General features: G+C 49.1%; 182 protein-coding genes and 3 non-coding genes across 185 annotated transcripts in view; 91 read left to right on the top strand and 94 right to left on the bottom strand.

Annotated features, from left to right (window-relative positions):
* ASPSYDRAFT_62346 (ubiquitin-ubiquitin ligase UFD2) overlaps positions 1-5,065 on the bottom strand; it is a gene marked incomplete at both ends in the record, with an annotated part of 5,371 nt that extends 306 nt beyond the window's left edge. The window contains 8 exons of the mRNA XM_040850111.1: positions 25-992; positions 1,046-1,198; positions 1,609-1,682; positions 1,737-3,474; positions 3,532-3,987; positions 4,046-4,256; positions 4,322-4,965; positions 5,036-5,065. Coding sequence (XP_040696991.1) covers positions 25-992; positions 1,046-1,198; positions 1,609-1,682; positions 1,737-3,474; positions 3,532-3,987; positions 4,046-4,256; positions 4,322-4,965; positions 5,036-5,065 — 4,274 coding nt within the window. The remainder of the gene's footprint in view (positions 1-24; positions 993-1,045; positions 1,199-1,608; positions 1,683-1,736; positions 3,475-3,531; positions 3,988-4,045; positions 4,257-4,321; positions 4,966-5,035) is intronic.
* A 331-nt stretch (positions 5,066-5,396) lies between these two features.
* On the bottom strand, positions 5,397-7,071 carry ASPSYDRAFT_51313 (J domain-containing protein). Its single transcript, XM_040848268.1, has 3 exons — positions 6,533-7,071; positions 6,220-6,465; positions 5,397-6,160 (listed from the first exon to the last, which is right to left on the bottom strand). The coding sequence occupies exons 1-3, from the start codon at positions 6,798-6,800 to the stop codon at positions 5,619-5,621; spliced, it is 1,056 nt and encodes a 351-aa protein (XP_040696990.1). The 5' UTR covers positions 6,801-7,071; the 3' UTR covers positions 5,397-5,618.
* A 190-nt stretch (positions 7,072-7,261) lies between these two features.
* ASPSYDRAFT_95006 (uncharacterized protein) lies at positions 7,262-7,772 on the top strand (the record flags this gene model as incomplete). Its single annotated transcript, XM_040853059.1, has 2 exons — positions 7,262-7,331; positions 7,441-7,772. The coding sequence occupies 2 exons, from the start codon at positions 7,262-7,264 to the stop codon at positions 7,770-7,772; spliced, it is 402 nt and encodes a 133-aa protein (XP_040696989.1).
* Positions 7,773-7,941: 169 nt separating this feature from the next.
* ASPSYDRAFT_95005 (nicotinate-nicotinamide nucleotide adenylyltransferase) lies at positions 7,942-8,814 on the bottom strand (the record flags this gene model as incomplete). The annotated part of the gene is made up of 1 exon (XM_040853058.1): positions 7,942-8,814. The coding sequence occupies one exon, from the start codon at positions 8,812-8,814 to the stop codon at positions 7,942-7,944; it is 873 nt and encodes a 290-aa protein (XP_040696988.1).
* A 1,542-nt stretch (positions 8,815-10,356) lies between these two features.
* Positions 10,357-12,109, top strand: ASPSYDRAFT_95004 (uncharacterized protein; the record flags this gene model as incomplete). Its single annotated transcript, XM_040853057.1, has 3 exons — positions 10,357-11,475; positions 11,529-11,804; positions 11,861-12,109. 3 exons carry the CDS (start codon positions 10,357-10,359, stop codon positions 12,107-12,109), a joined length of 1,644 nt encoding a protein of 547 aa, XP_040696987.1.
* A 602-nt stretch (positions 12,110-12,711) lies between these two features.
* ASPSYDRAFT_62342 (uncharacterized protein) lies at positions 12,712-16,424 on the bottom strand (the record flags this gene model as incomplete). Its single annotated transcript, XM_040850110.1, has 2 exons — positions 12,712-13,950; positions 14,610-16,424. 2 exons carry the CDS (start codon positions 16,422-16,424, stop codon positions 12,712-12,714), a joined length of 3,054 nt encoding a protein of 1,017 aa, XP_040696986.1.
* A 3,225-nt stretch (positions 16,425-19,649) lies between these two features.
* Positions 19,650-20,516, top strand: ASPSYDRAFT_51307 (uncharacterized protein). Its single transcript, XM_040848267.1, has one exon. It carries the CDS (start codon positions 20,071-20,073, stop codon positions 20,329-20,331), a length of 261 nt encoding a protein of 86 aa, XP_040696985.1. The 5' UTR covers positions 19,650-20,070; the 3' UTR covers positions 20,332-20,516.
* A 140-nt stretch (positions 20,517-20,656) lies between these two features.
* Positions 20,657-22,256, top strand: cp9 (putative serine carboxypeptidase). The gene has a single exon (XM_040848266.1). The coding sequence runs from the start codon at positions 20,731-20,733 to the stop codon at positions 21,790-21,792; it is 1,062 nt and encodes a 353-aa protein (XP_040696984.1). The 5' UTR covers positions 20,657-20,730; the 3' UTR covers positions 21,793-22,256.
* Positions 22,257-22,889: 633 nt separating this feature from the next.
* On the bottom strand, positions 22,890-26,017 carry ASPSYDRAFT_62340 (putative cell morphogenesis protein Sog2; the record flags this gene model as incomplete). The annotated part of the gene is made up of 4 exons (XM_040850109.1): positions 22,890-24,939; positions 25,000-25,349; positions 25,407-25,518; positions 25,587-26,017. 4 exons carry the CDS (start codon positions 26,015-26,017, stop codon positions 22,890-22,892), a joined length of 2,943 nt encoding a protein of 980 aa, XP_040696983.1.
* A 765-nt stretch (positions 26,018-26,782) lies between these two features.
* On the bottom strand, positions 26,783-28,021 carry rsm25 (mitochondrial 37S ribosomal protein mS23). Its single transcript, XM_040848265.1, has 2 exons — positions 27,397-28,021; positions 26,783-27,322 (listed from the first exon to the last, which is right to left on the bottom strand). Exons 1-2 carry the CDS (start codon positions 27,825-27,827, stop codon positions 27,010-27,012), a joined length of 744 nt encoding a protein of 247 aa, XP_040696982.1. The 5' UTR covers positions 27,828-28,021; the 3' UTR covers positions 26,783-27,009.
* Positions 28,022-28,114: 93 nt separating this feature from the next.
* On the top strand, positions 28,115-30,883 carry ASPSYDRAFT_51300 (pentatricopeptide repeat protein). The gene has a single exon (XM_040848264.1). The coding sequence runs from the start codon at positions 28,292-28,294 to the stop codon at positions 30,737-30,739; it is 2,448 nt and encodes an 815-aa protein (XP_040696981.1). The 5' UTR covers positions 28,115-28,291; the 3' UTR covers positions 30,740-30,883.
* Positions 30,884-31,038: 155 nt separating this feature from the next.
* ASPSYDRAFT_213015 (putative RecQ family helicase RecQ) lies at positions 31,039-32,993 on the top strand (the record flags this gene model as incomplete). The annotated part of the gene is made up of 4 exons (XM_040844057.1): positions 31,039-31,162; positions 31,223-31,341; positions 31,398-31,432; positions 31,518-32,993. The coding sequence occupies exons 1-4, from the start codon at positions 31,083-31,085 to the stop codon at positions 32,991-32,993; spliced, it is 1,710 nt and encodes a 569-aa protein (XP_040696980.1). The 5' UTR covers positions 31,039-31,082.
* A 459-nt stretch (positions 32,994-33,452) lies between these two features.
* Positions 33,453-35,362, bottom strand: ASPSYDRAFT_162939 (KH domain-containing protein; the record flags this gene model as incomplete). Its single annotated transcript, XM_040843119.1, has 8 exons — positions 33,453-33,975; positions 34,027-34,235; positions 34,284-34,448; positions 34,510-34,562; positions 34,637-34,658; positions 34,805-34,957; positions 35,021-35,100; positions 35,164-35,362. 8 exons carry the CDS (start codon positions 35,360-35,362, stop codon positions 33,453-33,455), a joined length of 1,404 nt encoding a protein of 467 aa, XP_040696979.1.
* A 553-nt stretch (positions 35,363-35,915) lies between these two features.
* ASPSYDRAFT_162989 (acetolactate synthase regulatory subunit) lies at positions 35,916-36,969 on the top strand (the record flags this gene model as incomplete). The annotated part of the gene is made up of 2 exons (XM_040843127.1): positions 35,916-36,724; positions 36,792-36,969. 2 exons carry the CDS (start codon positions 35,916-35,918, stop codon positions 36,967-36,969), a joined length of 987 nt encoding a protein of 328 aa, XP_040696978.1.
* A 380-nt stretch (positions 36,970-37,349) lies between these two features.
* Positions 37,350-40,343, bottom strand: ASPSYDRAFT_163014 (uncharacterized protein; the record flags this gene model as incomplete). Its single annotated transcript, XM_040843128.1, has 6 exons — positions 37,350-37,691; positions 37,870-38,027; positions 38,085-38,405; positions 38,453-39,409; positions 39,461-40,217; positions 40,308-40,343. The coding sequence occupies 6 exons, from the start codon at positions 40,341-40,343 to the stop codon at positions 37,350-37,352; spliced, it is 2,571 nt and encodes an 856-aa protein (XP_040696977.1).
* Positions 40,344-40,787: 444 nt separating this feature from the next.
* argB (ornithine carbamoyltransferase) lies at positions 40,788-41,867 on the top strand (the record flags this gene model as incomplete). Its single annotated transcript, XM_040843166.1, has 1 exon — positions 40,788-41,867. One exon carries the CDS (start codon positions 40,788-40,790, stop codon positions 41,865-41,867), a length of 1,080 nt encoding a protein of 359 aa, XP_040696976.1.
* Positions 41,868-42,095: 228 nt separating this feature from the next.
* Positions 42,096-44,124, top strand: ASPSYDRAFT_548380 (DUF3984 domain-containing protein). Its single transcript, XM_040848924.1, has 2 exons — positions 42,096-42,329; positions 42,382-44,124. The coding sequence occupies exons 1-2, from the start codon at positions 42,324-42,326 to the stop codon at positions 43,669-43,671; spliced, it is 1,296 nt and encodes a 431-aa protein (XP_040696975.1). The 5' UTR covers positions 42,096-42,323; the 3' UTR covers positions 43,672-44,124.
* A 452-nt stretch (positions 44,125-44,576) lies between these two features.
* ASPSYDRAFT_163287 (cut8/STS1 family protein) lies at positions 44,577-45,592 on the bottom strand (the record flags this gene model as incomplete). The annotated part of the gene is made up of 2 exons (XM_040843151.1): positions 44,577-45,442; positions 45,517-45,592. 2 exons carry the CDS (start codon positions 45,590-45,592, stop codon positions 44,577-44,579), a joined length of 942 nt encoding a protein of 313 aa, XP_040696974.1.
* A 412-nt stretch (positions 45,593-46,004) lies between these two features.
* On the bottom strand, positions 46,005-49,803 carry ASPSYDRAFT_51293 (ATP-dependent RNA helicase MTR4). Its single transcript, XM_040848263.1, has 5 exons — positions 48,877-49,803; positions 47,764-48,825; positions 47,115-47,710; positions 46,493-47,058; positions 46,005-46,428 (listed from the first exon to the last, which is right to left on the bottom strand). The coding sequence occupies exons 1-5, from the start codon at positions 49,700-49,702 to the stop codon at positions 46,248-46,250; spliced, it is 3,231 nt and encodes a 1,076-aa protein (XP_040696973.1). The 5' UTR covers positions 49,703-49,803; the 3' UTR covers positions 46,005-46,247.
* A 297-nt stretch (positions 49,804-50,100) lies between these two features.
* Positions 50,101-50,441, top strand: ASPSYDRAFT_163099 (cytochrome c oxidase VIIc family protein; the record flags this gene model as incomplete). Its single annotated transcript, XM_040843133.1, has 3 exons — positions 50,101-50,248; positions 50,320-50,352; positions 50,416-50,441. The coding sequence occupies 3 exons, from the start codon at positions 50,101-50,103 to the stop codon at positions 50,439-50,441; spliced, it is 207 nt and encodes a 68-aa protein (XP_040696972.1).
* Positions 50,442-50,890: 449 nt separating this feature from the next.
* Positions 50,891-55,331, top strand: ASPSYDRAFT_94987 (Elongator subunit IKI3; the record flags this gene model as incomplete). The annotated part of the gene is made up of 9 exons (XM_040853056.1): positions 50,891-52,022; positions 52,076-52,168; positions 52,233-52,792; positions 52,841-52,994; positions 53,049-53,391; positions 53,446-53,690; positions 53,747-53,880; positions 53,935-54,214; positions 54,283-55,331. The coding sequence occupies 9 exons, from the start codon at positions 50,891-50,893 to the stop codon at positions 55,329-55,331; spliced, it is 3,990 nt and encodes a 1,329-aa protein (XP_040696971.1).
* A 266-nt stretch (positions 55,332-55,597) lies between these two features.
* On the bottom strand, positions 55,598-57,042 carry mvd1 (diphosphomevalonate decarboxylase MVD1; the record flags this gene model as incomplete). Its single annotated transcript, XM_040851159.1, has 2 exons — positions 56,820-57,042; positions 55,598-56,741 (listed from the first exon to the last, which is right to left on the bottom strand). The coding sequence occupies exons 1-2, from the start codon at positions 56,888-56,890 to the stop codon at positions 55,598-55,600; spliced, it is 1,215 nt and encodes a 404-aa protein (XP_040696970.1). The 5' UTR covers positions 56,891-57,042.
* On the top strand, positions 56,767-58,272 carry ASPSYDRAFT_548245 (cytochrome c1 heme lyase CYT2). The gene has a single exon (XM_040848919.1). The coding sequence runs from the start codon at positions 57,224-57,226 to the stop codon at positions 58,085-58,087; it is 864 nt and encodes a 287-aa protein (XP_040696969.1). The 5' UTR covers positions 56,767-57,223; the 3' UTR covers positions 58,088-58,272.
* A 152-nt stretch (positions 58,273-58,424) lies between these two features.
* Positions 58,425-59,308, bottom strand: ASPSYDRAFT_62328 (SNAP receptor PEP12; the record flags this gene model as incomplete). Its single annotated transcript, XM_040850108.1, has 2 exons — positions 58,425-58,943; positions 59,012-59,308. The coding sequence occupies 2 exons, from the start codon at positions 59,306-59,308 to the stop codon at positions 58,425-58,427; spliced, it is 816 nt and encodes a 271-aa protein (XP_040696968.1).
* A 428-nt stretch (positions 59,309-59,736) lies between these two features.
* On the top strand, positions 59,737-61,830 carry ASPSYDRAFT_94983 (nucleoporin NDC1; the record flags this gene model as incomplete). The annotated part of the gene is made up of 3 exons (XM_040853055.1): positions 59,737-59,869; positions 59,946-60,213; positions 60,270-61,830. The coding sequence occupies 3 exons, from the start codon at positions 59,737-59,739 to the stop codon at positions 61,828-61,830; spliced, it is 1,962 nt and encodes a 653-aa protein (XP_040696967.1).
* A 946-nt stretch (positions 61,831-62,776) lies between these two features.
* znfA (putative C2H2 finger domain protein) lies at positions 62,777-64,983 on the bottom strand (the record flags this gene model as incomplete). The annotated part of the gene is made up of 3 exons (XM_040843158.1): positions 62,777-63,251; positions 63,299-64,405; positions 64,514-64,983. The coding sequence occupies 3 exons, from the start codon at positions 64,981-64,983 to the stop codon at positions 62,777-62,779; spliced, it is 2,052 nt and encodes a 683-aa protein (XP_040696966.1).
* Positions 64,984-65,756: 773 nt separating this feature from the next.
* ASPSYDRAFT_36713 (uncharacterized protein) lies at positions 65,757-66,239 on the top strand (the record flags this gene model as incomplete). Its single annotated transcript, XM_040845462.1, has 1 exon — positions 65,757-66,239. One exon carries the CDS (start codon positions 65,757-65,759, stop codon positions 66,237-66,239), a length of 483 nt encoding a protein of 160 aa, XP_040696965.1.
* A 3,922-nt stretch (positions 66,240-70,161) lies between these two features.
* On the top strand, positions 70,162-71,548 carry dspC (dual specificity phosphatase YVH1; the record flags this gene model as incomplete). The annotated part of the gene is made up of 5 exons (XM_040850107.1): positions 70,162-70,205; positions 70,295-70,516; positions 70,611-70,991; positions 71,045-71,446; positions 71,524-71,548. 5 exons carry the CDS (start codon positions 70,162-70,164, stop codon positions 71,546-71,548), a joined length of 1,074 nt encoding a protein of 357 aa, XP_040696964.1.
* A 3,766-nt stretch (positions 71,549-75,314) lies between these two features.
* On the bottom strand, positions 75,315-76,630 carry ASPSYDRAFT_547613 (AAA-ATPase Vps4-associated 1 family protein). Its single transcript, XM_040848905.1, has 4 exons — positions 76,404-76,630; positions 76,051-76,317; positions 75,902-75,987; positions 75,315-75,811 (listed from the first exon to the last, which is right to left on the bottom strand). Exons 1-4 carry the CDS (start codon positions 76,518-76,520, stop codon positions 75,697-75,699), a joined length of 585 nt encoding a protein of 194 aa, XP_040696963.1. The 5' UTR covers positions 76,521-76,630; the 3' UTR covers positions 75,315-75,696.
* A 111-nt stretch (positions 76,631-76,741) lies between these two features.
* ASPSYDRAFT_94979 (putative acyl-CoA thioester hydrolase) lies at positions 76,742-78,411 on the bottom strand (the record flags this gene model as incomplete). The annotated part of the gene is made up of 4 exons (XM_040853054.1): positions 76,742-77,525; positions 77,580-77,876; positions 77,939-78,003; positions 78,100-78,411. 4 exons carry the CDS (start codon positions 78,409-78,411, stop codon positions 76,742-76,744), a joined length of 1,458 nt encoding a protein of 485 aa, XP_040696962.1.
* Positions 78,412-79,092: 681 nt separating this feature from the next.
* On the top strand, positions 79,093-80,624 carry ASPSYDRAFT_188232 (L-lactate dehydrogenase; the record flags this gene model as incomplete). The annotated part of the gene is made up of 3 exons (XM_040843601.1): positions 79,093-79,207; positions 79,280-80,383; positions 80,437-80,624. 3 exons carry the CDS (start codon positions 79,093-79,095, stop codon positions 80,481-80,483), a joined length of 1,266 nt encoding a protein of 421 aa, XP_040696961.1. The 3' UTR covers positions 80,484-80,624.
* A 65-nt stretch (positions 80,625-80,689) lies between these two features.
* On the bottom strand, positions 80,690-82,156 carry ASPSYDRAFT_163218 (pepsin-like aspartic protease; the record flags this gene model as incomplete). Its single annotated transcript, XM_040843143.1, has 1 exon — positions 80,690-82,156. The coding sequence occupies one exon, from the start codon at positions 82,154-82,156 to the stop codon at positions 80,690-80,692; it is 1,467 nt and encodes a 488-aa protein (XP_040696960.1).
* A 1,972-nt stretch (positions 82,157-84,128) lies between these two features.
* Positions 84,129-85,025, bottom strand: ASPSYDRAFT_94976 (uncharacterized protein; the record flags this gene model as incomplete). Its single annotated transcript, XM_040853053.1, has 3 exons — positions 84,129-84,561; positions 84,650-84,738; positions 84,804-85,025. The coding sequence occupies 3 exons, from the start codon at positions 85,023-85,025 to the stop codon at positions 84,129-84,131; spliced, it is 744 nt and encodes a 247-aa protein (XP_040696959.1).
* Positions 85,026-86,990: 1,965 nt separating this feature from the next.
* On the bottom strand, positions 86,991-88,646 carry ASPSYDRAFT_94975 (FMN-dependent alpha-hydroxy acid dehydrogenase; the record flags this gene model as incomplete). The annotated part of the gene is made up of 4 exons (XM_040853052.1): positions 86,991-87,166; positions 87,233-87,902; positions 87,956-88,461; positions 88,514-88,646. 4 exons carry the CDS (start codon positions 88,644-88,646, stop codon positions 86,991-86,993), a joined length of 1,485 nt encoding a protein of 494 aa, XP_040696958.1.
* A 677-nt stretch (positions 88,647-89,323) lies between these two features.
* ASPSYDRAFT_51267 (3'-5'-exodeoxyribonuclease) lies at positions 89,324-91,167 on the top strand. The gene is made up of 6 exons (XM_040848261.1): positions 89,324-89,471; positions 89,557-89,684; positions 89,756-89,933; positions 89,990-90,480; positions 90,542-90,732; positions 90,787-91,167. Exons 2-6 carry the CDS (start codon positions 89,649-89,651, stop codon positions 90,836-90,838), a joined length of 948 nt encoding a protein of 315 aa, XP_040696957.1. The 5' UTR covers positions 89,324-89,471; positions 89,557-89,648; the 3' UTR covers positions 90,839-91,167.
* Positions 91,168-91,751: 584 nt separating this feature from the next.
* Positions 91,752-92,631, top strand: yphA (tyrosine phosphatase family protein; the record flags this gene model as incomplete). Its single annotated transcript, XM_040850106.1, has 4 exons — positions 91,752-91,806; positions 91,870-92,038; positions 92,095-92,290; positions 92,347-92,631. 4 exons carry the CDS (start codon positions 91,752-91,754, stop codon positions 92,629-92,631), a joined length of 705 nt encoding a protein of 234 aa, XP_040696956.1.
* A 545-nt stretch (positions 92,632-93,176) lies between these two features.
* On the bottom strand, positions 93,177-95,398 carry ASPSYDRAFT_51265 (uncharacterized protein). The gene is made up of 3 exons (XM_040848260.1): positions 94,790-95,398; positions 94,113-94,727; positions 93,177-94,036 (listed from the first exon to the last, which is right to left on the bottom strand). The coding sequence occupies exons 1-3, from the start codon at positions 95,063-95,065 to the stop codon at positions 93,260-93,262; spliced, it is 1,668 nt and encodes a 555-aa protein (XP_040696955.1). The 5' UTR covers positions 95,066-95,398; the 3' UTR covers positions 93,177-93,259.
* Positions 95,399-95,657: 259 nt separating this feature from the next.
* ASPSYDRAFT_162917 (putative amino acid transporter) lies at positions 95,658-97,589 on the top strand (the record flags this gene model as incomplete). The annotated part of the gene is made up of 6 exons (XM_040843116.1): positions 95,658-96,560; positions 96,608-96,767; positions 96,819-96,830; positions 96,877-97,081; positions 97,141-97,499; positions 97,561-97,589. 6 exons carry the CDS (start codon positions 95,658-95,660, stop codon positions 97,587-97,589), a joined length of 1,668 nt encoding a protein of 555 aa, XP_040696954.1.
* A 768-nt stretch (positions 97,590-98,357) lies between these two features.
* On the top strand, positions 98,358-101,142 carry ASPSYDRAFT_137224 (uncharacterized protein; the record flags this gene model as incomplete). Its single annotated transcript, XM_040840785.1, has 8 exons — positions 98,358-98,399; positions 98,477-98,639; positions 98,696-98,906; positions 98,960-99,093; positions 99,152-99,191; positions 99,248-99,316; positions 99,371-100,704; positions 100,778-101,142. The coding sequence occupies 8 exons, from the start codon at positions 98,358-98,360 to the stop codon at positions 101,140-101,142; spliced, it is 2,358 nt and encodes a 785-aa protein (XP_040696953.1).
* Positions 101,143-102,093: 951 nt separating this feature from the next.
* Positions 102,094-104,124, bottom strand: ASPSYDRAFT_36699 (RAD52 DNA repair protein RADC; the record flags this gene model as incomplete). Its single annotated transcript, XM_040845461.1, has 5 exons — positions 102,094-103,175; positions 103,201-103,378; positions 103,435-103,614; positions 103,684-103,770; positions 103,864-104,124. The coding sequence occupies 5 exons, from the start codon at positions 104,122-104,124 to the stop codon at positions 102,094-102,096; spliced, it is 1,788 nt and encodes a 595-aa protein (XP_040696952.1).
* A 487-nt stretch (positions 104,125-104,611) lies between these two features.
* On the bottom strand, positions 104,612-105,675 carry ASPSYDRAFT_36698 (uncharacterized protein; the record flags this gene model as incomplete). The annotated part of the gene is made up of 3 exons (XM_040845460.1): positions 104,612-105,118; positions 105,174-105,520; positions 105,591-105,675. 3 exons carry the CDS (start codon positions 105,673-105,675, stop codon positions 104,612-104,614), a joined length of 939 nt encoding a protein of 312 aa, XP_040696951.1.
* A 1,369-nt stretch (positions 105,676-107,044) lies between these two features.
* On the top strand, positions 107,045-108,515 carry ASPSYDRAFT_51261 (putative integral ER membrane protein Scs2). Its single transcript, XM_040848259.1, has 7 exons — positions 107,045-107,141; positions 107,199-107,269; positions 107,335-107,357; positions 107,413-107,471; positions 107,530-107,645; positions 107,697-107,801; positions 107,862-108,515. The coding sequence occupies exons 1-7, from the start codon at positions 107,102-107,104 to the stop codon at positions 108,294-108,296; spliced, it is 849 nt and encodes a 282-aa protein (XP_040696950.1). The 5' UTR covers positions 107,045-107,101; the 3' UTR covers positions 108,297-108,515.
* Positions 108,516-109,060: 545 nt separating this feature from the next.
* Positions 109,061-110,466, bottom strand: ASPSYDRAFT_36696 (sphingolipid delta(4)-desaturase family protein; the record flags this gene model as incomplete). Its single annotated transcript, XM_040845459.1, has 3 exons — positions 109,061-109,849; positions 109,914-110,192; positions 110,257-110,466. The coding sequence occupies 3 exons, from the start codon at positions 110,464-110,466 to the stop codon at positions 109,061-109,063; spliced, it is 1,278 nt and encodes a 425-aa protein (XP_040696949.1).
* Positions 110,467-110,859: 393 nt separating this feature from the next.
* Positions 110,860-113,204, bottom strand: ASPSYDRAFT_51257 (methionine aminopeptidase 2). Its single transcript, XM_040848258.1, has 7 exons — positions 112,917-113,204; positions 112,717-112,848; positions 112,045-112,640; positions 111,720-111,983; positions 111,503-111,664; positions 111,357-111,443; positions 110,860-111,298 (listed from the first exon to the last, which is right to left on the bottom strand). The coding sequence occupies exons 1-7, from the start codon at positions 112,954-112,956 to the stop codon at positions 111,242-111,244; spliced, it is 1,338 nt and encodes a 445-aa protein (XP_040696948.1). The 5' UTR covers positions 112,957-113,204; the 3' UTR covers positions 110,860-111,241.
* Positions 113,205-113,736: 532 nt separating this feature from the next.
* Positions 113,737-114,831, top strand: ASPSYDRAFT_162965 (DnaJ domain protein; the record flags this gene model as incomplete). The annotated part of the gene is made up of 2 exons (XM_040843120.1): positions 113,737-113,984; positions 114,126-114,831. The coding sequence occupies 2 exons, from the start codon at positions 113,737-113,739 to the stop codon at positions 114,829-114,831; spliced, it is 954 nt and encodes a 317-aa protein (XP_040696947.1).
* A 498-nt stretch (positions 114,832-115,329) lies between these two features.
* On the bottom strand, positions 115,330-116,665 carry ASPSYDRAFT_163089 (porin; the record flags this gene model as incomplete). Its single annotated transcript, XM_040843132.1, has 6 exons — positions 115,330-115,479; positions 115,549-116,051; positions 116,229-116,259; positions 116,331-116,419; positions 116,482-116,515; positions 116,618-116,665. The coding sequence occupies 6 exons, from the start codon at positions 116,663-116,665 to the stop codon at positions 115,330-115,332; spliced, it is 855 nt and encodes a 284-aa protein (XP_040696946.1).
* Positions 116,666-117,454: 789 nt separating this feature from the next.
* Positions 117,455-119,751, bottom strand: ASPSYDRAFT_163203 (asparagine synthetase B; the record flags this gene model as incomplete). The annotated part of the gene is made up of 9 exons (XM_040843142.1): positions 117,455-117,497; positions 117,552-117,656; positions 117,711-118,963; positions 119,044-119,192; positions 119,318-119,353; positions 119,420-119,446; positions 119,507-119,532; positions 119,599-119,649; positions 119,726-119,751. The coding sequence occupies 9 exons, from the start codon at positions 119,749-119,751 to the stop codon at positions 117,455-117,457; spliced, it is 1,716 nt and encodes a 571-aa protein (XP_040696945.1).
* A 1,187-nt stretch (positions 119,752-120,938) lies between these two features.
* Positions 120,939-121,748, bottom strand: ASPSYDRAFT_163258 (E2 SUMO-conjugating protein UBC9; the record flags this gene model as incomplete). The annotated part of the gene is made up of 4 exons (XM_040843147.1): positions 120,939-121,192; positions 121,352-121,375; positions 121,455-121,615; positions 121,714-121,748. 4 exons carry the CDS (start codon positions 121,746-121,748, stop codon positions 120,939-120,941), a joined length of 474 nt encoding a protein of 157 aa, XP_040696944.1.
* A 668-nt stretch (positions 121,749-122,416) lies between these two features.
* ASPSYDRAFT_546026 (uncharacterized protein) lies at positions 122,417-123,392 on the top strand. Its single transcript, XM_040848876.1, has one exon. The coding sequence runs from the start codon at positions 122,584-122,586 to the stop codon at positions 122,917-122,919; it is 336 nt and encodes a 111-aa protein (XP_040696943.1). The 5' UTR covers positions 122,417-122,583; the 3' UTR covers positions 122,920-123,392.
* On the bottom strand, positions 123,092-124,905 carry ASPSYDRAFT_62308 (putative G-patch DNA repair protein (Drt111); the record flags this gene model as incomplete). Its single annotated transcript, XM_040850105.1, has 5 exons — positions 123,092-123,190; positions 123,253-123,345; positions 123,398-124,200; positions 124,257-124,667; positions 124,731-124,905. 5 exons carry the CDS (start codon positions 124,903-124,905, stop codon positions 123,092-123,094), a joined length of 1,581 nt encoding a protein of 526 aa, XP_040696942.1.
* Positions 124,906-125,277: 372 nt separating this feature from the next.
* ASPSYDRAFT_94959 (acyl--CoA ligase) lies at positions 125,278-126,983 on the top strand (the record flags this gene model as incomplete). The annotated part of the gene is made up of 4 exons (XM_040853051.1): positions 125,278-125,808; positions 125,863-125,899; positions 125,951-126,822; positions 126,888-126,983. The coding sequence occupies 4 exons, from the start codon at positions 125,278-125,280 to the stop codon at positions 126,981-126,983; spliced, it is 1,536 nt and encodes a 511-aa protein (XP_040696941.1).
* Positions 126,984-127,172: 189 nt separating this feature from the next.
* Positions 127,173-127,830, bottom strand: ASPSYDRAFT_163428 (uncharacterized protein; the record flags this gene model as incomplete). The annotated part of the gene is made up of 4 exons (XM_040843165.1): positions 127,173-127,202; positions 127,274-127,437; positions 127,583-127,638; positions 127,760-127,830. The coding sequence occupies 4 exons, from the start codon at positions 127,828-127,830 to the stop codon at positions 127,173-127,175; spliced, it is 321 nt and encodes a 106-aa protein (XP_040696940.1).
* A 553-nt stretch (positions 127,831-128,383) lies between these two features.
* Positions 128,384-130,489, bottom strand: ASPSYDRAFT_545881 (ANP1/MMN9/VAN1 family protein). Its single transcript, XM_040848874.1, has 5 exons — positions 130,110-130,489; positions 129,403-130,028; positions 129,300-129,347; positions 129,032-129,247; positions 128,384-128,969 (listed from the first exon to the last, which is right to left on the bottom strand). Exons 1-5 carry the CDS (start codon positions 130,280-130,282, stop codon positions 128,803-128,805), a joined length of 1,230 nt encoding a protein of 409 aa, XP_040696939.1. The 5' UTR covers positions 130,283-130,489; the 3' UTR covers positions 128,384-128,802.
* Positions 130,490-131,751: 1,262 nt separating this feature from the next.
* On the bottom strand, positions 131,752-132,982 carry ASPSYDRAFT_163194 (putative HLH DNA binding domain protein; the record flags this gene model as incomplete). Its single annotated transcript, XM_040843141.1, has 2 exons — positions 131,752-132,886; positions 132,939-132,982. The coding sequence occupies 2 exons, from the start codon at positions 132,980-132,982 to the stop codon at positions 131,752-131,754; spliced, it is 1,179 nt and encodes a 392-aa protein (XP_040696938.1).
* A 7,529-nt stretch (positions 132,983-140,511) lies between these two features.
* On the bottom strand, positions 140,512-141,826 carry ecm33 (GPI-anchored protein Ecm33; the record flags this gene model as incomplete). Its single annotated transcript, XM_040845456.1, has 3 exons — positions 140,512-140,806; positions 140,865-141,702; positions 141,763-141,826. 3 exons carry the CDS (start codon positions 141,824-141,826, stop codon positions 140,512-140,514), a joined length of 1,197 nt encoding a protein of 398 aa, XP_040696937.1.
* A 4,323-nt stretch (positions 141,827-146,149) lies between these two features.
* alkA (DNA-3-methyladenine glycosylase II) lies at positions 146,150-147,182 on the top strand (the record flags this gene model as incomplete). Its single annotated transcript, XM_040840434.1, has 3 exons — positions 146,150-146,877; positions 146,944-147,063; positions 147,128-147,182. Coding segments are annotated over 3 exons (903 nt in total), but the record flags the coding sequence as incomplete, so codon positions are not given.
* Positions 147,183-147,566: 384 nt separating this feature from the next.
* Positions 147,567-148,558, bottom strand: ASPSYDRAFT_212922 (ubiquinol--cytochrome-c reductase subunit 7; the record flags this gene model as incomplete). The annotated part of the gene is made up of 4 exons (XM_040844056.1): positions 148,243-148,558; positions 147,959-148,067; positions 147,843-147,896; positions 147,567-147,656 (listed from the first exon to the last, which is right to left on the bottom strand). The coding sequence occupies exons 1-4, from the start codon at positions 148,356-148,358 to the stop codon at positions 147,567-147,569; spliced, it is 369 nt and encodes a 122-aa protein (XP_040696935.1). The 5' UTR covers positions 148,359-148,558.
* A 708-nt stretch (positions 148,559-149,266) lies between these two features.
* ASPSYDRAFT_163398 (putative mitochondrial carrier protein) lies at positions 149,267-150,568 on the top strand (the record flags this gene model as incomplete). Its single annotated transcript, XM_040843161.1, has 2 exons — positions 149,267-149,741; positions 149,799-150,568. The coding sequence occupies 2 exons, from the start codon at positions 149,267-149,269 to the stop codon at positions 150,566-150,568; spliced, it is 1,245 nt and encodes a 414-aa protein (XP_040696934.1).
* A 2,045-nt stretch (positions 150,569-152,613) lies between these two features.
* Positions 152,614-153,320, bottom strand: ASPSYDRAFT_51233 (uncharacterized protein). Its single transcript, XM_040848255.1, has 2 exons — positions 153,197-153,320; positions 152,614-153,076 (listed from the first exon to the last, which is right to left on the bottom strand). Exons 1-2 carry the CDS (start codon positions 153,227-153,229, stop codon positions 152,873-152,875), a joined length of 237 nt encoding a protein of 78 aa, XP_040696933.1. The 5' UTR covers positions 153,230-153,320; the 3' UTR covers positions 152,614-152,872.
* Positions 153,321-153,448: 128 nt separating this feature from the next.
* On the bottom strand, positions 153,449-155,869 carry ASPSYDRAFT_51232 (ABC1 kinase family protein). The gene is made up of 4 exons (XM_040848254.1): positions 155,306-155,869; positions 154,636-155,240; positions 154,011-154,583; positions 153,449-153,946 (listed from the first exon to the last, which is right to left on the bottom strand). Exons 1-4 carry the CDS (start codon positions 155,722-155,724, stop codon positions 153,699-153,701), a joined length of 1,845 nt encoding a protein of 614 aa, XP_040696932.1. The 5' UTR covers positions 155,725-155,869; the 3' UTR covers positions 153,449-153,698.
* Positions 155,870-156,374: 505 nt separating this feature from the next.
* On the bottom strand, positions 156,375-160,906 carry ASPSYDRAFT_163267 (serine/threonine-protein kinase; the record flags this gene model as incomplete). The annotated part of the gene is made up of 10 exons (XM_040843148.1): positions 156,375-157,203; positions 157,259-157,709; positions 157,763-157,970; positions 158,023-158,910; positions 158,967-159,776; positions 159,829-160,261; positions 160,314-160,378; positions 160,448-160,477; positions 160,531-160,665; positions 160,727-160,906. The coding sequence occupies 10 exons, from the start codon at positions 160,904-160,906 to the stop codon at positions 156,375-156,377; spliced, it is 4,029 nt and encodes a 1,342-aa protein (XP_040696931.1).
* A 643-nt stretch (positions 160,907-161,549) lies between these two features.
* Positions 161,550-163,354, bottom strand: ASPSYDRAFT_51228 (dihydrofolate synthase). Its single transcript, XM_040848253.1, has one exon. The coding sequence runs from the start codon at positions 162,997-162,999 to the stop codon at positions 161,752-161,754; it is 1,248 nt and encodes a 415-aa protein (XP_040696930.1). The 5' UTR covers positions 163,000-163,354; the 3' UTR covers positions 161,550-161,751.
* Positions 163,355-163,494: 140 nt separating this feature from the next.
* On the top strand, positions 163,495-165,432 carry ASPSYDRAFT_51227 (uncharacterized protein). The gene is made up of 2 exons (XM_040848252.1): positions 163,495-163,659; positions 163,765-165,432. Exons 1-2 carry the CDS (start codon positions 163,649-163,651, stop codon positions 165,074-165,076), a joined length of 1,323 nt encoding a protein of 440 aa, XP_040696929.1. The 5' UTR covers positions 163,495-163,648; the 3' UTR covers positions 165,077-165,432.
* A 281-nt stretch (positions 165,433-165,713) lies between these two features.
* ASPSYDRAFT_51225 (kinase-related protein) lies at positions 165,714-167,134 on the top strand. Its single transcript, XM_040848251.1, has 2 exons — positions 165,714-166,176; positions 166,251-167,134. Exons 1-2 carry the CDS (start codon positions 166,137-166,139, stop codon positions 166,913-166,915), a joined length of 705 nt encoding a protein of 234 aa, XP_040696928.1. The 5' UTR covers positions 165,714-166,136; the 3' UTR covers positions 166,916-167,134.
* A 531-nt stretch (positions 167,135-167,665) lies between these two features.
* ASPSYDRAFT_51224 (putative GPI anchored cell wall protein) lies at positions 167,666-168,751 on the top strand. Its single transcript, XM_040848250.1, has 3 exons — positions 167,666-167,932; positions 168,006-168,151; positions 168,207-168,751. Exons 1-3 carry the CDS (start codon positions 167,829-167,831, stop codon positions 168,482-168,484), a joined length of 528 nt encoding a protein of 175 aa, XP_040696927.1. The 5' UTR covers positions 167,666-167,828; the 3' UTR covers positions 168,485-168,751.
* Positions 168,752-168,871: 120 nt separating this feature from the next.
* Positions 168,872-172,300, top strand: ASPSYDRAFT_51223 (ribonucleotide-diphosphate reductase subunit RNR1). Its single transcript, XM_040848249.1, has 3 exons — positions 168,872-169,115; positions 169,256-169,413; positions 169,473-172,300. Exons 1-3 carry the CDS (start codon positions 169,097-169,099, stop codon positions 171,855-171,857), a joined length of 2,562 nt encoding a protein of 853 aa, XP_040696926.1. The 5' UTR covers positions 168,872-169,096; the 3' UTR covers positions 171,858-172,300.
* A 1,270-nt stretch (positions 172,301-173,570) lies between these two features.
* On the top strand, positions 173,571-174,413 carry ASPSYDRAFT_36673 (RlpA-like double-psi beta-barrel domain-containing protein; the record flags this gene model as incomplete). The annotated part of the gene is made up of 1 exon (XM_040845455.1): positions 173,571-174,413. The coding sequence occupies one exon, from the start codon at positions 173,571-173,573 to the stop codon at positions 174,411-174,413; it is 843 nt and encodes a 280-aa protein (XP_040696925.1).
* Positions 174,414-175,468: 1,055 nt separating this feature from the next.
* On the top strand, positions 175,469-178,308 carry ASPSYDRAFT_94943 (putative MFS monosaccharide transporter; the record flags this gene model as incomplete). Its single annotated transcript, XM_040853050.1, has 4 exons — positions 175,469-175,612; positions 175,671-175,802; positions 175,856-176,324; positions 176,375-178,308. 4 exons carry the CDS (start codon positions 175,469-175,471, stop codon positions 178,306-178,308), a joined length of 2,679 nt encoding a protein of 892 aa, XP_040696924.1.
* Positions 178,309-178,752: 444 nt separating this feature from the next.
* On the bottom strand, positions 178,753-182,797 carry nut1 (putative RNA polymerase II mediator complex subunit Nut1). Its single transcript, XM_040848248.1, has 6 exons — positions 181,943-182,797; positions 181,627-181,874; positions 181,500-181,562; positions 180,947-181,453; positions 180,364-180,895; positions 178,753-180,314 (listed from the first exon to the last, which is right to left on the bottom strand). The coding sequence occupies exons 1-6, from the start codon at positions 182,649-182,651 to the stop codon at positions 179,062-179,064; spliced, it is 3,312 nt and encodes a 1,103-aa protein (XP_040696923.1). The 5' UTR covers positions 182,652-182,797; the 3' UTR covers positions 178,753-179,061.
* Positions 182,798-182,992: 195 nt separating this feature from the next.
* On the bottom strand, positions 182,993-184,720 carry ASPSYDRAFT_62289 (uncharacterized protein; the record flags this gene model as incomplete). The annotated part of the gene is made up of 4 exons (XM_040850104.1): positions 182,993-183,515; positions 183,709-184,153; positions 184,252-184,572; positions 184,657-184,720. The coding sequence occupies 4 exons, from the start codon at positions 184,718-184,720 to the stop codon at positions 182,993-182,995; spliced, it is 1,353 nt and encodes a 450-aa protein (XP_040696922.1).
* A 3,199-nt stretch (positions 184,721-187,919) lies between these two features.
* Positions 187,920-189,050, bottom strand: ASPSYDRAFT_163412 (uncharacterized protein; the record flags this gene model as incomplete). Its single annotated transcript, XM_040843163.1, has 2 exons — positions 187,920-188,640; positions 188,908-189,050. The coding sequence occupies 2 exons, from the start codon at positions 189,048-189,050 to the stop codon at positions 187,920-187,922; spliced, it is 864 nt and encodes a 287-aa protein (XP_040696921.1).
* A 5,689-nt stretch (positions 189,051-194,739) lies between these two features.
* ASPSYDRAFT_162976 (glutamate dehydrogenase) lies at positions 194,740-196,172 on the top strand (the record flags this gene model as incomplete). Its single annotated transcript, XM_040843123.1, has 2 exons — positions 194,740-194,785; positions 194,839-196,172. The coding sequence occupies 2 exons, from the start codon at positions 194,740-194,742 to the stop codon at positions 196,170-196,172; spliced, it is 1,380 nt and encodes a 459-aa protein (XP_040696920.1).
* Positions 196,173-197,754: 1,582 nt separating this feature from the next.
* ASPSYDRAFT_51211 (uncharacterized protein) lies at positions 197,755-198,964 on the bottom strand. Its single transcript, XM_040848247.1, has one exon. It carries the CDS (start codon positions 198,795-198,797, stop codon positions 197,883-197,885), a length of 915 nt encoding a protein of 304 aa, XP_040696919.1. The 5' UTR covers positions 198,798-198,964; the 3' UTR covers positions 197,755-197,882.
* Positions 198,965-201,098: 2,134 nt separating this feature from the next.
* ASPSYDRAFT_36666 (uncharacterized protein) lies at positions 201,099-203,864 on the bottom strand (the record flags this gene model as incomplete). The annotated part of the gene is made up of 1 exon (XM_040845454.1): positions 201,099-203,864. One exon carries the CDS (start codon positions 203,862-203,864, stop codon positions 201,099-201,101), a length of 2,766 nt encoding a protein of 921 aa, XP_040696918.1.
* Positions 203,865-204,530: 666 nt separating this feature from the next.
* ASPSYDRAFT_51209 (uncharacterized protein) lies at positions 204,531-205,880 on the top strand. Its single transcript, XM_040848246.1, has one exon. It carries the CDS (start codon positions 204,679-204,681, stop codon positions 205,480-205,482), a length of 804 nt encoding a protein of 267 aa, XP_040696917.1. The 5' UTR covers positions 204,531-204,678; the 3' UTR covers positions 205,483-205,880.
* Positions 205,603-207,063, bottom strand: ASPSYDRAFT_36664 (F-box protein; the record flags this gene model as incomplete). The annotated part of the gene is made up of 1 exon (XM_040845453.1): positions 205,603-207,063. One exon carries the CDS (start codon positions 207,061-207,063, stop codon positions 205,603-205,605), a length of 1,461 nt encoding a protein of 486 aa, XP_040696916.1.
* Positions 207,064-207,249: 186 nt separating this feature from the next.
* ASPSYDRAFT_t131 lies at positions 207,250-207,342 on the bottom strand. The gene has a single exon. It is a non-coding gene; the product is annotated as a tRNA-Phe (tRNA).
* Positions 207,343-208,788: 1,446 nt separating this feature from the next.
* ASPSYDRAFT_t132 lies at positions 208,789-208,891 on the top strand. The gene has a single exon. It is a non-coding gene; the product is annotated as a tRNA-Ser (tRNA).
* Positions 208,892-209,687: 796 nt separating this feature from the next.
* Positions 209,688-209,786, top strand: ASPSYDRAFT_t133. The gene has a single exon. It is a non-coding gene; the product is annotated as a tRNA-Ser (tRNA).
* Positions 209,787-211,678: 1,892 nt separating this feature from the next.
* ASPSYDRAFT_543003 (uncharacterized protein) lies at positions 211,679-212,189 on the top strand. The gene has a single exon (XM_040848831.1). The coding sequence runs from the start codon at positions 211,873-211,875 to the stop codon at positions 212,149-212,151; it is 279 nt and encodes a 92-aa protein (XP_040696915.1). The 5' UTR covers positions 211,679-211,872; the 3' UTR covers positions 212,152-212,189.
* Positions 212,190-212,645: 456 nt separating this feature from the next.
* On the top strand, positions 212,646-213,214 carry ASPSYDRAFT_137190 (uncharacterized protein; the record flags this gene model as incomplete). The annotated part of the gene is made up of 2 exons (XM_040840784.1): positions 212,646-212,727; positions 212,777-213,214. 2 exons carry the CDS (start codon positions 212,646-212,648, stop codon positions 213,025-213,027), a joined length of 333 nt encoding a protein of 110 aa, XP_040696914.1. The 3' UTR covers positions 213,028-213,214.
* Positions 213,215-214,037: 823 nt separating this feature from the next.
* On the bottom strand, positions 214,038-215,775 carry ASPSYDRAFT_51206 (uncharacterized protein). The gene is made up of 5 exons (XM_040848245.1): positions 215,345-215,775; positions 215,177-215,287; positions 214,941-215,093; positions 214,364-214,885; positions 214,038-214,310 (listed from the first exon to the last, which is right to left on the bottom strand). The coding sequence occupies exons 1-5, from the start codon at positions 215,657-215,659 to the stop codon at positions 214,182-214,184; spliced, it is 1,230 nt and encodes a 409-aa protein (XP_040696913.1). The 5' UTR covers positions 215,660-215,775; the 3' UTR covers positions 214,038-214,181.
* Positions 215,776-216,115: 340 nt separating this feature from the next.
* On the top strand, positions 216,116-219,143 carry ASPSYDRAFT_94933 (uncharacterized protein; the record flags this gene model as incomplete). Its single annotated transcript, XM_040853049.1, has 8 exons — positions 216,116-216,235; positions 216,287-216,653; positions 216,705-217,066; positions 217,122-217,785; positions 217,833-218,015; positions 218,062-218,245; positions 218,298-218,946; positions 219,006-219,143. The coding sequence occupies 8 exons, from the start codon at positions 216,116-216,118 to the stop codon at positions 219,141-219,143; spliced, it is 2,667 nt and encodes an 888-aa protein (XP_040696912.1).
* Positions 219,144-220,032: 889 nt separating this feature from the next.
* Positions 220,033-222,576, top strand: ASPSYDRAFT_51201 (fungal specific transcription factor domain-containing protein). The gene is made up of 5 exons (XM_040848244.1): positions 220,033-220,174; positions 220,233-220,893; positions 220,953-221,707; positions 221,770-222,038; positions 222,132-222,576. Exons 2-5 carry the CDS (start codon positions 220,305-220,307, stop codon positions 222,433-222,435), a joined length of 1,917 nt encoding a protein of 638 aa, XP_040696911.1. The 5' UTR covers positions 220,033-220,174; positions 220,233-220,304; the 3' UTR covers positions 222,436-222,576.
* A 259-nt stretch (positions 222,577-222,835) lies between these two features.
* On the top strand, positions 222,836-227,358 carry ASPSYDRAFT_137186 (uncharacterized protein). The gene is made up of 9 exons (XM_040840783.1): positions 222,836-223,264; positions 223,347-223,496; positions 223,573-223,686; positions 223,738-224,225; positions 224,289-224,421; positions 224,470-224,952; positions 225,008-225,181; positions 225,239-225,556; positions 225,607-227,358. Exons 1-9 carry the CDS (start codon positions 223,090-223,092, stop codon positions 227,220-227,222), a joined length of 3,651 nt encoding a protein of 1,216 aa, XP_040696910.1. The 5' UTR covers positions 222,836-223,089; the 3' UTR covers positions 227,223-227,358.
* Positions 227,359-227,450: 92 nt separating this feature from the next.
* On the bottom strand, positions 227,451-228,587 carry ASPSYDRAFT_542582 (uncharacterized protein). Its single transcript, XM_040848824.1, has one exon. It carries the CDS (start codon positions 228,445-228,447, stop codon positions 227,605-227,607), a length of 843 nt encoding a protein of 280 aa, XP_040696909.1. The 5' UTR covers positions 228,448-228,587; the 3' UTR covers positions 227,451-227,604.
* Positions 228,588-235,682: 7,095 nt separating this feature from the next.
* Positions 235,683-239,222, top strand: ASPSYDRAFT_62284 (guanine nucleotide exchange factor; the record flags this gene model as incomplete). The annotated part of the gene is made up of 1 exon (XM_040850103.1): positions 235,683-239,222. The coding sequence occupies one exon, from the start codon at positions 235,683-235,685 to the stop codon at positions 239,220-239,222; it is 3,540 nt and encodes a 1,179-aa protein (XP_040696908.1).
* A 799-nt stretch (positions 239,223-240,021) lies between these two features.
* Positions 240,022-242,440, top strand: ASPSYDRAFT_51198 (uncharacterized protein). Its single transcript, XM_040848243.1, has 2 exons — positions 240,022-240,706; positions 240,820-242,440. Exons 1-2 carry the CDS (start codon positions 240,461-240,463, stop codon positions 242,284-242,286), a joined length of 1,713 nt encoding a protein of 570 aa, XP_040696907.1. The 5' UTR covers positions 240,022-240,460; the 3' UTR covers positions 242,287-242,440.
* A 7,223-nt stretch (positions 242,441-249,663) lies between these two features.
* Positions 249,664-250,774, bottom strand: ASPSYDRAFT_542207 (uncharacterized protein). The gene is made up of 2 exons (XM_040848817.1): positions 250,770-250,774; positions 249,664-250,588 (listed from the first exon to the last, which is right to left on the bottom strand). Exon 2 carries the CDS (start codon positions 250,473-250,475, stop codon positions 249,894-249,896), a length of 582 nt encoding a protein of 193 aa, XP_040696906.1. The 5' UTR covers positions 250,476-250,588; positions 250,770-250,774; the 3' UTR covers positions 249,664-249,893.
* A 7,863-nt stretch (positions 250,775-258,637) lies between these two features.
* ASPSYDRAFT_542002 (uncharacterized protein) lies at positions 258,638-259,961 on the bottom strand. The gene has a single exon (XM_040848815.1). The coding sequence runs from the start codon at positions 259,506-259,508 to the stop codon at positions 258,801-258,803; it is 708 nt and encodes a 235-aa protein (XP_040696905.1). The 5' UTR covers positions 259,509-259,961; the 3' UTR covers positions 258,638-258,800.
* Positions 259,962-265,404: 5,443 nt separating this feature from the next.
* Positions 265,405-265,944, bottom strand: ASPSYDRAFT_36654 (uncharacterized protein; the record flags this gene model as incomplete). The annotated part of the gene is made up of 1 exon (XM_040845452.1): positions 265,405-265,944. One exon carries the CDS (start codon positions 265,942-265,944, stop codon positions 265,405-265,407), a length of 540 nt encoding a protein of 179 aa, XP_040696904.1.
* A 1,953-nt stretch (positions 265,945-267,897) lies between these two features.
* On the top strand, positions 267,898-268,502 carry ASPSYDRAFT_94926 (uncharacterized protein; the record flags this gene model as incomplete). Its single annotated transcript, XM_040853048.1, has 3 exons — positions 267,898-267,979; positions 268,026-268,104; positions 268,160-268,502. The coding sequence occupies 3 exons, from the start codon at positions 267,898-267,900 to the stop codon at positions 268,500-268,502; spliced, it is 504 nt and encodes a 167-aa protein (XP_040696903.1).
* Positions 268,503-269,326: 824 nt separating this feature from the next.
* ASPSYDRAFT_541993 (uncharacterized protein) lies at positions 269,327-270,496 on the bottom strand. Its single transcript, XM_040848814.1, has 3 exons — positions 270,387-270,496; positions 269,901-270,318; positions 269,327-269,832 (listed from the first exon to the last, which is right to left on the bottom strand). Exons 2-3 carry the CDS (start codon positions 270,041-270,043, stop codon positions 269,454-269,456), a joined length of 522 nt encoding a protein of 173 aa, XP_040696902.1. The 5' UTR covers positions 270,044-270,318; positions 270,387-270,496; the 3' UTR covers positions 269,327-269,453.
* A 440-nt stretch (positions 270,497-270,936) lies between these two features.
* ASPSYDRAFT_36653 (uncharacterized protein) lies at positions 270,937-271,542 on the bottom strand (the record flags this gene model as incomplete). The annotated part of the gene is made up of 1 exon (XM_040845451.1): positions 270,937-271,542. The coding sequence occupies one exon, from the start codon at positions 271,540-271,542 to the stop codon at positions 270,937-270,939; it is 606 nt and encodes a 201-aa protein (XP_040696901.1).
* Positions 271,543-273,642: 2,100 nt separating this feature from the next.
* ASPSYDRAFT_541799 (uncharacterized protein) lies at positions 273,643-274,195 on the bottom strand. Its single transcript, XM_040848806.1, has one exon. It carries the CDS (start codon positions 274,019-274,021, stop codon positions 273,677-273,679), a length of 345 nt encoding a protein of 114 aa, XP_040696900.1. The 5' UTR covers positions 274,022-274,195; the 3' UTR covers positions 273,643-273,676.
* A 2,229-nt stretch (positions 274,196-276,424) lies between these two features.
* On the bottom strand, positions 276,425-277,250 carry ASPSYDRAFT_541816 (uncharacterized protein). Its single transcript, XM_040848809.1, has one exon. It carries the CDS (start codon positions 276,979-276,981, stop codon positions 276,514-276,516), a length of 468 nt encoding a protein of 155 aa, XP_040696899.1. The 5' UTR covers positions 276,982-277,250; the 3' UTR covers positions 276,425-276,513.
* A 1,012-nt stretch (positions 277,251-278,262) lies between these two features.
* ASPSYDRAFT_541814 (uncharacterized protein) lies at positions 278,263-279,593 on the bottom strand. The gene is made up of 2 exons (XM_040848808.1): positions 279,465-279,593; positions 278,263-279,391 (listed from the first exon to the last, which is right to left on the bottom strand). The coding sequence occupies exon 2, from the start codon at positions 279,331-279,333 to the stop codon at positions 278,755-278,757; it is 579 nt and encodes a 192-aa protein (XP_040696898.1). The 5' UTR covers positions 279,334-279,391; positions 279,465-279,593; the 3' UTR covers positions 278,263-278,754.
* Positions 279,594-281,679: 2,086 nt separating this feature from the next.
* On the bottom strand, positions 281,680-285,041 carry ASPSYDRAFT_51193 (putative DNA mismatch repair protein (Mlh3)). The gene is made up of 2 exons (XM_040848242.1): positions 284,634-285,041; positions 281,680-284,586 (listed from the first exon to the last, which is right to left on the bottom strand). Exons 1-2 carry the CDS (start codon positions 284,872-284,874, stop codon positions 282,140-282,142), a joined length of 2,688 nt encoding a protein of 895 aa, XP_040696897.1. The 5' UTR covers positions 284,875-285,041; the 3' UTR covers positions 281,680-282,139.
* A 750-nt stretch (positions 285,042-285,791) lies between these two features.
* Positions 285,792-287,152, top strand: ASPSYDRAFT_62282 (uncharacterized protein; the record flags this gene model as incomplete). Its single annotated transcript, XM_040850102.1, has 2 exons — positions 285,792-285,825; positions 285,906-287,152. 2 exons carry the CDS (start codon positions 285,792-285,794, stop codon positions 287,150-287,152), a joined length of 1,281 nt encoding a protein of 426 aa, XP_040696896.1.
* A 482-nt stretch (positions 287,153-287,634) lies between these two features.
* Positions 287,635-288,944, top strand: ASPSYDRAFT_62281 (uncharacterized protein; the record flags this gene model as incomplete). The annotated part of the gene is made up of 4 exons (XM_040850101.1): positions 287,635-287,760; positions 287,863-288,301; positions 288,356-288,724; positions 288,880-288,944. 4 exons carry the CDS (start codon positions 287,635-287,637, stop codon positions 288,942-288,944), a joined length of 999 nt encoding a protein of 332 aa, XP_040696895.1.
* A 232-nt stretch (positions 288,945-289,176) lies between these two features.
* ASPSYDRAFT_62280 (putative bZIP transcription factor (MetR)) lies at positions 289,177-290,593 on the bottom strand (the record flags this gene model as incomplete). Its single annotated transcript, XM_040850100.1, has 2 exons — positions 289,177-289,814; positions 290,341-290,593. 2 exons carry the CDS (start codon positions 290,591-290,593, stop codon positions 289,177-289,179), a joined length of 891 nt encoding a protein of 296 aa, XP_040696894.1.
* Positions 290,594-291,893: 1,300 nt separating this feature from the next.
* On the top strand, positions 291,894-294,216 carry ASPSYDRAFT_541519 (CENP-N/CHL4 family protein). Its single transcript, XM_040848800.1, has 3 exons — positions 291,894-291,990; positions 292,049-294,072; positions 294,133-294,216. The coding sequence occupies exon 2, from the start codon at positions 292,250-292,252 to the stop codon at positions 293,726-293,728; it is 1,479 nt and encodes a 492-aa protein (XP_040696893.1). The 5' UTR covers positions 291,894-291,990; positions 292,049-292,249; the 3' UTR covers positions 293,729-294,072; positions 294,133-294,216.
* Positions 294,070-295,895, bottom strand: ASPSYDRAFT_212873 (RING finger protein). Its single transcript, XM_040844055.1, has 6 exons — positions 295,268-295,895; positions 295,047-295,213; positions 294,873-294,934; positions 294,579-294,820; positions 294,393-294,526; positions 294,070-294,323 (listed from the first exon to the last, which is right to left on the bottom strand). Exons 1-6 carry the CDS (start codon positions 295,579-295,581, stop codon positions 294,232-294,234), a joined length of 1,011 nt encoding a protein of 336 aa, XP_040696892.1. The 5' UTR covers positions 295,582-295,895; the 3' UTR covers positions 294,070-294,231.
* Positions 295,896-295,937: 42 nt separating this feature from the next.
* Positions 295,938-297,124, top strand: ASPSYDRAFT_94916 (trafficking protein particle complex subunit 13; the record flags this gene model as incomplete). The annotated part of the gene is made up of 5 exons (XM_040853047.1): positions 295,938-296,004; positions 296,049-296,055; positions 296,102-296,225; positions 296,270-296,782; positions 296,831-297,124. The coding sequence occupies 5 exons, from the start codon at positions 295,938-295,940 to the stop codon at positions 297,122-297,124; spliced, it is 1,005 nt and encodes a 334-aa protein (XP_040696891.1).
* Positions 297,125-298,051: 927 nt separating this feature from the next.
* On the bottom strand, positions 298,052-298,753 carry ASPSYDRAFT_51187 (uncharacterized protein). Its single transcript, XM_040848241.1, has 3 exons — positions 298,538-298,753; positions 298,374-298,482; positions 298,052-298,312 (listed from the first exon to the last, which is right to left on the bottom strand). Exons 1-3 carry the CDS (start codon positions 298,605-298,607, stop codon positions 298,177-298,179), a joined length of 315 nt encoding a protein of 104 aa, XP_040696890.1. The 5' UTR covers positions 298,608-298,753; the 3' UTR covers positions 298,052-298,176.
* A 1,308-nt stretch (positions 298,754-300,061) lies between these two features.
* Positions 300,062-301,178, top strand: ASPSYDRAFT_137171 (flavin reductase family protein; the record flags this gene model as incomplete). Its single annotated transcript, XM_040840782.1, has 2 exons — positions 300,062-300,144; positions 300,191-301,178. The coding sequence occupies 2 exons, from the start codon at positions 300,062-300,064 to the stop codon at positions 301,176-301,178; spliced, it is 1,071 nt and encodes a 356-aa protein (XP_040696889.1).
* Positions 301,179-302,533: 1,355 nt separating this feature from the next.
* Positions 302,534-304,107, top strand: ASPSYDRAFT_82563 (proline dehydrogenase family protein; the record flags this gene model as incomplete). Its single annotated transcript, XM_040851158.1, has 3 exons — positions 302,534-302,567; positions 302,718-303,180; positions 303,252-304,107. 3 exons carry the CDS (start codon positions 302,534-302,536, stop codon positions 304,105-304,107), a joined length of 1,353 nt encoding a protein of 450 aa, XP_040696888.1.
* Positions 304,108-304,156: 49 nt separating this feature from the next.
* On the bottom strand, positions 304,157-305,115 carry ASPSYDRAFT_163131 (pyrroline-5-carboxylate reductase; the record flags this gene model as incomplete). Its single annotated transcript, XM_040843137.1, has 2 exons — positions 304,157-305,025; positions 305,079-305,115. The coding sequence occupies 2 exons, from the start codon at positions 305,113-305,115 to the stop codon at positions 304,157-304,159; spliced, it is 906 nt and encodes a 301-aa protein (XP_040696887.1).
* A 215-nt stretch (positions 305,116-305,330) lies between these two features.
* Positions 305,331-307,646, top strand: ASPSYDRAFT_541022 (uncharacterized protein). The gene is made up of 6 exons (XM_040848793.1): positions 305,331-305,967; positions 306,016-306,119; positions 306,168-306,366; positions 306,419-307,159; positions 307,219-307,328; positions 307,383-307,646. The coding sequence occupies exons 1-6, from the start codon at positions 305,466-305,468 to the stop codon at positions 307,545-307,547; spliced, it is 1,821 nt and encodes a 606-aa protein (XP_040696886.1). The 5' UTR covers positions 305,331-305,465; the 3' UTR covers positions 307,548-307,646.
* Positions 307,647-307,744: 98 nt separating this feature from the next.
* ASPSYDRAFT_94911 (uncharacterized protein) lies at positions 307,745-310,144 on the top strand (the record flags this gene model as incomplete). The annotated part of the gene is made up of 6 exons (XM_040853045.1): positions 307,745-307,866; positions 307,911-308,033; positions 308,082-308,820; positions 308,866-309,130; positions 309,178-309,353; positions 309,419-310,144. 6 exons carry the CDS (start codon positions 307,745-307,747, stop codon positions 310,142-310,144), a joined length of 2,151 nt encoding a protein of 716 aa, XP_040696885.1.
* ASPSYDRAFT_51183 (HAD family hydrolase) lies at positions 309,765-311,066 on the bottom strand. The gene has a single exon (XM_040848240.1). The coding sequence runs from the start codon at positions 310,963-310,965 to the stop codon at positions 310,246-310,248; it is 720 nt and encodes a 239-aa protein (XP_040696884.1). The 5' UTR covers positions 310,966-311,066; the 3' UTR covers positions 309,765-310,245.
* A 2,387-nt stretch (positions 311,067-313,453) lies between these two features.
* On the top strand, positions 313,454-317,003 carry ASPSYDRAFT_163308 (dDENN domain protein; the record flags this gene model as incomplete). The annotated part of the gene is made up of 4 exons (XM_040843152.1): positions 313,454-314,123; positions 314,186-316,507; positions 316,556-316,807; positions 316,864-317,003. 4 exons carry the CDS (start codon positions 313,454-313,456, stop codon positions 317,001-317,003), a joined length of 3,384 nt encoding a protein of 1,127 aa, XP_040696883.1.
* Positions 317,004-317,701: 698 nt separating this feature from the next.
* Positions 317,702-318,786, top strand: ASPSYDRAFT_541191 (uncharacterized protein). Its single transcript, XM_040848795.1, has 3 exons — positions 317,702-318,312; positions 318,413-318,462; positions 318,669-318,786. The coding sequence occupies exons 1-3, from the start codon at positions 317,940-317,942 to the stop codon at positions 318,693-318,695; spliced, it is 450 nt and encodes a 149-aa protein (XP_040696882.1). The 5' UTR covers positions 317,702-317,939; the 3' UTR covers positions 318,696-318,786.
* ASPSYDRAFT_541344 (uncharacterized protein) lies at positions 318,588-321,142 on the top strand. The gene is made up of 2 exons (XM_040848797.1): positions 318,588-318,590; positions 318,709-321,142. Exon 2 carries the CDS (start codon positions 318,877-318,879, stop codon positions 320,953-320,955), a length of 2,079 nt encoding a protein of 692 aa, XP_040696881.1. The 5' UTR covers positions 318,588-318,590; positions 318,709-318,876; the 3' UTR covers positions 320,956-321,142.
* Positions 321,143-321,171: 29 nt separating this feature from the next.
* ASPSYDRAFT_51176 (transcription factor domain-containing protein) lies at positions 321,172-324,439 on the top strand. Its single transcript, XM_040848239.1, has 6 exons — positions 321,172-321,428; positions 321,474-321,540; positions 321,612-322,023; positions 322,079-322,242; positions 322,291-323,320; positions 323,387-324,439. Exons 1-6 carry the CDS (start codon positions 321,330-321,332, stop codon positions 323,961-323,963), a joined length of 2,349 nt encoding a protein of 782 aa, XP_040696880.1. The 5' UTR covers positions 321,172-321,329; the 3' UTR covers positions 323,964-324,439.
* On the top strand, positions 324,161-326,246 carry ASPSYDRAFT_541348 (uncharacterized protein). The gene is made up of 2 exons (XM_040848798.1): positions 324,161-324,470; positions 324,565-326,246. The coding sequence occupies exons 1-2, from the start codon at positions 324,398-324,400 to the stop codon at positions 325,839-325,841; spliced, it is 1,350 nt and encodes a 449-aa protein (XP_040696879.1). The 5' UTR covers positions 324,161-324,397; the 3' UTR covers positions 325,842-326,246.
* ASPSYDRAFT_62270 (putative pH signal transduction protein PalA) lies at positions 325,953-328,706 on the bottom strand (the record flags this gene model as incomplete). Its single annotated transcript, XM_040850099.1, has 6 exons — positions 325,953-326,256; positions 326,306-327,283; positions 327,332-328,226; positions 328,290-328,344; positions 328,409-328,646; positions 328,699-328,706. 6 exons carry the CDS (start codon positions 328,704-328,706, stop codon positions 325,953-325,955), a joined length of 2,478 nt encoding a protein of 825 aa, XP_040696878.1.
* A 248-nt stretch (positions 328,707-328,954) lies between these two features.
* On the bottom strand, positions 328,955-330,203 carry ASPSYDRAFT_163330 (putative mitochondrial carrier protein; the record flags this gene model as incomplete). Its single annotated transcript, XM_040843155.1, has 6 exons — positions 328,955-329,161; positions 329,217-329,554; positions 329,609-329,827; positions 329,877-329,950; positions 330,004-330,038; positions 330,090-330,203. The coding sequence occupies 6 exons, from the start codon at positions 330,201-330,203 to the stop codon at positions 328,955-328,957; spliced, it is 987 nt and encodes a 328-aa protein (XP_040696877.1).
* A 1,952-nt stretch (positions 330,204-332,155) lies between these two features.
* ASPSYDRAFT_36631 (putative sterol carrier protein) lies at positions 332,156-333,577 on the top strand (the record flags this gene model as incomplete). Its single annotated transcript, XM_040845450.1, has 2 exons — positions 332,156-332,649; positions 332,695-333,577. The coding sequence occupies 2 exons, from the start codon at positions 332,156-332,158 to the stop codon at positions 333,575-333,577; spliced, it is 1,377 nt and encodes a 458-aa protein (XP_040696876.1).
* A 1,274-nt stretch (positions 333,578-334,851) lies between these two features.
* On the top strand, positions 334,852-335,366 carry ASPSYDRAFT_94903 (uncharacterized protein; the record flags this gene model as incomplete). The annotated part of the gene is made up of 2 exons (XM_040853044.1): positions 334,852-334,950; positions 335,013-335,366. 2 exons carry the CDS (start codon positions 334,852-334,854, stop codon positions 335,364-335,366), a joined length of 453 nt encoding a protein of 150 aa, XP_040696875.1.
* A 750-nt stretch (positions 335,367-336,116) lies between these two features.
* On the bottom strand, positions 336,117-336,550 carry ASPSYDRAFT_51170 (uncharacterized protein). The gene has a single exon (XM_040848238.1). It carries the CDS (start codon positions 336,332-336,334, stop codon positions 336,149-336,151), a length of 186 nt encoding a protein of 61 aa, XP_040696874.1. The 5' UTR covers positions 336,335-336,550; the 3' UTR covers positions 336,117-336,148.
* A 4,743-nt stretch (positions 336,551-341,293) lies between these two features.
* On the bottom strand, positions 341,294-342,378 carry ASPSYDRAFT_51169 (uncharacterized protein). Its single transcript, XM_040848237.1, has 4 exons — positions 342,238-342,378; positions 342,005-342,181; positions 341,849-341,936; positions 341,294-341,786 (listed from the first exon to the last, which is right to left on the bottom strand). The coding sequence occupies exons 1-4, from the start codon at positions 342,337-342,339 to the stop codon at positions 341,677-341,679; spliced, it is 477 nt and encodes a 158-aa protein (XP_040696873.1). The 5' UTR covers positions 342,340-342,378; the 3' UTR covers positions 341,294-341,676.
* A 158-nt stretch (positions 342,379-342,536) lies between these two features.
* Positions 342,537-344,030, top strand: ASPSYDRAFT_163166 (uncharacterized protein; the record flags this gene model as incomplete). Its single annotated transcript, XM_040843139.1, has 3 exons — positions 342,537-342,570; positions 342,627-343,278; positions 343,334-344,030. 3 exons carry the CDS (start codon positions 342,537-342,539, stop codon positions 344,028-344,030), a joined length of 1,383 nt encoding a protein of 460 aa, XP_040696872.1.
* Positions 344,031-344,360: 330 nt separating this feature from the next.
* ASPSYDRAFT_212835 (thiamine pyrophosphate-binding protein) lies at positions 344,361-346,388 on the top strand (the record flags this gene model as incomplete). The annotated part of the gene is made up of 4 exons (XM_040844054.1): positions 344,361-344,617; positions 344,689-344,921; positions 345,008-345,204; positions 345,258-346,388. 4 exons carry the CDS (start codon positions 344,361-344,363, stop codon positions 346,386-346,388), a joined length of 1,818 nt encoding a protein of 605 aa, XP_040696871.1.
* An 18-nt stretch (positions 346,389-346,406) lies between these two features.
* Positions 346,407-348,008, bottom strand: ASPSYDRAFT_540549 (uncharacterized protein). The gene is made up of 4 exons (XM_040848788.1): positions 347,713-348,008; positions 346,793-347,628; positions 346,610-346,715; positions 346,407-346,564 (listed from the first exon to the last, which is right to left on the bottom strand). Exons 1-4 carry the CDS (start codon positions 347,849-347,851, stop codon positions 346,425-346,427), a joined length of 1,221 nt encoding a protein of 406 aa, XP_040696870.1. The 5' UTR covers positions 347,852-348,008; the 3' UTR covers positions 346,407-346,424.
* A 158-nt stretch (positions 348,009-348,166) lies between these two features.
* On the bottom strand, positions 348,167-349,315 carry ASPSYDRAFT_62264 (cation diffusion facilitator family transporter; the record flags this gene model as incomplete). Its single annotated transcript, XM_040850098.1, has 1 exon — positions 348,167-349,315. The coding sequence occupies one exon, from the start codon at positions 349,313-349,315 to the stop codon at positions 348,167-348,169; it is 1,149 nt and encodes a 382-aa protein (XP_040696869.1).
* Positions 349,316-350,617: 1,302 nt separating this feature from the next.
* On the bottom strand, positions 350,618-351,350 carry ASPSYDRAFT_36624 (guided entry of tail-anchored proteins factor 1; the record flags this gene model as incomplete). The annotated part of the gene is made up of 3 exons (XM_040845449.1): positions 350,618-350,940; positions 351,017-351,203; positions 351,264-351,350. 3 exons carry the CDS (start codon positions 351,348-351,350, stop codon positions 350,618-350,620), a joined length of 597 nt encoding a protein of 198 aa, XP_040696868.1.
* Positions 351,351-351,682: 332 nt separating this feature from the next.
* Positions 351,683-352,774, top strand: ASPSYDRAFT_36623 (uncharacterized protein; the record flags this gene model as incomplete). The annotated part of the gene is made up of 1 exon (XM_040845448.1): positions 351,683-352,774. The coding sequence occupies one exon, from the start codon at positions 351,683-351,685 to the stop codon at positions 352,772-352,774; it is 1,092 nt and encodes a 363-aa protein (XP_040696867.1).
* A 461-nt stretch (positions 352,775-353,235) lies between these two features.
* On the bottom strand, positions 353,236-353,705 carry ASPSYDRAFT_94895 (4F5 domain protein; the record flags this gene model as incomplete). Its single annotated transcript, XM_040853043.1, has 3 exons — positions 353,236-353,282; positions 353,477-353,561; positions 353,643-353,705. 3 exons carry the CDS (start codon positions 353,703-353,705, stop codon positions 353,236-353,238), a joined length of 195 nt encoding a protein of 64 aa, XP_040696866.1.
* A 273-nt stretch (positions 353,706-353,978) lies between these two features.
* On the bottom strand, positions 353,979-358,181 carry ASPSYDRAFT_51164 (uncharacterized protein). Its single transcript, XM_040848236.1, has 8 exons — positions 357,790-358,181; positions 357,672-357,736; positions 357,391-357,616; positions 357,276-357,338; positions 356,939-357,226; positions 356,618-356,876; positions 356,441-356,567; positions 353,979-356,391 (listed from the first exon to the last, which is right to left on the bottom strand). The coding sequence occupies exons 1-8, from the start codon at positions 357,790-357,792 to the stop codon at positions 354,144-354,146; spliced, it is 3,279 nt and encodes a 1,092-aa protein (XP_040696865.1). The 5' UTR covers positions 357,793-358,181; the 3' UTR covers positions 353,979-354,143.
* Positions 358,182-358,765: 584 nt separating this feature from the next.
* On the top strand, positions 358,766-360,107 carry ASPSYDRAFT_540484 (uncharacterized protein). The gene is made up of 2 exons (XM_040848786.1): positions 358,766-359,214; positions 359,273-360,107. Exons 1-2 carry the CDS (start codon positions 359,025-359,027, stop codon positions 359,917-359,919), a joined length of 837 nt encoding a protein of 278 aa, XP_040696864.1. The 5' UTR covers positions 358,766-359,024; the 3' UTR covers positions 359,920-360,107.
* Positions 360,108-360,303: 196 nt separating this feature from the next.
* ASPSYDRAFT_62259 (sugar porter family MFS transporter) lies at positions 360,304-362,399 on the bottom strand (the record flags this gene model as incomplete). The annotated part of the gene is made up of 8 exons (XM_040850097.1): positions 360,304-360,503; positions 360,623-360,753; positions 360,841-361,228; positions 361,310-361,551; positions 361,610-361,858; positions 361,914-362,169; positions 362,226-362,277; positions 362,337-362,399. The coding sequence occupies 8 exons, from the start codon at positions 362,397-362,399 to the stop codon at positions 360,304-360,306; spliced, it is 1,581 nt and encodes a 526-aa protein (XP_040696863.1).
* A 750-nt stretch (positions 362,400-363,149) lies between these two features.
* ASPSYDRAFT_51162 (NAD(P)-dependent alcohol dehydrogenase) lies at positions 363,150-364,735 on the bottom strand. Its single transcript, XM_040848235.1, has 3 exons — positions 364,125-364,735; positions 363,539-364,071; positions 363,150-363,475 (listed from the first exon to the last, which is right to left on the bottom strand). Exons 1-3 carry the CDS (start codon positions 364,390-364,392, stop codon positions 363,200-363,202), a joined length of 1,077 nt encoding a protein of 358 aa, XP_040696862.1. The 5' UTR covers positions 364,393-364,735; the 3' UTR covers positions 363,150-363,199.
* A 294-nt stretch (positions 364,736-365,029) lies between these two features.
* Positions 365,030-365,855, top strand: ASPSYDRAFT_36618 (SDR family NAD(P)-dependent oxidoreductase; the record flags this gene model as incomplete). Its single annotated transcript, XM_040845447.1, has 2 exons — positions 365,030-365,122; positions 365,181-365,855. The coding sequence occupies 2 exons, from the start codon at positions 365,030-365,032 to the stop codon at positions 365,853-365,855; spliced, it is 768 nt and encodes a 255-aa protein (XP_040696861.1).
* A 572-nt stretch (positions 365,856-366,427) lies between these two features.
* ASPSYDRAFT_212810 (Zn(II)2Cys6 transcription factor) lies at positions 366,428-369,153 on the top strand (the record flags this gene model as incomplete). Its single annotated transcript, XM_040844053.1, has 2 exons — positions 366,428-367,599; positions 367,653-369,153. The coding sequence occupies 2 exons, from the start codon at positions 366,428-366,430 to the stop codon at positions 368,836-368,838; spliced, it is 2,358 nt and encodes a 785-aa protein (XP_040696860.1). The 3' UTR covers positions 368,839-369,153.
* On the top strand, positions 369,149-371,756 carry ASPSYDRAFT_212802 (putative C6 transcription factor). Its single transcript, XM_040844052.1, has 4 exons — positions 369,149-369,571; positions 369,638-370,164; positions 370,216-371,289; positions 371,355-371,756. Exons 1-4 carry the CDS (start codon positions 369,402-369,404, stop codon positions 371,621-371,623), a joined length of 2,040 nt encoding a protein of 679 aa, XP_040696859.1. The 5' UTR covers positions 369,149-369,401; the 3' UTR covers positions 371,624-371,756.
* Positions 371,757-371,998: 242 nt separating this feature from the next.
* Positions 371,999-373,284, top strand: ASPSYDRAFT_1164607 (uncharacterized protein; the record flags this gene model as incomplete). Its single annotated transcript, XM_040840153.1, has 2 exons — positions 371,999-372,027; positions 372,099-373,284. 2 exons carry the CDS (start codon positions 371,999-372,001, stop codon positions 373,192-373,194), a joined length of 1,125 nt encoding a protein of 374 aa, XP_040696858.1. The 3' UTR covers positions 373,195-373,284.
* Positions 373,285-373,959: 675 nt separating this feature from the next.
* Positions 373,960-375,483, top strand: ASPSYDRAFT_163087 (putative longevity-assurance protein (LAC1); the record flags this gene model as incomplete). Its single annotated transcript, XM_040843131.1, has 4 exons — positions 373,960-374,118; positions 374,189-374,521; positions 374,572-374,859; positions 374,917-375,483. The coding sequence occupies 4 exons, from the start codon at positions 373,960-373,962 to the stop codon at positions 375,481-375,483; spliced, it is 1,347 nt and encodes a 448-aa protein (XP_040696857.1).
* Positions 375,484-376,313: 830 nt separating this feature from the next.
* ASPSYDRAFT_94885 (uncharacterized protein) lies at positions 376,314-378,399 on the bottom strand (the record flags this gene model as incomplete). Its single annotated transcript, XM_040853042.1, has 5 exons — positions 376,314-377,214; positions 377,265-377,389; positions 377,434-377,726; positions 377,778-377,969; positions 378,024-378,399. The coding sequence occupies 5 exons, from the start codon at positions 378,397-378,399 to the stop codon at positions 376,314-376,316; spliced, it is 1,887 nt and encodes a 628-aa protein (XP_040696856.1).
* Positions 378,400-379,359: 960 nt separating this feature from the next.
* On the bottom strand, positions 379,360-380,364 carry ASPSYDRAFT_94884 (DNA repair protein RAD10; the record flags this gene model as incomplete). The annotated part of the gene is made up of 1 exon (XM_040853041.1): positions 379,360-380,364. The coding sequence occupies one exon, from the start codon at positions 380,362-380,364 to the stop codon at positions 379,360-379,362; it is 1,005 nt and encodes a 334-aa protein (XP_040696855.1).
* A 181-nt stretch (positions 380,365-380,545) lies between these two features.
* On the top strand, positions 380,546-382,702 carry ASPSYDRAFT_94883 (mRNA-binding ribosome biosynthesis protein NOP4; the record flags this gene model as incomplete). The annotated part of the gene is made up of 1 exon (XM_040853039.1): positions 380,546-382,702. One exon carries the CDS (start codon positions 380,546-380,548, stop codon positions 382,700-382,702), a length of 2,157 nt encoding a protein of 718 aa, XP_040696854.1.
* Positions 382,703-382,990: 288 nt separating this feature from the next.
* On the bottom strand, positions 382,991-383,567 carry ASPSYDRAFT_94882 (putative progesterone binding protein; the record flags this gene model as incomplete). The annotated part of the gene is made up of 3 exons (XM_040853038.1): positions 382,991-383,169; positions 383,259-383,354; positions 383,465-383,567. 3 exons carry the CDS (start codon positions 383,565-383,567, stop codon positions 382,991-382,993), a joined length of 378 nt encoding a protein of 125 aa, XP_040696853.1.
* Positions 383,568-386,291: 2,724 nt separating this feature from the next.
* Positions 386,292-387,859, top strand: ASPSYDRAFT_94881 (putative general amino acid permease (Agp2); the record flags this gene model as incomplete). Its single annotated transcript, XM_040853037.1, has 5 exons — positions 386,292-386,424; positions 386,472-386,550; positions 386,601-387,336; positions 387,389-387,765; positions 387,820-387,859. The coding sequence occupies 5 exons, from the start codon at positions 386,292-386,294 to the stop codon at positions 387,857-387,859; spliced, it is 1,365 nt and encodes a 454-aa protein (XP_040696852.1).
* Positions 387,839-389,078, bottom strand: ASPSYDRAFT_51149 (uncharacterized protein). The gene has a single exon (XM_040848233.1). The coding sequence runs from the start codon at positions 388,746-388,748 to the stop codon at positions 388,185-388,187; it is 564 nt and encodes a 187-aa protein (XP_040696851.1). The 5' UTR covers positions 388,749-389,078; the 3' UTR covers positions 387,839-388,184.
* ASPSYDRAFT_94879 (putative JmjC domain protein) lies at positions 389,062-390,092 on the bottom strand (the record flags this gene model as incomplete). The annotated part of the gene is made up of 2 exons (XM_040853036.1): positions 389,062-389,082; positions 389,133-390,092. 2 exons carry the CDS (start codon positions 390,090-390,092, stop codon positions 389,062-389,064), a joined length of 981 nt encoding a protein of 326 aa, XP_040696850.1.
* A 190-nt stretch (positions 390,093-390,282) lies between these two features.
* Positions 390,283-393,330, top strand: ASPSYDRAFT_537446 (transcription factor domain-containing protein). Its single transcript, XM_040848737.1, has 6 exons — positions 390,283-390,780; positions 390,843-390,919; positions 390,967-391,012; positions 391,075-391,804; positions 391,851-392,102; positions 392,160-393,330. The coding sequence occupies exons 1-6, from the start codon at positions 390,473-390,475 to the stop codon at positions 393,123-393,125; spliced, it is 2,379 nt and encodes a 792-aa protein (XP_040696849.1). The 5' UTR covers positions 390,283-390,472; the 3' UTR covers positions 393,126-393,330.
* Positions 393,331-394,082: 752 nt separating this feature from the next.
* On the top strand, positions 394,083-395,177 carry ASPSYDRAFT_163124 (casein kinase II subunit beta; the record flags this gene model as incomplete). The annotated part of the gene is made up of 1 exon (XM_040843136.1): positions 394,083-395,177. One exon carries the CDS (start codon positions 394,083-394,085, stop codon positions 395,175-395,177), a length of 1,095 nt encoding a protein of 364 aa, XP_040696848.1.
* A 4,448-nt stretch (positions 395,178-399,625) lies between these two features.
* Positions 399,626-400,603, bottom strand: ASPSYDRAFT_94877 (bZIP transcription factor; the record flags this gene model as incomplete). Its single annotated transcript, XM_040853035.1, has 3 exons — positions 399,626-399,760; positions 399,834-400,390; positions 400,444-400,603. 3 exons carry the CDS (start codon positions 400,601-400,603, stop codon positions 399,626-399,628), a joined length of 852 nt encoding a protein of 283 aa, XP_040696847.1.
* A 4,834-nt stretch (positions 400,604-405,437) lies between these two features.
* ASPSYDRAFT_51142 (uncharacterized protein) lies at positions 405,438-406,937 on the top strand (the record flags this gene model as incomplete). The annotated part of the gene is made up of 1 exon (XM_040848232.1): positions 405,438-406,937. A coding segment is annotated over exon 1 (1,004 nt), but the record flags the coding sequence as incomplete, so codon positions are not given.
* A 2,320-nt stretch (positions 406,938-409,257) lies between these two features.
* Positions 409,258-411,278, bottom strand: ASPSYDRAFT_51140 (branched-chain amino acid aminotransferase, cytosolic). Its single transcript, XM_040848231.1, has 5 exons — positions 411,135-411,278; positions 410,691-410,921; positions 410,329-410,626; positions 409,580-410,278; positions 409,258-409,530 (listed from the first exon to the last, which is right to left on the bottom strand). Exons 2-5 carry the CDS (start codon positions 410,914-410,916, stop codon positions 409,518-409,520), a joined length of 1,236 nt encoding a protein of 411 aa, XP_040696845.1. The 5' UTR covers positions 410,917-410,921; positions 411,135-411,278; the 3' UTR covers positions 409,258-409,517.
* Positions 411,279-411,374: 96 nt separating this feature from the next.
* ASPSYDRAFT_188028 (putative protein kinase Scy1) lies at positions 411,375-414,722 on the top strand. The gene is made up of 2 exons (XM_040843600.1): positions 411,375-413,130; positions 413,181-414,722. The coding sequence occupies exons 1-2, from the start codon at positions 411,690-411,692 to the stop codon at positions 414,464-414,466; spliced, it is 2,727 nt and encodes a 908-aa protein (XP_040696844.1). The 5' UTR covers positions 411,375-411,689; the 3' UTR covers positions 414,467-414,722.
* A 307-nt stretch (positions 414,723-415,029) lies between these two features.
* Positions 415,030-419,616, top strand: ASPSYDRAFT_62241 (dipeptidyl peptidase 3; the record flags this gene model as incomplete). Its single annotated transcript, XM_040850096.1, has 9 exons — positions 415,030-415,157; positions 415,221-416,100; positions 416,189-417,253; positions 417,947-418,532; positions 418,603-418,639; positions 418,694-418,829; positions 418,886-419,229; positions 419,284-419,545; positions 419,596-419,616. 9 exons carry the CDS (start codon positions 415,030-415,032, stop codon positions 419,614-419,616), a joined length of 3,459 nt encoding a protein of 1,152 aa, XP_040696843.1.
* An 882-nt stretch (positions 419,617-420,498) lies between these two features.
* On the top strand, positions 420,499-422,368 carry ASPSYDRAFT_162920 (putative RSC complex subunit Sfh1; the record flags this gene model as incomplete). The annotated part of the gene is made up of 4 exons (XM_040843117.1): positions 420,499-420,851; positions 420,915-422,081; positions 422,129-422,213; positions 422,264-422,368. The coding sequence occupies 4 exons, from the start codon at positions 420,499-420,501 to the stop codon at positions 422,366-422,368; spliced, it is 1,710 nt and encodes a 569-aa protein (XP_040696842.1).
* A 554-nt stretch (positions 422,369-422,922) lies between these two features.
* ASPSYDRAFT_73113 (uncharacterized protein) lies at positions 422,923-423,906 on the bottom strand. Its single transcript, XM_040850693.1, has 2 exons — positions 423,125-423,906; positions 422,923-423,060 (listed from the first exon to the last, which is right to left on the bottom strand). Exons 1-2 carry the CDS (start codon positions 423,824-423,826, stop codon positions 423,019-423,021), a joined length of 744 nt encoding a protein of 247 aa, XP_040696841.1. The 5' UTR covers positions 423,827-423,906; the 3' UTR covers positions 422,923-423,018.
* A 569-nt stretch (positions 423,907-424,475) lies between these two features.
* Positions 424,476-425,932, bottom strand: pex20 (the record flags this gene model as incomplete). The annotated part of the gene is made up of 4 exons (XM_040845446.1): positions 424,476-424,624; positions 424,705-424,834; positions 424,940-425,761; positions 425,819-425,932. The coding sequence occupies 4 exons, from the start codon at positions 425,930-425,932 to the stop codon at positions 424,476-424,478; spliced, it is 1,215 nt and encodes a 404-aa protein (XP_040696840.1).
* Positions 425,933-426,270: 338 nt separating this feature from the next.
* On the top strand, positions 426,271-428,032 carry sec13 (GTPase-activating protein SEC13). The gene is made up of 6 exons (XM_040848230.1): positions 426,271-426,399; positions 426,487-426,531; positions 426,598-426,713; positions 426,778-426,808; positions 426,899-427,308; positions 427,383-428,032. Exons 1-6 carry the CDS (start codon positions 426,397-426,399, stop codon positions 427,705-427,707), a joined length of 930 nt encoding a protein of 309 aa, XP_040696839.1. The 5' UTR covers positions 426,271-426,396; the 3' UTR covers positions 427,708-428,032.
* A 321-nt stretch (positions 428,033-428,353) lies between these two features.
* Positions 428,354-429,948, top strand: ASPSYDRAFT_36597 (uncharacterized protein; the record flags this gene model as incomplete). Its single annotated transcript, XM_040845445.1, has 5 exons — positions 428,354-428,377; positions 428,431-428,897; positions 428,981-429,171; positions 429,366-429,460; positions 429,508-429,948. The coding sequence occupies 5 exons, from the start codon at positions 428,354-428,356 to the stop codon at positions 429,946-429,948; spliced, it is 1,218 nt and encodes a 405-aa protein (XP_040696838.1).
* Positions 429,949-430,265: 317 nt separating this feature from the next.
* Positions 430,266-432,015, bottom strand: ASPSYDRAFT_163383 (putative MFS myo-inositol transporter; the record flags this gene model as incomplete). Its single annotated transcript, XM_040843160.1, has 3 exons — positions 430,266-431,397; positions 431,448-431,744; positions 431,831-432,015. The coding sequence occupies 3 exons, from the start codon at positions 432,013-432,015 to the stop codon at positions 430,266-430,268; spliced, it is 1,614 nt and encodes a 537-aa protein (XP_040696837.1).
* Positions 432,016-432,351: 336 nt separating this feature from the next.
* ASPSYDRAFT_62235 (putative AAA family ATPase GCN20) lies at positions 432,352-435,006 on the bottom strand (the record flags this gene model as incomplete). The annotated part of the gene is made up of 8 exons (XM_040850095.1): positions 432,352-432,703; positions 432,772-433,240; positions 433,292-433,378; positions 433,430-433,603; positions 433,655-433,958; positions 434,016-434,096; positions 434,156-434,881; positions 434,944-435,006. 8 exons carry the CDS (start codon positions 435,004-435,006, stop codon positions 432,352-432,354), a joined length of 2,256 nt encoding a protein of 751 aa, XP_040696836.1.
* A 3,694-nt stretch (positions 435,007-438,700) lies between these two features.
* On the top strand, positions 438,701-442,492 carry ASPSYDRAFT_73108 (uncharacterized protein; the record flags this gene model as incomplete). Its single annotated transcript, XM_040850692.1, has 3 exons — positions 438,701-438,766; positions 438,787-438,816; positions 438,978-442,492. 3 exons carry the CDS (start codon positions 438,701-438,703, stop codon positions 442,107-442,109), a joined length of 3,228 nt encoding a protein of 1,075 aa, XP_040696835.1. The 3' UTR covers positions 442,110-442,492.
* Positions 442,493-445,201: 2,709 nt separating this feature from the next.
* ASPSYDRAFT_36593 (uncharacterized protein) lies at positions 445,202-447,393 on the top strand (the record flags this gene model as incomplete). Its single annotated transcript, XM_040845444.1, has 3 exons — positions 445,202-445,434; positions 445,505-447,091; positions 447,150-447,393. The coding sequence occupies 3 exons, from the start codon at positions 445,202-445,204 to the stop codon at positions 447,391-447,393; spliced, it is 2,064 nt and encodes a 687-aa protein (XP_040696834.1).
* A 1,617-nt stretch (positions 447,394-449,010) lies between these two features.
* ASPSYDRAFT_51121 (uncharacterized protein) lies at positions 449,011-451,059 on the top strand. Its single transcript, XM_040848227.1, has one exon. The coding sequence runs from the start codon at positions 449,481-449,483 to the stop codon at positions 450,669-450,671; it is 1,191 nt and encodes a 396-aa protein (XP_040696833.1). The 5' UTR covers positions 449,011-449,480; the 3' UTR covers positions 450,672-451,059.
* A 2,709-nt stretch (positions 451,060-453,768) lies between these two features.
* phoC (putative cyclin dependent kinase inhibitor Pho81) lies at positions 453,769-456,995 on the top strand. The gene is made up of 2 exons (XM_040848702.1): positions 453,769-454,437; positions 456,623-456,995. The coding sequence occupies exons 1-2, from the start codon at positions 453,846-453,848 to the stop codon at positions 456,691-456,693; spliced, it is 663 nt and encodes a 220-aa protein (XP_040696832.1). The 5' UTR covers positions 453,769-453,845; the 3' UTR covers positions 456,694-456,995.
* Positions 456,996-457,145: 150 nt separating this feature from the next.
* On the bottom strand, positions 457,146-457,945 carry ASPSYDRAFT_62231 (uncharacterized protein; the record flags this gene model as incomplete). The annotated part of the gene is made up of 2 exons (XM_040850094.1): positions 457,146-457,297; positions 457,378-457,945. 2 exons carry the CDS (start codon positions 457,943-457,945, stop codon positions 457,146-457,148), a joined length of 720 nt encoding a protein of 239 aa, XP_040696831.1.
* Positions 457,946-458,249: 304 nt separating this feature from the next.
* ASPSYDRAFT_51119 (mitochondrial 54S ribosomal protein uL3m) lies at positions 458,250-459,775 on the top strand. Its single transcript, XM_040848226.1, has 2 exons — positions 458,250-459,292; positions 459,349-459,775. The coding sequence occupies exons 1-2, from the start codon at positions 458,494-458,496 to the stop codon at positions 459,444-459,446; spliced, it is 897 nt and encodes a 298-aa protein (XP_040696830.1). The 5' UTR covers positions 458,250-458,493; the 3' UTR covers positions 459,447-459,775.
* ASPSYDRAFT_51118 (cytochrome c oxidase assembly factor 1 family protein) lies at positions 459,535-460,460 on the bottom strand. The gene is made up of 2 exons (XM_040848225.1): positions 459,870-460,460; positions 459,535-459,809 (listed from the first exon to the last, which is right to left on the bottom strand). The coding sequence occupies exons 1-2, from the start codon at positions 460,332-460,334 to the stop codon at positions 459,720-459,722; spliced, it is 555 nt and encodes a 184-aa protein (XP_040696829.1). The 5' UTR covers positions 460,335-460,460; the 3' UTR covers positions 459,535-459,719.
* A 157-nt stretch (positions 460,461-460,617) lies between these two features.
* On the top strand, positions 460,618-461,404 carry ASPSYDRAFT_163119 (uncharacterized protein; the record flags this gene model as incomplete). Its single annotated transcript, XM_040843135.1, has 4 exons — positions 460,618-460,702; positions 460,758-460,819; positions 460,887-461,214; positions 461,310-461,404. 4 exons carry the CDS (start codon positions 460,618-460,620, stop codon positions 461,402-461,404), a joined length of 570 nt encoding a protein of 189 aa, XP_040696828.1.
* Positions 461,405-461,619: 215 nt separating this feature from the next.
* Positions 461,620-463,987, bottom strand: ASPSYDRAFT_94858 (putative JmjC domain protein; the record flags this gene model as incomplete). Its single annotated transcript, XM_040853034.1, has 2 exons — positions 461,620-463,646; positions 463,720-463,987. The coding sequence occupies 2 exons, from the start codon at positions 463,985-463,987 to the stop codon at positions 461,620-461,622; spliced, it is 2,295 nt and encodes a 764-aa protein (XP_040696827.1).
* A 1,072-nt stretch (positions 463,988-465,059) lies between these two features.
* ASPSYDRAFT_162971 (putative para-hydroxybenzoate-polyprenyltransferase Coq2) lies at positions 465,060-466,082 on the top strand (the record flags this gene model as incomplete). The annotated part of the gene is made up of 1 exon (XM_040843121.1): positions 465,060-466,082. The coding sequence occupies one exon, from the start codon at positions 465,060-465,062 to the stop codon at positions 466,080-466,082; it is 1,023 nt and encodes a 340-aa protein (XP_040696826.1).
* A 1-nt stretch (position 466,083) lies between these two features.
* ASPSYDRAFT_36585 (putative flavoprotein) lies at positions 466,084-466,812 on the bottom strand (the record flags this gene model as incomplete). The annotated part of the gene is made up of 1 exon (XM_040845443.1): positions 466,084-466,812. One exon carries the CDS (start codon positions 466,810-466,812, stop codon positions 466,084-466,086), a length of 729 nt encoding a protein of 242 aa, XP_040696825.1.
* Positions 466,813-467,158: 346 nt separating this feature from the next.
* On the top strand, positions 467,159-467,763 carry ASPSYDRAFT_137114 (monothiol glutaredoxin GRX5; the record flags this gene model as incomplete). Its single annotated transcript, XM_040840781.1, has 3 exons — positions 467,159-467,185; positions 467,280-467,553; positions 467,615-467,763. The coding sequence occupies 3 exons, from the start codon at positions 467,159-467,161 to the stop codon at positions 467,761-467,763; spliced, it is 450 nt and encodes a 149-aa protein (XP_040696824.1).
* A 257-nt stretch (positions 467,764-468,020) lies between these two features.
* Positions 468,021-469,523, bottom strand: ASPSYDRAFT_62225 (ethanolamine-phosphate cytidylyltransferase; the record flags this gene model as incomplete). Its single annotated transcript, XM_040850093.1, has 4 exons — positions 468,021-468,329; positions 468,388-469,162; positions 469,226-469,343; positions 469,400-469,523. 4 exons carry the CDS (start codon positions 469,521-469,523, stop codon positions 468,021-468,023), a joined length of 1,326 nt encoding a protein of 441 aa, XP_040696823.1.
* Positions 469,524-470,317: 794 nt separating this feature from the next.
* Positions 470,318-471,396, top strand: ASPSYDRAFT_36582 (uncharacterized protein; the record flags this gene model as incomplete). The annotated part of the gene is made up of 2 exons (XM_040845442.1): positions 470,318-470,565; positions 470,637-471,396. The coding sequence occupies 2 exons, from the start codon at positions 470,318-470,320 to the stop codon at positions 471,394-471,396; spliced, it is 1,008 nt and encodes a 335-aa protein (XP_040696822.1).
* Positions 471,397-471,811: 415 nt separating this feature from the next.
* Positions 471,812-472,445, bottom strand: ASPSYDRAFT_162977 (putative mitochondrial protein sorting (Msf1); the record flags this gene model as incomplete). Its single annotated transcript, XM_040843124.1, has 2 exons — positions 471,812-472,228; positions 472,293-472,445. 2 exons carry the CDS (start codon positions 472,443-472,445, stop codon positions 471,812-471,814), a joined length of 570 nt encoding a protein of 189 aa, XP_040696821.1.
* Positions 472,446-473,415: 970 nt separating this feature from the next.
* ASPSYDRAFT_163418 (thioredoxin peroxidase DOT5) lies at positions 473,416-474,152 on the top strand (the record flags this gene model as incomplete). Its single annotated transcript, XM_040843164.1, has 2 exons — positions 473,416-473,692; positions 473,821-474,152. The coding sequence occupies 2 exons, from the start codon at positions 473,416-473,418 to the stop codon at positions 474,150-474,152; spliced, it is 609 nt and encodes a 202-aa protein (XP_040696820.1).
* Positions 474,153-474,501: 349 nt separating this feature from the next.
* Positions 474,502-475,198, bottom strand: ASPSYDRAFT_162927 (putative NADH-ubiquinone oxidoreductase 21 kDa subunit; the record flags this gene model as incomplete). Its single annotated transcript, XM_040843118.1, has 3 exons — positions 474,502-474,526; positions 474,593-475,086; positions 475,139-475,198. 3 exons carry the CDS (start codon positions 475,196-475,198, stop codon positions 474,502-474,504), a joined length of 579 nt encoding a protein of 192 aa, XP_040696819.1.
* Positions 475,199-476,151: 953 nt separating this feature from the next.
* Positions 476,152-477,061, bottom strand: ASPSYDRAFT_534583 (DUF1761 domain-containing protein). Its single transcript, XM_040848688.1, has 3 exons — positions 476,753-477,061; positions 476,398-476,702; positions 476,152-476,323 (listed from the first exon to the last, which is right to left on the bottom strand). The coding sequence occupies exons 1-3, from the start codon at positions 476,766-476,768 to the stop codon at positions 476,189-476,191; spliced, it is 456 nt and encodes a 151-aa protein (XP_040696818.1). The 5' UTR covers positions 476,769-477,061; the 3' UTR covers positions 476,152-476,188.
* A 585-nt stretch (positions 477,062-477,646) lies between these two features.
* Positions 477,647-478,505, top strand: ASPSYDRAFT_62219 (uncharacterized protein; the record flags this gene model as incomplete). Its single annotated transcript, XM_040850092.1, has 2 exons — positions 477,647-477,897; positions 478,025-478,505. 2 exons carry the CDS (start codon positions 477,647-477,649, stop codon positions 478,503-478,505), a joined length of 732 nt encoding a protein of 243 aa, XP_040696817.1.
* Positions 478,506-478,629: 124 nt separating this feature from the next.
* Positions 478,630-480,738, bottom strand: ASPSYDRAFT_62218 (rRNA-processing protein MPP10; the record flags this gene model as incomplete). The annotated part of the gene is made up of 2 exons (XM_040850091.1): positions 478,630-480,212; positions 480,342-480,738. 2 exons carry the CDS (start codon positions 480,736-480,738, stop codon positions 478,630-478,632), a joined length of 1,980 nt encoding a protein of 659 aa, XP_040696816.1.
* Positions 480,739-481,589: 851 nt separating this feature from the next.
* ASPSYDRAFT_62217 (NuoB/complex I 20 kDa subunit family protein) lies at positions 481,590-482,437 on the bottom strand (the record flags this gene model as incomplete). The annotated part of the gene is made up of 4 exons (XM_040850090.1): positions 481,590-481,684; positions 481,742-482,097; positions 482,158-482,347; positions 482,395-482,437. The coding sequence occupies 4 exons, from the start codon at positions 482,435-482,437 to the stop codon at positions 481,590-481,592; spliced, it is 684 nt and encodes a 227-aa protein (XP_040696815.1).
* Positions 482,438-483,118: 681 nt separating this feature from the next.
* ASPSYDRAFT_51105 (uncharacterized protein) lies at positions 483,119-484,313 on the top strand. Its single transcript, XM_040848224.1, has 3 exons — positions 483,119-483,457; positions 483,512-483,808; positions 483,908-484,313. The coding sequence occupies exons 1-3, from the start codon at positions 483,413-483,415 to the stop codon at positions 484,094-484,096; spliced, it is 531 nt and encodes a 176-aa protein (XP_040696814.1). The 5' UTR covers positions 483,119-483,412; the 3' UTR covers positions 484,097-484,313.
* Positions 484,314-484,560: 247 nt separating this feature from the next.
* Positions 484,561-485,733, bottom strand: ASPSYDRAFT_163404 (ACP S-malonyltransferase; the record flags this gene model as incomplete). The annotated part of the gene is made up of 2 exons (XM_040843162.1): positions 484,561-485,612; positions 485,673-485,733. Coding segments are annotated over 2 exons (1,113 nt in total), but the record flags the coding sequence as incomplete, so codon positions are not given.
* An 833-nt stretch (positions 485,734-486,566) lies between these two features.
* On the top strand, positions 486,567-490,947 carry ASPSYDRAFT_534130 (putative nuclear pore complex subunit Nup133). Its single transcript, XM_040848683.1, has 3 exons — positions 486,567-487,056; positions 487,132-487,195; positions 487,245-490,947. The coding sequence occupies exons 1-3, from the start codon at positions 486,739-486,741 to the stop codon at positions 490,661-490,663; spliced, it is 3,801 nt and encodes a 1,266-aa protein (XP_040696812.1). The 5' UTR covers positions 486,567-486,738; the 3' UTR covers positions 490,664-490,947.
* On the bottom strand, positions 490,948-492,295 carry ASPSYDRAFT_534473 (uncharacterized protein). The gene is made up of 4 exons (XM_040848687.1): positions 492,252-492,295; positions 491,880-491,947; positions 491,609-491,765; positions 490,948-491,505 (listed from the first exon to the last, which is right to left on the bottom strand). Coding segments are annotated over exons 2-4 (432 nt in total). The 5' UTR covers positions 491,881-491,947; positions 492,252-492,295; the 3' UTR covers positions 490,948-491,231.
* A 558-nt stretch (positions 492,296-492,853) lies between these two features.
* ASPSYDRAFT_51096 (S-methyl-5-thioribose-1-phosphate isomerase) lies at positions 492,854-494,618 on the bottom strand. Its single transcript, XM_040848223.1, has 5 exons — positions 494,500-494,618; positions 493,913-494,451; positions 493,081-493,852; positions 493,007-493,026; positions 492,854-492,903 (listed from the first exon to the last, which is right to left on the bottom strand). Exons 2-3 carry the CDS (start codon positions 494,437-494,439, stop codon positions 493,240-493,242), a joined length of 1,140 nt encoding a protein of 379 aa, XP_040696810.1. The 5' UTR covers positions 494,440-494,451; positions 494,500-494,618; the 3' UTR covers positions 492,854-492,903; positions 493,007-493,026; positions 493,081-493,239.
* Between the last annotated feature and the right edge of the window lie 18,265 nt (positions 494,619-512,883).

Raw genomic sequence — 512,883 nt, 5'->3', positions numbered from 1 at the left:
TTCTCCCCAAACCTCTCAACATACCACTTCCTCCCCCACCGCGCATGCGGCAACAGATTCGTAATCGCATTCACAACAAACACTATCGCCGGCAACGGCAACACGGGAACCCTCAATTTGCCCGCAAGCCACACAGAAGGAACCAGCCAGGGCGCGAGATGGAGCGCCGGCCCAGCTGTTATGGCACCAGCTGTGCTCGTGCTCAGTACGTCGGGGATTATGGATGGCGGGGTGAGCGCTGGGAAGACGGCTGTGCCTACGAGCGCAAATCCGGTCCATTCGATCCATTCGCAGACGTAGTGAGGGTACAGGATTGAGCTGAAAAGGCCGGTAGGGGGTGGGATGACGTAGACTTTGTGGTATTTGTTCTTTTTCTTTGCGGCAGAGTCGGAGTCTGCTAGGTCTAACGTCTCGTTGCCTTTAATGGATTTTTCGGTGTCTGCTTGCTCGCGGCGGAGGCGGAAAAGGGTTCGTTCTGCGTGAATGTTTCCTGCCATGCCGCCGAGGAAGAGGACTAGGCCGGTGACTGGGAGGAGGAGTGAAGTGCCTGCTGTGCTGGCGAGGCTTTCTTCGAGGGCTTTCTCTGGCGTTGTGATTGAGGCCTGTGAGAGCGGATAGTATCCCGGGATCGTGGTAACGTTATATCCTACCAGCCAGCAAGCCAAACACGAGGAGTTGAACCAGTTGAAGAATATGGCTGCGATAGCAACCAAGGCATGAATAGGCGACATGCTTGGTGCTGAGACGAGTGGCGAAATGATTGCCCTGTTAGCGTAGTGAAGGAGGTATAGAAAGGCCACTAGCTTGTTTGGAAGGGGAAGGGTTCGAATGCTCAGTTTGGCTGGGAGGTGGTAGAGGATGTAGAGCAGGTTGATAGGCCCTACTATCTCCATGGCGAACCAGGCAAATCGGCCTGGGATATTAAAGTATGAGTTCTTGGAGGAGGTTTTCCCCGCGCCATGCCAGGATGTGAGCCATTGAATAACAGTGATCTTGGGCTTTATTAGTTGATATTACTTCAGGTTTAAGGTGCTAGAGGTCTTACAAGAGGGAAGAACTGGAAGATGTTGAGCAGAGTTACATAGGCCTCGGGCGTGGGAGGAAAAAAGTCTTGTAGAGGAGGAAGGGTATTGAGGTTGGATGAGAGTGTTGTCCCCATTGTCGTGTGTAAAAATTCGGTAGTTGTATATAGCACAAACTAAATTTAAGAGGGATGCCCCCTCGAATGAAGCTCCTAGGGACCGTCCGGGAAAATGGTTCCAGTTTAGGCTTGTGAGACGCAATGGAACGAATAATCAGGTAAAATGTTGAGTGTGACAGTGTTAAAAGATTCCACGAGGAGATAAAGAAACATAAAAAAAAAAAAAAGGATCCAGGGACCAAGTCACTACGTACAAAATTGATGCACTGAACAAGTGAAGATCGATCTGAACGACGATCAGTGATGTCAGTGGTACACGTGACATGGTCTAAAAAGAACAAAAAGGCAAGAGACATGGATCGTAATGCATAAGTATGGTATTGTATCATGTTAAACCTCCAGTAAGCTGCTACTTATTACTTGATAACCTATCAGTCAGTGGATGTGTCCATCGCCTCGGCTGCCACCTGGCCCTGTCCTCCTCGCCGCTCTGCAATCTTTTGCCGCTTGAAGTCCGCGATTTTCGTCTTGAGCTCGGTATCTAGTAGTCAGGTTAGCCTTATGTGTTTGAGAATTGGACAGGGAAATTTCATACCAGGTAAAACGTCCTCCATCTTCAATGGTACTCGGTTGAAGGGGTCGTGCGGATCGCTCAGTAGATGAGAACGGATGGTAGAACGGTCAATGGACATCCTTGACGCAGGGAGAATCACGGGATCCTCCATCAATGTGTACATTAGAGGATCAAGGAATTCGTCTGGAATCTCTCCAAGATCCTCTTCTGCCTGTTCATCTTCCTCCTTGGCTGCCTTGGCTTTTGATAGGAGTTGGTCCCAACGCTTGAGCTCCTCGGGAGATTTGAGAGACCACTTGCGCAGGATCTCTGCAGCCTTTTCGAAGTTGGCAGGCTTGTAAGAGCGCCCATCTCGAGCCACAGCAACGATAAAATTCCGCTTGCCCATCAAGTTTAGGTACACATCCACTATCTCACTCAACAGGGCTCGTGGTCGGAACCCGTATTCGTGCAAATTTTCGACTCGCAGGTTGGAACTCTTGGGTCCAACCATGGCATCCAGGTTATAGTCAAGCATGTCGGCCAGTCTTTGGACAATTTCTGGCATGGTGAAGGCATCTGCTAGGGCTTCAGTAAACAATTTAAGCATGGCCATGGTCTCGTTGGTCAACTGCATATACGACTTGGCACTGCGTTGCGCCTGTGATACAAGCTCTTCCTTTTCCTGACGCACCGTGGGGTCCATGTTAGCCCCTTGGGTGCGCAGCTCCAGCTGAGTGTTGTAGATTGTCTTGAAACTACCAAAAGATTCGTCGAGCACATAGGTGACATCGTTGAGGAGTAGGTTGACAAACTGAACGAAGAAGTCCAGGTGGTGGTTGGCTTGGTTGAGAAGCTTTGCTCTGTAGAGCGTATTTGGCCAAACGCACTTGATAATCTGGAAGATCTCGTACCGAATGTTGAATTTGTCATAGAATTGGGTGTGGGCACCCGTATGTTCGGCCTCAATGTAAAACTTCATGCAGGCGTGTAGCAAGTATTCATTAGCGAAAGGCATGGAGTTCAACAGGTCAACCAGGACGCCCGTGGCACCACCAGGGCGAGGCCATGTCCCACGGTATAGGATCGAAACGAGCCCAGCCTTCAAGTAAGGGTTTTTGATGTAATCAGAACTTTCCAAAAAGGCAATGCAAAGCATTACCAGTTCATCGCCTTGGGTGGCCGTAATGATCTGCGGCATACACCACATAATGAATTTGAAGTTGCTGACAATGTCATCCAGAAAGTACTCAGGGAGACATTTGAAAATTTCAGGAGGGTTTTGGGGAAGAGGCAGGGTTAATTGTTCCTTAGGGAAGTTCTTGCCAGAAACCACCCTCAGCAGCCAAACAACAACATAACGCATGAACGTCATAGACCGGAACTGCCATTGATCGTCAAACAGCACACCTTGAAGACTGTACTTCAAAGCTAGGCCCATGTCCACTTTGTCCTTAAATCTCTTCAAGTGTGTTTCAAAAAGCCTAAGTTGGACCGGGTTACTCGACCACTTATGTCGCTCTGCCTCGAGTTTAGCAAGAGTAGTTTCCATGTGCCTCAGGTCTTTCTCAAGCGTTTCTAGTTTAGAAGTCAGGGATTCGCTACCATAATGATGGGCAGCAACCGTCAGAAAGAAAATTTCAGTAATGAAATTCGATGTGCCTTCGGACTTCTTTGCATAGAATGCATCGGAGGCGTGTTGATCGGCATTTATTTTAGTCTCATCCCTCATATCAACCCGAGGGTTTCGATGTAGATACTCAATATCGATTCTGTCGATCTAGAAAGGCCGTTATTTTTTTTGGAGCCTCGCCCATCAGTATAGGAACAAACTTACCTTGGTGAAATTCGCGTCCATAAATGGTTGGCAGAGGTGGTCCATACATGTGGTAAGGTTGAACATGAACCCATCAGAGGATACGGTACTTGGGTCAACCTGCATTGCCCGCCGTTTGTGGTTAATATTCAAGGCAGTTCCAAACCAGTCTAGAACCCTGTTTCTTGCATCTGTCGAAGCTCGAATCATATGGTTGATTATATCGAGATGATCAGAGCTAAGTAACTCCTGTACCATGCGGATTGATCGCTGTGCATTCAAGATGTAACCCTGGTCCCTTGTCTTGGGACTCGAGAAAAATGACATCGTAGCGCTACCTTGAAGTGGAGATAAGCGAAACCATGGTCCAAGAAGAGTCTCCTTCTCAAACGAGGCGGGGTCTCGTGACTCGTTGAAGATAGATGACTCGGTAATAGCTGAAGCAATGGCAGAGTGCCTAACAAGGTTTCGTAAGGCCTTTTGAGTTGTCAGTGAATGTCCTCGGTTAGAAAATAGGAGCCTGATGCGAACATACTGTTACATATGGCTTGTAATCATCGCCAATCCCCAACGAGGAAAGCTCCCTACTCAATTCCTCAACAGCTGCAATAAAAGCAGGCTTGATAGAATCATCCTCTTCAAACCGCTTGACAGCTTCGCTCAAGAAATCAAGATCAACGCCCTTGTCGTCTTCAGGGTCTAGAAGGAGATAGGGTTTGAGAGGCGACCGTTCCGATGGATCAACACTATGGCCGCATAATCAGTAACCATATCCTCACTTCTATGATTTGGGCCAGAGGATATAACCCACCCGAACATCTCCGGCATAGTAAGAGCAAACACAGAGTAGCTCATACACAAGCGCCGAGCCTCACATATCACCTCGAACTTAGGGTCATCAGCGCGGGCTTTCCGAAACCCCTTGTGCAGTCTCGATACTCGTTTCCAGCATGGTAACAGATAATCCAATGGCTTCCCATTTGGCTGACTAGATGCCGCTTCTAAAAGAGCCTGGTCTAGGACAGAGGTATCAATTCGCAAACCCCGGTTCTGGTCCTGTAGTTCACTCCGCACACCGGGAATAAACGTCAATCTTTGCCCGTGGATATCCTTCTGTCGATTCTCGTCCAATGTGAGCTTAAACACAGCGCTTAATGTTCGGTCCTCAAAAGCTTCTAGAGTATCTTCAGCTTTTGCGGGAGGCGGGGTGTTTGAGACGGGGGTTATGGATTGCGGTTGCGGGGCGGGCGATGAGGCTGCGGGTGTTATCTTGATTCGTTTCCCTTCTGATTCTTCTTGTTCTGTTCTCGATATGGATGGAGTTGTGCTTTTGCTGGGCCGTGGTTGTGATGATGCCTCTTGGGCTTGAGGGGTAGAGGGTGCGGGTAACTGTTCAGTGCTCGGTTCCGCCGATGGCGATGAGTTCGCAAGCTTAGCTAGACGCTTGTTGCGGATCTATAGGTGTTATATTTGCATTAACATGGCCCAACAACATATACCAGGGCATATACAGGGCGAAACTAACCTTATCCGCCTCTGAAACGTTATCGCCCATAATTGATGATCGGGAAGCGATATGGGCGCCGCACCGAGTTAAGAGCTTCCGATTTCGCGTTAAACGGATTGAAAGGAAGCAACGGGGCTCCTGGAGATACAGATAGGGCAAGCCAAAAGAAATGAGGTCCCAAAAATCAAGAAAGCGAAACGCCTGCCGGGGAATAGACGAGGAGGTGCAAGTCGTCAGGCTGAGATTCTGCCATGATCGCTGAGGTTCGCCGCAGTGAAGGACTATTACTAAGTCAGCGAGAACTGAGGAGTGAATGGCCGCAACAACCTCCGCGATAAGTACCTATCTTGATCTCTACATTTTACACACTGGAAGTAGATAAAGTCCACAATCATGAAATTTATTCAGGTAGTAGTATAGGAGGGTCTCGCTTTCAATATCTAGACACATTCATCCATGCAACGCCAATATCTGCACTCACTGATAGCTTAACAAAGCGCAAGGCGCATAGTAATGATCCAGCTTGGGAACCAGAGAAAAAAAAAAAAATTACATCTAGGGGTAGGATAAAACCAGTGTAGGAGAGCAGATCGTCTCACATTTAGTACCTTCTCCTCAGTTTCGTAAGTTTCTCGAATTGCTGACATCTCTTCATCTCCATCGCTCTGGCCGCTTTCATCTTCTCTACGTCTGGGAAGAACCAGCCCTGGGCGTCCTGGATCATCCGATCGCGGGCGTGAATTTCACTGTCGCACTCAAATCTGAGCTTGTTAACATGGTCTACCTCCACCTTCTTGTCCAGGTTACGGAACTCTCGAGAGCTGAAATCGGAGACGTCTTTCGGGTTGAGGAAGTAATCTATTTGGATGTCTGGCGTTGTTCGTTTCATAGTATGAGGAGGTACGGGGTCGAATCGATATTGCGGCGTGGAGGAAGTAGCACCACCAGAGAAGAGGGAAGAGAGTAACGGGAGGACGAAGAGGAGGATAAGAGGCAAGAGCTGTCGGAATGTAGCACTTAAAGAGGGTGTGGGCTCAGATTGTGCATCTGTATCGCGAGGCCGTCTTCGCGGCCGAGCACCCCCAAATTGATGAACTCTAAATCCGGGGCCGCCTCCCATGTTGAAAACGAATTGCGGACCACCTAAAAACCACAGTTAGCAAACCGTCCTTTAGATACCACATGCAGCAAGGCAACCATACCAAATGGACCAAACCCACCACCGAGACCACCGTTAAAGAACCTATTGAACAGCTCTTCGGGAGATATCTCATCGTCGAACGCCGCACCTCCTCGGGGGAAACCACCACCACCAAATCCGCCGCCGAAAGGCGACGCACCGGCAGGGCCAGCACTCGGCTGGAACCTGCTATCTGGATCGCCACCAAACTTATCATACTTGGACCTTTTGTCGGAATCCGACAGCACCTGAAAAGCGCGAGAGACCACTAATCACCACAGCATTGTCAGACAACAAATTCCACAAGTCTACCATAATCCATCATATTGACTCACTTTTGAAAGCCTCGTCCGCCCCCTCATACCCGTTCTTATCGGGATGCGTCACCAAACTCAATTTCCGGTATGCCTTCTTGATTTCGCCGTCCGTCGCTGTCTTCTCCACGGATAAGATCTCGTAGAACGCCGTCGCACTGCATTTTCGTATCCGGAGCACGGCCGCCTTCTGCTCTGGTGTATATTTGCGGTCCTGATTGCCTTGGTTGTGGTCACGAGATTTCGCAGAGCCACCAGTGTCAGCGCCAGATGCCGTGGCCGACGGCATGGTTATCGAGCACCCGTGGAAGGTGTGAAAAGATCAAAGGTTGTTTTTGTATTTTTCCTCCGGCGGTTGGCCTATCTGGTGGCGTGTTGCCCGTAAGAGGGGTGGCTGTTGAGGAAATCAGAAAAAGGAAAACCCCGGTGCTTTCTATTTCATGAAATTTTCGGTCAATATTCGAGCGATGGTAAGTCGAGCGACCAGCCGTAGGGACGACAGGTTATGAGGGCTGGGGTTGGCGGAGATCTGGCGATTATTGATAAACGTGGTGAGACTGGGGCGACGTTTGGTTCTGCGCTAAGACCCGCGCCCCGACGCCGATGTTCTCTGGGCGGTGAATCCATAGCAAAGCTCCCCGACTCTATAGTAATTCTATTTCACATACGTCAGTATACGAAAAGATCGCGAAAATCGACTACCCGGTGCATAAAACATTCCTATCGGAGCAAAGAAAAAACAACGACATTATGACCGGCACAGACTCAACGGTGGAAGCAACCAAACAGACCTTCGTGCAGAAGTTCCGAGCATGGGGAGGTGAGCAACATCCCATTGACTTCAATATACAACCTAATTCTTGCGAATTGAACCCAATTCCTGCATTATCTTCCTCGAAGTATCAAACTGACGCTCAGTTATAAACCAGAAAACCCATTCCCGCCCACGCTCCTTGCGACCCTTATCACAGCCCAATATATGCGCCCGTTCCAGGCCGTGCCGATGTTCTTTCCGCCGGTCCTTCTCTTCACCAGTTACGCAAATCTGCAAGGCTTCAAAACTGACGGGGCGGGTATCAGCGCGGCTTGGTCGGGTCTCTACCTTTTGCTCGCCGGACGGCGGAAGCAACCATTCATGAAGAAATGGGGTGCCCGCGGCATCACCCGAGGCGCAACGATGGGACTCTGCTTAGTTAACATGGTCGGTGGTGGGCTGGCTTATACGATGGGCAAGAGGGAAGATGAGGAAGATGACGAGTAAGCATTGCCGGTGCAGAGCGGGCTTGCTCGCCTGCCGGGCTGTATTATCTACGGACAAATGTATACTAGACGTGGGCTGGTTGTTGGAGCATGGGTATGGTGTTGCGCTGGGTATTTATTGACATCTATTACTATGGTTGGATCTGCTCCCATGTCTAATAGAGCGAATTTTACTCCGAGTACGGCTTTTCCGAGAGAACAAAATATCGAACCTTTTCCGGTACCAACCAGTCAAGATCACTTGGGTTCGACGGGTTCGACTGGATAGCTTCTCGCGCCTTTGTCGAACTCACGGATTGCTTTTCATCCTTGTCCCCCTCAACAAGACGGATTTGTTTTGCCCATTCCCGCTTACCTCCCTCGCTTTCCCGGCCTCCTTGGGCTAGGTTGATAAGATAGGCTTCCTGTTCAGCTTTGCTACCCCATTCACTGTCCGGGCGTACGGTGACCCTGAGCCGATGCTTGGAAAGAAAAGGCTCCAGTGGAGCAAGAGTGTGGTTCGGTGGGTAGTACTTAGTATTAAAGATCCGGATCAAGGTATCGTAGCCGGTGAGATGGACTTGTTCCAGAGATCGGGGATATACTCCGGCAGTTTCAATCTCGACGGCTTTATCCACGAAGTATGGCTTCTTGGTTACTCCGATATCGACCACGGGAAGCTTCCCGGCGTCCACAGAGGGTATCCTGGATTCAAGGAAGGCCAGGAGGTCCTGAGCACAAAGTTGCATCATAATCAGCCGGTCTTCAAACGAGGCCGGTTTGGAGGGTTTATCCGCATTCTGGGTTGCGAGTAGTAGGAGAAGGCGGGAAGGCGTTCCCCAGTTCTCTAAAACAGCAGAACACGCAATATGACGATGTGCAAGAGTTGGGGGGTTGAACGACGAATCTAGAACATAGAGGACGCCGTCGGCCGCGGAGGACGGACGGGGTTCTTCAGTGCGGGCAACGGTCGTAATGACCTCGAAATTCTTTGTTGACTCGAGAAAACGTTTCAGGGCTAAATTATAGTGTTGCCTTATCGTCTGGAGCTTCGAGGGGTCCATTGTCGCCCAAGTTGCAGTGATTCGTCGCGGGTCGCAAGGTGAGTCTTTGTTTCAGCCTTTTTGGTGCAGGCCTCCTCCCGAGAAGCGCTGCCGTGCGGGGCATTCAACCACTGTGGCGGACGGCGGACGGCGGCCGCGATGATGAAATCCAGGCACAGAACCCTTGGGGATGGGCGACTGTCTCATAGAGGTTTCACGATGTGAACCCCGCGACAAGGTTTCCATCTGCATGTGCGGCGCCTGCACTGCCTGGGAATATGAAACGGACCCTCAAGTTGGACTGAGGCCTGGACATGCCGGATGATTAGACTCTACACATCCAGATCGATGGTACGATGAGCCCGGGCTTCCCGGCACGGATTCACCAATCACCGCCCAAGGATCTTTTCTTCTTCCTTGTAATTTCTGATAGACGGAGATGTTGGAATTAAATGGGGGTGATTCCATACTTCAATTGGCCCCTCTGCGAAATGAAGTGGCTGATATCATCGCATGGGTGAGAGAGAAGATGAAACACTGGCGCGATGGCCTCCGGCAGCACGGCCACAGTGCCCAGATACATCCCATCTATGTCATACCTTGCGAGCAACTATATGCAAGGCCAGGAGTCTCCAGGGTGTCTGATGTCGAGTGCTGGACAAGCCTTGGTCAAATCAGGAACACCGCGATGTTTTTGCACACTCGTGCCTGGTCGAGGTCTCGACTCTCGACTGCAAGCGATGTGCTGGCTCCACCCAGCCCACTCCGATAATATACGACGGTTGATGGTCGGTCTCGGGTTGTCATGATGATCGGCACTATGGGAATAATAACCTGGGACGTGCAGCCGATCCTTGGCTGGCGATGTAGGTATCATGTCGAGACTCGGACAATTCAGAGACCTGCGCTGAGCCTCTGGGAACCGGCTCGCTTGACAAGCGTCCGAGGAGACGAGATGAAGCCCGAGTGGAGCAGCGAGGAGATGAAACGACCTCATCCACCTTGCTGTCGGCTCAGGAGATTAGCAGCAGGATTCCTCAACGCTCTGTTCACTTCCACGTCCGCTACGTATCAGGATCCGAGAGTGATCAAGCCGGTGCCAGAACACACCATGCATCATCTCGCACCGAGCAATAAGTGATCGAATCAAATCTCGTCTCGTTCCGTCCATCACGTCCGCACATTGGGATGACCGTATTACCCGATTGTTATAGAGTACGACATTAATAGAAACAAATAAGAGGAGATGTAAGAAGGTGGCCTGGGTGAGACCAGGGCCTGGCCACAGGTTGGGGCCGTCTCAGATCAGTTCGTCTCCAGATTTAATCAAACGCCATTCTTCTTCTCTCTCGCCTCTTCTTCTTTTCTTCTCCCTCCTCCCCATCCTCATCGCTTCTCTCTGGTAGAGTCCATTCTTTTGCTTTCTGCCTCTTCAGTGTCAGAGACACACGTTCATTCCTTCCAGTCATTCTTTCAGCCTGCTTACTTTTGGCGAATTGATTTCGCTTTCACTCTCTATACACCACACTCACTACAACACGACATCGACTGTCAACACTCGCAATGCGCTTTACGCCCCAACTCTCTCTTGCCCTTCTGGGTGCCTTGGCTGCCACTGGAGAGGCTGCCCACGGCCGTTATGCTCGTCACGACAACCACCTGCACCGCAGAGCCCTCACTGCCGGTGGCGGTGATGGTGGTGAAGAGTCTACCGCCAGCACTGTGACTGTCTTCCCGACCGCAGCAACATCTGGAACCGAGTCTTCGTCGGTGGTAGCATCATCCTCGGCGCCTCCCACGCCTGGTGACGAGGAGGACGAGGAGGACTGTGATGAATCCCAGACCCCATCGGTGTCGGTGCCTGTCTCCTCTGCGGCACCCGAGTCATCGGAGGTGCCCGCATCATCGTCATCTGTCCCTACTTCCTCTGCTACTCCCGTTGGATCTGAGCAGCCATCTGGACCCGAATCGTCGGAGGTAACCGCGTCATCGTCATCTGTCCCTACTTCCCCTGCTCCTGTTGTATCTGAGCAGCCATCTGGACCTGGATCTTCATCGGTGCCTGCGCCATCGTCCTCTGTCCCTGCCACTCCTGGCCACCCTGGATCTGAGCAGCCATCTGGTCCCGGATCATCGTCGATGCCTGTGATACCATCCGTATCTACGCCTGTGGTTCCATCTACCCCCGTGATTTCTTCGTCTGCAGCTGCCACACCTGCGTCCAGCAGCTCTGTTATTCCCAAGCCTAGCAGCACCCCTCTCATTACACCGGGCTCCAGTAGCATCCCTGTCATCCCCAGCAGCACTAGCTGGGTTACTGGATCTCCTAGCACTGATGTTGTGACCGTCGTCTACCCCGTCGGAACGGGCAGCTCATCCACTCTCGTCACGACCACCCTCCAGGGCCCAGCGGCTACTAGCACTGCATATGTGACAGGTGCTCCTAACACGGAGGTTATAACTGTCACCGAAACCGTAGGCTCGGGATCCTCAGCGAGTCTTTCGACACATGTCGTCACCGCAACCATCCAGCCCCCAGATGTTACTAGCACCCTCTTTGTGCCCGGCGCTCCTAACTCGGAAGTCAACACTGTTATCTACACCGAGACCCAGGGTACTAAAACAAGCGTTATTACTACCACCATCCACAAGACAACTACTAGCACCCAAACCGTCTACGAAGTAAGTAATCACCCTTCATAGTCCTTGAAGCAATCGCTAATAGTCATTTGTAGACTGAAGGTGCCAACGCTGATGCCACTGCTGGTGCAAATGGTGGCTCTGGTGCTGGCTCCGGTGCTGACGAAACTCTGACTTCCACCACCACTACTACTTATTCTCTTCACCCCACTGAGTCTGGGAGCGCTGGAGATGGCTCTGGCTCTGACTCTCACTTTGGCTCCGGAGGCTCTGGCTCTGGCTCTGGCTCCGGCTCCGGCTCCGGCTCCGGTTCTGGAGACTGCGCTCCCCAGGAAACTGTCACTGTAACTGAGTCCTTCACCGTCACCGTGGTATGTTGACCTTTATGACCCTTACTCTCTATCAACCGCCTATTAACAACGCGTAGACTGGTGGATCATCTCCCACTGATTCCTTCGCTTCTCCCGACACCGAGCAGCACGTCTCTTCAGGTCCTGAGCAGACGACTCAGTCAATCCCCATCATTGCCGGGCCTTCGTCCACGCCTTCTGCTACTCCCTCCCCTACTCCTTCCCCTACTCCTTCCCCATCCTGGACACCCATCCCCAGCTCGAGCGGCTTTGTGACCAGTAGCCGTCACCCGTCCCCTTTTAATTGGCGCCGCCGCAACCTCTAAGCAAGTCGGAAGGTCCAGGATGTAGGGATGGTCGTTCTGAACTAAACATTCAGCGAATGCACGGAACCAGGTGTATCACATCCTGATGAAACCAAATCATACACAAACATTATCTAGAGTTCTTGCCCTTTATGGCCTTCGTTTCTTCTACTGTGACGCAAGTTATCGTTTTCCGCGATTATCTTCTTCTCAGTTATAGGATCTAACGGATTCTACACTTTTGTCCCTTTCTTTTTTTTTGTGTCTTCTTTGTTTTGTATGTATGTTAAAAGCCATCAATCATGCTTGACGACCGTCAAATTGTCTCTTAACAACATACACCCTAGTTTATTATATGTAAATTCTAAGTCTACTTAAAATCCAACTACAGAATTGCGTCTGCCCTGGTTAGACGGGCTTCGTTATTTGTATATTATATGTACAATAGAGCAGCTATGTATACGCCCAGCCAAATCCACAACTATGATCAACGCAAAATTTAGAGGTATCACAATAATGCAACTCGAGACAAATAATAAATAATAAATAAGGATAAGAATAAAAAAGTACAGGCCCGCCGCAATATTTAAACAGGTACAGCAAGGCTTAGCACCTAGCTACCTTCATGGAGGAACGTCAACGCCCGTTAGCCCATTTTCAACAACCCTACTCTTCATCCTCTCCCACTCTAACCAAGTCACCCCCTGCACAAGACAATCAGCCAGATCATCCAATTTGCCAATCTCCAATGCATCTGGACCCGATGCGGTTGATTTTGATTTTGATTTCGACCCAGTACTTCTTTTCCACCTTGCCATATACCCGTCCGCCCACCCTTGAACTCCGCTACCGTCATGGATTGAGAAAACACTATTCTCAAGCCAGGAGCCAACGAGGTCGACCTTGACTTTTTTGCCTTCCCGGCTGGTGCTTTTCTTGCCATTCATTTTCTTCCCATCGGAGCCAGATGATGATGATGATGATGATGATGAAGATGAAGATGATGTTAATGATGAAGGAGGCATCCAAAACCTTCCAACCCTGCTCGGCTCAATCGCAATAACCTTCGGACTCAACCCCACTGCACCATGGCCACCACATGCTGCAGCTTTTTGCTGCTGCAAAGAATGCAACACAGCCCAGAGCATCCCCTCGAAAACCCCGACTCGCAGACTCCACTCCTGCACCGCTGCACCACCCCCAGACCGGAACCGCTGGCGCTCGATCAGGATGTGTGTTGGGTTGTACCGGTCTAGGAGGGTGGTGACGATGCTGTGTGCGTGCGTAGCGTAGACTGGGAGGGAGAAAGATTCCTTTACTTTTTCCTTTGCCTTTTCTTGTGTTTGTGCCTGTGCTTTATCTTCCGATTGGGGTTGAGGTTTCTCCTCCTGGCTCTTGCCAATTGGCCTGGGAGTGTCAAGGTTCAGGTTGTCGCTAGAAGAATCTGATCCAGACACAGAAGCGGAGGCGGACGCAGCGCTGTCAAGATACCTTCCAAACTCTTCGACAGAGAATCCGCGGTCTAGAGGAAGTGATACCCGCCGCCACGTATCTAAGCTGAGTTCCAACCTTCCATCGGTGTTCGCCTCCTTTTCCTTTCCTTTATCAAGAAAAGATTGGGCCATCCCATCCCCAGATCCAGGCCCAGGTCCATGCCCAATCCCTCCACTCACCCCCAAGACTGCAAATGCCAGGTTCCGGATCCCCATATCAATGCTTAAAATCCTCAGTCCATTACCCAGCCCACCCCTCTTCTCATTGGGGATTTGAACGAATCCATGATCCCGCTGGTGCCGCGCCAAGCCATTTTGCAATGCACCCAGGAGAACATGCTTAGTCCCAGACGAAGGCAAACCCGTTTTCTGGGCTATGTGTTGCAATTCTTTCGTTTTGAGGGCTTGGAGCCATGAGAATGATGACGATGGGGGTGGTGGAGAAGACCGGGTGGCTGTGGTGGTGGGTAACCTGGATTTGGGGTTGAGGAGGCAGGGGTTTAGACGCATTTGCTTCTCCTCGGCAGTTTAATTTAATTTAATTTTTCTCTTTTTTTTTATTGTAATCCAGGCGGATATAAGGGGGCGAAGTTTTATGTTCGTTATCAGCTTCAAATGGCGCTGGGGTGTTGTTGATGTCCCAGGGTTTGTTTCATTGGTCACTCGTTAGTTACAAAGGGCTTGGGGTGATTACGTAAATTAGATGTATGGAAGCAATTGAAAAGCTCCAAGAATTTTCGCTGGAGAAGGACAATTTCAAACTTAAAAGATAAAAATTATTATTATCGTAAATGTATATTATGACTCGAAGAATGATTCTATTCCAACATAACAAGGTGCCGGAAAAAACCCCACCAACTTAGAAATATGTCCAGACGCCAGACCTGGGAATTGTCATGCAAAACGCTAAACTGCAACAATAAGGCGGAATTTTTTTTTAATAAAAAGGGGGTTGTAGAAATGCTTATGCCCTCTAACGGTCATGGTGGCAGCTTGATAAGTTAAAATGGGAGCCGGTCATAAGTCACTTCACTTTCGGACGGAAAGATGGACTCATCGGTTGGTGAAACGCTTTCACGAACGTAGAGTAAAGGCGCCCAGACTCTCCAGTGGAGTACGCCAATATGTGCTAGTCGCGTCGAGATTCGCTCCACATTATACTGATCAGAGGGGATATAAGAAGGGTTCCGCTGCGCCTCACATATGGCAAGTGGTGACATGTTGAGGTATCGCTTGGCCGTCGCGAGAGTTGTTTCCAATAGTTTTGCCCGGAGAGAGTCCTGAAGCTTTTGGAAAAGACCCTGTTCATTGGACAAATGCCATTCCACTGAAGCCTCGATCGGACGGATGACATCGTCCGGTACTGTAGCATCGCCACAGCAGGCAAAACGCGCGATTTCCAAGGCGATACACCGCACATTTTTCAACCACCGGGAAGAACCGCGGATGCAGTCTTCATTTTCTTCCATCAAAGTCCCGATGCGAGACCGGAAGGTGGCGCAGGTCTGTGTGGGAGCGGAAAGGTATCGTCTCTGAGAATGGATATAGGACTTGAAGATATCCCAGCAGATTTCGAGGTTGATGGCGTTCTGTAGTCTAATTCGCAGGTGCCATAGCCGTTCCTCGTCGAAAGTGAAGGTTTCTGGGAATGCGACGGGGTTGTGGAAATCTAGCAGAAATTCGCTGAGTCCTTGAAAGAGAAGCGAGAGCGGCCAAAAACCGTCGGTTTGCGTCGGGCCCTCCATTGTGCGCAGCTCGCGTTCCCGGATACCCTGGTACCATAATCGGGAGGATGCTACCTGGAACTCTTCCCTTTCAATTTTGCCTTTGAAATATTCCTGGAGGAAAGGTATAGTATCTTCGACCAAAAGAACACGGAATGCGCGGATTTGATGGTTGGCGACGTCCAACTTCATCGCCTCCAAAATGGCAAACAAAGTCTGAAGACCAAGGGCAATTTCTCTCGCATTTTGCGTCTGCGAGCCGGAGGAGATGTGCCTCACCATTCTATCTGCCCATTCATCGCGCATGGGGGCACAGTGAGTCTTGAGCAACGCTGCAAGCCATTTCGCTATTCCTACCATATCCAGGACCCCTTTTTGAATCTGCTGCATTAGGAGAGTCACTTCTAGATTCTGCATGATATTCGGATGGTCGCGTTCTGGAACCAGGGTTTTGAGGACGTCCTGCAGGGTTTCGAACATGGCCGGGAGTCGGGGTTCGAATCTCGATCCCTCACCATCAAAACACCGTTCAAAATTATTTTCGATCCCGCATGGTGCATAGTATGCGTAGACACTGATTTCAGCTGCCATTGCATCCCAATAGTCGGCAGCATCCCTCCGTTTCCTCCTGCCCTTCTCGCCATCGAGATCAGGTTTGAAATGAAGATCGCGTTCGAAGTTCGCATCCATGCGGAGGTTGATATTGGCCATGATGCACGGTAGGTCGAGCTCGCTCAACGTGCCCTTGGTGACCGGAGGGTGTTTGTTTGTTGTTATCAATAGCTTCGTCTCTCTAAGACCAAGGCCCAAGGCTGACGGAATACTAATTGTCTTCGATGAGGGTGAGAGTCCGCTCTGCGCAGCTTTGGGCGGGTTTGGCGGCAGCGCCGGTGACGGTTGGTGAGCATTCTGTGTATAAAATTCACTCTTCTGTGGTCGACGGGCTCCATTTGTGGAATCTTTCGCTTTCCTTGTGTCCCGGTTGCGGCCTAGAGAATCGTTCTTGGGCGAAACTTGGGAGTGGCCGTTTCCATTGTATGTGCTCAAGGGCAACTCTGTGCCTTCCTCTTGTGTGGCCGGTGCATCCCGGCGGGCTTCCTTTGTCCTTTGAAGGTCCATCTTCCATTCGCACCTGACTCACGAAGACCGAGAATGGCGGTGGAGGATAGGTCTGCGGAGGATTGCCGGAGAGACTAAAAAGAAAGGAGAATTAATACCGGGAATGGTTGTAGTACGCTCAGGTTGTCAGGGTCACGAGCAAGTCGTCACGCAAGGCGCTGTTAGCGATACCCAGCCCGTTGTCGGGTCGATCAACCGAAGAGGATGATGAGATGCCTTTGCAGAAGCCCTTTGTCAGTCCGACCTCCTTGCCAGGGATCGAGGGGTAGAAACAAGCGCAGTTAGGGAGAAAATAGTGAACTTTACCTGCAGATAGGAATGGTCGATCGCCAATCACGGGTCCCAGAAGGGGCAACTAGAATGATTATGTGCCGGAATAATAGATCAATAGTGGGAAATATTCCTGCCGTATGTAGACTGCCTCTTGATCTGTTGCTCAGTTGCTGGTCTCTGCACAATTGTTGGCCGGTCTTCTTTCGCAGAAAGAGAGTCACCCAGATGCAGAAAGCGAGAAGGAAAAAAAAGTAATCGCGCGGGAAGCCCAGGCCAGCTGCTCAAAAAAGGTCTTGGGAGGGCAGAAGCTAGCTGGCAGGGAGGACGGACTGAGAAATAAAAGAAAATGGGAAGATGCAGCTAACGCCCGTGCAATGCAAAGAGCCTTTGTTTGCTCTTTGCAGAAGTATACTCGGACTTAGTGGCGAGTGGCACTGGCAGCTTAACCCTTTGACGCAGCAGGAGATCAGTCAGAGGACAGGGAAGCAACCGGGATGGAGGCGAACTGATATAGCCAATAAAGAGGCAAAGAAAGGCATACTACTCTGGCCTCGACATGAAACCGGAGAAACCAACAATATTAGGCAGGCCTGGTAACAGTGGGTGAGGTATAGAGACAAAGAAGGGGCTGGTTACTATTATTACTGGGATCAGACAAGGAGCGATTATGATTAGGAAGATGAGAACAGCAATTGGAATGCGGAAAGGCTAAAAAGAATACGGACAAAGCGAACGGCAGGCTGGGGAGGGAAAGTTGCTAAAAAAAATCTTAAAGGAGATGGAGGTGGTCGAGCTCCAGCTGCGAGCCCAGGGGAGGTGAGGCTTGATTGCATGCAGAGATGGAGCTTCTTGAGAGAAACAGGAAACAGGAAACAGGAAACAAAGAGTGTGTGGCCGCCTTGAGTTAAAGTGGAGAGGGCATCCAAAGCCAAATCAACCATGGCCATCCCTGGAGAGCATTGAGCATTGACAACCTTCTTCCGGGGCGATGGCAGCAAAGGGAGGCCAAGGCGTGTGCTGGACACAAACTCATGCTAGTATCCGAAAACGGCACAGGAGGTGTGATGGGCGATGGAGATTTGAATGGAGACGAACTGGGCGGATTCTTGAAACAGCTCGACGAGTCGACGAGCCTACTACTAACACGTCCTGGAGTATGCGACAGTCGACTCCATCAGAAGAGAGGCTGTCCATCCATCACGGGGCGATTGCCCATAGCAGCAAGATGGCGAGATGCAGTTTACCGCGCCGGTGCAGGCCAATTGGAGAAAATGCATCCCTAGGGATCCAAGGGATCCGCGCTTGTTGCTTTTTCCCTGGAAGGACAACTCAAAAGCAAGCAATTGCAGTTGCAGTTGCAGTTGCAGTCACAGCATTCCTGGCGGATTGGCCTCATTCCCAACGCTCCGGTGTACTTTGTCGCCCTACCAATTACCAGGTTACCACTTACCACCAGCAGAGGCTCGATCTCGACGCATTCATCTGTTGCCTGAGGGTCTCGGCTTCTCCAATTCCACTCGGAAGATGCCGACCGGCTTCCTGCCTTCTGGCCGTTTCAAAATCGACTACAATTCGACGCATTACAAGCATTCCGTTTCTGCCCTCAATTTGCTGCCTTCCTTACTGTTCCCGTCTGCCTACTGTGCCCCAGTTCCGTCCCAGGTCGTGGTTTTTTTGGGTTATCGCGGATCCCCGAGCAATTGAGTTGTTAATCTATAGTTTTAGCTCCAGCGGAGTCCCAGTTCCTGTCACCGACATTTCGGTCCAACAATCGATGATCGCGGGCGACTGCGGGTTCCTTCACCTTGGTGTGATGTATCGTTACACGCCGTTTCTGAACAGATTTACCGGTTCCTGAGAGCTAAATTGTGGCTCAATAATGTTGCGTGGCGATGGAAGCACCCAATAATTGCAAATTGCAATCCTGCTATCAGCTCGAAAGTCACCGTTTCGTGGCGATTCGGTAGCATAGCCATGGAGACTGTCAGTGTCGGCAGAGGCAACGCCCGGAGGTGGCCACAGGCCGCGCAGCCAAGTACAACTTGACCAACGAGATCGAACAATTATTCCTTCAAGCCTCTCAGCCGCTGTCAACGGGTCGATGGCGACTCGCGAGGTCATTCGGGGACTGTGTAAAAGTCTTGAGAATCATGTGGTTGGGTCCTCCAAGACCATACGCGAATAAGGAGTGGCAAACGATGGCCGTCTAACGCCTCACTTTATTTCCAGCTCGACTAAAAATCTTCACAGGCCGCATGGTAGGCCGCCTCATTCTCATACCGAGTCGAGACGAATGGTGATTCAATTGGAAACCATGTTGTTTACGTCTGGGACTGCCCGCGAAACAGCGGTGTCATTTGTTTCAAATCCTTTTTATTTTTGGTCTCCCGCCCCTTTTGTCAAAAACCGGCAAAGCATCGGTGATGCGAATGCTGTTCCTCGTCCCCGGGATTGAATTATTGGTGCCCTCGTTAGGGCTTGGAGAAACGTGAATAAGGAGTATAGGCAAGAACCTATCTCGATAGACAAAACTTGAGGCGCACTTGGGCCATCAACTGCTTCATCGCCGCATGGTTTTATCAACGTGTGACAAGGCGCTGATGATAGTTGGCTATTGTTCACCAGACTGGAGCTTGCAGTGACTGTTTGAAGCAGAATGCGAAGGAGGGTGAAGCGAAGAAACGAGAGACCCGAGAGACCAACAAAACGATACGAAGCGTCACGGGACTGTAAGCAGTAAGCCCCATAGTCATGTGACACCAAGAGAATAAGCCCATGTATCTCTTCGTGTGTTCGTTCTTAACTCTCCGAAGTTCTTTTAAATTCATCCAGGATGTATGACGCTTGGCGCCTTGAGACATTCCCTCTCTTCTCTGTGTTCCGTAGGACAGCGCTCTGGGCTACCGCTAAAAGAGTCCAGCCATCAATGTACTGACAGCCCAAAGACACCGGGACAGACTGAACGACGCCTATCGTCAACAACTGACCAGCAGGTTTCAACTGGGAAGGCAGAATAGTTATTTGTCCCAATTAGAAACTCTACTACTGGCACCAAAACCGCGCCTCCGTTTATCTAGACCCCTTGTGAATGGCCTGAGGAGAAGCCCTTTGTCCACAATGGAGCGGCTCCATTCTACCCTCTTCCGGCCTCAATAGAGTCTATAGCTTATTGAGGCCTGGAAATGGAACAATCTCATTTTAACAGGCTTCTGGATCACTTCCACCGCACATGGCAAATCATACGCACTAGCCTTCTTTTACCTTTCTCCGAATATCATGCATCTGACAACTTCATATAAAATGGCCCGGGACGCTGTGCTTTTGCCTTTGTATTTCATTGACCTACTTTAGTCCGTATTTTCACATCGACTCTATGTTTTCCTTTCTGTATATTGCTTTGACTGCAGTGTCGCTTTTACTTGCCAGCCCAACATTTGCAGGCCCAGATGTCTCTCAATTCAAAGTCGGCTCGCTACCAGGAGGACCTCCTTTGCCTCCCAGCTGGGCCGGACGACTGCCTGTTCCTGGTGCTAAACCAGGCAACGCCCTGTTCTTCTGGCTCTTCGAAGCGGAAGATGCTATAAATGATGACAATCTAATTAGTCGGTTTTGTATTCGTCGTACAGGTCCCTGATATGTGCTAATAGAAATTTGGACAGTTTGGCTCAACGGCGGCCCTGGCTGCTCGTCTTTAATCGGACTGACCACTGGAAACGGTCCAATTTCTTTTGATGGTAACTCAACTCGCGTTGTCGCGAATCCATATTCCTGGACTAAATTCGGCCATGTCCTTTATGTTGACCAACCCGTTGGAACCGGCTATTCAACTGCAAGTCAGCCTTACCCGGCTGTCAACGATGATGTTGTGACCGCGCACTTCTATAGCTGGCTACAGTCGTTCTTTGCCCACTTTCCTCATCTCCTGCCAAAGCAGGTGCATTTGATGGGCGAGTCATGGGCCGGCATATACATTCCGCACTTTGCAACTGCCATTGTCAACAATAAGGACTCGTTCCCAATCAGACTCCGTTCAATGACCATAGGCGATGGTTCCATTGGTAATGGGGCTGCTATGGCCACTGCTACAATAGGGACATATTTGGAATCGCAACAGTCACTTCTCCAGATTCCGGATGATGCCCTGGCTGTTTTCAAAGAAGCAGATGCAACCTGCGGCTTTGATGATCTCTTGGAACAAGCAGCCCAATACCCCCCGGAAAGTAAGATATACATACCTGGAAATCCAGAAGGTCTGAACACCAAGCGAAGACGCCAGCAACGCATGGGTCGGGACTTGGGAGACATATACGCCGGAAGCTGCGCCACCAACCCAACAACAGCGGAAGAAGTTCGGTCGTCAATTTATTCCTCCTGCTACGGGCCGTGTGCTACTTCCACTGCTGCAACGGACTACCTGTCTACAATCTTCTCACCATGCTTCGACCGGTATGACATAAGTCACGATTGTAGCACAGTCAACTCGTTTAACTTAGTTGCCTCATACTTCAGTCGTCCTGACGTTCAGATCGCACTGAATGTGCTTCCGTCAGCCTCAACTTCACCATCAGTAACCGAAGACAGTCCCGATGACACCCAGCGCCAAACACCTTCTCCATTTCTATCCTGCAATCCCGACGTCCTCTCTACTTTCTTACTCAACGGCCAAACTCCACAAGCCCCCGTGTACTCCGTCCTCCCAACTCTCATCACATCACACAACATCTCCCTGCACCTTTACTGGGGTGAGTACGACATATTACTCAACCACTTCGGCGCGGAGCTTGTCCTGCAAAACATGACCTGGCACGGAGCCCAGGGCTTCTCGTCGCCGATTACCCGCCCGTTCTACCAAGATAATGCGGCTCCTCATGACTCCGATTCCCGCAGTAGTGGGAGCAGCAGCGACAACAGCAACAACAACAACAACAACAACAACAATCCGGGGATATGTGCTATCCACGAAGCCGGAAAATGGATTTCAGAGCGCGGTGTAACGTACCACAGGTTTAGGGGCGCGGGACACAGTGTTTTCCTCAGTAAGCCACGTGAGATGTTTGCTTATGTGCGAGATGTGGTCGTTGCAAGTGAGAATTGAGAAGCGGAGCACAGGTTGGACTTTTCTTTTTTCTGGGGGGGAGTGCGGGTGGGGAAGGGTTGCTTTATTGATGTACTTTTGTACACTCCCATCACTCTTCTTTCTTTTCCCTTCTAGGCGCTGCAGCCTGCAGCCTGCAGCTTACAGCTCACGTCCACGGATAGTTCTGTCTTTGAAACCCAATTGAGTACTTAGCCTCATTGGAGGGATTTCAGACACGGCCGGGGAGAGATGATCCAAGAACACCTATTAGGTTGGACTTCCTTGTCGCAGGCCACATTACACAGGAACTACTCGAGAAATCACATAGACGTATCTGTTTGTTTTGGTTTTTTGATCTCATAAATCATCATATCAGAGTACATAGGAGTAGTAATAGGAGTAGTCGTAAACACGAACACGCTATGCCAAAAGAAACTAATTGGGTAGTTTCGCGAAAATAACAAAAAATAAAAAAAATAAAAAAAAAAATAAAAAAATAAAAAAAAAAAACCTCGAAGACACCAATAGATATCTAAATACTTAAATCAACACCTTTTACGCCGACCTCGACATTTCTTTTGCATTCCATCCTTGACCGTGTCAAACAACGAGAAGGTAGAAAGCGATTAATGGATTGGAGAACGGAGGGGAAGAGTCACGCAACTAGTAGTTGGTTAGGTGTACATACATCTTTGCACAAACTCGTGAAAAGGGAAAAAGAAGTGGGATGAAATCACAATCTAGCCAGGCTCAAGACAAATCACTTTCACAGGGAAGGAACGAGGGATTCCTCTTCCTGCGGATTTGGCCGGAAATCAAAAGGACCGTGCGTCTGCACAAAATCTGTTCAGGAAGGATGCAAATGCAGGTTTCCGAGTCCGGTGGCTCGATAGATGGAATTCTGAAAGAGGGTCCGGTCTTCGGTCCCGCCGAAGGTCCAGTGGTAACCCTATTTCCGATGGGTATATCGGCGGGCCAGAGTACGGGGAATTTTTGGTGGTGACGCCAATTTTTGCGACTAGGAGGAACCATGATTAGTGGAAGCCATGCGAGGAGGATCACATCGGGAGTCTGTGTAACGGTTAAGAGCGTGGGGTTGCCGTTGCCGTTACACGTTATCTTCGAGTGAAAAATGGAGCCTGGTTTGGCATTGAAAGCAAGGAGTCGGCCCGTTGGAACACGTCTCCTTCGAAAAATTTGTCGCTGTACGCACTTGCTGGGGTCGAAGGTACGGTTGCCTGCGCGGCTGGCCCAAGAGCAGCGCTCAGGGGTGTTGCGGGGAGGGCAATGGAAGGTGATAAGCTTGTGTTGAGCTGAGGATGATGCGGGTTTTGATGGTGCGGGTTTTGGGAGGGCAGTGGTGGCCCATATATGGCCGGCGGACCATTCCCAGGAGCCATGTCTGCAAGATATGACCATGGCGAAGCCTCGATCAGCCGTCCCGCTTCTCTGCTTGCCTTTTGAACTGGTCGAAGGATGACGATCACCTCGGGTGGGAGTAGGTGCATGCTGCGCACTTCGCGCATGTCGGTCACTAATTCAACAAAAGAGTGCATGAAGGTTTTGCACAGCTGCCAAAATTCTCGTTGGTTGCGAATCCCACCGCCTGGCTCCTTTATTTTCATATTGGAAAGGCGAAGCCCGAGGGCTTCAGATACCTCCAGACACACACGGCAGCGACGAATGAGATTGTTCCACAGCATCCGGATATCTTCGTACTCTTGGCTTTGTTCTGCAACCTCGAGATTTCGCGTAAAGTGGCGGCGGGCATGAGGTAGTGCTTGAAGGGCAGCGGTGTAGGCAGCTGTAAGCTGGTAGAAGATCTTTTCAAATATCCGTTCCTCCTCTATCTCATCTAGTCCGGTCAAAGGGTTTATTCTAGGAACCACTGAGGTGGGCATTGGAGGAAACGATTCGCCTGACCGAGGTGTGGCAAGAGACGAGGGAACAGAGGTGTTGATATGATTCGACCTACTGCTTGAGCGGCTCCTCGCGCCGTAGCTGAACGGGGTCGAGGCGAACCCTGGAGAGCTAACGGCGGATTGATAAGTGGCCGATGAGGGGAGGGGGCCATTCGTGTTGATCTGAGGATGAAGAATTGTCGTATCACTTCGGAGCCGACGACTGGAGAATGACGGCTCCCTTCCTCGGGTTGGAGTGACAGTTGGACCAGGGAACCTGTCAGACTCCGCAAACTCTTTGTTAATTTCAGGCACTGCAGGTTTCCCTGTAGATTGCGTATGCGTTCCAACAGGAACGTCTAGACCCGCGCAAGCGTTGCGGAGCTCCACGACGCTACCAAATATCATAAGCATCAGGGAGCGAATGTAGCGAGAGTCACCGTGGGCAACAATCCTGTCTAGGCTGTTGCGCAGTTGTGTCCCTACGTGAGAGTATGCCATGATGCATGTCTCACATTCCCTCTTCACGGCCTCATAGGTCAGCCGTACTGGCTCCGCATCGTGGGATTGTGAACCTTCTGCGTTTTCAAGCGCTTCGTTGAGCCTGTCCACATGCGTAGAGGCATTGTAGAAAACAATTTCAAGGCTGTTCCGTCGGTCATCGTCTCGCTTGATGACATTAATCAGAGCGTACACATGTGACTGGACTTGGAAGAGGGCGAAGAGTATCCCCTTGGCACATTTGATAATAGGGTCTCCTGTTTCCCATTCGCCCTTATGCTCCGGTAAACTCGACATCCGATTCACGAATCCGTCTCTAGGCCGTCTGCGCTCCCTAGGGCTACTAGGACTGGAGGAGTTGCTGATAGATGGCCTTGTCCGGAGAGTAGACCCATAGCTGAGGCCACGGAGATGGCTGTTGCGGTATGGTCGCATTTCATTTAACGTACCCAGGTCGGTATTTTTCCGGCTAATGACCCCCATACGCTTAGACCGTGTTGCAAAGGAGGCTTGTATAATGCCCTCGCTGTTGCTTCGATTGCGCTCGTTGGCTCCAGGGATGGGGCCTGGTCTCTGGAGGCCACTATGCAGGGCACCAGAATGTCCGGATGCAATGCGATAATGGGACCTGAGTGGAATAGGAGGTGGTCGAGATAATGAAGGCGATTTGGGATCAGACGCACTATCGCCTGTGCTGGGGATGACTGGGAAGCGACTACTCACTCCCCGTTTGACGGGCTTCGGTGTATCCAATATTCCATCACTGGACAGATAAGAATCAGTGTTAAATCGGCTCTACGAGTGTTGTATTGAACAGACATACCTTTCATTATTCCTTTCAAAGTCTTGGGGGGTAGCAGGTTGCCGTGTCTTAAGGAATCTTTTCAGTTCAGCTGTCAAGGCAACCTCCTTCTCATTATCGGACACCGCCGACGATGTAATTTCGCTCTCAGAAGTTTCCAACACCTTCCGGAGCGGGTAGCGCAGTGGATTCCCTGCCACTTTCAGAATCTGAAGTTTGCTCATATCGGATACACCAAGTGGTAGATCTTTAAGACTGTTCTGCATCACTGACAGAACCCGCAGGGACGTCAGTTTCTTGACTTCTTCCGGTAGCTGGCTGATTTTGTTGCGACTTAAATCCAATATCTCAAGGAGCGGCAATTTGATCACCTAAAATAAAAGTCAGAAACATAAAGAGACCAAACAGAAAGGGCAATCTAAACATACTCCTTTGGGGAATTCACGGAAGTTATTGGCTCTGATGTTAAGATACCGAAGATGGGAGCACTCCGCAAAACGATATGGTATGTGAACCAGTTGGTTATTCCACAACGAGAGCCTTGAAACAATGTCAGTTTTGTGTTCCATGTAACTGAGGGTCTCACGGGGATATTTATTGCTACACACCGTTCGACTTCATCCTTGATGACATCCACAACCGGTTCCGGAATGCGATCGATATTCGAGTGACCCAAATCGATAGTCAACTTGGGCTTCACGACATCACCCACTGCCTCACTTCCTGCCAAAGAGCGTTTCGTCTCCTGGATCCCATTGTCTACCGCCCGACGTGCAAGTTGAATCGTCTCCTCCGCAGTAAGGGCTCGTGGACCACCAGCCGATTTTGCCGGTTTGCTGCCTGTATCACCAACGGATGCGTTCACCAGTGCAGCTTCATCCTCGCTTTTAATAGACCCTTCGGTATTCGATGTCGATGACGATGACGATGAAGGTGCTGTTGGTTCCGGTACATGTCGGCTTGTGTCTTCCTCTTCCAGGTCGCGATATGAACGAGGCATCCTCAGAGTATCCTCTGGGCGAACCATTGTAGAAATCATGACTGATGGGAGGTGGAACCAGTGTGATTCATCCACTTCGAATCATGTATTTAATCTTGGACCTCTCGTGCAATCAATCAAACAACGTGAGATTCTCCGCAGCGTGCATGAGGGTCGAAACCAAGCATGATCGAGGGACAAGGCAAATGGCTGCTATCAATGACTTTGGGGAAGCAAATATGATTATTCAGGTTCTTAAGCAGCGTCGGTTGGTGAAGGATCACGTTTGGTCGCAGCGCGAAACAAAGGCCAAGGCGGAGGCGTTTCGTTGGGTTGAAAAAGACCGGAGCTCGTCTGAGTTTGAGTCGGCGTCGGAGTCAGATAAGGGAGGAAGAAGGGAGAATAAATTATAGTAATCGAACTATTGGAAATTGAGATGTCAAACTGCCAGGTTGTGTGGATAGACTACCAGGAGCTTGAAGCTCGGCCCTGGGGTTCTCAAGGTCTGTCTTCTAAGGAACGGCGGGCTAGGCGGTTAGCGAAACAGCGATTAGGACTGCAGCTTCATGAAGACGGGGCAAGAGAACACAAATAACACTTGGTATCTCAAGTAATGCCACCGTAGATATTAACAGGCCCCGTTCTCCGCAGGGGTTTGAGCGAAACGGTGCAGAGTCGACGTTGGAGTGAGGTGACGGACGGAGAACTCCCAGGATCGGGTCTCCGTGGACGACAGCGCATTGGCCGGGTGGACGCATCCCCAGACGAATTCACCACTCGCCCAATCACTAAGGAGTGCATCCTTTTCATTATAATTACACGCTTTTGTATTATGCCCGTGTATATGATTTATTCAATTTTTTCTGATTTCTTTTTTAAATATTCTTTGCGAATTCTAATTGTAGGAGCGGCAACTATTGAGTCCCATCACATAACCCGACCTCACGCGGAGGATTTGTACAGGAGTTGATTCAAATCAAGCAGAATACAATAATATACATAAGCCTTTAAGATTGACTACCTTTCCACAAGCCCAAAACTGGCTGGTGAAATCAAGCCGCTAGAGGGGCGGTCTCGCTCGCGGTTTCTTCTTCCGCTGATGCTGACGTTTGGTCGACAACCTGTGCTTCTGTCTTCGCCCATTGCTTCCAGATTTCATGTTGTTGGTTCTCAAGTTGCATACCGATCTCAAGGCGGGTAGGTCCGAAAGTCGCGCCTGTAGCTTGCGCTTCTTCAGCAGCTACTCGACGCTCGATGTCCTCCTGTAGACGGAGTCGGTAGAATTCGCGGCGCGCAATGTCGTAAGCACGGCTCTTGGTCATGTTGGGGACGTTGTTCAGGAGCCACAGCTGTCGTTGCACGACACTTTGAGGGAAGGGATGTCAGTTATGGACACCGTAACGTAGTTGATAGGTTATCTTGAGGCCACCAATACATACCTCTCACCATCTAGTCTCTTGCCCGGCTGCTGCATCATCTTCCAGTCATAGTGTTCAAAATCTTTGCCTGAAGTCTCAAGAAGGATTCTAGGTCTTGCCAGCTCCCAAGGATGGTCCTTGAAGAACTCTTTCCGCAGCTGGTCCTCCTCATACTTGATCTCCACGGGAAGAAACATGCGGCTAGCTTTCTTCGGCTTTATACGCTTTTCTTGTACCTCAAAGACGGCCTGCGGCGTTGATTTTCCCGGAAAGGTTTTCATGCGCTGCCGTACAAGTTGATGCTGTGGGGGTCGATCGCGCACGAGGATTTGAGCGGGAGGAATATCGCGAACAACGTTAACCCACGGAGGAAGGTTACCATGAGACCCAGCAGCTTTGGATTGGATCGCACTCTGGCGCACTCGGAGTGCTGTGAGATTGTACTTCCCCATCGTGGACGGAGGGGAGTGGTGCTCCGACGCGATGTTTTGAAGAGGGTTTTTAGCGGTATTCGTGGGGCGATTGGGATGTTAAAGAGCAATACTTCGGCAGTTTAACAGGTATACAACCCAGACCATAAACAAAGTTGGAGGATCCGTTCTTGCAGTGTGTTCCGTTCGATGGGGAGCTGAGGTTGTTGAGGGAGAAAAGATGGATTGGCAATGAGCGCCTCCGATTGGCCCCAGCGCAGACTCCGCTCCGTTCAGAAAAGCGCATCCTCTCAAATATTGAATCTTGACAGCGACAGAGACAGGGCAACTTCAATTACACACGCGGAAACCCGCATTCTACTCTGTTCTCTCGCGTCAGAACTCGCCGTTCCGTTCTTTCTCTTCTCTCCATTCAATTTTGGAAGTCTCTTTAGGCTTATCCTGGTTATGCATGGCTGAATCGATACCACAATGTCTGCCATCTCATGCCTCAGTTCAATAAGTCCCAGAGCCCTCCACACCTGCGATATCTCTCGCAAGGATCAATCACAGGCCCATCCTTCGATACTAGACATATGCGTACTCCGACATTTTCCTTCGTCCCCAATGCTCCTGTCCGACGAATCGGTTCCGTACGACGTGCTCGCCCAGCCGCGACGTCAATAGCAGACATCTTTGTCCGCTCTCTGGTGATGGCTGGCTACTGCCACGAGCACTCCCCTCGAAGCAGGCGTCTAAGCACAGTGTCATCGAAAGCTTCAAAAGGCATCACAAGAGACTGGGGGGAGGGGGGCGTGTGGAGAAGCTCGAGGCGGCTTCCAGCCGCAAGTCCGCCGGGCTCCTTAGGTCGAATTGAGAATTTAGGAGTGTATCGGCCAAGGACTCAACGAATGTTTAACTCAAGTGTCGCACAACCACAGGTGTTCTACGATCCTGATGACCATCGGATAAGTCAGACATCAGCACACCGACCTTCACACAGGAGGCATGTTGATTATATGAGATTAGATTATGCGGATTGCCTTAAAAGAGATCGACGGTCACTGCAGCGCAAAGACGCACATCTAGATAGATCCTTTCGCGACGCTATCACCCACGACGATCGAAAATGCGTTCCGATTTGCGACATAAAACATGAGGCGGAGTACAAGCAAGGTTCCCGTTCCATATTGGACAACGGGAGCGACCACAAGAGCTCCGCGAAACAATTATACCAGCATACATCGGAGATATATCGAGAATTATTGGGAGGGTCCTGGAAAGAAGCAGCTGATGCTGTTGCCGCTTTCGAAACCTTTTCACCACAGTTCGATAAAACAAAAAGCTCTGTTGAACTCAGTTCAGTCCGAAAACTGGAAGAAAATATTATGGATAAGAGCAAGGCCAATCACTATATTTTCACCCTTTATAGGGAACTTCCATCCCCGGGTGTGAAGCATCTTTCAAAACGCTCCCGCGGTGCTCTTTTGCGCAGGTTCGCTAAACCCCGAGACCACCGTTGGGTTGATGCTCGACGTTATTTGGCCCTGGTGGAAGATATGTTGGCTTCAGGTCTTCCGATATCCCGGTCCCTTTGGACCTCTGCTATTTACCTAGCAGGTCGATCTTCGGCAAAGGTAACTAAAGACGACCTGGTCCGGGCAATCGGTATCTGGAACCAAATGGAACATATAGCGAAAATCTCATCAGACGAAGTGGTTTTTACGATCTTATTTGACATAGCTATTAAAGCGGGCCAATACACTATCGCCGATCGCTTGATAGCGGAAATGGATAGACGAAACATCCAATTCGGCCGTGCGGGAAAAGTCGCCAAGATATTTTATTACGGCTTAGTGGGGGACGTTGATGGCATTTGGCAGGCTTTTGATGAGTTTGTGGGAAGTGGGGAAATTGTTGATACTGCGGTGATGAACTGTGTTATGGCCTCTTTTCTCAGAGCTGGTGAAGAGGAGTCTGCAGAGCATGTCTATCAAAAAATGTTACAGACTCGGCCGAACACGCTTCTCGCAAGCCAGCATCTCACGTCAGAACTCATTTCCTACCGCAAATCAGCCAAGAAGCTAGGCCGTGTTCTACAATTGTCATCGTCCTTGAAGGCCAGGTTTCCAAACCACCATCGTGCTCTTCAAGAAGCCCTTCTAGCAGCGCCTGATACAAGAACGTTTCATATCCTTCTAACGCACCACGCGCACAAATCGGGGAGTTTGGATGCATTCAATTCCGTTCTCAGCGATATGGAAGATATTTATCCTGTACCTCCACGTGGAATGATCTATTTGCTGCTTTTTGATGGGTTTGCTCGTCATGGTCGACACAAGAAGGGGTGGACAGCGGAAAAGCTGCGAAAGGTGTGGAAAGCCTATCTGCGGGCGCTTTATGAGTCCAAGACTAGAGTCCACGATCGATCGTTTGCGCTGCCCTCGTCCTTTGTTTGGGAGAACCCACTCGGGGGTGGCCCAACGGTACCATTGGTCTCGACAAATAGATCAAACCCGCTATACACGCCATTACCTTCTGCCTCCATTAACTTGCAAGACGATTTGCATGAATTCGAAGAACACACCGAACATCCGCGGGGTGTAGACGAGGACGTCATAGATATTAGTTACAGGGATACACCAGATCTCTATACCGACGTCGACATCCCCGAAAGCCACCCGACGCAACCACTCCCAGTCGAAGGAGACAGCCTAGAGCCGCTGGAGCATCGGCTCGAGAATGGCGTATTCTTAGGCCGCCGAATGATCAAGATCATTCTACGCGCNTTTGGCTCCTGTTGTGGACCTGACGATGTTATGGAAGTTTGGCTTCGCATGGAGAGCATCTGGCAACCCGACAAACGCAAAGGCCTGGATGTTTTAGCTGTCAAGGAAGAGCTGGAAAGACAATTGAACAGGACCAATCGTCGCATTGAATTTGGAACGAAATAGCGTTCTTGTGTATATTATAGACTCATACCTAGTATATCCTCGAGTGACTTCTTACCGTGGGAGTAACTCCTCGTGCGTACAGGCTTTTCTCTTCTGTATGGTCTTGTATTTTAGCGATAATAATATTGAGCATTAAGCATGAAGAACATCCATCACCGTAGTCATCTACTCCATGCCCAATAATCACTATAACTTTCGAGTTTACTTCCAAGAACAGCACTCAATCAGGCTCACGTGATATCGTGCATTTTGCCTTCCGCGACGCGTTCTCCGCTAATATATCCAGCAACTCTCGCCAGGAACCTGGGGATTCCTCTCTTATGGCATTTAAAATGCTGCAGTGATGTTAAACAACGGTTTATGCCGTCGAAAGGTGGACTTGGACTTCTACCTACACCGGGTATTCCGGAAGAAGTCATTCCGGTAAGCTACATAGATTCCGCATGGATTGATTGACTGCGGCGAAACCTAACTAAGTAATAGCCCTCTTCAACGAGAGGTGGTCACGGCTGCCGTCGAAGGCTATGATGTCTTTCTTCAAGCATCTACTTCATTTGGGAAGAGTCTATGCTTTCAATTGCCTGCCATGACCACCCACGGAGGTTGGTCTCCCCTGCCAGAACGGCCGTTATAATCCTCGGCTAAATCCGCTTCATAGTGACTGTCGTTGTATCTCCTCTTCTATCATTGATGGTGAGTTCAGATCAGGGCAGCCTCGCTTATATTTGGTTCTTTTTCGTATGGTTTTATTGTTGGAACGAGCCTGACACGCTTCCAGACCGATCAAGTAAACGCACTCCAGGCGTTAGGTGTTCCGGTGGCTACTATCAACTCGACAATCTCACAAGTAGAAAGACGAGTAATCTTGGATGACATGCTCTCTGGACACCCAAGGATTCGGCTTCTCTATGTAACACCGGAACTTTGCCAGACAGACACGTTCCGACGAACCCTTCGAACTGTTCACAGACAGCGGGAGTTGGTCCGCATCGCCATCGATGAAGCCCACTGCATAAGCGAATGGGGCCATGACTTCCGTCCCGCTTATAAGGACCTTGCTTGGTTCAGGAGTTCTCTAACGGACCCGTCAGTGCCTATCAGCGCTTTAACAGCAACTGCCACCCCACAGGTCCGGACCGACATCATCAACATACTGGGGCTGGATCCGACTCGAATGAAAATCTTCAGTACATCTTCGGCGCGACCCAATATCCATTACGAAATTCGGTTCATGGAAGATTTCGCACCGGATCCCACAGAGCCCGAGGTTTTCCAAGTCTACGATCTTGTCACATGGCTTCGTTCCATTCAAGGCCGACGTGAAGCCCGATTGGGCGCTGATGCAGCGTCTAAACTACCCCCGATATCTGGTATAGTCTACGTTTCTACCCGAGTGGTCGCTGCAAAGCTGGCAGAGGTGCTAGGCGAATCCGATCACCGTATCCGTGCAGTTGCATACCATGCTGGACTCGCCGCAGCCGAGAGAACCAAAGTTCAAAACGAATGGATAGCGCCTCAAAATCAGCAGCCGCAACAGCATGCAAACGGTGACTCCAATGAGCCTAACCCAAGGCCCCTAGCCTTTTACATCATCGTCGCAACCACCGCCTTCGGAATGGGTATCGACCACCCGGAGGTCCGCTTCGTCGTCCACTGGAGTCCCCCACGAACATTTGAGAGTTTCGTTCAAGAATCCGGCCGTGCCGGACGCGATGGCCGCGCGGCAGCATCAGTGGTTTACTATAACCCCCAAGAGCGAGAACGAATTCTCGAGCGTCTGCGTCGGGACATCCAGAATGTAAACAATCGCGCAGGCGGCCGGAACGCAGGCCTGAACCAGGGGAACAAACTCTCCCTTCTACGAAACTTATATGCCCGCAAACAAAGCTTCGAGAAAGTAGTTGATTATTGCGAGACCACGACCCGGTGTAGGCATGAGTTGATTAGGGAATTCTTTGGGGATTCAGAATTAGAGAAGATGGCTTCCCAAGTTCCACGCAACTCTGATGATATTGCCTCTGGGGACGATGGCAATCACGCCGCCAGTGAAGTTGGTCCCACACAAAGGCCGTTTTCAACTTGTGATTATGCTTGTGACTTCTGCAAGGAAGGCCCAGAGGCACTAGCAGAGCGCAAGGCAAAAATGGCGCCGGAGGAGGGCCTTGTTGATTACATTAACCTTCATCAGGGGACATTTCCGCTGGACCGGATGTTTCCCGAACTCATACGCAACGCTCATTGTTATTGTGAGTAGATGGTGGTCACTACAACGTTCGCATCATTTTGTTTATTAGTTGCATTGTATTTGACTTCAATCATGAAAGCCCTAGCGGGCCATCGACTTTAACTGTATGGGATAATATACCCTATGACAGTATTTGGACGAGAGATGATTCTCGCCAAAAGGGATATGAGATCCGGATGTATTGATGTGAGGACAAAGACATTTTTCAAGACTAATTATCGCCCGATATAAATCCCTGTTTCTTCCTTTTTTTTTACCCCAGGTCACAGACCAGGTAGGATATATCCGGTGGGCTCGTTAGCATTATAGATACAGACTAGCAAGGTAAGACTAAGCGATACAAAGCCCATCAAGGTGTTCAACTACGTGTAGAATCTTGCATATCCAAGTGAGATTCGTGGGGTAATCATAATTAGAGCCCTGGTGGCGGTGGAACCTATACAGGGGTTTGTTAGCAAGTAGTGTATACTACATCAAGGGGAAAAAAGTACGTACCGCGCTGTAGCTGCCACCGGGAGGGGGCGGTGGGGGAGATCCTGATCCCGGTGGCGGGGGCGGAGGGGCCTCAGATGCTGGGGGAGCTGGAGGAGCAGGGCTCTGAGACTGTTGCTGCTGCTGCTGCTGCTGTTGTTGTGCAGCTTGCTGGTAATACTGGTAGTAGGCGACGTAGTTCTGGTAACCACCATATGCTGCGTATGGATCAGCTCCATAGTACTGAGCATATTGCGCACTATAGTCGGCGGCATTTGTCGCTCCTGGAGTTCCTTGCGCCGATGGGCTAGCCGATGCAGCAGGCGATTGCTGGCTCTGAGCCCCGTAACCACCGCTGTAGCCACCACCGTAATTGTTGTGACGCTCCCCGCGCTGTCCATAGCCGCCGTAGCTATGCTGGGGTGGGTTCTCCTTGAACCTCTGGTACTGTTCCCGAACATTGGCCAGCAAATCCTCGCATAGCTCCTTTGCGTTTTGGACTTCGTTCGGGTCGGGGCCCCTATAACATGATCAGTGTCTTGTTTCGTCTGACAGGAGAGGGTACACATACGCCACATGCAAGTACATCGGGTCGTCACTTTCCCGGCCAGTGCTAGGCTCCATGAAGCCGGAGCCGCGGCCTTTGATTTGAACCTTGCACCGTGTTTTCTGCTGAATATGCTTCACATAGGCACCACCCTGTCCAACTACTTGCGCGCGAAGGTTGAACCCGGGAATCGGTTCCAGAGCAACGGGGATCTTCTCTTCCGGCCATTTACGCTATAGATCGTCAGTAACCATGATAGTCCCTTGTGATGGTAAACGTACGCGACCAAATTCATCTCGCTCAACCTGTTCAGGTTCCCGGCGGCGAAACCGTCGTTCATCCACTAAGTTAGGCAGCTCCTTCTTCATAAGATCATTAATAAGTTCAACAGCCTTTTCAAGGCCATCTTTGGAGGTGCTCGTAATGTGAAGGAACAACGGAGGATTCTATAGACAGGAAGTTGTTAGCCTGCATAGCACTATATATAGATAACAATAAATCTCATACCGCTGCAGTGGCCATGCTTTTGTCGGGATAATAGTTTCCTCGGGTGGTGACATCTTGAAAATTAATTGATAAGCTTCCTTCTTGAGTAAAAGAGTTGATAAGCATTTAACATGGGATGAACGCGTACCGGCGCCAGTTTCATCTTTAATCTAGATATCACACAATTGAGGTCAGCAGATGCAAACGAGGGGATAAATGCTATGCATGGACTGGGTAAGCTTCTTCACAATCACAGCAGGTAGGAGGAGGGGGAGAAGACGCCTGGAAGATCAGTGAATGCAACAGGAGTAATTACCATCTTTTGTGTTGATCCTTTTGTCAGTGTATATCGATTGCGCAAATCATTGATCTCTATATCCCTGATATAATCACCGTCCGCAACGTAGATCTCGGCATTCAACTTTGCATCACCGCCGGATGGGGTAGCTGGTTGGGATGGGCTGGATGTCTATAACCAAACGGGGTAAGTATGTGCGCAAATATAAGATGGCTCCCAGCGGGGTTAACTAACGGCGCGAATCGGAGGAACATCGACATGTTGGATTCCTTTCTTAGCTTGCAACTGGGCGTTGATTTTGGCGGCGGCGGCAGCTATTCCTCGAGTCAGTTGCGCCCTAGGATACATTTTCCAGACAAAGCAAACCCAAAACATACCAGCTGCGGCGACAGGGTCCGCTTTATTGTTTGCACCGGGGCTCCGGGGTTCGCGACTGAGTGGGCTTCGGGTTCGAGTGGCTTCCGACTGTCGCGAAGAAGGGGACCGAGAACGACGGTCAAACCGCGACTGGCGCCGCGGCTCCGGAGTGGTTTGGTCGAAACGAGAACGTTTCGGACGGTGCTCTTCGTCAGCCATGGCTGCTATCTTATATTCGAGTTTCGGGGTTGAATTGAGTCGAAGTTGAGCGGGATGCCCAGACAGGTTGGAGACCAGTATTTTGCAAAGAAGTTTAGTTTGGCGGTGGAGTCGAAGGCGATCCTAGTAGGCTAGTGTAAGAGAGGGCTGGAACCGGGGTTCTTTGGGACAATGGGAGCCAAATGAACTTCTTAAGACAGGGCGAACCATACCCCGACTCGCGTCAAGATCAGGTATCCCTGACTGGAGCAGACACGGACGATACAGCAAATTCAAAAGAAATATGGATGCTCAGAGAGAGCTCCTGATGGCCTGGTCACATGTCTATAAAATATACACTAGTCCTAGATAGGCTAGCGGAAGAGGCTTCCCTTTCGGCAGTCGCAGTCGGAGAGCCAGTCGCACTCCGGAGAATGAGTCAGCTCCCCGAGGTCGGACCCGTGACTGGACCCAAGATAAAATGAAATGCGAAAGCCGTCAATGACTGCAAACCCTCGCTCCAAACAGACTGCCCTGTGATTCACTTGCCAGTCTCTTCCAATTCGGGGAGATCATGGCTTTTCGGCACCCTCAGATGCTGTCAAAGACGGCATCAATGCCTTTCCTTTCCGTGGCTAGCCGCACTTCTCGACTGGCGACCTCTCTTCCCCGATCAACCTTCAGCACTTCCAGGGCTTCGTCCAGCTCAACGTCCGCATTGGCCTACAAGGCTCTGCACCGCCGTTCCCCTCTCACGCTCCCTGTAGCGGATATCTCTCCACAATGGGACGCACCTACGGCTGTCTCGTCAATCCTCTATGAGACTCCCTCGCGTCCGACGAACCCGCCCAAGTGTCATATTCTGAACTGTCTGGTACAGAACGAGCCCGGTGTGCTCTCTCGTGTCTCTGGAATTCTGGCTGCTCGGGGCTTCAACATTGACAGTCTTGTTGTCTGTAACACCGAGGTGGAGGACCTGTCTCGCATGACTATCGTGCTGCAGGGTCAGGATGGTGTTGTCGAACAGGCTCGTCGCCAGCTAGATGACCTCGTCCCCGTCTGGGCTGTCCTTGATTACACGGATTCGGCGCTCGTGCAGCGTGAGCTACTCCTGGCCAAGGTCAGCATCTTGGGTCCCGAGTTCTTCGAGGAGTTGCTTCAGCATCACCGCGAAATTACCACCCCCGTCGACTCCATGGAAGGACACAAGGACAAGAGCAACGAGAGCAAGACGTCCCAGGCCGAGGAATACCACCCTCGCAACCTCCCTAGCAGTCAGGCCCTCCGACACAAGCATGAGCACCTGGATGCGATTACACGATTGACCCACCAATTTGGCGGCAAGGTGTTGGACATCAGTACTAACAACTGCATTGTTGAACTGTTGGTTTTCCCGCCTCCTCCTCTTGACATGGAAATAACCGATTTTGTACTAACCGGTCTTCGATAGCTCCGCTAAGCCCAATCGTATTGACTCCTTCATGAAGCTCATTTCGCCCTTCGGTATCCTTGAATCCACTCGTACCGGTCTCATGGCTCTGCCCAGGTCTCCTCTTTTCGAGGCCAACGACGACATTGAGAAGGATGCCGCCGACGTTGTCGACGCCAGCACTCTCCCTCCTGGTTAAGTTAATTCGCATCATTGCAATTTAAAAGCGAGGCTTGTCTCTTGATGAAATCGATTCCTGTATTATCGTGCGCTTTTTACCTTGGCCCAATTTTGGATCTGTCTCACGATTGTATATCTCCATCTGCGTTGAGATGCCAGTAATCACTGGGTTGCGAGTAATTACAATACATCACTAAGCCATTGACTGTGTGAGCATAGAAGAGTAGATTTTATCTTAAGCGATCTTCTTTGTGTGCAATAGGTACGGATACATACTACAGTATCCACTTCTACAGGGAAACGTTCCAAGGAAGTTTTAGACCCTATGTATTGGCAGTTGCTACCAAATCAACACCTTCAATTGAACGTTCTCTGACGCCCTTCTTCGATGTTATTAACTCACAGTGTAACTTTCGCCTTAATCCCCTTGCCACGGTAATGTATAGTCTCCCTATAATTCCCAATCCGAACGCCAACCTTTGCTATAGTATCTAGGTCAAGTGAACCACCAACAGCTCTCTTGACAGCATCGTAGCCAATACCTTCCATATCCAATTCAACCGGTAATCGCGGTGAATGAGACAGGCCGGGCGGTATTGGAAAGGGTTGGTTGTAGTTAATTTTGCCGACCTCCTTGTCGTGCTCATAGAATGCTTGTGCTTCTATCGATGTGACTTCCAGTGCTGTATGGTTTAAAGGAGAGTATAAGGCGAACTCGGCAGTTGAAGACAAGAGATGCAGCTAAGAGCACTCGGAAGTTAGTTTTTCTTTTTTCTTTTCCAAGAGAATGAGTCTCGAACGGAAAGCTGAGATATATACTGCAGGCACACGACGACGCTCAATATATGTATATGTATATGTGATATATCAAATGATAGGCTCAGGCCTGAGAGACAGTATCCAAAAAGGTAGATAATACCGTAGCATCTTGTATAAAGCCCTGGGGGTCATCATTGTGACCGGGTGCCAATTTAGGAATCTGCACTTCAAACCCTAGCTTAGATAGGGCTTGTCCAAGTTTCGGTAATGCTGGAATAGTTCCTTCGTGCGTTGTCATCATCACCGAGGTGTTGAAGCCTAGAGCAACTCAATTAAACGGTTTTTAAAATTTATTCCCAAGACAATGTGACTTACCTGAGACAAATTGTGAAAGTAAATCTTGGCCAGCAAGTACAGCTGAAGGTCCGCCCAGATCAAGCGGACTCCATTGAAGATCCACATCCACGCCGGTATTCGTGCCCGGTACAATTGAGACGTCTCTCGCCGTTAGATGAGCAACTTCGGTGGAGTTATATACGAGGAGTAAGTCGACGAAAGGCACCGATGCTGAGTACTGAGTAGGATTCGTAAAGTTGACCATTGTGTTGACAAGTAGCGATGACTCAGTCGTAGTCCCCAGCTCGATGTTTTCTACCTGTGGTCTCCAATCGCCCGGCAACAACCCTCCATATAGTGCTAAACAAGAATAAGCAAAATGCTGTGTAAGATATGATGGGACTTACGCTTAACAGCGAATTTTCCGTCTGCCGGTATTCCACGAACGGCAACCTGGCCAAGAACTGTCGCCAACTCCGCATCGACACTTGCAGAAACCGAAAGTTCAACTGGCCTTCCTTCAAATATCAGGCTCGAGAGGACGTCGGCCAATACATCATCGTCGGTCACCTCGAGAGGAGCGTTATCCATGGCAAATTTCACTTGTAAAACGGTGGAATTATCGACATCGGAAATTAGAGTCGAATTGGCGGGCTGCCACTCTTTCAGGTCGAGAACACCTAGTTTATTTTTGTGATAGTAGACGTCGGCTTTTGCTCGTACTCGAGGAACATCTAATTCAAAGTCCAGTCCCTTTGGTATCGCAATCAATACCTTTACCAAAGCAGATACTGTAGGGAGAGACTCGGGAGTATCCGGTTCTGCCATGGGGTTCGGCAGCGAGAAGTGAACATTAGACATGGAAAAGTTCTGCACAAGGTTATCCAAATTGTGTCCCGTAAAGGGCAACGGCACGGTCACCGTCTGGAGGATTTCGGTCATCCATTTGGGGGTGCCCAAGGACGGCACATCCGCGCCGCGGACATAAATTATGGTTTGAGAGCCATGTATGTAACTTGTGAGAAGGGAATCGAGAGGTGACCTCTTTTCGCCGGGACAGTTCGTCGTTAGTTCATCGGGGAGACCTCTAATGATGCCAGAAACATCAATCACAGCACTGTGGCCCGTAGTAACTGCAATCTCCTTAGTCACAACATCCGCGGTCGGAATATAAGCATCGCGGGGCGAGCAGTTGGCAATGAGGACTTTAAAACCAAGAGGCGGAATGCGCAGAGAAAACGGAGAATCAATCAGAGCTAAAACAGACGCATTGACTGCCATTGCTCCTTCGTCGTCAGGTGAATCTACGTCGTGTACGTTGAACTCAGTGATGTTAACTTCCCGTACGGACGGAAAATCATCTCCTAGATATGGGGTTAAATGCGAGAGAAGTCTAAACCAGGTAAGAAACATACCCTCAAATATGATAGAGTCAGTCAAGGTCTGCTCTCCCAGGCTCAGCAAACCTGACTTGAGGTGTAGGCTTGCACTTCCCTGTAATAATAGGCGTTCTAGCTTTCCGTCTAGCCAGTCAACAGCGATGGAGCGTAAGCCCTCGACGTTGCCAGCAACGAGGTCGGCTTCAAAATCGAGGTGGTTCACATGGCCATTCCGGATATTAAGTTTTATGGCGGGCAAAGATGCAGTCCCAACCAGAGTATTTTCGTATTCCGGCAGGTAGACATCGACCTTGGACCGACTGGTTTCGACCTCTCTCCCAATCCAGGTGACAAATCGCCCAAAATTTCTTACCGATCCGCTTTCTACACGTTTGGCGTCAAGAAAGACATCCCCTTGTAATCTGGCTCTCACTCCATCATTCGTGGCGGACTCGACCGATAGATTTGTCGGATTAAATACGACGGCTCTCTTCGTGTACTGCTTAACCACTTCTGGGGCAATGAAAGCCAGCACAAGGATGACGACAATAGCACCGATAGCTAGTAGGCCGCAAACGACTGTCCATCCAAATTTCCGCCGTAACTTCTTCGGATTGTCATCTGGGGAGAGAGTTTCGGAGGCTGGAGATAAAGCTCGCGGTGGCTCTGTACCACCGTATGTAGATACGTTGGTTTCATCGCGACGGTGAAGTAGCGGTGTTGATTCAGAGGACAGCTCAAATGACTGACGTCGTTGCCCTATTGATGATGTCTGACTCTGATGGTGAGATCCCTCGTGGAGCGGCGTTGACTCAGAGGATATTTCAAATGAATGATGATGCTGTATTATTGATGCCGTCTGATAGTGAGATTCTTGATGGACCTCGCCCAGCAGAGGCCTACTTGCCTCGTCCGCCATGGTGAAAGCTATCTAGGGAGTGGAGTGGGGGATAGTGTGGAGAGAGAACGCGAAGGCTGATCAGATGGCGAGCAGGGCCAAAAACGATCAAGCTGGAAGCCTCATTTAAAGGAAAGATACTTGAAGCATTTTAAAACGATATCATACGAAATCAAAGATGATGGAAGATAGATGTTAAGACGATGGCGACGAGCGTAAGAAGCTCAATCATGCGAGGTATCAATGATACCTACCTCAGCTCAGCCCGACTGACCGACCCAGCTGCGGTGATCGGCGGGCGGAACTGAGGTCACGCTAACCTTGTTCAATCTCACCAATAATAGGGCGGAATTTGAGTCATTCGCCCATCATTGGCATCGTTTTATTTTCTCCAGGCCCTGCGAAGCTGCTTCTTCCTCTTCTCTTCCTACTTCGTACGCTTTCACCATGCCTCACGCCTTACCAATGGCCTCGCTCCGGTCCACATTGAAGAATCCGAGCTTGCGACAGGCCGTACGACAATACTCATCGCAAACAACTCCTCCGACTTCCCCGTTCGCTCCCCGCCATTTCCTCTCCATTGCCGACCTCACTCCCACTGAGTTCACAGCTCTCGTTCGCAATGCCTCTTCACACAAACGTTCCATCAAATCTGGGTCAATCCCCCAGAATTTGCTCGGCTCCTTGACAGGAAAGACGGTGGCTATGATCTTCAGCAAACGAAGCACCCGGACTAGGGTATCAACAGAAGGCGCGGTTGTGCAGATGGGAGGCCATCCGATGTTTTTGGGCAAGGATGATATCCAATTGGGAGTCAACGAGTCTCTGTACGATACTTCCGTCGTTATCTCGTCCATGGTGTCTGGCATTGTCGCCCGTGTTGGTCAGCATGCAGAGGTTGCGGATCTAGCAAAGCATTCATCGGTGCCAATCATTAATGCTCTGTGTGACTCTTTCCACCCTCTCCAGGCCGTTGCCGACTTTCAAACCATCTACGAAACCTTCACTCCTAAAGCACATCACCTTTCAAGCCTGGGACTAGAAGGTCTGAAAATCGCCTGGGTGGGCGATGCCAACAACGTCCTGTTCGATATGGCCATTGCCGCTACGAAGATGGGAGTTGACATTGCCGTTGCGACCCCCAAGGGTTACGAAATTCCTTCGGATATGCTGAAACTCATCACGGAGGCTGGGAAAGGCGTCTCAAACCCAGGCAAGCTTCTGCAAACTAATGTTCCCGAGGAGGCGGTCAAGGATGCGAATATTCTCGTAACAGACACCTGGGTTTCGATGGGTCAAGAAGAGGAGAAGGTCAAGCGTTTGAGAGAATTTGCCGGCTTCCAGATCACGGCTGACCTTGCCAAGCGAGGAGGTGCAAAGGAGGGCTGGAAGTTTATGCACTGTCTTCCACGCCACCCAGAAGAGGTTAGTGACGAAGTCTTCTATAGCCACCGATCGCTCGTCTTCCCGGAAGCTGAGAACCGGCTGTGGGCTGCGATTTCTGCGTTGGAGGGGTTTATTGTCAATAAGGGAAAGATTGCGTGAGTGAGTCGGATAGTTTCCAAGGCGTTTGCTTAGCACAAAATATTATAAAGTCTAGCGTTATCAGTCAATGAGTCTAAACGATGAGATCATACCACTTTGAAGCTATATTATATACACCTACATCCAGTAATCCCCAGTTATGGTGGATACAGTCCCACAACCATCTCTGTCAATAATTGTCTTTCCTTGTTAAATTAGATATTTCGCTGAGGTATTTCATTGAGCTTCGCCTAGCAACACGAACTGGATATTGGGGGAGATTTTGGAGAAAGCTGGCTTTCACATGTCAGCTGCAAATGCGGAGTCGACATTCGTCCGATGATCCAGACCCTGGCCTTGCTTAACCTTAACATTTAACAACCCTCAACTGCATCATCCCATCCTCTTTCTCCCCCTCCACAAACTACAACTTTTGCAAATCATTCTCAATTGTCGTCTTTTTCTCACCAGTTCGAAATGGATGTACGTGGCTCCCCGCCTGCGACCAACCCAATCACTGACTAACAACGGACAGTCCTCAACATCTCCAACTCAACCAGGTTCCCGGTCACGCCGCTCTTATCCATCTCTAAATCAAGTTTCCCTCGCTCCTTTAACCCCGCACTACCCTATAGACGGCGACAATGATACGGATCGACATTCACAGGACTACTTCTCCCCGCGAAACGAGGCTGTCGACACCCCAACCAGGACCTCCTATCTAGCTAGCTTCTCCGTCCCGGGTACACCTGGTGTTCTCTCTCATGCTCCCTCACGAAGTGTTTCACGCGTGCGCCACCATACCCGAAGCAAGAGTTCAACGCCTATCCATCTAAGCGACACCAACATCCAGAAGCAGGATGCAAACCAACCACTTCACCACCACTCCAGAAGCAGCGGAAGCGGAACCGCCAGTGTTACCAGCAGAGCCAAGCGCCCGGCAGCCCACCGGCACCAGTCCTCCGACATGAGAGACCCCGAATGGATGCTCCGCGCAGGAGTCGCACTGGCGTCCTCAGCCCGCGAGGAAAAGGGCCAGAGTTGGCTAGTGAAACGCGAGAGTTCGACCAGTTTAGTTTCGGAGGGCGGAAAGTACGAGGTCGATGCTATTTCTCAGGCGTTGCGCACGGGTATGTCTCGCCGATCGAAATCCGGCCGGTCTACGCCCGCAGCTGCCTCTTCGCGGTCCCGTGCTGTCAGTCGACGGAACAGCAGGCCTGACCTCGCTATGACGGGGTTTGAAATGACGATGCCCTCGCCCTCGTCGAAACGTAGTAGCAGACAGACATTCTCAGCGCCGCGTACACCCTCACATACCACCAATGATGAGGGGCGATCCTCCATATCTCTCCTCCCAGATTTCATAGACGAGCAAGTCCGGGCGGAAATGCGAGATACCATCCGACAGCAGGTCGCGCAAGACTACGGTTCTGCACTATCAGATGACTCATGGGACTCCGAAAACGACGAGGAGGAAGAAGAGGAAATTGACGAACGCGAGCTCCAACGCTTAACTCGCGAACGCGGCTTTGGTCTAGGAAGTTGGGTAGACCGGATGGTAGAATGGACGCTATTCGGTGTTGATGACTGGCCGCTCTCGTCCACTACAGACCCGATCACAGACCCACCACCAGCGACAGAAGCAGAACTCGATGAAAATGATCACCCAGCGGCAGAGGTGTCCGATAACGACGAGGAGGTCAAGAGCCTAGCATCAGATAACGTCTCCGAAATAACTCCGGTGGAAAGAGCTGGGAACCGTGGCGGCTGGGAAGATGCAGGATGGCTATTCCGTGCCATTAAGCAAGCATTGGTATCTGCATAAGCATTCTGGGTTTACACAGGGGCTCTCAATCATAATCCATATTCTTTCCCCTTTTCCTGCAGGCGTAATATCGGGTAGGAACGTACTAGCATATTCTAGAGCCTGATGAGCTTTTGTTGCTATAAAGAACCGTTGAACTGGCGTTTTATGATCACGGTGAAGGTCAGTGGTGACCATAATAATAAACATCCATTAAAGGCACAGAATTATTTGATTTTATTAACGTCGAAGATCTTGTTTTGACTAATATTTGTTATCAAGAATTCTACCATCATCAGCAGTTTGGCTTATGATGGAGAGAGCGTCGTCTTCTGTATTCGACTGACACTGGATGTATTCTGACCCAGGGTTGCATTTGAAGATTTGCCTGCTATGTGGGTCCCCTGGGCCCAACTGATGGAATTCGCATAGGGCAGCAAACAGCAATAACTTAGGCATGAATCGCTGGGACTGGAGAATAATTTGGGGTATACAAGAAGGGGCATTCACATCAGAAACGAAGGTGAAAACAAAAAAAGGCAAAAAACCAAAGAAAATGAAAGAGTGAATATGCACAAATTTGCCGATGGTACCGACCCATATAATATGCGTAGTTCAAGTAGGCCCATGATAAATGACTCCGCCATCTAAATAACAGTAAGAAAAAGGATGTGGTCCGGAATAATAACACAATAATAACCAGGAAAAAAGATGAAATGAGGGAAAAAAAAATGATGGTAACAAGAACTCTGGTTGCACAGTGAACGCCAAGATGAACCTTAACTCTCTAGCTCATGCAGTTTGTATCGTGATCGTATCGTAGGTGGACATGCACGGTCGAGTATGTGAGTTGGGACTCGGTGGGCTAAAATAGCCGTTGGTATTGTTGCGGAAGTTGAACGTTAATTCGGTCCCGTAATGGAGGTTTACCATGGCCCAACTTTGACTGGAGTTCCGAGCCCATATGTGCCGGACAGAAGCTGTTCTCGAATGGAACCAAACTCGTTGCCCCCTTGACTACCAAAGCCTTGTGATTCCGGTCCGTGCATCCACCCTAGGCTGGATGCGAGGTCGTTGACGGCTGCCTGCAGTCTGCCGCCGGAATTCTGGTTATGCTTCGCTAGCTTCTGATCCCAACCTCCGTACTGCAATTGGATCCCACCCCCACGTTTGGCGGCCTCTCGGATCACTAGGATCCATGCCTTGCAAATTTCATCATAAGCAGAGTCCCGCTCTACGTTGTTTTGAGGTGAGCTCCACCGCGGCAAAGAATGTATAATTGCTGTCGCATCATCCAAATAGCTCAAAGATATCGATGGTTGTGTTTCGTTAGGTGGTAGAAAGTGTGGAGTAAAGTCGCCTAAAGCTTCGAGGAGCTGTCCTAGAGGTTGACGAACTCGATTATAGGCATAATCGGATTCGGGGCTGCCACCCAGAGGGAATGATGATTGTAGAGCAGATTGATAATTTCGAAGAACGTGAAGAGCGGATGCAACGTTTGGACGAGGAGCAGTTTGGACCACTTCATCGGCTAGATTGGGATGACGATTACACATGGTCCGAAGGACACCACGGAGGGCATCGGCGTCTAGGGTCTCAAGCAAACGGGGAAGCGAGAGCGGCCTTCCACCAATATTCGGTCGAGCACGTTTCAGTTGTCGAGACGAGGGCAAGGACCTTGGAGTGAAGGCTGGGGAGTTCGTCGGCGAAGCTGACATCCGGCTATCATAATCATTGTTGTCATCATCTGCTTTCCGCTTGCGGTTGGTGGGAGTGTGACTCGGTGTAGACACTGGAGTGCTTGGTTAGACACGAAAGCTCACAATAAAGGGGGAAAAAGCCCCAGGGATGGCGTGGTGAGCATACTTGGTCGAGAGGGAGAAAGGCGAGAATGTTCATAAAAGTGACGCGGCACAGGTGGTGTAGCCACCAAGCTATTCATGATGGCCGCAAACAGTTGGGCGGCCAAGGAAGGGTAGAGAAGTCGGTCCTTGGTGCCCGGGTGATAGGAGAGCAGGCGGAGAAAGTAGGCAGAGGGGGAAAAGCTATGGATGTGCACGAGGAGGGCGGAAGAAAGGGGGATAGCGAGGAGGCAAGCTGCAAGGAAGGGAAAGACAGGAAAAGAGATGCAGCCGAAAGGCAGAAAAGAGATGAGGATGGAAGAGAGAATGAATTGGTGGGGAAAGAAGACTGAAGAAAGAGAAGCGGTGGGCGCTGGGCAGAGGGAGAGCAGCCGTGCGGGTTGCAGGAGGCAACACGGACCCAGAATGCAGCTTTCACTACGTCGTCACTCTTTGTCCATCACCGGACTCGGAGCTATGAGTTTTACTCGAAATTATTAACTATATTATTCAACGATATTTTCAAATTTATTAATACGGTTTTTCCTTTCCAACCGATCCCAGCATTTGTACATAATTTGCCACATTCACTATGTGGTCAGATACTTGGGATCATATCGCGATGATACATACAATAATGAATGGCTGAAACTTATTTAGCCTGACGCCAGGGAAATGCGACTACCAAGACACCTAAGATTGCAACTCGCAGGTTACCCATGACATACGTGGATTTCAGAGTCTCACGCTATTTCTCTACAGATACAGGGACTGAGCGGCGACAATGTCCCTGCGAACCTTAGTCAACGCCGTCTCAAATTTACTTTCAAGCTCCTCGCTGCCCATGACCTTGGCTGCCTGAGCCATTTGTCGCAGGCACTCTTCTAACCGGCGGAAGACACGGATTAAACTGCCTTCGTAAACATCGGTCATGCCGCTAAAAAAAAAAAAAGAGAGAGAGTCAGTTGTTTGCCATTTCAATACTGAAAATGGTGACTTACCAGATATCGGCAAATGATTTCCCATTAACCCATTCGTAAATAACTTCCATGAGTTCCCAGTGGAAGCTCTGGACGTAATCTTCTTCGCTAACTGCTAGTTTGGACTCCTGTGCGACTTTGGCGACGATCCGTGCTTGCGCTTGGATCTCCTTGAGGGGTTTCGAAAGCTCATCCTTTGACAGCGCCGGCGTCTCCTTCGTTTTTTCTTCGAATACGAACACACTCAATACGGCCGCTGCCTGCTCCGGGGTGAGCTTATTGAAGAAGCCGTTGAAAAGAAGCTCGCTGAGCATCAACTCGTCGCCGGTGCTGATTTCACATGCCACACGTGCTTTCAGCTGCACGACTTCGGCCTCGTTGATGAACCCGAAGCGGCGAAGAACTCGTTTTCGGCATTTCAGTTCATCTAGTTGCTGTATCGCCATGCCTTCGGATATCTTCTTCTTGGTCGCTTTGATCTTGTCTCCCAAATTTACCTTCTCTGAATATTGATTATACAACTCCTCCAATCGCGGAGAGTTGTGCAATGGATTCGAGACCAGACGAGACTCGAGGACCTCAATTTTCTAGGGCTGGGTTAGCTTTTTTCCCCCCTTCGATTTTTGTGGCAAGATTACCGTACCCTTAACGTTTTCTTAAATTCGTCATCCTTGATCCCCATATCTTCAATCGGGTCGAGAACAGCAATACCATCAGGGAACCGCCGCTTAATTTCATCCACTTTCTTCCCCATAGAGTCCCGTGCGCTCGCAGTCTGTAGGTCTTTTGGTGGGAATATCCGCACATGTGAGATGGCTTGAATGCAGTTGAGAAGGAGCGGAACAACCGCGGTGTGGTGTTTCTCGCCTTCCTTTGGAGGGCGCACACCTTGCGGCAGATCTTCGAAAGTCTGGGTGCCAACAGATGATCCGTCGGCAACTTTCAAAAGAACATCAACAACCCAGGCCTCATGATCGCTAAATTCCTGCGTGGAGTTCTTCGGGGGTTTGCGTTTCTTGTTGTTTACAACGATACCCCAGCCGAAATCGAACTCTTTGTACTTGATGTGAACCAACCGCCCAGGCTGGAGATAGGCTATGGAATACGTAGGATGACTGATAACCGCCCGTACGTCGTCATTGAACTGGTCAACCTGAGTTCGAATATCGTAATATTCACGAATCGTCCCTTCGTCTGGAATGGTCATATTTGCCCTCTTTTCCTCTAACTCAGAAAGTTCTGTCTTCATGTCAGTACGGTTCTTGTAGATTACAGGCCACGGAAACGCTTACCTTTTTCAAATCCTGCTAGACCAGCAGTGTTCTGGAACTGATAGAAACACCTTTCCAGCATGAACTCTGGTGAGATACCCTCAACGCGCATTAGATTGAGGATCATATTGTATCCTAAATGGAACGCAGAATTCAAACGGTCCTGCTCTCCACGAACAATTTCCTTGGCCACGGCAGGGTCCATCTCCTCGCCTATCATCATGATTACAATACCACGGTCGTCAAGTCCTCTTCGACCAGCACGGCCTGACATTTGCACAAATTCAGATGGAGTGACCCACCGTTGGCTGAAACCGTCAAACTTTCGGACGCTTGTGAAGACGACAGTTTTAGCGGGCATGTTGAGACCGATAGAGAATGTTTCGGTGGCGAAAAGGACCTTAATAAGTCCCTCTTGGAACAGGATTTCGATGGTTTCCTTGAGGATGGGAAGAAGTCCAGAATGATGGACGCCGATACCTCTGCGAAGAAGGGGCAAGATGTTTTGAATTTGAGGCAAGTTTCTGTCATCCTCTGACAGCATTTCAATCGCGCTGTTGAAAACCTTAGAGACCATCTCCTTCTCAGAGTCGTCGTTGAATGACAAGTTCTTCATTTTCAGAGCATAGAACTCGCATTCACGTTTGCTGAAACTAAAGACGATCACAGGGTTCAGGCTCTTGAGCATGATCATCTTGACGATTTTGTAGATGTCATCTTTATCCTGATTTCCGCCTTTGTTTAACTTCTTATCTTTGCCCTTTCCTTTCCGTTTGGCGAGCGCGTCCGACGGATCGTCTCCCTTCTTGTCTGCGATTGAGCTCATGGCCTTTTGAAAGTTCTCCTCCCGAAAAACTCCCTTTTCGTCTACAATCAGATGCATTCCTTCAGAACCAGCGGGGAAGAAATAGTGTTGTAGTGGTGTAGGTCTAAAGTCGGTGTATACAACGTGACAGGGCTGGTTGTGCATTTTGACAATCCACTCCGCAAACTGCATAGCGTTGGGTATCGTCGCAGACAAAAACACGTATCGGACCTTATCGGGGAGTAGAATGATCGTTTCTTCCCAAACAACACCTCGCGCTGTACCAGCAGTTAGTGATAGCTGAAAATATATTGGTCCAATTCACTTACTGGCGTCTCGCATGTAATGAATTTCGTCAAAGACCACCCAGGCGACTTCGCGCATGATCTCAGAGCCACGGTACAACATGGATCGCAGAATTTCCGTCGTCATGACCAAGCAAGTAGCGGTAGGGTTGATAGTCACATCTCCGGTCATTAGACCAACGTCGCCAAAGTCTGCGGCAAACTCTCGATACTTTTGGTTACTCAGAGCTTTGATCGGACTTGTGTAGATGACCCTTTGATTGTTCTTCAAACTTTGCGCAATAGCATATTCCGCAACCACTGTTTTACCCGCACTGGTATGGGCAGAAACTAGCACACTTTCCCCTCTTTCGATTGACGAGACAGCGACCTGCTGGAATGGATCGAGAGTGAATGGCCACACTCTCGCGGGGTTTTCGGGGGCTTTGTGTTGAGAAATAGGCACGTATGGGTATTTTGGAGGGATGGCGACTTGATGCCGGACCTGATGAGACAATACCACAGAACCGGCTTCTTTTTCAGCTTGAAGTCCCGCGGAACCTGCGATCTCTCGTTCTTGCGCCGTTTCAAACAAATCCGCAACTACAGGTGCGGGCTCCTCTTCTAGTCGCAATCGTTTCGCATCGGGTTGATTGTTGTCCGAGCCTGAAGTTTTTTCTGCCTCGACACTCTGGTCGGCGACATCGGCAGTGGTTGTGCTCTCCTTCGGTTCCGGCTTGTCACCATTTTCCTTCACATCACCGTTTACCTGGCGCTTCTTGCTCTTTTCTTTCTTCGGTCGTCGGGGTACAGATTCGGAGGGCTTGGCCGCCTGAGGCTGGTCCTCGAAGACATCGAAAAGCTCATCCATTATCGAGCAGATGATGAGGTTCGAGTCACAGAGCGGAGAAAAGCTCGAGCGGCCTCGATGATGGAATTGTTGTTCTTTGTTACCCACCGATTTGACTGACCAAGAAATTTCATTGTCCCGTTTGGGGAAGGCGCCGCAACTGAGATCAAATGGGCTGACCGCCGGAGAAACCGTCGGAGAAACCTTCCATTGTTGAAAGCTAACATTCACGTGACTCTTTCGCGGCCGGCTGGTTCCATCTCGTCCTACTCTTTCCGTATGGCACGATCAGTACCTCTGCCTCCATCATCCCATCGCGCCCTTGCTTCATTCAAGGTGAACTTGCTCTGTGGACACTTTTGAGATCAATTGCACTGACACCACTGAAGATGAACGCTGCTACCGCTCTCCGGGCCAGAATGGCCACTTCCTCCGTCGCTCGCCGTGGCTTTTCCACCACCCGCGCCCAGCTCGGCAGCCCTTACCACTACGCTGAGGGTCCTCGTTCCAACATTCCCTTTAACCCTCTTACGAAGCACTTCTTCTTCAGATACTGGGCTTTCATGAGTTAGTGACACCCAATTGGTGGTGATCATTGGCTTGGTTGTTGATATCGCTGACTCCTTATCTACCTACAGTCACTGGCTTCGGTACCCCCTTCGCCATTGCCGGTATGTCCCCGTTTATCCTCAGAACTTTCTTGATTCATTACCTGACATTATCTCTCTTTGTAGTCTGGCAAACCTACAAGGCCCGTTAAATCCGCTCCCGCGCATTCCTGGGTATCTGGCAATGGTGGAAAAGTATTGAGTTGGGGAACCCGTATATCCTGTATAAATCTAGAGAATTCATTCAGCTTTGACCAGAAACTTTTCTGTGCTGTTTCTATATTGGCAGCGGATGTAGTTGTGCCTGGGAGTTCCTCAGGGTCGTAGTGCACAGAAGCATTAGTATATGGATGAAGTCATTGGCTGATTTTTTGTCTGCGAAAATCAAAATCTTTGGGCCGACTGTTATTTGATATTCGATACATCTGCAATTCCGCCCGAACACAAGTCGAGCAAAAGCGATGAAATGAGGGAAACCTTCTCGTATATTTAATTCTTAATTATTTTCTTTTACCTTCCCTCCCCGCTCTGGCCGATTTCCACCTTCCTAGGCAGAACTCCATTGTTCATGGCAGTGGGGTAAACCACTGAATCCTAAAAGATGCGCAACTTGAAAATCGTGCGCCTCGCGGAGGTGCAACTTCAGGATGGGCTCCCCTTAACAGCAACAGCTTGGGATACCACTTCTGATGCCGTTATTTGCACCTTTGGACCAACACCCACAAGTGCAGTGATCGAGGTTCGGAGAAAGCGCCATGATGCTCAATTTTCGGATCCCGTGAGCCCCAATGTCTTCGAGACTATCGCATCTTGGGATGCACCATGTCCGCTGCCACATCTTGATTGTGATCGCGTGCTCTCTTTGCATTACTTCGCGGACACGCTTACCGCCTGTCTTGTTCTGGAAGGTGGTGATATCGTCATCGTCCGTGAAGAACCCCTCCCCGGTGAGGACAAGATCGAGATTGTAGGCTCGGTCGATGTTGGCATCACAGCTGCTGCCTGGTCGCCAGATGAGGAACTTTTGGCCCTTACCACTGCGGCCAATACATTCCTGTATATGACCAGAGAGTTTGAAAATGTTGCCGAGATTACTTTTACTCCCGAGGACCTAAAGGCCTCGCAACATGTTTCCGTGGGCTGGGGAAAGCGTGAGACGCAATTCCAGGGAAAGAGAGCCAGAGCTCTACGAGATCCTACAGTTCCAGAGAAAGTTGATGAGGGAAAACTCAGTGGTAACGACGACAGCAGAACCACGATCAGCTGGCGAGGGGACGGCGCCTACGTCGCCGTGAACAGCGTCGTTGAAGGCATTCGCCGTGCTATTAGGGTCTATTCTCGCGAGGGGGCGTTGGATAGTGTGAGTGAGCCTGTTGATGGTCTAGAGGGGGCTCTCAGCTGGAGACCCTATGGCAATCTCATTGCTGGCATTCAAAGGCTCGATGACCGGATTGACGTCGTCTTCTTTGAACGGAACGGCTTGCGACATGGCCAATTTACTCTTCGTTTGACTGAGGACGAACGATCTACATGGGCATCCGATATTCATCTAAACTGGAATATCGATTCGACAGTACTTGCGGTGCAGTTCAAGGACAGAGTCCAATTCTGGACCTCGGGAAACTATTATTACTACCTAAAGCAAGAAATCCCCATTATTGGAAACTTTGGGAACCAGCTTTCCTACAAATGGCACCACGAAAAAGCCCTGCGCTTCGCTGTAGGAGCCTCTGGTATGTGCAATTTTTTGCAGAGATGTCAAAGCCCCAAACTAATGGCCTTGAAGGGTCGATATTAGATACAGAGTTTGTCTTTGAAGTGTTTCACGGCTCAACCACCTCGCCTAATGATGTCGGGGCTGTTGCTGTTCTTGATGGGCGTAAGTATTAACCACACTATGATTTCTACGTCTTTTCGAATCTACATATTCTAAACCTACATAGGCACCTTGAAGTTGACGCCGTTGAGACTATCTGGTGTCCCACCACCTATGGCTCACAATGAGCTGACCCTCGATTCAAATGCTGTTGATGTGGCATTTAGCAAATCAGGGACAAGAATTGCGGTTCTCATGAACGACCACTTCTCAGTCTTTCTGTGGTCCCTTAAATCACGGCCAGTGCCAGTTCCAATTCTTGAGTCAAGCTATCCGTTGTCGTATGAAAAGGATAGCCGGCCTCGTCAAATAGCATTCATCAACGACAACGAAGTGTATATTCTGCGGAGCCGAGGCCCGAACAACACCTGCATCGAGCGGACTGCACTAGAGACCCGCGGGACAAAGGTTGCTTATGAGACAGCCGATTCTGAGCAGGTATTTTCGATATTCGCGAATCTAGGCCAAGAGACTCTATGGTTTTCCCATTCCCGTCAACCTGGTCAGCCAATTGCTTACTCTCACATCACAATTCCTTCGTCCGATGGATTCCAAATTACTCCTTGGACTGAAAGCCCTCCCGTGGACACCTATTGGGCCAAAACAGTACAAGTATCTGATGATGAGGTAAAGCACCATAATGATGCCTTTATGTGCATTGCTAATAATCCCAAGGCTATTTTGATTTCTCTGTCTAGGACGGGAGGTCTCTATGCGAATAAAACGCTGCTTGCGAAAAATTGCACATCTTTCCTGGTCACCTCATCTCACGTTATATTTACCACTTCTCTACATCTTCTCAAATTCGTTCACCTCGACAAGGCTGAAGGTTAGTTAAGGTCATCAACCTACTGCTTCCAAGCTAACACGGGTTGTATTCCAGACATGGAAGTTCCTCCTGATACCCCGGAGACCGACGAACGTTGCAGAAGTATCGAACGTGGATCTCGTTTAGTCACCGTGATGCCTTCCATGTTTTCGGTGGTTTTGCAAGCTCCTCGGGGTAATATTGAGACCATCTATCCAAGAGCTCTTGTGCTTGCAGGTATCCGGTCTTTTATTGACAGGAAGGACTACCGCTCTGCATTTCTCACATGCCGCAGCCAAATGGTTGACATGAATATCATTCATGATTACGCCCCTGACCAGTTCATGGAAAATATCGTATTGTTCGTGGAGCAAGTCAAGAGGGTTGACTTCGTCGATGAGTTCCTTTCTCGCTTGAAGTACGTTTTAGTTAAATAAACATCATATGAAGTCTCGTGCTAACCCCTACTCAGCGAGGAAGATGTGTCCCAAACGCTTTACAAGGACACCTTGAAAGCGCTGAAGGTGGAAGTTTCCCGCGAAAACGGTCTTACCACTTCAGCAAAGAAGGGAAACAAGGTTAACCGGATTTGTGATGGCTTCCTGGCCGCTTTGGAGAAGCGTTCAGATACTAATCTGCATAACCTCATCACTGCGCACGTGTGCAAATTGCCCCCCGACCTCGAGTCCGGTCTTCGACTGGTAGCGCGCTTGAGAGGTTTGTCTTGTTATGTCTCTTTCTTTTTCCCTATTGCCTTACTAACAAGATAGTAGAGGAGAGCCTCGAGCAAGCAGAGGATGCGGTTGAGCACATGTGTTTCTTGACAGATGCTAATCGACTTTATGATAACGCGCTGGGTCTCTACGATCTTGAGCTCACTTTGCTAGTAGCCCAACAAGCTCAGAGGGTAAGAGTTCCAGCCCGGGATATGTACTTAATAAAATATTCTAACGAAGTGCAGGACCCCCGTGAGTACCTCCCGTTCTTGCGGAAGCTTCAACAACTCCCCGAACTTCGACGGTACTTTGAGATCGACAACTACCTGGGAAGATGGACGAAAGCACTTGGCCATCTACATGGACTGGGTGTCCACGATGAACTCCGCGAATACGTGGCCAAGCACGCACTATACAAGGACGCCATCGACATCTACAAGTACGAGCCAGAGAATCTTCGCGACATTACCCACCTTTATGCAAACCACCTACAAGAGGAATCGAAATATAAGGATGCAGGCATCGGTATGCCCTCACCAACACCACCCCGTCTATACCCAAGCACCAAAAAAACTAACAAAATAAAATCACAGCCTACGAATCCCTCTCACTCTACACAGACGCCTATAAGTGCTACCAACTTGCCCACCTCTGGCGCGAATCTCTTTACACCGCAATGCTCGTCCCGCTCCCACCATCTGATCTAATGATCCATGCCACAAACCTCGCCACAACCCTAGTAGAAGAGAGCAAAGACTACATCTCCGCATCTCAAATCTACTCCGAACACCTCCGCGACATCCCCACGGCTGCGCGCCTCCTTTGCCGCGGCTCCCGCTTCTCCGATGCATCCCGCCTCCTCGCCCTCAACGGCGTGCAGTCCGTTATCCCCGAGATCGTCGACTCTGCCCTCGCAGATGCAATGGGCACAATGACCGATCTCCTCGCCGATTTCCGGTCCCAGCTCCAAGCCCAAGTTCCCCGGATCGGCGAATTGCGCGTTCGTCGCATCCAGGATCCCCTGGCTTATTTTGGCGGCGACCCAACTATGGCTGACAGCGCCGCCGGAGTCGATATCCCTGATAACGTCTCGCTAGCGGCAACTGATGCCTCCACCCTGGCAGGCAAGAGTATGTTCACGCGGTACACGGGTCAAACTTCCTCCGGGAAGACGGCGACGTCTCGACAGAGCTCTCGCAACCGCCGCAAGGAAGAGCGGAAGCGAGCGCGTGGAAAGAAGGGAACCGTTTACGAGGAGGAGTATCTGGTTAACAGTGTGCGGCGGTTGATTGAGCGGGTGAGCTCGACTGTGCCCGAGGTGGAGAATTTGGTCGATTCGTTGCTTCGTCGTGGAATGAGAGAACGCGCGGCGGCGATTGAGAGGGCTATGAGTGATGTGTTGAAGCTGTGTGGTGAGGCTCAGGATGAGGTTTTTGCTACGCCCCCTCCTGCTGCGGCTGTGCAGGATGAAGATGGTGAGCATGACGGTGGTCAGGCTCCGGTCAATATGCCTATTGAGGCACCTACGCCGTTGGGAGGTGAGAGGGTTTTCTGGGAGAGTATTGCGTCGACCATGGGAGTTGGAAAGGGGCAGGAGGCGCCAAAGATTAAGGAGATGAAAAGGTCGGCGTTGTTGAACTAGAATTCCTTTGTTTATGAAAAGTTTATGAAAAGTTTGTCCATGTATGGTGGAATGAAAATAGAGTAGGTATTATGTGTGCCTGATATCTGCATGTTGAATCAAAATTTAAACTGAACCATGTAGATAACCGAAACGTTCAGTAACATGCCGTGTATCGTGTCAAACGATGCATAACTCGTAATTAAATATCGGTATCCTCGAAATATTCCTGATGCAACCTGACGGAATCATAAATCATTTCAAGCCTCTGCCATACTTTCCTCCCTCTATAGGGTAGAGAGAATTTCGCCCTTTTCACCGATGAGGTGATCCTCTACACTGATGGGCCCCTCACCGACACCAGTCAAGATCACACGACTCAATCCAGTCTTGAGCACATCCACGGCCCGAGAGTCCACCTGGTCAAGGGGCACACCCGAGGTGACGTCCTTCACAGCGTCGTAGAAAGGACCAGACCAGCCCTCAAGGGATGTACCCAGAATAGACTTGAAGGTTCCCGCAACAATATCAGAGTCCTTCTCAAGGTAGTAGATGACAGCGTTGGGGCCAGCATCGAAAGTGTACGCGCACACAGTGCGGCCAACGATGTTGTTGATGTCGTGAACAAGTCTAACAGCAGCCCTAGAGACATCGTTCATGTAGAAGATAGGTGGCCAGGAATCGAGGCAGGTCGCATGGAAACCATTCGAGTCGCGCATGGTGATCTCAGCAAATGCAGGGAAATCACGGTTTTGAATAGCAGTCTCGATAGCAGTCATCCGAGCGGGGACAACGGCATTTGCTCGGGTTGCGAAAAGCTCGGATGTTGCGACGGTCGTCTGCATACCCGTTGTGCTAGGGATGTCCTTCTTCTCTGCGCTCACAACCAGGATAAGTGCTCGCATCTCAGGCCAATGGGCCTGGGGAGCGACCTCCTCGGCGAGACTGTCGCTTCCGTCCTCGAGCTCGCCGGCGCGCCAGGCGACGTAACCTCCCATTAAAGAGCGGCAAGCCGAACCAGAACCCTGGCGGGCAATGCGACTGAGTTCCTTTGGAGAATGTGGTAGCTTGTACAGATCGGCCACGGCCCGAACCAAGGCTGCGAAACCAGCAGCCGAGCTGGCTAGACCAGCGGCCGTAGGGAAGTTGTTCTCCGAAACGATCCTTAGCGGGAAGGAAGAGAGTCTTGGTAGAGACGAGTCGGCATCCTCAAGGTCTTTTCGGTGAGCCCGTAGGCTAGCAATACAAGCTAGTGTACGTTTGGACGACTGGATCTCCTGGGGTTTGCCATTGAGCGTGAGTTCGTCGGCGGCGGGGTAGGTGGCCGAACAGGACGCAGTGGTGAGCGTGCGGAGAGAGCGCTGAGACAGGGTGACAGAAAGCGAAGAGTTCGTCGGTAGGTTCAGAGTAGCGTCACGCTTTCCCCAGTACCTGAATGGTGATTATAAGCCAATGCGTGGCGGAACAATGGTATTATAGCCTCTCGCAATGGCGGGGTGTGGGACTTACTTGATAACAGCGATATTAACAGGGGCAGTAGTGGTGGCCCGGAAAACGGGGCTTTCAGAGACGGCAGCCATTGTTATAAAATAGAGACAAGAATGCCCAAGAAATTCCGGATAATTGACGAAAGCCGGGAGAATTCAACAACAGACGATCCCAGGAAAGGCGACGAGGGGGACGGGGCACAAAAGTAAATATAGGCGCATCGCTAGTCGGAGTAAATATCGGGCTTCCAAAGGCGGTCGGGCCCCGGCAGCCAAACGACTCGGGCTCCGTTGCTTTGCTTCGATTTTGCATTACCAAGCACCACGGCTTTCTTTTACTGCCCCGAAACAACGAATTGCCGATCGACTTCTCCCGTTCTCACCTCTTCTCTATTTTCGCATATATCACAGTCTGCCAACCTCCCAATGGGTGCCGCCGCCAGCACCCCTGCACCGCCGTCGCCTTCCACCCCAGCTGCGACATGCCCTGTTGATCACAAAACCCGCGAGGCATGGCTGCAACAACATAAGCCCGGAGATGCACCCCATCCGCAACCTTCAGATGATGGGAAGCCAGCCTCAAGATTGCAACGGCCTCTATCCACAGACCGTGAAGTAAGCAGTATACCACGGGCTGCCATCTCTGACTCAAACGAACCGCCATCCGAGTGTCCCGTGGCACCCTCCTCACCATACGCTTCACCAGCCGCATCGCACGGCACTCCTTCAAATGCAGAAGCCGAAACCGGGCATGACAAGTCGACCGGGAACTGGGTCTATCCTTCGGAGCGTCAGTTCTTCGAAGCGCTAATGCGCAAGGGCAATACACCCAACTCAGTCGGCTCACCAGCGGAGCTCGCTACATCAGTAGCATCGATTATTCCGATTCACAACGCCGTGAATGAGCGCGCATGGCATCAGATTCTTGAGTGGGAGAAGAATGCGCCTAGTTCAGACCCTGGGAGCAAGAAATGCGGTGGGCCGAAGCTGTACTCGTTTCGTGGCCTGGGTGCCGAGTCTCAGTTTCTAAGCCCGAGGGCGCGCATGAATAATCTGATGGGGTACCAGCTCCCCTTTGATCGGCATGACTGGGTTGTTGAACGATGCGGCGGGGAGCGAATCGAGTATGTGATCGATTTTTATCAGGGAAAGTCTACGGGAGGGAGCAGTGGAGGCGGATTAGCCGGCAATGCTGGGCCAGGCAAACTAAGCTTCTACCTTGATGTGCGGCCGAAACTGAATTCATGGGAAGGCTGCATGATGAGGTTCAGGAGACTCTCGGGTCTATGAGGGATTGCCGTCTATTGGCACCCTCGACGATATTCTTTTGTCGCGGTACGAATATAGAAGCAGGAGTTTGGGAACTGACAGGGTCATTGAATTGTATCATATGTATAACACTGAAATCATGTATAATACCACGACGCCAAATGGCGACATGACAAATGCAAATAGAAAATCCACTCTAAACGCCGAATCCCGTATAAGAATCATCAGTAGGGCCATAATCCTAGTCGCAGAAGCGTAAAACAAAACTATACATAAAACAGTACAGGAGAGGATATCATATGGAGGGGAATCATTACATCGAGTGCCACAAAATGTAGTATAAAAAAGCGCGAGGCGCTTATCCAAGAACAGCCGCAAGGATGATGATCGTCAAAATAACAGCAAGGATGATGAGCAAACAACAAGCCTTGGTTCGGGCGTTCTTTTGATACCGACTAGCACTACGAAGCTCAACGTTTGCACCACGAGTATCGGTATGGACTCTCTCGACGTTTCCACTGATAGTGTCCAGTTGTTCACCCTGCTCATTAACAATATGGGCAACGTCGCGGAATAGCTCGTTTAATTCACCGACGCTCTGTTCAATGTTGCGAATCTCGGTCTCACGCTCGATGATCAAAGCTTCTTGGAAATCGACTTCATTTTGATTCGCCAGACGCGGTTGCTCTTCAAGCAGCTGTTGCTGATCCTGCTGGGTGCCACCCTCGTGGGGATGTTCAGCTTCGTCCACAGCGGTACGCGCAGCTACTGCGGATGCACGTTGTTTCTCCAAAGCTCGCCGTTGAACAGTTTGGAATTCCTCTAGGGTGGTTTTGAACTCTGTTGACAACTTCTGCTGCGTCCATTTTTGCGAAGGCTATAAATTAGACATTAGAAAGAGATATCAACACAAGATAATAATAGCAGTTGTTGGACGTGACATACGTTGACGTCTTCCCAAGTTTGAACCTTCTTGATCCCGTCTCCAACATCCCTAAAGCCCGTACGGGTTTGCTCAAGGAGGCTGTGGACTCGCTCTCGCACCCGTTCAGTGTCGCGCTTTGTTCCGAGAAGGGCTATTTGGTCCGACAAACGAGTGATGTTCGAGGTCAGCGTGAATAACTGGTTCGAGAGGGACTCCGTGAGCCGCTGGAACTCGGGATCATCATGGTACTGCGGGTCGTCGGAACGGCGCATGGTGGTAGGCTGAGCCTCGAGGGAGTTTAAGCGATCGAATGACATGCTGTACTGGCAAAATGTGACAAATAGACGAGCAAGGGGATTGATGCGGGTAAATCGGGAGGAGGGATGAGGAGAGATAACAAGCAGCTGCCTGCAGGTTGCGTTGAGGCTGGTGTCGGTGCCCTGATTTGCAGGCAGCACTCACATGATGGCATGACGTGACAGGAAGCCAATGTGGCTAGTGCAAAATCACCTGACCAACAGCTGTGGCTTGTGTGTTTTGATGCCTCTCGCCCAGAAAAAGCTTCAAAGCTTCATTGTCGCTCAACCCGCCGCACTCGCCGTCGCCGGTTTTTGAGGAAGCGCCAAATTCGTTCTTACAAACCCGCCCGGCGCGGCAATTAATGATATATGACCGCAATTTACCTGACGATGCTCTGTATTTTTTCCTCGCTATCTTGATCTCGCAATTACCCTAGCTTACTACGATGGCCGCCGCAAAACCTCGCCCATACCGGCGCATTCTCACCTCTGCGCTACACCGGAGATTTGTACATGCATCAGCACTCTCAGTGCTGGTATGCTACGTAATCTCCGTTGTCATTTGTGATAAGTCTTCATGTGAGTATCCCCATGGAGTCAAAAATGTCGTCAACATCGCGCGCACATGATAGCTAATGAGCGCCCAACTCTTCAGTATTCTGGGCTTTATTCCCAATCGGATCATGCGGTATTCGCACCGTACTTCTCTTTATATCTCCCCTTTCCGTATTCGTCCTACGGGTTGGTCAGATGCACATTGGCTCGAGAACGACCGCTTCCCCGCTCCAGACTTTCAAGTACCTCTTCCCGCTTCAAGTGATTCAAACCTTTGCGTGGTATACTTTCTCGGCGTGGTGGTTCAGTGAAGTATACAAGTGGTCCTCGCCCGTTAGTGCGCACCTAGAATGGGTGAAGCGAGGCAGGTATGCTGCAAAACCTTGGAACGACCTGGTTTGAGGCCAAGTTAACGAGAAAATAGTCCTCATGAGCGAGCAACCTTGAACGAACGGCCCATATATATCCACACGTATCATCTGCTCTTAGCGGTAGCACAGTCTCTGTTCCATCTATACAATGACTACGACCGCATTCCCATTCCGGTTGCAAAACGATCCACCACCGATGGCACGAAAGAGAACACGCATTCGACGCAAGCGATTTCAAAGCGCCTCCAGGCTGGTCTACCGCAGGTCGTAAGAGACGGTGTTTTAAGGAGCACAATTGTAGCGTGCATATGCCCTGTGGCATATAGTCTCTTTTTGAGACGACGGGCTTGGAGCTACACCATGTCGTTTGCTAAGCTATTCTGGGATTTCCCCAGGTCTGCAGCTGACCCCCCGAGCCTCATTCTTCCGGTTAAACCGCCTCTCATTGCACGGACTATGCTTTCGGGTGCTCTCTTGGTTCTATGCTGGCAAACCACCAACTTGTTCTTCTCGATTTTCCTCAGCCAGGAACCTTTGAAGAGAGGCCAGCCGTTGACAACAGAAGCTAAAGACCCCAATGGAAGCTTATTGAACGGTTTGAAGGCAAAGAAGGAAACGGTTCGCGCATTTGCATTCCGGGAATTGTCCTTCATCAGCCAACAGTTCCCCGACCGACGAAAGGCGATCTTCAACGACATCGATCGTGAGGGTGGTTCAGCATGGACACAAATCCTGCAGTCTGCCACAGAGATTGTTCAAGGCATCCCGACTCGCATTAACGAGAAGCAGTCTCAAGCTGGAGGTGCTAAACCATCAGTGACAGAGACGAAATCCGAGAAGCCTGTCCTTCACACTCTGCCCCGCCTGACCGACCCGGTACAAGAAGGCAATATTTTCGCTGCTTCCCCCAAGCCCAGCTCAACGCAAGGAAGAATTGAGGGAGGCTTTAGCAGCACCCTCAGATCATTAGGCGAATCGCCAGATTGGACACCAACGGCACGAGCGCGAGCCCGCGATGTCTTCGACCGCGCCTCTTCTGCGATGCTTAGTCCTGAACGGAAACAGAAACTCCTTGCCTCATCCCAGGACCTGAAGATGCTCACCGGCGCCTCACCCAACAGGCCCGAAAACATCAATCCATTCATCGCAAAACTCCTTCGCTCCCCAATAGGCCTCTTCATCCGACAGAGCTACGCTCGCCGCCTGTCCGGCATTATCCTAGACACCCCCACCGCAACCCTCTCGTCCATAATCGACGCCATCGATTCCCTTACCCGCCTTCTCGTCGCTAGTCTCCAAGATGACCCCTACGGCAAAGTCCAGGCCGACGTTCCCGGCGTAGTGCGCCTTTTCACAGAAACATCCGTCGCCCTTGATCAGTACGCTCACGCCGGGTTAGACATCCATTGGACAGACGCTTCATTCCCACCATCTAGCGATCCTGCCGCTCAAGCCGTGGCCCGTCGGGTACCAGATGTAGAGCTCGTCATTGACTCGCTCAAGGGCTCTCTTGCAACCCTTTTGTCTGCTTTTGACCCCTATCTCAGGGATATTGGTCTCGTAGGGAAGGATCTACGGTTAGCGAAGGAAGCTGCGGGACTCGTTGAGGAGTGAAATTAGTATCAACTCAAAGAACCAAGGGACTAGATTCTATTCTCAACATTTTTTCCCCTTTTTTCACATGTATTTGGGCCATCTCCGGGTAGACCTTGGCTTATTGAAAGTGAGGACTTAGGGAAGCTCTATCTATTACTGTGCACTCGCAATGCATTGTCTGGCGTTCTTATTTTATATCTTTTTGTTCAAGGTGTTGGTAATATGGATGGTTAGTGCAATGAAAATACACGGAGAAAAAAGAGTACAGTCTTGTTTAAGCATTTTATACTTATTCTGTAAACTGCTCATAATGAGTTGAGCCGGTAAGTACCCGTACGTACGTAGTACGTCGAAAATTCATCCGTCTTTCTATATACAAATCCAAAAGTCCACTCGTGGGGTGCAGATAAGATATCCATCTAGGTGTTAGCTCGAGCTTCGACACAATAAAACAAATTGCCCGTGATATCTACCCTCCATGGAGAGTTCGGAACCGATCACGAACCCAGACAAGTAAAGAAATAAAAGAACAGAACCCATGCAAAACAGCAGAGTGCCAACTGAACCCAGCAATGTACCCAAGAAACTTCATTTTCCCCACGACCCTTGCCAAAAGAAAGAAAAATAAAAAAACAAACCTCAAGCTTCCAGACTCCTGTTTGCCCGCCACCAAAGCGCTTCAGAAACATAGATAAAAAAAAATAGGTCATGTCACGTAACTATCAGGGTTTATTTTGTTTTTGTTTTTTGTTTCGTGTAGTCGCGCTTTCAGGGGAGATGTCGTTCTTTTTACCGACTGGTGTTCTGTTTTCACATTACCAGATCGGGCAGTTTATATAACTGATAATGCCATTTGGTTACTGAGTAGAGGGGAGCGCGAAAGTATGTTTCAGGTTGATAAGATGGGTGGGTTATAGAACGTGCTCCAATGTGCCCCTCTATACCCCGAGGAGCACACTGACTGTCAGCAGTCCCGGAGAGCATCATTGGGTTTCTTGTTTGGTGGATTTATAGGCTCGGGCGGAGCTTCTTCTTTCATGCAGGCATTCTCCAATATGTTGGTCCATTTCCCACTAGTTCCGGCATGGCTGTGTTTGAGATGTTGCCGGAAGTGGTCTGCACGGAAGAACTTTTTTGAGTTGTTGCATTCCCCGAACTTGTGTACCGCGGTGAGATGCTCGAATCGCTGATCCCAATCCGGTTGAGGGAAATTCGGAAATTCTTCACCACAGTACCCACAGCTGTCGTGGGATGCCCCCGAGCCCGACTGGGTTGAGGATGGAGATGGATGGAACGCTGCTTGATAACCTGGAAGCGCAGCACATGACCAAGAGTGACGCCGAAGGTGCAGCGAGTTCTGATGGCGTTCGGCTTCGTTCTTATTTTTAAATCTGTTGTTGCAGTACAGACAAGAGTATTGTTTCTCCATTGCATGTGCACTGATAAAATTAGACATTAATATCCGCATTGGGACAAAAGTACTTACCGAAGGTCCTCAGGGCTATCAAACTTCTTAGGCTTCTTGGGGCAACAGTCACAGATGTACAACCCGCCAATCTTGGCTGCCGTTGGCTTGGGCACATTCAGGTTCCTGTTGAACGACAGCTTTCTTGGAGCGTTTCCATTAGAAGGCTCAAGAGAAGCAGGATCCTGCATGGTTTGCGCAACCAGTTGGGTGGATAATCCTGCGGTTGAGCCGGGGTTAACCGGCGACTTCTCGTGAAAAGCATCAAGATCAGACTTCGGCGACAGGCCTGTAGGCGAACGGTCATACGTCGATGCTGTAGTAATACTGCTGCCTATTGAAGGAGCGGCCGACGAATATGATGCTGTAGTTCGGTGGCTTACTGATGAAGCAGCTGAGAGACTTCCATAGCTGTGAGTATAGCTATTGACTGTCAAGTTATTGGTGAATGGATGTCCTGTTGTTCTCCGTTGCGAAAGATCCCCATTGCTGGTTGTCGTGTGAAGCTGATGTTTGTCGTTGCCTACAGGCTCGCGAGGGGGTGACGATGCTCTTCGTTTCATACCAGACCTGGAAGGCTCTAAGTAAGGCGGGGTCGCTTCTCGGACACTGAACAACCGGGGCGGCAGCGTTTCATCTGTAGCGAATTCGCCTTCCATATCCGAAACAACGCTCTGGTCGTAGCTTCCTCGATTCGATCGGCTGGGAAGGCTGGAGAAATCGTCATACTGGGGTGTAGTTCCGCCCCCACGGCGGCTACCGCGGGAGAAAGGTGAATGATGCTCATAGTCTAAGGTAGATGAAGGCGCGTTGCTTTCGACACTCGGGCTTCGACGGCTAATGTAGTCCCTCCATGCTACCTTGGTGCTCGGAGATATACCGCCAGATTGGGAACTGCCAGACCACCGTACATCGAGAGACTGGACTTCGGAACCAGCCGGAGATGGAAAGCTCGAGAATCCCCTTGGGGGAACTGGTAGAGTCGATAAAGAACCCTTGTTTTCTGTCCCCATACTCAAGGATTGGCGCGGTGAAACTGGTTTTCCAATTTTGGACAAGAGATGTTGGTCGTAGGCGTGAGATGAGTCCTTGACACTTCTGCGGGAGAAGTCTTGTTCACCTTTGAGACTGTCATAGATACAACGTTAGTTCCCGATCTTTCATTTGGACGCAAACACAACAACGGATCATAGTTGTCGGCTTTGATAAACGACCACGGGTGTCGGCGAAACTTACAACGGCGCAGGGTTACCGATTGAATTCCGGAAACCTTCATCGGCTGGGGGAGGTGGCTCAATCTTAATATGCGCTTCAGGACTCCTTGCAGCGGGTAAACTACCTTGTCTGCCATCAAATTCATCCAGCGCCATCGGATCACTCCGAGATACACCGTACTCTGGACGACGGTGGTCGCCAAAAAGACTCGAGTTAGGGTTGATGGGCGCAAGTTTTATGGACCCAGGCGGTAATCTGGAATTGGCATGTATCCAACCCGCGTCGTACCCGTTTTCTAGGTCAGTGATATGTGAGGGAGGTGGTAATGGTGGCGGGGCGAAATTTGTCATTGTGTTTGTTCGGATCGGTAGAGGGCCTTGTGAAGGAAATGACTGCCCGGGCATAGTATGTTGAGGTCTCCCGGTAGATGTATGGCCGCTGTTGAAATCGTGTATGCTAATTGAAGGTGGCGAAAGCCGAGGAAAGTCCATCGTACAAGAATAAAGGCGACCTAGGGTTACTCATCGATACCGGAACCAGAAATACCGAGATGAAAAGAAAAGCACGAATCGAGTTAATCGAAAGGCAAGCTGAAAAGGAGCGACTTCAGAGTCCGCGTGGTCCGATGCTCTATATAGATGAGATAGAGAAACAGAAAAAGAATAGAGCCAGGCTTTCAAAGGAGTGATAGAAGATCCTGCTTCTAAAATTCCGGTCTATCCACAGTAGTAGGCCCAACTGGAATTAGAGCTCCAGCGGCAATAATATGTCAAAGATGGTGAATGAACTGCGCGATAGGATCTCGGGTGGATAAATAAACGAGCCAAAAAAAGATGATCGCGGTGGCAAGCACAGAGGCAAACCTACTGCAGGCGAAATAATGTCTCAACTTTAGCCTTCCTTCAGCTTGCTCGGTTTGGTTGGGAGTTAGCGGGGATGTGCAACAATCGAGAGAGAGCTCAGCAATGGGTTCGGTGCCATCCAACTGCCAAGCGGCGGCAACTTATTGACGACAGAGACCAGAGAGAATGCAAGATCCACCGGACATGCTGGAGAATTGGTTGGCAGACAGTTGTTCTCGGTAGACACAGGAATAGCGTAAGGTGCAATCAACAAGTGCAACAGGAGACAGGGCTGTGTCTGCACAGTCGCTGTGGAAAGAGATATTATTGGCACGAACGGGGGAGTTGAGACGAAGCAAATATGCCAGTCCGATCGGTAGAGTTAAAATAAAAACAAGCTGGGCTGCAGGAGCACGTGTCAAATGCACCAAGTTGCAAAGACCGAAGGAGAAAAGAAGGGAGAGACCATGGGTGAACCTGGAGAGACGCAGGAGAGCGGACGGAGAAGACCGACTGGGGAAGAAGAGAGGACGAAAGTTGAAGCAAGTAGCGTTGAGATGACGAGTGACGAGGTCGTTTCAGTACTGTACGGGAAACAACACCACAGCGGCCACCGCAGGCTCAGCCTTCAGCTCGGGGTCGCTGAATCGGATCGTTGTATGGAGTTCGAGAGAGAAAAGAGGCGGGAAGATGGTGGTGCAACCCACGGCCTTATTGGTCCCTACAAGGCTGGTGGAATGGGATGGATTATTTTCAGGGTCTGGAGGAAGTTCCAAGTTGCGCCCTCGCTGGAAAGGCGTTTCTTTTGTTTCTCGGACGGGGCAAGGATGATCGAGCAGATCAGCAGCGACTGGAGCGCAGGATTAGGTTGCGGGAGGGAAGAGAGCCAGAGACTTGCAGGTTGAGACTTGGGATTGAGGGAAAGAATAACTTAAGAAGCCCGCACTGATACAAGACAAGAGCATTCGTATTTGAAGATCTGGAGTTGGCGGACCAACGAGAGCAGCGTGCCTTGTCCTGGTACTGCGTACGAATTGAAAATTCCCATCTGGGAATTACGTGCTTTGCAAAAATTACGCTCCGGATGGCACAGTTTATTACTAGTGCATCCATATACTAGACATACACAAGGCGACAGCCTTTGGTTTGCTATTATCTTTAGGTATCAACCAAAGCAGCAAGACTTCCAGTACGGATACAGGACGGCATTCTTTCAACTACGGTGACTCTGGAATTGGCAGGTTATCGTCCTGCCGCACATGTCTCGAGACTACTTGCAGAACGATGCAGGTTCAATCAGCGCCGATGAAGACAGTCCGCTCAAGCTCGACTCCTTGGCCATGAGTCAAGCCGAAAGAACCACTTTTGTCTTTGATAAAAAGGGGTTATCTGGAGTACGTACTACTCGGGATATCAATGGAAAGAGTCGGTTGAAACAGGGTTATTCTAGCCCACCGCAATGTTACAGTAATACCTATTCTGTGCGGTCTCCGAGGGACAGTCGAGACTCGAGCGTGGTACTCTGGAGTATGATCCATAATCGACGTAATAATCTCCAGGTGGACTGTTCACTGCATGGTTGTACAGTTAACTCTGCTCAAAGTTCAAACCATATGGTGCGCGAGGCAGAAACAAGGCAACGTGGAACTTGGGGAAACACTGCTCAGCGCTCAGCCTCCCGAAACTGAGGCTGCAGCCTTCTCAGGCTCAGAACAGAGGCAGACTGTTCCCTCAGCCTTATAAAGGCTCGCCCGTGGGACGCCACTGCAATTTGTGCCATTCGAGCCCGCTGGACGTCGGATATCCAGATCCAGAGCGGTGAGGTGCACCGAACGGGTTAGCTCCTTCAACGAGGCAGTGCAAGCAGAAGCGGCCACTCTGATTGGACCGTTATTCGAACTCCATCTTACCCTTGCTCCAGACTGAGGTTTTTTCATACTCTGGAGGCGTTCATCTCTTGAGATGAATGCTCACAGGCTGGCCAGTAGCCACCCCCAATTTTAATCAGTCTCAAAGTCTATTGAATTTTAGACGATGGAGAAGTGCACCTTATTATCAAAAAGAGCCTGTAATCATAAATCAACTCTTGGTATTTGTAGTGATAGTCCAGCCTTCCTTGGCTTCCCCGGGTCCATTATTACATCCCTGCTCATTTCGACCACAATATCACCGACTTCATTTTGATTACGGGTGTCCGGGGTGAGTGCGAAGGACCCATTGGAGACCTGAACTGGCCTTTCGCTCCATCGCTCGATCCGCAAAGAGCCGGCCAGTTCGATTATGAAGTACGGACATCAGCCCCAGCCTCCCAAGAACCAGACATTTGTGGTCCTGCGACACCATACCAGAGATGGAAGCAGCTCAGGGGATGGATCATGGGTTTAATGGGCTACGAGAAAATCTGGGAGCTGCGAGAGATAAAGATCCACCAGCGATTGAAGTGGGTGAAGCCAAAATCACTGCAAATGTACGGAGGAGTCAGTTCAAAAAGGTCGTGGTACCGCCCCGCTTCGTTTTGGAGATGACGACAACACGGCGTCTTGCTCGGAGGTCAAAATCATCTTATGATCAATAAGAGAATTTATCGTTGTTGTATTTGTCAAAAACGAGGGGGAAAAAGCACTTTTCCAGCCAGAAAGAGCGTGGATGGGGATGAGATGCCAAATGACAGCAATGTGGCAGTGCATGTATCTGGAGGGCCTGGTGGAACCGCTAGTTCGCAAAAAGGCCACTCATGGAACTGTTTCTGGCACCCTGCTTTTCTGCACTCTTTGGATGGTGGGGCAGAGACATTTCGATCCAGGAGGAAAAGTACACAGGACACGCCTCTTCTCCCGAGGCCTTGGGAAATTTCTTGGATACGCAGTCCACGTTGGATGTCTATCCATTGAAGAGGGGGTTATTTCCAGAACCCTGGATTGAGGGACGCCCGGTAATTTTCGTATACCAGGCACTTATCGCCCGTATTTTTGACGAAGCTGCGCGTATCCACTGTTCACAGCCGTATACTTTACTCCTGAAGTAAAGAGAAGTTGGAGAGTTTATTCCGGATTTACCTTCAGCTTCAAGTCTTGTTATAATTCAGATTACACTATGCCAAGGCGAGGCTTGCGTCTCCGGCCTGGTCATTTCGGTCTCGGGCTTTCGAAGCTGACATTCTTTCCACCCGACGTCCAAAGGACATCCACAGGGGAGCAGGAGGCAATCCAGTCACTCTCAGAGCTCGGCAACCTCCTCTTCGCGAGGTAAACAGGTGGTACCAGAACCAGTTCCAGGTCAACTATTGGTTCTTGCGCAGGAGACAGTGATTTCGCACTGCTCGCTCGCCCCTGGAACGGGCTGCCGGACGCTGCGGTCGATTCCAGCCGACGTTTACTGGAGATGGTTTGATGTAGATTAGTCACTGACCAGCCTTTCAGGACTCATTGCCGAATGTGAGTATATCTGCGCTGGTAAGACTGAGCGGGTGCCACCAGCAAGGCAGATTGAGGAAGCGGAGAAAAAAGCAACGTCAACACCTTTGGTACTATTGGTACTCTACCCGAGGCAAGGTTTGCCGCCACTTTGCTGTCCAAAACGCCGTCAGCCTTAACAGGCTGCAGAAAGTTCCGTGCTCCTCACGGATTGGTTGCCGTCAAATCGCACACTGTTCTCGAATTTTGAAGTATTGAGAGGCCCCTCTCTGAACCAGGGCTCATTTGCCACGCTGGATTGCCAGCCAACTGATCGCAATTCTGTCCAACTTGGAAAATTCCCAATGCGACAAACATACACCGTGCAGTATGGGATGGGAGGTAACTAAGCATTATATACCTCGTATACTGAACTATGCGGTTTGATTGGGACCAAGGGTCCCGGAGCTTTCTTGGCCACAAACTACATGGTCTTAGCGTCCAGAACCTCGCTGAATTGTGCCCCATCTGGCGTGGACTAATTGTCCTCCTACTGGTACAGTCGCTTCTTGATGGACAATTCCGACATACGTATGAGGTGACGACAGCGATGAGAAGGCGACGCTGATCAAGCACCATCTAACCCTTCAAGGTCCAACCGGAGAGGTTGGAGTAGCAGAGACACATTCCCTTTCGCATGAGGTCCGACTCTGAAACCAGCTTCTAAAGCCTTGGCGGCAAAGTAAAACCAATCATGGACTGAGGCGACGGAAACTCTTTTCATGGATTTCCTTCCTGCAGGGCATCATGCAGCTGCTTTGACTTGATACGAAAAATCGATGACGGGTGCGCCTTGTTTTCGCTTTTGAGATGCCCGAAGATTCTCCAACTTGACGGTGTAACTTGCGAGCCTTTGCGCTGCGGTCCCCTCAATCGTTGGTGGAATACGAGATCCGCCTCGGTCCTTGGGTGATCCGTGGATACTGGCCAAAAAAAATAAGACATAGTACTATGTCAGCAACTTATCTTGCAAAAGTATGAGAATTGAGCCCGAAGATTGGAGAGATGAACTCATAGGAAGCAAGTTTCTCTCATGGATCCATGGATCAAGTTCCCACTTTCCGTATACGGCGTCTGGATATAGTGCGGGGTATAAACCACGTGATCCTGCCCTTGCCCATACCCTGAGCCCTAACTTCCTAATTTATCACATTTTTCTGAACGCCAATCATCCTTCCCGATCTTCTTGGCGGCGGCGCCTGAATATCAACGTCTCAATCTCGTAAGTTGAGGATCGTGGGCAAAAAAAAGGTGCCCTTGTTTCCATCAGACCTTCTTCTGACCATCATTCAGCCATTTATCCACTGGTCATCTATCTGCTGGTACCTCTACAAACTTTCAAGCTAGCCTTTGCCGGATTTAGTAGCTTTTCGCAATGGCTATGAACAAGGTACCCGGCCATAACATCTATATTGGAGGGTGGGTACTTCTACTAAAGTTCCTTCATTGCATCATAACTGTATACGGTACAGTGTTTGGTAGCCGCCTGACTAACGAAACGTCTATAGCATATTTTCACTGAAGAACAAGGCTGCTTTGAGCAGCGCAAATATCACGCACGTCCTTTCAGTGATACGGTTACAACCAACAGATGACACGTTTTTGGCCTATCAACATCACCATATTGAGGTTGATGACATTGACGATGAAAATCTACTAGAACACTTCCCGTCTGCCATCAACTTCATCCAATCTGGCTTGGACGCAGGTGGCAGTGTACTCGTTCATTGGTGAGTACTTTCCTGTGTTGTGATCCTAGAGTGGCTTCAGCCGATTCATACACCACATACCTCCCTATATATTATATGTCCACATTCGTATTAGCTTTATTTTCTGGTTGCTCATATTTCGCAGCGCGATGGGAAAGTCTCGGTCTGCGACTGTCTGCATTGCATATCTCCTGCATCGGCAGCGAAGTGCGCTTACACCGCAGTCCGCGCTTGCTCTCATCAGAGAGTCTCGACCGCTATGTGAACCTAACCCGGGATTCATGGAGCAGCTCAATGTTTACTACCAAATGGGGTGTCCCGAAGATGTTACATCACACACCCTCTACAGCCGCTGGCTTTATCACCGAGAAGTTGAAGAGAGTGTAGCCTGTGGGCGTGCTCCTGAGATGCAGTCCGTTTTATTCGAAGATGAACAACCGCAGCAACGTATAGACTCTGATGGTCAAAACACCGAGATCAAATGCCGCAGATGCAGGTCGGTCGCCTATTCTAATCCCCAAACGGAATCACTGTGCTCACCATAAATAGGCGTAAGCTGGCGATTGCACCCTTCGTTGTCCCGCATGGGTCTCATAGAGATCCTAAAGGGGCAATAAATTCTCAATGCGCTCATATATTCACGAGTCCATTAACATGGATGCGGCCGAGTCTTTTCCCAAATACTCCTGAGGGTGCGCCTTTGTCGGGCCGCCTGACATGTCCCAACAGCTCATGCAGCTCCAACATTGGAAAGTTTGCGTGGCAGGGAATGAAGTGTAGCTGCGGCGACTGGGTTGTTCCTGCGATTGGCTTGGCGAGGGCGAGGGTAGACATCTCCGAACCGGTCGCCATCCGACGGGGCCCAGGAAGCTTACCTTCCGGTATCCGCTTACCACCAAATATGAGGCCCAGGGTTATGGACGCTTCTAGTACCAGGTCTGAAAGTGAAAGGTATCGTATACCTCTTGACGCTCAGTTGCCACTCCAATATCAAATAAGAGGGAGAGTAACACCTGTCACGTGATTAGGGATCCCACGAAAGGCAGCCTTTAGCCTGCACGACCCACGTCCAACAACATTACGTCATGACTCGATGACTATTATTGTTAAGAGGCGGTGCATTTTTCGCACGGGCAAGCGGAGCCTGCGTAACACGCTGCTGTTCATGGAAGATGGAAGCTTTTAGTTGTCGCGTATCGGGAACGATCAGCCATGTGCCAAAATCCCGCAGACGGTTGCAACCACATACGTCACGTGGCTTTAAGATCGTCGATAATCATTTCATGAAATGAGAATAAACGCCACCCAATCTCTCAACCCGAAAACCAAGAGGTGGCAGATCACTGGGATGGGGTATGGACTATGGAGTCATGGACCCTTGCGTTGGGCAAAAACAATGCACCCAGGACAAGAGCCTGAACGTTAAACTCTATTGGAGAGCTGAGACGCGTTAATTCGCTGGCGTCTCGGATGGCGCAGATCCAATCAGCAGATCGGCAAGGACTTCCTTCTTATCACAAGCTTTGAAGAATCGAATACGAGACGAGACCCTACAGTTTAGCATAGTAAAGCAAGAGCAGTAGAGAGCCATGGACAAATTACATCTCAAACGGACTTGAGAAATCCGGTAACCGACAATGAACCACAGGCCAAGGCATCCAACCGCGAAGCATCAAGGGTTGTCGAAACTTGAAACCAGGGCATAACCCCACAGCCGTCCCACGAGGCTGTCGCCCCACATTATTAGGCCGGGCTAGCCAATCCTTTGACTGTCGTCGTCAGGAACCCGACAGAGTCAGCGAGCCATTTCGGGGATCTGCAGCATGGGCGGTTCGGGGACGGGAAAACAATTCTCAGCGGGCACAGAGTCCGTGGCGCCGGTCGTAAACTTCATGGAAGCTCCCCACTCGCAGGGGCCTGGCTAGCCTGGATCACTAGCGCCGGGAAGGGGGCTGTGCAAACAGCTCTTACGCAATGCCGTTTAGCGGCAGCCACTCAAGGCCCAGGGCTGACATTCCCTCTGTTCTTGTATTTTCGGTCACTCGGTATTTTTCAATTTCGCATACCGTCCAGAACAGACCTTGTCACTTGTCAGCTATCAATGGTCACTCATGGCAATCTGGGCTGCAGCTGAGAACTAATCCATACTATTATAGACAGCGGATCTCAAGCGGTGGACGACTATTGCAGCCGCCACTCTAATAATATCGATGTGCATTGAGCCATGAAGGAAACCATCTACCCCGACTTCCGTTCTCAAGTGCAGGGACTGGATGCAAGCAACGCAGCCATGATTAGGTGGGTGCTTGGCGGGTCTTGTGCTCATAACTTCCAGGTTTGGATATCTCCACAGCTCATTTAGAAGTAGTTGTATACGTCTGAAGACCCAGTATCTCCTCAGAACACTATGGCCAAGGTTATACGGAGTAGTTCTGACCTCAAAAGACAGCAACGCGGTTTGGGACAAAGCTACCAGCCTAGTCGATGGGTCCCTCTGGGTCAGGTCGTCAAGTTATCCCGTTATTGCGCGCTTCTTGGCTCTCTTCCACGTTCATAAACTATCAAATATGTTTGAGCCACACTTCGCAGCTACCTAATCTTAATATGGTTTCCATCCAACCCAAACTCCACATCACCTCTCAGGTCCTCGGAGGCTGAGAGCACAGCCGCTTCTCTTTGGCTGTGGCCTCCCTTGTCACACCTGATTGACGACTGGATGAATACGCGGATGCCTAGAGGGTACGTTGTCATCGTCGTCACTTGTCTCATCCAGATATTCTCGACAACGAGGAAAGCAAATCTAGAGTTAAAGTTCGAGGGAGCCTAGCACTGCCTCAATTTTAGTTATACACCAAGGCTAAGCTTCCAGAGCTCGGCACGGACGCTCGGCTCTTGTTCCTGCAGGGGTATTAGATTGAGAAAGCTGTTGCCTTGGATGGGGTCAATATGGAATTATGGATACCTTTCAGAGTTACTCCGTACTACCGACTGGGGTACCTTAGCTTAACTCTGCAGCATGATAGGAAGATAGGATCTTCATAGTCAATGTTGTCTGTGTCCAACCCCACCTGCATAAATATCTACTTTCCCGCCTATACTACTCAGCTACGAAGGTCGACATGTATACATGCAATGCTCATATGTGTACGGTCTATGTCCAAGCGGGACGACATTACTAGGTAGGACATTAACAACCTCTTTACCAGGCAACAAGTGCAAGTGGTACCGTAGTCCATAGTACTGTAGGACAGGACCACGGCTCAAGTAGTGAAGAGGTTTTGTAGGGTCGGGTCGGGTTGTACACAGCACAACTAGTACAAACCGATCCCCATCGACATGACCATTTCCTACGTATTATTACTGACTGACTGAATCATGCCTGACCTCATGCGTAAATAGCCCTAGACGACGACCTACTAAATACTGAAAATGATGCATACTTGTTAACTGTTAGTTGCAAAATCCGGATATGGCCAGGTACCACTGTAGATGCAATAGCGACTCCCGACAACTTGAAAATTTTCTCGCGTCGGTTGGTTTCTTGAAATATCTCAATATTCTTCTTGTTCTTTTTCTTCGAACATTCTTGTTTAGTCTATACTACATAGTAAATCTATCTATGCGGTATTGGGGGTGGATAGAAAGAGTGACGTACACTAATAACCGCTAAGGACAAAAGACAGAGCACAGGGTCAAATTAGACCAGTCCTAGTCAAATCAGGTCCTTCCTGGCAGAGTCCTTACAACCGAGACTAAAGGTGATTACTATAGTAATAGGTACTTTAGGACCTACAGAAGTTATCCTGTGGCTGTAGCCGGGTATCGTAGTACCTACCGAAGTACGCTGGGCAACGCAGTAAGGCGCCTAATACAGGACAGAGCTTCTTGACGAGTCTACTGCGTACGTATCCTACCTAGTATGACATGCTAATTACTGGATGTGGCCAGAATACTGCGAAACTTGCGGGATATACCTACCGTCTCGAGAGGGCGAAGGTAATGGGAATTGCGGTGTGCAATACCCTTTGAAAGCTCAGGTACAAGTAGAAGGCTTTACAAGCTGAGTACTAGGTACTACGGGGTATACGAATACTACATGCTATACGAAGTAGGTATAGTTAAGGCAAGCCGCCAAGCAAGCAACAAGAACAAGACGAGGCCCGTTTCCGTGAATAAAAATAAATGCCCGACATGAAAAAGCTAGATAGCTCAAGTAGCAAGCTAACTTTGCCCCGTTGCCCCATAATACGACTTACGTATGTTTGCAGTTAGTAGTTGGCCCCCATTCAGCCTTAGAAAACCGCCTAGGGATTCTGGAAAAAGCCTACTAGGGCTGAGTAGCAACGAGGGAACCGTTCGTAAGAATAATCCAGGACCCAGATTCGTATCAGAAAGTGCAACACAAAGATAATGGAGTGCTGGAAATAAAAATAACATGCCATGCTCCCGCGTTCCGCCCGCCTGAGACTAGCGCTTACTTGCTGGTGAAACCCGTTTCGGGGGTACATTGAGCGAACGCGTTGCAAGCTGCCTCAGACTGCACGAGACGTGTATGACGTGGGGAGGGGGTCCAGGTCTTTCGGTTCCGGAAGCGAATCAGTTTAGTGCTGACATCTTCATCGCCGGCTAGTTATTCGAGGTGCTGTTCAGAACTCCAGGCTCTTTGCAAGACGACCAAAGCTCTAACTCCGATGGCGGTCATTCTTTCTTCCTTGGCCTCCAACTAGCTTCCGAGCTGGGCTGGGGGCCTTGAAATGGTCAGAGTCACACACAATCAGCTCAATCCACTAATTGCAGGCTGACGGAAGTGAGCCTGAGCCTAGGCTGTTTTTCGAGGCGAAGCTTGCTTGCGAGCAAACGCTGAAGATTCTCCATACGCCTATCATACCATATGGTATCCATGCTAAATGTCGGAAAGCAGCATGTAACACAGACATATTCCTGTTTTTCCTGCGCAGATCTTAAAGCCAGCCCTCGTGAGGGATAAAACTGGTGGGCGCGGTAATTCCGTGTCTGCCGGTGCGTCCAGGTCCAGGCGCGCAAAGACATCCATCACATCCTCAAGCGTCAGCCCGACCATACTACTTAATACTCGTTGGTATATGCAAATATGCAAGCCGGGTCGCGCGCAAAACTGCCTGATTTGACACCTGTCACGGCCCTCCTGCTTTGGGCATAGTTAGGATGCATTAACGTCAGTCTCACAGATCCCCAGAAGGAGCAGACGGAAAGAACGAGGGGTCTTGAAGCCGTTGGCGGTTCCGCTTGGCGGCTTCCATGTTACGCATTCTGTCGATGCGCATTTGGTAAAAGTTTCTAAGCGACGCATGTCAGTAAGGCAACCCGTTCCCCTCTTCCTTCTAGTATCATTCATACTGGAGTCAACGGTGTAGATGGGGTTCATACTTATGCAGCTCAAAAATACGTGGCGAGTCGTCCGACGCGGATGTGCTTGTGCTTGTGCTTGTGCTTTGTTTCTTGATAGCGTCAATCTGTAACTAACTGTTAGCATGGAGGGGGAAACGGAAAGAGGGGAACGGGTAATAAATACGAACCTTATCATCTCGTTCCTTCTCTTCCTTATTGGAATCTGCCTTCTTGTTTGAGTCATTCTCGGATGCATCTTTGGAGTCGTCCTTGTTCTTGTCTTTCTTGTCCTTCTCCTTCTTCTTCTTCTGTTTCTCCTCATACTCCTTCTTCACCTTCTCTATCTCTCGCTCAATTGCCTGCGCTTTCTTTCTCGCCTCCTCTTCCTCCGCATTGATTTTTGGCGAGCAGAAGTGGCGGTCTTTAAGATGAACTGGGCAGACATAGAAGTAGTCCTGTAGTCCGTTAGACGATAAGTCGTACCTCGATAAATTTCTAATTTTCATATTAAATAGAAGAAAGCGGATCCCCGTTTAATTACCTTGCTGTTTGGTGTGATCAACACACTACTCGATGGCTTGTGGCAGATCAAACAGGCACGCGCGGCTGTATCTGCCACTCGGCGAAGATGCCAAATATTGGGGAGTTGGGTTGCCATTATACAAACGAATAAAGGAGGTAAATCTCGCAAATTCTAGAATATTGTCTATATGCAAGGGCTGCAGAACTGAAATCACGATGAAAGCTAAAGAGAGAAAGATGGATCATGGAGTTGTTGTGCGGAGAAACACAAGTCATGTGACTAAATATAAAGAACAACAGTCCAAACTGACATAATATATTGAATATTTAGGGTATTATACAGAAAATGAATTTTATCTACTCGGTCACACTGTCAATACTACGGAGAGCACTCCATTCCCTCACTGGCGTCAAGGAATCCGTGTTCCTTGCGCGCCTCCGAGCATCCGTCCAGAGCATGTACTCGCCGTAACTCTTGGGCATAACGTGGACATCGCCCTCAACCAAGAAGGTGTAATTGAACATTCCTGTTGATTTCTTCGTGCCGTGCTCTACGTCCCGGACTTTAGTGTCCACGCGGACCTGGATCTTGGTGTACTTGCTTTCGGCGCCCTCACGCTCCAGAGGTTCGGTATAGGCGACGGTAGCGCGCAGGTAGAGAACGCTTCCCACCGGTACTGGGTTCTCAAATGTGCTAGGATCAAGGGAGATGAAGTTGGGTCGGGCGTGAGAAAAGGATGCTGCGCAACAGAAAGCTAACTCAAAGGTCTGCTTGAGGAGGAAGCCACCAAAAATCATAAAGTTATGACGGTTTCGGTCTTGGGGCTGCATGATCATAGCGGATTTGAGGACAGCATCACTCATAGCGTGAGTGTTGCGGGGTCTCTGGACCGGTGATTCTGGGTCTATACTGGGTTGGTTGTTGATCTCAGGCAGATACTTAATCAGGTTGGACTCACTAAGGTACGACATTTCTTTCTTCCATAGATCGTGGATGAGATTACTCTCCTCATCATCCGGAGCCTTCTCTAGAAGACTCCTCGTTCTCAGCGCTTTTTTAGCCTGATAGTTCTTCTCCCCCTTTTTAAACAGTTCACGCTCTTCCTCAGTTTCTATCAAAAGAGGTGCAACAGCGGCCGGCCTAGAGAGTCACGAGTTAATGCAAATCAACTAGTACAAATACTTGGTAGCTCACGTCTTTGTCTTAGGATCAAGAGAAACCATAGTAAACGCGCAAGTAATCAAGACGTCCTCAGGCTTGGCCTTCTCCCCTGCGACTGGGACCTTCGCGACCTGGAGCGAAACCTCCATACTCGACCTCCCAGTGGCGTACGTAACCTGGCCGCTCAGCTCGAGATCACAAATCTCCATCAATGGGTGCTCAATTGTGATCCGATCCACAGCCGCAGTGACAGTCGCGACAGAGTCGCCTGCGTGTCTGTAGGCAATAACACCGGCAAGGGCATCAAGGTCCATGAGCAACGAACCAAGTCTATATTCATTAGTCTCAACACCCAAAACTCTGCCACGAGGAAGGCAGTGAAATTAAAATACCTAATATGCCCAGAAGCGTTCAAATAGGTATCCAGGAGCCATTTATCCTGGGCTAGCGGTAGAATCTATCCATTCAGCCATGGTTAGTCACGCAATGCTCGGAACTCAAACAAACAACCGCGCAATCAAACGGCCGAGCGACCACGGAGTTAGTTACTAACAGCACTATAATAGCTATCCGACATCTTTTTCGGTGTCAGATCCGGCTTCGCGCGAGGCGCCTCCGTCTGGCCCTGCTGCACGGTCTCCCGACTCTTATCCAGAGCCTCGACCCACGGCGTCTTGACGCGCATAGGCATCCATGTCGGACGAAACGCAGCCGTTGACGGGGTCGATTGGAATCCCCGACATGAAATTAGCGACTGTGACGGGGTTTGGGCTCGAAATCGCAAAATTGCGCTGGTGCCGGGGCTGGCCGTCGCGAGACGGCTGGACTGCCGTGCGACGGACCGTCTTGTGCTTAGGCTGAGCATGGTGGCGCTCATCAATTGTATCTCAATTCGTGGGTCTTGTACTGTAATTTAGTTGAGTTGAATATAGAGCAGCCCGGGCCCGTTAGTAATAATGATCGGTGTGGTTGTTATTGGAGAGAGCTGCAGGGACGGAGATGAGATTCTTGTTCGGCTTCAGTGCTTCGCTTCCGCCCCAGATACCCGACTCGGCTGCTTTCCCGGAACATGTCGGGGGGCCGACTAAGAACTAACCCGTTGGTTTGAGCTTAATATACTCTATCTCACAGCTGCAGATATCAACTGGATTGTCTTTGTCTATAACGGCGTTCTCTATCTGTAGAATGGCCAGTAATTGAAGCAATTCTCCACGTTCGTGCTGCAAGGAGTGACGTCATTCTTTGTGCATACTCGGACGATATAGAGCTGGCTGTCTAAGTCTCTAACTCTGTCCTATTGTCGATCGAGTGTCTTCAAATAATAATTCACACACAGCTAGTAAAAGCTTAATACAGCCCCTCCTCATTTGCCGGATCAGGGACAGTTTCATCATTGTGAAGAGTGTGCGTCAAAGTGAAGTCATCCAGTGTCCGGCATCCCGTGGAATATATATGGGACCAAAGAAAGAGCCATTAACCTTGTAAATATTCCCGATTGATCAATAGAGTTCTATTAGGATAATTCATTGCATTTCTATAACCCACCATGAGCGATCCGAAAAATCCCAACATCCAAGACCGAACAACTCCCCAATGGGGTCTCTACCAACGTGAGAACTTCCTTAAGCTAAACGAAGGCATTACAGCCCCATTCAACACCGGTAAGTCTTTCGTTTTAGCCCAATTCTAGACAAAATAGGGAAAGACCCTGATGCATCTCTGTCTGCCGTTAGATCCAATAAAACTCGAACAAAAAGCGCGCGAAACCCTCAGCATAGGAGGCTGGTACTATGCCTCCTCCAACGCTGGTCTCTCAACAACACACCTCGCAAACCGACAAGCCTTCTACCGGCACCGCATAGTCCCCAACCAGCTCGTGGACACGAACCACCGCGACACAACAACTGAGATCTTCGGCCACCGCGTGTCCGCACCTATCGGCTTCGCGCCTATCGGGATAAACAAGATCTACCACCCATCCGCCGAACTCGCTGTCGCGAAAGTCGCCGGCGAGCTGAACCTGCCCTATTGCCTCTCGACGGCGGGGAGCTCACCGATCGAGAAAGTAGGCGAAGCGAATGGGGAAGGAAACCCGCGGTTTTACCAGCTTTACATGCCGCATGATGACGAGCTGACGGTGTCGCTGCTGACGAGGGCATGGAAGTCCGGGTTCGACGCGTGCATGTTGACGACGGATACATGGCAGCTGGGCTGGCGGCACGATGATGTCGCGAACTCGAACTATGCGTTTTATCGGGGTATGGGTGCGGATTTGGGGCTGAGTGACCCTGTCTTCCAGAAGCGGTGTCGCGAGGAGGGGATTGATGTGGAGAAGGATGCTGTAGCGGCGTCGGTCAAGTGGATTGATTCTGTGTGGCATGGGCGGGCGTGGTCATGGGAGAAGATCCCGTGGTTGATTAAGACGTGGAAGGAGATCTCGGGGGGCAGGCCGTTTGTGATTAAGGGGATTCAGTCGGTGGCGGATGCGAAGAAGTGTGTTGAGTATGGGGTTGATGGGATTGTGGTGAGTAACCATGCTGGGAGACAGGTGGATGGGGCGATTGCGAGCTTGGATGCGCTGGAGAATATTGTTGGCGCTGTGGGAAAGCAGTTGTATATCATGTACGATTCGGGTGTGAGGGGGGCGAGCGATGTTGCAAAGGCTCTGGCTTTAGGAGCGCGGTTTGTGTTTGTTGGGCGGCTTTGGATCTGGGGACTTAGTATTATGGGTGAGGAGGGTGTGCGCCATGTCATGAAGTCGCTTTTGGCGGACTTTGATATTCTCATGGCAGTCGGTGGGTTCAACAGTGTGAAGGACTTTGATAAGTCCATCTTAGGTATGTGCATCACCAGGCAGGAGTTGTTTGACCCGAAGCTGACATCATTGCAGAGTCCTATCCGAAGTCGTATACGTTGATTCCAGACAGAGTGCTATGATCATTGGAGCCATACTATGAAGAACATCAGAAATCGTTGTATCCAAGAGGTAGTATATTTCTAGTACCGCTGTGTATTGAAACAATGCCATGAATCAACATGTTGTATCTGATTATAATGATATATGGAATGAAATCGGCGCGTAGTGACAGGCGGATATATAAAAGAGGACAGGATATATGTATCATCCCAGGTTGGGAAAGCCGCTAAATATAAGACAAGAATAGAAAAGTGGCCAAAACAGGCCAGCCGTAGCTGGGAATCCTAAAAGCAGGTGTCCCGGCGCCAGTGAACTCTGAGGTGCTGGTAGGACTGGATGAATCGGTTGAAGTGGAAGAGAATGTGTCTGTGGGCGTGGCAGCTGACGCCGTAGAGGTGTTTGTTCCAGGTGTAGAAGAGTCGGGGAGTTGGGCAAAGCCAATGCGGTCATTGTCATAATCAAAGACCGAGTAGACATTTTTAAGGAATGTGTCGCCTAGGATCATGATATCGTCTCCAAACATGGCTTCAGCGATGAGGGTCGAGACGCAGCCATCGCCGGACTCTAGTTCAGAGCCAACATAATCCTTGGGAGACATGCTGTAGCCCACTCCCGAGAAATGAAATTGTATGTCCACTGTCGAGTCGCACGGGACAAGATAATTCTCATCTGACAGCTTCTTGGAACCGGGAATGAGTTTATGCAATGCCTCTGCGTCTTTCGGAGGAATCAACGAGTATGATGTCCCCGTGTCAATGATGGCAGTTTTGTTACTGAGGCCCCAGGATTTGCCGTCGATGCTCACATCTTCCAAAGGAATGTTCCAATGGATGCTTGATTCTGCAACATCGGTAAACACGATGTCGCCCTTGAACTTGCTCTTATCCACCCCGCCAAATGTAACGGATCCGTCTTTTTCTCCGTCCGAGTTGCGCGACATGTGGAAACTAACAATATTCGATTCGAGGTTCTCCTGCTTTGTGACAAGGTCCATAAATGCCGGCCTGTCTCCCATTGAGGTCTCATCGGAGCGACCAAGTCCAAGGATACCGTCTATAGGATAATCCCGGAAGTCATCGGTAGCATTGTTGGCCAGTCCAAAAGTCATCTCGACATTGATGTCGGCGATGCTTAGGTGGTCCTTGACGAGATCTCCGCTAACTTTGCCCGCCCCATATCCCACTTCGAATGTTTCATTTGTCGGCTCAACGGTCGAGGAGCTTTCCTCGCCAAACGTATTGTGCATTTTACAAGGCTGGGCCGTGCAATCCGAACCGAACAGCCAAGTATTGGCACCCCCAGTATCCAACATCATCCAAACTGGTTGCCCGGGTGTGCCCACGTTCACGGTTGAGAAATATGAGTAGTCCATGCCATCTTGGTTGAGAGCGACTGTGTTTGGTGACGAGGGTTTATCGGCTAAAACAACCTTGTAGATGTTGTCACGGCGAACGTTGGAGTTTTGAATATCCAACGTCAAAGGGCTGTCGTCCGAGGAACTCGAGTCTTCCACCTCATCATGGCCAATGTCGCCTGACAACAACTTCACCGGCACAAACCGACGTTCCGGGGCGTCACCGAAGGAAATGGAGGAACGGCGGGGAATTGTCTTGACCTTAAAGCTGTACGGAATGAAGGCATTGACGCCTGTGGAAAGATAGGCTGCAGAGAGAAGGCATAGTGAGAGACGCATGATCCGGCCGCGGATCTAATTAAGAAACCAGTGGACAGGCGAAATCATTGAGAGAATATTAAAACTGGACTGGGTTCTGGGTTCGTTCGTACAAGGATAAATGCCACAGAATTGAGGGGGTATGAGACAAGAGACGACAGATTAAGATTAAGACGATTCAAATCTGAAAGAAGGAGCGATAATTACTGAACTATGCAGCAGTTCGATAAAAATAGGACACAGAGTATGCAGAGGAGCGAGGGCGAGTGGCCAGAATGTGGTGATAATCGACGATATGGAGACAAACTGATGTTGTACAGAGAAATAGGCACAAACGCAGGGCGTCTAGACCAAGCCACAAGAAAAAGCAAACGCAAATGGGATATCAACAACGAGAGCCGAACAGTGACAAGGGGAAAGAGCGAGGTCGAGGAGGTTGAAGATGCCCAACTCCATGTCCGGGGGAGTTCCAAGATTGGGAAGAGTTGCACGAAGCCAGCAGTCTTCCAAGTTGCAACCTTCTGACATCGTTCAGTGCAAAGATCCAGCCTTCTTCCAAGGTCATGTTCTGCAAGAAAGGGAAAGGCGCATGCTAAGAACCATTCTGACTGGCTGCTCACAGGCTAGCTCACGAACGGTCTCGGATCTTCGGTACATCGGCCTCTTTTGAGCATTCTGGGTGGGGATTGAGGGGTGCCCCTGAATGTGCTCTCGCAAGCAATTTGGAAGGAGGCAGATTATGGCTGGATTATCTTATCTTTAACGGCCCTGATATTAACGGCCGGGACTTTGTCGGGAAGAGAGGGATAGTGCGAGAAGGGAGAGTAAAATAAGACATGCAATGGCCACCAGTTTGTGTACTATTTGGAGAGTTGTTTCAGTTATGGACTTGAAGTTCTTAAGATTGCTTGCCCCACAACTTTGCCACTCTTAAACTCTTTGGCCCAGTGCGCATTATTGGTCATTAAAAACTGAGGACTGGAGTGCACGGTCCCGACTCTGGCATGTATGCCAAATTTTATGCTTACATTGCTGACTGGGAAATTTATTATTCAATACATAACTATGACAGCGGGACCAGCGCAGGGCAGCACATAAACTTCGACACATTTAAACTCTCCCAGGGCCGCTCAAGGCACGCGGAGCTATGATATTCCCGCAATGTGAATCCTCTACCAAATTATAATCCCAGCAATTAGTTTTCCAGACTCGAAGTATAATCAAATGGCCGAAGAGAAGCCATTGATGGCTGTATCCTAAGGCTGAAAACATTAGTACTAATGGTAGGCCAGCAACCACACCCCATCAGTACTCACGCATAAGCTAGTAAACAGTAGGTACGAAGGTAAAATCCGCGGTTACCACCAAGTCAATTACCACCCGCCTTGTCCACTTTCTCTACCTCCCAACTACTCTGTACACCAACGGATATTCACATGCATTGAAGCGGTACCTGACATGTCGGAAGATACCGGAAGCTTCGCTTAAAACAACATCATCTTCCAAGTCACTTGATGGGTCAAGCTGTCAACCCGGATATTATATTTATCGACGATGCCGAAATATTTCGATCGGACGGAGACTACGGGACTGCGGAGTTTATTGGAAGTCTTGGTGCAGAAGCCAATGCGGCCACCGGGAATATGATTCCATACGAATTGCGAAACCTACACAGGAATTAAAGACGGGTTAGTGCGCGGAAGTTGATCTACAGCGGACGGCATCGTCCCGGGTATATACGTCACGAGCACGAGCCCGGGGAATCGGGATTCGGGATGGGCTGCATTTTCGTTCTTCGCATTCTCAGATTGATGATGATCGATAATGAACAACCAAGGTACACCTGAACAATGTGAAACAACCGAGGCAAACAGATGTTGCAAGGAGAAGCTGAACACTCAAACGAGATAGTTCCAAAAACTTCAATATTAACCACTTTCAAAGCAGTTTTCGTATAGCGCTAAATAAGACATATGATAACGTGGGAAAAAAATCACTTCCTGGGAGAATTTTGCTGCTGCTTAGGACCTAAAAGATCATCTAAGAATCCGTTCCAGAGTTCAGAGACGACACCGGTGTTGTCTCCGTTCTGTTGCCTCTTGACTTCTGCGGCGTATCTGGATTTCCCCACCGCTTCGGTAAGAGAGAACGGGTCGATATCCACGGAGTCATTGTCGACAACCTCGGACATAGGGCTTGCGGAGATCTCTGCTCCGTCACCGGAGACGGTGTAGACCTGGGGCTTCATGGGAGCCTCCGAAGGTCGGGTTGGGTCATAGTTGCTGTACATATCGGGAAGGATCGGAACCGGTACATCACCGGAGCCATGGCTCTCCGCAATTGAGGGCATGTAGGCAAAGTCAACGGTAGATGTGTCGTTGACGGACTTGAGAGAGCGGGAAGTGTTGAATTCGCGGCTGGGTACACTACATGAGCCGAGGTATGTTAGCTTGGTTTTCGATCTTCATGAGTTGCGCGATGCGACACTGGGTGCAAAGGGGGGTTGTTACGTACTCTGAAGGAGAACTGCTGTTGATTCGCCTCATGGCAATGCTGAATGCACGAGACTGAAGGAAATCATGGTTGGAAAGGCGTTCGACGAGCTATACAAGAGGAATGTTAGTTCTATTGTACCGAGTAGTGATGGCGAATCCAGATGGGCACATACCTCTGCATGAGTACCAGTGGCTCCAAGGGAGCGCTTTTGGCACTCGATCTTCAGATCCGCGAGATTGCGAGTAGAGTACAGGGTCGCCTTATCTGAGACATTGGCAGGCTGTGCAGACTGGGCACCAGTGATGTGTAGACCCCGGCGGTAGGAAGGAGAGAAAGTGTGCTGCTGGGAAAGCAGGCGGAGGGCGCGGAGCGACGTTGAACGGGGGGCAGCCATTGGGATTTGAGACTGTATTGAAATGGGAAGAAGTGCGAGTGGCGTGAGACGAGATTTATATCTGCGAGCAATCGAAGTTGGGATGAGGAATGTAGGTATGTGTATGTGGTGCAACGCCAAGAGTAGATAGTACGTATGCAACCAAGCTGCAGAAGTAGGTACAGGGGGGTGAGGGTGGCTCTGAGGATGCGAGAAGCTGAAGGAGTCAACCAGGAGGATGAAAGGAGAGAGAAGAAAGTCAGACTTCAGCCGGGGATCACGTCGTACTTGAAGGTGCAGAGGAGCTCTGGGACTGTAGGACTGGAACCGTTGGGGGGATGTTGAGCTCTCCACTCTGCAGCGGTGGACACCGGGGCTGGCGGTCTGGCCAAGTCGGCCGGGTGTTTAATAGTAGCGCCCCCTTAGGAGATCGATCGCTGCGTCTATCAGTTGCTTTGGGTCAGGCGGAACAACGTCGACCACCTCAAGTACAGACATGTCCACTTCGTCATCCCCTCTGGGATTGTCCCCTCGCTAAATTGAGGATTGGCGGATTTGGTTTAGGATTATTGGCCAACACATGTATCGGAGACGGGATTTCATGGATGAGAGAGGGGTAAACTGGACATCCCCGACCCATGATCAGCAGTAATTCTGGCAGACCACTCTTCTGCTATTTCCATCCTCCTTCGGAGATACAAGGATGCCCTCTCCCGGTGTACACCGGCGTATATCGTGCGTGGGCCAATAGCGATAAAACGTCAGGCAACATGAACACGCCATCTCCATGCTCGTCATGGTGTCAAGACACGCTTACGGTGAGTTTCAGCCATCGCGTCTTGCATCTCGTTGTCAGACTACGAGTATCCTTCTCAGCTGCGCTTGGTGTTCTGCGAATGAATCATGCCCGGAGTAATCATGATACTGGATATGGAGAACTGTTAGCGTGTTCCGCAGATCACTTCGAGAAGCAAGACGACTGACGAACAAGCTTCTTGATGAGAGGAACCGTTGACACGGTCGTTGCCATCATCATTCATCCATCATTTCATCAAGTAGCATCATACTTCTAATCTTCATTGTATTGTTACATGTTGCTTGTTGAGTCCGTCTCGGCCACAGTTAGTTACTCAGGTCTAATCCTAGTCATGACGTGGGAGATCAGACCCATCATTCCCACGAAACAGCCCTCAAAGTTGATCAAACAAGCCCGGTAGCTTTGACGGTCCGCCCAAGATATTCCTCCGCATGCAAGAGTCGGTTCTACCACGAATCATTTGCATTCCTTTACGTACACTTCTGCCCACTACTCACTCACTCAACTCCCACCATGCTCAAGGATACAATTAATAATGCAGAAGCTTCGAAATGCGTAAGAACGACCCGCATGTCGCATTGCAGTCTTTCGGTGAAACTACGCCAACGATTTTTCGCATGACGAGAATGTGGATAGGCAAATGGGCTGATCCTTGTCTTTCGTTGGCGGGGGATTACATCTACTGTGTAGATTGAAGAATAGGGCGGATTGTTGGTGTTATTTCCGGGAGCTGCGGCTGGCCAGTCATCTCCAATGGCGGAAAGCCTCGTTTTGGCATTTGTTGAGGGGCGGTGAAATGGGGCCACGTGAGCACTGTTTTGTCTGCGGGACGGCGATCGGAGTTTCCCTGGCATTCCGCGGTGCTTTTCCCGTCATCTCATGGTTTTGGCAGTCGTGGCTCGTGACTTGTCGTGCTGGTGTTTACGCCGCATTTTGAGATATAAATTGTGGCTAGGAGATCTGAAAATTGCCGGGCTCCACCACTTCCCTTGGCTATGGAGTAGATGGTCATTGACTCATTATTCAGGCAACATAATAATAACAGGGATGAGGCAAAGCGGGGTCCATTTGTATCACTATCTTCTATTGGGTAGATTTCCCAACTCGAGACCTGAGACGCTGCTTTAGGTATGCGACCACACAACTCTTATCGAACTGGCCCAAGCACTTTAGAGCTTTAATGCTCTGGAGTTCCGGCCCCTGGCGATCTTCCGAGCATATGGGTGTAAACGACTGTCGGGCACGAGGTGGTCCACATCTCCCGTGTTGACAAGGTGAGGGCCGGCTTCGTCGAGCGAGATGATTCCATTGTTGCGCATAGAGGTTTCCAGTTCATCTCGCATAACTAGCATCGTCAGCATGTTCCTTCAAAGCTTGGAATCTGTAAGAAAGAAGGGGAAGACAGGCTTACTATCGATCAGATGCTCAACTCCGTCCTGACCATAGTTGGTTGCGAAGAGCATACTGCGTCCCATCCCCACTGCGGTTGCGCCTAAACATATGGCTTTCAGGATGTCTGATCCCCGTCGGATGCCGCTGTCCACGTAGATTTCCATCCTATCAAAGATCTCTGGGCAGCGCTTGTGAAGTTCCAAGAGGGTGATAATGGATGGTGGACTTGTGTCGAGATTACGCCCTCCGTGGTTGCTCAGCAGGATACCATCAAGTCCTGCCTCCATTGCCAGAATGGCGTCATCTGCAGACATGACCCCCTTCAGGCATACAGGAAGGTGGGTGTGCTTCCGAACCCACACAAGATCATCCCATGTCAACCCAGGGTCAATGAACCCGGCCATTACTCTACCTAATCCACCTCCCTTTTTGTCATTCTTTGCCTGCGATGGCGACATTGGGACCGACAAGTTCTCATCAGCCTTGACTCGTTCATCTGCTTCCCGTTTTCCTGGCCATGCTGCATCTACAGTCACAAAAATAGCCTTGATATTAGGGTTTGCTGAGCATTGACGTAGTAGTGCTGCTGACTTTTCGCGTTCTCGGTTAACATATAACTGGAAGAAGAAGCTTGCGCCAGGAGCGGCGTTCTTGAGCTCTTCCATTGTGTAAGAAGAATTATTCGATATCTGCCGACACTGGTTAGCTAGAAATCTCCTTCCACATACTCTCCATTACGTACTCCCTGCATGATGCCTCTGCTCTCACACGCTCGTGCGATCGCGCATTCACCATCCTGGTGGATGAGTTTGGCCATGGCCGCAGGGCTAACGAACAATGGCATAGAGAGGTCGACCCCAAGAACCTTGGATTTTGTATCCACGGACCGCACATTTCTCAGAACCCGAGGTCGAAACCAGATACGGTCAAAGCACGATTTGTTTGCATCGCGCGTGATAAGATCCGTCGCAGCACTTGAGTAAAAGGCCCATGTCTTTTTACTAGCAGTTCTAGAAGCCACATGCTCAAAGTCGTGTGAATTAATCAGCGTTTCGAGTGGCGGCTTGTCATTCTCCCATACCGCCTCGGGGTTTTCACTCGCCGGCTGTTTGTTCCAGTCTTCGTGTATTGTTGACTCGTCAAGCTTGCCCTTGTACTGCTCTGGCGCCAACTCTGCCTTTAAAAGCCCAGGATTGTGGACTTCGGAGTACGCCTTGGTGGCATCTCGACCGGCGTATTTTAAAATAACTGAAGCTTCAATTAGCAACGATGCGCTGCAGGTTTGATACGCGAAACTCACTCGTGGGTCCTCCAGGGTGTTTATCCAAAAAGTCCGTTACATCCCACACCTGATTATCGACCACTATCCAGCAATCATCTGGCGTTTTATGACTCGAGATCTCATGGGTAGATAGAAGGTTTTCTTGCGCCATCCTTGCATTTGCTGATGTCGCGATCTACGGATGGTGAACAATGCCGGTCGGTTCAAAGGAAGTGAAATCTTGATTGACACCTCAGAGAAATCAAGCAGGAACACGTGGAGGGACGGGGCAGCGATGCGAAGATATACGAGTTGCCCTTCGGGCCAAGTGCGTCCGAGGCCGCATTTTTACCTCCGCACTTCTCTGCGAAAATGCGGAGAGTAGCACCAGCAGGTCCACAGCGGGACTTCCTCCGCAGGCCCCAATTATTTGCAGCTTACTGGGCCCTCCATACAAGGATAATTCAAAGATTTGAGATCTGCGGAAAGTTCTCGGTCTGAGGCTATTTGCTTGTGTTTGACACCGCAGTTCTTCTCTGGCGCCTGATGTCTTTGAATACTCCATTGGTATGTCGTATTCAAGGGTCCTGTGGAGGAGGAATATCGAGAAAGCGTAATGTCCAATCACAAAGAACGAATTAAGTAGCACGTCAAGCACTTGGACCCAATCTGGTGGAGAGATCACCCAGGTCTCGGTCAAGTTTCGAGCAAAGAATCGGATCATTGCCGAGATGCTCAGAGGGTGCCAGCCACAGTGGCTTGTGCGCCAAGACTCAGGCACAAATGGCAACGTTCAGCCTCTGAATATGCTTGTTCCTCTTCATCCCCAGTAGAACACCGCATAGCGGCTCGGTCTCTAAACTACCAATGAAAGGGGCCTTCATATTAGACAGCACTTCCAGAAATTTAGGCAATATTAGTAAAGCTTCGTCTCCTTTCCGCGCTATCAAAAGAAACACGGTGCGCCCACCTGTCACTGTTTGGCGACATAGTCAAGGTATGTCCTCATTGCGGCTGTACTGATGGGCCATCTATCATACATTTTATTTCTTGTGTTTGGATCGCAGCTCACGATTCAACAGCGTTTTATACGATTCGGCCTTCTCTATTTTATCCCACATTTTGCGGGCGGGAAAGCTCTACTTATTCTTCGGCTTCTGCATTGTTGTCCAAAATGGGCGACACAAGTACAACCATCAGATATGTGGATGTACGTCTTCTCTGTGTCCAGTTATTTCTTCGTCGGAAAGCTGATCAGAACGCAACGCTCTGAAATTTTAGATCGGAATCAACCTGAGTGACCCAGTATTCAAAGGCAAGTACCACGGGAAACAGGTCCACGACGATGATTTAGACGACATTATTCAGCGCGCGCGAGATGTGGGTTGTCAGAAGTTCATGGTAACTGGCTCTGATTTAGAGGAGTCGAAGCATGCTATCGAGATCGCTCAGAAATACCGTATGTTGTGAACATCTGTCACTACTTCACAGACCACGAAGACTAACTCTCCCTAGCTGGATTTTGCTATGCAACTGTTGGGGTTCATCCTTGTCAAGCCAAGCACTTTGATGAATTTCCTGGTGGTTCAGAAAAATTGTTGGATGAAATGAGGTCACTAGCTTTGGAGTCAAAGAAGGCAGGCCATGCTGTTGCCTTCGGAGAGATTGGGTTAGATTACGACAGACTATTCTTAAGTGCCAAGGAGCCGCAGCTTAAGTATTTCGAGGCTCAGCTTGAAATCGCGGTCGAAATTCAGCTGCCTCTTTTCTTGCATTCGCGCGCAGCCAGCGAAGACTTTGAGAGGCTACTGGCACCAAGGCTGGAAAAACTTCCAAAGCGAGGGCTCGTCCATAGTTTTACAGGGACTCTGGAAGAGATGAACAGAATGGTGGCGCTCGGCCTAGATATTGGAGTCAACGGGTGCAGTTTGAAAACAGAAGAGAATCTGGAGGTCGTAAAGGCCATCCCCTTGGACAGACTCCAAATTGAAACTGATGGTCCATGGGTAAGAGTCACTATACTACTCATTCAGAATCCTATGATTGGTTGCTAACTTTAATTTATAGTGCGAGATCCGCCCGTCGCACGCCTCGTCCAAATTTTTGACCGGCGCGCCCCCTTTACCAAAGGCAGTCAAAAAAGAAAGATGGCAGAAGGGGCTCATGGTCAAAGGCCGAAATGAGCCCGTTGCAATTGCACAGGTTGCGCATGTTATTGCCGGGGTCAAGGGGATAACAGTGGAGGAGGTTTGTGAAGCGTGAGTATTCCACTCCCTTGAGAGCTACGTCGGCTGCTAAGATTCTATCATCAGTGCGTGGACCAATTCGATAAAGATGTTCGGGCTCGGCGAGGAAGCTTCTTAGCTCTTCATGGCCGGCTTATTGCTTTCTCACATAAGCATAGAGGGTCCTTCGGGCCGAATGTGGATAGGGATAAAAACCGTCGTCCGCTTTTTCATTTCACTGTATAGAGCTAGATTAAGCGCAACTGGTCACTATCAGGCCAGGACCGTTACAAAAGCCAAAGCCCATATGTATTGATTCCGGTGTTATTAGATAAAGACAGCTTTCTTTTTGCAAAACAGCCTTTGTACTGCGATCCTTCTTTCCTCTTTCGCCTCCTTCCAAAACTTATTCACTAGTTCCACCTCTGCACTTCACTACTCAGCCTATCGGACACGGCTAATTATGTGAATACTGCTTCCCTAACATTATCCTTTCTCTGGTTGCCCGCTGTACTTCGGCCGGCTTGGCTGCTATTCATTCTCCTGCTCTCACAAATCTCGACATCTTTGGTTTTGACTCTTTGGTTTGCATTCTTGATGTTCTACTTAAATTGCTCCTGTTTCCAGGCACAGCATATGCGGAGGTTTTTTTTTTCTGCAAGTGCTTGCGCTTGTTTACTTCGCTTCACACCTCACCGCCCCGATACCTCCTAGTATAACACCGCATCTTTGGCTTCACATCATGGTCTCTACATTTTAAGCTCCTGACCGTGAACAAGAGAATAACCCTTTTGTCGTCTGTTTTATCCAGTTCGGCTGATTCACGTTATTTCCCATCATGACTGCCCTCCAACTCGACAGTTAGACTTTCCAGTCTATCTCGAGATCATCAATTTTTTGCCCTTGTTGTTTCAACTTTATAGTGAGACGTGATTTCCTGGAGCCGGCCTTCTTCCTCGTCTTTTGAAATATCTCAGCAGAATTGTTGTTTGCTGAACCTGGGCAGTATGCCTATTCGCCTCTCTCTTGATAACTCCAGAAGGACCACCATAATGGCCCATCCTTTGACAAATAAGACCACCAATAGCACAGACGAAACTAAGCAAGGTTGGTCTTCCCTGGTCGATGTCCTGTATCAGTCTCTGCATCTAACAGTTGCGTTGGGCATAGCCGAAAAGCCAGTCATCAGGGTTTCTCCGCTGGAGTCGGAGGAGCCTGATGTTGGACAATCAGAATTGCCCGCGAACTTTGGGGAGGTTGCAAAAGGAATATATCGCAGCGCGTTTCCTCAGTCTTGGAATCTCCCAGCACTCAAAGTCCTTAAGTTACGAACCATAATGTAAGTCGATTTTGACTGCTCTTGTGGTCCACAAGCTTATGCATGACTTATAAAAGTACACTGGTCGAAGAACCATTTCCGCAAAACCACTTGGATTTCCTGAAGGAGAACGACATCAACCATCACTGCATTCCCTTCATTGCAAATAAGGACGTTTCTGTCAAAACACCAGACGGTGTCGTGAATACCATTCTCAGGATAATGCTGGACAAGGCCAATCACCCTATGCTTATACACTGCAATAAAGGAAAAGTAAGTCCAAAAGCTACTATAAGTGATACCTCAATGGCTAACTTAATTGCCATTAGCATCGTACTGGGTGTGTGACTGGCTGCTTTCGCAAGCTCCAGGGGTGGGAAAAGCAAGATATAGTTGATGAGTACATCCGTTTCTCCCGCCCAAAACAACGTCCGCTGGACGAGGCGTTTATTGAGGCATTTGACCCCTCGAACCTCTCCCACTTGGCTCAAACTTGCGGTGCAAAATCGTGGGATCCATCTGGAACCTACGGCAATATTAGGGCTGAGAGGGATCGAGGCCCACCGGAAAATCTGTTTCAACTTCCTCGTAACGATGTCCGCGTGGCTTCTTGACTCCCAATTTAGAGTCCGGTCTATATTGTCAAACTGCCGGGACAGGTAGCCCCTTCTTCTTCTTCTTCTTCTTCTTCTTTTTCTTTTTTTTTTTTTTTTTGTTAATGTTTAATCGACATCAGTACATATTGCGTGGCGTCAGTGGAGTTCATGGGTTATCTGGACACGGGAAGCGGCCTTTGTGGCATAAAATTAGCCTTTGTGATCGCTATTTACTGTATGGAGTTTAAGGCATTCAAGCGATAATATTTCAGTCATAGAGGATTGAGGTTGTGGGGTTTGCCGCGTTTGCTATCATGATTTGTGTCTGAAATCGCGCTTAGGTCTTCGGAAACCAAAGAAGTCCCCTACACCGCAAACTGTGGTGTCCTAAGCATTTAGGTATTACTTTCCATTTAGATATATACTATTTTCTAGGCATATCGCTAGTTCTACCGAGGTCATACTCGAAGAAAATCGCCAGCCACTATGTTATGTTTTTACATCCCACCGTCTCTTTATCCTAACTTTCTCTACAAACTGGTTTATCAGTCAAAGAGTCCCATGAGCACATCAATTCACGTAGATTATTCTACAATCTAAATGAAATATATAACCCAGCCGATACTGCAGCTCCGTGGTGATGAGCTTAGGCTGATAAATCATCACAGAGCATCTCGTCATCATAGTCGTCACATAGATCCACTAGAGGCCTTGCATACGAATGCGGACTGTACGAAAAAGAAGTTTGGCTCGAAAGTGCTGGAATGACTTCGACGAGATTAGTATCAAAATCAAGCATTCCCTCATGATCTGTCTGGGTGTCTTCGGAGTTTGGCAATGATAATGTGCGTATATAGGGCAAGGTTGCTTGACAGTCTGCTTCCATGCGCGCAATATGAGGAGAGTGGGTAAAACGATGCTCTTCCAGGGTCTTCGTCGGGTGTCCGGTTTCGTTGTCATTGAATATTATCATGCTCGAACTGTGTTCTGACTCGTCGAAGTTGAACCCAAGGTCAAGTTCAGGCTCAGATTGGTTGCTTTCTGGATAAAATTCGAGCTCAGGTTCAGTGGTATTGCAGTTATCATTAAAATACTCTGTTTCTCCTAATATTGCTTCCGAGAGAAGCGTTTCATCTTGAGTTTGCTCGTCTTGACTCGCCATGGGTAATGAGCTTGAAGCTCTCAAACCCTTGGGCGTAGGTGCGTGATAAAGTCCTTTCTGAGCAATAGACCATAGTCGCATTTTCAGTATGGCCTTTGTGTCATTGCCTCCTTTGATGGGGCTCGAGAGCCGCAAATCTGGTTGACGTACTGCTGTGACGGAGGCCAACTTCTCCTTTAAAGCTTGGTTGTCGCTGAGATTCAACATCGAGGTTAAGGATTTCGCGATTGAGGGCAGCAAGCGAGAACGTTGGCTCATAGCCTGGTTCCAAGACAGATGGTATTAATTCATGTCTGATACGCCCACCTCTCCATGTAACAATGGGTCGAAAGCTCACCTCACTATAGCCGGGTTTAAAAACACCTGGGGCTACCTTGGATAGGCTCTGGAAGCCATCCAACTTTGTTTCGGAGTTATTGCGTCTCCGCACCACACTTCCAAGCACTAGCACCATAAGTGCTTCTTGAAACAATGCGCTGAACTCTAAAGAGTTAGAAGATACGGATGTTGAATGGTTGAATTGCTCGGATCCTGCATTACTCCTTCCGAAATCGTGTTCAAGTATTGGGCCATGGGTATCTGTAAATATTAAGATGTTTTCTTGTGCGTATTGTGCTCCATCCCAATCCCAATCGCCAAATTCAGCCGACTGTATTATATCGTCGCTTTTGCCGTGTGGTTTAAACTGCTGAAACCCTTTCAAACATTGTTTGTAAATGTGGGTATATTCCAGGAGGACGTCAATGGAGGTCAATCGCACAGTGGGTATATTGGTCGGAGGTATTGCATCAGAGTGGTCCCTCAAGATCTTGGGCAGTTTCAGCGCCTTCGTCGTTTCTGCAGGTCCAAGTCGCTTTTGTATGCCGAAAGAAAGAACATAGGTGGAGCGACCCTGGCCGGGTTCGAAGATGCAACTTTTGTAGAGAACAACGAGCTCTAGATCTGTCCAAATCTGATTTTGGCGAGCTTTATTAATGAAGGGCCGGTGTGAGGATGGTTCTCATCTAGACATACCTTCGCTCTGCAGGTGGAGTCGCCGAGCTGAGATACGAAATGGCTGAACGATGGATGCAAATCGGCCAAGAAAGCAATACGTATATTGAATTTGAGCTCAGGTGCTTGAGACACCCAGATTTCGCCGCAACACAGAAGTTGTTTGAGGTGCTCTGAATCACGTAGAACTGGACTTCCCGGTGGTAGCAGTACCGACGCAGAGGCTTGTAAAGACAATGTCAAGTCTGAGACTGGAGTAGAAAAGACTTCTTGTCCAAGACTAATAGGATAGTCCATGATATACACTCTTTCTAGACGATAAGAAAGCGCGTGTATGGATGGCCATTTTTCACCAGGAAGATGGGGAGGCGGAAGGCGAAAAGTAGCACGAAGACCTGGAGTCACGAAATATAATTTGATTTCCACTCCACGGGTATCTAGCCCCCATGACACCCCCAACGCAACAGGCAAAATAACTGGGAGTACCGAGTGAAAACATAGATATATATATATACAGGGTCGAAAAGCCTGATTCGCGGTACTTCCTACTCCCATACCTTCTGGATCATTTAGCACCGTTAGGATCTTACGTCGAAAGGACGGGTCTAGGTGCTAAAACATCCAAAAAAAAAAAAAAAAGCATAGATATGTGATAATTGAGGCACGAAGAATATAAACACATTGAATCGGTTTAATTTCGCTAACATAGCACTGTCTCGAATTCTCATGCACATTGTATTTGTAGTCGGAGTAAACACTGGGATGTACTCCGCACTATACTTGAAGGAGGCTTATCGATAAGCGTCATCACGTGCAACATATGTAGGTTGACGTCTTTCAGCCAGCTCAATCAGTTTCATGATCGCCGTCAAGACTCTCAAAATCAGCAATGCCTGGTGATGAGAGACAACAATCTTCCTCGGCCGAAGCTCATGGTCCTGCCGATCTGGAATCGCAGCGACTCCTCCCGGATTTGTCAAGTGAGGAACAAAACAATGCCAGTCAGTCTGACATAGGCGCTTCAACCCCCGATGAACCGCCGTCTCGGTCCACCGCATCGCCGCATCAAGACGGCCAGCGTCGCACTCCCCGTACTCAGAATCGCGTGAGATTCGATATCGAGGATGATACTGAGGATGAGAGCCATACGAATGGAGTCAATCGTGACTCCGAAGAACTTTGGCTCGACGAGGAGGACTATGCTGGGGCTGACAGGGGCCGTTCGGGGCGACGTCATTCTGGACAAAGAATCCCCCTCCTAACGAACATTGAGGCCCCCAGCGTAACGCTTGCTACGTCTGAAGAATTCTTTCCCGAAGAGCATTTGGAGAGCGCGAGGCCTCGAAGCGGAATGAAGATGGCGTTCATGAACATGGCAAACAGCATTATCGGGGCGGGTATTATAGGCCAGCCTTATGCCCTGAAACAATCAGGGATGGTGATGGGCATACTCCTTTTGGTCGGCCTTACGGTCACGGTGGACTGGACTATCCACTTGATAGTAGTCAACTCGAAACTGAGCGGCGCAGATTCCTTCCAAGCAACGATGCAGCATTGTTTCGGAAAGTCTGGTCTAATCGCCATTTCTGTCGCCCAGTGGGCGTTTGCGTTTGGTGGTATGGTTGCATTTTGTATTATTGTCGGGGACACTATACCGCATGTCTTAAGTTCTCTATTTCCCTCTCTTCGGGACATGTCATTTCTTTGGCTTCTCACCGATAGACGAGCTATCATTGTACTTCTAGTCCTGGGGATCTCGTATCCACTATCACTATATCGGGATATTGCCAAGGTTTGACCCCACTCTTGGTTATGTTTCTATTACTGACCCTTGAACAGTTGGCGAAAGCATCGACTCTGGCCCTATTAAGTATGGCAGTCATTGTTGTTGCTGTGTTTACCCAGGGCTTTCGCGTATCACCCGAGTCGCGCGGTGATGTGAAGAGCCTACTTTTTCTGAACTCTGGGTTCTTCCAGGCTGTTGGAGTAATCTCTTTTGGTATGACTCGGCTGTTATTGGGCTTAGCTATTAAATACTAACTATGTATAGCGTTTGTTTGCCGTATGTAGCACACTCTGATAAGTCGTCCAAAACTGACAGTATCAAGACCACAACAGCCTTTTGATCTATGGCTCACTGAAAAAACCAACCTTGGATCGATTTGCGACGGTTACCCATTACTCGACCGGCGTGTCCCTTTTAATGTGCCTCCTCATGGGTGTGTCCGGCTTCCTCTTCTTTGGTTCAGAGACCCAAGGGAATGTACTCAATAATTTTCCGTCTGATAATATCCTGATTAACATAGCGCGGCTGTGAGAAACCTGACCTACCTGAGAAGCACTGGCTAGTTTTGGCTAACGCTCCTATCTAGTTGCTTTGGACTGAACATGCTTACTACGTTACCGTTAGAAGCATTCGTATGCAGGGAAGTCATGACAACCTACTACTTTCCTGAAGAGCCTTTCAACATGAATCGGCACTTGATATTCACATCTGCCTTGGTGGTAACATCTGTAGCTATGGCACTGCTAACCTGCGACCTGGGAGCCGTTTTTGAATTGATCGGTGCGACAAGTGCAGCCACACTGGCGTACATTTTCCCTCCACTATGCTATATTAAGTTAAGCAATGCGTCCCGAAAGGAGAAGATTCCGGCGTATGTATGCATTGCCTTCGGATTTACGGTCATGGGCGTTAGTCTCATACAAGCAGTTGGGAAGATGATCAAGAGTAAGTTTATTTCACCCTTGTATACCACGGCAGGCAGCAGCTAATGCATAAGCTCCTATAGATGAAGGCGGCGCAGCAACCTGCAGCTAAACGTTGGAGATTTTACTCCAATCTACATTGAACGGCGATTTCCCTGTAATCGTACCTGCAATAGACTATGACTAAATGTACATATAGACATTGACAAGTTTGAGCTAATGTGCAAGCCCAATTACAATTTCATTCGAGCATCCAGTGCGCCGACTACTTATGACCAAAACAAATTGGACAGTTTTGGATGTGGGAGGAAATCGACTCTCAAAAATGAAATATGATGTCTGCCTTCATGGATCAGGCAAACAGAAAACCCCGTCGGAGGATTGTGCTCTTCTGCAGCGCCCGTTTGCACCTCAATCAACAACGCCCCAATGGAATCCTTCTTCCCTCCAGCTCTCACTGCTTTTCACACCCCACCACTGAACCCAATTCCTACATTTGTTTTCTTTAATTTGCTACACCCCAGGACTATTCTGCTTGGTTCTAATTTCAAACCCTCTTTTATGGAAACTTTGACGTATTGCCTGCATTCACTACAGTGTGAGGTATAGCCTAACACATCCTATGAGAGAGGGGCGAGCCCCAACTGACATCGTTTTTGACTTGCAAACCCTGTTCTAAGTAGCTTTCCATTTTGCTTCTTCCACTTGCTTGGGCGGAGACTGAGGCCTGGAGAACAAGTTCCCTTTTCCCAGATCATCTCGAGTCTTACTTGACCAACCTGCCCACCCTATCACGCTCTGAAGGCGTCATTAACCATATCGTACTAATTATCTACCCCATTCTCTTATTCTTCATTTTCGGGTTGTTTTGACGTACGATATGGCCGAAACATCAAATGAACGTCTCAACAGGCTGCAAGAGGTATGTCAGATCTTTCCCTTCTGTGCTAAATAAGACGGCGGGGATTCCTGGACTAACGATATTTCTAAACATAATAGGCAGACCTAGGGACGGCTCGCAGAGAATACATTTCCACAGTCGATCGTGGGTTCAATAACATGCGAGTGCAAGCGATTGAGGCCTCGCGGAGGTCCAACGTACAGGGATCAAAAGAGCAACGAGTTGCTGAAGCCAACAAATCTCGACTAGAGGGTTGGGCCAGTAAGATGACAATCAATTTTATTTGGGCCGATCGACAATACTGATGATTGTTTAAGATGTGCACAAGAAAATCGGCGACACGGCGGATCTAGAGGACCTTGATCACCTTTTGAATGGCCAAAGCCACCGTTTACGGCTCGACAGCATGATGCGTGGGGGCAGTGTACAGCAAATCGGACATGCATCTCGGATCAGTTCGTCTAGGTCGGTATCAGCAGCAGCAGGAGCAGGGCTGCGTACTCCTACGTTGAACAAACGCCCTATACGGTCTGTGTTCTAACTAGACAACAATATAATGGATTCTCTGACCATAATAATAGGGCCTCTTCAATGACTATGAAATCCATGCCTAATCCCCCTGGAAACCGCAGTGGGCTAGATCCGGCACTTAATAGAAATAACCCTTCGGATAACACCAGCGTATGGAAGAAACCAGCAGGCAGATCCGCGAGCAGTAAGGGATTGACACCTGAGACTCTTACTGTGAGGAAACTAACAGCAACATTGATAAGGTGCGCAAAATGCTCCACTCATTAGAACTAGACGGCCTCTGTAAGTTGAATTTTTTTTTCGTTCAGGCTCAACCATTTTGACGCGTTAAACACCAGTAGCAACTTCCCCCCACGAGCTATTTCCAGCCCTGAAAATTTCCTCGCCGCCGCTCGCATGGTCACTGCGTGGGTCTATACCATCACTGTGCCTTTCTACCGATTTTGCTAATTAATCACAAGAAACCAAAGAGCAGGTAAACCACCGACTGAAGAACTGAAAGCTCAGGGTCCCGCAGATGCGGAAGTTCGTCATAAAGGCGATTTGTCTCTCAACCCAGAAACGCCGTCTAAACCAAACCGTCAAAAGTCGCCAACCGGTGGAGTACCGTTAAGCCAAAAAGTCACAACTCAGCGTGCAGTTTTTCCTATGCGAGTGAATGAGGCCGAATCGTCTGATAATAGCTTGAGTTCGGATTCGACAGACCTAGATTCTCCTGAAGAAACGTCTCAGGTGCCATCAGTTGGAACAACTAACCAAGCCAAAGAAGAAGGAAGACAGGATGCAAAACCACAAGACCCAAGCACAAACCAGACCCCCATCCCAATACAACGGTCTCAGAAGGCTGTCGGGATGCTCCTGGATTTGAGCTTTGCAACATCAATAGAATCTGGACCGGAGCCTGGAATGAGCCCAGCTTTGGAAGAATTGAAAGGGCTGGACTTCACGAAATTTCTCGAGCCAAAGGACCCCCCTTCTACTCTTGCAGGCGTTAACAGGAAGCTCGACTTTGGCGGGGCTGTACCCAGAGAGCAGAAGTCAAATGAGTTGAGTGATATAGAAGCTACCACTGATCTCGAAGATGACGAGGAAACCGCTGCAGAGTACCAACGCGAGATCGATATAATTTGCGAGCTCTTAGAACGCACCTCTTTGTCCGATACATTTTTGTCTAAACTGACTGAATGTAAAAAGGAATTGGAGTCCAGGCTCCAGCTACGTCGAACACCGAAGTTAAGGACGACAACCCGAAGCGAGAAGTTTTACACTCCCCCAACTGTTCCTGAATCTAAGGAACTCGGAGCCGCTGTTTCTGTGGCTATTGAAGTTACACCGACGCATAGTCGCAACACATCAGAGGCTCGGATCTCAACTCCTACCTCGCAATCTCGTTTGAACGCGGCAGCACCACGATTCATGCCGAAGGCATTCACGCAGTACCGGTCATCGTCTGACGCTACCACCGATTCATCTACGAGTTTCCAGCCCACGCCGCCGAAGGTTATCACCGAGCCCCAATCAGAATGTGCGTCGAGCGAATTAACAATTGTTCCAGCGAATGCAGACAAACCACCAGTAGGGAATCGTGCTGAGTCCATCTCGCCTGAATTCCGAGAAACCGTTCAGCGAGTTTCCAGTGGTACCATACTTGGGGACCATCTACTGCCTGGGGCCATTACTAGGAAGGCTGAGCAATCTCACCTTTTCGGTGACCACCTGCTTCCTGGACGTCGTGTATTTCCCTCTGTATTTGTGCCATCGTCTACCATTCCAGTATCTGGATCCGTCCTGGCTCGTAAGTGACCATAATCCGTGCTGTTCAGTCCAAGTGATACTGACCCATTTCCTTTCTTTCTTTTTTTTTTAAGAAGCGGCTGCCCCTGATTTCGGTCCAATTACATTCCCCACTACCTCCGCTCCGCGGCCACTGAAGATTGTTGATCCAAACGCCCAGGTGGCTAGTAAGCCAGCGCCTGCAAAAGGCTCTTCACTCACACCGGACGCACCACACTTTGAGCCGGCGAAAAAGGCCGCCAGCATTACAACCTCGAATGCGCCGACTCCTAGTACTACAGCCAATGCCACAGTTAATACTGCTAAAAAAACAACCTCAATGATGGAGTCCATCTATGCACCGAAGCCGAAAGTAGACTCAAGCTCCACGGTTCCAAAGAAACCTCCAGTTGGCCGTGGGCTTTCAGCCTCACGGTATTCTGATCCCAAGTGGATTTAGATAATAGGCTCAGTTCGATGAGTCTCCATTTCCAGCCTCATTAGTGAACGAGAGACTGGAGACAGATGTGGTATGCATCAACCTGACGGATGCTTCTCTGATTCTATAGCCGTCCCCACTACATCTTGTCAATATCCTTTCTTTCATCTCTTTTTTCCTATTGTGTTATTTTTTTTTGTTGTTTCTAGTAAGTGTAATACCCTCGCCTGCTCTTAACACTTTCTTTTTGTCATAATCGTACGATAACCCTTTATCTCAAAAGACACTGCGCCCCCACACTCTGTAACTGATGGTATCTTCTCCACAAAACTTTGCTCGTATTTGATTTCAGGATTTTGTTCAGTGGCATTTGGAAATCTCACTTTCACTGCCACTCTGATGTAAACAATCCAAACATATCCGTCCAGAGACAGCATCTTGTGCCTAGTTGGGATGTCAGGTACCTTATGTAGCACGCCCTAAGAGTAGTTACAAATGGCAGTTGTGTTCAAGCGGGCATTTTCCCCTTTTCACCCTTAATTCAACCCTTAGATATTCAAGTACCACAGGTTATGAGTTCCAATATATGTCTAATTCTCTATCCCGAGCTAAACCATAACAACCAGCAAGAATAATCAGAGCGCTGACAGGCTGGATATAGACGGCAAGAACAAAAGCAAATTAAACGACAGCGGGCGTGAAACAGCAAAAGAGGGAATCAAAGTAGATCCAGTCCGATGTCTTGGATATCAGTTAACACAACAGAAACATGCGAATGAATTGAGTCCAGCTGATCCATTCCATGTATTTTCCCAGTTCTCCTTGACGCCGGTTCCGGTCCGTACTCCCCAATACTCCTAAACGTGAAATGCATAGGTATTCTTTGCAGACAGAGTGCTAATGATAATGCAGGATAGGTATAAGCTTGTCTAGCGTTTCCATGCGCGAAAGGGGTATAAGCGTTGATCGAAGTTATGAATGTTGTTGTTGATTGCGTGGTTGCTGTTGCGGAGGCAGCGACCCGTCGAATTTCACTTTCTTCGGATCATTTGGATTAGGTATAGGAGTGGACCCGTTACCGCTAGGCATGGACGCATTGGTCACATCATTTAAAGGTGGCCGCTTTCCGTTCATGTTCGGCGGTCCAAATCCACCACGGTTGGCCGCTGGGCTGTTCGCCGTCGCCTTCGAATCGACATTTGGTCGTGTTAAAGGTCTATAAGAGGACGTTGATGGTCCCCTATTCATGGGGCTACCCGCTCCGCCGGGAACACCGATTTTCCTATGCATGTCTGCGGAGGGATTAATGAAGTCTCGGCTTTGGTTTGGGGCTGGTGATGCGCCGCTCGATAGCATTGGCCTTGATACCGGCAAAGACTTGGTATGGTCCACGCCTGCGGTTTTGCGAATTGAGGGGCTTTCGGCGTGAGGGTCAAAGACTGGAGCGTTGGCCGCTGCATTCCGAGGGTTTTCCCGCATCATGTCAACTCCGCGAGCAGAGAAAAACCCCACAACAGGGGGCGCTTGACCGTCTATTCCAGGTGTACCTGGAGGAGCCATGTTTTGCGCCTGGGGATTTTGGGCACCCGAGCCATATTCCTGTTTAATAGGAACTTGCGCGCTGACGGTTGATGCGGTAATGCCATGGCTAGCCCGTTGTTGCCCCGGTGGTATTGCCCTTCCGTTTTGGTATGCTGTTCTTTGCGTTTCTGGAGGCGGTACGGACCGTCTTTGGTTTGCGTACTGGTCTTGAGCTGCCATAGGGTACGGTCGGTTGTTGGGGCCCTGATTAGGAATTTGCTTACCAGGCGGAGGATGGCTCATCGGTCGTTCCGGTTTCGACGGTGTTACGTTACTAGGATTAGCGTTCGTTGGTGCACCGGATGCATAGCTTGGGGGCTTTGGCGCCATGTTTGGCCTCCCAATTGGGGTTGGGGGTTGGTGCATCTTTTGGGTCTCTGCATCTAGTGCTATTTCATCTGGATTGTCGCCTTCGCCAACATTGAAGTCGGCCTCATCGAACACATCACCTGGCGTAGTCAGCGAGATGAGAACTAGTTACGCATCAAGTTAACATACTTCCAAATTCCGCATCGTAGTCAGAAACGTTGTTGGTTGGAGCTGTCGTGTTCCTGGCTGCTATCGACGGGCGAGGCGGCAGATCATCATCCTCTGGGAGTGGTTTTGACTGCACTGGCTCCTTCTTTATAGGAGCAAAGTCGGGGTGGCGGTGCAGATCATTGACGTCTAACTTCGACTACAGAGTATGTTAATATCATGAAGAACATCAAGCAGAAGATGGAAAGCCAATACCGGTGCTGTTTTCACTTTCGTGACCTTGGAAATGTAATCCTTGTCGTAGATACAGTTGCCCAGGACATTGCCGAAATTTCGCAGAGCCCGCTTCAGGGCATCAGTAGTTGCTTCTTTTTTCGCCTTTTCAAAAGCGGCAGCCTTCCCCTTGCAGTTTTCAATGTGACCGTATCCGACATCCTGGAATTGGGTTGATCATCAACCCTGTGACCGCAAAGAGGTGGCCTGGGTGGGGTTACTTGTACATACCTCGTGGTAGGCTCCGTCCTTCAGAGTAACCCTCACTATCACGGATAATCCCAAACTGACTTTTCCAGTATTTGGTGACTCGTCAACCTGCAAAACCACGGATCTCATCAGCAACGCGTTCCCAATAACGGGGGAGTATTATAACATGAGGGAGATCGTATCATCACGGGGCACTCGTACAAAATCAATTTGAATATTCTGGATCGAGCTCGACCACCCATTGAACCCAAATACTTCATTGGCGAGGTTGATGCACTTATCCGCTGAGAGGTAGTGTACTTTCTGGCCCGCCGCGCCAGGCCGAGCGGATATGTACTCGGGTCCTAGTTTCTTATCTAGACGTGCTTGCAGTGCCGCGATTTCATCGGGTGTATATTGGTTCAGGCGTGATGGACCCTCTTCGAATGGGTTTTTGGCGATAACTCCTGTTGCGTCTGGCATTGTGATGCTCGCCGGGCCACCTCGATGCTGGTCGCCGACGCTGAGCACGCGATACGCGTTAGCTTACTCAAAGCTCATCGAGTGTGTTGGCTGGGAAAATTTGGTAAAACTCACGCTGGCATGGTTATTATATGAATAGGTTACTATAATAGAGTATCATGAGCTCCTGGGGCGCTGGGCTGCATTAGTTGGAAGGTATCCCAGACACAGGTGGGAGCTGCTCTGGGGTGGAGACGCGTCGAGATACGCAGCGATGTCACGAGATCACGTGATATGCATCATGTATGGACGAACGATACTGAAGTTACTTTCAAGCATAAATTGATCAGATTCCATGGTTTTTACATTATTATGAAACTTACACAACGTTACCAATTGCCTGTTCTTTATAGATCATATCTGGACGTGCATTCTTCGTAACATTGTTCTAGCCTCTCATAATAGGTTTTAATAGCGACCGGGGGTCTTGTCTAGGGTAAACCTAGAATCACTCGACGACCAGACTAGCACTAGGTACAAGTCCAAGGTCCTTGAGAGATTCGCCGAAGAACTCGGAATCAAACACCTTTCTAGGAAAGTTCTGTCGGAAACTGGTCACATCAATCCCGTCCTCTGACTTCAAAGCCGCGGCCACTTCGAATAGTGTGGTTTCGACCGGCATTGTCTTCATGACATTTCCCTTCGGCGTCTGGAAACGGAGACGAGCTTCTGTGTAAGCAGAGGCTGGTTTAGACGCGATTGGACCTGAGGTTGTTGGTGCTGGTGCAGCGGCTGGTTGACTAGGAGGCGCAACTCCAGCACGCTCAGCCTTTTCACGCTCGGCTCTTAGTCGGCGCTCCTCCTTATCTGCCTCAATCTTGGCCTTGACACGACGCTTAGCTTCGATGTCATCCTGTTTCTCCTGCTTCTTTTTGGCGGCTTCTTTCATTCTCTGTTTCTTCTCGAGCTCCTCCTTGGCGTCCTGGGATTCCTTGGTGGCCTTTCTTCGAATTTCCTAAGCAAAGGCCCTATTAGCAAGCTTCAACGACACGGCTTTCAGTCCTACATACCTCATTCCGCTTTTTTTCAATCTTGTCCTGCTCTGACTGGCCCGCGCGTTTGACTGCCAGCTTCTCCCGGAGCTCCTGGAGTCTGGCCTTCTTTTGCTCCTCGGTCAGTGGCGCAATCTCTTCCGTTGACTCGGCAAAATCAACATGTTCGGTTTTTGAAGCGTGAAATTCCGCTTGTGCCTGGCTCCGGAATTTCTTCCCGCATTCATTGCAGACCAAACTGCGGGCCTCCTCACCAGGTTGGAGTGCGGGCCCCTCTCCGTCATCGCCGGCTCCTGCACTTTCCGCCTTTATCTCTTCGAGCGATTTGTCTTGAGTTTGTTCCAGCCATTCGAGTGCTCCTTGGACTGTGAGTTGATAGCGATTAGTGTTAGCATGATTTGTCGGAATGGAAAGGCAAGGGAAGAGAACACTTACGCCCGCCATTCTTTTTCACGGCCAACTCGGCGCGGTCTTTATCGAAGCCCATCTCAATGAGCTGATCTAAATCTGAGGTAGCCATTTTGGACCGATCGATGGGTTGATGAGGTCAGAACGGGTGTGCAGCCGCGGAGAGTGGGGTGGTTCGAGGTTGAAGCCTTTAAAGGCAAGTAGGCTGGCCGGGAAGTGGCCTAAGGAATGTGAGAAGCGGTTAAATAGTACTTGATGAGCTTAAATGATTGGGCGCTGAGAATGGGGTCTTAGTGAACGGAGCAGCGGTAGGTGTGAGGTGTGAAAGTTGTTGGGTGACGTACCGGGCGAAGCTATCGGCGGAGGACCGAATGCGGGATGACCCGCTCGATCTGTGCCTCGCCCTCGTCAAGTGTCAACAGGCGTCGCACATCAATCCGGCAACATTCTGGAAGCTTCTTTCAGAAATGAGGCTGCTTAAATTAAGACGTCGATGCGAGTATGATTTGTCGGTCTAGACTACGCCCCCGCAAGAGAAAATGTCATGTGTCTACGAGTGTGGTGCCATATGAGCCCACAAACAAGGGCCGGTGTATACAACGGCCCTAGGCTAGCATCTGGACCACATCTGGATAATTTATGGGATAGTGGAGGGTTTGAAACGCAAACTAGGCCTGGATCCAACACAAGCCCGCAATCCATCCATGCTTCCGTAGCTGGAGGACAGGACGCTTGCTGTAACATGTTCACTAACCATCAACCGTGTTCGAATCTTAGGGTCTGCCAACTGACATTGCCGACAATAAATGTGCACAGTTTGGGAGTTGATAAGGCGGTTTAGAGTGTGATTATTGAATGGCGCCGATTAGAATAACAATCAATAAGCAGATCAAGGCAGCCACAGCAAACTGTTCAGGAACTTGAAGCCACCGAATTCCTTATCACATGTTCAGGGACCAGAGAACGGTTGACGATGAACCGATTGTGCTCAAGTAGTCCCGAGGATGTCGACAGGTGGCTCCGAGAACACGGTAGACTGGCATAATTATGCAGCCATAACAATGAAAGATAGGAGTATCATAGTCAATGAAGAGACAGATATTAAGGGTTGCAAGGAATACAAAGTATATACTCCTTAGAAATCAGCCTGTTGATTGTTAAACAACAAATCACGAGCGTGTTGGCACTGATGATGACTTCACCCGACAGAATTGGCTGAGTCAGCGCCCCGGCCCAACCAGCGGCCGCGACGCTCTTCCCTCAGCAATTAATTTGGTTGCGCCTGATCTCTGGCGTTTGGCTTCAAACAATAACTGCCAACGCTGCTGGTCTCCAACTCCCTGTACCCGTTGTCGCTGTCTCCGCTACCTCAACCCCGTCGTCTCGTCGTCAGATATCAGCGTCGCCCTCAGGTCTTGCTGCTGGGTTCCCCTTGCTCTAAACAATCCGTTACTTTTGGGCTGATTTGGCCTGTGAAACGACCCAAGCCTCTGTGCCCTCTTCCCACTTAGCGAATACGTCCATACCCTATACTCACGATGTCTATCCTTCTCGACCCCCCGGAGCTTGGGTTCAAACGTACGTCTAATATATCAACATTTGTGTGGATTTCCGCGAACTAATCCCCCGGCCCAGGCCCCTTCAACCGTGAAATATGCCAGGTTTTACACCTCACCAACAACAACCCCGATGCTGTTGTCTTTAAGGTATGGTACCTTGTTGTACCCCTGAAGTCATCAGTTACGCTCTAACACTTCATCGCATATAACAGGTCAAAACCACCGCCCCCAAACAGTACGTGACCGTTCCCACCTGCCGCACAATTGAATCCATACTAAACTGCGCTTAGCTACTGCGTTCGACCAAACTCGGGGCGGATAGAGCCGGGAAAACATGTGGAAGTCCAGGGTAGGACAACGTAAATCGAACGTTGTTATTGGACATATTGGCTGATAATGTGGGATAGTGCTACTACAGGCCATGAAGGACGAACCGGCCCCTGATGCCAAGTGCAAGGACAAGTTCCTTGTCCAAACTGTCGCAGTCACAAAAGATATGGAATTCGCCAATGTCAGCTCCATTGTACGTTCGTTTGACATCCGTTTCCCGGGATCTTGTCTAACCAACATGTAGTTCGAGAAAGCCACCAAATCAGCTGTACAGGAGCGCAAGATACGAGTAACTTGGCTCGCTCCAGAAGAACTATCAGTTGATGATCAAGCGGATACCAATGGCACGGTAAGTACCCCGTCACAGGAATTCTTGAATTTACCTCATACTTATGCCCGTCGCACGTAGAACGCCCAAGACGATGAGCTCCCCGCCTACTCTTCCCCGAAAGGAGATTTTGAGACACCCGCCGCTGGACTTGCAAAAAGCCCCAACGCCTCGTCCCCCATTCCCGCTCCGGATTTCAACGAGAGTGCCAAACGTGAATATCCAACTCCACAAGTTAACGACAACAAAGCGGCGTTCGCAACATCCCCCACGGCGAGCGGGGGAAAATCGAATTCCGAGTATGAGGCTCGACTATCGGATGCCAACGCTCAGATTCAACGCTTGAAAGATAAACTCGCAGACCAAGGCCTGAGGCAACGGAAGATTGGCGGCGAGAGCGAGAAGTCGCCGGCCGCCCTTGCGCAGCAGACCCAGTCTGTTGAGGCAGGCGTGCCGGTAAAGATGGTGGCAGGTCTATGCTTGCTAAGCTTCTTGATCGCCTATTTCTTCTTCTAGCCCTGTGTTGTCTTTTCATCGTTGCCCAATACCTATTTCCTACGTCTACAAACTACTTGTGTTCATTCTGAGCTGCCTGTCTTTCAATCTCCTTGTTTGTCACCAACTTACGTCCAAGCTTCTTTCCCTTCTGTTATGCTGCGCAGCTGTTTGTTTCGAACACCGTCGCCTCGCGTCGTTATTATGATGACCCCCGACCTCATGACACCATAAAAAAAACAACAAAGGTAGGGGTATGAGACGGAAAATAAGCTCAACACGCTCAGCGAAGGCGCGGGGTTATGCGGTGGAATCCCCAAGGAACCCTCCGTCTTTAGTACCTCACACGTCAATATTGATGGCGTATATGGCTAATCTGTCGCCTCTTACGCTTTCTTCTCTGTCTGATTGTTGAAACCTAATGTGAATATCATTTTACAAGCGAGTATCAGTTTTAAGACGAAACTTACGCATTGATAGCCAGGCAGTTTCCTAAGTAATAACGATAATGTTACTGATAGTTTATACCTCTTGAAACATGCTTCTTTTGGAACAAGTAGGTTGCAGATCAAACATTATCTCATTTTGTATTTGTATATACACCTGAAAAGATCACACCTAGACAAGGACACCATCTCGTCTATAATTATGAAGACATTCATCAGATAGCGTACATAGCAGAGAGCGCGCAAAGTACCCCAGTTAACCCCAAATTAGCTCAGCGCGGAGAGAGGAATCGAAACAGTAGATAAACCAGAGAACGAGAAAAGATGAGAATGTAAACTTCAGTTCTGAATCTCGCTTTCCTTCCAACCATCACCGGCCTCGTCGGGTCCAGCGTAGGCACTCTCGCCCGCTCGGCCGTTAGATCCGCCGCCGCCGCCACCTACGATACGGCCGCCTTGTTCTCGCTTAACACGGCACCAGGGACCGACGTTCTTGTCTAGGATGAAGGTCCAGATGACCCAGACCCAGCTTCGGTGGCAGGGTAAAGGTTCGTAGAACTCGCTGGCAATACGGTGGAGAGTGTGGAGTTTCGTCCAGGGGATGGCGGGGAAGTCGTGGTGTTCGTTGTGAAGGCCGACATTGTAGGTGAGAATGTTGAGGGGTCCGTAGTAGGAGTATGTCTCGGGTGGAGGAAGGGAGGCTAGCGGGTGTTCCTTTTGCTGTCCTTCGCCTGTTGTGGCTTGTTTGTTTAGTTCCTGAAGCGACTCGGTGCCGTGGTCGAGCTTTGAGAAGAAGTAGTGTTCTGCGATGAAGTGGCCGGCGCAGGGGTGGAGAGATCCGGCAAGGAAGGAGCTGAGAAGGAGGTAGAGGACAGGTAGAAGGGAACCGTTACAGAACTTCGTTAGGGCGTAGTCGAAGGAGAGTTGGATGACTAGGTTTATGCTGTGGATCATGGTGAAGGGCGGGCTGTAGATGAACATGGGACGGACGGCGTAGAAGAATATCTGGAAGGTGCAAAAGAAGGCCTTCCCGAGGAGAGAGTCGAGAACAAATGCTTCGAAAGCCGTTGGGAGATCAGTGTCGAGGCCAGCAACGCCGAGCGATTTGTGGTGGGTGAGATGGTAGGGCTATGGCAATTTAATCAGCTTTTTTCCTTTTTGCCTTGAGACAAACTGGTGTATGGACACATACCCTGAAGGCGGCGCTATAGGGCACTCCGATTGGGAGATTGGCAAGTATAGCCAGGAATCGGTTGGCCATGGGTGACCGGAACGCTAGATTATGGGATATTTCATGGATGGCGAGGAAGAGGTTCTGGTTCGAGGTCGCACCGATCACATACGCCGTCAACCAGAACCGCCAGGAGAAGAAAGAAGTTTCGCGCAGAAGATATGCGCAGCAGATTTGGAGGGAGACAACTCCGAGTACCACATACTTGGTCAATGGCTCTGGTCCGCAGAGCTTGGTCACCTAGACGAAGGCAAAAAGGTAAGTCTTATGAAGTGGTGGCCACTCGGGGATAAGGCGGAGGTACCTCTGGATGTGCTCTGATGATTGCTTGCCGTCTTGAGCGGTGCGGCTCCTCTGTGTAGGTCCAGAAGAAGTGGTCCTCGACTGAGGACGTCTCCGGGGACGGGGCTTGCATCGAAGGCTCCTCGTCATCTGGTTTTGACGCTTTGCGGAGGTTCTTGGAGGCCGACACGCGGAGCTGCGGTGTAGCGGAGGTTGCGACTGTCGAGGTCATGGTGGGAGGAGGTGGGGGGGGGTTTGCGGAAAGGAGAAGTTGAGGGCGAAATTTAGGCCATGGAACGAGCTCAGGAACGGTAGGATGGTCTATGGTTATAAAACAGCGAAGGGGTGGTGGTTCGATTGAAACATGGGAGTCGCTCAGTCGAGTCTCGGAACGTTCGTCTTCCACGTGGGGCGCTCATCCACTGCCACTAAACGGCCACTCTTCGACTCTTGAGTAGTCCACCGTATTTGCACCTCGTGATTGTCCCCTCATTACAAATCCTGGCTCTGAGAGCTTGCAAGGGATCTGGAACAGTGCGATTGGGCTTTATACAAAGCTACTATACACTTCGAATCCCAAAGAATAATACTTGTATCGTTACAATAACGATATACAAGGGAAAGTGTCAGAAACGTGTTATACATGGATGCTTATACAAAATCAATACTCCGAGCCCTGAAATGCCAATGCCCTTAGAGTCTTTACATTGTTTGCTCTGTCTTTGTTACAGATTCTTCGACGCCTGCGAGTGTCTCCAGGTGAACCATCCTTCTCCAAGGGAAAAGACCACATAAAAACTACAGCTTGGAAGCTTAGCACATTACCCGAGTATTGAGGATCGGATACACCAAACGATATACACATTAAACCCCACATTCCATCGACGGGAGTGCGATTACAAGAGCAATATGCAGTTCTAGTGTGTAAGGATTCGTTTATTTTGTTTGTCTTTACTTCGTATTTGGCTAGAAAAAGCCGTGTATCGCTCGATGCATCCAATTTGTTTTTAGTAGTCCTCTCCACGGCTGATGACCTCCTTTACTGTAGGCCGGAGCACGATGGTCTGCAGCTATAGTTAGCTTGAACCCTCAACTTACGGTTGAACTGAATATAGGACTTACATGTTCATACTGGGCCGTGTACGAGCCCTTGACATCACAAAGAGGGGGGTAATCTTGGACAATTCCAGACGAAACCAGGTTGTTCAGCTATAAAAGGCGACACTATTAGCAGAGAACTCGAACACAGGATATGACGAAATACTTACTCCAAGAAGATACTTCTCCTGGCCCAGTCTATCGAGATAACGACGGCACCAGGGCAAAGTGCCGAAGTTCTTGTTGATGACGTTCAGCAAGTTCTTAGCAGACGACAACCGTAGAGGAACCTGAGGCGCATTCGGGACCAGCGCATAGTGAGAGGTTTCCATCTAAGTCATTGTAAGCCCCTGAGTATGCGGCTGCGTTACAGCAAATCCCACTTACGTCTTCTCTCACATAGCCCTTTCCGGTACTACCGAAGGTTTCAATAGCGAAAACTTCACCTTCTTCCATCTTGGTTTGGTCTCCACCTTTCACAATGGGGACGCTCTTGCCGCCGTGGATGACGTGCTGGTCGATGTTATGACCGTTAAGGTTACGGATAGGTTTTATAGGATACGTAGTCCCGTTTAGTTCGATTTCGTAACTCTCCATAGTCTCCTGGATAGCGGCACCGATGTCACTCATGCGGACATCAATTCCAGCCTCCTGTAATTGGCCGTCAGTAAATCGTTCCGTTCCTAAAGATTTGGGGATGAAAACCACATACGCGAATACCGGTGTTGGTAGCATCCTTGACTGCCTCAAGCAGAGGATCATACACAGGGTCAAACGACATGGTAAACGCACTGTCGACAATACGTCCGTTGAGTTGCGCTCCGAAATCGATTTTCATCACATCGCCCTGCTGCAAGATCATCTTATTTCCCGCATTCGGCGTGTAGTGAGCCGCGCAGTCGTTGATGCTTAAACCACAGGGGAAACCCATGCCACCTTTGAGGTTGTCGCCCTCCTCGAGACCCTGGTGACCGGTCAAAGCGCGGACGGAGTCCTCAATACCCTCCGCGATCTCTGTCAGGGTCTGGCCGGGCTTGATGTTCTTCTGCGCATACTGGCGGACCTGACGGTGGACCTCAGCACCCTGACGATACTCTTGCAGGAAGTCATTGTTCATGCGGTCGAGATAGCGCTTTTCCTCGTTGGTTGTGCGATACGAGTTCTCATTCTTGTATTCGACGATCTCGCCTTCGGGGTACTGGCCGTTCGGGAATAGGTTCGATACCGGGACCCGGGGCGGAGAGCTCTGCACCTTGGCGCCGCCCTTCTTCTTCTTCTTTGGCTTGCGCTTCTTCTTCTTTTTGGCTGCTACAATCCGTTGTCTCCGGTCAGCGGGGTTGCGCCGAGGCAGACTAGGAAATGCGGGAACAGGGTTAATGCATACCTCCGTCGGTCGCACCAGTAGCAGCAGCATTGGCATCATCTGCATCATCATCCGAATCGTCCTCCGCCTCGCCGGCCTCTGTTTGGCCCGCTTTCGCTGGGGCCGCGGCGGAGTCGCCGCTCTGACCGTTCACTGCGGAAGAGGGTATATTTTAGCCTGATGCAGATCGATAAGAAAAGGTGGGACAGGATGAGACTTACGGTCAAGCTTCTCCAGCTTCTCACTTGTCTGTGCAGCCATGGTGAGAAGATAAAGCTCGTGGCTGAAAAGGCAAAATCTAGACGGATAGCGGTCTGAACAAGAGAAAAAACAGAGCGGGGAATTTCAAAACGGATGAGATAATGAAGCGCCAAGCCTGATGCCCCGAAGTCACCGAGGGTAGTTTTGTAGGATGAAGGAATGGCTTCTGAGAAATAAGAAGTGATAACTAAACACTTACAGTAGTATATACAGGCCATTAACCGATGGCTGTTGCTTTTATGGTGTTCTAGCGAAACGGACGGAATTGTAACAGGTCATCTCGGGCTCTTCCTACCACGGGAATCAATACATTAGAAAGCGAAGAGTATCAGCATTTGAAAATATCATCAACTATCTGAAAGCTATAATCAGTTATTTATTGGCATAATCATAGGTAGACTGAGCATCAACCGCGCATTGCATGGCCAAACCCACGTGAACTCCAGTCTCGTGTACTACAACAACCCTGTATAAGCTATCGAGTCGATGTACGGATATGGTGACCAACATTAACAGGATGATACTTGAATCATAGTCAGAGATATTGGTGGACTCTTTCTTTGGGCATCCCCATTAGGGACGATTAGGGAGAATGCCAATTTAGGGCAGAGCTAACACGGTCCATATTCCACCATGAAACTCCAGCTCGCGCAGCGATGACGCACTGCGCCTCCGATAAGCGGCCGACGCCATCGCTCAGGAAATGTACTTCCATTTCATCTTCACACTAGCTACCTCTCACCACTGAATAGGCCGTTTCCAACCGACACAAATGAAGGCATGCCTTTTCCCCGCCATTTGAGGACGGCAATCTCTCAATTTCTCCTCGACAATTCTCACTGTCCGCAAGGCTTCGTGCAGCACGACCACATCTCTCCTACTTCCAACGCCCGCAGCCATGGACACGGACACACACGCAAAGCTCGCTTCTCAACAACGAGCTCCCAGTCTCTCGCCTCATCGCGAGAACCAACTCACTACGAAGTTCTCGACGTTCCGGTAACAGCCACGCCCGCCGAAATCAAGAAGTGCGTCTTCAACCCATCGCATGCAACTTCCCTACCTCCCATCCCAGCTACAGCTGCAGCTACGCAGCTCCCCCATATCCGTCTATCTCTACCCAGTAACCATAAACAAGGTCCAGCTAACCCGCAAACCCTCCCCAACAGGAAATTCTACTCTCTCTCCCTCCGCCACCACCCAGACCGCAACCCCGATGACCCCACAGCCTCCTCCCGCTTCGCCAAAATCAATTCCGCCTACCAAGTCCTCAGCAACAACACAAAGCGCTCAACCTACGACCGCGACCATGGCATCCACGCCCACGCCTCCCAATCCACCCACTCCACCGCAACGCCCGGCCAACACCCCATGGGCAGCCACAGCAGCCACGCATCGTACTTCGGCTCGCGACCTGCAAGTGGCCTAAGTAAACGGCGGGGTGTATTCCGGGGACCACCCCCGAGTTTCTACGCACACGGCGGATACGGAAATAGAAGGGCACCTCCGGGGGGCGCGGGCGCTGCGGGCGGGGGTTCATATTCAGGTTCTGCGGCCGGTGCTGCGGGCGGCGCCGGGAAAGAAGACGATCCGACGTCGTTTATAGATCGGAATCGGGTTTCGCATTTCAATGCGCGGAGCCACTATCGGACGCAGACGGCGGAGGATGCGCGCCGGCAGCAGCGGCGGTCCAGGACGGACGCCGATATTAATGAGCAGTATATAGGCAGCCGCGGGGATTTCGCAGTGCGGTTCATTGCGGTCTCGAGCATTCTGGTGGGTGCGGGTGCGTTATCGGGGTTCATCCGATGGCCGAGTAATACTGGGGTAGAGAAGTCGGCAAAGACGAAATCTGCAAAAGTGAAGAGTGGCTGAGGCGTGCTTCCGTGTTTTTGGAATGTCCTGGTTTCGTACTGCATTTGCTGGGGTTTGATTGTACATATTTACGCTATTCCATAGGGATGGGCGCTGGTTGGATACATTGTATTAGATGAATGGCTTAGCAAGGCGATATAGAATTTTGTTTTAGAAGCAGCTTCCCCAAATACACTGCGTATGCGCTGCAATACCGTCTCAGAACAAAAGAAAATTTAAATCTTATTGATATACAGTTGTCGCTAATAATGGCTACGGTACATGATTATTACCCTGATATCTAGATATCAAAGTCCACCTAATCCTATCTTCCTGCTCCCTATATACAAAATCTCGCCCTATCTATGCGCCACTAAAAGGATGGAACAGACAGTTGACCAATCAGAAAGTAACTGAAGGAGACCCGGATTACTTTCAATTCGCCGGGCTTACGCATATTGGAACAAGGTAAACAGGCTTAGGCGAGCCCCAATAGCGTTAATATGGGAATTAAGTCGCTTAAGCCTCGAAGGTGAAGCTGGCGCCGACCTTGTGAGCAGCCTGGTTAAGGTTCTGGGTATCGAAGGAAGCACCAAGGCCGAGGGTGACACCAGGGCGGAGGAGAACGTTGTAGGCCAGAGCGGCAATACCACGGTCGTTGATCTTGACCTAAATTGAGAGAAACCGCATATTAGTTTCTTGAATCAAGCTCGAGCTTTTTTTTTTCTGAATACTCACCTTGGCGAAGGAAGAGGGATCAAGGCGGTACTTGCTGGCAACCTCGAGGCCGACGGAGTTGCCGGTCTTGGAGTCCCAGGTGGCCTTAGCACCAGCCTCAACCTGAGCGTTGACGCGGTGGTAGTAGCTGGCGGAGAAGACGGTCAGGTTGTTGGCAGCGGTGATGGCAGCAGAGTACTGGGAAACGCTGTAACCGACGGCAGCGGAGTACTTGGTGATGGCGGCCTTCTGGACGTCGTAGCCACCCTCAGCACCGACAAGGAAGCCCTCGTGGCCGAGAACAGCGTCGAAGTTGGCGGAGGGGCCGTTGAGAAGATCGAAGAAAGCACGGGTGTGCACGTTGGGCTGCTTGAAGTGGAGGTTGAGCTTAGCACCCTTGGACTGCTTAGCAGGGAGGTACTGGGTGATGATCTCAGCCTTGAGACCCTTGGCAATGTTGTTGTCGAGCTCGAGCTTGGTGTCAAGGGCGTTGGCCGTAGTCCAGGCCTGAGTGAGGGTGAGGCCTGAGCAAGGAGAGACAATTAGCATCAATCTATGTTCGGCAACCCTTGACGACAGGATGATCCTGGTGGATGGTGACAAGCGATGAGAGCGTGCGATATTAATCACGAACGCTTTGTCAGGCTTTCTAGGAGATTTGGGGTCGGGTGGTTTTTGTTTGCGATTATTGGGGCCTTTACCAGTGGGAGCATCGACATATTTGGCCTCGAGCTATCTCAGCAAGAACTGTTAGCATTGGTTCTGGCCAAAGACTCTTATTAAAGACACTAATTGGAACTTACGTTACCAGCGATGGGACCCTCGTGGGCGGACTTGCCCTTCACGTTGAAGGTGACGCCATTGGGAGCCTTGGACTTGACCTCAAGGCTGGCTAAAAGTCGGGAGTCAGTTAAATACCGAGTGATGGCATGCGACAGCGTTGAAATTACATACCAGCAGAGCCGTGGTAGAAATCCTTGTTGAGGAGCTATCGGACATTGAGTTAGCATAGTAAATGCGCAAGTCTCTTGTCCATCCTCCCGGCTCCCCTTGCGAAAAGAGGTGAGAGAATGAACAACACGACACGTACATCGTTGGCCGCCTTGGCGATATCGGAGAAAGCAGCAGGAGCAGCCATTGTGTAGAGTGTTATATTTGATTAGACGTTAACGTCAAGTGTATTGGAGTAGAGGTGGTGGGAAGGTGCGATGGAATGACGACGAGGGGAGGAAGAGAAGATTCGGATGGGGAGGTTGAGTTCCCAGTTACCAACAACCCAAACAAATGATGGGGGAGCCACGGGAAAAGTCCGCCATTGTGATTGGCTGTCATTCGGTTCCCGGTAAAAGCCGCTACCAAGTCCCGTGACGATGCCGATCGGTGCCTGAATCACCTGAATCGCCTGGGGCATCCGCTTTCCCTGTCCGAGAACTACTCCCGGCCTCTACGGCTGTCGGTAAACTGCTACTTAAGGTTTGTCGATGACACTCCTTATTCCTTGACGTTCACCGCTCCTGGAGTTTGTATACATTACGAGGGGGTTTGGGACGAATGCCCCAGTTCGTTACTCGTCATCAGATGGACCCATGGGCTCAAATTGGAAGACAATGAAACAAGTTCAAACACATGATTCCGAACTAACCTGAAACCCTAACAGCAGTTCACGGGCCAAGAATAGAGACCGGTGGACTTTGGAGAAGACGCAACACCAATTTTACCCTGTCTTCTTGTCTTGAAGTGGACGCAGTGATCGAACAAAACGCAAACCAGACGCTGGCGACGCCGATGGAACCCGCTCGCATGAGTCGGACGAAAACTCGCTTTGCGCCCAAAAACAAACATCTCGGGGATAAGTCATCTATGCATGCTTCTATATCTCAAAAAACAATACCAACACGAGCTTTTGGAAAACCTTGCTATAAATCATCTATTCGGTGCTGTCGTATTTGGCGTTGTGGGTGGAAATGGCTCTGGTGAGACAGTCAGCAACTAAACGATTGATTATCGCTTTTACATCAACATACCTTCCGCTAGGATCAGTCTGTTTTGACCAAGTAGGGACCCAACGCTCGACTGTGCCTGCGCAGGACGGTGGGAAGTGCTCGTCAAACATCATACGGTACCAGTAACTGTTTCGCTGTTAGCTTTCCCTTTTGAAGATTGCGTGGGGACAAAACACATACGCTTCCTTGGTATCTGGGATATCGTTACCCCATTCGGGCTTGGGGTTCTTCATCATCTCATCAGTGACGTGAAGTTCAGCGTTGTCTTTAAGACCATCGATCCAGCTGTAGCCGACACCATCACTGAACTGTTCCTTCTGGCGCCAGAGGATCTTGTCGGGGAGGTAGGGCTCGACATCTGGCTCATCGGAGGTGTCAAAAGCCTTGCGCAGGATGTATTTCTCGATACGGTCCTTTGTGATCATCTTCTCCTTCGGGTCAACCGACATCGATGTCTCGACGAAACCCTTGTCGAGGAAAGGAACACGTGCTTCCAAGCCCCAAGCGGATGTTGACTTGTTGGCTCTGAGGCAGTCTGCAAGATGCAAGTTCTTCACACGTCGGACGGTCTCCTTGTGGAATTCCTCCCTGTTGGGGGCGGCATGGAAGTAAAGATATCCACCGAAAATCTCGTCACTTCCCTCACCACTCAAAACCATCTTGACTCCGAGACCCTTGATCTTGCGGCTGAGCAGGTACATAGGGGTAGAAGCTCGGATAGTGGTCACATCATACGTCTCCAGGTGGTAAATAACGTCGGAAAGAGCGTTAAGACCGTCTTCGATGGTGAAAGTAAGGGCGTGGTGCTTGGTTCCCAGGAACTTAGCCACCTCCATAGCAGCCTCGGTGTCGGGAGCACCAGGAAGACCAATGGAGAAGGATTGCAGCTGCTGAAAAGAGTTGACTGTTGAGAGCTCGTTCTCGTCATCGATGCCGACCAGCTGACCGTTGGCCTCGCTCTTGACGCCGTTGCTAGCGGACTGGGAGCGCTTGGTCTCGCGCTGGGCGATTGAGGCAACCAAACTTGAGTCAAGACCACCAGACAGCAGAACACCGTACGGAACCTCCGCCATCAGACGCTTGCGGACGGACTTTGTCAGAGACTCGCGAATAGCCAAGTAGTCGATTGGGGTGTTAGGGACGTTGGTAGGATCCCACCATGAAGGCTGGAAATACCGGGAGAATTCACCGGTCTTGGAGTCAAAGACATGGCCAGGGGGGAAAGTTTCGACCTTGTCGCAAACTGGGTGCAAACTCTTCAACTCGGAGGCGAAGTAAACGGCTCCAGGAGTCTGAGACGACCAACCGATATAGAAACTGCAGATACCAATGGGATCACGTGCTGCAATAACCCTATCCTGCTCCTTGTCGAACAAAACCCACGCGAACATACCATCAAGGTGCTTGGGAGCATCGAGACCATATTTCATATACTAATTCCCGTCAGTATTCCTATACCATAAACTTTCCCGGATGCCGCAGCGCAACTGATTCCTTCACAGTCCACACATACCAGAGGGATGATGACTTCGCAGTCCGAGTGTGTCTTGTAGTTGTAGTCCACGTCCAGAGTCTTTCTCAGGATGCGGTGGTTGTAGATCTCGCCGTTGACGGCCAGGGCGAGGGATCCATTTTCGTTGACGAGAGGTTGCGCACCGGAATCTTGAAGCAGAGGCAGTCTTAGCGAAGAACCGATAGGCACGGCGCAGATATCGAGGGGCTGGAACAGCAAAAGCAGGAGGAGGAAGAGGAGAGAGGGCTTGTCTTGACCGGACTTGGGTACATACCGACACCGACAATGCAGAGACGCTCGTGGCAAAGAACTAAAAGTCTGGTCAGCTTCTCAAAACTCGACAATCTTCCGTTGTTGACAGCGTTGGGTTACTAACCAGTCTTTTCGGCAATGAAGTTTCCACCTGTTGGTATATGTTAGGGGTTTGCTTCATTCGAAGGGGGTCAATGATCGCATGACTCACTCCAATCCGGTCCGCGATGGCGCACACTGCGTACGGTCAGCCGCGATTCCACTGGGTATACTGGATATGATGATATAGGACGGGAAACTTACGCCTTTGACATGCGCAAAGCTGTAGGCTTAAAGCCCTGGACATCAGGGTGACTGTCGCGATATTGTTAGCACTGACAAGCGCGGGGAAGTGTGTGCCGGGTAAAAAAAAAATCATCAAGTCACATACTGATGACACGCGAAGATACCACACATGCTGGCGGGGAGCAATTGAACAGCAGTTTCAAAGAAATGAACAGTCCCGATGGGAGGTATTCCACGGGAGAAAAAGGTGAGCGTGAATTGACCAGGTTGTAGAGAGTTCAAACGGAGGGGAGCCAGGGAATTTTTCAATGTCAAGGGAATACCTCAGCAGCCCCGGTCCCGTCGGCGGGGCGGGAATCGAGGGGCGATTTCGGCCTCCAAAAATTCTGGGAGGGCGCACCCAGACTGTGACGGGCCTGACTCATCCCGATAAGATAAGTTAGCCAATGGTCGCATCCATTGTCTGTGCCGCCATTGGCTGGCTAATGGCCGGACGAAGGACTTCCGCTAAGGAAACTCAATCAGGTCCAACTTATCGTCAGGAACACTTACAATCTAGTTTTACGATGTCAATTCACTACAGAGCTGAAGTCCAGAGCTGACAAGCTGAGGCGCATGTTTTCTCTATTTGTCCTGTCGCAGATCGATCCGGATCCACGAGGGTCGGCGACCGCCTTGCACAGGTTCTTGACATTGGTCAATGCGACACCGGTAACGAACCTCGGTAGCCGCCGAAGAATCCACCAGACAATTGCTTCGTAGTCAAGGGTCACTCCGTACTTACTACTTAGTACTCCGTAGTATAGGTAGAGAAACATGATAATAGGCATGCTCATGGCCAGAACATAGCATTTCTTCTGCCTGTATTTCCCCTCACCGTATCCGTACGAGGAGAGGATCTTCCATGCATCGCAACAAGAATAGAAAGTACGCGGTATATGCGGAAGTCTCGATGAGCGCGGAAACAGAAACCCCTCGTATATGAGTAGGAAAAGGCAAAAACGCCATCCATAACCTCATTGCTTCGTCGGTTCTAGACGCAATGCTCGCTAAGAAAGTAAAGTATGAGAAAAACAAATTGAAGACTGAGGAACACCATGCCTGTGCGAAATAGCCAATCATCGTAGAATACGGAGTCAAGTTGCTCGTGACCAACCCGCCAATCTCATCTTGCATTGGTAGGTAGAGATTGGCGCAGAGTTAGAGATCGGTGACCCTATTCATTCTCCAAGCTGCGGCCACCCCACGTAGAATATGTCTCCAATCCCGCTATATCCGCCAGCACTCCGGTGAAGTGAAACTGGAAACGAAAGTCGCGGAACATCCAGAAGACGGTTATTAAACATTTTTCCGAGGCCTCATAAAGATGGGTTCTCCCGCACAACCTGTTTAACACGCCTTTCGTAGGCTGGCTTATCCTTCTTAAACAGATTGTATGCTTCCGCCTGAGCAGGCGACTCGGGGTTCGGGTCATTCAGTAAATCCTGAATACCCAGTAGTATCTGTTTGATCGTAATGGCGGGTTTCCATGCTTCATCCTCGTTCAAAATGGAAAGACAAACAGTTCCAGACGGATAAACGTTCGGGTGGAAGAGCGGCGGAACGAACTTGCCTATAGCACCGCACTACATCAGCTCTTACCATCATCATATACCGTGAAAATGGGCAGGGAGTATAGGTTCTGCAATGTAACACAGGTGGAATTGCGCGCAATTCCAGCTAGAATGAAATGCCGACAAGCAATGACACGGCGCAGAGGGAAGTCACATACACTTTGGCGGTTTGGTCGGATATTCTAAGCAGGAAGGAATACCGGTCAGTATATTTGCGCTGGATCATGGGGTAAAAAAGGGTCGGCAAACGTTGCCACTCACCATCGGGGAATATGACATCGAGTTTGAATAGACCACCCTCCCAGAGCGTCTGCGACTTGCCAGGAACACCGCACTCCCAGCGCTTCAAATCAAGCACACCTTGCGCGGTTCGATGAGGTTTTGCGTAAAAACCAAAGGGGTGGTCCTTGCGCCATTGCTTCCTGCGCGCAAAGGGCTCTAGTTAACTCGGTGCGGGGCAAAAGCTAGGTAAAGGTGAAGAAGAGGGGTGTCCTGGCGACGTAAGAACTTCGAAGCATACCTTTCTTCTGTCAACCGGTTCAGGCACAGCGACATAACTGCAATCCGGTAGGCGTTGCGAAAAAGCTCGTGAGTGTATCGTTGTAAGTAGGCGCAAAGGGTACAGAAGTCTTGCGATTGCGGAGTTAGAGTGGGGAACAACGCCAGCCAGGGGAGTGTGATAGGAAGAGAAAGCGTAGAAGGTCGAGGAAGGCGTTAAATTAAACAAAAGGTGGGCGAAGGGAAGAAGAGGTGGTTAGATAGTCGCTGTGTTATCGGACGTCGGACAAAGCTTGGGTAAAGGTGAAGGCTGAAGTGAATTGCCTGAGGCGAAAATCTGCAGGATCTGGAACCATCAATTCCATGATCTTCCCAGCCAATCAATCTCCCTCCCCTCTGCCTGGTCACGTGAGGTTATATACATCGCTCATCTATGATGTTTAGGTTGCTGTTTCTTTCAGATATTTATCCAAGTGAATATAATTACTCGTAAAACATGCTCAGTGGTTCTCAGTTTATTAATTGGTGTGAATAGGATCTTCCCTGCACACTGCTAAAGCTGGTAACAAAGAACCACACGGTCACACCAGTGGTTTCCATAGTAGATTTTCACATTCCAGTGCCACTCCCGGTAGGAATCCTTTCAGCGTGGACGGCAACCACACATTTCTGTCGGCTCTCTCCACAATTATTTATTGTTTACCTTATATAAAGTCTCCTTAGCTACCCAGTAGAAAGCGGAGACATCGAACTTTGTGTCCACCTCTCACCTTCGCAACTTCTGTCTATCCATCTCCATCCACTGTTAATTATTCCTTCTAGAATTATAAATACTGGGCTTCCCCGAAGCAGCTGAGATACTCTCATCCCGGCAGGCATACAATTGACCAATATGTGCCACTGCATCATCTGGTACCACGCCCTATGCTTCCATGAAGACCCTGCCTCCACAATCAACATCTACTGCAAAGACGCTCTCCAATGCAACTACGATTGCAGCGCTCAAGAAACAATGTCGCTTCCCTTATTCGGTGCCTGTCCTTCCTGCAGGATAAAGGCAACGTTCGCAAAAAACGTGCCGCGAAATACGCAATCATTTGGCTTTTCCCCAATCACGGAATCGTTTGAAGACGAGATCTTGGTGGAGAATGATGAGTGCTGCCTCTCCGGCACACATAGCGAGAGCTCGGTCAATGAAATAGAATTGTTCGATAGGGTCACCTTTTGATGGACCGGATTATTGATAGGTTGCTGCATCCCTATCAGGACAATAACCCCAGGATCTTCTTTGATCGTCGTGGGTGGTAACCTGCTGTATTATATCGAAAACCACAGGCATACAACGTCACGATAGCATCGCCATTGGGTAATAACCGACGGTCACGCCACATTTTGAGAAATCAGTCCTCATAGATGCCCTGTTCGAAGTTCTGAGCGTCGAAAAAACGCGCGGTTATTGGGTTGCCGTTGAATATCCGACCTTCAAGGGCGTTCACGGCCTATAGAATCGGCGTCGTCAATATACGTTTGCAGCATACGTGCAGCTCGCAAAGGCACTTACCCGAAGAGCAGACAATTGGTTGGTGAACTTGACGAAGACAGGAACCGGTGGACCGGAATTTCGAGCAACATAGACACGCTCCACGCGCCCATACTGTTTAAAAGTTAGATATCAGAGACATACGTGTAAAAATAGAACCAATTACCTTTTCAGAGCACTCTTCCCCTATTTCCTGCATCAGGCCACCTCCTTCGGCACCTGCCAGTTCTGCATCCACATCCATACCATCCAGCATCCCTTTCAGGATGATAACTTCACTCATTGCGCCAAATTTGCCCACGTCCTCTTGCTTTCTTTGGCCACCAATAATCTTGCCTCGACCAGCTGGTGTGATAAAACCGCCACCCTCCGAATCTGGCCGTTTCTTCCGCTTTTCAACTTGAACTTGTAGAGGTTTTGCAATGCCGGATCCAGTGGCACCCAATCCAGATCCCTTAGTCCATCCATACTTGGCCAACATCCGCTCAGCAAACCCTTTCTGGCCAGGCCGGAGTGAACGTTGCCCGCTCTCTCCAGTCTCATCTTCTGCTGGTTGCTCTTTGGCAAGGGCTTCTTCAAGCTCCGCTTCCGAAGCCGGGATATCATCAGGCGCTGGGGGGAGCGTATATCGAACTGGTGCACGTGATATTGTTGCGGAAGGTGCTTGGATGTTTTGTAATGGCTTTGTTGGAGCTTGTGGAGGTTGAGTCTGTCCTGACATTTGAAGGCGCCGTAAATAAGCGTCATCTCCAGTAGGCGCCTCCTGAACTTGGGCAGCTGGTTCATCTGGTGGAGGTGGAGGCGGCGAATAGTACGCCGGTGGTGCATGAGCTGTACTTGCGGCCATCTGAGCCCGTCGTGCAAATGCATCCTCTCCAGAAGCAACGCCCTCACGGCTACCAGAGGGCTCTGGAGGGATATCATTGAGGTTGGGGGGTGGTGCAAAACTACTTGGTGGCGCAAATTGCCCTGGTGAAAACTTAGTATTTTACCCATTGTAGATCCAAGATAATGCCCCAACTCACGGTTCACTGGACGCCCATAATCTTCGTCACTATACGAATCTCGACTCGGTGACCTTGCCATACGGTGTGCATATAAACGGTCCTTCCATTCTCGAACTTCCGAAATTTGCTCATCGCTGTGTTTATATTCTTCGTATATATTCGGTCTCGATGGGTCGTAGATATCATCCCAGTTCTGCACAAATTCTTGCGCTTCTCGATTCTTCTTGCGCTTCTTGCGACCCCCGCGCTGCCTCTTGGGTCCGGCGTAGAACCCGTTGACGTCGTCTTCCTCCGTGCCCGCCCAATCGGCAAGTGTGGATTTAACAGGGGCGGCTGCCGGGGCTACAGGAGCCGCTTTGGGTAGGGCTGGTTTCGGTTTGGGTTTTTGAGTCGCTAGTTGGGGGCGTTTCGTCGGTTGAAATCGAAGAGCTGCCATAAATGAGCATTCATAATCCAATGAGCATGAATCATAGCCAAAAAAGAATAGCATACCGTTATTGACCTGCTTTTTTGCCGATTCTTCCGATTGACCTTCTCCTTCCGCTTGCTTAAACACGACCGGCGCACGAGAAATTGTCCCAGGCGAGTTGTCAGCGGATGGATCGAGCAGGTTGGCGTATAGGGACAGCATGCCGCCCGGTTTAGGGGGTGAGGATCCTGAAGCCATGCTGCAATAATTTATGTGCAGGGCGCTTTAGGGGATTAATGAAAGTAAGAAGATGTCCATAAGCTCCTCATAAAAGAGGAGAGCTCTTGATGCAGGAGAGTCGGAATATGTTTGCTCTGTTTGTTGAAATTGCATCTTTCGCACCTTTATGTAATTACTGTATCGGAGAAGGCACCGGGGTAGTCGGGGAACTTCGGCAATTTGGCCGCTCACGATGACATAGCCGTCATGAATAGAGGAGCATTGACCCTTTGAAGCATGGATGTTGCCTTGGGCTGGGTCCAGGGATTCCGGCCCTGGTCGAATTCAATCTTCTTCAATCTGTCCTCCATCAATCAGCTGTGACCACAACCCATCTCTGCTCCGTACAAAATGACTACATTGGCTCGATCCTTCTCTTCTGACAGCGCGAGCGTTGCTGTCATTGTTCCCCAGAATCCACCTTTATCGATAACTTACCAACAACTGCATTCGCACATTTCCGATTTCCAGGCTAAGCTGGCTAAGCTAGGGGTTGGACATGGCGCAGCAGTTAACCTAGCTCTTGTGAATTCATATGAATTCATAGTTGGATTTCTGGCAGCATCCTGGCAACGAGCAATCGCTGCCCCCCTAAACCCTGCTTACAAGCAGGAGGAGTTTGAGTTCTATATAGATGATCTCAGCTCAACCTTGGTTCTCATTCCCAGGGGAGCATATGCCCAAGACGGCCCTGCAGTTCGAGCGGGCAGAAAGTACCAAGCCGCTATTGCTGAGTGTTACTGGAACGGAACTGAGGTTGTCCTTGACGTGAAGGAGGAGGGCAAACTGGCAGGTAAAGGGAACGCTGGGGTTCAGAACGCCCAGCCCGACGATGTCGCACTTGTTTTGCATACGAGCGGAACTACTGGCAGGCCCAAGGCTGTATGAAAGATTCTCCGCCTGTCTATCCTAAGCAGGAAACTAACAATCAAGCAGGTTCCGCTCAGTCACCAGAATCTAACAACAACCATGAGTAAATCGCCTTAACCAGTATCTGCCTAAGACCAAACTAACCAGGCTCTAGGGAACATTCAGGAAACGTACAAGCTCACTCCGGAAGATCGAACATATCTAGTCATGCCCCTATTTCATGTCCACGGCCTCTTAGCAGCCTTCTTGGCCCCTCTTGCCTCTGGAGGCTCAGTGATTGTACCGCCCAAATTCTCTGCCCATGAATTCTGGTCCGACTTCACCAAACACAAGGCGAATTGGTATTCTGCTGTGCCCACTATTCACCAAATCCTGCTCAAATCGCCGCTGCCAACCCCTATTCCTCACATTCGCTTCATCCGCTCATGCTCTTCTCCTCTCTCGCCGAAAACGTTCCAAGATCTCGAGAACACCTTCAACGCTCCGGTGCTTGAGGCATACGCCATGACGGAGGCAGCCCACCAGATGACAAGCAATCCTCTACCCCCGGCAAAGCGGCAGCCCGGTAGCGTTGGAATCGGCCAGGGCGTCGAAGTCAGGATTCTCGATCAGGCCGGAAAAGAAGTCCCCCAGGGTTCTGAGGCGGAAATCTGCGTTCGAGGAGAGAATGTCACGAAGGGATACCTCAATAACCCAGCCGCCAACGAATCCTCGTTCACCAAGGACGGGTTTTTCCGCACAGGTGACCAGGGAAAGAAAGACTCCGATGGCTATGTAATCATCACCGGCCGTATCAAGGAACTCATCAACAAGGGCGGAGAAAAAATCAGCCCAATCGAACTAGACAACACTCTCCTCAGTAACCCTAAAGTTGGCGAAGCGGTCTGCTTTGCCATCCCCGACGAGGGACACTACGGCGAAGACATCGGAGCATCGGTGGTCCTGAAGAGTGGCCAGAGTGCCACGGAGGACGAATTGAAGTCATGGGTCCAGTCGAAACTGGCGAAATTTAAGACCCCGAAACAGGTAAGCATCCCCACATTTTCCGCCATACTGTTGCACTCCGTACTAAATCTCGCCCGCTTAAACAGATTTGGATTGTACCTCATATTCCCAAGACGGCAACGGGCAAGATCCAGAGACGCAAAGTAGCGGAGGCGATGCTCACACCTAAGGCTAAGTTGTAAAAGCCTAGGCCCAGGTAGTGTACTGTTATTACGTTACCATGTACATATGTATACTACTCATGATGCATATGCATATATAGTCATCTCGTATATAATGAGGTGTAACTAGATATACTTATAGCACAAAATCCATGCAACATCCGTTGCTCATAGTCACCAACCCAATGATAATCCAACCCACTTACTTAGCTAGGCAGCAACCCTAACCGCAGACTTGAACTACACGCAACCAACCCCGTCAGCAACCAAATAAACAGTTTAACAGAATACGGGGCGTAAAAAAAACATACCGGGATAACCTGCGCAGCATCTACATCCCAAACGCCGGACTTCACATAGATATCATTCCGGATGAGCTCCCATGCTTCTTCTTCCTCCTCAACGGTGCAGATGAGCATGCTTCCCTTGAACGAGGGCGTCTCGCCCTCCGATGGGTGGGAATTCAACATTGCGCCTGCAAAGACAAACGACGCACCGCATTAGCAAATAGAAGGTCGATTTCATGTTTGCACGTATGCAAATTACTGTGATTAGGCAGATATATCTGGAATCGGTAGGAACCAGGAACAGAAATAAATGGATAGGTTGTATAGACGTACCACCGACAGCGACCTTCCCCGCGTCAACGAGGGGTTTAATGTTCTCTAGGTGTTGACTGCATTCATAACGGGTCAGCACTTATGTTTCGGTAATAACCACGTACCAATTTCTCTTCAGCATCAATGAATATTAAATAAAAAGACAGAAAAAGGGAGTGAAGACAGAGTGTCACATACGATCTGACCTCCATCCTCTTCGCGTGCACGCCAGGCTTATCGGGGAGGATGCAGAGGAACTCCTTGGCCATTGTCGCGGTCTTGTTAAAGCAATAATTGCGGGAAGAATAAAACGAGGCTCTTGGCTGTATTTGAGATTGGACAAGAGAAAATCCTAGTCTCCGTATTGTTGTTGATTTATTAAGGCCGGATGATTGAGTGAGCATGGTGGGGAAGACGCAGTGAGATTGGATGGCGGGAAGTTTTCGGAGAGGAACTTATGATAGGATGAGGAACGGAATTCTGTCCGAAATGCGAGAAGCTCCAGTAACTAGTAACCAAGGTATGGACAACCTGGTTGCGAACAAAACAGCAAATAATATGTTCGTTTAGTCCGCACAAACTAGATGCTTTTGAGAAAGTTTGTAAATGTAGACTCGTGCTTTCAAATCTGCAGCTTTTGTTCACAAATCCCACTTGATCGTCAATTTGACTGACACATAGCCTATATATGTATGTACAGGAAGAAAAACACCATATTCATTTTCGCTCATCACTCTCTGCTTCGGACTCACCTGATCAATGCTTCTTTTGTATGCTGACTAACGCCGAGTTGTGTATAACTACCCTGCAATAGATCCAGAATCAATGCGAGTGAAACATCGGAGGGCCGCAAAGCAGAAAAGCGTTCAGAGCCGCTATCCCAGGCAGCTGGGCTCGGCCATTAAAATGGTTCCCTTCATTGGTGAGCAAGTAAAGCTCAGACTGAGTTCAATCATGTTCCACTCTATGAGCCTCTAAGCCCGCTGAACACATTCCCCCTGCGCCAACAGAAAAAAGCAGACGTATCCCTAGAACACAACGTAAAGGAAGGCTAATTATCGGAACCGAACTAGCTGTACGCGACATCCAAGAAAATGATTAATAAAAACTGCGTGAGGGCGGCTGACCCTTGTGCGATGAAACAAGCCGCAATGCGTTGGATATACATTGGACAGACCAGAGGTAATCCAGGTCAAAAATCGTAGAGCCTTGTCCACTATAAATTAATTCAAACGTGCGAACTAGTATGCCTTGCGATCTCCGAGGTTGCCCGGCTTCTCATCAGTATCAATGTGCCAAACAACGTAATTTGGCAGACCGAAGACCTGGTATCCAGCACGCTTGGCCATCTTCGCAAATCCTTCAGTTTCGGCCTGATTCTCGAAAGCGTATGCGGGGAAATTGATCCCTAGGAGTAATGTTAGAGCGCTAATGCAAAATTAGTGTTTAGAGAAGGGTCCAAATTCATACCTGAGCGATGAACATCGGCCTTGACGACAATATTAACACCACCAATACCGTCGAGCTCAACTTCTACATCCTTGTCGTTCCTCCAGTCACCCATTCCAACGAGATATTGACGACCGGTGTCGTATTCCTTGTAACCTTCCGCCAAAACTGTGTCAGGGTCCAACGTCGCGCGAAGTCTACGTGCCTTGTCGGATTCAATCCAAGAATTGTAGTCAACTAGAAGAAAGTCAGCAAAGGTTATATAACTTTAAAAACCGTGGACACATACAGCGACCCTCGATATCAACGCCATCTCTGTAGCGATGGAACCAGATGTCTGAAACACAGTTAGCAAATTACCGCTGAGGAAAAAATAAATCAAGATAGCATACTAGGAACGAGAATATCCTTGTCGTGGGCAATGAAGTCCTCCAGAATGCTCTCCGGGCTGTCCACAATATCAACGTCCCGCCAGTAGACCCAAGAGTGGTCTGGTTTTAGGGCGGAGTAAAGCAGGTAGTTGCGAGCTCGACCAATAGCCTTCCGTCGAGGCCCCTGTGCGGCGAACGAGTGTCGATCCTCAACGGTCATTTCAAACTCGGTACCGAAGTCCTTCTGGTAGATTGTGGCGCTGCGGAAAGCGACCTTCTCCTGGGACTGAATGCGCTGCAGTTCGGAGGTGAGCACTGCCAGCGTCTCGTCCTTGGAATCGCCAACAAGGAAGGCCAGGTCAATCAGCTCGTGTGGGTACGTCAATTTATAGATGAGATCAAAATATCTGTTGAGATGAAACGAGGCATCTCTCAGCGGTGTGAGGATCAGGATACGCTCGGAGTTTTGAACTGCATGCGTCGTGGACTTGATTGGGTTGAGGTCAACAGTGTTGATCGAGCTGGAGTTCACTTCATAAGGTTCATGGTAGTTAAAGAGGACGGGAGTCTGGGCGTGGGAGGTCCATTCGGTAATCTCATTAAGACTCATATCCATTGGCGATTTTGGAGGTCCGTAACAATAGAAACTGGCAGTCGCGCGCGGTCAGTATGATTGCGAGGTCGCTAACGGTTTTGACGCTATCAAGACAGATCGCGTTTCAACTTACTTTTGCATTTCAGAGGCGGAACTGCTGATTCCGCGCCATAGTAAAACAATCAAGCCAGTGATGGCCAGGGATATTAAAAATCGCGTCCTCGTCACCAGAACTAGGATAGCCCGCCATGGAGGCAGCCTAGCTCTGGCCGATTTCCACGTTACACCACCCTTCGGAAGTAGCATCCTTGCGGGTGGGATATTATGAAGTCCCGGACTCCAAACAAATAGAGGGGAAAATATCAATTCCACGGATGAGGTGTTATATGCCCGCGGTACGCGACAATTCGCAGCACAATAATGTCACGACCGTCGGGGGGACGCGGCAGGAGATAGGGGTTGCGGCGGGGGCTGGTTTGACGATAGGAACTTCTGAATAAGGCGGATACTCGGCGTCGACGTTTCTGGACTGCCGAGATTGGCGGAACTGAGGATTAAGATAGCCAACGTATTGACACAATAATGCGATCGACGGGAGACGGTTGACGGTTGAAGAAGGGGCTAAAAAAGATTCGACACAGTAGCACCGACCGAGAGAAAGCAACGAACCAAACGAGTGAAAGGAACCGGGTTGGGAGGCTCAATAGGATACCGGACGGCCAGACAAGGATGCTCAGTTCGTGAGGACAGGCGTGGTCGCGAAGAGTTGATGAAGGCGATAGGAGAGAAGGGGTCGAGAGTTGAACGTTTGACACCTGGAGAGAGAGATAAAATCCACCAGCCGCAGTCCGGCCAATCTAGCCTCTGGTCGGAGACTCGGGAACGGTCCATCGTTGCTTTTTATAGCCTCCTGAAGAATGAATAATAAACGACGAGACTGCTGTATGTAAGGAAGCTCAAATGTTCACATAATTCCTACATATCGATAGGGGAATAATAATTTTCTTCGTATGCCGTCTTCAAGCAAAAGTCTTGACTCGAGGGTACTATCTCGATTGAAACTGTGAAATTTCGATGTAAATTACACACTTCTTGCCGAAATCTCACCGATGATCATGTATTATTTAATAACCCCCTAGCTCCAGATTCAGGGTCTTTCACAAGATCGGCCCTGAATCTGCAAGCCGCCAAAGGGGAAAACAACAAAGTTGACTTCTTACGTATCTCATTGTTCAGTGTCTGGTCTCTATCTTGGTGTATCTTAATTTTCAGAGTACGAAAACACGGTCTTAGCGACATTCCCAATACGAAGGCAATTAGCAGTTCAAAGTTTGCATCATCACGTTCATCAATTCTATCTCTATGGTGCCCTGATACGTGTATAATCAGCATAGCATCTTTATATAAAATAAATACATGGTTCCAGAGACCCAAAATTCACAAAGGAAAGTACAAAGGAAACCAAAGCTGTAACACCGAAATGTGCCCTAGTATGTATATTGTGGACATTAAGGAAGCTCCCGAGCTTCAAACACCGGTCCAATACGCCGTATTGAATAACCGAATATATTATACAGAATGAAGGGAAAAGAAGAAGCTCAAAAGATTGGTCCTTCCAGGTGATTTTTTTTTTTTTTTGGCGTGCGTTCCGGAGATTTGAAACCGAAACACCGTAGAATAAACACGCCGAGCCCCGAAATTCAAGGCCTTCACAAATAGCCGCCCACCCGCTATAAAATTAACCCCCCAAAAAAAGTGATCAGAGTTTTCTCAGGTTATGGTGATTGTATGAGAGATGGAGGTCGTGAATTGGCCACTGAGTAGGTGGCGTGATGGAAGACGGGAGTAGACGGGCCTGTTGTTGGCGGTGTCTGGCTAAGGTATGTGTGACCAAAAGACTGAGATGTTCCAGTGGACATGGCATCAAACCGAGAAGATTCTGGGCTATTCGTGGCAATCTCATCACAGAACACGCGCAGGCCTGGGAGCATGGTTTTCGGCTTGCTGTCCGGCAGCAAAGCAACTTGCTGAGGGCTCGGCTGCTCGATCTTTGGAGAGCGGTACATGTGCTCACGGGCCCTGAGCTGGTACTCAAGGGCTCGGCTGCGCTCCTCCAGGGTCCTGTTCCGCTCTTCTAGAGCCTGGTTTTCCTGCTTCAATGCATCGGCTTGCTGTTGTACCGCGTGATTCTGCTGCTGAAGGCCAGAGACCAAGCGCTGGAGTTGCATGCACCGAAGTTGTGGTTGAATCTTTTCTTGTAGATGTTCGGGCACTTTTTTCTCCTGGCAGATTAACTGAACGATGACGATCTGCATGAAATCGATGAGGTCGATCGCGCCAGACACAATGTGCTCCTTGGACTCAGCCGTGCCCTTTGATGGGTTCCACCCAGCCCTTTGGAGAAAGAAGTCGTGGAGCCTGTTGTCTAGCCGCTTGTGTAGGTTGCTTAGATTCTTTCGTCGGTTTCCTTCAGCGACACGATGCTTTTCCCTCTGGTCATCCAAGTCCGCGGACATCGCACTTGCCTTACGCTTTCTGCCGCAGGGCTGCTGCAGTGGCCGCTTGCGAGTGATGTGTTCTGGGTCCGGAGCTATTAGTTTGATGAGGTCGGCCGCAGAAAGATGCGAAATATCTTGGGCTGATCTGAACGAATTCTGTGGCGGTACCATTTCCGCCCAAGAGTCAGCAGTGCTCGCTGGAGACGGAGGTGCCACGATATGCTCTGTCGGTGCCCATTGCGACTTAACAGGGAAGGTATCATGCGTCCCCGGTGGGCTGGGCATGAGGTTCCTTTGAGTGAATGGATTGAATAGGTCTCGCTGTAAAGGCTCAATACGGGGTAGTGGAGGGAGACGCCGGTCTTCGGTCATATCTGACGGGCTTGATGTAGAGGAAATCGTCCGCACGCCACTATATTTCAGGTCAGCCGTTTCGGAGGACAGGAAGGTGTCGAAATACTTACGGGAGATGGCAGCGTTGAGAAACTTCATCTGTCATAGAAGCCATTCCTTCAATTGGCGAGCAGTTTGCAGTATGCGTTTGTCGGTAGTGGACGTGAAATGCGGGTGAATATGCAGTGTCGTCGAGGCTGTTGCAAGTATGTGTATGCGGCACCGATGTAGACAATAGGTAGGTATTTGTAGACCTTGATATGAGGTATAGTGGCAACAATAAAGTACAATGCTTATAGAATAGACCAATTAGATGTAGATCAAGGGGTAGTTGTTGCGAGGGACAGTGACTGAGATAGAAGAAACGATGGCGTTCGAGAAATTCCACGAGGCCTGGGATGCTCGAAGAAACTCGATGCTAAAGCCGGATGCCGCAGCATGTTTTATATGTGAGATGCACACGGCGAACGAGGCGAGGGAGAAGAGGGGATAGGCGAAAATAGCAGAATGGGGAGGGGTGGGAACCGCAGACGACGCCATCCGTGAGGATCTGGATGTATCACCAGCAGCAAATGTACTGAACTCTCAACTCGGCAACTCCAACTCCAGTTCTCCCTCCAGACAGTGACTTACAGATCGATCGTTATTCTCTTTTCTTTTTCCCACAGCTTATTTACCTTTTTGCGTTTATTTATTTTATTTTATTTTATTTTTCTTTCCCCCCTAATATCATAGACTGCAAGTTCATCGACTCTCGTCGCGGAGTCTGATGCTCCCTCCAGATCCCCCGGTCAGTAACACTCGCACGCTACTGCTTCGGCCAACGCCATATTCGCTTTCGATTTGCCGCAATCGATCGCCCCTTCATCACCTTCCTCCTTCCATTTTTGTTCAATAATGAGGCAGAGGCCTCTTTTCTCCCATGAGGCGATCCACGCGGAAACGCCACAAAGATTACGGCAGAGTTCGACTCTCAAAGTTAATTATTTCGGCGGACGTCTGGGGCTCAAGTCTCTATCATAAAGTGCACAGACGCAAAACAGAATGCGACTCACCAATCAGCGGGTTTAACCCCAGCGGATGGAGACTGAAATGGGCACCGTAGACCCTTGATTTGTCACCGGCACAGCAGCCTCTTGATCTTCACGGGGCAAAAGATATCGATCCTCCTTGCATCGAAGCCCTCAATAGAATGTCGAACCAATCGATGCAATCCATCGAAATTGTGTCCATCGTTTCAAGGTCTCGGGCCCGAAACAATGCCACCCACAATACTAGATTGACGAGCGTTCTGATCGCGAGGCTAAGCGCCACCTGGTGGACGCTGCGGAACTTGAGATCATGAGTCCGGTGCCTATCCATTTCATTGCCTCGCTAACGTTTCGAATATCCAGCCGAAGCTGCAAGGTAAGGAACAGCAATCCATGCAGTGCAGGGACGGACACGGATGTATCGGTCCGTCCGTGAGGACAGGTACTCAAGTATAAACCCCGAATCACTTCGAGTAACCATATATCACCAGAAAATAGTAAAAAACAATGAACCATGTCCCTTGATGATCCGAACGACTAGACCCGGCCAGACACCTGTTCCACTACTATGTATAGAATGTGCCGTGCAGAGACTCCTCTATACTGAATCGATAATCTCACCCTATCATGTACAAAAGTACGCCCTGAAGGCTTTGTGAAGACCACATTGAGGGTTCTGCACAAACTTCCCGCGCACGGGCATTCGCAGGTCTCCAAGCAGATCATCCTTTCGACAGGAGGTGATCCAGAACCTAATAGCACGAAGCAAGGACTTGAGTCTCCCAACCTTACGTGCGCAAGTAACATTCTTCCCCAGGCGCCAGAAGCACACTGGATGTGCCTTGCAATGAATATTTGGGATTCCGCGCGTGGTTGACAGCTTTTTTGATGCTTGGTTCTGTCTCCCGCATCCAAGGTACATATTACTAGCCTCGCTACACTGGGAAATACTGTAAACCATCAACCTCAGCATTCAACTCGACGTAGGGGGCATCGCCAGGATAATCCGTGTTCGGATAGAGCCAGGCAAGCGGCGGAGCTGAGCCTAGAGCCATCGAGTAGCCTGCAGCCATGAGTCGAGATCGCCACAGCTCCGAAAGTCCATTCCATCCGTCAAGATTGTCGCCTGGAGATCCCAGCGACCGGGTCCCTGTAAATCGTGCATTTAATCAGTTCTGGACGTTTCCTTTTCTTGGCTTGGAGACCCCTCCTAGATGGTCCGTTACAATGGCATGGATTGCCGCTGAGACCTCAGGTAGTATTTGGAATTTGCGTTGGACATCTCCAACGGACGAGGCAACACTGTTATCCGTGCTCGGCCACTACCCGGAGCATGGGACAGGAGCCATGTGGTGTGGGTACAATCATCAACCGCTCCTAACCCAGGAAGTCCAGGAAGGTGCGCTCATGGTGAACGAGCTTCGTGAGGCTTCGATCAGTGGCGGCCGATGCTCGAAGATGCGTAAAGTACGACGTACGTGTTCGCTTACCGGGCTGTTGTCCCGATGATTTACACAATAATTTGTTCTGCATGCCACTGTGGTGGAGGGGGGCGGGTCGTATGGCAGAGAGGATAGGATCTGTCAACTGCCCGTCCCCGGACCTAACTCGAAGGAGGAGAAAGACCAGTGCCTATGGCCCTAATGTCTGTCTGATCCCTCCTCGAGCGCCACGTTTCCTGCCTACTTGCTTTCTATGAAATAATCACCGTGTTGGGAACTATTACTCGGGTTCCTGGTTCGATACTTCCGGGCTTCCCTTCTCACAGGCTGTCGAATGCTTGCAGGTTGTTGCGAACCATGAGATTGGTGCGCATTGATGAAACAAGCCACGATACCTACTTGCGATCAAATGCTTATTCCGTTTTCGAGATTGCCCGCAGCAAGATTAGGCACGAACTTCATTGAGGAATTCCCGCGAACTCTCCGGAGTACAATGGTAATGTACTTGAGATACAGGCGCCGGGACTGAGGAATTGTGAAATCGCTCGAAGACGCCATCGACGTCTCAGGTGGGGAGGCGCGCTTCAAAAAATATCCGAATGCTGTCTAACTCGCCTGGTTTCGCTTATTCTCCGCGATTCTGCATTGTGGTGCCCCAGAACGCTCAAAACGTCAATGACCTATTGGACTAGGTCGTAAGGCACAGCTACTGTGGGGAGGCCCCGACAGAAGTAAAAATCGAACAGATAACAATGAGTCTTAACTTCAACCTTGCAAAGCCGCCTGAGCAACATAATCCACTTCGATAAACTCCAATAAATCCTAAATGTCAACGAATGATCTGTGTCTGTCAGATGGCTGAGAAAATAACAATTTACTTCGCGGTCGAAGCTGGGCCCGTTCTCGAACTAGGACGACCTAAGAATAGCCCACAGAAGTGACGAAGCCGAAGAGTGATGTATCAGAATTCAGGAAGTAAAAAGGAAAAAGCACTGATCCCTTCCTGGATTTTACAGGCCCTATGTGCTGTCCATTGTCCGTATTTTCTCCACGCGTGGAGTTCCCAGCGGCTCTTAGTTACCTATACCCAAACGGCCCCGTTTAACTGTTCAACTTGCTCCCAATCCGCCAACTTGCAGACTGCGAACCAGGGATCCCTGCGTGCAAAACGCACACTTTATGCGAGATAATATCTAACTGCCCTTTATCGGTCTCTATTTGCCCCCTTCATTCGTGCCGCTGCGCTCGCACTCTCTCCATGGCGTTCTCACGGCGTTTCAGCACTCGCTGGGGTTTTCCGCATCTCCCACCTGGTATGGTTGAGAAGGCCTGGAGCCAAGGAGCTTTATTGATTATTTTCTTATGCGCATGTCCAAGCGCCACCACTTCTGGCTGACTCGTGCTCGGTTTCAAATCCTGGACTCCAATATGCTTAGTGCTAACCTTCGCCATTCGTGGGCTACCGGGCCGGATCTGGCATACCCATAGGTACGTCCGTCGTCATGTCAATCTTCGTTCGGCCTAGCATAGCAGTGACAGTACACATACATTCGAATCAAGGCCTCCAAGGCCAGTTTTGCATCTAAAATCACAGCTTCAGTAAGTGCTATCACTGTACATGGCCATTCGACTCGGTTTTCCCTCCAGAGTGCCGAGGACGATGCCATACATTGTCGTTGTTTCGGCCTCTGCAGAGTGCAGACCCAGTTCCAGCTTACTCGTTTCTTCAGCCAGTCAACCTGATAGCTCAGGTCCCATCGGTGAATCTATCATTTTGCACCATTCATCTTTAATCCACGTTCTGGTGAACTGAACACTCGAGAAAAGCCTTGCAGTGGCCAGCGCAATCTTTGAATCCCTCTACTAATTCGTCGATCCATCATCAATCGATCATCTTTCTTCGGACCTCCGCATGCCCGGTGTGTACTTTCAGTTCCTTCATCTGTCTTGAGTCCAGACTCCAGACCGAACTAAAGTTTATTCTGCATTCCTCGCGGTCGATCCATTCCCTATTTCAGCCTTTTCCCACCAAGACAGGGCTAGAATCTAAATACACTCGTGCGGGGTTCATCCCATCGATTTGGGAAGGAATATTCGACCCAGGTGTTCGGGCCTGAGAGTAATGGACATTTGTAGCTCTCGTTAGTTCCTCGGTCCTCCTCCGTTAGACCCAAGAATACGTGCTCGGAGCTTCAAGCGCACGCTCCTCGGCGAACGAGAGCCATTGACCGTGGCGGAAAGCAGAGCAGTCTTTCAGCATTGGTACCTCTGCGTCGTTCGCATAAACACGCCTGGCTCGAGCATTCCCCTCAAACTCGCAGGCTCGCAGCATGTCTCCAGATCCGTCCGACTGCATTCAACCACTAAAACACATTCAAGACGACATCGAAATCCTGAATATCATCAAACAAAAGAAAAAATAACAGAAAATTCCTTTTCCCATACTGCTCGCACTCACAGTTCTCGGGCATCACCGATGCATCTCCATCAGCGGCTTGATTCCTTATCCTCTCTCCGAGCACTGATGTATTATCACTTCCAACATAGGCAGGCGCAAACCCAACTCACAGATCCGGGATAATCTGTGCATCAGGAGACAGTTTATAGAACAATAGTGGGTCCCCACTTTCCAGGATAGGGCGTTGAAAAACGACCTGTCCATGATCTACCAAGCCTACTTGGGAATTCATTCATTGCAGTCAATTCTTCCTTAGGTATCCTCTCCGGAGGCAAAATCAATGAAACCACGGTACAAAGCAAGGCACACACCTTACTGACCACCCAGAACCTAGTGCCAGGCCACTTATCCTCGATTCCATACTTCGAGGTTCGTCCATTCCCGGCGCATGTTTTACAAATCGAAACATGTACTGCGGAGCATCCCTATCTTGCTTCTGCCGGCTACGGAACGCATCGAGACTGTAGTCGATGCACTGTCTTTACTTAGTTGCATCGAGTGGCGATCTGAAGATACTCCGTCACTGCAAGTCAACCTGATGAAAGAGGAGGGGTGGAGGCAAGTTACTGTGGCAAGTACAGTGGTCGCCCGCGCGTCCCGGCCCGAGAAATGCAAGCAAGATGCACAGCCAACGCGACTCAGGCTTCCAAGTTCCAATTCAATTGGAACTTGTATGCAAGGATAGAACATTGGCTCTCGAGTGAGGCCAGGGCTAGAACAAACTGAATCAGTGATGGAGATTAGGTCCAGTCCGCTAGGAGGTTGCACCGATTACATAAGTTGGTAGATGCCTTGTCGTCATTAATGGTTAGTTCGAGAGGTTCTCATCGGTTTCATCGAGTCGGATGAATCATTGCCTTGTAACGGAGGGCTCGGGGTCCAGTTTCTCGGTATCCAGATATAAACAGCTAGATAAGCAGGGCAGGAGTTCCCGCCGGGGGGGGGAGGTGGTTCATCGACGCACATACTTTAGGTAGCTTCATGGTGCATGGCCGCGAACTCCTCTCACCTCTATGACCACGTCATGCCCAGTTCCATACCCAGGATCCAAGGGGTGGAAGGATCGATGAATCTCTTTAGTGGCAGTCGTACGTGTCTAGCTATGGCCACGATCTCTGCGTAGTTCATGGACAAGGCCTAGATCCTGGATACTCTAGGGCGTTTTGTCCTCGTACCGGGACTTCTGGATGAGGACGCTGGCAAAGGGGAAAAAAAAAAAAGAAAAAAAGAAAGAAAGAAAAAAGTACCAAACCACAGGGATGGCCTGGTTGATGGCCCAAATCAGGTTTGCGGCCACACAAGATAACCGTGCCGCGGCGCAGCTTTGGCCTCTCTCTCGAGCTCTCAGTCCCCCAAGTTGGAAGGTTTGAACCGAAGGACCTTCCAACCGAAGGTTGCCTTGGGTCTGTGCTGCTGTGAATTTCCGGTGGAAATTGTTTCCGCGGGCCAATAAGTGGGAGTTCGGTTGGTCTGGAATCATAAACTATTACACACAACGCCCACGACATAGGAGGGTGCTTGTAGGGAATATAGAAATATAGAAATTACAGCCTTCATTGAACAGCCTCGAGTATAGTTCTCGGGTCGTGAGATTTTATATGTATAGTCTTGAACTTGAGAGATCTTGTCAGGTTCATTAGAACCTTACAACGTGCGCCGGCTGTGCAGCGGCCAACGAGTATACTACAATCCCAGTGTCGATTCTTTCCGATATTGTACTCATAGGATATTATTTTAGAATATATTTAATGTCAATCACGAAGAATCATTAAAGGCAAGATTCGGCCAGGCAGGAGTATCTGTTGAGGAAAGGCTATGATATAGTCTCGATATGGGTTCGCAATCACTGAAACCAAACAACACTGAAGGATGAAGAAGGTAACGAGTAAAATATCGAGACATGGGGTATCTATCACGCAGTTATATAAAAAAAGTTAATTTATGAGCCAGCATTACAAGAACAAACGGTGTTTTGGATTAGATTATCTCTAGAGTGCCGAAGATATATATATTCGAAGTATACCCCCGAATCACCAATACTACAACTGGAAACAACATTGATTCCTATAATAATACCAATCAATCGTCAGACATCTAGAGCGATTATTGAGAATAATTAGCCCGTCTGATGGGATAACTTTTAGCAACGGCAATGGTAGTGGAGGGCATAAAACACAAGCTTCAAGATACATAAATAGTTTCCGCACATGAGATGGCAGACGGTAGTGAAAGACTGAAAAGCCTTTGATCTATCCGGAGATTAAGCTCATCGGCATCCGCGTGATGGAAGGTTCACTCGGCGAGCGTCAACCAGTGGAATAGACGAAAAATCGAGAAAATACAGGATTAGAAGGGCGTCAAGTGTGGATATTATAGTAGTACTGTTGTAGATGGTCATCAAACGGATAAGCATGGACTGTGGAAAGAACGTCTATAAAACAGGTAAAAACAAGATTTCGAGCACCCCTGCTCAGAACTTCCACCATACTCGGCAAATTCCACCACGGCCACTAGACCAAGGGCACTTTCCAACGATCGCTGATGGAAGATGTTGATGGTGCTCAAAACTTCAAATTATTATCATAAGAACACGATACAGATATAAAAAACCCGGTGCTTATTATGTCACTTTACACAACCACGATGGGCGAAGGAAAAGACGAAACCAGAAGACAAAGCTGCATACACGACTGACAGGTATCCATTGGGCAGCTTACAAAGCATACTGGGCGAGAAGACCGAAAATGGCGGCAGCACCCATGATGGGGAGGTTAGCACCGGTGAGGACAGCGGCACCATCCTGGTCATCGTCGCTGCTGCCACTTCCAGAAGTGCCGGAACCAGAAGAACCGTCAGCAGTGGAGGGGTCCTTGGCCTCAGACTCACACTTGTAATCTCCGTGGATGGTGTTGTCCTTCCTCCAGGAGTTGAACGTCTCACAGCTGAAGTTACCACTGCTCTGCATGTTGAAACCACCCTTGACGTTCTTGAGGGAAGGAAGAGTAGCCCTGTAAAAGGAAACGTTAGCGCTGAGCTAACCGTCGCTAAACGGCGCCGAAAACTTACTTGTCGAAAGCACCGGAGAAGTCAATGGCACCGGTGACGGTGGCGAGCTTAGGGAAGTTGATAGTGCTGAGCTTGTCGTTGCGGGTGATCAAGAAACCACCGTTGACAGTCTCCAGAACGGGAAGGCTGAGGTTGTTGAGGTTGGAGTTGTCCTCGAAAACAAGGTCACCAGTCTCGGTAAGGTTGGGGGCAGAAAGAGAAGAGAACTTGTTGCCCCAGAAACCCAGCTGACCCTCAAGCTTCTTGAGAGAGGGAAGAGAGACGGAGCTGACGTTACGGATGGTCAAGTTTGTTCCGGAAGCCAGGTTGGGAAGCAAGATCTCGAGGTCCTTGTAGTTACCAGCGAAGTTGATCAGGTTGGTGGCGTTCTTGAGGTTGTTCACGTCAACCTTCTCGAGGTCAGTGTTGTCGGTGACAACAAGCTTGCTGACAGCGTCGAGCGTGATTCCGTCCAGGGAAGTCAGACCAGTGTTGACAATCTGAACGTCATTTGCCTTGGTGACACCCTTGTCGAAACCGAGGTGCTGGAGCTCGGGAAGAGCCTGGAAGTCGATAGAACCGACCTCTGTGAGCTGAGGGAAGTTGAGGCTGCTGAGTCTCACGGTACCCTCGAGGTGGAAGGAGTCATCAATGGTGGTAAGCTCAGGAGCAGCAAGCTCGGTAATGTTCTCGCCGCCGTTGCTGGTCAGAGCACCCTTGATTCTCTGGACGCCATTGATGGTGATGGTGCCGCCGAAGCTGGGGTCCAGCTCGACATCACCGTCGAGAGTCTTACAGCTGCCGTAGCCGTCGAGGTCGCTCTGGCTCTTGATGGTGATGGTCTTGCCAGAACCACAGTCTGTACCCCCAGTTAGAATCGCGGCGACCAAGCATAGAAAGGAAGCAGGTATTCACTCACCGCTGTCGGCGAGAACGGCCTGGGCCGCAGCGAGGGCGGGAAGAGCGTACTTGAGGAAAGCCATTGGTAATGTCTCTTCGCGAGAAAACATTAATGTTAGTTTTTGGTATGGCGTTGTGGGAGGTTGAAGGCAGAGTCTTCAATTACCGGAAGATAGATTAAACAGATATGTCGACGGGCAATGCCTGGCCCTATGTGCAGGGAAGTCGAAGCAGAGGCGAGGAGGCCGAAGATGGGAAAGAAGGGTAGATAAACGAGTGAAAGAAGGAGAGCTTCAACGAGGGGGAAGCTTCAGGCAGACGTTTCTCGGGGGACGAGAAGACGGATTCGGAAGGCACGGTTTCAATTGGAAAGGAATGAAGGGAAAGAAAGAAAGCGAGGGAAAAAAAGGAAGGACTGGATGGTGAGTCGCCAGAGGAGGAAAGCAGGCTTTCAGGGAGGACAAGAAAGGAGTCGTGGCCCAGGAGTGGTTGGTGGACCGCTCTCCTTGCTACAATACCGGGCCACCGTGCATTGTTGTAATTACGGCAGCATTACGTTGGTTGTATTGTGCCTGTCCCCATAGCAGTCTCACAGCATTACAAGACCTTCAAACTCCTCTTCGTTATTTGTATGACCATCAGAATGCAGACCGCCATAGATCGCCCGTTCTTGTCCACCTTCATATTCATATTCATATAGTCTGCTTCGGTTGTTGACTTTGTTTGCCGCGGTCGCTGCCCAGACATTATTACTTACTACCACTACAAGTATAGTTAGTGGCACCCACTTAGTCGACTACTTGTTTCAACTCTGCCTGAACGCTGAGATTCCCTATCGACACTTACTAAAGTACGTACAAACCCAGTCAGATCATAAGAATCATAGACGCAATAACTAGTAGTATTAGTATTCAGATCATTCGTTCCCGGATGACGGATAACCATAAAACCTAGCATATCGACGTAAACAAAAAGCCAAGATATCAAGCCGTTTCCGTTGCGGTGTTTTTACTGGCTGGTTGATTGAGATCTGGACGCTGTCGCCAACCACGCCAAGTGATGTCCAATCCGAGGACCCGTTCGATTAATTGCATCCGTGAGTTTCGAATGTCAACATCGAATTTTCTATTCCCGTCCATCCCTCCTCCCGAGCCTCCAGGATATGCCAATACGGTGTCAGGTTGTCAGACATTGAGGAATGTTACTATGTATACAAACGGAAAAATTCAAAGTCCGACTCTACCACCACTCCGGGGTGGACGCGTCGTCCGGTAAATTTGGGCGAGTGTGGCGGCCCCGCTTTCGACTTTGTTTGGCACCTCTCCGTCCCGCCATCTGTTGGTATGTCATGCCAACAGAACCCTGGAATTTAGAAACCCGACACAAAGAAACTCTACATCTTTGATGGGCAACGTATAATCGTTGCCAACAGGCGTTCATCGCTTGCAGCATCATGCGAGGGGGGAGTGTGTTGTCTGTTGCCAGGACTCGATCTCGCACTGTTCTTCTTTCATGAGGTCATGGGTTGGTAATTAAACAACAATTGGCCCAGTTTATCAAATCATCAACAAATTCCAGGTACAGGTGGGCTGCGATGGCAGTAACTAGCCAATGAAATCTACAATTGGAATGAGCACTAAGAATAAAGTGGCAAATCTATGGGGCTTAATCACGTGTGAGCCTTCGTCTGTTGATTGGAAACTCCCGTAACGTACATACAATACAGGGGCGATACCGGTAAAAACAAGTCTGTGAACGAGGGAGAGAAAAACTTTGCACGGGGCCCTGGACTGGCCGTTTCCAGGAGTTGATTATCGAGAAGTGGCGATGCAAAAGCTTGGTTGATGCTCAATGCCAAATGGACCCTATTCAATTGACTCCTTTGATTGCCGACCCATTGATCGCTGTCATCATCGAATCTCTTTTCCGATACCGTCGGGGGCGACGAATCTCGGATGCCGACCATCAACAAGAATGCGCCTCAGAAATGTTCGAATGAATCCGTCAGAAGCTCATTATTCTGTTATTAGTGTCCATGAGAATGAGATGCATGAACAGTTGAGCACAGGATCGCGACGAGATAGACTCGTCAGTCGTCACTCGGCCACTAGCACATCAAAGACTCCACTGATATCTGTTGCAATCGCAAATCGCAATCTTGGCCGTCAACTTCCAAGTTGTGTTCTTCCGTAAGCAGAGATCGGCCTGCGTCACCCTCATTAAACGAAGTCCCTTTATTGTTTGAAAATCTTGGAAGGACTCCGTTGGTTTCGTCTCGTCTACCTCATTAGTCATTACATTTCGCCTCTGATCAACCCGAATTCTCGCTTCCTGACGGCGCAGATAGGTACACGCTCGGCATCATTGACTGCTTGATGCCTTGTACACGTTGCAAACCTGTGAAATGATGATGCGAGTGCCCTGCACACATGTATCACGCATCTTTCCTTCGCTTCGACACGTTCTTGAGCGCCACTTGCGTCGACTTGAGTAGCGGCCGACGGGGCGAGAACTTTGTCCGTTTTATGTATTATTCGCGGCGCTGATCATAAAAGCACAGGTTGCAGCTAACAAGTGCCGACCTCCTACCGTGCAAAAGTCCCAAACTCTTCGAGCTGGTTCTTAGAAGACTGTTGCTGAACTGACCACAGGCTCGGAGCCTGATTCTAATCCGCAAATCCAAAATCTATACTTCGCACACTGCGTGACTGCAAGCTGTTTGACCCGCAATTTGCTACCACATTCAGGGTTCAGCTTCCCGCGCTGGTCTGACGCCTGGGCGCCGGCCGGAGAATGATTGGTCACAACAGGACGAAGCTTTTTATCTCAAATGAAACAGCACAGCGGCTTTTCGTGTTTCACCACACACCACACAACCGCGATTCGTCGCTCATACGACATCTTGAAGCCAGCAGCGCCAGTTGGCTAACGGTGCAAAGATTCCAGCGGTGAAACGAAAGCGCCGTGACTCGAGTTTATCGACAGGGACATAATATACCTGAATACCATCGTTGTGATGTTTATAGCTGACTTGGTTTAACCTTGGTCGGCATCCCCGAGGCCTCTGACCCCACGCAGACCACCATTGTCGTAGCCCTGGATCTCCGATTACCTCAAAAATACATCCAATAACCGCACGGAAAAGTGCACATGGCATTATCTTTAACTCCAGTTACTGAAAGCCGTTCTTATCTGGTTGTCGCTCGGAAACCGTACCGGAGGAGGCTGGTTTGGGCCTTTGATTCCCGAAGGCAAGGGACCGGCTTGAACCACAAATCTCCGGTGGTTTCAGGCATTTTGCATTGGAAATTCATTCTGTCCCCATCCTGGTCCTTCCAAAGTCAGTAGTACTTAGTAGCGCCAGCCACGAAGACTAACAGCCGATGGTTCGTTACCGTCTTAGATATCATACCGCGCAAAGTTGCCAAGGGTTTTTGTCCACTGAACCGGGTCCCTGCAATTGCGCTCAACCTCTTCATACTTTGCTGCAAGATACGGGTTATAATTTGCTTGCAAGCCCCGGTACTGCCTACCAGTCCAATATGACGTTTGTAGACAATCTGGTGGCTGATAAACACACGGCAAACTCCCGTACAACCCTACATAGTGACGTTAGAAGTGATAAGAAGCGGGCGGGCAATCGATGTAGCGGGTAGGTATTGCCAATATGGAATTGCTTACGGAATCTACCCTCTCACTGGATGTGCGTTCGGGGCACTCCATTGAGGTCGATTCCCCATGCCAACTCGGTACAGATATCTACCTGTATTCCTGTAATAGTTCGACTCCGCATAGTTGGAGCGGCGCGAACGATTATTGATGCGAAAACCGATTCAGTGCCTGGACATAAACACCGACGCACAACGCCAAATCAAGCTCCATTGCCAGCAATGACATTGTGCATTCATGTTGCGAGCCGAACAAACGAGGTTTTCGAGTTGGCTCCTTGGTGACACGAATACGAGATTCTCGTGACTTTCGTAAGGATGATCGCAGTGGGCCGCTAACTCGGAACCCCAGATTCTGGGAACCAAGCTCTCTCCTCCTCAGAACACTCATAAATCCGAACAACTAAACAGCGTTATATTTTTTCCAATCCATAGATTTTGAAGGGCGAAATGGCCCTCCGCCGCTCCTCCCGACTGAGCGCAGTGCTCCCGCTCAAACCAACCATCCAAGCACCGCAACCCAGCAACGGGATCACAAAAGCTCGGAGACCATCAACGAAGGAAAAGACAAAGAAGACACAAACAATCAAGAATATAACTTCACATCCCCAATCCGTTACGGAATCAGACGATGCCTCCGACAAATCCAACCCAACAACCACGGCACCTCCGCTCAACCCCCCCGTCAGCAACAACAATAGCACCACCCCCAGCACGAGTACAAACTACTGGGACAGTCCGACAACAACAGCGACAACATCGAATACAACACCAACCTCAAACACCCGCCCTCAGACCCCACCCCCTCTCAACCGCCCCGTTGAACCGCACCGAACAAATGCAACCCTCCTAACCCCCCACGGCTCCTCTCTTGTCACCTACCCACCAGGAACAGCAGACATCTCACCCTCGAAATCCGGCCTGCCACGCCCCACCGCAACAACCGGCACGCTGCTCGAGCAGGCAATCGCACACCTAATAGCCACAGACGCCCGTCTGGAACCGCTCATAAAAGCTCACCACTGCGCGCTGTTCTCGCCCGAGGGCCTGGCCGAGAAAATCGACCCATTCCGCAGCCTCGTCGGCACGATAATCGGGCAGCAGGTTTCCGGTGCAGCGGCGCGGTCGATCCGTGATAAGTTTGTGGCGCTGTTGTTTGGGCTGAATCACGCCGAGGAGACTTGGGCGGAGGATTACTTCCCTACACCGGAGGAGATTGTCAAGTGTGAGATTGCTACGTTACGGACTGCGGGGCTGTCGCAGCGCAAGGCGGAGTATATCCAAGGACTTGCGGAGAAGTTTGCGGGTGGGGAGTTGAGTGCGCGGATGTTGCTGAATGCTAGTGATGAGGAACTGTTGGAGAAGCTGACTGCGGTGAGGGGGTTGGGAAGGTGGTCTGTGGAGATGTTTGCTTGTTTTACGCTTAAGCGGACGGATGTGTTTTCGACGGGAGATTTGGGTGTTCAGTAAGTTTCTCGACTTTGCTTGGGGTTCTAGTTAAGGTTCCTGAGGGAGAGCTAACTGTGATGCAGGAGGGGATGTGCTGCTTTTTTAGGTAAAGATGTGAGTAAACTCAAGGCAAAGGGCGGTAAGTTCAAGTACATGTCGGAGAATGACATGCTAGAGCTGGCGGCCAAGTTCTCGCCGTATAGGTATGTTGATAACCCCAGATTTGGACCCATCGACGTGGTGTAAGACGTTTCTCACATTATTCAGATCCCTTTTTATGTGGTATATGTGGCGTGTAGAGGAAGTCGACGTAGGTGTCATGACTGGTTGAACGGCGAGCAAGCTGGTAGGTTTGTCATGGTCTGCAAACGTTAGGTAAAGTATAACAGTCCCAGGTTTATACTATATCAGTATAGATTTAGAGATCATTTAGTTTATATCCATGATTGGTCTTGGACAGTAGGAAGCGGTCTTCGCACAATATAATTTGAACTGGATAAGGTAGGAGAAGAAGGAGAATAAATTTGTACAGTATCAGTACAGGTGGTTTGCACGACGTAAATCCAAAGGCTCAAGCAACATTTGGCAAATACTCTACTCGACAGAGCATAAAGCCGAGAGGAACAAATCTTGTATCGTCCTATCCCGCACGTCTATATCCCAGGGGAGATTTTATAATTTCCATGGTAACATCGCAAGTAGCCATTTACCGCTTGACGACAAGGTTGTCGAGATCCTCACGTTCCTTGTTCTCCTTCTCGATCTCGCGGATGATGGGGCCCAGGTACTCGACATCCTAGCGACGCAATTAGTGTTACTGCCATTTACAACCCGACATCCTTCCAGAACTCCATTGTATCCAATATAAGTGAATTATATGGGGTACTGGCGGATTGACAAATCCCGCTCACGGGATTGGTCGATCGCTTATGCGGAGACCTGGAAAAGCTGTTGGAAGTCGGGTATGCTCAAATCGACTCACCTCGCTGGGCTTGGTGTGCTCCTCGACGGGAAGAAGGGTGTGCGAAACAGAGCACTGTGTAAAAGGAGAGTCTTAGCCAATTGCTCCTCCCACAAATGCCATATGATGAAACGAACCTGGAAAGCTCTGCGGATACGGAAGACGCGGTCGTAGGCCTCCTTAGGTGGGAGACGCTTGAGAGCAGTCTGGACGGTCATGTTCTCCTCGGGGATAAGGTCATCGAATCTAATATTCCAGTCAGTCTGATATTGCACTCGACTTGCGTTTCGGCGGCCCCGGACAAGCGGGAGCGACAATGATCGCAATTTGCACAGCGTCATAATCAACAATCATGATTGCAATTGTATCCATATTGTCGCCAGCGCCTGCCCTGGGATCGCCAAGGAGAAGAGTTGTGTACCTGAGACCGAGTTTCCTGTAGCCAGCAGCGTCGACATACCAGTTGGCAATGGGCTGCATCCAGCGCCTCAGGAAAGGGCGCTTGGCAATGTAGTTGGCGATAGAAGGGGCCGACATGGTGAATAAACCGACGGGCAGCGACGGGCGATTCCAATTGACGGTGGGAAGTGGAAGGGGGTTCGCAGGGAGTCAGTCAAGCTGAACAGAGATGGCCCGACGTTGGTGTGCAAAACGGGAGGTTCGCGGGTGAACTTTCCCAAAAACATCCGATATTGATGCCTTAACAGACCTGAGGCAGAAAGGCCACAGCCTGTTCCGGTCCGCACACGTGATCCAGACCGCACGTGATCCGGTACTTTTTGGATCATGCCTCAGGCGGCAATCCGAGCGGCTCCCGCCCGGTGAGGAGAAACCAAGGCCCAAGCAAGTGAAGAACCGAGCGGAGGTGCAGCTAAGACATTTGCACATGACTTGGCTGCTCGCTAGCTCTGACGCAAGTTGGAGTCGCGCAAGTCGCAACGTTGGAATATCGCCCACATCTCCGACTCCGATTCGACCCTTGAGTTCTCGATCCATTCTCGTCTCTCGTCATTTGACACCTGAGGCTTTGAAATTCAATCCACCACCCACGATATCCGACTTCCGAAGTGGGATTGGGGTATCGGTCGTTGTAATATCACTTCCTCTCGTTCCCTTTCTTTTTTTTTATCATCTGTCACTGCCCCGACAACTCGCCAACCCCGCGCACACATCTGTGCGCCATCTATTGCAACCTTAAAATAAAAAGCGGCTCGGCACCACCGGCTTGGTCGATAAATCCTTGGAAGTTGGACCTCTGCGCTTGGCCATCCATTTCCTTCCCCCGAGATTTCCGAACCGCACCTTACCTTCACACCACCTCACCGCGGGTTTTCAGGGCATTTTGGGTTCCGGAGCGGGCACCGATATGCTCGGTTCCGGGATCCCTAATCGGTGAAAACATCAAAACGGACTGCTGTGGAACTGCTTGAGCGCTGGCTGCAAGGATGTTTTCAGGAGAACACAACACATCAGAGGCATCCAGCAGCTCTAACGAGCAGAAGGTGGCAGTTCCCGACAGACCTCCGTCCCAGACCGTTCATATGCCCCCCGCGGTTACGTCAAGTTCGAATTCGACCCTCGTTGCCCGCGTCGAGCGCTTTGCTGCCCGTGTGCCGGACTGGTACGTCGCTCCATTTTGCGGGGCTAGTGCAGGTGTAGCTTCAGGGATTGTGACATGTCCGCTCGACGTGATCAAGACGAAGCTCCAGGCCCAGGGGGGTTTCGTGCGGCGAGGGAAGATGGTGGAGGCGAGCACGTTATACCGAGGCATGCTGGGCACTGGAAGAGTAATTTGGAGAGAAGATGGTATTCGAGGCCTTTACCAGGGCTTAGGTCCAATGCTTCTAGGTTATCTGCCTACATGGGCGGTCTACCTAGCAGTTTATGACCGATCACGAGAATTCTACTATGAGACTACTGGTGAGCGCTAATTGTCTTCCCTGGCTTTCGGGATCTTACTGACTCTTTTATCTCCAGATAATTGGTGGTTATCGAGAGGATACGCCTCTATAACAGCGGGAGCATGTTCTACCATTGCTACCAACCCCATCTGGGTAATCAAGACACGGCTCATGTCACAGAGTCTAAGGTCCACTACAGAGGGTTTTCGAGCTCCTTGGCAGTACAGCGGTACGTGGGACGCAGCCCGCAAGATGTACATGACCGAGGGGTTCCTTTCATTTTATTCTGGCTTGACACCGGCTTTGCTGGGGCTGGCGCACGTTGCTATCCAATTTCCTCTTTATGAATACCTGAAAATGGCATTTACCGGCTACAGTATTGGTGAACATCCTGATACCGGAAGTTCCCACTGGGTTGGAATCGGTTGCGCAACTTTTCTGAGTAAGATATGTGCTAGCACTGTTACATACCCGCATGAGGTGCTACGGACGAGACTTCAAACACAACAAAGGACCCAACCGTCTCCTTCACACGAGGAGATTGCATTCCGAGGAGGGTTGGGGAGCATGGATCCTGCACGAGGTGCAGGGGCGTCTTCATCCGACGGCATGCCCAACAAACCTCGTTACTCGGGGATTATCCGTACATGCCAAACGATTCTACAGGAGGAGGGGTGGCGGGCATTCTACTCGGGTATCGGAACCAATCTGTTTCGAGCTGTTCCCGCTGCCATGACCACAATGCTCACGTATGAGTATCTCCGAAAGCTCATCGGACACCTGAAACACGAGGGACAAGCGAAGCGTCGAATGGAGGAGGAACAAAACTCCCCAGGAGCGATCTAGATGATCTGATTTATGATATCCTCGTCATCCTTTGATTTATGAATTGCTGCAGCGGGCTTACATTACATAAAGAGGCCGTTGTTTTGCCTTTCCCTTGCCTTTTAGAGCTTATACCTCGCGTCTTGCAAATCGCAGTCGATACCTGAACGAGATTTGTGCTTCACCTCCGTTCATTTTCTATGTCTACGGTGTCTTTATAGAGTGATGGGGTTCTTATTCCTCAGCGTTAAACACCAAGATTCGTGTTTTATGAGCGCCGTTCTATTATCTCAGATTCCAGTGATTATGTGCCTCGACATGTACATATTATACGAGCTATTGTTACACCTATTCCCATCTCTCCAATTTATTTATGGTTTTTAAAGCACCGGCCTTGTGCACCTGCATAAGTAGCACGTATAACTGGTATAACGTCCGTAGCGGATGTGGTCATGTGACCCTTACTTCCACACAAATCCATCTGCGGAACAAAAACCTGAAACTTTTATTGGCAAGCTCGACTTCAGCAAAACAACCAAACTCGCATCACCAGGCTCGCACCCATAATTATGCGCAAGTCTCTGTCGATAAATTCGTCCGAGTTATTTTACTTGATAGAATAATAAGCGTCAACATCAATTGCAGAAGGCTTAAATTTAGCAATTGAGTGACACGGTGCCATTGCCAATTTCAACCAGCTGTGTGTATGCAATCCGTCTGCCCAGAATACTTCCGACGAGAAGGCCTTGACCTACAATGGCCCCTGCGCTTCAGCAAGATACATGAATACCCAATTGACGGAACGATAAACCGCGTCGCTACCTTTGAAGCAGACAATCGACGGCAACTCCATTCAAAGAAACTCCATATCATGACACTCTTGAGAGAGAGAAACTCCAGATAACTGAAGAAGTTCAATTCATGGGATGTTGGGATTAGGAACTCGTTACTATGTAGCGTGTTTCCGTTATCTCCGCTGTTATTTCCAGCTGTCGACGTACGGACCTTCCTTTGGAGTTGTTCCTTCCTCTTCGGCGTTCGCAATGCCAATCGTCCTCGGGGTTTCGACTGTTTGTTTCGCTACTTCCCGACAGATAAAATTACTCGAAGGCGCCGCAGAGCTGTCTCTTGTACAACATGCGAATTTTGTGCTTCGTTTTGAGCAAGAAGTGTCAGTTTCGCGGGTCGTGACGGGCTTCCCCTTACTCTTACAGCACCCGCTCTCCTTGCGCCTTGTTTCTGGGGATGCGGTGGGAAAAATATCGAAGGTTCTTTCTTTGGAGTTTCTTTCAAAGCCTGAATGTTTCTGGTGTGATCGCTCCTGCGGCCGAGCGGGTTTGCGCACCCGCTAGGCCACCGGAGCGGCGCAAGGAAGATGCGGTTCTCGAATTCGATCTCTGGCACGGGGTTCATCCGGGAACCGCATCTTCTTTTTGCTCTTCGTTGCTAACACCACCTCACTTTAGGAATACCGGGCAGGACGTTATCGCATGAGGCAAACAGAAAGGTGATTCTCGGGTCATGTAATTGGACTATGTCCCTCCGGCCACTGCTACTCGATGGATAACGTGGTGTGCCTTTTTCTTTAAGCGATAACTCTCTAGAGTTAAGAGGCTGTCATAGAAGCCGTCGCATGGTCTCAGAACACAAACATTTGCATCTAGTGCTTTGACCCCCCATCAACCTGGTGTTTCTCAGAAATGACGCCCAATATTTCTTCATACATGAAACTTTATTGGACGTGAGCATGAAAGGCGTGACGCTGTTTTCGCCGACGCTCTAGATCCATCCCGTGACGAAACCGTCACATCAGTTCGTCAGTTCGAGTCCCTTCTCTAGGTTCTCATTTCTATATGACAGGTAAGAGTTGCACCGAGAAATAACTCTCTTTAAAGCTTTCCTTGTTTCTATCCCATCCTCATAAATACCCACCCCTTCAATGCCTCGTGAATTTACCATGATGAATCTTTACATAAATGGAGATCTTGTCCGTCCAAGACGGCTGGAAATGACCATTCATACACTGAAAATTCTGATAACTATATTACGAGTTCATTTTGTTGCCTTGTTGATATCCTTCCGGTTTCCTCGCTGACTTGTTCAAAGATTCTCCTAGGTAAAAGCGACTGTAGCATTAGGTAGTGACACCCGTAGTCCATCACTATAATTACAATAAAACACAGTATACGCCAAGGAAGATCAATACAAGTACAATCTTAAGTCAAATAATATAACAACCCAAACACCATACATCCACTCCCATAAACCCGGGAAAAAAAGATCAAACGCAAAATATGTGTACAATACTGAAAAGGAGACAGAAATTCACCCCTTCCTCCCTTTCTCCTCCAAAACCCTCTTCACCCATTCATCCTGCCTCTGCCTCTTCTGCACCGAAGTCGACGACGAAGCTAGAGACCCAGACTCGCTGCCGGAGTGAGCTCCCATCCGCGCAGAATTAATCGAGTAAATGCAGTAAGAGCATAGTACGACTGCCATTGTGAATGCTGCAATGGGCGCGTTTAGGGACTTTATTGTAGTTAGTTAATCTAGCCTTGTTCTAGCTCTACTCCGTAGGAATACGGAAGCTAGAAACGGTTGGATGCCCGGGGGGCCGCGGGAAGAAAGAAGCAAGACGGAAATACTTACGCCTGTGGATCGGCCAAGGGGTTTCTTTGTCATTGTTTTTAGACTACCTTATGTGCTGTGGTGGTTATTGTGAGTTTGGCATGGATTGCGTGTTTGTTTGGAGCGCAGGACGTTGTGGTTTGATGATTTGATGTTGGTGTTCTTGCCGCGGAGGAGATTTACCGGTATTTGGCCCAAGGAGCTAACAGTGGGCAACTAGGCATAATTTCACTCAGCCATCTACACAAAGTAGGGGATTATTGATATCACACGTCCTTGTGTTACTTTAACAGGTTCATATTCAAGCAAATCTATATACATTCTACTAGTCCAATTCTAATACCCAAGGTGTAAGCGGATCTTCAGATAGCCAAAAACACATCGTCTAAAAAATTCCAGACAAAAAAAGATAGGGGAATGGTGAAAGTGAACGCCACGCCATAATGCACAGCTATAGTGGAAGATTAAAATAGTACAATGGTGCGATGTAGGTACTCAACATATTCGTGATCAGCATGGTGGACTACAATAGTCCCATGCGGCTCTTCAGTGACAGCACGGTTTCATAAACGGAGAGCTTCAGCTCAACGCGAAGAAACTTCGTCCAGGCGCAGAGAAAACGCCAGAAGTTCGATGGGCGCAACAACCCACCACTCTCACGGACGATCTCCATCTGTTCCTCGAAAACAGTGCGGGTCGCGTAGCGTGCAAGGATGAGGAAGGTTCGCACGGGGCCTTGTCGGGTATGTAGATTTTCGTCGAGGCTGCGGGCTAAAAGGTGTGTTACTTAGCTGGATTTCTGGGATATTCAGATATTGGCGCCACGAGAACTTACTGAGGTCATTTGTTTTAAGGATTAGGAGCATGATTCGGGGCACCTGGCCCAATAACTCCACCAGCTGCTGCAGCATGCCCTCGCCTAGAGCGCCAGAGATATTTTCTTTCTCCGCTTCAGTACGGGTTGAAGTGATGCTCTGTTTCGTCAGGACAGTGTAGTCTCTGCCCGTGATTGCGCTTGCGAAGAGAGGGAACTGCTCATCTGTAACGCCAGCTACCTTGCGCGAGTACTCTCGCATACGAGACTCGTCCGCTTCAATAACAGAGAGCCAAAGTTTAGCATAGTTGCGGCGCGTTTCACGAGCAATGTCACGGTACAGGCCATGGTCATAGAGGATAATGTCAAAGTTGCGATGCTTTCGGTCGGGATTCTTGCGGATGGCAATATTCCCGCCGTGGGGATCGCAGTGCAAAGGGGCATCGTCACCGAAGATCATCTCGTTGAAGATATGAGCAAGAGCCGCCGAAACCTCGTCCCGGTCGATATGGTTGGCATCTAGGAATTCCAGGTCATCAGGTCGCGCACCCGTCAAGAACTCCATCACAAGGATACGTTTCCGGGCCGAGACAACTAGAGGATGTCAGAATACGGTCATATACATATCGTAGGTGGGTGGAAGTACCTCCTGGGATTACCAAAGGAGCATCCGAGTGTTTCTTAAAGTATTCGCTCGCTCTGTTAGCATTTTCCGCTTCCATACGGAAGTCCAACTCCTGCGGCAGCGACAGATCCATTTCTTTTGAAAGCCATTCCAAGTCATACTCCGGGAAGAACTTCTTCAACGTCGAGAACGTCATTCTTGTCAGAGCCAGGTCAAGTGGTGCCCATTCCGCCAACGCTGGATGTTGCACCTTAACCGCAACCTTCTGGCCAGTTTCCTTCAAAGTCCCAATATGCACTTGCGCTAGCGACGCAGCACCAATCGGGGTGGGTTCAAATGTTTCAAAAAGCTCATCGATCCGTTTCCCAGTATCCGCAACAAACATTTCCTCGATCGACTCGATTGATGAAACGGGGCACTTGTCCTGAAGTGGGACGAAGGTCGTCGTCCACTCCAGCGGAAGCAGGTAGCCCATGCTACTCAAATGTTGTCCCAGTTTGATGAAGATCGATCCGTTCTTTTCCAGCACACGCAGTGTCCGCTCAGCACAACGCTTGTGGCAGGCGCGAATCACCTCGCTTCGTTCTTCGGGCGTCGCGGTCTCTTGCTTGAGAGTTACTCGGTAACTAAAGTACAATAAAATGCGTCAGAATATTTTTACATATCAGATGAACAAGCACAACCGACTTACTCATTGATACAGACTGCCAGCGTGCCAACGACTCTCCCCGAGCGCTCAGCGGCGCGGTAGAAGTGTCGAGCATCTCCGGAAAATGTAACAGCCCCAACAGTGATGACTCCTCCAATGATTCCATACTTAATCCATTTCTTTCCGGACTGGTCAGCACCAGACTGCTTCTTCTTCCCCTGACCGCTAGCTGTCTCTTGCGATCCAGATAAACGGAATGTCTTCGTAGAAAAGGGCGCTCGAGAGTCGCGCGGCAAGAAATTCGAGGCATTCGATCGAGACAATCCAGGAGTCCATGCACTGGGTAATGCGCGTGTATCCTGGCGCGCAAGCCCCTTGAGGGCAGAACCTGAGGTATATCGGACGACGGGCGCCGGGTCAAAACCGAGAGCCCGTAGTGGGGTGCGGAGTGCCACCCTCATACCGGACACAAACAATGCCGTGTAGAGCACGACCACAAACCAAATATAAAAGAGAGCCAGGCGATGTCTTTCATCCGTACCACCCTAGGGCCATTGGGCGACTGACGGAGGCGGAGTGAGGTCACAAGAGAAGGAGAGAAGGAAGTTGCAAGGCCGATGGCGGAAGAGACAAAAAATTGTCGCGTGGCCGTTGCGGCGCAGATCGTGGCATTTTCGTCTCGCAGGCCCGGAACTCGCCGCGCCCGAAGTCGCGCGCCACTGTTCTTCACATGTGGGATCTACGTTTTTACGTGGACTGGTTACCCTGGTACGTAGTTGTGTCCACTGATATGTGATGTGACGGCGTTCCCTGCAAGTGATACGGAGTATGAAAGTGACTGCTACTATCTACATGCACCACTGCCTAGGTGCCCCATATTCCTCACTCTACCAGCCAGGGAACCAACCAACTGCTGAATTGTAACCCAAGGAAAACATGGACAGAGAAAGGAAGAGACAAAAAAAAAGAAGAAAACGCCTCCAAATGCACCTGTAGGATGCAAGGACTCGTAGTTGCCCAACATAAAGGAGCACCGCCACTGATGAGTCTCGTTCAACAAAGGGAAATATAGTAATGAATAGACAAGTTGATTTTAGACAACCTTATTATGTTATGGTGCCCGCTCCGTCTCTTGCTGTGTCAACCGCCGCCGCCGTGGAAGAATTGAGGGCCGACGAGATATGGAATTCGGCGGTCGATTATCGTCGTCAGTTAACAGTTCGACGTGCGAGAGTCTATTGGCCACTCCGCGAGGTATCCTGTTTCTTGAAGCGCCAGAACCTCCGTTGACGCCCCCGGCAATACTCGGGGATGGCCCATCTCTGCTCCCAGGGCGGAGTGCCAGTGCAGAGCCACTGAGTGCTGTGCGCGGGCGCCGTTGTGTTTCTCGACCATCGAAATATCCCTTCGACTGGTTCTGTCTGCTTATTTGGGGAGTAACAGGCGCAGACTGGTTGGCAAGAAGGCCAGGAGGTGTTGCAGCGGTGCTTCCCCTTCTAGCATTTGGTTTGAGCTTGCCTAGACCATACGAGTCGCTTTTCTCATTGGACTGAACAAGCTTTCCTGCCATATCGCGGACAAGAATTGCAGAATCATGCTCGAGTTCTCGAATCGCATCCAAGAGCCCGTACCCTTCGAGTAATCCACTCTGTTCCTCACTCGAGTCACAAATGCTGGATATAATGCGCAGAAGATTCAAACGAACCGCAGCCTTGTGATGGTGCAGCTTCTGTCCTATTCTGCTAAAAAGATCTGGGCGCGCCAGAGTCGACGCAATGGGAGGGCTGAGCCGGAGAAGTTTTTGAAGAGGCTCAAGGATGTTCTCAAACGCGTTCGCTTTCGATAAGGTCAGGCATCTTATAATTGCATCAGTGAACGAAGGCTGGTCGTAGCGATGCTCTAATAGATGCTCTTCAACCTTGGCCGTCTCCTCTTGAAGCCTGTTGCAATACAATTAGTTTGCAACACTCTACGTGGTAGAAAGAAACCACATACCATATAAATATAGCATCCAATGCGGTCACCTGCCAATAGGGATCTGATAGTAATGAGATGTAAAACGCAAGACCCTTGTTCCGCCATAGCTCCCGACGACCGACCTTCCCAGAATGAGCCATATCGCACAGGATAGGCAACGCGAATTCCTTGAGTGGCCTTTCGGTTTTCACGATTTTCTGGAGCAAAGGCACAATGCCGTTCAGAGCGGCATCTTCTTGTCGTGACTTATTGAGGCGACACATGTTATAAATCGTATTTAGAATCTGGTTGGAAACCTCCCGGAAATGTGGGCGTTTCATAGTTGATCGTAAGAGGTCGGTCAACACGTCAATCGCGTTCGAGTTCTGGAGGGAGTCGAGTACAGTCGATAGCATAGATAGGTTTTTGATGAACTTAAGCATAGTTATCTGGTGAGCAGGCGTCATGCGCTTCAACTCCTTCAATACCCCTAGTGTCATGGTCAGTGAAAGAAGGCAAATCCAAGCTCCTGAGAAGACTTACTATGTAGCACTGTGCGCTCGGATACCATCTCCTTGACGTGGTTCTCGGCCTGCGAGAAAATGAAGAAGATATTTGCAATACGTCCCTCCACGATTTCAGCCAGTTCGCCCTCTTCATCTAGTACTCGGCTCAAAACAAGAGACAAAGGATCCAAAACAGCACTGCGAGACAAAATCCTACAGAAGTCGTTCTTCGGAGTGGAACCCTGCTTATTGTCAACCATGAGCCTTATTAGGGGAAAGAGCATCGGAATAACGCACCTGTAATTCAAAGACACTCCAGATACCATTGACCCCAACCAAAACGAGGTCCCGTTCATCCTCATAGTCATCCTCCAAAAACTCAACCAAAACGTTCAAACCTCCTGCACTGACAAACATCTGGAGAGTTAGAGTAGATGTTTGATACATCTGCTGAACAAACGCTGCCGCTTCAAGCCGTATTTCTGTAGGATACTTTTTCGCCGCGAACTCGTTAATAATGGGAATGCCTCCGACAAAGCAGAGATTTTCCTGTATCTCGTAGTCATCAAAGATAATCGCATTCACGATTTTCAGTAGACATAAGGTGATATCGCGCCTACGGCATAAGTCAAGGATTTCCAATATCGGCAGCATGCCATGAGCGCTAATTATGATGTTTTTCGTTTCTGGAAAATCGCAGAAGACGGCCAAGAGTTGCTCGGATATTTCTCCCAGCACTTCTTCATCCTGTGACGTTTTCAAAGAGCCAACCAGCCCTTCTACTTGGCTTCGCAGCCGAGCATGTTTGTCCCGTGCGATATTGGCCTCGAGATCCGTTTCGTCAAGCCCTTCTTCGAGCTGCGCAAAAGGGTCATCCTCATCATCTTGGTCGCCTAGCCAAGAGTTGTTATTTGATAGCTTCGAGTTTAGCATCAGAGTGCTCTTATTTGAGCTGTCATTGCTTTCAGTTCTGTCCAGCGTGACCCCATCCACGCCTAGAATATCAGAGAAGTCCTCGTCGTTCTCGTTCTCGGCAAACTGCTGAATTTCGACAGCACCACGGTATCGCTTTACGGAAATTTGTCTCCCAAGTTGAGGTTGATCTTCTTGGTCTGATGAGCCTTGATACCGGACAACTTCTCTGGACCTTGTTGGCTCCGGCGAGTCTGTATTATCATCACTCTCCTGGAGGGTGTTAGTTGTTTGATCACATGCCCTGTATGCGCCTGCGGTGTACTCACTTGAAACGCACTTATCTTGCGGTCAAGGACGTCTTCGTTATCTATAATGATATCCGAATAATCCTCAACCGAGTTCTCCTTGTAAAACCCCGGCGGACGCTGTTGCCGAATAGGAGATGACGAATTCTGAATCATTTGCCCACCGTGACTTGGATTTATGGAGGTATTCAAAGGTGGGCCACGCCTCATCTGTGGGCCCTGTGGCGTTCCCGTGCCTGTCTGTTGTGAGGGGGAGGGTCGAATTGTTTTGAGGGGATCCGGTTCTCCGGCCTGCAGAGATCTCCCAAAGGGGTCGTCGAACTCCTCAAAGCTGTCATCAGACTTTAAGACCGTGCCATCCAGTGATGCGAATGCCTTAAGTTTCTCGGAGGAAAGCATTCCTCCGAAGTTGTCATGTGGCCGAAGGTGAGGTAACTGCAAGGCACTTGGAGAAATAGCAGTAGCAAAATCATCATCCCAATTGTCTTCTTCTGTAGAGTTAGGCGACCTGAATCTATCCGCGACGTGTCTCGATACTGGACTTGGAAGCGTGTCTTTGGTTGGGGTGTACCGAGTGTCGAGCCGTAAAGATGGTGGGTTTTGGCTATCACTTCTGGGCACTCTCCTTGAAGCAGCTGGTTCAGGAGAACGCAGGGCTTCGTTCCATTCTTGTACGCTTTTCACAGCTTCTTCATACTCAGTTGACTTTTTAGGAACTACCGAGTCGGATCTTCGAGCGTTGACGATCCATGGGTGTTTGAGGAGTTTTCGCGCGGACACGCGGAGGTTGGGATCTTTCTGGAAACACTGCATCAAGAAGTCTTTTACAGCCTAGAACAATATTAGTAAACGAATCACCGGCCGTAGAAGGTAGCAAACTCACTGGAGAGGCGCCTTGCGGAAGAGGAGGATGGTCGTCATTGACGATGCGAAAAAGAGCCGGCATAGGTTGAAGGTTATAATATGGAGGTTTTCCTTCAAGCAACTCAATGACGGTACACCCTAGACTCCATATATCTGAAGCAGTCGTGGCGCCTGATAGCTCAATTACCTCGGGAGCCATCCAATACGGAGTGCCGACAACACTGGATTCGCTTAGTCCGGTCGTTCGACTAGCCACGCCGAAATCCGCGAGCTTAACAAGACCCTCCTTTGTCGTGAGGATATTTGCCCCTTTGATGTCTCTGTGGATAACACCTTGTTCATGGAGATAAAGAAGGCCGTGTAGGACCTGGGACATATACACTCCGACCAGGGTCTCCGGGAAACGCCCGAAATTTTTGGCAATAGAATGTAGAGAGCCGTTTTCGCAGTACCTGATCCGTTAGTAATTAGGTCTTTCTCTTTCTCGAGAGGGTTTACGCGTACTCAAGAATGATGTTGAGGGTCTCGACCGATTTTACAAAGCCATGGTACTTCACAATATTTGGGTGCTGTTGTCCATCGAGTCAGTGGATGTTGCAAGTATAGATAATCCCACCTTAAGGTATATTGTCTCATACGTCCAAGTTCTTTAGGAGATCGATCTCCAACTACATCGCACACGGTTAGTAAGTAACGTGCGCAACCACAGAAGACATCGTACCATAATAACCCGCAATTCACTTTTTGGCAAATCCACGAGCTTGATTTGTTTCACAGCAACGGTTTCCCCAGTATTCCAGTTAAGTGCCCTGTATACCGACCCGAACGCACCACGACCCAAGCAGTCACCCAGTTGCTTCGGAAATCACCGTCAGTTTCGATACCCAGGGCGACAGACACAGGGGGGCCGAGCATACATAATCCTTGAGCTCTGCAACATCTTTCGCCGAAGTCTTTCCCATCCTGTCGTCCTTTGGCTTCTCATCTCTTTTCGAAGGGCTGGAGCCGAGTCTCGTGAGGCGTCCTTTAGCGGGCGTGCCAGGCATTCTACAGGCCGGGACGTGCCCCTCATGCCCCTCGTTAGACCGCGACACCATGGCCGGTCAAGGTCAAAATGAATATTCCTCCACGGAGCTCGGTTCAATCAAAGATATCGACTTGGCTTGTACAATCTCGAGCACGGGGCGAAGGAAGGAGGAAAAGGCAGGCGCCGGGGAATCGATCGGATCGCTCATATCAGCGCGCTCGCTGGGTAGCGGGGGTGGGATTGTTAGTGATACTCAAGAACTGGAAGGCAAGTAGAAAGAATGCAGAGAAAGAATACACATATACAATGTAGGCGACTCAATAATTAAATTCGTGGGGAGGGGGGATAAAAAAGACATACCGGAGGAATCCTTGTTCTTGCAATCACGAAGCCGCGCTGAGAAAACGCGACAGACCACATGGGATCCTGTCTTTTTTTATCTCAGTCAGAGCCACGGATTGTCAGCAGATCCTCAGGGACAGGGATGAAAATTACCGGTAAACAGATAGTCGCACTCCCTAGTGTTGTTCCTTTGGAGCTGAACCTTGGGAACAATTAACTAGCGGATGTTTTGAACTCTCCCTTCTCCAGTCTCCACAGGCCGCCACTGTTTGAAGCATGACGCACTGGCCGGCTGCTTGTGTATCTCCAATCAGCCTTACCGGTTTCACAATATTTTAGGGACTTAAAGCAGCGGGCTAAAATAGTCTAGAACATGGATTGGAGAATTTACTTGGAGGCCATATACTAATGAGTGGCTTGGGGCGACGGCGCTCCCGCTAAAAACATATACAATTCGTCTATGATTGAATACAATACTAAAAATACATTTAGACACACTGGTCGGGTTTTGCGCAATCGGCCTTTGCTTTCCTGAAGCTTTCGAGATCAAGATATTGAAGAGCAATGTCGTAATCATGAATTTTTCGCCTCCCTGAGAAGACGCAAAACGTCGGATGCGAGATAAAGACTCCCTGCAATAACTAGAGGGCCGCCGTCCTCCCTGCTACACGCCCATTCGAGCGCGCCAAGGGTGTCTTGGTTGAACGACTGTACCTCCCCGATACTTTGGACATCCCGAACACATGAGGACAGCTCCTCAGGGTTGGCAGCCTTGACCCAAGGCATCCCATCAACAGGTCCAAAGGTTGTCGTCGCAACATCATCGCCGGGCTTGATAATTGAATGGAATAATGGGCGAATATCCTTCCCATGTGAGGCCGCAATAACCCAAGTGACCTTCTTTCCCAGGGAGCGCAGTTTGCGATCGACGTACTCTCCAAGAACTTCAGCTGACTGAGCGTTGTGTGCACCATCCAACAGTACAGGTTCTTTGCGTGCAGTTAACGGCTGTAGAGAAAGTTTCTGTAAGCGACCTGGCCATTCGACGGAAGTGAGTCGCGGGATTAGGGTGTCGGCATTAAGCTCCGGGCGGATCTGAGGGAGAAGTGCTTTCAACGAAGCGGCTGCACACGACATGTTCGCCTTTTGATGAGTCTGGAGGTCATGCTGCTGAAACAATTTACCAAGGGAAGGTAACTGGTCATCTGGGGCATCCGGATGAACGATAGCGGCATTCAGACCAAGCTCCCCGATGCGGTCTTTGATGGCCCCTATTGCCTCCGAACAGTTGGTACCATCGACCACACAACTGACACCGGGCTTCAGTATTCCAGCCTTCTCTCGCGCAATCTCTTCGATGGTGTTCCCTAGAAAAGCCTGGTGGTCGAGGCCAATTTTGGCAATAACCGACACCAAGACGTTGTTCAGAATATTTGTGGAATCCAAGCGGCCGCCCATGCCAACCTCGACAACTCCGACCTCGACCTGCTCATGGTTGAAAATCTCGAACGCCGTTGCCGTTAATAGCTCGAACTCGCTCGCACCAATGCCTAGCGTTTGGTCCCGTAGCTTTACTCTAGCCTCGATCTGACGGAAGAGAGACTCCTGAACAACTCGTTCGTTGATGGTGATGCAATCCCAGCGATCAATCAAGTGTGGGGAGGTAAATCGGCCACATCGAATACCCCCAGAGTTTAAGAGATGCGACAGGTATGCGCTGATCGAGCCTTTGCCATTCGTCCCCGCGATGTGAATGGCCTTCCATGACAGCGGGGTCTGTTGGAGGAGGCTGGATATCCGGCTGAGACCGAGCTCAATCATTCCTCCGGATGTGCAAGTTCAATGAGAACTGAAAATCAACCTTCATGATCGAGCTGATATGAAGAGCAGGTTGAAATTGCCGGGCCGCTGGTCGGTTCCCTCATTATTTTCCCGCGGAAAGTCCAAGTTCGACTCGGAATGCTTATCGGTGTACCGTAAGCGATAAGAGATCTTGCCTGAGGTGTCGGTTTTGGAGAAAGGTGCGGCGTGTACAAACGTATGAGAGTGAACCCAAATCACATGGTGACATACGCCGTTCGGTATGATGTCTGGAGCACCTTCCTAGACGGTTAAACGGTTCCGGGAACTGGAGGAATGGTAAAAGTCCAGTCTGCTTGGCGGCATTGGAGGCGCCGAAATGCCGCTTAGGAGACTCTGCCCGCATCGGCTGGTTGCGCCACACCCCAGCCTCGTCCGAGCGCGACCACAGTCTCGCGCTTCCCCCTTCAGCCTCTTCGCCTCCGCTTTTTACCTTTAACAGCAAAATCGAATCGTGCCGTTTCTCCATCAACACCGGCTTGTCGCTATCCCGCACCCCATCGTCGCGTCACATTTTCGGCGATCACGCTCTTTTTTTTATATGGTCCTGGGAGCGGCGCTTCTCTTGTAAATTCATTTTACGAGGCTTGAGGAAAGCATTTTTGTAAATATGGGCATCCCGTGAGTTTGTCGCCAAGTTCCCCTATGTGCTTGCCTGTTAGCACTCAGCGCTTCGGAGCGCCTTGCGGTGCGCATAGAACATGCGACCTGACTGATCGTCTCCAGTATGTACCGTGAGCCATCTTGCACTGAGGCCACTAAGAACAACGCTGCCAAAGACCCTTGTGCTGCCGCACGCTCTGCAATTCGTCGCCAGGCCACTGTTCGCCGTCCCTCGCGTTATGGCAGTTCTGCTTGGCGCAGTGCGAGCCTGCGCTCGCCGTTTCCTCGTCCGATAGCAGATGAAATAGAGCGTGAGGCAAGCGGATTGCCGCGTCATCCGCATTCGCCTGTTTCGATTCCCGCTCCCCCAAGCGACCCGTTTGATCTCAACAGCAGCCTAGCTGACAATAGTCGACGCGAAGCTGGGCTGCGAATCCTTGGTGATGCTATCCGTCATAATCGACCAGGTCAGCGGCTGCGAATACCTCGAGCCTCTAATCTGGCCGACTTGAACGCGCGCCTTGCGAGTGACGCAAATGCCCGGCAGGAAGCTCAGGATCATAACCCTTTCACACCCCGTTTTGCTCCTGCCATCGCATACCATAGATCCTCAACACCCTCGGCCGGACCAGATTACCTTCGCTTGTCACCTATGCCGCGACATGATGGCCCTGGGGAAGATCTTCATGCCGGGTCGTTTCTACCATTATTGCGTCGTTTTGGACACCGCTCTATCAACGATGCAAATTTAACAAGCCGTGGACCATCTATCGACGGCTTGGGTGATCGCCAAAGGAGCGTGGACCTAGAAGATGACCATGCAAATGATGCTTGGGAGACTCTCTTGACCACAATAGCACCCGATACCAACCTCCCTAGTGCCGACTCGTCCTTTACTTCTGCGTCTGCTTCAGGGACGAATGGATCGCATAATGGAACATCGAGTTCTGCGACATCCCTCGAGTCTCTCCAAAACTCTTTAACCAGTGCCGTTCCGACTGTTCATATGACGCTCGATCCCTACCAAGAGTATTCGAATCCGTGTGACTACTCTAGCGATTCGGATACCGAATCGGACGGTGAGATTACCCAGGAATCATTATTTCGACGCTACCGCCGCCGTATGCGCCAGGTTGATTCGATGAGGCGCGCACATAATCTCCAAACCATGGGCAACCTACCTTCTATTCCTTCTATCACCTCCTCTAACCCTCCTCCTATCGCTCCCCCCATTCCCACGATATCCTTTTCATTCTCAGATTCTTCGGGAGACCCGGACCTGCACCACATGCAGGCTATCCTGGATCGTCTTGCTCGTCGTGAAGATGTTCCTGATGACTGGTGGGCAGCAGCTGGACTGTCTCGTCCCCTTGGTCAAAGAGGAAGTGCAGGCGACGATTCAAACGATGCTCCTGGCCTGGATGGACCCGTTTAGACAAAGATGAGAAGTACTCGCTTTTCTCGTGTTCTTTGCCATTTTCTCCTTTTCTCTTCTCTTATCATGTGTTCATTATATAGTTTATTTTTGCACTTCCTGCAGCAGATTTTTTGTTATCCACGGATTTTAGCGAGACGGGTATCATAGTGGCGTTTGGAGAGTTGGAGAGTTTGATTTGCACAGTACCTTCACCTATTCTGAGGATTATGATGGCATCGGGCCGGGGATTGCTTTCGTTGTATGTATATTCAAAAATGAGGCATATTGAGACTGCCAATGGCATGGATTAAAATACACTTGTTGAGGATACCTAGTAAACAATTTGGATAACCTGGACTGATTTGTGATTTCCCGATCTTGATTTATCCATAATCTTCTACATGACAACTACGAGACTTGACACAGTTCGAATCATTTTTTCTGCCTATACTTAGAATAGCAGGGAGGAGATTGGTTGGGAAGCGTAGTCGATCGTAGGCTTTATCTTGGTTCAAGGTTTACTTTCGTGCCTGCCGATGTCGGGATGGAACCGAAATCAAGAGAACGGCCGAGGTAAGGGAGCTATACTCCGCTGAAATCGGTAGGATTGGCGCTCGCTCTTCTCGATATAGATCATCGGGCTACTGAAGAGCCTGAGCAATTCCACTTCTGTCCAGATCCCAACTTGAACTAACTGTTCCAGTTGACGCTGGAGAAGAGCACTCCGGCGGAGGTCATCGCTCCAGTCCCCGTCATACCCCACCCACTCTGACGACAGTCCCCGCTCCGCGATGATTTATCAGGATTGCTTTTATCGCCGACAACTCGGAGGATGTGCGATCCTATAGAGAGAATACCACCTTACCCCCCGGCCTTTCCTTGTGATGGTAATTGCGAGTGAATAAGACGCTCAGCTCGTCAATTGAACACTAAATTTGTTGTTATCAGCTTCTATACCGCCACTGGCCCCTGCATGACTATCTAGTCGCAAACTTCCTCTTCCCCGACTGAGACCTTGGATGCCCTTCAATTCGCTTCTCTTGCCCTATTTTCTTGTCCACACTTTGTCGTACTCAAAATGGATTCCCAAGTATCTCGATTAGTCGATAAAATCTGGAGTAAGTCTCAAATCGCACTCGTGCCCTGCAGGTAATATCTATAGTGCAACCACTAACCTTGACTCACCATACAGACAAGTTCCAGAACACGCCCGAAAATGCCCGCCTTCTAGTCGCAGTCAGCGGAATCCCCGGCTCCGGAAAAACCGAACTGGCCATCACAATGGCCAGACGAATCAATGAAATATACGGACGCCAGCAGGAAGGCTTAATCGCCGCAACAATCCCGATGGATGGGTACCACCTGACACGGGCACAGCTTGCCCAGATGCCCGATCCAGAATATGCTGCTGCACGCCGGGGTGCGGCTTTTACATTTGATGGGGAGAAGTTTCTAGCCCTAGTGCGAGCCTTGCGCGAGCCATTAACGGCGCAGACGCAAACACTGCATGCGCCTAGCTTCGACCACGCCGTTAAGGATCCCGTGGATAATGATATACCGATTGCGGCTGGGCGACGAGTGATTTTCTTTGAAGGAAACTATCTGAGTCTGAATAAGGAGCCGTGGAGCTCAGCAGCGGAATTGATGGATGAGTTGTGGTTTGTGGATGTTGATTTTGACACTGCGCGCCAACGCTTGATTAAACGACATGTTAAGGCCGGAATCGCAGAGGATGATGCTGCTGCTGAGAAGCGGGCGAATGAAAACGATCTCGTTAATGGGCAAGAGATTGTGGATTGTAGACTGGATGTGCAGGAGGTTATCCGGAGTTCTTATGATCCCGGGTGGGTGTACTGATTTGTATGAGGAATTGATGACGAACTTGATGACCGCAAGACCCTTTTGGATGTATCTACTCAATTGCATTAGCTATTTTAGCATTTACTAGATTTTCGGGTGTCATAAATGAACTGTATTAAGTTCGGTGGCTTTGCCCGCTTGCCAGCCTATATTTGGATGTTCATTTTATATATTTAGGTGCTAATGGGATTGGCGCGTCGACGGTGTGCCCAATGCAAAACAGGGATTTAAATGAAGACTGCAAGGTTCTAGACCTCACCACCAAGTCTAACTCATCATTAGGGGTCGGCATCTACTCTGCGAAAGAATATTGTGATGGTCCTTAGGTGCATCTGCATTACTTGTGCAGCTTGCCAATTACTGTGTTCAAGCACTCTACCACGCACCGGAGCCCCGAACATCGAGGCTTGCAGATACACTGGTGGTAGGATCTTAATTTTTCAAGAAAGTACTCCGTAAAACAATTGGTCTAGAAGATCACTGCGCTCCCACTGTCTAACCACATGTTTGCTGCCTGAGGCTTGAATTCAGAAATTGATGTTCCGCGGGCACGCCTGGAAAATTGGACGAGTCAGCCCAGGGACTCAGGGACGTGGGATCGGCAGGGAAGCTTCCCTATTGGGTGAAACATCCTTCTGCTGGGGACCGACCCTTCAATTCCTTGTTATTTCTCCAACAAGCCGTTCATTGCTGTTGCTTCAAGACCTCATCTTCAACTCTTTCGTTTTGTTGTCTGTCGTTCTTTTAACAGACTCCTTTCGCTCATTTTTTTCTTCCACCTCATACGGTCTTTACCAACTACCACACCAGTCACTCCTTAACAAACCACTACCTTGGCGGATACCGTACCATTTCCCCTGAACCGACTTGATACCATTTCAGCCCCGATTCTTTCGTCTGCATCGCCATAATGCTCTTCGCAAAGTCTACTGTGCTTATCGCCCTTTTTGCCCTTGGCAAGGTCGTTGCTGCTGCCGGCACCAGCACACCTGCCTGCCTTCTTACCGTCGTGGGGTAAGCCCAAGAACGATATCCGTTTTGTGCAATGATTTATGCGGTCCGTTTACTAAGAATACATATTAAATAGCTCTGAGAACCCCGGCAACCTGAAGGCTATCTGCAAGACCAATGGCAAAGAAATCCAGTCGTCGATCAAGGACGAGTGTGGAGATGATGCGAAGGATGCTCTAAACTACTACGCTGGCGTCTGCAAGGATGCCGGCTTCGAAGTTGGTTCGTCACCTTCTATACGGGCGACATCAGTGGACGACTAATTAAATATCCATAGATACCAGCTCTTCGTCGACCTCGTCTTCATCCTCATCCACCAGCACTTCGGATTCCTCGTCCAGCACCTCCGGCAGCTCAACCTCTGCCGGTGGTGCCAGCTCGACCGGCGGTTCGGATTCCAGCTCTGGCACTGGCTCCAACTCTGAATCTGACTCTGCTTCTGCTACTGACAGTGCGGACGAGGCTACACCAAGTAATGGCGCTTCCACCGATAAGCAAGTCTCTGGTGCCGCTCTTGCTGCCGTTGTTTTCCTTGGATTCGCTGCTACGCTCTAAGCACGCTTTGCAGAGTTTGTATTATATTCGGAATCTGGACAATCTTGATAGGAAATATCTTCCATGTGACGCTTTTTTACATCATTCCTCGTTAGTTATTGTCACTAGAATACAATCACCCCACTATCGAGCAATCGCCATAAACGCTGCTGGGCGCGAATACGCGTCGTGCTTAAGTTTTATCTAATGAGTTCATGTACTCAATGACATTAAAAGAAAATTATGTAGTGACAACTCGCCTCGTGGAGGTTGTTTTACTTGTTTGCCATTGTATGCAGGGCGACACGTAAATCACGTGATGGCGTTCCAGAAGCAAAGGATTTGCGGGAGCCCATTAAGTCCAAACACGAAAATTCGCGTTGATAATCCACCTGGAACGCGTGAGCTCGGAATCAATATCTCCTTCCATCGGCCCCTCCACTCTCTTTTTCTCTTATTCTCCTCTTCAGCCCTTCCTCGAGACTTCCTCTCTCCTCTACCAACGCCCTGTTCTCTCATTGTCTTTGTCTTAAGGAAGCTTCAGCCTGATTAATATTGCAACTATTATACCCTCTTGCCTTTTCTAGTTTCAGCTTCACGTACTTACCGGGTGCCTTCCCGTTGTCCTGCAAGATGTTTGTCTACAAGAGAGGTATGTTTGAAGCAGACCAGGTTTTACAAGTACCCGTTTATCTTGAATGTTGATATGGACGCGTTGTGCTCGATTTCACACGAGATTTGAGCGTGTTGCCACTCGCGTTGCGGACTTTGCTAACGCATTATTAATCACAGATGGACGCAAAGAACGCGTACAATTCGACAAGATCACGGCTCGTGTCTCAAGACTGTGTTATGGACTTGACCCCGAGCACGTTGATGCTGCTGCTATCACCCAGAAGGTCATCTCTGGTGTCTACCAGGGTGTGACCACAGTTGAACTTGACAACCTGGTATGGCTGCTGACGCTGCTCCCCCTCGTCCTATCTTGTGCTAATATCATTTCTTGAAGGCTGCTGAGACTGCGGCGTACATGACCGTTACTCACCCCGATTATGCCATCCTCGCTGCCCGTATTGCTGTCTCCAACCTCCACAAACAAACCAAAAAACAATTCTCCCTCGTCATTTCAGATCTCTATCATTATGTGAACCCGAAAAATAAAGTATCAGCGCCTATGATATCAAAAGAAACATACGAAACTATAATGAAACATGCCGACGAGCTCAACTCTGCCATCGTATACGACCGTGATTTCAACTACAACTTCTTCGGTTTCAAGACCCTTGAACGATCATATCTGCTGCGGCTCGATGGAAAAGTTGCCGAACGTCCTCAGCACTTGCTGATGCGTGTTGCTGTTGGAATTCACGGTAACGATATTGAGAGGGCAATCGAGACCTACAACCTGATGTCCCAGAAGTACTTCACACATGCTTCTCCGACTCTGTTTAACGCTGGTACTCCTCAGCCTCAGCTGGCTTCCTGCTTCTTGGTTGACATGAAGGAGGACAGCATTGACGGTATTTACGACACACTGAAGACATGTGCGATGATCTCTAAGACTGCTGGTGGTATCGGTCTGAACGTTCACCGCATTCGGGCCACAGGCTCATACATCGGTGGTACGAATGGATCGTCTAACGGCATCGTTCCCATGCTTCGTGTGTTCAACAACACAGCTAGATACGTTGACCAGGGTGGAAACAAGCGCCCTGGTGCCTTCGCTATCTACCTGGAGCCGTGGCACGCTGATGTCTTTGAATTCTTGGACCTCCGCAAGAACCACGGAAAGGAGGAAGTGAGAGCTCGTGATCTGTTCTACGCTCTCTGGACCCCCGATCTGTTCATGAAGCGTGTTGAGGCAAACGGTGACTGGACCCTTTTCTGCCCCAACGAGGCCCCTGGCCTTGCAGATGTCTACGGAGAGGAGTTTGAAGCTCTTTACGAGCGGTATGAAAAGGAAGGCCGTGGTCGCCGAACCATCAAGGCCCAGAAACTCTGGTACGCCGTCTTGGAGTCGCAGACTGAGACTGGTAACCCCTTCATGCTTTACAAGGATGCCTGCAACAAGAAGAGCAACCAGAAGAACTTGGGTACTATCCGCAGCTCCAACCTTTGCACTGAGATCATTGAGTACAGTGCTCCTGATGAGGTTGCTGTTTGTAACTTGGCTTCTCTTGCCCTCCCTACCTTTGTTGATGCTGCCCGCGGCGAATATGACTTTGGCAAGCTGCACGAAGTCGTGCAGGTCTTGGTTCGCAACCTGAACAAGATCATCGACATCAACTACTACCCAGTGCCGGAGGCTAAGAAGAGTAACTTCCGTCACCGTCCGATTGCTCTTGGTGTCAACGGTCTGGCAGATGCATTCCTTGCCTTGCGTCTGCCCTTTGACTCGGCTGAAGCCAAGCAGCTGAACATCCAGATCTTCGAGACTATTTACCACGCCGCGCTCACGGCCTCTTCTGAATTGGCCAAGGAGAATGGAACATACGAGACCTACGAAGGCTCGCCTGTCTCCCAGGGTATTCTGCAATACGACATGTGGGACCGCACTCCTACTGATCTTTGGGACTGGGATTCCCTCAAGGGAAAAATTGCGCAGACTGGTGTCCGCAACAGTCTTTTGGTTGCGCCGATGCCTACTGCCAGTACCAGTCAGATTCTGGGTTTCAACGAGTGCTTCGAGCCTTACACCTCGAACATTTACTCTCGCCGTGTTCTTGCGGGTGAGTTCCAGGTTGTCAACCCTTGGTTGCTCAAGGATCTTGTCGACCTTGGTCTCTGGTCCGACAACATGAAGAACCGTATCATTGCCGATGGCGGTTCCGTACAGAACGTTCCCAACATCCCTGATGACATCAAGGCCCTCTACAAGACGGTGTGGGAGATTTCCCAGCGCCGAATTCTGGAGATGGCTGCTGACCGTGGTGCGTACATTGATCAGTCCCAGTCTCTCAACATCCATTTGAAGGAGCCCACCATGGGCAAGATCACTAGCATGCACTTTGCTGGCTGGAAGATGGGTCTGAAGACTGGCATGTACTACCTCCGTACGATGGCTGCCTCCGCTCCTATCCAGTTCACTGTCGACCAGGAGCAGCTGAAGGTTGAGGACAAAAATGTCGCTCGCACTACCAAGAAGAGAGCCGGTGGCGCTGCGGCAGCCACTACCTACTCAGCGGTGCCCCGTGACCCCGCTGCGCAAGTGAATGGAGACAACAAGGAACCCACCAACGGTGTGCGTCGAGAGGCCGAGACCAACGGTGAGGCAGAAAATTCTGAAGAGGAGAAGAAAGAGGAGGGCGAGCCCACTGAGGCCGATATCTACTCGCAAAAGGTTCTTCAATGCAGCATTGAGAACAAGGAGGCTTGCATTATGTGCCAGGGCTGATTTATTGATTACGAATTGGTTGTTTTTCTTTTTTTGCTTTTTTCCCTACCTTTTAATATCGGATTTCCTTTGTACTTATATCACGAGTTGATGGATAGTTATTGTCTTTTTTTGAGTGTTTTTTTTCCTATGCCATAGCATTGATACAAAGTGTTATTGTTTCCGCGCCAGGCATATTCTATATTTATCTAAAACCTCGCTGGCCGGTTTTGTACTTATGATATTTTTTACATACTCTAGGTAGATTGGTTTGCCATCGAATACGTACATTATAGATTTCGATCTGGACTGTCAGTAGTACTAGCGGGAATTGAAGAGCGACGACGACTTTGAGAAGCCTAGACTCGAGACAGAAAATGGAGCTCGGGAATTTTCAAAGTCTTCAGGAACAGCAATGTCTTATTGGTGTAATGATTAAATGAGGGTGGGGTGGATCTTATGAGCAGAGACTCGTGTTCTGATTCCATTGATTTTGCACTGCAGAAAGACACAGTTCATGCAGCAGGGTCTGACAGATGACGTCCACGGTGGTCGGTGATGCATCCAAAATGCAACCAGCCTTCAAAGCAACAAATTCTAAGCTGACAGCCTGAAAATGCATACCTACAAGATGAAGCTCGAATCCCATTGTCATGAAATGGCTGTCTTTTCCGCTCTCGGCAGCTGACAGCGAGTAAGACAGCAATAAGACAGCAATAAGACATCCCAAAAAGTCGATCCAGGGCCAGCCCTCGTCTTGGACAATACGTACGAGTCCACCGGCCACCCAGGCCTGAAACCTCATTGCACTAGGGAGAGCCAAGTGGCGCAAATTCGGCCAGACCAGGCCAGCGCAGAAGACCAAGGCGAGCTGCAGCGACACTGAGCGAATGGGGCGATGGCCGGTGGGCAGGGAACAGCAAAAAAATTTCCAGACCACGTCAGACTCAGGGCGACGATGGGGCCCGAGGCCAAGGTTGTGGCTTCTCACTGCTGTTCAAGTGTTCAGGCACCGAATTTGGACTCTGGTTCCCTGGGCCAGTTGGAGTTGAGAACGCGCTGATCCCCCTGGCCTGGCGTTACCAAATTTACCAGTCAAGGAGCGCCAACAAACCTTGCCCGGTGGAGGTGCTTCCAGGCAGGCCGCTGCCTCTGCAGAACCAGTCAGATCTTTTCCGGGCGCCGTCCTTTTTTCAATTCGCCCCGAGGAGCTTGGTGTGTTGGACAGGTCGATGCAATGGCATTGTCTGATAACCCCCGCCCGTATACAAATTCTTGAAACAACAGAGAGATTTGAGGGGAAGCGCGAACCATGGGAGCGGACTGTGTGGAAGACGTAATCAACGGTGGTTGAGGCGTGGGTCTGGGGCAGTTCGTATTGGGCGGCTGAGGGTCTTTGTCGTTTGTGCAAACCGGCGTATTATTACCGCTAGCCTCGATTCTAGCTAGCACATGGGCCAGCATTAAATACCGCTTCCAGGCCCTGCTGCGCCTTTTTGTGCCTTCTCCTCCCTCCCTTCTTTCTATCTTCATCCTCTGTCCTTCATTGACAAGCCTCGCTGCCGCTCCCTTTCTGCGATTCTTGCAGCTTCCGCTCCTTCGGTCACTCATACTCCACGTTGTTTACGACCTGCTGTGCAGCCGTCCATCAACACTTCGCTCCTTGATACCCTGAGCGCTTGTCTCTTTGTCGCAATCCATTGAATCTTATCTCCAACAACACAAGCAGACATCATGGCACCCCTCGCTAAGTCCCTTGCTGTCGCCGCCACGGCCTTCGCCGCTCTAGGTGCTGCCGCTCCTGGCCATGCCCACATGCACAACCACAAGCGCGACGAGGTCACTGTCTGGAACACTGTCACCACCGTCGTTTGGAAGACCATTGATGTCACCACGACCGTCACCAATGGCCAGAGCGTTCCTACCACCCGCATTGAGCAGACTGTCAATGAGGCTACTGCCCCTGCTCCCAAGCTCAAGGAGGCCATTTCCACTTCCACTTCCACCAGCACCCGCACCAGTACCTCCACCGCCCAGCTTACCTCCTCTACCACTGAAGCTGCGGCGCCGTCTGTCGAGACCACCGTGCAGGTCCCCACTGTTCCCATTCCTACCCAAGAGCCCGAGCCCGAGCCTACTCAGGAGCCCGAGCCCGAGCCCACCACCACCCAGCAGCCTCCTGTCGAGACATCCACTGTCGAGCCCCAGCCTGAACCTACCCAGAGCTCTGGGGGCGGTGGCGGCAGCTCTGGAGGCCCTTGCTCTTCCAGCTCCCCCTGCACGGGCGAGGTTACCTTCTATGATGTCGCTACCTCCCGGAGTGCGCCCAGCAGCTGTGGTAACGTGAACAACGGTAGCACCGACAAGGTCCTTGCTCTTCCCGTTGGAATTATGCAAGACAGCGACTGCGGAAAGACCGTTACCATCAAGTACAAGGGCAAGACTTCCACCGCCACGGTTGTCGACAAGTGCATGGGCTGCGATAACACCTCAATTGATCTGTCGCGTGCTTCCTTCCTTGATTTCGCCAGCGAGTCTGAGGGCAGACTCTACGGTGTCGAATGGTTCATGGAGTAAACTCGAAACGTTCTTTATTGCGTGGTCGTCGTCCCGCCGTTCTTACCTTCGTTATATCATACTTTCTACTCTTATGCCGTGAATGACTCTATGAGACATTCGCGCCATGATTTATCATTCATTGTGTATAGATATTTATCTGGTTGCTGCGAAGTTACTCAACCAAGGCATTTGTTTATTTTTTTTTTATGCAACAAAGCAAAGCAAAAGCAGAACGGAGGGACAGGATCTGGAATCCCGCTGGTTATGACGCTACGAATCAAGTGTTTTCGGCAATCTGTCTCCGTAAATAGTAATCATGGTAGAGCAGCTTGCAAGTTGAAGTGACCCTGGGCCTGAAGCTTGCAGCGGCTGTAAAGTTCACTAGTAGATCGTTTAATAAACTAAAGCTTGTCACTTGTCAATGTTTCAGCTTGACTCGCAGTGATCGGCATTTGCGGCTGCGTACGTACGCGTCTCAGATAGTCAGTTATACGGATACTACATGAATACGCAGTAGATGGTTTGGTTTATTAACTCAAGCTTAAAGCGTCGAAAACTAGCAATGGGGTTTCCAATCAGAATGCAGCATGGCAGCCACTTCTTCTCAGGTCCATGACCCGGTCGATTGGATCCAGACGTCCGGGGTAAAGCTTCAACGACCAGGAGGGCAGAGTCGTGTGCACCAGCTCGACGAGATATCTGGATTCTGCAGAGTGGTTGGAGAAACGGCATTCAACGCTCCATGTCGCCGGCCAGGGAGCGCAGAGCCGGGGAACCGATAATTGACGATTTAATAACTCTGATCCCTTGACCCACCGCAGCACAGGCCCTGTTTTCGACATTTTCCCCTCGCTTCGTTTCCGTTTTTCCCTCGCCTCTTTCCACTCGCTCTTAGTCTCTGTGGCTTCCCCAGATTTTCTTTCCTTATTTTTCTCGCCCACTACCTGGCTCTCCAGTTCCACCCTTCCTCTTTTCCTCATCTGCTCCTCTCCTCCCCTCCTCCCCTTGCCAGTGTGCCCATGCCCTCTCCGGCCATGGACTTCTCGCACTTCCCCAAGTGACCGCGTTTCATCATGGAGGACCGCAGACCCGAGGTCCTCGTCGTATCCATCGTCTTCTTCGTCCTCGCCAGCATCTTCGTCGCTCTCCGCTTCGTCTCGCGAATATGGATTGTCCGGAGGGTAACATTACACGACTATTTGATGCTTCTGGCCTGGGTATACTGGCACCGGATACCCTCGGTTATACTATCTGCGTTACTAACGGCTATCCCAGGTAATTGACTTTGGGTTTTCTTTCGCTCTATTTTATGCGACGGGGAAAGGCCTTGGTCTCCACGATTCCGATATCCCTTTCGACCAGCGAGCCAACCTCAGCCGAGCTAACTATGCCTTTACCGTCCTTTATGTGAGTCCGCCGCGCCCGCGGGTGGTATCCCGCTAATATCCGTGCCTTTATAGAATCCGGCCCTGATGGCCGTCAAATCCTCTATCCTCGTCTTCTACCTCACACTCACCCAAGGCGAAAAGATCTTCCGTTACGCAAACTATGCTACTTTACTCGTTGTCAATGTCGCCGGTCTGGCCCTGACCTTCGTCAACATCTTCCAATGCCGACCCGTCTCAGCCGGGTTCGCCGCCGAGCTTCCCGTCGACGCGCATTGCACCGATATCCTGACCTTATATCTCTCCTCGTCCCCGGTTAATATCGTTACCGATTTGGCGATCCTGGTCCTTCCGAACCCCATCCTGACGCATATGCGGCTTCCGCTGAAGCAGAAGATTATCCTGGTTATCACATTTAGTTTTGGTTTCTTCGTCGCGGTGGTGGATGTTATTCGCATTGCATACCTGCAGGAAGCTACTACTTCCCGAGAGCTTGCCCTTCGCCAGATTCACCTCCAAAACTATGGAGGGGGCGACTTTTCTTGTATGTAATTGTGCATTGGTCTCTTTGACACAAACAACTAACCTTCCCAGGGTATGCGTCGCTTTCCTTCATGTGGTCCGTCGTGGAAGTCAACGTCTCGGTTATGTGCGCCTGCGTCCCTAGTCTCAAGCCACTGGTCGCTAGGGTGGTTCCTAAACTGATCCGTGACTCGGAGGGAAGCACACAAACGAGCCCGTCCGACCCTCAGGTGCAGGCGCCTCCACCGATGCTGACAGCAGACGCTGTTCTTAACGACTCGGTGAACATTATGCCTCTTCCGGAAATGTCCACTGCCCCTACTACACTTACCGATGCGGAAGCCAACACGACTACCCTTACCAGCACATCCGACCCGCGCAGCATGACGTTCTTCGATTTCGTCAATATGAGGAAACCCGCGAATATGTTAGCGTTGAGCACCAAGGAGTCAATAGCGCCGATTGCTATTACGACCGTTCTGTTTTTCCTCTGGGGTTTTGCGTACGGTTTCCTGGATATCCTCAATGAGCAGTTCCAGGAGATTGTGCGTCTGGACGCCTGGCGGTCTCTTGGGCTTCACTGCACTTACTTTGGAGGATATCTGGTCGCTCCAGCGCTGATTGGGCGCACGGTACTCAAACGTTGGGGTTTCAAATCGACTTTCATTACGGGTCTCTGTATTTACGCCTGTGGGTCGCTGATATTCTGGCCGTCCGCCGTGTTGACATCGTATTCAGCATTCCTTGTGTCCAATTTCGTCACCGGGTGCGGCCTTGCCATCCTCGAGACAGCGGCAAACCCGTTCATTGCACTTTGTGGTCCGTTAGAGAACTCGGAAGTCCGATTGAATATATCCCAGGGAGTTCAGGCAATTGGAAGTGTGCTATCCCCGTTGCTCGCGAAAAGGGTCCTATTCCGCAGTGTGACCGATGTTTCTGCATTGGTCGACGTGCAGTGGACGTATCTTGGAATCGCCTTATTCGATGTACTTCTAGCCTTGGCCTTTTATTATTTACCAATCCCCGAGGCGTCAGATGAAGACTTGGAGGAGTTGGCCAACCGCCGACGGGAGGACAATCGTGCTGCCCCGTTCGGGATCCCAGTCGTTTGGATGACACTCGGTCTAGGCGTGTGGTCCCAGTTCTGCTACACAGCCGGTCAAGAGGTCTTCTCCACGAGTTTCGAGTCTTTAGTTGAAAGAGCCTACCCTGACCGGCCACTCAGCGATTTCACATACCTAACAATTGGCCGCTCCATATTTGCCGTCGGCCGTTTCCTCGCCGCCTTCCTCCAATACTTCCTCAAACCCCGCTGGATCCTCCTCCTTTCCTACATCGGCTTGATCGTCTTCGCCGCCGTAAGCATGACAACCACCGGCCCCGCCGCCATCGCCATGGGCATGATGATCTTCCTCTTCGAAAGCGGCACATTCAGCATCATATTCGCCATCGCCCTGCGCGGCACAGGTCGCCACACCAAAACTGCCGCATCTCTCCTCACAATCGCCATTAGCGGCGGCGCCTTCCTTCCCTTCGCACGATACGCCGCCGAAGTCGCAAAAAACAACGTCCCGGAATCCTACAGCGTCCTGGTTGCTCTTTTTGCTGCCGGCGCTATATTCCCCATATACCTGAACCTCGTCCCCGCGGCAAAGAAACAGGTCGACCCTGTCCCCAATGAACATCTGCGCCATACCCGCCGTCGTCGCCGCCGGAAACGCGACGCAGATTCGAACACAAACACAAACACGCTCCCCCGCGAAAAGGCCAACCCCTCCCAGGGCGGCGTGTTTTCGCGACGACGAAGCGTCCTTGATCCCGATTCGTTTCCAAGCGTCGACTTTTCGGGTCCGAACTCGGCGTCCTCGGTCTCGAGATTGGACTCGGTCGCAGAGCGGGATGCACACTCGGATGTGGATGCACGCACGGACGCAGACATGAATGTAGATGTGCACCGCTCGCAGGCGAAGGATTTATCTTCCAGTAGCGAGCAGTCACCTATATAAAACTAGCTGTCTTTCCTTCCCTTTCTGTTTTCTTTTCTTCTATTCTGCGATTTGAGCTCATCTACAATGCATGAATGATACCCGGCGGGATGTTTTGGCGTGTATAATCAACCTGCTTTGGAGTTTGGGTCTGGGCATTGCTTGCATCATTGGCATCTTTTCCTTTTTACATATATATATATATATATATATATATAACGGATTTACCATACTATATTAATTTTGCATTGCGTGGGATCGGCTCTGCAATAATTGGAAGTCATCATAATATCATATTTAATCATATCAATGGGTATATCGAAAATAACTATGCTAATAATAAATGAATCATTGGCAACCTCAAGCAAGTATGGTAACGAGATAAAGACTAAAGGTTGGGCGAATGCCTTATAAGCAAATTTGATATTCAGCCAACATTGGCTATCTATCTAGTTAGCTCCATTTAAAATATTATACTGTACTACTACCCGATATAATCCGGTCGACACCATACATACATGCCAGGTACTGTTGTGGAAGGGGCGACGGATTATAGGAATTCCTACCTGTTCACTAGAACTCTTCATGAGAAAAGAACCACCAGGGACGAAGCCACTATCATTACCCGAGGTGTCCCATTATTAATATTTGAAGAAACATGTTCATGAAGCCTTTCTATTTATTCTCCAAAAGGACCCAGGTAAACACACGATTACCGTTCCAAAACCGCACCTGAGGCTTGCAAGGTAAGCTAAATCGAAGGCAAAAACAACACTAGAACATCCCCTCCATATCCAAATCCAAGAACTCAGGATTCATCTCCGCCGCATTCAACACATCATCGATACTCTGATCTCCTTCGCCAACCCCAAGTCCCAACCCTTCCATCCCGTCTCCCCCGCGCCCCATATTCACATTCACATTCATACTATTCATGTTATTCATGTCCATATCCATCCCCACCGCCGCCGCAGCATTGCCCATGATCTGATTTAGGTTTGCGTGTTCGGGGTCTGTAACGTTCTGACCCTGTCCCTGCCCTTGCAACTGGCCCTGGTCGTTTATGTTCGTGTCCATGTTCATATTCTGGCTGGGGTTGTCGGTGTCGACGTTTACGTCGCCGACGTCGAGGTTCATGTTGTCGATTATGTTGTTCATGTTCATGTTGATGCCCATGTTCATGTCGAGGTTTGGGTCGTGGTGGTGATGGTGATGGTGGACCTGGGTGGGCGGGGCGAGGAGATTGTTGACGCGCCGGTATAGCCGTACGGCGAGTTCAGCGCGAAGGGGATCCTTCTCGGAGAGTTTGGGGATATTCTCGTGGAGGAGGTTGAGGGCATCGCGGAGGGTGAGGGGTGCGTAGCGCGGGGTTGGTTCCTTAGAGGAGGCCGAGGGCGGGTGGTGGGTTGATTGGTCGACTGTGTAGGATTCTGCGAGCGGGGCGGAGATGAGGGTTGCTGCGATGTCGAGGGCGATGTCTGGGGCGCTGGCGTTGGTGTTTGTTGATTCGGTTTGGAGTTTGAGGAGTTCGTCTAGGAGGGCTGTTAGGACGCGGGTTGCGCCGAGGGTACGGATGGCGGTTGTGATTGGGCGGTGTGTGTAAGAGGGCGGTGCCATTGAGACGTCTGGGCTGGTGCTCCACAGTACGAGGGATTGGAAGGTGTTGCGGATGCTGCCGAGGAGGCCGCCGGGGGTGTGGGTGGCCCAGGTATCGAGCTCGGATTTGTGGCAGCTGCCGGTGCGTTGGAAGGAGAGACATGGTTCGAGGGCGTCGAGGATGGGTTTGATGTCTGTGCGGTTGGAGTGGCGGGTGCGGACGTCTTTGAGTTGTTCTTCGAGTGAGCGCGCGGTGATGTTGAGGACAGTAAGGTGGATCTCGCGCGCCTCGCCAGAGATGGAGCTTGGGGTGACGAGTGACTGGAGGGTTTTGAGTGGGATGGTCGGGTCCTGCTCGCTTTCCCAGATGTGGTTGCCCAGCCAGGTCAGCGCAACGACAAGTGAGGGGAGGAGGAACGGTTCAAGCAGGTCTATGCGAGTTAGCTAGGATCATCTGTAGATGTAGATGCCTATACTTACATTCAAACCCTCCTTTCAGTGTATCAAACTCCAGCTTTCCCGCTTCGCACGCCCCCAGGCTCTGACGGAATAGCGTAGAGACAAGCATGTAGAATTCCTGCGGGCTGCAAGCAGACATGGTCTCCTCACTGATCCCCTCGGCGATAAAAAGCGCCGCTATCCACTCGCCCAGATTCTTGTTCTGCTTCTCACTCAGCTCATCAAGCTTTAGACTTGACGAGCCCCGCTCGATCAGCTTGAGAATGAACGAATTACTGCTCGTAATGCCGAGGTCGAACGGCCGCAGATCGTACCGGTACTTGAAAGTCAACACTAGCAGCAGAATGCTTCCGAATTCATCATATACTGGTTGACTCTCGCCCTGGTCTTCGTCCCAGTGCCAAGCATCGAGGAGAGTGCAGAGCGGCTGCAGGATTTGCTTCGGGCTGCGGAAAAGGAGCATGATGTCGAGGGATTGCGGTCGCCGTGACAAAGAATTGCAGATATTCTTCAGCGTCATTGTTTCTTTTTGAATGCAGAGATTGTGCATAACCTGTAATACATTAGCACGGCTACTCAACGATAGCATTTAGGTAGAACAAACCTCTGTAATAGCGCCGACAATAGCGCCCGCATTGCCCTCCGTCGACTCAATACCGCTGATCAACTGCTCCGCACGCTCATGGTTGGCGTTGATCTGCGCCACGAGCTCATCCTTGACAAACGAGCCTCCCACAGGAAGAGTCTGCATCGGATTTTCGCCGAGTAACCGCTCAATGCTGGCCTCTGGAATCAATTTGTGCGAGGCACACGAGAATAAGAACTCCTGCCGCACGTCGGAAAGCGCTGTATTTCCCTGCATCGAGAACATCTGCGAAAAGGACGGGAAAGTATTCGGGTCTATTCGGCTCAGGGCATGGCTGATGCAGACTTCCATTGGCAGGGTTACCATCGAAATAGACAACATGGTTGAGAAGAATGGGGGGAGCTTGTTGACTAGGAACGAGCGAAGCAAAAGCATTGTTCGACTGGACTCCTTGCGGTACATTGCGTTTGACAAAACGTCAAATGTTGCGGTTATGATTTCCTCAATGAGGGCCTCGTAGTGACCCTAGCCAGCGTTAGGAGCTGCCGATATTAAGCCCAGGAAGACTTACTGCATAGCGATTAAGAAGATAATTGAGTAATATGCTATCATCAACCAAAGGACGCCCAACAAGCTAAAAAAAAAAAAGAAAAAAGGTCAGCCTGCCTGATATCATATCAGAACATGATTAGACATACCATCGCGTTAATATACACGTAGAGGCCAGCTCTAGAGTTTATAGTCGGCCCGTCAATAACTGACGGCTCAAAATTAAGCGCATTGACATTGACGTTATCCATCATCGAGACCTCCAACTTAGACGGCGGCTGTCCATACAGATTGAATTCCTTCTGCAGAGCATCCAGCCGGTTACGCAATGGCGGCGACACGTCCTCACAAAGGGGAAGACACGCCAAAAGCGCCTGTCCAAGCCGTACTTTAAGTGCTATAACACCTGTCAGAGAGAAACCCCCAATAAAGAATAACAGAGATGAATAGATGGATGGTACGAACCCTCATGAGTGTCCGCCGAAAGAACCTCCAATCCTTTCGCTGTCCCCGCCAAAGCAGCAAACAGGATGCCCACAGACTCAAACAACAAAACCCCATCGGGCGTCCCCATCATCCCAACGGGCTGTCCAGCACCAAGCAAGCTATTATGCCAGCCCACAATAGCCTGGACCCAATCCGCAACCGCCGAAAAGGCATTAATTACCTCCAGCAGCGGCATCTTTGCCGTTGCGCCCGTCGAAATCGCCAGCATCACATCCTGCACGACCCGGCTGTCAGTCATGAGCGTGTAGCATTTCGCCTTGGATGCTGAGTCGTCCTTCTGTTTCTCAGATGCAGACGTAGCATTCGCATCCGCATCCCCCCTGTCCGGTGCCGCCTCGACACCAGACTCCGGCTTGTCATGCAGAGAAGAGCACTTCAATAAGCACGTCAAAACAGTCGAGATCCGCACGTGGCCCATCTTGCATAAGCTGTCGATATAGAGCGGGAGCAGGGGGTCCCATTTAACAGCTGAAGCGGCGACGCGCGTGGAGAGCAATGCATCCATCAGCGGTGCGTCATTGATCGGATACCGCTGGAACAGCAGTTTGCTTAGCTCCCTAAACTCAGCAGCGTCGATGCGATGAAGCAGACACCGGTGGAAGAAGGTCTTCCATTGCGACTGCGCTTGCGCCTGCGCCTGCTTGGACTGTGTGGTGCGCATGGCCATGTTGGCGGGTTGCATTTTTCCAAGATGCATGGCCTAGCTTGGCCTTCAATGTAATATATAGAGTTTTGTATATATATCAATTCGCGATTAAGGAATTATCCGGATCCTTTTTGGGGTGTTTTTGCCCGGGGTGTGGGCATCTTGCCTGTTGGTGCTTTGGACTTTCACTTGTTGCGGACTTGAGTCCAGACGCCGACAACAATGGCGGTCACGTGGTACGACTACGTCATGTGATTCCGCCGCCCCTGGCCAATCATGCGGAGCTGTTTTACCTCTGAAAGACCACCTTCACGAAGTAGTATTTATTCACATCTAAGGTGTCTATATAGGGTACGAGGTTGTTAATGGAATACCCAAGCCAGCCTCAAAGCAGCCAAGCATCCCAGTGCAGCCAAGACCACGAAAACAATCTCTAGGCCCGAAAGCCCAGCCGTGCCCTCCATCATTGCAAGGAGGAGAGGCACGACAGCAGCACTAACACTCATCAGGCTGGTCATAACACCTATACCAAGTGTCCTTATCACCTCGCCATGAGCCACGGCAACATCCCCTGCCCTGTCCTCTTCCGACTCAAGGTCTAGGTCCAAGTCCCTACTTGATAGGATCGGCTCGCAGCCGAGTTTATCGGGGTCGTTCTCGGTTCTTTTAGTGTTATCTTCCTGTACTGAGGGCGTTTGTGCATGGACAATTGTTTCAGTCTCCGTCCCAGTCCCAGTCTCAACCTGAAGAAGACACCGCACGACACTAGCCCAGAAGGACACGCACAGCAACGCATCCCCAATACCGAGGAAACACAATGGCAAAACCGGCGACGCAGTCGCACGCAACAAGAAGATCCCATGCCCAAATACCAAAAACATATTGCTGGAAATCAACGCACGCGGATAACCCCTGGAACTGAGTTTATCCAGGACGAATCCGAACAGCGGAACGAGGAAACCGGAGAGGATGTACGGGATACTAAGCGACAAGCAAACAAGAGTGAGATAATGAGCCTAGGTTTTCCAGCGGGAGTATCATTTGCGTGTGAGGTGGTTTAGGGCAACAAAAAACATACCTCATCGCTGACCCTGCAGCCCGCTGATCGCCCGCATAAAACCGACTGGCTATAAACCGCTGCGCGGAATTCGCGAACGTGTTGACACACCCGTAGCTCAGGACGCACATTAGTGCCAGTTGCCAGAATGCCGGCGGCAACAGGGTGATGATGAACTTAGTTCCCTTGTCGCCGTCCTTGATGCTGCTGCTGCTGCTATCATCTGTAGTTTTATGCAGCAGCGGTCGCTCAGATTCATCAAGAACCGCTACCTTCTTTGGCCTGGAGACGCTCAGCAGAAACGCGGTGCTTATGGGTACGACGCTCAGCGACAGCGCCGTGGCTATCCATGTCGCCGGGACAATTCCGAATAGACCTATAAAGCGCGGGATAACGATCGTGTTCGCGACGCTGCCCAGTCTACCGGCGCAAAGGTTGATCGCGAGCGCGAGGGAGAATCTTTTGCCTCTGCAAACGGCACGAAAGAAAAGATAGTATCAGCGCCGCACGATGAAAAAGAAGATTATGAGGAATTCGGAATGGGTGGTAATCACTGGAACCAACGTGTGACGATCGCGCATCCGATGACGCCCACCATCTCCCCGCCGAGCCCGATGAAGGCGCGGCCGGCGATCATGCCGGGCTGGAACTTGGTTGCGACGGAGAGCGCGAAGAGTAGTTGTCCTGTTACTATGCTCGATATAGTACCGAGGAGGACGGATCTCTCGCCGAACCGCTGGACGGCGGGGCCCGCAAAGAACGGGAGGACAGTGTTGGGGACTGCATAGACGGCGTAGAGGAGGGAGACTAGATAGGCGTATTGGTGGTCTGGGAGAGAGAGATGCTCTGATAGAGGGGTTGACAAAGAGGCGGGCACGTCGTGGACTGGTAGAAGGAGTTGTATCAGCAGGGGTATAATTAATTACTTTCCCACCTCCACGAAGAAGCCTAAGTCCGGGAATGACATACTGAAGTAGATGCTCCAGTTTATGGCCGCGGAAGCCGCGAGAACGTGCCAGTGTGTCTGTGACATGATCTAGTTGGCGACCGATTAAGTTTCGATCTGGATCTTTGCTAGTTCATCTCGATGTGATCCGTTTCATGACAGGCAGCGAATATAAAGGGCAGCTAATGGCCACCCCGTGGATTCGTCACACGTAGCATACTGCGGGAGAGCCAAATAGCAAAAGCAAAGAGCAAGGCAGCTGCACCATGAGTAAAGATCCATCGTGCTTAATATCCAAATATATACCATCTACAGAGACAGCAGACATCTGAAATATCGGTCAGCAGAGAAAAGGCGATCAGCAGCCTCAGCGACCTCGATCATGCCGTTTGAAACAGCAAGAGGTGCAAACGGTCATGTACCGGATTGGCTGTCTTTGAGTGGGTATAATTCCCCGAATCTGGTACCCTGGCCCCTGCAATGCGAAGGTGGTGTCTGTCTCAGGTAGTGTGATAGGGTAGGAAACGATATACCTGCATCTGTATGCAAGCTCTGGGCGAATGGGCTTGTACATATGGGACGACGCAGCTGACCACTGTCGAAGCTGCTGACAATCTGTGCATGCTTACTTTTTCCTTACCACCGACGTCCACCGACTTGATTCACCGTCTGGGAACCCTGCAATATTGTGCATTAAATCGGTATATCCAGCTGGCCACCTGCACGAGCAGGCGTTTTGCTCGGACCAGCACTCCTAGAACAAGCACATGGATGCGAGTTTACTCACCTTGTCTGAGATACTAATGCATAATCAGAGACCGCATATAAAGGCAACCAAAAAGGTCACCGCCATACAATGGCAAGTTGGCAAATCCCACAGCAGGGAACATGATTCCAGTCGATCCACCCCACTTCAATCATGGGTGCTCCTTACAATGAGCAAAGGCCGCGAAAGCCGCAAGATCCCCGGACCGGGCCACACCATCAAAGTAATTAAATCCGACCCTCTTTGAAGGGCCGAATTTATGCCGATAGCCGAAGCCCTAACACATCTATCTGGGTATTGTGCAGAGTGTACGGAATATCCTCCGTACACCGACCAAGGCAGCAGCTCCAGCAATTGGGAGGGAAAAGCTCGGCAGTCCCGCCGAAATGGATCGACACATTGCGGGCCCCTTCCGGATTAGTCGATGATACTGGACTGTGTACCGATATGTATTGGTATTGTATGTTACAGATCTGTCCGACTCCCTTCCTGGCTTCCGCTACTCTGCCTAGCCACTGCCAGGTATGCTTGCTGGACTGATCGATCGAGCATCAACCCGGGGTCTTGAGTGAGGCTGGCCTGGAACCGACTAGTGCAGGGGCCATAGCCACAGATGAGGCTTCAATGCCTGAGTGAGATGCGGTTGGTGCCCGATTCTGCTGGGTATAGATCGTAGGCCTTGGCCGATCGAGGTAACTGCTAAGCGTGGCCGGGCCCAGAGTATAATTACAGAGTGAGGTTCCAGTCTCCGTACTTCGTACTCCGAAGTACTATATTTAATGCTTCCGATCTGGTCCCAGGACGGAGTAGATCTCAGTACAGTAGCGCCGGGCGGACGGAGTCTGGGACCAAAGGACCGCGACTCGCGGAATGCCAAATGCCGAATGTCGAAACTTGGATTATTGATGATGTCGTTCTTGTGAGGGAAGCCAAGTTCTGACAGTAGTGACAGGTCATCCGCCTGACTCGAAGCCCGCGAGAGTTGTCCTGATTTCCAGGAAGTCGGTGGGGAAAAGGGGTAAACCAACGAGTCAAGGACTCACTCAGTCAACCAGATACAATTCCGATGGAAACGCTAAAGCACTTGTCGAACTCGATTCATCTTGCGATGTGGGCCGGCTAGGTTTGTTTCAGATCTTCATAGTCCGACCTATCCGCGACAAGAAGCTACTGGTTTGCGTTGCATAAGCGCATAGCCGTCTTTCGCTGGGGTATTCGCTGCTCTATTGACCCATGGGTGACTGACTAGTGACTACCGGTATGCCTCGGTATGAGATGGGCAGTGGAAGCACAGGGTCCATTATTTGCATTTTGCACTGGAGCGTCCTCGTATACTTCTAAGTTTAGGAAGATCGTGCTCCGTGCTTGTGGGTTGTGTAACTTGTGTGGTTGTGAGGGTTGACTGCAAAGGCTTTGTCTCGATTGAGTAGGAGTCAAAGAAGGGTACAACCGTACAACGACCTTTCCAAGATTTCATGTCCCGAATGTGAGTCCGATATTTGGTTCTTGACTCTCTCTTTCAAGGTGCAAGGAGCTCTCACTGGCCGATCCGCGAAATTACGGGGGGTCCGTCGTTCAGCAGCGCCACCAACCTCAATGATCGAATTCGTCCAGAACTGGTTAACGCAATGACAACCTGAAGATCAGAAATTCAGGGACAGCATTATTCTGGCAGCGCTGATTCGCGAGCGATCCCAACTAGACAGGCCGATCACAGTGTCGTGAAGGGGAAAATTTTTGCAGGGTGGACTCATGTCAGATTGTGAGGATTCAGGATTCAGTTAAATCTCCGAGCCCAACGACGCCAACGGGCGGTTTTGCTCCACCCACACAGTCCACGGACAACACTCGACAAACTAGTGGGGTCAGCTCTACTACTGGCTCGACTTTGCACGGAAAAGGAGTTTTTTTTTCCTGTGCTCCCTCCTTCTTGTCGTCCATGTCGTCATGTTCTCATCGGTCAGTGCAGTCTGGTTGCCGCTTGATGCATGGCCATTGGTCCGTTCTCTCACACACAGGGCTGCCTCTTCTGCCTCTTAAGCGAAAAGCGGTCGTGCCAATGGCCGGTCAGGGGTATTCGGATATTGAACCAGACAAGATCTACGAGGAGCTTATGACATGGTTTGACCTTGGCCTCAGACTCAGAGAAAGGGGGGAAGAGACATCGGGCCTTTCCTCTTCGAGTAAGAGGAGTCTCATGACCGCAGTAGTAGGTAGTCCTCTGTTGTCTGTACTCTGGATTGCCTGTTCACGCAGTAGCCAGGGCTAGTTGTGCGCTCAGGCATTCATCACGGTCACTCTTGTCTTGCGGGGGTTGAAGAAGGAACCAGGCATTCGTTGTGAAAGTCGTTATTGATGAGGCCACTGAACACCGTAGTATTGCTCCCATGAAATGCATATCAAGGGCTAAAAAGAGAAGGCAAAAAAAAAAGAAGAAAAGAAAAAAGAAAGGGTCAAGGAAGCCCGGCCACATAATGATGAGTATTCCTTCCACGCATATTATTATTATGTCACTTTTCATTACCGCGTGCTCTGTGGTTGTGAAGTCTGCGACGATGAATCTTGTAAGGCGTCTGGCGCTCGGGGTCCAACCATCCAGTCTTCCATAGCAAGCCAGTCACTCCAGCTTCTTTCAGCTGCTTCAATTTCTGAATCCAGTGGCCCTTGCAGGGGCCGCAAGAAGGGTATCGTCTCGAGTGGGGGAATATCGTAGTCCTTTTTCACAGAAGCCCATCCTCCACTCTTTGCGGCGAACAGGTAGTTGCAACGTTCCTTTTCGTGCAGCGGGCCTACCCCGGACTGCCAGTCGTCGCCGAAGAATCCATGGAGCACGCCTGGATAGTCCATCCCTGTAGCAACGAGGCGGCGAATGTACGGGACTAGGGAAACCGGCGGGGGTGTATCTGACGGCGAAGAAGAACCCCCCGAAGGCGTCGCATCACCGCTGCTGCTCGCGGGATCTGGGCTCGTCGTAGAGGCGTTGGAGACGGGATGTGATTGTCGCTGGAACGGAAGTCGAATGTTCAAGTAGGCTGACAGCGCTTGGACGGGGCTACTATGTTGTGCATGGTCGAGGAAGTAGCGCTGGCAGTCCTGGTAATGGGGGTACCATTCAAAGATGTCTAAGTTGTCGTCCTTGGAACCTTGAGAGGCTTCGGAGAGTCCTAACATCGCAGTCGCCGTGGGATCGGGATCGGGATCGGAGGTGGCGCTTGGGGGCCGGACAGGGTGGTGCTTGGGGCTGGGGTGCTTGGTTCTGTTTCAGACGCATTGTTTCAGTAGTGTTCATCGAAATCCACTCTAGGTTCCTCAGTTATTTCCCTCGCTCCTTGCGGCGTTTCGGATTACAACCGGTAGGACGCTGAGGCAGCGGGTGCGTGGGTAGTGGGCAGAGGAGGGAATCGGGCAGAAATGCGGCGCAGCATTTGACTTCTGAAACACAAGTCAACGCAATTGGGGACCGACTGGGCAACCGAGGGCAGGGAGTAGCAGGCTCGGGGAGAAGTACTTGCTGGAAAACACCGTCCGGCTGCGTCGCAGCAGCACCGAGACTCGACGGCGGGGAAGCGAGGGAGCTGGCGAGGAAGAGCTGAATAGATTTCGAAGTGCGGAACCTAGTCCTCTACCCGGATGAGACTCGTTCATGGACATGTACTGGTGACGCCCATCTATCACGCGGACGATAACAATCACCGCGCATGACAGGGCAAGGGGAGATGAGGAAGAGAAGAACAGCAGCAGCAGTAGCAGCAACGGCAATGGGCTTTCTGATACGGGAGGCCCATCTGAGGATATGAAACGGGGCGCATGGGACGTACACTATCGGATATGAAGGAGTGAGGATGAGAGTATTATGAGGCAGAACAGGACAGCAGCAGGTCGGTGCTCTCAGGTTGACGACATGCAAATTTCAGGTCGCGACAAGGCCAAACGAGATCGATCAGGTTCAGGTTTCGGTACCCAATGAGGTGGTGGGAGTCGGTATAAATACTCAGCCGGCCTGGTTGGCGATTCGCTCCCTTGATCCTTTTTATTTTTATTTATTTTTTATTTTATTTATTTTTTTATTTTTTTGGTTTTATTTTTAGTTTTACTTTTTTCATGGATTCAATAATCTGCTCATGTCCTCCGCTGTCCATCTGCTCCTTTACTCTGGACACTGTCCGGAGTACAGCCAAAAGCGTAATTCCTGCCGTCCACAGTCCTCAACGCACTGTGAATTCGTGATCGAGGACCCCAGAACCAGGAATATGGGACCCCAGAACCTCCAGTCTCCAGCCTTAGGCTCGATGCAGAGTGTCAGCGGCAGAAAAAGAAAATACAAGCCCATCGCGTGTCCCTCTGTCGAGCTGTGGATCCGCGAAACGGTGATAGGGCCATCGAGCAGCTCAGCAGATCCAGATGCCTTGCAGGCGCAGCTAGTCGGCTCTGGCTCGCAATGCATGCGATTCTCGACCGCTGGGCCGGCTGGTCTTGAGACTTGGGAGGCAGATTAGCGGCCATCATTGGTGATCCCTAAGCGCTGGGCTAAACATCTTGGGTAGGTTGCAGGATTTTCAGTAGTTGGAGATTAATTCCACGATCGCAAGATTCCGATGAAGCCCTTTCCCAACCCTGGTTAGGAGGGCGTCCTGGTTTCGACCCAAAGAACCAGCCGGGTGGAAACATGGACCCAGATTCGCATTGCATTGTCTGCCGGCTGGGCGGTTCCTTTGCAATGGAAACCTTATTGATGATTATTCCTGCTGGTGCTGCTGATGACTTGATGTTGTTTAAAAAGGAGAATGCGGTGTAAGTGGCGTCCCATAGTCTGCCAGCAGGTTGTACATGGCTCCATGCGGTCAGAGACGACTCCTTTACTCAGAGGAGTGGGAAATGGTGACGGTGGGCGTGGTCAGTAAGGGGCATGCTTCGGCTCCCCTTACTATCCAATACTATTCGTACCCAAGGTGTGGGCAGCCCAATTGTTCCAGGAACAATGGAAGATTCGATAGATCGTGGCAGAGTCGCAGTGGAACTTTATCTCAGCTGCAGTCTGCATCGGCACAGTGTATGCTTAGTCCAACGACCGATCGCAGCTTGATCCATCGAGTTTCCGTCGGCGTTAACGCCAGCCCACTCTGCGTCCCAATCAGGGAATGGCTGCGGGTATCGGTAACTTTTGTTCGTGACCAGTAAATACCGTACAGCCAGTACACTTCTTTCGGAGACCACCGAGTTACTTACTGAGCCCGTTCTTTCATCTCATTTTAATAAACTCTTCACCCGCGGTTAGAACTCCATGTCTTCTGTCATATCCTGCAATGACTCCTTCCAAACTAGGTACCCTTACCAAGAGTGGAAACCGAGTATTCGGAGTCGACGATTTGCCACCGGTGACTGGTCTTGCAGCAGGGAGTTTCATCTTCTGCAAAAACAAACCTCAAGGACTCTCGAAATGGTGATTCCAAGCGAGGAGCTGAGTGATCAGCACCATTGTAGCCCGTATGGTACAACGCTGTTTACGACGTTGAAATTGAATACTCCGGCCATATGGGGCCCCTCTTATCCAGTTGACCTTGCGTCCACCACAATGCTGGCTTTCTGGGTGGGACTTGGAGCCTTGGACTTGGAGGTCACTAGCTGGGGATCTGTCCTTTGACAATATTTAATGTACGCGTGATTCATCTTTCTTTTGCTATGACAGAATCAACGGATACGCTGCTCTGTTCGCTTGGCGTGTGAAGGACGAAACTCCGGACTCGGTCGTGTCAGACTAATAAATGGATGCGGCTTCCCCCATGTCCTGCAGCGCTAGTCTTTCAGTCGGACAATCTCGCACTCCTTGGGCCCTGCTTCAGTACTATTTGGGAGAAAATACCGCGACTTTAAATTCGGTCGTTTTTCACTTTACAAGTATTCCCTTGCTATAATCGGGCTCCAGGTTACAGCTACCTTGATTTTTAAGTGAATGTGGAGCGCCGAGGACGCCCGGCTGCTAGATACGAGCCAAATCTGGGGAGTTGACGACGGAATTGCTCTGTTTCATTGCCATTGCCTCGTCGACGAGTAAATGAGCAAACTCAACTGGCAGCTAAAACTCGGGGTGCTCCTTTGCACATCTCAAACTCATTGTCAAGCCTGCAGATCATGCTCCCTTGCAGCAATACCCGAGGACCAGGACATCAGATTCTGATATCATACAGTAACTTGGACTCCGTGGTGCGCCCTTGCGCGTGCTCCATTTCCCCGAGGGGGCAAAATGATTCAGATTCCGGAAACCTGGTAATTGACACCAGTATCCATATTTCTTTGCATATATGGAGTCTCGCATTCCAACGATTCTTCCTCAGGGCGACAGGGCTCCAAGGGGGAATACCCAACTGGGAGTTCCCAGCTGGAAATATATCAGTAGCTTTGAGCCTGCTCATGTTCATCAATACAATTGTCAATGCCATAGATAGAGTCTTGAACAAGCAGGCCGGTATGCATCAGGATGATTATTTCTCGTTGCGCAGTCCCTGATTCGCCCTTGGCTCATGTCGGCGCTAAACCTGATCCGGGTTCATATTGTGGCGCACATATATACACCGCCACATCTACACCGCCACAATATACGCAAGCAGGGCATTCAATATGCTGTCACCTTGAATCCTGCTCGTGTTTAAAATTTGTCAGGCAGTAATCGATCAAAGGATCGCCATCCTGGAGGCCCTTGCGTTACTTTCATCAAAGTGGCTGCCCGACGAGTGACGACCTGTTGGGCCGTTCTTGACCGCAGAGTACGGAAGCGCGGAATCAAGATTCGACTCTAGAATGAGACCCAACGGCAAGACTAAAACAGGGCAAAGGTGAGCTCAGACCAGCTTTAATAAAGACTCCAGCCTTGGTCTATGACTCCATAATCCACATCGATGGATGCCTAACCGTCCGTGCGGCGTGCGACCCCGGCCTCTAGCGATCTCAACTCCACATCATCAGTGCAACAGTACCTTCGATTGAATAGGAAGTCGGAGGTGGAGGAGCGACGCCTCTTCCTGATGCAGGGTGTTGGATACTGAATCGTCCTTTATAGTGTGGTTGATTCTGGGGGCCTTCTGTGTTGCCCCTCGAGGTATTATCCTCAGGGGTCCAGCGAGGGTAAACCCTTTCCTGTTCCACAACGTACTACCGCCGTTACCTGCAAGCGGATGTCGCTGTGGAAGCGATATGCAACGGTGGCATTCATGTGAACGGTAGTTGAAATCATGGATGCTAGCCAAGTATCCGAACATCTTCCAAAGTTAGCTTCCGTGTCCGATGTTTCCCTTCCCCCGAGAACCCATAGACTTTCGCCAACGGTGTACATCGAATTAAGATTTTAAGGTAAATTGTTTCTCCCTGACTGGGGCGCCCTTGTCGCTTGGCACTGTGCGTCCGGCATAAACTCACAGTAGTTACGGCTTAAGGTTACGGTCGAGATCTGGAAGCTGGAACCTGGAGCCTGGAACCCTGGATATGGATATCAAGGCGACTACAGGATCTTGGCTTTGGTAAGGGTACCTTTTTGTCTGCTTGGATTCTGCTTTGTACTCTTATCTAGGCTTCAGGGGTCGAGGTTTGTGCGGTCGCATATACACTTCCTTTCTCACTAAGCCTTTTCAAGGCCCACAAACAACTCATAAATTCGATCTCACAGAAAATTATCCATTCTGTTCGAACCAGCCAGGTGAGCGTCACAAGCATGACAAGTCCATTCGAATTCACAACGGCTAGTTACTAGAAAGCACAGGAATGAATAGCGGACTTGGCGAGGGACACTGCCTCGAGAAACGTCTGGGCAAGCGTCGTGTTACCTCCAGCCCTGGTGTGAGAGGGAAGTACGTACGGAGTAGGGACTCTACGGACAGTCCAAGTACGGAGCAGATCCTTCGGGACTCAGGAGGGGCAGACTGAATTATGAAAGACCACAAGAGCAAAGCTTAGCTCAATCGATTACATTATTTCAGAACTTATCTCAGTAGAAGTGGAGCACGATAATCCATGCTTAGTCGTCCTTAATTCTACAGAGCATGCCTGCAGTGGTTCAGTCAGATCGTTACTATTCACGAGGAACCATCGCAGATCGAACCCCTCCAGTCGAGATAAAGTTAAAAGCACCGGTAATGACTTCTTGTCATGGCTTCCAAGGTTCTTATCAGCCCCGGGCAGCACGCACCAATGACAAGGACTAGGTTGCATTAGCTGATGCTTGGCAGGCGATCGCAGCATGCTTAAGCTGTGAAACTGGCGTAAATCGGCGGATTCCCGGTGAGGCAGAGTGGATTAATTTCCAATGCTTAGGCTGGGAGGGCTTTGGTCGGGTCAGGGCATCTGCCGACTTCCGTGGGAGTGGCGACCACCAGTGGCCACTATTGGTCACTGCCACTGGTCGGGCACTGGTCACCCGGTGAGAACTGCTGCGGAAAACATAGCATGTTGATCCCTGTGTTGTTTTCGTGTGTTTTCGTTTGTGATGGGATTATTCACCGGTGCTGATAAGGCAACTCCCAACTTGCGGGGAAGGTGAGGGGGAAGGGTATATGCGCTGTTCTATGATTCTATGAGAATACTGTACTTGTCAATAGAATCTGAACTCTGCAATTTGTGTGGAGAAGGCATCAGATAACATTTTTCTCGAAGGGCTATCTCCCGCCATACAGAGCAGGGCAGTTATACAAAGTGGGCCAGGCACCGAGCTTGGCGCTGTCCGACGGCAATTAACGCTGTTTAAGCGGTAGCTAATATTAATTATTCGAAGGCTGTTCGATCGGAGCAGAACGGAGTTTCAGACGGAGTCTCAGACGGAGCACTCTTCTCCTGCTGCAACATCGCCTCCAAAGAAGGGCAGTTAGGTAATGCACGAGAAAGAGTCGGGATTCCGCAAGCGGGCGGGCGTCCGCCGAGAGATAAGGAGCAGATTCTGTGACCTTAAACGATCGACTAACACCCCGAAGTTCGGCCTCGCAGCCTTAGCTCCGGCTTAGCCCTGTGCTTCCACCGCGCTGGTTCCTGCGGCCGACCAGTCATCCGCCCGCTAATCGTCAGGCATTTCCTGCCTTTCCTCCCCCAGCCGACTTTTCCGCCACGCCCTCTCGTCCGACTCCGGCTGTATACTCATTCGCCCACCTCCGCCAGCTCTCCTCCCCCTCTCTCCCCACCACGCCCTCGTTGCCATACTTAAATTCGGTCGTGTGCCCTCCTTCCGGCCTTTTCTTCTTTCTTTCATCCATCCATCGGACCTTCAGGGACTTGATTCTTCGATTGCTAGCGGGCCTGTCATTCTTACCTCACTATCTCTTATCTGCGATAAGCTAGTAAAAAAAAAAAGTCCCGCCACACAATGTCCAACCTTCCCGTTGAGCCCGAGTTCGAGCAGGCCTACAAGGGTACGACTTCCGAATTTTTCAGCTTCATTTTTGAACACTGCTAATATGCGTAGAGCTTGCTTCGACTCTTGAGAACTCGACCCTCTTCAAGGTCCACCCCGAATACCGCAAGGCCCTCGAGGTCGTTTCCGTCCCTGAGCGCGTCGTCCAATTCCGCGTCGTCTGGGAGAACGACAAGGGCGGCCTCGAGGTCAACCAAGGCTTCCGTGTGCAGTTCAACTCGGCCCTGGGCCCCTACAAGGGTGGTCTCCGCTTCCACCCCTCCGTCAACCTTTCCATCCTCAAGTTCCTCGGTTTCGAGCAGATCTTCAAGAATGCCTTGACCGGACTGAACATGGGCGGTGCCAAGGGTGGCTCCGACTTCGACCCCAAGGGCAAGTCTGACCAGGAGATCCGTCGCTTCTGTGTCTCTTTCATGACCGAGCTGTGCAAGCACATTGGCGCCGATACTGACGTCCCCGCTGGTGACATCGGTGTTACCGGCCGCGAGATCGGCTTCCTCTTCGGCCAGTACCGCAAGATCCGCAACCAATGGGAGGGTGTCCTGACCGGCAAGGGTGGTAACTGGGGAGGCAGTCTGATTCGCCCCGAGGCCACCGGCTACGGTGTTGTCTACTACGTCGAACACATGATCAAGCACGTCACTGGCGGAAAGGAATCCTTCGCCGGCAAGCGCGTCGCTCTCTCGGGATCCGGCAACGTCGCCCAGTATGCCGCCTACAAGATTATCGATCTCGGCGGTGCCATCGTCTCTCTCTCCGACAGCCAGGGCTCTCTCATCGTCAAGGACGAGTCTGCCTCTTTCACTCCTGAAGAAATCACCCTCATTGCCGAGCTCAAGGTTGCCCGCAAGCAGCTCTCCGAACTCGCCGAATCCTCCGAATTCTCCTCCAAGTTCACCTACATCCCCGGCGCGCGCCCCTGGACTCACATCCCCGGCAAGTTCGAGGTTGCTCTGCCCTCTGCCACCCAGAACGAGGTCTCTGGCGACGAGGCCAAGGCTCTCATCGACTCTGGTGTGCGCTACATCGCCGAGGGCTCCAACATGGGCTGCACCCAGGACGCCATCGACATCTTCGAGGCCCACCGTCTCGCCAACCCCGGCGATGCCATCTGGTACGCCCCCGGTAAGGCCGCCAACGCTGGTGGTGTCGCCGTCTCCGGTCTCGAGATGGCCCAGAACTCCGTCCGCCTCGCCTGGACTGCCGAGGAGGTCGACGCCCGCCTCAAGGACATCATGGACTCTTGCTTCCAGAACGGTCTCCAGACTGCTCAGAAGTTCGCCACTCCCGCCGAGGGCGTCCTACCTTCGCTCGTCACTGGCTCCAACATTGCCGGTTTCACCAAGGTCGTCGAGGCCATGAAGGACCAGGGCGACTGGTGGTAAACAGTTACCTCCTTGGAACGATTGATATACGATGATGATTCCCTTCACGTTTGTTAAGCCTTGATTCTTTTTCTTCTTTTTTCCTCGGGAGTTCCTGTCTGTCATGTTCGCGGTTTTGGCATATTCTATTCTTACTCTTAGCGTGGATAGAGGCGCCGGATTCGTTTCTATTTCTTGTGCTCTGGTTTGGTTGGATTGGTTCAGGTTTCGATTCCCTCTTCTCTTCCTGTAGATATCTCCCTTTGCATGCATATACCATAGACATCGTTCAATTTATTTATCTTTATCATTTTATTATATTACCAATTCGTTCTCCTAATAATTTTTCAAATCTTCTGCTTGCAATCTACGCTAACCACTATCGACACGGACATCGATATACTCAGTACGTAGTAGACGGTACAGTAGTACTACTCTGTAGTACTTCGGGAAAATCTCGGTGGGGAAGATCAAACTCCGCTCCCGGAGATCACGCCGGAGTAAACCACTCCGCCCCCGCCTGTAAAGAAAAAAAAAAAAAAAAAAAAAAGAGCAAAGAAAGTACCACGTACCCCGAGTATTCCCCGTCATATTGAAAGGGTCCGCACGACAACCCGCAACCGCGGAATTCCACTTAAAAGTTTCCCGTCAGTCAGGTAAACAAGGCAAGTAAGTAAGTGCTCGACACGCGCTCAGTCTCCATACTCTATACTCTCCATAAGTTAGTGCATGCATGGCATTCGGACCCGGCCGGCGGCCGCTCGCGCCGTCGCTCCACCCCGTACGGTACCGCTGCTCACTACCGCATTGGCATTAGCATTTGGCAAAATAGTAATGGCCGAGTGGCGTGTTCGTGTTCTTCTCCGGTGGGGACTTGTGGTGCTGATCAGCGGAGTTACATCATCAAGACCGCCCGCGCTTTGAGCCTTTTGACTACGTACTTGTTGGTAACGATGTTCTGTGCGCTGTGCTCGCTGCGGTGGACGCCGTGTGCCGACTTCCCTGTCTAATTAGGAATTAGGGGTTGGGCCTGGGGAGGGGATACTATGGAGGTGGAGATGGAGATGGAGATGGAGGCTCCGCTGTTGGGAGTGTATGTATGTGCTTACTATTAATAGGTAGACTACAAGACGTTGTTACTGGTAAGAAATCGATAATAAGTGAGAATAGAAAGGACAATGGATGGTATTATCCGTATACAGTGTGTATTCTGTCTTGAGTAGGTAATGGTGCAGTTGGGGAAGGAACGATGGGACCTGCTAAGTATTGTTGTGGAAGGAGCGAAGGATCATAGGTTTTTCTTTCTACCTGTCCACTAGAAGAACCCTTCAGAAACAACCATCAGGGACAAAGCAAGTTTCACTACCAGAGGTCTTCATTATCGATATTCAATAAAAAGCCGTTATGAAGTCTTTCTTTTCTATTCTCCAAAACTATCCATATTCTACCTCCAGCATGCTTTGCTAGAACTCCGTGCAATCAGTCTCTACTAATGAGAGACTTCAATCGTTGATTTCCATTCAAAACTATCAAGTCGCTCCTGCCATCCCCCAAAAGAACTGCTCAGGAGAATGTGAACTATCAAAACCACAACCAAGTCCAAGCACGTCTTTCGTCTTAAGCTATAACAAAGATATAACTGGTATCAACAAATGTTTTAAACAGACAGAGCAGAGCAAACCACGAGCAACCCATCGGTAATCTCAACAACCTGCATGCATCCAGGACGAGTCACTTACTCGCACAACCACACGTGAACACCGCAAACACCTCCGGTTTGAACTCCCTCGTCCCATTCTCGACCGGCCGTCCAATAGAATACCTTCGAAACGTGCTATACAGGGTCCAAAGCCCCGGCCTCCCCTTCCTGCCTCTCCCACGGGCCCCGGCTCTAGCCCCCGCCCTGGCTATATACTCTTGGTCGGTGGCAGACTTGGACGAGGACTCAAAGTGCGGGTGCCAAACACACACTCTCTCCCACTCTGGCGACGGACGACCAAGCCGTGCCCGGTTGGTTTCTACCTGCGCGATGCACCGGCGGAACGCGTTCGCGGTTCTTCCTTTTCCGGTGTGTGGGCCCCAGGGCGGGAGTAGGACGGCTATTGTTTGTCCAAAGGGCGGCAGTATAGGAGAGAGCTTGCATTGGGCGACGCGCAGGGTTGTTAGGTCGGGGAAGGCGGTGCTAAGGAGGTCGAATGTGTAGGCCCAGGGGATGTAGTCGGGGTTGTAGTTGAGGTTCATGTAGGTACTGGTATTGGTGTGGCTGTCGGTGCCGGCGCCGGCGCCTGGCATGGTGCTGGGGTGCTCGGTGTCAATGGATGGGTATCTTTCGAGCCATACGTTGTGCAGGCAAAGGTCTTGGAGGGTGTGTCTGAAGAGGAAGAGGAGGTGCGGGAGCGCTGTTGCCGGAAGGGCGATGCGGTCGAGCTTGAGGCGGCGGAGAGGGGGGATATCGTGTCCGGTGATGAACTTGTGGATGGCGCCGTATCTGAGCCTGCCTGTGGAAGAAAGGCTGAGTTCCTTCAGGTTGGGGGCGTTCCGAAGGGCGAGGAGGACTTCGTCACTGGATACACGTCCGGGTGCGTGGCGGGTGGACTTGAATGTAAAGGACTGCAGGGACGAGAGTATGCAAGGTGAAGAATCCATGGATTGAGACAGTATATGGATGTGACGGGTGCTCAGATGGTGTAACGATAGTTCCTGAAGGTCCTTTGGCAGTCCTTCACAGATAGATACAGCCAGAGCACGGCTGGCGTGCGGATCCCGGTTATCTCCACGAAGTATACGCCGGCGACACGATATAGACACTTTTTCCAACCCCGGGAATCGGGCGAGCACCGTCGATATTTCTCGAGTCCGGGAGCTCAAGTCTGCCGTCCTATAGGGCTGGTCAAGCAGAATCGACGAGTCGCGGATAGACACTTTCCGCACATAATGCGCGTTCTCGCCCTGGGAGAAGGTGCCGAATTTCAGAGGGATATGAGGCGAGCTGCGCTGGAGAGTGAACTCAACGTTCTGGAGGAGCAGGCGCGTGGCACTCCGGTAGAAAGCCCTGTTGACCTGCCGGATGGGATGGAGCGTCGTTTTGTTAAATGGGTTTACGTTGTTGTCGACCACGTGCTCTGTGATCTGGTTACAGTTAGCAGTGCGCGGTGGGTGGTTGGACTGGACTTGCCATATCATATAACTCCTGAGGGAGGTCAGAAATATGGGCTCGCCTGGTCTGGGCCATGCTCGGCGTGTTTTTTTGGTATTGTGCCTTCAAGGCTGGGCCTTTCTTGAGCCTTTCTTCGCTTAACAGTGATAAAAAGAAAAGGAGGAGGGGGGGGGGAAGAAGAGGAAGTGAGACCGGGGCCTATCCTTGAAGGCGACATTTATCTCAAGGTTGAAGTTATTTTCTCTCTTCGCCAATGGACAATAAGGGAAGGGAGAAATAAGGTTGTTCCTGACTATCTACAGGCTCATATTCGATCATGGAGGTTGCTGAACCATGCTGTCATGATCATATCTGGGTCAGGGGACTGCAAGGAAAACCTTAACGCTCCGAAACTGATGTCCATGAGATTAAGGGAAGTGGAATTCGAGTAACGACAGTAGTTTCACACACGTAAGAGATGTATGCAGGCAGGCTGTCTTGATATGATGTAGGTATTCGACAGTGATTTGTTAAAAGCTCCCCTATTGGCGAGTTCGATTTCTAGGAGTTTGTACGAGTATCCAATGACTGACTACCTGACGAAGTCCCTAGTCTCTCTACCAGGTCAGTTCGAGATCCAAAATTAAAATAAAATAAAAAGTCACGCGAATACACCCGATCCATTTTAGACAGGACAGACACAGTCAGACTTAAGGTACATGTAGGTGGCACCGCTCCCCAACCCGACGAAGGAACACCTCATGCCACCCGCATCCCAGCGAAACTGTAGCCTCCGGACCAAGGATAGCCAGAGACACAGCAAAGGCCGCGCAACCTCTTCTATAAGAGAGAAATAACGTTTAAGAGCTTGCGGGTCCACAGTGCAAACCACACATACCATACCTCGCCATAGAAATCAGTCTGTCGTATATCAGGAACAGCGCGATCCCGTCGGTAAATGAGTGGGGTATTTAATACGAGGATGGATGATAGCGTGAGTATTCAGAGACAGCAGCGCTTCGCTTCACAAGTAAGGTGAAAAAACCTGGAGGAGAGGGACCGTCACTGGATAGACCTGCCGCAGCGCATTATACAAGTATGATGCAGGCAGGGTGGACGATTCCTGCTGTTTCAGGGGTAGGATCAGCTTGAATAAAGCAATATGCAATGTATAATAATTTTAAACACACTGCACAATGATAGCCATGTCTCACAGTCACAAGTCACAACGGCGTCGTTATACTCCTCGCCGCAGAGCTGGAACTACGGAGTATAAGGTATATGCAGATCACTTACCCTTTAGGCTACGGTAGTCAAGCGGCTCTCCCGCTCCCAGTCCCGCCGAAGGAGCCGCAACCCTGAAAATTACCGAACCCCAAAATTACTGATACTTAGTATTCTAGTTATGCACTCCTATCCTATTGCACTGTCATGATAATCCTCCAGGGATACACTACCCCTTGCCGTCCGGAAACCTGAAGCCGAATGCTGCATTGTGCCTCTCGTGCACTCGTGCAGGAAAGAAGCTGGCTTGTAGAGGATGAGACTAGCATGGACCGTCCTGTTGCTAGTCAGTCTCGGTTTCTGGATGTTTGGGACGGCAGGTAGTGCCGGTGGTGCAACTGATGGGTGAGGGAGGTATCTGCTGCATGTCGCTATGGATGCAGCAGTTTTTCGACACCCAGGTACTGGCGAATTGGAATAGTACGTATAGCTCTATTTTACTTAGTTCTATAGGATATTGGTAAGAGCCTTATACAGAAAAGTCTCAAAAATTACAGAAATCCAATTATCTTACCCGGGAAGCCACCTCACTCAGGGGTATCGGGATCACCCCAAGCACACCAAACCTTGGGCACATACTTGGTCATCCTGAAAGTCCCATGACAAGTCTTCGTCCCCATCGACTCCTCCATATCCGTCTTACACTTGGTGCTGACATCCGGACACTCGAGCCTGGCACTATCGGCATCATACGCACAGTCCTTGAAGGAATCGCTCACCACACTCGCATCGTCCGAGAAGTCGATGGAAGGCGGGTTCGGCACGTCCTTGACGCTGATACTCCCGGACGCCTCGGACGCCCCAAGCGGGTCCATGTCGCACCACTCCGGGTCGGTGTCGTCCATCGCGACGTTGAAGATCTTCCAGTATACGTCCCAGCTGCCCATCTGGTCATCGTAGGCGATGTAGAGCTGGTCGGTCGGTCTCGCGGCGGCGGCGATTGCGCTCATGGCGCTGGCTTGCGTGGCTGAGGCTTCTGAGACTGCTGAGACGGACCAGGCGGAGTGGATGGATGGGATTACGGTCATGGAGGACATGGGCGTGACGCAGGACTTGGCGTCGTTGAGGCCGTGGTCCTGGTACCCGGAGTCGCCGCAGTAGTAGACTATGCCGTCTGTTGCGGTTGTGGTGAATGTTCCGGCGTTGCTGGGGCCCCATGTTGTGCTTGGGGGCTTGGAGTACGGGCATGGCTCGTAGTTGCTCATGCCTGGGGTGGAGCTGGCGACGGGGTACTTCCCTGTGTAGGCGTCGCAGTCGAATTGGCAGTAGGCGTAGTCGTCTTTCTGGGCTACGTGGTAGAGGGCCTGGCAGGAGGCGCCGCCTGGGGTTGTTGCTGACGGTGGTGGTGTCGTGGAGCTTCCTGCGCTGCCTGGTGCTGGACGGCTGGAGCTGCTGGTGCCGCTGGTTGTTGCGGAGGACGATGCTGGCTTTGGTGGAGTGGTTGCGGAGACTGAAGATGACAAGGGGCCAGATCCGCCTGAGCCAGGTGTTGCAGATCCAGTGTAGCCAGAGGGCGTGATATAAACAGGGGCCGGTGCTGAAACCCGAGTTGTTATCCGCGGGCATGCTGCAACTGTGGTGATGGTGCTGAATGTGGACGGGGAGGCCTGGCAGGCAGTCGTTGTTTTACAGATCTCGGTGCTCGTCGAGCTCATTGACGCACTGCCTGAGCCAGGCGTTGAGGAGACGATCGTGGACCAGGTGCAGTCCGAGAAGGTAGTGCTTGACGTGCAAGATGTTGATGTTGATGTAGATGAAGTTGAAGAGTCAGATTCAGAGGACGAGTTGTCATCGTCATCGTCCTCGTCATCGTCATCGTCATTTTCATCATTAGTTTTCTCCTCCATATCAGTCACAATCTCACCAAGTTCATCCAAATACTCAGTCCCTATCTCGACCTCGCTCTGGATCTCATCCGTAACGTCCTCAGCTTCCGGAGGAATCACATCCTCAATCTCAGACGCAATCGGCTTCACGCAGCTAATCGCCGCGCCAGCAATACCTTTCGCATTGTCCACAGTAGCCCCAGCTGCCTGCGAGGCAAGGTCTTTAACCGCACTAAACAGATCTGCTCGTTTACTCTTAGACCCCGCACACGGAGACTTGCTCGAGTCGAAGTTCGTTTTGGAGAGGTAATCCTCCGTTTGATCCGTTATATCTTTGATATGCTGCTTATAACTCTTGGGATCCTTCTTCAGGTCTTCGATATTGTTGTACGAGTTCCTCAGCAGAACTGCAACATTGGATTCCTCGCTGTCGGTTGACGTCGACGTCGGCGTCGGTCCATCGGTTATAGTACCAGATGGGTCGGAAGTAGGCGATGCACCCCAAGGCTCTGACGATGGTGCTTCTGTAGGTGCGTAATCGCCAATTGCAGAATCGCTGCCAGTGGCGTCTGCCGAGAGGGACTCGAGGTCAGGGGCAGACGACAGACTCGCGGAGATAAGCTGGTCTGGTGGAGCCACGCTCGACATAGGGTTGCCGGATGTTATCGTCTGGGAGTTTATCAGGCCACTAGAAGTGGAAGTGGATTGCTGGCTCGACAACGTTGAGGACGCGGCGTCACTCGATGTGTCTCCTGAGAGAGGTGGTGTTTCCGACGCTGGGTTAGGGCTGGAGCTAGATCCGGCCGAAGAGCTCGGGCCAGACCCAGACTCTGTAGAGCCAGGAGCGGTTGGCATGGAGCTTATCTGGGTAGATGGAGAATTTTGTCCAGTCGAGCTAGGTATTATATTTGTAGAGCCGGACTGGGTGCTCGATGAAGCCCCAGTAGGTGAGCTCGCCGACACAACTGGCGCGGAAGATGCACCAGATGCGGTACTTTCAGTTGATGCTCCAACCGAAGAGCTCGGGTTAGACCCCGTAGAGCCTGGAACAACCGGAGTAGGACTCGGTTGAGTAGGGGTATTCTGCCCAGTTGGACCAGAGGGTATTATGTTTGTAGAGCTTGTCACACTAGAAGCGGCATCCTCAGTCGACGAAGTAGGATCACCAGGCTCAGTGGCACTAGTAGTCGAGATAACAGGACTAAAATGGATAGTGGGCGAGCTGCCATCAGGGACCGTGACGACAGAGGTCAACTGCTCTTCGTGGCTGCGAGCGTGGTCGAACGACGACGATGCCGCTGGCCAGGTCATCAACGAAGACGTTGATCCCGGCGTCGGCGTGACATAGTCAACAACAGGAGCGAGGGTGTTTGGGACGACGAGCTTGGTTTTGATAGTAGTCGTCCAGTCTGCGCTGGCTCCCTGCAGTAGTGGGAGCAGCAGCAGTGCGGTGCCCTTGACAGCCATATTCAGGGGTTTGGTATGGGATATGGATAGATTGGTAGATTCTGCCCGGGGCATTGAGAGGAATCATTTATACGACAATCTCCAACCTCTACATCCTAAGTAAACGGTGTAATGGATACCGTGCTTATCAGAAGTGGCGCCTGGGGCGAAATTGTGATCGGTTTGGGACTTCGCCAACGTCTCTCGTATCTGAGACTGGGATAGTGACATTGCTGAGCAAAATCGGGCCAATAATATCCAGTGATACTTTCGTCTGCACGCTGCAATGCTTGTTAGTTGTCTGCCTGTACCTGCCGGTGGGCTCGTGGCTTACGCTTGAAATAACGAGGATCAGCAATAAACACAGCCCACCCCGGAGCTCGGACGAAAGAGACAAGCTTTTAATCAGGTACTGTAAGCTTTCCACAGGAATTAGGCCCACATTTTGGATTATTACGATGCTGATCGGTTTTGGGGGGGGGCGTGGGCGCCAAATATCAAAGCTTGAGGAGGCCAAACATGCTGATCCTTTGTGTAGGGAATACACGACGATATGTCTCATCTTGTAATTGGGCATCCTTTGGAAAATGGATCCAGGAGAAAACGCGTATCCCTCTCTTAATTTGAGGCTTTGAGCTTCGTGTCTACAATGTTGGCTTACAGGTGGAGGCTTTGGCCCCAGGCCGTGTCATGCTCGGGATGAGAGCATCGGATAACTTAAGAGTAAACCCCTTCTAGGGATATGGTCGTGTTTGCGAATTCCCTCTCTTTCGCTATCTCTATCTCCCTTCATTTCTCATCCTTTCCCTTCCAACAGGACCGAGAGATAGCCACTATGTTGTTATTAAGGAGAATCAGTCTCCTCTTCCTTTTCCTCCTGGAGCTCTCACTCGCAGCATTCGTGGCAGTCCAGCAAGATACCGGCCTCGCAAACCGCATTGGGTCCCAGAAAGCCCTCGTGTGGACATCCGTCCTCACATTCGACCAAGAAGTCACCGAGCAGCAACTCACAGGGATAGCCCGCGACGGATTCATATCCATGCTCGAGAATCTAATCAACGCCAACATGGGAACTAAATGGTTGCCGAAAATCATGACGGCGTTGACGCACGAGGACCCCAAGGAAAAGGGGAAGTGGATTGTATATCTCTCGTCGTCGACGAGGTCGAAGGATTCGCTGGTTTACGAGGTTTCCAGTGCAGATAGGAATGCAGAGAGGTGTGGAAAGATGAGGTCGCTTGTTCCGCAGCAATTGCAGGATACGTTTTCTGCGTGCCAGTTGGGCACCGGGCATGCGCAGCATCAGAACGATGCGAACTGTGGCGAGACCGGGGTGCTGCTGCTGATGGCTGCCAGGACTGGGGATGCTCAGCTGGAGGCAGCGCGCAAATCGAAGGTTGTGGCGTGGAAGGGCACGCTGGGAGCGAACAAGGCATACGAGAGTGGGAGGATCGAGCCGCCTTGCCCATTGAGTGATCGCGGATTTGGCTGCGCGAATACGCTGGATACCCTTGCGAAAGAAATGACGATTGTTAGTACAGAGGAACATTTTCAGGATTCTGATCCGAACGACGCGGAATACACCAACAATATGCCGACGAATGTGGAATTCCTGTCCCTGTACCCTGAGGACGCCTGAAGAGGAGACGCCTCAAGAGTAAGAGCAGCAACAAGAACAGGAATAGATGCAAACCATGTATTACCGATCACAGGGCGAGTTAATGTCAAATGCAGAGTTGTTTAATCATAAAGGTGCATGTCAAGAAATCTCCCGCTCAGGACACATCCTATTCTCCGTCCAGATCCCATTAGAAACAAAGTCGGATATAAACTCAAAGCGAATCTGCTCCTTCCCAAAGGCAGCCCGGACCTCATCAATCTTCTGCTCCATGAGTTTCGTGTTCCAGAACTGCACCCACTTGCGCACGCAGACTCGTTCCAGCACAGGCAAGTGCAGCCGTAGCTTCGATACATTGTAAGCGAGCATATCTAATATCTCCTCTTCATGCCAGCCCTCTATATCGACCGGTGCATAATCGGCCCGCAAGCACAGCTGTTCGACGCTGGCAGGTAACCCCGACGCCAGGTCGGCGGATGGCTCTGTCGACCATCCTGCAAGTAGGTTTACGGGCACTTCAACAGAGCGAAGGTTCGGGAAGTGCGTTAAGAGGCCGTAGAACGGAATGCTGAGATCCTCTTCGCCGTCTTGAAAATAAACGTCGGACATAGTGGGTGGGTAGTACTCGACGCCGAAAGATAGGTTTGTGAGAGACTCTTTGATAGACCGCAGGCCTTGGATAATGGATGGGCCATTTTGCAGGGCTACTTCCTTTTCCCACCTGTATGCCATTCCCAGATGCAGGGTCTTTAAATTAGGGGCATGAGGGAGGATATTAGGGACTTGGGTCTCTGGGATGGTTGTTCGGGCCAGAATGAGACGTTGAAGCCGAGAAAGATCCGGACAGGGTTGATCACGCAGTTCTATACCCTCCTTGGTCCGAAGCCACATCTTTAAGGACCGAAGAGACGGCAAGTAGAACCAGGCAGGGAATTGCTCCGGGTTGCACTCAGGATATCCCGGTAGGTCGTGGATCTCGGGGAGACCGCGACAGACTTCGTCACGACGAACATTGGCGCCATAATCCACGTCTGTGAGCGAGTCGAACGTTGATAACGATGGCGAAGATAGAGCATGTCGTAGCATCAGCCCCGGGAAGCCAGACTGCCACACAAAGGAATAATCAAGCCGCAGAGACTGCAGGTTGTGAAGCTGGGAAAGGAGAATCGACACAAAAGCATATGGGTTCCCACTTTCGAGGGCGCTGGTCCAGCCATCGCCATCCGGGAATGCAGCAGTTTTTACAATAGCTCGAGCGTGCTGCAAGACATCCTTGAACTTCGCGAGCTCTTCTTGACAGACTGACTCGCAGATAGGCGGCTCCCATGTTGCGGCCGTCGAAATTACCTGATGGGACAACAGACTCAGGTGTCGGACATGGGATGCGCGCTCTGGCTTCTGCAGGATGGCGCGAAACAAGAGAAGAATCCTGCGGATGGGGATTGGATGCCACTCCCAGGCAATCTCTCTAAAAAGAAAAGGCTCGATAAGAGAAGAGCTGCTCCTGGACACGAAAAGAAGCGACCAGTAATCCGCTGGCGAGAGGTACTCCAGGATGCCCAGCAAGCAATCACTGGGCAAGGCGATCGGGCTGGGAGCCATCATCAACACAAGAGTGCGGACCAGTGAAGGATGTAGTATCTGAAGATGAAAGAGTAAGAATAAGGATGGCGATACGATCATACAAGCAAGTAATCAAGCATGGCCCGCCCCAATGATCGTCAGCCGATCTTCATCAAAAATGTAAGCCAAGGAGAGAGGTGTAAATAAAAAGGTGCAAAAAAGACATGGGGTCACCCGGGATTGAACCGGGGACCTTTCGATTAAGGATGAAAGAAGTTGAACTTCAGTCGAACGCTACTCCCGCTGAGCTATAACCCCAATTGCTGGGGATTCTGTCCCAGAATTGACATTCTGAATCAGCCGAACTTTCCATCTTTAATCCACTGCCAGGTATATAGAATTAACAAGATGTCCCGCAAGAACAGTCTTACACTTGTCATCCTTCTCCCCCCGGATATCTTATTCCCACCCCACCACCGGTTATTGCAGCTCCCTGTCCACACAGAATATCACCTCCATCGCCGAGCTCTTCGACCCAGTCACCTTCTTAAGGTTATATCGCCCACCGTGATCCCGTTCGTCGGCTTCCCCGTCGGACTGCCATTCTTATAGTCCTGCTGCACGGACAATGCCGTACTTGGAGATACCGGAGAGCGAAATATCTTCAAGGGTCACTCCCGAGACTGACCCGCCCGCCTGGTAGACCGTCTTGATGCGCGCCGTTCTGGCTGTTGACCACCTGTGTGTTGGAGATGGTTACGTCTTTGATTTTGTTGGATTTGCGGTCGCCGACGGATCCAATCGAGAGGCGTGGTCGCCATTAAAATAACCCGTAAATTATGAACTTACCTGCCCACCAATTCACACAAACACCCGTCGAAGGCTTGTTCCACCCGCCGCTTAGCATTGAAAGCTTCGCCGGAGTCAGTCTGCATTCGGGTCTATGTCGGGACGCTGGTTTGCTGATAGCCACCAGTGTCCACATACTAACCCTATCGGGGTATGGGCTCATTTATGTTCTCTCGAAGTAGTCAACCTGTTTGGAGTTGTCTTGCCTGGTTCCGCTGAAAGTACACTGGAACGAACCACGCCAAGCCCTGTTCCAGTACAATCCTGTGTTATGTAGATTGCTGGTGGTGGGCTGCAATCGGGTTATTTTGCTGGTATTTTATTGTTGCTGTTGTGGTAAGCTGCTGTCTGGGTGATATTACTCGTCTGTTACTTTGGCCAATTATTCTTTTAATATATTCAGCTGTTTGTTGCTGTCTGAAAAATGCAAGGCCGGAAATTGAGGAATGATCATGTTATTCTGGAAACTCGCATAAGCACCAAGGACATACAAGCGAGCGGTGGAAGTCTCGGTCAGCAGATAAACTGTGCTGGATTCTTATTCATGGTATGAAGTAAATGGTGGCGTATAAGAGAGCATCGGTTTAAAGTTGACAGCCAAGTCTACGACCAAGAAATGCATATATATATATGTATCACCGACCAAACCCTTTTGCTGCCACTTTGGTAAGAACAAATATTCCGTACTCAATGGCGTACCAAAGAAAAAAAAAAAAAAAAAAAAAAAAAAAAATTAAAGCCAGAGCCTTTCTTATAATAGGAGCGGCACCATAAAATGACCAATCCGGCAGTGGTTGGACTGTATAAAGACCGGCTATAGGGCCTGAACATGCGGAGAATCCGCAGGGTTCCGAAAAATATGCACTCAGAAATAGAAATGTCAATAATTCCAGGCCAATTGTTTTATAACGAGATGGCACTTTGGCGGAGTGGTTAACGCGATGCCCTGCTACTAGTTATTTCGCTGTTAGCCTAGGCATTTCCTTCGGGAGCGTGAGTTCGAATCTCACAGGTGTCGTTCTTTTTTTCCTGATTTCGCTTAATTTTTAGGCCGGTGTGGCCTTGTTTCAGAGCCTGAAATAATCTGCAGACCTCAGAATTCCCCTTTAGTCTTTTATTATTATATTATTATTTTTTTTTTTTTTGGTAAGGACTTATATAGGTGGTAAATTAGCCTTGTCGATCCAGACTGGAAAGATAAACTTACTTCCAACCTGCTCAGCTTGCGAATCCATATCGCGAGCTTAAGGAAGTACGCTGCTCTTCGCTCCCAAACAGATAGTGTCCCTGCTGAAATCGAGGTAACGTAGAGCTGTAGGTACAACACCGAACATCACAATGTGGCGGGATGGAGGCTCCGTTACAGTAACCGACGGATTCGCTGTCAGAGCATACACGGTTGAAGACACCGAGATAATACTAGTTGTTTGTCCTGATTTTGAAAGCAAGGTGCCTGCTTAGTGTCGCATCAATGAAGGCACGCAACAGATGCCGACCACCCTTAGAATTTTGTTGCACCACCAGCACTGCTGGCTCTAGGTAGATGTCCCAGAGGCCTCCCGCCGATACTGGGCGAGGCTGAACCTTGCAAAATTTATATAAGCTAAAGATTGACCACGATCATACTATAATATTCAGAAGTAACGCACTAGAATGGTTACTCTGTAGGCATTGTGAACCCAAATAGAGACCCAGTGATGTTCTGTGGCGTCGATGAGCTCCATAGCAGACGTAAATATGAGCGGTGTTACTAACACTGTGTCGGCAAATATTGCGATGGTCAATTATTTCTGGGACAAATTTTACATCGAGGAGGCACTTTGGCGGAGTGGTTAACGCGATGCCCTGCTACGTCACGTGACCATGCATAGGCATTTCCCTCGGGAGCGTGAGTTCGAATCTCACAGGTGTCGTCTTTTTTTGGCCCCGAATTCTTTTTGTCATGTTTTTGTCGTTTTTTTTGCCATTTTTTGGTAATTTTAGAGACGCACAGGTACAGTATCGACGAACACCTGTCAGATAACACAGCTAGCTATCAGTAGAATGAGAGCGAGATCGACGTCAACAAAACAGGAGGATCATAACCACTGCGCTCATTGCCCCGGCTTCATATAAAGCGACATGGTATTCTCCAACAGACCCTCTACTTCCGCGAAGTCTCTATGAGCCGACTCAAGCGCTGTCGAGAGATAACTAGGGAGTCAGTGGTTTTCCGGAAAGGCCGACGTTGATTGCCTGGGTATTGGAATTGATTTCAGTTGCTGCAGGATGCAGTGAGATTCATCCGTCATATTTTCGTTTGGTGGAAGGGCGGATCAAAGAAAGAAACCAATAACTAAAGAAAACGAAGCGTGGGGGTCTAAATAGGTGTGTGGCCTGGACATTCAGCATTATCGTATGGTTGATGAGCGGCAGGACATTGACGAACTTGGGGAATGAGAGAGGTGATCGAGTGAAACATTTCGTCAATGTAATAAAGGTAATGCTGGCTAGCCATTCTCAGACAGGAGCTTCCCATATTTCATTAGCAGGGTTGCTGCTTGTTAATATTCATCGTAGGGGTGATGTTTAGCAGCCTCTCTAAGTAGCTCAAACATTGCTGAGAAACGGGGCCCTCTATGTTTAAGGACTAACTCAACAACTCTCACCTAGCGGGAGTCCTAGAGTCGTTGGAAGTAGAGAGTTTAGATTTGTTAAAAGCTGACAAGCAGATAATGGGTTTCCTTCACGTCCGTCTTACTCATGCTCTTTTCAATGGATGGCTTCTGATGCCAAACCATCATACTGAGTTCGTCGAAGCTGGAGTTCTTTTCTCAGAATTAGTTATATACACCCAAAAATCTCCCGATGCGATTTATAAAAAAAAGATTTTATACTTACTAGATCGTCCGTCGCTCACTTAGGGTCTTCATCGACAAGTCCCGCAATTGCTACAAGAAACCAATTGCTTTCTGTCGAGTATCATCTCGGGCAGTGCTTGTATTTGATAAAGAAACAAGCTGAAGAGGCTAGACCAGGAGGGCAGCGAAGGACCGAGGTCATTTGTTGCACACTTGGGTGCCATAATTCATGGCCCAGCCTTGGAGGAGTGGATCTGGGACCACTTCATGCTTGACTGAACCCCAGGCAGAGTGGCAGAGGTAACAGGATCTTTGTTTCTGTTCAAGAAGTAGCTTTATGGCCCGGTGTGAACCTGTTCGGACTGGAATGGTAGACTTGAGCTATAGACAAGGAAAGCGTTGGTGAATGCTATTTGTACAACAGAGGGTGTTGTTAACATACTGTATCACTAATGGCGGCCAGATCGCATATAAGACTGACGCAAGCTTCCGGTTCTTCGTAACAGGGCGCACCTTCCGAGCTAGGTTGTTAGAATATAGAATGTCACATATCTGCCAGTGTTATCGTCTGCTAACCTCCTTCTGTTGACATCGACGTCAGCTTCGTGGCCTCGGAGTATTTCGGTCATTCTGTGATGAGACCTCAATAAGTTAGACAATATATCCAGGATAAACGGTATACAAACACTTACTGCCCAACAAGCCAGCCCGATGGTCTGAGTCAAGGTCAAGAATCTCTCAGAGGTAAAAGCCGGCAGTAGGTGAATGGGCCTGCATGGTTGCTGTCATGAAAAGTAGGAAGTTGAGAAAGGGGAGGTAGGAGGCTCCTAGGTATGCTCCGAGTACCCCCGCCACGAGAAAGGTAATGTATAGATGGCAGGAAAGAAAGCGATTTTTATAAGCGTCTGTAGGCATTTGAACCACGCTAAAGCTAAGCGAGGATTCTTTTCTTATTGAAGTTCGGGGTGAATATCAAGGGGTTGAGATTCATATTGATATCTTTAGTTGACACCCCGCTTGCCTTTCACTCAGTATGATACCCTCATATACCATGCTCAATAGACCGCAGTCTCAAGACGAGAGCCCTCACTTCACCAGCAGCTCACACCACGACATTAACAACCCAACCTGAATCCATATCAAAACAAGATGAAATAATATGTCCCTAACCAAACTAGGCCACGTCCCCTCCCTATTCCCGCATATCAAAGATGAATGGTGGAAAGACGCCCACAGCAAGACCTTACTCTGGACAGACAGCCCTAACAACCGCAGAATGCACCACCCTCCTGCAGATCCCAAAGTCCACGTCCTCTTCTCCGCCCCCAATTCTTCAAATGCCAAAGTGGAAGTGCAAGTTCTCGACCCCTGCTGCAGCCAGGGCAGACACAAAAACACCCTCGCAGCCTCATTCTATCGGCCACCATCCACGGCCTAGACCAAAGTACCCACCTACCTACCCACCTACTTGCTCGACTTAGCAAGACAGCGCGCGCAAATCAGAGAATGTGATCAGCAACACGCTCTAGACACCCGGCAACGTGCGCACCATCCATCCCCGTGCCGAACGAATATTACGACCTTGTCCTCCTTGGAACTCCTTCGGTCATGGATCCCGGGATGATAACCTGGGCTCCTCCGGGAGACAGCGCGTGTGTTTAAACCAGACGGGATCTTTGTTGTTGATTACCTTGATAGAGGGTGAATGGTGTATGCGTGAGGATGTACCTGCCGCTGGATGGGAGTGGTTGGTTACACCAGGGCCAAGGCCATTGTATACAAATGTCAAAACTACATGGTACAAGAAGGGAAAAAAAAAGTCAAAGACGGAGAAGAACGAGAAGAGCGTGAAGAAACTGACTGCCCTACGCGAAAGCCAGCTCTCACCGGGTAAGATGCATCTCGCGAGCCGGGAGATTGTGTTGATTTCCAATGGCGGCGCCGCGTTTATACCAGGATCTGTCCTACGCGATGCAGCTTTATGTTGTGCCTGATATGGAGGGGTTTTTTGGGGGTGAGAAGGGGATGAGGATTACATCTGATCTGTATCTGATGGGCTATAGACAGCTTCTTAACTTATTACGTGGAAGGCTGCCTCCTCGTCTTGGTCTTTGTCGACGTTCACGAGCTGTGCTGGGTGTTGAACCCCCAGGATGCGGATACGTATGTTCATCTGCATATCACCCTGGACTATGAAGAGGGCAAGGGATGGCTGCTCTATGCGACGGCGACAATAGAGACTGGGATGGTTGTGATTGCTGATGCGCCGTATGCGATCGTTCCCGCCGTCCCGCCGATAGCAACGAAGCCCTAATCTGCAGTAACCTGTGTAGACTATTATCCGGATGCATGCTGATCGGGACCTCGAGCTGAGTCAAATCTACTAACCCTAATTCACGGCAAAAGCTTGATTTCCCATGGAGCAATTGGTTCAAGCTGGAATCGATGGCCTGCTGGGCAACCGTGAACGCTGGCTACAGGAAAGACTACAGCACTGGGCGGACCTTGTCGAACGGTATCTAAGCGATTAAGACCTGGGCCTGCTGAGTCCGAGACCTCCACCGTCATCTGCAAAGAAGAAACAAAACCTTCGGACTGTACACCGTCACGACAGCGGCGGGATGGATGGTTATGGCCAATGCTTCATTGCGTGCATTTATTTATCAGTCGGTGCATAAGTCTCTCGAGAGGAGACAGAAGCGGATTATACATAAACCTACTTTCTCTCCGTCTTGAATCCGCGACCGCTGTTTGAATGAGCGAGGCGAGCCTCCTGTCGACTGCCAGATAGAGAGTAATGCTAAATTGGCATACCTATCTCGAAGAGGCTGGGAAATTGGATATTTGGAATCCGGTCGCGGACCCCGGAGTAAATAAACCTGTTCTTCGAGGTTCCTAGAATCCCTGGAATTACTGCCTCGGAAAGGAGAGGGGGGCGATCCCATCCCTGCATTCCGGTTTGAGGTATCGCGAGGCGCAGGAGGTGGCAACAGGCAATTAATCCCACTGCCCATTCCGGGCCGGCGATCAATTCGGGACGATTGAGTTTAGATCCGAAATATTGCCGTCTGCATTGTGTAGTGTATACAGAATTTATACTCCGTGGGTCAACAAAGTAGCCCGTATAGTCAGTTCTTTGATGGACCTGGTTGAGTGTTCTGGAAGTGTTCTATCCGTAATCTGACACTCTTGGCTTGTCTCACTAGTAACAACGTCGGGAACAAACGGCTTAGTCTACCGGCTAAAAATAGCCGGCATTTAGACTTCTATAGCCCTTACATGCTATCTATACAAATTATTCAGTCATTATTTTCCATTTAGTCGCTCAATAACAATCATTAGTTCATTACCGACTATCGAATCCTAACTCCGTTCCGAATAATTAGTTGCTCCTGGTATACTGTAACTGCAGACAGATCATAATTCATTTACTTGGTTGTATATGTACATATCGTCGTATCCTACATCCTATCCAACCTCCAGCTCCTTCTCGCGGTACTCCGGCGCCGGCACCTCCATGTCAATCCCAGGAGGCCCCAGCGCAGCAACCCCAAGCGAGACAACGTGAACCGGGAACTGGAACTCGACTATCCGTACCTGCAGATAATTAGTTTAAGCGATATAGTAAGATAAAGTGAAGGAAAACTCACGTTATTCCCCCCAAACCCAATCCCAAGCCGGATCTCCAGTCTATACCCGCGACGGATATTACTCGTCTCGAACGTCGGAGACAGAAATGGCGGAACGAAATACCGGCTCCATAGACTTTTATCCAGACTGAACACCAGTTCTTCGCCGCCGCCCGTCTCGCCGCTATCTCGGATCTCAGGCACAAACGGCTGTTGCAGATTAGCCATTGTCTGCACGACCCACGACCGGGTGTGCGATTCCGAGCGCCCCTTTGCGCGGACGTCGGTTGTTTCGAAGAGCATGGACTGGAAGTCGTGGAGGTAGATGTTGTCGCTGTTGATGTTGGTGATTTCCACGCAGAGCGGGATTGGGCTGTTGAGTACGAGGAAGGGCCCGTTGAGGAGCTTTGCGCGGGCCTCGCAGGTGGATGAGGGATCAATACCTCCCGCGCTGGAGGTGATTCTCCTCGTTTGTGTTTGGAGTTGCGTATTTGAGGGGAGAGTTGTGTTGGGTCGAGAGGAGTGGATGTTTATGCCCCGGGTCTGTTCGTGTTAGTTTAGCTCCACCAATTTAACTAGCACACACTTCAGCACTTACAGCTTTGCGACCACCACGGAGGAGACCCCGGCCATTTTGGCGGACTGTCGCTTCGAGGACGTACTTTATCTCCTCTGGGGACGATTTGTCGCCTGTGGATGGTGGCAGTTGCGACCTTTTACTTGTCTTGTGGGGTTGTGTTGTCTGGGGCAGCTAGTCCAGTTAGTGATTAGTCTCATTAGGGCACGCCATGAAATGAACCATAAATCAACTAAACCAACCATAAATGAACTGACCTTGATTGAGAATGCAAATACATGCTCTCCTGGAGGCAGAGTGACATTTTTGCAGGTAAAAGCGTTGGCGCATTTACTCGGCGGGAACAGCTGCTCAGATGTATTCAAGAGCTGTCGTCCGTATTAACATTTTCTCCCTTCTTTTCAATCCCAGAAAGTCAGACATACCTGATGCGACTCAGTAAGTCGTCCAGAGTGCACTCTCGACGTTGCGGACCCGGACAGCCTGATTGCGACCGTGGCGATGTCGAGCTGTGTGTCGGAGGCGAGAACGACCTGGCCCGCGACGGTGCCTGCAGAAGACTCCTTGCAGAGGTGGATACGGACGTCCATGCAGGGAGAAGCCCCAAGGAAGCGGTCCACTTGCGACAGCATGGAATTGGAGCGACGGGCTTTTAGCCAGGCGGAGGCGTGGAAGAGGAGGCTAAGGAACAGCATCCTCGCGTGTGTATTTGTAGTGAGGCCATGTCCGGCTGTGGGCATAATCAGTGAACTCAGCTGCCGAAGAGCTCGTCAAGTCGGTCGGGATAGGCAGTCGGGATAGAGCAGAAAGCAGACAGACATTTGATGATTGAACGATTGATCGAGATGGATTGGAGGTGATATATCTGACGCTGGATGTGGTCGGCATAACGAGTAACGATGGCCCTGCTCCACCCGATGCGATCGTCGAGTCTGGACTGACGCACACATCAGATCGCGCCCTGCTGCTAAGAATAAGCTGGCGTCATCAAGTCAATCACTGACTGTTCGGTTGCAATGTCGCGAAATGTCTGACCCTTTGTCTCGTCCGTTGATTACTGGGTCCACGTGGAGCGCTTTTGTTGTCGCCTGTCGGCTCCGACCCTCCTGCGTCTCTCGCCCTTCCATCTCCATCTCTCGTCTCTCTCAATCCCTCCTCTCACCACTTCTCTCTCCCCCCGGTCCTCCCCCGCCAATATGGATCGAGGCATCGATGAATCCCATCCTCTGCGCTCCTACGAGCCTCTGGACGAGGATGCCCAATATGTGCACACCCAAGGATACCACCCGCAGGAATACGCCCTCCCGCAAGACTCTGTGAGCTCCCCGCCCGTCTCAAAATTCCGTCCACCAAACTGATATATTTAGTCCATGTTTCACAACAGCAATGAACCTCCCTACCACCTCGCCCCGTCGCCGTCGCAGTCTCCGTTTCCTGACCCCCTTCGTCCGCCCTCAACTTCCTCCTGGCAGTCTGGATTCAACCCACAAAATCCCCAGGAAATGGCCTACTTGCATCCCGCGCCCACGCCCGGCTCCGAGAGGAGCAGCATTACTTCCTGGCAGCGTCGCCAGACGGGAGGTCTGCGCCGCTACCCGACCCGCCGAGTTAAATTGGTCAAGGGCACCGTCTTGAGCGTTGACCATCCGGTTCCAAGTGCCGTCCTCAACTCGGTTGAGCCGCAGTATCGAGAATCCGGGGCCTCAAGTCCCGAGGAATTCACCCATTTACGATGTGTGTACATTATAAATCACAATTACAGTGGTCTTGCTGACAATGCTTTAGATACTGCGGCAACGTGCGACCCCGACGACTTCACACTGCGGAATGGCTACAACCTCCGTGCCTCCATGTACAACCGCTACACCGAACTTCTCATCGCGATTACCTACTACAATGAGGACCGGATCCTCACAGCCCGCACCCTCCACGGTGTCATGCAAAACGTCCGCGACATTGTCAACTTGAAAAGAACCCAGTTCTGGAACAAGGGAGGCCCCGCGTGGCAGAAAATCGTCGTCTGCCTGGTCTTTGACGGGATCAGCCCCTGCGACAAGGAGACCCTCGACTTGCTGGCAACTATAGGGATCTACCAGGATGGAATCATGAAACACGACATCGACGGGAAAGACACCGAGGCGCATATTGTTCGTGACGTCGTCATCCCAACTATTTGAGAAGACTAACCTAACTCTGGCCTAGTTCGAGTACACTACTCAATTGTCGATCACGCCGTCATTGCAACTGGTCCGCCCGCAAAGCGGCGATCCGTCCAATCTCCCGCCAGTGCAGATGATTTTCTGTCTGAAGCAGAAAAACAGCAAAAAAATTAATTCCCATCGCTGGCTGTTCAACGCCTTTGGACGGATCCTGAACCCAGAGGTATGTGTTTTGATCGATGCGGGGACGAAACCAGGCCACAAATCGCTTCTTTCTCTCTGGGAGTCCTTCTATAACAACAAGAACCTCGGTGGAGCGTGCGGTGAGATTCACGCTCTACTCGGTCCGCGCTGGAATAAGCTCGCGAATCCGCTCGTCGCGGCGCAGAACTTTGAATATAAAATCTCGAATATTCTCGACAAACCGCTTGAGAGTTCGTTCGGGTATGTCAGTGTCTTGCCCGGTGCGTTTTCTGCGTACCGCTACCGTGCTATCATGGGCCGACCGTTAGAGCAATACTTCCACGGTGACCACACGCTGTCGAAGAGACTGGGGAAGAAGGGTATCGAGGGAATGAATATCTTCAAGAAGAACATGTTCTTGGCCGAGGATCGTATTCTGTGCTTCGAGCTTGTCGCCAAGGCAGGCCAGAAGTGGACATTGAGTTATGTCAAGGCGTCGAAGGGAGAGACTGACGTTCCAGAAGGTATGCTTGCCTGACTTTTACTTATTTTCGAGATGCTAATGAAACAGCACCACCCGAGTTCCTCAGTCAGAGACGACGATGGCTCAACGGTTCGTTTGCTGCCAGTCTGTATGCCATCATGCACTTTTCGCGCATTTACAAAAGTGGCCATAATTTGATCCGGTTGTTCTTTTTGCACGTGCAATTGATCTATAACATCGCCCAGCTCATCATGACGTGGTTTTCGCTGGGTATGTCTTCCGTCCTTGTGTTCGATCAGTTGCTAATGATTCGAAGCATCGTACTGGCTCACCACCTCGGTCATCATGGACGTTGTCGGGAACCCGAGTTCAACGAACCACTACAAAGGTTGGCCGTTCGGAAACGAAGCCACGCCCATCGTCAACAACGTTGTCAAGATCCTGTACCTGGTGTTCCTTATGCACCAATTCTTCCTCGCCCTCGGAAACAGACCTAAGGGGTAAGAATTGCCCGTGGCCATACCATACTTTTGAACTAGCTAACAACAACAGTGCGCAAGTACCGTACATCCTCTCCTTTGGTTATTTCGCCATCGTGCAGCTGTACATTCTCGTCGACTCCTTCTATCTCGTTGTCCAAGCCTTTAGCGGCGGCAATATCGACCTCGACTTCGACCATGGTGCCGGCGGCTTCATTGCCTCCTTCTTCACCTCCACGACCGGTCTTGTCCTCCTCGCCCTCGCCGCCACCTACGGAACCTATTTCATCGGCAGTTTTCTATACCTCGACCCCTGGCACCTCATCACCTCCTCCTGGGCTTACTTCCTTGGCATGCCCTCTACCATTAACGTCCTCAACGTCTACGCCTTTTGCAACTGGCACGACGTCTCGTGGGGAACCAAGGGATCCGACAACGCCGCGTCCTCGCTGCCCTCAGCCCAGACCAAGGGCGCCGCCGATGGCGCCAAGGGCAACTTCGTCGAGGAACTCGATAAGCCGCAGGCCGATATCGACACCGAGTTCGAGCAGACCGTTCGCCGCGCGCTCTCGGAGTACAAGGAGCCCCCGCCCGAGAAGAATGTTTCCCTGGATGACTCGTACAAGACTTTCCGTACGAACTTGATTCTTCTCTGGACGCTGAGCAATTCGTTGCTTGTGCTGCTGGTCACGAATGCCGGTATCAAGACGTTGTGTTTGACAGTATGTCCTTATACCATTAAATATTGATTATTTGATTATTCGGTGCTAACTAAGTCCAGTCTGAATCCACAAACCGCACGGCGTGGTACTTCAAGGTCCTGCTGTTGACCACTTCCGCCTTGTCCATTTTCCGTTTCATGGGTGCCTTGTGGTTCCTCGGGAAGACCGGGCTGTTGTGTGCTTTCCGCCGGCGCTGATTCCTGCGCCTGCTTACCTGCCTTCTTGCGTATCTGCATTGCGTCGGTTCCTACCTAGGGTTATGTATCTGTATTATTGCGGTGATTTTCTCGAATTTGTTTTCTGTTTTAATATCTAATCTCATACTTTGATTGGATCGGATCGGATGGACGGACATGGATGCATAATGCACATTGCACTTCCATAATGAAAATGGAACGGAAAATGGAATATTTGGTTGTTTTATAGTTACTTAGCACTACTCTGGTAGAATGTATATTACCCCTGAAGTCAGAACTTCGGTTACAAGTGGCTGGCTGTCTCCCATACATGGATAACAAGCGTCCGGAATCCACGGAACCCGAATATGGAACTCAAAATTATGAATTATGAATGGTTATTTGTTAAATCTGAAACCTGGTTTCTAAAAATGGATCCCAGGAATAGATTAAGCAGAGTACACTGTGTGGAGTGCCTGATTGGCAGTTCGGCACGTTGGGATCTCCAGAGTGATGGCGCAGTTTTGGCACCGGGGGACTTGGCGGGATTTGACTTTTTTATTTTTTTTTACCCTTTTCTTTTCTTTTATTTTAGTTTTTTTTTTTTTATAATTCATATATACTAGTGAGTAGTGACTATCGGACGATACTTTATAGGTCGGGTGTGTTTAGAATTGATTGATATTATCATTTACTGCCTGCTTCTTTTTTTCTTTTGGTTATATGGTTGATGTGCAGATTGTTCTCCACCACCTGGTCCAGTCAGTCACACGACACACAATTTCCGCCCGGCGATCTCCGTCCGTAGGGCAGAGCAGAGGCAGAGGCAGAGTAGTTGTACTACTAGTAGTAGTAGTGAACACTGAACAGCAGCAGGTAACTACTGTTTGTTCTTGATTAACCATGTCAACGCGGCGCGTGGTATGTACCCAGCCAGCCTTTTTATATTCCTATTTCTATTCCTATACCTACCGACAAGATACCTTAATACTTCCATACTATTTCCCAATTTCTAACTTATTGGACAGTGCGATGCATGTCATTCCCGCAAGGTATGCCAACAAATATATACATAAACTCCTGTTTTGCTTCCAGCTAAGAAACAAACAGGTACGATGCGACAGAAACGATCCTTGCGGGAACTGTCTGGACCAGAGTTCTATCTGTACAAGGAGTAGAGGGATGAGGAGGCTGCCGAAGAGGGATCTACAGAGTGAACGACGGAGACATAGGCATAGTAGTCGTGGTCGTGGCAATGCCCTTGTTCTTGCGCCGAGGAGTGTCAGTGCCAGTGCCAGTGCGAGTGCGAGAGCTTCTTACCGTCCTGGTGCTGCTGAATTGTCCCCAGATATTGCTGCGCAGCAACAGACTGAATTTGGACTGGATATTGGGTTTGGATCTGGATTTGAACCTCAACCTGAGGATGGGTTTGTGCTGGATATGTTTGATGACCAGCAACTCATGCTCTTGAATGATTTCGACTTGGATATGAATATGAATATGAATATGAATATGAACATGAGCATGAACATGAACATGGGATACAGCTGGATGGAGATTGTCCCGCTGACAGAGGACCAGATGATTCGGTGGCAGGTCAACGCATCGCAGGATATTACCTGGAGTATAGAGCGACGGCGGGCGCTGGAGTCTGCGCTGTCGGTTGCCGGGAGGGTTCTGGGGAGTATGGAGCAGAGCCAGGGAATGGAGACAGAGACGGGGGTTGAGCGGCATATCCCCTCGTTGGAGCTCTTGTATTGGATGTTGAACGGTATGAATGCCTTTCTTTACCTGTCTATGTAAACAGGGGCTAATTCGTATATGGAACAGACATCGGAAGCCCTAAGTTCGGCTCCTTCATCTCTGACTACTTCAGACATGTTAGCAAAGACTCTCTCAAACACATGGGTCTATCCCTGATATCGAATACCGGGACATCTCCAGACTCAACGCTCTACACCGTCTGCGTCAACTCGCTCGCATTCAAGTTTTTAAACGCAACACTTGGGACTGCGCGAGACGACGACAATGACGAACTAACCCAGAACCTCCGCCACAAAGCCCTTCTCTACCGCGAGACTGCAAAAGCTGCATTGAAGGAGATACCACTAATAACCAAGCCATCTCTCCAATTGCTCCAAGCCCTTTTATGTGGGATTTTTCTACACCAGGGGTCCGGCGATACGAATACCTGCCGCGAGCTAACGAAGACCGCATGCCGTGTATGCATGGATATCGGGCTCTACCCTGGCGCCACCGATCTTCAATCCGTCTCCGAGGCAGAGTACTACTGCTTCATGTGGTGCTACAAGCTCGACCGGAACTACGCGTGGAAATCCGGGGGAGCGAGGATACTGACTATAGATGCGGACCCTGAGATTGTCATCAATCCTTGGACAGCGCTGAATGTCTCCGCTTCTGAACTTATCCTTATCAACCTGGACCTAGCGAAAGTCCAAGATGCGATGATCCCGTTCTTGAATGACCCGGCTCGAGTGGCGAGGGAGGACGTATTCAACCTGGAATATGGTATCGGGACGAATCTATTAAGGAGGATGGAGCGGATTCGTCGGGATATTGATCAGGTACTACTACTATGTATCACAATCAAGGATGAATTCCCCTGCTGATTGATACTGTATTACAGATAAGAGAACCCTCTCCAAAATGGACAGGCCTTGATACCACCAGCGAAATCGCCACGCTTGACTTTGCCTACCACTGCATCCTCACCAACCTGCTGCACTTGCGCCAGCTCGCTCTCAGCAACACCCAGGCTCAGGACCAGACCCAGCTCTATACCCAGATCGCAACGCCCGTAGAGACGTACCTTGATTGCGCGCGCCGGGGACTCCAGGCCCTGATTTCCCTCTGCGCATCGGACGATAGACGGAAGACAGTTGCTTATTTACACTGGTACCAACCCTTCCTCCCTTATCCAAATAACTGCATCACAACATAACTACCTACCTAACTATGTAAGTAACAACCACTAATATAAGAGAATAGGACTCTATTATACTACCCCATAACAGCATACATCGCGCTCTTCTACAACGCCATCGCAACCTCGCACAGCGGCGACTTTGCCATATTGACGACTGTCGCGAGATGTCTCGCAAAGGCGGGCCCTCTGAGTCCGCGCGTTGCGGCCATGCAGGGTCTTTTTCAGGAATTTGTCGTGCTTTGTCGCGGGGTGATTTTTGGTGGTGGTGATGACGTTGGTTTAGATGTAGGGAATACTAATAGTGAGATGGGCTTGGTTTCGGTGCCTTTTGGGTTGGGTGGAGGAGGGATTGGGAATGGAGATTGATATAATCAAAATATTTAAATATTTTCTACCGCTGTAAGATATTGGAATGTTATATTACTTGCTGGTCAAGACAATTGGAACGGACGCTGAGAGTTCAGCCCTAATCCCATATCCGCTGTCTACCACCAATAACAGCCAACATAATATGTTCGAACCTTTTTTTATTTTTTTCCTCTGTAAGATAGACTATCCCATAAATAGCAAGAGTAAATTCTCACCCAATCTTCACATGCAGACAGCCCCGAGTAAACCCTAAACCCACGCCGCACAGACACACCTCAGCCACCAGCCCGGTGCATTAGCGCATTACTGGTTGCCCTCACAAACCGCCCACGAACTCCACCGCTAACAAACCCTTGCTTGCAAATGGCTGCTGGCCTCTTCATAAAATCGCCAAGTTGCAACTTGCAACAGAGGCGCCTGTGCTAAGCAAGCCCAAGGCGTAATTGTTTACAGAGTATAGGCCAGGTAGGGCCGCGGGTATAATCCGGTCTCGTTGGCAATGCAATGCAGATCTGTTGGGTTAATGCTGTGTATAAATAGTGCGTCGTGTCGTGTCATTTCACGTCGTGTCGTGTCCTGTTTTCTGTGAGAGTAATTCGAATTTTCTATCTTTTTTTCACCGCTGATGCATCGCATCGTTACTGCGTTCAAATGGAGTCTCCTCGACTAGATAACTACCCCCGCTTAACGCTGCCCATCGCAGAGCTCAAACCCGCCTACGATGTAGTCGTTGTAGGATCTGGCTATGGGGCCGGTGTCGCAGCGAGTCGAATGGCTAGGGCTGGGAAGAGCGTCGCTGTTCTGGAGCTCGGGGCGGAATGGAGAGGTAACTTCTTAACTTCCATAACCTGTCTAGTTTGGAATCATGGATTGGTTTAGAATACTAAGTAGGTTATTTGTTAATATAGCAGGTTCATTCCCGCATACACTCCCGCAGTGTCTCCGCCAGCTTAGTATTTCGGGTTCGAGACGGAGTTGTCGTCTCAGCCGGATGGAGGACAAGACGAGGTTATTCCAGTTGAAGCTTGGTGACGGTCAGCATGCGTTCTGTGCTCATGGTAGTCCAATCTACATTTATATCTCCTTTATTTATTTTTTTTGGGCTTGCGCTGATGGTTGTTGGTTAACACGCAGGACTCGGCGGCGGCTCTCTCATCAATGCTGGCGTCTTCCTCAAAGCGACGCCAGAGATCATGGGAATGAGCGCGTGGCCGGAGGAACTCAGAGAAGATTCTTCTCTAGACGAATGTATTTACCTAAAAGTACCTAACGGAAGGACTACCATCTAACAGCAAACAGACTACACCCGTGCATCATCCATGCTCCAACCACGCACATACCCAGAACCACACCCCCGACTAACAAAAATGCAACATCTGGAAGAATGCGCCCAGTTCCTATCCCAAGACTACAGCGACAACTACAACAACAGCCGCGGCAAAGGAATGAAGAGTAATAACTTCACCTTCGCCCGCACACCGCTAACGACGACCTTCCAGGCCGGCCGGAACAGCACGGGCGTCGCGATGCATGCGAATCAAGGATCCGGACATGAGTCCACGGGGCTGAATGACGGGTCGAAGAACTCGGTCCCTGTTACTTATCTGGCTGATGCGTGGAAATGGGGGGCGGAGATCTTCTGTGGGTGTGAGGTGCGGTATGTTGAGGTTGAAAGGGGTGTCGGTGGTGGGCAGGGGAATACGTATACGGTGTATTTCTCATGGAGAGGAACCGGGAGGGATTGTTTTAGAGACGATATAGAGTCGCAGTTGTTGTGGGTGACTGCGGTATGATGTTTTCCCTTTTCCCTTCCCCCTTGTCCAGTGTGGGTTGTTGCTGATATCGTCTAGAAGGAGTTCTGTTTCCTCGGTGCCGGTGCTCTGGGGACGACAGAGATTCTGCTCCGTTCGAAGGAACATGGTCTGGGGTTGTCTCCTATGCTGGGGAGGAATATGTCTGGCAACGGTGACTTGCTTGTTTTCGGTACTGCAACCTCCTAAGTGATATATATTATGTATACTAACAGACCAGGATACAACGGCCGCAAAGATATCAACGGCATTGCAGGAGCTTCAACAGGTCCAACCATCACCAGCATGATCGATAACCGACAGACCAAGCGCTCTGGATCACCACTGGAAGGATACATAATCGAAGACGGGTGCATCCCTGAGCCATTTGCACCGGTCATCCAGGCCCTTTTGATCGCACAGACTTTTCGGCAGGAAATATTCGCTGTCTTCCACAGTCCATGGACACAATTCTGCAGAACGATAACGGCACTCAAATCTCTCCTTCTAGGCCCGTATGTATCTGGTGGAGCAATCCAGCGGACTTCGACATACCTGGTCATGTCCCACGACAGTAACGAAGCCACTCTAACACTGAAAGACGACAAACCGCATCTCCAGGGCCTTGGAGAGGGACGGTCGAAGAATATCCTCCGGATCAAAGATTGCTTGGAGAGGGTGATTAAACATACCGGCGCGAGTATGGGTTTCTCGTATTTCTACGGTTAGTAACCCGTAACCACAAAAACATATCAAAGACACCACTTAATATAGTCCAGGCCGCAATCAAGACGAAGTCTCCGTCCATGTCCTCGGCGGCGCAAACATGAGCCGGGATGGAACTGGGCGCGAAGGCGTGACGAACCATCGCGGACAGGTCTATACGGGGCACGGTAGTGAAATCTACCCTGGTTTAGTTTGCTGCGATGCATCTATAGTTCCGATGTCTCTGGGTAAGTCTGTTAGTAGGTTTGGTAGGACTTGAGAAGCTTACATGTTAAACATGCTAGGTGTGAACCCGCTTGCTACGATTACTGCGCTTGCGGAGCGCTCCGTGGCGCTTGTTGCGGAGGAGTCGGGGCTGGAAATTGACCTTGAGACGTCTAATGGGGATATAGATGCTGACAGTACACCTCGAGTGTCACATTTTAAGAATGATCTGGGAGATGAGGAGTTCGTTTCGACAGGGTGGCAGTTTACAGAGGCTCTTGAAGGATATGTCAGTGTGCCAGGAGGATCCAGCTTTGAAGTATCTGAAAGAGAAGGGAAAGGCTCTTCATCAGCTATACGCATGCTTCTGACAGTGGGAATACGACGAAAAGTACAAAGTACGTGCATGGATGATGCATTGATACTGCGCAGCTGCTTACATTTACAGGCGGGCCGAGATATCAGGGTGTCTGCACTGGGACGGTATCCTGCCGTGCTTTATCACGACGAACGATGAGGGTTATGAAGGGACAAGTGGACTTCTTCGTGCCGGGGGATACTGTTGATTCAACGACTTTGAGATATCGGCTGCCGCTACACACGGTAGAAGGTGAAGAGCTGATGCTGGTGGGAACCAAGACAATCGGCCCATCCTGCGCATTCTCTGCATCACGGCTGTGGAAAGCTACAACTGAGGTGAATGTCCAGATTGCTTCCAGGGGAGAGAGTCTAGGAGCTGGTGTCCTGCGCATTCCACTGTCCTCTTTTCAGCGACAGATACGGTCATTCCGGTCAACAGGCCCAACCTTTGCTGCGTTACCAGCACTGCTGATGTTTCTTCTATACTTCATCCTCCAAATCAGCCTGTTCTTCCTTCACCCTCTTATACCGCGCTGGTTCACTTCCGCCAAACGGTACAACCGATTTGAAGCCAGACAACCTACATCAACTCATGAGATCTCAGCCTCAGACGGAGTCACAGTCAAACTCGAGCTATACAGCCCATCAAAACCACTGAACAAGCCACCTATCTTATTCCTCCCTGGAGTCACAGGTTTAAACCCAGAGCACTCCATCTACACCCTCCCCTTCCAACGCACCAACATGGTCGACTACTTCACCTCGCATGGCTACAGTTGTTACGTCCTCGTTCCCCGCTGGAGCTTCAACGCACGCACTGCAAAAGATTGCACCGTCTTCGACAGCCGTCTCGACATTGCCGCCGCCTTGCAGCACATCAGCCAGGAGAGCAGGGACCAGAAACCGTATATAATCGCACACTGCCAGGGCTCCGTGGCCCTTGCAATGGGCCTCCTTGACGGATCAATCCCGTCTTCCCAGATCCTAGGCATCACTGCAAACTCCGTCTTCATAACCCAGATCTTCCCATTCTGGAACTCCGTCAAGGCATCCAGCCCGCTCCTTATTCGGTTATACGAGTTTCTTGACGGGCCGTACTTCCCTATTAGTTTTCTTCTTCCTCCTACACCAAATAATAACAATAAGGATGTGAAGAAGAAGAAGAAGGATGTGAAGGAGAAGAAGAAAGATATACTCCAGCACGCACTTGATATCATCTTATCATTCTACCCAGTCCCCCACGCCCGAGACCTCTGCACTTCATCAACCTGCCACCGCACCTCCTTCGCCTTCGGCCTCCTCTGGAACCATAAGAACCTCTCCCCAGCGACCCACGATAACATCGACCGCTTCTTCACAGGCACGTACACAAAACTCCTCTCGCACGTCGTCCGCACGGGTTCACGCGGTGGTTGCTTGGAATACAAACAAGCCGTCCCGGATGCGCAACTAGAGCGCCTCCGCGGTTTACCTATCCTGTTCATGTCTGGTGCTGAGAATCAGGTGTTTAGTCCGGAGTCTACCCTGAGGGATTATGAGTTGCTGAGGAGGGAGTTTGGGGAGGGGGAGGGGGAGGGTCTGTATCGTCGGTTTTTGGTGGAGGGGTATGGACATCTTGATACGATTGTTGGGGATAGGGCTGTGGAGGATGTGTTTTGGAGGGTGAAGGGGCATTTGGAGGGTTTAGTGGTAGGTAACAAGTAGGCATCTTTCAGTCTGTCTATAGACATTCTTTCAGTCCTGTCGGTAGCTGGATCGGAGGAGAATTATTCTGATGTATATCTTCCATTCTCTTATCTTACCTATAAGGTAGTAACTGCCAAAGTATAAATACAGCACCTTTTAAGGTTATTTAACTTTGCGATTAGATTGAGTTTGATTTTGTGTTGCGGCAGGTTAAATTCACGGACGTGGTGTATATATAGATATATAGTTTGTGCAGCGATGTTGCACCAGATTGCCTCTACTATTTAACCTGGTTAAGAAAGCTGGCCGCGTTGACTCAGTTTTTGATTCGAATATGTTTTTGTTTGAACATGGATTGTATTATTTACATTATTTAGACCTACTATACTACGATTGCTTCTCACCAGATAACGAGGGAATGCAATCTACACCGTTCTCCCATCAGGATGCGATTTGCATTCCTAAAGCGGACAATGGCTACGAACCAATTGCACGAGTTTACATAGTACTGAGCATATGCGCCGTGGAAATAGTCTGTGAGACTCATGTCGCGCGCCCTGCCTGAACGAGTGGCTGTCGAGTGGCTGTCGAGTGCAGCCTTGAAGCTGAGCGAGGTTGCCGCCAATGACAACCCCAACCCCGCGATAGCAAACAATATAATCCTTGTCGATGCGGGACGACGACGTGTGAAGAATGCAATTGAACTCGTCGCACGGTCACAAGATCGACAGTCGGTGATTATTCCTTGCAAAACTGGCCATTGAGCGAGGACCATCCATCCAACGTCAGTCGTCAACAAGGCGAGATCATGAACAATGTCGGGGAATATGCCTCGCGGGGATGTGATTGCTGTGACGCTGTCGCTGCAGGTTCCATCACATGGCACGTGCATCCAATCGCTGGGCTGGCTGTCAGAATCAACAAGAACGTGCAGCTTGCGATTGTGATTGGCTGCGGAGAAGGAAACGCGGTGAAATCTGACATCGAGTCCACGAGTCACGAACGGGAGCCTGCAGCGGAAGCGCAGAAAAATAAAAGAGGAACTCTGGAAAAAGCAAACTTGGCGCAATCCTGCAAGATCGGATTTTGGATTTTCGCTCGCTGCACATGCCACCTTTGGCAGGGGACAAGGGGAGTCCTGAAGACCTTTCCTCTGCAAGAAAAACCTGCAGCGAACTGGGACATTGGCCAATGGTGTGCATCTCGAGTTGATTGTCTCGCAGACCTGCAGAAAAGGAATCATTGCTTGGGTGGCTTGGTCACACGGCTCTCCGATTTCGGGCCCTTATCTTTTCTTTTCGCATTGTGCGCTTGATTCGCACCGGCGGGTTGTTTCTGGAGGCAGACGGGGAATTTCAGAGACCCAGTTAACGGGGCAAGACTCGCAGAGTCGAGTCGCCTTCGTCGGCGGACCCTAAGGCTCTTTCGAGCTCGCGAACTGCGGCGGAGGACTTTCGCACTGCAGCTGCCAAACGCGTGTCTCTGCATTTGCACACGCTATGCAGCATGCTGTACCACACAAGTCAATTGTTTGCGAATCTTAGGCAGGAACGCAGCATTGCTTCTGTAGAAAGGCATTGATGCCTGGTACAAGGCAGAGATCGCGGCGGGATATTCCATCCCCTTCTTGATCTGTACAGCGGGATAAATCCCTGCCTGTGTCTGTCCATCTGTTGGAACGAGAATAATGTCCACTCCCGGCAGAAACAACAGGGGGGACGTGGCAAGGCGCTTAAGCTTAACAACGCCCATAAGCCATCCAGTCCCGTCCTCGTGCGAGGAGGGGCTGCAAATTCAACTATTGGCCCAGAGTATTTGAAATGCCACTTTTGCTTGGCTGCTGCTGTTCGGCCACGGCCGCATGTTGGCCAGAGCACCATGATTCAGGAGTGAGGAACTGATAATTCTGACGAGTCTCATCATGGAACCCGCCTGGAGTCCGCAAAAGGTCTCCGGAAAAAGCAACGCATAACTATTAGTCACGACTCACGAAGCGTTCTCAAATCGCCGATGAGATGCGAGATTTGTACAAGTTGTCAGGTGCATGATCCTGCCGAGAGTATTTTTGGCTCGTCAAGACTCGGAGATCTGAAAGCATTCAGTCGAACACGGTCACCAGATGCGCCAGGATTTTCGTAGTACTTTCGCACTGGATTGGTTGGTGGGCGCCATTTTATAATTGGCGAATTTACGACCAATAGGAAGAAAGCCGCCGGATGCTTGTTGGTCCTGCTTCTGGCCATCACGACTTCACCACGCTTGAGCGGCCTCAGTGGTGACTCCTGAGCTTGACAATCGTAACCGCAGATGCAACGCAGGCGCAGCCCGGGTGTTCAGCAATCCAGCATTCCAGCAATTCCGTGGTTCCGTGGTTCCCGATCATTGATCCGCTTAAATCCCCGCGATGGATAACACTTGGGTCTTGGGCATCACGGGTGCGCTACTGGCTCGTGCTGAGGGAACTGCAGGAGGTCCACAGTAATCCACACCTTGTCTAACAGTACGTAACGGAGGGTCGACAGGTCAACTTGACGAAAACAATCGACGCCAGGAACCTGCATGCTTGCTTATACTCGGAGATACGTGCATGGACTGATGCGGACATGTTTGCCGGTGAGGGCCCGGTGCAGATAACAGTCTGCTCATAGTCATATCCCGAAAGGACGTCGTACAGATGTTATGGACCTGCGGTTTTCAGATCCGTGCTGCGTCGGCCCGCTGGGCGGAGAGGCGAGTGGGTGAGGCATTGCCACAACGGAGGAAGAGGCATCATTCCCGGAGGCTGGACGATCAAGGGTTTCTCGAACCGCCGATTCAGATTCACATCTTCACATGGGCACATCGAGAAAGATACCGAAGGAATTGACAAATTAGATGCCTGGAATCCACAGTTCATCCAATCGAGGAATATCTGATCAGAAAGCATCCGAAGGCTGGGTTCCGCGCCAATAATCCTCACGCGATGCCCCTTTTCTCCTAGTGTGGACCTTGTGGAGGGAGAATGAAACACACCGTCAGTGGACTTGGATCTCATCCACCAGGCTGGGAATAGATGATCCTGATGAGCGTGGGTATCAATCGTCTGATCGAGTCTGGACTCTGGAGTCGCTGGAATCGCTGGAGTCTGGTTGCATTTGCGATTGCTCCTGTGACTTTACCATGGAGATGGGACGAAGTTCAGATGCTGAAGAAAGCGATCTTCCCAAGCGGGCTGCCAAAACACGTGTGGCCACGCCTGGGCTCATGCCTGAATGCCTGAATGCTTGGTGCCTGAGTGCCTGGCTGCCCCTGACAAGCTCGACCGTTGGAAGTTTGGAGAGTTGGAACTCCAACCGCCAACTGCCAGCTGGGATGCACGCTGGTTTGTCAGGCTTATGTCATGTCCCTTAGTTAACTAAGTTAAACTTAATCAATTTTATATTATTCCAACGCGTCCGTGGAGCAAACACGGCACAGCTGCTACAGCAAACCCTGCCTCTCATCACAGCACGCTGCGCCGCAGATGCCACAGACGTTGAGCGCAATCCGCACCGTCCCGTTCTCCCCGTTCTCCCGTCCCGTGTCGAGGAGCTCCTAAGTGGCCTGGCCGCGCCGTTGGTGCTGTGATTTGTCCAAGCCGTGTGATATCTCATTTCCGCCCATCGTCCCATGTCGGGGACCATGAACTTTGGTACCGATAGAAGAGTGGCCGGTGGAGATGGATTCCGGGCTTTCACGGTGATGGCCACTGGCAGTGGGCAGATTTGGATCCACTATCGTGTCCGCCGTGTTCATCACGCACTTGCGATGATGCCAGCGAGAGGGTCTCTATCCCCTAAGCCTTTTCGGGAAAAATACATCCCCGGGCAAACTCGCCTTGGATTCCGTGTTAGGATCCAGGGCCTCGACATCACAACCTGTCTCAGCAGCGCCATGGAAACAGACATATTATTGTGACTTGTGAACAGTGTCTGTGAAGACTGAAGACAGAAGTTGGATGTCGAAAGAACCCCACGAAATGTCAGCCGTCAGCCGTCAGCCGTCAGCCAACACAGGCCATGACTTGGCCCTGGCCCGTCTCTTCGTAGACAAGCACTATTTCTGCAGCCTGTCAGACTAAGCTGTTCCCTGCCGTCAGCCCGCATACAACCCCAGGCACGTGCCTTTGCCTGTCATGACTGGCCGGTGTCAATAGTCAGATTGAGATAACTGTTCGACGGAGTATTGGGGACTCGCGTTTCGGATGTCATTGGTTTCTTTGTTCTGAACTGATCTCACGGCCAAGTTACTTTCCAGTCGAATATGGCTTACGAAGATATCGGAAGTTAACTATGTACTTATGATGGCTTATTATTACTTTTGCCGACAAGGTTAACTGATTGTCGCGTTCTACGCGTCTCCCCGAACCTTCTCAGCAACAGAGTTTCCCCCTCGCTGCATCCGCGACAAAGACAGTGAGAGAGGACTATTGGCCGGGGTGTTCTTCTCCAAACATATGCTTCAATAGATTCGTGAGTGCGGCAGAGGTTCGACGATCAGTCATATCTCATTCTTTGTCGAGGCTTGACAGCTCTCAGCCCAAGAATCTTGACTGGCTGTTAGCCGTTGGCGTGCCGTCTCCGACGCCACATAGCAAGCCGCAGCGCGCGCGATTCGACGCCTTTTGGGAGATGGTGACGCCGGAAAGAAACTTTGAAAAGAAATTCTCGAAGAGAGTCTTCGCCAGTCAGGGCCCCTGAGTCAATATGGTCTCGATTTGAGACTCGAGTCTACTTTGTTCTCGCCGGTCGCATTTTGTTCCAACGGGAATAGGAAGGTCAGTGGGGAGGAGTTTGGAGCTTAATAATGATTATGGACCTTCCTTCAAAGGAAGTGGTTTGAGCTATTGTGGAGCCTAAACCCAATCCTTTGACCCTCGCGACTCCATCCACCTACTCAAAGTGGTATTACGCACAACACTAACTGAAGAACAACCAACGGCTGAGGGCCGCATCTCCCTTTTACGTCTCTGTGCATGCCTCTTTGTGCACTTTGGAGAGTGGTACGAGTCGACTGCATGCCCATCAATTTCAATTCGCGCCAATTCCCATTATTTGCCAATTGCCACAAAGTTGAGCTGCGAATGCAAGGGCGATCCGATCTCAGAACCAAAGGACCGGAACTCGATCTGACCGCTTCTGTTTTGACGCCGTCATGCCGCCAGCCAACAAATCTCCATGGCGGTTCGTCAGAAACGGGGAAGTTATTGATGCGAGGATGGCAGCTGGTCAAAGAGTGAGCCTTGGGAAACGCACTCTGGGGTGATTTGTTGACTCATTGTTCTCGACGGTTCACGTGCTCTGGATGGCGGGATCTCCTGGGCACCATTGCTCTCAGCACATTCTGGCCCAACGACTTCCCTATTATTGAAGGCCGATGACGGCGCTCCAAAGAATCAAAGAGCCCGCTTGCTCGGGTGCTCCCTCGGCCCGTCACTGTTTTGAAGTTCAGAACCCCGACTCCTGAGTCGTGACTCATGATCCTCAGTACTCCGCTGGACACTGGACGGCGATGTAATTTCTGAACAATCTTATTCCAAATGAGTACGAATATACGATGGTGATTGTTATGGTGCTCGCTCGGCCAAGCCACAAGTTCCAGTGAGCTGGATAACGAGCCGACGGGGCCACTCTCCACCGAACGGCTCCATCAGTCCATCGAGTCCATCTCCATTAACCGGACGAAGTGCCGAAGAGGGAGAAAATGTGGGCAATGGATGAGCTTCAGCGCTCAGCAGCAGTCAGCAGCGATTAGGGGACTGGGTCACTGGGACGTGCTCGGACTGTGTGCACTGGCGGACCCATTCCTTGCGTCGTGGATTATGATCTTCCAGATTATGAACTATGGAACCAAGCCGATATAGTGAAGTCATTCTGGATCTGACTTTGTGAGATTCGGGAGCATATGATAGAAGATGCTGCCAGCCTGGCAAGTAATAACAGTGGTAAGGACTAAATCTTAAGGATTGGGAACTCGACAGTTGCCACTGGGAAGTGGCAATGCGTATAATAATAGCTATGGCCCGGAGATGAACGCAATCTCGACTTCTAAGTATAGCCACGATGGGCTCCGTCTGTAGTTGCACCGTCGCAGCGAAATTCAAATACGTAGTAGCATGTCTGGGGCCAAAACACCAGGGAGGTGCTTCCGTATATTCCGAATTTCCTATATGCACTGAATGACTAAATAGAATATGGCAGTGCTCCTGCCGCCGCTCACGTTCCCCCCGGACCACGGGAGCAAGGAGCATCCAGCGTCCAGTCCAGACTCCAGCGTACCAGACTTGAAGGACTGATGGCCGAGTCCGACACCGAGGGCGACTCGACCTAAAATTTGAGCTCCATCTCCAGCTTCCCAGTTACCAGAGAGACGGACCTTTGGATCTTGGGGACGGCATCCGACTGGTCTGACAGCTCTTCCGTGGAGCACTAGCACCCAACAGGCAACTGAAGGTGCAGCTCCTGGAGGAATTACGACAAAAAGGCAGACCTGAGGGCGTCACCAAGGTTCAGACTTCTGTCAACCATGGAAGCGGCGTCGATCGCCCATATTTTGGCCCGCGTACCATTATGTTGTGAATTGTTGATTTAATGGCATCGGAGTATTAACCTCTGTCGAGCATGGCGAATAAATGAGGAGAAGCAGAGGTCTGCTTGCTTGCCCTATTTGGTTCTTTTCTTTCAAGCAACAGGGGGCACAAGGCTGCAGCGAGGGGTGCAGGGGTATCATTGCCACCAGCGGCGATAGTGCCTTGGCCAGAACGCGAAAAGAAAAAAACAATTAAATAATTAATCTCAAAAAGCGTTGGAGCGACGGTACTAATCAGACTAATCAGCGGATGGATTTCCCGTCTCCGCCGCGCTAGACGCACTAATTTAGCACATAATAATGCAGCCCACTCCCGGTGCGCTTCTAGACTAACGAGTAACGACTCGAACCCCTGTTGCCGACGGTTTATTAACACCGTGTGCTAATATGCAGTTTCTCTCCGCGATTGCTGGTCGATGGCTGTTCGTGGGCTGTTTCGACCAGGGATGCGTCTGCCGCCAGAGGAGGAAATAGCCAGTCAAAATCGGTCAAAATCAGTAAATAAATAAATAGAAAATTGAAAATTAAAAACAAAAAAACCTCCGGACAGGCGGACCAACAGGGAAATGATGGATGTGATGGCAGATCATCGACGGTTCGGGACCGCGCTAAAACTCGCAGGCTGCCTGCTTTTTCGAAAAAGCTCGCCAGGACAAGCCGGGGCCGTAAAAGCCAGAGAGCAAAAAGAAAGAAGATCGCAGTGCCGGCTCAAGTGGGTCGGCCGGTTCTTACTTCTGATCGTTCGGTCCCTGCTCCCCTCCATATTATCGCCCGCTCCCCGTCCTCGACGTCTCGACGAACCTCACACTCCTTCTCTCCTCTCCTCCACCGACCCTCCCTTCGTCCTTCGCTTCTCCAGCAGTCTCTGGTGTCGTCATTCGAGCTGTTCCTTCATTTCTGCCGCTGCCGCTGCTGTGTTAATTGTTCGGTGCGTTGGCCCATCCGTGGCCCTTGCTTTCTACTCTGCGGCACCCATACATTAGCGTTTACTCCTCGATCGAGAACACACCACCCTTTGCTCCCTATCTGCGCCTTCGTCGATCGGGATCGGAAAGAAAGGGCAGGATCGAGCGCCTTTGTTTTGCTGCGAATTGCGATCACTGCTATAATTCAGGCCTCGAATCGGGTTAGTTTTGATCCTTGCGTTACAACTCGACATCTCTCGAACAGGCGGAGCCTGGAGCCATTGCGCTGCGTCATTAGGAAAATACTTGCGATTCGACGCTGAGCCGGGATCCTTGTTTGGTTGCCTTTTCTCCTCCCGTCGTCAATTCCCCGTTTCCTCGTGCCCGTCGACGACTTTACTGCCTCGTTCGACCCCCGGCTTCCAGGAACGAACGTGCTTATTCAACCTCGAGTACTCCGAATACAGCACAGCACAACTGTAGTTTATAATCTATTTTAACTGTGCAACTGCTTTATTTTTGGGTTTTGCTCACTAGGTACGTCCGCAACTTAGCAACCGGTTGCCAGACGCCTGCATTCCTCCCCATTCCTCACTCCCTAGAATCCATCCCAGCATTCTTCCACCCCCCAGTGATCCGCGCCACAACCAGACCAAAACATTGCCATCCCCTCCAGGCACCTTCCCCAGCCGCTCGAAAGAAGGAACGGACTCCAGTTACTGACGAAATGTGCTTCAGTGTCGGACGATAACTGCTCTGCAACTATCTCCAACCGCTCGTTTTCTAAAACATTACCATACCACGGTCACCCAACATTTTTTTGCCACAGCAGTCGCTCTCTTTACGCGCGTTATTCGAATGTGTGAGGATGCTCATTGATTTGACCATCTGTTGAATACTGGTCGCTGGTGGCCTCGACCTATCTCGAACTGTATAGATTCATAATATGCTGGAACATACGAAAGAAATGGAGCAAATGAAGCCTCACATCGCGCCATTGAAGATCGAAAAGGGAAACTCGAACTTTCGGCCTGCTGCAAACCGCTTCTATTCATACGACCGCCAGATTACTCCCCCAACAACTCCTCATACGACGACCACCCAGGACGGCGATATGGATCGTCCAGAGCCGTCTCGGGCGGTCTTTCACAACTATCTTCGCGCATTCTATCCTTTCCACCCTGCCGGGGATGTCTCTCCAGCAACAGTTACTCTCCCGCTGGATCAAGGTGATATTATTCTAGTACACTCTGTTCACACCAATGGCTGGGCCGACGGCACTCTTCTGGACACAGGCGCTCGGGGCTGGCTACCCACAAATTACTGCGAGGCATACGACCATGTCCCCATGCGACCACTCCTCAAGGCCTTGACTGACTTCTGGGACATCATTCGAGGAGGATGCGGATCGCCTTTGATCGACTTTGGTAACCAGGATCTCGTCCGAGGCCTGATTGCTGGAGTTCGCTTTTTACTCGAGAAGTCTGAATGTCTTACTCGCGACTCCTCACTGGTGAGGGCCCAGGAAGGTCTCCGAAAGAATCGCAAGGCACTACTGGCAGACCTGTCATCACTGGTGCGAACGACGAAGAAGTTCCAGGAAATCTCTAGCGGCCAGCCAATGGAAGACGAGGTCGAGTACATGGTTGACGAGATGCTTTTGAAAGCCTTCCGAATTGTGACTCGCGGTGTTCAATTCCTCGATGTCTGGAACGAGGAGGTTGGTCTAGGCAGGGCAATTGCAGAGTTGGAACAGCAGCAATTATCAGCCCATGATGTTCCTCCAACACCGGGGTCTGAGAGTTTTTCGCAGACGGAGGATACCCCGTCCGAGGTTGATACCGAGCGAAACGAGTCCAGACTGTTGAACCGCAGCAGACTGGAGAGTCGATTGGAAAGCAGACTCGAAAGCCGATTGGATATGAGCCGGGCTTCAACTCGGATGGACGCGTTTGAATCGCAACCCCGCCCGATGTCCGTGACTACCAAACGGATCTCTGTTTCACACCGAGTGTCTTACACCGGCCCAGCTGCTGCTACTGCCCGAAACCCAAACCTCGCTTCTGAGCGACTCACGGCCACCTACGACGCCTTCCTCGGGGTCTTGGGCTCTTTCATTGGCCTGCATTTGCAGTCTCGCTCGTCGACCGAGCTGGTCATCACCACGGAACAAGCCGTCCGCTCGTGCCGTGAACTGCTAACGGTGATCGAAGCCGTTTGCGAGCATGATACTCAGGATAGCACTTTCCTGGAGCAGGCCAAAGATACCATGTATGAGCGCTTGTCGGAATTGGTGTTCGCGGCCCGGGATGCCTTCCGGCCAGCGCAGTGCCCTGACGACGACCTCGTATTCATGCCAGACGAGGGAAAGCGCCTTGTCGATGCGGCAACCGAATGCGTGCGAGCTGCAGGCAACTGCATGGCCAAAGCTCGGCTGGTGCTCGAGCAAAGTGGTGACTTTGAGCTCTTTGCGGACGCCGCCGGCCAAGACGGCGAGAAGGAGGAAATTATCCCTCGCGCGGTTCCCGAGGAGGTCTCGGACTCTACGCCACAGCCTCAGCGCACGGTGGATGTTGACGCCCCCGAGCAACGTCCCCAGGAGATGGCACGACTTCCCCCACCTCCCTTGCAGATCCCCCAATCTCAAAATGCTGCTTCACCGTCCACTCCTGGTCTCACGGACGACGCAACACCTTGCTCCTTCCAGTCACGTGCTGGTGCTATAACACCGGCCACCACCGAACCCTCATCTTCTTTCCAATCATCAGTCCTCTCTCCTAGTCTTGACAAGCTTTCCTTTACATCCTCTCCCAAAGATCCTACCTCTGCAGACTCCTTCCGTCGCGACAGTCATGCCAAGTCTGAGGTCAGCGACTCGTATAGCCGTGGCGTGACTAGTAATGCTAGCAGCTTCACCTACAGCAACCTTCGTGACTCGGAAATGAGTGGGGTTTCTCAGACATCGACCCGGGCGACCTCACCTGACATTGGCATGGTCCCGTCGCTCAAGGGCAGTGTCAGTTACTCGACTCTTGCCGAAGAGAACGAGGAGGCTGAGGCCAATGTCTTGGAAAAGACCTACGCCCATGAGTTGATCTTCAAGGACGGACATGTGATGGGTGGCAGCCTCCGCGCCTTGGTTGAGAAATTGACTGCCCACCAATCTACACCTGATGCGATGTTCGTGTCAACATTCTACCTTACCTTCCGCCTCTTCGCCTCGCCGATGGAGTTTGCCGAGACCCTTGTGGACCGGTTCAACTACATCGGGGACACCGCGCATGCCGCTTCCCCTGTTCGCCTGCGCGTCTACAACGTGTTCAAGGGCTGGCTCGAGTCGCACTGGCGCCATGACTGCGACAATGTCGCTTTGGAGTACATTACCGAATTCGCGGACGGCCTCCTGATGCAAACCTTACCAACTGCCGCCAGGCGTCTTTTGGAATTGACCGAAAAGGTTTCTAAACTCCAAGGGCCAGTGGTTCCTCGCCTTGTCTCTTCGATGGGCAAGACCAACACCGCTACGGCGCAGTACATCCACCCCGATACACCTGTTCCTTTACCGTTGCTTGGCAAGAAGGAGCATGGCCTGCTCACGCGGTGGAAGAATGGCGAGGGTCAGATTACGATCCTCGACTTCGACCCACTGGAGCTGGCCCGTCAATTCACTATCAAGGAGTCGCGGATCTTCTGCGCGATCCTTCCTGAGGAACTGCTCGCGACGGAGTGGATGAAGAAGACGGGTTCGCTTGCGGTCAATGTGCGGGCGATGTCTACTCTCTCGACAGATCTTGCGCATCTTGTTGCAGACTCGATTCTGCAGCTCGAGGAGCCGAAGAAGCGTGCTGCGATTATCAAGCACTGGGTTAAGATCGCCAACAAGTGCTTGGAGTTGAACAACTACGACTCGCTCATGGCGATCATCTGCTCCCTCAACTCGTCCATGATCTCGCGGCTGCGACGTACCTGGGAGATTGTCTCCCAGAAGACGAAGACGACTTTGGAGTACCTCCGCGGTATAGTCGATGTATCGCGCAACTACGCTGTCCTCCGCCAGCGCCTCCAGAACCATGTGCCCCCTTGCTTGCCGTTCGTCGGAACCTACTTGACCGACCTCACTTTCGTGGACCACGGTAACCAGGCTCTCCGCAACCTCCCAACCGACGAGGGCGAGATGGCTGTGATTAACTTTGACAAGCACGTCAAGACTGCGCGCATCATCAGCGAGCTCCAGCGTTTCCAGATCCCTTACCGCCTGACGGAGGTACCCGAGCTGCAGGCCTGGATGCAGAACGAGCTTGTGCGTGTCCGGTCCAACGGCGAGAAGAGCCTCCAGACCTTCTACCGACGGTCTCTTGTTCTGGAGCCGCGCGAAACCCAGCAAGTCCGCAGCGCGATGCAATCGGAGTCGAGCTCCTCGTCGATTCTGGAGAACGCCAAGGACAAGTTTGATTTCTTGTCGTGGACGAATAATTCCAAGGCGAAGTCGATCACCACAAATGGTTGAACAACCACAACATCTTATTATTTCCACCCGCCCTCTTTAATGATTTACGACCTTGCCTTCTTCTCATGTGTTAACGGCGCCCTTTATTTTTTCTTGGAAATTCTTACGTCGGTCTTTGTTGATACCTTTCCTACCTACCTCGTCTTCACGTCTTACCTCTTTGACCGAACTGGCGATCATCTGTCTTATTACCCTCCCTGAAAGTGTTTCTTTTTGTTTTGTTTTTTTGAATCAACAGCGACGGCGGGGAAAAAGGGTCTTGTTTTAAAAGTATGGGTACATACAGTACAGGTTTATACTAGAGCCTCGCGGCTCGCTTGGGCTTATAAAAGGGCAAAGCAAAACATCATGAGAGACGAAAGATGCTCTAGCGTGATGATCCTTTTGCCTGTCGGTCACTGTTTGGATCTCTCTGCATTGGATTTGGATTTGGATTTGGATTTACTTTGCGTTGTTTGCGCTGTTTGCTTTGATTTGCGGGTTTGATTTGGGCATGGACTGCATACTGCTTATTGGGATACCTTGGGAGGACCTTGGGAGGAGTTTGAATACTTATTTGACAAGCTTAGGCCTGTATTATTGTGTATATAGCAAATAACAACAACAACATTCACAACAATAACCACTTGCACTTATCAACGATTATCCGTAATACCAAGACAAGCATGTGAGATCTCGATCCCCAACCGATTCTCGAACCGCGGCAGCACAAATCCGCAGCCAGATTAATAATCAGTTCGCCCCCAATAGTTAACTAAGTTAACTTATACTGTGCACCTGCACAATCTGCGACTCTGCCAATCTGACTCAACCTTCAAGACCCTTAAATTAGTGACTACAATTCCCCGAATCTTTTCTCCGCCCGCTTTCCAATGCCAAGGTAGAGTAAGCCCAGTGGAGGCAGCAGTAAGACCAAGACCGTCCAAGGCTAGACCAGACTGCTAGCACCACGTGATCCGCCGTGCAAATCAGCTGCCGATGGTTGAAAATCATCTCCATTTCCCAATCCCATTTCATTTTCGGTCCTCAGCCGCTCCCTCATTTATTTCATTTCATTTCATTTCCTTCTGATGGGAGGTCGCTTTCTGCGTTCTTTTGGATTTCTGCCTTATTCGCTGGTTCAGTTGATAGATAGACATATACGCGTTTTGTGATATTGGGAATTATCTCCAACTCCAGCCACAGCAAAGCCCCTGGCAGTGGCAGTGGCAGTTTCAGCCCTACAGAGGGAGCAAAAAATGGGGCCGAAAATTGAGGACAGGGAATCCCTGTCTCAGTTACAGTCTCAGTTACAGTCTCAGTTACAGTCTCAGTTACAGTCTCAATCTCAATCTCCGCAGCAGCAGCGGCGGAGAGAAACTGTGGCTGTGATCGGCTCTGGCATGGCGGGACTTGTTACGGCGCATTTGCTTGTTTGTGATAATAAGAAGAGAGAGGATGAGGAAGGGGAAAGGGGGAGGTTTGAGGTGGAGGTTTTGGAGATGGTATGTTTTATTTTTCTTCTTTAAAGTTGTTTTATTTTATTTTATTTGGTTGGTTTGGTTTGGTCTTTCTGGTTCTGTTCTTTGCGTGAAAGGTTGTCCTAATGTATCTGCAGCAAGAGAAGCTCTCGCTCGACTCGGCGAGTTATACGCTTCCCCCGTCTTCATCTGCATCTATGATCGGGAAAGAAGACGAAAAGAGTGGCAGTAAAGAGGGACAAAGAGTCGACTTACCCATGCGCGCCTTCGCCGCGGGGTACTACGACAATCTCCGCAAGATGTACGAGTATCTCGGTGTGCGGTTTGCAGAGCCGAAGTTTGTTTATAGTTTGTCTACGCTGCCTGATGATAGCGGTAATAGTATCTCGACTTCGTCTCTCTGCCAGGAGAAGAAGAGGGGCCAGAAAGAGAAGGCAAACGATAATGACGGTGATGGTATCTATTTCATCCACTCGTCAAACAACCACATTCTTCCCCCAATTCGACCCAGCGGGGTTGGCGCCGCGAAGTGGATGCTTGAGATTGCGTATCTGCTCTTTTGGTATGCCTGGTTCACGGCGGCTTGCTTTCTGGTCGTGCCCAAGGTCGCATCTCGCTCAGGGTCTGGCTTAAAAGAGAAGAGCGCCGCCGGCGAGACCCTCGGCGCGTACCTGACTCGTGTCAAAATACCGACATACTACACCTGGCGCTACCTCCTCCCACTCATGTCCAGCATCACGACATGCACGCACCACGAACTGCTCAATTTCCCAGCTAGCGACATCGTCGGCTACGCGCGCCAGACCTACCGCAAGCCGCATTACACGGTAACAGGCGGCGTCCAGGCAGCAGAGGCGAAGCTCTCCAGCGGCCTGAGCGTCAAGTTCAACACCCGAGTCACGAACGTCGAGAGCATCGAGGGCGGCGAGAAGGTCCGGGTTTCATGGAAGACCGCGCAGGGGAAAGCAGAATCGAAGGTCTACGACCGGGCAATCGTCGCCGTGACTCCCGATGTGGTAGGGAAGATCTTCGCCCCGCTGAGTGACGCAATGAGCGTCATCCCGACAACGACAGTGCAGACGGTTGTGCACCGTGATATCTCGCGCGTGCGCGGGTATAGTGCGTATCTGCGTGATAACTCGCGGCTCCAGAAACGGAAGTTCAAGTCGCTGCTGGATTCGTCTCCTCCATCTCCTCCTTCGGCGGCAGCGGATTCAGTGCCGCCCCTTACGGCAATGCACATGGTTACGGATGTCGCGGGCGCAAGGACGGAATCGATACACGAGCACCCCGCGCAGGTCCTCGTGACGACGTACGCCATGGACGGCGGGATCGACGAGTCGAAGATCCTGCACCGGGTGCATTTCACGCGTGTTCTGCGGACCGCGCAGAGCCAGGCCGTTGTCAATTCGATTTTCGGCGCGGAAGATGATTCCGCTGTGGAAACGGACAACAAGCCGAGTAGAGCATGGAAGAGCGGCGAGGGGAATGTCTTTATCGTCGGCGGCTGGTGCTGGGATGGCATGGTCTTGTTGGAGGGGTGTATTGTCTCGGCGATGCGGGTTGCGGATGCGCTGGGTGTTGATGTTCCGTGGACGAGGTAGTATATATATGAGAAGAGTTCTCTTCTTCTGTTTCGGGTTGTATAAATGATGCATTATGACTATATGACTGGCATGTTAGCGATAGATCTGAATAACATCATGTTCTCATACTCAGCCCTAATCAGGTGACATCGTGTAGATAATAGATGGCCCGTCAAGTACTGATCTGTAGTAGAACCTCAACAGTGGGAGCGAACCTACATTCTAATAGTTCCCGACAAATAGCTATCATCGAATAAGAAAGACGCATGAATCTAAAAGCAGTAATTTTCTAGAGCTACGATAAGCTAAAGAAGGGAATAACTTCTAGATATCAAGTATGACCCCAATAAACGGCCAACAGCTGAGCAGGTCTTGAAGCACCCGTATTTCTCATTTCATGTAAAGGGAAAGGGGGAATAAGGCGTAGTTCTTTCTCATATTACTGCAGAGGGTTCCATTGTTGGTTTTAGCAAGTCTTGAATGAAAGTTATACGATTTTCCCGTGAACCAAATTGATAAATAATACCTAACCAATGCTATCTTATCGAGTACATGACCCATCTGCTCATTTTCTGGAAGATCTCTCAATCGGTGTTAATATAAATAGACGTCCTGCGTTCCGTGATGCCCAAATATTTGCTTCATAAACTACTCCTGGGCCCCCTTGGCTGCCCATTGTCATCAGAGCGTCTCTTTCTTGTCCGCTCTTAATTCGACAAACGCAGAAAATGCGTCCGAGTCAGAGGAGAGTCTTTCTAGATTCGCAGGGGGTCTAGATGACTGGAACTCTGGAATGGTTTCTGCAAGTGGCCATTTGTCGGGAGAGATATTCTCGTTGCGGCTGCAGCTGCTCTGGGTGACCGCTCGTTCCTTGCACAGAAACGTCGCAAAAGTTTTGCCACGGTCGAGGATAGTGACACGGTTTGATTCTTCTTTGGGATTTTCCAGTAGGGGGATTCATTGTACCGGCTGTGTTTGGCAGATAGATATCCAAAGCCAAGTTGAGTTCTCTGGTGTCAAGGCACCGGAAACATGGCCCATCTGTCTGGCCTTCTCACACTTGATGACTTGAGTTGACCCTATACGCAAACAACCACATGCCGGGGCTGGTATAGTCAGCTGTACTGCCGTTCCGTGAAGACTGGAGCTTTGGAAGACATGACAATTGCCCTCATAGCCACTGTAGATACGTGGAGTACAGGCTCAAAATCCTTTGTTTGTTTTAATAACAGCCTTGAAGCGGCGCTGCATAGATCCAATCAGGCTGTCGATAACCCTGGTCGACAGTTCATATTTTCACGCCCAGGTGATGTATTTAACCCAGTAGTCGAACGTCCTTCAATTTATGTGTTTGGTGAGACGCCTCATGCACTTCAAGCCTTCGGCGAGCCTCATCAAGACCACCGGACTGCAATACCTCCCTAAGAAGGCTACTATCTGCAACACCGACTTTTCCCACGAATGAAAAGAATTGCTTCATGGAAATGCTTCCAATCCAGCTGGGAGCTGCCTTGCAGATCGATAAGAGGGTGGTCTTTCATGATGTAATGCTTTGGATAAGGACGCTTGACCATGGCAATAGTCTTCTCCAGGGCCTCACAGTGGTATGTATACAGTATTCTTGAGAGAACATTGACATGCGGGCATCATAAATTTAATCGAATGTTGTATGGCCGGCCGATCCCTCGGCAGTTCCTCCGCTGTAGTTATTTGACCAACCTCAGCCCCTTGAGACAGCTTCGATCCATCGGTTATATTCCCCAACGGACTTTGGCCTCGGCCAGGTATGTAGAAGTTTAGACTGGTCCAGAATATATACAGTCGGTCATGGACATGGACCTTGGCCGGGCCCTGTTCAGTCGAGAATCTTATTTCCCTGGCTGATTTGTGTTTCGGCCAAACTATCTGGAAGGATTCTGCGTGGAATGACATGCCAGGCAGACTCCCAATCATTTGTGGCTAACACAGTCTCTATAGTCTACATGGTGTAGAAGTAGAAGCTTGGGCCAGGGACGATGTGGAGAGTAGAATATCGGGCGTCGATCAGGAACGGGCGAGGAAAATTGTGGGAACACTCCTAGTATTGATATTGGGAATGCCTAGCCGTGACCGTCAGTGCTATTGAACGGTCACAGTAGAAGGGATCCCATTGAGGGAATGGAATAACTGAGATCCATGGGGCTTGATCTCCCCAAATGCACGCCAATCCTCAACAAGATGTACGTGAGGGGCATCATTTCCGCATTCTTAGGGTTGCTGTACCATAGCATAGCAGTTGGCGTGTATTGCAAACCCAGGACTCAATTCCATAATCATACACCGTCAATACTAGATCTCCGGTTGATGGGGGCTCTGTACCCGGTTGGAATCTGAATACGCATATCAGGGCATGATCACAGGGAGAACATGAACCCCATAACGCGTGGAAGAACGCTGGCGAGTCAGGGCGACAAGGTGATCGGCACGAGCAGTGTATAGGAACAGAGGTATCCATCTCCATATACTTCCCACTCGTTTGGCACCGAGGCCACTTCATCATCCCGGCTCCACTCTGCGCGGTACAAGGGAGCTAGATACCCTGGCCAACAATATGTAAATATAATGCCCATAGCCAAACCAAGGGGAACTTCTTCCGAAGCTCGAGAGACACGAAGGGATTCTGTCGGGGTTGCGTGCATGAAGGCTAAGAGCAGACCGTGGACACCCTAGGGCTGCATCGGAGATGGAGGATAACTTGTAAATCATGCCCGGACTCGTTCGAAGCTTCGGCCTTGAATGCCCTGAACAGCAAAAACACTTTCAATCCAGTTGCCAGGCCGGAGAGGGAAGCAGTCATGAAGCCTGATACTGACGACCAGACATGTCTGTTCGGTCTGTCGTAAGAACTACAACTGAACGAGCACCGTGCAGATTGCCACCCTGTAATCCCGGTGGCCACGCATCCCACGCAAATGTTTCCTCGAATCTAAACCTCGCTACCAAGAGGACACAGCAGGTAACTTACCCTGCTTCATTGTGACTGGCGAGCCGTTTGTATATAGCTCAGTATTTCGACACATTCAATTCTTGGCCTAGGGCTGATGCGGTGTTATTCACCTGCCATGGGTTCATAGTAAGTGTTTAATGTTCAGTATTGGTCGGTTAGGGTCGAGCTCGAGCTCAGTGCAGGCGTCTCCTTGAGTATGGTCATCATTCAGCTTAGGCATGGTGACGGTACGGGGACTTCCCAAACATCAGAGACGGCAGCCATCCGAAGGATGAATGCCATATTGACAACAATGTGGTCTAGGACCAACAGGGAGAATGTCAGCTCTTGCTCGTGTTTGACTCGAATGCGCGGTCTAAGTCCATTTCTTCGTGGCCTCTGGGTTCCCACCAAGTTATCAGGTCGTCACCTGGGCTTTGCTGGACAGTTGTCTCTTGTCTGGACTGTAAACGACGAGACCAACTGAGCTTCTGCCATGCAACTGATGGTACCTTGGGGAGTTTGCCCGTTCACAGATCGACCTTTACGCGGAGAAGGCATTTTTGGAACGCGGCTTCGCTGGAAGGGTCAATGATAACTGGCTTTCAGATAGGGCTAGCTAGGGACCGGCCTGGGTTTGCCATTGTCCTGCTACCGAGAAACAACACCCAAACCTGTCATTGGACGGAATGGACATGGGCCATAGAGATACTAGGATAATTCAAGATCAAGTCCCCCGGCCTAGAGAGTGGATCGTAAGTCGTCTTGTAGAAACCCCCAGATCGCTCTCCTCGAAACCATCTGTGTAGGTGTATCTTGTCTGACGAATAAGATAGCCCGGTTCAGTTCAGTGGCTCATACACAACACCTTGCTGATGGCACAAGGCGGGGGGTGCTACGAAGATAGAGACCAATGCATATATGGCAAAGTATGACATTAGAGTGCGTTGTAAGCCGCAATAGCACGCAGGATGGCCCTAGAGTTTTCAAAGGACCGTAAAAAAGTTCATAACGTGCCGCCATCAGGGAATGCGAGACATTCAGGAAGCCGTCAGTTTTAAATCAACGGTATATCAATAAACTCGACAGTATGCACCTGACCGAACTGTGCCAATATTGAATAGCCCTTGACATTGTTGGTGGGTTCGAAAACAAACTCAGTATCACATAGAAGGGCTCCTTGTAGCAGATAGCAACTTCTACAAGAAGGATAGTCTGCTGCTTCATTATGGATAGCCAGTAATACGCAATTCATCATTCTGATCAGAAGATGCGGTATGATAGAATTAGGATCGGTTCCACGGAGTATTTGCCCGTACCATGTAGCAGGGTTTCATATGAAGTAGGTGGCATTAACGGATGTGAGAATGAAGGATAAATGGATATAGACTGGCCTCAAATAATACACTCCATGTTGGGTACAAATTTTTATATGAAGTCATGCGGTGTTGAGCATGTGAGGAAGCCCAGAACCTGGTGTAGAACAGTTTCACCAAAGCCCAGATAATCATGCATACCATTCCTTTTGGCGGTGCTCGATCTGGTCAGCCACCAGTGAGACAAGACTGGTGGTATTTTCACGCTGGCACACGGTTCTATTTCAAATAGCCAGTCAACAGCAATATCGGTACCTCGACTTCCTCGCCAGCAGCAATTCGAAAGTCCAGGTCATTTCGGCGATTCATTCACCATGGCACCTAAATAGCGATTGAGCAGAGTTCCCCTCGTACCAGCCAGTCAGCCAGCCAGGTCTGTTTTCGCGATGAAAGAGCTCGTCTTGAAATCAAAGGCAGCTCGCATGTCCTCGAGTCCTTTCGTCAACGCAATATTGTCATCCGGCGCTCACCGCTGAGAGTTCACCCTCTGGCCTAGCTAGCTGGAGGCTAACTGTCTCTCGAATACTTCGTCGATATCGTCATAGGCCTGGCTGGCTGCTGTCATGGCAAGGCAGACAGACTGTATATGTTGCTGTAAACAGACAGAAAACGGACAGAGTGTAATTGCAGATCCTAGTGTCTCGTTCGTACAATGATAGTGGCAGCCCAATACATTCCATTGGTAGTGCTGGCTATCCCATGGCGATGTAGATAACGGTAGGGCTGGACAGTTCTCCGGCTGGAAAGTCATCTGCAAGTAACATAGAGAAGGACTTGGGGAGTCGCCTCCCGCTCCGACACTGTGCATAAAATGGAGATGATGGAGAATACTATCAGGAACGGGCTGTTTGCTTTTCCGTCCTGCTATTGCAAGGTCACAGTTTGCGCTGCATCAGTGCCCTCAGGTGGTTCTGGGGCATATTCAAACACCTTGCGGCTCGTTGAGAAGACCATCTTGGTGGCAGCAAGACCGCAAGATGCTGATTTAGGGCTCCAGACTTCAGAGCCATCATACAGTAGAAGCACGTATCTGACAGTCCACTTCCAGAGGAGCGTTTAGATATGCGATATTATCTGAATTAGTGGGCGTTCGGTGTACCAAGATGATGTACTCTTGCAACTAACCCAAGTCCTCCCACGGAGCTGACCAGCTGGTCCACCAGTAGAGAATGTACCATCGGGATTAGGGCTTTCTTCAAAGACTTTGAGAGATATTAACGAGTCAAAGCCACCTTAGCAGTTACCGGGCCATAATTCCAGTCCCTTCAGAAACGTCTCCAGTTCCTCATTGGTATCAATAATCATGCCCTCTTTTCTCCAATCACCAGTTTGTATTCGAGATAGTGGCAAGGCCACTCTTGAGATGACCCTTTTTTTGCTTATCCATAAACGCAATTCCGTTCATCTACCAGGGAATTAGAACCGACCCGTTCCCGGTGGACTATTCGTCCAATGTTAGCTCCTTGGGGTCCACATAACCTCCAACCCTGCCGGTATATTCTTGGGTAGTGGTATAGAAGAATATCGGCCATTTCATGGGACTGACATGAACATAAATGGCGCATTGCCCGCCAAATACCGCTGCCAAACAGGCAAAGACAGTGGCTAGAGGGTAGTCGAATTGAGGATATATCTTGCAGAGATAGATATCTCGATCATCCGGCGGCCACCACTTCTTTCGAGGACATAACAGCCTTGGTTTGAGTATTGGCACAGCCCCGTATTGATAGCTAGACAGACCATGTTGTATAGGATGTAACTGCAATGCTCTAGCCACTTCAAGGATCCCCAGGTTGTGCGGGTCCATCGGCTCCTCTGGCGTGATGTCTGATTTTGTTCTCACGCTATCTACATAGGCTACGTGACGATGCTGGGTAGCAGTTGTTATGCGTTTCCTGAGGTCCGAGACAAGGCAGCAAACACACCCCGTCATGATCATCAGGTCTGGCATCTCCTGCTGAGGATTTCTGGCAAGTCCCAATGATAATTCGCTGGGGTGACCATTAGGTACTGCCCTAGATAGCAACATTGCCACGGCGGTCAAAGTGATGGCTGATCCAGCTGTCACACGAGTACATCATAAAGGAGAGTCAGGTAGTCATATTAATACTGTGGAATATCCAGATATCCAGCTGGAGAGTTAATTCTTGACCATTGACATTGCTGGCCGCGAGAACCTCGGACCAACGAACAGATCTCGCCTCGTGAGAGGCAGGCGTGGCATGCGGCAGCGGGGGAGAGAGGTGCATGCGAGGGGGTAGAGGGGGTGGAGGAGGAGACCGAGGGAGCAGGTGAATGGCGGCCGGGACAGGCGAAAATTGCAGCGAAGAAGCCGGGGATGAACTGACCTCCGGAGAGGCGGAGACCCGGCCCATGTAGGGCTCTGGCTGCGAGGAGTTGCCATTATTGACGCAGCCAGTGTTATCAGTCCCAGAGATGGTATGTTGTTCCTTTCACCACAGGGTGAGGAGACTGCTGGCATAGCCCTCGTTAGCCGTTCAATATCATCGTAGACAGCAAGCGAGGTGGATGAGAACGACAATCTGTTCTCACCATACAGGCCCAACAAAGTAAGCGGTGTTCCTATGACAATTGGACAAGGTTACCGTCCCCAAGGTCCTTGGAACAAACTAAAACAGAACCAGGAATGGGGTAAGTGCTTCCACGACTTGACGCTTGTGGTATACTGAGGCCTCTCGATGACCCCCAGGATTGAGGTCGTTTTCTGAAAATTTGCATTTCCATTTGGCCTCATTGCATTGTTGACAAGGTACAAGACGTGATATTGTCGGGTTCGGAATGCAGAACCTTGCAGCGAGCCTCATCTCTTGGTTGATGTCTTGCGTATTCTACTGCGTGGAGACGAGATGGTAGCTGTATCCAATCCACCCGATTAACGACTTCACTGGCCACCGGCATGACAGTACATGCGATTACGTCTCATTCGACATAGGAGTCGTACGTCGTTGAATCCAGTTGTCGGGTCTCGGAGGGAGAAGGACTGGATTAGATTCAGAACCGGTAAGGCAAAGTTCTGGAGGGACCATGCTGGTAGAGATCGTGGTTCCATAACTAAAGCGACAATTTCCTCAGGGTACGCGGCGAGGCCAGAAAGGTATGGATTCATTTCGCTGATTGCTATCACTCCATCTCTGGAAGGACTTGGCCCTGTTCGTTTCTACCAGCTTGAACGTACCTGGTCAGGTAATCCATTTCGATCTGGAAGGTTTGGTAGATGACTTGAGATTGCAGTGCCGCATAATGAGAAGCTTCCTCTTCTGGAGTTATCTCGCTCCTGAGGGTTTGGACTGTGAAGGTTTCTCGAATCGGTACCACCGGTATGGAAACCTCTTCGGGTTCGGTTCTGTGTTGCGAGCGTTGCGTTGGTCTCGACCAGCTGGCCTTCTTTCCATGATATGCGTTTCACCATGATGTGGTTGAGCGGGTATATGTGCCAGCGCATGCTTCACCTGCATCCCGAAGATATAAATTTCAATCACAAGACAGCCCATGATTGGTATTGAGCCTAGAATGGGGCACATGTCATGGTGGTACCTTGAAGTGTGCGTCTCGCGACTGCAAGGCTCTGTAGTCCGTCCAGTAGCAAGACCAAGGAGACATTCACAGTTATTTCGTCGGTAATTGCGCAGGTAGTATTCGGACTTTGATTCCGTTAGTCCATGATTATATATCAGAAACATATAATAAATACTTGCAAACTGTGTTGACACAGCATTTATCGATCTGACGGTGGACATCCATAAACCAGGCCATCTGGCTTGCTCTTCTGAAACGCCGTCGATACCTAGAACGCCAAGGCAGTGATAGTCATCGTGATGGTTATATCTCAATGTTCTCTGACTCATGTAGTTTGTCTCCAATATCGCTGACTTGGCAGTATTTCGTTTAGAACCCGGTCGTCGCTCCTGTAGGTCTAGAACAGTCGAGGTGTACAAGGTAACGAAGCTGTCCCGGAACGCTATTAACAGGGATAGTTGATCAACTCGCATCAGTGAAGTGTAAGTGGATGGATGAGATTAAGAGATCTTGTGAGGGCCGATGATACTCAGTAAAAGACCCTTAGAGGGAAGACGGACTTAGCGTGCGGAATTCGCCATGGTGGAATGGATAAAGACTTGAAGGGAAAAGAGAGGGCTCACCTGGCAAAAGGGAGTAGGGTGGTATTTGTCTGACTAAACTGACCAGGTAGCCTAACCCTAGAACCAGAGTAGTTCAGAAAGAGTATAGACTCCGAAACCCCCCTGTCCAATTTACATGCGAATATGAACCAGAACAGCCATTACACTTTTGCCCAGGCCATGTTCGAGGACGGACCATCAACAAACGGAACCAACTGCTCAACCGTCGTTTGCATTGGATTTACAAAGTCCAAGGCGTCGACACCCCAATCGCTAGGCGGAGCGAGTCATGAAGTTATCAAGCTGATCTGCCTTGATTGTGGAGCGCTCTTCAACGCAGGATGTGTTCTGCTTAGGATGTGCGTGCAGTTCATGTTGCTGTCTCACGCACGACAGGGAAGATATCTCACCACCAGCGCAAGCAGCCATAGATATTTTGATATGCCAAGGTGGACAAGAGCCCAGTCCCCCTAACCCTAACTTCCCGCTAAGTCGGCATCGGACGGGCGCTTGCTTGCCTTACTACGTGGGGTCGCTGTGAGGTCTAAGTTATCGAGACTGTTCTCTTGTCTTGGGTTGACTTCACAGGCGATGGCCAGGAGTGGGCCAGTAGAAGAACAGAACGGGGATAGAAGCATGAATGTCCGGGATGGACTGTAGAAGTTACTTGTTACTGCTGCCTGTGTTGTATACCTGGCACTTCGCGGTGAACGATATTCAAGTTGCCACAGTCAGGCTCTTTCTGTCAGTTTAGTAGAGCTCTGCGTATTCGGTGCGGGCATGTAGCCCTTTCAGGCTGCCTATAACCATATATGTGCTTCAATATGGCCGTCATCCGTACGTTCAGGAGAGCCTGGATTATTATCACGCTCATTAAGTAGACCAGGCCCAATCTCGGTAACGCATGGGTCAATAAAACGACGGTAAGTATAAGACGGAGTGAAAGCAAAAGCCCACTCCACCAAAATGCGCACCATGGAAATTGTAAGACGGTGTTCTTGTAATAGACAGAAACCACAAGGGACATCTCTTGACGGGACGGTTTCCCGGTCTGCAAGTAGAATACATCATGAAGTATGCAGTGGACGATGCGTCGTGGAATATACGAATCAACGCGGCAGGTTGACAGCTTTGTTTCCACAAGTGTGGATGCAGTAATTTTGCAACCAAGGATAGAGCTTGTGGTATTGGCTTTTGCATTTGAAAAGTTAGAGGCCATGGAACGAGACGTAGCCGTATGGCGGCCTCGTTTTCATCGAAGCGGCTGAAACAGATTCGTAGTCGGTTACAGGTTTGGCTAGCAATGTTGGCTTGACTGGTACAGAAATATGACAGAACGTACTGAGTATCTGCAGCTTTCTGCTCATATATCAAGTACTCGGGCCCGTATTGTTTGCAAGACTGAGATTGAGGTTCGATCGACGACAGACGAAACCGAACAATGGTAAATTTGAGGGAATGCCCTGTGCTCAGTATTCGTGAACTTGTCGGCAATGACAAGCAAAACATGGAATCCAGAGTCATTTTCTGTACGCGGCACGAGGAACACCGTCAGTAACGTAGATATTAAGAGTAAGGGCAATGGCGGTCATTTCTTTGTGGTCGTCCGAAAGCTCCAGTGGCTTAAGCGCGAATGCGCATTTGCCCCAGAGGCCGTGGACCATTGGTCCAAGACACTCAGGAACAGGAGCAGCGTGGAGGTTACCGTGGGGTTTATGTTTTGCATGCATTTTTTCAAGGCCTTGATTATTTTGTTGATCATGGGTCAGTTTGAAACGCCTTTTGCCATTGAACGTGGAATGTCGAGCCAGGGCTCGTTCACGACAAGTCGACGACACCTTGATGTTTTAATAGAGTAGATCGTCGGGACAAGCCATCGGCGTTCGGGAATCACGTAGCTGGCAGTCAGAAGCAGTGGTGTGTGATGCGACTGCTCGAGATTGAACTCTTTGGCAGATAGTAGGAAACGCCTCAGCCATCTTCTGATAGATCCTCGCTGTAGGAGTGACAGAGAGCAGTTGAATCAGCCCGTCTTGAAAATGTCGAGTATGCAAAGGCCTTTTAGAGCCATGTTCACCTCAGTCAGGAGCACGATAGACAGTTCACGCCGTGATGCCGTTTAATTGGGACCGTAAACTTCCGCATGCTCTTACGGGTTGATCGGCGTCTTCACGTCTTGTTCAGGGCTGATGGCTCCCTCCTGGCAATCCAGCAAGCAGGTTTTCCCCTCGATATAGTTGGTATTGCGAGGAGCCGAAGGAGCCTTCAGATGCTCAACCCATACCTGGCACTCGGAATCCAATAGAATACAACTTGAAGCGTGTTTCGGCGGTAGGAGCCATTTGTTTCATTTCATAGAGTCGTCCCGCTCCGCATTTTGCCTTTGTTTCGGACAGTCAGGCCAATATCTCTGGGAAGGACATTTCTGCATCTGGTAAACTAGCGGGAGTGATACTGGGCCGGTTGTATGCCATGTTGGCTCGGGAATGTCAGTTGTACTGGATAGATGACCGACTCAAATGTATATATCGAGACATCATTATTAGGAGTCACAGAGCACGCACCGCTGCTTGGTTGTAGGACGGCTTCAAACCGACACAACCATGGCTGCTTTAGTTCATTGTTTGGCTTTGGCACTTCGTGGAAGGCCCTGTCAGGTGTCAGAATAGTCAACGACGGCCATTCCGTGCGGGTTTGCACTGCTATCATCTTCGTCAATGACAGTTCCAGTTCCAGTTCCAGCAAAGGCAGAGAGAGAGACCGGTGAGTCAAAGTGCTCGACGGTCTTACTAACGGCAGCAGCAGATTAGAATAGAAGCCAAGCCGTTCTTTTGCATCGGATAATGCGCGTCCTAACTTGGCAATGGTAGTCGAGCTGTAACCAGGGCACCATCTACCTTAAACAGTGGGAAGAAGTGTTTGACGCAGAGTACAAAGGAGTACAGCAGTGGGTTCCTTTCCGAAGCCTGATGCGTAGAATATACTGCGAGATTGGCATTGCAGAACAGCCATCAAAAAACCACTTTGGTGTTTCCGCGCCGTGACATGCTACCATTTGTGAAGCCGCGAATGGAGACCCTTGTCGGAGCAAGATGAGCTAACCCTGACCCTCCATCTCCGCGATAGTTGAGCAAGTTGAGCAATTTGAGCACTGCCGTCATTGCAGGCCTTATCACAGAGGATGTATATACAGTCAAGCCCTATATCCAGAGCGTGAGTACCATCCAGGTACCGACGGTGCAAGTATAACAGTATCATGACGCTCGTGGGAAAGACCACGCCAGTATGATAAACCCGCCGCCGACTGTTTCAGCACCAAGCCAGTGTAAACATTTATCCTTATTCCGGTCCAGATTCAAGTTTCGATTGCTCGTTCTGCAGCAAAAAGCCGACGCAGACCACATTCTTGGATCTTCCTGACGGCATGCCTCGCCTGGTCCATGATTCTATGCTTGCACCAAGTAGTGTAACGCAGACGGTTCTGAGTTTATAAACAAGATAGAAGCCTGCTTCACTTCCACTAACATCGCATATCTAACCCCAATAACTGACTGGAGCTGACTGGAGGCATAGTGAGACGGTCATCCACTGGAAAGCAGCAGCGCGAGAATATCAGAGTAGTCCCTGAGTATTCCACCCCTGTCTAGGATAAGAGAAGCAACAACCTGATTGCCTCGGGCGTCGGATTCATATAGATCCAATCCTCACCCCAGCCGTCATACCCGCATGTCCATCCGTCCGACCCCGGTAGATCCGTGTCCTCGGTACCTTTGTGAGAGAGTGAAGTAACGGTTATCAAGCTCTTTCTGTACCCGTTCTGTATCTCCATTGGCGGAATCGAGTCACCGATCAATCGGGAAGCAGCAGTCAAATCCGGATTCTCATCGTCTAAGCCCCTGTGTCATGGTACTGTTTGTTCCGTCTGAACGTTCCATCTGAGCTCCCCGGCCTGAAATAGTACAACACATCGGGTATTCGAAGACCATCGGTTTTACTGCGCATCGGGAAAGCACCCCCGACCTGGCGATGGCGAGGAATACGCAGCGGGCCAGGGACACATCCATCCAATGTTGATGAGCCCATATTTCCGGAATACGCTTTAAATGTGGAAACAGCATTAGAAGCTCTCCTGCGTGCGTACACTATACCCTAGCTGCCGGTCAAGGAGCTGTCTTGCTTGCTTGTACCCATGCAAATGCAAGAGACCATAGTCTGGGAGCGTGGACCGGGTCCATTCAAAGAATGGATAGTCCGAGGCCTAAGCACCGCTCTTTTTTTTTTTCAACATCCTTGCGGTAGTTTGAGATGTCTCTCCATGGACTAACTGCATGCTCCAAAAGTCCCAGCTCCGCAGTTGCATTCGCGCGCCCAACTACACCAGTGAACCGAAACCGCAAAAGGGACGGGATATAAGATCAGCGCGAGAGCCGACCCTCTCCACGGGCTGACTAGAGCTGCTGACCTGACAAGGAGGTAGGCCACGGATAGCTACAGGTTTAACCGCGGAGTGAGGTATGAACTACGCCTCCGCAGGTAGATGAACCAATTCCCAACGCGGTGGCAGCCGGAGAGTATAACCATTGAATCTGCCCCTGATGGGACGGTTGCTTTTCGACGAGACCGCCACTGGGACGTCGGGGATGTACGAGTCGAGTACCTCTGCGTTCCCTACACGGTGGCAGCGCACGCAGAGTATGTCCATCAGATCTATTCTCGCGATGGGGGCCTATTGTTCCACTGTAACAGGAACCGGAGGCTCCCCGTTCTATTCCTCTGGGAGTTCCCCCAGAGTGAGGTCCGAGGTTGATAGGACCGTGGGGAGTCGGTATAGCTAAGGTAAGAAGCGTGTCCGTTCCTCTGAAAAAAGGACGGCAAGGGGAGGCTAGACAGGCAGAGGGAAAGGGACTGCAGGCAGCATCACAGCAAAGGCATGCGTCGGAGCGCGAGAAGCAGCAGGTGCACCCTACTCAGCGGAGGAGATCTCTTGCTGCTAGCTAAGACTGCCAGAAAAGCCGGAGTAGGCGCCTCTGATAGAACCATTGGAGAAGACGATGGTCTTTCTGACCCACTTGCGTATTTTCCACTTCACAAAGAAGGTTTTTGGAGCCACCTAGGACTTTGTCAACTCTACCATGAAGACTGAAGGAGTGGTACTGCGTCTCGGCTATTGCCAGTCCACTCTAACTAGAGGTTTGGGTGTCTCTGAACTATGGATATAGCACGAATTGGCCTCGAAAGCAAATCCCATCTTATAGATGGAGTATCCGTACGGTGATGGAATTAACTTGACGTGTCTCAGAATCGGGAGGACTGGAAGCGGCCACTTGTCTCGTGCTGATCCTGCACCGCCTAAATGGCCATGCCAGTAATATGCAGCCCGAAGAGTTGAGAAGGACCAAGTGCAGGACGCGGAGATTGAACAGGTGGCAAAGCCGAGCTGGTAATGCCCTAATACCGAAGATGATTGCCATGTTCTCTGAGCTCTGGGAGCCTAGGACAATCAATCAGGCTGTACTCAAGCATTTCAGAGAACAGGACTGCAAGGTCGGTGACGCAAAAGCAAAATTCAACAGGGGTAGCAGCAATCTGGATTCGCTAGAAGGTTGGAGATGCTACCATTGTTGTAGCCCGACAGGTAGTGGTCGAAATAACGATGATAGCGAGATGATATCAAAGGGCAGATAGTCTAGAATATAGACTTTAAAAAGAGCTCTCCTACTCCTCCTCCACCCCAATAACCCAGACCAAAACCATGCTACTACCCTCCATAGGAGCTGGGTCACCGGTATTACCTGTTATTGGTGGCAGTATTCAGTTCCCTGGCCCTGTCTTGCAACCCTAACCGCCTCTTGGGCATCCCGGAACACAGCAATTGGAAGTCACGGTAATAAGCGAGAGGGAAAGCGTGGATAAGCTGTCATGCTTCCATTCTGATTCCTATCTCTTCGGACGGATCTTCATTATCCAAATTGTAGAAATCCATCGCACCCAACAGTCATTCTGCAGTAAGCGTGACGGTTCCTGATGCACTATCAGGTACCATCGGAAGGAACTTCATCGATGTGTTCCTCGGCACTGTGCTTTCGGACGGGTTGTTCAATATCGCGTTATCGATGAAAAACAGTTCTTCCATATCATATAAGATATTGGAGCCAGCTGCTCACCACCAATCATCTGGTAGTGAGGGAGGCAGAGTGAGCTAAGCAGGACGAAGCGAACAATGATGTTTGATAGTCAAAGCTGCCAGGAGAGGCACCCGGTAAGGTAGGTGTCGCTGCCCGCGAACAGGTGTGGTGGTAAAACGATCGCTGGGCATTATGGTTAATGGCTTCGAAAACGAAGTTGTCGAATATTAATTCAGTCTTAGTCTTTGAGCTCTTCGCATGTCAGCGTAGAGAAGCACTTAGGGCTAATGAAGAGATGCGGCTTGAATCCGACATGTGGCCTGAGGCCTCAAGAAACACACAACCATCCAGTTGTGCCTAAGTGCTGCAGAAACAGTGTAACATCCGTTGCAAACAAGAGAAAGGGGATCTCTATTAAAAAGAGAAGGCTCCCTATGCCAGGTCTTGCCATCCGGCAGCCCGAATTAAATCCCTCCAGGCCGTAGAAATAGACAGAAGTGCCGCTGTATGTCCCTGATGGGAGTTGTAGATTGTCTGATTAAATTGAACCAGCATGAACGGGCTGAAGCGGTGCATCATTCCCAGTAAGATTGCCGTCGTAGACAGACTAGGGGATTCACGGATACGGGAATCTTTGCTGTCGAATGCGAAGGCACATCGATTCGTTTTACAGCAAGAACTTTGCAGGATTCATTCTCATCAAGCAATTCACTGACGTCTCGTTAGGCTATCAATAACCCCCTGTAATTGCTTCATGAAATTGTGTCCAATCCATCTGACTTCTTCCTTGTAGATAGATATTTGGGTAATCCTTCATTATATGGTGTTTTAGGTGGTGCAAAGAATGTTCTGTTGGGTTTAAACCGGGTGAGTATGGAGGCGAATCGACAACCCATATGCCATGATTTGGAGACCAGGATATCAATATCATGATCGTATGGGAACAAGCGACCACCTGCAGCACGGAATATAGCCAATGCCTTGAACATATGCCGGCCACCCAGAATCCAGGTTTTCTAGTTAATTACTCCGACAGGGCAGGTAGTGGTTTTCCGAATTCAGTTTGATAGCTGGACAAGTGGCCGCTGGAATCACTGTAGATAGTCATCGCACGCGGGGTCTCGTCCGTGGAGAGAGCATGAAGTCGAGTCACACTGACAGCTCAGGCGGGTTGCACATGTTAGCTTGAGACTATATTGTTTCTCATCATTACTCATAGTGTTCTGGGGGTGCTGCAGGACTGAAGACTTCCTGAAGTACCTCCGGAAGTACCGGTGTATATGAACCCGAATAGTTGATCACGGCCAGACATGTACTGGGCCGGGAAGACTGGACACGCTGCACACTTGTTTGCATCATGGGTCCACCAAATACACCTGTAATGCTTGGAGATGTGGCCCTCCTGCGCAGCAGTGGTGAAGGTTCAGCCCGAGAGAGCCAGTTGCATAGGATGCCAGAGCTATCTGGCAACCTGATTTCTCATCAAGCCGTCTCCATGGTGTCCTGTTAATAGAGCGAGACAAGCCACCTGAGGTGCCGAAAGTCAGGCTGATAGAACAAGTGCCCCGAGTGAAAATGTGTATGGGGATATCACTTGTCATTTTCCCTGTCCATCTGACGTACGTAGCATGTCGCTGTTTGGCCTTGAGTCGCTAGTCACTTTTCTGTGATGGCTGAATCCTCGATACGAGTAAACGACTTCTGACAGCTTCACGGGTTGGCAGAAATATAGGTTACTGGAAAAGGGACTATTCTGCTGTCTGGGGTGTTGAATATTAAACGCAGTGACCCCGGTATCACCACGAACGGTCGATTCGGCTGCCCAGCACATATCGACAGATTTAGGGTATGCAAGAAGAGTCTGTAGCGGGCATGAACTTGGATGGTCGTCGTATCCCGCCCTGCTTTGTAGGAGCAGACTTTAGTATCACGTCAATCTACTCCGTTGAACAGACGAAAGACACAGCACAGACCACAGTGACAAACCACAGCTCCGATATGAAGAGCAAAGGCTAATGTCGTAGGATATCCAGCGGACGACGAGAATATTCTCCAGAAAACCCGCGAAGGATCGTTGGCCAAGGATGCCTTTTATTTTCGGTACGCCCGCATGGCCCAGGCGGCGGTGGACCTGGTATATATCGTCCTGTGTGAGTGCTGCGATGATTTCGAGGTCGTTACTTTCTAGCTCAGGTGTTATAGCAATGAGTGTCTTGGTGTTTGGGTCTTTCTGGTAGGTATTAATGACAGGGACTCCTTGCCAAATGCGTGTCGTTCCAATTGCAATATCAGTGTTGACATCCCGTAGAAGCAGGTCCTTGGGGTTCCAATAGAATCCCATTTCGTCGCGCGCGGTCGTTGACGACACGAGGTTGAATGGCAGTTGCGGATTGAAGTACGCCATTGTTCTATACTCTCTACACCCCCCGTCGATTGTTCGGATGCGTAGTATGATCGTGCCGTGACCTTTCATGCTTGCATCGCCGCCTCCCGCGGTGGCGTGTTTATATGCTTTTTCGTTCGGGCCATACTCGTGGTAATCAATAAAGATGTCTCGATCTCCAGTGATTGTCCGGGCCGCCCCGACTTGACAACACTCAGTATAGTGGCACGAGTGTGAGTCAAGCTGTATCATATTTCAACCGTGACTTCCAGTGGCAATGTCGTAGATCGCTGGTAATCCACATCATCGGGCCTTGAAGAATAGTCAAAGCAGACCAAACAGCATGCGGCTTTCTGCATGTCGACATGCCATCGTGGGCTGGACTTGGCATGACGAGTTCCGTCAGTCGCTGCCGTATCTTGCCTCCTTATTAAAGCCTTGAGCAGGGACTGTTGATTCAGATGAATTCATGGAAATGTATGGTATATGCCGGAGGTCCTTATTGAGAGCAAAGATCGTTTGGAGTTGGTAGATCAAACATATCCCACTAGGTAGTTGGCGTAATGTGCTGTATGCAGATGCCTGCTGGTGGTTGAAGAGAACGCTTCTTCATAGCCATCAAGGCCGTCACTACCTTCATATAGATCAATAAAAGGCAGGGACAGACTATTTGTATTTTGGTATTTTTTCCGGATGGTCCAGTGCTTCGTTGAATATCCTGGCTAGGACTTCGATTAAGGGTCCCAGGGGAGATACTAAGCCCCTCACACCAGCTGTTCCACCCCTAGATAATCCACGCCGAGGCGTCTACATGTCATCACAAAGATACCGGGTTGCAATTGCCGGACTGTTCGGAGATTGGAGGAATCGATGAGTGATTGGAGAGGAACCTCCGCCAGCATACAAATAGTGTATCTTCTCCTTGGTCGACAATCGAAAAACAGCACTGTACGGGCGTTTTAATAGTGCGAAGCCGAGAGGCATTGTTATCTGATCCGACAGATAGGGACATTCTGATGCAAACCAGACACGGCCCCAGAGTGAATAGAACGATGCGTCGGTGGCTCGGGAAAGCTGTTGAAGAATCTCTCGGTGTCATCTTGTTGACTTCTTGAGGGTTGAAACCATTCACACCTGTCTGTTCCTTCAAATAGTTCTCCTATTGATCATGAGATTCATAAGGGTTGATTTGCCTCAGGCCGGGGTACTGTTTATCCTGACCATGGAGGAAGTGTCCAGGCGTAGGAAAATCTCTTGGGAGACCATCTGGTGATGACCAGGAAAAAGAAGAATGATATGGAGAAGTATGAAGTGTTGTCAGAGACCTAGCAACAAGGTCGCTGTAATGCTGCGGGTGGATGGCTGGCAAAGAACGTGAACTGCAACCATATATCCTCTGCCAAGTTCTCAACACCACCAGTATTCTAGTGCTGCGGGTTTTCAAATGGTATAAAACAGGTAGATGAACCAAGGCAGGAATATCGGCTGCACCATTGTAAGACATGTGGATTCCGAAAACAACTCTCAAGGGGCCAGCCTGCTCTCTCTGATGCACTGTGCTGGTATAACTGACTGTAGCCGTATTGAATGTCGAGAAAGACGGTGGTTCGTTTGCATCCGTGAGTGAGTATTCTCTGTTGTCTACCCAATTATGTATGTCAGCACGCAAGTTCGACAACAGAATGAGTGTGGAGTAGAACTCTAAACGTTGGCATGCGTCCACTGTGTCACGGTATTACTTGATGAAGCCATTTGCTGTTGTATAGTCGGTACGCTTCATCGCTGCTAGCTTCATGGCGCCAAAGCGTGCTTGGACGATCCCCTGTCTCTCAACGATCTTTTCGATTGCTGCAAAAGCGTCGTCAGCATATCCCGTCTCCATTGGCCAGTGCTCGAGCATTTCCTGCACCTCTTCTCTTCTGTCACCTGGGAGGTGAGCCAAAGGCCCACTTGGAGGGAGGCCGCCTTAGCAACCGAGCAACCCAGCAACCCAGCGTTTAAGACACTTAGAGTCTAATCCGTCTCATCCTTCTTTTCAGTACCATCCATAATCAGCTAGATAATCATGGCAGAGAGAGACGGCAGGACGCAAGCCACCATGCCTTGTAAATATCATTACATAGCTCGCATGTATGATAGAGAAGCGATTTAGCCTTGCAGAGAAAGATCTCAACCCGCCAAGTCCAGCTATAGATAGCCGCGATAAGATCAGTGTTGTCATAGTGGTGTATTTTGGATGGATGCTGGGGACACTTCCAGTCATGTCCCTTCAGTCCGCAGTCTGAACAGACAGGACATCGCAGGCAGGCTCGAATGGCATGGTTATGGTGGGGTATGTTGTGAGGGTCCACCTTTTGCAGTATACCAGGGCGCCCCTTTCTCAGACTGGAGTCATAGAGCAGACATTCGTCACCGTGGCCTATAGAAGCAAGATGACGTGAACAGAACTGTGAACAGCCTGTTTGAAGAAAGAATTATATCCAGAGTTTAGTATCCAAGATTGACTGCTGCGCTCCATCCAAAAGCAGATAAGCTGAATAGGTGATCGAGCTGTGGCCATGAACGCCGGTCTCCTGCTGCAATGCCGGCCAACTGGAGTACCGGAACGTCCTTTGGCTTTATGGGCGTGTCATTCGGGCAGGACGTGGCAGTTGTCTGGGAATGTGAAGCCTTTACGTCCTATAGGAGTTTCTCCATAGGTGCGTCGTATATGCCTGTCGTATATGGTGCTAGCACCGTTCCAGGAAATGGTGTAAGGAAAGCCTATGAAGCCAAGGTGCTTTCCGCAATAGTAAAACGCAGCCAATATTGGCGGTTGTCATGGGCTGCTTCTTGAAATTCACCTAACGTAAACAGAAAGAACAGAACGTCAGCCGTAGACGACATCGGGCAGTATTAGCAAGGCAAATATAAAGCTTACCCGGCTGAGATTGATCGTAATGCATGCCTTGACAGTCGCCCCGGGAGTTTCTAACCATCCTCTTGCGTCAATCGCCAGCCGAGGCGCAGATTCCGAGACCCCGACTTCGAGAACAACTGCCAAGTTACCTGCTAATTCAGACTAAACAAGCCTGTGATAAGCGCGGGAATCTTAATTCACCAGGAGCCCGGTCAGAAGTGATACGAGTGTTTGGCGGATTTCAAAGATCTGTTACTATCGGATGCAAGAAAGTTGAAATCCTCTGCACCGACGCCTGAAAGCTCCAGAACCGTGATGCGTTCATAATGGTTGGAATAAGCGAGGCTCGTGTGATGGAGTAGTAAAGAGTTCTCGAGGAAAGTGTATGAAGACCGACAGTAAAGATAAACGGGATGAGGAGTTTTAAGAAAGGAAATCCTGAATGGTGCGGCGGAACTGTCCAATTGATGGTGGATAGGAGGACCATTGGACTGGATTCTGTCACCCTGGGTATGGTAGATGTGGAAGTGTAGAGTTTGTCATTGCCTTGGTGAGTATTCGACAACATATCTCCAGATTGATTTCAAATCGATGATAATCAGTGACGCGAAGATTCCATCGAACGACTCAGCGTCCTTTTGGTGCTGATTCTGCCGTTGCATTTGCTGTTTGCGATGTAGTTGTCTGTTAGGGTTTATAGACCAGTCAGCGAAGTGGCAATATACTCCACACACCCATCGCCAGCAATATTGTGGCAGCTTCTAAGCGTGCGGCTAGAATGGCCTCGCGGTATTAACTTTAGACCCAATATCGCTCGAGTAAAAACCAACAGCACCAAGTGTGTCGCCGGAGTCGTATATGACAACTGCGTCCGCGGCGTTCCGCCCCTGTCCACGGAGGACCAAATGGCATAATAGAGAGAGGGCTGGGCTGCATTGATTGTCGAACAACGAACCATAGTATGTCCTGTGATGCACAGCTGCAGGAACTCTGATAGTCACAGATCACGGTTGCGGGATAACGCAGGAATCAAAGAAGGAGACCACCGTGTTCCAGGAAGGAAATCAACACCAAAAATCTAGTGCCGAGATAGTCCCGCCCTAGGAGGATATGCGGGGTATCATAGCTTCCATTGACAAAGCGAAGACGTGGTCGATCAGTTCGGATAGAAGCAAGGGAGGGAAAAATGAAGTGGACACGGCGCGAAGGCACACAATTAGGGCATTGGGGGTATCGGCGGATAGCCCAAGCCCCTGCTCCATTTGGTATTCAGGTATCGGCTTATGGATGCGAACAGTGTACCAAGTCACGAAACACCATATATCGACTCTACGGAAAGGCCGCAATTCGTCTTCAAGGCGTCAAGCTGAACTTGTTAAGCAGGTACAACAACGGGAGCTGCTGACTGGTGGAAGGATATAATATATCGAATAGTGTGCTCTATCGCTTGGACACGGTTATGCTAGTTGCGGGTTTCGGTAACCAAGTTAGTTCGCCCAGAAATAGTCTTGTCAGTGTATGAAGAGCGTCCACCGTCCATGTAGCCACCACGTAGCCCAAATAAGGAGCTCAAACAATGAATCATTTTGTACCTCACTCTCGAGTCAATCAGCCTCTGCTGACGTTGGAAAAGGAGGAAACACAGGTGATCGACAAGCAGGTTCCTGCCTCTGCGTCGCGAACTCAACCGGCGTTGTCTAGAGCAGCCCTACTGCAGGCTTCGTCCGTTGAACACGACATCCCAAGTTTGTCTGGAGATCGTTGGCAGAAGCATCGCCGCTACTTCTCATGTCGTTGGCGTTGAAGGCCGCTCGTTATGCTGTCTAACATTACCAGAAACTCGGACTGAGTTTTGGACTGCTGAATGCGAGATTGCACGGATTGGCATGCATTCGAATGTTATAATGGTGTCAACCCCGACGCCGACATTGGCCAGAGGGTATTGCGAGACATTCTTGATAATTATTTCGTTCTCAGTGGTTAGGTCGACAACTCCCGACTGTAGCGCTCCGGTTGTCGTGCTCGGGTTTGTGCTCATGGCAATGCAGTGTCTGGCCTTTGTGATCCGACAATGTCTCGTTATCCGGCGGATACCCATGTTCATTATTAATACCCTTGGGCATATTGTTGTATGCTTTGGGTGATGATTTTCGGTCAGGTAAGTGGGTGTTCGTTTGGAGTATGAGAATGAGTTCAGCGAGTCGTTGGATGTAGTTGAAGATATTGTTATATACCACCTTGTACCACATTTAGATTTCTCATCTATGGTCTCTTGTCAATGTCTCGTTATCCAGCGGATTTGATACCAACGCACATGAATGCTGGCAGATAGGGCGGGCAGTGCGCGGTAAAGCAAAGAAATTTCAGATATAATGTTATCAGCCCGTATTTGTACTGCCGAGCTCGATGAACAACTGTCATGTAACTCGACTGTCATGTAAGTCGAGCATTGGTCAGCACAGTTGCTAGCCAGGCATTTCGAATCGAGATAGGCTGGCTGGGTTGACTGGGTCCTGGTTTCTCTCCCTAGTCCCGCACTTTTGATGAAAAGAAAACAACAATATATGGCCTTTTCCGGCACATATCGGAGAAAGCATCTTATGGCAGCCTCTGAAGGTACCATTTGGCGATAGTAGATGAGTCGGTGAGGTAGATTCCAAAGATGCGTCGGGCGCTTTGGCCCCAGCCGTAATAAAGTCTAGCGGTAGTCCTCCATATGCAAAGACCTCATGGAGCCAAGTCCCATCCACGAAACAGGCCAAGATGGAAACAGCAAGTACCTATCACGACGTCTTCTGGATCGACCACCGAGTGATGTTCATGCCTTCTCTGCTTCACTCGGGTTGTCATTCGGAAGAGACCAGCTGATGTCATATCCAGGCCTCAGAAAGAAGGCCTACCGTTTCAAGAGTATCTTGCATCAGCATCATGATGATGTTGACTTAGCAGCCGAGCAGAGCAGAAGCGTGTAGAAGCTTGGGCCAGTGACTATCTCCCGTCTCTCTGGGGCGTTTCATGCGGTGTAGATTGGCGGGAAGAATCGCTGTTGGGATCATCACATAGCGAGCAAAGCAGGGTTCCTGATCTTAGATACGAATAAAGATCCGCTTTTATTCACTGACGACGACGGTGCGGGCCGCTCCGGAGTCATATATCCATGGGTTTTCGGGTTTGGCTATGGGTAATATTATGCTATGCTGCATTTCCTGGAACAGCGCCCTCGCTGGGTGTATCTTCATATCTGTGGCTTTAACCAGTGTCCAGTAAAGGCACAGAGGTTCGAAATGACAGATACTGTACATTTGTGACGTTGGACCCTGACCGGTGGTTGGCGAAGCGAAGAAGGCTGGTATTTTCAACGCCTGCCTTCCTCGTGGCCAGCAGCCACTGTTCCTCGGCCGTTGGAAAGGTTCGAAATGGTGAAGTACCTGCAACGGAGGATTGGTGGAGTGTACCTAAATCGCTTTCTTTGACTGTACAAAATGCGCAATCGTCCCGGAACGAGTACTGGTAACCAGTGTATGTAGATGTTGAACTGTTGTCGACTTTGTGAGATATGACGACTGCTCTCGTGGTTAGGGCTATCGGCTGGGCCTGAATAAGAAAACGACAGAACAGCGGCACATCCATTCTTTCGGCAGACTTTTGGGTATCATTTGATTCGGAAAGCAGTGTTTTGACTTCCAGCCTTTTGCTGTCGACAGCAGGACATCCCCTGAGGATCGCATTAATTCCGATATTGTTTCCGGAAGAAGTGACTGCATCTGTATCGACTCCGGCGTGGAACATGATCGAGTTTCTCCCATTTAGGATCAATGATCCTTAAGCGGTAGTCCTAGCATTCAGCCTGGACCCATGAATCACCTCTGCCAGTGGTGGCCGGCCGGGAAGGTCAGGAATTATTATAAATTTCCCAGAGTCGAAACATCAATAGATACCCGAGGAACCGACGTGTTGTGGATGGTACAGTCTATTTCCCGCTCCAGATGCAGTTTGTGCATGCTCCGAACCAGACAGCAGTTCCAGATCCTCGATTTGGTGATATCGGCCGAGTGCGTCTTAGCATATCAGATCGGTGGTAGTCAACTCTAGCTCAGACACGGCTCCATTCACAGTGGCCAACCATCAGGTCGTAATCTGCCAAAGCTTCCCTGAGATATCTGGCATATATTTCGCCTGGAACGGGGCATACTGGCTAAGCCAGTTGGCTGCCTGGGCAGTGTCTAGGTAAAGGTCCATGGCGGCAATGTCCATATCCTCTGGAAGTATTGTTGGCAGCTAATACGTCCTGTAGAGCCAGCGTTGATCCTGCGTGGTTTTTGATGCCGACTGAATGTTCTCAGCGGCGTTTATAGACGGCTTGTATATATTCAGACCTCTCGCTGCAAGGAGTCAGTTCTCTGTGGTACGGCGCTTGAACCGCATGTACTATTTGTGGTATATTCAGTGGCGCTGTAACTCCTTCGGTATACTTCAGAACACCTTCATGAGTTCGGTGCTGAGATACTTACTTTTGGACCCGGATTTACCAGCAATGAGAGTCCAGAGTGGCGAAGCTGGACCACATACGTCCTGTCCTATCGTGCAGGTTCTGACAGACTGTAGTAACCTGGCTCAGATATCGTTTATTTGTTGACTGGGTGAAATCACACCAGGCCGACCTCTGCTCTCTGAATAAACGTCAGTGCGCTTTGCCAGATCCCATGACAGAAAGTGAAGTATGCGTAACCCGACAGTCGTGATCCGGTTCGACTCCTTCATAGCATGGGTGAACCGGCTGAGATGGAAGCAAAAAGTCTATCAGGTTATTCGTTCCAGTGTCATGACCAATCCCGGAACAGACGCAATGTCGTGGATATGGGAAAAGCGCCCAACCTTCGCATGCTCGGGCTACCATAGCACATTCCTCACTTGGCCGGTAGTATAGAAGCAAACGGTCTCGTAGAGTAACGCCAGGACCGTAGGTTTCTGGGGCAGGTATTTCCCGCGCCTGCAGTGGTAGCAGGTAAGAACGTGGATGACGGTTGTCTGCTGAGGCCATATCTCACAATTCTACGTAGTCATAAAGACCTAAAACACCGCCAGGTCACGATCCGCAACGACGAGTAGAGTGCGAGTGTGTCAAGTTGGCTCACACACTGAGCGCAGCGCCCACCGCAGAGCTTCATACAGTCCTGGGGTATGTTCCCGTGTCGACATGTCCGAGCTGGGTGAATACGACGTATGGACATCATCCCTGGGAAAGGACATGCACCTATAAGCGCGCGAATGTTCTCAAAAATCTCAATTAGATGCCGGTTTGCTGCAGGCCATCTGCAATGATATGCATGGTGTATCTTCCGTGGTAATCTGCGTCCTCTTCTATCAACCTAGCCGGGTATCCAATGTACATAAAGCTGCCGAGTAGACCGCAACGCCATGCACATTCGCCTGCTATGATGCGGAACGTTGGTGTTTCGCTTGGACTGACCAGAATAGTCGCAAGTTTGATATCACGGAAATAGCTACAGCTATGTTTATGAGTCTCACATTGACGATCGAACTGAATAGATATCAAACAGAGCAGGGGAACTCGTATCCCATTGCCTGGAAGGATTTTGACCGGATATTGAGTCTAGCAGTTCAGGCCATGTTACCAAGTGGCCAGCAGTGCTTGGATGTACAACTGCGTCCTGGACGAGGAGATCCCAGTGGCAAACCTCACCCCAATTCCCCCAGAAATGCACCACGCGAACGACAAGGATGCCGAAGGATCGCGGCACGCTGAACACTCCTTACCTTCAGGGGGCTGTCGACCCGCCCGAGTCACCAGAATGGCTTCTCGGTATTGAGTTCTCACAGCCAGCTGACCCGGCCTGCCAATTCCGCAGAACGGAGCCGATCGCAGGACCGGCGCTCGCACCCTGACCGCCTGTCCACGGAGGAAGACCCGGGGCCGCGACGGGCTGCGTTTGGCTGTGTGGGTTAAACCACGCCTCCGCGGGCAGATTGACGAACTGGGCAGTGGCCTAGTCCTGGATCGTGGAAGCAGCCGGAGGCCGCTTGTCCCAGTCACTCAGGGAAGTGCCCGCATCGGCGGGAAGGGGTCCTGGGTAGACAGGGCCGCGGAGGTCCGGCGCGGCCAGAATATGAGGAAGCGTATATGTCACTCCGCGATGAGTGACGGTGACAGGTTCGGTAGTGGCCGCGGGAGGCATCCGTACCACCATCTCGAGGACTGGCTAGTACCCAGCGAACGGTGCAAGAAGGCATACTGGTGTCCTGCCAACGGTGACGTACTGGTTGATCATGTCCAGTACCTCCTGGGGACAAGGAATACTGAAGTCAGGCTGATCCATGGGGTGTAAAGAACACAAGCACAGTCATAAAACCTGACGAATCATTCCGACAGTCCTCCTCCCCTTGCTGATCTTCACTCCGTGACTCTTACCCATGTTGGGTTCCCGTAGGGTTTGCTGACGATTCTGGTATGAGGGCTTGTTAGCCAGTCGTTATAACAATACCAAACGTATCCAGAGCACCATGAAATGGGCGCTTCCTCTCTTCGAGGCCATAAATAACCTCATTAACAAAGGAACAGCCTTCATCCGCTTTGTAACGGTTGGTCTAGTAAGCACATCGCAGGCAATAGGCCCCAGTGTCTGCAGCTTCGACTGTCTTCTCCATAAGGCATTGCCACGGCTTCAGAACTAGGGATCGTTCGGTGAGCTCAAGATGCTGCAAGTCGTCAAGCAGCAGATACGGATGACAGTTTGGAGGGATGACCTTCAGCACTTTCAAAAGTACACCCATATTGGGACATTTTCCGTTCGTGAACTGGCCGACGATATCAGCGGCACCAGGTAAGGGCAGCCTCAATGTGAAAGAGGTGCTCTTCCTTCCAATTTGAATCGACAGAGAAATCGGAGTATGTCCTGTACTCGCGGTACAATTGTTGAATGATATATTCCTTTTGCCAACCCTGCTGGTAGTTGCTCCCGGGCCAACTCCCAGCAGCTTTCCGGATTGAATTGGAGGAAAAAGTACCCTACCATCCAGCTCCATTCGCTTCGCTTGAGCCGCCCCGGAAGCAGCTCTTCCAGCTTCTCCAGTGCCATCTGAACTGCCTCAAGATTTTTCTTTCCATAATAAAAAGTGATGCGGTCCATGATTGTCAGGGAAGGACAGAAGCCATCGGAGCTCGAATTTAAACCATTTTCCCTTTGATTTTCCACTTGAAAGGAGAAAGTTAGTCCTTTCGAGCGCCCAGCGAAGGTAGTTGTATTCGTTGATTGTCTTAGTGAAGTGCGCCCATGCTGTCAAGGAGCTTGTTGAAATGTAGCCTTACTTTCCACCCGCCGTGTCACGTACTTCCCCTTGGATAGATTTCTTGGGAGGCACTTGAGAAGGTCAAGACTCTTAACCAATCGACAGTTGATGAGATGACGAGATGACAGGGTGAGAATAGGAATACCGGATAGGAAGTCCACAGGATATCCCATAGTCCGTCCGCTAGAATAACCCAGGCTGAGTGCGCAACGTGTTGAGCCTGCCTCGCTGCGCTTGTGCAGAAAACACCTCCGTATCAAAGACATGAAAGGGTAAAGGTGCTCTTCGGAGAGCCATAAAACAATTAACCAGCCCATCATTTGTCTGGAGTTTATATTGCTTCGGAAAGTATGCAGGGCAAAAGAAGAGCTGGTGTTTTCAGATGCTTGCAGACCATGTGGTTGAAAAGGGACAAAATAAGAAAACGAATAACGAACCGACAACCGAAGGGTATTCCATATGGATTCCATCGATTACTCTTTAGGCTTCGACATCCGTACCACAGGGTGTTGTAGTCCATGCGCCCTGCGATCAGTTTTTCCAGGATACCTTTCTCCGTTTGGTCGGGAGTATATGACATATGTGGGTCTCCAGGGCCATTCGTAGACTGTTGTGCTTCAATGGGATATCTGTTGACGGGCTCTTTCCCCTATCCTTCCCCTTCGTACTGTCTTTGGAACCCACGAGAATGCTTGTTTGTGCAGAGTTGAGTGGCAAGCTGTTGAAAGAAGAGGATTAAGAAGCCGGCATCGAGCATTTTGGGCTGACAGAGGCGGATTCACCCCCTTTATCAAGTTTCCTTTGGGGGTTCATACAGCAGTCGAAACAACCCTGTGGACCTCAAATGCGCGTGTCCTGTAGGTGGTGTTCATTCAGCTTTGGAGTAGACAACACCCATCACGTATGATTGGAGCAGGAAATACCATCGGTGAGGGCATATGAGTCATCCCGACTCGGGTTGTCCAAAGATTCAGGACCCAGTATGGAATTGCATGCTGCTACCCATTGTTCGTATCTGGCAATACCACATGTGGCTTTTTCATGCACAGGATGAAGAGAAGGCGATGGTGACACCTAAGCTATACAGTATATTAGCTTCAGAGAGACTTGAGAGGGTCGGAGTATATACTTACAGTCAGTGATTCCGGGTGGTTATTTGCTCAGTGGTATTCCACTTTTCGCCATCCACCAAAGGTCAAAGGAAGTGTTTACCAATGCCATGCTGTAAGGCGACAGACAGACCGGAGTGACATGAGAAGGGCAGTAAATGGCTCAAGGTGCATACCATATATAGATCAGTAAAGTGGCCACCTGCTAGGCTTTGAGGCTGCCAAACCCTGCACGATTGGCATGCATCCACGATCGAGAAGATTCTGCAGGTGGAGTGTCAGGTCTGTGATACTCGCTCAAAACAGCATCGTCTCAAGGTTAAATGATTAAAGTCACCGTCAGATCCCATGGGTCATTCTGATTCTACCCCACATCGCTGGATCCCTTGAGTAGCCCGAGCAAATTGCTGTCCTTACGGCAAACACATTGGGCAGAAAGAACTTGCACCAGACCCGTGGATTGCATTGCTGGCAGCAAGCAATGCCCACCTCCCCGGTAACCGCCCCGGAGTACTGCGCCGCAAATTGGCAACCAAACCTCATGACAACCCGCATGAATACCCGAAGGATCGGACCGTCCGCTGTGGACCGAAGAATACAACTCCCAACGAGACGAGCATGAATGGCAGGCGGCAGCGAAGGGAGAGGAGATGATGTTTCCGGCGCCAAGTCCGGGGAAGCAGGCGCAGACAGGGATCATAGCAGGGGTGATAGTAATAATAGCGTAGCATGCTGTTAAGGCATCTCCAGACGGTGCTTTGCATGAGACGGTCTGACGTGGCTCGCATATTTGAAAGAATTCGTTTCCGGACGCATCCGCAGAATCAAATCGTCTGGCTTTTTGGACCTTTTGCGGTTTAACGTTCCACTGGATGGAGCTCAGGGAGTGATGAGTGGTAGCCTCTGGGGGTTTTGCAGGCCTTGTGCAATGGACGACGAACGGACCCTTATAGGGTTTTCGGAGGGACATCTTGGTCAGATATGACGGACTGGAAATGCATCTGCTGCTGGGCTGTTGACGCAGCGGCCAGCATTATGGTGAACCAGGAACGGTAAACCTAGCCCTAACCACATGTGTCCTTTCCGCATGCAAGTCGGTGAAAACCGTTTCTTGCATCTTCGATATCTAACCCACATATTAGCCTTAGGGACAATGCCATCTAATTTCATATTGGCAGAAACCCACTAGGTGTGTTGGTCCATTTACTCATGTTGATATTCACATAACACCGGCTGTTGATAGGGCAAGGTTCTGACGATGCAACTCTTTTCTCGCGCTATCCATTTGTTGTGTATTGTACACAACCACATGTGCCCTTTTCGATAGCAAGTGGGAGAGAAGCGTTTATTGCAGGGGCCATGATGTATATGTCGAACCCGCAGATGGTTGGGTGTGACTGGTATCCTTTCAACGTTTGATCTATCCAGAGGTCACAGTGCGAAAGCCCAATATCAACAACGTGATAGCGCCCAAAACAGCGAGATGCCATGGTCAGGGCGATTGAGCAACCGGTCTCGCATAGTCGTAGCGCTGGAATGGTCGGAACCATCCTCCGTGAACCCCATGCGTCTCGCAATCTCGTAGAGACGGGGCGTGAAGGATAACAGGCAGAGCCATTGGAGCACGCGCATATCCATCCGGCTGCCGCCTGGAAGATCAGCGCCTTGCTGGATCTCGAGGAGGTACAAACCGGGACATCGCCGGCAAACTTCCCTGCGATCCAGGAGTGGGAATGATCCTGTGCAAGGGTACACCCTGAGGGGAAACGGCCTTCGAGCGCCGTTCACCGATTAATCCAACGGGTAGATCGACAACAGGGAGAGGTCGTCTGCCGTATAAAGTGATCAAGACAAGCCCGGGCCTTGTTGACGATGGCGTTCAGAAGATCCGGACCCCTGTCCAGCAGTCTGAACAGAGTCACCGGTACCCTGAATAGGTACGGTTCTGGTGAGAATTCCCAGTCTGCCAATCTCCGAAACACAGATGTGACCAGTGATGGGCCTCGTTCTGGTAGTGTTGACAGTGGCTTCGTACTGTAGACCACACCCACACCGCAGCTTATCGCGTTGAAAAAGCTGGTACTGGCATTAGAGTATGAGCTTTTCTGCAATAGCAATGACAACCATTCTGCAACGATAAACCATTTTGCTGTCTTATCTCCTTGTACTGTCCGTGCCATGTCCACGAACACCATGTCCTTTTCGCGACAGCGCTCCTCTCTTCAAATTAGAAGATTGACTAACATAAGTACCATGATATTAAGTTCTTTAACACTTCAAAAATCAATGGTAGCGGCAAAAAGTCTCTCCATGTCCTCATGAACAATAACAGAGACAGAGGATCTCCGCTGCTTGCCACTTCGAGGCTTGCAGCATATCCAGCTGCTGTCATGTATAGAGGACCCAACCAGTATCATTGCGGAAAACGACGTGCTCCGTCCTTAACTATGGCCTTTGCTTGTCTTGCAAATATATTCAATGGGTATTGCAGGGCTCCATAACTGGTGATAGTTCTCTCGAAGCAGCACTGTTACCAGAAGCTGGGACTGGAGTGTTCAACTGCAGAACCTCCTTTCATGGCAGCGTCAGTGCATATTATAACGTAGGCACACACAACCCATGGCCAGTTCTCAATTATGGAGGGCAAAGGAGGTGCGGGATTCCGGCAATGTTGGAATGTCCCTAGTATTGGAAACACCATGACGAACCCGGCTGGTGGTTTTCTTCCACATACAAGACCACTCATAGAATAACGCCCCATAAAAGTGCTGGAAGCTGATAGCAAGTGCACTATCACTCCGGTTTTCGAGCTCGATATCAAATACAACACCGGTGTCGGCATTTTCTGGCCAGTTTCTGTTCCTAGAGTAATGTTAGTCTTGAATGATACGAATGATCGGTCAGCAATGGGTTATATAGTTACAAGTTCCACAGCATCATCAAGTTCGTGAATCAGGAAGTCAAGAAGAGATAGCAGGTATCTGTATTTTGCCTCAGGTATGGGTACGCGCGCGGGGGTGGTATTCTTGAACTCCTGTATTATACAAAATCAGTTAGCACATGAAAACATAAGAATTTGGTGTCAGGACATACTCTTGCGCGGGTCATGTTGCAGCAGTGTGGAGGTACTCGACAATAGGCAGTGGGTAATCGGCGATGGGCAGCAAGGTGTTCGTGGCAGAGGATAGAAGAACATCATCCAATCTATTGCATAAAATAAATGCAGCCAGACCGAAAAGAAAAGAAAGCAAAAAGGGCCGCGACTCATCTGGACTACTTGGTTTCACGAGAATCGAAACCCCCGCCACCGAGATCTCTCTGTCTTGGTCCTTTCTCCTGGAAATGTGCCTGCAAACAGCAGACAGGGACTGACAAGATAATTCAAACTGCCCAGTAAGGTCTGCCATCCGAGATCTCTGGAGACGGAACCTCTCGCCACATTTCTGCATCGGACGGTGACAGCGTCTATTGTCCTAACCTGAATCAGAATGGCCCATGGGATCTGATGGTGACTTTGGATACTCTGCACGATTCGCACACGTGTTTTGGCATAGCGAGACCCTTTATATCCATTCCTTCAACCATCTTAGACGCTCGTATGGGATTGGAGAGTTGAACCGAAGTCTTAATTAAGCATCTCTGGCTAGTGAGCTTACAGCCGACGTCGTAGAACTGCCGGGAAATTGTCCTCTATCCGTAACGGTAACATGCCACAATCGCTGCGTGGAATGCGCAGAACCTGGATGGGTGGTGCACGCTATGCTCCTTCATAAAGGGTGTAAAACAGAATCCAAAATATGGCAATCCTCCGGGGCCGGCATCTGCACAGGAATCGGGTCAATGGTAGACAGGTATACTGCCGGGCTGTAGGTACTGCTGCGGTCTCGTGGTCTCTGTGCATGTCCACAGCCCTAAGTTGCCGGAGTGGTATTCACTGTACCTCCACCATGAGGGGTTCACATGGCCGTTACGATAACAGCCAGAATACCCGCCGTTTGAGCAGGATAGAATAGTATTGAATGTCCCATTCTAAATCGTCATCTGTAGTGACCGACGCCATGACCTCGTCGAGGGACAAGACGTTCCCAGCCTGGAATGTCCATGTTCAGACGGACAGTAATCTTCCATCGACATGAGACAGTAGTTTTATTTAAAAGATTGTATTTCTGCCACCATGGGCCCTGAGTTGTGATGGATTGAATAGTTTGAATGGCGGCGGCCAACAAAATCTCTTGCATTGATCTCGGCCAGTGGCAATGGCCGTCGCGTGAGCTGGGATAGGCTGTCCATGTCAAGAAGACCGGCTACTCTTCCTGCGCAGTGTTATTTGCTCTGTCGCCACGGCAAACAGGCTCTGGTACTCCGCATCCAGTAAGTACTAACGGGTAGAGTGCTCAAGCGCTACTTCAAGGTAGCGGGTGACAAGGCCCGATGCCACCATCAGTCGATGGACCAAAGCACAAACCCCCCGAAGGAGACGTATAGTGACCCGCATGGATTCAACTTACCTTGCTACAGTACCGGGCACCACGATTCCCGGCTGTACAGGACTGACATTTGGAGGAGGGAACTGTCGTCGTTCCGCTTTTCTGGTGTTGGAAGTGGTTTACACCGTTTAGTGTAGAGTAGATAGTCATAGATAGATAAGATGTAGGGTCATCGGTGCCAATCACTCCGTCAGTATCGATGTTATATTGAAACCGCGTAGGCCATTGAAAGCATCCTGAGCCATACAGGCGCTCGCGGGGTGTATCATGGTTTCCCGGTACTGGGCTCTCACAGCCAACTGTTCCGGAATATCGGAGTAACTGACGATAAGACAGTGGCGATTTGGTTCTTCCGGGAGATGGCAGGCAAGGGCTATCGTGTCTGACCGGCCAGTACTCGTTTCTACTCGAGTAGCTCCTCCCTTTGGGCTCAGGCTCGTACCGAGATTTGGATCCTGCGACAGTCCCCGGCCGCGACACCTTCGTCCCTTATGCCGCCGCGCCTCACCACCCGTTATCTTTGCGGATTGTAACAGCGACGTTAAACAGGTCCCTGTTGTCCAGGATTGCAACGATCGTATACCAACGATGGACGGGAAAACGACCATATCAGGTTGGCCAGCACAGTGTATATGGATGACGGGTGTATGTGACCCAGGACGACGTCGTTCATGGTATCCGTCCCAGTGCAGGTTATCTTCAAGGCAATCATGCTTCGATGGGACTTCCATCACAGAGGCGATGGCACCGTAAGGTACTTATTTTCTGCAGCGCAATGTCTCATTTTCAGCTCAAAGTCGACTTCGTAAATCTATTGTAGGGGAGCGCCAGTAAGAGAGTCGGCCTGATGCCCCTGCTTCGAGACCACCCGATTGTTCAACCACCCTGAAGCGGCTACTGGACTGTCGGCATTCGGGCTCAATACGCAGGATTGGAAGGTCCCTGCTGTCTGGCAATGAGTGCAGGACTCTTCCAGTTGCCCATCCTCATTGGAGAAGACCCATTCTCGTTGATCCTGCCTGGACTTAGGGCTACAGACCGCAGAGAGCAATCCGGCCTTGGTAGCGGCTTTGTTAGGGCTGCCTTTTCATACCATCCACCGATCTATCGGCCAGCCCAGCAGACTGTGAAAGTCGCGGTGTCATCCAGAGGGAAACCCTGTCTCCAGCATGTGCTAGGGTCCAGGCTATTCGCTCCCAAACTCCATCCAGATATTGGCTTCCTCATCCATCACCCAAACCTCGTTGCTGCCAACGAGACAATGTGGTATATGTGATACCGCTTAGATCCCAGCAGACAGTGCTTGGCCGGTGACTTATCAGCCGAAGCAGTGGTATCCACGGACGTCTTTCCCTCGACAGCATCAACGACGAGCAAGCTGAGAATTGGATTGCGGTCTGGCTCGTACATGGAGCGTCTCCTGCAGGACTGCATATGGCTCTCCCACTTCGTCGTCAGGATGTCCCTCTCTGTCGAGTCCGCTCTCTGAAACTATCTCCCCTGTACAATCGCCAACTCGTCGTCACCGGGTAAAACAGATTCCTGCAGCCTGGGGAATTTCTGCCTTCTTGCGGTCGCCTTTCTGTGTTCCTGTAGTCGTCACAAGGCCATGGCGATTTCTCAGAACGGGGCCGGACATCTCTGGCTCGTGAGTTTCCAGCCAAGCCACTGTGATGGCGAGTGTTGCCCATACCAGCGAGAAGTAACTTCTTCTTCCGCGAGCCGTTGCTCCTTGAGCCACAGGTGGTCCACGACAGGGGTCCATGACAGCAGTCGATCAAGCAGCGCCACTGGAACACCCAAGTGGTAATTATCAACCAGTATAGGCCCGTCGAGAACGAGACAGCCAGACATCGCAGGATGTCCTTATTCCATTCAGGATTCCGTGCCTGACAGCTAGCGTGCAGTGTTATAACCCACATCAGTACTAGCCCATGCCCAGTGGTTGTAGTAGGTGGTTGTAGTAGAACCCTGACTTCCAGCCACAACTGTCTGTGGGCAGCCTGCGCAGCCAAAGGTTCTCTCACCCCGCATTACTGTAAATCCTTCCCTAGAGCCCCCGTTCGAACCCCGGAGTGGATGAATCAATATTAGAACCCACCGAATGAAGGTTTAATCGATTTACGGGAGGCAGTCTAGTTAGTACTATACTATAATCTCCAGGAGATAGGATAGGCTGCCTGAGCGCAGAGGCGTGACCCTGCAAGCTCTGTTGCCTAGGGGGGTGTGTTGGAGATAGCTGGCTACCCACCAGCCTTGCAAGGTTTTTGGTGTAGCGGTCAAGCGTCTCGTCAGGGCGTCCTCTTCACCCCTTTCTGGTTCCTGCTTCCGCTGCGTTTGAACTCTTGTGTATCGTTTTGCGTATTGTTATTTCCACTGCGTGGGGTGGTGCGGGATCTGCTGGTTCTGGGTTGTTCTGCACAATTTGGAGCGCGTTTTGGATCGTATCCGTTCGTTCGTTCAGCAGCTGTTCCTGTATGCCAGGTATTCCTGCCCAGGGATACCTCCATCCGGGCCATGCCATCTAGGTACGACCCTCCACTCACCCCGATCTCTAGAAGTGCAGCTTGATAAGTGCATTCCAGCCATAACGTGCAGGCGGCTGTTGTGGTGAACAGAGTGCTTGCTCATTGCAAACGGTGTTGCACAGCAGATATCTTCCCGCGCCAGCGTTTGATCTCGAAAATCGCGAACGATAGAGGTGAAATGCATGGCGCTACACTCCTCACCCGCAGGAGGCTGTTGTCCTGTATACCGTAAGTCACCAAAGTGTCCTCTCGGTATTGGGTTCTCACAGCCAACTGGTCCGGCCTACTGAACCTGCAGAACAGGACGGATCTCTGAACCGGTGCCAGATCCAACGGAGCCTGCGGGTGGACTGGGTCTGATCACCTGTCCAAGGAGGAATACCTGGGACTGTGACAGGGTTCCCACGGCCACGAGGAATAAGCCAAGCGTCCTCGGGCAATTGACAAAGGCGTGATGGATGTATAGCGGATTAAGCAGCCAGTTTTGAAGCCAGCGGGTCAAATGGAGCGTTCAATTCAGTCCAAAAGCTATGCCATGTCGAGAGCACTCACCCGAGGGATAGGGCTTCCTAGATTGTTTAAAAACGCAGGTAAAGTGTGTATTGAGAGGTGTTCCAGACCCAGCCGTAGAGATAGCACCGAATTGTGCATTGGTGTCCGCCAGAAAAAACCCTGGTAAGTAGGCCTGCATTGCCATCTTCACCAAGCAGAAGTCCTTCTGTTAAGTAGAATAAAGGTCTGATGCAGAGATCTGAATCCTGTTCAGTTTCTGATGAAACGCCGCACGGTCACACTCCGTTGATATCACTTTCGTACCGATATCTCGAGAGAGTTTGATTCCAGTGTTTCATTTGCCGTCATAAAAGTGGGAAGCTAAGAGACAGCTACTGATTCCAGTCAGTGATGCATCTTGTATCCCTGTATCCACTCAACAAAGATCCCATCTCGCATGTATCCAAACTTGTGGGCTCTAAAGAGAGTAAGTCTGCGAGCGCCACACAGTGAGTTGAACACCTCCTTCCACGTCCCGTTGGTTATCCAGATTGTGTGAATCTGAAGGACCTCCAAGGAAGACGCAAACCTGGAGATTGCGAGTAGATCGGAAGCTGGAAGTGTCTCTTCCTACCTAGACCCGAGGTGATCCTCGCTTCCTGTGTTCATGGAGTTTCATTCTGCGATATTCTCTGTACTCTCGGACTCAAGCAGACCCATTGCCAGTCTAACCCAGGCCGTCAATGTACGGACCTGGCAGAGGCATGTATATGTAGACAGGATTCTGGGCATACAGCCGGATTCGACAGTTCGAACGCCTGCATCAGTACCGAGACCATTGCACACGAAGACCGTTGGTTTACCATCACTCTCGATGAACCCTTCTGCGTCGGGGGTTGGTGTTGTGTCAGTCGACGAGCCTTCCGACCTCTGTGCCCGAGCAGGTGGTGGGTTCTGGTGGAAGAGAGTCTTTGGCCGTTCCTTGTTCCCTGTTCGGTGTTTCCAGTGATTCTGCGTGCTGCCTCGGGTGAGGGCATCTATGGTAGAACCGACGTAACTAGCTTGTGCTTCCCGGCGTCCCGTGAATAGTGTGCTCATGCGCTCCCGGAACCTGTCCATGGCTGGGTCCTCTAGAGGTATTCTTGGTATGCCCCGAGAGGAGTGGCAGATGCGCGCTGCTTCGACGGTGGGATCGGTAGAACCGATAAGGACGTAGGTCCGTTGCCCAGTCCTCTCGCTCTCACAGTGCAACATAACGTCACAACAGGGACCCGCTGAGGAACGAGCATGGAGATCTCTGAGGCAGTTTCAACTAAATAAAGCACTTTAGTCTCAAAGTCGCCTCGATGGTTGCAAGGATGCCGTGGCCAGTAAGGCATACGCACTTCAAGCATCAAGATATTCAACACTTCACTCTCCATGTCCACTTGGTAAGACGTAGGCCGACGTAGATTGCAGCTGGCCATCTGTAATAGCCACCATACTCCTCTTATCCACCAGCCAGTGTGCCGAATACGGCTTCAAAATGCACCTTGTGGGAGTGCCATTCCGCCACAGGTGCTTGCAAGCTTGAATGTCATTTTCGGAATTGAAGCACGAGAATCTCATGTAGTTGAGCTTCTATCCGTCCCAGACGGAGACGTCAGTCGCGTTACGACAGGAAGACAATGATATCCTTTGCGAGCTAGGGTTGTTTCACAGAATGACCTTGATCTCCATCTACCAGTATGGTCAAGGACAGCAGCAGAACAAGCAGCCCTCGACTCCAGCACCTGATGCAGTATTCTTTAGCGTCAGGTCCCATTGTTGCCTCGAAACTGACCAGCCAGGGCCTTGTCGCTCTTCAGCCTCTCAGTCTCTTGGGCACCGCGAAGCACAATTTAGCGACAGCATCACTAACAGCCCCTACGACCTTGTCGAGCTCAAGGTAGGTCCCGTAGCTGTCTTTGCTTTTCATCTTCAGGACAACCCAAGCTCCACTCCATATAGGCGAGGTGAAAACGACGATAGACACAACCAACGGAATACGCCCATGTGCATTCTACCTTGTTCGTCGGGAACCAACTGTTCCATATCGCCGTCTCCTGCTACGGGAACCTTGAGACACCGCGCCAGAGGACCATAAATCCAGTCATGGTCTCGTTGATTGTCTGTCCTGAGCGGATTGTGGCATACCGGACCCCCAGTGCATCGAGGAACATCTCGACCATCCACCCGGTTAACGGCCACTTGGTGAACACAATAAAACGAGGTGCAGGCTGGCTGTACAGGTCCGTACCGGCAAACGGTGGTTCCCACAGACCTTCCTCATCGAAGATTTTGAAAAGATACCACAACTTCGGAGCATCGACATACTTGCTGTTCTCACCAACAGCTCCCTGGCGCTCGGTATGCTTGAGGCCAGGAAACTTGTCGTGTCAGCTGAAGCCGCCTGCGATACCAGGTGCTTGTGCTCAGCATCCGCCTTGGCAATGACTGCCTCCTGGTTGTCGGCGATTTATTGAGTGTATTGCTCCTTACCTTGAAATGCCGCGGTAATGGTTGCCGAATGCCTTTCCCAAGCGTCGCCACCGGGAATGGTGCATTCGAAGGTGATGCGGTATCCGTGGCGGCTGTTGTGTGGAGGCAGTAGACGGATCAGATACCTCACCGGAGGATATCGTCGAAGCCGTCATAGCAAAGACAAGTTCCGATCCCATTGCCGCGATGGAATCGAGATGAAGCACGCCGATGCTGCAGATTATCGATCTGTAGGCAAGTTAGCTCGAGGTCAATAGGTAAGTAGATGGCAGAGCATACTAGAGGTGGGAATCTTGAGGAGTCGTAGGCTTATTCCCATCTTGCATAGCGTTGATACGTATGTTAGACCCACGAGATAGGAAAGGAAGAGGACATCCACGACGGAGTACATCTTCGACGATCTGTTCTAACAGCGCAAGGGTCAGTTAATCACCATGAAGGATGGACAGTAGACTTACCGAAAACAAATAGCCACTCCTCCCATGCGTTAGAGTTGTGAAATCCGAGAGGAAGAACAGCAAGGAAGTGATTAGGGCAAGGCACAAGCCGCGCGATATGTTCATTTCTGTTTCCAGAAAGCATTAATTGGGTTCGGCGAGACAAGACGAGGTTAGATGAGGCGAAACGTCGTGGTCAGGCAGGATCATGCCTTGATAACCATGTCGCTCCGTGCAGTGTGGCTAGGCTGGATGGGCTGGGAAGGTGTCTCTGATGTCCACAGCGACTGCATCTGGTCAGAGATGGTGCGTGGGAAGGGAGGAGGGGATGAATCTCGAGGGTATACTACAAACCCGGTCACTCTCGAGCAGGATGAGGTAGGCCTGATTCCTGCAAAGCAGACTGGTGATATGTTGTCGGTTGTATGCTGAGCTTAAGTCATGCAAAAGGGTCGAGACGTCCTCGGGGCTACATGGTTCAGACAAACTTCTCAAAGACGGAGAAGACTGTCAACGACTGAAATCGCTGAGAGGAGGAGATGTAGGAGGGAAAAAGAGAGTGTCGATTCGGAGGGGGAGGAGGGGTTATTTATAGGCAACGGTGGCCAGGTTCGCAATGAATGGCTACGAAGCAAGAAACGGTCTGGAAAATAGCATTGATAGAATCATTCCATAGTAAGTAAATACATATAATACCTTCCACGTTTGACAATTCGCTGTATCCAGTAAAACTCGGCGTTGACGCAGGATGTTGGGAAAGGGGAAGTCCGAAGGGAAGATGGAGAGGAATGGCAAAGGGAAAAAGACGGGGAAGTCGCCTGAGAACGCCACAAGAGTGGAAAAAATAGAACCTTCCAGCGGGGGGCATTCAATGGCTTGATACCATCCGTTTGCTTCGCTGGGTCTCATTGCGGCAAGCGGCAGTTATCCGTCGCGATAGCTCACAACGCCGGTGAAGCAGCGAGGTCGGCCTCAGTCACTGCGGCAGTAAACGAGATAGGCATCAACATCCCAATTGCACGAATTCAGGGAGTAGATCTGCGCTACAACCATTTCACTGCCAATATTAATAGCTTCGTAGTCGCTCTTGACCTCGTAGCGAGTTAAACTGGACCGTCATACTGCCACCGTTTGAAGGCCGCGGTGAAGCCGACATCCATCTCGCCCGGGCCTCCATCTCCGTTTGGCGGATGAGCAACGCTGTCATGGAGATCCACCAAAGGCACCATTGACGGCCGGCCATGAGCACACTGGAAAGGAAAGACACAAGTAGCCAGCCGCTTGACCAGGTTCATGCACTCCCCAACGGTAAGAGCATCATTGAACATAATGGCAGTTCTGCAGGCTCGAGAGTTGAGGAGGTGAAGGATGCCCTGTGGGCACCCTGATAACCGTCCAACCCAGTCCTCCGAATGCCCAGGGTCTGTGAATGGTGCATAGGAATGCGCTGTTCCATTCTCTGTCCGCTTCCATGTCTCGGCGCGGATGATGTTGATGAGCTGCTCTGGCTCTGTCCGGCATCGCTCCGCAATCAAGGTCGGGAGCCTTGATACCAAAATAGACGCCTCCCCACTTCGTGGATGTTGTGAGACCACATAGCCGATTCCCCACGACTTGAAGTATTCCGCCTGCCGCCTAAACAGAGCAGCCTCTGCGACGGGAATGTCGATCGTCACCGGATCCACCTCAATCATTTGTACAGCCTCCAGGTTGCTGTCAAATAATTCCTTGGACAGTTTCTCGATTCGACATCGTTCATCGGCTGCATGCTGGTCAATAAGGACAAGCGTTGATGCATGGTCCCGAGATATCATTTCCACCAGAATAAACTTTCGATCGACCTGGCCGATTACTCTGGCTGTCTTCAAGTCTTGTTTGCGGAGTTTTCCGCGATATTTTGATGCCCCGAATCCATCCAATCCGCATCGTTCGTGGAAATTGTGCGCCGACTTATTGGCACTCGCGTCGTGCTCTGGTTCGGTATCCAACGCATTTATCGGTCGTTCAGACCGGCAAAAAACAGGGTTTCTCCAATTACCCAACATATTTTCCAACCACCTATCCTGCGTTGCCGGAACAGCTGATGCCGGCCGCTTTTGGCTTTCCAATACCCGCGTCGGCATCAGAGATCCCGTTGACTTAGGTCGATGCGACAATACTGAGGCTGCCGACGGCCGAACATTGACAGACTGGCCAGTCCGCGAGTTAACCCAGTGGCTTATTCCAGTGTATGGATCGACCCATGGAATCACGGTGTCACCACACTCCTTGGTCTGGTTGTCCACAGCGTTGCCCTGCACTGTTGTCTTAGGACCTTTACCGGCAACAGTAGGTTCCAAAATAAGGCCCTCCGTCGGAACTGTCGGCGGGTGCATGTTCTCATCACCCAGCTCGAGACGGTCTGGGCCCAGCGATGGCTTCTCCGGTGCTGGGCCATGAGCATGGCTGTTCCCACTTTTGATCCGAGACCAGCTTCCAAAATGACCACTCACGCCTGGTCGGGAAAATGACGGCAGCTTCAATTCCTTTCCCGAGAACTCGGTGGTAGAAGTCCGCGAGTTTCGGTTCTGAGGCTGTCCTGTAGTCTCCACCTGCTGCGCAGAAGGTTCTCCTTGTCTCTTTCCCCCCCGCGGACGCATGTTGTGGGCTTTCAAATACTCGTTGATCATCAGCGTGAGGATATCCAAAATACGCTGAAGCGACCTGTCCGACTCGGGTAGTTCCTGGTCATTGTTGGCTATCGTACCGTCTACCGATTCGATCCGAATATAGAACATAGGCCACTTGTTCGCCGTCATTGCCCCGGAATAGCGGACATCCGGTTGGGTAGTTGATGCATTGCTTGCAAACGGGACGCGTCCAGACGTTGCAAAATCAGACATCGAAAACAAGCGGTTGACCTCGCTGTATATTATGTTCGTTTGATTATTCGGGTGTACAGGGTCGGGCCCCAGTGATATAAACTGGACTTTCTTGGAGGGACTAGGGACCAAGGAGAGTGCAGCGTGAATCGTAAGATGCGGCACTGTGGCCGACACAGCGTGCCATTTTGTTGTATTGCTCGTATCGAGGCCTGCCTGAGACAGGATCGAGCTCAAGCGTACCAGATCCAGGTCGCCATTAGCAGGGGAGCCTCGACGAGGGCGGACTGTCAACTTTCGTTGCTTGTCTGTGTCAGAAATTGCCAGTTTCGAAAGACTGTTATTCGAAATGACAAGCGAGATCAGCAGATTCTTCAAATCATCCCACTGTCGGTCTAACTCGTCTATCTTCTGCAGGGTCAATGCACGGTTCTTCACTCGGACAGGCATATTCCCAAAAAGATCATTGACTGTGACGCGCGTTCCATGGTCACTGAACTTCAAAGCATGGTGCTTTGGCGCTGGGCTAAGCCGTGCAACAGTGGCGGAGTGATGAAACATAACAGTGTTTGTGGTTGCATGTTGGACATGATGTGAAGTTATGGTCAACAACGCTAGCGCAGATAGTGAAGCCAGAAAGCATCCCTTTCTGGCATGAGCTGGGGAGCCCTGATTAAATTTCGAGGTATCTATCTCCATTAATATCACACCATAGACAGTCAACTTGAGTACATACGATAAGCCTTCCCCAAGCCCCCATCACTCCCAAATTCTGCTGGGATGATTCCGTTCCCATCGTCTTCCACGACGCACCCTCCTCGTCGGTAGTCCACGGTAACAAAAACGGTCTGGGCATTTGCATCTATGGCGTTCTTGACCAGTTCCACAATTACGCCATTCAAATTGGTAATGGACGTTGAGGATTTGATTTTAGCAGCCACTTCGTGTGGGAGTGGCTGGATTTTGTGCACATTCATCGTATGGGTTAAGCTGCCGAAAACATATTTATTCGTCGGGGCTGTTGTCCGCCACCTCAACTTGAGTAGTGTTCCAGCAAGCCGAGTAGGGAAGACTAGCGGCTAGACTCAGGTCACAATAACATTGGCGACTGCTCAGTTAAGTGTCGCTTCCATCTTGAATAGAGTGGCTCTGGTGAGTGTCGAGGAAGTCGCACTGTCCCAGGCAATGATGTCGGCCCACCACGTGACTCTATACTGTGTGATTCAACAATACTCAACAACCATATAATGAATTGACTATAGATATGATATTGCTACTGTTAATACATAGAAACCTTCACTTAATCCTTGGCTATCTTCTGTCAGTTGCTGTACAGTTAACAGCCTGTATTTCTGAGTCCGGCAATTCGACGACTCGTAACTTGAAGAAACAGTTGAAGTATCACAAACCCACAGCTCTGGGCCTCAAGGGAGGACGCGACTACGCGTCCACGGAAACTTGCGTACTTCGGGCATCTGGATGTTCTCTGTTCCAATAGACTGCCGCCATGAAAGAGGTTGGGAAGCATCCATGATACTGACGCTGTTTTGGGCCGAGACAGGGCGGGAATCACGTGCCGCCCTCCGCAGGGACAAAGAGTCAAGGAGGCTCTCTGCTCTGCGCTTCATCCCTCTGCATACCTCCCTTCCGCTCAGAAGCCCCAGTTCGGTCCAAACTGCTATTCTTCTTTTTCGAGTATTTGTTTATTTGATACCCCTCCTTTGTTTTCTTCCAGCGATTCCGACCGGTCTCTTCCCCCTTCGGCGCCTGACTATCGTATCCGTGGTACCCAACTCAGTAAACAATCGAAGTGACAACCTACGAACGGCGGTTTCCTTGAGCTACATCGACTGCAAGTTCGCGAGTGTTATAAGACCGATTACTCGAGGCCAGAATGGCCACAGCTGATGGCCCTGCTCGGGCGCATGGTACGTGCTGCTACCACCCCTCCTTCAGCCTCCCGCTACTGCAAACAGCAAACAACGCTGACACTGTCATTCTGTTACAGACCGCAACGGACGCCGGCGCCCGTTTGCAAGCTGGATGAAGCGACTAGCGAGTCTGAAAAACTCAACCGACTCACCCTCGACCCGCTGGTCCAACAAGCGCAATGGAATGTCCAAAACGAAGAATCGAGGCATCAAGAACAACCCGTATCCCTTGTCCGGGAACCCTCACCTTGCCCAGCAATACACCAGCGACCGCGCTTCTTCCTCGCATATCAGTGAAGACCAAAGCCGATGCCGATCGCATTCCCACAGTGAACCATCTATCACCTACTCTGGGTATGAAAACCAGGTGCCCACCACGGGCGCTAAATCGGCCGCGCCAACGATCTCCACGAACGGTGAGACGGCGCTGTCTGAGGCTGCGTACTCGAAAGCTGGGACTACGGCGACGGTGGGTGGAGGTGTTAGCACCAAGGGAGGGGGTGAAGGAAGCACATTCTCGTCTCCGGCGCCCTCTGTGCGGTCGCTGGCGACCACGTTGACCACGGTGCAATCGGCGGCTCCCTCGACCCATATCTACAACGCCCAAAACCCTCAATACCAAGGCCACCACCACGGCCATGCGTCGAGCTCCGGCACGCAGCAAGTGCAGTTCTCGCAACCGTTCCCTCCATCCCCAGCGACCGCCGTGCCACCTCATCTTGCCCCGCATGGCCACTCGGTCACGTACAGTGCCGCGACCGCGAACAACATCCTTACCGATAACGCTTCGATCTTAACCCTCGCCTCTTCGTCGAAGCGTCGCCGACGGAACTCCTTGGACACAAATGCCTCGGTCCGCGCTCTGGCGCCGTCATCGGTGTTTGGCGGAAGCCGCGAAAGTCTGCCATTGAGCGTCCTAAGCGGGGTGGGCGAGGCGTCAAACACGTCGGTCCTCAACGCCCCTGGTGTTCTTAGCCGACCAAGTCTCGTCGGTCTGGCTAGTGCTGAACGAGCAAGCGTCTATTCATCGTCTGGCACAGGACCTAACGGCGAACGCGGCAGCTTCTACGCCAACAAGCAAAGTCCTGTAGCTGGCGACGGTGCCAGTATCAGAAGTGCCGGTCACTCGCATGCGCGCCAGGACAGCAACACTGCAAGCATTTCGGGTGTCGCGGCACAACCTATCCAACCTGGCCGGATAAGCCGACGCAGCTCGGGATGGGGAGAGATTACAGGTGAAGATGACGAATGCGATGAAAAGATGGAGACCAAGGAGGGCAAGGAAGAGGACAAGGAAGCGACTAAGGCCGTAGACCAGAATTAGCACGTTGGCTGAAGCGTAACGCACGATTCAGCGGTCTTTTAATGGCATAAAGACCAGCCTCTTTTCTACGACTAATGCGGGTTGGATAGGTGAATTCCTGGTTCATTATGGCGTTTATTGGGTAATGGTGTTCATTACGGACAGGCCTCGGTGGCATGATGAACTAATGTCTTATTGTATGTGTAGATTCATGCTCAAGTTTAATGCAGACAGATGCAATGCATTGATTGTTTAGTCCCTCTAGCTAAGCCGTCTTTTAAAAGCGGCACCGGTGCCTCGGATGCTCAAAATCACCTGCGGGACAAATTATCTCTTCGTGTCCCTCCAGAACTCGGTAATTCATGTCCTGCCATAAAATAAGACATTGAAGTCCGGCAGTAACATAAAGACTCAACCATGAACAATCCGCTCTGAAATATTTGTTTACGTCCCCACTCCGCCAACCTCCGCATTGCCACCGCACCACACTGCAAGTCCGCAACATGAACCTCCGCACACTGTTTGGAAAGCAACCCACCAACAAATCCCTTGTCTATGGCCTGGACCATGCTATTCTCAACACCCCAATCCCGCCGCCGTCCATGTGGATGAATCTCGGCTACTGGAAGGTCCGCTCACTCCCCAATCCAATCCAATCCACCAACCCGACCAACCCACGACCCCCGCACCGACTGGAAGCTTCTAAGTCTAGCAACTAATATCCAGAATAGGACACGTCTGACTTCCCGACTGCCTGTGCTGCACTACTAGACCAGGTCCTGATCACAGCCTCGCTGATTGACGAGGATGGAGACGCGAAACCTCATCTCGCCCAGAAGAAGCTCCGTCTGTTGGACGTGGGCATTGGGTGCGGGGATCAGTCGCTGAGGATCCTGGGGTATAAGAAACGGGGTGAAAACAGCTCAGCTGAAGTGAAAGAAAAGAGTATCGATGAACCGAAGGCACCCCTATTCGAGTCCTACGTCGGTGTCACCTCTCTCCCAGTGCAGGCTGAGTTTGCGTCGCAGCGGATTGAGCACAGTTTCCCTTCTCCATCTTTGTCTGAGGAGGTAGAAAGCAACGACGCAAAAACAACCCCGAGGGCTCAGATCTTCTGCGCCGATGCCGCAAACCCATCATCATGGCCATCGGAGCTCCATACTTCTCTCAGCTCATTCCAATTCCAAACCCAAACTCAAACCCAGAATGGTAAAGAAGAAGAAGAAGAAGAAGAAGACGAAGGCGGAACAGAAAACTGGCTCCTAGCCCTCGACACCCTCTACCACTTCCACCCCTCGCGCACCCCGCTCTTCAAATACACCTACTCAACCCTCCACGCGAGCATAATGACCTTCGATCTCCTCCTCCCCTCCTCCCCGCGTCTATCCCTCTGGACGCGTCTCCTGCTGCGCATCCTCTGCCTATTCAGCGGGACGCCTTACAGCAATTTCCACACAGAGGAGGAATATACCGCGCTCCTGGTTGCTGCGGGGTATGATATCGAGAAGATTGTTCTCAGGGATATCTCGGAGGATGTGTTTGCGGGTATTGCGGGGTTTTGTCAACGGCGGGGCGAGGTGGTGAGTGCGTATGGTATGGGAAAGATGGGGAAGTTTAAGGGTGCTGGGAGGATGTTTGGGTGGTGGGCTAGGACGGGGGTTGTTAGGGGGGTTGTTGTCGTTGCAAGGGTTTGATCTAAAAAAACCAAATACTACTTGTTTGATATGTATGTATCAACTGGGGTACAGCTTGGCAAACTTCCCCGGATTGCTTAATTAGAGCACTCTTGGCTAACCATGAACCAGCGCTATAATTGAATGATCAAGCCGAACTTAAGCGGAGTCAATTGAGACATCTTGTACGTGTCCGTGTGCGTGTATTAAACGTAATCATCACCGACCCACCATTCCATCCCATCCATTCTCCATGAGACGCCTTCCTCACTTTAAAGGAAAAATCAAGCTGTAAACCATATAGACATAAAATTCAGAATATACAACTGAAGGAAAACAGAAATTCAAGCAAAAATTCGTTTAGGAGCCAGCTTAGACTGTACCAACACCGATCTTGGAGTTACCACTACTCCGCTCGCCCTCGGTCCTCTGTGCAGCAAGGAACTTCTTGAACATATCCGAGATATCGCTTTCGGCCTTCTTGCCTTCTTCCTTGGTCTTGCCGTTCTTCTCGGTGATCAGGTTCTTCAACCACTGGTTCTCGAGCTCGAGGGCGGTGACGCGGGCTTCCAACGCGGCGTTCTTTTCTGACGTTTCCTTGACCGTCTTTTCTAATGTTTGCTCCCGCATCTTCTTCTTGACTCGGAACCGGGCGCTGGCAGCAGTATTGCGGCGGCGCTTGTCCTCCTCNGCGGCAACTCGTGCAGCCTCCTCCACGCTCATAGCAGGGGTCTTTTGGGTGTTCTTGCGCTTCGGAGCCGGCGCAGAAGCTGTTGGCGAGGTGGTAGACGCGGGGCTTGCGTCAGAGATGGAAGGTTGAGAAGGGGACGTTGATGCCGGCGACGATGTAGACGGCTGGTTCACGGAGGCATGTGCATTAGGCACTCTGTTCGGCGCCTGTTGTTGCGGCATGGACTGGTATTGGGCATTTTGTACTGGCATGGACGAGTTGTTTACCGAGTTCATCTGAGGGGCATAGTCGTTGACGTTGTTGACATTGCCAAACCCATCTGGGGACAATTAGCAGCCGTCACACACATGGCCTGTCAATTTGGCAATCTCAAACACAAAGAAACAAGAACAGAGCAAAGCAAGACGGCATCAAGCAGAACTGGTGTGTTCATGAGGCTCATCGAGCAAGTACGGCGTCACGTGAAATGACGCCATCATGGGCCATTCTCGCGATATCAAAGCTAAGTACCTGAACTTGCAGCAAACCCTGACACGCTAATCTCGATCGTCGCACCCAGCTGATCCACTGCAGAGAATGCACCAATAGTGGACAGATCAGATTGCGAATGCGTGGGATGGCGGATGGCGCGCCTCGTGCAGGGACCAGTCATTGATCACGCCAGCGCAAGCTCAGCACAGAAACAGGCACAAACCCGATCGCACTGAAAATAGGGTAAAAAGAATCTGAGCGGAGGAAGGAACAGGCAAAGAGAACCTTTGGAAAGGGCCCCATGGTTCACCTGCCTAGGGCATCCGAAATGACATAGAAGACAGGCCAGCACGCGTAAGAAATCCATCACTTACCACCAAGCATATTCAGGAAATCCATGTCAGAGTTCTGCTTGACATGTTGTTTGCTCTCCTCCACAGGCTCAAACGACGGAATGTTCAAGTCGAAGTCGAAAAACTCAGTGTTGGTGAACAGCGATAAGTCATTGTCCAGGTTGAACGTCTCTTGCTGCTGTTGTACGGCGACATCGTAGGGCGACGGGATGGCATTCAGATCATCCAGATACTGTGAGAAATTCGGGGCACGGCGGCCATTGTATTCAGCCATGGCGAAAGATGAGGCGTATCGGCCTCTGCTTCTCGAGTCCGACCAAGAATCCCAAACGACCCCTTCTGGGGTTTCCGTATACTCCGCTTATCCGATCGGAAGTGTGCGTCTATGTATGACGGAGGGGCACAAAGCCGGCGGCGAATTCGTCAAACTCGGTCGTTTGTCTGTCGGTCGCGCTGTCGAGTAATTGGCGAGCGTAGTTTGTCGACAATGAAAATAGTAGAGATGGTAAAGGGAGGGAGAGAGGAGGAAGAAGAGGGGATCCAGAATGTGGGACGAGAGCGAGTGAGTCGAGGGAGATTTTGCGTTGGATTGAGGTAAGTGGGTGGGGGTGGGAGTGCTGATTAATTCCAGGCCGATTTCAGCTCTCTCTCCAACAACTCCGGAGAACCTTCGGCTGCCTGCCCGGGCGCTTGAGCCACCTCTTGTTTCTTTTTCTGCGTCTCCGCATGATTCGATGACTTTCACTGGTATATTCGTTGACGGCGGACTACGAGGTGTTTTCCATCTTTCCATCTGAATTACTTTTCTCCTTGGTCACAGTAATGGAGTGAATACTCCTGTCCGGCTGGGTGCCTGTGCCGTCGAGTTGCCACCGGTGCCGAAGTCGGAATCCCCAACCATGGACCACCCCCGGCCATGCATCCGGTTTTCCACGATGACCCGCTCATCTCAGGAGCAGAATCTCACGATGTGAGGGCCTGGTGTTGTCCAACTCATGCACCACCGCGAGCAAAATGGCGTCCCTGAAGGATCAGCTCCTGCTCATCATGCTTGCCTCTGATCGCTCCTTGTTGGCCAACCTTGCGTTCGGGCCTCGGGGCCATGTCGCAATGGAGCTCTCCGGTTGGCTGCGGCTCGGCCTGCTTTTATCTCTCGCGCGGTTTGCGATACAAATATCTATCTCTAACAATAACTCTGTGTCGGCCTTGAAAGGAGTGCTTTTCCCCGCGTCCAAGCTATCTCGCGCTGCACCTGCCACCTCGTACTATTATTGAGACCCGCGCGATTGCGAATAAACTACCTGAAATTACACAACAGTGAGTCTTGTGAAGCTCTCGAGGCTCGTATTATTATAATTGTCTCTTGCGAGTCAGATGCGAATCCGGAATTTTTGCCGCGTTGCATTCTGTCTTCACCAATTTTCCCGTCACTCACGGGATATACCGGTATGAGTCAATCGCCCCGTGCTTCTTGAAGTGATGAGGATTTGGAATGTCGTGCTTCTGAGCTATTGGATATGGACCAGTTGGTGCATCACCTTTGTAAATGTGTAGGCCAATATGCAAGTAACCCTTGACGGAGCCCTGGTCCAAGTCGCCAATCGCGGTCTGGTGAATATAGCGGATCAACTATTGCCTCCAACTCCAAATAGTGTGCAATGTGCCTGAATGGTGCGAAGGGATCCCATCACCTGCTTGTGAAGTGCTTATTCCTCATAGTTGACCGTAGGGCTTGGCGCTTCTAAAATACATTTATGCCTCAGGCATAAATCCAAGTGCTATCAACACGTGACCTCGAATGTTGATGCTTGGCGCATAACAATCCAAAACAACACCGACGACCAAGTGCTAACGGATACTCTCATTGTCAGCCCACGACTCAAAGACCATATGGAGACGCATAACCGGTGATACATTAATAATTTAAAACATGGCACGTCCAAAATCAATCCGCGCGCCCACGACCGCCAGTCTTCCAAATAACCTGCGCATCGCCTCCACCACTCCTTCGCTGGTCAAGGCCCTGGGGAAGCTATCCCGTCAATCGCTCCTGGATATAGTGTTCCAATGGCTAGATGATCGCAATGTCAAGCTATTCCCCCCAATGCTAGAGGACGACGAGGACGAAAACCCCGACGACGATGGCTTACGACCGTATCCAACCGAGCACTCGCTCAACGACGTTCGCAATGCGTATCAAGAATTACAATTCAGGAAAGGCGGCAAGCGAGAGGTAATTGATCGCATCTTGGACGGGGATTGGAGGCATGGAATTACACTGCGACAGATTGCTATGGTTGACCTCCGATACTTGGATGACCACCCGTCAAGTTTGCGCTGGACGGCGCTGGAGCTCGCGCGCATCGGCGGCTCAACCACAGAGGAGACACCCATCGCAGAACTCTCCGCTAATATCCCGCGCGTACACTCGTCCACTTTTCTCAAAAAGCTCCAGGAGCAAATATCACCCTTAGTCAAAGCGCACTTCTACCTCGGACGCTCCACCACTCAACCCCTCACCTTCCTCCGCATTTTCGTCACACACTCGCCGTACCAGAATCTCTGCCAGGCACCGGAAACTCTCACCGACTCGTCCAGGGTCATGTATGTCGCATTCCCAGACAGCTGCCCATATATATACACATCGCTCGCCTCTGCCGCTGGGGCCAAGGCAAACACCAGCTCCGCCGTCGCGACAGACGCGCGAAGCCTCCAGCGCATCGTCCGAGACGCCATACCAAAAGCTCTATCCGTCCCCCATCTACGATATACTCTCAAGCCTACATCCCTCACAGCAAAGAGTCTTTCAGCTCTCGTCTCCCTCCGCGGCCCAGGCCGCTCTACAAACGCCAACGGCGCATTCAGCATTTTCGCCGACGCCGTCCTCGAAGGAAGCCCCCTCGACCCACGACCCTCCAACACCGTCTCCCCAGAAGAACACCAGAAGCAATCCCTCCCAGCCGCTAAATTAGACCAAGAGAAAGAAAACAACGTTTTGGACGCCGACCCCTCCTCCCACGCAACAAAACCCAACCCCCTCCGCCGCGCTAGAGATATCGACGCTGACCCGCGCGCATCCAAAAAGCGCAAACTCACTGTCCAAACCCGCTTCGGAACGGCAGGGACCACAATGTCCTCTGCACCGCTTGACCGTCTCGACGCTAGACTCCTTGACCCTCCTACGAATCAGAATTATGGAGACAATGACGACGATGACGGCGGAAATCGCGATGCTAGCCACCCTACCGTCTCGCTTACATTCACCGGAACAGATGTCGTATCTGGCATCCGGAAACTTGCGGAGCTGGGCATTGTGAATGCCGAGCGTATGCCGTCCTGGATGACGGGTGAAGAGGCCGTCAGTGTAGCGATTGTGCGCAAGGGGAGAGTGATTAACGATGGTGGATGAAGTGGATATTGAGCGCTCACTTATACATGCTTATACATGTCAATTTATGACTGCCTTTCGTCAGAGGGTATGGGATGAGTCGGCTGCTCCGGGACAGGATGACGGATTGCTGAGTATGGCTGTCATTACTGTAACTAGACTCAGAGCCAGAGGGACTCTGACTGCCGGCCCGGCATCTATCGATCCACCCACTTAAACTAAATGAGTGGATTGCCGCGTCAGGGATGCCGGTGAAAAACCGGTGACGCAAAACCTCGCTGGTAACAGACCATCCCTTAAATGGACCTTCGACCCGCGCTACCAGTCGGAACTTATTTCTCAATAATGATGAATTAAAAAAAGCTGTGAGTACTCAACTAGGTAGGGTATAAGGCAGCCTAACGCCAAATATTGACAATACAAAGATGACCTCAAACCTGTTCCATCTCCCAGTTAAACGCCGCTTGTGCCGTAATCTTCTAAGACCCAAGGAATATGTTGGAGACGGAGTTGCAAAGAACTAGTCAATCCATTTCCTCCAGTTCGTCATCGTACTCACGCCAGCCAGAGTAAGATAAGTGCCGGCGCACCCAGTACTGATGATAGCTTGAATAGTCTGCGGTGGTTATGTCAGAGTTCGCATGCAGAGTCAGGAGTAGGGACATCTACAGGGACGGTTTCGTACCACGTTCACCAGATACGCCCACTTGTCTTGCCACATTGACATACCCGTCTTCTCCGACTTGACCCTCGCTCACGAGTTGCTCCAGGCTCATGTCAGGTTTGCAATCGATGTCCTGATTTTGCCAGGATGAGCGACTGGGAAGTGATTGTTAGCATGGGTAAGCTCTCGCGTCAAGTCAGCACGTACCAGTAAACACAGCGGACGCCCTGGGAATTTTGCGTCGCCGCCCATTGCTGAAAACAGGACTTGTGAATGTTGTTGCCACAGGCTGCGCGGCACCAAACAATTTCTTCCTCGCCTGGATTAAACTCCATGAAGCATATTGGGCACTCTCCTTCTACAGGCTTGCGATTGCCATCTGTTTCATGGTCCTCGGCCTTGTCTTTCACATTGCGGAGCGGGGAGTTGTCGTAGATCTCGCGGATTTCCTAAAAAGAACATAAATTTGCTATTCGAGGCAAAGTCTGCTGGGATACTGACGGATGATAGAAAAGCTAATTGGTACTGTAGCTCGGCAGGGGCTTTCAGGACCTTCGCTAGGACTAGATTGGCCATTAGCGATAGATACAATGATAGCAATGATAAAGATAGAAGAAGCAGTGAAAAGAACATAACGGTGACTAATATTAGTTCAGGTTGATGCGCTGAACGTACCGTAACAAATGTGCTTGCATTGGTTGCCATTCCTCGCATCTGGGCAACTGCAGCTCGGCTCCTTCCTGATAACCGTCTTGTAGATGTTACCAGTCGACCCGACGATATCAAACTCCAGTTCAAGGTTCTCATCTGTGCCGGTGACGGTCTGTCCAACCATGAACATACTAGGAGCGTAGTTGTTAGTTTGGGTAAAGTGTGATCGGAGACCAAAGGCATACCGCTGGCTAATTGCACGATCTAAGCGTTCGCGATAACTCTTTGGAGGGGCACTGCGAAACCTCCTCAATCGACGTTCCTCGGTGGGAGCAGCTGACGCCTTCTTGACTCTCGGGGCTTTGCCCTTTGTAGGTGAAATAATGGGCGAGGCATCGTCTGCTAAACCACCGGCGTTTTTCGTCTTCCCCGATTTCGGGATTGTCTTCGCGCGTGTCTTCTTGGTGGAGGTGGCGACCGAGCCCTCATGTTTTATTTTCTGCGGAGACCTGTATCGGAAGTCTGAAGCCAGATCTTGAGTCCATGTTGACTGGCTCATCTTGAGCGAATCCCTCTGGATAAAAACAAGTGGAGGAAAGAGGGCAAGAAGTGTTAGTGGCTTCAACGCCTCACGCAGCGCTGACTAATCTGACAGAAAGATTGACAAGTCAGTATTGGCAGTTACGGGTTGCATTCGACACGGTATTGTCAGAAATGACAGCAGATGATCGAAGCAGCAAGTGTTCCCCAACAGTGCAGTGGCGGATGTGATACAGTTCCTTATCAGACTCCGATGTCCCCGATAAGAGTGGGCCGGGCGGAGGTTTGTTGCATTTGCGTTGTTTGCTCTGTTTGTCAGCAGTCCCTCTCGCGATAACGTCAAGCTCTCTCCATCAAAGTTCCAGTGTGTCAACAATGGCTCGTCCCCGCGCCCATTCGGGTGCTGATGGCCCCAAGGAGCCACATTCAGTCTCTCTGAAAGGTATGTATGGTTTCGCTCCTGTTGAACCAATCTAATCGGTCTAGTCTTGCGGTAAGCACCGATCAGTCCGTCCGATAACCCCTCCTAACTGTTACAGCCTCTCGCGGCCCTCATTATCTTACCAATATCCGCTACCAGCAGCAAATACGAAGATCTCCAGCAAAGCCGCCTTGACCTTCCCTTCCGACAAGGTCGATAGCCAATTCATATTCACTCCTAATGTATGTTCGGTAATTCCGATTGCCGACTTATGCTGACCATAAAGCTCACACTCCCTCCAACATTCGGGTCCGCATATGTCGGGGAAACATTTGCCTGCACCCTCAGCGCAAACAATGAACTTCCAGACGAGACGTCGCGGGTTATTACGTCGGTCCGAATCGTTGCCGAAATGCAAACTCCTTCGCAGGTCTCGTCTCTAGATCTTGAACCTGCCGATACAAACCCCAACGACGGCCTGCAGAAAGATCAATCTTTACAGAAAATTGTACGATTTGATTTGAAGGAGGAGGGTAACCATATTCTGGCGGTCAGCGTCAGCTATACCGAAACGTTGCTTGGGACCGACTCGCAGGCTGCTAGCGGGCGAGTGAGAACGTTCCGAAAACTATATCAATTTGTCGCTCAGCCCTGTCTCAGTGTGCGAACGAAGTCATCGGAGCTTGCTCCGTTGGAGGTTGACAACAAGTCATTAGGGCCGTATGGCAAGACCCGCCTACTTCGGTTCGCCCTCGAAGCCCAGCTGGAAAATGTGGGCGATGGGACCGTCGTCATCAAGGTGTGTACCAGAACTCCATGTTTAGACACCACTCTAATTGCTTCACAGCAAACCCGGCTCAACCCCAAAGCACCGTTCAAGGCGATGTCATTAAACTGGGACCTTGAGCGGCCCGACCAGTCGGATTCACCACCACCTACCCTCAACCCGCGCGACGTATTACAGGTTGCGTTCCTGGTTGAACAAGAAGAGGGTCAGCAGGATGGGCTGGAGGATCTGCAGAAAAATATGCGCCGAGACGGCCGCGCCGTGCTGGGCCAGTTGTCTATCGAATGGAGAAGCTCCATGGGAGATAAGGGATTCTTGACAACGGGTAATCTGCTAACGCGGAAGCGAGTATGATGTGATCACATAGGATGTCGCACAGCATGACAATGATTGTGTCAGGGAAACTCCCTTCCCGATACCGGAGATTGCCGGCCTTGGACACCCCTACTTGAACGGCAGCAAGGCAGGCCGGCAGTTATCCCCTGCAGACCGATAATCGCTCAACAAGGTGGGCGCAAAATCTCCGACACGGACTGAAGTGCCGTCGCTGGGGTTACACAAGAGTATACATTGTGCATAGGTAACGAGCCGGCCGGCCGGCCAGCAAACCTCCCTACTTGTCCAGTCGCAAAGAGTCTGTGAATGGGGCTTCCTTGGCTATATTGAAATATATTAGCGTTGGATAGGCCGACATTCCGAACATACTGAAATTTCTGTATTCCAAAATACATTTACTGGCCAATTCCATTAATATGCCTGGACTGTGCCATTTTAGTTCTTTTAAAGTCAACGTCGCACGAGTCTGCAAGTCTACAGAAGCGCTACTATAGCAATCCTGTATAGTATCAAGTAACACTTTCCCGCCTACAACCATCTAGCAAACAGCTACAAAATCAACCTGAATCTCAACACCCGCAGGCAACGCAGGAACCTCGACTGGGATAGCGGGAAGATTTTCTGGATCTGGTCGATTTAGAATGTATGATGGACTGGATTGTGGATGGGCGTTAGGGAATTTTATATATACAGTATATACTCACGGGCGTAAGCCTTACCAGTATAGACACTGGTCATAGCCGAATAGTAACTTCTCTTCGCTTGTACGAGTGGTCGGTAGTTGACAGGCATGCTAGTATCTGACTTCATATATCGTCCTCGGCCTTTGGGAAAACTACAGAATTGACTAATGGCAGTGGTAACTGTGATCGATTCATTGATATTGACTAAGATAGCAAGTAACGACGTAAATTCGAACAGCAGACATCGTGCTGACAGGTGATGGCTAAGTTCAAGTTCTGATCCTATTGCGATGCAGTATGGCCATGTTTGGTCCCTATAACAGAGACTATCTCTTTCGGACCTTCTTGGCCACCGGGTCAGAGGAAAGCAAAAGCCCACTTCACTCTTCAAGAGTCGTCTGTCGGGCCAAGGTATTGGTTGAGGCTGGCGAAAGAGACACGGCTTTGCTCTAGTATTTTGTGTACGTGGGAGATAATCTCCACCTGCTTTCCCTGGTTCCAGGCCAAAAAAATGAAACGAAGTCTGGCCAGGTTAGTTTTATGTTTTATGATGATGAAGGTGTGTCAGGAGTAGGTCATCCTACATTTCCTTGGGGACCCAGGTGTATAAAAACCACACGTATCCATCGGGTGAAATCCTATATATGGGCATGTTTGCACGGCCGGCTTTCTTGCGGGCATGGTGAATCATACCTATAATACCAAGTAAATCAGATATCCTGGTAGGGGTCTCAAAGGTAGGACTTACCCAGGTAGGCCTGCGCCTGGTGTATTCCTTTAAGTGCTTGACCTCTCCTCTTCGCTTCGACGACCGCCATGTCTCAGCCTCTTCTGATTTCCCGTACCAGACCACGTAGTCCGTTTTGCCTCTGATCAGCTTGAGCTGGCCCTTGTGTGGCCAAGGGAGCTCGATGCTCGTCTCAAGGCCGAAGTGGATTGATTTGTATGACAGAGCGCTGGAAACTGAAGTTCGGTTGCTGGAGGTTTTCCCTAAGCCGTACTATATGAACTTTTCCCTCTTCTTAGCCGCCAGGGTGGTAAGGACAATTTCGCCCCACCCCCCTTGGCCGGACCACCCTCTCGTTCGGCGAAGAAAAGGTCGTAATCTGCCAAAGTTTCCCCTTTATAGGTTAGCTAGGTCTTGAATGCCGAGGAGTAACTAACTGAGATGCTCAGGAACGTTCCCCCCTCTCCGCAGGGATCCCAACGCCAGACCTCCTCTGGGCCCTGGTCAGTCTTCAGACGAAACACGCGCTCTACATCTTTTGGACGGATGTCTGTCCTTCTGCACTCTCTCAGCTTGTGCTTGACCCATGGCGTTTTTCAACTCCTCGCATACTGACGGGTTAAGTTGGTGCCGTTTCACCAAGTCTTTCATACACTGCTCGGCATTTTCTTTGCTTCCGTGCTTATGAAACCACTTCATTTGACGATTTTGTAAGGCTGCTTTGTATGGGATTCTTGGAAACTGGTAAGTTGACTATCTTTCGCGAGGGGTAAGCTGAGGATGCTGGTGTTACCATCAGTGGCCGAGTATTTTGCTGATTTCGTCGAGAGGCCACCACAGTCCAATTCAATTGGTAGGAACAGTACTATTCACAAAAAAAGGATTCAGACACGGAGACTTGAATTATTTGAACTATTGTAAGGGACGATAGCATGCACATACCTTGTCCTTTTCATTGATGTGAAAGAGCTTGTGTTGAATCCGTGTTGTGTTCTGGTCAGCATTTGAGCTCAATTACAATCCAAAAGAAAAAGAAAAAGAAAAAGCAGCTAGACCCATAACAGAAAGCACTAGTGAATATTCTGCACTGCTTCCAATCGGCTCCCCTGCCCAGGGAATAATAAAAAATTTCGTCTCGAGATCTCTGCTCTCCATACCATACCATAGTATGTAGTCCACCATACAGCGCAGGGTATTTCCGTCTGTCCTGAGAGGTAGATGGCATTGAAGATGACACTGAGAAACGGAGATTGCTGGCAATCATGACTGAGCGAGGATAAACTATATGGGCAAATATTTAGACGAGATCCGTTTAATTAATAGTGTTCTTCATTCTGGCAGCTTCATCCTACGGTGTCTATAGATACTGCCAGAGTCGGAGTCGGATCGGGGCCCCGACATTGTCGATTAGGGCTCCGCAAGTCGGTCGGTGGGGCCGACTTGATTTATAATGAGGACCAGAGTCTGCGATGTGTTAAATAGTTAAGGATATGGTTCTTGTTGAGACTTCGGGAGATAAGAATCCTGCTCGTGACTCGATTTAGAATGGCTACAGCGGTTAAACGTGCTGCTGTCGCTGCCAGCGCCAGTGCGCGCGCCAGCCTAACCCTAAGTCGCTGTACGCATCGGTATGCATATCGTCACTGTGGATTGGCTACAGACTAACATTCTCAGATCTTTTTTGACTCCATCACTGGATTCACTCTCATTCTCAAGGAGTCCCAAGATGAACTCCTCCACCGCAGCAGCTACAGCTACAGCCACGGTCACAGACACAGAAACCGACGCTGCAAAAGCACAGGCAAACTACAAGATCGTCCAAGATGCAAGCAACTTCCAAAAAACCGAAGCCAGCAGACCAGCCTTCGACCACTCAAATACTCCAATCGAAGTAACCCAGTCACCATATCCAAACTGGGAATACGGCCAGGGCGTTCCAGATAAGACCCCTAATCCCTCCTCAAACCACCACGAAATAGACCCGTACGCGCCAGACCGCGAAATGGTAAACAACTACCGCCTCCTCATATCCGGGATTGCGCCGCGCCCTATCGGGTTCCTGAGTACTGTTTCTGCAGAAACAGGGACGGAGAATCTGGCCCCGTTTAGCTACTTCCAGGTTGTAGACCATGACCCGCCGATGTTCATCCTGGGGTTCTCGGGGAGGCCTGGTGCAGAGAAGGACACGTATCGGAATCTGAAGGAAACGGGGGAATGCGTGATTAATACAGTTTCGGAGAATATGATTGAGGCTGTGAATGCTACCTCTATTGATGCGCCGTATGGTATTTCGGAGTGGGAGGTCTCGGGCTTGACTAAGGCGTCTAGTTCGACTGTGCGGCCGGCGAGGGTTAAGGAATCTGTTTTCTCCGTTGAAGGGAAGGTCATCGATGTTAAAGAGTTCGAAGCGCATAAGCCCGGTATGAGTGTGGGTGGTGTAGTGTTGATCAAGGCGACCCGGTTTTGGGTGCAGGAGGGTGTTGCAGATGAGAAGCTCAGCCATATTGAGCTGGATAAGCTGCGTCCCATTGCTCAGTTGGGTGGGATGTCTTATGGCAGGATTACATCGACGTTTGAGCGGCCGCGGATGAGGTGGGCGAACGAGGTGAAGAAGAGCGAGGTGTTGACTGAGTTGGAAAGACGGCATGGTTTGCAGTCATAGACCATTGTATATCCCATAGACTCTAGTTGTTAAAACTGTTCTCGAAGTAAGCCTATATATCCCCTGTCGTATGAATCGAAGTTGTACAAAAGACATCTCTTTTCTATTCATTATCTCCCTTCAATCCACAATGGCGCTCGCAGTAAATAAACCATCGACATGTCCTGGTAGCCAAACCACCATGACAACAGCTAAGAAATGACTCTATACTCCGCGAGCCCTAACTTCCTGACGCTGCGGAATAGAGTAAAGCAATGCAAGTTGGTACTAATTGTTAATGAAACCGTGGTTCAATACGAACCCGCATTCACAGAAGTAAGCCAATATATGTCTTAGCGGGGGTATGATTATTTATGCTGAGGGACGGTTGAGGATGCTCATGGTTCATTATTGGAGGATGTCTATGCGAAGAGCAGCGTGAAGGATGTAGAAATGCCCTGATTATTCCGTATCGTCATGATTGCCATTGGCATTATTATTCACTTAATATATCATTTCTTGCAGTTTGTTTCAACTGTGATGGCCCAATGGTAAAGGGTTAGGGCTTGGACAGGCCTAACGAGCTAAGTAGTGATGTGCTGTAAGCCACAATAGCAGGCTGTTCCGCTCTAGATCAGTAGCAACGAGTCATGTCTTAGTCTACAATTTAGGTTCTTAATATCCTATCAAGATCGTAAACTCGCGAGTCAGTGCTGTTGGGGTGACGCCCCGAGCCCTACCCTCCATCATGTTGATAAATAGGACTTGGAGTGATATCGTCCATGGCCCAGGAAGTCTATCTTAAATACCTTTGCCGTATTGCGACCAAGACTAAGAACATCTGGCAGGCAGAGATCGTCGCCGAGGCGTGCCGAGACGGTGGCTCTCATGCGTCTCTAAATATGTGCACGAAGCCTGGGCGTTGTATTCGCAGCAGCAGCTGCGGAGGAAGGACCAGCAGGCATTTGGCAGCAGGTGATACTCTAGCGCAATAAAAAGACAGGCATGATAGCGCATTGCTGGGATTCGTGAGTACGAGGACGGTGAGGGATGATTTTGTCCCGTTGGAAAGGGTGCAGTATCCATCTAACGAGGTCTGACCCAGTATGTAGCGAGCTTCAGAATACGCACAATCAGTATTGTTATTAGTCAAAATATTCCCATTCACCACTACATACTAGGAATGTCGTTCCGATATAACCCCACGTCTTGGAGACTCGGAGACGCTGCGATATACCGTCGGAGCGCCACCCCGACCCCCGCAGTTCATAGTCGGGCCCTGATAAGCCTGGCGAAGAGGGGTATATATTGCATGCGTGTAAACAGCAGTCTATCTTCAAATCTATCAGGTCTTTGCAACTGTCGCTGAGCTGAACATGTCCTCCTGGTCCCCTCTCCACGCCCCCAGGGGTACGCGACTACTCTTCAGGCATCATGCATATACATATCTACTTCCACGCCGATACATTTCCACATCATCACCCAAAGCCTGCACTATCAAGGCCCAGTCGCCAGATCCAGTTCCAGCAGCACCAACAGCACCAGCACGGAGAAATGCAGACCTCGCGCCGCTATCCCGCCTCCCAAACAAGCTCCTCCTCCGCTCACTGCTCCTATCCAGCCTGATGACGTCGAAGATATTTCTCCGGCCGTCCCTGGCCCTCCTCAACGCCCTCGCATCCTCCAAATCCGCATTCCTAAACCCAGACAAAAACCCGCTCCTTAACAGACTCGTCCGGTGGACGCTGTATAACCATTTCTGCCCCGGCACGAACCGGGCTGAGGTGGTGAGGACTGTCAATGAGATTAAGAATATGGGGTACCAGGGTGTTATCCTGGGGTATTCGAAGGAAGTTGTTCTTGACCATAGCGAATCTAAATCTAACAAGCAGGATACACATGAGACTTCCTCGACAGCAAAGGATCACTACCCGCCGCAGTACTACGAAGTCATCGAGGAGTGGAAACGGGGGACGCTGGAGACCCTCCGCATGATTGGACCTGGAGACTTCCTCGCCCTGAAGTATGTACTACATGTATACCTGGAGCAAATGAAGAAGCAAAATCCTAAACGCATATTAACTACGATAACAGACTCACCGGCGCGGGCCCCATCTCCCTAGAAGCCATGCAAGCCCGCGGTCCCATCCCAGAAGCCGTCTCAAAGGCCCTCGACGAAATCTGCACCGAGACCGCAAAGCAGGGATCCCGACTATGGCTCGACGCCGAGCAGCAGCTTCTCCAGCCGGGACTGGATAACTGGGCTATTGAGCTTATGCGCCGATACAACACTCCTCCTACTACTACTACCTCCAACTCGTCGGGCGCTCCGCTGATTTACAATACCATCCAGGCGTACCTCAAGGGCTCGAGGGCGAATGTGCAGCGGCATCTTGATGAAGCTGAGAAGGGGGGGTTTTTGCTTGGTGTGAAATTAGTCCGTGGCGCGTACATCGAGCATGAAGTGCGGGGCCTGATCCATGATTCGAAAACGGAGACGGATGAGTCGTATAATGGGATTGCGGAGATGTTGATCTGTCGTCGTCGTCAGATTCCTCGTTCTGATGGAGAGGATGTGGATGTGCCTGTGCCTGTGCCGGCTGCGGCGTTGTTCCTGGCTACGCATAATGCTGAGAGTGCGGATAGGGCTATTCGGTTGTACCAGGGGCGGTTGGAGAGTGGGCTGCCTACTGTGAGTGTCCTGGAGTGTGGGCAGATAATGGGGATGGCGGATGAGTTGAGCTGCGAGTTGGTGCAGCGGTATGAGACGGCGGCCGTGGAGGGGAGAATAGGGGCGCCGAGGACATTCAAGTGTATGCATTGGGGGACGGTGTCGGAGTGTATGGAGTATCTGCATCGGAGGGCGATTGAGAACAGGGGCGCTGTTGAGCGGACGCATCATATGAGGGCTGCACTGGCGAGGGAGTTCCGGCGTAGGATTGGGCTCTAAATCTTAGATATCTAGTCTATGACACCTATATATACACACTTCCAGCACTTTATTTTCCCTGCAACTTCCTCAAATGCTCCGTCCCGTTGATAATCGAGTCTGCATATGCACTCCGCACACCACCCTTCTCGACAGCCAGCAGCCCCTGGATCGTACACCCCTTCGGCGACGAGATGCTCTCCCTCAGCACCGCCGGGTGGTGCCCCTCCTTCAACATCTGTGCAAGGCCAAGCAGACATTGCGCCGTCATCTCAGACGCATCAGCCCGCCGCATCCCCTCCGCAACACACCCATCCAGAATCCCATCCACAGCAACAGAGACCGTCGCCAGCGATGCCATCAGCATCGATCCCAGATCAAACAGCTCGCCGCCGATCACCTTGACCATGCCAATCTGCGAGAACATCCACTCAATTATAGATACCTGTTCCTTGGATGCGGAACTCGGAAGTTCGACGACCGTCATGGACTCGCGCACAGCAGCCGCAACATTGGGGATCGCACGAGCAACCACCGTCGTAGACTCGGGCTTCTTCTGTGCAGATTCTGTCTGATTCTTCGCAATTCCCGCAGAGAGTACATCAATCGTCTTCCCCGCGATAACACTAACAATCAGCCTCCCAGCCAACGCATCGCAGAGCCCCTCTTCGCTTAACACAGCATCAACGAGATACGGCTTGCAGCCGAGAATAACAACATCAGCCTGCGACGCCGCACCCGCGTTGTCACTGGCATAGAAGTCAAGCCGTACTGCGGATCGGTGTCCAGCGTACTTGGCCTTCAGCTTATCCGCTGATGCCTGTGACTTGGTGCATGCAATTATACGGGAAAACGGACTTTCCTTGCTACTGGTCGTAGCATCAGTAGCGGGTATAGTTGCGTCCAGGATTCCGCTGAGGATGGCGGAGCCCATGTTTCCTGATCTGGTTAGCTACTGCATTGCCTGGGATGGTAAAAGGGAATTGCGGTACCGCATCCTATGATGGCAAGGGTAAGATTGGATGCCATGATGGTGGTAGTAAGTTTCTGGTGGTGGAGAGTGAAGTGAGTCAAGTTGGAGTATGAATGAATGCAGAAGCAAAGAAACCCCGCGGTCGTATTAATGGGGGTATTGTATTGTCACAGCCTGGGAAATGACTAAGCACCGATATGTCGGAGGTGGTTCCGACTGTGCGGAAGTATAAGAGCAGCAAACCCTCTTATGGAAAGTATATCTGATTACCTACTGTGTTCGCACAAAGTTTGAAAGTAGTCGTCGTGCCACCTCAGAAAATGTCGTCTCTTCATTTCCTTCATCTTCCGTCTCCCTACTCACCTGGATCATCACAGCAAGTACAGAAAGTACAGCAAGGCTAGTCATGGGGCAGTCTCAGAGCACCTGCAGCAAGGTCGACAGCTCGTTTCTTGATTTCTGTCAAATAAAAACAGGGAGCTCTTGTCAAAGCAAGAAAACTTGGTATCTTTCTTCATCCGACAGCACATCTGAGCCGTGTATTTATTTCGATACTTTACTGGATGACTACCACTTAGCCCTAACGCCGACTCATTCTCCAGTCCATACCAGGCCCCGAGTCGATATCATACTACATCTTTTGTTGGCTCAAGCGAAGAGAAAGGTGCTAGAGAGACTTGGTTCTGAGACAGAGGCTGCGAAGAGCCTAGGGACACTCTTCTGGGGATACGAGCAGTCAATAGCCGTACCAGGGAGTTGGAGTGATGGAAACAACGTCAGAGAATGCGTGACAGATTACGTGCTTTGGTATGGAGATCAAACAGAGTTAAAGACGAATCTCGTCGTTCTTCGAGCGGAGGAACCGATCGAGAGCTGTGAGGAGTATTTACCAACTCTTGCTGCTATATGTGAGTAGCTTGGTGTCTGAGATATGGCCAAATCATTAACCAGTACAGCGATGATCCAGCGGAATCGAGAGGACGGCTTGGTCAAGGAGACATACGGCATATATACTGATGGCTTCAAGTGGATCTTTATGCATCTCAATAGGAAATATAAGGTACGTCCGTATTCCCCTCGTAATAACAATCAGCCTAATCTATTCTAGTATTGCTCTCTGGAGTTGGATTGGAGCGAGAGTCGACAAGTTATCATCGGCCAAATCAGCAAAATACTCGACAAGTCAGTCTCGATCCGACTATCCTGCGGCGGACCAGACTCGGAGGCGATTGAAAATTGGTCAGTGTGGAATGTAAAACCACGGGATATTTCGGATGAAGACGCCGAGTGGCTTAGGTGTGACGGCAGTAAGTATATATAGAGCCCATCTCTTATAGGACTACCAATTAAAATTCTCAGAACCGCTCCCAGAAATCAAAACCTTCAAGAGCGTCAAGACAAACTGGCTTCATGATGTCGAGGTTCGGGCAAGACTCGAATCCACAATGAAGACCTTTTTCGACCGTTACAAACTCAGCACCGCAGCCAAGGCAATGATCAGGGAGCTAATCGATATAGCACGCGTCCGAGGCCACAATCAGGAGAGTGATTATGAAGCTGATTCTTGTCAGCCTTCGACTCTGTCATTGTCCGATATACGCGCTGAGGACGTGGACTGCGTTTTTGGACTAGAACGCGGCAAACAGGATGACGAGGCCTGGAACCTAGACTGTTCCGAGAAACATGACGTCCCCGAATACCTCTTTAAACATCCCCCCACGTACTTAGCATGTTTAAGTCAGGCTCTGGAGGACTACAACCTCGCGTTTGGCCGGGCCCGGCAAAATGAATCCCTAATTAGGGTTCGGGTCAACACCATTATGCTCGCCGCTCTGGCCGGGCAAAAGCGGGATGGCTTCTATAAGTATCAGCAGGAAAAGGGGCCAGACAATTATCTCAACGTCAACTCAATCCGGTGGGGCGTTGAAAACGAGATCACAGTCCCATGGCTGTACAAGAGCAAGCGATGGCTGATTCGCGGCACAATCGAGCATGTCCTCTGGTACGGCAGCCAGAAAAGGATGGAAGGAAACACGGTCGTGGTAGTCAAGGGGTTAAGTCATCCCAGTATAGGCCTGCATGAGGCGATGTCGTATATGGGTGAGTTTTTCTTTTTGAATCCTCAACCAGAGTACCTTACTTACTTGCTGCTATCCCAGCAATCCTGAAGCGGCTCCGCAGGGAGGCAGGCTGCGCGACTATGACAATATATGGAATCGCCACCGACAGCTACGATTGGTATTTTATTCGCCTTTGTCCTCTAGATACTGTGAGTTTGTCTTCCCCTGTCATCGTTTCCTCGATCGTGGACTAACTCGGGCAGATATCGTACAAGTGGGTATACTTCTATGACGGCGACCAGGCGGAGTTTGTCTCGCGCCTGCGTAAGTTTTTGTATCATGCTGCAGGTCTTGGTCAAACACAAGTCCCAGCCCCAGTCAACACAGTAAATCAGAATGGAATTGAGAAAGCGAGTACTCTGTTGTAAACCGGACATGGTCACTGGGTTATCTCCATGCGGTGGGTTGGAACTTAGCCGTCACTTGTCAGCGCAATATCTCTAGTTTAAGCACTTGCTTTCTACTATTAATTAGTCAATTTTAATGACTCCATCACAATTAACTCAGTCTTTAGTCAATCTGTAGTTAACTTGGTTAACTGGTTAACTAACCACTTCGTTCTGTAATGACTAAGCGGCCCGATATCTCGGGATTCTGCTCCGACATTTCTCTTCGACCACACAACCGTCTGAAGATGCCTCTCACGTCCCCTGAGCAGTCGAGAGTGACGAGGAAATGCCATAAAGCGTAGGTCTTGGATGTCTATCCAGTGCAGGCTCTGACAGTCACAGATGTGAAAGATGTCGGACCATGAAGGTCAAGTGCTCCGGCACGAACCCATGCACACGCTGTGCCAGGAGGAAACGCCGCTGCCATTATGCAGTCGAGGAATCCCGCGTCTCAGTGCCGGAAAGGTGGGCTCACTCATTCCTTCGGTTTTATCGCTGCTAAGAAGAAACAAGTTACCTGCGCGAACTTGAACGCCGCAGCTCGCCTGTGGTGTATAACGGCGTGCCCCACCAGACATTTGTGCCTGGGGAGGTCCTCGAGGTCGAAAACTACCCTCCAAGACCGCAGGATCAGCCGCGGTCAAATTTCTCTCACAACCCGTTAGTCGAGTACTCCTTCGCAAAGGCCCCTGATGGGAAGTTCTGGTACATGGGCCCTTCGTCATCGTGGTCCTTCTGCCGCCGCGTTCTCGCGCTGCTAGGGGAACAGGTTCCAGAAGCGAACAACCGCCCTCCAGATCCCTGGCACATGGACGGTACGCTGTTCACTCTGAAATGGCGGCCGTTGCCAGTCGATGAAACGCCGGATCTGGCTGGTTTGCCGCCGATGGACCATGGGCTGTATCTGATTCACACAGCGCATTTCTACTTTGGGCCCCTGTTCTATATCATCGACGAGGTTGCGTTTATCCGCAGTCTGCACGAGTTCTATACAAACCCGGAAGAGCGGGTTTCGTCGATGCGTCTGTGGTTTGCGCAGTATTTGCTCATCATTGCCTTTGGGAAGGCTTTTCTGGCGCCTAATCGGCTGCCGAATGCCCCGCCAGATGGCTATCAGTATGCTTCCCGGGCTATGGCGCTGATGCCAGACATGTCTGGCATGAATCCGAATCCTTTACAGTGCGTCGAGACCCTTACTCTGGCGGCTATTTATCTTCAGTCGGTAGATATGAGGATCTCGGCGTTTCAACATGTACGTTCCTCGTCGCTGTGTCATAATATACCTAATTGAAAGTAGATAGGACACGCCCTTCGCATTTGCATCATCGAAGGAATCCATCGACACGTACCCGAACACATTGGCGAGGAATTGTCCCGTCGCTGCAAGACTATTTTCTGGATCGTGTACATGCTAGACCGGGAATTCGCAGCCTTGATTGGAGCGCCGAGCTCAATCCGCGACGAGGACATCACGGTGAAGCTCTTCGTCAATGGCAGTGTAGATGAAAAGACACTTACTCTGCACGTTCGGCTTGCACGTTTGAGCGCGCGTATTCTGACAAGTATACCATCCACGCTTCCAAATTGAGCTGAGCTGACCACGCATCAGCGGTATACGGCGTCGGCGCCGACTTTGATGGAACCCTAATATCAGACACGCAGTCCATCTTCCGCAACCTAGCAGAGCTCTCGCAGGATCTCAATGATCTTCTGCGAACCCATTTCCACGGCTCACTCAGCCGCGCATCTCGAGCAGCCACACGGCTGATATTAGCATACCACCACGTAAGAGCCACTCCCCTCTCACCCATCCTTCCAGTCTAGATTCATTTCAATAATCCTCTTAACAGTGCGTCGTCCTCACAACCCGCCCCCTCGTAATGTGCGCCCTCCACGCACACATCGAAAACACCCAAACCCCAACACGGAATCACTCGCGCACTCCGCCCCAGCACCAGCCCCTCGACATCTCCCTCTCCCCAATCATAACATCCCTCCTAACCTGCTGCGTCGAGTCCGCCCTCACCGTCCTACAAACCCTACGCACCCTCGCAGACGAAGACCGCATCGAAGCCTTCCTGCCCTTCCAGATCGAAGACGCCTTTGCATCTGCGTTCCTCCTGTACATTATCCGCGTTATTGCGCCGTCGTTAGTGCCAGACGACCACTGGGTCGGGAATGCGGATTTCGTGCTGGAGAAGTTGGTCATTAAGGGGAATTTGACGGCGCCGTTGAGGAGGGCGGAGCTGGATCATTTGAAGAGGGTTATGGGGCCGTTTATTACGGAGTTGGCGTCGGGTTCGGGGACTGGCTCTGGGTTTATAGCGAGTGGTAATGCGGGTGAAGGTGTGGATTTGGCTGCGGGCGATGTCTTGGGTGCGTCTGCGTCGAATCTGGGAACAGGGGCAGGCGCAGGGGCAGTGACAGGGACAGGGACAGGGGCACCGGAGCAAGCGGCCGAGTTGGACTGGGATATATTTTCGGTGGACGCGACGGTTGGGCTGGAACCTAGGGAGTTGCTGGATTTGGCGGAGCAGTTGGATGTCCAGGGGATTATGCACTATTCCGTTTCTTGATGTTTATCCATCCTGATTTGGGGCGTCTCAAACAACTTGCGTTCTATTAAAGCCATTTAACATCGAAACAAATCTATATCAGGTTTATCTCTAATCTATATCTACATGGCATCCACCACCCCAACCACATCCACTAATTGCTCAATCTGAAACTCAGGTTTCTCCTTCTCACACTCCTGCGCATCCCCCTGCCCAAACCGACACCAACAAACCCTAGCCCCGATATTCCTCGCAAACAACACATCCGTCACCGTATCCCCAACCATCAACACCTCCCCTTCTTCCTCCTCAAACCCCTTACCCAGCCTGGGCACCAAAACATCCGCATACCCCGCCGGATCCGGCTTCCTGCGCCCCCCAAACATCGGCTCCCCGATAATCAACTCCTCATCCACAATCCCCGCCAGCCCGTGCGCCTCCAGCGCCGTCTTCACCGCCGCAACAGCCTTGTTGCTTATAATCGCGAGCTTCAGCCCGCGGTCTCGCAAGGTGGTCAGGACCTCGCGCGCACCGGGGTACGGCTTTGTAAGCGGCTGTCCGTGGATTGCGTAGATGGATCGGTATTCATGCACCCATGTATTCTCGTCAAAGGGCAGGGCATTTCCGTCCGGCAATGTGTGGGTGCCTGGTTTCGGCTGCAAGGCTTTGAATGTGATTTCGGGCGGAGCGCCGATGGAGATGAGTCTGTTGAGGTCTGCTAGTGGGGGGTTGTATGAGGGGAGTAGGGAGTTGAAGGTGAGTTGCACGGAGGTGGTGATTGCGGCGTGGGAGTCGAAGAGGGTTCCGTCGAAGTCGAAGATTATGAGCTTTGGGGTGGGCATTTTGGACGAGTCTATTTAATGTTGATGTTGATGTTGATATTGTTTTGTTGTTTTGTTATTTTGTGGGATAGTTGTGGTTGTACAGTACAAATTGTTGATGCAGATGTAAATACTAAGAGTGAGTCATGAATCTTCCCCACTGTTACGTAGTTATTTTTTTTTTATCTTTTATCGGAATCCTTCACCGAGTGAGTGACAAGCTGTGGAATGCTCGGACACGCTCCGATTGTTTTTTACTATGGGTACTCCATATCGTCATGGCCTCGTATTCAATTAGAGTCGGCGATAAGAATGGAATCTTAATCTTATTTGACGCCCTGCTGTTGGACAATCTGGATTGCTCATGTGCTCGCACCGGGTCTGTGTTACTGTTCGGAAATATATAAGCGAGCTGACAAGCGCTCTTGTCCCACAGTGTGTTACTTGCTCAAGATTACCAAAAAAGGGAAAATGGAACATATGGGCCATGGTGAGACAGGACAAAGTTTAACCCCCGAGTACTCCGTACGCGAGCCGAATTTGCTTGTGGGCGATGGTTGTACCACGGCGTGTATCCGCTGGCTTTTGTGCGACCATGGTGAATCAGGCAGACCCCACCATCTGACGCGGTTGTCCTCCTTGCTTGAGGAGGTTGGTAGCACCGTAGCGGACAAGGTGAGCAAGCGAAGAGCAGTGTGCTGCCAATCCAGTATACAGCTCCAGATACGGGGATGGACAAAAAGCACAGTCCAAAAACCAGTCAACGTTTCATGAATCGGCCAACTCCATTGTGCCCCAGTGATCGCTGGCTCAGTTGCCCTCTCTGGTTCCGGATTCCGACTCCTGCTGATCCGCAGATCGCCACAACTTCGGGCTTTTCGATGATTTGCTCTATGACGGCCAGAGAGCGAGGCTGTGAAGCCTGGATGTCTTCTGCACGCCAACTCTGCCAAGGTATAGACGTCGGATATTATAGAGAGGCGTTCCCCAAACTGAATTCACAATGAAATTACAGGATGGGGTCGCGCTAGTCACCGAGTCATCTAGTGGTTCACCGTTCGCCTCTACCTCGGTTGACGGGCACTCTTCAGGGACGGTTCCGTTGCCGGACGCAGCCTGAGACAATCGTCAATTCCTTTGTCAGTGCGTTCTGCAGAAGCGGAAATGCTAGCCAAGTAAGGTTTGGCAGACTCGGTTCGCGCAAAAAGGATTCAGCTCCCACAATATCAAATTGGCTGGCTGTTCCATGGTTGTCTCGAACTGTCGTTCTCCAGAATCGCTTGGGAGTCCACTCTAGCATCGCCTGCGCCCCCACTTGGAGTTCTCCCTCCCGCCCGGACGCTTTGACGGAGCATCCAGGAGTCATAAGATGCAGCAATAATAACCTTACTACGAGTAACTCTCCCTCTTGCTGCCGGTTCGCCGTCGCCGCCGTGGAGAAGAGGCCGTCGAGTGGAGGAGACAGGCGGCTGGTTCCTGGCGAGACGAGACAGCGACTGAGGTGGTTGGCCTGAATGCAGCTAGAGACGCACACTTGCAGTAGTCCAGCACCTCTTCCTGGCCTTGGGATTCCTTAGTTGCATTTTCGCTTCATCCACGATCCCACTGCCCAGCATGTTCTGCACGTTGGTCGTTGGAATATTTCTTATTTCATTTCCAACTCGGATTGGAAACCAATCTCACTGTGTACAGTGGTCGTCCCAACACAGGACGCCGGGAATAGAACGAGACCGCGATCGGTGCCAGGCCGCACCCGCAGGCCGCCAGGAGGCCTCTGCTCTCGTGCAACTGAGACAAGGCTCTTGGGGCTGGCTGGACTTTTCTGGCGGCCGTTCTGTCGCGTTGTGTTTCTGGCCCCCCTTCCACGCAACCTGCCGAAAAAGAAAAAAACACCCCAGCAGAATAATAAATCCCAAGTAAACAAGGAACCATCGGAGAAAACACAGAGTGAAGGATCCCAGCTGGAAATCCGGCTGCAAATCCGTAGTTGTATTGTCATTGACCAGAAGCGGCGAGGTGCGAGCTTCTCGGACGGGTCTCCTTTTCTGTGCTCCTTTTTCTCTCTCCATCCAGATCGGCACCACCAAAACGTCTTTCCCTCGTCCTCTCCCTCTTCCTCCACAACCACCACTCCTTCTCCATCCCCCCTCCTTAGCCCTTATCTCTGTGGCTTCTCTGTTCCTTCTCTGGCTATTTGAATTCTTCTCTCCCTTTTGCAATTCTCCGTCGTCTGCCTTGCGATCGCCAGCCGCCTTCCTTCCTCCCGGCCCCTGACCTCCCGCGGGTTTGTCGCAATCCCACACTTATGCTTGCCCTGTTCGTTCCTTTCGCACCCCCTGATCGCTGAACTCTTCTCAACTCTCCCCCCCAAATCGCTGCCGGAGCCGTCCACAAGGTTTCTAGTGACTGGTCTCATTCCCCAATGTTGTGACGAAGCCCACGACTTTCCTTGACGATTCATGATCTCAACCCCGCAGACACCAACACCGACCCCCGACCATCTCTGAACATGCCCTTTTCCACCACCTCCTCGTCCGCCACTGAGACGTCGGCCTCCCCGCTCGCAGATTACTTCTGGATAGCTGGCGTCGACGGCTCGGAGGTTCTGGAAACCTTTCGTAAGCTGGGGGAGGAATACCGAAATGCCAATGCCACTTCGCCCGGCCCCGCCGTGACAGACACAATCGAGGAAGATGCCGACGCCGAGGATGCTCACGACCCCCGCTTCGACGGACTTGTCTCTCGCAGCTCCTCTGTCATTGGCCCTCGCAGTTCCTACCAGCGTCTCTCGTTTCGCTCCGAAGACTCAGACCCCAATGCCAACGGCTCGCACAGTAACCGCAGCAGCATGACGATTAAGGGCGGCGGCGGTAATGGCAATCTTGCTACTCCTCAATCCCCTCGTGCTTCTCAGTTTCTTGGGCTGGAGGATTTCGATTTTGATAAAGCATTGGTCAAGTTTGCCTCGGAGAGAGAGTCGTTCTTGTCGGATCTGAGTCTCAGCGCGGGTGCCATCACTCCCGCGTCGCGGCCCCGGTCCAGGCTACGCACCCAGAAAATCACGTCCGATGAGCCGCAGCAGTCAGGATTGCTTCGGTCTAGCATTGGGAGTGTGCGGCGGCACATGTCTTTCCGTGATATGAACAGTATGAAGAGACAGCCGTCCGTTGCTCGTCAAGGTGTGTAAACTCTGACCAATCATTGTGCAATATAAAATAAACTGCGTGCTAACTGGCTGTAGCATCGATTCGGACTTCACGGCGTCTAAGTAACTACAATTCTGTAATCCCAGCTCCCCAACCGTTGGAAATCTCCCCTGCCATGCATCCTCTGAAACGAAGATTCGAGCCCGTGCTCCTTGACCGATACCCCCCGAAAGGAATGTCCGAGGACTTGAAACAGCGTGCCACCTTCCCCGACTACGTGCCCATGTTCGCATTTCCGAACGACATCAATATCGTTTCGTCGGATCAGAGGCCGCGATCGACATGGCATGGTTTCGTGATGACGAGCGATAACGGCTCACGCCTGCATGCTATATGTGCCATTGTCTGGATTCCGTTGAATAATGAAGCGGCCGATCAGTTGGAGAAGTGCTGCGAGGAATGGCGCAAAGATAATATGACGGATGAGGAGCGAGAATTGGCAGCCAGTCTGGGAGAGCGGTTAGCCCAGGAGCGGGCTAAACTCTCCCGGCTGCTGGCTCAACTTCCCACCGTACCATCCGGATCTGACTCGAGAGAACAGCTGGAAGATGAAATCAGTGCAGTGGAGGAGAAAATCGGCTTGATGACTGATCTTCTGCGCCCGGTGCGTCATGGAGCAGCATCAAAGATCGAAGGACTGACTGATGGAGACACCGGTTTCTGGATTCCTCGTGCCTACGGTATCCTGGGACGTGAGGAGAATATGACTGGTTTCTGGAAAGAATGGTTGAAGGCAGTCATTGTTCCGATGACTGATAACAACGTCCAACGTGTCCCCCCACCTTCCCCGCGTTTGGGCGTTTGGCAACCACTGGAAAGATACGTGATGAATCTGTGTACGGAAGCATTCGCGCCCAACACCTCCAAAACCCAGGTGGAATTGGCCGTGCGTGAACTACGGCTTTTTGCTCGCAAGGAAGCCACCAATGAGCTGCCGGGTGCCCGAAATACAGACATATACGCCTTGTTCCGGACACTCTCGCTTGCCAACATCATCATTCTCTTCGAGTACGCGCTCACCGAGTCACGCATCATCTTCCTGTCCTCTCACACGTCCATGTTATATCTTGCTACTCGGGCTTTGGTGGACCTTCTGTTCCCAATTCCCTGGTCCGGCGTGTTGATCCCTATCCTTCCCGCGCGACTGATTCAAGCCCTGGAAGCGCCTTGTCCTTACATCGTTGGCATTGAACGGCGCTATGAGAAGGTTGAACTTCCTTCGGACGACTTCGTCTTGGTTGACCTTGACCAGGACCTCATTGAGAGCACGGTGAAGCCAACTCCGCTCCCGCGACACCAGCGCAGGAAGCTCCAATCCCTGCTCCAACTTGCTGCTCCTCTCCACAGTCGGTACGGTGTTCCCACCGGTCCTCCTGCTTACGCCATCGAGACCTTCCCGTACGACGCTTTCATGGCCGAGAACCCGTCCATATACTCTTCCAGAGCGCAGTCAACCAACCTGTCAAAGTACGTGAGCCTCAACTCGAATTCCTTTGGTCAGGGTGCTGTTCCTCCGAACTCCACCCCGCCACTTATATTCAACGCGTTCTTGCACGCCCGTAATGAGCAAGCGGCTTCAAGAGGATATTCCTCCAAGGGCTCGGATCGACCGGGGACCGCGTCCACTTTCAAGCCTGGATCCCCACCCTCGCCGGGTGGTAGAGATACTTCGCCCATTTCCGGTCATTTCCCACCGCTGCCGACAACGCCGCGCAATGACTCAGGAATGGCGCTCCAGGCCTCTCTGCGCGAGAAGCGTTCCGGTCATTTTGATGCATCGTCTCGGCGCAGCTCGTCTTTCGGAATGGATATGCGCCAGATTCCGAGACGACCGAGCGCACCTTTCCTAGGACACGCGCCAAACCTGTCTGTGACCACATTGAACACTGATATCCAGTCTACATATGCCCCCTCGGTCTATGCACAATCCACAGTCGCTGCCTCAACCATCGTTCCTCAGCCCGTAGTTCAGCCAATCCACAACAACGACGGCTCGTCCTGGGTGGAAGGGCACTGCTTGCAGCTCCAGCCATGGGACGACAAGATGATCTGCTCTGTTTGTGATGAACGAGCCGACGAGAACATGTATAGGTGTGCGTCTTGCAAAACGGTGGTGCACAACCGGTGCGCTCACCAGATCTGCCTGGTTTGCCCAGTTGCATTTCACCCGGAACAAGTGCGAGCTGCGTTTGTCCGATGCTTCGCCAGCTTGTTCTACACCTACAAGAAGTTTCTTAAACCAGCGAGTGGCGACAAGAAGAAGGCAGGCCTCACGTACAGCTTTGACATGGATGCGTTCTGCAAGAGCTTGCCTGGCGAGCACGCTGACTACATTGGCATTCTGTCCCAGACTCAGGGTAAATTTATTTCCACCTGCAGGACATCAGTGATGCTAACATGATCAGGTTTCAACGAGTTTATCAGTGACCGGGAAAGGGTAAACCCCAAAAAGAAGGACCCAAGGATAACTCTCTTCGACGAAATCGTCCTCTCGAAACGAAACCGAGGCCGATCATCAATTTTTTCTGGCAGATCTACCACCGACTTCCTATCTGATACGTCGAATCACCTTTGGAGAACAGCAAGTGCCGCCTCGTTTGCCGCAAGCAGGACGCAGCCAAATCTCTCCGGGGACTACACCCGAGTTGTCACGCGAGGTTTGTGGTGGCCGCCTCTGATATTGATTGAATAATGGTTACTGACTCTGAAGCAGCACCCGCAAAACTCGATGCCAGTCTCATGAAAGAGCCCCGCATGATTCACGGAGCTCCCCGGGTGTCCAAGACAGCTAACAACGCCCGACGGAAGCCCCTTCCTAAGCTTATGAATGGTCTCGCGATCTCACCTCCATAAGACTGTTGCATGATGGTTGGTGGAGTGTGTCGTCCCGACGTACAAAAAGTGGGATCGGTATCACGCTGCCATATATTCCTCCTATCTAACGCTCTTCCAGACCCCGTTGCGGGTCGGCGACGGGCTGCATATCGGAGACAGACTGATCTACCTGGGGTCTGTGAGTGGTGGCTCAATCGACCTTGAAACACTCACTGCCCTGTTTTTTGCCTACCGCGGCATTTCCCGCGCCGATTGCGAAAGGCTCACTATAATAAAAGTTCTTTGACTCGCGGGCGGGGCACCTTTCGTTTCTTATCAGAGTACATTTCCCTCGTTCTTTGGACCGCCAGCGCGAGATTTGCGGCTGCGCGGCTGGACGCCAAGACGCAACGTCGAACTCAGCGATCTACTTGCGACTGGCTCGGCCGTTTGCCGGGTCTCACGAGTTTCGAGTACAACTTGCCACCTGGGGTTCATTCATGCGTACAGTTTCGATCCTTGTACAGTTATTGGCACATACATGCATCATAGACATACTAATCGCCCGTGCGTAGCACGGGATACTGGATTTGAGGTGTACTTGCAGGACAGGCCTTGTGTTTTGCTATTTGGCTGTTGGATCTATTGTGTTTACTCTCTTCTATACCCTTGATACACTTCTCGTTCGTTACCGAGGCATCAATCTCACGCTGTTTCTGATTATAAAGACGGAAGACAGAATTAGACTTTGTTTATGTAGTCCGCGCACGCACAGCCAGTCAGGGTTACTTCAATAGTACCTCGTCGCGAATCAGCACGGTTCCTGGCGGCGACTGAGTTATGCACCGGGAGGACGCCGACGGACAATTAGCACAGTGAGGTTGTCGGTGGATATGGGCAGTTTTTCCTCGTATCATGTAGGTAAGCCCAGTGTAGCAGGATTGCGCAGTAGTATCCTCGTCCACCAGGTCTCGTATGGATGTTATGCTCTGGTTACATCTGGACCTTGTCCGCCTGTCGTCCCGTCTCGCCGTCTTCTCCCAACGGCACCTGTTTGCTTCCCCTTGCCGTGTTTCTTCAGTTTCAGCAACTCATCCGCTTCTCCCATTTAACCAGTTTAACCCGTCTTTATCCATTCACTGGCCGTTGTCCACGCTGTATACCGGCGACAGACAGGGCTCCTGTGATTGGCGGAATAATTTGTGCCGCCGCAGAGACCGGGGAAATTTAGCCGTCGGGAGGCACAAGATCTCCCTTCCATTTGGCCCAACAGCTGCCTCAGCACCTCCTCCCCGATCCATCGATCTCCATCCAGAACTCTCGCTGCCTCCCAGCTTCAGAGCGCGCTGTGAGAAATGACCCTCTCCGTGCCCCGTTCGTGGTCCTGCTGTCTTGACGTTGCGGCCAGTCGCCCCTCGGACTAATCCCGGTCGGCGCGCTCCCATCAGCCATTCATTCCGCCCATTATTATTACTGCTGCCACTACTACTCGCCTGCTGTGAGATTCACTCCCTGCTCATCCTGCTCTTATAAGGAATAGATCACGGCAATTGCCCCAGGCTGTTGTTGGTGGTTTCGTTTTCCCTGTTTCCGCTGCGATTTTAGCCAGCGGCTGTGTTATTCGACGTTGGTTTCTTCTGTCTCTTCTTAACTGTCTCTCTCGCTCTTTTCCTTTCTTATTTCTCCCTTTTCATACCCGGGAAGTCATTCTTTGTACTCTGTGCTGATTGAACTCGTGGAAGAGGAAACCGGTTTCCGCTGATCATCGATGCGACTCCACGTATCGTGCCAAATTATCCGTCCTCTTAGATCGCTGCGTGACATTCCCATTATCTGACCTATCTATCCGCGACCTTGCCTACTTCTTAAAAAGCCTCTTGAGTTCCCGCGCCGTCTAAGAATGCCTTGAAAGATGATGCAAACTGCGCTCCATCATCAACCCGTGGCTACCACTCTCAGAGCCGGCTCGCCTCTTGCCGCTTCGCCGACAACGCTCAAGGAAACTCCCGCTTCTGCTACTCTTCCTTTCCCCCAGGCTGTTCCGCAGGAGCCTTCTTGCGCTGTCGTTACGGTATACGGACCGGGCCAGGAGGCGATCGTTCAGGTGGTGGCAGACATACTGGGGAAACCATGGACAACAGAGACATCACTCGCGACATTAGGACGGGGAAGTAGCGCGGTTGTAGTAGGGATCCGAGCGAGCGATCTCCCCCGGAGTCTTGAAGGATGCGACAAATCGGCCTTCATCTTAGTCAACCTGCATTGCGTGGACGACGGGTCCTTCCCCGAGGAAGCACTGACGGAAATATGCGACTACGAGTTCCTATTCTCGCTGCGGAGTCCGTTCTTTCGACGCGATCTCACACGGTTTCTCTCATTGATTCTAGGCCAGACAAGGCCGCACGAGGACTTGAAGACGAAAACCCGCACCAATTTCATCTCGACGACTTTTCCTGATGTTCATGCCGCGCTGCCCAATCTGGATATTCTATCGGTGGGCTCCGATGCCGTTGAGATCCGCGTGGATCTGTTGGTGGACCCGGTGCCGCAGGACCCCCAGAGTTCTGTCCCCAGTTTGCGGTATGTAGGGCAGCAGTTGATGCTGTTGCGGCAGCATACGGAGTTGCCGATTATCTTCACGACGCGGTGCACGAAGGAGAATGGGAAGTTTCCTATGGACGACCCGGCCCTGTTTTACCGGTATTTGAGGCGGGCTATTCAGTGGGGGGTGGAGTATATTGACGTGGAACTGTGGTTGCCAGAGGATATCCGGCGCAAGCTGGCGGAGCTCAAAGGAAACAGTGTGATCATGTCTGCGTTCCACGATTTCTCGGGGACCTGGAAGTGGACGTCTCCAGAGGCGCCGCGGATTTTTGCAGAGAGCGCCAAGTATGCGGATATCGTCAAGATGATTGCGATGGTGGATAGTGTGGAGGCCAACTACGAACTGGAGTACTTCCGGTCAACGGTGAAGCAGACACATGGGATGTATCCACTGTTGTCGGCTGTCAATATGGGACAGCTGGGACAGCTTTCGCGAGCGCTGAATACGGTGTTCTCACCTATTACGCATCCACTACTGCCTATGATCGCGGCTCCAGGCCAGCTAACGGCTGCGGAGATCAACGAGGCATTACATATTATGGGACAGCTACCAAAGCGGGATATATACGCGATCGGCTCTTTCCGAGCGACGCCGCAGTCGATGTTTATGGAGAAATGCTTTAACGAGCTTAGTCTCCCGCACACGCTGACCTCCATCGACCGTGGACCAGCGAGCTCAATCGAGCGGGTAATTACACAGCCAAGTTTCGGCGGCGCGGCACTCCACCCGCCCGTCAGCGGCAGTACTTCGCGGCTCCCAGCCATCAGCGACGCCGCGCGAGCCATCGGCCTCGTCGACACGATCGTGGCGACCAGTCCAGGATCTCTGGTTGGAGAGAACGCGACGTGGAAGGGCATCCGCGCGACGCTGACCCGTGACTACGTCCCGTCGGCATACCGCGGGCGTGCGGCCATCGTCCTATCCGGCACAGAGAGCGAAGCATCGGCGAGTATATTCGCGCTGCGCAGTCTCGGCGTGGGGGCAATCTACACGGTCGGGTTCCGGGCAACAGGGCCCCTAGCGGATGGCCTGGAACCCTTTACATCTATCCAGTCGGTCAAGCTAGTCGAGCAGCCCTTTGTGATTGTATCGGCGCTGCCGCCAGAGAAGTCGTTGCTGGTGCAGCCGCTGCTGCGGCACTATCGCAGTACAGGGCGGGCGTCGCCGCCGTCGACCCGGGGCAAAGTGTACCTGGACCTAACGCGGGGCGAGCGCAATGGGGACCCGGTAGGGGTTGCAGAGCTGTCGGGGTGGACGGCGTACAGGATCGAGGACGTAAATGCGTGGACGACTGTGGAAACGCTGCGGCTGCTGGTAGGGCAGAATGTGCCGTTTGATTTTGTGCGGATGGCGTCGGGGTCGTACACTCACTCGTATATTAGTTAGGCACGCATACTGAATGAATACTGAACACTGCATCCTGAATCCTGAATATATTGGCTGCCGATCCGGACTGTTGTCCGTTCTTGCTTGGGGAAAATCCCGCTGCGTCGGAGTGACACTTTTAGCCGAGCGACTACTCCCTTAGCGCCGTCCCCAGTCCCCACTGTCCCCAGCTCTTTCTCGCTCGCTCGCTGTCTCGCCCTCAGTGTCACCATCCCCGCATTGGCTCTACGTCCGTTCCTAGTCTTCTTTCGTTTAGCCTTTGCATCAAGCCATGTCCGGGGCTCCACGTTATAATATAGCCGGTCCCTCGTTCCTGTTCTCCAGCATGTCCTGCTTTCGCTCTCGCTTCCCCTTCTCTTGACTGATTGTCCGTCATGTCGCGCCCTACGGTCAGCATCGACCGCTTGACGCCTCGCCGGGCCACGGCCGAGCCCCGCGAGTCCATGAACTGCAAGTCGTGTCGAAAGCGAAAGGTATTCCTGTCACTAAGATAGTGGAGAGTGCGCGCTAATCGTCAGATCAAATGCAATCGCCTCCGCCCCAGCTGCGAAGCCTGCAAGGTCTTCCAATGTGCCTGTATTTACGGTACAAAAACTGCCCGAATTCCAGCCAGCGAAGGCGACCTGATTCTGGTCTGGGCTAATGATGGATTGCAGACGCTGTTCCTAAAAAGCGAGGCCCGAAAACAGATGTGCTCGAGGCGCTGCTGAAACGGGTCGACGGGCTCGAGAAACGCCTGCAGGATGATACCCATCCACTCTCGCCCTCGTCACCTGTGAAGCCTGATTTGCCGCAGCTTGCACATCCCCATCCAAACTCTCATTCTCATTCTCATTCGCATGCGCATCCTCCGGCTGCTGCGTTTTCCTTTGCACCGCCGCCGCCGCCGGTTTCTTCGTATGCGCATCCCCAGCCCGGTCGCATGCCGGATGCGATGCTGGATGCGTACTTTGCGCGACTGCATGGGAAGCCGTTTTTTATTCTGGATGAGGCGTCGACCCGCCAGCGCCACCAGAATGGCCAGTTGCCGGCGTATTTGTCTATGGCTATTTATGCTTTGACGCTACGGTACGCCTCTTTTTTGATCGGTCTCTAGGCCGGTGGCTAATGGCTAATCGAGCAGGTACACGACGGCGAATCCCCCGCCAGGGAGTTTGGAGTACGCCCGCCAGGCCCGGCGGATGATTGATATCGACCAACCCTCGATCGAGAATCTCCAGACGCTGCTGCTGCTGTCGCAGACATTCTATGCGTACGGCTGCGGGAAGAAGGCCTACATGACTCTAGGTACGCTCAGTCCTACAACAACCGGTGGTGCGCGAGCTGACCAGGTAGGAAACGCGGTATCGATGGTGCTCGCTCTGGACCTGTATCGAGAACTGCCACCCTCCCATCCGGCGCTCCCGCAGGAACGCGAGATGCGCCGCCGCCTGTTCTGGTCTGTCTACGTGATGGACCGGTTCCTGGCCTGCGGGTCGAAGCGCCCGTGTCTTATCGCCGACCACTCTATCGTTGTGCGCTTGCCGGCGTCTCACTCTTCGGGTGCTGACCCTGGAGATTTGTTTAACCCGGTCGGCCCTAATATCCCGTATTCGGCTGACCGCCGCAAAACTGCCGGGTCTTGTTCCGCGCTTCTTGTCGATATCTCGCGGATCCTCGGTGTCACGCACCGCTATCTCGCCGCGGGAGGCGTCAAGGGCGACTCGCACTTCCCATGGCACGCCCTCTCCAATCTCTCCAAGATCCGGCAGGAACTTGACCTTTGGGCCGCCGGTACACATGAGCTCTTCGCGTCCATAGAAGCCCTCTTCGGCCATCCAGAAAGCACCCTCCTCCTCCTCTCAAAGCTCATCTACCACCTCGTCCACTGCCTTCTCTACCGCCCATTCCTCCCAATAGACCTCGCCGAGCTCCGCGGCTCAGGCCAGCACCAGAGCTGGCAAATCGAAGCTACAACCTTGTGCTTCTCGCACGCCAATGCCATCGCCGAGCTCGTCGAGCTCGCCCGGCATGCACCGCGCATCGAGTGGCCTGATCTTGTGGCCTATTGTCTTACCGTCGCAGGCACAGTACACATCCACGGCGTGCACTACCACGGCCACCGCGACGGGGAGGTCTTTGCATCCAGTCCGGACTTTTTGACGAGAGAAATGCACCAGCTCGCATGGCTGCGACAGTCGTGGATGGGCGTGCAGCATCATCGTGATCTCCTCACTACACTATCCACCTGCCATGCGGATCTTGTTCGAACGCTTGCAGCACGACCAGTGAGGTTCGCGCCGGTCTTCCATCTCGAAGACTTTCTCGATCGGTATCCTGGTATTGTTGTCGATGGAAGCCATGTGCGGCTTGTTGATGATGAGCAGTACGTTACCTCTTCTCTCTCTTTCACCCTTACCTTGGAACTTAACAATGCTAATAACGATATTAGAATCGACCTCGATCCCCAACTCCTCTACGCGCCGACTCTCCCCTCTCAACCAAACGGCATCACGCACCAGTCTCACGCGCGCCACCCATCTACCTCGCCGGCCTCGCTCTCCTTCTCACCATCTTCAACATGGCCCGATATCCCTACGGACCCAGAACTACTCAACCACCCCGCCGCAGGGGCAGGAGCCGCAGGCCCATCAAATATCTTCTCGCCATCCCTCACCACAGCAACACACATCCACCTCAATCAAACACAACCCCAACCCCAACTCCAAACACAGTCCCAGACCCAGTCGCAGTCGCAACCACATCCACAACCACACCCACAATCCCAGATCCAATACGCAACATTCCCCTTCGAATCAACCCCCGTCCCCGTCGAGTCCCCAGAGTCGCAGCCCTCGTCCGGCGCTGGCGCTGGACAAAGCACGAGCACAGGAGCGGGGGCGGCGGCCGCGAACGAAGAAAAAGACCCGTTCCTGAGTCTGCTTGAACAGATTGCCGAGAACGAGCACAGCCAGGGCGGGCCGAGTGAGTTGGATTTCTTTTTGGAGGGCCTGGATGAGAAGGCTTGATTTGCTTATGAATGAATGGTATACCTTTTTTTTTTTTTTATTTATTTATTTATGATATGATTTCCATTTGCAGTTGGCACTGCATGTGGGTAGGCCTGGGTAGGGTTGCCTTGCGCGGGATGCGTCGGGATGAGATATGATTTGATATGATATGATATAGATATGAGAGGCTGCTAGCCAGCCCATCGGGACGGAAACGGGGTGGTCATCTGTTAGTATATAGTCTAGTAGATAGGTGTGTTTTCGTATGGCGTGTTCTTGTCTTTGTGCTGTTATTGTTCTTTCTGCGTATATACCCTGACGTCATGACAATCTACAATGGAGTTATATACATCCGACTTGGCCGGCCGGCGTCGCATGATATATAATCAGCAATCATCCAACACCCACTCATTCTCCTGGTAAACATCTACATAGAAAAAGAAAGAAAGAAAATGACTGCAATCGAGGAAATAATCCCGCTTTACCTGGCAGACAGGATCTCCCTCGACTCCGCCGTCCAATCCGGTATGTATCTATCTCTCTGCACCATCTACGCTTATATAGCTTTTAGCCATTCCAAGAATAAGTCGATACTAACCAGAAAGCAAAAAAACAACAGCATCCCAAACCCCCAGAATACCCCTCCTCCTCACAGCCCTAAAAGAAAGCAGATCCCTCCCGCGCTCAATAGACACAGACCCAACAACACCAACACCCGACCTCCCCTCCCCATCGCAAGACAAACTCCTCCAGCTCATCCGGGCCCTTGATTCTCGCGCGCGCGCCCAAGATCGCGATAGCGGGATTGCACTGGATGACTCGATTAGCACTTCCGGGTACGGATTTGGTTCGGAGGCTGAGGAGCAGTATAATGCGCTCCATATATTCACGAACGAGGCTGTTCGAGACTTTGCGGCTTATTTCTTGCATGCTGGCTATGATTCTGCTCCCTCACCAACCTCCACGCGTAGACAGAGCCATGGCGGCACCAAACGATCCATTCGGTCTGCGCTATTCCGCTCGCGGAGCGAGACGAGATATTCACGTTCCGATGCAAATGACAATGACAATGGCAATGGCAATGCCGATGCTGATATCGATACCTTCGCCGATGAACACGCAGAACCCGGCACCGACGTGCCAATACCCTCAGGTTCAGGTTCAGGTCCAGGTTCAAATCTAGGCCACCGCCGCCGCAGAAGCAGCGGGGTAGAGAAACATCTATACAACCTCGTCTCGTTCCTGGCGTTCCTGACGAAAGAGAAACTCCTGTTGTATCCTAATGTCGGGGAGCGCGTGGCTGTCGAGATGGTTTCTGAGACGCTGTATCACCCGCCATCGCATTCGCATTCGCATTCGCGCTCGCCCTCTCGCTCGTCCTCTCACTCGTACTCGCAGTCTTGGCCTGGAAACCAGAACTGGAACCGGAATCGAAATCGGTCACATACTGTTCCACAATCCGCGGGTTTCGATTCAAAGGGGAAAGGAAAAGGAAGAGGACGAGAAGAGACTGTGGCAGTGGCTGTGAGCCATGAGCCGTGGTTCGGGTTTGTTTCAGCGACTGGGCCTGGGAATGAAGTGAGCATTACAGCTGCTGCGCAGTGGTTAATTATCATGGGGGAGGAGCTGTACCAGCGGGCGCGGATGGAGAGGAGGGAGAGGAGGGCGAGGCTTAAGTCTAGGTCTAAGGGGAGAGCTGAGGTAGAGGCGGCAGGAGAAGGAGAAGGAGAAGGAGGGGATGTGTGGACGCGGCTGAGTGAAGTTGTTGGGCGGGAGTGGCAGACGTGGACGAGCAGGTTGCAGTTTCTGTCGCTGCGTGAGGACCTGGGCATTTCGGCGCGCGAGCACGCAGCGGAAGCAGCCGCTGTGATGAGGAGGGTTTATGATTATAAGTAGTTTATGTTCATATTCCTCGAGTGTTGTATATTTTTGTTGATGCGAGCTGTACTATGTATTATGGTCTAGCACGAAGGTCTATACCCAAGAATATGCTATATTAAATGTAAGTTACGAAAACTTCACGCCCTTGGTCGGATCCCACGTCTGTGGATGGCTCTGCTGCTGCGTCCCCGAACTGCTAGGGCCAAACCGTATCCCCATTTCAGGAGACCACATTCCCGGCGTCACCTGCGGGACTCCGCGGGTCGGCTGCGGTGCCGTTAATGGTTCCCGGAGTTGAGGCTGTGACTGTGGAATTACCTGGGGCTGAGGTTGGATTGGAGGCTGGACTGGTTGGTGCTGGACAGGCTGCGGTGCCTGTCGGATGGGTGAGATATTGAGAGATGCCATGGCTGCGACGCTGGAAATGTCCCTATATCAAAGTTAGCACGGCTCGAGAACGACGAGGTAAGGGTACTTACTGCTCAAGCTGACTAGCTTCCATCCTCCGCTTGTGCACGAATGCCTTGGCATCATCTCTAAACCGGCCAACTATCTTAGCGAGATCGTTGTAGAACTTCCGACCGACCTCGATATTGGAAATAATCTCTTTATACTTCAGGTACCCGTTCTCCAACTCCTGAAGGGCTTTCTCACGCTCTCTAGTTGACGCATCTCCAGTGTGTGCCCGCGTGAAAGCACGATTCGCCTCGCGGACCTGTGCAGCGATTTGATCTTGATCATGCTGCTCTTTGGCAACCATCTGTAGGTCGACGTCGTAATCGCGGAGTCTGGATTCGAAGAGGTCTTCGAATTGACTTGCTTGGATGACCTGCATTGGGAACTCACGCTCCAACCGCGCGGCCTCTCGAACCAAGGCCGAGCTGATATCGTCTGTCCGAGCCTTGTCTTTGACAGTCTGTGACTTGCGCTTCCGACGACTTTCTAGCCGGTTTACTTCGCTAATGCAACCGCGGAGTCGGCTGACCTCGCGCTCGACTTCGGGAGGTATTGTCGCGCGCCGACTACTGGGAACAAAGGCTTCAAGGTCACGGTTTGTGCCGGTTAGAACGCGGAATACAGATTCGGAGTCTTGGAGCTTCTGCTCGACGAGGTTGTCGCTGCTCTGAGCGGAGGAGAAGTAGCCTTCAATTTCTTGGCAGCTTGTATATAACTTCGGCGCTGCGGTGTCGGACGACTCGCGGGACCACCGGTCTGTGCCGAACTTTCGTCTATATGCGTCGTCCTCCTCTTTCTCAGCTGTGAGCAGCTCGACACCTTCCTTGTAGACTGCTCTGTCGTTGGACTTCACATTGGCAATGTCCTGGAGGGACTTGCGGAGCCGATATAGTCCGTCCTGCTGCCGCATCTCTTCTGCGTGGGAGACTAATGTCGGAGGAAGACCGAGAGGCTTTTCCAGTGCCTGAAGCGAACCGGGTAGATTGAGCGAGGATAGTAGACTAAAGGAGTTAGCAAGGCCCAGATGTCGTTGAGATTATGGGACATACTCGCGTAGCTTGTCAGTCATAGTCTCCAACTCCCCAATAATTTGCTCATTGACAAGGCGATCTCTCCGATCCGAGTAGATGCTCGCCGCAATGTGAACAGCATATGGCACCAACTTCGAGAACAACGGCTGGCCCAAAGGCCCCTTGTCTCCTAGCAACGAGATTGCATCCGTAACTTGCGAGGGCGCTTTCGACGCAACCATACTTGCCCGATCAATAAGCTTCAGCTCCGACTTGGGCGGCACCGCATGGAGGTAAATCATATCATTGTCCTTCTCAGCCCGCTTCAGATCCTCCGACACTCGATTCTTCAACCCCTGCAAATCACCCAAAACAGTCCGATTAATCCACCTGCTCTCCTTGAGCGCCTCATTCACACAAGCCACTGCATCCCGCAGCCGCGCCACTTCCTCTCCGTATTTGCGCTTCTCAAGACAATCCAGCGACTGGCGGTATTGCGCCGCCGCAGCAAAATGATGCTGCTTCGCGGTCATATGGTGGATCCATTCCGGACTAATCGCATTCGACTTGACGGCGTGGTCGCACCCATCCGCGTAAAAGTCGGATACTTTCCCCGCGAGTCTCGCGATCGACGCATCCTTCAGCCCGTCTTTGACTGCCTTCTGCCAGAAACATTCCTGGGCCTGGGCGAGTAGTAATTCTTCGAGACTTTGTAGTGTCATCTCGTCCATGTCCTCCGGCGGAGCTGAACGCATGTCAGGGACAATGTCTGTACGTAAATGCGCGAGTATCCCAGCGGCCTGGCAGAAATAGTTGCACGCCTGCTTGAGGCCATCGGACGTTGTACGGTTTACGGAGAACGCGAGCTGAGAGTAGAGTGCGGCAAGGTTGAAGGTAATGTTTGCGAGTTCGAAGCGAATATTATTCTGCGAGACTGCCCCGTATGTTAGCCTTGCAAGAACATCCCGAAGAGAAAGATGGAGAAGGGAAGAAATACTTGGCCGACTGGTATTGAACCCAAAAGCAGGATACCAGGGGAACTCAACCCCGACCTACACGTCATGTCAAGTCAATCCAACAAGCTCACTCGAACCGAATCGAATAGGGCGGACGTACATCAACAGGGAATTTCCCTCCAAGCCATTTGAGTTGCGCCGCGTAGGTGATTAACCGGCTGATTCCACTAATGTGAGGCTCCTGAACGTTTACGGCTTCGCTTCGGAGTCGGTCGATGATCTGGAGGTCATCTGCGAACATATCCGGCCGCTGGTCATATTTGGAGGAAATGTATTGTGTGAGGGCAGTTGAGAGCGAGACGGCGTGCGATTGGCGGAAAGGGATCTGGAGGATGTTTCTGTATTTGTTAATGTAGCCCTTTTCTTGAAGAATGTGTGAAGGCAGCGTACGAGGTCATTTTGGCGGTGCGCGGTGCTGCGCTTTGAGGTTGAGAATGTTGTTGATGTGAAAAGTGTCCCGCAGGCTGCCCCCACGGCAACCAAGATGACGTGGTGGTGCCTTAGGCAGCAATGATTGCATACGAAACACTACAAATCAACGGCAATAATTGCTTACTAGATTGAAATTTGTGTTTAGTATGTATTACTATGTTCAGATAATATAATACTGTTACGCCTGGACGCCACCAATACTAATTGAAATCCATCAGCCATCCAGCTCGTTGATGCGCATCTTAATATATTCGAAGATGCTGAGCAGAATCATGTTGTTTACTCCAGTGCGGATCAAAATAATCGACAGTCCTTTATACATGCTGGACCGTGCAACAGCGGCGGAAGCTTCGCCGACTTCCTTCGTCTTTCCGAGAAGCACACTCTGCGCGCGCGTCTTGCGGGTGTCAAGCGGATACGTCTGTCATCGTCAGTACTCTGAAATTTGAGCTTTCGGAGTTTCCTAGTATACTGACGCAAAACCAAGGTACGGTGCTGCAGATTGCACCGGCAATCATGGGTGCACCAAACGGAGACTTATCCGGCCCGAGCTCCCTGGCTGCAACCTGCTTGACCGTTTCATAGACCGCAAAATACAGGCCGGACCCAACGGTGTCCCGCATCGCATGGAGGTAGAATCCCGTGTACAAACCTCTGAACCCGTACCGCTGTACAATCTGCTTGATCGCTTGGACGGTTCCGAGACGGGGCTTGCGGCGCAATGAGTGATCTCGCACAGCATCTGGGGAAGCTTGGGCACGATTTGATACTAGCACAGATGTCTGGACGACGTTCTTGGCCAGTTCAAAAGGACCTATGCCGTTAGAACTCGCCAAATTATAAGAAAAAGATAACAGATAAAACCTACAAGCAAGTGGAGAGGTTATCGCCCCAGCAATGAATCCCGCGGTGATGAAGGTAAAAATTGTTGAGACAGTGGGGGCGCTGCCAGGTTTGTTGTATATGGCCAGAGGAGATTGACCGGTTATTCCCTCGATAAAGTCGGATATGCGATGTTTAGCAGAATTGTAGGTAGTAAAGTTCACAACCCGGACTGCCGTGACGCTGGCAAGAGGAGGCAGAGCACCTGTTCCGGTCAGTTTTGTTCGGAATTGCAAGGGTAAAAACAGACGCACCAGCAACAAAGCCACGGGGACCTTCCGTTCTCCAGAGATATCGAACACATTGGAATACATTCTGGAAGTTGTGCCTAGTCAAGTCAGCGACGCGCGGGGGAAAAAAACGACGTCGCCAGAAACATACGTTTGCATGCGAGTTTTGACATTCTCGAGAGGGGTCTGCGCAATTAGCAAGTGTTCCACGGATTCAGAGTTCTGCCTGGGACGTACCACAGCTAGAGTAGCACAGACGGTAGAAGTTCCAGAGGCTACCTGGGTCTTGTACCTCTTGAGTAGTCTATTTCGTGTAGTTTCATCCATAGTCCAGTTATTTCCCGCTGGCATTATTGTAGGTGCAGGAGATGGTTGTGAAGGAGGGGTAAAGGGAGCATGTTCAGAGTGTTTGTTGTCAGTCATCCCGCTATGTATCCCATTGGGGGCAGTGAGCTGTTTGTTCAAGTCGCTTAGTCGTTGTATATCTGGATATGTCTAGGTGAACCAATTCACTCTCGGCAAAGTAGGCTGGGGAACCCTATGGAACGCAAAGCGGCCTCTCAAGGTGTGAGCAGACCGTTCAGCGTCCCACAATTGTCCATCAAGAAACCTTTTCCAGTGCAGTGCCCAGTATCCAGTTCTTCTACTCTTCCTTCCGAGAAAGAAGAAAAAGGGAGTCAATCGGGCTTAATAGGACCATGCGCTATCTCCGGCGGGACGGATATACACTGGTTGAATTCGGACCGCAGACGGGGACAGCTAGGCATTTGGAAGCCGGATGTTAGCATGGGAACAGTTCTTCTTCTGGCACAGTTAGGGAGACGTACAGAGAGGCCACCACGCTGGGTACAGTCCAAGTTCAATGAAGAACAGTGGAATAGGGTGGACGGGTGAACTCAAGCGAAGCTCCTCGTCCACCAGAATTGGGCTAGTAATCGGGCGCTCCACAGACTGCGAGCGCAGCCACTCACAGCCCTTTGGCCTTGTCTTGATCGGTCTTAGCGCACCTGTGACGTCGTTGTGAAGCACTCCGTCCAACCTTTGCATACGGACTACGTCTCAATATTATGCATATACTCCGAATCTAGGGTAACAGCTCCAAGCGTCTAACCGACGCTAGACCTTGATGCCTGAGTTGCTGATGTTGTGTTCTTCGTTCTTGGGAGATCGCTAAGTAGAGGGACAATGATCTATCAAGCAAACAAACGCCCTAGCCGAAAGAGGACTAGAGTGGCGAGGAGCCACAAGTCGGACCAATCCAGACCGTTGAGCTTGAGCTTACCCCGCCAACTCTTGTGCAGAGTCGAGCTTGTTGAAGCGAGCCAAAGAGATACAATCCGTTATTCATGATAAGAAAGATCCCTGACCGATAAAACACTGGAGCTGTCTGAAGGGGTTGCAAGTGCCAGTTGCGGAGTTGATTGAGAGTTATTACAGGGTTTTACCTTGATATACAGACGCTAGCGTGCATTTGGCTAGTCGTGCAGGTGATTGCCTGATTAGGAGGAAGCTTGTCCCGCATGTGAAAGTCTGCCCAGATGCCTGCTTTGTGTGGCTGAACGTCGAAAGTCCAGACTGCAGTCAAAAGGCAGATTCCACGGCTTATACTCCATACTTTCCACGTCGTGGTTGCCACAAAATGGTGTCGTAACCAAACATATTTTGCTCAGGGCCCTCAAACCTGTTTGCAAGCCTTGTCAATCTATCGTGGGTGGTTGATAGTTACCCCGAGAGCCAATGCCGGAGGTGGACAGCAACCATTTTACTCCGTATTGATATTCCGTCCCGAATCTGGCTTCGCTCGTTGAGCATCAACTGAGTTCGCCTTTGAGTGTCAACTCTCAGTGCCGATATCCGTGCAGCATGCCAGTGAGTGGCCTCTCCGTTGATCCTCGGGCCGTCTCCCGGCTCAAATTCTGTGCCAGCCGTGGCGGCTTCACGACTTCACATGGCCACAGTAGCGTGCAGGTTCCCTGACATACACGGATAACAGATCAATGACCGCTCCGTGCCCCAACCCGATGCAAACCAGATGTGAAGAACTGGAGCAGTCTGAAGACTGGTTTTCTCGCCTTGTCATATGAGGGAAGCTAAACCGCTTTCGGCATCCCATATATCCTCGGGACCTCGGTCGCGGCATCCCCGCAAGTTTGGCCTCTCCGCAACAAAGCCACGGCCGCTGCTATCCACATGCTCTCCTGAACCACATTTAAAAAGCTGGTCCTTGACCTTCACCCGATATTCTTGCTGGATACTCATTGCGCCTGAGATTATCCTTCGTACATCATTATATTTCATTCAAAATGGGCAAGAAACCAGCAGCTCCCGCCTACGTCCTTGGCGTTGGCATGACCAAGTTCATCAAGCCCCGAGGCAAGGTCGACTACAATGAGCTCGGATTCGAGGCCGGTGTCAAGGCCATGTTGGACGCTAAGATCAACTACGACGAGGTTGACCAGGGTGTTGCTTGCTACGTCTACGGTGACAGCACTTGCGGACAGCGTGTGTTCTACCAATTTGGTCTGACCCAAATTCCCGTCTACAACGTCAACAACAACTGTTCGACCGGCTCAACTGGTCTTGCGATGGCTCGTACCCTCGTCTCCCACGGCGCGGCCGACTGCGTTCTCGTTGTTGGCTTCGAAAAGATGAGCCCCGGATCTCTGCAGTCGGTCTACAACGACCGCGCCAACCCCACCGGCCTGTTCGGTATGATGATGGCTGAGACTCGCGGTGTCACCAACGCCCCCGGTGCCGCTCAGATGTTCGGCAACGCGGGTCGCGAATACAGTGAAAAGTAAGTTTCTTGGTGTCGCCTCAAAGACCAAGCTGACTAAAGTAGGTACGGCGCCAAACCCGAACACTTTGCTGAAATCGCCCGTGTAAACCACGAACACTCCAAGCGCAACCCATACTCCCAGTTCCAGGATGAATACACTCTTGAGCAGGTTTTGAAGTCTCCGATGATCCACGAGCCTCTCACCAAGCTTCAGTGCTGCCCTACATCCGACGGTGCCGCCGCAGCCGTTGTAGTCTCTCAGGAGTTCTTGGACGCTCGACCCCAACTTAAGGACCAGGCTGTTCTCATTGCCGGTCAACAGCTTGCGACGGATAACAACACTGTGTACAACAAGAGCTCCATTGACCTTATGGGATTCGGTATGTCGCGTGGTGCATGCCGCGCTGCCGTTGCCGAAGCCGGTGTGAACGTCAAAGACATCAAAGTCTGCGAGCTGCACGATTGCTTTTCGGCCAACGAGATGATCACAATTGATGCCCTGGAGCTCAGCGAACCCGGCAAGGCGCATGAAATGGTCGCCAAGGGTGACATTACTTATGGCGGCAAGATGGTTATCAACCCATCGGGAGGTCTTATTTCGAAGGGCCACCCACTCGGCGCAACCGGTCTGGCACAATGTACAGAACTTGTCTGGCACCTGCGTGGATGGGCCAACAACCGCTTGGTTCCGGGTACCGACTCCTGCCTGCAGCATAACCTTGGTCTAGGTGGTGCCGTTGTTGTGACCGTCTACAAACGCGCGGACGGCAAGGTTGCCCAGGTCGTGCCATCAGCAGATGTCGCAAGGATTACCGGTCTCGGCTACAACCCTGCCGTCGAGGCCAAGGGCTTCACGGCCGAGCAGGCCAAGCTGGTTCTCAGCAAGACCGCGTCCGATTCATGGGCGTTGGCTGACGCACAAGAGAGGGTTATCGCTCGTTTCTAGTTTCCATGTTGATGTATATACCTTATGACTGTACAATCTAGCGACCAGAATGTTAGACTCCAAAATGATATGAGTGCTGACTACCGAGTAGCATTTCGACTAACTATAGACAACACTTTCCTCGGTAGTCTCTGGCGCAGAAGGCAGGCCTCGGCGCGGCTAAACAAGTTGCCGGTATATGATGACTCAGCCCGCACCCCCTCAACAAATTCCGCGCGACAAAATCTTCCCTCTCTTCCTTTTCCTTTTCCTTTCTTCATACATATCCAGGTCTCCAACATACCCTTGTTGATGGACAGTCCATTCCATCGAGAAATTATAGAACGGGACCGAGAGTGACCTGCTCATTCTAATCCCATCGCCTGCCACCAGCACGAGGTTCTTGGGTTCGCTTTTGAGCATACACGCAATTCGCGCAACCTTTCAGTTGATCGTCATTAACATGCCAGCAACCTTCCTAGTTATGGCTGGGACTGCAAAAAATATCTCAACGTCAAGTCGACAGGAGGGACAAAGGGATTAATGTGTCCCTGTCCTCCTTGCGCTCTCAACTAATAGCGCAATGAACGATCATCCGTTTGAACATCCTTATATAGACCGATCATACTAACACAGCACTATTCAGTTATGAATGGCATCTTCGAAGTCTCGTTCGTCAATCCTATGATATTCGAGGTCAAAAGTCGTGCCGACAATGATCCGAAGCTGAATACATTCTCTTCACTCCCTCGTGTTGCGGCCGCTGTCAATATCGAATGGCGTGGTTCGTGTCAATTAGAAGGAGGCACATTCCTAATGCTTATCCCAACCAGCCTTTGAGTATGTAGTTGCGCAATCAACGTGTGGAATGTTTCCTTCCTCTCCAAATCTCGAACGTCTGAGACTGGCACTGCTTTAGGTTCTGTAGGCTTGTATCCCTTGCTTTGGCGCAATGCCACCCGTTCTCCACAGATCCTGGTCCCTTGCACCTCGAAGCACACAATTGGACGCTGGTTTACTTCCGGATAGGATCCCTGGAGGTGACGCTCGGTGTCTGGGTTGGCTTGTTCGTGGCTTCGTGCCCTGGTGTGGCATATTCTCCGCCGCGTCACGAATGGTTTATCCATAACTGCGAAAGCTTGCGTATGCTTCCCGACGCCAGCTCGCCTGTCCAGCGAATATAAATCACCAGTTCTATCCTGCTTCGAGCTTGAGCGCTTCAGTTCATCCGACATCTACGATTTCCATCCAACCCAACAGCCAACCAACCAACCAACCAAAGCCAATCCTTCAAGATGAAGCTTACTGCCGCCATAGCCCTCAACCTGGCCGTCCTCGCCGTCGCGGCACCAGCAGCCACCAATGTCAAGCGCCAAGGTGGCAGCCCTGTCGACGTATGTCCCTGCTCACCCTCCTTGCCAAAGCCCAGGAACAAAGGCTAACATTGCTCTTTTAGGGCATCATGGACTTGCTGAACATCGGGCAGCAAGACAGCAGCAGCAGCAGCACAGCCTCCGGCCCTAAGCCTACGCCCACCATGACCCCCAACTCAAACATGAACTTCCCCGGCGAAAAACCCACTGAGGTCCAACAACACGCCGCCGCGTCCTCTGCCGTCATTAAGCCGACCGAGTCATCACACTTCCACGTCTCGGTTGCTGCCACCTCGTCTGTGAGCGTCTCTGACGCTACCGCTACCCCCTCAGCTACTCCTACTCCCTCCCCCGCTGCGACTGCGAAGCCGGACTCCAACCCTATTTCGAATATTCCTGTCGTTGGTCCGGCGTTGGCGGGTCTTCTCGGCCTCTAGATTAACTCGCTGTGTATTTGAGTTAGGGTCCGGTTGATTTTGGTTTTTGGTGTTGTTTGGGTCTGGATTTCTCGTTTTCTTCTTCTCTTGCCTCATGTGTTGGTTGTGAGGTTTTTGGATGTGATACGATACTGGGATCCTGAGTGTTGTATTAGATAGTTAATGCTAGCTTAGATATCAATGATGAAACGTTATTACTAGACATGCAAAAACCAACGCTCAGACGTACACTTCGCCGTCTATCTTCATGTACACTATCGAGCTACGCAGTGAATAGAGACAGATTAATTGAAGAAAAGTAAGTCCTTGTGTTCTCATTTTGCATAGCTAAGGAAGGTCTATTTGTATGTCGACATCTCAACGCTAGTAACAAGCAAGACTTTTGTGCAACCAATATGTTGGTGCCTGTCGTGATGCAAATGGTGAATAGTGTGGAAACGTCTCTACAAAGTCAGCTTGAAAAGAGTGCATGAGTTCTCATTAAACGCAGCTATGTAAGGCCTATCTATACCTTCATATTCCAACGCTAAGATCAAGCGAGCTTTCCTTGTGTGACCCTATATTGAATGCTTCGGTGAATGTCGCGACACCTTGCCACATTGACATTGATATGGGAAGTGAAGAACCGCCCCTTCACCGAGACCATCAATGTCGACAAATAGGCCGCCTTGTCACTTTGATGGAAAGTTCTCTACTTAATCGACTTGGAAAGAAGTGCATGGATTCTCATTGAACATCTCTATGGGAGGCCTATTTATACCCCTATATGGCTACGCCAGTAATCAGCGAGCCTTTCTCTGTGTAACTCTATGGCGAAGCCTTCTTTGAAGGTGTAAACGGCGAATTGTCGACCTTGCCAATTCGACATTGATGTAAGTGGTGAAGTTCCCGCCTTCACTGGGATCGTCAATGTCGACACACCCCCTCAAGGGGGAAATTTTCAACCGTCTGTGAAGCCATTTGGTCATTCAGTAGCTAGTCTGTATAGGCGTAGCCTGGCGTTCTAATTGTTAACGTCGCGTATTCCGACCGCTTTGACAAATTGGATGAATTTTGCCTTGCTCAGCGCTTTGGTGAGCCCATCCGCTATTTGGTGATCTGTCTGGATATAGGAAAGGAGTAATAAGCCCTTCTGAATCGATGGTGCTGATGGTGAAGATACGTCGGTACAATTTCACGAGAGATCAATTGCTTCGGCTTTAAACAGCTGTTCTGAAATGTCTTTCCGCAAGGAGGTCAATAAGACGTGTTTGGAATACAGGCCACGCCATAAAGAACAAGGTAGTGACCAAAGGAAAGTGTTTTCAGCTCAGTACCTCCGTAAAGCATAGAGACTGTGTCTGGTATACGGGGCTCGCAGATGCTGGAGATAAAATAAATGATATAGCAGCAGTGTTCTCGCAGAGGCGCTGTCCTTCGAGCCTGATAGTGCAGAGCATCTGTCTTCGGTCTCGACATTGATATTCGCCGCGATAGTGCATCCCTCGTCTTGCAAAGGCCCGAACATCTCTGTTCTCCGCAATTTTGCAGCCGTCAATGCAGATCTTATAGGTATAAAGTCGCAGTGAGACAAAAAGGTACGAGCGAACAATCGACTGTTAGGCAGCGGAGATGGAGTGGGTTCGGTTAGCGATAATAGACCAGGTATCCCAGAGATACAGAGTTAGTCCCCTGTAATATAATAAAAACAAAGGCATATTAGTTAACAATTTCATGAATTTATCGTACGCCATTGTGTCGTGGACTTTGACTGTTTGCCAACTTCGCTGCTAGAAGCCCTAATCTTGCGGTTAATGCGTGAATTCAGTAAACAGCCCCATGTTCACAACAATCTGTCTCAGTATATCAAGTGCAATTGTTGGGATGTTTGGTGACTGCCTAGTAGGCGATGAAATTCGCCTATTCCCTGACCGGTAAAGCCGAGGAATGTTTTGGTGTGCCGGGCATTTTGAGCCCTGGTTCGTAGACGATAGAGAAAGCCATAAGAAAACGGACATGGTCCGGCGTGAAATACCACGCTGGGAAGAGAGATTGCTCTGATGACTGTCTGCTAAGACCTTCATATTCGTCAAGGGTTTGTAATTCGTCGCGATCTCTTTCTCGGCTCTTCTATCGCTGTTTGATACAGGGCTTCTAGAACCGCACGTCCGAGACCCTACCACCGAGTCCACGTTCTATTATTGGAATTTGCTGACCCAAATGAGGTGAAGTTGAGCACAGGTGCTGGACTGGAGTAATATATTAATGAAAGATGAAGTGACGGAAGTTTTGGTATTGGCTCAGCGAACTCGTTACAACAGAACAAGTGAATCCCTTGCCATGGTTCGCTCTTTTGCACCTGTTGATTCTCGGAGGTGTCCTTGAGGTTTCGACTTCGATCCTGCGGGCTTGTGTGGTATGCCGGCAAGCTTTTAGGGCTATCGGGTGCGGCAACAGATGGGAGCATTGCTAAAATTGATGGTTTGATGCATCGGTCGAATATCGGACTCTATTGGTAAAGCCAATCCAAGGCCCACGCAGCTTCGAACATGGGTTGATATGGCTGGGTATATATCCATCGTTGGGAATTGAAGTCGCGGCCGATAATGTGTCAACTTCCTTGATGTTGATATAAGAAAAGCCATTCACTCCAATGGCCATTGTGCTGGCCCGTTACGCTCGTGTCATAACCAGGTAAACTCAGTCACATGGCTGCGAAGTGAAGCAGTTTGCACAGGCAAACGGTCAACTGTCAAGTTCCATGTCTGGGTTAGATTCTCAGGAGAGGATCGCTGCTCGACACTTTCGGCATCATAAATGTACCTAGACCCCATGGCGTCCTTCAGCCACTCCTCGAGTGGGATTTCATGGTTCCGGTTGGCCTCGGGTCCAAGCATGACTCCCCAGTTCCGATTCCACCTGTGTGGTTAGCATCGTAGAGCACCGGACGTCCCAATAAAGCCATTTCAGGAGCCTCGCCGCGCAATCTCCTCTCAAGGCTAGAAATTCACGCGCACTTCTTAAACGGTCAGCCTAGTGGTCGCCGCGAGAGTCCTTCGATACGGTATTACCGCATTGATTTGCATAGTTGAAGCTTTCCAAATTACGTCGTCCACGGCGCAGAAGGAGACGGAGTTGTCTCTGAGGTGAACTCGGATCGGCTGTATGGGCCAAAGAGAATGAAGCAGTTTGGGCCGAAGAATGGTTTGTTGTTAAACTTGAGGCTTGTTCAACATTCGCCCTCGTCCATTCACTACCCGTACAGACCTTGTGAAGTAGGCTGCCTTGGTTCTCAGACAGTATCTCCAGGTCCAGGCCTTGCATTAGGTTTCCCGCAATAGCCTTGGGTGCCAGAGGGGTGATTTCTGACGGACCAAGTCCAAGAAGGAACCTGATGACCCTGGTGCTTTAGACCAAAAAGCAATGCACAGCTGGTGGCTAGCCAGCTATCTCCAACGGTAGCTTTTGTAGCCATTGTGTTTTGCCATAGTGTCGACAGAAAATATAGCGTTATTGGTTGACTCGCTGACAGACATCCCTGTCGAGTTTTCGCGTCGTCCATGAAGGCTCTTCTCAAGGATCAGCCTGAGCTGACTTATGTATAATCTATCTGTTCCCGTCAATAGTGTGTTTTGAACGTGCTGTCTGATCAAATGTCGTTGGCCTTCGGTGGGTTTTGTGCATGTTTTCGTACAAACATGATGGTGTCCTCGACGCACTGGAGCCATGCCGAATTCGGCACTTGCACAAGGGCTAATCTGCTTGTATTCGGTGGTATAGTATGCAGTGTCGCAAGCTTCAATTCCACCTGCGTTTAGAGTGAAATGTGCCGTATAGTTGAGTCGGTTCTTTCCTGAGGAGGAGTGTGAGGGTGCCGTTGTATACTCCACAGGTCGTATAATTTCACTTTCGCTTGTAATGGACCTTGCGGCAGTTTCTCGTGTCCATCCAATCGCCCCAAAGAGTAAACCCCGACCAGTTCAACTCTTTCACGCCCTCCGTTTGAGCTGTAGATCCAAGGACCCAGTTCATGCTCGGAAGCTAGAGCAACTTCATTGGTGTTGATGCCTAGTCCCGGAATTCTCACTCTTCGCCAAATGCATAATAGACCAGCCAAGTTTGTATCGAATGGTCGCCAACAAAGCGCTTTTCGAAGCTAATACTAGGCACTTGAATGCGTTGGAAGGCACCAGTTGGTTATATAGCGGATAGCTGAGCGACAGTCCAAATCACTTCGCATCTGATCTGGCTCCTGAGACTCATGGAAAGGCTTCGAGCTCGATCTGCTTTCCGGAGGGTTTGTACAGTCCTTGTTTTGTAAGATCAAGCAAGAGAATGCCAGCACTGTGGACCATTTGCCGAAACGTCACGGGCATGCCGCTGGATGTGGTAGGCCGGGACGAAGAGAAGCAATTTGTGGTTTTTATGCATTCGCTTGCCTAAGATGATCAAGTAGATACTGATTGGTACTGCACAGGCATCCTGTTTGTTCGAGTGGGAACAAGACACCAAGTCCCAGGTCCTGTATGGATGATATGTGGTAGCGATGGATACCTGGAGCTGGACAATAACAGCCCGAGTCAGTGTAATTGGCATCGGATGCATCATGGTATCCAGGCATTCGATAGCAATCGGTCTGTCAGCCTGGCAGAGTGTAACCAGGTAAAATGCTGACCAAGGCGTCAACAACAAAGCCTCAAAGACAAAAGGAGGTACTTACAGTCATCAAACTTGTAGTGTAGCAACTGGCGATGGGTTGGAAAACATCCGACTTGTTCAAAGTAAACTGAAAAACGCAGAGACCAGACAAGCCGCAACCCTATCCGAGGTTCCACCACCAACGCCTTACTCTAATCTTCGTTAAATTCTCGATGTATGTNTGATGCTGGTTCGGATTTGCTGGCACACTCCCACGCCAGTGTGTCAGATGCACTGTCGAGCATTTTTGTCGTCAACACGCTGCGCTTTTCCTGTCAGCGAGAATATTTTTAGCAAGCAATCAACTTGTTTCCGCTTCTGCTGAGAGATATAATACCGTAACAGGTAGGATGTCAAAGTTGTTAATGTCGAAACAACCATGTTTTGTTGTTGTCGTCGTCGTCGTCGAATTGTCAGTCTGTCGGGTATGAGGATCTCACGGAGCATTGAGATAGTTTGTATAAGGAGCTTCAGTTATTCCATTGCCAGAGAGCAACTCTGAATAGACGGAAGAAAGCTATAAAATCCAAATATATAAAAAGGGGCGTCCTCGAATGGTATTTCGATAGGTCGATGCACAAATCTCAACCACTTGATATTGGTTGTCGACAGTGAGATAGGGCGGCTGAATAGCCTCAACGAATCATTCTAAGGAAAGAGATGATCGTCGATAAGTAGAGGAATGAAGAATGTTTAGCTGGGATTAACCCGGGCTCAACGCCTGTGTAACTCTGTGGCGACGCTTTCTTTGAAGGTGCAAATGGTGAATTGTCGACCTTGGTAATTTGACATTGATACAGACGGTGAGTTTCCGGAGATCGTTAATGTCGGCAGATCTACCTACCAGCTGGCCGCAAAGTCATCACTGGCAAATGGGGGTTTAAGACCAAAATAGGTACAGACAACAAGATCACCCGTTTCAAAGCGATGTGGGTTGTTCGCGGCTTTGCGCAGCAGCAGGGTGTGTTATATATATAATAGATGAGGAATTGGAAATATAAAAGACAGCTGAGATGTGGATGGAATAGAAAACAAGCGGGAGCTTTATAGACAACGAGGACAAGAGACAAAGACAGAAGACGAAGACAGAAAGCGAGGCCGAGTATGAGCAGACAAGGAATCGCCTGGCAGATGTGCAGTGACTGCGTTTGGATCTGTATGACGGGCTGGTTGATATTAGAAACTTGCACATGTCGGTGCAATATTGAGTGATACCGGTTACAAGCAAGTGAGACATTTAGAAGGGGGCATCGGGAATATACAGATTCAATTTCTTAGAATTATACACATCTCGCGATCGACTACGATGGAATACTGAGACAAGTATATCAGTCCCGAATGGCCGAGATTCGCTCAAACGCTAGTGGCCTCTATCCATACTCGTCCATCAACCAATCATCCAAATCTCAGGCAAACAAAATTTCAAGAAATTGACATGTCGCTGCGTTTCGACTTGTCCAGTCCAGGCTCTCGGTTCCGTCGTTTGTTGGGTAACAGTGCTGGCCGACTCGAGCAAACGAGTCCCATCATCCCGCGCGCTCAGCGGCGGGGATACGGAATGTCATTTTAGAAAGAGGACTGTTCCAATTGATTCATCCAAATTGAGATAGGGGTCTTCTCCAACTCTTGGGCTTCACGAGCTCTTGCTGTTCTGGCTCGCCCGTTGCTGCTCCTCGTACTGGGCTGTATAATACCCAGCGTAATACCAGGCCATCATAAGGTTTTTCAACCCTTCATCTTGGCCTAAATGGCTCGTCAGTAAGCCATCTCAAACAAACAGGTGCGTGACCAGGTTTTCAGCTTACCTTGCGGGAAAGCGGGAAACGGCATGGGAGGCGCCTGGGGAGCACCCGCCATGGGTTCTGGTTCTGTCTGCGCAGGCCCATTTGTCGTCTATATTCGAGTCAGTGATTGCTACAATCAAACGGAGTCAGAGAAAGACAGAAAGACAAAGAACATACCTGCTGAGCATGCGTTTCAGCTGCAGCGGGCTCAGCGGCATCGGCATCGGCCATGTCGTCGTCTTTCTCAACCGGGGCCCAGGACAAAGCAGGCGCCGACTCGGCCTCTGCAGCTTCCTGGGCCTCTCTCAGGACATCTTCGACATTCTCACCCTTGGCGTGAATGCTGTGGTAGAGCTATAAAAACAATCTCAGTCAAACTGTAGGCAAGTCACGTGCCAGGAGCAGCTCACCTTGTATTCTTCGACTGCTTCATCCCAGCTCTGAACAAGGGCGGAGTCGTCCCAGATTTCCTCCTGAGTTAGGGCCTTAGCAGCACCCTTGTTCTTCCCCATGACATCTGCAGTTAGCTGTTGCTGGTCCGATGTTCGCGTTGTTGATGAGGCGCGGAGTGGAGCAAGGCCAAGCAAGGGAAGGCGGAGTGGTCCTCACCGCCTTGCGATTCTGCAGCTCGAAAAATAATTTTCAGCAAAAAAAAGTTCCCGCTCGGTGCAGAATCAACATAATCCATCAAATTGCTACTAGTGTGACAATGGCTCCCGATAAGAAAGACAAGAAGCGCAAGGGTATGTATATTTTTCTTTTTTTGTTTTACGGTTGTCCCAGTTACTGATGCTCGTAGCCGCCGTTGCGACCGCCGATGTGCCCGTGAAGAAGACGAAGAAGGTCGAGGCCAAAGCCGCTGAACCGGTGCAGGAAGCGCCCAAGTCTATTCTGAAGAAAAATAAGGCCAATGGCTCGGCTAAAGAGGAAAAGGCTTCGAAGCCAAAGCCCAATGGCGACGCACCCAGACCAGTCAAGCCCCGCAAGCGTGCGGCTGATTATATGAGTGATGAGGACAGCGACGCCGAGGCGAGCGCCCCCGCGAAGAAGACTGCCGAGAAGGAGACCAAGAGCAAGCCCAGCGCAAAGAAGACCAAGCAAGAAAATGGTACAGCTGCTCCCGTCAAGGAAAAGGCTGCCAAGGCTGGTAAGAAGGCGGCGAAGAAGGTTGAGATCGTGCCTAGCGATTCCGAAGATTCGGAGGGCGAGGGAGTTGCATTGAACGCCGAGAGCGAAGGAGAAGAAGAAGAAGATGATGATGATCAGACTACTGCCCTGATTCGGGGCTTCGAGAGCAGCGGTGACGAAGACGAGTTTGGAGATGAGGCCGTCGACCCCGAAGCTCCGGTCCCCAAGATCCCCGACTCCAAGAAGGCAAAGCGCAAGATCCTCAAGCTGCAAAAACAGAACAAATCTGAGACTTCAGAAAAGCCCGGAGTTGTCTACGTCGGGTTAGTACTCCTTCCGTCTTCGCACATTTTATGCGGTCCTCTAACCATTTTCCAGACGTATTCCTCACGGTTTCTATGAGCACCAAATGCGGTCTTACTTTACACAGTTTGGCGAGATCACTCGCCTGCGTTTGTCGCGCAACCGTATCACTGGTCGCTCAAAGCACTACGCCTTCATTGAATTCGGATCCGAGTCCGTCGCCAAGATCGTCGCCGCTACCATGGATAACTACCTGATGTACGGCCACATCCTGAAATGCAAGTACGTGCCGGCGGAGCAGGTACACCCAGAGCTCTGGAAGGGTGCCAACCGCCGCTTCAAGACTACGCCGTGGAACCGAATTGAGCAGAAGCGTTTGAACAAGGGCAAGACCCGCGCCAAGTGGACGAAGAACATCGAGCAGGAGCAGAAGCGACGGCTTGCCAAGGCCGAGAAGATGAAGGAGCTGGGGTATGACTTTAAACTTCCAGAGTTGAAGAGCGTGGACGATGTCCCTGTGCAGAAGGCTATTGAGGGTGAGGCTGAAGAAGCCAAGGCTGTTGAGGGTGGTGAGCAGGCTAAGGCTATCGAGGCACCAGCCGAGCCTGAGAAGGTCGAGAAGACGGATGATACCCCCAAGAAGTCGAAGAAGGACAACAAGAAGAAGAAGACAACAGAGGCAGAGGCTCCTGCTGAGTCGCCCAAGCCCAAGGAGGCTGCGTCGCCGGCTACCAAGCCCAAGAAGGCGAAGAAGACCAAGGCCAAGGCCTAGATGATACTCTTTGTATTTCACCACAAAATCGCTTAGGGTTAATTGATTCGGAGTCTACGGTTGTCAGCATTTCCGTTTGCCATTGCTCAGAAATTAACCTACGTCATTTGCCTGGCCTGCATGACTCGGTTAATTTGATGTATTATTTCTTTTCTTAGGTAGTCCACGACTCAGTAAGATGTCTATAACCCCGCACCCCTCATTGCTTCCTCGGTAATCCCCCGCAAACAACTATATCAGCCGATGCAACAGTCTGTTTTGAGTGCAGTTTTATAGCCTTCAGTATAGTCTTCACATCCACAAACCAGTCTTATTTCCCAACCAAGTACAATGCCATTCCCTCTCACTCACCCCACAACTCGCGAACTCACAGGAGGCGACCTCCTCGCCCAAGCCCTCAAACACATCGGCACCGAAGTCGCCTTTGGCCTGCACGGCGGCCATCTCGATGCGTTTCTAATGGGCTGCGAGTCCACCGGGATCCGACTGGTCGATACGCGCCACGAAACCGCCGCTGTGCAGGCAGCCGAGGGCTACGCAAAGATCGCGCAGAAGCTTGGTGTTTGTTTCGTCACGGCTAACAGTGGGTGTGTTGCCGATCTTTTCTTTGAATAAAGTACCTTGTTGGTAGTTGGTAGGGGAGAGGCTGAACGTGTAGATTCTCCAATGGCATCCCCGGCCTCGCAACAGCGCTTGCAGACCGCTCGCCCATACTTTGCATCACGTCGTCGCCGCCGCTGCGAGACGCGGAGAACAACTCGCTCCAGGGGATTGTCGACCAGGTTGTTGTTTCGAGGCCGCTGACCAAGTTCGCGCACCGGGTGACGAATCCTGAGGATGCGCCGCGGATCGTTTCGTTGGCTGCGAGGACTGCGTTGGCTGGGGCGCCTGGTAAGTATTTCTTGCAGATAGATCATTCATAGTTTTGTTGCATTCTCGCAATCGAACAAGACGTAGTGAAATACTAACAAGCCCAGGCCCCGTTCTGCTTGACTTCCCGATTGATGTGCTGTTTACGCCCGTCCATGAGAAGCTCATCTCGTGGGGATCGATCTCGTCTCCTCCTTTTTATGCCCCAGGACCTCATGTCGAGGCTGTTAAAGAGGCCGTCAGTCTGCTTCGTTCTGCAAGCCGACCGGCTGTAATTATCGGCAGTGGAGGGCAGTCGAACGAGGTACACTCGCCTTACATTGACCATCCAACTACAATTAGGGCTAACACGGACAGACAACAACACAACTCGTCCACCTCTCCAACGAAACCAACATCCCCATCTTCGATACTCAAAAATGCACCCGCTCCTCGACCCTCGCGACAGAATGCAAATTCTACGGCGGCGGCGCCGACAAACTCGGTCTCCTCGCTGCCCTCAACAACCCCCAACCAGACCTCATCCTCCTCCTCGGCGCACGAACAGGAATGTTCCTCGGAGGCCGCAGCGGCGCCATAATCCCACCGCACGAGAAATGCAAACTCATTCACGTCGACGTCGACGGCGGCGAAATCGGCCGCACCCTCCCCGTTGACCTCGGCGTCATCTCAGACATAGGCCAGTTCGTTGCCGCCCTCAACGCCCAACTCCTTCCACAGACCCCGACCCCGACCCCGACCCCGACCCCCGTCGACAAAGACTGGGTGAAGACAGCAATAACCCTGCAATACCTCCCATCGCCCTATGAGAACGAGGCCCCAACAAGCCCATCCGGCCGCATGCACCCCTACCACGCCCTAAAGGCCTTCTTCGCCTCACTGCACGACCAATCACCCATCCTTGTCACGGACGGGGGCGAATGCGCCCTCTGGGCCGGCGCCGTAGCCCACCTCGCCTCCCCCTCCGCAATGCTCAAGTCCACCGGCGCCCTGGGCTTCCTCGGAAACGGATTCGGATACGCCCTTGGCGCTGCCGTTGCGGCCCCGGGTAAGAAAGTGATCAACCTGCACGGCGACGGCTCGGCCGGGTTCCATTTCATGGAGCTGGATACTTATGCGCGGCTGGGGCTTGACGTGCTTACTGTTGTGGTGAACAATTACTGCTGGGGCATGAGTTCGAATGGGCAGGAGCTGGTGTATGGGGAGGAGAACCCGGCGAGGCCTGTTAGTGCGCTGTCGGCTGTTACGGGGTATGATGCGGTTTCGAGGGGGCTGGGGAATCGGGGCGTAAAGGTGTTAAAGGTTGAGGATGTGGAGGGGGCTGTTCGAGTTGCTGTTTCTGCGAAGGGTCCTGCGTGTGTTGAGTTGGTTGTGGATAGTAAACCCATTCATCCTGTGACGGAGATGATGGTGGGACGCACTGAGGATCCGAATTTGGTGGTTGTGCCTTATTATGATAATATCCCGCGGGCTTATTACAAGGATTAGGTTAGGTATGTCATATTGCTAGCTACGATTCAGTGTTTATTTGATATTGGCGTGCTTTGGTGTAGCAAGAATCTTTATATGGTCGTTTGGCTTGACCAGCTCTTCGAACCCTTTCTCCACTACATCTTCCAGTATAACGCGTTTGGTTATCATCTTTTCCACGCCTTTGAAGCGTCCTGGTTCTGTTAGACTGGTCAACCATATATGGGCAGATAACTCACCAGACACAAATGCATCGACCGTCATCTGGAAGTCCCGTTCGTCATACGCCAACGAACACTTGTAGATAAGATCCTTCCACAAAAACGGGCCCAGTGGAAGCGTAAACTGCCAGCGTCAGCATAGCCTCCTCTTGCATCCAGAAGGGTTAAGAAAGGGTGTAGTAAGATAGGCTGTTAACATACCGGCGCCCCCTTCGGCACCGCCAGATTCACATAAACCCCCCTGAACCTCAGACTCTCACAGCCAGCCTGGAACCCAGCCTGCGCACCCGCACAATCAAAGACAACACCAACGCCCTTTCCATCTGCAGTCTCACCCCTGCACCTCTCCGGAACATCATCAACACTCGGATCAAATATCCCACTCACAATCCCAGTCTCCCGGACCATCTCCCTCCTCGCCGCCGACGTCTCAGACACAAAGATCTGCGTCGCGCCCCGAGCCCTAAGCACGAACACCATGGCAACACCAACCGGCCCAGCACCTGTAACCAGGACAGGCACGTCCTTCAAGTCAACTCCGCAGTTTTTGTCAGACAGACCAAACTGCGCCGCGGCGATAGAGAGGAAAATCTCAAGCGCATGCCACGCAACAGCCAGCGGCTCGATCAGGGCCGCGGCCGCTAGATCTATTGAAGTATCATTATTATCACCATCCTGGTTCCCATTCCTGTCTGATGGCTCAGGTTCGGAGAGAACATGTACATGATCGGCCCTCACAGAGACAACCTCCGAGAGACCGCCGCCGCCGCCCGAAATGCCCATGAACCCGAGCTTCTCGCAGCTGTTTGTCGCTGCGGCTTGACTGCAGGGTGTGCAGGCGGAGCAGTAGATGCGCGGGTCGACGATGACGGCTTGGCCTTTGCGTAGGGGTTTATTTGTATTGCCAGAGACAGAGCCAGAGGCAGAGTCTGGGACCTGCACGATCCGCCCTGTGAACTCGTGCCCCATCGTCACGGGCAGAAGCGCATTTGTGAGTGGGTGCGGGCCTGTTTTGGCGTTGGGGATTGCGAAGGGGCCTGCAGGGTCGGTTAGTTAGCATCTCCGTAAGAATTACTATGAACTATTCATGATAAGAGCTCAAAATAGATAAGTGGAAGTACCGCGAATATACTCATTCAAATCACTCCCGCAAATCCCGCACCACTCGACCTCGACCAGGACGCTGTCGTCGCTTGGTTCTGGGGGTGGGATGTTTTCGATGCGGATGTCGCCTGCGGCGTAGAATTGGGCGGCGCGCATGTTGTTTCTACTACCAATCACTGTCTCTACTACAGATTCGGAGTTGTGTTTATCTTGAGTTGTGGATTTACATAGATGGAGATGTTGTTCATACTCGGCTATCTCCAGCTTCGTCCGATGCTTCCCCTCACTTTCTCCTCAGCTTGTCGATCCGGCCCTCGGCTGACGAGGGTGGAGATTAAAGACAGACTAGACAAGATGATTATTTCTCTATTTTTGATTATGCTTTTTGAGTTACTTTTGTGCGCCGGGTAGGGCGTTGTGGCTTGTACGCGCCATATATAGGCTAATCGATACGAACAGAAATATGCAGCACTACAACTTCTTCGCATGCTCCGGCCGATGCGTCGTCTCGTAATCAATATGGACAAACGCACGATCCACATTCGGCAAGCTCTCCAGCTTATCCTGCAGATCCTCCGAGATATCATGGCACCGCTTCAGGGTATTCATCGGGTCCATGACGACGTCAACCTCAACAATAAGACGGGGGCCAGCGTGGTAAGCACCCACCGTATCCACAGCCTGGACGGCGGTGTGGTGCGTCATGGAGATATAAGTAATCACGTTAAGAATCTCGGGCTCGGCGCTGACGCCGATGAGGAGCTTGCATTCGCCAATGGAAGTGTGCAGCCATAGCGAGAAGATAAGGACGGAGAGAATGATGGCGCCCATGGGGTCGATCCACCATTTGAGCTTGGAGCCGCCGACCGAGGTCAGGATGCCGAAGCCGTTGATGAAAAGGTCGTTGCGGTGGTCTTCCCAGAGGATGCGCACTTGGGAGTACTTGTTGCGGAGCGCCCAGCAGTACAAGAAGAGGCCGAGCTTGACGCCGAAGGCGATGGTGACGGCGATGACGGAGGGGAGGTGGAAGGCGGTTTCGCCGCCCTCGGTGAGGCTCTGGCAGGAAAAGGCGATGAGGATGAGTGATACGGCCATCATGATGAAGGAGAAGTAGATGTTGCCGAGATTCTCGATGCGGGCCTTGCCGACGGGGTACTGCGGTATGTTTCCCTTTTTGGCGGCGCGGTTACACAGGATCAGGGTGACGTTCGATAGGGGGTCGAAGATGGAGTCGGCCATTGTGGTGAAGAGCGAGAGCGATCCAGAGGCGATGGCGCCGTAGAGCTGCAGGCCGGANAGGAAGATGTTGGCGATGAAGGATCCCCAGACCGCGATGCGCAGCTGGAGCTTGTTGGAGATATCCTGCTCCTTGGCATCGCGGACGTGGTCGTGGACCGGCTTGAGCAGATGCTCGATATGCTTATTCTGGCGTTTGTAGTATTTTGTTGTCTTTGAGTCGCCAGAACTGAATATGGCGTATGCGGGAGTACGGCGACGGCGAGTGTTGGCCGGAGTCTGCTGGATGTCAGAGAGCGGTTTAATGTGACTCTTCAAGTTCAGAGGATCGGCCGACGAAGCGTAGTTGGCCGCAGTGGATTCATGGTCTTCGGAGGTCGCCATGTTTACTGACGGTTGTCTGATGAGTTGGAAGAGGAGTCATCAGATCTTGGTAACTTATCCTATTATCTCTGCCTGCTTGGCATAACAGCTGTGCCACTTCAGCCGTTCAGATCCAACTGATTCAGTATTGGATCAGGTCTAACACAATACACCAGCCAGAACTGGGGCTCTGGAATCCTCTAACCCAGTTACCGGTGTTCCATTACTTAGAACTAGGTTTATCTTGCGTATTGATTTACTGACATTGGAAAGGAGAAACCTTGTTCATATATTTTCAAAGCCCCGCTTAGAGCTCCATCAATGGTACAGGCAGTCGATACTACTTACGGGTTCAGACAATCCATCCCACGTGCAATGCCCATCGATCACGCTGCCGCGCAGTTGCAGCTGACTGAGTAGAAGTAGAGCTCTTGTTTATTCTGGTGGACCACAAATTCGCTCTAACCCAAAGAAGCTAACCCATCACATGACCTCAAGCTCCACCAAATGCCAAAGAAATTTCCAACGTTGAATTCTTTTCTTTCTCTTTCCCAACTCCTCGCTCAAAGGATCGCATTCAAAGCTTACACACAGAGAATTCCTTAATTCTCTACTCTTCTCATCTGAGAAGAGCCCGCTTTGGGAGAAAGTCCCCGGACACCCTGTCCTTTCTTTTTTACAAAGTCGGTCAGGCATTGCGGAAACGCGCCGCCATAAAAGCAATTTGATAGCGGCTTACTGCCCTATTCCCTCCCGGTGCCGAGTCTGTGCCCGACGCCCTTTGGGGTGGATACAATGGTGGTGTGGACTGGTCTCGGAGAGGGGTTTATTGGGTTGCCTTTCGTCGTGTTTGGATAGTCATGCGATTGCTCGGTTCTATGTTGGAACTGGGTAACTCAATGGGGCTCATTCTTGAGGCGAGGAGTTCACTTTTTTTTCTCTCTTCCGAGTCTGTAGCTTATTGAAAGCGGTGACGAGTGCCTCTTTGAGATGTCCTTGGAGGTGCTGTTGCAGATGCTCTGTCGAAGGGGCCGGACTCTTGATTTACTCCTCTTCAATATTTCCCCATACCCATGCATCCGTTTATATATACACCCCTACCCTCCGAACACTAATGTGGTGGTTCAAATGATGATATACCAATCATAGAGTCAAGCACTGAAACTCCTACTTCGGTATGGGGTCGTTGACGATAAACGATTGTTTCTTATCTGACGAACATATACCATTGCATTGTGTCATAATTCTTAACTTTTTTTATTATTTACCTCTGCTAGTTCAATATCTTACCAACTCCCAAGTAAAATTAAATGAAAACATCAATCATTGCGTCTTCTTAGCCGTAGCAGGAACAGCCTGCACTTTCCCCTGGATCTGTAGAACCGCTCCCGTGATGATCTCGGCAATGACCGTAACTGCCGTCGCGCACACACTGTTCCAAACCTGAACGCTCACCGAACCTTGCGGAGCACGAGGGAACGACAATACCCATTCAACAGGGTAAGGAAGCCAGCCGCCAGGGAGGGCAAAGACAGGGGTCTTGGAGTATCGGAACTGGATGAAGATCTTGACGCCCGTCGTGCTGAGCCAACGCGCGGTCTTGATGAACCAGTCGAACGAGGATTTCTTCGAGGACAGTTCCTGGTCTGCACGTTGGAAGTAATACACGTTAGTCTAATTCCAAAATCCAAGCTTTGTAGAACCGTAGAGGTCGAAACATACTCAGAGCCTCGTAATCGCACAGCGCCTTGTCGTGTCGTCGCCGCAGTTTAGCCCACTTTGCGAATTCATCCTGCGAGCTGGTATTGTTCATCTCCCGCTTGAGCTGGACTACCTCGCGCTTCAGTTTTCTTTGTTCCTGGGCGGTTTGTTGCAACGATGTGGGGAGTCTCAGGTAGATATTCCATATCTGCAGCAACTTTGTTAGATGTGTGTGCATGCCTCAATGAGGGACGGGGAAAATGCGCACCAGGCTGTCAATGGTTGTCGCGCCAATGGTGTTCACCAGGAAGATGACAACATGGAGCACCAGGATCGTCCAGATGAGGGGAATCATGGTTGCGAGGCGTCAATGTAGTCGATGGTTGGATTCGAGTGGTTGTGTTTGTGGAGACACGAAGCGAAGGAGACCAAAATTCGCACACGCCGGCACTGCAGTATCGACTGCTACAGTATTGCAAGAGCTTGCAATGACACAAGTCCACAGATCTGCTAGCGAGAAGCAGCGACAGTTCTGGGCGAAGCTGAAAGCTGGCGACGAAGCTTGGGTAACGCAAAATGACGTTGTCACGGTTGGCAGCGAACTGCCAGATCTTCGGCGGGCGGCGTTTCTGATCTCCGGCCGAGACCAGCGGGGAGCTCAACCACCACCATGCAACAGGCTCCTCAATGACAGCCAAATGTCCGCCGCCGACCGATGCCTTTCGAGACCTGGCCCGCATTTTCACGACCAGAGGCGGCCGCATCCTTGAATTCGAGATCCTACTGCCGGGGCTTGGTCCCATTCTTGAAGATGATGGCGCGGTCGGAGTCTCGAAAAAGTACCTAGTACAGGCGTTTGTAACTGCGCGACAAATATTTTTCGACAGTTTGAAGGCGAACCCTAATTATACCGGCGGCGCTACTTTTTCAGGAAGCTCAAACCACGAGGTCCACGGCGAGGATGCGAATAAGGGCGTCGCAGTTGCCTCCGAAATCATCCTCCTCTTCGATTGCGAGCATCTGACGGCATGTAACTGGAGAAAGAAACGGCTAAGCGCCCTATTCAATTCGGATGAGGAGGCACTTATCCATGCCTTGAACATCGAACTCTCCTTGATGACAACGTTCCTCTGCTCCCCGCTCCATCGCCATACGAAGTCGCCGACACTCTGGCATCATCGTCAATGGATTCAGTTGCAGGTCATCCGACTGCGGAAGCCAGACTTCCAGGGTGTCCAAGAAATACTTCAAGGCGAGCTGTCTATTGCGCTAAGAGCAGGAGAGCTACATCCCCGAAACTACTACGCCTTCAGCTACATTCGACAAATGCACCGCATACTATCTGAGCTAGGTCAAGAAAATAGCGAAGCATGGAGTGTTCAACTAGCACAGTTCATCGTCAGACCTACACTAGACTGGTGCATTTTGCATCCAGGTGATATATCAGGCCTGATGTTCCTGCTCTATCTGCTGGATGCTGTTCCAGATGCCGCTCTTCGGCTTGAGACTGTCACCAGAATGGTTCGTTATGCTCTGGATACCGACTGGGAGCGCGAAAGCATTTGGACTTTCATCGACCTGGCGAACAGGAAATTCAACCTGCTTGAATCTCTGGGAGATTCACCAGCATACCCATGGAGTGCCTTGCGCGACTGTGCCTTGTCAGACAGCCCGCAGCAGGGCGAGATTAAGGCCGGCCCATCATGGAAGACGTGGCTTGGTAGGGCACGCATTCACTGGTCCCAAAGCCCACAGTTCACACATATACCACCCGCGTAACCAGGTTAAGCCCTAAGCCGGTCTCCTGCTCTATCCAGCATATATACCCATATCTAGTCTAATCAGAAAAGTCGCTATAATTAAACCAAACGCTTCAGATCTTCATTAAACGCCTCGCTAACAATCAAGCGTAGCTATCGTCAAAAGCAATGCACATGTCTTAGCCTGGACTCCGAGATCACCTCCAGATGTGAATACTTTGACCCTTCGATGAATGTTGTCCCAGCCAGCCCTAACCCTTATTTATCATATCGAGACCCCAAGCCGTATATATGTTCTGGAATGCGTAGTCCAAGTAAGGATAATAGGGCAGATATCCAAGAGATAACCAAAACACTTATATAACAATCCAGGCGCGCTCTCGCTGAGGAACGAACGACTGGGAGGGTCAAAGTATAGGTTCGTCTATCCAAAAAGTTCGATCGGGGAAATTTGACGTCGTCTCAGGCACAAGGCAGGTGTCATTTCTTCTTCCCTGCTAGGCCTTCAGCGGCTTTCTTCGCGTCGGCTATTGGTGAGAAAACGTCCGAGTTAGCATTTAGCTCTCATCTCCAAAGACTTGGTTACGGCAGAGCAGCGAATAATCATAAGGAAAGCGGCCCAGCAGTCTGGTTCAGTTCTTTGTTCTCGAGACTATGCCAGGGTCCGCGGGCGGGGAGAACAAAAAGCCATCCATCCTGCGACAAGAGCATTTGAACATACCCTTTGCTTGCTTTGCACGCATCTTTGCAGCATCATCTTCTTTCTTGCGAGCGAATTCGGTCCCGGATAGCGTATTTGCAGATTTCTACATTGAGATAAGAAAGCAGTCAGTGGTGAGGGAATTCGAGCACGAAAGGGGTCGAGCAAGGCTGAGCAAATTTCGTACCTCTGCGCCGGCTTTCTTGCGCTGCTTCTCGCGGTCTCGGTCTCTTTGGTTTCCACGAGTCATTTTGTATGGATTAGGTTTTTTTGTTCCTCGGACTTTTGATGGTAGAGTTTAACGTGTTCACCGTCTGGGGATAAGGATAGGATGGATCTGAGTTTGCCAGCTGAGGCCGTGCAAGCTCTGCATGCATTTCATTGGATGGTAATTCTGTAGGGGCAAATAAAACTCCCTCATGCTAAGGGTCTTGGCTTGTCTATTTTCGAACGGCTAGCTTTGTTAAGACTGATCACCTTGAAATTACGGGTTTTAGCGTATATAAAATATTTACCAGTATTCTTGTATTCTATTTGGCACTTGCCGGTATACAACCACAGGAGGGCAAAGTATTCTCAGACTTCCGCCAATATCGCTGAGGGCTACAAGCCTCCAACTTATGTATTATTCGCAAATTGCAGCCAATTCGTTACTAGATAATATAATCCATTCCGCTAATTATGTATATCAAGGCACAGCAAGAACTTGCATTTTTTCCGGCCCCTCAACCATGGTCCAATGTTCGATGGAAATTGACTCGTTTCCCTCCGATTCAATATCCAGAAGCTTCTGTATAGCTGCATCATCTCCACACCACTCTCTTAACATATGGAAGGACTTTAGTGTACTATCATGATAGGGCCCTAGGAGCTTTTCCTCCTTGTGGGTAGTATAGGTCATCAGGCGGATTGCTTCGGTGTCTCTTCCGTATTGCTTGTAAGTGACAGCTAAGAAATAGAGGCAATTCAGGGTGAACGGATGGTCAGGCCCTAGCGCTTCAATGCTTCCATTGAATGCTTCACTCTCTAGTTCCTCCACTCTTTTAGCGTCATCTTTGGCTCGATAGACATCGGCAAGGCGCAATTTTGACTCGAAGATACTGTGAGGAGAGGCATTTCCGCTCTCTTTTTCCTCTAGTATCTCCAAGTATAACGATTTGGCCATATCTACTTTCATTCGCTCCAAGTAAATGTTAGCGGTCATTGCCTTCCGGGCCCACGTCTCTGGGTGTTGCGGGCCCAGGACAGCTTCCGACACGGTCAAGGTCCGGACAGCGAGTTCTTCGGCTTCTTGTAGTTTACCCTGTGCTTGATATATCTTCGCAAGGGTGCTTGCACAGACTAGGGAGTCCTTATGCTCGGGACCATGAACCTTAGTTCTCCAAGCTAGGGCACACTGTACCAGGCCGGCTGCTTCTACCACTTTTCCTCGGTCATGATAAAGACTCCCCAAGCTTGCCATCGCAGTGATTGTGTCCTCATCATCTGCTCCAAACTCCGACTTTGAAGTCTCATATATCTCCACCCTAAGCTTTTCAGCCTCTTCTGGCCTGTCCTGAGACATGTATGTCGTTGCCAGGTTCGCCATAGTGTTGAGCGTGAGGCGATCGCGCGAGCCCAGGGTTTTCCGTCTAACCTCAAGAACAAACGAATCCAACTCCTCGGCTTCAGCCCATCTTCCTTGGTCATCGTAGGTTGCAGCTAGACCAGTAATGCTTTCTAAGGTTTCGGGATGCTCAGGGCCGAACTCCCGCTTTTTCTCCTCAACAATCAGTACATCTAGCTTCTCTGATTCTTGGTAGTATCCTTGCGACCAGAGGTAATAGGCTATCCCTTCCTGAAGGTGGATTCGCTTTCTTCGGACTTCACCATGGACTTCAGGGATAATTGACAGAACTGACTGGGCGTGTGGAAGATAAGTTGCACAAATACCCCAATGCTCGAACGTTGCATCGCGGTACACCTCGTCAAGCAGTTCCATGGCCTGTATCGATTTTTCTTCATACTTCTCATCAAGTATCAGCCATTTTCGCAGTACCAATTGCACCAATCGATGGAAAGAAAAGTTTCCCTTTTCATCTGTGGCCACAATCAGAGAGAAGGCTTTCAGTATTCCGAGAGCTTTTGTCAAATCCAGAGGACGTTTTATCCTGTGCTGAATGAGGCTTTTAGGAACAACATTTCGGTCAAGGAACGCGATGAGGTTAAGTATCTCGATTGCCTTAGGGTCCCTTTCCTTGATTTGATCGATTGAGACTATCAATGTTGTAGCAACCGCATTTGGGACTCCGGTGTCCCGTCCTAGGGTCTCGAATGGCTCGCAAAGAAGATCCATGCTTGTCTCCTCGCTGTCGTTGTATAGTTCTATATATTCGCCGATGCTCATTGAATTTTCTTGCATGAAGGCAGCAGCTTGGACTATGGCCAGTGGCAGGTGACCTAGCAAGCCAGCAAGTTCATCCATTTCGCACTCCTCAAGAACGTGGTCTGTCACATTGTTCTTGATGAGGTTCTTTGACTCTTCGCTGGACATAGGCTTAACTTCTATAACGGCGTTGGCTACACCCTTGGTGAACTTAACGCCAGCTGCTCTATTCCGTGTTGTCACGAGAATAGCTCCATGTTTGCTTTCCGGGAGGAACTCTAGGATTGCTTGGTTCGCATCAGGCTGCTTTCCCTTCTTGCTTGGTTCGAAAAGGCAGGTTTCATCTGCATTATCAACGATCAATAACCAATCATCGTGTTCCTTCTCAAGCCAGTCTTTGACACATATAAGCTTATCACATTTGGTGTCTGGGTCCGACGAGACGTGCTCATCGAAGATCGCATTGTAACCTTCGCGAAAGCGATCAATGCTACTCGCGCTGACCCAGAAAACTGATGGTTGGGATTTGGTCCCGATCTGGTGAGCAAATTCTATAGCAATTTGGGATTTCCTGGGCAGTTCAGCATAATTTCTAGGAACATCCATAAATGTAAGCTTACCCTACTCCCCCTAGGCCGAAAAGCGCAACCCGAGGGCTTGTACCGATGGGTACAATCAATTCATTAAGCTGGCTGAGGATAGGCCCACGGTCAACAAACCCTGGGTTCCGCTCAAATGGGATCATGCCTAACATAGCCGTGAGTATTGGGTCTCAGGGTCGTATCAAACCAACCTACATATTTTAGATTTGGGTTCTTCGTCAGCCAGAGTTGATCCCGCCAAAGTTGAACCGGCGCTGGGATACCCAAACAGTGACACCTCGTCACACTCTCTCATCGCTATGGCAGCAAATCTGGTAATGAGCCCCGAGACGTGTCTATATCTATCATCATCTTCGCTTCGATATCGACAGATACTTTCATGGTCACCGGCTAAAGCTACTGTTATCTCGCGTGAGTCGGGGAGACCAAATGTTGCGGACTTTTTCTCGACAATCTGGATGACCAAAGCGGTTAGGGAGATGATGGGCTTCTGCTGGGCGTTCATGAGTAACTCACAATTCCAAGGCTTCTCAAGGGCAAAGTCTCATAGAAATTTATATACTTATAATCTTCTAATAACTGTTCGAAATTTGCTGAAAGCTCATTGGCGTACAGGTCGTTCTCTTTCAATGCGTTGATAAAGGTATTGTTCTGGGTCCGGAGGAATGCCCTCACAGCTTTTGCAATGGTCTCTCCTATCTTTGCCAGATGGCTTCCACGATGAGGAGTGCCGAAAAAGGCTATACCGTACGTTGCTGTTGAAATGGAGCTGTAGATTCGTCCAAGTTTGGCTTGCACCAGTGCCTGGAGATGTCAGAACCGGTCTCTATATGTAAAATGATAGGTAATATACCTCTTTGACTACTATACCACCCAGACTATGGGCAATAAACATGATAGGTCGGAGCTCGCAGCCCTATTTCCCTTGGATGAGGTTCCATAAATTCACAGTACATATCATTACGTACCTGTCTCTCAATCGACAGCCTGCTAAGTAAATTCTGTGCTTGCTCGCGTACCCCTGCGGATGAAGATTGAATACTGACACTGGCGTTATATCCGAAGAGTAGTATTCTAGCCTGGGATAGCTGGCTGGGGAGAAAATCCCTCAGCCATATCTTCCCATCCAGCTCCCACGTCCGCTCGGCATGGCGTTCCTTGTTTTTGGGATTGAGTCCATGAATTGCGACAATACTATGTGAAATATGAGCACATCTACTGCTTAGATACGACCAAGGCAGAATCTTACTCGACCTTGGGATTCTTTCCTGGCACGAGTGTGCGCAGAAAAGTATCAGATTGCGGAATATCAGTCTGGAATGCATTAATATAGGTTAATGCGGTCTTATGGTAACTTCTGGACTTACCATAGCAGCTGATGGTATAACCCCTTGTCGTGGGCCGACTTGGGCCGCTGAGCATGCAAAGGCGCCTGCCCATATTTAAGATTCTCCACCCCGGTTGCTCTCTTTAGTGTGAGTAATACAGGCATGGGAACGTCCAATTGCTGGGTGGGGGTTCCAGGCGGCTGCATGCAGGAGCGGATCGGGCAGATAGCAGAAACGCCTTGCTGCGGGGACTGGTCATGGTGCATGACAGCGAATTGATGAAGTCTTTGGTCCCGGGATTAGTTTTGCCCAGAGAAGACATCAAATTAGACCTAAGCTTCAATAATAATTTCGAACTTGATTGCCGACGGAGCCGTTCGGAGCAAGCAAGTCCCTACCAACACAGTTTGGAGTTGGACAACTGCGAAAACGAATGCAGGACCCTGGATGCTCGTGGAGAGCCTAAGCGCCCATATTAGCCTAGGGTATCCGTAGTTCTAAAATAATCGACAAATTAAATGTGATATGGAGAAAGGCTGACGGGGCCGAGGGTGAGAAGAGGAGGAAAATGGAAGAAGCAGGGGCCAATCGTTTGGCGCTGAGTTTCAGTCGACAGAGCATCTCGTCCTCTCAACCACTCCATCCTCATCTCAAGCATCTAAGCTGCAACAAATACATCCCAACAGGGTCGTTCTCTGCCTGAAAAGGAAAGATGTGGCTCCATTCTTTACTGTTGGGAGGTTTTCAGAACGGTGAAATTTTGGTCATAGTACAGCTTCAGAGCACTCGGCGCTACAGGAGAGAAACACAAGGAACCCCCTTGGCGCTAAAATGAATGGACATCAATGGACTCGCATTCTCAATGGGCCTTCATTGTGTTTCAGGACCCTTTTCAGCCCATTGTGACTCCCACCGCTATCTTTGTGGTTGATTCATCGGGCCTGCTTCACAATAGGGTTCTCGGTGTCAGGCTGGATTAATAGCGCCCACCTGCCCAGTGGCCATGGACCGCCCTGGCTCTCCCTCCTTCTCTCTTGACGCCTTAACAAAGCTTCGTGGTTCTTTCTCTTCTTAATTATTCCCTTCAGTTTGTTCAATACCAGGTTTTTGCTGCTGGCCAGCGCCTTGAGCCTCTCTTTCTGTCTATTTCATTTCTTCTACAACAGAGTACAGGCATCTCCTGAGAACAAATCCCAGATAACGCTAGAGCTCGCATTGTACTACTAATTGTTGTATCCCTTTTCCTCGTTTTTCTATCAAGCACAACCGCAATTATGATGGCTTCGTTGAAAGAATCTCTGGCTGGCCCAGGATACGTGATTCTCAACGCACTTCGTGTCATAAACATCATCGTCTTTCTTGATATGATTGCGGCCCATGTGGTCATGCTGGTCAAGATTGACCTTCTGACAAGTTTCTTCGTTTTCGAAGCTGCCGGACACGCCATTGCAATTGGCGTCTGCAGTGAGTGCTTTCTATTCCAACCTCCGCTTTCCTTGATAGACCTGCTAACAGAGACCAGTTTTCCTCTTAGTATCAGAACTCCCATTCTTCCGCGGATACTTTGACCGTCACTGGCCATGCCTCGGCGAAGACTCTGGATTTGTCACACTAGCGTTCGCAATGCTGATACTTGGAATTGGAGCATTGGGCGACCTCAATACTAAGGCTACAAGCCAAGAAGAGCTTGGGCTCACATTTTGGAGAATCATCATATCAGCGGGAATATTGGCTCTCGTTGTCAGTGCCCTAAATATTGTCGCGGTAAGTCTCATTTCCCCTACACCTTGGTTTACACTAATTGGCATACAGAACTTTGCTTTTGCAGACCGCGATCTTGGTGTTAGTGCACGCCACGTGCGTGTCTATGGAGCCGTTGCTCCGCAGAAGGTTGCCTCACGAACATGCAGTCAACGATCATTTCGCCTCAGCACCAAGCGTGAAGAAATATTACCTTCGTACAGTACATCAAGCCCTCCACTTCGCCGCTCCTCAACGGCAGCGAGCATGCCGCGCATCCCCATCAAAGTCTCCCCACCACTCAACCCGGTGCGAATGCCCAGTGCAAATGATTATGCACCGTCGTCAAAGTACTCCCGAGATTCATCGGGAGTCACCATGCCAGATCTCGCTCACCATCCGGCTATGCAACAGCCCAACTATTTATGAGCGCGTTAGCAAGGGAACCCCACTAAGTCTTCATCATCTATTGAAGCCGAGAGAGGTGAAATAAAAAAGCGGCGTTGACCTATCAGTTATATTAGCGATTGCAGTATTATTTTATGGTCCTTTTATTTATCTTGTTGCATGTTATTGTCTCCTTGCATATTATTGTCTTCAGGTATCCCTCTTTATTGCACTTCTTGTTTCTTTTCTCTTTTTCTGTACAATGCATGGGTTGTAGCAAAGTGACATGAAAGAATTCTCTTCTTGGGTCTCTTATTCATCCGATTTGGAAGGTCGGTGTGTCATTGGTGTGTTATAGCGATATCACAGGAACGGTCATGACCTCTCAGCTCCAGACAGGCACAACATCCAATTGTAATGATACTGTTAATTCACATGCTCCACACACGCCCCATCAGATTTGGGACCAGTAAGGTGTGCTTCTTTTGCCCTCTTCTGAACTTCCTCATCCTCGCGCTGGATGTATTTGAGCGGGCGTCTGGTCGAGGTGACGTCTGGGTCTCCGACAACAATCAATGGTGGGTTGGAACGGTAATACGCGTCTATGTCTTCTAGTGTGCGGTTTGCTTTGATGATGTCAGTATGAATATGTATAAACCAACTCGGAATGAACGAATAAGGTGTGTGACTTGTAGACGGGATGGAACTAGATTGGGAGGTAGGGCAAACGTGGATCAGTACGAACCAGTTTCAGGATAGAAGAAGTATATAACCGGCAGGAAGACTGCGTTCAGGACGGTCCAGACAATCCAGAACTTCCAGCCAATATTCTGGATTCCGATCGGGGTGATCTCGACTATGGCGAAGTTTGTTATCCTTTGCGTAGAAGAGATATTAGTTTAGACTTATTCAGTGGGCAAGAAGGTACTACTGGGTGGGTTCGTGGGTGGATAGATGGCGTACCAATTTGTAGCCGTTGCAACGGCTGCTCCTTTTGTTCTCATGGGCAATGAGTTGATCTCAGTTGGGTATAGCCATGGGACACCAAGCATTCCCATTCCGAAGGCGACGTGGTAGAGGAAGAAGAAAGCTACTGAGGCGGTGCCGTATATGCGATCAGTTGTTGCGAAGCGAAGTAGGATTGTTATTACGAGGAAGGAGAGGAATTGGCCTGATCCGGAGAGGAGCATTAGGCCTCGACGGCCGAAACGTTCGATCATGGTTACGGCGACGCAGGAGAAGATGAAGTATGATGTTGCGTTACAGGCTGTTAGGAGCCGAGCCATGGTGTTTGAGAGACCGACGGAGTTCATCAAAACAGTGGGCAAATAGTAGGACATGATGTTGATACCTTGAAGATATTGCCTGTTAGTGACTAGGTTCCTGTGAGATCTAATAGCATTGAATATGGGTATCCCGTTATAAAACAAACCTTGAAACTGTTGGATCGCTTGTGTACTGGCCCCGAGCACCAGCCGACGAAGTGTCTTTGTGCTATCGGTCTTGTTCCGGCGTACAAGGTCTCGCCAGCGGACAGCGTTGTCTCTTTCGTATGCGATGCTGTATTTTATCTCATCGTATTGGGTTCGAATGTAGGGGTCGTCGATGTCCATGGCTTCGATACATGCAAGTACCTCGACGGCTTTATCGTCATGGCCATGGGATAGGAGCCATCTGAATTCACGTTGCGTTAGATCATTTCCCTCTTTTCGATGCCGTGTAAAAAACCAACCTTGGGGATTCTGGAAGCCACGGAATGGTTGCAAACAGAACGATGATGAAGAAAAGCTGTAAGGCGAGAGGCAAACGCCACGCAATAGCCCCTCCTTGGAAAGATAGACCGTAGTTGATCCAATTAACAATGCAATAACCACCAACGTTGAGCCCTAGTTCGAGGATAACGAGTTTTCCTCTCCATTTCGCCTGTGCAGTTTCTGTTTGCCAGACTGGCGCTGTTGCAGTACTCAGACCATTGCCGATACTGCAGCTATTGTTAGCCTCCATATATATGTACAGATGTCCTTGAATATACTTGCCCTAGCACCACTCGACCCACGAACATCTGGGCCAAACTGTAGGATGACGCCTTAAGAATTGTCCCAATGGCCATGATCAGACTTCCAAGGAGAATGGTCTTCTTTCGTCCCAACCTTTCACCCGCCGTAAAGGCAAGCATAGCACCGAGGAAACAGCCGACATCGTAGATAGCGGTAACCGTGGATAAGACTTTTGTCTTCGTAGGTCCAACGAGGTCATGGATCTCGAGGAAATCCGGTGTAACAACCACACCGCCTGTGAATCCATCGGTTAGTCCTTTTAAGGATTAAGAATGGGAGTATCAGACATACTGAAGACACCTTGGTCGTATCCAAACAAAGTCATATCAGTCGCGCAAGCCAGCTACGCTCACAGTCCCATCAGCACCCCATCGTAAACACGTCGTCAGGGGAATAACTCACGGACACCCAGAATGTCAGCCATCCTCCAGTAAATCCCAGGTAGGGCTTTTTCGTCCACGCCATGATGCCGATATGAAGAGATAGGTATAGATTCGACAGCTCGGGTATATGAGATTCCACGTTACAGAAGGCAGTGCCCATCTGGGCATTCGGGGTCGGCCATTATATAGAGCCATCATAGTGGCAGCACTACACCTCGATCTCCAGTTGTATGACCCCAGACCAGTTTGGTCCCACTCTGCTAAGCCCCAGATGGGGTTGGCAGGACAGCCTTCGTCTTGACTATGAGCGAATTCCTCATCGACTCTCTTGCCTCCTAGGCTCTAACTCAGTTCCGTGGTCGCCACCTAGTTACCGGAAGAAGAGGAGATATGTTTAACGCCAAGCAGAAGATGGCCATTATTGGAGCCCGAGTACTCCGGGATATCCCCATGTTGGTATTGTCTTGCTATCATCCACCCCCTGATCCATTCCAACCTCATCCGGGCCAATCACGGAGAATCGACCGCATAATAGTATTTGGATCCCCGCTGCCCCGTCATGGACTCGGGGGCTCTCCGTTTTGTCGGATTGCCGATACTTATCTTTTGCTGCATTCAGGGGTGGAGTTCAAGAAAGTAAAGTGGCAGAGAGTGAGTCTCTTTATCCAAGTGAGACACAACGCAGAATCCAATTTAGGTCTAGTGTTGACTCGTAATATTGACTAGCACGGGCACCTTTAGATGGCTGCTCCGTTGAGTTTCTTTTGTTTGTTTTCCAACTACACCAAGTCACATATCTGGTCATACTGAGCAGGCTTACTGGTAGTATTGGAGCAACATATATTAAAACAAAAACTTTATTTCTTTCTATGACACCCTTATCTATTCGTCTATAATCTGCACCTTGATGGCTCGGGCAGCAGGGTTGCTAGCGGTAGCAAATGCCTCAAGTCCCTCCTCCAGCTTGTATCGATGTGACACCAATGGCTTCAGATCGATGAGGCCAGCATTGACCAAGGCAATTGACTTGGGGTAGATGTCATGGTAGCGGTACTGGAACCGCAGATCGATCTCCTTGGCCGACATGTGCATAAAGGGGATGTTTTGGAAGTCCTTTCCGACACCAATGACGAAAACCATACCTCCGAAACGAGTGGCCTAGAAACAAAACGCGTTAGATCATTCGGAGATGCACCCGTCATACTAATGGGGCTAACTTACGTAGATTCCTGCATGGACACTGCTCTCCACACCAGTACATTCAAGAACCAGCTTCGCCTCCTGTCCGAGCTCCTTGACGATACGAGCGCCCAGATCTTGCGGGGTTTCTTGCTTCTGAACTAGAATAGGCTGTACGCGAGGAACTAGCTCCTTTGCCTTGGCGAGACGGTTCTCGTCAATGTCTGTGATGACAATTGGCGCCGCACCCGCTGCGTTGGCCGCTAGCAGTGTGACAAGACCAATGGGGCCAGCGCCGCAAATGACAAGAGGATCCGCCAGACGAAGCCCTGAGCGATCAATACCAGCCAGTGCAACAGTGAGAGGCTCAAGGAGGGCTCCTTCCTCGAATGATACGTGGTCGGGGAGATGATGAAGCCAAGCTTCTGGATGAGCGTGGTACCTTCTCAGGGTACCATGGTGGGGAGGTGTAGAGAAAAAGACCACATCCGGACAAGCGTGGTACTTGCCCGTACGACAGAAGTCGCAAGTCGGCTTTGAGCAGGGAACGCCGCATTCCATAGCCACCCGATCGCCTGTTTCGCGCGTTAGCAGCGAGTCTAAACGAAGCCGAAGTATGCACTCTTACCGGGCTTAAAGCGGGTTACCGCGTCGCCAACCTGCAGGACGATACCGGCACTTTCATGTCCAAGGCCGTTGTCTCCCGTCACAATCATGGGGCCGATCCGGCCGTGCTTCCAGAAATGAACATCAGATCCGCAGATGCCTGTTGCGCGGACGTGAACTAGACACTCATCCGCAGCAAGCTTGGGCACTTCACAATCAGCTACCCGGAGGTCGTGGGAAGGGCTTGTGTGAATGGCAATGTTCTGAGGCTTTTTCTGGAAAACGTCCATGGTGACGATATGATGTGATGTAATGTGAGTATGATGAGTGTTGTTGCATGGTGTTTGTAGTGCCTGCGGAGTATATATAGCGAGGCACGGCCCTGATTACGTGTTTAGCGAGGGGTGAATAATTCTACGGGCCCCGAGTTACAATCACTCATCAATCGGCGGGATACAGATAGGAACGTGGCGAGGGGCACTCGGGGCCAGCTCCAGTATGTTCCATTGGCAGTGAGTTTCGGAGATTGTGCCGCAGTGCATAGCGTGGAGCAGATTCCAGCAAGAGATCCGAGACTCCGAGAAGGAAAATCAGGCAGCTCGAGGCAACTTATGCAGCCAGAATGCCAGAGAGATACCCCACGTTTCTCCAATGCAACGACGGTCAAAACACTCGACCCGCTTTTCGATGGGTTCTCTGGAGTCACAGGAACGCATGTGCTGGCATCCCCGGAGATAGCCCCGAGTGTGGCGCGGCGGGATCCCGACTTGCACCAGGCCCGAGAGGGTCCCGGTGGATGCAGTGAAGTCACTTCGGGGTCAAAGTTGATGGATCTCGGAACTACGTTTTTCTGTTGCTGGAGTTAAATACCGGAATACAACATGACACTGACGCGGGAGACATCGTCGCCGCAATCAGAAAACCACCATGTCGTTAGAGGGAAAGATTGCTATTGTTACTGGGGGAGCTAGAGGAATCGGAGCAGGGATTGTTCGTAGCTTAAGCAAGCAAGGCGCAAAAGTGAGTATCCAGGCCTCTTCTTTGCTGTATCTCCTTGAATTGGTGCTTACCGACATAGGTCGCTTTCAACTATGTCTCTCCCTCGTCCAAAACTGCTGCCGACAGCCTTGTCGAAGAACTCCGCGGCAACAACAAAGATTCTGTTGCAATCCAAGCAAACGTGACAGATGTATCGGCGCCAGACACCATTATTAAAGCCACTTTGGCTGCATTCAAGACAGACCATATCGACATCCTGGTCAATAACGCCGGAGCAGGCGACAACAGACCGCTTGAAGAGGTGACGCTGGAAATCTACTCACACCTAATGGACGTGAATGTCAAGGCGGTTGTCTTCATGACACAAGCTGTGCTTCCATTTATCAGTCGCGGTGGGCGTATAGTCAACCTGTCGTCTATCTCAGCAAGGGGCGGATATCCAACACAATCAGTCTACGCAGCCAGCAAAGCTGCTGTCGAGGGGTTAACAAGAGTCTGGGCGACCGAGCTCGGGCATAAATACGGCGTGACAGTCAACGCTGTGAACCCGGGGCCTGTTGACACTGATATGTATCAGGCCGCTGGCCCAGTGCACTTGGCTCGAATGGAGGAGGAAAACAAGAAGGTACCTGCTGGACAGCGATGCGGTACCGTAGAAGATATCGGTGATATTGTCACATTCCTTTCCGAAGAGCGGTCTCGGTGGGTTACTGGGGATGTTATTTGTGCAAACGGTGGCATATTGTATACCTAGACTCGACTAGACATCTGGTTCAATAATAATAGACTACAATCAAAGGCAATAACACTCATCGCACACTATTTAATCCTTTGACCCCTAAATCTACAACAGCTAACCGCCGTGGACGAGAGCTGCGTTTCCATCTGCCAAGTAGCAATAAGTCTGCATGACTGAGTCCAGGCTCTCGTTTTTTGGGGGTTCGCCCGGTTCCACCCCGAGCCGTGTGGACTATACAAGCAGCTCGGTGATAGCTCCGCCCAATAACTTCACTTTCATTGTGCCCCCAATCTCCCAAGGCCCCGCCCCTCTTTTGTTTTCATTCTTGACTCTGGGTTTTGGAACTCCTATGCTTTTGTTATCTCTCAAGCTTCATGCTCAACAATTGCTGCAGTGCCATCTTCAACAACCCCACGGTCTGTTGAATCTTCACCAAACCATCGGCAAGAGTTCGATCTGACAAATGCAGAATGCAATAAGTACTTCATCCATTATTCATGCTCGCTCATTTGATATTGGCCTGCCCTTGACTTCACTCGCCATCTCCTCCGACTCTTGGACGTCATTCCGTCTACCATCGGCCAAACATGGGGAATCCAGAAGCGGACACCATAATACAATCGAATTCCAACCCGTCCGCACCAAAGAATCTAAAGAAACCAAAGAAGCGCACACGTAGTCGTGTCGCCTGCGACTGGTGTCATTCCAATCATGCGCGATGCGATCGAGTATTCCCGTGCTCAAGATGCCTTAGCAAGGGTACTCCTTGTGAGTTTACCCGGCTGCGTCGCAAACGAGGGCGCCACGCAAAGACCGAAGTTCTGGAAACAGGTACCTTTGAGGGGGCAAACACTGGGCTCAGTGCCGATGCTTTGTCTCCAGGCGAACAGTCAACGGCTTCGTCGACGATTTCCAGTGTGCAGACACCCAAGGTTCCTCAGCAAGGTTTATACTCGACACATGGTTTAACTGTTATCAGTCCAGATGTTGAGGAACTACCGTCGTTCGAGGACATGCCGTGGCTTACTCAGGGAGTTCAAGCAAAGGAAAACAACATGGGAGATTTTATTTTGGGACAGGATACACATTCCAATACTTTCCCGATAAGAACTGGCTTGGGTGACAGTGGATTCTCCTTGGTGCTCTCAGCCGATGAAGATTCCACTGAGGATGGACCTTCTACGCTTCCTGAATTGGCTTCTGAAACTGTTTTCAGATCTGGAGATATAATACCATCTCTGAGGTACCCCGTTTTACAAACCCTGTTGCCGTTCATCAAGACGGAGCTCTCCCCAGACCTGGCGTGCGGTCTTCTCGACCTCTACTTTGCCAGTGCTTTCCCAACGCACATGCATCCTCTATGCAAGCATATGTATTGCTTCGTACTGAGGAAAGCTTCTTTCCTGAGTGAAAGGAATTACCGTCTTACTAGTCCAGCTTTGTTGGCCAGTATGCTATGGGTGGCCGCCTCGGACGACCATGCACTCTCCTTGCCTATGACAGCTCAACATCAAAAGAAGCTCTGCCAGTTCCTCAGTTCGCTCACGATTAAGCTATTGAAACCTGGTATGACTACTAATGAGGCACCTTTATCTATGAATGAGCCAAGAAATCTCGAGACCATGCTCTGCCCTCCAACGCCTGGTGATGGTGCACAGAGCTTTGGACGCCCTGATAGTTCTCTGGACGATGTTATTACGTATATACATATTGCCTCTATTACTTCAGCAAGTGAGCAGAGCGCACTCAACCTGAGGTGGTCGGTATTTAGCACCCTGCATTAAACCTTCACAATCTGATGGATGTTTCTAGGTGGTATGCGGCATTCACACTCGCACGGGAGCAGAAATTGAACAGGGAAATAGAGACGGCACCTAATTCTGAGGGCCATGACTTGTGCTTCCCGTACATGAGCACATCCTTCGAATCTTCGGTGTCAACCCGGAAGCCCCTAGGCTGTCTGTGCTCTCGAGGTTACGGTTCCGTAATCCAAATCACGGAAGAACAACGCGAAGAGCGTCGCAGGGTTTGGTGGTTACTGTACATAATGGATCGTCATCTGGCATTGTGTCACAGTCGACCTTTGATGCTTCTAGATTCCGAAAGCGAAAATCTTCTTCTCCCCCTCGACGAAGAAGCATGGCAGGCTGGAGAAATACACAGCAACAGCGCCAATTTTGCCGGCCCGCATTGCATGGTATCGGGATCCAAGAACATGCGGCGCATATTTCCTGACTTTGCATGTCGTGATACATCGACATTCGGGTTCTTCCTACCCCTAATGACTATCATGGGTCAAATAATTGATCTCAATCATATTAAGAGCCACCCTATGCTTGGACCAGAGGCCCTCCGACAGGGTGGATGGGAGGCCCAACTACACGAAGTGCTTCGCCAGCTCGATCTATACGAAGCCAGCCTCACTGCCTTTATTACAAGCGCCTTTGACGTTAAAGCATCATCAATATCGGCAACGACCTCCAACACGACAGAGCGGTCGGAAGCCCAGACGTATTTCTGGCTCATACAAACAGTCACCTCCTATGCGTCATACTACATTGACGTATTTCATATCCTCCAGGATGGTAGGTGGGATCCAGTTTCCCTCATGCAGGACAAAGGTTTCTGGGCTTCCTTGCCAGACTTCACATCTGCGATACCACATGCCCTTAAAGCCGCCGACTCGGTCAAACAAATCCTAAAATTCGACCCCGACGTCAGCTTCATGCCAAAATTCTTCGGGACCCAGCTACTTCAGGGCGGCTTCTACTTCCTCCTTATTCTTGAGCGATTGCAGGATAAAGCAGGGGAGCCGTTCTTGAATGCTTGCGATGTTCTGATTCGGGCCACCGAGTCTTGTATTGTTACGCTGGATAATGGGTTTCAGAGACAATTTTGCCAGATCATGCGGAGCACTTTAGCACAGGCCCGCGGGCGTCCCGCCAGTCATTATGAAATTCAACAGCGACGAAGGGCCATCTTGGCTCTACACCAGTAGATTGGGGCAGGCACCGGGTTGGCCGTCTAATGCTATGAAACATGCGATTTCACAGAAACAATTGTCAAGGACAGGCATATTTCATAGCTCCTTGCAGAAATCCGAGTATCCGTTTGGAAAAGAAAACTAGCACTCCACAGAAAGATCCCGAATTAGATACCGCGACAACTGACGATGAGGCGGGGTGGCTGTCCATACTTCGGCCACTCGCCAAGCACTGGTCCACTTCTCGGAGGAAGCGCCGTCATTGGAGGACTGGGCTCTCGTGGACGAGCAACTGTCGCCAGCTTCCAAAGATACAATCTAATTTTCGAAGTTCGGCTTTTTGGTCAACACTGGGGGTTACCCAAGGGAAATTGCACACACCCGTACCTCGAATCTGGACAAAGCTTTCTTCTTGCGCCGAATCTGTCTGAGAAACCGAGAATACTCCGTGTGGTTGAAGGGGCAAGTGACGGCGACTGTGGAGCAATACGGTAATGATGGGGAGGGAGTACCGACGTCCTCCAGATTTGCAACCTCGATTCTCCCAACTTCACCTAACTTGATGGTATTGCTCCATCATGGAATCAACATCTCGGTCACGGCATATCCTGCGCAAGACGTTTGCCTGCGATGAATGTAAGCGGCGCAAGATCCGCTGCTCCGGCGATGAAAACTGCATGAACTGCATGCGGGACGCGAAGTCATGCCGATACTCATCACCGTCACATCAGCTGTCAAAGCTGCAGAGGTATTTTGCTTGCCAATTTGTTTGCGTGCTTTGTAAGAGACAACGCGCTAACGCGTTTCCATCCAGGCGGCTTCAGGAGAGTGAGCGTTTGGTACATGACATGGAGAAGGCTTGGGCAGCATATCTACCGTCTGTTGACCTCCAGGAGGCGCTTCGCACCGTTCGCCTACATGACGACTCGACCGCGGTGGTGCCGAAGAAGATAAAGCACCACCATGATTTGACGCATTCTACTGAGCAGCCACCGACCAGCGTGGCCGAACACAGCAATGCGGAAGACTACGAGTTTGACGAATCACAAGATTTCGATAACTCAACAGATGGCATGGGGTTTTTGACAATAGATCCCCATAAAGCCGGCTATACGGGTCCACAGTCCGGAGTGGCTGCGTTGAAATTCCTGCAGTCGCTTCCTCTCTATATCCCACTAAGCAGTTTTATCCCGGCTTCGTCGTTGGACGACGATGATATCTCCGGTATTGCTTTACCCAGAAAGCAATCAGAAGTCGCCCGCTATCTTGATGATTATTTTACGTTCTATCACCCTGCATATCCAATCTTACATGAAGGAACGTTTCGTGCACGGGTATCGGGTGAGTCTGGAATGGTTCTATCCGCAGTAAACAGACTCTAATGGTTTCTAGGTGCGTTGGCCAAGCCTCATGATGGCTCATGGCCTTTATTATACAACATCGTCCTTGCGATAGGCGCGTTTGCCGGTGACTCAAATGGGACGAAAATGGACATAGTGTTTTTCAAGGAAGCGCGAAAATACCTGTCGATGGATGTCTTGGAGAAAGGTTCCCTTAGCTACGTCCAGGGAATTGTTCTAATGGCCAATTACTTACAAAAGCGGAATAAGCCTAATGCTGCCTTTATCTTAGTTGGTATTGGCTTCAGTATGGCTCTTGCGATTGGCTTACATCGAGAATTCGGGATGCCCAGCACGTCACCATTCACCATGGAAGTTCGACGACGGGTATGGTGGACGCTCTTCATTTTCGTCTCGGGCGTTCAGTTAATTCTAGGCCGCCCGGCCGTCTCGCTCGTCGGTGTCAATGTTCGCCTTCCCGCCAATGTAGACGATCACGATCTCGCTGTGGATATGGAAGAGCTCCCGGAGAGCCAGACAGGGCCAACAGTTACCTCTTGTCTCATCGCACAAGTCAAGCTAGCCAAGATTGCCAACGCGATTCAGGTCGAGCTTTTAACTCATCATCTCCCCACCTCCGGCAAAGCTCAGGATCTGGAGAACCGCATTTCTTCCTGGCACAATGAGCTTCCTCCTCATTTCAACACGGACATCTACCTCGAGCCGCGGTTCGATATTCCAAGACGGGTCGTGCTCTGGAGATCATACCACCTACGGATTGTCATAAACCGGCCGTTCCTATTTCAAAATATCACGTCGAAATCTGAACTCGACACATCCATTAGCCCGATTGCTTCTTGTCTCGATGCTGCGGACATGTGCGTTACGTCGATTTGCGGGTTCCTCGAGTCGACGGACAACCGACAACGAGGGCTTACCTGGTACGCGACGTGCTGGCTTCTAACAGCAAGCTTCGTCCAGGCAACATGCTACGTCTACGGGCCAACGCATCCTTTAGCGGCTTCCTGGAGGTGTCATATACAACGAGCGGTGGACTGTCTAGGGAGTCTAGGGTCATCCCATGACATGGCTCTCCGCGCCAGGGTTGTTCTCCAAAAGGTTCTAGGTAAGTCACGCCCAGTTTTATACTCTATGAATAACTTCGATAACTAACACCTTGGTTGCATACAGAGCACGGTCATGAAAGCACATCCCCCGGCAGTTTCGATCCATTCTCGTTGACGCAGATGACCGGGCCCCTCCGCCCACCCTGGTCGCCATCGGCTTGGGGTGAGAATCCAACTATGTACAATCCGTTTGGTCAACATCTGGGTGGCAATTTCCGATACGCGCAGGGGTCACTAGGGGCGGAGTTCTTGGATGCTGCTGGTGGATTGATGATTCAAAATTTATTTGGCGGTTCGGAGGGGCAGCAAAATACCTCTTGGACCCCGGGTTAATGTTTCTGGAAAGTCATATTTTGAAGGACACCAAAATGTATAGATAGCGTTGGTGTCTTCCCTTCAAATGTACATATAGTTGATGGTATACACGTGATATGAAACCTGTGTCTTTGTTCACGAGAGCTGAGCCACGTGCAATGAATAAGCCTATTAAAAGGCAAAAAAGAAAAAAAGGGAACGAATATTTCCCTGGCCTCCTGTATTTTACATCAGGTTCATCGCATTGTTCCCCTGGCAGTACTCCAGTTCCGAATACCGACCCGAATAGAATCCGCTAAGCGCCTCTTGGCGCTATCGAACTATCTCCGATAGTTGGTGCCAACTAATCTTCCTTAGAACAACCAAACTCTCCCGCGTCGAGCATCGAGGAAGATGGTCGATGTAAACGTTTCTTGGGGCACGTAAGTCTACTCAGTTATCCTCGCTCCCCCTCCTCATCTTGGAGAGAACCGCGAGTATTAACCGCGTACAGCATCAAGAGCCTCGCGCTCATCTTCGCCCCGATTGTCCTCCCACGAATCCTCAACTTCGTTCGCTATGTCAAAGTCGCTCTAACGCAACGGCCGAGTCCTCGGCCTCTCACACCCGCTGCTTCTCGGGCTCTCAATATCCTCTTTTTCTCGATCCTCGTCTCCCTGTTCCTTACCTTCCCTTCGAGCCCATTCTCGCCGAGCCCGAGTATTTTCTCTCTCACGCGCTCCCGCATTAATACGCCATTAGACGCAGTATTTTCGAGGCTGGCACGTCTGCGAGATGGGGGTGTCCTTACGGAAGCGGACAAGCTGCTCAGGTCGAAGCTTGTATCGAAGGACGCGCGGAAGATCTATTTACGGTACGGGGAGAAAGCACTGACGCAGTGCCGATTCTGCAAGCTCGATAACCCAAACACCTACGCGCTGTTCTATTACCCTCTCAACTCGATGGTCCTACACCTAGTCCACATGGCCGTCGTAGGGATTGCGACCTCTGCCTCGTTCGCCGGAAGAGACGCATCTAGATGGCGCACGAAATTTACAATTGCGGGATTGCTCCTGGCCGTTGCCGATCTCTATGTTGTGTTCATGTATGACCCCATCAAGTCCGGCCCTCAAGCTGTACGGGATGGAATCGCGGTTCCGCCCGCTGTCTTTCAGAAGATGGCTGTGTTGCGTCCGCTGGCGCTTGCGTGCTTTGATATTGTCCTGGCCGGCTTCATCTACGTCACTGCTACGAATCGATGGTTCTTTACGCCGCCGAGCCAGGCGGATGAGGTGGATAAGATTGTGTCGGCGTCCTTGGCGTCGCTCACCGGGACAAGCACAAAGTTGCATGTGGCGAGTGTGACGAAGAATGCAGTAGTTCGAGATAAAGTGCTGAAGGACCGCGATGATTCATATTGGCAGACGGTGGTTGCGAACGGAGAAGGTGCTCCGGGAGCCCCATCGGAAGTATGGGAGGAGGAAGAGGTGGTGCGGGCAATGTCGCGGGCGATGGCGGGACAAGGAGGAGTTGATCTGGCCAAGCTGGGAGTCAGTGCAGCGGAGTACGTGAATGGAGCGACGGCGGGGTTAGAACGAGAGATTTCATAGACCAGGTAGATAGCGCATGCAACTTTTTGAGTACACATGAGGTATCCAGCTAGGGTCAGACGACTGAAGATCGTACATTAGCTTCCGGACGAAGGGCGTCGTCATGGCCTCTAGCGAGGGCTTGTGAAGCGGGACAGGAATGCCATTGGGAGAGCGCGGTGCGGAGGCGGTGTGCCCCTATGCTGGTACTTGGGCGGGCCTGTTGGGGCCAGCCAATTTGTATGCGGTCGCAGGCCCTCCCGCGGTACCAGCACCGGGCCCTGACCAGGAGCTGTCCCTCATCCTCCAACTGCAACTCTACTGGATTTGTTTTGCTTTTCTTGGATTCGTCGCCATTTCTTCCCCTCTTCTCGATAGCGGTGTGTGTCTGTGCCTCGCACTCCTCAACTTTCTGCGACCGAGGATCCTCGTCCTTGATTTCCTTGCACGTTTCGTCTCGTTCCCACTCCGCCAGGGCTGAAACAGAAAGAAGGACGGTGGTTTCTCCTCCCCAACACTCCGTCCCGCGGAATTCAGACAGCTGTATCTCGAGCAAACACAACACCAGCACTCGCTCAACACCTGTGCCCATCCCGAACTCTAGCTTTCGTACTGTGGTCTGGAACCACGTATTCGCTCGTTTGCATCGACTCGCTTCGAAATCGCTGGCTTCGGTTCGAAAAAAAAGGCCCTTGTTGATCCTGCACCCTTGGCCACATCCCTTTGCACGAAGTAACGATTCACCACCCACTCTGAGCTCGTGTTCTTCGAGCTCCCCTTCAAGTTATGGCCGTAGACACGTCCTCGCCGCCGCAGTCGGTCACGGAGCTCAATGCTTGTGTGACGACCTCTTCGCACCGCCCAGTTAAAGACACCACGTTCCGAGAATGGGTGGTTTCAAACCAGATTGGTATGGATGAATTTTTGCAAGCTCGGGCCTTTTTTGTTTTTTGTTTTTTTCCCTTTTTTTTTTGTTCTTGCCTTCCTACCTAGTTGGTCTACTGTACACTAACAGGGGTTTCTACTCGCTCATTTAGGGATATCCTTGACGTCCCTTTCTATGCTATTGGCCGTCCACCACCTCTACCCTTCTCTTGCGCCGTACACCACACCTTTTTTCCAGCTGTCGTACTACCAACCATCACAGGGGGTATACATTCAAGGATGGGACGATATCTACTTTGTCGTGAGTTCCGTATTCGCGTTCACCGCAATTCGTGCCATTGCGATTGAGTGGGTTTTCCGGCCAATGGCGCAGTGGTCTGGATTGAAGAAGAAAGCCTCAATCCGGCTCGCTGAGCAAGGCTGGATGTGCTTATACTATGCGTTCTTCTGGACATTCGGAATGGTCAGTCTTTCCTACGCCAGTTCACGGCGGCCCCGGCTGACTTTTGACAGTATATATGGTCACAATCGAACTACTGGATGGATTTCAAGGCTATCTGGGCCGACTGGCCTGCGCGTGGTGTTTCTGGCATGATGAAGTGGTATCTCCTAGCGCAGCTTGCGTTCTGGGTGCAGCAGATCTTCGTTATCAACATCGAGGAGCGGAGAAAGGATCACTACCAGATGTTGACTCACCATTTCATCACCAGCTCCCTCCTCACATCCGCTTATGTTTATGGCTTCTACAACGTCTCTAATGTGGTGCTGAGTTTGATGGATGTCGTGGATCTGCTTTTGCCGGTATGCTATCATACTTGCTCATTTTCAGGTTGCAACTGGGTACTAACTCGTATGTAGATTGCCAAAATCCTCAAATACCTAGGTTTCGAACTGAGCTGCAACATCGCTTTCGGTGTTTTCATGGTCGTATGGGCTATTTCTCGCCACATCATGTATCCTCTGCTCTGCTGGTCTATCTTCAAAGATGTCCCCGCTGTGATGCAGTGGGGCTGCTACTCTGGCGCAACTGGGGAGATGATCTCTACCGATGGATATCCTGACCGGGTGATGCACCTTTTCTCCCCATTTTTGGACATCGACGGCCCCATCTGCATGAACCGTACAATCAAGTGGATCTTCCTAAGCTCCCTGTTATCACTCCAGGCACTCTCCATTGTTTGGTTCACCATGGTCATCCGTGTGGCAGTGGGCGTTCTCCGCACCGGCAACGCAGAAGACACCCGCAGCGATGACGAAGAGGAGGAAGAAGACACTGTACCTAAAGATGCCACGAACGGCAGTGTCGTCTCAGCAGAGGTCTCAAGCGCTGAATGGCGCCGATCCAACGGACCGTCCTCTGCGCGACCTCGCCGCAGCGATCGCAAAGCATTACTTGGGCGTATCGGATGTGATACGCGTACCTAGCCACCTTGACCCGGTTTCGTACATCTCCGTCTAGATAACGCCATCAAACTGTGGTATTCCCATATCGCACATCTGATGAACCGAGAATATGACTACATGACGTATATCCGTATCTAACCATTGTCCTTTTGAAGAAAATTATATTGTCTACGTTTGATACCACACATCACATCTCAATTGTTTTGTTGTTTCCGGGTTGCTTTTGTTTGCCGTTCCTGCTTTGGCCAAATCGACTCGGCCATGTGTTACGTTTTTTGTCATTGATTATATATCCTCTCTTCGTACACCGCTGTCCTTGATTTAAAGAGGCCGGTTGATTTAAATACCCACTTTGTTGTCAAGGGATGGAATCGTGTACTTACTGTACTGATCTTTAGTATTGGTATGTTTATGCATGCTTACTTGGTGCGGGTATATCAACAACTGAAGCGAGCACCAAACCGTTATGGGCTTCTTCTTCTTAATGTTATTTTCCGTAGCCTAGCCAGGAATGGAGCGTAGTATTTTTTTTTCGGTGTCTGGCGTATTCTATGGATTCGGCCTGAGACGAGGACCTAAATAATTCGCAGCCGCTACTATGCACTAGCCCTTCTAGTAAACCCTAAGTTCTTGACTTGACGTGCTTTCGCCCCAGACTCTACTTTTCGAGCTTAAAAGAACAATTTTAGTTTCTATCAAATGGATTCCGATGTCTACCTTACATGCAAGACATAAGTCTAAATGACAGATAAAAACGTTCAATATTGGATTATAGACCTTAGATTTCATAACATTCGTTTCCGCTTCATATACAATCGTAAAGGCGCATGCAATAATGAGAAGAACTATGTTCAAACAGGGACATTGGGATCATCAATCCCAGTAAAAGGGTCCAGCTCACTACGTGCCGGAACCCTAACCTCCAATATCTCACGACGCAATTCGTCCTCATCCCAGAAATACCCTCGCTCGCCGCAGAACGCGGAATCTCTCAGCTTTGCCCTTGCGGCAAGGGCTTCGACGTCGACTGTTTCTTCGCCGAGTGCGCACTCCTGCTGTGTAAGTATAAAGTTAATGAGGACTTGGCGGATTGTGTCCCAGATTGTGCCGTGGCGTTTCCACTCGAGGTGTTTTGTGATGCGGACCATGCGCGAAACGACCCAGCATCGGGCGCCAGAGTCGTCGTGGTCTTCGCCAGGCATGAAGCCCGTGGTTTGCAGGAAGAGCCAGAGAATGGATGTTATGCTTGGGTTCTCATGGGGATTTATACAGTCGATTGCGTGTTCGAGCCATTGAAGGTAGGGGTTGAAGGGGGTGGAGGTGGAGTAACTGTGGTAGAGGGCTACAGTGATGAAGAAGAGACAAGACATGCAGGTATATTCGTCAATGAAACGGATGCCGCGAATCCCGTGATCATAGTCTGGAAGAAGAGTAAGGATTGAGTGTAACTTTGTACCTGGGGCAAAGCTTTTGATGCGCGAAGGTGTATCTAGAGACGCCAGAGCAGATGGTGAGTTTAAAGCAGTACGTTCGAGTTCATGTAAGTGGCGGAAGAAACGGAGGAAATCCTCGCAGGCGCGATATTGATCGCAAAACATCTCTATGTCTTCCTGCGCAGTCAAATTATGAGCAATATAGAAGTGTACATCAGGATCGAGGAAGTCGAAGCCAGTTGGTGGGGTATCTGGTATAGTGCCGGTCCAAGGGAGCGCGGTACCGACTGTAGCCTTTGAAGCGCAGCTGAAATCCACCCTGCAAAAGTAAGCGGACTGCTAGCTACAGAATAATATAGAAAAGTGTACCAGTATAGAACTTTCCCCAGAAATGGACTCGACTTATGCATTACTTGCATACCTCCTCGGTTCCTGGTCATGGAGGCAAGCCCCCTGAAGTGCATGCGCTCAATCGACGCATCTTTCGACCATTTCTACGGGAGTCAGCTTTGCAAGACATGATACCAAGCCAACCTACCTCAATAACAGCCATTGTGGCAACAGCATAGATGGTCCCGTCATTCGCCGTTTTTGAGTCCATCTGAATGCGTTCGCTCATCAATTGCAGAGCCCGCATTTTGTGGGTAAGACTCTGGACCGACTCTGTTTTCCCCTCTACTCCTGCACGATGTTTCGACGCAATTGCCAGCATCGCCTGAAACGGGAGTTCATCATTCAGCGCCAACTGCTTGAATATCTCCTTCATGGGATTTAAGTTGTTTGCAGCGGAGTCAATGAACTTGTACATCATAGATGGATATGTCACGATGACTAGCAGGGCTTGTCAGCTAAATTAACAGCATCCCGGGTGAGTCTAGTTACAATGTTGGATCAACTCGTGATCTGCACCCTTTATGGGTATCGGATATGAGTTGAAAGGGTCCCGAACTGCGCCATGGTCAGGCACGGCTTGAGGCTGGGTATAGCGAAGCTTCGGGGCAAGCAATGGACTTGTAGACTCCCGTTTAACCTTCTCGGTTTTCGGCAATAATTGACGAGGAGGCGTTTTCCCCTCTACGTCAGTTAGATGCTCTTCCGCAGTAGGTGGCGAATTTCTCTTCTTTTTACCAAAGACATCATCCTGGTTATCATAAGTGGTTGCACCGGCTGGTTGCGAACGGGGTTGATTTGAGATAGGACGAGCAATCCAGTCGGTAGCAGGCGCTCGTGTCACACCTAACCGTGTAATACTATCTATGCGACGCTGGTGCATATACTGGCGCATAGCATGGCGGCGGACCTGGCGGCGAGACTCGTTGTCGGTCACCAGAACAAACTCAAAGTTCTTTGATTCTGATTTAGACTGCGACTGTCGGCCTGCTCTAGATCGTTCCGAACCAGCATTAAACGCGCCTGTTGTTGAAGCAGGGCTCTCCACAGCTGGTGAGGGTCGAATATCAGGGTCATTGGGCCATTTCCCCAACCTGGCGCCGTCCTCGCTCATGGTGGCATTATCGGTAGCGCCAATCAACAGTGCGATATAACACGGAGCAGCCCTGCCAGTGGTGGATACGCTAGACAAGCACAAGCGCAGTTCCTTCTTGGACCGCGTTAGGGTCGCTCTGATGGGTGAGTTGGAAGATATGTAAGTCCAATGCTCGCCATTTGCCCGATTTCCTGATTGGGATCTACCCCTCATTCTCCACGTGATGCTTCAACGAACGTGGTTCTGGCCTGACTCAGCTAGCAGGTTGCACGAGAAATCGAAACCCTTGGGCCTTGGGCCTTGGACCTTGGGCGTTACAGACAAAAAAGTTGGGGCCCGGAGTTGAATTCCGCGCGTTGAGGCTGCATGACTCGTGCGTTTTTATGCACATAACTCCGGGCTATGCTCCGCTCCGCGACGATCGCCTGGGGAATCTTGGCCTCGTGCTGTCCAATTCGATATATGGACCATGGGTGTCTACTTGGTATATCTTTGCCTAAAAGATTAAATGTGCAGTTTCATATCTCAATACGGTTCCTAAACGGTCGGGCTTTCATTTTCTCCGTAGTCAATTCCTTTCGAGCCTCCTACATATTCGATGTATATATTTGATTGACCTGCGATATGCGTGCTGGGCAAAATTGCTTCTGCAGACATTTCAAATCAGCGGTTTCTATGAGTTGGTTTGAATTTTCGCAGAATATCACTCCAGCAAATAATCAACCGCATATGTATGTCTCGACCCTATAAGGTCAACCTTAGCCTGAAAATACTCCGTGGCCTGTTTGCCTTGGACCCAGCTTCACGATACGATTTATCGCTCCCTCTACGCGGCCTCGTGAAGCGGCGTGGGGATACTTTTCCTAGAGGTAACAGCAATCATGCTGGGCCTAGGGAACGGGTTTTGCGAAGACCTGCAGGTAAAAGCAAGCATGGTCCGTGATGATTCGATGACTTCTTCCACTTCAAAGCCGCTGCTCAACTACCATTCTCTCGAAGCTTTGACAACGCCGCGGCAATTCCTTCACTGACATCCTCATCTTTCTCAGCTTCATGTCGGGGTACTGTTGAGCCATGCGCTTCCGCAAATATTTTATCATCCTCGACGTCACGAGGCGCATCCGTCGTATTCAACATGGTTATATCGCCATCACCCACACTCGGCCCAGTCCTCCCCAACCCACTCCGCTTGGGAGCGCTTGCTCCCTTCGTCTTCTCGACCCTAAAGTCCTCGCGCACAGTATTGCACCATTGTCTAACCTTTTTCTCACCCCATCCGGGAACAGCACTGATTTGCTCTGGCTGCGCGTTGATTGCGTTCTGTAAGCTGCCAAACGTGGATATAAGACTGGCGGCATCTGATTTGTTAATGGCCCGGGGCGCAGTGACAAACTCCACCAGTGAGTCTTTGTAAGATTGCGCTTGTTGGGTGCGGATTGCCGTTGGTTGGGAGTGTTCGCTTGATTTGAAGAGCTCTAGGTAGTGTGCGGCCTCCGGGGCGGACCAGCAGAGGACCAGAGTCAGGTTGTTGATGACTGATGTCTTGGATAGTTCCTTGAGACTTTCTTCATGGTTCGGTATGTCGACGATAATAAGAAGAACTCGCAGTAAGTATTTCCCCGCTAGTAATTTGATTCGCGAGTATATGTACTCCGGATGCAAGCGGTGGTATTTGAGCGATAGAAAGACCGCACAGGTGGTAGCTCCGAGAACGTAGTCGGCCGGGATATCGGCATACTCCCAAGGCAGAACCTTGATGTGATTCAAAATAGGGTTTCCTTTCTGTCGTGTTGATACAAGAATGCCAGAAGGACCGGGCTTGCTCGCCAGTGCCTGCGGCTTAGGCTGCTGGACTTGGGATTGCGGTGCTCGTTCAGAGGCTGATTGGGGAGTGGAAGCACCTGAAGCTCGGGGCTGGCCTGCCGCTTCAGCACGAATTACTGATTCAAAGTCAGCATCGTTGTCACCGAATTCCCCAGCCATTGTCGTGACCTGTATTCTGAACCTAGATGAGACAATTGAGCTGCCCTGCGTTATCTAATCGGCGAAACCTCCGTCTTTCACCGCCCGACCCACAGTTTCGCAGATTACCATCTGGGATTTTTCTGCCGCCGATTTTTTGTTCCAGAAACACAAAAATAGTCGGACGAAAAAGCTGCGCAGTATGTCTGATAGCAGCGAGATGAGCAGCCCGGAGAAGACTACTGTGACCCCCGAAGTCGCCATGGAGACGTCTCCAAGCAAACCCAAGTCTCAAGAAGATGCTGCCTCGCAGCCGCGAAGAGAATTGTTCATCCGATCGCTTCCCGCTTCAGCGACGACCGAGAGCCTCGCTGAGCACTTTTCGCAGTCCTACGTGATCAAGCATGCCGTTGTTGTTCTCGATCCTAAGACGAAACAGTCGAAGGGCTATGGTTTCGTGACATTTGCCGATGTCGAGGATGCGCAGGCTGCGCTGGAGGAATTGAACGGGTCGACGTTTGAAGGGAAGAAGATTAAGGTTGAATATGCGCAACCTCGTCAGCGTGTTGTTGATGAGGCTGCTGGGAAGAGTATGCCGTCTGCGGCTGCGCTGGAGCGCAAGAAGGAGAGGGAACAGCAAAAGGCCGATACCCAGCCACCGAAGCTAATTGTACGGAACCTGCCGTGGAGTATCAAGACCCCGGACGATCTCGCGCTTCATTTTAGGAGCTTCGGAAAGGTTAAATATATTACCCTTCCGAAGAAGGGGACCCAATTGGCTGGGTTCGGTTTCGTCGTGTTGAGAGGGAAAAAGAATGCCGAGAAAGCCCTGGAGGCTGTGAACGGCAAGGAAGTTGATGGGAGAACATTGGCTGTGGATTGGGCCGTGGAAAAGGAAGTATGGGAAACCCAGCAGAAGGAAGAAGAACAACAAGAGCCAGAGGTCAAGGAAGAGTCGAGCGATGTGGACATGGATGAAGGAGGCGTTGGCTTGGTCGATGAGGACCTCGACGAGGCCATGAACAGTGAGGAAGATGAAGAAGAAGAAGAAGATGATGATATCAAGGATGAAGATGAGGAGGACGAGGAAGTGGAACAGGAGGATAAAGAAGACGAGAGAAACGCCTCTACGATATTCATCCGCAACCTACCGTTCACATGTGACGACGAAACCCTCTACGACCACTTCACCCAATTCGGGCCCATCAGATACGCACGAATCGTCGTGGACCCAGAAACTGAACGCCCTCGCGGTACCGGCTTCGTCTGCTTCTGGAAGCCCGAAAACGCGCAGACCTGCCTGCAGGGCGCACCGAAACAACAGGACCCTCTGGCCGCGGAGAAGGAGAAAGGGAAGAAGGGATCGATCATTAAGCAGTCTGTTCTTCAGAATGAGAATGCCGACCCCACGGGTAAATACACTCTCGATGGCCGTGTCCTACAGATTAGTCGGGCTGTGAGCAAGTCGCGGGCTACACAGCTCCAGGAGGAGGGCGTCTCGAAACGGCTCGTGCGTGATACCGACAAGCGACGGCTGTATCTTCTCAATGAAGGAACGATCTCACCGAATTCGACTCTTTACCAGCAACTGTCGCCCTCAGAAATCAAGATGCGCGAAGACAGCTTCAAGCAACGGCAGAACTTCATCAGAAAGAACCCCTCCCTTCATTTCAGCCTGACTCGTCTCGCCGTCCGCAATCTCCCCCGCCATGTCACCTCGAAAGACCTCAAGCATTTAGCTAGAGAAGCCATTGTTGGATTCGCGAAAGACGCCAAGGAAGGTATTCGTGAGCCCCTCTCTAGAGAAGAGATGGACCGGGCAGCTGAGGAGATGAGAGAGGCGGACCGGTTACGAAAACAGAAGGGTGTTGGGATTGTCCGCCAAGCAAAGATTGTCTTCGAAGGCCGGGATGGAAGCAAGGTCGACGAAGGCAGCGGCGCAGGGAGAAGCAGAGGATACGGATTCATCGAATACTATACCCACCGGCACGCACTTATGGGTCTCCGATGGCTAAATGGACACGCCATTAGCCCGCCGAAGAACGTTTCCGAGGAATTGAAGGATAGAAAGAAGCGAGTGATTGTTGAATTTGCCATTGAGAATGCTCAGGTTGTCAAGCGCCGCAGCGAGCTACAAGAGAGGCGCCGCAACTTCAAGAAGGATAATAAGGATGAAGATGCACCTCAAAAAGGAGACCCGAAGAAGAACAACCGTGATTCTGGGTCTAAAGGCCAGAAGAGGAAGCGCTCTGAGAGCAACAATGGCAAGAGCAAGGAGGAAACAGAAGAGCAAAACAAGGTCGCGAAGCGGAATCGCATCATCGCAAAGAAGAGGATGCAACGGAAATCTCGTAAATGAGCGGCCTGGTTTTTGTTTTCTTATGAAGTTGAGCAGGAAAAGTTACATTACATGGTATACATATAGACACCTAATTAACGCTTGCACAGAGTCTACCCGGCATGCATTTTCAATAGGTTTCAAGTCATTTCACGTAGATAGATTTCGGCCTCCGTAGAAGCACATAAAATTGCAGTAGCCAGAACGCAAGAGGATGAGCAAAGCCAGACCGTAATAACGCGGCAAGTCACGAACGGGTATACGACAGAAAGAAGACCAAGATCATAGGGAATTACAATGTCCTCAATCCTAGTAGTTCTTAGCATCCTTAACCTTCCCCACAATGTTGTATCTCTTGCTGAAGAATGTGAACCATTCCTCCAGCACCTTCTTGTCCTTGTCTTCTAGATCGTACCACTCAGGCCTGCACTCTTCGGGCTTGAGGGATGAGCAGGCCAGGGCGCGAGACGCGTCTTTACCGGCGAAGACTACAGGATTTCAGTCAATGCATATTCAGTGTAATTCATTGGTTGATTGAAAGAGTTGGAGGTAGGGATAAAGAAGCGGGTGTTCTCACCTTTGTACTGCCCCTCAGGACCATACGCCGAGTTGCGACTCACGTCAAAAACAATTCCCCTAATGGCGACGTAGGTAGGACGACTGGGATCAGTGCCTGCAAACAAAGAAGAACTTTGTTAGTTATAACCTCCTTAATTCAATTCATACTATAATATAGCTTTTCTGAGGCCATGCGTGATCTTGTGTTCATGCGGAGAAGCATACCATCACACTTGGCCAGCTCCTCTGTGGTAATCAAGTCGTCCTTGGGAGGATCGAGTTGGACAGGCACCTTAGGCGCGAAGCGGCCAGAGTCTGTTCCAGTCATTGTGACGGTTGATGGGTATTTGGATATTGAGCTGGGTCAAAGGAAGTCCTGGGCAGAATTGGAAAAGGAAGGGAATTGTATAATATTAATGGGTTCCTGAGAAAATTGCAGAGCGCGGGGCAGGTGGGGGAGGGGAAGTTCACGACTTCAGGCGGTTTGGCGTCGGGGGCCGAAGGAATGGAGAAACCGGGAGTTCCCTTGCTGTTAATTCTGTGACTTCTGGTCAATTAGAGCTGCGGCTATCGTCAATTATTGCATTCAGAGCTTTGTAATAGGCCTATTGAGGAATTCACTGTGGATTCACAGGGAATTGCGTGATGACTGATGAGGACTGAACCGGGCCTCGAACATTCTTGTCAACCTCGGCTCTAGACTGCGTGCTCGCCAGGATGCCTTGACAGCAGCGCAAGGGAGTTAATAAGAGCAAGCAGCCTTTGAAAACCCTGACATTCTACTACTGCAGTGCGCCTGTGGACGGTATTCTGGAGGCCGAAAGACGAATCAAGAGACTGACGTCAATGACCAACGCCAGGCCGTGCGGAGGCGGCTATACACGGCGTGCCACAGTATCTAGTATTTGAATCGCTGCTCGTCTGGCTGATGGCAGCAAATGTTCCTACCTCTCACAAAAAACATGTCTTCCAGTCAAACACAGCAGTCGGACGCTCAACAACGCCGACGCCCTCAGCTTGCGAATCGAAGAGCGAGCGACAGCTTCGAACCGGATAGCAAGCCCAGCCAACGAGCAACCTCAGTCGAGTCTACCAGCTCAGAGACGAAGCTCTCCCATTATCTCCATTACCATGACAACGATTGCTTTTTTGCTCCGGACTGGCTGGACCGTCGAGTCGTGGAGGACCGAGAGCACGACATACAGTCCTAGGGGTTGGCTAGTGTGGCCTACCATACCGGACCTGATAGGCGAGGACGGAGTGAGAGGATAGCAAAGACAAGGCAAATGTCAGATGGAGGCGTGGCGGAACGGTGACTATCGCATTTCCCCGTGTAATGGACTCTGATCGGCGACAAGATGTAACTGTAAGAAGCAAGAGACGGGATTTCTAGCATGGCGCTACTGCATGGTTAAGTTGTGGGCTTCTTTTCTTGGTCACCTCACGGGCCGCGGCATTATTTTTCTAGATAAAGTCAACGTTCCCAGACTGAGCCTGTGGATATTTACTTAGTTTGTTATCCCAGTCCTGCGCACGCCCCGCCCAATACCATAGGGATTGCTTGCGACGGCATCTACCCGGTGGTACGTATCTTGGTCGGCGGGGAGAGTCGACGGGCCAGGGCAGATTCCCACATTCACAATCACACCCCATGGGCCGATCTCCTTGCCTCGCCCGTCATCTGCCACTGCAAGCCCTCTCTGATTCGCATTCATTTTTGCCGCCATGCTCTGGCGTCGCTCCTGGGCCTCTTGGTTCTCTCCCGATCGCCTGGAGTGCATAATGCTTTTGCCTCCTCGCGATCTCCTTCGGACGTGAGATACGATGCCGGACTACGGAGTCCTACCAGACTGCGATTCTACCTCGGCGCAACGGAGGCCCCGATACTATCTAGTCAACAGTGGGGGCACTGGAGCAAACGATGGAGTCGCGCAGTGATTAGAAGCACCTTCCCATCCCTTGATTTGCCCAATCGACCTGGAGAGTCCGGCTGCTAACCTGCTTTGTTTGATTCCTGCGGCGTGCCCGCGGTGGTCGTGAGGTCGCCTGCCGTTTTTTCTCTCCCCGCTGCCGTTCTATTTAATTGCTTGGCTTCGCTTTTTTTTGCTTCTCTTTCTGTTCGTTTTTCTCCTTCCACTACACCGTTTACTTTTCGTCATTCGCATTTTTTATTCCGATAAGCTTATCCGTTAGTTTTCCGCATTCACTGACTTCGAGCAATGTCGAAGTCCAGTGCAGTCCCCGAAGGCGCAACTCCAGGCCCTCTGGCCCATGGAGGATCCTCGCCCTCGGTCAATCGCTTCGATTTATCGATCAGCAGTTTGACAAAGCGCACCGGACACGAGAGCGAATCTACAGAAAAGGGACCCGTTATCAACAATCGCGAGGAATCCATTAAAGAGGGGTTGAAGCCGACTTATGATCATACTCACCGAAAACTCAAACCCAGACATGTCCAGCTTATTGGCATTGGCGGCGTAATTGGCACGGCATTGTACGTTCAAATTGGTCAAAGTTTGGCAAAAGGAGGTCCTGGGAGTCTCTTCATTGCATTCACGATATGGTAAGTCCTGCCCCACCTGCTTGCTCTTTTGCCATGGCATCTTTTGTCCTACTAGACCTAGGGTCTAGTAGGTTTGTGCAGATTTACTTGTGTCATCAGAAATAAATCGGATATGAGACATGTCAATCTCTCCGGAGAAATATCAATTGCTACTGAAGGCTGTGGTCTTGCAATGTGCTAGAACCAATTGGTTGTCTGCTTTGCGCTTTCCCTTCTCTCGCTGGCTTGCTGCTATGCTTAAACCTGCAGTGTCTTATACATCTCTTTACTTTAGGTGCGCTGTTATATTATGTATAACCGTTTGTACGAAACCCCAGTCCAATTCTAAGCCCCCTTCGCCGCCAGCAACATCATTCCCAAGCGACCTGTGCGGACCTATCCTTCCAATGCGCCATTGCCCAATTGCACCTCAGCTGTACCAACAATTCTTGTTCAAACAATGCTCTTCTGTTGTAGGTTACTAAACAATGATTTCTAGCTCTGGCCGAGATGGTCACATACTTGCCGGTTTCTTCGCCCTTTATCACCTTCGCTGGACGCTATGTCGATGATGCTTTTGGAGTCGCCGCTGGCTACAATTTTTTCATCTTTGAAGCCGCGATGGTGCCCTTTGAAGTTACTGGTAATCGTCAATCCAGAATTGGCCCAGTATCAAGCTAATATGTACAGCAATCAACCTGGTCATCAACTACTGGACCAGCGCAATCCCTTTACCAGCGCTGATTGTTATCGTACTTGTTCTCTTTGTGTACGCCTCCCACAGCAGGAAATTCCCTTTTCTGATCTAACTAATGTTAGATTTCTGAACGTTTTTGCCGTGCGGTGGTACGGAGAGTCCGAGTTTTGGCTCGCTCTGAGTAAAGTTCTACTCAGCATAGGTCTAATCCTGTTCACGTTCATTACGATGGTGGGCGGAAACCCCATTAAAGACCGCTTCGGATTTCGGTTTTGGAACGAACCCGGCGCGTTTGCAGAATATTACAAAGAAGGCAGCTTGGGAAGATGGATGGGGTTCCTCGCGTGCTTGATCCAAGCCAGTTTCACCATTGCAGGCCCCGACTATATTTCAATGGCTGCTGGTGAATCTATCGATCCCCGGGGCAATCTACCGAAGGCATACAATGGGATGTTTTACCGCCTCACTACTTTTTTCGTCCTGGGAGCGCTCTGCGTCGGCATCCTTGTCCCGTACAATGACAAGACGATGTCCGATGCCTTTGAAAACGATGCACCTGGAGCGGCAGCGTCTCCCTATGTGATTGCGATGGACCGTCTTGGTATTCCTGTGCTACCACATATTGTCAATGCTATGATTCTTTTGGCCGTGTTTAGTGCAGGGAACAGCTACGTTTACTGCGCCAGCAGAACCCTATTTGGCCTTGCTCTTGACGGGAAGGCGCCGCGCATTTTTACTAGGTGCACAAAGGCTGGGGTTCCTGTATACTGCGTGGGCGCTGTTCTTCTGATTGCGTTGATCTCGTTCCTCCAAGTTTCTAACAGCGCGTCGGTAGTATTAGATTGGATCGTCAGTTTGGTAAGTTTTCTTCAATTTTTGAACGCCCAGGGTTTATAATCTGACTTGGCAGGTTACTGCGTCGCAACTCATCAACTTCTCTGTCATCACCTTCACATACACCCGCTTCCGCAAGGCTCTCCTTGCGCAAGGCGTTTCTCGCGATTCCCTTCCCTACAAAAGTTGGGGCCAACCTTACGTTGCGTATGTCGCTCTAGTATCAACAACAGTTATGGCCTTTGTTGGAGGTTATGAGGTTTTCTTGCCTGGGAAGTGGAATGTGCCGACATTTCTCTTCTCCTACACGATGATTGGCGTTTTCCCTGTTCTCTACTTTGGATTCAAGCTACTCCGACGGACGTCGGTTAGGAAAGTTGAAGAGATCGATATCATTACAGGTTTGGATGAAATTGAGGAATATACCAGGAATTACATCCCTGAGCCGGCGAGGTATGTCTCCACTGTTGAAACTTTTTCTACCACGCAGCCTTTAACACCTCGCAGTAACCCTATCTCGAGATTCGGCGACTGGTTGTTCAGTTAGTGTACTACGTACTACTTAGTACTAGTAGAGTACTGCATGACGACCACGCTACAAAATTAGTACCCCAGTTGCGGGTAGTTGCGATAAATGAATAAAAATATACATATATATATATATATATATAAACATCCGTGCAAAGTTCTATCGATATAAACACATAGTGCTTGCTATTAAATCACGGTGATCGTAGCGCATAATATACACAGAACATGACTTCACCACCAAAACCTTTGGTTTCTCTTGTCTATCCCAAGTTCAGCAGCCTCTACCCTTGCCACCACCATGTGTATGTTCCTCGGTCTAGAAAATCCAATCCCTCGTTCTCCTACTCCTGTCCTTTACTCTCGCTCTGCTCCTCGCCTGCCTGGGCCTTCAACTTTGCCATCCTTTCCTTATTCCTCTTCCCCAAAATCCTCAGCGTATTCTTTCTCTCAATCTCCGTCATCTGCGCCCAGTTCGAGATACGCGCCAGCGTGCCGTCCGTATTAACAACTAGCGGACCGAGGTGGTCTAGTTTTACCCCGTCGCCATTTACATCGAGCTGGGGGACATCATTTGAAGCGGTTGACGAGTCAGGGAGGGCAAGGACCGGCTTGGATTTATCTTTGGATGAGGATTCAGGTGAGGGGTTTTGCGGATTGGAGCTTGCTTGGTTGGACATTGTTGAGTAGGTTTTTGCGACGAGAGGGGAGGATGGTTTGTATTGGAACGTGGAATAGAGATTTGCTGCGTGGCAATGCGCGAAGAGTGTGGACGCGGGTGATTTGTTTAGGAGTTGGGTTGAAGAGAGAGCGGTGGGTGTTGGGACTGATGTGGATGCGGATGCGGATGCGGATGTTCGGAGACCTAGCAGGAGGTGGAGGAGAGTTGTTGCGCGGGACATGCGCATGTCTTGGTTCTTTTTGGTTACGTGGTGAGTTGAGCTGTGGTCGAATGGTGGCTTGGAAGTGGTTGAGGTTAAGATAGAGAGGCGTGGTGGTTCTGGAATTTTCTCCGCAGTGTCGGCGTGCGAGCTCGGACGGGTTCTAGAAGTGCGCGGAATAGCTTCACTGTGAACTCACTGGGAAATTGTTTCGGGGCCTTTTGCATAATTGCAGTCATATTATCGACTTGAATTTATATGTACATTAAATAATTGTCTATAATTAGTCTAGGGTGTCCTACTGTTCATCAGTCGGTTTATAGTTAAAGGTATCTGGAGGTTAACGGAACCACCAATTGACCTAACAACAATATCAGCAACAGAGTTTAATGAAACCAGCAAGACACTTACCGAAGCCGTGATAGTCTCCCCCATTCCCTTGATACTATGCCACCACCCTTTTGGGATGAATAATCCATCACCAGCCTCCAGCTCCGCTTCGAACCCTTCATATGCCCGCTCCACCTTCTTGCTTTCCACATCGTCCCAAACGGCCTGCTCGAGTAAAGCTCTTTCGCGCCCCTGCATCATCTCTTCGGCCCGGAATACCGCCGCCTCCCGGCTCCCGCTCCGGCCAAGTTGTCCCCGGACATGAGAGAAAACGACCTGCCCATCCCGGGGAGCTAGCAATCGCACAACCTTCCGCCCAGCAAGCTGGACAAATAGATTAGGGTTTGGGTCTCGATGTAGGGGCGTATACGTCGGCGGGTGTCCAATCCACACATTCGTATCGTACACATCACCCTTACCCGCTTTCGCCACAATTGAAGGCGTCGGGAAATCGTCGCGGAGGACCTGAGGTAGATCAAGCAGTTGGCACTGCGCTAGGTAAAGGCGTGACGAAGACTCGGACTGCGATTCGGCTTCGCGAATCCATTGGAGGAAGAGGCTGAGCGGTGCGTGGAATTTGCGGAAGCTGAGACCTGAGTCGTTCTCTAGCTCATTGCGCCCCGGAGTTCGGAGTTGTGCCTGTGTGAGTTCGAGCGGAACTAGAGCGTCTGCGCTATGTGCTGCGAGGTATTCGGTATTCAACTGCGAGGTGTTCGGCTTGGTCGGTGAGTGGTGGAACCAACGCTCGTAGGCGGGGATGTCGCGAAAGCGTTGACGAGGAAGAAGCGCGGGCTTTTCAGGGAGAAAGAACTCCTCGCGAAATGTATCTATGTTGTCATCTTCGAGAACAGTCAGTGATTTGTATTGGGACCCTGTGAAAGAATAATCCCGCCTAGGATAAGCGAAACGAGGGAAGAGTGCGGAGAGCCATTGGGATTGAACCCGTGGGTTATTGCACATGAACCATTTCTGGGGCTTCATTAGACAATTGGCGACAATTGCGCCCACGAGATGGGTTGTGAAAGAGTTAAAATGGGTTTGTCTGAATCGACGGCAATTCGGTTTTGGTCCTGGGCACGTGCCATCAGACCACCCAAAGCCTCCGCCTCCAACTCGAAGAATTACGGTGTGATAAAAACAGTTGCTAGTGGTTGTAGTTAATATTTTCTGGTGCGGTTCTGCAGGTTCTGGTTCGTTTTTTCAGGAGTATTGCAGCGCCTGTTGACTTGGTGGTGGTGTTTGACAGTGGTACTCCTACATCAACCTTTGAATCTATACCGTTCTCAGTTCCGGCCGCTGTCAACGTGTCAAGCGGCATTTAGGCTTTAGCCCAATGACCATGTCTTAATTTCCATTAGCTCATGGTTTTTCGCCTTGGAAGTCCTGGGGTTGCGGTGGATCTGGGGACGGAACCCCGCGCGCCCGTCGATGAAGGCAAGGAATCCCTCCGCACTCCTCTCTCACCTCCCTCACGCCACTACCGGATCAGACCATCCGAATTCGCGCCCAGCATGGACTCAGAACCTCCTCAGGGCGATTCTATTGCGTCTCAGGCCACACCAGAAGAACAAATCGAGCATGCGGCCGGAGATAGCGCAAAGCGAAAGGCGGAACAGCCGAACGGAACCCAGACGCGATCGAAGCGGAATCGCTACATCTCTATTGCATGGTATGCCGCGCATTCGAGCCCCCATCGCCTCCCCCCTTGCTGCATTGGTTAATCTATTTTAGTAATGAGTGTAAGCGTCGGAAAATCAAATGCAATGGCCAGGTGCCTTGTCAGCGCTGTGGACACCTGAAACTCGAATGTTGGTCGCCGGATGTCTGCTTCTTCCAATCGCTAACCCACCTTTAGGCCGATATGCACCTAACTGCTGTAATAATAACTTCAAGGACTCCGAGTACGTTTTACTAATATAGATCTGCGGTACTCCTGGACTAACAATTCCGCTCTTTTTTCCAGTGAGTTCCGGTCAATGAAAGATCAGATTGCTTCGCTGCAGGATCAAGTTGGCAGTCTTTTTAGCAGCCTCAATGAACTTCGCGTGCAGAAGCCCACTTTCGACACACCATTTGATCAATTTTCTCGTGATGGCTCGCAAGTATTTACCCCGATGCATCCACCGTCGGGGAAGCCTCGTATGAGGCATCCTCGGTTCCATGGCCCTACCAGCTCGGCATTCAACTTTGACGTCGCTCGATCAAGCCTTCAACATATGGGTATTGCGCCGGTCGAGGAAGGTATACAGGATGATTTGACGACGGCACATGCTACGCCAGCAGCATCTCCTCACCTGCCGGCATTAAGTCAACCAATGCATCCGTCAAAGGACCCGATATGGGCAATTAAGAAAGAAGAGGCACTGCGGTTATGCCGGGTATATGAAGAAGAGATTGGAATCATGTATCCGCTGGTCGATATCGACCAGGTCACACACCAGGTCAACTTACTTTATACGTTTATGGAAGCAGCAATGCGCACTGGACTTATGCACCGAGGGCTAGGAGGTGCAGATGGTCTCGAGGATGATAGCACAAACCTCATCAAGCTGATTCTTGCGACTACGCTTATTGTTGAAGGTGGCGGTGAGAGCGAACTTGGTCGACGTTTATATCTAAGCGTTAAACCGGTCATTGAGTCCAAGATTTGGGAAACGTTAGATGTCAAAACTATCCAGCTTCTAGGGTTGATGGTGGGTCCCACACTGGTGCTGGTATGAACCTAGGCTGATCAAATAGGCGACGTACCATTTTCATACAGACGACGATGCATTGGCTTATCGGATTATCGGTGTGGCTGCTCGTATGTGCCTTGAGATGGGTCTGCATAGACGAGACGCGCTGGCCAAATCGTTCCCCGACGAAGCTCAATGGCCTGAAATTGTCAAAATATTCTGGTCAATATATTCCTTGGACAGACGGTGGAGTTTCGGTACGGGACTGCCTTTCGTTATACAAGACGAGGATATCGACCCCAATCTACCTGAGCCAGTAAGATATCCACACCCTCTCCAGTTTTCTTCTTGCCTCCTTGCTTATTGATATTAGGACCCATCTCTACAGTACTTGAGATGCATGATTGTTCATAACCGCATTAGCTCAAAGGTCTGGTACTCTGGTCTGGGCTCAGACGGAGCAACGGACATACGCCGAGACGAGATTGGTTATCTAGACTACCAAGTCTTACAGTGGTACAAGCAAATTCCGGATACTCTCAAATTCTATCCGTCTGAATCTCCGAGACCAGGTGAGACAGCAAATCGAGGCCTTCGAAGATTGCGCATACTTTTGTATCTGCGCATGAACCAACTGCGGATACTTATCTATCGACCTGTCCTCCACTCTTCTACAAGCATTGCAGAAGATAAAGGTCATGCTCAGACCGTAGTTGACGTCGCAAAAGACTCCGTCCGGGTACTCACTCGGCTGAACCAAACATCTGATATTTATCGCACGCAGCAAATTACGTTCAACTATTTCCTCGTTGCTGCCCTTGCCGTGCTGTTTCTGGCTGTGTGTCATGCGCCTACTGAATTTAACCGGCAGGTACGGGATGAGTTCTACTTAGCATTGGACCTTGTCAATGGATTCAGCACCAAATCGTATGTATCAAAGCGCCTATGGAAAACAATAAAAGGTCTTAGGAGAACAGGCGAGAAATTGGGTGTCCTTGCACGCCCTTTTGGCACCGACGCCAACGACCCACACTCGACAGCAGCTGTTGCAATGGCAGGCTTGGCTGGTCATNCAATGGAAGACCTGTCGGTGTATGGCCCTATGAATGGGGTTGGTGAGTTGGGTAATAGCCCCCTGAATGGGGTGCAGATGAGCCACGAACTGACGGCCTTGTTCGAGGCTGTTGGAGGATTCGGCAATTTTATGGCGCCGACGACAACAGATGGACTGAATGGTTTTATCGGTCCCGAGGGAGAATTACAGAATACTGGAGAAGGGCTCTCAGGTGTGTTGGGAGATGAAGGCGAATTTGCACGAGTAATACGGGATTTATTCTGAATTAACCCCTTCATATACTGTCGATCTCCTTTTCTATTGTCTTTGGCAAGATACCCAAGTTACTCTTTTCTTCACACAGTCTCTTCTTTCACTGGATCTGTATCTACTTCAGCGTAAACACAATCAGGCACCAGTCATGCCTAAGGCAAATTTGTGCACGTGACCAACCAGCCTCCTGCTTCTTTGAGTCTTCTATCATCGCGTTTTCAGCTCCTCAAATCGGGAGTCAAGAAATACATGCAAAGAATGCCAAATTGAGGACTTCTGTTCCCTTTGTTCTTTTCATTATATCCCCCGTGTTCGGTGGCCATCAGGTTCAAGGTTGCCCACCGCCCCACGAGGCTAATTCGGAGGTCCGTCAACCTCCGTCGATCGATCGCCTCCCAACCCGCAAAGAAAAATTCACCCCTCTACGCACTCTATCGCGTTCCTTCGCTGGATATCGGGGATTGGAGAAGTCTGGTATTTGTCTTTCTATCTGCAATATCTTGCGATATTGAATATTTATCTGATGACGGATAGTGCGGTTGAAACTTGATCGCGTCAACACACACACATCGCACAACAATCCGCAGTGGTCCCGCACATTGACATGACCCCTCGGCTTATCAGGAGGACATCAATACTCTTCTGAGCACCCCAAACTCGGTCCGCACTCGCTCTCTCCGCCCCTTTCTAGACCTCCGCTTTTTCTCCTCGCATATCTTGAATCTTCCCCGCCTCAGTTAGGGTTGAGGGAGAAGCTGGAGTCCGAGAATCGTGGCAACAGGCTGTTTGTCTCCTGCTCTTCCGCGAACCGTGGCTCGGCTTAATTTGTCCTTTTTTGTTTTCTAATTGCCTTTCAGCACAGTGTCGAGAGAAGCAGGCTCGGCGTTGGCCGACGGCCTAGATAGGCTGGATTTGAGTCAACTGTCTGAATCAACGCCGTCCTCTACCGTCCCGTCCGACTCGTTCGATATGTCGTCGTCCGAAGGCGCCCCGGAGTCATGGATCTCCTCGTATTGCCAGCTTATGGGTCATGAGTTCTTCGCGGAGGTTTCTGAGGATTTTATCGAGGATGACTTCAACCTGACGGGCCTGCAGTCTCAGGTACCTATGTACAAGGAGGCGCTGGAGATGATTTTGGATGTGGAGCCGGAAGAGGATGAAGAAGAGGAGGAAGAGGAGGAAGAGGATGAAGACGAGGATGATTTACTTGGTGATGAAAAGCCGCCTGAGTACCGAAGAGAACGAAGACACGCAAGGGTTGCAAGTGATTTGAGTGTGATCGAGAGCTCCGCAGAGCTGCTCTACGGTTTGATCCACCAACGGTATATCACCTCTCGACCGGGTATCCAGCAAATGCTCGAGAAGTATGAGTTGCAACATTTCGGCGTCTGTCCGCGGGTCTACTGTAATGGGTGCAAGGTGCTCCCCGTTGGACGTTCTGATACGCCTGGCCAGGAGACCGTGAAACTCTTCTGCCCTAGCTGCCAGGACCTGTACACCCCACCAAACAGTCGGTTTCACTCAGTTGATGGCGCCTTTTTCGGAACTACATTCGGCTGCCTGTTCTTCATGACTTTCCCTGACCTGGACATCGGGCCAGCGTTCGACGCAAACCTTACTCTATCACCAACGCGCTCAGCTTCGTTCCCGTCGACGGCCACAACCACAACTACGACCTCAGGTATCAGCAACCAACTCTCATCGGATACGCCTCGTCCCGTGCACCCGATAGAACTCAATGGCACCCGGACAGCCAGCTTCGCGCCCGGTCTAGGAGAAGGCAAGCTGTTCGAATCGCGAATCTACGGTTTCAAAGTTTCAGAACGGTCGAGGTCCGGTCCTCGCATGAAATGGCTGCGGATGAAGCCTACAAACATTCTCGAGCTAGACGAAATGTCCTTTTACGAGTCGCTACAGCGCAGCTACGACGATGATGGCGACGCAGAGATGGGAGGGGATAACGCACAAAATGCGAACTCGACTATCGCACAACGGAAAAAGGCCCCTATGCGGCGGCGGCGATACAACCCGGACCAAATGAACATAAATGGGGTGGTGGGTTGATTCAATCGTGTCTACTTTTCATGTTACTATTCTATGTTATTACTCGATTACCTACGTTATATCAACATACATTTTCTTCCTTTTTCTTTTTTCACTGCAGATTTTCACATGGTTCAATTCAATTACCCCCAAGTCCTGTCTTTCTTCAGTGCTTGCTTGTGCTTTCGACCTGCATCGGGGCGTCCTGTGTCAATGTTTATTGCTTCTGGCGTTTTTGTGGCTGGTCAACCAGACGGTGCACAGACGAAACATAATACACATACATAAATGATATGGAAGTAATTCAGACGATTTTTCCTCGTATCTTATTTCTCTGTTAGAGTATAAGTCACTACGCACTTCGCCGCTTAGGAGGTAGATATTAGTGGCGCCGCGTGTAAACATACCAAGAGAAGCAGTTCAAAGTCCTGGCAATATAAATGATACTAAACCGGGCCTACTACCTACTTACGGTTCCTTTCTTTCCCCCCTCTCTTTTCCTTTCCCAAAGTATCACTCACCGATAGTAAATTGTGGTGCTCATGCGTCAAGATCAAACGCCGCTTTTCAACAGCATCCTCAAATCTGTTTTCCCAGTCCACATACTACGATATATAGATGAGCGACAGGTTTCAGACTCGAACACCCTTTGATGGGCCCTCCTTGTATTCTCTGTTGCCAATAAGTTCTTGACTTTTCGCTATTGATAGATGGCTAGATAGCGAATCACCGATAGCCAACGGCGTATACTCAGATCAAAAGCAAGAAATTCGGAAACCGCAGAAAAATTAACTCAGCGTCAATGCTCTAGTCCGTATTCGGTGAAACTGTATGCCGATATGGATATGGTGTGAGCGGCACAGCGAACCTCAAGAGAGTATCGGCGTCGGGGACTATGGCTTCTCGGGCGAGGAACTGTGGTACCTATCTTCTTGGGGTGATGAACACCAGGTCCCTCACTTGGTCTGGCCTCCTTGACGAGCTTGCCAACCTGGCCGACAAAGCTCTATACTGCAGAGATTGCATATTGCAATTCAGCCCGTCTTAACGCATGGACATGCCCTTGTCTCAAGGAGTCCTTTCGGGCCACGTGCTTGTGCTTATGCTCTCTAGGTTGATGCAGGAACGGTAGGACAATACTCGAAGTACAAACAGCTTTGCGAAGAGATAGATAAGCATATAAATTGAACTCCGAGGGAAGAGTGTCACCAGACTCTCATAGTCTTCGGATACTTTCCATCAGAATATCGTCTTCCTATACGTGCCACATTGATGAGCAACGCGGCTAGACCGATGAAAGAATATTAACACCAATTTGACTGAGTAGACTCAGTAGTATAGTAAACCACTGAATCCAGAGACTGGCATTTGGCGCACATGGATGGTAAATTGTCATACGCACTGCTCAGAATTCCGCTCTGTGCTGCTTTCCATTAGCGTGGTGCATCCCTCCAATACTCTGAGCAAGTATGGCCACAAGCTCGGTCAGTCCTTGACCAATGCTTGCATCTGTCCAGCGGAGCCTTCGAGGATCTTATTAGAGGCCGTGCAACTAGTACATGCTCCAGCCCGAGGTTCAACCTCGGACCACTCCTAGCCTGTCGCGGCCCAAGCGCCGTGTGCACAAGTGGGACTCGAAAGCACCTGGCCATGGAGAGGTCGTTAGTGGTCGTAGACTGCACGGTCGTGGCAGTTCAAAAGGCGCGCCTAGAAAGCAGTGCCCAAGTTCGTTGGCGCAAGATCAAACCCTATTCGCGAAACAATGCGATCAGCAAAGGCCGAATCGCACGTTGATCAGGAGGCTGAGGCTCAATCCTTTGGCGTGTTGTTGTTATTATTAACAGATTATATGTGCCAATTATTGGGCGTTCGTATTGCCATCGGGTTTAGTTGTGGATCTTGGCCTATCAGGCGTGGCAGTTGTTTAAACCATATATAGTAAACAAGTTGTTAGACCGACGGTTTCAGTTGGGAGGATTTGGCCAGTGTCTTCTGCGCCCCATTTTTTCGCAAGATGGCCCGGAGTATAACTGTATAACATGTCTGCCTAGTTCTCAACGATGTTTGAGTTTGGATGCGGGGAGCAAGGCGTTCCAAGGCGTGCAAATCAACGACAAAGGTGGTAAAGTTTGGTGCGCGTCCAGACACAGGGCGCAGTTGGGCCCGCCCAATACGTAGGTGATTCGGATCGTGGTATGGACCGTTGGGCTGTTGATGGACTGACAGCTGGGAGGAACCGGATACGAGACTGGAAAGGGAAGTTGCATGTCTTGGAGGCTCGGGGCAGATCCACTGTTCCAGGAGCCGGCGTCGTAATCTTCAGGCTTCCATCTCCAGATTAATTAATTGGCCTGTGTTATTCTGGTTGCTTGGGAAGCCCCATTCAGTATACGAGCCAGCAAGTCACAGCTCGACCGTCACACCGAGACAAGGCTCGGCGTTTCCCGGCCTTTAGGCCTTAAATCCTTTTTCTGTTTTTGTTTTTCGTTTTCTGAGTCCAAGAACCCGCGGATTCCAATTCCGGTTCTTTGTGCGACGGAAGCAGAGATCCATAAAAAAAAGGAGCAATGAGGGGAAACCGTGTCAGCGGCACAACTCAAACTCCGGTTGATTACAGAGTCCAGGCCCCTTTGAGGCGCTCGTATGATCGTATCCGATTCCGAGTGCATAAATACGGGAATGCAAGTGCACAGTGTGTCCAGCTCCACTGGCACGGGTGGCTTGATAAGCAATAAGCATTCAAACCGGTCTCACCTGTCACTCGGGAAGTCGGGATACTCTTCTCAGCTCAGCACCTAAAATCTCCAGTTAGCGTGATCTGCGTCATTTCATGGGGAGGAACAGGAGCAGGACCAGCTTCGCAATCGCCCGCGGACACCTGCAAGCTCCTCGGTTACTCAATTAGGAATTTAGCAGCGCCAACGCTGCAGCCTCCTTGTCACTTCGTATACTCCGTCACTGGGCTACCTGATTAGGCAGCGTGGACGAGTGCGTCTCAGCCCGCCCAAGAGAGGCGCAGCACCTTGCTCCTCGCAAACATCCCACTTCCACCACTGGATCTCGACAGGAATTGGACCCCAATCCCGCCCCGATCTCCAGCCTCCGCTCCCACTTTGCCGAGTCCCTGTCTCCATTTCAAATCAAAGCGCAGCACATCATCGCTAATCCTTTCTTGTTGTTCCGACTGTCTGGGAGTCTGAAACATGCGAGGCGACAAAGTACTTGCCTGAACCGGGTTAACACTATACGAGGCACCGTCCCCAACGAGTCTAGTGGTTCGCAAGGGGCGCTCTTTTCCTTAGCTAGTTCGGTCGATACCGCTTGTCCAGGCTGCGGTGATTCACAAGGACGTACCACATTATCCGGTGACTCCAGTGAACCCACCCTGCTCCCTGGTCTAGTTGGAACTTAGAACGACGAGTTGGCGGTGATCCAGGCGGATGGTGCCGGATCGCTGCTGCTGCGCTGTGATTGCGAATGCGTCAAATGCGATATATGAGTCAATTAGGCATGACTCCATCTCCACCGTACACTGCGAAGGTACTCCGAACTTCCTCTCTCATCCCCATTGTGGTCGGCGACCTGGTCCTGGTAGACGCCGCACCTATCTCCGGTTGTCTTTGAACAACCTCCGACTCCGATCAGGCAGCCGCCCGCAGCTATCCGAGTTAATTACACAAATTAATGATTCCAAATGCAGCAAATGAAATGCCACCTTCAGTGAACTCCGTTTTGTCCGGTTCAAAGAAACATGGTTGATCAAGTGTCTGCTGGCCTTGTCGTCGGTACGGACACGGAGCTGAGATACAAAGGGTCCGTCCGTTCTTTGGGCCGTGTAAGAAAAGCTAAGGACCAGTTCGTCCACTCTGGAGATCTGGTCCGCACTCCGCGCACTATTTCCGAAGAGCTTGAGATTTGAGACCGTTGTCTTTTCCTCGCCTTCAGCTAGCCTACGACGGACCGAATAAGAGACTGAGCCATGTTAGATCCCATGGATGGTTGCGCGGTGTTTGGGGGCCAAAAACGGGACTGTTATTGGATTGCGCTATGCAGGGTTGTTGGTCCTTGGCTTGGCCCCCATGCCACATACTACTCGGGTCAGTTGTGTTTGAGATTGGAATGGAGATTGATTGATCATTTCATGGTTGATCATCTGAAAGGAGATGGGTAATAGTACTAGAATCCTAAATGTCTAATAATTCGGAGGAGAGCAATTTCCCAAGTCCTCCAGGGTTTCCGGTCTCCAAGGACCGGCAAAATAATAGTAAACGCCGAGTGCCATGCATCTATCCACGTAAAGATACGATATCCCGCCTGTGATTGCACACATCTTGTTGAAGGAAACAATTTCCGGCGACACCAATACAAGTCGTAATTCGTTAGGAACAAAGAAAAAGTAAAAAAATAAAAAAATAAAAAAATAAAAAATAAATGAAAAGTAAACCGAAAAAGGAAACGCAAAATGCAGCTCAAAGTAGAGGAGGGTACGGGTGTACCAAAGAGGTAGCGTCCAACTCCGGCGTCAGAGGACAACCCAGAGAAGGCTCCGCGGGCGTCGATGGAGAGGAGTGGTCATCGCTGTATCCTTGCGACAAAGCTGGCATCTGGCGGGGGAAATTAGCTCCTCTTGCTATGGAACTGCGGGTACGTCGCCCTAATGGAAGGGAGGGTATGTACAGGAATGTTACTATGCTCCTGGTGGTGTTGCGCCGGAGCCAGATCGATTCCCGCCATCGAGGCGTAGCTCATGTTGAACGGGCTGATGATATCGTCGTCGCCGTACGAAGAGTACCTTTTTGCAGATCCGGAACCGTGCATCGCGACAGGAAGGAGAGGAGGTACGGGCGAGGGGTACTCGCCGTGGTAGGCCATGTCGCCGTAGGGCCCGGAAAGAGAGTGATATGCTGGAGGGTGTCCGTATGAGTGCTGCCCGTAGGGGTCGAGCGAGGAGTACGAGAGGAGCGGTGGTGGGGAAGTGGAAAGCTGTCGGGTGCTCTGGTATGAAAACATCGACCCTCGGTCCTCTTGAGTGGAATAGCTATCGTATGTTGACGCACGGTCTGTCGATGCTGGGCTGTGGACATCGGATGTCGACTTGGATGCGCGAGCATGCTTTGCGCGCGACTTGACGGTCACTCTAACTGGCGGTTCCGGCTCTAGAGAGCGCTCTGGGGATTCGGATGCAGAGGCAGCACGTTTTTCGAGGTCCTCCAGACGGCGCTTTAACTTCTTGCCTGTCACACTGTTAGGATAATCCGAACCGTTCATAGTGTAGCAGGACACGTACGATAATTACGCTGGGCAATGCGGTTTTGGATACGACGCCGTTCAGCCAAGTCGGAGATCTTGGTCCAGTCCTCATTAGGGTTGGCATTGGGACTGAAGGCACTGCTCGTGCCGTGGTTTCTTGAACTTGTGGAGTATGAATAACCGTTTGATCGATGCATTTTGAAGTAGCTAAAGCAGAATGATGTAATGTCAGGCTTGGAGTGTGGAAAAGACTATAAGTATGAAAGAGTAGAAGTATGAAAAGCAAGAGGAAGTGGGTTGGCTATATAGTCCAGATAGTACTCCAAGAGTCCAAGGCTGTCAGTTGGATCCACGGGTACAAGCCAAACAGGGCGGCGCATGGCTAGTATTTATCATTACAGTGAAGAGAGCTCTCTTGCTCAGCCCCCGGACTCCGAGTTCCCAGACGGCCGCGCGATTGAGCCGTTGCGGTAGCGGGTCAGTCCGTGCGATTAGCTGGGTGAAGATGGGCTCTGGGCTGTGGGATAATTAATTAATTAAATTCTTTTTTTGGCAAGCATGTCGACCATGTGCTGAGGGGGGGCACCTTTCCCGAAAGGAAATGCAGGGCTGCGTCACTGGCGATTTGAGGCTGTTGCGACTTGCGAGCATCGTGCTGCCAGCCGACTAGCCTACCTACTAGTGTGCTGCTCTTGCGCGGAACCCCGGATGCCCGATATCACCGAGCGCCTTTTTTAACCTCCGCAGGGGGGCCTGGAGGGCCGGAGGCTGCAGTCCAGGCAATCAGATTCAGGGAACCAGGGCTGTGCTGGGAATGTTCCACAGTCCTCGACCGTCCATGTGGTTCCAGCGATTCACTTTCCACTGTCCAGCATTCCGCCGCTTCCATTGAGGGAGTTATGAAGCGCCCAGAGAATTGTGACTCTGAAGTGTGAAGGCGAGCCACGGTCCAAATCGCAGGAGACTCTGCAAGTGTCGCTATCCTCCGTAGTGCAGGAGGGAAGATCGTCACTGCTTCCTTTTTCCAGCCTCTCTTCACTCAACTCTTTGTTGGGTTTTTTGGTTTCCGATTTTGTCCTTTTTTTTTTTTTTTGTTTGGATATCCAGTAAAGAGTGGGCTCGTGGGCTAAAAGGCTGGAAAACGCAGACGAGTACGAGACTGCGGTCCGAATACGCCGGGCAATTTCCAATGCAGGTTGGGGGTTTTTCATTCGCTGGTCAAGAATGGAGGATGAGCGAATCTTCAGTCATGATGAGTGATAAAACCATAATAATCATGGGCTCAAAAAAGCCTCGAGCCGGCGAGGAGAGGGAAGAGTGGCTGGCCCCCTTGATCGCTTCCTTGCACGTTGTGTGGGGGAGGTTGGACAAGAAGCCCGCATGCCGTCGGTCTGTCAGTCTCTCCGTGCCCTTCGGCCCCTTCCAACACTAAACAGTTCTTCTGCCTGCCTGGCTCGAATTCCAACACGCATGCACCAACCAAGTCGGTAATTCTGAGCGAGCGGGTCCATGTCTTGAAAGCTGAAACAAGTGCCCTCTCAGCACAGGCCAAACCTGAGACCACAGAGTGCGTGGCAGTCAGTGGCAGTAGTAACTGGACAGGTTCATGGTTCTGAGTACGGATCACCACGTTACACAGCTGGTCACTGCCATCAGGTCCTCATAATGAGGCTTCTTAGGTTCTTACGGTGATTATTTTAGACAGTAATGTCTTCTGTCTGTTGATCCTTCTCAAGCCACAAGCTGCATCCGTTGCATAATCCAAATTCCTGCTGCACATTTCACCTCTCACCAGGTTTACCATCTCGACCCAGAGTACACATTGCTGGGATGCGCTGCTTGCAACCCTGCCTCAATTATATCCACAGTTTTCCCACTATCTATCTTGGTCAATAATGAATAGAATCGTTGTCGCTCTAAGATACTCCGGGCCTTTCCAAGATTGGGGGCTGGCTGCGCCGAATAGAGCCCGAATAGTACTAGTCCGGGCCTAATGCATCCTCGTCTATCAACGCCTCCTCATCCAAATCAATAATTACACCGAATAATTAATATTCGAAGTCTGGAAAAGAGGAATCCGGTGGACGCTTTCCGACCCTGCAGCATTCTGACCCATCGGGCGAACCACAGCCCGCGAGATCAAGGCTCGTTGGAGCTTGGCCTGTCTCCGCTGAAGTAAACTCATGGTCGGGGCAAAGCCCGGAGTAATTCTTTTTCAATCTCAAACCCATGAACATCTCGATGGGCTGAGTTTGCGTTTCGGTCCATTCTCGCCTCCGCTCACAGAGATTCCGTGGACAATAATGACAAATTGAGGGTGAAGGTGGTGTTGGGATGGCATTTCAGTATCACCCACCTTACATGAAGAATCCGCATCTTGCCCAATCACAGTCAACCATCGATTCTCAAAGTTGGGAGCCAGGCGCCCCAAATGGCCTCTTGCGTCTGAAATGCGGACGCCGAGGGCGAAATGCGCAAAGGAGGAATGGCACAAGTATTCAAACGCACGGTCTCGATTTAGACCACGTTGCACCCCTTGATCTTGGCAACTCGACTAAGGATAAAGATCTCACGCTCCAGAGTGGTGGGTACATACTGAGATCTTAGTTTTCTGGTGCAGCTCGGGGTTTTCTTTTTTTCCTTCTTCTTCAAGTCGGTATTTTCGGGGATCTGAAGACCCCGGCTGTTCCTTAGTTCTATGGGTGGTGAATACTGAGTCACTAATTCCCTGTTGATCTCATGAAACCCATGCAATTAATATCTGGTCGTCAACATCACCACAACGAGGAAGTCAACGGCGCAGTTAATCAGTAGTGGATCATGCGGTATCGGGCCAAAATGGAATTCCGCCTGTGGCCCATGTCCATCCCCTGTCTTCGGGGCCAGAATGCCCTCAGCCCCCAAGAAGCCTCCTTGCTGAGCCGATCTGCAGTGCCATGACATGAAACTCGTGGTGAGGGTGCTTGTGATACATGCCAGTCCGGGCGCGCCTGCTCGTGGACTCGACATTGCTGCTATTAATACGATCAACGTAAAAACTGTATTGGGAACTGGGTTGTCGCCAATAGTTGAGCCAGGAAGGGAGATATTGCTATCTCCGTCGTAACACCGCCATAATTAATCCCTTGCAAGGGAGACCACGCGTTCCAGGCGTTTTTTCAGCTGAGAATCCGCCTATTCCGTGGGAGCCTCAAAAACCTGCAGCTGACCGTTTGATAACGGCACTGAAGGGAATCGCTGAAAGTTGCGCGATATTTGGAGAACTTTCCTCACAACTCGAGATGGGGCTGAACAAGTTGACCCAAAACCCGTCTGGTTTCCTCGGTCCTCGCACTGTCAGGCCAGTCTAACGGACGCTAACGGGGGCCGGCAAGTGCGCTAGTAGGGCTGAAGAAACCAACAGTAGGTTACAAGTGTCATTGGCTGACTCGCAAGCTCCTCACATTTGTCAGTCAGTCACCCACCTCAGAAAACTTCCATCTGCTAATCCGCAAGCAATCAAAATGGCGGCACGGATCTCACGAGCCGGCCAATCGTGGTTCCCCAGGCCATGTTGATCTCGGATTTCATGGGAACCTGGATACCTGATTCTGGACCTGCAATTTGCAATGATTGTGGACGCCTAGCTGAAGTCAAACTCTCTTGGTCTGTGGAGATCCCAGACTTCCCAGTAGCAAACCCCATTTCTTTTTTCCACACCCTGGTTTTGTTTCCATGTAACACAAGCCACTGCCTTACTGGTTGTTGGCTCAGCTAAGTTCACACCGAATCGCGGTCGTACTCCGCGCAGATTCCGCCTCGACGGTGAAACAGACATTCCCTCAGCCAGGGACACCTGGCTGAAGGAATGTAAACGACTCGAAGGAAGAGCCGCGCAACAGGAATTCTCGGATCGGTCGGACAGAATATGTTGACAGCAGACTCGAAGTTTCAGAAAACATTCTAGAAGCAGTAAAACATCATCAGTCAGATTCTAATTTGGGCGGGAAGGGCCGAAACAGAACTCAGTACACTTGCCAGCTGACATGACTTGGCATGGATATGTGAGCTTAAAACGGTCAGCAAGTGGCATTTAGGAATGCCACCAGGTGAACCAGCTGGAGATTATCAATCATTAATCAACCTTGAGATACCAGCGGGTGTGCACTCTGCAACTCCACTGATGGCGTGTTGTTGTTGGGGTCGTCGGCGTATTCCGCCTCATGGAGATTGCCGGAACTTGGAGACTCATTTCTGGATAGCCTACCCGGTTTCGTTGTCCCAAGTCTGAAGGGTTCAAAGCCCCAGGCATCAGGTCGGACCTGGAGCGAGACCTTCCGGCCGAACGGCATGGTCTGCATCCGATCCGTGCTGTTGGAGTCGAATTCTAGGGGAGTTGAGGTGCGGCAACGATACCTCACTCTCGCGGCAATGAATCATGAGAAGCAAAGTAGCTTGCATTGGGCTTCATTGCTTTCAGTCCTTTCACTCTGCTGCTTGTTTTCCTCGCAAGAATACAGAATGTATTCCGCCTCTCGATATCCAGGCAACTTGCTCCCGATCCTTTCGGAATTCTTCTCCATGAAGGAAACCCCGTTAATGGCACTAGGCCTAGTTCGGCACTAGGATAGATGATCCATAGTGCAATCAATTCCTAATAGTGAATACAACTGACACACACTGTCTGCACTGTCTCAAACAACAAATTCAAGCCCATGCACTTGTGAATACAGCGAAGAACAAAGACAAATGAGTGCCGAGAAGTAACTAACAGAAAAGGGAGTTATGTAACACACCTCCAACAAAAGTTCTCAGAAAACAGCTGGTTTACCTGACCTCTTCGCATTTTTTGCCTTTTTCTTCAATATGCACCTTCATCAACTGGAACGGTGCCGAGTTTCTCGAGGAACATACTCCGCCTGCCGTTGACTGTCTACTATCACCAGCTGTGCTACAAAAAAGCAAAGAAAACGCAAAAAAAAAAAAAAAAGAAAAATTGAGTAGGACAGGTTTCTGTCCCCTCCGTGCTCAATATATTCAGCTATGGCCTCAGAATCAGGTCTAGGGAGCTTTGACATATTCTCATTCGATATTCGAAGCTTGATTTGGTCTGAAGTTTTTAACACAGAGCCCTCGTCGCCTAAACAAGGCTGTCTGGATGCTTATACCAATCTTCTACGAACCAGCAAGGGTATGTACAACGAGATAAACGAGTTTCTATTCTATGGATGCGTGCTGGAAATTTTACTGGTCCCGATATCAGTACCTCTCTTCAAAATTTCCCTTGGCCATCTCCCCCCTCAGTCTCACAGTCACTCTCCGGTCAGGCAAGGCAGTGTACAGCCCCCCATAAACACACTTCATCCTGACTCCCTTAGCCTCTTCCCCTTCCATATACTGGAACAGGTTGTAGTCAGGCTTGTATCGCCATGCCAATTGGAGAGAGTTGGTGTATTCTATATATGGAAAAATACCCGGACCACAGTCAATGTACTCAAGAGCGCGGGGACTCTGAGTCGACTCACTCTTTCCTTCCAGGGAGAGCACCTCAACTTCAATTCTTCTTACAAACCGAGTTTCAACGGCTTTGACCACAACTTTTTCGTCCGCCCTTTCAACCGCCTGCGACAGGTGGCAACGATCATCGAAGTAACAACCGACTCGGGGGTCGCTGCATCTGCCATGGATCTGGCAACTACCAACCGGACTCTGGGTACCAAGAACGAGCCATGGAGCGAGCGAGGACTCCGACTCGAACTCGCAAAAGACTGGTACAACGTTTGTCTTCTCGCGGCGACTCCCGGTCAAGGATGGAGCAGCTCACTTCGGACTCTACAGCAACTTCACCAAGAAATATTAGTGGAATGGCTGCAAGAGACGCGGAGTGGTGAACTTGAGTTCATCAAGCAAATCAACTGGATATGGGCCAATTGTCGAGAAATCGTATGGGAACTCGACCCTTCACTCTCGCTGTTTACAAAAGCACGCAACGCCTTGAAATATAGAGATTGGGTAACGCTTCAACACGGGGCTGTTTGTACCTCTATCCGTAAGTCAGCTGCCATGTTGGACGATCTGACTGAAGCCATCGAGATAGCCTTGGTCGCATGCTGGAATTTCAAGCATGGTCAAGGATCTACTCGGGAAAGCTCCGAAGAAGGATCTCCGGGACCACAACTTATATGCCTACGTCGTGATTAACCGGTTCCCAAGCACCGTTCTAGATTCCCAGGTCGTCAGTACCCTTCAGATATATCATTTACCTGCACTGACGCCGAGGCGGGACCTGAATGTGGCGTGATATCCTCGCAGGATGCAATGCGCGTGCCAAATAATACCAGGAAGTGTTTAAACTTAAATTTTTATACCCCATACTGCACTCTAGCTGTCTGGTCTTGAACTCAACTCTGCATTGGAGACCAGCAGATAGCGTGAAGTAACACTAGTCTTGCAGACAAATTGCTGTGCGACCTTTTTGAGTTGGGGTCTATGTCTCACAATCACAGTGATTTGGAATTTTTGGGGCACATGTTCACCTGTATTTCTTTCTTTCTGCGTGAATAGCAGCCTCCTGGTGAGCCCACCGCTACTCTGTACTAGTCTCAATAGTAGCTCAGGAATACTCGGCGTACACCTAATCTCATTTATACTACAGTGTAGCGCAGCGCATACCTCATGTATTTGGAATTGTGTACGATCATTCCAGCCACCTTTCAAAAATTCCACGCCTTTTCCACAGGAGCAGAACAACAAAAATGGAAGTGGTGGCTTGCATTATGTGATTACAGGGACCATTTTCTTGGTTGTATATCAGGTCATCAACCGCCATGGATCAGGCCATAATATCATTTCACAGTTTCACCGCTGCCAACAGTACAAGCCTTTATAATCAATGAAGACGGTGGATGTTTTTGGAATACCCAATGCCGACTTTGAGGCACTGAACAGCAATTGTTTCCGCCACCGACTGCGTATTCACGACCTAATCGAAACACGAAAGCCAAATATGCTATGCCCCAAGAATACAGCGTCATAGAAGTTTGAAGTCTCATTATTCGAAAGACATTTGCTTTGATCTTCGGGATCCGCAGGCTAGCGGGGCCGTCCAGCTCAGTCACCGCACACGAGCATTCAACAATCTGATAATATGTGCCAATGAAGCAGATCGGACATTCCGAGAGGCGATCAACTTGCAGAAGAAGTCTCTTATAGCCCAAAATGTAACCTCCAATAGGAAGAGGCCTTTACTGGTGGTCGATCTGCCTGGCTGAAGAACTGCGCCGACATCAAGATCCCGTCGATAATCCCACGCACTCCTTCCATGATTACGTATTTTGCTTTATTTGTATTCTAATTTCTTCATCTTTTCGATTTTAGCCCACCTCCTCGGCTGTGATGTCCGTTGTGGGTTGGGCGATGCGCCAATGTAGAGCTTTGGTCCGTCATCGCTATACTCTCCGTCAACCATAGACGTCTGGTTCAGAACTTATCCCAAACTTAGCATCATCCTGCCTGATCACACGCGCCCACGAATAACATCAAACGCCAACCAAACTCAGCCGAGTCCAACCCGATTCTCAAGTGGCACATCGCACGTCGCACAGCCTAGCCCAGAGAGGTAAATGGACGGGTAGCGCGGGCTTGCAATGAAGGAGACAGAGAGAGGGTGCATAAAACCACACCATATGCCGTACACCATATGTCGTATACGTGCGTCCGGAGCTGGAGTACGACTACGACTGCAGCACAAGCACACGAACACAATCCCAGCCTTTCAACCTGGAAAATGTCGAAAGAAAAGAAAAGAAAAGCAAGACAGTCCACGCCTTTCCCGCCCCGCGAGCCAAATACCCAACCAACACATTGTGGAAATTTGATTTTGTTATTCCATTGGATGCACGTCGGAAATTGACGCGGGATCCCTCCGCTCGTGCTTAGATTGAGATTGGGCTTCACTCAGCCTTACAAAGGTCCAAGCACCTAGGCGTTTTAGTCTTGGTGGTCTGGGCTGAACTGGACGGGTGGTTATACTCGACTTAGTGTTAATATGCGCCTGCTAAGGCTCGAAGCACTGACTGCCTGGGGTCCCAGGTGGAGAGCAATTGATGAGCGCACATTCCGTCCTTGTGGAGTTCTACGAGAATCCAGCGGCACTTACTGCTAAAAGTAACAACATGCATGCACGAGATGGGTGAGCTGGAGGGCCGATATTCGGCACCCTGGCTTCGAGCCCACTCACAGCCTCCTCCTGTATCCCGGGGGACGGTTCCTCTTTGAGGCTAACTTCAACGCAGCGTGGACACTACAATAATGCACAGCCCACAGTAGGGGCGATCCAACATGGCGGTGACACGACACTGGGTTCACCTGGATAAGGCATTCCATATGCCTCATTTGCCTTGCTTCACTTGCATTCATTGACCAAACATATAATTACATGATTTGCAAGTGGCACTGCATTTATTTCTACATGTATATTTAGTTTAGTATAGTAGCAAACGTGGCGGGAGGCTGAGAATGCGGGTCGACGTAATCATCCCTCCACCCCATGCGTGGCTTGTACAACTGCGCACACTAAATATGAGGTTACCATGTTAAGGACTGCCACTTGGGACCAGAAGGTACAAGTTAAGCAACGTGGGTCTTTAGGCGCCCAACATATCAGCATTCCGGTGTGGTGACTTGTTTTGCTATTATTATTAACTGCAACGAGGGAAGTTGGGCTTGTAGCTCGTCTGAGATGGAGGCGAAAGGGGCGCACTCCTGAATCAAAAATGGGGATCCCCGTGGCTCTCCTGTTTGGCTGTTGTATACATATGTTGGTGTTTGAGAATAGGGACTAGAGAAAGCCTCGAGGTACCTAGACTTTGGGGGCTGAGCATCCGGAAATTATGTCTTTCAATAGATTGGTATTCTGGGGGCAGTGTTAATAGTAAGGTACCTGGTCCGAGGAGTTACTTCAAACGGACAAAACGAGGTCTGCTCGTGGTGCTGCAATGTGTTATGGCATTGAATTGTAGAGTGCAAGTATCTAAAGCTTGTGCTCGACGCCAAAAAAAAAGTAAAAGTCTACAAAATTGACCCAAGAGATTTGTATATTATGCGAGTCGATATATCGACTATCACCTCTTTTTATAGGACATAGCTGGGAAATGTCAGCAAGATTTCAATCTGGTACATAGTTAGTGACGTACCTCCACTTGTGCTCTTGATCACCGTACTGGATCTCCTCGATCCAGTTCTTCATCTGAAGAGCAATCTCCCCAGCCTCCTCATCCTCCTTCAATCCACAGTTCACCAGCTTGCCACGATAGCTGATATTGCGCACGGGGCTGACAATTGCTGCTGTGCCAGCTCCAAAAACTTCTAGCAACCTTCCTTCTTTATCAGCTTCGGCGAGCTCCGCCATCCTGATCTTACGCTCGGAGATATCCCAGCCTTGCGGGGCGAGTCTCTCTCTGGCGAGACCTAGCACGGAATCCCGGGTAACACCCTCGAGAATTGTTCCATCAAGGGGTGCAGTCACCAATTCTTTCCTGCCGGTCTCCTTGTTCTTCAGCGCAATGAAAAGGTTCATCGTGCCAACCTCTGTTACATACTCTTCCTCCCCGAAAAGCCACAGGTTCTGTTGAAATCCACGCGAAGCGGCCTCCAGCTGAGGAACAATACAGGGAGCATAGTTTGCACCCAACTTCTTATCTCCCACGCCTCCAGGCCAGGCGCGCACGGCATAATCCGTGGCCTCCAATGAGATAGCCTTGAATCCGGTTGGGTAGTAAGGGCCCACGGGACTAGCAATGACGAAGAGAAGGGCAGAGCCTGGTGGTCCAACACCAAGAGTGCTCTGGGTGCCAATCATCGTGGGTCGCAGGTATAATGAGTAACCTCGCGCACTATCACAGTGTTAGCAGCCGAATTCGCTAAACAGAACAGCTCTAAATACTCAGGAATGAATCTGCTGTCGAGTTTGACGAGCTCTCCAATCAATTTGGTGAGGGCTTCGCCGTCAAAAGAAGGCAAAGCAATCCGTGCAGATGACTTGTTCAGGCGCTGCATGTTCTTGTCGGGTCGGAACAATCGAATCTGACCTTTGCTATCTTTGTACGCCTTCATACCCTCAAAACATTCGAACGCATAGTGGAGCACACAAGCGGAGGGATCCAGCTGGAGTTTTTGATACGGGACGATCTGGGGAGTAAGCCAGCCATCTTTCGCGGTCCATTCGACAGTAAACATGTGATCTAGAAGGACAATGGCATTAGAACTGTACATCCTTTGCGCTGTGGGCTCCGAGAACAACCATACCAGTAAATGTCTTGCCGAAGACGAGATCCTTCGAGGGTAGCAACTCCTTCGGTGTACTTGTTTTTGTGATGGTAAGCTTTGACGGGTCCAGGGGGGCGCCTTCCGAAGCAGCTGGAGTAGCACTGAAGCTTCGTTGCCATAGCTGGTTTGCACGAGGGCTCTGGAAACGCGGAGCAACGAGGCTAGGTAGCGCTCGCTGGCGAGCTAGTTGATGGAGCGATTTCATGGCTACTATAAACTCCGGATATCTTTGTCAGTCAGAGCCCAGGGCCAAAGGAAGAATGTTTTCAGTGACTGTCAAGGGGAAGAAAAACCCGCCGGGTAGTCGCGGTTAAAAGCAAGTGCATGGACTCTCCACACGGAGCGTAGTGACAACTCCGGGCGGCTTTGATATCGCAAGCTCGCAAGCATAACTCGGTGCTTGATATCTTGGGGTATACGGACCTTAGACCAATGAAAGTGCCCTCAAATCCGGTGATTGATGTGCGTCCCTTGAGTCAGAGTCGTGGAGAGCGATCAAGAACTGCCAATGCCAACAGCGCTCTCCGCACATCCACAATTGACACTCGGTCTGATCTCCGAAATCGGCCACCAGCGGATAACCGGCAGATCGAGGCAGGCGGTGGCCTCAGAAGCTTGATGGTCAGCATCTCGTTTCACGTGACTGTCTCGAACGCACCGAGACGGGGATTAGCTTGGGCTGAAGTACGGAGTCCCGAATGGCCGAACGACAGCGCGCTGGACGGAGTTCGTCGCGAAGTGTGAATGTGTCGTGAAAGCGGATGGCCTCATAAGACCTGATTCTGCGTCATACTCTTCACCCTTCCTTCTATGTGGTAATACCCCCAATTGTTTTGTTGATCCCCGCTATCTCGCGACCCGTGTTAGGCTGCGGCCGCCCCGAGACATGCAAAGTTGATGCCGCACGTTGAACCGAATACTATGCGATAGTCCATCTTAGATCGCTGGAGATCGAAGAATCGCATAGCTTCAACCAAGATGTTCTCATCCGCGCTCAAGTCATTCAGTTCCAACATCACTACGAATTATCAAGTTTCCCCGCATCCTACAGTTATTTCCGGTCCTTGGAAGATTCATGATGGAAAGAAGAAATCCACCAATACCCCAGCATCCATCTTTATCTTTGATAAGAAGGCCCTCGAGCCGCGCTCCAGTGGACTGGGTGGTGGCCGTTCCAGTTCTTCAATCAAAAAGCTGCAGGAAGAAATTGTCGAACGCTTGAAACGCGAAGCTGGCAACCTCGCTCGTCTACGACACCCATCGATTCTACAGGTGCTCGAGCCTGTGGAAGAGACACGCAATGGTGGTCTCATGTTCGCAACCGAAAGAATCACCGCCTCGCTTGCCGGACTTCTACAGGAAAAGGATACACAGGAAAGCAGCGGAAGGATAGGCTCAAGGGTTTCGCGGTACATGGTAGAAGAGCCGGACGGCTCCCGGAGGCGGAAGGATCTCGACATCGATGAACTGGAAATCCAGAAGGGCCTTCTGCAGGTTGCTAAAGGTCTTGAGTTTCTTCACGAATCTGCTGGCTTGGTGCACGGCAATCTGAACCCGGAGGCTATCTTCATCAACGCCAAATCTGACTGGAAAATCTCGGGACTTGGCTTTGCTGGTCCCTCAGACTCGTCCGAATCCAAAACATCTCTACCCCCTCTGGCTCTATCGGAAGTTCTTTATCAGGACCCACGCCTTCCACCGTCTGTTCAACTGAACTTAGACTACACCTCACCTGATTTTGCTTTGGATTCAAACGTTAACCCCTCGGCCGATCTATTCTCTCTTGGACTTATGATAATAGCACTATATAACTCGCCTCACACTTCTCCCTTGAAGTCTCATGGTAGTTTGGACTCGTTCAAGCGACTACTCACTTCTCCGTCCTCCACTCCATCGCAAAGCAACAACTTTCTCTGTTCAGGCTCGATACCGAAGGACATTCTCGCGCATGTACTACCAAGACTAATAACTAGAAGGGCCGCCCAGCGTCTCACCGCTCGAGAGTTCCAGCAGTCTCAATATTTCGACAACATCCTGGTATCAACCATTCGGTTCTTAGAATCACTGCCAGCCAAGAATCCAAATGAAAAGGCCCAGTTCATGCGTGGCTTGCAACGGGTACTTCCAGAGTTTCCTGTTTCCGTCTTAGAGAGAAAACTTCTGGGCGCCTTGCTAGACGAACTCAAAGACCGCGAGCTCCTCTCTCTTCTCTTACAGAATGTTTTCGCAATTCTCCAGCGAATCCCGAATGCGCGTCGTACTCTTCCTGAGAAGGTGATTCCTCATCTCAAGGAAATCTTTCCAGTAGGGAAAGGTGCTTCCCAAGAACGAGATTCGAAGAAGGATGCAGGCCTCATGGTGGTTCTTGATAATATCAGTGTCATCGCTGAAAATTGCTCTGGAATGGAATTCAAGGATGGTAAGACTCCTGTTTCGGCATGGCTATATGACAATGGTTAATATTTCTAGATATTCTACCTCTTATTCGCCTAGGGCTCGACTCTCCCACACATACCCTAGTAGATGCCGCAATAAAATGTCTACCCGTCGTTCTCCCCGTTCTTGATTTCAGCACGGTGAAAAACGAAGTTTTTCCCCCAATTGCATCCACTTTCAGCCGCACGAATAGTCTTGCAATCAAGGTACGGTGTTTAGAAGCGTTTGCTGTACTTTGCGGTGGCTCTATGGGTCAAGGAGATGAGAACGGAGACGACTTGACCGGTATAGTCGAGAAAAGCAAACCACAACCTACAAAGTCGTCTATTCTGGACAAATACACCATTCAAGAAAAACTTGTACCCTCTCTGAAAGCGATCAAAACAAAAGAACCAGCCGTGATGATGGCGGCTTTGAGTGTGTTTCAGCAGATCCGCACCGTTGCAGATGCCGATTTTCTTGCCCTGGAGGTACTTCCGGTTCTATGGAACTTTAGCCTTGGTCCACTTCTTGACTTGAAGCAATTTGGTGAATTCATGACTTTAATCAAAAGCATCTCTTCAAAGATTGAGCGCGAACAGATGAAGAAACTTCAAGAACTCTCTTCAGGGGATTCGTCCGGTTTCCGTAACGGAACAGCAGCCTCCTCCAAGGCGGCAAGTGGTTTTACGCAGTCAGAAACCGAATCCACGAGGGATAATTTCGAGCGTCTGGTTCTTGGACGGGGCGCAGCAGTATCAAATGATCAGGGAAGCGATATCTGGGGTGGCCTAGTCTCAGATACCGCATCTTCGCAAACATCTACTACTCCACAGCCCAGCTCTACCGCATTTTCTTGGTCTTCAACTACTGCGGGGGCTGTTGGCAGGCAATCCAGCCTAACCGCACGTTCAATCACACCCGATTTCAAGTTAAATTCATTCCCATCGTTGGAGCCGACTGCAAAACAAAACTCGTCCCCGGCATCAGCGTTTCCGGCTCTACAGCCATCTGCTCCATGTCCCTGGAGCATGCCGAACCCACCCAATCGCCAACCTCAGTATTCGGAATCAAGCCCGTCTCTGGCCTCACTAGCCAGTATGAACGCCTCCAACACCTCTTCAGCCAGCACAAAATTGCAGACAACGCCCAACTACTCTGCATTCTCGATACCACCTCCACCCTCTACGCAGGCTCCCAGTTCATTTACGAACACCACCCAGGCTCCATTTGGCGGTGGTACTGGACAAGGCTCCCCATTCTTCAATAGCAGCGCCGTGCAAGCTCAACAGCCTGGAAACCAAAAACAAGGGCTTGACAAATATCAGAGCCTGATATGATAGCAAACCTATGATTATGCGCTAATTGAGCTATATCACCTCCGTCTTCCCGCAGATTTTCTACTATATCGGCCGTACACTACGGAGTTCAGTACATATATGTAAATGATTACATTATTGTCCATCCAATAGTCTGCTCTAATATAAAATCATGACTTAATGGTCCGGAACGGCAGCGGCAGTTCCAGGATATCATAAATTTTTTGCCATACGAGCTACTTCGCGCACATTGTACTAGTATAGTAATTAGATATGCATTGTATACACCCTATTCCTACGTACTTATTTAATGTAGTCTAACCTTTAAGAACATGAAGTACCCACTTACGCCAAGCAAATCCTAGCGCCAAAGCTCAAGTCGAGAATCTGACGTAGTCGGAGCTGATTGTTGGGCGCTCCTTCCAGTTACACGAGACTCGGTATTGATGTTTTCTTTACAAAGAGGGGTATGCAGGCGCCTGCCTTCCGTCCTCCACCGCCCCTCAGTACTTCTCCGGCCCCTACCCCGCCGATTCTCTTCCACCCTTACAACTCCCCAACGCGCTACCTCTACGATAACCACGATGGATGCCAGTGTTAAACAGCATTACCTCGCCGACTCGCCTCCGAGTGTGGTTCGTCTGGAAGTTAAGCACCACTTCGATAACCTCAAAGACAAGAACCTACGGAAATACGCCCACTACATTAGCCGGTTGGTTCACCAACACTTAACTCAGTCTTACAATTCTAACACTAGGTGATTGTCGAACTGCAGGGCTGCGTTTGAGGGAACCCGTGTAACTCTCCGCCAAGTCTCCCCGGAATCTGAACCAATCTACGACTTGATTCTCGCGCTATATCGAGCCTGCGATGGGAATTGGCCCGAGCTGGCACGGAAGACTAATGTTAGCGATGAGAATCTCCGCTTCTTCCTAGAATATTCTGCCCAGTTCCTTGGAAACTGTGGTAACTACAAGGGCTTTGGCGACTCGAAGTTTATTCCTCGATTGCCCGTCGAAGCTTTAGAGACTCTGGCTTCGGCCACGCCCGAGACGAAATCTGCGTTCCAAAAAGCCAACACAACGGGAGGAGGTATTTACGAGACAAAGGAGCAATCTCTTATGCACCTTGGCTATCCTGAAGCCGGGCATATGACTTCATACTACCCTGATTCACCGTCTATTACCAAGGATGAGATTACAGGCATTGGAGATTTTTTCGAACAGAAGGGCATGCCTTTGGAAAACACCAGACTCCGAAAGACCTCCACAGGAGATTTTGAGTTGCTGCTCGCTTCTGGTGTTTCATCTCCTCCGACCCGAGATAGGGACTTGGGGGATGCTAGCTCGTTTGATCTGGACGGGAAACTAAAGGGGAAGAAAGTGCACCTCGTTTTTGGTGATCACAAGGAAGAAATGGCGAAGATCGCCCATAGCATCAAGCAGGCCGGGCTTCACGCAGCAAATACTACCCAAAAGGGCATGCTGGATGCTTATGCACTTTCTTTCGGTGCCGGATCTATTGAAGCAATTAAACAGAGTCAACGACTATGGGTGACGGATCAGAAGCCGGTTTTGGAAACAAACCTTGGTTTCGTCGAAACGTACAGAGACCCTCATGGGGTAAGGGGAGAGTGGGAAGGCTTTGTTGCTTTGGTGAGTTGCAGGTCGTCTATTGACCCAACTTTAGTGGAACTAATTCATATTACAGGTCAATCTAGAGCGGACTGCAGCTTTCGGGAAGCTTGTAAATAGTGCAGAAAGCATGATTCCTAAATTACCCTGGGGCAAAGACTTCGAAAAAGACAAGTTTCTCAGCCCTGATTTCACCTCATTGGAAGTGTTGAGTTTTCAGTCGTCTGGCATCCCTGCTGGTATTAACCTTCCCAATTATGATGATATTCGCCAAAACCTTGGGTTCAAAAACGTCTCCCTTGGGAATGTTCTTTCTGCTAAAGCGCCCGATGAGCCCATACCGTTCATCCAGGACGAAGACCAAGAGGTTTATCGTCGATTCCGTGATCCTGCATTTGAGGTGCAGGTTGGCATCCACGAGCTCCTTGGGCACGGAACTGGCAAGCTACTCCAGGAGACCGCGCCAGGGGAGTATAACTTCGACGTGTCCAACCCCCCGATTAGTCCAGTGACCGGCAAACCCGTATCGACGTGGTACAAGCCAGGTCAAACATGGAGCTCTGTATTCGGAGCCATTGCTTCCTCTTATGAAGAGTGCCGTGCGGAGTGCGTTGCCATGGCTCTTGCTTGTGACTTCGGCATTCTTCAGATCTTCGGCTTTGGCGATGGGAAAGAAGATCTCTCAAACGAGGCCGGGGATGTTCTATTCGCTGCGTACTTGCTGATGGCTCGTGCCGGTCTGGTCGCTCTGGAATTCTGGGACCCCAAGACGAAGAAGTGGGGACAAGCGCACATGCAGGCCCGGTATAGTATCTTACGTACTTTCCTCGACGCTGGTGATGGTTTCGTCAAGCTCTCCTACACCAAAGAAGACCTGTCCGACCTCGAGATCAAATTGGACCGCTCCAAAATTCTTTCGCACGGGCGTCCAGCTGTGGAAAAATACCTGCAGAAATTACACGTCTACAAGAGCACGGCAGATGTCGAGGCAGGCAAAGCACTCTATGATGATATCACGTCCGTTGATGAGTGGTGGGGCACCAGGGTCCGAGATATTGTTTTGGAAAACAAAATCCCCCGTAAGGTATTTGTACAAGGAAACACTATTTTAGAGGGTGACGAGGTCATCTTGAAAGAGTACGAGCCAACGCTGGAAGGTATTATCCAGAGCTTCGTCGAGCGGAATGTCTAAAGAGGACTCTCGGTGCTCACAGTAATATCTATACATACTCGAATATGTCTTAATGACTTTCGCTTTCGCAGAATAGGCGATACATTACACAATCAATTCAGCGTAACTTTGCCATCCGAATCTACTTCAATTTTCGGCCTCGGATGCTTCACCATCAAGTAGTGGTAACGCTAGTCCTTATAAGGTATAGGTCACGTGGACGATGCAACCAACTCCAGACACATACCAAAACGTGGATTGAATATGGGGATGTTTTTGAAACTCAGATCTAAACTGTAATATTTTACTTATAATATGCTTTGGAATTTTGCAGTAAAATGTGTTCAAATCGCTAACTTGTACCTACTCCGTAAATAGTTGTCTGGCACCCACCCCCTCACACCGAACTAGCTTACTCCAGTTCTCAGGAGCGCCGCCAATGGTCTAAGCGCTTGCTAACAACCATCTCTCCTCTTCTCTCATTACGCCCTTTCTTGCCTCACAACTACTGTCGTTTGCATTAGACAATATCGCATCGTCTTAATTTCCAACCCTCGTGTGATTTTTCAACCTAGTCCCACCGATTATTTGCATCTCAGGTCTTCATGAACAGACAATTATAGAGAACTGGTGGGCTCCTGATCGACAAGGGCAGCGAGAGTCTGGATCACTCCGATCTCCGGCACGACCTTTTAGTTAACGTCAACTCCCCTCCCCAGCCAATTCACATACACTACGGCATCAAAAAAACTCAGAACAAATCTCGACGCCTTGTCGTGGCCATCGGATTATAGTGGCTCGCCTCCCACGGCGCGGCCGCTCAACCACCTTGACCTCAGGGACCCTGTGGAGGAAGACGACGACTTCTATACCGCGCCGCCGCCGCACTCCCCTTACTCAGAGGCTTCCTCTAGCTTCGCTTCTTCGTACCCTCCTCCGTTCTCATCGCTCGTCTTCTCCTCGACAAGCGATTCCAATCGTCCAGAAGCTACAGCTTTCGATCCCGGTTGCGCTTCTCCCCCAGCCTTTGCTCCTTTACCGTCCGAAGACTGTCCTCTAGAACCAGAACCCTCATCGGCGTTAGCCGCAGAAACAAAACCATCCTTTTCTCGGGACACGAAAGGAGAGCAAAGCTCCGACGAAGGCGAACCTCCTCCCCCTTACACCGAAGGATCTAGCCCTATCGACTCCTTCACATACGTGATGGCAGCAGCAGGAGGCGCGTCGAGTATTATTACTCAGGTGCAACAGACAGGTGGTCCTCCAATAAATACACTCGGCGGTACGTGCATTCACAATCTATGCTTGTCTAAAGTCAGACGACCTCTTTGCTAATGGCTTTACTGTCTTAGATGTTGGCGGCGACGAACATATTACCCTCGATCTCCGGTAAGGGAGAATCTAAGTTGCGCATTCGAATTTCAGTTTTTAACCTATCTGCAGGGGAACTCGGTTTACGCTCTCGCGCGATGAATTACTGACTCTACCGGAGTTTGTGCTTCTATCACTTTTCCCAAATGGTCTGCTGCCGGATGGACATATGAATGGCTTCCATGAAAGCGACGTCTATCCTGTCGATGTAAGTTGGCTTCGCATTCCTGGATTATACCAGCAATTCTAATGAGCGTATTGAAGTATGACCCAGCGTCTCTCCAGTACATGTTAGACTTCTTCCGTTCTGTTGCGCAGTCTATCCCGTCTTCACCGTCTGCCTCTCCGGATCTTGATGTGGCTCCCGATTCTATGCAGGGCTCCACGCGAGACATGCTCCAAGATCGTGCCGGTATAATCGTCTTACGCGAAGATTTAGATTTTTATGCAATCCCTCCACGGCCAGACATTGACCACGCTGATATGATGGATGTGAAACGATGCGCTGCGAAAGCGCTTTTACAGCAAGATGGGATATTTTCGGGGCTGAGAAAGAGCGACGAGCCGGGTTCTACGGAGCAACATCTCATTGAGATGCTCACTGCAGGGTACGCTAATTCAAGACCGATGGCTACGTACCGTAAAAGCTAACGAGGTGGTAGTGGGTTTGACCGTGAAGACCGCTGGGGTCACCGTGCCCCGGAGCCAAACAAAGCAGTAATTTGCAGTCTTGCGTTGGCTAAGCTCCGAACCGATATCAGAAGTGATCTAGCCAGCAATAATGTCGGAATGGCCCAAAAGCTTCTTTTGTTTTGGCGGAAACCAGCGCGACGATGTTGGTGGGAGGGCGTTGAGTTGGACAACGTCGACGGAGTTGAAGGCAAAATCAAAATTTGGATTCGCAGGGTCTGGACCCTCGAGATGGTAAGTCCACCGCCTATTGCCGTGTTATTACTCTTCTAATGCACCTCCAGAGCGTAATTGGGCTCCGGTAGTCTTGAAAACTCGCGCTTAGCACTTGGTTTCCATTTTCCCTGTGCTGTTATACCAGCCACCGCCGCATTCTATCCCCCATTCTGTTCCATTCGTGTTCAAATACATATCAATTACACATCATGATCAGCACTTTGTACCTTATCACTTGAGACCGCTTTTGCGAAGTTTACGATATCCCCTAGGTTTTCGAGTCTACGCCTACAGAGCTAAAATATTGGCGTCTGTGAATTGTTGGGTGCTCGTGCACCCCTGTTTATAGTGCTCACTCTCAGGCTGGCTTCCATACATTGATTTATCTTCTGTTTGTTCTGTCCTCTTGCCTCCATCTTCGTCCAATTCTCTCTTCCTATAGTTTGTCGTCTATGAATCGCCAAGAATCAGGTGCACGCAGACCTTTGTAGCGGCATTTACTAAATAATATAATTTCAGCTATGCTGAATATATTTATACTTTTTCCGACTACTGGTTCATTCTTGTTTGTCAACGCACATGCTCATAATTGCTGTTGGGTTGGTTGTAGGCGGTGGTCATCACGTGATGCTGGTTCTGGAATGAGGCTAGCGCCTTTGGCAAAACGCGGAGCTTGAGCGCGATCACTCTCTTAGACTGAGGAGTCCAACTCGCGCTGGAAGTATTCCTAACCCAAGCAGCAGGGACAATTAGACTTTGCAAAATAGCTCACTCGAACCTTTTGTTGTTCGACACATTATATTCGCGCGACCACCAGCATTGTCCTTCTAGTCTTTCGTTTTTCCCCTTCGCCGGTCCGACCATCCTTGATCGATCAAATTCGCAGACGCTATTTATCTACTCGCAGATCGCAGCTCAAACTTCCCAAGGCCGGGACGCTGAGCGACAGGGACATGTTACTGTCCATCTAGATGGCCAACATGTCCCCTCTTCGAGGTTATATCACGTCTTACCCCCCACGAGTGCGTCAATATGCGAACGCGCTCTTCACGCCCGTCATTCCCCAGACCCAGGTTGGACCGACACCGCGTACCACGAAACGGGGGACCACGGCCATCAATTACGCAGAAGATGGCTACGACGATGAAGACTTTGATGATAGTGAAGGACCCCGGCGCCCTACGGGTCTAAGGAGTCTTCGACGAGAGGAGCCCTCTTTTGACAAGGCGGCGCTGGCCGAAAAATTAGGGAAAGAAGCGCACGCCCCTGTAGAGGTCCAAGGTATATTTCGGGACTGGATGATCAAAAAGATGTTGCGGCCCGCGTAAGTTTTTGAACTGAACTTGATTGTCTCGATCTTTGCTGATTTGCGCCGTCCTTCGATTAGGTGTGCCGACCAATTGCAGATACAAGCGCAACTTCCTCTGACCCTTATACCCATTCGAATTGACCTCGAGGTCCCGGCGCATCAGCCTCAAGAGCCCTTCCAGCTGCCCCGGAATGTCCTTGACCCGGCGATCAACCCAACATTGCCTGCGTACAAGAAGCCAGACCCATTACCCGCCTTTCGAATCAAGGACACGTTTATGTGGAATCTTCACGAGGCGTTTGCGACTCCTGAGGAGTTTGCTTTCGGGTTCGTTCACGATCTGGACCTCCCTAACCAACAGGCGATGACCCTGGCGATCGCTACGCAAATTCGCCAGCAATTAGAGGAATATGCCGGCGTCGCACTACACCCATTGTTTCAGAGCACACAGCCAAAGCCTGCTGCTTCACAAGCAGGTCTGTCGCGTGACGCTTCCTCCACTCCTATACCTACGCAGGTTGCAACCCCGGACAGCAAAGCCAATCTAGTGACAGCAACAAAGGAACCACTTGTGAACGACAGCATTTTGAACCCAGATGATGCCTATAGATGCATGATCAATCTGAACATAAACTTACAGAACAAGCTGTATACGGACAAGTTCGAATGGTCACTTCTACATCCTCCTGGAATGGCTGAGGAGTTCGCAAGGATTACGTGTGCGGACCTTGGCCTAGGAGGGGAGTGGGTTGGAGCAATCGCACATGGGATATATGAAGCCGTTTTGAAACTTAAAAAGGAAGTATGTGAAAGTGGTGGGCTCATTAGTGGTCTAGGAAGCTACAGAAATGAGATCGATAATCAAGCCGCGAACGGAGCTGAGGCGGGTTGGCGATATGATCCTGAAGGTCTCGGAGACGAGTGGGAACCGAAGGTTGAAACACTGTCAAAGGAAGAAATTGAGAAGCGCGAGGGAGATCGTGAGAGGCAGATTCGACGGTTACGTCGCGAAACCGCGCGGTTCTCTTCAACGGCGGGCATTACACCAGAAGTCTCACGGCAAGGAAGCGGCTTCTTTGATGTTGATAGTGAGACGCCCCTGGGTCGTGGCGAGAGGAATAAGCGGAAGAGACGTTTCCGCAGTCTCAGCCCGTTAGGGAGGGGAGGCACCCCCGGTGGGCGAGGTACGCCGGACACTGGATCAGGCGCTGGTTATGGTGGAGGCGGTGGTACACTGTCTGACTGGTTTGTCTACTCTACCTTTCTTGCCTCCTAGCAACTAACAATTGTAGGGAACGACAACATTGGCGGTGCAATAACTGCATGGTATGGGGTTCAGCAGTATGGGCTGTACGAGACGGGCCGGCCGGGCCAAGGGTAAATGCAAACTCGTCATATTTAGTCTACGCTTGCTAACTTGGGACCAGACTCTTTGTCATAACTGCGGTCTCTTATACGAGCGAGACAAGGTTGTCCCCGAGTGGTCGAGGAATCTACACCGTCACGACTTGCCGATAACAGGACGGATATAAGTATTCTTCTCGGCCATTTGGAGGCATCAAGTTCTGAGCATGTTCTACGACTTACAGTCAAAAGGATCAGTAAGCTGGGCTTGAATATGATATATCCTGCCTCCAACTGAGAGCCCGATCCCTGCCGCCTTCATTTTGGAAATTAGTCCTTGTACTATTAAACTTGGCCATGATATCTAATGAACCCTTCGCAGTCAGCACTGGCGTACTTATTCTAATCGACACTGCCATTCGAGCTTATTTTTGTTTCTTTCACTTCGGTTTTTTAACCTCTTGCCCTTTCAACACCTTCTGTCTCTTTATATCGNGAATATGTATACTTTTCCATGATGGATGGAGTGGCGGGTGATTTCTTGCTTTCTTTTTTTATCTCCCTTCATTGCTTTTCTCTACTGCTAGAAGGGATGAAAGATAGAATCGGAAATTTAGTTTACAGGGTTAGACAGGGCGCTTGCTACTATTAAGTGAAGAATATCTTGATTACAAACAATGGGGCTCAGATGTCTTGGGTTACATTCATAAAACTCGTAGTTCACAAACATGATCCTGTTTCGACCGAAAAACAACAAGTATCTGGCTATCCGACCTCTCCGGAAACCTGCGGGATCACGAGGAGATCAATATGCTAATGACGCTGAACATCTCAATATTTATCTCCTATATCTCTTCGTCTCCAGACCACTGACTGGTTCCTGAGGGGATAAGGAGGTTAGCGAGTCTTCAAACCAAGTATATAGATAGAGAGATCTATCGTACCGACTGAGCTCGTCTTTTTCTTGCGGCTTGATTATGGCTATTCGCCTTCAACCCACCAGCACGGGGAGCAAATGCCCCAAAACAAACCACATTCTGACATCCCTTAATCTTCACTCCAGCGTCAAAATTTATTTCCACCGCCGCAGGCGCTGCAGCAGCTGGACCAGAGGAAACATGGCCCGCTTTTGATTCCGCATGCATAGGCGCCATAGCACCAGATTGCTGCAGAGCAGCGCTAATAGCCGTTATAGTATTCGTGAGCTTGGGCTTGGGATTCCAAGTACGACTTGTGGGGGTGTTCCTGTCTGTTCCCGGTGTCCGTATCTGAGATTGCGCCTCGCCTGAGGCAATGGCAACGGAGTTTCCGTCTCCAATGATTTGAATAGAGGAGTTGAGGTTTACCGTTATTGGTCTCGAATTATTTCCGGGGCTTGCACTTGGCGCTGGGACTGGAGTTGCTGCCGGGGTTTGGTAGTATTCGACCATGTCTTCGCGGTCGTAATAGTCGTCGTATTCATCCTGATTGTTATCGTATTCGAGGTCGGGCTCTTGGTGGGTGACGGCGGGTATATATCTTGTGGATGGTTGGCTAGGATTTGTAACCATGGATGTCAGGGGAGGTTGGAATCGAGTGTGCGCTGTGAGCTTTGGGAGATATTGGTGGAAAGGATGATCTTGGTTGTCGTTTGGAGGAGGGTGCATTGTCGTGTCTATTTGTAGGACGTGTGTATGATGTGGTTATATATGTATACCAATGGATCACGGCTGGTGGTCATTACACGTATATTTTGCTAGCTGGCGCAGTATGTCGCTAGATAAGTTTGGAGAGTAGGCGTCTGCAAAAGGGTCAAAGTAACCATGGAAATTATCACTATAGATAAATGGAGATAGGTAGCTAAACATACATGTGTGCAACATCCAAGACCCTTGCCATAGCTCAAAAAGGTGGGGGTGATTAGCACTACAATGGTAACGAGAAAAAAGGAAAATAGAAAAATAACAGCAAAAATAAATTGAGCCCAGTCCATCTCAATTGACGACGAAATGAGCTCAATAGGCGAGAGGCTGGCAACAATCAAACCATGGACTTGAATTGCTTATTGAGAAGCCCCGATTGTCCTCGCTCATCAATAGGGGTCACGTGCATTGTTAACCATCAATAGCATGCACCACAATTCAGAACTGCCTGTGTGATTGTAAATTCGGAAACTGATGCAATAAGGTGGTCAAAAATGAAACCCCTTGTCCCTCCTCGATAGGCCATTGCAATTGTCTAATGCAATAAGTAATCACCGCTCGCGCTGACTCGCAAACACAGAACTATTGGGTATAAGCATAAAGACAATTTCATCTAAGCCCACCGGTCTCCATGATTCCAGCTTGCATAGAGTGAGTCATAATCCGCATTTCCAAGTTGAGAACTGCTGGTGGTTGCGGTATTGGGGAGATTTGGATCCGCATCACTTGCTACGTGAGCTGCCAGACGTTCCGAATCGATACCTGTTGCACATCGTCAGATCTCGGAACATGTGCTTTTATCCGGCGAATTGAGTGGTCATCACCGTTATGCCATCACTTACTATTTTCGTTAAATGCAACATGCACATAGTCATTTTGCCCGATAGGCTTCCAAGATCGTTTTCCTTCAAGCTCCTGCTGCCGCTTGCCTTCCGGGTAATACTCGCCACCGGGATGTAGAGACTGCGCGGTCTGGATGTTGATTAGCAGAGACAAACGCCAGCTTGAAAGATTCAATTATACCAGCGCACGGGTCACGCCAGCCGAAATCTACGACAATCACGGACCGGTACTGACTTCGCGAAATTCATCCCCTTCAACCTGAACCTCACGGTCTCGAATGCGCCGCATCAATGCTAAGAAATTGCTTTCTCGGAACTTCTGATTGGTCTCATGACTGACACTATTCAATAGATGTCCCGCCGTCCGGGCAAGCTCGTCTGCATCATTCGCTGCCATTTGAGAATCGTCCCTGTCGACTTGTGGGATTGTGTCCGATCCAATTCGTATTGTCTCCTGATTGGTTGGCTGCAGTGATACCTCTTCGGTAGAGCTCTTGTTATCCAAATTGACATCACTAACGTCTGTTTCGAGTGCTGAAGCTTCAAACTGAGATGTCATATCCGCTTTGGCCTGCTCAAATGCAGCTTCGAAAGCAGATTCATCAAATGCGTCAACCGCCGAGGTTTTGCTGGCTACAGCTTCTTGTGCAGGCACATAATTACCCATAGTCGAGCTATTCATGGCATAGTTGGATGTAAAGGATGGCTGAAATCTTTGACTAAACGGTTGGTTCTGTTGCAGTACAGATGTTTGCTGCTGCTGCTGCCTCATGAACTCACCATGCCAAGCCTGCTGCGGAGCTGCTGACATGGGGGCTGCAGATGGCCTGGGCTGATGATGTGTAGGTTGCGGCGATGCTGAGATGTGAAGATTCTGGAAATCCGCTGCCCAGTTCGGAGCTTCCGCGGCATGAGGCATGGGCATTTGTGGTGGGGGCGCGATAAAATGACCTCCATGTTGAATGTCGGGTAATGGAGCTCCTACCGAATTGCTTGACTCGAAAGCAGCAAATTCAGGGTCCAGTATCCCCTCACTGGGGTTCTGAGAGCGGAAACCCTGAGACGGAAGGTGTTAGATTTAGGGGAGATTGTCCATGAGAAGTAAGTAGCTTACATGTGAAGGCGATTGGCGCGATATCAGTCTATCCTGCTGCAGTGTCCGGTCAACAGAAGCATGCTTCTGGAAATTCTGCAGCGCGTTCGATGGTCCACAAAGAGCGTCACTCATGATTGCCGACGGATAGGGTAGATAGGGTAGATGCCGTATTTCTCCGAATACAATACAACGTTTTTTTGCTCAACCAAGGAAATATGTTCAGAGGAGCCGAGTTAAAGACATATGTATGTAGGTCGTAGAATACACGAAGTAAGAGAAAGAAGACCAAGCAGGATAAAGTGGAGGTCGGCGTCTGATATGCAGAGGCAAAGAAGGGAATCGTGGGGCAGCTGGGTAATTAGTACGTAGAGCAATAAAGCCGAGGCCCGACTCTCACGTGCCGATACCGCTGAGTCAGCAAACGATAAGATAAGATCACCCACACCACAGCCAAATGGCGGCGAAACGGACCAGCTGGTGTTTTGCTGTTGTTTAGACCAATGTTCGGCGTCCCGCTGCCACCACCGTCGCAATCACCCTAGATCACCCTAATAATACATCTCTACCTACCGTTATAGAGCTGCAAATAGGCCAGAATGGTATGTTTCCCCAACCAATTGCTCTCGTTGCTCGAAAAAGCGGCTGCGGACTCTTAGACTGACCTAACCCCCCTCTTCGGCGTCTAGGCTGCTGCCCAAGTGATATCGAATTCTGGTCACGATGACATGATCGTATGTTCCATCTTGGAGTCTGATATTATATGATGTATCCGGTCTGACTTCTACCGCGCCTTCCAGCACGATGCCGGTCTTGACTATTACGGCCGCCGATTGGCGACATGCTCCTCCGACAAGACAATAAAGATATTCGAGATCGAAGGCGAGGCGCATAAACTTATTGAGACCTTGAAAGGGTGAGTACTCATCTGGCGCCTGTATGTGCCAAACGCGCCCAATTGCTAATATGAACTTGCACAGCCATGAGGGTCCAGTATGGTGTGTCGAATGGGTACGTATACAGAGAATCGTCGGGCTGGAATATCAGTATAGGCATATAACGGACGCCGTCTAGACTAACCCGTGCGCACCCGCATAATAGGCACACCCCAAGTTCGGCACAATTCTCGCATCTTCTTCCTACGATGGAAAAGTGCTTATCTGGCGCGAGCAGCACCAAAGCTCCACTGCCCCTATTGGCAGTGGTGCTTGGACGAAAGTCTTCGACTTCTCCCTTCATACCGCCTCTGTGAACATGATTTCCTGGGCTCCTCATGAAACCGGATGTTTGCTTGCCTGCGCTTCGTCCGATGGTCATGTCTCTGTGCTCGAGTTCCGCGATAACAGCTGGACGCACCAGATTTTCCATGCCCACGGAATGGGTGTCAACTCTATTAGCTGGGCACCCGCCGCCGCCCCTGGTAGTATCGTTAGCTCAAACCCTGGACCTGGACAACAGCGGCGATTTGTGACGGGCGGCAGTGATAATCTACTTAAGATTTGGGATTACAAGTACGTATTGCCTACTACGCGTGCCTGTTTAAGTGTGAGTGACGAAATTGCTAATACAGTATTCCTTACTTTAGCCCAGACACAAAGACCTACAGTCCCACCCAGACCCTGGAAGGGCATTCTGATTGGGTTCGTGACGTTGCTTGGTCGCCTAGCATCCTCTCTAAGTCGTACATCGCGTCTGCATCACAGGACAAGACTGTTCGAGTTTGGACTGCGGATTTGTCAAACCCTTCTCAGTGGACGAGCCAGGTGCTCGAATTCGATAACGTTGTGTGGCGGGTGAGCTGGAGCCCTAGTGGAAACATTCTTGCTGTGAGTGGCGGAGATAACAAGGTTAGTTTGTGGAAGGAGAACCTGCGGGGGCAATGGGAGAAGGTAAAAGACATCGAGGAATGATCTTCTTTCTTTGGTAACGGGGTTGTTGTCTTATTTACTATATTCGATTTTCCTATTTCCTCCACGATAAAACTTGGTCTTTTATAAGGTCAACGGATAATTCCAATGTCTTCCATAAGCGTGTCGAACATGGTACGGTCGGCTTGGTTTAATCGTACCAAGTCTCCTTAAACAGCTAGATGGTCTCACTTCTCATATGTACACATAGACAAGGTAGCTACGTATGTGACGAGTGTGTCATTTGATGCGAAGCCCACCTGCTCTTCTGGACTCACCATATTTTGACGAGACCGAAAGTGAGGGAAATACGGTCCGCGGTTGAAGCGGCACCGGAGAGCATGCCATTGCTGATTGCTCGCGTGGTACTAGTTTGGGAGCCGAGGTGTGCACGGAGGAGGTCCAGCCGACCTAGTTCTCGCGAGAAATCCTTTTGAGAGGCAACAAGAGCGTCAAGTCGAGCTGTTACGGCGGCCTAAGCTCAACTGAATCTTTCCGCAGCGCAGGCACTTCACTCTAAACACTTGCTTTTCTCACTTTAGCTTTCTCACTTCGGCTTTTTCACTTTTGTTTCCCAACCTGGACTACAATGCTAAGCTCGACGAATATAAGCAAGCAGGGTATCACAGCCACAGGTGGTCAACTGAATATGTTCCTGCAGCTTCCTACTGAGGTGTGTGATCCCCAAGGGACAAGCCTCTATACTACTGATACATCTCGTCTTAGTTGATACAGAATATCGCGTACCTACTCCCAACCAACGCAGATAGGATCAATTTTGCCCAGTGCTCATCTGATCTGGCAGCCAAAATCCTACCCGCTGAATCGCATGTCTGGAGAAGACTGTTTCGAGATACTTATGATGAAATTCTGAAGCTAAGTGTTGTGGACTATAAAATCGAGTACCAAATTCGGACCATCGTGCTCGCTAGGGCCGTCGACTTTAAGTATGGTCGAATGGAGAAACAAACGTACTGGTTAGAGCTTCTAAGAGACATGATTTGTGATGGACTTTACCAGGACAAATCGAATGAGGTCCCAAAAAATTTTAACTGTCTTCGCGAGGTGCTTTACAACACCGAGTTCCTCAATAGACCTGTGAGCGGCTATATGATGAGAAAGCCTGATCCTCCTTCGGATCTGTTTTGTGCCGTCCAATTGGTGATACCCCTTTCAAAAAAGATAAAAGAAAAGTTAATAAAATAAAATAAAATAAAAATTCTACCATGTAGAGCTGAGAACGGCAATAACTGACTATTAGTGCTTTGTTGTGCAGGTTTCTTACTTACCTGGCATTGGATCCGTCCATGCATGTTCGCTGTCTGAGAACTGATTATGATATTGGAGCTGTTTATGCTTTACCAGAGGCAGAAAACGAACTTATAGACGTGAAATTCGAATTGTCAATGGATGTCGCTATTGACATCAGGAATTTCTGGCTTCGCCATCTTCTTAATCCGGATGAGGGTACGTTCCATACCGCATATATGAGTTTACCCAAATATCACAGACCAGCTCCTCCAAGTCCGATGGGCCGTACTTTATATGACGAAAAACGAAAACTTCCTCTCTCTTGGCTAGGGTACGAATGTCAGTCTTCGTTCCGTATAACCTTCTGTCCGTCATTGTGGGATATACTGATAGATGCTAACACGCCCCAGCATGCATTTGCCCGCACCCACCCGCAGTGTCAGAGCTTGAAGTTCGACAAACCTGCGCTGATTTCAACGGCCACATAGTTGAAGTTGAACACATAGTAAGTACCTTATTTTTGGATCACCCACGGAGACTCACCATACCCAGACACTTCAATTCGAAGAGCATCCTGACCCCAGTAATTGGCCTGACCTTTTTGAACAGTATGTCAGCGAGTTCCGATGCCGGGGTGGCGATAAATGCACATTTTTCCGCGGCATCCAGACATATCATGGTTCTGGAGGCGATCGATCAGCTCTAGTACGCGGGTTCATTGAGAAAATCTATGGCGGCGGGATATGTGGATGCTGGTCCCGCATTACCTTCGTCACATATGAATCTAGTAACTGGCAGGGGCCCCACGGGGCCCTGGGATCTCTTTTCAGTGAGTCATGGCCTCCAATGGACATGCATGACGATTTCACTTCGATATATGCGTATTCGGGTGTAGTCATCCCGGGAAGTTCCCTCATGGTTGGACACTGGTGGGACCCTCGAGCAGATGAAGATACTGGAGATAAAGGACCATTCATTTTCTGGTGCATATGATGTTCCTTGCGAATGATCACAACATCAAGGCTCGTGTTTGATCTTGGAAGCCACTGTTCCCGGTACGGGGTTAGATATTGGCCCAGTTTAATGACGACCTTCTTTTCTTTTTGTTTGTTCGAAAGACGCTTTACCTGGTTCTGATATATGAAAGAGGATTATCAGTATACGATATCTCATCGTATTGGCATATAGCGTGGCCTTTTCAAACACCCCCGCCAAGCCTTTCTACCAGTATTGGCTATTTAATAGCGATAAAAACAAGAAATGGCTCTATTTAAACTATCCAATACAAAATTTGTCTATCGGTAGTGATATCAAGACAGCCTATCGTGAGCCCTTGTTAAGCTCTCTCTCACTCCCCAACCATCTGCAAGGAGGGCCTTCACGTCCTCTAAATTGAGCCCGCTCATTTCAGGATAGATAGCTCGTACGCCGAACCAGCCGACTACGCCAACAAGCCCGTAAAGCGTGAAGACGAGGCTAGGAGACAACAGCTCCAGCATAGGTAGGAAAGTAAGCCCGACTATGAAATTAGAGCCCCAGTTCGTTGCAGTGGCAAGAGCCGATCCGAGAGAGCGCACATTCAGAGGGAAGAGCTCTGATTGCTGCCAAGGCACATTGCCCAATCCAAAGGCATAGGCTGCTGTGTAGATGGTGAGGCATAGGAGGATGATGAGTGGGAGGATAGAATCATCCGCAGTGGCTTCGGGTGCTTGCGATTCTGGTGACATGTCCGGTAACGTCACAGAGGAGAATGTCAGGGCACAAACGAAAAGCGAAGCAACCATGACGGGTATCGAATAGAGAAGGATCCGGCGACGCCCAATTCGGTCAATGTAAACAAACGCAAGCAACGTAAAGAGAAAGTTCGTCATGGCCACGGACAAGGAGGTAAGGGTTGGCGAGGTGAAGGAGAGAAGTGAGAAGATGGTAGCCGAAAAATACATGAGCGAATTGAATCCACAAAGCTGTTGTAATGCTTGTAACATCACGGCTATTGCCAACGCCCTTCGATTGCCTCCAATATTGAATAGGTCATGCGCCCGCTGCTTAATACCATCAACCCATTGTATGCCACTTTCGAATGTCTTGTTTTGGCTCAATTCTTCTTCCTCCTCAACCTCTTGTTGAATATCTCGCAGGATTTGTTTCGCAATCTGATCGCTGTCAGGGTTGTGTTGATAGACCTTTGACAGAATATTCAGAGCCTTGCTCTCAAAGCCTGCCTGCGCCAGCCACCGAGGTGTCTCAGGTAAAGCGACAAGTATCATAAGCTGGAGCACTGCCGGAAGCATTCCAAGACCCACCATCCAGCGCCAACCTCCCCGGGCATAGGAGAATATCCAGCCAATAATGTATGCCACCACTTGACCACCGGTGATAAACAGGCTCAGTATTGTAACAAGTCTCCCTCGCACATTTGATGGTGCTAATTCCGATATATACCTGTGGTCGAAGTCAGCATCTTGTTCCCTGCGTTTCGGCATGTTGCATACAGAGGAGTGACCAGGCTAGCACTGCCAACTGCAAGACCAACTATACTCCGTCCAATAATCATTCCCCATACTTCATTCGTAATGGCCTGAATAAATGATCCAACCGTAAACAGAACGTCAGCGACAAGTATAACCTTCCTCCGACCCAGCTTATCTGCCAAAATTCCCGCCAGCGGGCTTGCAATAAGAGCAAAGAGACTTGTGGAAGAGGTGATGAGGCTTTTATCCAAGGTTGTGAGGGGCCGGTTTGATAAGTTAGAGCCGATAGACACAAGGGTCGACGAGATGACGCCCGTACTGTAGCAATCTAACTGTTAGCACTGATGAACAGCGGACTGCAGATTCTGATGGTCTTGAAGGTGTGGTCTCAGAGATGCACGTACTCATAACCAAAAAGAAGCCCACTAATACCAGCCGAAAATGTTAGATACCAAATGAATCGGCCGCTTGACTGTCCTACTGTGAGCTGGGGTGACTGGTCTGTGTCGTCATGCTGTCTGGCCGAAGACTCTGGAGCGAGGAGCGGAGCATGGGAGGCAGACGGGTCGCGTTCGTCTCTGCTACTCATAATTGAAGCTTGTTGATCTTTCTGACGACATTTGTCACGAACACTCGAGCGTATAATCTTTAAATATACACCGGCCGAATCTCTGAACTGAGATGACCATAAATTATGGGGTAAAGGTCCCATCGGAGTTTCGGTGCTCACGGGACCCACACAGCCGTTTCCAGAAATATCAGATGCCGACGGGACGCCAGCCGGGACTGACCGCAAACTAGCACACCGTTGACAAAGACAAGATGAACTAAATTACAGACTACACGATGTAAGCTGGATCAGTAGTTATTGCGACAGCATGGTTTTGAATGTTATATCCTAGTCTGCGGATTTGCTTCCAAATGCCTATTGAGCCGCTGCTACTCCAGCTTCGTCCGCTTGAGCGCTGATCTTCTTCTTGTACGCATCGACTGTGCCATCGAACTTTTGTACTGTACCCTTGTCGCAGACCCATAAGCTGGTGCAAACATTCCGTAGCATTGTCACATCGTGTGATACCATAACAACACCTCCTTCGAAGTTTTGCAGTGCTTCTGAAAGTGCATCCATACCCTCAATATCCAGGTGGTTAGAAGGTTCGTCAAGAACAAGGATGTGTGGGTTCGTCAATGACAGGCAGGCGAAAGCAACACGAGATTTTTGACCTCCGGAGAGTAACTCCATGCGCTGGAGACCAGTCATACCGGTAATACCGAACCTATCACAAACAACGCTCGTTAGTAATATATCCAAATAGTCATACTTCCTAGTTGGGCGGAAACTTACGCTCCAAGGTGTCGGCGATACTCTTCATCTGTCTTTCCAGGGTATGTTTTGGCCATAAAACTCACGGGACTTGTTGTCATATCCAATGCATCTACGTGATGCTGTGCAAAGTATCCGATTCGCAACCTTGCGTGCTGCGACATAAGACCGGAGGTGGGCTCAAGCGCACCAGTGAGCAACTTCAACACTGTTGTCTTACCAGCACCGTTGGGTCCGACGATTCCAATACGAGAGTCGAGTTGAACATCGAGATCGACATTCTTCAGCAAAAGGTTGTCCTTTGAGTAACCGAAGGTGACTTCCGTCATTTGCACAATAGGGGGAGAAAGCTTCTCAACCTCGGGGAATTTGAAGTGCACAACATAGTCACTCTCTGGTGCTGTTAAAACAGGCATCCTCTCTAACTTTTTGATTCTTGATTGAGCCTCAGACGACTTGGCAGCATTATAACGGAACTTGTCAATGAACGCTAATCTGGTTAGTGTATGCTATGGGAGGGCTAAGAGTGGAAATTACAAACCTTGCAGATGCGCCCGTTCAGCCATTTGCTTCTCATATTCGCGTTTGGCCTGCTTCTTTCTCTCCTCCTTCGTCGCATAGAAGGAGTCTATTCAGTTAGTTCCGCAGTTGAGAATCTACTATGGGGTATGAGACTTACCAAAATTAGCACCCTTGTAGTAGTCTAGCCGCTCGGAATGTTGATGAACAATATCGGTAGCAATTTCGTTCAAGAATGCTCTGTCGTGGGAAACCACGAGAACAGTGCTAGGATATCCTTGAAGGTAGTTTGACAAGAAAGTAATAGACGGCACATCCAACATGTTGGACGGTTCTGTATCGAGTCAGATGCTTGGAATAGAAACGCATGGTTTTACAGTCTTACCATCAAGAAGGAGCAAATCGGGTTCACAGAACAAAGCACGCGCTAGAGCCAAGCGCATACGCCAACCACCAGAGAAGGTCTTTGTTGCGTACTGCTGGCGCTCAGAAGAAAAACCAAGACCGGCTAAAATACTGGCGGCTCGGGATTCAGCCTTATCCGACTCCATCTCTGCAAGTTTTGAGTGAATATCATTCAACGTGATGTCAAGACCCTCCCTCTCATGATCGAGCCTAGCAGCATCGGTAGAGGTATCCGCCATGGAAGACCTTTCCGTTTCAAGGGCCGTAAGTTGTTTGGTAATTTTCTATGACAACGTTAGCAGGGTGAGTTGAATTTGGTGATCCGCCTGTGTTTAACTGACATCCTGGTCGGCAAGAAGACGCTTACGCCACACATCTGCATCCAACACAGCTTGGATGGCTGGTGTATCATCACCCATAATCTTTGGAAAGTCAGTGCTGTCTTTGATGAAGTCTCCATGACCGGGTTGAGAGGACATACTTCTTGTTCGACGTGAAGAATCGAAATATGGCTTGGAATGGCCACTTCTCTACGGCTCAGAGCGCGAAGCAGTGTACTCTTACCAATACCGTTCTGGCCAACAAGACCATAGCGACGACCATACGCCAGTGTGAGGGCAGCTTCCGTGAGAATGCGGTTACCACCAACTGTGATATCGATACCGTCAAGTTTGATATCCTTGCTCTTTGCTTGAGAGTCCGAGCCCAGTTGGAGAGGGTTGACAGCCATAAAGAACTCTTCGTAAGACATAGCAGCATCAGGTTCATTAAGCAGACGAGATGCTTCGTACTGCACGGTTTTCATCTGCTTCTTCTCCTGTTTGGCGCGGATCTTACGTTCGGCCTTCTCCAGCTTCTTACGATCAACGCGCGATTCCATCTTCCGTGTACCAACAGACTCGAGATCGACGTTGCCTCCAGCCAGACCTAATGTTGAGGACATATTCCGCTGCGAACCGACATTGATGGCCTGGTCAAGTTTCTTAGCGGCAAAGGGCATCTGTCTCCGCTCAGGGTCGACGTTATCAGAAGCCCTGAGAGATGAAATAAACTTCTCGACAAGGTTGCGAATCGCCTCTTCATTTTGAGTGGAGAAATCTCCAGAGGCAGAGACAAGTAACTCCGTAACCATATCAGCGGCTTCTGCCACTGGAGACGGGGCATTTGCATCTTCAACATAGGCGTTCGACGCATGGGTCAAGTATCCCTGAAATTATGTTAGTTTGAAAACTAAGAAGATATATTAGGATAACTCCTGCGCAGACTCACAACCGAATACTCAGAGATCACCCGGTCGAGACCAGGAATCTGAGCCTGCAGTTCCGTCTCCATGTCGGAGCCACTTGCGCTTGAGTCGAGATTACACAATGGGAGACGATAATGATAGATGTATTCCCCCCAAATATGATTATGACGACACTTTCAAAGGTCCCTATTTCATGCGTTGAGCTGATTGATTACCACCTCCTCGAGCCGATTTGGTTGTAACCGCAAGACTTTGAAGTGGCGGAATTGTGGAGTAGCTGCTCTGGCCCATATTGTGAACAAGCAGTGTGCGTAACTAAGCAATATGCACACAATATTTATCACTCACAATGAGTCATTTGAATTACCTCCAGGTACTATAATTCTGCAAGACCTTTTCTCTCAGGAAGCTTAACATTCTTTTCCCACTGACTTCCAAGGGTTTACTTGTGCGATCCATAAAAGATCACGTGATATAATTATCACGTGATTGTATACTACTTCCGATTTTCCAGCGAGGTGACACCAAAACCCCAAATCCCATCGCCGATTCGATATATATTGGCTTCTCCGTATGCACATCAGATCAAAATCAAGGAAGTCGTTTGAGGCGAAACACTGTGACCGTGCCAACCTTACTCAATTGCTTAAAATAGGTATTATCCAGACGTTAATCCGAGATACAACAATGCTCCCTGGTTCCAAAGGGTAAGTGCCAGACGACCGCAAGAAATACCCTAACCTCGAAAGTTCGAGATTTCATATCGGTTAGCGGGGGAGGAGGGCATTTGCCAATAAAGTCTGTGCCATCCTAGCTTAGTGCCGCCAAATTGATACACAGATGCGTCTTCGGTGGTCGGTTGTCGAGGAGATAAAACCGAAGGAGGCCATCATGCAGTGGCCTGAGAATGGTGACAGGGTTAGAACGAAAGGTCCATGCAATCAATAATAGAGGCTTATGTATCAAGAATTTTCAAAAATTACATCTGCTTTGCCGGGTGCCCAGGCTCAGGAAGCAAGGGAAATTACTCTTAAAGGGTCCAGCGGTCCGCCAGGAGATTCCAGGGCGACCTCCCTCTCGTCGGGACTCGAGAGGCTCGCGAGCAAGGGCTATGCAAAGAATGAAGGGAAGTGAAAGTCAAACACTCAAGAGATCTGACAGCGGGCAGTTGTCTGGCAGGTCGACACTAAAATAGCCAATAGTAATCATTACTCTTTCCGGGGTGTGATACTCCGTACTTCGTGAGGCTGTGCAATGTGTTGGCAAGTGGCAACACGGCGCTCTTGTCAGGAAGATGCAAACAGATTGAGCGTTGACTGGCTGAAGCGGTCGCGCTTGAGGGGCAAAATCATCGTACCACAATACATTGTTTTACCACTCCAATTCCATCGGCTCTTCGGGGTTCTTTTGAGATTAATGTTTTAGAAACCATTGGGATAAACAAAATGTGATATGTCATGGTGACGATAACGTGTTAATGCGTACTCCGTTCTGCATAACTGGAGTAGCCAACAGGCCTCGCGGAAGCTACCAAGGCATCTCTACAGAATAGTACTACGTATGTATGTGTTAGGCAGGCAAAAGTGAGCGAGCACCTCCAATTCCCAACCGGTTTAAAGTGTTCGCATGTCGCATCCCCAGACAATATTAGGTTCATGAAAGTCCTGAGTTGGTTGAGGTCCTCCGTGTTTCACTACGGAATAGATAGAATTAGTGGGCGCCCCAGAGGCTGTTCACTGTTGTTCCGGCAGCTGGCAATCAACTCGCGCCAAAATCGCAGACGTCTTCCGAAAGAAACGTAGACTAAACCGTATGGTTCAAGAAGGTTGTCACTTGTCACGGACTCAAGCGGGTCTTGAGGATGCGTCTTTCGTTTTGCCGAGGCGACGAAGCTCCAGCGTTCCTTGACCTTGAGTGATATGCTGGGTGAACAGAGTTTCGAGAAGACCACACCGAACCTTGGAAACCTCCCGCTATGTTCCTTGCTCTAACCACACAAGCAGAATCCACGGAAATGAAAACCCGTTCCTGGATGCGATCGTCCATATGCGAGATCTGGTTTTTCGGCTGGAACAGTGGACAGGTTCAGCCAGCCAAGTCAGAGCGCGATCGAGTGAAGTGGAGATCGTTCCGCCGAGTCGCTCAACTCCTTGGAAATATCCCGCCCTTGCCCCATAATAATCGCGACGATGACGAGGAGCAGAAAGTCAATGATGTGACGATCCGATCGCGTCTGGAGGACATGTGCAGAGCCGTGAATAGTCGGGCAGGGGGATGGCTGTCGTGAAAACACTCGTTGTTTGCCTGCACAACTGGCGTCAGTCGCGATGGACAAGAGGATCAATTATAGCCAATACTCAACAACCTCGACGATCACCTCTTCCGCCTAGCCGGCGATAGTGATGCTCTGGGCCAATGGACGGCAAGGGATGTCAAGGAAGAACAGGTGAGCTCAACAATCCCTGCCGCGCCCTGGTTTCACTTTCTCTCCAGTTTGGCAAGAAATCCCTCTCGTTTCCCCATCCGTCGGATTATGGAGACGTCGCAACAGCATCGTGCACGCTAAGTCCCCAAGGCCCAGTCTCCAAAGCATGGGCGGCTCGACGCAGTCACGCAGGAGAAACGAGCAGTCACATTTTATTTTTGAGTCCTAGCTTAATTAATTTAGCCCGTCGAACAAGGGTGATCTTCGTCTACCTAGTTGTTTGTTGAAGGGGATTGTTTGTTTACATTGACTATCGAGTATCGAGCCGTGAAAAGTGGTCCGCCCACCAAAGGAGGATGTGCTGTCACTGTCAGGGATTGCCCTGCTTGGACGGTCAACTTGGTTAATTTGCTGCCCGGGTTGAGGAAATAGTGGTACTTTCTCGGCAGGCAGTCAGTCAAGTCTGCGGCCCGGGTGTCGAGCGTCGACCGATCGCATCTCTCGTGTAGTCACAAGCAGAGTTTAATCGATAGGATAGCAATCAGCAATATCTTCAGTTATAGTTATAGGACAGCTCTTAGAATCTCGATACTCTACAGATTGCTTAGATACCAAAACAGGCGCCTCGTTTGCCAATAATCTGGCACGCGAATCGTGCGCTCCTGGACAATCTCATCTCGCTCCTGTGAGGCTTCGATCAAGGCCGGTATCACCGAGATCGAGTCCTCTAGACTCTGGCTGGGGGTGGAAACTGGAACTCCTCGCGTGCTCGGTGCTCCATTCCTCTAGTCAGTGTTCCTTTCTTCTGAAGCAGACAACTGGACATCATTCATGGCCGCCGAGTCCCACCCTGCGGCTTTGTTGATTTGATATTACTTCTATGCTTATTCCGCTTCTCAGTTCCTTTTCCCTCTGATCTCCAGCTGACACCTTCAACTCGGTTTCTTTCCTCCTCTTCCCTTTCGCTCGCCGGCACAAAAGGTCAGAAAGGCCGCCAGCGATCTCTTTCCGACCCTGTCGGTGTCATTTGGTGTCATCTGTCCCCTCTCATTCCTTCTCGTACCCGACATTCTTTTCGGAGCTTCTTCCATTCCTTTCGCCTCTCCAAGCTCCAACCAACCAAGCTGAGCGCTCAATCTTTTCCCCTCATCCCAAAAACACGCCGGTTTCGCACACGCCTCGAGTTTCGTAACAGTCAGGGTATTCGATATTGATTAAAAATCCGGCGATAACAATCTTGGAGTTGCCACTGGTCTTGTTGTTTCGGTTCGAGAAGGCTCGTCGCCAGCCCCATCAACCAAATACTCCTGTCTTTCTCCATGTGTCCAGCCACCTGAACTTGCTCGTGCATGACAATGCAGATGGGATGTCAACTCCTCCACCCTCCACCTCCTATCGATGTCCCTAATTTAAGCCTCATGGTACTTGATACTGGTCTCAGCCTTTTCTGAGAATGGAACATGTATCAACGGTGAGTCGATTAGTTTTCTAATTTGTCTCCCCAAACACATAGATCTCCGCCCTCCTTCCCCGCCTCCAATTGTTGCACTCTTCGCACTGCTGCAGACTCACAAGCCTCAATTTGCTTCCCCTTCTATCCTTGCATTCTAGAGTAGCTAATTCGAATTTCAGCTCTGTGCGGTCAGCACTGTCGGCATTGCAGCCACCGGCTTTGCGCTCGGTCGCGTCGAACAAACCCAATCTCTAGAACGGACCCGTATACAACACGCGCCCTTGCTGGTCTCGAATACCACACCTTCGTCCGCCGCGAGACCATCAGAAACGTTTGCGACGCCACAGTTACTGTCTCCGACAGCTGCTGACTTCTCGGAAACACAAGAAAATGCAGCACTCTGCACAGAACACGCTGGGAATAGCAATGCACCACCCAGAAAAACATCGTTTGCAGGCGTAAGGCTACGGCGTCGTGGTCAAACCTTGACGATCCCCCCAGTACGGTCTGAAGAAAATCCACCGGCCTCTTCACATGGCCGACGACCGTCTTCCTCTTGGATACGGCGACTATCATTCCAGCCAGAGAAGCGTTTCTCTCTCCAGAGCCCGGATTCTCTATCTTTTCCGGAACCAGCAAGCCCAACCCCCTCTCGTCTTTCCAGCCAACGCAGAACGCCCAACAAACTCGTCAAACGGCCGAAGTCTAATCATTCAAACGGCAAACCTTTATTTGCCCACGCCGTATCTTCGCCTCTAATACCTAGTGGGCTCCGCCGGCCAGCAACAAGTTATCAACGATCCGAAACCTTCAAGCACAGGCCGACTCACAGCTTGAGCTTCGAACCCAGTTTAGCACTTAGTCCTCTAGTCGAGCCCAGTTCCGGCAATCCACCCCCAAAAATCGAGCCCTGGCAACCCTTCATTACCGCAAGCTCCGACGCACCGCCCGAGCGACTCGACCGTAGGTTTTCAACGTCAACAAAACCTAAAGAACAGGCCGTGCGAAGAATCCTTCCGCAATCCGATGTCTCCCCGGCCCTTCTTCTCGCGACCTCTATCATCAAGAAGGAGGTCGCATCAGAAGCCTTATCAAAACCACCTGCCGTGACTCCACCCGTTGAGTTTCGCAATCCTTTTGTTGCGGATGATCCTCCACAGCAGGTAGAGGCACATCCAACAGAAGCAGAAAAGCAGACATTTAACCCATCATCTGAAGAAACCTGTCCAAAATCCCCTACGGAGGTCCCGGCTCCGTTAGACGTTAGGGTTTTCCGCAATGGCTCGTTCACTGGGCCCAAAAGGAGAGCGGTGTCGACCCCTCTGCCAAATTTAGCAAATGTGGAAGGAGCTATTTGGATGTCGTCGCCCCGAGCACCCGGGAGGCGTAACATTACAGATCCGAGTGTCTTCAGGCGGCCATCAACGACGTCAAATGGTAGACTTCCGGCTTTGTTCACTTCGGGAATTATGGGGTCACAATCCAAAGTCCTCTCACCATATCACAAAGAGTGCACCAATGATCTAGGTCAGCATCGTTATCGCGACAACGGACATCGTGGCTCAACAGACGGATCAGCTTTGTCTTCGTTATACGATTCTGTTCGTCGACGTCCTAAGCGCCATTCAATTGCCGCTTCTGACCCAGCGTCAACTGTCATGGGCTCTGATGACACTCGGGTCTTTACTTCTGGCGATGAAGACGAAACTGACTTCATGAGCGATACCGCGTTTGACTCTATTCGCACTCATATAACGACCGACAGCACTTGTTTCCAGTCCCCGCGAATAGAAACGATCTTCGACCGGACACTACCTTCAGGAACCAATGATGGGCTACCCACGGGATCAAACGGTATCGTCTCAGCCAACTCTGTCATCCCTCCAGAAAACCGACACCTCGATTCCATTGTGGGGCAAAACGCGGGAGAAGAAGCGCCTGGGGTCTCCATTTTGACACCAGCGGCTCAAAATCTTGTGGACACTCCTGAAGGAGACAGCGAAATATTGTTTCCATCTGACTTGAGCGACGATGATGATTCCCGAAGCATAATAGCTTCGCTGCCTGGAGATAAAACTATCCGCACTTCTCTGGCACTCGCAAAATTTGATGTTCTGGCTCCGGATAACACCAGCGACCAAGATTGCGGACAATGCACTTCGATCACTCAAGGAATTATGGGTAACCACATTCCGTTAAGAGAAACTGTTGAGCACGGATTGAATGGGGTCACTGAAGAAGCTCACGATACATCTCTGCGGATGAATATCTTCGACTGGTCTGAGCAATCAAAACCTGATCGCGAGGGCACCGGGCCTGACGGACGTCCACGAACAGTCCACGGGAAACATGGGCCTGGTATGCGTGGTAGTCGTGCATCCGGACGGAAACAACCCAGCACGCTTCATTATCGCAGCCAGAGCGTCCCTGTTGCTAGAGAGCCCATGGTATCCAGTGAGCCAAGGCAGCCGTCGGGCAAATTTGGAACCTGGGGCTTAGGCAGTAAGGGGGTCAGTGAAGACTGGGACAGTGACTTCGAGTTCGAGTTCGAGGACAGGGACAAGGACAAAGATGAAAGTTCCCTGAACGGAAACACTAACCCAAGAAATAATGCTAGTCAGCGGAACGTCATAGTACCGCAGGCGATTATGGAACGTCAAGCTAGTCTTCATGGGCAGTTCGGACAGGTTCAGGAGTTAACTTTGTTGGTTGAAGAGCTAAAGCGATTACGGCATCAAGCCAGCTTTTTGGACATTGTTCGGGGCCCATCAAACGAACTCTGGAAAGAGGCAGAGGGGATTGTCGATCTAGCAACAATCGACGATGATGATAACAACCAACCGCCGCCCAGGTCTCCTTCGCTGACTTTCAGCTTCGATGAGTCTGAGGGGGAATCGTCCCAATCGAACGACCCTTGGAAGCGTGTCAGTGGAGATTCTTGGAGGGTTTCCATTTCAGAAAACCCAGGCACGCGTCCGACTACATCTCCATGTCCAGAGAAGACGGTGCCTTCCAACAAAGCAAACTCGGTCCTGGATCTGATCTATCAACAGCGTTTATCCCACGACCCCACCAATAGCTCTCAGTTTCCACGGTCGAAGAAGCTTCCCTTCGATACGCAGTCTCTCCGCGATCTTGTCGTTCGTGCTGGCGTTGTGACTCGTGCGCTAAAAGAAGTGGTTCGAAAGGCAGAAGGAGTCCCTAATGGTTTCGAAGAAAACACACGTCCCTCACATCCACCGTTCAGTCGCATATTCGAAAATCATTCTCATGATGGTTTTTCGAAGTTTGAAACGTCCTGCATTAGTTGAAACGTTTGAACTTTCTCACGTTTCACTTGATACCAGCTTTATACCCTTTCTCTCAGTGTCTAATTGTACAACCTCCAAAAGTTTAATGACTCATCCGAGCATATGGGACGACATGACCGACAATACCTAATAAAAGCGCCTTCCTTTCGCCGATTTCTTATCGATCAGTCCCTTTCACATTTTTTATATTTCAGTTTTGATTCGCCTTGCAATGGTGTGGGGGCTCTTTTCTGTGTCTCTCCATCCTACTTGCAAAACCCATTTTTCTTTTTTGTACAATTGATCATGTTGGTGTATATTCTTCATCCCACCGTGATTCTATCTTGTGTACCTTGGGAGGTTCTTGTGATTATCTTGTAGTGTTGGTGTTATCACTCTTTTTTTTTTTTTTTTGTTTTTTTTTTTTTACTTTAAACAGGTGTATGATGGATGTAACGGATGCCAAGGTTTAATGGTGAATGATAAAGCAAGATTAAAAAGAAATAAACTGAGAGGACTGCACACATTGCTCATGTGCCTCAATGCTTCAAACCACAAGAACTACTGCTTCCAATTCTAATTTCCGTATTCATTGTCGGGCTTGCAATTAACTAAGGGCAGTTGGTCCTGAGGCCACCTTATGTGTGATGACTGTTATTCAAGGCGACAACACAGAAAACAATTATGTCCTCGACGATAAATATCCACTATAATGGCCGGGCTTTCAAATAGGTATCGTATTTCGAACGGGCAGCAGCCACTTCTCGCATAATTTGGCGAAAGGTCAAATAGAAAAAGCGTATCTCTGATGAGCCAACGCATTATAAATAACTGATAACCAACTAACCAGTTATGTTATAAGAAATTCAACCTCATAAGGAAAGGAAAGAATCAGGACCCTTTCAGTATCCCAAATAGGTTCAACGCTGTAATAAAAAGCCGCCAGTCTACCACTCCAAACGCAGGGCTATGATCATCGTCATGGGACTTCGCAACGTTGGTATATTCGGCGGGGAGTTGCTCCTTTGTCGGACTAATATAAATGGCCCCGGGAAACAGCAGCTAGATAGAAACTTGTTAGCATAGAAGCAGTATTTACCGACGGCTAAATGCTAGTTGGCGTCTTTTCTTTGGGCGAATGGTATACTGTTAACACTGTCTGTTTAGAACACCTGTAACTATTAAGCAACCCTGCCATAGGCACCACATGGAAACCATGCTGGGTAATGGCTTGAGAGTACCTTTTCATTAACTCAAACGCAACTCCCGTGATGCCTGGTATCCTTTAGGAGGTAGCATGTGCAGCTGAAAAACATGTGGCGCGCTAGTCCCCGAGAGGTGAGGGCATAGTCTTGACGGACTCGGGGAGACTTTTTGAAGCTACCAGCGCCTTCTTGATACCGATAGCACGCCCGTCTTGAATTTCTCTAGTCGTAAGGTCGAAGATTCTCTTTTACGGGAAGATAATGTGGCCCAGCGTACTGCCTGAAGTGGAGGTTTGATGTGGGACCGAGGACGAGAATGAGGTGTTCTCCGGTGTCCAGGCTCTAGCTAGCTGTTTTCAAGCCTTCTATATCAGACCGTCAGGTACTCCGTATTATTGACGAGTGAGTATATAACCTTTTTATGCTTGTCCATGCCAAGAACATGGGACAAGTCTTATTGAACAAAAAGTGTAGTGCGCTACTGTCTCAGGTTTGATTGAGTTGCATCAGAATGAGGAGGAGCCAAGACATGCGACGATTGAGGCATCTCTGCGAGGGTAAATTTAAATACTCCACCCCAAGCTTTGCTTGCTTTGTCAAAATATCTGATCTACGCGCTAATTTATTATTATTGAAAGTTATATATAGAAAGGTATACTATATATGGAGTAGAGTACGGAGGAGATTGTTGGATGGGTTAATTACCTGGAACCTTTGGACTTTGGAGCCCTGAGATATGGTCGAATCACGAATGACAAGATCAGTTCAGATGGGCGTGGCGGCACCCCATCATCGAAGGAATGGAAGGATTTGGTGGTTCCTGGCGCTAGACCATTTATGGGACTCGGCTTTCAGGGGACGGGATCCAGTCTGAGGCCTTAGCGCCTTGCTTCTTCCTGCGTCAAGGGACCCAGCTGTGGCAGAGGGGAAAAGAACAAGGATGTTACAGAAGAGAATAAGGACTCAGCTGGCGCAGACCGCTGGCCATACCCAGGTCTCGCGTAGCTCGTGGATAATATCATCTTCCAATTGCTCAAGAAAAACCGTCAGAGATGCTCAGGGCTTGGGTGCATAAGAGGGGAAGTGGACCCGGTTGTTCCATTATTATTGCTCGGTACTTCATTTATCGATGGGTGGCCCTGTCACCAGCTCAGGGGTTAACCAATACAGAAGCCAAACCAAGGGTTCATTCACCCTTTTTGCATGGCGGCATGAGAGAAGCTTCGAACCCTGAATAGATGGAGCGAAAACAGTGGCTCACCCTGTCTTGAAATCCAATCAAAGCAGAAAACGAAGGCCATGATAAAAGGCGCGTCACGTCCTTACAGGAGCAAAGGCACAATCTACGGCCCCCACAAGTGCTAAACACCAACAACTCACAGCCCATTCTGCTCCCCTCACACAGACGGATCACCCATCTAGACCACTACCGAGTCGTACTAGTATCCCCGACTAGTCCCCCAATGGGGCGCTGCCCTGGTCGCTCGCTCCAGTTTCACTCACCCAGGCTTCTCTCTTCTCTCACCCACCCTCTTTCTTTTCTTCCTCATCCACCTTGCCTTCCTTTTCCCGTCGCTCTTTTCTCGAACTCCCGGATATCGATCTTTCGATATCTAGCCACTCTTTTCCTCTCTGCCGCTGGCCGCTGGCCGCCACTCGTTCTCTGGGGACTCGTAGTTCCGTTCACTCCTTACTCTCGATAAACGCCCAAATTACCTCGGCCTCGAACTCGGTTTCGTTTTTTGGTTGACTTTTCTAGTCCATCCTTTCGTTTCGAAGGATTTGCATGGCACCTGGAAACTCGTTCGTCGCTTGAAAACTGACTGTCTGAGGCGCGCACGAGCCACTGTCAGGCTTTCATCTTAAATGCTAAACCCTGGTTTCTGCGCTACCAGAAGCTAGGCGACCATGCACCGGCATCATCAGCGCCTACATCACCATGGCCAATACGTGGAAACCGACTCTGCTCCTCTCGAGCCGATTGTTATCCCGGAAGTTCCGGACATTGTAAAAAGAGCGCCAATGCCTACGGAGGAGTCAGGGTCGGTCGAGACGTGTGCACCTGGAGATGACTCTGCTCGATGTGAGAAGAACACGAGTACGACAAACAATACTGTACTGCCTGTAGTGCTAGGAGCCGTGTATGTTCTCCCAATGTCCCGTCCACTGTTCCTCGATCTTCTCCATCCGCTGTGTCTAATCGGCATATAGTATCCCAATTGTCTGTGCGATTATAGTGTTGTACTTTCTGCATCGGCGAAATCTAAAGAAACTCCGGAACGAAGATGCCAATGACAAGCACAAATCCCTTGACTTTGGACTCGATTTACCATCTGGCGGCGGTAAATCTGGAATGCGTGAGAAGGATGGTACACGTATCAATCATATGAAAGGTGTTTCTCTTGATATTGGATCTAGCCCGTATATGATGCCACCTGATATGCGAGGCTCGAGGGACTCCATGAATTCGTTGCCCCGCTCAGTTCTGACGGATGATGATAAGTACCGACGTGCACATCAGTACTTTTCACCTGATACGCAGTCTATTCGATCCCAGCGACGAGGCTATGAAGACACAGCGAGTGTTGCTGGCTCAACAAGGAGAGAACCCTATGGCGACGACATGAACCAAGGGCTACTAGGAAATGCTCAAAGGATCTCGCGCTCATCCCCACCTCTCTACAATGCACCCAGCGAGCCCAGTCCACGCAGCTCAGGGAACCAACCCCAAGTGCATGATCCGAGTTTTGAATTAAACTTGCCAAGGAGCCCTAGTCCCGTTCATGTACCAGGCTTGACGCCAATCAATGAGTCGGCGACAGAGAGTTCAAAAGAAGGCAATGTCCCTGCAGGTGCACAAGCACAGTTGAACTCTCGCCCCGAACACGAGTTCGATTTTGCGTTACGAGATACACCTTCTGCCCACACCGGATCTGACCCTGCTCCGTTGCACGATACGTCAGTTCCCACTCCTCGAATTTCCTTCCCCTCGAGTGATGGCGCTAGTGATTATGGAGACGAAAGGGCGTCCAACCCAATGGTTCCGGCAGTAAACGTCGAGAAGGCAGAGTCAGGTCCTATCCATGAGGTGCCGATGCCTCCGTTACCAGAGGAGCCGCCACAACAATCTAACATGGGTCTTGATCCTCGTCGTGATACCCGCCGTCTGACAATGGGGTTACGCCCTTTGCCCCCAGAGGACCCGGCTGATAATCCCGAGCAACGTGCTAATCGTATTCGATCATTCTACAAGGAGTATTTCGACGAAAGCAAAGCGGGCCAACGAGAAACTTACTACGAAGACTACGGAGCAGAATACTATCCGTATGAGGATGAATATGTGTACGATCCTGTGACTGGCGAGTACTATGACGCATTCCCAGCGCCGTACGCTGAACCAGTGACCCGTCGTGCCATGACTCCTCCACCGCGTGCACCTCACCAATTTCAAGGCGGGCCGCGCCATATGGCATCAGGTTCGATCGGTGGATATAGTGAACACTTCTACTCACCAGGCCCGCGTGCGTTCTCATCGGCCTCGGCCCGTTTTCCTGGTGCTCGAGGGCCGCGCAAGCCAGCTCCTCCGCCAGCTCCTCTTACCGTTCTCCCAACTCCACATTTGCTGAAAGACGATGCCATTATGACAGCAATTGATTTTGCACCGGGTTCGAGCTTCAGGGACCAAAAGGACGGCCGCCCAGAGACACCTCTCGGTGGAGTACGGCCGTATAGCCCGATGGTTCGAGCACACACTCCTCTTGCTTCGGTATTCGACGACCTGGCACCTATGCCTAGCCCGTGAGTTTCCCTTTCAACTATAGTTGCTTATCACGTTCGAAACTAATACTTTTGCCAGACACCAACTGCGAAAGTCAGGCGCTTTTGATAATTTAGATTTTGCTCCCCCACCTCGTTTTAAGACCCAGGAGACCGCGAGCGATGCTGGTAGCATCCGCAGCACGCGAACCGGGGTCTCAGCAGCACATTTGCATAATATCCGCACTGGTGCGTACCGTGTCAGCCGACTGCCCCCCGAAACTGTTGGTACCAGGGATGACTTGATGTCGAACCTTCGTCCTACATGGGATATGCGGCAATAAATATCGAGGCCTTATGACGATTTCCCACTGTATTCTGGAGTTCACCTACCATGTTATGATCTGACTATCGAGTTTGGTTTGCTCTTGTGAAATCTGGGTTACTGGTAACTTATTCACACCCATTGCATAAATGGCATACAAGACGCTGGTTGTTCATTTTCATATTTCATTTTATTCGTGTATATCTGCTATTGGGAGTCTGATATAAACGGCACGTCATTGCTATTTTTTTGATTTATTTTTTTGGTACGAAGTCAGAACAGGCTCGTTTTTTATGGGGGTTTTAGCCTTTTGTACTTTTGCCTGAAAATGTACTCCTGGTTATTCTTTGGGATTTCCTTCCCTCAAAGTGAGGATATCGCAATTGAACATATTATCTTTACAGTGATAGGCAGGAATTTTCAAATTTCACATGGCAATCGGGATAATTGTCTGGTTGGAAATAAAGAGATGGCATAAATGATAGAGCTAAAGTAGTTATTGCGCTCATATGCATAAATGGAATACGGGATACGAGGCCGCCGATGGAAGGAAGCACAGCCACTTGCACGCCGGTCTCCAGTTCGTCAATCCCTGCTCGGCCATGGAACCTGAAGGGAGACTCCAGGCTCAGCTGGTGCAAGTCGGAACCGTGGACGCATTCCGGTCACTGAATACTGGCCTATGAACGGAATCGTAGTCTTCGGTACAGATTACAAGATCTGGAATCTGTCCACCACAAGGTTTGCTCGAGGCGATTTTTGGGTTTCAAGCCCGACCCTGGCAAAACTGGTACTATAATGAGCAGTAAGATATTGGAGAGAAGTTTAAAGTGGTACGTCTAACATAGTATTTCCTCTGTATTTCCCACTCAAACGAACAAGGAGATTATGTATTGATGATCCAATAACGATCAACGAATGTCGACATCCATGGATCCATGGCGACTGAACCGAATTGAAAAGGGGGGCCCAACCCGAATCCGGCAAGCCAACGTCGCCGCTCTGGGCTATCATTGGATCCATAATCGTTTGTTGTTGTAAGACATGGGAGCTCTCTGCAACCAGCTTCAGTGGCATTATTCCTGCTTAATTCATCGAATCCGTCGCCACCTGTTCTTTGGGGGCTAATTTGCAGGACAGCCTGATGCGCATTCGGAATATCAACAAAGCAATTATTAGGGATCTGGTTGCTCAGGTCCACTGTTATAAAGCCGGGGTTTCCGATCGCAGCACGCCAAGTTACTGCGCGCGGCTGTTTGGACGCAGTTTCAATGGGGAATCCCAGACCAACTCGCTGGACTTTAAGATTCATAATGCGGTCGGCCTGCGGAATTTAATAGTTGGTTTTTCTTTGGTTTTGTCTTCTGTTTAAAAACCTCTGACCACCGGGACTTGGGTAATACGAGCTGTTGCTAAGAATACTGCAACAACGTACTAACTAGTACGGAGTAGTCAGACTTCCAGTGCCTGGGCCCACTGTTATTACAGGCTTGGGACGCCGTTCTTTTCTTGGAATCAACTCCACTTTGACGCCCGCTCAATCTCAATCTCATCTCACTCGCTCTTCGTCCTCTCTCCCTTCTATTTTCCCTGATCTCTTTTTCCGGATCCGTCCCTTCAATTCTTCGCCTGCCACTATATTTTGGCCTTTCCATCCTTTCTAATATGAGAATATTCGCCTTCTTTGCGTGAGGCTCGATTATCATTAATAGGTGCGCCTGGGTCGAGATTTCTCCGTCAAGTCCCCCCCTGACGGCTCGTTAGCCAAGGCTGCCCTTTGCACCAGCACGACGCCTGCCGCCATTCACAAAAAGCAATCGTCGACCTTCATTCTGCCCATACTATCCATTTAGTTATATTATTGATTTATTTCTGATCGGGCTTTCGAATCCTGAATGTTGATGGAAGCCTTCGGCTACATCTACACGGGCAATTAATTGACTTCTGTTTGGATATTTGCATTCGAACCTTTTCACCACAAACGCCGAATTCCAATCTAATCGATTTGCGATAAAAGAAAATTTCGAGGAACCCGGGAGTCATTTCACAACAGAGCAAAACTCTCGGGTGGGCATCACGAGTCACCCGGTATTAAGTTCATACATCATGCCTTCAACCCCAGGTCCAGCGCCAACGAGTGCCACAACAACTTCTGATACAGACTCGACCGAGAATACGCCATCTCCGACTCCCACGGAGTCTGAACCGACTTCTTCATCGGAAACATCAACTTCATCTGAGGAATCTCCGACATCGTCAAGCAGTACCGAAAGCACCTCATCTACGGAAACAACCGAGAGTACCTCGACGACTCAGGAGACTCCTACACCTACTAGCACTTCGACGACTACCACCACAGACGAGTCAACTTCATCTACTACCGATGAGCCAACCTCTAGTAGTGAGGAGTCGACTTCAAGTACTGAGGAGACCAGTCCAGGAACAACCACAACCGTCGTTACTGTAACGGGTTCCACAACTACGAGCACAATAACAGATGGAGGTGCGGCCTCAACTATAGGCTCATCGTCCACTGCTTCAGCAACAGACACAGATGGTGGTGGCTCCGGACTGTCGGCAGGTGGTACGATAGCTGTCGCAGTTGTGGTCCCGGTCGCCTCTGTCGCTATCATTGTCCTGTTAGGGCTTTGGCTATGGAGGAGACACAAAGCAAAGAAAGTAGCGGAAGAGGAGCGCAGAAAGGAAGTTGAGGAGTACGGGTTTAATCCGAACGGTGACCCAACACTGCCCGCCGTAATGGGTGGCGGTGCAGACGATAACTCAGGATATCGTGGATGGGGAACAACTTCTGCTGGCCGTAAAGCGTCCACGAATTTGTCAAGCAGTGCTGGCGTTGGCCTAGCGATGTCTGAGGCTGGAAGCCAGCCAGGCTACCAACACGCCGCAACCCCCAGCGATGGCACCATTCAATATTCTGAAGGACATGGTGGTATCGGTGAGACCGAACCGTATGGGATTCTGGGCGCTGCTCCTGTTGCTGGCGCTGCTACCTCTAACCAGCGCAATGCCGATATTAATCGCGGTCCATCCAATGCGTCGTCCGCATATTCTGCTGCAAACCATTCGGATATTTCAGAGGAAAGCCATATGTCTGCCGCACATCCAGGTGGCCCATACTACGATTATAGTGATGCGCAGCAACCATACGGAGGGTATAACGATCCATATGGAGGCCAGCCAGTGATCCGGGATGTCCAGGCACGCCGCAACACACAGATTCAGAAGCCGTCTGTGTTTCCGCGACAAGGAAACGCCGGAATCGCGCAAAACTTCTGAAAAAAGATGTAGAGGACTGATTTTTATTTCATATATATATACTGGAGGATCTAAATACCAATACTGATCGTGCGGACACGTCTTTGGACTGGATAGGGCTGGGAGGCCAATCCATGGCTCGGCGCAACTTTGAACAGGCGTTCGGGTTTTGCTGATTTCACGATAGTGAATACTGAGCCTCAATCCCTGCCTGGCTCGTGCGGGTTTTTATTTTTATTTTTATTTTTATTTTTCTCCCTCCCGTTTGAATGTGATACCAATTGATATTGCGATCTTTTTATTTTCCGTTCCCTTTTCATTCTATACGTTACCTTCGCGACCTTGGTCAAATCTGCTATGCTGCGTTTTTCTCTTTTCTTTTCTTTTTTTTTCTTTTCTTTTCTTTTTTTTTTTNTTTTTTTTTTTTTTTTTTTATTTGAACAGTACATTTGACGACTGCCCTTTCGGCTGGGCTCGATGCGAGGAGCGTATCAATATCCGCTTTCGTTACCCATCAAATCAGCCATTTCCCTTTCTCTTTTGGTTCCTGTCAATGATGTTCTAGTCTATTGCCTAGATGTATTGTCTGGCCCTGGGGGGTTGGCTCCCCCAGCTCCTGACCTGCACGGGGTCGGCAGTAAATAAAGCTGTATATCTTAGGTATTAGGAAGTCGAATATATACATTACTAAGTGCAACTTTGGCCCTATGTTTTCTACGTCATAGCTCAAGAAGCTAAAGGAGCTGGAGGGGGAATATAGGTCCTCCGGCCGGGTGCTTACCGTACCTTGTTGAGTAGTCGAGAAGCAGGTACGGATATAGTTATAGTTATTCTTCTTTTTATAACAGCTTCATTGCCCAGTTCAACAAAGGCGAGATTAGCCAGCTATCAGTGGCCAGACATCCACATGAGGCTAGTTCGCTAGTAAGGTATCAGTCTTGGATGGCCTTAACCGCCGCATCCAGCGAAGATCCAACGATGAGCTGATTTCAGTTTGTCTGCATGATGGGAGTGCGGATGGTGACATCATCTTCAGGAATCAGTGCATCAGTCCGATTGTTTGAAGCAGGAACAAGCCAAGAGAGAGAACCCCGGCCAAGAACCCATCAAACAACAGATCGGGGCTTGTTTGAGCAGCGCACGTTGCGATTGAGGCGGCTTTGGTTGGATTGTTATCCAGGGCCTGCAGCTTTAGCGCGACCACGGGGCATACAACGTGGGCTCGTTGGTGGTGGTGATTGGGTCGGAGCCAGCTCCCCCAGAGCTCTCCACCTCGCCCTTTCTCTTCCGGCTTGACATGAACATCCTCTCAGCACNTGCTTTGAAGTCCTCCCATGCCTGTTGCCCGCCGTTTGCCATTCTATTTGTTCTTTTCCCAAGCCATTCGTCCGTTTTGGCAGTGATCTCCTGGTCACTTTTCATTTAGGTATGTTGTCGGAGTGGCCCCCGCCATGACCTTCTTCGGCTTCCAGCCTTCCACTGACGCAAAAAAAAAAAAAAGGGCAAAGTCAGCTTAGTTTGGGCATGGTTTCAGCATACCTTCCAGCTTGGTGAGGTAAAAAGAAGTTATACATCGCACGTCGCCAATTCGATCTCTGTGAATATACCATGCCTATATCATCGCCATTTTAACAAGGGATCAGAGACGGGCCCTTGGACTTCTTGCGCGGCTGAGCACCTACTTCGGGGTACCAAATATACCCGCATCTGGACTTAAGAGAGTGTGAGGGAGTATAGGACGGTGTTCACTGCCCAAGGAATCGGCGCCCTTGAGTCGTCATCTTCCTCTCCCAGCTAGGACTCCACACGTCTCAACACTAGAACGACATCTTCTGGATCCTGCTGCTTGTCCTTCACCTACTGGCAGCTCTATCTATCTGTCTTTGCCCCACTTCAGCACGTTCGTCTGCTCGGAGACTACTTTTGCCTCCCCTCTGTCGAAACACCTTCGCCGAGGGGCAGGTTTGGTTACCTTCGTGGTCACCTCTTCCACTAGTTTTCTTTCCTCCTGCTTTTGCTTTCTTCTCAACTTATTTTTTGTTTTCCTTCAACAATCCTATTCTTTCGATCCATCACGAAACTTTCCATTAACGGCCTTTGGATTTGACTGCCGCTCAATTCGCCGTTATCTGGGCATTGAAGCATCCGCCTGGTTAGGCACATCTGCGTTGAGGTACTGGCAAAGAGCCTTTGACCTTTGAAGTGTACCTGTCAACATGTATGTATCCCGTCACTTCGGGTTTCTGTTGAAGTTACGGGGCATTTAACTGCAAATCGCTGCAGATGTGCTTATACTTTTGCCGACAGCTGACCGTTGCGATGCAGGAAGTTCGGCAAACAAATCCAGCGCAGGCAACTTGATCTGCCAGAATATGCAGCTAGTTTCGTGAATTATAAAGCATTAAAGAAGGTCAACAGTCGCCCATCTTGAGACCGTCGTATCCATTTGTGCTGATGTCCAAGAAAACAGCTTATAAAACAATTGAGCGCAACCCCGACTATTCCCGCCCAGAGCTCTGTAGCTGTCCCTCAAAATGCCTCCGAAGCGCAAGCTGCGCTCCGCGCCAACAAGGAGGTTTTTTTCTTCCGACTGGTATGACATCTCGGAGAAAAAAACTATGGGCTCGAAGGTTTACTGAAACTTCCCACTAGGAGCGCGAAATCGAAAAAGTCAATACTTTCTACCTACAGAAGGAAGCCGAGGTTCGTCTCGAGGCTCTAAATTCACTCGAACTTGCGTTGGGTCTAATACGAAATAACAGTTTTCTCAACGGTTAAGAACTTTGGTTGATAAAAAGCGAGTCGTGCAGTCGCGGACAGTGACCAAATCTAAAGCTCCAGCAAACCTTGTCGCACTACTCGAAGGCTTCCAACAGTTCGATGGCGATTTGAATAAACTTCAGGTGAGCTCCATGACATCTAGTGCAATTGGGCGAATCGGTTCTCATGCCCTTTGTGCGCAATGCAGCAATTTGTTGAGATCAATGAGACGGCTATGTCAAAGATTCTCAAGAAGGTACGTCAAAACAGAGATTTATGTCGCTTTTTATGGATTTGATATCGCTAACAGGGAAATCTAGTGGGATAAAACGTCAAAGGTCTGGATTATCTTCCATCTGTGCACCTCTCATCCATCAACCTTTTTATCTTTCCTTGCGTCCCAACCCGCTTACCATATTTCCTTGACAGTCTCGCATGAAGGAACTATATCTTCACCGCGCCGTCGAAGTACAGCCGTGTTTCAATAGAGATGTTTTGCGTGACCTTTCAGATCGGGCGACTACCGCCCGGATAGAGCTCGAAGCTTGGGCGGAGGGTGAGAATATACAGTTCGATACAACTCGTTCAGCCGAACGGACAACGGCCTTGCAACCTTTCGGATCAGAAGAAGAAGATCTTGACCTTACAGTACTACAGTCGGCCACTGCAGGAAATCTACAGGCCTTGCGCGAGTGGGCAGACAAGCTGCAAAAATCCCCCGATTCCCGCGAACGAGCTACGCGCACTTTTCTCGCCGCAATCAACGAATTCTCTGACGATGTGCTCGCCGTCCTTCTTGAAAGCAAATTGGTCGATATCTTCGCTGAGGATGACATCAACGAGCGGAATTGTCTGCACGAGGCGGCTATCTCTGGCCGGAATTTTGTTTTCAAGGCTGGTCTAGAGGCGGGTGTCCAAGTCTCTCGGACGGATGTCTATGGGAGAATACCTCTTCACTATGCTTGTATACATGGCCGTGTGGAGATGGTGCAGCAACTACTAGAGACAGATCCTAGTACTGTTGACATCATGGACCATGACAATTTCACACCATTAATACATAGCATTGTCAAGAATCAGCTGGATTGCGCTGACCAGCTTCTCCGCAATAATTCCCGCATCGACCCCGTATCCGAGTCCGATCATATCCCGCTGAATCTGGCATGTCAACATGGGTCGCTCCCCATCGTTAAGATGCTTTTAGAAAGGAAGGCCCAGCTCCTCCCTGATGCGGAGGGCCTCTACCCTCAGCACATGGTGGCACGAGCTTCACAGTCTCCCGAGATCCTGCTATTGCTCAAACAGCATGGTGCGGATCTTAACCAAAGAGATAAGCTTTACCAGTGGACTCCTCTTTTCCATGCTGCCAGTGAGGGTTGCGTCAATTGTTTGCGAACGCTTCTGGAGCTTGGCGTGGATGCGGATGTTAAGGATGAGAAGGATCTGGCAGCAATGTACTATGCTGCCTGGGAGGGCCATTTGGAATGCATGCTCTTGCTGTGGTCCCACCACACTGAGTCACGGCAATCCCATCGACCATTGGACATTCTGAACGGCCTGAGACTCCAAGAGCATGGCTCTACTATTTCCTGGCAGGAGCAGACTACAGCAGAGGCCGATGATATGGAAACGGTGGACGGCATCCCCATCCTATCGCTTCCTCCACCAATCATCCCACTCCGACGATACGGGCACAACTTCCTAGACAAAAAGGTTTTCGTCCAGATTTTATTCGATCCTAGTAGTTCGATTTCCTTTGACCAGTCTGGGCGTTATCCTGCTGCCCGGTTGACTATTTCTTCGAAACTTTCCGAATTAATCCCGCGAACTGTGATGCTCCCCATTCAGGAAGATTCGCGAATGATTTCCTTCCATGTTGATACCCTGCAAACCTTTACCGTGGACTTTGAGATTTTCCCCACGTTTGGTTCCAAGGTGATTGCTAAGACGGTTGCGCTTCCGACAGTGTTTAAAGCAGAGAAGTCCAGCGCCGGCTCCTGTTGTTTGCCACTTTTCGATCCTCGATTACGATCGATTGGGCAGCTTCGCTTTGGATTCCAAGTTATCAAGCCATATCATGGCGACCCCCTAGAAATCACACATTTCGCCACATACTGGAAGGCAACGAGCACTGGTGAATCTGATCACAGTGGCTTGGTCACTGGATCCAGTCTTTCGGGAGACCATATTCAACTTTTCGTGCAACTTACAAGGGATAGAATACCAGTGGTTCATCCACAATACACGGTGAAACACTATGGCATTGATATACCTATCTGCCATCTTACTTTATCTGAATTCCAAGGCCTCGGTGCTGAAAAGGCTGTTAACAGAGCAGAGATCGTCCAGCTTCTGCAGACTCGTGCTTCTGAAGACATAGCCCTAACGCATAGAATACTCGCCGGATCATTCTTATCTCTACGCGAGGTTTTCGAGAACCTCCCGGTTGATGTCAATGTCAACCTCTCTATCCTTTACCCATCAGCTGCAGAGGAACAATCTCTGAACATGACCTCTATGGCAGACGTTAATACATTCGCCGACGCTATTTTGACAGTTGTTTTCGACCACGCTCGTGTAGCACGCGATAAAAACCCTGAATTCATGCGCTCTGTCGTGTTCACGTCTTACAACTCTAATATATGTATTGCTTTGAATTGGAAACAACCGAACTGTAAGTTCTCTCCCATATTAGACGCCAATAGTATAATACTGTGTACTAACCCAGATCCTCAAGACCCTGTGCTTCTTTGCAACGATCTTGGTCAAATCCGCGATTTGGCCCGTGGCGCCGGAACCCATCCAGATGTTGACAGCAGTGGCCGGGCATCAATGTCTATCAAGGAATCGGCGCGTATAGCGCAGAGCAACAATTTTATGGGTCTGATATGCCGGTCCAGCCTTTTGGTATGCACCCGTGATCTCGGGATAGTTCTCTCCGATACATATCACCACGCGCGTACTAACAGGATATCTCACTTATAGAACGTCGTGCCGGCTCTGGTAGCAAGTATCAAGGAACTCGGCCTTGTACTTGTGGCGGATACCTCCGATGAAGCCGAACAGTCGGACAGCCAAAGCCTAGGCGCCGCCGGCTCCATGGGCGTGGCCGAATTGGCATACCGCATGCCTGAAGGTGTTAATGGCTTAATGAAGGCTAACGGCATTCTAAGGTTCAATGATATGATCGACATGTGATGTAGCTACGTCTTTTTTTTTTTCATCTTTTTTCATGTCCACCCATACCCCGTATAGTTCCTTTGCCTCTTTCCCCTTTCCCTAATTTCCTATATATCTCAAGGAGCGAAGATCATGAGCCCAAGCAGTGTTGCTGTCTTTTTCTCTCCCTTGTCATCGGAGGCTATCTGCGTGTCGTTTTATTGCATCTTCATCAGCAGCATTTGTTTTGTTTAGTGACTTGCTTATCTTTGTCGAAAGTTTTCCGTTTTTGGTGGATGAGATAGACGTGGATCAAGTTTTCCCTTTTCTATCTTTTTCTATCTCATAGGGCCCCCCCTGTTTTGGCGAATGTGCGGTGACAAAAAGGCGAGAGTGGAGGGATTAGATCTAACTAATGTACAATGTACAACACTAAGGTGTCCAATATCTAATTAAAAGAACGCTATGCAACAACCAGAAAGCGCGATGTGGTATAGCCCAGGCCACAGATCGTCCGACGAGTTCAAGTAGGCAATAATACAATATGTCGGGAAGCGTATTGGCGGGACACGGAAACTATTTGGCTTTCGGTTTGCCTTTTACCACATCCCAGCCCCATTTCCTCAGCTGCTTAACAACCTTGGGCGTAATAGCCGCTGTCAGGGGCACACGCACGAAAATGAAGCTCTTGTGGATGGCATAAGCAAGAGCCAACTGAGTCCATAGACCTAGCAACGTGAATAGTTAGTACCATATATCAAAACTACTCTATCAATGGTGAGACTTGATAAGAAAGACATAAACATACTGGCTCCCTCAGCCGGCCCCTTCTTCTTTTCAATAGCTTGAGTTTCAGACTCCTGCCCTTCTTCTTCTTCCTTGGATTCCTCAAACGCCCCAGGCCAAACCTTGTTAACACTTCCTTTGAAGCTCTCAACAACAACATGCTCGTAATGACCAATCTTATCAGCGCCCAGAAGTTTCACAGCCGCAAAGCAGAACGGAAAATCCAACGCCGAGAGGAAGAGGTATATCCAGAGCGCAGACCAACCATATTCCCGGGACAAGGTTTTAAGGCGCTGTGACAGGGAAGGAGCCGAGTTGGGGGATTGGTATGTGTATCCGGAGGATTTGTTAGACCGGAACCGCGAGCTGTGAAACGCGCGCCGGGCACGGAACGTATTTTGTAATTGTGATTGCTGGATTGATTTTAGTGGTGTCTGTCTTTGGAGAAGCTGTCTTTGCGCGTATGGCGCGAGGGAGAATGGGCGGTGGGTTGGCAAGCGAATTGTGGATGAGGGCGCGTGTGCGGCGGAAGCAATTTTGAGAATAAGAGGCCGTTGAGTCCAGCGTCTGAGAGTGTGTTGAAGAGACATGTTATGTTATATACGGCGCGAGGACTTTGTTCCCTCCTTGCACTCCTTGTCTTGTTTCTCTTTGACTCTCTCCAGGTGCGAGTTGATGATATGCAAACGATGATAGACTGTTGTATTATGTTCGCGTATAGTATTGAGAGAGTAGCGTGCCGAGTATATTATTATCTTGATAAGGAACTTGAAGGTAGGCAGTGAGATGACGCAGAGAGAAAATTATAAGGTTCGGAGATCGGAGGTGAAAGCGGATGTTCCGGGACGGCTTCTGTTCCTGCGTCGGACTTAAGTTTTCTCCCGGTATTGGGATCCGGACGATGACAACGTGGAAGCACGTCTATTATTTTGGGAGGGTTTAGTTTTCGTTTCCTGTATTATCATGCTAATGTGACTGACTATACTCCCTAAACTTCCGATTACTGAAGATATCAAGGCTGTGATCTTTGATGCCTGATATACGAGGCATAGGTTCACCGCCTAGCCAAACATCGATCCGAAATTTCTCTTCAATTCATCATTGTAAAGACGTCAACGCTACACAACGAACACTCGCAATGCCTCCACGTCTACCAAAGAGATTGATGCAACTTCCTTTATCTGTCGGTGCCTTTACTCCGCAAGTCGCCGCTCAAAATGCTATTCCCATCCGCACATTCGGCATTCGCTCCTTAAACCCTCCCAAACATTCACGATATAATGAGTGCCCTGACCTCCCAGTCCTCAAGTCAACCCCTGCCGCAGCCCTGGAGCGTAAAGCCAATACATTATCGCCTCGCACTGGTGCAGTCACGATCAAAAAAGGGATGACTGCCATTTTCGACCCCGAAACAGGGAAGCGTATTCCATGTACTGTTCTCCAGCTGGACCGTGTCCAGGTCGTTGCGCATAAGACTAAGGACGTACACGGTTACTATGCTGTACAAATTGGTGCAGGATGGAAGCATCCTACCAATGTGACAAAGTCCCTATTGGGTCACTTTTCAGGACAAGGCGTGTCACCCAAGCGATATGTGTATGAGTTCCGGGTTAAGGATGAGAGCGGCCTAATTCCTGTCGGACAGAGCGTGAATGCAGACTGGTTCCAGGAGGGCCAATACGTGGATGCGAAGTCGAATTCAAAGGGTAAGGGGTTTGCAGGTGTGATGAAGAGACACGGTTTCGGAGGCCAAGATCGCAGTCACGGTGTCAGTTTGACGCATCGTTCGCTTGGTTCAGCGGGCCCTAGCCAGGGCGGTGGCTCCAGGGTCTATCCGGGAAAGAAAATGGCAGGAAACATGGGAAACGAACAGAACACAGTGCAGAATTTGAGAATTCTCAAGGTTGATGCGGAAAATGGGCTTGTTCTGGTTAATGGTATGCTATTTCTCTTTAACTGAATTGGGTATCCGAGGCTAACTCTTGACTACCAGGTTGCGTGAGTGGCCCTAAAGGTTGCGTTGTCAGGATACAGGATGCTATCAAGAAGCCGTGGCCAACAATCGTGGAATCGGTTGAAGCGTCGACGTAATTTCGGCCTGGTCCTTTTCTTGAAAATGTACTATTACATTATTCTGTTTCTAAAGCGGCGTCTGTATGATACATAAATTATATCCTCGTTTTTTTTTTTTTTTGTTGCATTTTTCTCTGGCCAAACCAGCTGTTCCTGTTCAGGGTTCGCTATAACGAATAAATGCATAACCCAGACGCCTCGATCCAATGCACAAGGGATATTCAAATATAGTTTGGACAGGGGACAGTATAAAGATTTCTCTCGCAGTTGTTTCTAGTTTCCGACATTTGCTCATTCCTGACGGAATGGATCGTGGTTATTCTCCAGGAGCTGAATCACATTCCCGTCTTCTGTCTCCAAGCTCCATTCTTCAGTGCGGAACTAAGCGCCGATCTATTAGCAATCCAACTTCTTTGGAGCGGTTGCGATTGAGAAACTTACAAAACTCATCCGGTCCGGCCGAATGCTCTTGAACCTCATCTTCCCCTGTGACTTCGTCCCTTTCACCCAAAAAGATATATCAATCCGCCCATGTAGCTGGTTCATCTCCCCGCTAATCCATGGAATCTTCTGCGCGAAGTAGATCTGATCGCCCAGGATTTCTCGCGCACGAGGTGAGGTCCGAAGAGCATACAAAGTGCTACTCACGACACTTGAAGAAGACTTCTGGTAGTTGAAGATGCCAAGCATGGCGGCGCCTACGACCACTGCGAAAATCGGCAAAGTTCTGATCCACCGTCGGCCCTCAGAGTTTATGGAAGGGAGTTCACGATCTGCCCGACGTTCTGTTATAGGGCCGGAATTGGCAGCTGGGGCGGGGATGAGGGTGCGACGGGAAGAAGATCGGATGGTTGTGTTTGGGAGTCGCGGGACGCCGAGGCGCCTCCGAACAATTTGGAACCCCATTGATTGACTGTAGCAGAGCAATTGAATCCAGTACTGTAACTCAATCAGGACAGAACTCGCGAGTTTGGGTGTAAAAGGTGAAAATGATTGGGAGAGGCGGATATGTGATTGAAAGTTGATTGGAACTGGCAGAGCGGAAATGGAAAATCAAACAAGACAAACCCAACGTACTCAGTTGTTTCCATGAGCTCAGTTCCCCACCGAAACTATGCCTTTCTGCTCAAAATCCGTGTCAACTACTATTAATAGATGACGTATTCAAAACTACGAATATACTATTGAGATGACATCCACGAGACTTCGCAAAGCATTTCGCTACCCGGATGACTCGGGCGATGACATTGCCCGGGAGGAACTTGACGAAGAAGGTCCGCTGGAACCCTGTGTCCCAAGAATTGCTCCTCATCTGATGTTTGTTTCTAGAACAAGAACGTGTAATCAGGGACCTAAAAACACAAAATGAGGAACGAGATTCGCATTACAGTGTAACTATTCGCCTGCCCTGCTTTGCTCGCAGCTCTTATGTACATTGATACTGATAATGGTATCCAGTTCATTTTCGCTGCAATTCCCGTCTTATCGATAATAGTATTTGTACCTTCGCTACTATCCTCGCATGCGCTGGGATTATTCGCACGGGTTCTGTCCCTTGTTAGCATAATATCATTGTTGGCTACCGCCTATACGATAAAATATGTCCCGTCGCAACGTCCCGACCCGAAGGGCAAGAGGCCTGTACGACACCCGGACCTCTCAGCGCATGTGCGGAGGTATATAATTCCAGGAAATTCCGGCATAAGTGTTTTCCTGGTGTTGGTTTATTTTCTTTCCTCGGATGCGTCCATTGGGGTCCAGCCTGTGGTGTACCTTGTTCCTGTCGGTAAGTCCTTAAACATCTAGTAGCCTTTGCTTGGCCAGACTCCGCTGTTGTTACGGATTTGCTTTCGAGGGGAAATGATTACTGACTGGCAAAAGCTTTACTAACCACTATTTTGATTGTTCGGCACGTTATGGTGTCTGTTGATCTCAAGCCGCTGGAAGATCTTCGATATGAGTACAAGGGAGCCTAGGGCTGGAGTAGTCTTGGGTACAATGGCGGATCAACTATTTGGTTATGATCCGCACATATCGACCTAAGTAGTAACTAGTATCTGGTAAGTAGTATGTAATTGGCTTCGCTACAGATGCTTTAGGCGTAACGAACAAATTGTATTCATATATGTATTATAACTAGCTTCGCCTCTCAAAGAACCGCTTCGGCAATTCCGAAGTTGCACGACTAAACTCAGGTATCAAATGGCCCGAGGACCGAGCTTTCCAGTGCCGGGTCGACAGGAATATCAGCATAATCCGCAGACGGGAATGCGGCTCGGGCGACATGCTCCAACTCCAACTGCCTGTAATCAGAATTTTGCGACATATCTGGGTGGAACTCGACCTGTATTGAATGGTCCTCCAAAGCTTGGTTACGTTTAAAATCTGCGTCTTCCTGGTGCTTCTTGAGCCGACCTAGCTCATCACTGCCAGATTTCTTCAACCAGCCGAGATTCGATTGTCGGAAATCCACCAAGCTCTCCACGCTGCGGACATCCGCTATCTTGCTCGTGTCATGACCAAGTGATGTACATATGGGCTCAAACGGTGTCATCCTTGGATTTTTGCGGCAGGCACCGCAGCTGCAAATCTTTCGACACCTGGGACATTCCCAGTCAATGGTCTCCAATATCTCTTGAGGTAGCATATTAAATGCTCTGAATAGGCTACCATAGCAGTATCTCAGGGAGCATTTCGGATTCGAACAAGAGGCTAGCTTCCACTCCGGCTCTACATATTTGCAAATATGGCAGCGGGGAGCTTTTGGTTTTGATTTCTTCCTGCGTTTCGTCGGGCGGCCATCTTCTTCAGGCCCACTCGTCTCGTCTACTACCTCTTTGTCAACGGGGTTCGGTTTGGTGATATCAACCCATGGGCGTCGTTTTAGTTCTTCTTGGCATATTTGTGCCAGGCTTTTCCTGCCCATCTCTGTACGCTCTATGCGGAATGACCGATATTTGTCCCCGAGGTCAGGATTGAAACCAAGAAGCTGCTGCCTCCAGGTTTCGTGCTTCTCTAGGAGCTCTTCCCATTTAAATTGCTCGGCCCATTTTAGTTTCGAAATACACGCACAGCTTCGACCCATAGCATAACACTCCATGCAGACATCGTAAGGGAGGTCCTCGCCGGTTGATGTTTCGCAGGATGGGCATGTCAAGAACCGATTGAAGATGTTACCTCTGCAATAGGCACAAGTGACATTGCTGTCAAATGGGATGAATTCAATGTTCTTCTCTTTAGGTGGGGTTGCTAAAAACGATTCAGACAGCAGAATTTGGTTATAAAGAGCAAATAGTTGTTCGAATTCGCCATGCAGCTGCTGAACCCTTGGGTGGCCAACACTCGCTTCATCGACGCCATTAAGGTACACTGAATATTGTTTGAGCGAATAGAATACTATGGCTTTATTTTTGTATTGCTCGTCTCGACACACCATTCTAGCGTGCGGTAGTGCTTCGTTCAGCGCTCTTTCTAGCGTTTCGACCGTCGTCCTATTCCATGCGACCTTTATTGTTCGCGTTCCACGATTCCACACTTGGTGTGCGGCCAATGGAGGCACGAGGACAAAGTCGCCTGGCCGCTGCTCAACAATATATGTCGTAAAAGGGGCACCTTTCCATGCATTTATTTGCGCAAAATGGTCCTCGATGTTTATATCATGGCCCAGCATAGACATCCAATACTCTGACACGAGTTTCCGGTCTTTGCTGCTGGTCATAAACCATATCGAAGACCCTGGCTTTGTAGCCTTACTGTTCTCAATTGATCCATCCGACGCGTCCACCATGAGATTCTGGCCAAGACTAGCGCACATCTCTTGATGAGCTGGCGTATATGTTCCCTCGTGGCCGATGTAACACATCAGGTTGTCGGCACGCATGTCACGCGGGAGGCAACTCATTAAGTCACCGGCTTTGGCTACCCGACTCGCTGGCGCTTTTCGTGTTTTCTGGAAGGAGGATGATTTCGCCCCTGGACCTTCGAAATTCTTAGGCTCGGCCGAGTTGTTAAGGTAGAATAAGAAAGGAGGTACAATCTTCTTCAAGTAATCGTGCCAGATTTTTGGGCAATCGATGTCTTTAAGGTATAGTCTTTGGAGGCTCGGGTCTTTGTAGTTATATCCATTCCACTGGTCTGTAAGCATTGGCAAGTTCTTAAGGTAGTGCCCAATTGTGAGCGGTACACTCTTTTTCGCTGTCAGGTCTCGGGCGTCCTCTCCTGCATTTGATATTTTTATTAGCAAAGGTAGAGGTCAAAGAAGGGGTCGGAGCGAAAGGGGATCCATGCTCACGCTTCGCCGAGTAGTGGTTGTTCAGCCAGTTCTCAGAGAATATGGCTCTATCAAGCTTTTTCTCAAACCCTTCAACGACAAGAGGCAACCCCCGCACAATAACGTGAAGAAGTACAAGCTTTTCAAAGTTCTCGAGGCCATTCTCGTCTATTGCGTCGCAATGAATCCGCACCACCTCTTCAAAGTTAGGTGTTGACCTTATGAGGTTCGGAACATCTAAATCAGGAGACAACGGCTCAAAGGCCGCTCGCTGCCGCTGAGCTGGCATTTTTCCGGTGATTTGATGTACCAAGTTGGGCCTGATGCTTGTGGAGATGTCGTGGTAAATATGCGCTTCCCGCCAAAAGAGTGGCGAATACCGAGTTATTACGGTACGTGAATGGAAGAGAACAAGAAAGTGGTCCTGCAGAATGGTAGTATCATCGAATGCGCAGGCTTGTGTTGTAGGCCGCGCACCCAGATATTGACATCGACAGAATCATCATCGAAAAAGGAAAGCTAAGTTTGAAGTACTTGTAGAAACACTATGAGAAGTGCTCGGGCATTTTGGTTCTCAGCTGCAAACGACCATGGTATTGACGTGCGAAGGTTATTTCTCACTGGCGCATGCCTTCCGTTACTCTTGTCATTTATCAAGCTCACGGAGTCCACTCCCAGAAGACTATTCCAAAACGGGCCACTTGGGAGACGGGGACCAACGCGGTTTCACGTGACATCCCTCTCAATTTGTCGGCCAGATAGAATTTAATTCAAGCTCGTCCAAGCTCAATAATATGAGTATTGCTTATGATATTCAAAATCACTACTCCGTACTTTCTGGGGAAAGACGGTTCTAGCGGGCAAAGCTTATCGTGGAATGAATCTCGCAAGATATATGGCATATAATTTGTTGACTACTTATCCTCTCACGTCGCGACTTCAAAAAAAAAGAATAACGGGCGCTCGTTGATCAATCGCCCCGGACCTACAACCTGCTGAGGAGCATTCGTGTCTGCAGCACATGATATCCTAAATCGTTAAGCTCAGTACCCCAAATATACCTCGATTATCTCAGAATGCGTCCCACTGCCTCATGTCCGCCGCTGTTCCCATTCTTGCATTTCCACGGCCCTCCTCGGAAAACATTTCCACGCGATGGCTGCGTCACAAGTTACTCATGCAAAATTTTCTTGAATCAGTGCAAGATTATGAGAGTCTCGAGATATTCAAACATTACTCCAAGCGCAACCAGACGGCTAACCGCCCGATCCAAGCGTGGAATTTTCAATGCGAGATTTCTAAATACCACCCCCCTCCCAACCGCGACTGGAATTTCACATGAGAAGCAAAAGGGCGGTGCCATGAACCAATACGTACCCCCTCAAACAGGGCTCGTCGCCATCTTTCCGCAATCGTGGATACCATACGCCGAGTTAATACGCCTTAACAATCCTGCAGGAACATATTATTTATTTTTCCCTTGCGCGTTCTCCACTCTGCTTGCAGCAACGATGACACCAGCGGTTTCAACGCTTCAAGTGCTTGGGACTACAGGGCTTTTTTTTAGTGGTGCTTTGATAATGCGGGGGGCAGGATGTGCAATCAACGATTTATGGGATAGGAATCTGGATCCGCATGTTGAACGCACGAAGTTTCGACCGATTGCGAGGGGTGCAATATCTCCGGGAAAAGCCGTTATTTTCACCGGTACTCAACTTCTAGCCGGATTGGGAATTCTGCTTCAGTTTCCCTCCCAATGCCTTTGGTATGGCATCCCCAGTCTGCTACTAGTAGGGTCTTATCCACTTGCCAAGCGTGTCACATATTATCCCCAAGCTGTCCTAGGATTAACATTTTCTTGGGGGGCTATTATGGGATTTCCCGCTCTGGGCATCGATCTTGTGGCCCACCCAAATGCCCTGATGGCCACTGTTGCTCTTTATTCAAGCTGTGTCTCCTGGACAGTTTTATACGATATGATATATGCGCACATGGACATCAAAGACGACATTACTGCCGGGATCAAATCAATTGCTCTTCGCCACGAACACAACACAAAAACAGTACTCTCTGGGTTAGCGGTTGTTCAGGTAGCTCTTCTTGCCGCTGCAGGACTGGCAGCTGGTGCCGGTCCAATTTTCTTTGTCGGCAGTTGCGGTAGTGCCGCGCTCTCACTAGGAATTATGATTCGGAAAGTCAAGCTGAAAAGTACCCAAAGTTGCTGGTGGTGGTTTAAGAACGGGTGTTTATTAACCGGCGGGGGCATCTCCATGGGTATGCTTTTCGAATATCTCGCCCATGTATATGAAGTTTATGGCACAGACGACAAAAAAGCGAGTCATGAGACGATCAATTTTGATCAACAGATCGAGTCGATCGAATAGCTCAGCTTTTTTTAGTGCCCGAATTTCTCGTTTTCAGACCTGTGTAATCCTCCACGCTCTCAACTATATCCCTCCAGTCCATCATAGCGCCGTTCCCGGTATCGCCACAAGCTAGAGATTTCTCTATCGGGGAAAGAATACAAACCCAACCGTCTTTGTGCGAAGGACTCCAGCCCCATTCGTTCCGTAGTATCGTGAGTTGCTTCCCTGTGACAGGATGGCTCCACATCGCAGTATTCATCGCAGGGGCAACAAACACGAGAGGCTTCTTGTCCTTGAGGTCAAGGTCTACCATCCCGGTGGTGTCCCATGCTCTAATGACCGAGAGAAGGAGGTTATCTGCAATGCCAGCAGTCATCTTAGCCATCGTATTTGCAGAAAGAGGGGCAATAAGCAGCAAGTGAGCCCATTTTCTCAATTCGATATGCAAGATTGGATCTCCTCGAACCCATGGATTTTTCCATTCGTCTTCGTCTCGGTATATTGCATCTACGCCGGGAGTTTGGCGTAGGCTTTCGAGTGCTGGTTGCTCCAGACTTTGGCCAATGAGAAACTTCTCGGCTGACTGGGTCACAATGATTCGAATTGATACATTGCGATGACGGCCGAGAGCTTCTGCTATATTGGAGAGCTTTATCGTGGCGACAGATCCGCTGGCTGCCAGAAGAATATGGAGTTTACCATCGTCCAAGTGCTGCTTAGCTGAAAAACGGGTATTCGCAAATTCCATGATATTTATAGCAAATGATAACCAGTGTCGATGGCTTTGAAATGTTCGCGTTCGATAATGGTAAGGGGCGTAGTGTGGCGTTGCCGGTTCGGATGGGAACTTAATAGTAATGTATTAGGAAACAAAACATCATCTACTCTAGTTACAGTCCTGCTGAATTAGCAAAGTAAATCCCCAATAACTATGAGGAAATATTGCGGAGATGTTCGGTTTGTGGATCCGCAAATGATCATGCCGAGTCTGATTAGAAATGGACGGGTATATACGGCACGTGATTACACCAGTGATATACAAGCCATTATTTTGCCATCGTCCTGCTCCGTCATCCGAACAGCCAATATTCACCATGTTTTCAAGGACAATATTCTCCTCTGTAAGTTATGCATTCCTCCACTACAAATTTTAAATTGCTTTTGCCGTCCCTTTTTTCTGCGGTGTCGGTGACCAACCTCTAATCCGCGACCTAGACACTCCGACGGCCTCTATTCCGGCCCCAGTTCGCGAGCCAACTTGCGAACCAGCTCCCATGTATCCTTCAAGCCCGCCTCATCTCGACCGAAACGAAAGCAGCGATCGATAAAGCAGTTGCATCGGCCCCTGTAGTTCTCTTCATGAAAGGTACCCCAGAGACTCCGCAGTGCGGATTCTCCCGGGCAAGCATCCAAATTCTAGGCCTGCAGGGTGTTGATCCAAAGAAGTTCGTTGCGTTTAATGTGCTGGAAGATGTGGAGCTACGTCAGGGTAAGCTTATATGTTACTCGAATTCTTGCTTCGACTACGGTTAACTCACGTTTTTCTACAGGAATCAAGGAATACTCGGACTGGCCCACGATTCCACAACTATATTTGGAGAAGGAGTTCGTTGGTGGGTGTGATATTCTGATGTCGATGCATCAAAACGGCGAGCTTTCCAAGCTCTTGGAAGAAAAGGGTGTTCTGGTGGCTGAATAGAGGAATGATACTCATTTGGGCTAAACCACCCTATATTCAATGTAATTCTAACGTATCTGTATATTCTTAGTATTTATAAACTTCTGCTTTGAATTTTGGCGCTGCATATGTTAGTAGGAGGGCCATGGCCTATCACAAACCAAAATTTACGAGTCCATCTGACCTTTCGCTAAACAAAAATGGTCATCAATTATCTCTGCAGTCTTGCCAATTTGTATGAAGAGTCTACTCACTTATTTGGTGTCTCATCCCTTCATTTAACCTTCCATTGATTTAACTTGGTCCTCAACAACGCCCTTTTGCAATTTAGCGCGCTGTCTTGCTTCATAAGCCTCCCTGCTCTTGAGAATCCGTTCGACAATCTCACCCGCGTTAACGTGTTGAAACGCGTGTTCGGTTGTCTCACGGAATATACCCATGCGCTTCGGGGCGGCGTAGGGATCATATGTCAGTGGGATGAATGTGGTAGGGCCGTGGTACACGACGTCCGGCACGCCTAACGGCATTGCCTCCAAGTATCGCTGACTTGGCGAAAATGGAGCCGAGAACACGACACCATGGATATACTAAAGTTATGTCAGGCAAAAACTAAGTTTCAACGTGGAGGAAATAATCAAAACTTACTCGGCATTGAAGGACACAGAGGCCCCTTTCAAAAATGTTCATGATGGGATAATTCAATCCTTTCCAGTGGTTTATCACATCATCATCGTGAACGCCAGCTACAACATAAGCAGGCCCATAGTCTTCTCCATGGTCTTTTAGCCTCTGCTGTTTTTGTTCGTGATCGTACCAGCCACGCTGTCGGCCTTCAAATTCCTCGATCGCCAAAACTTGGCGGAGAAACTCAATATGACCGGAGGAGAAAAGATCAAACCCTCCGTCGACATAAATAATTCGCTGGCCTTGTCTCGGCAATTTTCCACTGACAAGGTTATCAAAAATCCCCGATTCGTCAACCATACCCTCGAGCTTTGCTGTATTAGAACCTTCCCAAACCCAAACTTGAGGGCCGGGTTGCAGACCCGTCTGATCAGTGGCGTAATCCTTGAGCCTGTCTTGGAGGTACGAAGCATATTGCAAACGCTCGTTTTCGTTGCCTGGGCCATCCGTCCCTGAAAGCGTACCTTTAACACTTTTGATAAAGTGGCCCTTTGTACAAAGAAGCATACGGCCAACGAGGTCAGTGGTGGAAATACCGGGGGTCCTTTTGACCACTTTGAAGCGGCCAGCAGCCTTGACAAACCGATAGCAGTCGTCCCCATTACTATCCGAGGTGATATCGTCACCATGGACGACGTAGTTGCAGCCATAATGTGAGACCCAGGGCAGAGACGTTACATAAGGAGCATGAGGGACGCATTTCGTTGCCCAGCGACAGGCCTCTACCGCAGCAATTCTAAATGGATTGTACGGCCCGTCAGCAAACAGCCAAAAACAAAGTCTCGGTACATCAACCAACCGCTCCTCCAAGGTCATGACTGTCGGCCCCTTGTTCTCCAGGATTGCCTCGTCAGAATGTACGCCAACTAGGAGTTCGTCCCCTAATCTACGCGCCTGAAGCATAGCTCCTGCGTGTCCTACGGGCATATGATTAGGGTAATTATACGAATATCGGTGGTGGCTGATCCCCTACCATGATGGCTAAAGTCAAAACACCCGTCCACCCAAATACGCCTCTCCGATATTGGGATATCGTCTTGCGGGTCAACGGGCCATTCCCCGCGTTTGGGGATTATCTCTTCGGGTAATGCTTCCATTCTATGCGGTTTGATAAGAATTATCTGGGCGTATATTCGGCGCGAGGGGCTAGTATATCCGTCTTACGGATTGCAAAGCGCGTGAGCGTTGTTGATGGAGTGGTAAAGAACAGGGGTCGAAGAGGGGCACAGGCTACGGAGAAAAGGCCATCTTCACCGCCCTCATTACCTATCGATAAGACAAAGTTCTACTGGACTGAGGGCAGACGACCAAAACATGCGTGACCTGGATGACTTATGAATGATGGAGTCCCAGTTCCTATATTGTCAAATTAATTGAATAATGGAACGCTCAAAGAACTATCATTTTGACATCTCCCGCCGCTTTTGTTTAACATCCAAGAGGGCGGGAAATGCTTATATTTTAGATGGTAGGGCCGGCAGCTGCTTAAGGAAGACGTGACCCTTTTAAGCATCAACCGAACACAGACATAATCATTCAGGGCTCTAGAGTCTCGATTAATTCAGACTCTATTATGCATTATTACAGAAATACTTCAAGATGGATTTCCAAAGAAAACACTTTCTACCTAATAAGGTTTAGTGCGGGGAACTACTGAGCTGTTCTGGCCAATGTCCAAAACTCCAAATCCGTACCCTCCGCGGTCAGGGGCTCTGTGCCTTGTGGGGAGATATCATCGAATATTAAACGTATCTGATTCTATGAACAAAGGGTTTGCAATAAGTTTTGCGCCCTTCTATATCTCTGGAATCTACATTTGGCCTATTTCAATAATTATATTCCTATCTTTATTATTAAACACTCAGGTCAGGGAACAAAAAATCCTGCCCTCATGTCCGCCGGAAGGGGGCAAGGCTCCTTCGGGAAAACCATCGACATGCTTCCATCGACATTCACCCCCACCTTGTCTCGCAGGGATACAAATAAATCAATAGGTCACGAAGCGGCTCCGGGGTCTGTTCCCCCTCCCCTAATGAGTGGCGGGGGGGTTCTTGGTCCCCAGAGCGCCGCAGCAATTTACCAGCATATTCATGACATGGCCACGAAACGAATATCTACACTCGACTACCTGAGAAAAGCGTCAGTTGGGCACATGTTCTTTTTTGCGGGCTCATAAATGAAGGTACAGCTTGCTGACACCCAGTTTATAGTCATGAAGGACGTATATATTGGTTCAATACCGTCCACTACTCTCGGGTGGATATTAGTCGGATCCCTTACTTCGATGCCCGAAAACTATCCCGACGTGCAATAAATTATCTTCTTCTCGGCCTATCCATTCCACCTATAATAGACGTCAGCACCACGTCAGGCGAATATCTGCGTGCGCTAAACGCACTTCTGATTGAGTTCGAAGCCTTTCAGCAAGTGCATCCGCCGGAGGGAAGCTCGTCATCAACACTAGCCCGAGCACGCATACCCCAGATGTTTAAACGGGCCACTCATGGTGGGACAAAGGGTAGAAGGGCGAGCTCAGCGACAGAGATTGGTCTTCCCATGCAACACAGCGATCCCTCCGACTTGAAACTTATGGCTGGGGGCGCTGCGTCCTCAGTAAACGCGGCTTCTGCAAGCGTGTCCATTCCTCATTCAGAATCGTCAGACCTTCTACCGGGAGAAGAGTACACATACCTCATGACCCCGTCATTGCCATTTGAGCCGGACTATTTTGAAACATTTGTCACGTTATGCGATGTATTGATAGACTGCTATACCCGCCTCGTGACATTAATCTCAACTCCTGCAGTTTGCACGGTTGCACTAGGTGAGCTATTTACGAAAGCAGATGCGAAACTCCGAAAGATTATTGTGGCCGGCATAGTACGTGAATTCGAAGATGCGAGTCGGGGTGCTGCTAGAACGGAGGTGGCTGGAGTGGGTCGAGTCGTGTTGGGAGGTCTTCTAGGGTGACAGTTCGAACAATTTAGTGAAAACATATTGTGATGACGAAAAATACACAGAATCTTTTTTAATAAAGATGGGGGTAATGTTAAAGTGAATATCTTTGAAATACAATTGTCCCGCTGCCCAGCTCCGGCTTTCGTGTGCTCATGATTTCTGCGACAGAAGTCGCTTGACCCCCAAGATAATGATAAGGATATCGATAACTTTTTAACGCGTGTTTAATCAACCCGAATATGTTAAACAAGCAAGAGGGGAGGGTAGTCACGTTGTCAGTAAATAAAAATATATATGCAAAGAATGAATACCGGAACCCAACGCCAAATCAACACGCTTTCAAAACAGGTCAGATCGACGCCGATTTATGCAAGGCAAACGCTGGATGTGTCACGATGTAGATACTGGCAGTTTGCAGTGGGGGGGTTCATGCCGTACGGGCAGTCTCTAGCTCACGCTGTTCGCTGAAGACTCGTCGACTCATTTCAAGTACGGCTTCGAACCCTTCTTTACCCCGTTTGGCATTTTCCCTAAACCTCTCGACGCTTGCCTCCTCTACTTTGTTTTTGATCTTTTGCCATCCCCCGCAGAGTGCAGTGATCTTCGCTTCTTGTTGAAAATCGGTCATAGATAACGGAGTGGACACTGACGGTTGGTAGATGACAGTTTCGCGGACATTTAGAACATTGGCCCACGTGAGGTTCGTCGAGCACATTGTTACTTTCCTTGAAACTGGATCAACGTACGATACCTCGTAGACATGTGAGGTCGGGCTCCCTCCAAACAGCGAAGAGACCCATTGTGGTACGGTCTGATTGCATGTGATAAGTCGCTCGGTGCGAAGCTATCAAACACAGCATTAGACATTTGACGAAACAGAGCTTCAAGGCTCCCCAAGCAGCACTTACAATTCCGGTGTCCGGCTCAACCCTCCGCGACAACGTATCTACACCCACGACATGTGTAGATTTATCGTTCCAGGGACAATACTTCCGCCAATTTGCTGTTGAGACCTCGTCCCACGAGTAGTTGAAGGTACAAATAGATGAGAAGACCTTCATCGCCGGGTCCAACAACGCGGTAGAGCACCAAGGCCGGCAGGATCTGGTTCCCTCGGCCGTCCTTCGAAAGACAAATATGAGCGGGCCGATTAAACCTGGCGGTGATTGAATCGGGATCAGAAAACGGCTGGGTAAAAATCGTATTTAATGCGTTTTCAGTGCAAGATGTGTGAAAAGAGAAGGTTCGGTAAAGGCAAACAATAGTAGAGACACAAAGACTGAACTGGAGATTCAAAGAAATCAGTATAAGAGGAAAAACAGTCTGCAAAGGTGGAGATGAGTCGAAGAGTGGCGAAGGAATAATGGAAGGAAATTTTAGTGCAGTTCTTCTCCATGAAGTCGAGAATCCTGACCGGGGAAATCCTAGTTCCACCCTCACGTCGGGATTTTCCGGCAGAAAAAAGACGGCTCGAGTGGCAAGTGCTAACTTCGAGACTAGCAATAGTAAATTAGTTTGTAGGTATAGTAACTTAACTAGGCACTATACCATTACTCATCACATAATTATTATAATGCAGTGAGAACAGGTATGGTCGATAATTAAAGAGTGGAGGACAGAAGCCATGATTCACCCAGGTAGCGAAAGAGGGAATTTTGCACGGCTCGTGGTACCTACACGGGTTGTTCTCTTGCGAGGCGAAGGGTTTTCTTCATCATAGAATCCCAGTCCACCCTCCACCACCCTCTCGAATTAGTTTTTGCTGATAAATTGCTCATCCTCAATGCTTTCTTGCGTCTTATCCTGCCAGCCGGTGGGCCGCGATATTTCGTCAAGCACGTAGCTGGAAGTACTTCCCCCCAAGGATCCAGGCGCTTATGTACAGCCCGCCGCTTCAACGACCCTTTTTAGGGGTACCTTAAGGGCAACCCATCCCCTGAGAACACTTGACTTTCAGTTTTTATCACTCTGACACCCGCTTACTACCTCATTTCGGGTTCCTTCTTTCATCAGAAAGATAATCTGGAAAAAATGGTCGAACTGCGTAAGCGCAAGGCAGCACCACATCCAGCACCTGTGAATAAACGGACAAGAACCAAAGCGCCTCACTCAACATACAAAGCAACAGAAATCACAAATGCTACGATCATGGAAACTAAACCAAAAGCTGGTGATATTGTGAATCTAGATGGGTTTGGTGGCAATTTGGAGACAAACGATGGCACGACGACGACACTCAAGGCTCTCCTCGACGACAGTGAATCTGGCGTTGTGCTGTTCACATACCCCAAGGCCTCGACCCCTGGCTGTAAGTTTGTTTTTGTACACAATAAGTCTTCAATCTCGGGCGGCCCCAGTGTGGCTTAGTTCGACCCGAAGCGTGTGCAGCTTTGTCTATTTACAGTGTGGTGTCAATTAAAAGCTAACAAGTTTAAGGTACAAAGCAAGTTTGCCTATTCCGAGACGGATACGACAAATTGACTTCTACAGGGCTGTCCATCTATGGTCTGTCAGCAGATTCCCCAAAAGCCAACACCACCTTCAAAACGAAGCAAAGTTTGCCGTACCCACTACTTTGCGACACTGCATCTACGTTGATCGGTGCGATCGGGTTCAAGAAGCTACCGCGCGGGACAACCAGGGGTGTATTTGTTATAGACAAGACTGGTAAAGTTCTTGTCTTGCAACCGGGTGGTCCAGATGCAACCGTGGAGGCTGTCCGACAACTCGTTATATCAACGCCCGAGGATGACAAATCCAAGAAATGAGAAATTTGGGAAGAGTCACTGTTTCCTTTCCATGCAGCATGTGAAAGTCTATTAATGGTTTATATTATATAAATTATCTATCAAATATAAATACATGGGTGATTGTAAAAGATAACAATTTTGAAAGGGAGTTAGATCCAAGAAAAAGAGAAAATAAGATGAGAGAAAAAATACCATAGACATCGCAGACGAGCATCTACGCAGCATACTTTCGGTTGGACTTTTTTTTTGATTTCTCTACGGCCCGGAAGTTCTTTTGAAATGTATCTTGGTAAGTATAACGGCGCAAAATTGCACAGGATAAAGGAAAACAGAATACATTGGTCTAACAAACATATTTATCCAGCGATTAAACGAATGTGCGGCAGGGATACCTTCATAACATTAGTCTAGGCCCACTTTGGGGGAAAAGAAAACAAGGGGGAGAAAGAGCAACATACACGTTAGGATAACCGTGATGGTCATCGATCTGGTATTTCGAAGCAGAGTTCAAATTACAAGGTGTTGGTGGCAAACCATTGGGACCTAGGACACCTTTGATGCCATTCTTGTCCTTTTGGAATAAACCCGCCAGTCCCCGCTCCTCGCCTTCCTGTTTCACCGAAACGAGCTGCTTTTCGCCTGCTTCGCCAATTTGTAAAATATCATCCCTGGGCGCCGCCTGGCTTCCTACAGTGAGAAGGCCAACAGCATCCGCCTGATTCACTGTGCTAATTTTTGGGTAATTTCTGCGGACGTCGCGCTTCCAGTACGGGTTGTCGGCAATGTCACCCGCTGGGACCGTAACTGGATCATCGTACGACAGCGGGGGAAGAGCCCCAGGCGTGGGAAGACGAAATTGAGAATTCAATGGCACACCCGTTGACCGGTTGGGGTCAATGGCAAATAGACGGCGAACACGCTCCCATAAACCTGTGGACTGAACTGAGTATTTCTAAACCCATGTAATCAGCATTCAATCGGAGAACTAGAGGCAACGATCATACATTATTGATTGAGACAACGCTTGATGCCGATTTGGCGGCGTTCACGACGTTGCGCGCCATGGTGGGCTCTGCTCGACCCGAGGTATTAGTACGATGGGTGGTGCTGTCAAAGAATACGTAGTGTCATATGCAACCTTATTGACACTGAAGTCCTTACCTATCCCCCGTCTGATTGCTGAGAAAACACAAGGGTACCTTTTGCTGTGTCGCTACCTGGTGTCCAGACACTCGATGAAGGCGAGGAGCGGATGTTACTCTCGGACTATTGTTGTTCCGGGTTCGCAAATCAAAACCCTTCTAATCGTAAGCCCGATTGGTTCCCTCCCTCTGTCGGAGTGGTACATTTCTGTCGGAGTGGTACATTTGGGTATTGAGGGGAAAAATTATTGGATGGATGCATACTATTGACACTGTCATACAATATTTATTGTGCCGCTCTATCTCAAACTGACTACGCCCTTTTATCAGTGGTGGGTGATAGAAGCGGGACATGAATTGGGACAAGCCACAACAGCTAAATAAGGAGACAGCAATTTCTGCAGCTGAACTATATAGCATACATGACAATGCAAAGCAGCCCACCAAGACGCTTGTGATAGTGTAACTATTCCTCTGGGATACATAACATGCTACACTTTGTAGGTAACTAGCATTTATCCTAGCCCTCTTCACCTAGAATATGTTGGATAAGGAACCGATGCCAGTAAATGGTACATCTATCATCCCATAATCTTAATTACCAAGTAAAGATGTGTCGTAATATCCTTTCTTCCCTACCACCAAGAAGCCCCCTCTTGTGGTCATTGACTGGAAACTCCAGGACTTTAATGATTTTATCTACCCTGGTTTACGGTATTTTGAGCGAGTAATATCCGAGCCATCAAACATTTATATACCTTTAATCGATTCGTTCTACGTTATTTACATTATCACACGACAGAAATTAATTAATCATTGTTTCGAGTTAGGGCTATGAACAAAGCATCATCAATCGGACCCCGGCTGTAACATGGAATGCGGAACGACTAGGTTCAGATTCCAGAAGCCTATTTAATCAAAAGGGTTTGTGCGAGTACCCCACCAAGTGAGGAACAAACTCAGACCAACCGTCTCAAACACTCTTGCGACAGCACCTACAGCAACAGTGTCGAGAGGTCTCTTCTCAGTAAATACCTGGCTGATGAACTTCATAGACGGGAAAAGGAACACTGGTCAGCATGTCTATTAAACCTTAAAAGTGTGGTGGAGCGGGAGCATACACTGGGGGCCGAACTGGCAAAAAAGATCAAGCTTCCAAGGTAGGCTGCTCCCTTGTAGCTAAGAGTGCCCGTTGCATTAATCAAAGCAGCAACTCCATAGGTTTGCACAGCGCTTCCGGCCAGAGAACTACCCCACGCTGTCGCGGCACTGGCGGCCTCTTTGGATTTGATAAAATCCTCCTTTGAATTGGCTGCCTGGGCGCGGTGATATGTATCGCCGAAGACAGGAGCCAAAATTCCCAGAGAAGCAGTGTGGGTGAAGACGGTGCCCATGGCAATAGCCGAGGGTTTCACGGAAGGGAAATCTGGACATGCCGTTAGTTTTGACCAGCAGGGTTGACATCGGTAAACTCACAGTGCAGAGTAGCCATTTTCTGTGCTGTAATATGTAAGTGGTTATTTGAATCTTGAGATCAAACGTAGACAGTTGCGGGAGGTTTAGCGGCGAGGCCAATGTACCCTTTAAATGCAATGCCAATCTGTTTCAAGTGACATAATGCAGGCTTTGGTCGGCAGCGAAAGACAAGCTAGCCACTATAGTTGCATCACGGATTATTCGTGGACGAGTATGTGACGTCGTCATGATTCAAAAGCGGCCATTGAGGAAAACCTGGGACTGGAGAGCGCGTACTTGGCTCTGAACCAATGATCGGGGCTTTGTTGTGGGCTTTGGGGAAGATCATGATGTGCAGGGAGTTAGCATGACGTCAGTTACCCTAACCCTGCGCCTGGATGGTCTCGAACTCTTCAGACTCCAACGGCTCCTCCAACGGCATTTGGGGCGTAAGGTTTCACTGCTTGTTGCAAGTAAATCATTTAGTTAATTAGTCTTGTCTTATTTACTAACCCTATTAATATTAACTATTGTCTGCTCAAGCCAACAGAACACTCCTGTAGTCCATGCTGGTGATGCACGGGGTTCTGTGCCTTCGGCCAGTGGCTTCGTGAAAGGCGGAGGGTTCCGCACTTCCTCTTAGTACAACTGGTCGCCCGGTAGGTGCTAAATTGCTAAGCCTCAAGCATTGGACCCTCAGGCCAATCAGCGCTGTCCGCGCTTATCTTAGCTCTTTCTTTTCTTTTTCTTTTTTTTTTTTTTTTCCCACAGTAAATCAGTTGGTGTTTTGAGGCCAGAAGATTTCTGGAAGCCCGCAAAATTTCGCTGGGAACATTCCTTCTGAATCTCTCTTCAGGCGACAACCACCACGAGTTTCGCTTCCGTCTTCCGAGGTCGAAATTCATTGTTTCCCAAATGGAAGATGTACTATCTCCAGATTCGGGTGGTTTCAATGATCCCTTTAACATAAGCGAGTCTTTGGTTCCCGCGAGGGAGACTAAGCAAGCCGGTCAGAGCAATGTGTCATTCGATGGTCTTCTACAGCGGCCTCTTCTCCTTAAAGAAGACCTAAAGGAGGGATGCGGCGGTCAGCTGTGGCCTGCTGGTATGGTTTTGGCAAAATATATGCTTCGTCAACACCGCTCCAGTTTGGTTGATAAAACAATGTCCGTTCTTTTTTATCATCTTCCCATATTCTCGGCTCGGGAGTCAGAGATCGAGCTCCTAATGACATCCCAATACCACCCTGTTATCTATTCCCACAGTATAGATTGACTAACATACGGAGTCCAGTCTTGAGCTCGGCGCGGGCGGCGGTCTTGTTGGGCTAGCAGTCGCTTCTGGTTGTGAACTTGGCCCATCTGCTATATATATCACGGATCAGGCGCCAATGCTACCCCTCATGGAAGCCAATGTCGCTCTCAACAATCTCTCCACGGTCGTGAGAGCTGCAGTATTAGATTGGGGGGTTCCGGCCTCGAATGATATCCCACGGCATCCCGAGGTTATCCTCGCCGCGGATTGTGTCTACTTTGAACCCGCGTTCCCACTCCTAATTTCGACGCTCGATGAACTTTTAGGCCCCAACTCGGTTTGCTATTTTTGCTTCAAAAAGCGTCGAAGAGCAGACCTTCGGTTTTTGAAACTAGCGAAGAAAATATTTCACCTTACCTTAATTAACGACGATCCTGATGCTGAGACCTACAAGCGAGAGAACATCTACCTATACTCCATACGATCAAAGTCCGGTGCCAGTGAAGATATCGTCCTGTGAAAAACCTAAAGATGTTGGTTAATTAAATAAATGCATAGTAGCATAGTGTATATAATGGAATAAATACATTTTTTAGTCCACTGGACGCGGTCAAGAACTGCTCAATTGGAGTTTGGCTTAAAAGCTATAACTTCATCGCATGCGCACCAATTCTATCGCCCACGCCTGCAACTTTACCCCCACTAATATCCGTCACATCACCTTCCTTCCCGATCAACTTTACACCTGCCCTTTTAAGGTCTGATACAATTTGCTGTTTCTTAACCGCCGTTCCAGAAGGCTGCTTGGAGGAACCAGTAGATGTGTGGCTCGGCTTCTTCTGCCGGCGCCTCAGCCTTGCTTTTTCTTCTCGAGTCATTTCCTCTTTCGTGACTGGAACCCCATTTCTCATTACCACCTCCCCAATGCTCCTCCTGTTCTCGCCTGGTGCGTAAATTTCTTGTGGTGCAAGAGTCGCCGACGAGCGAACGGCACCATTGGCAGTGGGCTGAGCATCTTCCATTGTAATTGTGGCAACGTCTGTAACAACATTTATGCTGGCCTGCGGCGCTTTTGGTTTGTAGTGCCAATTGGAAAGCGTGTCTAGCTGAGAGCTTATCTCTCTCCATAGGTTGCTGATTTCTGTACGTTCCTTCAAAAGCTTTTGGTTTTTGGGGTCGATGTAATTTGAGTCCGTTGCGCGGAGATGATCTGCTTCGTATAGATCCGCGAGGCCCTGCTGTGATTTGCTATCCTCGAGTTCAACGTGAGACTTTTGAGTATGTGGGCGATCCGGCAGCCCCGGCCGGCGGCGTATGACTTCGTCAAACTCCTTAGCAATGACTCGCTGTTTGATCAACTCCTCAATGCTCTCAGAGAAATCCGTTGTTACGACTGGCACGGGCTTCCCAATCCTTTCAAAATCCAAGTCCTCTTCTATGAGTGAATTAGTGGGCCTTTCGGCTGCCCTAGCTTCTCCAGCGACCATCCATTCTTTCTTCGCCACGTTAGCAGCCTCTAACCGGCGAATTTCGTCTGAAATACGTGCGCGCTGCTTCTCGTGGGTTGATGCGTGGGCTTGGGTGCCGTTCGTCTCATTCTCACTGCCATCAGCGGATCCTTCATCGTCAAACAAGTCACGGCGAACATCAGCCATTGCACGGGCAACATCACCGTCAGTGATCCCGCCACGTGGCTGGGTTTTCGGTAGTGGGCGTGATTTTTTTGTCGACAATTTCCGAGGTGGAGGTTCAAAGAAGTCAGCGTACATGATGTCGCTCGTGTTAAAGAAACCCGATCCCCCTAGAGCCGTGGTGTGAGAATCGTCTTCATCTTTATCCGATTCATCATGAGCATCCATATCGTCGAAGGTCGGGCCTTCTTCATCATCTTCATCATCACTTTGGTCCACCCCGTCGTCAGCCCTGTCAATTTTCTCCCGTGAAGAAAGACCCGAGTATTCTTCACCAAGAGGATCGGCGTCCCAGTTGATTTCTTCATCGTCGCTCTCGACATCTAAGTCACCCCGAGCAGCTCGGCGTTCAAATAGCTCGGTTTGTTTATTGAAATCATCAATAGAAAAAAAGCCGTCATTCAATCCAAATCGGTCTTCCACATACGTGCCGCCACCTTCATCGTCGTCCGAGCTTCCATCAGGACCATCTTCTTCATTGGGGCTCTGATCCAAATAGTCTTGAGACGACTTGTCGCTTTCGGCATCAAATTGATCTTCAACATTTTTTCCGTCAACACTAGATCCATCGGTGATAGAGCTCATGCTGCTAACGGAGTTAGCATTTTCAACCTCAACGTCATCCGGAGATGAGCTGTCAAGATGCGATGCAAGTTCCGGTAGACCAGCGACAGGCTGCCGTACATCATGGACCCAGGTAGCGTAGTCGCGCTGGATTTCTTGGTGGGTTGAATCGAAAATACGTAGAGCCTGTTCCCAAATTTGATCCGACGTAAAGCCATCCACATATAACTGTTTCAGCCGTAAAATAGATACAGAGTCTTGATCTTCGTCTGGGCGCTTCCGTTTTCGAACATTTCGCTGGCGGATAGCTTGAGAATCACTGACCGAACCCGCAAGTGAATCGAGGAAGACTTTTGCGCTGTCTAAGATGCCAGTACGTAACTTTTTGGTTGGACGGAGGAAGTCCCAGGGTGTTGAAAGCGTCGAATTGAGCGGCAAAGGTATCACATCTGAGGTTTCAGGCTCAGGTTGGTACCGAGCGTGATGCCTTGACCTCATTTAGGGCGGACGATAGTTGTCGTTTATCGTATCGAAGCGAGTGGGAATATATAACCAAAAAAAAAAAAGAAAGCAAGGCGATATAGCTAGACTCGACTAGAGATCGGATGCCTATGCAACGCAGCTTGATTTCTACTAGCCAGCTAGAAATTTGCTGAAGGAATTGATGATTTTATGTTTGTCATTTGGGAGAGGAGGGAAAAAAGTTGACATCGCAAAAAAGCATGAACGGCCCGGACTAGCCACTTTCGGAAAAAAAAAAAAAAATTGTTCTCTGTCCCCAACCATACCTACCTGAATTAAGATTTATTCCAAAGTAGTTTATGGGATAGAAAAGGACTATCTTCAAGAGAGTTTCTTCGTAGAATCGATAATCGAACTATCTTTGGTACTAGATGCTGACAACAAACACAAGGTCGTTGTCGACAGGGACTTTAGTTGAATTGGCAGGAAAGCAGGAGCACAACAGTAAGTGCTCATTTCGCGCAATCTTTCGGACTAAATTGTTCGTCCTTGGATTCAGACACCTAGATATAGAAAGTACAGTTTCGCTAAGGTCATCGTGTAGTGTATTCTATCGTCAAGAAGGTTCTGTAGGTGTTTTGAGCGCTGTGACACTTTGTGCCGCAAGCCCGGTTCTGGAACTAGGCAATCTTACATATTCACTTGGTTCACTTAGTATACTTCGCAGAGTTGTCCGAAATCAACGTGGAAACACCCAGTTGTATTGGTGACCTTGAACATCTGAATTTATGGAAGTTTGTACAGAACTTTGCGGGGGGCGCGGGGGGAAATAATGTCACATCACTAGTAGTCCCCTAGGCCAACTAGACAAACCGCGCAGAGAAGATCTAACGCCGGTACCACATGCGGGTTATCCGTGTGTGCCTCATCTTCTTCTGGAGTTGGAAAATGCCATACATCAGCGCCTCGGAGGTTGGCGGGCCTTCGAAGAAAACAGTCAGTCGGCGCGAAAATGCGACGGGGTTTCGGAGTGGCTTACATCCAGGAACATAGACATCAACGGGAACTATCCTATCACAGCCACGGACGACGGAGTAGCTGTAATGGTAGTAGCCACCGCCATTCGCACAACTGCCCATACTTATAACCCAGCGGGGATCAGGCATTTGATCGTAAACCTGACGAAGAGCCGGCGCCATTTTATTTGTCAAAGTGCCCGCCACGATCATGACATCGGATTGGCGTGGGGAAGCTCTGAAGATAATACCGAGACGATCCTGGTCATATCTGGGTGTCGACAGATGCATCATCTCGATGGCACAGCAGGCGAGTCCGAAGGTCATTGGCCACAAAGAGCTTTGGCGTGCCCAGTTCGCAACTTGGTCAAGAGTGGTCCTTGATGTATAGTTAACACATAGAAACTCTTAGGCAACCATGAAATCCGGGGCCACATACAGCACATATTGCATCGCGCCCTCCTTCTTCTCCTGACTCGGTAGAGGCACCTCCTTCCGCACTTGGCCAGACGCAGTCAATTGCCCACCATTGCCTTGTCGTTCGAGTGCCGTTGCCGCTTTAGTCGAAGATGTGGATAACAATGCCACACGCTGGATCTGAGGAGCACACAGCGTTTTGTTTGAGCGCACTGTCAGATGTTAGCACAGTTTAAGAAGATGGAAATTTCGAGTGTACCAAGAAGGGTGCGTGGCAAAGCACGCCCTGGAAGGGACAGCATGGTACAGATATTTCCTTTTTGTAGTGTTGTTAAAAGAAATGGATTTGTCTAAGGAGTTGTCGAGATCATGGAGCTTTATCCCATTCAATTGGAAAACCAGTCGGTATCAGTGGTCGATCGGTCCAAGATTCGGGATACATTCTTCATTGGTGGTCTCAATGGACAACCGAACTTTGTTGGAACAACTAGGGCGGTGAGCAATTACAAAGATACGATTTTCATTGGGTTGTTTAAGTCGGAGGTTACCAAAGGTAGGAATCTACTCGCGCGCCATCATGGATGAGCAATTCTCCCCAACTCATATTCAATTTATCCGAAAAACAAGTAAAAAGGTGGGGGGGAGCAGCTGTAAGTAGTAAATGTATAATGAATTCGAGATCTAGCAACCCACTACATGTGGTAGTACCTTGAGCGAACACTACGGATAATGGGAACCGCAGACCTTCGGTAGGAAATGTCCTAGCTACATCCTGTCGCCAATATCATGGATCTTGAGCATATAGCTACTTGTTTGTGGCTGCCGAGATGCAGCGAGAAATCAAGGTTTGGCGGCGAGTCAAACAGCTCTGGCCAAACACCGTACCCAGGCATTTGGAATCCGTTTTCAGAGGGATCCACACCCTGCGCTAAGGTGATCTGAGGGACTCCGACCAGCTCACCAGCTACGTATCATGCTAGTCCCGAGTACGTACAGTACGTCGTTCGTATTAGGTACCTTAACTTAACCGCTTGCCTTAGCTTATCTAAACTTCAGTTTCAAGATTGCCGCGGGTCGTCTCCAGTTCTGCCGAGGGCACGTCCATTCATACATACCCACTTTCCCAGCGAACTCGGGCCTGCTCAAATAACCATTCCTTGCATACCGGTATCCCTCCCTGGTTTCTGTTTCATTTCCATTTGTTAGTTTGGAAAAATTTCCGAGACAGTGCAATAAAATACGGAAACACGTAGCACTACAGCGGGACGCCTTTTAAAATGCCGGGACCGAAAATAGCCTGCATTGGTGTTATTGGGAAGTCTGTATGTGATAATACTTAGCTAGCTTGGGCTGCGCTGAAACTGATATAATCAAAGGATAACCCTCTGCATATGTCACTCTTTCCGCCTTATTCCGATTCTGAAATTGAATTCTCATTTCTATTGAACTCGTCTCTTGATGTTTTTGAAATACGTCAAAAGCAAACTTCGATTGACCAAGATCTTGGTTTGTTGCATGCGGTTGATGAGAGGCTAGCATCCTATGGCTGGCTGACAACCACCGGTGTTAAGTTCCTCATAATCATCGATTTGATCGGGGACCAGACCATATCTGGACTAAACAATGCACATGAAAGCTCACGGTCTAGCTTCAGAGAATCCGACCTTAAACCAGTATGTCAGATGAAGCCACTCGGGTTTTTCTCAGGCCGTTACCAAGCCCTATTTGTATGGGCAATAGGGCTCAAACATGCTAACCATCGTGCACTGTAGGCCTTTCGAGCCTTGCAGACAGCCTATATACAGCTTCTCCAGAACCCATTTTACTGTCCAGATGATCAGGTCACCATGACGAATGGCGCGGTCCAAGCCGCAAAGCCGTCCCGTATCACAGACCAAAAGTTTATTGCCGAAGTCAACCGGATTGGCAGCTTGTGGGCTGCCGGTATCACTAATTTATAATACCGATTGGTCCTTCTGCGGCCATACAGCCAATTTTATAGCTGGGGTTGTAAAAGCAAAACTATACCCAGGTAACCTCACCCTCCTTCTTTTGTGGTCTTTCTATCAATAGAGGGGCTCTCAGTTTTGACATGAACCTTTCGCATAGCAATTATACTTCAGTGCCAAGTTCATGACTGACGGACTTCCATACCTTATCTTCGAGAATAGCAGTGAGCTGTTCGTGCATATTCTGGTTAAGCTCTCAACTATGGACTCGGAGCCTGATATTCAGTATCCACGACAGTTCACACACCCAGCGCTTCCTACTAGCCGGCTAAAAACCTTGTATCCGATGCTGAACTACATTACTTCGGTTAAGAGCTGGAGTGGGCCGTCGTTTTGTGGCCAATCCAAAGGCTACCGCGGTGGTATTCTATATATACAGAATATAATAGGCAGATGCTAGATACTCGAATCCTGGCTTAATCCTGCAGCACGTCGTTCTCCGTGTTTTCCAATGCAATGAGGGTCTCCTCAATATCTCTAAAATCACATATGGCCCAAACGCCACCCCCCCTGGCCGTCACCCTGCCAACCTCTTTCCCGACCAAATTTCTTCCAACTTTCCCTGGACCAATTCCGATCCAACGCTTTACACCCCGCTCTTGGTCTAGGTAACGGATACTATCCCACCACCTTACCGTATCAACGCATTGTTGTGACAATAGCTCTTTGAGTGCAGGCGCTGAAGCAAATGGAAGGCCAGAGACATTAGACACACAAGGCATATCAGCAGGAAAATTAACCGTGATGTCTTCCAAGGCGTTCCTCATATACTCGGCGGCTGGGGCCATTATAGGACTGTGAAATGGGCTTTCGCTTTTCAGTCGCACTGCACGCGGGTCGTGACCGCTAAACTGGCGGAGCTGAACGAGTAAAGTCCTAATTCTCTCAATGCTGCCACTGAGTACTATCTGGTTTTTGGAATTTATGTTCGCAATCACCACTTGCTCAATCAGCGGTATTCCACAATTTGAAGATTCATCGTGTAAATGCGAAACTGAGGGGCTCAAAAACTCGTGAATAGTAGTGATCAAGCTGTCCATATGCTCTGGTTCGCACACTAGTGCGATCATGCCGTAATCTTCACCGGTTTTGCTGACAGCATGTTGTGTACACTGAGACATTATTTCAGCTCGGCGCCGAACTAGTTTCAATGCGTCGCCAAAGCAAATATAGCCCCCTGCTACCAGCGCGGAGAACTCGCCTAGGCTGTGTCCAAGGGTTACATCCACGCGGATCTTTGTTTTAAATCCGAACTCGGATTCAAGTATTCGAAGAATTAATATTGACGTCGCCATTATGGCAGGTTGTGAATTTTCGGTCTTATTGAGTTCTGAGTTCGGTCCGCCCGCGATTATTCGGGACAGCTTCAACCCCAAGATTGAATCCATTTCTTCCAGGAAGGGGTCTGCAACACCTGGAAATTTATCGATCCAAGGGCGTGCCATGCCAACTCGTTGTACTCCATGGCCTAACTTCAGGTGAGTGGCAATTCAATGGCTAGCAAACATAAGCTGTGCTAACTACTCACCAGGGAAGAACAGGGCTGTGCGCAATGGCTTTGGGTTAGTGGAATTGGCCGCGCATTGTCTATGAGTTCTGCCACTGAAACGTGCTATGCGATATCCACAATATACGGCTTCTCTAACGAAGCTGCCTGATTTAGTTAATATTGCAAGTAGATGGGACCGTTCTGTGTTTTTCCTCACCCCTCCCGAGATGTGTGAACATTGTTGTCAAGATCATAGGCAAGGGAATCAATGGCCCGTATAATGCTCAGTGATAGAAACGCAGCCGTAAAACAGGGTATGCATCATGGATTCATGCACTTGACCAGGGTAAGCCGTTGCTGGCAGGCAACATCTTAATGCTGGCCAACCGGGGTCTGACCGAATTGGTTTGGTGAGGCCAATGTCCACGTCATGTGACGAAGCACTCGGTATTGCGGGGATTTGACTCCGCGTGAGATGGAAAGCCGACTCTCAGTCTCGGGTGTAGTACTATAATTATAGCCGGCCTATGCAACTTTTGGGCAGTACTTAGGGGGTCTGATGATATGGGTTTCGGAAGTTTTTAATGCAACATAACCCAAAATCTCAGTGTATAAACAAGTTTGGTGGCCTTCAAGTGTACTTTATTGGTTAGATATGGCAAGACAAAGTGATTCTGGCTCGGCCGAGCTCGCAATAGGTTGAAAGTTCTCCGAATACGCAGAAGATTTATTATACATACCAGCAGTTCCTAAGCACTGTTCAGGAGTTAGGTAGTAGTACTACGAGGCCACGGTGGTTCTGCTCAGTGATGAGGCCGCCAAATAATTGGGGAGTTTTCGAGGCTTATGATATGTAACAACTTTCGAGGCCCACTCACCGCCGGGCATTATTCATTGTAAGTAACGCCAATATTTTGGCGACTGACCGCCCTCCTGCGCAGAGAATCAACAACATTGCTGGAGCCCGATAGAACAGAAGCAACAATTTGGCAGGATCAGACAATTTACCTATCTTATTGTGACTGGATGTTTTAATTTTCGACGCGCGAAGTACTTTTTTTAAGTTAATGTGAATGCGACTGGTTTATGTGCGTCCCCGTCAACAATGTTCGCGCCCAAAGCCGCAGTGTCCACAACATCGCTGCGGAATCCGCGAAGGCGTCAGCGTACAAGCTCTGGCGAATCTATGAAACCACCAAGTGCTAAAAGGCAACGATCAATTCTTCGTCAAGATGATGATTTCAAGATAGGAGACCTGACAGATCGCACGCTTGATCACAGACCCCTAGTATCTGGCACCTCGATTGCAAACGATGTGGATGTAACACCCAACCTTGACGGCGAAACCCAACAAAATATCCCGATAAGAACCAGCAAAAAGTCAGACATTCGGAGAGGTGATGCCGTAGAGCCAGTTATACTAGTTTGTCAACCCTTTTTTTTTTTTTTTTTGCCATCCTTGACTCAATGCGCTAACGTTACTGTGTTTCAGTCAAAGACAGATTTCTATACCGTATGCCTATTACCATCTTTGCCAGATCAAATTCGGAGCCTTCAATTAGGTATGTTCAACAATTAATTTGGTTATGTATAACTAATGCGCAGTATCAGAGCCTTGCAGGTGTTTCTTCGCTTCCAGCTACGGGTATGGACTTGTTATCACCAAATCCGAAGCCATCATCTGGCCATACTCAGTTCTGGCCTCCTCGCCCTCACCTAACGATGTATTCCGGCTCCCTATACCCGACTCATATAGTGAAAGTAGTGGAGTAGCACCGTTAGGAGTGGTTTTATCGACGGCTACCAGCGCTTCCCCCGGTCTAATGATTTTGATGCCCCATAATGGAAAGATAATATACTGGGAAACCGTGTCTTGCGCCGCATCACTGAGTCTCCCACGACAAAAGCAAACAGGACTTCACGGATATGTTCCAGGGATGCTTTCGGGTGAACATGCTACAGAAATAGTGAACGGAGAGCCTTCCGGTATCATGGTCACATTTTCATCCGGACGGGTTGCCCATATCACTGTCAGAGACTCACAAGGAAAACCGGCCGTCACCGTGAACTTCTTGAAAAATCCGTCCAGTACTGTTGGAATTGGGTTCCTCGGTGGCATCAAAAACGCTCTTGGGGCGGGTTTTTGGAGGAAGGAAGTTGCCGCCGTGCGTGCTGGCGAAACTTGTCAGCGAGGACAGCGGGATATCATAATCGCGACATCGACAGGCTTGATAGAGGTTTGGGATACGCACTGGAACAATGGGAGCATGTTGAAAAGGCAGTTTGATGTCAAGGAAGACCTGCGGCGATCCATGTCGGTACACGGCCGGAACGAAGGCATGGAATATGAAGTTAGACTCTGGGATCTCGCGTTCTGCGCAAGCACAGAGAAAGCAAACGACTCACAGATGGATTCTGGAAAGTCGTGGCGGGTTTCAGTTCTAGTTGGCCTTTCCTCTGGGTCAGATATCCGAGGAGCGTATGTTGTTCAGTTGGCCCTCTCCGAGAACACTCAGATTATATCCGCTTCCCCTATCAGCTCGCATGTCTTTTCAACCGGATTAAGTGGCTTACAGCCCCGTCTATACGTTCCAAAGCCTTGGGGAACGGCATTTATCGTGCTAGGTCAATCTATAGTATTGCTTTCTTTGGAGGGCGTTGACGAAACACCGAGCACACAGCTGTTGCTTGACAACGGTCAACCACAGTCATTCCACGATTCCATCAATTTTCGATCAGGGCCCGCCTATGAGATACTGGGGACGGGGTTCGAGGATGAGAGCGACGGGTGTACGTCTCCTACATGCTTGCTCATGATTCGTGACTTCGGCGTCGTTCGTATCACTGCGTTACCAAGGCAGGAAATCGTCCGTGATGCTGAAAATGCGCAAGTCACTGCTCTGCATAAACTTGAACAGGCTGTATTCTATGGTACGATGCTAGGAAACCCGCTGGATTTATCGAGTAAAGGCGATCTGAATTTCCCAATTAAGGATGTTGAGGAAGCCACGCTCTGCATCTGTCGGGGATTACTTCAGTCTACCTCAAAGTTTATCCCAACGACGGCCATATCCGTCGACCAGAATCTGAAGCTACGTGCAAAAGCTTTGGATGATCTCTCACGGCTTTTGATTGAACAGAATAAAATCCTCGATCGTCGAGTCTGGTGGGAGTTATTATGGGGTGCGGAGAAACTTGCCGCCCAAAAAGCAATTTGGAAACTAGAAGGGAACGCCAGAAAATGCAGAAACAGCGGGTCAACTTTTCTTGCTCATGTTTTGGGATTAATGAGTGAGAAGTTCAAAACGAAGACGGGCGATGCAAAGGACTCGGTACGCCACTGGTTCCTATATGATACCTATCGAATGGAACATATAGTGCCCTGGATCTTTCATGCAATAAAACCTCAGAAAGGGAACACCACCAAACAAATGCGGCAAATGTCAGAACGCATTTTGGAGGCCAGCGAGCTCTCTCTAGCGGTATTGGAGACTGCATTCAAGTACCGAGATGAACATGCCTCTCGATTCGGAATTGGAGATGGGTATCTAGAAGATGGGGTCTTAATTGCTGACTACGAAGATCTTCCGGAGTTCTGGACTTCCCGAAATATCAGTTACTCTGAAACAGGCCACCTGTTAGATCTTGAACTTGACAGCTGCAGAGCTTGGATACACCAGACGTCAACCAATACCGACGCATCGGAGCAGCAAGTAGCGGGAAAAATTGCACAAAACTGTGCGAGGCACCTACAAATCCTAGGTCTGATGTATTCTGAGCGGGTTCGGTGGCTATTGGCTCAAGATGAGCAGAAACTAATAGATGAGGCCATGACGACGAAGCAATCACACATCAAGAAGCGGAGATGGCAACTATTCAAACTGGCAGGCATCGGACAATTGGAAGAGGCCATAAATTTGGCAGAGAACTTTGAAGATATGGGTGCACTCGTGGAGCTAATAATTGAACTTCAAGATCAAAGCAAAAGCGTGATGTTTGCGCGCGATGCAGACGTTTCAGGTAGCGTCAAGACGGATTCGGCGGAACTTGATAAGAAAGTTACCCATTACTTTGAGAAATTCGGGGAGGCATGGGCTGATGCATTCTTTTCCCGCCAAATATCAATGGGACAATCGGGGATATTATTTTCGCTGAAAAAGTTTCAACCGTTTGTTACTCAGTTTTTGCATAAATATCAATCCTATGCCAGACTCAGTTGGGTCAATGATGTCGTTGGCGAGGCCGATTACGAATCTGCCGCTAATGCCTTGGAGACACTCGCGCTCGAGCATGAGCAAGACATCTGGAGTCATCGCGTGGAACTTTCTCTGGCCAAACTTGCGCATCTAGCATCGTGTGAAAAGGCCGATCCTTCCAACCCTCGAGCTGTACTGGACGACGTCAGACGCCTCGAAAAACGTGCAGAAATAAGTGCTGTTCAGGAGGCCATTTACACATACATCTCGCCGATCTTACAGGATGCCATCGACCAGAAGGCCGAAATTGATTTGGTGACGGACCATTTCGCGAATTCCACTGCGGATTCCCGACCATCACTACATGAACTACTCAAGAAAGCTCTCGCAGGGGTGGTATCTCGAAAAGTGTTAAGTCTCGACCAACTCATCGATTTGTTGACTCTTATCGACCCCAGTCAAGAATCAGATTTTGGACAGAGCGAGTTTTCTGGAAGCGAGTTTCATTTAGCCCTGCGAGTTATTCAACTTGGACTCGGCGCTAAAGATGAACCGAACTACAGTCTTGCCCTTCAAAAACTTGTTTGGCGCAGATGCATTCTCAGGGATGACTGGGGTGCTATTGGTAAGGCAGTGGAGCAGATGGGAAGCGAACCCGAATCACTCTTTTATACCACTTCGCTATTTCGTACCCTTGTTTGGTGCTTTAAGGATGGTAAATATACTACCCGAAACAGACTCCAATATCCGTTGCTAACCTGGTTAAAGAACATACAGAGGACCCCAGCAGTCCGCCACTTTATTTACCCACTCGTCCAGAGGATGTGTTACTGAACGAACCTGATTCTGCACTTCTATCATCACGTTTTCGTCCAGAACAACGGACTCGAATTTCTCTTGACCTTGACCAGGAGAATGCTATTCTCTCTCAATATATTGAGAAAGAAGAACTTGGGTTTTTGTTCAAAAATATTCATGAGTCCGCAAGCAAAATGAGATCACATTCAGTCGACGGTGATAGCTTTCCTCCACCTGCCGACAATAGCGACGTCAAAGCAGACTCATCCAACCAAGCGCAGAGTCCAACGCGGAAGGGGCGGCTTAGTTGGCTTTAGAAAGAGACCAGTTTACTTGGCGACCTCGTCACCCAGTGTAGCTTTAATTAAGAAACATTAAAAAGAAATTTGTTTCGAATACGTTCGCTAACTAGGTATACGTTTTAACTGATGGGTAGTTAGCGGACTCAGAATTAACATAATGAAGATTGCAAGACCTCTCGCCGTCTACTCCTGGATAGACTTTATTCGACATAGGTGCTTGCAGTGCGCCTATTCCAGCGGTCAGAGTCATCCCCGTACATGATAGTGACAACATTATAGGTTTTGGGTGGACGTGGAGCCATTCAATTCACTGCGGAGTTTTTCTGATCGGCAGCCTTCTGGATCTCGCCGCCACCGCTGGTGCCGCTACTGACACTGTCAGCCTTCACTACAGGAGCCCCATCAATAATATTCTCATTTAATGGCCCGTGTAGATCCTCTTCGAAGACTGGTTCGGGTTCGATGGTTTCAAATTTGGTTTTGAAACCCGAAATTCCTTGAACACTGCTATTCGAGTGGCGGCGGGTGTTCATGAAGCTGTATTCGTAATCTCGAACCTCCTCACCTGAGCGTCCCCTGTTATTAACCAGTGTCAGCGAGCTATCGACCCCAGGATGCCAATCACTCGTGCATGGCCCTGTATGTGTGCATGAAGGTATAGATAACAAGGGCGTCCCACCAGTTTCCCTTGCCTCCACCGTCTTTCTTGGTCTTTCGGGGATCGGCGTCGACAGGGCCAGATTTTGCGAAGTAACGGGGAAGAGTCTCGTTGGGAGCTGTAATTCCATTCTGCGATGCGGAATGATCACGGTCATTTACTTTGTGTGAGCGAGTCACTACAGTCCAGTTAGCTGCTCAGCTGAAACAATCCCTCGTGTACCCGCCAGTGATGTAAGATAAGGGCCCTCGGAAAGCAAAACAGGTCTCCAATTAGAAGCAAAGACGCGCACTTTTTAGATTAAACGAGCCGGTTCTTGTTGGCAACCAACTGCTTCAATGTATAGCACTTATTGTTCACCTGATCAGGTCCGTTAGTGAAGAGAAGATAAAGAAACGGGATGCCTGGAGTGTCGTCAGCGGGAGGGAAACACAGAATCCGGCGCAGGCAGGTACTAGTGCTAGTAGGCAGGTGGTCATATGATTACTGTCTGGAGATTGTTCAACGTCAAGCGAGTAATTATCCTGTACTTCAAATTGTTTGGAGAGGTAGCCTGAGGGCAGGAGAGGATGGGTGCCGGGGTTTTGGGAGGTTGAAGCTGACTGCTCGAGGGGCTGCATGAGGCTACGCAGTAATGGGCATGTAACTTACAGACAATGAGAGCTCGTGAAGCATTTCAAGCAAGTTCCAGTGTGAGTACAGTTCTCTTATGTCGGTACTGACAGTCGTTGGGGGCCTTAGTAACAAGCTCATGACCTCATACCCGCTGAAGCTCTTTGCGGGGTAAATTAATCAATTGCCTTCTTCGGATAATCGTCAAATGGCCGGTTCGGTCAGCTCGCACTGGCAGTCTAACTCGAGCGGGGTGGTGATACTGTATGGCTGTGACAAGGGTTCAGCCTTGCTATTTCTCTTACGAATTCACCGGAGTACTCTTGGTATAATCGAGACACGTATGGTGCAGCTTGGTGGTAGTTATCCATACTACTATTTGATAAATAATGTTGGTTGGAGGTTACGCTGTCGATTGGAGACCACCGGATCGGTGATCTTACCGAGTAGTTAGTCCAAATACATCGACCATGGACGCCCGGGCCCACGGGGCCTTATCCTGAAGTCCTGAGTCCTGACATTTGTGAAGGTTAGTGGGTCGTTCTCCATCGAATCCGAGAGCCCACGACCACATTCAATTATATCACGAAACAATTTATGTGCCATTTCTTTTTTTATCCTGAGCAACCACGCTTTATCAACCTTTAATCATGCCGGAGATAGCTGAGCATAGTGATGGGACATTTGATCTTAATATTGCAGGTGTAAGTTGAATCATGGCAGGCGTAAAAACTACATTTGCTGCTTGTAGCTTCAATATCCCCATGCTATATTTGAAAGCGGGTACTTATCATCTATTGTGTATAGGTACTAAAAGATATCTCAAGGTATCTACATATATCCCATGTACAAACAATGGCGTGCAGTTAACTCGTCGATAGCGGGGAACAAGCAGCATCGCTCCTTGAGCAACATCTGGGTGACCTAGAGAGCAAACTCGACAGCCTTTTACATGAATCGCATAATCGAAACGCTGGTTCGGCACTGCCGGATATCAATGATAAGGGGGCTCGTTTGGACGCTGGGATAGTGAATGCCGATCATTCAAAAAGGTCTCCCAAATGAAAGCATCCCTCCTCGTCCTTTTCTGCAACTCCCTTCTCTGTTATTATCCCATCGATAAGCGCAGATGGCGTAATATCGAATGCAGGATTCCAGACATTTATGCCTTCGGCGGCTATTTTAACCGTACTCAATTTCAAGTCACCGGTGACATCATCTTCCTGTAAACCTTTGATTCTTGTCACCTCCAAGGGCGGCCGCTCCTCTATGATGATATCATCACCAGTTTTTGTTGCCACATCAATTGTCGTGAGTGGTGCAGCAACTAGAAACTTCACTCGGTGGTGTCTGGCTAATACCGCAAGGCCGTATGTGCCAATTTTGTTTGCGGTATCCCCATTCGCTGCGACTCGATCCGCGCCAACAACGATCGCAGTAACACCGGTTCCCGACCTTGACAGTAGAGCCGCAGCCATTGAATCTGTGATTAGAGTTGCAGGGATTCTATCATGGACGAGCTCAAACGCTGTTAGGCGCGAGCCTTGGTTATACGGCCTAGTTTCAGTGCAGTAGGCGTGTTGCAATACACCTCTTGACATAAGAGATCGTACTACTCCAAGTGCAGTGCCATAACCAGATGTTGCAAGGGAGCTAGATTTTATTGAAGTTGGTCAATTATTGAATAGGTAGTGCGTTCACGCTTGGACATACCCAGTGTTGCAGTGTGTCAGAACAACTGCTTTGGAATGCTGTGGTGTGAGTGCGTTTGCCAGTATCCAAGCAGCACCATTTTCACCGATTTTTGTATTATCCTCGAGGTCTTTGGTCAACATGCCCTCCGCTGCTTGGATAAATGCGTTTGCAACACACTGAGCTGTTGATGCGGGGCTTTTCGAGATCTCGGATACAGTAATCTCGAGTTTATGCGCTGCGTCGGCGAGATTTACCGCCGTTGGTCGACTACTCACAAGGTAATTAAGGCGCTCCGTGACGAATACGCTGACCTCCTCCGCACTCGACGGCAATTTTCCCTGTCTGGACAACGATCGGACTTCAGATGCGAGCGAAAGAGCTGCCACTATGGCAATGGCAGGTGCTCCTCGAACTTGCATCTTCTTGATGGCCTGCCACCCTTCTTCACTTGTTCTTACATCAACATACTGCTCCATGAATGGTAATTGCAGCTGGTCGATGATGGCAAGTTTGCCATCTTGATATTTTATGGCTTCTAAGATCATTTTTGGCTGTGTCTGGTTCACATAAGTATATGAATGCATATGGAGTCGTGTCTAACTTACAGGAGGGGGTAGTTAAAGGTTACAGGTGATTGTACTGCTTCGTGACAGCGGCTTTCATGACAGGTCATGGCTGGTGTGGCTATCCAAAAATCTAGGGAGTGGGGAATGGTGGGGCACATGTGGCAGCGACGATGAAATTGAATGGTGGGTGTTATGTTCGACGAACCTCCCGGTCTGATTCGACGCTATTCCTGTTCTGGCTTAGGCCCGGCTAGCCAGTTATTCTAAAGCAGTAGTCTTCTATCCTGCCTGATTCTATTAATTCCTTGCTTGGCTAAGTTTTTATTATTATTAAATAAATCTATTAAGTTCTAATCATGATTATTGTATAATAAGTAATAGTGTATCCAGGAAAGATCTAGATATTACTTTAATTAAATTATTACTTTATCTATATTGAAATTAATTTAGTGATTCTAAATTTATTATTTTATTAAAATAATAAAATTAATATAGAATATTCTTCTATCTCTATTTCTCTCTCTCTAATTATAGTATTTTTTATAATTATTAATTCTACTCTCTAAATATTCTATATTCTCTCTAATTTATTATTTCTTATTTATTCCTGAATTTATATTTATAAACTGCTAATTGTAAGACCCTCTGCAAGTATCAGGGATAGAATAAATAGGTAATGGTCAGGTAGAGAATCTGTCTCAAAAAGATAATAGATTAATAAAAGATTATAAATTAATATGAATTAATCCTTGCACTTTTTGCTCCTGTAGGATTTATAAGATAATAAAATAATTAGAATAGTAATGTTGCAGTGCAGCTATTGCTGCCGAGAATACTGCTGCTGTTGTTTATCTTGTTTACTTACTATTATTGTTACTGCCTACCAGTTTAATAATAATCCGGTCTGAATAGCTTAGTTCTACTTCATGGATCCTATCAAGACTAATCTAATAGCTTCAGATCTGTTATTAAGATTACTATTATATAATAAGTGGTAGCATGTCCTACTAATCAGGGATATCCAGAAATTATTAATACTAAACCCTGCAGTTATTAAATATTATTTTTACTAGAGTATTTTATTAGATTATAGTATTAGGATTCTGACTAATAATTACTATATCAAGCTTACCCTACTTAGTAAAGCTTTACTACTAGCTAGGGATAGTACTAGTAAGTAAAACTATCTCTAACCTATTTCTTTTATTCTTAATATTATTAAATCTACTAAATAATTATTTAAGGCTATATTTATATAAGCTTACTTATTAATTAAATATATACTACTAATCTACTAGTTATTTTACTAGGTAGTTTACTAGATAAACTATTTATCTATTTATCTATCTTAGCTCTACTATAATCCTACCTGTATTATTAAAGACTACCCTATATTCTATAGATTAGGTATTGACCTGTTCTGTAATTTATAAAGCTACTAAGGAATTTTATTATTTAATTAAGTATTTTAAGGTTAATAATATAAATACTTTCTTTAATTAGATTACTGGTAACTAGATTCCTAAAGCTAATATTATTAAATCTACTGCTCCCCTTAGTAACTTATATTCTAATTTAGTTAGTTATTCTGCTTTATCTACTACTAATAAGAAACTATCTAGAAAACCTTCTATATCTCTAATAGTTATTTCTTTATTAGATCCTCTTACTACTATACCTCCTACTATATATCTAGCTATATATTTTACTGCTATTAAGAAGACCTCCTATTCTTAATAAAAGTATTAATCCATAAGTCTCTCTAAATTATACCTAACCCCTAAAAGATCCTCTAACTACACTAGTTCTATAGAATCAAACTCTATAGATAACTTTAATAGCCTCTATAATAATAGCTATTATAGTAGCCCTCAAGCCTTACCTACTATAACTACTAAAGTTCCTGCTATCTCTACTAGATTAAGAAAGTAAGTAATTACTGCGGTGATATAAAGTATTAAATCTCTAATAAGATATAGAAATTACTATAATAATCCTACTTAAGATCCTGCTTTTAAAGGCTTCAGTAATAATAACAACCATTAATACTATAAGAACTATCAGAACTTAATCTAATATTAGTATAAATCCTAATACTAATCTAAATCTAGCTCAGCAAATACCTGTAGAAAACCCTGAACCTATATTAGTAGATATATTACTAGTATTATAATAAATTAATATCTATATTAGATATCTTAAAGCCTGCTTTACTAAATCTTAACTATAGTAAGTACAAGCTATTAGTACTTACTCTAACCTTAATAATAGTTAACTAAACCCTACTAGTAATAAAGCTCCTTAATTACCTGGAGGCCTTTCTATAGGTAGATATCCTATTAATCCTAATACTATAGTTAGCTATATTAAAAATTAGAAGATAGATAAAATCAGTTTTTTTTAGCCTGATATAGTAGAAGATATTTCTATCAAGTAGTAATATAATTCTATATACTATAAGAATATAAATATATTTATTAATTAAATTCATAATATTATAGCTTATAAAGGAGAGCCTATAATTAAGATAAATATCCAGGCATGCCTTTATAAAGCTATATTATACTGGTTTACCTTATAACTTACTAATCTAAAGAAGATTATATTATAGACTATCTCTATAGAGCAGGGATAGCTAGCTTATCTCCTATATTATTTTAAAGCTAACTCTTAAGTAGCCCTTTAGAAGCTATATATACTAAGCTATAGCTATACTAATATTAAAGCTAGTAGAATCTCTTAATCCTTTATAGAAGATATTATCTATTATTATTATATTACTAGAATTACCGACCCATTTAACTAAATATTAATAATTTAGAATTATCTTAATATATATCTCTAAAGAGACATGCCTGAGCCTATTTCTGATATTTTACTAGCCTAATTTCTAGAGTAGCTTAAATATAAGAAATATCTATAGTAAAATCTTTCTACTAAATATAATTCCTGAAAGAATAAATCTTATAATAATAGTAATTTTAATAGTCCTAAACCCTACTATAATAGTAATACTCATAATAATAGTCCCTATAATTAAAATAATATATAATAGTAGCCAGCTAATTAGTATTATTAAAATAGCCTGATATTCTATCTTATATACTAGCTATTCTACCAGTAGCTATATAGTTAGAGCTATACTCTGTAAAATATATATTAAAGCTTCTGCCTGTGGCAAAGCCAGAGCCCGAGCCAAAGCTTGTTATCTGGCTCTAAGGCTAATTCTTCAAGGTTTCTATGTGGTGGGACCCCTGTAGGCCCTCGTCAGAACCAGCTATAATAAGTAATATTAAACTATAGAAGGGGTTATAAGAATCATTAATTATAGAATTAATACCTAGCTAATAACTATATTTATAATACTAATATTAAATCCCCTGATACTAATATCTCTAGATATTATATTAAGTAACCTGTCATGCCAGCATTCCAAGCATTACCTATACCAGTCCTTATAGGCCTAACTAGATTTATAGTAGCTCCTATACCTAATACCTATACTAAATACCTCCTGTCTAAACCCTCTATATACTATAATAGCACTACTGAAGAAGTTAATATAGATATAATACTAACTCTAGACCTGACACTAACCTTGCTAACACTATAACTATTAGTATTAAAGAACCTATCTATTTAGAGCTTAATATACCTGATATAGAGAACCTTATCTACACTACTTGCTATACTAAGTTTAAATTAAATAATAAATTATATCTATATCTACCTGAATGCCTCCTAAAATATAACTATATTAAAGAACTAAAGATATTAGAAAATAATACTTTAGTTACTACTCTTCATATCGTGCCTGTAGTAATACTTTTAGAGATATATATAATTAAATTAAACTATAATTAGAAGCTAAATATAGTCTTATTATAAATTTATTAAAGTACTATTACCCTTACCAGTATAAATATAACTAAATCCTATAAGAAAGTTATACTAGACACTAGTTATTTATAGTCTATCAGTAATATAGAGTTCTTATAGTTAATCCCGGGCATAAAAATTAAACCTGTATAATAAGCTATTACTATTAGTAGCCTAGGATTAAAGTATCCCTCTAAAATATATACTATATTTAATCTCTACTTCCCTAATAAGATATTAAATAATCTAGTATTTATAAAGCTTCCTATAATAGTATTTCTAGTTAAGAATTCCAGTGCTAATCTCCTGCTGGATATAGAAATAATAATTAAAGAAGATATTATAATTTCTAGTAGTTAGTTAATTACTACTATTAGTTCCTGTAGAAATATAGTTATATTTATTAAGTACCGTGTAAAAGCAGACTATTTACCTGATCCTGGAACTCTAGTCTATACTTTAACTTACACTAAATTACTAGCTTACTCCTAAGTCAAGATCCCTATATACCTATAGAAGCTATTACTACCTAGCTATAATTTTATATTTACCTCTACTAAAAAGCTTATTATTAGTAACTAGAAGTTAGCTAATAAAGTTTTAGTATATAAATATTTAATTAATAATAAGTTTATATTTATTAAGGCAGTTAATGAAAGTTCCACCCCTATATTAATTAGGAGACATACCCAGCTTAGAACTATATCTAATTATAACTATATTACTGCCTATTATATTAAATATCTGGATACTAAGCTCACTTATTTATTAATAAATTTTTATATTCTAATAATAGTTCCCAGGAACTAGAGGAGTTCTATCTAGATACCTATAATTATTCTAATCTAGAGAATACATGTCAAGACCTACAGTCTAGCTCTAATTAGAAGTACTAAAGTTATATAGAATATACCCTGATAAATACTTTTATAAATATCTTAAATAATGATAAACCTCAACCTACTAAAAATAAAAAATATACCCACCTTGATCTACCTGAACTACTGAATAAGCAAGAAGTAATATCTAATAATACTAGTATATTACTAAACAGTATTACCATGTATTATAGATAAGAAAAGTCTCTTATTAAATAATATAAATACTTATTTAGTTAATTTAATATCTAGACTAAAGCTAATAGCTCTAATATTAGTACAGTTAATATTTCTGAAAGCTAATAGATAGAGGTTCCTATAAAACCTAGATAGGAATAATATTTACCCTAACCTTATGTTTACCGTGTGGGTCTAGCTAATAAAGTAATAATTAATAAGACTTTTAATTCTCTCTATAAATTAAAGAAGATAGAAACTACTATTAGTTATATATCTATAGGGTTTCCTGTCTTTATAGTTTAGTAAACTATCTATAATCCCTATACTAATTAATTAAAATAAAAGGGCCGTGTTATAATTAATCTATATAGGGCTAATAAAGAATCAGAACCTGACTATTACCTGATACTAATATAATAGAATATTATTAATCTTATCTATAGATACTAGTATATCTCTATTATTAATACTGTGAAGTTCTTTTATTAGTAGTCTATTAAGAGATCTTACTAAAACTAACTTACTATAATTTCCTACTATAGCTAAGAAGTATTCTAAGTTACTATTATAGAATATATTAATTCTATACCTTATATATAATAGTAAATGGATTTAGCCCTATAAAAATTCTATATATTTACTAAAGCCTATATTAATAATATTATTATTACTTCAGAAATACTGGACAAGTATTTTAAATATCTAGTACTGGTCTTTAGCTGGTTATAAGATATAAATATTAAACTAGAATCTATTAAAGTATTTATTAGATTTCTGTTAGTACAGCTACTAGAACAATATATTAATACTCTAGATTTAATAATCTCTACTAAAAAGCTTGAAGCTATACTATTACTAGAGTTCCCTAAGATACTTAAGGATCTTAAATATTATATAAGTCTTACTAGCTAGTTCTACTATTATATTAAAAAGTTTACTATATATATTAATCTATTATAGATATATAAAATATTACTTTTAAAGGGAGTGCCTTATAAAGAATAAGTAAGATAAAAATATATAAAAATTATCTACTTTACTAATCCTACTCCTGCGGAAGTCACTACTTTTAATAACCTACAAGCTTAATTTTAAAAGCTATAGTTCTTAAGCTATTTTAATCTATTATTAATACTTTATATTAACCTAGACACTTCCGGTAAAGATTATAGAGTTATAGTATACTATATTAATAATACTAACAGCTATATATATAATAACCTGTCAGCGCCTCCTCTATAAACCTATATATAATCTATCCTATTCCTCAGCCAAGTACTTACTAAAGATAAGTAATTATACTAGCCTACTAAATTAAAAGTATCTTGCCTTATATAAATACTATATAAAGTTTAGTATATAGTTAAGTCTATAAAGCAGGTTATAATCTATACTAACTATATATCTACTATTAGGATTTTAAAATAATTATCTATATAAACTATTACTTTAGAGAACCTGAACCTATACTTAGTATATATAAGCTAATTTATTTAATAGTTCTAGTTAATTATATTCTATAAACCTGGCTATATAAATATTATACTAGATACCTTATCTTAATTACCCTGAACTAGATAAACTGTCAGTCCCTCTATACTAGATTTAAATAGCTTAAGAGTTAATACTCACTCTTAGAAATAATAAAGCTGAGCTAAACCTACTAAGCCTATTAAATCTATTAAATCTTACAGTAGTTAGATTAATTAATTTATAGATATCTTTATTAATAAACCTGCTCCTATTAAGTTACTATTCTCTACTATCTAGCTATCTAAAGACTTTAAGTAATACTTATAATAAGGCTATCTATCTAATATATATACTACTATAATAATTAAAGCTTTACAGGATAAAGCTGACACGAGCTCTTTATCTTATATATTTAAAGATAGCTTACTCTATATATAAAAATATAAAACCCTAGATAATATAGAAGGTTGCCTGTTTATTACTTGAGAGCTATAACTTTATATACTATATACTATAGCTGCTGAGATATTTACTACTATTTATAATAAGTATAGCTACTAAGATCTTAATAACTACATGCATGCATTATATAGTATTATACTTTATTAAGAATAAAAGCTATTATAAAAATATATTAATTATTATCCTGCTTACTTAGAGAATAATATCTATTACTATCTACTATATAGAATACTATAACCTATACTACCTATACTAGTACCTTTTAATCTAATCTCTATAGACTTTATTATATATCTTTTATATAATAGCTTTGCTGCTGACAGATATATTTTAGAAACCACTAATAAGTAAGGCCTTGATATAATACTAGTAGTTATTAATAAGTTTACTAAGTATATTAATCTAGTACCTGGTAAATCTATATAAACAGCTTATATTTAGAGTGCTACCTTAATAAATTACTTCTATAGTTATAATTAGAGACTGCTGTATAGTTTTATTTCTGACTATAATATATACTTTATATTAAGCTTTTAGAAAGGTCTCTTTACTAAAGTATTTAGTATTAATTAGTATTACTCTACTACCTACTATCTATAGTTAGATAGATAAACTGAATAAATAATTCAGTAAGTTAAGATTATATTTTATTATACATGTATATAAAGTTTACCTTAATTAGGTTAAATACCTGCTATTATTACTATTATTAATAGAATATAAAACTCTTTTATAGAAGTAAGCCCTTATAAGCTTCTATTTAGTATAGAGTTACACACACTATAGAATATATTAAAATATATATTTAAGTAAGACTTTAGTTACTAGTTAGATACTAAAGAAGCTATAAAATTTACTGTAATATAAATAAAGATAGTTTATAATTAAAAGTATTTATTAAAGATATTTAACCTAGGTAAATTTATATATCTATATTTATATTATAGCTACAAGCTATCTATTCCTTAATACCTATCTTCTAAGTTTAATAAGCAGTATACTAGCCTGTTTATTATTACTAAATATATTAGAAAACTTATATATTATCTTGAAGATTTACTATTAAATTAGAAAATATATTCTATTATATCTATTACTTAGCTTAAACCTACTCTAAACCCTAATACTGATTCTTATAGATAATACTATACTAAACCTGACTATATTATAGATAACTGATATCCCGAAGATAATGACTATTAGGAAGTTAAAAAGATTATTAATAAGTAGTCTATTTATAGAGACTGAAACCATATATAATTCATGTAGTATTTAATGCGTTAGATAGGATATAGCATGGATGAAGACTAATAGATATTAGAATAAGACCTGGTAGGTGCGGAGGATACTATCAAGAATTATAAAGAATATTTAGGAATAATTAAGTAAGGAAGACCTACTATTATTACTGCTTACTATTTTATATATATATTATTTCCTTTTCCCTGTTAGAGTTAATGCATATATATCTACGAGAACATGGATTATCTTATTTAACCCTATTATTGCAGTGCAGCCATTACTACTAAGAATACTGCCACTGTTATTTATCTTATTTACTTACTGTTATTATTACCGCCTACCAGTTTAATAATAATCCGGTCCAAATAGCTTAGTTCCGCTTCACGGATCCCGTCGAGACCAATCCAACAGCTTCAGATCCATCATCAAGATTGCCGTCATGCAACAAGTAAATATAGTAATAATAAGATTAGTAAGTCCTAAGTTATAAAGTTGTAGAGATCTCTTACATATAACCAATAATATATAATTAAGTAGTTCAGGAGTGTCTTATTAGAATCTTATAATAATTATCCCTCTATTATAGAGTAATTATTCTAATTATATTTTGTAGAATCTAGGATATTAGCTCAATATAAAGTTAGAAATAATCTTATTTTTATTAAGTAATAATTAGCTAAGTAATAGAACTAGATTATTAATATCCTATTATTAGAATATATAGAGTAAATAAATTAATTTTCAAGTATTTAATTAAACCCTAATTTAATGATATTTCTTTATTTTATTATAATTAAATAGTAATTAAATTACTATCTTAGTATTTTATTTAGACATATAGATATTATAATAAAGATATTAAGTCTAAAATAAAGACTTACTTATTACTAGTATATTTTAATTTTATATATATATATATCATATAATGACTACTTTATATTAATTTTCTTTTCTAGTAATCTTTTTAATTTTTTCATTTAAGAACTTAATTTATTTTTATTAATATTTTAATTTCTTTTTTATTATTTTATTTATACATTTAATAAAATAATATAGAATATTTATTTTTTTTCTAATTTTAAACATATAAAAATCTTTATTTCTATCATAAAGAAATACTAATCTAAGTATATACTTATCTTAACTAAGAAAACTATATAGAAAATATATTTTATAAATATTTTAATTTAAAGAAGGCTATATTTTAATATATTTTTAAATATATTTTTAATATAAAATATTTTTTAATTAAATATTATATCTTACTTACTCTTCTACTAAAATCTAATTAAAATAGGATAATAGTTAAATATAATACTTATTTTTTATTAACCTTTTATTAATTTAGATCTAGTAATATTTAATTTTAGTCCTCAGATAGCAGCTAAATAGACCTGATATAATATTATTAAAATAAAATATTATATTATCTTTAATAAAATTAATACTATAAAGAGCTATATAAATTAAGATATTAAATAAAAAATTCTCTAATATTTTATATAGTATTTAATAGTATCTTATTTTTTTATTAGATTTTTATAATAGTTTATTTAGATTTTCTCTAGTATTCTTATAGCTTGTTAAAATAATAATATCTATAATTTTATAAATTTATATTATAATAATATTTTTTAATTAATCTTTTGTTAAGTATAGTTACTAGTCTTAATATATTAAGATAGTTCTTTTTTCTTTATTAATTATATTATATAGATCAGCTCTTGTATTTTCTAAAATAAAAGATTTTATTATTTTATATACTTTCTACTATTAGATTATAAGCTTATTAATTAATGTTATTAATTAAATATTATAAGTAGATCTTTTAACTCTCATTTCTATAATTCTAGAAAGGATATATAGAAAATATTATAGATCTAATTATATTCAATTAATAACTTTGATTAATAAGCTTATAATTGTAAGACCCTCCGCAGGACTACTTAGGTATTCGTGAAGTTAAGAGCTGAGTCAGCTCGCTAGCTGACTCAGCCCATAAAGAAACCTCTTTACTTTATGAAGGGTATAATATTAGAACTTCAGTATTAATCTATTAGAATTCTTTAATTCTTGAAATATACTACTCATAACTTTTTATACTATTTATAATAACTTCTAAGGCTAAGGACCTTATAATTTTAATACCTAACTTTATATTTAGTCTATTAAGAATAATAATATCTAATATATAATCAGGCTTACAAGCCCTGGAGCAAGGCTATAAAGTAGATATTATCTATTTTAAATTAATTTAATATCTTCTATAAATAAAGTATCTAAATTATTATAAATAATTATACTTACAGATTAGAAGACTTTCTCTATAATTTTATAGAAGAATCTTAAAGATCTACCTCTAATAAATCTTTATAGATAAGCTACTTAAGTAAAAAAGATAGAAGAATAATAAGAATTAATTGTAATAATTTAATATTAAATAACTACTTTATAATCTTTAAGAAAGTATAATTATAATAGATTAATATCTATTATATTAACCCTAAAACAGCTACTACTATCTAAGATCTTTATAAAAAAAATAATACTATATAATTAATTATATAATCTACTATAGCTTTATATAAAAAATCTAAATATATAGAGATATAGAAAATTATTTAGATAAGAATCTTCTAAATCTTATAGTACTATATCTTAATTTAACTTTATAAGGATTATAGAAAATAAAGTTAGCTATAATAGAGAATTCTATCTAGAATAATCTTTATAAATTGCTAGTTATATAGCTAGAAGATCCTGTAAATAGATTATATATTATATAGAATAAAGTTATTTATATATAAAGTATAAAAGATAAAAGTAACTATATCTATCTCTAGTAATAATATAAAAAATAATTTAAGCTAGAAGAAAAAGAAATAAATCTTAATATTATTTTTTTTATAAATATTCTTTAAATCCTATCTAGTAGCTATTAAATAATAAGTTTATAAATAATTAAAATTCCTTACTATTCTTATAGAGATAGTATCTTTTATTATAAAGTTATAATTAAGTCTTCTATTACTCTTATAAGTAAACTCTAACTAAGAAATAAAATTTATAAATTAATAATTAAGATAGAATAGCTTTTTATAAAGAATAAAAGACAAGCCTAAGATCTTATAAAAGTATAATTAATAAGAATTCTATAAAAATAGAAAGTTATAATTCTCTAGTAACCAGGACTAGAATCTATAATACTATAATTATAATAAACTAGAATATATATAACTAAACTATCCTAAGCTTATAATAATAAAGATAATTTAATAGAGGAATCTTATAACTAAAGTATTTATAAATATAATATTAATAATAATTAATAAAAATTAACTAATAATAAAAAGAATATTCTTATTTATAAAAATTATCTTACTAAATAGAGTTACTATAGAATATAAGATCTTAATAAATAGTAAGAGTACTATAAATATAATTCTATCTTTTTTTTATAAAATAAATAAAATAGAAAATACTCTCTTACTAGATCTATATATAAATAATAAATAAGAAGAAGTTATAGAGTTATAGAATTATAAAAATAGAGTTTAATCTTTAAGACTTATAAGAAATATAATAGATATTCTATATTTCTATAGTAGTATCTCTAGATATAATAAAGATAATACTAGAAATATCTTAGTTAATAATTTATAAACTAACTATATATTAGATATTATAAGAATATATTTTTAACTTATAAAAGATATTAGCAAATATAATATCTATATAAGAGTTTAATATATTCTCTTATAATAATCAAGACAGGATTTTTATAGTAAGCATGATAGATATTCAGTAGATTATGTTAGAGATAGCTGGCTAGCCACCAGCCTTGCAAGGTTTTTGGTGTAGCGGTCAAGCGTCTTGTCAGATTATCACGGGTAAGGAGTTACCAGAGTAGTGCAGTAAGTTTGCAAGTATATTCTTAGAGAAAGAATCACAGGAGTTACCTCTTTATTGTAAAGAAGTAGATTTAAAGATTAAATTAGAAGAAGATAAGAGTCTGCTATTTAGATTAATATATTATTAATTATTATAGGAATCTACTATAATATATAAATACATATAGATAATATTTATAAAAAGCTGGATCTAGATGTTTAAGTCCTTTATAGATATACTATTATTATATATAGCTAAGAAAGTTAGTAGTATTTATATATATATAGATTTCTATAGTGTCACGGAACATCGTCGGGACACTCCCGAATGGGTATCAGGGACACCCTGCAAAGATCTAATTAATATAACCTTATAACTCTTGACCCTATAACTCTATTATTACTATATCTACTATTCTAATTATCTTATTATCTTGCAAGTCCCTAGTAATTAGGAAGAGTAAGGATTAGTTAATATTAATTTATAATTTATAATTAATCTATTATTTTTTTTAAGATAGATTCTCTATCTAATTATTATCTATTTCTTCTACTTCTAGTAATTCTATTCTTTATTTATTAGTTATCTAGGGAAATTATATCTTTATTATTAAATAATAAATAGAGATATTTACTATTAGATAAATATTTATCTTTATTAAATACCTAATAAATAGTAAATAGGATAGATATTTAATAATAATTAAAAATAGTAGATAATAAATAATAGAATTTAAAAAAATTAAGAGATATTAAGACTAAAATTACTAATTACTAAAAGAAAAATAAGTATCTTAATGATATTATAAAAAAAATATAAATATGTTAAAATATTATCTCTACTCAGGTAGTAAAGTAAAATTAAAATAATTAATATTAAAAATTTTTATTTAAATTTTAAAGTATAAGATTAATTAGAGTAGTTGATAGATATTAAATAAGATTTTAAAGAAATACTATAAAATTATTAATATAATATTTAAAAGATTCTTTATACTCTTAGTTTAATAAAGCTTATTATTAATAATAGAATTAATACTTCACTAAAAAGATATTAGAAATATTCTATTTTAAGATTAAAATTTAAAAATATTTTAAAATAAATAATTACTCTTATTAAAAATTTATTAATAATTTAGACTAATATAATAGTAGCTTTAATTATTATATAATAATATTCTAATTAAGATCTAAGAGATTACTATATTTAAACTTATAAAAATAGAACTTTAAATAAGTATTTAAAAAGAAATAAGTATATTATTTCTATACTAAATTAAAATTAAAATTAAAAAATAAGATAGAGAAATACCTGATTAATCTACTAAAAATAAAAGATTAAATAATATTAGTAGTAATCTAATTCTAAAATAAAATAAAAGTAGTAAAATAGTATAAAAATTATTCTAAATATTTAAGATAATTAACTTATTTCAATAAGATATTCTATTAAGAGTATAAAAAATATTAAAAAAAAAAAAAAAAACTAAAGAGATATTTATTAAAATAAAACTAATCTTTAAAATTCTATTATTATATTTATAACTTACTAGAATATCTTATAGATTAATATTTAAATAAAAAATCTAATTTAAGTTAATCTAAGAATAATTATATAAAATATTTATAAGATATAATTAATCTAGACTGATAAAAACTTATTAATAATTATTATAAAAGAATACTAGATATTTAATAATAAAAAGCTCTAGAATTAATTAAAAAATAGTATTAATCTAGAGTGAAAACCCCTACTTTAGATCTATAGTCTAAAGTAAATATAGTAGAATAATTTTGTATTTTTATTTAAATTTATCTTTTAATTAATAATTAATTAATATATAATTATAAAGCTAACCTGGATATCTATATAGAACTTAATATTATTAGTTATATATTAGTAAGGAAATTATAGTTATAATAATATAAACTTATCTTCTTATTATAGGAATAATAGATAAATTATAGATCTTTATTTTTAATATTTATTTAATACTAATTTAAGCTACTAATTCTTATAGAATAACTTAATCTTTTAACTAATCTTATATTATTATAAATTAGGATTTATCCCCTGAAAATAACTCTATTTTATTATTAATAATTATTAGATAGTAATATTAAATCCAGCTTGATATTCTAATATAATAATAATAGTATTAATCTCAGGACATGAAACTACTTAATAGATATAAATTTATAAAAGTATATAAAAACTATATATATATCTTTATAATTATTAAAATATCTAAAGAGATATAACTATCTAGAGATTAAAAGATTCTATAAATAGAAAGTATATAAATCTTATTAAGTTTAAATTATTTTATAATATTTTTTTAAAAAGAGAGGGTAAAGACCCTTTTATTATCTAAAAAAATTTAATATGTAATTAAGATTATTAATAAAGGATCTCTCTTTTAGAGACTAATATATTCTCTATTTAAGATAGAATAATTAGCTACTTTATAAAAATATATATAAGAGAATAATAAATATAGCTATATTTAATCTTTCTCTAGCCTAGCAGGGATATTTATTCTCTTTATATTTAAAAAAAAATAGTACTCCTTATTTATATATTAATTACTAAAAATTAAATAAGATTATAATTAAGGATTATTATCTATTATTTTTAATTTTAGAAATTTTAGATTATTTTTCTAGAGTAAAATACTTCTCTAAACTTAATCTAAAAAATATATATTATTAAATTTAAATTAAACTAAAAGATAAATAAAAGACTATATAATAATATAAATATAGATATTTTAAATATATAGTTATATCTTTTAGATTAATAAATACTCTAGCTATATTTTAAAATTATATCTATATTACTCTATATAATATTCTTAATTAATTCTATATTATTTATTTTAATAATATTTTAATCTTCTTTTAAGATATAAAGTCTTATTAATATTATATTTAATAAGTTTTAAAGAGATTATAAAAAATAAAATTATATACTAATTTATTAAAATATATTTTCTATTAATTTTAAATTAAATTTCTTAGCTATATTATTTTCTAAAATAGTATAGAAATAGATCTAGAATATATTTAAAATATTATTAATTAATCTAAATTAATAATTTTATAAGAATTATAAATCTTTTTAGGATTTTATAACTTTTATAAATATTAGTTAAAGTATTATAACTTTAAGTAAGTTATAAAGATCTTTTAAGTTAGTAATTATATCTAGATTAATAATTATAATTAGTTATAAATTAGATTTAGTAAGAAGTTTAATTTACTATAAGCTAGTTTATAAAGAGTAATTAAAAAAATAGATAATAATATTTACTAAGTTTTATTATTAGTAAGATTTTATAGATATATAATATTTTCTATATATTTATATTTTATAAATACTAGAAGATAGAAGGTATAAATATTTATAAATACTTTAAAGTAAGATTTATAAGTAAGAATAAGTAAGAGTATTTTATAAAGATAATCTTAGAATTTAAAATTTAGAATTCTATAAAGATATTAATAAAGTAAATTAAATAGTAAGAATCTATTAAAGAATCTATTATAAATCTATAATATCTAGTAATCTATAAGGATTATTTTATAAAGAAAGAGATTAATTTAATTTAAGATAATATAGATAAGAAAGACTATAGAAGACTATAGAAATAGTATCTTTATAATATATATTTATTTTTTCTATCTTATCTCTAAATTATATAAATATTTATAGGGTATTAATAGATTCTAGATATAATTTAACTAGATAGAAGAGAAGCTGCCCCTAGGATTTTACTTCTTATATTAAAGTAAGTATTAGTAATATCTATAAAAAAGATAGTTATTATATCTCTTAATTTCTTCAAAGATATACTATATAAATAATAAAAGAGTTAATAAATTATAGTATACTAAATACTCTATTTCTTTAAGAGACTATTAACCTACCTGAGTTACTAGAATAATTTTTTAATACTAGATTTCTATAACCAGCTAATCTAAGCTCCTGATTTTATAAAATAAAATTAATTATTATACTAGTACTTATATCTACTAGTACTTATAGATAGACAGGATTTAATTATCTATCTATAAAGAAAGATTAGAATTATAATAGATTATCTTTAGTTATATATATTAAACTATACTATCTCTAGTAGATTAATAAACTAGATAGTAGTCTAGTCTTAGATTATATAAATAGTAGGAGACTACTTATTCTAGATTCTCTAGAGAATATCTATATTAGCAGGAGAGGGTTCTAGATTAATAGAACTATAATTAATTAGTATAGCTAGAATATAAAGAAGTAGATATATCACCCTATAAAGAATAATAGTAATATTAGGAATAGTAACTATAGAGAGTTATATAGAAGTAAGAGTAGGGACTATAGTAGTAGCAGGATCTTCCTTCTCTATAGAGAGAGTCTAGTATTATTAGTAAGATCTATAAAACTAGATATATACCTATATAACTTCTCTCTATAAAGGACGCCTCTTTCTTTAGTTTAGAGAGAAGAAAGAAAGACTAATTTATATCTATAAGAGTAAGAAATAAAGTATCAGCAGCAGCAGCTATAGTAGTAAGATTTAAAAAAATAGATCTTATATTTTAGTTTTCTATAAAAATTATATTAATAGACTAATATAATAAGCCCGCGAGAATAGGTAGGGACAGTATCTTATAAAGATAAGATAATAATATAAAGCTTTATAAAAGTAAGTAACTATCTAGAATCTTATAAAGATAAGTAGCTATATAAAATCTATAAAGGTAAAAAGCCTGTAAAAGTATAATTATACTAAATAAAAAATTTTTGAAAACTTAAAAAAAAAGAAATTCTCTAGAGAGAAGTTTAATATTTATATAGACTATAAAACTATATCTAGAATTATATACTAGAATTTATATAATCAGGAGTCTATAATCTGAAATATAATAAAATAATATAAGTAATAATATAAGATAGTTCTTTAAGAGTAATACTATCAGATATTATAAGTAATATCTTACAAGAAAATAATAAAATAACTAAAAAAATAATTTATAGAGAATCTTAATACTATATAATAATAAAGAGCCTATTATAAGATATATATACTATTATTACTAATAGATAATACTATAAAGTAGAGAAGAATATTATAAAAGAGTCTTATATATCTAAAACTTATTATATCTAGCTCAGGATTTTACTTTATAGAGACTATCTTATAATTTATAATATATCTTTTTCTTATTATAATACTTTTTTCTAATCTAGATTTTATATTATAGAGAGGTTTTTTAATAATTTATTATTTATAAGAACTATATAGTATAGTTATAAAAGCTATTTTAAAGAATTAAAGACTTGAAAAAGAGAGATAATTATAAGACTCTCTATAGAACTACTTAAATATTTATAAAGTTAAGAGTTAAGTTAGTCCTTAGTTAACTTAACCTATAAAGAGATCTTTACTTTATAAAGAATATAATATTAGAACTTTAGTATTAATCTATTAGAATTCCTTAATTCTTAAAATATACTATTTATAACTCTTTATATTATCTATTTAGGTATATTACACTCTTTCACACTATTTGCAACAAGCCCTAAGGCCAAGGACCTTATAATAATCTAATAGTAGAAAGTATATAAAATAGTCTAATATACTAAAATATTAGTTTTTATAATAAAATCTTTAGATTTTAATACTTCTTTTATTACTACTAGAACCTTCTTTCTAGAAGGATTATTCTTAATCTAGTAGAAAAAATGTAGTTAATAATTATATAAAATTTTAAAAGATAAAGTTTTTATAGTTTCATTAATAATATTATTATTAATAAATTAAGTTAATAGTAATAGTTTTATATTATAAAAATAAGTTATTTTTGACTAGTAATTTTTAATAAATAAATCTAATATTATTTCTTTTACTAGTCTATAGTAGAGTTTAATTATTATTTTTAGTTATAAAGTTTATATTTAATTCTTTAAATAAATAATTTAGTATAGGAAATATCTTTAATTTACTATAGAAATAATAAGTTTAGATAATAGTTCTTTAATATATTAAATAGTTCTAGATATACTTATAAATAAATAGTTAGATTCTATTGTAATAGAATTTTTATTTTATATGTGATTTAATATAGTTTTAATTAAAGTATCTTAATAATAAATTATTATAATATAATAATAGAATTTTATTTTAAAGTACTTGATTTAGTAATATAAAAAATAATTTTTGAAATAAAATAATTATTCATAATTAATAATCTAATTTTTAGATTTAGCTTTATCTATTTATAGTTTATATATATAATTTTATATTTTAGTATTATTTTACTAGATATCTATGATTAAATTTATAAGATTTTTAAATAAAATATTTCAATAAAAATTTTTTTAAGTAATAATCTCTTAGATTTAGATATTTTAGAAAATT

Source organism: Aspergillus sydowii, assembly GCF_001890705.1.
Source record: "Aspergillus sydowii CBS 593.65 unplaced genomic scaffold ASPSYscaffold_17, whole genome shotgun sequence".
Classification (NCBI taxonomy): domain Eukaryota; kingdom Fungi; phylum Ascomycota; class Eurotiomycetes; order Eurotiales; family Aspergillaceae; genus Aspergillus; species Aspergillus sydowii.
This window is presented reverse-complemented; position numbering and strand designations above follow the sequence as displayed.

Excerpts from the sequence above, each read along its gene's own strand:
- ASPSYDRAFT_541993 (XM_040848814.1), bottom strand. The coding sequence starts at position 270,043 with ATGTCATATACTCCCGACCAAACGGAGAAAGGTATCCTGGAAAAACTG. Across the intron at positions 269,833-269,900 it reads GGAATACCCTTCGGTTGTCG|CTCTTCTTTTGCCCTGCATA; the intron begins GTTCGTTATTCG and ends TGAAAACACCAG.
- ASPSYDRAFT_51223 (XM_040848249.1), top strand. Across the intron at positions 169,414-169,472 it reads CAGTTGAACTTGACAACCTG|GCTGCTGAGACTGCGGCGTA; the intron begins GTATGGCTGCTG and ends CATTTCTTGAAG.
- rsm25 (XM_040848265.1), bottom strand. The coding sequence starts at position 27,827 with ATGGGGAAGTACAATCTCACAGCACTCCGAGTGCGCCAGAGTGCGATC. Across the intron at positions 27,323-27,396 it reads AAGAGACTAGATGGTGAGAG|TGTCGTGCAACGACAGCTGT; the intron begins GTATGTATTGGT and ends CTTCCCTCAAAG.
- ASPSYDRAFT_541814 (XM_040848808.1), bottom strand. The coding sequence starts at position 279,333 with ATGTTGCACTGTGAGAGCGAGAGGACTGGGCAACGGACCTACGTCCTT.
- ASPSYDRAFT_51232 (XM_040848254.1), bottom strand. The coding sequence starts at position 155,724 with ATGAGGGTGGCACTCCGCACCCCACTACGGGCTCTCGGTTTTGACCCG. Across the intron at positions 154,584-154,635 it reads TCCTTTGGTAATCCCAGGAG|TTGTCTCGGCCCGGAAACGT; the intron begins GTACTTCCACCC and ends GACATCCTCTAG. Across the intron at positions 153,947-154,010 it reads CCTTAAAACAAATGACCTCA|CCCGCAGCCTCGACGAAAAT; the intron begins GTAAGTTCTCGT and ends CACACCTTTTAG.
- ASPSYDRAFT_541799 (XM_040848806.1), bottom strand. The coding sequence starts at position 274,021 with ATGCAGAAATGTGGCGAGAGGTTCCGTCTCCAGAGATCTCGGATGGCA.
- ASPSYDRAFT_542002 (XM_040848815.1), bottom strand. The coding sequence starts at position 259,508 with ATGATACAGCTTGACTCACACTCGTGCCACTATACTGAGTGTTGTCAA.
- ASPSYDRAFT_51140 (XM_040848231.1), bottom strand. The coding sequence starts at position 410,916 with ATGAAATCGCTCCATCAACTAGCTCGCCAGCGAGCGCTACCTAGCCTC. Across the intron at positions 410,627-410,690 it reads CTTCGGCAAGACATTTACTG|ATCACATGTTTACTGTCGAA; the intron begins GTATGGTTGTTC and ends TTGTCCTTCTAG. Across the intron at positions 410,279-410,328 it reads GACAGCAGATTCATTCCTGA|TGCGCGAGGTTACTCATTAT; the intron begins GTATTTAGAGCT and ends ACACTGTGATAG.
- ASPSYDRAFT_51121 (XM_040848227.1), top strand. The coding sequence starts at position 449,481 with ATGCCTTCAACCCCAGGTCCAGCGCCAACGAGTGCCACAACAACTTCT.
- ASPSYDRAFT_51233 (XM_040848255.1), bottom strand. The coding sequence starts at position 153,229 with ATGACAAAGAAACCCCTTGGCCGATCCACAGGC. Across the intron at positions 153,077-153,196 it reads CCCTTGGCCGATCCACAGGC|TCCCTAAACGCGCCCATTGC; the intron begins GTAAGTATTTCC and ends ACTACAATAAAG.
- ASPSYDRAFT_137186 (XM_040840783.1), top strand. The coding sequence starts at position 223,090 with ATGGAGTCTCCTCGACTAGATAACTACCCCCGCTTAACGCTGCCCATC. Across the intron at positions 223,497-223,572 it reads GCATGCGTTCTGTGCTCATG|GACTCGGCGGCGGCTCTCTC; the intron begins GTAGTCCAATCT and ends GTTAACACGCAG. Across the intron at positions 225,557-225,606 it reads AATACGACGAAAAGTACAAA|GCGGGCCGAGATATCAGGGT; the intron begins GTACGTGCATGG and ends TTACATTTACAG.
- ASPSYDRAFT_51162 (XM_040848235.1), bottom strand. The coding sequence starts at position 364,392 with ATGGACGTTTTCCAGAAAAAGCCTCAGAACATTGCCATTCACACAAGC. Across the intron at positions 364,072-364,124 it reads GGTAACCCGCTTTAAGCCCG|GCGATCGGGTGGCTATGGAA; the intron begins GTAAGAGTGCAT and ends CGCGCGAAACAG. Across the intron at positions 363,476-363,538 it reads GTGTCCATGCAGGAATCTAC|GCCACTCGTTTCGGAGGTAT; the intron begins GTAAGTTAGCCC and ends TTTTGTTTCTAG.
- ASPSYDRAFT_51261 (XM_040848259.1), top strand. The coding sequence starts at position 107,102 with ATGTCTATCCTTCTCGACCCCCCGGAGCTTGGGTTCAAAC. Across the intron at positions 107,270-107,334 it reads CCGATGCTGTTGTCTTTAAG|GTCAAAACCACCGCCCCCAA; the intron begins GTATGGTACCTT and ends CGCATATAACAG. Across the intron at positions 107,646-107,696 it reads TCGCCAATGTCAGCTCCATT|TTCGAGAAAGCCACCAAATC; the intron begins GTACGTTCGTTT and ends ACCAACATGTAG.
- ASPSYDRAFT_51267 (XM_040848261.1), top strand. The coding sequence starts at position 89,649 with ATGGGCGACACAAGTACAACCATCAGATATGTGGAT. Across the intron at positions 89,685-89,755 it reads CAACCATCAGATATGTGGAT|ATCGGAATCAACCTGAGTGA; the intron begins GTACGTCTTCTC and ends CTGAAATTTTAG. Across the intron at positions 90,481-90,541 it reads TTGAAACTGATGGTCCATGG|TGCGAGATCCGCCCGTCGCA; the intron begins GTAAGAGTCACT and ends TTTAATTTATAG.
- ASPSYDRAFT_51224 (XM_040848250.1), top strand. The coding sequence starts at position 167,829 with ATGCTCTTCGCAAAGTCTACTGTGCTTATCGCCCTTTTTGCCCTTGGC. Across the intron at positions 167,933-168,005 it reads TGCCTTCTTACCGTCGTGGG|CTCTGAGAACCCCGGCAACC; the intron begins GTAAGCCCAAGA and ends CATATTAAATAG. Across the intron at positions 168,152-168,206 it reads GGATGCCGGCTTCGAAGTTG|ATACCAGCTCTTCGTCGACC; the intron begins GTTCGTCACCTT and ends AAATATCCATAG.
- ASPSYDRAFT_51293 (XM_040848263.1), bottom strand. The coding sequence starts at position 49,702 with ATGGATGAGCTTTTCGATGTCTTCGAGGACCAGCCTCAGGCGGCCAAG. Across the intron at positions 48,826-48,876 it reads TCATTACATGCGAGACGCCA|CGCGAGGTGTTGTTTGGGAA; the intron begins GTAAGTGAATTG and ends CTGCTGGTACAG. Across the intron at positions 47,059-47,114 it reads AATTTAAGAAAACGTTAAGG|AAAATTGAGGTCCTCGAGTC; the intron begins GTACGGTAATCT and ends ACCCAGCCCTAG.
- ASPSYDRAFT_540484 (XM_040848786.1), top strand. The coding sequence starts at position 359,025 with ATGATGGCTTCGTTGAAAGAATCTCTGGCTGGCCCAGGATACGTGATT. Across the intron at positions 359,215-359,272 it reads CATTGCAATTGGCGTCTGCA|TTTTCCTCTTAGTATCAGAA; the intron begins GTGAGTGCTTTC and ends AACAGAGACCAG.
- sec13 (XM_040848230.1), top strand. Across the intron at positions 426,809-426,898 it reads CAGTATGGTGTGTCGAATGG|GCACACCCCAAGTTCGGCAC; the intron begins GTACGTATACAG and ends CCCGCATAATAG. Across the intron at positions 427,309-427,382 it reads CTTAAGATTTGGGATTACAA|CCCAGACACAAAGACCTACA; the intron begins GTACGTATTGCC and ends TCCTTACTTTAG.
- ASPSYDRAFT_212802 (XM_040844052.1), top strand. The coding sequence starts at position 369,402 with ATGGAATCAACATCTCGGTCACGGCATATCCTGCGCAAGACGTTTGCC. Across the intron at positions 370,165-370,215 it reads GTTTCGTGCACGGGTATCGG|GTGCGTTGGCCAAGCCTCAT; the intron begins GTGAGTCTGGAA and ends AATGGTTTCTAG. Across the intron at positions 371,290-371,354 it reads TGTTCTCCAAAAGGTTCTAG|AGCACGGTCATGAAAGCACA; the intron begins GTAAGTCACGCC and ends GGTTGCATACAG.
- ASPSYDRAFT_51313 (XM_040848268.1), bottom strand. The coding sequence starts at position 6,800 with ATGCCGTCGGCCACGGCATCTGGCGCTGACACTGGTGGCTCTGCGAAA. Across the intron at positions 6,466-6,532 it reads GGCGGACGAGGCTTTCAAAA|TGGTCTCTCGCGCTTTTCAG; the intron begins GTGAGTCAATAT and ends TGTGGTGATTAG. Across the intron at positions 6,161-6,219 it reads TGGTGGGTTTGGTCCATTTG|GTGGTCCGCAATTCGTTTTC; the intron begins GTATGGTTGCCT and ends TGTGGTTTTTAG.
- ASPSYDRAFT_545881 (XM_040848874.1), bottom strand. The coding sequence starts at position 130,282 with ATGCTACTTCCGAAGGGTGGTGTAACGTGGAAATCGGCCAGAGCTAGG. Across the intron at positions 130,029-130,109 it reads TCCGCCTCTGAAATGCAAAA|TTTCTATTGTTACGGACCTC; the intron begins GTAAGTTGAAAC and ends CGCGACTGCCAG. Across the intron at positions 129,348-129,402 it reads CAAGGATATTCTCGTTCCTA|ACATCTGGTTCCATCGCTAC; the intron begins GTATGCTATCTT and ends ACTGTGTTTCAG.
- ASPSYDRAFT_546026 (XM_040848876.1), top strand. The coding sequence starts at position 122,584 with ATGTGCCACTGCATCATCTGGTACCACGCCCTATGCTTCCATGAAGAC.
- ASPSYDRAFT_541344 (XM_040848797.1), top strand. The coding sequence starts at position 318,877 with ATGATGCAAACTGCGCTCCATCATCAACCCGTGGCTACCACTCTCAGA.
- ASPSYDRAFT_51176 (XM_040848239.1), top strand. The coding sequence starts at position 321,330 with ATGTCGCGCCCTACGGTCAGCATCGACCGCTTGACGCCTCGCCGGGCC. Across the intron at positions 322,024-322,078 it reads ATTTATGCTTTGACGCTACG|GTACACGACGGCGAATCCCC; the intron begins GTACGCCTCTTT and ends CTAATCGAGCAG. Across the intron at positions 323,321-323,386 it reads CGGCTTGTTGATGATGAGCA|AATCGACCTCGATCCCCAAC; the intron begins GTACGTTACCTC and ends TAACGATATTAG.
- ASPSYDRAFT_51265 (XM_040848260.1), bottom strand. The coding sequence starts at position 95,065 with ATGGACTATCCTATTAGTCTTGGACAAGAAGTCTTTTCTACTCCAGTC. Across the intron at positions 94,728-94,789 it reads ACTCCACCTGCAGAGCGAAG|ATTTGGACAGATCTAGAGCT; the intron begins GTATGTCTAGAT and ends CGCCAAAATCAG. Across the intron at positions 94,037-94,112 it reads TTAAACCCGGCTATAGTGAG|GCTATGAGCCAACGTTCTCG; the intron begins GTGAGCTTTCGA and ends TCTTGGAACCAG.
- ASPSYDRAFT_547613 (XM_040848905.1), bottom strand. The coding sequence starts at position 76,520 with ATGGCAACCCAACTCCCCAATATTTGGCATCTTCGCCGAGTGGCAGAT. Across the intron at positions 76,318-76,403 it reads TGATCACACCAAACAGCAAG|GACTACTTCTATGTCTGCCC; the intron begins GTAATTAAACGG and ends AACGGACTACAG. Across the intron at positions 75,988-76,050 it reads AGAAGGAACGAGATGATAAG|ATTGACGCTATCAAGAAACA; the intron begins GTTCGTATTTAT and ends AGTTAGTTACAG.
- ASPSYDRAFT_51164 (XM_040848236.1), bottom strand. Across the intron at positions 357,227-357,275 it reads GTGGTATAGTAGTCAAAGAG|GCACTGGTGCAAGCCAAACT; the intron begins GTATATTACCTA and ends TGACATCTCCAG. Across the intron at positions 356,392-356,440 it reads TTCGGCCTAGGGGGAGTAGG|GAAATCCCAAATTGCTATAG; the intron begins GTAAGCTTACAT and ends TGAACTGCCCAG.
- ASPSYDRAFT_51198 (XM_040848243.1), top strand. The coding sequence starts at position 240,461 with ATGGGGCCGAAAATTGAGGACAGGGAATCCCTGTCTCAGTTACAGTCT. Across the intron at positions 240,707-240,819 it reads AGGTGGAGGTTTTGGAGATG|CAAGAGAAGCTCTCGCTCGA; the intron begins GTATGTTTTATT and ends ATGTATCTGCAG.
- ASPSYDRAFT_51096 (XM_040848223.1), bottom strand. The coding sequence starts at position 494,439 with ATGATCTTAGAAGCCATAAAATATCAAGATGGCAAACTTGCCATCATC. Across the intron at positions 493,853-493,912 it reads CTGACACACTGCAACACTGG|CTCCCTTGCAACATCTGGTT; the intron begins GTATGTCCAAGC and ends AATAAAATCTAG.
- ASPSYDRAFT_543003 (XM_040848831.1), top strand. The coding sequence starts at position 211,873 with ATGTCCCTAACCAAACTAGGCCACGTCCCCTCCCTATTCCCGCATATC.
- ASPSYDRAFT_51105 (XM_040848224.1), top strand. The coding sequence starts at position 483,413 with ATGCCGGGACCGAAAATAGCCTGCATTGGTGTTATTGGGAAGTCT. Across the intron at positions 483,458-483,511 it reads TTGGTGTTATTGGGAAGTCT|GATAACCCTCTGCATATGTC; the intron begins GTATGTGATAAT and ends ATATAATCAAAG. Across the intron at positions 483,809-483,907 it reads GAGAATCCGACCTTAAACCA|GCCTTTCGAGCCTTGCAGAC; the intron begins GTATGTCAGATG and ends CGTGCACTGTAG.
- ASPSYDRAFT_51118 (XM_040848225.1), bottom strand. The coding sequence starts at position 460,334 with ATGGGGTTCCAAATTGTTCGGAGGCGCCTCGGCGTCCCGCGACTCCCA. Across the intron at positions 459,810-459,869 it reads GGCCGGACCGGATGAGTTTT|TTCCGCACTGAAGAATGGAG; the intron begins GTAAGTTTCTCA and ends ATCGGCGCTTAG.
- ASPSYDRAFT_541022 (XM_040848793.1), top strand. The coding sequence starts at position 305,466 with ATGGGGCAGTCTCAGAGCACCTGCAGCAAGGTCGACAGCTCGTTTCTT. Across the intron at positions 306,367-306,418 it reads GTGGCTTAGGTGTGACGGCA|AACCGCTCCCAGAAATCAAA; the intron begins GTAAGTATATAT and ends TAAAATTCTCAG. Across the intron at positions 307,160-307,218 it reads TGAGGCGATGTCGTATATGG|CAATCCTGAAGCGGCTCCGC; the intron begins GTGAGTTTTTCT and ends CTGCTATCCCAG.
- ASPSYDRAFT_51149 (XM_040848233.1), bottom strand. The coding sequence starts at position 388,748 with ATGCGCATGTCCCGCGCAACAACTCTCCTCCACCTCCTGCTAGGTCTC.
- ASPSYDRAFT_51228 (XM_040848253.1), bottom strand. The coding sequence starts at position 162,999 with ATGATTGAGCTCGGTCTCAGCCGGATATCCAGCCTCCTCCAACAGACC.
- ASPSYDRAFT_541348 (XM_040848798.1), top strand. The coding sequence starts at position 324,398 with ATGACTGCAATCGAGGAAATAATCCCGCTTTACCTGGCAGACAGGATC. Across the intron at positions 324,471-324,564 it reads CGACTCCGCCGTCCAATCCG|CATCCCAAACCCCCAGAATA; the intron begins GTATGTATCTAT and ends AAAAAACAACAG.
- ASPSYDRAFT_541519 (XM_040848800.1), top strand. The coding sequence starts at position 292,250 with ATGGCACGTCCAAAATCAATCCGCGCGCCCACGACCGCCAGTCTTCCA.
- nut1 (XM_040848248.1), bottom strand. The coding sequence starts at position 182,651 with ATGGCCATGCGCACCACACAGTCCAAGCAGGCGCAGGCGCAAGCGCAG. Across the intron at positions 181,563-181,626 it reads ACGTGTATATTAACGCGATG|CTTGTTGGGCGTCCTTTGGT; the intron begins GTATGTCTAATC and ends TTTTTTTTTTAG. Across the intron at positions 181,454-181,499 it reads ATCTTCTTAATCGCTATGCA|GGTCACTACGAGGCCCTCAT; the intron begins GTAAGTCTTCCT and ends AACGCTGGCTAG.
- ASPSYDRAFT_51206 (XM_040848245.1), bottom strand. The coding sequence starts at position 215,659 with ATGCCCACAGCCGGACATGGCCTCACTACAAATACACACGCGAGGATG. Across the intron at positions 215,094-215,176 it reads TATTTGCATTCTCAATCAAG|CTGCCCCAGACAACACAACC; the intron begins GTCAGTTCATTT and ends TAACTGGACTAG. Across the intron at positions 214,886-214,940 it reads TCCGTGGTGGTCGCAAAGCT|ACCCGGGGCATAAACATCCA; the intron begins GTAAGTGCTGAA and ends TAACACGAACAG.
- ASPSYDRAFT_51201 (XM_040848244.1), top strand. The coding sequence starts at position 220,305 with ATGAGGAGGCTGCCGAAGAGGGATCTACAGAGTGAACGACGGAGACAT. Across the intron at positions 220,894-220,952 it reads CTTGTATTGGATGTTGAACG|ACATCGGAAGCCCTAAGTTC; the intron begins GTATGAATGCCT and ends TATATGGAACAG. Across the intron at positions 221,708-221,769 it reads TTCGTCGGGATATTGATCAG|ATAAGAGAACCCTCTCCAAA; the intron begins GTACTACTACTA and ends ACTGTATTACAG.
- ASPSYDRAFT_73113 (XM_040850693.1), bottom strand. The coding sequence starts at position 423,826 with ATGCACCCTCCTCCAAACGACAACCAAGATCATCCTTTCCACCAATAT. Across the intron at positions 423,061-423,124 it reads GAAAAAGACGAGCTCAGTCG|GAACCAGTCAGTGGTCTGGA; the intron begins GTACGATAGATC and ends TTATCCCCTCAG.
- ASPSYDRAFT_51169 (XM_040848237.1), bottom strand. The coding sequence starts at position 342,339 with ATGGGGAAGAACAAGGGTGCTGCTAAGGCCCTAACTCAGGAGGAAATC. Across the intron at positions 341,937-342,004 it reads CTGAAACGCATGCTCAGCAG|ACGACAAATGGGCCTGCGCA; the intron begins GTATGTTCTTTG and ends ACTCGAATATAG. Across the intron at positions 341,787-341,848 it reads GTTTCCCGCTTTCCCGCAAG|GCCAAGATGAAGGGTTGAAA; the intron begins GTAAGCTGAAAA and ends CGAGCCATTTAG.
- ASPSYDRAFT_51183 (XM_040848240.1), bottom strand. The coding sequence starts at position 310,965 with ATGCCCACCCCAAAGCTCATAATCTTCGACTTCGACGGAACCCTCTTC.
- ASPSYDRAFT_541816 (XM_040848809.1), bottom strand. The coding sequence starts at position 276,981 with ATGTGGGTTATAACACTGCACGCTAGCTGTCAGGCACGGAATCCTGAA.
- cp9 (XM_040848266.1), top strand. The coding sequence starts at position 20,731 with ATGACCATAGGCGATGGTTCCATTGGTAATGGGGCTGCTATGGCCACT.
- ASPSYDRAFT_542582 (XM_040848824.1), bottom strand. The coding sequence starts at position 228,447 with ATGATTCCTTTTCTGCAGGTCTGCGAGACAATCAACTCGAGATGCACA.
- ASPSYDRAFT_51209 (XM_040848246.1), top strand. The coding sequence starts at position 204,679 with ATGTTGTTATTAAGGAGAATCAGTCTCCTCTTCCTTTTCCTCCTGGAG.
- ASPSYDRAFT_542207 (XM_040848817.1), bottom strand. The coding sequence starts at position 250,475 with ATGAGTCAGAGAACATTGAGATATAACCATCACGATGACTATCACTGC.
- ASPSYDRAFT_540549 (XM_040848788.1), bottom strand. The coding sequence starts at position 347,851 with ATGCGCGCCGCCCAATTCTACGCCGCAGGCGACATCCGCATCGAAAAC. Across the intron at positions 347,629-347,712 it reads TTTGAATGAGTATATTCGCG|GCCCCTTCGCAATCCCCAAC; the intron begins GTACTTCCACTT and ends CCGACCCTGCAG. Across the intron at positions 346,565-346,609 it reads GGTCGATGCATTTGTGTCTG|GACGCTTCAAAGGCGTGGAA; the intron begins GTGAGTTATCTG and ends TAACAGAACCAG.
- ASPSYDRAFT_51193 (XM_040848242.1), bottom strand. The coding sequence starts at position 284,874 with ATGAATGTGCACAAAATCCAGCCACTCCCACACGAAGTGGCTGCTAAA. Across the intron at positions 284,587-284,633 it reads GGGCTTGGGGAAGGCTTATC|ATACCTCGAAATTTAATCAG; the intron begins GTATGTACTCAA and ends TAATGGAGATAG.
- ASPSYDRAFT_534130 (XM_040848683.1), top strand. The coding sequence starts at position 486,739 with ATGTTCGCGCCCAAAGCCGCAGTGTCCACAACATCGCTGCGGAATCCG. Across the intron at positions 487,057-487,131 it reads CCGTAGAGCCAGTTATACTA|ACAGATTTCTATACCGTATG; the intron begins GTTTGTCAACCC and ends TTTCAGTCAAAG. Across the intron at positions 487,196-487,244 it reads AATTCGGAGCCTTCAATTAG|AGCCTTGCAGGTGTTTCTTC; the intron begins GTATGTTCAACA and ends GCGCAGTATCAG.
- ASPSYDRAFT_188028 (XM_040843600.1), top strand. The coding sequence starts at position 411,690 with ATGTTCTCATCCGCGCTCAAGTCATTCAGTTCCAACATCACTACGAAT. Across the intron at positions 413,131-413,180 it reads TGGAATGGAATTCAAGGATG|ATATTCTACCTCTTATTCGC; the intron begins GTAAGACTCCTG and ends TAATATTTCTAG.
- ASPSYDRAFT_51225 (XM_040848251.1), top strand. The coding sequence starts at position 166,137 with ATGGATTCCCAAGTATCTCGATTAGTCGATAAAATCTGGA. Across the intron at positions 166,177-166,250 it reads ATTAGTCGATAAAATCTGGA|ACAAGTTCCAGAACACGCCC; the intron begins GTAAGTCTCAAA and ends CTCACCATACAG.
- ASPSYDRAFT_51257 (XM_040848258.1), bottom strand. The coding sequence starts at position 112,956 with ATGGCTGCACAGACAAGTGAGAAGCTGGAGAAGCTTGACC. Across the intron at positions 112,641-112,716 it reads TACTGGTGCGACCGACGGAG|CAGCCAAAAAGAAGAAGAAG; the intron begins GTATGCATTAAC and ends AACGGATTGTAG. Across the intron at positions 111,444-111,502 it reads AGGAGAAGTATCTTCTTGGA|CTGAACAACCTGGTTTCGTC; the intron begins GTAAGTATTTCG and ends CGCCTTTTATAG.
- ASPSYDRAFT_51170 (XM_040848238.1), bottom strand. The coding sequence starts at position 336,334 with ATGACCAAATGGCTTCACAGACGGTTGAAAATTTCCCCCTTGAGGGGG.
- phoC (XM_040848702.1), top strand. The coding sequence starts at position 453,846 with ATGAAGGAACTATATCTTCACCGCGCCGTCGAAGTACAGCCGTGTTTC. Across the intron at positions 454,438-456,622 it reads AGATCCTAGTACTGTTGACA|TTTTTTTTTCATCTTTTTTC; the intron begins TCATGGACCATG and ends TAGCTACGTCTT.
- ASPSYDRAFT_51187 (XM_040848241.1), bottom strand. The coding sequence starts at position 298,607 with ATGGCGGTCGTCGAAGCGAAGAGGAGAGGTCAAGCACTTAAAGGAATA. Across the intron at positions 298,483-298,537 it reads CCAGGCGCAGGCCTACCTGG|GTATGATTCACCATGCCCGC; the intron begins GTAAGTCCTACC and ends TTGGTATTATAG. Across the intron at positions 298,313-298,373 it reads ACCTGGGTCCCCAAGGAAAT|ACTTCGTTTCATTTTTTTGG; the intron begins GTAGGATGACCT and ends TAACCTGGCCAG.
- ASPSYDRAFT_51211 (XM_040848247.1), bottom strand. The coding sequence starts at position 198,797 with ATGGATTCTTCACCTTGCATACTCTCGTCCCTGCAGTCCTTTACATTC.
- ASPSYDRAFT_534473 (XM_040848687.1), bottom strand. Across the intron at positions 491,506-491,608 it reads GGTGGAGGCAAGGGAAACTG|GGGACGCTCAGGTGAGGAGG; the intron begins GTGGGACGCCCT and ends GGTTAATAACAG.
- ASPSYDRAFT_51119 (XM_040848226.1), top strand. The coding sequence starts at position 458,494 with ATGCCTCCACGTCTACCAAAGAGATTGATGCAACTTCCTTTATCTGTC. Across the intron at positions 459,293-459,348 it reads TGGGCTTGTTCTGGTTAATG|GTTGCGTGAGTGGCCCTAAA; the intron begins GTATGCTATTTC and ends CTTGACTACCAG.
- ASPSYDRAFT_541191 (XM_040848795.1), top strand. The coding sequence starts at position 317,940 with ATGGATGTTATGCTCTGGTTACATCTGGACCTTGTCCGCCTGTCGTCC. Across the intron at positions 318,313-318,412 it reads TCCCAGCTTCAGAGCGCGCT|CCATTCATTCCGCCCATTAT; the intron begins GTGAGAAATGAC and ends CGCTCCCATCAG. Across the intron at positions 318,463-318,668 it reads GCCACTACTACTCGCCTGCT|TCATTCTTTGTACTCTGTGC; the intron begins GTGAGATTCACT and ends ATACCCGGGAAG.
- ASPSYDRAFT_51307 (XM_040848267.1), top strand. The coding sequence starts at position 20,071 with ATGTTTTCCTTTCTGTATATTGCTTTGACTGCAGTGTCGCTTTTACTT.
- ASPSYDRAFT_548245 (XM_040848919.1), top strand. The coding sequence starts at position 57,224 with ATGGGTGCCGCCGCCAGCACCCCTGCACCGCCGTCGCCTTCCACCCCA.
- ASPSYDRAFT_534583 (XM_040848688.1), bottom strand. Across the intron at positions 476,324-476,397 it reads TTGCCAGTTCGGCCCCCAGT|TTCATCAGCCAGGTATTTAC; the intron begins GTATGCTCCCGC and ends CCGTCTATGAAG.
- ASPSYDRAFT_212873 (XM_040844055.1), bottom strand. The coding sequence starts at position 295,581 with ATGAGCCAGTCAACATGGACTCAAGATCTGGCTTCAGACTTCCGATAC. Across the intron at positions 295,214-295,267 it reads GATCGTGCAATTAGCCAGCG|TATGTTCATGGTTGGACAGA; the intron begins GTATGCCTTTGG and ends CTACGCTCCTAG. Across the intron at positions 294,821-294,872 it reads AATTAGCTTTTCTATCATCC|GAAATCCGCGAGATCTACGA; the intron begins GTCAGTATCCCA and ends TGTTCTTTTTAG.